This window comes from Aethalodelphis obliquidens, unplaced genomic scaffold (assembly GCF_003676395.1).
Source record: "Aethalodelphis obliquidens isolate GAN/ISIS:26980383/991018 unplaced genomic scaffold, ASM367639v1 scaffold6, whole genome shotgun sequence".
Taxonomy (NCBI): Eukaryota; Metazoa; Chordata; class Mammalia; order Artiodactyla; family Delphinidae; genus Aethalodelphis; species Aethalodelphis obliquidens.
The window spans coordinates 13620222-14109821 of NW_020837950.1; the positions used below are offsets into that span (position 1 = coordinate 13620222).

At 41.2% G+C, this 489600-nt stretch overlaps 4 protein-coding genes and 2 pseudogenes across 5 annotated transcripts in view; 2 read left to right on the forward strand and 4 right to left on the reverse strand.

Moving 5' to 3' along the window:
- The window catches only part of PGM2 (phosphoglucomutase 2), a 136601-nt gene extending 69638 nt beyond the window's left edge, over nt 1-66963 (reverse strand). The window contains exon 1 of the mRNA XM_027103185.1: nt 66941-66963. The gene's annotated coding sequence lies outside the window, so the exon portion shown is untranslated. The remainder of the gene's footprint in view (nt 1-66940) is intronic.
- Nucleotides 66964-87422: 20459 nt separating this feature from the next.
- On the forward strand, nt 87423-159609 carry RELL1 (RELT like 1). Of its 2 annotated transcripts, none has more exons than XM_027103187.1 (7): nt 87423-87600; nt 118284-118505; nt 122541-122612; nt 129866-129923; nt 132346-132582; nt 135832-135970; nt 159364-159609. In XM_027103187.1, exons 1-6 carry the CDS (start codon nt 87513-87515, stop codon nt 135965-135967), a joined length of 813 nt encoding a protein of 270 aa, XP_026958988.1. In that variant the 5' UTR covers nt 87423-87512; the 3' UTR covers nt 135968-135970; nt 159364-159609. The 2 variants fall into 2 exon arrangements, with proteins under 2 accessions (XP_026958988.1, XP_026958987.1); XM_027103186.1 differs by lacking the exon at nt 159364-159609 and adding an exon at nt 147902-149130 and having other exon boundaries at nt 87425-87600.
- On the forward strand, nt 150778-153505 carry LOC113618870 (lysophospholipase-like protein 1 pseudogene; annotated as a pseudogene).
- A 4785-nt stretch (nt 159610-164394) lies between the features above and the next one.
- Nucleotides 164395-247817, reverse strand: PGCKA1 (PDCD10 and GCKIII kinases associated 1). The gene is made up of 6 exons (XM_027103188.1): nt 247755-247817; nt 234743-234851; nt 195030-195099; nt 182803-182849; nt 167172-167225; nt 164395-166139 (listed from the first exon to the last, which is right to left on the reverse strand). The coding sequence occupies exons 5-6, from the start codon at nt 167201-167203 to the stop codon at nt 165206-165208; spliced, it is 966 nt and encodes a 321-aa protein (XP_026958989.1). The 5' UTR covers nt 167204-167225; nt 182803-182849; nt 195030-195099; nt 234743-234851; nt 247755-247817; the 3' UTR covers nt 164395-165205.
- Nucleotides 167234-247804, reverse strand: LOC113619234 (CDGSH iron-sulfur domain-containing protein 2 pseudogene; annotated as a pseudogene).
- A 3897-nt stretch (nt 247818-251714) lies between the features above and the next one.
- NWD2 (NACHT and WD repeat domain containing 2) lies at nt 251715-455421 on the reverse strand. The gene is made up of 7 exons (XM_027103189.1): nt 455271-455421; nt 378466-378554; nt 342586-342702; nt 270718-270921; nt 268100-268244; nt 261842-262431; nt 251715-257926 (listed from the first exon to the last, which is right to left on the reverse strand). Exons 1-7 carry the CDS (start codon nt 455419-455421, stop codon nt 253994-253996), a joined length of 5229 nt encoding a protein of 1742 aa, XP_026958990.1. The 3' UTR covers nt 251715-253993.
- Nucleotides 455422-489600: the final 34179 nt, after the last annotated feature.

The following is a 489600-nucleotide window of genomic DNA, read 5'->3' on the forward strand; positions in this document are numbered from 1 at the left end:
TTTCTTTCTTTCTTTCTTTCTTTCTTTCTTTCTTTCTTTCTTTCTTTTCTTTTCTTTATTTCTTCCTTCCTTTCTTTCTTTCTTTCTTTCTTTTTTGGCCGCAGGGTACGGCATTGGGAGCGCAGAGTCTTAACCGCTGGACTGTCAGGGAAGTCCCCAGCCCCTATGTTTTCAAGTTCACCTTTCTTACCTTTCTTTGTTATGAACAATGATATCATTGCTTAAATGCTTAGATGATGGAATTTAGATGTTTCCAGTAACCCACTGTGTGATTTTAATGACCCTACTGAATGACATTTTGCTTTGTACACTGAATTCAAAGAGTCAATACTATAATTCCAGTTTATTTACTAAGATGTCTTGATATTTAATACACAAAAATATTTTGGAAACGTAAAGTAACATTTTTATTATTCCATGGACTTTACTGACTGATTTCAATCAAGGTAGAAATATCTCTGGTCTGAGGTAGCCTATCCCCACAGGAATGAATTGTTAGGAAAAAGAAGGTAAGAAAAAGCAACAAAAATAATGATATAAACAGTGAATAGAACAGAAAAACTTTTGAATTATGATAATTTAAAGTACGAAAGGTGACCAAATGCAAGAATAATGAACATAAGGGTAATCAAATAAGCGATATTTGAGCTGGAAGAAAAACAAAAATCAATATAGGTAAACATTTTGTAGACTATAGGCTTAAAAAAAAGGAAGAATAAGAAAAACCACACCAAAGTGAAAGAGACAAGACATATTAACTGAAGACTATTAGCAAGGTGAGAAAGGAATATAAAGAGTACAAAATGTTTAAGAAAAAGGAAGAAATCCTGTAATTTGGGACAACATGGATGAACCTGGAGGGCATTATGCTAAGTGAAATAAGCCAGGCAGAAAAAGACAAATACCTCTGGTATCACCTATATGTGGAATCTTAAAAAAAAAAAAAAAAAGTTGCACTCATAGAAACAGTAGAATGGTGGTTGCCAGGGGTTGGGGGTGGAGGGAGTAGGGAGAAGTTGGTAAAAGGGTACAAATTTTTAGCTATAAGATGAATAAGGTCTGAGGATCTAATGTATAATACAGTGACTATAGCTGATAACACTGTATTGTATGAATGAAATTTGCTAAGAGAGTAGAACTTAAATGTCCTCACGCACCCTCCACCAAGAAAAAACAGGTAAACATGTGAAGTGATGGCTGTGTTAATTAACTCGATGGAGGGTTTTGCAATGTATATGTATATCAAATCATCACACTGCACACTTTAAATATCTTAAAATTTGGTCAGTTATACCTCAGTAAAGCTGGGGGAAAAAAGAAGGAAAACAAGCTTTAAAATCCCACAGTTCTGACTTCAAATTTCAGTTCCACGTTCAACTAGACTGTGATCTAATTAATTACTACTCTGAGTTCAAATGTCCCCAACTCTCATGTGAAAATAATAGTATCTCATAAAATGCCTGCAAGGCTATCTTAAGCTTTTCTGGTCTATGGTACGGTAGCAGACTCAGCCCCTCTCCTGCCACATCAGTTCTCTCTCCTTCCTTGGTAATTCAGTGGTACCTGGGCATGTGACTGCTCATTTGCTGTCTATTCCCCAGCCTGTCTGCAGTTAGATGTGGTCCTGTGACCACTCACTCTCACCAGCAGAATGTGAGTGAACACTGGCTAAGACACTGGGTGTGCCTCCTCCATGCCTCTTCCCTGATTAGAACCAGTGGAGGTTCAGCCTTGACCATGTGGATGAGACCAAGGCCCCAAGGCCCTGAATGACTATATGGAGCAGAGCTTCCAACAGCCTTGACTACTCACCTCACAAAGTTCCATGAGAGAGCAGTACACTTCTATCCTCTTTATGCTCCTGGTTATTTATTGTTCTCCTTTGTTTCAACATCCTAGTCCTAACCTAATGCATACAGCCCTCTTTAGACAAACATAAACATCTCTCTCCTCCCCCTTCATATATTTCCTCCACTCTTGTGGAAAATCACTACAGATTCTGGATATTTCCATGCATCAAGAAAATGGAGTCATATTTTACTTCATTTGAAGTTCTATAACAACTGGATATTTTTACCAAATATAAAATGAGATTATTAATTTTTTTCCATACAACTTCCCTCTTAAAAAAAAAGCTGATACCTTCCTTTCTGCTTTAAGATAGTGTATTAACGGAAAATTTGAGGTACAGCATGGCTAACAGATTCAATGGCTACTGAAAAGATAATTTATTAGAGATCTCAAGAGGAAGGGGCATGCCATGCCCTGGGAGCTGTGGCCATATGCGGAAGCACCAGGGTTGGTTGGGGAGAGAGGGAAGGGAGTGCGTGTGTGTGTTGGGGCGGGGACTGTGGCACAGTCTTCATTGTTGTTTCTGCAGGAATTAGTGGGTGAGGAGGAGTAAGCAGTCTTAGGAATTGGCCAGTTTGAATAATTTCAGCAGACTCTGGGGCATAGGGGCTTCTGTAGTTGTCCAGTACCTGGCTTTGGGATGATTAGGGCAGCTGGATAATAGTCCAGAGGGTGAGAGAAGGAGAGAGTTGGGGTGTGGATTCTGGATTGGTTGGTTTATATTTGAAAAGCACATTAGTGAGTGAGCTGTTTATCATCTCTAGGAATTGCCTGACCCTGGCAGGGGCAGTCCCTCCAGGTCAGCAAAGCCCCAGATGTCATAAGAATCCAGAAAATAAAAAACATGCTTAATACACTTACCCACTTGCACAGCACTGAAAATCTGACTGGAAAATTGTAAGGACTCATTAAATGATAAACATCATTTTTATTGCATGCCAATTGTGCTTCAGCATACAAAAATATGAAAGAGTGCTCTTGGGTTCAAGATGGTGGAATAGAAAGACGTGCACTCACTCCCTCTTGTGAGACCACCGGAACCACAACTAACTGCTGAACAATCATTGACAGGAAGACACTGGAACTCACCAAGAAAGATACCCCACATCCAAAGACAAAGGAGAAGCCACAATGAGATGGTACGAGGGGCGCAATCACAATAAAATCAAATCCCATAACTGCTGAGTGGGTGACTCACAAACTGGAGAACACTTATACCACAGAAGTCCACCCACTGGAGTGAAGGTTCAGAGCCCCACGTCAGGCTTCCCAACCTGGGGGTCCGGAAACGGGAGGAGGAATTCGTAGAGAATCAGACTTCGAAGGCTAGCAGGATTTGATTGCAGGACTTCGACAGGACTGAGGGAAACAGAGACTCCACTCTTGGAGGGCACAGACAAAGAACTGTGTGCATCAGGACCCAGGGGAAGGAGCATTGACCCCATAGGAGACTGAACCAGACCTACCTGCTAGTGTTGGAGGGTCTCCTGCAGAGGCAGGGGCTGGCTGTGGCTCACTGTGAGGACAAGGACACTGGCAGCAGAAGTTCTGGGAAGTACTCCTTGGCATGAGCCCTTCCAGAGCCTGCCATTAGCCCCACCAAAGAGCCGGGTAGCCTCCAGTGTTGGGTCACCTCAGGCCAAACAACCAACAGGGAGGGAACTCAGCCCCACCCATCAGCAGTCAAGTGGATTAAAGTTTTACTGAGCTCTGCCCACCAGAGCAACACCCAGCTCTACCCACCACCAGTCCCTCCCATCAGGAAACTTGCACAAGCCTATTAGATAGCCTCATCCACCAGAGGGCAGACAGCAGAAGAAGAACTACAATCCTGCAGCCTGTGGAACAAAAACCACATTCACAGAAAGATAGAAAAGATGAAAAGGTAGAGGCCTATGTACCAGATGAAGGGACAAGATAAAACCCCAGAAAAACAACTAAATGAAGTGGAGATAGGCAACCTTCTAGAAAAAGAATTCAGAATAATGATAGTGAAGATGATCCAGGACCTCGGAAAAAGAATGGAGGCAAAGATCAAGAAGATGCAAGAAATGTTTAACAAACACCTAGAAGAATTAAAAAACAAACACCTAGAAGGATTAAAGAACAAACAAACAGAGGTGAACCATACAATAACTGAAATTAAAAATACACTAGAAAGAATCAATAGCAGAATAACTGAGGCAGAAGAACAGATAAGTGACCTGGAAGACAGAATGGTGGAGTTCACTGCTGCGGAACAGAATAAAGAAAAAAGAATGAAAAGAAATGAAGACAGCCTAAGAGACCTCTGGGATAACATTAAATGCAACAACATCCACATAATAGGGGTCCCAGAAGAAGAAGAGAGAGAGAAAAGACCCGAGAAAGTATTTGAAGATATTATAGTCAAAAACTTCCCTAACATGGTTAAGGAAATAGCCACCCAAGTCCAGGAAGTGCAGAGAGTCCCAGGCAGGATAAACCCAAGGAGAAACACACCGAGATACATAGTAATCAAATTGGCAAAAATTAAAGACAAAGAAAAATTATTGAAAGCAACAAGGGAAAAACGACAGATAACATACAAGGGAACTCCCATAAGGTTAACAGCTGATTTCTCAGCAGAAACTCTACAAGCCAGAAGGGAGTGGCATGGTATACTTAAAGTGATAAAAGGGAAGAACCTACAACCAAGATTATTCTACCCAGCAAGGATCTCATTCAGATTCGATGGAGAAATCAAAAGTTTTACAGACAAGCAAAAAGCTAAGAGAATTCAGCACCACCAAACCAGCTCTACAACCAATGCTAAAGGAACTTCTCTAAGTGGAAAACACAAGAGAAGAAAAGGACCTACAAAAACAAACCCATAACAATTAAGAAGATGGTAATAGGAACATACGTATCGATAATTACTTTAAACATGAATGGATTAAATGCTCCAACCAAAAGACACAGGCTTGCTTAATGGATACAAAAACAAGACCCATCTCTCTCTCTCTCTCTCTCTCTCTCTCTCTCTCTCTCTCTCTCTCTATATATATATATATATACAACTACCTATCTATCTATATATATATATATATATCTGGCTTGTCCATCACTGTTGCCACCATACCCAGCACAGTGCCTGGCACAACATGGGCAGTCTGTAAATACTCTTTGAACAAAAATGAATTCTGGGTCTGGAAGGGGGATAGATGCATGATTGAGGGACTCTAATGAGACCAATTTGAAAAATGAAGCAATGTGTTTGGAAAGGGAGGTTAGAACCTTGTGTTAATTTGGAGCCTCCAAGAAGCAGACACCAAGATGCGATTAAATGTGCAGGGATTCTATTAAGGGAAGCACCTGAGGCAAAATGAGGAGGGTACAGGCAAGAAGGGTCATCAGACCATGAGTAAAGGGGAGAGAAGAGGAAGGCTGGGGTAGAAGCATCTTAGACTGCCGTGCAGTTTATGAAAGCCATCATGGAACCCTTGCATCAGAGTCAGCTCTCAGACATTTTGGTGCCCAAGTATCAGAGTCAGACTAGAACCCAAATGTTCTTTCCTTTTTTTTTTGATGGGCAAATAAATAAAACCCTTAGGAGGTCAAACGGCTTTCCCAGAACTGAAGGAGAATTTGGGTTCAACCTATTCTGAGTTCAGCGATAGAGCATAAAACTTCCTGGAAAATTATGTAAAAGATACCCTGTTTGCCATATAGCTTTCTGGGAACAGGTCCAGGTTGGCACCTAGAAAACCACCTGAAGAGTGCCAGTGCCAAATTCCTGCTTTGTATTTGAAACTGCCCTTCAGCAAGGAGAAACCCTGTAATATCATGAAAAAAGTACTGGACAAGGTCATTGTCCAGATGAGTAATCTCCCTGGGTTCAGTTTCCTCATAAAGTAAGAGGCCTGGACTAGATGTATGCAAAAATCCACCCAGCCCTGGGCCTGAGGATTCTAAGAACCCAGATAGGTATGGACATTGTGGCTTCAGTAATGGAGGGCATGGAAGAGTATTACTTTCGTGGGTGGGGGTGAGATAATGCCAGGGTTCACTTTTTAGAATTGTGCCAAAGGTGCCATGAGAGCACTGCATCTTGTTCAAATACTTTTGATGTGCCCAGCTCATTATTAGGCTCTGGGAATAAAACAATGAGTAAGATAGTAGCTGACCTTGAAGAACTCATAATTTAGTTAGAAGACTTGGTGGGAGGTAGTGTGGGATGGGGAAAGGGGGAGGGCATTGGGGGGAGTCCTGTAGAACCTTGGGTAACCACATAATCTCTGACTCGGTTTCTTGCAATGAAATACCTACTCCTCAGGGTTGTTGGGAAGATTGGAAATAGCATAAATAAACTGACCGGGACAGCGTCTGCAACAAAAATGGTACCCACAAAATGGTCTGCAGTCATGACTAGCGTGGCAGGGTTAAGGTTGAGTGAAAATCTCTCCAGGCTGTCCCTTGCCCACCTCCAACCCTGCTCTAGATGAAGAGACTGCCTCATTGGGCTGCTCACCGGTGGCCTTCTTCAGGTGTGAAACACTGAAACACTGAGGTGAGGCAAAAGGCTGGGATGCAGAGTTAAAAATAGCTCATGGGAGAGTTAGAGGAGAGGCTGAGTAGGTCTAATAGTAAGGAATTCGGTGGGGGGAGATGAGAAGTGAAAGGAAAATGCCTCTTGGCCCTGGGAGAGGAGAGAACCGGGAGGTTGGTAAGGCTGAGAGGCTCCGGGGTAAGAGAACTGGGGAGAAGGGGGAGGGGATGTAAAAGTGTAACAAGATTTTGAATGGGACCACCCTCCTCTATTGTTGTGAGAAAAGTTAAAGAACAAAGACTTCTTTTTTGAATGCTTATGGCTGCTGTGCCTCTTTAATCCTGATGTCATAGAAAGACATTCTAAAGACTCCCATTACATACATACATAATTGGAATGCATTGTGGTGGTAGAGGGATTTACAAAGTCCTGTTGGGTTCAAGGGAGGAGCAGGTCTTTCTCCTGAATGGGTCAGAGAAAATAAAGTATTAGATCTGTTTGAGGGCTGGCTTTGACTCTTACTGGTTGAAAGATCTTGGTAAAATCACTTCAACTTTCTGACCCTTGATTTCCTCATCTATAAATGAAGGATGGTTAAAAAAATACCCTCCTTGGGGCTTCCCCGGTGGCACAGTGGTTGGGAGTCCGCCTGCCGATGCAGGTGACACGGGTTTGTGCCCCGGTCCGGGAGGATCCCACATGCCGCGGAGCGGCTGGGCCCATGAGCCATGGCCGCTGGGCCTGCGCTTCCGGAGCCTGTGCTCTGCAACGGGAGAGGCCGCAACAGTGAGAGGCCCGCGTACAGCAAAAAACAAAACAAAACAAAACAAAACCCTCCTTAAAGGCTCTGCACAAAGATCAAATGAGGTATTGAACGTATAATATAAAATGAAGAGGCTGTTGGGAGTTCTAGTTGAGAGTATGTGTTGTGAGGTTGGATACATGTGGGTTTGAATCTTGGCTCAGGGTGCTATGGAAAGTAATAGAATATTTGCGGTACCTAAAGGTCAACGCACAGAGAGCTTTACACATGCCTGGCACAGGATAATTGCTCAAGTGTTAATAATTCTCTTTGCAAATCTTGAAGCACTGTGGCTATTACTAATTTCATAATTCTAAGGCCCAAGGGTACCAAGCTGTAGAGGTGAAAATGCACAAGGGGGAGGGGGCGGTCCTGTATTAGTTTCCTGTTGCTGCTGTAACAAATTATTATGAACAACACAAAGTTATGCTCTTACAGTTCTGGAGATCAGAATACTGAATTCATTTCCATAGGCTAAAGTCAAGGTGCGGCAGGGCTGGTTCCTTCTGGAAATTCTAGGGGAGGATCTGTTTCCTTGCCTCTTCCTGCTTTGAGAGTCTGACTCCATTCCTTGGGTAACAGCCTCCTCCATCCATCTTCAAGGACAGCATCAGAGCATCTTCTCTCCTCTCTGGCCCCTGCTTCTGTCCTTGCAACTTCTCTCTCGAACCCTCACGCTGCTGTCTCCCTCTTATAAGGACACTTGTGATTACATCGGGCCTACCTGGATAATTCAGAAACCTCTCCCCAGCTCAAGATCCTTAACATAGTTACCTTTGCAAGTTGTTTTTGCCAAATAAGGTAATGTGTCCACAGGTTCTGGGATTAGAATGTGGTCATCTTTGGGTAGCTGTTATTTAGGCTAGCTCAGGTACCCAGGGAACGAAAAAGGAATTTCCAAGGAAAATCTGCACATTGGGAAAGCTAATTTCAGACAGTAAATAACTACTGAAGAGTTAGTCAGAAACATAATGAAGGCAGGTGATGAGATGACGGGATATATGCATGAGCCCGGTCCCCGTGACCACTCATAGCGAAAGAAGCAGGTTGTTGACTGACTCTGTCTCCTGCCTTCTTCACCTTCCTGGTGTCTCTCAATCGCATTCTCTCTTCACGTGTGTCCCTCCTTTTCCCCTCTCTTTCCTCTTCCTCTCCTTCCTCTCTGTGTTGAGAAGCAACATGAGACTTGCTGTCATAATGACCTGAATTGAATTTTGGTTTAATCACTCCCAAGCTTTGTGACCTTGGTCCAACCACTTAACCTCTCTGAACCTGAAATACCTTATCTATTGAGATAGTTGTAAGGACAATGAACCTGAGGGGAGGGTTGCAAAACGTAATAGTAATACGAGGTAACTTTTTGAGAAAATACCTGACGTGAAAGCAAGTTTTCCTCTCTCAAGAAGAGAGAGGAAATAACTGGGAGAATAATTCCCAGTCCTCCCTCCCATCTTTTTGGGGAGCAGTGAACCTCTCTAGAGAACTCCCTCTGTGCTAGTCACTCTTCTAGGCACTTTCACACATATTGTCCCATTTGTTTCTCGCAACAACCTGGTGAGACATATTTATTTACTTCCCGTTTTTGATGGCAAAGGAGACTCTGTTTCTTACTCTACTCACAGTATTTCTGGCATCAAATCTGTGGTGATTCTACCCACACCAACCAAATCTCCAGCTCTCTGGACGCCAACTGGGTGTACTATAACTCCATTCTGACACTAACTACTGAGTTAGGGAAAACCCCATAGGTTAAGGGCTCAGTCCCACAAGACTGCCCTTCCGTCAGACACCAATCACAAGTAGTGATTCTCTAAGTTACCCACGCATCTGTCCTAGTTGGCTGCAAACTGGGGTTCCCGTGGTCAGGTTTGATAACTTGCTATAATGGCTCACAGAACTCAGGGAAACACTTGCTTACATTTATTGGTTTATTATAAAGGACGTAATAAAGTATACAGATGAACAGCCAGAGAAGAGGAACACAGGGCAAGGTCTGGAAGCATCCTGAATACAGGAGCTTTGTTCCTGTGGAATTGGGGTGCACACCCTCCTGGTACATGGACCTGTTCACCAGCACAGATCTCTCCACATCCCAGAGTTTAGGGATTCTTATGGAGGCTTCATCCCACAGGCATGATTGATCATTAATTCAATCTCCAGTCCCTCTCCCCAACCCAGAGGATAGAGATGGGGCCGAAAATTCCAAGCTTCTAATCATGGCTTGGTCCTTCCGGTGACCATCCTGAAACTCTCCAGGAGCCCACCGAGAGTCACCTCATTACAACAAAAGACACTCCTATGACCCAGGAAATGCCAAGGGATTAAGGAGCTCTGTGTCAGGAACTGGGGGTAGGGACCAAATATATATTTCTTATTTTGTCACAGGTGAGCACAAGGGGATCCAGAGTGTTGAGGCAATTGACCAAGTCCATGTAGTAGGAGGTGGCCGAGCTGTGACCCTGGTCTGAGTCTCCTGACTCCACAGCTGTCTATGGCACAGAACCACAGTGTACATTTCACCGCTGGTAAAGTTTTAATTTCTTGCTACTTATCTTCAAAGGTAGAACAGTCAGAACATTAGATTTTTTTTCCCTTATGAAACAACAACAGGGGCTTCCCTGGTGGTGCAGTGCTTAAGAATCCGCCTGCCAACACAGGGGACACGGGTTCAAGCCCTGGTCTGGGAAGATCCCACATGCCGCGGAGCAACTAAGCCCATGCACCACAACTGCTGAGCCTGTGCTCTAGAGCCTGTGAGCCACAACTACTGAAGCCCACGCACCACAATTACTGAAGGCTGTGGGCCTAGAGCCCATGCTCTGCAACAAGAGAAGCCATGGCAATGAGAAGCCCGCGCACCGCAAGGAAGAGTAGCCCCCACTCGCTGCAACTAGAGAAAGCCCGCGTGCAGCAACGAAGACCCAACGCAGCCAAAAATAAATAAATAAATAAATAAATCTTTAAAAACCCAAAAAAACCAAAAAGCAAAAACCCCCACAACAACAAAAGCCTTCTGCAGTGGAGTGTTAACTCTGGGTGTGGCTCTTGATGTTGTTCTGAGAGTCCACACCTGTCCCCAAAGAACTGCCCTGTTCCTGCTGCACCCAGCAGGGCAGGCGGCACAAAGTTTTACTTTTCCACCCAGAGGTGCTGGCGCCTGATCACTGTAGCTCATATCTGCTGAGCTGGTCACGTGCAGGGAAGTGGATGACTAGAGAACACAAAAGCCACAATTAGTGGGAGCGGGAGTAAAAGTCATCACGGCTGTAGCTGTACCAACACGCACATCAGCAGACTCCACAGGCACCAGCGGCCACCCTAAGTCTTAGCCTGTGTTAATGAGAGGCGGTGCTGCCAGGCTATACCTCACCTACATGAGAATAGAAAAAAGGGTCCTCTCTGGACAGATGCAAACTTGGAGAGCAAAAGTTTCCTTGAGCCTGTTAGAAAAAGTCCCCCTTCCTGTGTGTAGGCAGAGTCCCCTGCCGAGGCAGACACTGGTTACATTTTAATCTCCACCTGCCCCCTGGGGAGTATAGCACAATGGGTAAGAGCCTAGTTTCTGGGATTCGATCATAGCTCTACCACTCACTGCTGTGTGACTTTAGGCAACTGACTTAACCTCTCTGTGACTTGGGTTCATTATCTATAAATTGTGGAGAATAACTATACTTATTCAAAGGTTCTCATGAGGATGCAATGACTTAGTACACATACAGGTTAGAATTGTTCCTGGTCAAAGTAAGCAACAGTAGGGCTGTGAGACAGCATTATGATCACCAGAGCTGCAAGACCATTTACTGGCAGGAAACAGAGTCCCCCATTCTCTCTCTCCTTCCAATCCCAGGCCTCGGACCTCTTTTCACCCTTCTTTTCCTCTGCCATTCTAGAAGTATCCTCACTGTTACCTCATCCTCCTTGAGCCCCTGATGACACCAGTGAATTTGTCTGGGAGCTAAGCTTGCATGCAGGCATATTTAAACATATATTTGATTAAGAACTTAATCTGTCTTGTCGAGTGTATTTGTTAAGATAAAAGCTAAGTAGGGACTTCCGTGGTGGCACAGTGATTAAGAATCCACCTGCCAATGCAGGGGACATGGGTTTGAGCCCTAGTCCTGGATGATCCCACATGCCACGGAGCACCTAAGCCTGTGTGCCACAACTACTGAGCCTGTGTGCCATAACCATTGAAGCCTGCGTGCCTAGCGCCGGTGCTCTGCAACAAGAGAAGCCACCACAATGAGAAGCCAGCACACCACAACAAAGAGTAGTCTCTGCTCGCCGCAACTAGAGAAAGCCCACGTGCACCAAAGAAGACCCAACGCAGCCACAAATAAATAAATTAAATTAAATGCATAAATTAAAAAAAGATAAAAGCGAAGCTGTTGAAACAAGGAAACCTAAAATTGTAGTGGTTTAAAGAATACAGAATTCTATAATTTAGAATTACCACCAGTTACGGTTTGGAACAGATATATAGACTCTGCCCTCAGACTGTCTTTTCAGTAAGGTAGCCTGTGCCTTCTCTAGTTAAGTCACAAGCCAGCCACTTTGTCAGGCATAGGAAATGGGGCTCATTTATATAATCTCTGAACCTAATTTAATATTTAGACCTAGTCTGGGCTCTAATAAATCTAGAACTTGTAAACAGTTCTTATTGGTATATCATACACCCAACGTATCCTATTGGCTGTGGCTCACTTTCCCCCTTGATCTTAACAATCAGTGTATTCTTTCAAAGAAATCTACCACTCCAATATTTTTTCTTGCAGTGCAGTGGTTGCATCAAAGTGTCGACAGTCAAGAAAATACTACTTTTATCCTGAGACCTGATTTGGTAGCTCTCTTCAAAATTTTCTTTCCTGTGGATTAGAGTTCACAATTAACAATCGTGTGGTAGAAGGTGGCAGTGAAGAGAACTGCGTTTGTAATTGTGGTTTGTAATTGTGGTTATTGATTACTGCTGCAGATGGGTCTGGCAAAGGGAGCTCATTATCCATAAGAAGTGGCGTAAATGTTGGACACATGCAAGCAAGTGTAATGCGCATACAAAGCATATACTTCACATCTGTAAAGACTCTATTTTAGATCGGGAAGATGGCGGAAGAGTAAGACGCGGAGATCACCTTCCTCCCCACAGACACATCAGAAATACATCTATCTACACGTGGAACAACTCCTACAGAACACCTACTGAACGCTAGTAGAAGACCTCAGACCTCCCAAAAGGCAAGAAACTCCCCACATACCTGGGTAGGGCAAAAGAAAAAAAGAATAAACAGAGACAAAAGAATAGGGACGGTACCTGCACCAGTGGGAGAGAGCCATGAAAGAGGAACAGTTTCCACACACTAGGAAGCCCCTTTGCGGGCGGAGACTGCTGGTGACGGAGTGGGGAAGCTTCGGAGCCGCGGAGGAGAGCACAGCAACAGGGGTGCGGAGGGCAAAGCGGAGAGATTCCCGCACAGAGGAACGGTGCCGACCGGCACTCACAAGCCCGAGAGGCTTCTCTGCGCCCCGGCCGGGGCGGGCGGGGCTGGGAATTGAGGCTCGGGCTTCTGTCGGAGCGCCAGGAGAGGACTGGCGGCGTGAACACAGCCTGAAGGGGGTTAGTGCGCCACGGCTGGCCGGGAGGGAGTCCGGGGAAAAGTCTGGACCTGCCGAAGAGGCAAGAGACTTTTTCTTCCCTCTTTGTTTCCTGGTGCGCGAGGAGAGGGGATTAAGAGCGCTGCTTAAAGGAGCTCCAGAGACGGGCGCGAGCCTCGGCTAAAAGCGCGGACCCCAGAAACGGGTATGAGACGCTAAGGCTGCTGCTGCCGCCACCAAGAAGCCTGTGTGCGCGCACAGGTTACTATCCACACCTACCTTCCGGAGAGCCTGTGCAGCCCGCCACTGCCAGGGTCCCGGGATCCAGGGACAACTTACCCGGGAAAACGCACGGCGCACCTCAGGCTGGTTCAACGTCACAACGGCCTCTGCCGTCACAGGCTCGCCCCGCACTCCGTGCCTCTCCTTTCCCCCAGCCTGAGTGAGCCAAAGCCCCTGAATCAGCGACTCCTTTAACCTCGTCCTGTCTGAGCGAAGAACTGACGCCCTCCGGCGACCTACAAGCAGAGGCTGGGCCAAATCCAAAGCTGAGCCCTGGGAGCTGTGAGAACAAAGAAGAGAAAGGGAAATCTCTCCCAGCAGTCTCAGAAGCTGCGGATTAAAGCTCCACAATCAACTTGATGTACCCTGCATATGTGGAATACATGAATAGACAACCAGTCGTCCCAAATTGAGGAGGTGGACTTTGAGAGCAAGATTTACTATTTTTTCCCCTTTTCCTCTTTTTGTGAGTGTGTATGTGTATGCTTCTATGTGAGATATTGTCTGTATAGCTTTGCTGTCACCATTTCTCCTAGGGTTCTAACCATCCTGTTTTTTTTCTTTAAAAAAAATTTTTTTCTAATAATTATTTTTTATTTTAATAACTTTATTTTATTTTATCTTACTTTATTTTATTTTATCCTCTTTCCTCTTTCTTTCATTTCTTTCTTCATTCCTTCCCTACTTCCTTCATTCCTTTCTTTCTTTCTTTCTTTCTTTCTTTCTTTCTTTCTTTCTTTCTTTCTTTCTCTCTTTCTTCTTTTTCTCCCTTTTATTCTGAGACGTGTGGATGAAAGGCTCTTGGTGCTGCAGCCAGGAGTCAGTGCTGTGCCTCTGAGGTGGGAGAGCCAACTTCAGGACACTGGTCCACAAGAGACCTCCCAGCTCCACGTAACATCGAACAGCGAAAATCTCCCAGAGATCTCCATCTCAACACCAGCACCCAGCTTCACTCAACGACCAGCAAGCTACAGTGCTGGACACCCTATACCAAACTATCAAGACAGGAACACAGCCCCACCCATTAGCAGAGAGGCTGCCTAAAATCATAATAAGTCCACAGACACCCCAAAACACACCACCAGATATGGACCTGCCCACCAGAAAGACAAGATCCAGCCTCATCCACCAGAACACAGGTAATAGTCCCCTCCACCAAGAAGCCTACAAAACCCACTGAACCAACTTTAGCCACTGGGGACAGACACCAAAAACAACGGGAACTATGAACCTTCAGCCTGCAAAAAGGGCACCCCAAACACAGTAAGATAAGCAAAATGAGAAGACAGAAAAACACACAGTAGATGAAGGAGCAAGATAAAAAAACCCACCAGACCTAACAAATGAAGAGGAAATAGGCAGTCTACCTGAAAAAGAATTCGGAATAATGATAGTAAAGATATCCAAAATCTTGGAAATAGAATAGACAAAATGCAAGAAAAATTTAACAAGGACCTAGAAGAACTAAAGATGAAACAAGCAATGATGAACAACACAATAAACGAAATTAAAAATACTCTAGATGGGATCAATACCAGAATAACTGGGGCAGAAGAATGGATAAGTGACCTGGAAATTAGTGGAAATAACTACAGAGCAGAATAAAGAAAAAAGAATGAAAAGAACTGAGGACAGTCTCAGAGACCTCTGGGACAACATTAAACGCACCAACATTCGAGTCATAGGGGTTCCAGAAGGAGAAGAGAAAAAGAAAGGGACTGAGAAAATATTTGAAGAGATTATAGTTGAAAACTTCCCTAATATGGGAAAGGAAATAGTTAATCAAGTCCAGGAAGAACAGAGAGTCCCATACAGGATAAATCCAAGGAGAAATACGCCAAGACACATATTAATCAAACTGTCAAAAGTTAAATACAAAGAAAACATATTAAAAGCAGCAAGGGGAAAACAACAAATAACACACAAGGGGATCCCCATAAGGTTAACAGCTGATCTTTCAGCAGAAACTCTGCAAGCCAGAAGGGAGTGGCAGGACATATTGAAAGTGTTGAAGGAGAAAAACCTGCAACCAAGATTACTCTACCCAGCAAGGATCTCATTCAGATTTGATGGAGAAATTAAAGTCTTTACAGACAAGCAAAAGCTGAGAGAGTTCAGCACCACCAAACCAGCTTTACAACAAACGCCAAAGGACCTTCTCTAGGCAATAAACACAAGAGAAGGAAAAGACCTACAATAACAAGCCTAAAACAATTAAGAAAATGGGAATAGGAACATACATATCGATAATTACCTTAAATGTAAATGGATTAAATACTCCCACCAAAAGACACAGATTGGCTGAATGGATACAAAAACAAGACCCGTATATATGCTGTCTACAAGAGACCCACCTCAGACCTAGAGACACATACAGACTCAAAGTGAGGGGATGGAAAAATATATTCCATGCAAATGGAAACCAAAAGAAAGCTGGAGTAGCAATTCTCATAGCAGACAAAATAGACTTTAAAGTAAAGACTATTAGAAGAGACAAAGAAGGACACTACATAATGACCAAGGGATTGATCCAAGAAGAAGATATAACAATTGTAAATATTTATGCACCCAACATAGGAGCACTTCAATACATAAGGCAAATACTAACAGCCATAAAAGGGGAAATCAACAGTAACACATTCATAGTAGGAGACTTTAACATGCCACTTTCATCAATGGACAGATCATCCAAAATGAAAATAAATAAGGAAACACAAGCTTTAAATGATACATTAAACAAGATGGACTTAATTGATATTTATAGGACATTCCATCCAAAGACAACAGAATACACAATTTTCTCAAGTGCTCATGGAACGTTCTCCAGGATGGATCATATCTTGGGTCACAAATCAAGCCTTGGTAAATTTAAGAAAATTGAAATTGTATCAAGTATCTTTTCCAACCACAACGCTATGAGAATAGATATCAATTACAGGAAAAGATCTGTAAAAAATACAAACACATGGAGGCTAAACAATACACTACTTAATAACGAAGTGATCACTGAAGAAATCAAAGAGGAAATCAAAAAATACCTAGAAACAAATGACAATGGAGAAACGATGACCCAAAACGTATGGGATGCAGCAAAAGCAGTTCTAAGAGGAAAGTTTATAGCAATACAATCCTACCTTAAGAAACAGGAAACATCTCGAATAAACAACCTAACCTTGCACCTAAAGCAAGTAGAGAAAGAAGAACAAAAAAGCCCCAAAGTTAGCAGAAGGAAAGAAATCATAAAGATCAGAATAGAAATAAATGAAAAAGAAATGAAGGAAATGAGAGCAAAGATAAATAAAACTAAAAGCTGGTTCTTTGAGAAGATAAACAAAATTGATAAACCATTAGGCAGACTCATCAAGAAAAAAAGGGAGAAGACTCAAATCATTGAATTAGAAATGAAAAAGGAGAAGTAACAACTGACACTGAAGAAATAAAAAAGATCATGAGAGATTACTACAAGCAACTCTATGCCAATAAAATGGACAACCTGGAAGAAATGGACAAATTCTTAGAAATGCACAACCTGCCAAGACTGAACCAGGAAGAACTAGAAAATATGAATGGACCAATCACAAGCACTGAAATGGAAACTGTGATTACAAATCTTCCAACAAACAAAAGTGCAGGACCAGATGGCTTCACAGGCGAATTCTCTCAAACATTTAGAGAAGAGTTAACACCTATCCTTCTCAAATTCTTCCAAAATATAGCAGAGGGAGGAACACTCCCAAACTCATACTACGAGGCCACCATCACCCTGATACCAAAACCAGACAAGGATGTCACAAAGAAAGAAAACTACAGGCCCATAACACCGATGAACATAGATGCAAAAATCCTCAACAAAATACTAGCAAACAGAATCCAACAGCACATTAAAAGGATCATACACCATGATCAAGTGGGGTTTATTCCAGGAATGCAAGGATTCTTCAATATACGCAAATCAATCAACGTGATACACCATATTAACAAACTGAAGGAGAAAACCCATATGATCATCTCAATAGATGCAGAGAAAGCTTTCGACAAAATTCAACACCTATTTATGATAAAAACCCTGCAGAAAGTAGGCATAGAGGGAACTTTCCTCAACATAATAAAGGCCATATATGACAAACCCACAGCCAACATCGTCCTCAATGGTGAAAAACTGAAAGCATTTCCACTAAGATCAGGAACAAGACAAGGTTGCCCACTCTCACCACTTTTATTCAACATAGTTTTGGAAGTTTTAGCCACAGCAACCAGAGAAGAAAAGGAAATAAAAGGAATCCAAATCAGAAAAGAAGAAGTAAAGCTGTCACTGTTTGCAGATGACATGACACTATACATAGAGAATCTTAAAGATGCTACCAGAAAACTACTAGAGCTAATCAATTAATTTGGTAAAGTAGCAGGATACAAAATTCATGCAGAGAAATCTCTGGCATTCCTATACACTAATGACGAAAAATCTGAAAGTGAAATCAAGAAAACACTCCCATTTACCATTGCAACAAAAAGAATAAAATATCTAGGAATAAACCTACCTAAGGAGACAAAAGACCTGTATGCAGAAAATTATAAGACACTGATGAAAGAAATTAAAGATGATACAAATAGATGGAGACATATACCATGTTCTTGGATTGGAAGAATCAACATTGTGAAAATGACTCTACTACCCAAAGCAATCTACAGATTCAATGCAATCCCTATCAAACTACCACTGGCATTTTTCACAGAACTAGAACAAAAAATTTCACAATTTGTATGGAAACACAAAAGACTCCAAATAGCCAAAGCAATCTTGAGAACGAAAAACGGAGCTGGAAGAATCAGGCTCCCTGACTTCAGACTATACTCCAAGGCTACAGTAATCAAGACAGTATGGTACTGGCACAAAAACAGAAAGATAGATCAATGGAACAGGATAGAAAGCCCAGAGATAAACCCACACACATATGGTCCCCTTATCTTTGATAAAGGAGGCAGGAATGTACAGTGGAGAAAGGACAGCCTCTTCAATAAGTGGTGCTGGGAAAACTGGACAGGTACATGTAAAAGTATGAGATTAGATCACTCCCTAACACCATACACAAAAATAAGCTCAAAATGGATTAAAGACCTAAATGTAAGGCCAGAAACTATCAAACTCTTAGAGGAAAACATAGGCAGAACACTCTATGACATAAATCACAGCAAGATCCTTTCTGACCCACCTCCCAGAAAATGGAAATAAAAACAAAAATAAACAAATGGGACCTCATGAAACTTCAAAGCTTTTGCACAACAAAGGAAACCATAAACAACACCAAAAGACAACCCTCAGAATGGGAGAAAATATTTGCAAATGAAGCAACTGACAACGGATTAATCTCCAAAATGTACAAGCAGCTCATGCAGCTCAATAACAGAAAAACAAACAACCCAATCCAAAAATGGGCAGAAGACCTAAATAGACATTTCTCCAAAGAAGATATACAGACTGTCAACAAACACATGAAAGAATGCTCAACATCATTAATCATTAGAGAAATACAAATCAAAACTACAATGAGATATCATCTCACACCAGTCAGAATGGCCATCATCAAAAAATCTAGAAACAATAAATGCTGGAGAGGGTGTGGAGAAAAGGGAACACTCCTGCACTGCTGGTGGGAATGTGAATTGGTACAGCCACTATGGAGAACAGTATGGAGTTTCCTTAAAAAACTACAAATAGAACTACCATATGACCCAGCAATCCCACTACTGGGCATATACCCTGAGTAAACCATAATTCAAAAAGAGTCATGTACCAAAATGTTCATTGCAGCTGTATTTACAATAGCCAGGAGATGGAAACAACCTAAGTGTTCATCATCAGATGAATGGATAAAGAAGATGTGGCACATATATACAATGGAATATTACTCAGCCATAAAAAGAAACGAAATTGAGCTATTTTAATGAGGTGGATGGACCTAGAGTCTGTCATCCAGAGTGAAGTAAGTCAGAAAGAGAAAGACAAATAGCGTATGCTAACACATATATATGGAATTTAAGAAAAAAAAAATGTCATGAAGAACCTAGGGGTAAGACAGGAATAAAGACACAGACCTATTAGAGAATGGAGTTGAGGATATGGGGAGGGGGAAGGGTAAGCTGTGACAAAGCGAGAGAGTGGCATGGACATATATACACTAACAAATGTAAAACAGATAGCTAGTGGGAAGCAGCCGCATAGCACAGGGAGATCAGCTTGGTGCTTTGTGACCACCTAGATGGGTGGGATAGGGAGGGTGGGAGGGAGGGAGACGCAAGAGGGAAGAGAGATGGGAGCATATGTATATGTAAAACTGATTTACTTTGTTATCAAGCAGAGACTAGCACACCATTGTAAAGCAATTATACTCCAATAAAGATGTAAAAAAAAAAAAACCGAAAAAACCTCTTTATTTTACCATCTGTTCTTCAATTTTTTACTCAAAAATCTGTGACAGAGAAGATTTGTGCTGGGGGGAGGTGGTGATGCTGCTGTACTGATTCCCCCAGAGCACCTAGAGGCCAGAGTTCATGCCCTAGTTTCTCCGTGGCTGCCAGCAGCTGCGAGAGGCAGAGGTAGATCTGTCTCTCCCTCTGCAACTGGCGCTACCATCACGGCTCAGTGTGACTCTGTGACCTTCTTCAGGGTAGAGCTGTCTTTGGAGACATACTGTCCAAGAAACAGATAAAACAATACAAGATGCTCCATTGTTCTAGAAGGATGAGGAAATATGCATTCAATTGCACTTCACTTATGCCTTCATTCACTTATTCAGCAAATGTTGATTGCCTCCTTATTCTGTCTTACTCCATATATTTGCGAGGATGAAGGTTAAGCAGCTAGAACAAAGAAATCCAAAAGTGCAGTGGCTTCAGAAAGAAAGAAGCCTGTGATCTTTGCAGCCACAGTCTGGGCAGTCTGGGTGGGCAGGACAGCTCAGCTACACATGGTTACTGGGCCATCTGTTGCTCCTCCATTCTGTAGACTCTGTCCTGTGATGTGTGTGGTTTGTACAATATTTAGAGCATGCCTCACTCTCCCTTTCCACGCAAGGGAATCTATTTTGACTGTTTACACTCTAGTTTGACAAACTGTAAACATGTTGAACTTAAGAGATGGCATAAAAACATTTTCATGAAATTTGTTATTGCGTATGTTGTTTTTGAGATAAATTTAAAAAACAAAGGAAAACATGTTTGTACACGAAAAGCAAGCAGTATAAACAAGTTATTTGCACTGGAGTGCAAGTCTGTGGAGGCACTGGGTGAGTATCTAAGCTAATCCTCCTGTAACTCCAGCCCAGCCTGCCCTACTGTCACAGAGCATTGACTATGCATTTCGTGCACCTCTCTGGAGAATGCTGAACTGGGTGTTGTAGATGGTGGCATGCAGTTTGGAGGAGATTCCAATCTCCTCCTGTACACAAGGGAAAGACATCTTGCTAGCAGAGGACACCAACATACCACCTGGGGGTCAGCAGGAAGGAGGCAGAGAAAGACTGGCCAGACTGATAAGGTTGTGTGTGCCCAGCCCCCGACCCCCTCCCCACCAACTCTCTCCCTGCTTGCCTATTGAAGGAAAAAAATGCAAATACTGCAGTGTGTGTGTGTGTGTGTGTGTGTGTGTGTGTGTGGTCAGTAGCTTTTTTATATTGGTTGCCCTTTGACAGCCTGAACTTCTGGGTCTTATCTTAGGGAGGGGCAGGCTTTTCTAAATTAATGCTCAGAATAAAACAGGCCTCTTCAGTACGGCCAAAGCTGAGTTAAGAGAAGATCCAGCTTCTAGGAAGGGAAAAAGAAATAATCCGAGACAGCGATTTCCTCTAAACAAAAGAGGTAGATGTGGCCCACTCCCCCCTGCACTGATGACAACATAGTCATGGGGCCATAAAAGTTACAAGGGGTGCTGGGAAATGTAGTCTCCAGCTGGCAGTCCTGTTGTGGAACTGAAGCTTTGTTACATGAAAGGAAGTGAGAAAAGATTTTGGTGGAGCAATTCCTCACTATGGCATGGATTTTAGTGCTACACCAAAACTCCTTCTCCTTTTCTCCCACCTTTTACCAGAGATGTATTTATGTTTTAAAATTTCTATCATGCACAGTGAGACTGCTCACACAGAGCAGAATCTCCATGCCTCCCCTCCTCGCCCCAGAGGCGACTGCCCCATCACTTATAGAGCAAGTACAGTCCCGCCCTCACCTTCCTTCTTCCTCAGTGCACTATTCATTTTTGCCATGAGCCAAACATTGTTACTGTGGGTTTCCAACATCCTAGTTGGCCCCAAGTGCAGCATATTCTAGCACGTGTTGAAAGTGAGTGCACACCATTGAATGCTTAGTCACCAGGAAACCACCAATTCTAGCTCACAATCCACTCAGATCCTTACATGGCTTTGGATTCCTCTATGTTAAGCCAGGAGGGACTTATATCAAGGTAATAATGATAACTATCATATATCAGGACCTACTATAATCAGGGCTTTGGGCTTGGTGCTCTGCGTACATTTTCTTTAATCTCTTAAACTATATTTCTAGGCAGTTTCGGGAATCACCTCCCCAAATCCTTGTTCCTTACTCTGGAAGGAACCCAAACTACAATAGTCATCTTAGATTAATCATTATCTACTCCCAGGGCTGGGGAGAGACTCATGTAGCATATGAGTGTCCAACATTACAGAACATCAGGCTCTGATAGCTGGGTAAAATTATTCCAAGACCCAATTTCAACGTGTGCGGGAGGGCTCTTTTTCCTTCACACCATCAAGCAATTCTCAGACACCAGCTGGGTGTCCTAAAATTCAACTCACTTCTGACACTATCTACCCAGAGATAGTATCTACAGATTAAGGGTTCAGTCCTACAAGACTGCCCCCTGCAACCACTACTTCATATGTCAGTCACAAGTCCAGGTTGTCACCTGTGACCTACAAGCTATAGATTGGAGGTTCCTTCTTGAGTTTGATTAATTTGCTAGAGTAGCTCACAGAACTCAGAGAAATCTTTTATGTACTAGATCACCAGTTTGTTACAAAAGGATATAACTCAGGAACAGCCAGATGGAAGAGATACACAGGGCAAGGTATGGGGAAAGGGTGCAGAGCTTCCATGCCCTCTCCAAGCACCACTCGCCCCAAGTATCCACGTGTTCACCAACCCGGAAGCTCTCTAAACCCCATCTTTTTGGGTTCTATGGAGGCTTCGTACAGAGGCATGATTGATTAAATCATTGGCCTTTGGCAATTAACTCAATGTCTAGCCCCTCCCCAGAAATCAGGAGGTGGGACTGAAAGTTCCAACCCTCTATCCTTGGTCGGTTCCCCTGGCAACCAGCCCCCATCCTTAGGTGCTTTCCAAAAGTTACTTCATTAAGATAAAGCCAGTTTTGTTGGAAAGGGACTTGCTATGAATGATGAGATACAATTTTACCTTTACGGCTCTGAAGATTTTCAAGAACTGAGGACAAAGGACCAAATGTTACAACAACAGATGTTTCCAATGCTCTTGTGCTCAGAAAATTTCAAGGGTTTTGGGAGCTGTGAGCCAGGAACTGTGGACAAAAACCAAATATATGTGAGAAATCTATTTTGGTCATCGGAATGACCAAATATATACATTTCTTATAAATCGCAGTATCACACTAGGAATAAAGGGAATAATTATTGTGTAGGCAGCTAGCAGTTGCCCCAAGGAGCTTAGTGAACTCTATCTTTCTATATCCAGATTAATGCGTAGCTAGCTGTTCACATACTCTTGAACGCATCTTTTCTGTGTTTTACAACTGTCTTGGAACAGAGATGATGCTTCTGTCAGGCCAGGACTGCCGGAATGGTCACCGGGGCTGCTCACCTGAGAGTGAGTCAGAGAGGCTCTGGATGGGCCCAGTGATCCCATTCAAGTGGGACCCATTTGTTTGGCAGCCCTGTGCATCCTCAGACCAGACCAGGTGGGCTACTGGACCTAGTCAAGTCCAAACTTGGCAAAGTGAGTAGCCAAACTGCCCCTGCCCAGGGTCACTTGGCCCTTCATGGAAGCCTCTACCTCAGTACTACTATGTCCCACTGTGATGTCTGTTTTTCGGGCTGCCTTTGAGGTCTGGGTCCAGTCCCCTGCTAACCCGTGCACAGGCTTTGCTCGATTTGTGATAAGCTTCCCCCTATGGTTAGCTGCAGCCTTGTGGATATGGCTTGGCCAATAGAAGGCACCTCTGTGCAGGTGTAGCCAGGCACAGGATCGTGGTTTATGAGCAGAACTCTGGTTGAATTTCAACCCACATCCTCCCCTGCTCCCCAATGGGCCAGGCACCTTTGTGCAGTGCGTGAGCTGTGCAGCCACACACAGCATACCTGCCAGGGGCCATATATTCATCTCTGGTTCCAAACTGCCTAGCACAGTGCCTGGGCATGACCTTGAGAGATTTACTTAGCTTTTTTCAGACTTATTTCCTCACCTGTAATACGGTGGTTTTAATAAGGCATTGTCTAATAGGACTATTATGAGACTCAAATAGACAGAGCATGTAAAGCAAGGGCTCTGTGGTCAGGTTTCCTTGGGTCCAAAGCCTAACTGTTTTACCAAGGGGTGTGGCTTTGGGAAGGTTACTAACTTCTCTAGGCCTCCATTTTCTCAACTGGGGATAATAATAGTGCTTACCTCATGGGATTATTGAGAAGATTAAATAAGATAATACATCTGGAATACAAAACCTAGAATCCGGTACATATCAACCATTCAATCGAATTTAGATATTTTTACATTTCGTTTTTATGGATAGCCCCAGTGTAGCTCCTACCACGTAGTAAGTGGTCAAAAAATAACTATCAGGTGATAAACAAACGGATGTGGAACCATCTGAAGCTGGTTGTTCACTCCTGAGAGAGCAGACTTAGCTTTGTCTTCAAGGACTTCCTTTGGTAACTACCCCACCCTCCTCCAAGGGGGCCTGGAGTAACCTAGGGTGACTTTGGGACTCGCAACCAGCCAATCTTCATGCTTCATCTAAGCACAGAAATTTGCACAAAGGATCAAGTATGGCTACTTGGGGTTACCTCATCATTCATGATGACTATAGCTGCTGGAGAAGACAGGATCCCTTCTTCTGGGATCGTGAGCAACAGTGCCTAAGGCTTAGCTCCCAGTGAGCAACTTGGCAACCTCATGGAGTGAGGCTGTCATAGCCCATCACCAAAAAAGAAGCAGAGCTGAGAGGTGGAGAGGAGTAACAGCGCCTTAACATCATTGTTTTAATCCTGGATCTGGCCATACCTGAAGCTACCATGGCACTTGAACTTCCCAACTAGATAATTCTATTATTTCTTTTTTTAACTGAAGATATTTTGAGTTGGTTGTCTCTCATTTACAACTGAAAGGACCATCTTACTAAAGCGTCCTGTATGTGATATGACTGAATGTTTGATACACAGCAGTAACAATACTTGTAACAGATAACATTTATTGAGCTTTATTAGATGCCAGGCACTGTTCTAAGCGCTTTGCATGAATCAACTCAATTAGGCCTTAGGACTGTTTGAGGTAGCTATTGTTACTCCTGTTTTACAGATGGGAAAACTGAGGTACAGAAAGGTTTCTTGGCCAGTGATTTCAGAGTCAGGATTAAACTTTCACATTCGAGAGAGCACTGGACCATCCAAAAAGCTTAGCTTGTAATGTTTTTCAAATGATGCTAACATTACCTTAAACAATTTTGAACTGCCTTTAAAAAGGATTATTATTAGAGCCAGTTTATTTCAGAAAATACATATTTCAGTGTGTAATCACATTTTGTGTTTGGCTATAAGGGCATTCCTGTGCTTGCTTAATTACTTTGTTTACTCCTGTGACCCTCAATGATATTTAGCTGTTCACACAAATCAAATTCACCCTTGAAGGACACACGTATGTGACCATTGAGGGGAATGTAACATTGGCCCTGAGGTTGATCCTAAAAGGCAGACTTCCATACCTGTTTGTGCCAGTTATGCTTTTGAAGAGGACATTTGTATACATATATCACAGTGTGCTGTTTTAAAAATAATCACATCAGGGATTTCCCTGGTGGTCCAGTGAGTAAGACTCCACGCTCCCAATGCAGGGGGCCTGGGTTTGATCCCTGGTCGGGGAACTAGATCCCGCATGCTGCAACTAAGAGTCCACACACCGCAACTGAGTTCTCATGCCGTAACTAAGGAGTCCACGTGCGGCAACAAAGATCCTGTATGCCTCGACTAAGACCCGGTGCAGCCTAAATAAATAAATAAATATTTTTTTAAAGTTACAATGAAAAAAATACATAAAAATACTTGCATCATATTATGCTCACACTTTATTATTTTTTTCTTTTAAAGTATCCAACAGAGGCAAGGCAGCGAGCTATTTGCTTTAGGGACTCTGGTGACTCTAGCTGGTGTCCGGAAGGTGAACCAGCTCCTCAGCTGAGCCTGAGAAAGCTTATCTCGCTCCAGAAACAGAAGGTCACGGTTGAGAAGGAAACAGTCCATTGTTGTGGCTTGCACTTGGTGAACACTGCCAGGAGTCTAACGGAAGAGACTCTGAGAAAAAGTTGCAGGAATGACTTCCACCTCTAACACTCCTAGCGATCAAATCTGGATGAGGCATTTTCCCACGTGGAGAGATTAGGAATAGAGATATTTCCCCAGATATTATGAAAGTCATTTAAAACATCTAAAATGTTGAAAGAAGAGTACAGTATGTATCTACCACCTTTATTCAGCAACTGTTAACATTTTGTTTGTATGGGTATGTGTTTGTGTGCATGTATGTGCGTGTGCATGTGTATATATACATACGTATATATATTTAAAATTTTGCTGAAACATTTGAAAATAACTTTCAGACATTGAGACAATTTGCCCCTAAATAGTTGAGCTAAAAATTAGGACATTCTCCAGCATAACACCAACATACCATTATCACACTTGAGACAATATTCCCTAATATCATTTGTTACCTTGTCATTACTCAAATTTCCCCCAAATGTCCCTACAACTTATTTCACAGGCGTTTTTTTCTCCATCCCCTCCAAACCAGGATCTAGTCAACACATTGCATTTGTTTGTTACATCTCTTTATTCTCCTTTATGTTAAAAGAATTGTGCGCTTTTAAAAAAAAATATTGTCCCTTTGAAGAGACAGCAGCGGTCTTGAAGAAGTTTCCACAGTCTGGATTCATCTGCTTGCTTTCTCCTGGTGCCATTCACCTCGTCCCTTTTGACCAGGTATTTCCCGCAGCCGGAAGGTAGGTCCGGAGGTTTGACAAGATTCAGGTCACACATCTGGTGTGAGTACTTGCATAGGTGACCTGTGCACGTCAATTGCATCTCATCAGGAGTCACATAATGTCAGGGTGTCCTACTATGACTGACACTAAATGTGACCACTAGGCTAAGGTGGTAACTGCTAGAACTTTCCATTGAAATGCTATCCCCCCCACGCTTTACAATTAGAAACCAGTGGGAGATACCTTAACACCCTGCCCATACCCTGTGGGCAACAATCTTTCACTGAATGGCTTAGTCCATCCTACACACGAGAGCAACTCATGATAGCTTCATAGCTCTATTTCTAGAACACCTTCAACAAACTTTTTTTTGTATTTCTTATGAATTCTAGGTTATAAGTGTTCACTTGGCTGTTCTTCAGAAACAGCAAAATCTTGCTAAATGCTGATAGAGAAATTCTGCAAATACATGTAAACATTCCCTGTCGGGGACAGCGGGAAACATTCACACTTCAACATCGCCACTGGTAGTGGAGGAATCAGCTTGGCTATGAAAACCTCCTTTACTCTCCACCAGCAACCAAAGTTTTCAGATTCACAACACAGATGGGCTCCCAGCTGGCTAGTACTCCTAATACAGGGACTTTCAACCCTGATTATGCATTTGAATCATCTGGGAAGCTTTAGATTTGCGTTCTGATCCATTTGGATCAGAATCCATGAGGGTGAGGCCAAGCATAAGTATATTCTGAAAGCTTTCCAGGTGATTCTATTGGGCAGCCCAGCTGGGAACCACTGAAAAAGAAATTACAGTTGACGCTTGAACCATGCGGGGTGTGGTGGGGAAACGGTAGGGGCGGTGACTCTCTGTGCAGTCGAAAATCAGCATATAATTTATAGTCGGCCCTCCCTCTCCATAGTTCCTCTGTATCAGCCATTCTGCGTCCAAGGATTCCACAAACCCTGGAGCAGATTGTCTTGGAGTATCTGCTACCGAAAAAAATCTGCACATAAGTGGACCTGCACAGTTCAAACTGTGTCGTTCAAAGGTCAACTGTACTTCAAAAAAAAAAAAGTAATCGTAATGTCACCATGTAACATCAAGACACCATATACCTTCTTCCAGAATGGTGGTTGTCAAAATTTGGCTACACATCAGAATCATTTGGGGAGATTTTGTTGCTTCTGATAGCCAGGTTACACCCTGTACCAATTAAATAGGAATGTCTGGGCATGGGAACCAGGCATCAGAATGTTTTCAAGATATCAGGTGGTTCCAATGTACAGCTAAGTTTTGGAACCACTGCTCCAGAGACTGTTTTCCAAAGAGAGCTTTGGCTTGCTCAGGAAGGCAAGTATATTAGTTGGAAATGTTTTTGGCAAAAATTAGCAGCAAAACCAGTTGACGGCAACTAAACTTGTGCAAATTTTACTTAACAAGAAGTCTGGAAGTTGATGTCGACAGCTCAGCTTCTCTGTACACTGGTGCCCAACCGAAGACAAGAGTTTTGGGTGAAGTAGAAAAGGATAGCTTTATTACTTTGCCAGGCAAAGGGGGACACAGGGCTCCTGCCTTGATGAGGAGTTTTATAACCTACTTCAAGGGTGGGGTTGCTGACAAGGTTAGGGTGTGTGCAGGGAATTCTCTGGTGGCACAGTGTGGTTAAGACTCTGTGCTCCCAATGCAGGGGGCCCAGGTTCGATCCCTAGTCAGGGAACTAGATCCCACATGCGTGCTGCAACTAAGAGTTCGCACGCCACAACTAAGGGGCCTGAGAGCTGCAGCTGAGACCAGGCACAACCAAATATAAGTAAGTAAATAAATAAATACTAACAACAAAAAAAGATTAGGGTGTGTACAGGGTCTCAGATGGTTGGGTCTCCTAATCTTGATGAGTTTCTCTGGTCCCTTTAATCTTGCCTCAGGTGGTTTCTTGATTAGCAACAGTTTGAATCTGCCCTTTGGAACTCAGGGAAGATCATGGAGGCTGGAGTCTTGTCTACAAGAAATGGGGGACAAAAAGGCCTCTGTGCCCGGGAGCCCTGCAGGGCCCCACTCGGTTTCAAGGTGACTCCAGGGTTTGTTCTGAGGCTCCATGATGTCATAAAGGACTCCTGCTCTGCCCCAAGAAAGACATTCTCAGCTACTGGCTTCTTGTCCTGTTTTTCTTACCTTGTGGTCACAAGATGGCTGCCGCAGCGTTAGGTATTTTGGCTTCACATCAGCTTTCCAAGGTAGAACAAAGGTGGGGTGGTACATAAAGGCTTTATTCCTCTGAGGTTCTGTCATTTTATCTGAGATAGAGACTCTCCCAACCAACTTTCTCCTGCATCTCTTTGGCCGGAGCAGGCTCACATGTCTGCTTCTAACCTAACTCTCTCAAAGGAAAATGGGACAACATGATGGTTTAGACCAAACACCGTTAATCACCTATGCCTGGAGTGCCTATACCTCCTTCCCTGAGAGGAATGGATTTCCACTCCTTGATGCTGATGTTCTGTTACCAGGGAAGAAGTGGGGTGACTGCTTGTTAGGCAGTCAACAAACTGTCTGCAATAATCAAGCAATGAAATGACTAAATGGAGGAAGAAGAGGAGAAATAGGACTTAGGAAACCACCGACTTCAGTTTTGCAAGACAGGAGCTCTAGCTATGCCTATTGCAGCAGCTCTGGCTGAGGCTGCTGGCACCGCACTGGAAATGCAGTTGTTTTTTTTCTTTTTCTGTAATCTGAAGGAATCTTCCAGGTACTAGTTTAAAGGCCTTGCCTGGGATTCATCTTCAAATGCCATTTGAGGGATTTCAAGGGTGGCACAGTGGTTAGGACTCCGTGCTCCCAATGCTGGGGGCCCGGATTTGATCCCTGGTCAGGGAACAAGATCCTGCACGCGTGCCGCAACTAGGAGTTCACCTGCCGCAGCTAAGGAGCCTGCCTGCTGCAACTAAGACCTGGTGCAACAAAATAAATAAATAAATAAATATTTTTTTAAAAAGCCATTTGAGAAATTCCTGTTGGTGGCGATGGAAAGGGTCAGTTAAACAAGTTTGAAGCAGGGAACAGAGTTTGGCACCTGTCTTTCTCCTTTCTTCCCCACCCCAAGTTATTTAAAATAAATACAAAGTTTAACCCACAGCAGCCAAAGTTTTCTACATGACTAGTACCCACTTTAATGGTTCTGTTTATTTTTAAAAATAACAATAGCAACTTAAAAATATTTTTTTTGGTGACTGCAACTTTTCTGATGCCCTAAAGTATGTGCTTAGTCTCTGTTTTGGGTAAAGCAGCCTTGTTCATGAGAGTTCTCTAGTCTTGTAAATCATCACTGGAACCCAAGATAATATAAAAAAATAGTCTATGATCTCAATGCTCTGTGAGTTCATTCAGACCATCAAAGGGTAACTCTTCCAAGGCACAGCTCTAATCAACTTCAGTAACTAAGTCAACAAATGTAAAGCACATAAAATACTGCTTGACTTATATGAGCTCTGTATAGCGTTTGTTGTTATTGATCTGAAAACTCTTTTGAAATGAAAAGAGACCACACAATTTACACAAAGATAGCATGTTAATGATCATCAGTGGAGAGACGGAAAGGGTAAGAGAACTAACACCTTTTGATCATCCTCCCTATTCCAGGTTCAGGAAAGACAATATATATACATGTGTTGTTATATTTAATCCTTACAACTAACCCCACGGGGTAAGTATTATTACAGCCACTTGACCAGTGAGGAAATTAAAGCTCAGAAAGTTGGAGTAACTTGTGCAAGATGATAAGTTAATAAGCAGCAAAGCTAACTTAGGTCTGTCTCGACCAAGCCATGCTTTTCTTAAGAAAACATGCCTCTTCTTTTTTTTTTTGACAGATTCATAGGATGAAATATATGGTGTATGGGTAAAAGCTTTAGTTATTTGTGGAAAAGGGCACAGCCATGTGCCCTTACAGCCATGGAGTTACAAAGGTAAAAAAATGTGAGTCTTGTCTTCAGAGAACTTACAGACCAGTGAAGAAACATAAGTGCCAAAAAATGATGACTATTCATAATGATAACAGCTACGATGGTCACATATTTAGAATAAGGTAGATCTTGGAAAAAGAAATTCCAAGCCAGAAGGGGATTAGAGAAAGATTCACGGAGGATATAATTTTGACACGAGCCCTGGCTCCAGGACAGGGGGGAGTTATCCAGGCAGATGGTCTGTGGGAGGGCATTCCGGGGAGAGAGAACAGTCTGTGAAAAGGCAAGCAGATTTAAGAGAGCTCTGGGAATTACAAGCAGTTCCGCTGGTGAAATTTAAAGATAAGAGTGGCAGAAAACGAGTCCCTGGGGGAAAGAAGGTGCCAGGTCCTTTATGGTTTAGCTTTTCTTTCCTTTTCTTTTTTTTTTGATAAAAATAATAATTATGTAGCGATGTAATATCATCAAATAAGAGATGACTATGAAAACACAGAGGTCCAAAAGCAATTAATATTTTAAATATTCATGCCTGCAAAAGATTGGAGATGACCTAAATGTCCACCAATAGAGGATTGGTTAAATAAAGTTTGTATATACATGAATGAAAAACTATACAGCTATTTAAAAAGAGTGAGGCAAATCTAGAGTGTCCTAGATCAGATTCTCTAGAAAGAAAAGCTAACAATTTATTTGGGTGGTACAAGCCCAGGATGGTAAGGGTGAAGCTAATGGGAAGTAAGGCAAGAGAAGGTGCAGTGCTATGTGTTCAACGAATTGCAAGGGGCACGGCGTTTCACTCAGCAGGTGGCTTGTAGGTAGGAACCATCTCAGAGTAGTCCACGGAGGAGAGAAAGGAGGGAGGAGTTACTGCTTGCTCCTCCCATTTCTTGTTTCTAATTGGTGGAGGTTTACACTCCCCAGTGATGTCATCTGGCCCTTGGCAGCACCCAGGAAGCTGGGCCATGTGCCTTGCAGGTGTGTTTCATCCAGGACCCAAAGTGGGGGGCAACTAGTCTCAGGAGGAGACCAACCAAGAGAGAAAGGAGGAGCCTGTTGAGGAATTTTAAAAGGCATATAAAGATTTTTATCCCAACTACTATATTTCCTGGCTATGAAGTCTAGAAACATAGATGTATTATTTTATCATATATTATATATTTTATCTTTTAAAAAATGTATTCCTTATGTTTCTAGACTGAATGGTCACCCTGTATTTTAGTATAAAACAGGCTCCAAAATGTGCTCTAAATAAAAGACAAGGTACAGGACTTCCCTGGTGGCACAGTGGTTAAGAATCCGCCTGCCAATGCAGGGGACACAGGTTCGATCCCTGGTCCGGGAAGATCCCACATGCCATGGAGCAACTAAGCCCGTGCACCACGACTACTGAGCCTGAGCTCTAAAGCCCACGAGCCACAACTACTGAAACCCGCGCGCCTAGAGCCCATGCTCCGCAACAAGAGAAGCCACCGTGGTGAGAAGCCCGCACACCTCAACGAAGAGCAGCCCCCGCTCTCAGCAACTAGAGGAAAGCCCGTGCGCAGCAAAGAAGACCCAACGCAGCCAAAAATAAATAAATAAATAAATAAATTTATTTATTTATTAAAAAAACCCAAGGTACAGAACAGCATGTACAATACGCTAACATTGGTTCAAATAAAGAATATATGTATGTGTATTTCTTTCTGCATAGAATTTCTCTGGAGGGAGACATGAGAAACCGATAGCAGCATTTGTCTTCAGGGAGACAAATTGGGTGATTGTGGGATTAAGAGGAAAACTCCCTTTTTACCATATACCTTTTAGTGCATTTCTAAGTTTGTACCATGTCAGACTATTATTTATTAATGTAAAAACTTATATTATACTGAGAAAACCATTTTTAACGTTAGGAAGATCACACCGGAAGTAGTAAAGAGGATTCTGAAGGAGATCATTTCACTCAACAATTACAGCTGAGCATCAGGGTACCTGGATGGACGTGGCTGTGAAGGCGGCAGACCCTGCCCCTGCCTAGACAGAGTTTACGATCTAAGAGAGAGGACAGTTAGACAAGAGGTAAGGCAACCACATGGGCTCTGGAACCCTAACCAGGTGAAGATAACAAATCCTTGCTCTGAGTGCACAGTCCTTAGTGCCGAAGAAGCTTTTTATTCCTCCCACATAGCATGCCTCCGTTTCTCAATTTTATATTGTTGATGTAGAGCTAGAACAGAGGTGCACACATTTTTCTGTAAAGGACAAAGAGTAAATATTGTAGGCTTAGCGGGCCACACTGTTTCTGTCATAACTTCTCAACTCTGCTGTTACAGCACAAAGCAGCCGTGGCCAATACCTAAAACACGAGCATGGCTGTGGTCCAATAAAATGACTGGAAGTTTTGCAAGTCTGTTGGCGGTTCCAATAAAACTCTGAATGTCATATAATTTTTATGTGTCATAAAATATTACTCTTCTCCTGATTTTTATCCGACCCTTTAAAAATGAAAAATCCCTTCTCAGCTTGAGGGGATTGTTTAACTGATAGGGGTTCAAGGGAGACTTCCAGCGGGCGGGGGAAGGGTCTGGTAATGTTTCTAGTTTTGACCTGGATGATGGTTACCTAGATGTGTTTACTTTGCAAAAATTAATCAGTTATGGTTTGTTAATCTTTCTCTGTATACATAAGTTTTTCAATTAAAAGGTTTACTTTGAAAAAGGAAAAAAAAATCCCTTCTTAGCTTGCAGGTGGTACAGAAACAGGCAATGGGCTCTATTTCACTTGTGGGCTGCGGTTTGCTCACCCCTAAGGCAAAATATAGCTCCCATGTTCAAATTCCAATTGTGTTCCTGTAAAGTCTCAGCACCTCTCCAAACCGTTAGCTGGCTCTAGGAGCTAGCTCTGCTGGTCTACTAAACCTTTATGGTTCTGCTGCTGTTGCCTTGATTTGCATTTCATTTTGGTTTAACTAATTTGCATTTGTTCTCCCTAACGCTGCCACTCTTATTCTTGCCGCATCGTGTGCTGATTTGTAATGGTGTCCTGCGCAGCCATAAAGATCACTAAAGAAGATGTAATTCTTTTGTGACTGCTGGTTAATTCATTTCTGGACATTAGAACCACTTTTATGAGCCCCACACCATAAGCCATATGGAATATTATTACGTGTTCCCTAGAGCTTCTGTTATTGCCATCTGTCTGTGACTTCCTGTGTGGTTCCTCTGGCAGCAAGGAAATCATCCGTCAAAACGCTTCTATAAAGTAAGTTTTAAAAACCCAGTTCTAAATAACATCTGCCTCTGAAATGAGATGTACATTTTCAAGGCTTAAACGTTTGAAGCACATCAATAATGACCCCTATTGTGGAGCCGCAGTTGAAAATGATAAGAGTGTATTGTAGTCCGTCACCCGGGTAACATCCAGATACAAGCACTGCCAACGCGGCAAAACCCTCCACAAGTAAATCTCTAAAATTTCCCATTTTGAGGACTCTCACATGTTAGTCAGACCTTGGCATTCTGCCTAAGCTAGGCCTCTGTTCTTAAACACACCCAGAGTTTTCCATTCTTAACAGCCGTTGTTGTTTTTGTTCATTTCGTTGTTGTGTCCCTAGTATTTAATACAGCATGGGGCACTCAGTAGGAGTTCAATGAATTTGTGTGGATCTGAACCGAAATGTTGAATTACACCCCGTGAGTTTCTCGGTTACATCTCCACCAGTATCAATGACAGGGTTTTCATTCAGTGACACTGGTGATTGTTTGCAAAGAAAATGAATCGTCTGTTACGTTGTCTTGGTGGCTGATTACGAATGTATGTAAGATGCATATTTATATGAAGAATGTGAATGAGATATTCAGAGTAAAGAAGTTTGAGATCTTCAGATGAATGCATAGTACAGATTGCTCAGGATCACCAGATGTGGATGAGTGTCTTGACCTCGCAGTGAGATCTTGGTTTAAACACTTGCTTTTGACAAGCTCTAAAAATATTAAAAAACAAACAAACATAGGAAAATTCCCTCCTACCATCTTGGATCTATTTTGGTCTCTGTGAAACAAGAACAAACATCCCTGCACCGGGGAATACAGATGTGAAAAGAAAGACAAGTAATTTTTAAAGGCAAACAAATGAGTGGCACCCGTAAGGAGAGTGCAGGAGTTCTCCTCAGCTTGAGTGGGTTTAAGAATCAGGTGGAAGGCGTGTTATACATGCAGATTCCTGCATCCCACCAGAGAGATTCTGGTGTGATAGGTCTGGGTTTGGGCAAGGGACTCAATGGATTTACTAAAGTTCCTAGGAGATTCCAACGCAGGTGGTGCATGAAACAGGCTGTGAGAATACCGACTTATGGTTTAACAGGGAAGATAGAAAAGAAAATCGATGATTAATTTCAGATCCCCCAAATAAGTCTGCTTAGTTTGTTCAAGTGGTGTTCACAGGCTGTGGGAAACTAGTGAGATGATGAGATTGAGGAGGGTACAACAGTGGTACAAGGGGTGTGTTCTCCCCTTACTTCCCACATTTCCTGTCCTTTCCACTGGTGACTCTAATCCTAGGTTTCTTTCCAGAGTTGGCATATTTGTTAGGATTCAGTTGGGTTCCGTGCGTTACCAAAAAAAAAAAAAAAAAAAAAGGCAGTGCTTACACAAGGTAGAAGTTTATTTTTCTTACTTGAAAACAAGATCCAGAGTTAAGTGGTCTAGGGTTGGGATGGTGGCTTCACTAAGTTGCTAAGGATCTGCCAGGAGACTTTTAGTTCTCCATTCTATCATCCTGAGGGTGTGGGACCCTCAACCTCATGGTCCAAGATGGAAACTATAACACCATCAGTCACAGCATCATTCCAGGCAGTGAGATAGAGATAAGAAAGAGTAAAGGGAGAACCAGCTATCCTTTAAGAAGGCTTCCTAAAATTTGTCAGGCCTTTCTGTATATATCTCATTGGCTAAAACTTACTCATATTGGCTCACCTAGCTGCAAGGAATGCAGAAATGTATTGGTTATTCCCCAGGCATCTATACGCCAAGATAAAGATCAGTGTTTCTATTAGTAAGGAGTAAGGGGAGAATGAATGATGGGGTAGGCCACCAGAAATATCAGGTCTAGGTGGGATCCTGGGGCTTGAAGATTGTTTCACTGGGCCTGGACCTCTGGCCACAATGACTCCTGCTGCTGCATGATGTGGAAGCACCCTAAGAACTGACACAGCAGAGAAAATCCAGTGGTGCTGGTAAGTAACTGGTAGAGGACTATATATAGTTCAGGGGTTGCCAGACACAGGTTTTCTAAGTTCGTGGCATATGAGTGCCCTCTGCCCTCTGTCTTCTAAAGTTCATTTCCCTCACTGTACCCACATCTATAAGAGATACAGAGACAACACTTCTGAACAGAATTCACGTTCCAGATTTGAGACTAAATAGCCTATAACTCTCAGTAACTTGGCTGCTAAAGGCTTTTGTTTTTATTGCTCTAAAACTCAGGTAATTTCTGATTTAGCTACCTCCCTCATACAATTGTTTTGCTTAACAAATGATGTATGTGAAGTGCTTTTAAACTTTAGGGCCAGATTCACATGTATATTATTTTGAAAAAATACCCATCAAATGTAGGCTAAAGATAACGAAAGTAGTTTGGATTATTTAAATTGGGTTCATACACCTAAAACTTTAATTTAGAATTTCCCATTAGCAGGTTATGTGAATAATTAAAATTTCTAATTTAACCTGAAGGAATTTTCTCCTACTGAATTTTTAATGAAATATCTAAACTATGGCTATCTCAGCTACTGCCCCCAGTTCTTCCTGATTCACGTAGCTCATGAGCACGAGAAATCATCTCTCTCGAAACTGTTCATTCTTGAGAATCTTCTCATTTCTTCCTTACATCAAATTCAGATACTTTATATTGATTTATTTATCTTTTAAAAAGGTTTATTGAGGTATAACTGACATACACATAACTTCACATATTTAATGTATACATTGTGATGAGTTTGGACATAGGCAAACACCCATCATGCCATCACCAAAATCAAGGTACTGAACCTATCTATTACCTCCAAAAAATTCCTTGTTTTCTTTTCTGGGTTTGAGTGTGTGTGTGTGTGTGTGTGTGTGTGTTAAGAAGTCTTGACATGAAATCTATCCTCTTAACACATTTTAAAGTGCACAATACCATATTATTAACTATAGGCGCTATGCCATACAACAAGATCTCTAGAATGTATTCATCTTGCATAACTGGAACTTTGCAAGACTGCTCAGAAACTAGCTGAGCAACTGTCTGCTCGTTGTTTATCTCAGTGTACTTCCGGTGAAGGTACACTTAGTGCTAAAACATTCTCAGAGAAATTGAGCCTTAAGGTTCAGACGGCTGCTTTATTCCTACAGACCCCTAAGCCCTTAGGTTAACAAGTCCCTGGGCTTGGCTCCATATAAGGACCCAGGTTCGTAGACTAAGGTGAGGGAGGCACTGGCATTCTTGCCTTGCCTATAAGAATCTCCCCTCATCCAAACTGTGCCCGTTTGCCAAAGCTCAGCACGAATACCACACTCTCTATTAAACCAAAAGTGATTTCTTTCTCTTCTGAGTCATGAGACTAATTTATGGCTTTCTTGTGGCACCTACCTTACTCTGATGTGACTTATAGTGGTTTGTATATATATCATGTCTCCAGTCGACTGTAAACCGTGAGCAGAGACTGCGCCACACATCTCTGCATCTCTTGCAGCCCTGAGCACAGAGCCCAACTCAGGCTTAAGGAACAGAATCTGGACTTATGCTGCAGGCTTCATCCACCTTTCATTCATTCAGCAAGTAACCATTAAGCACCAACCATGGGTCAGGCCCTCTGATGTGTATGGGTGACATAGCAGTGGACAAGAAAAACCACGTCGCTCCCTAAATGGAGTCCCCTTCTAGAAGCTCTAGACAGGCACTGAAAACATAAGTAATGAGAAATGCTTTGCAGAGGCTTGAGAGAGAGAGATGTGAGAGGGAGAGAGCCATCCTTTGGACTGAGTGTTGAATGAAGTCCTCCCAGAGGAGGACATTGGAATGGAATCTGAGGATGCGAAGGAAGCTACGTCTTCAAGAACCGGTGGCAAGAGAGTTCCAGATAGAGGGAACCGAAAGTGCCTAGAGCCAGGAGAGCACAGGAAGTGCAAAGGGGACCAACATGGCTAAAATGGAGTAAACAAGGGAAAGCAGGGGAGGAGATTTTAACAACCACATTTTGGACTCTAGTTCAGATGCCATACTGCAAAACACCTTTGTTCAAACATATAACCACTGATACATGAGAAGCTAATGTATATTTCAAAAATAAGTTAACTGGAGAATATGGTACCCACCATCGGTTGATAAGAAAGTTTTGTCAGTTTTAAAGACAGGTTCCTTCCTGTTGCATTATATTTTAGAATATAATATTATTTTAATTATATAATAACTGGATTAACTGTCTAACAAGCCAAGACCCTATCAATAGTTACAGTATGAAGAAATATTTTCAGGACTCAGCTTGCCCTTGGTATATTTCCGCATGTCACACTACACCAGATGTTTTTCCATATTGTCACTTCAGTTTTAATTAACTGTAGGGAGTGGTGGCACTAGTTGGAATTAGTTTATTAATGCAAATTTTCCTTTATTGTGTCGAAAGCTTACTGGTGCACATCATCTGAGTGTGATTAACTACTTCAAGGAGTGTGCTGCTCACAACGCCATTGGCAACGATGCTGATCTGTGAACTAGTGTTTCATCCAAAGATAATATAAATTTAGCTAAAATTTTACAGAATAACTTATTAACACTGGCTGCTAATGAAGCACTGAGATGAATTATTTTTGGTAAGAGTTAATACATATCTTGAGCTTACTAAAATTGCTTTGACATCTCTATTCCATTTCTGTCAACATACTTCTGTGACACTGGTTTCTCTGCTATGTGTGTTAGTAAGACAAAATATAGAAGCAGTTTAACTCATCCTCAAGAAGTAATGCGGTTACCATCTAACCCATATTGGCTATATTAACAAAAAGGAAGCAGCTTATTTTTCCCATCAAAGATTTCAAATACTGATATGCATGTAGGTGTTTGTTCAAAATGTTTGTTCATTTACATAGAGCTGTTTAACAGAAGAAATCATTTTTTCCTTCATCACGTGAGCAGGGGCTGCAAACTTTCGGGAGTGGGCGGAAGGATGAGGTGATGTATAAACTGAATCCAGTCAAGTGGGCCATGTAACACCTTCTTTCCTTGAAGTTGAAGAGTTATGGCCCAGAAACTTCAAATGGGCTCAGAATGTAAGGACAAACAAACAAAACCAGAAAAAGACTGAGGGAGAGAAAGAGAGAGAGTATGTCCTGTCTGGGTCACCAACAAAATCCCAGGCAGCTGACCAGTCGGGTCATTTGACAATCTCGAGCAAAGCAAAGACAACAACTTCAAAAATTGTATGAAAAGGTAGTCACTCTTGGGCTTCCCTGGTGGCGCAGTGGTTGAGAGTCCGCCTGCCGATGCAGGGGGCACGGGTTCATGCCCCGGTCCGGGAAGATCCCACATGCCGCGGAGTGGCTGGGCCTGTGCGTCCGGAGCCTGTGCTCCGCAACGGGAGAGGCCACAGCAGTGAGAGGCCCGCGTACCGCGAAAAAAAAAAAAAAAAGTAGTCACTCTTTCCTTTCAAATTATGAAGAACATGGAGACATTTCTTAGTGGGTAAGCATCTCTCATCGTTGGGAAGATTTAGAATTAAGAAGAGAAATGTTCAAGAGAATGAAGCACTTAGTGCTAATATTTATTAAGGTGGAAGGATCAACACATGTTTGGGAAGAAGTCAGGGTCACCACCCTTCTCCACCTCTCTCTCCCTTCGGGTCAGAAGGATATCCTGTGGCCCTGCAGTGAGTAAGAGCTTCAGCTTCAGATCTGAATGAATATGGGACTTAACCCTACCACCATCACTTCCAGAGGTGTGATCTGTAATAAGTTCTTTGCTTCTCTAAGCCTCAGTTTTCTCACCTATATAATACTCCTCACCTGAGAGCATTGTAAAGCTTAGAGAACACATGCAGAACATTGGTACAGAATAAGTGCTTGGTACAGAGCAGTGGCTCACTATCTGTTGCTGAGTAACAAACGACACCAAACAATTGGTGTTAAAACAACAACTTTCTGGATTCTGTGGACCAAAAATTCAAAAAGGGCAAAGCAGAAACAACTGTTCTCTTCTCTATGATGTCTGGGGTCTCAGTTAGAGCGACTCAAATTGGGGGTGGGTGGGCGCTAAATCGCATGGGGGGAGGCTGGAATCGCTGGAGCCGGAGGATCCACTTTCATGATGGCCTCTTCGCTCAAGTATCCAGTGCCTGGACCCGAGATGGGTGAAGAATGGGCCCAGCTAGGACTGTTCAGTGCAGAGCTTACGTACAGCCTCTGCACATGGCTCGGCTTCCTCAGAGCATGGCAACCTCAGGGTAGTCACACTTCTTACGGGCAGCTCAGAGCTATGAGTTAATATCAAAAGTTACTGTGGCAGTTTTAAAACATGGCCCCAGATTCTTGATACTCCTCTCATCAAGAAATCGCTGATGAGTCTTTTAAGAAAGGAACGCATGAATACCATAAAACCTCCCCAAATCTGTTATTTACTACATGAGTAATGCAGTCGTAGGAAGAGTGATAACTTACTAGAATTTCTTGAGGTGGGTAATGTATGAATTTGGGATTTGAAGATTTTACATCTGGTCCCTAATTCTCCTCCGCTCATAGTGATGCTTGGGTAGGTCTGTTCCAAGCCTGTGCCGGCCTCCTCCCGTCTTAGAGCTTCTGCCCCCTGGGGCAGCTTCTGCCCTTGCTCTGGTTGTGATGGCCACTGGTGAGCTCCTCGCCTGCCCCTGCATCCTCAAGCCTCCTGGCTACTGCTCTGACTCCTTCTCTGCCTTCAGTTGAGGGCGCCTGTATTCTTCTGAGGTCACAATAATGGGAGGCCGGGAAACACAGGTGACCTGTAGAGATTTGTGTGCAAGTGCAAAGAATGACGAGGAGGGTCCAGACTGTTCAGCCTTTACTGTAAGGTCAGCACCAAGTAAAACTGTGTATTTGTTTCTTAAAACGAAGGTATCTTGAAGACACTGAAGACTTTAAAAGCACAGCGCTATCACTGTGCAAATGCACACTCACATACATTTATGTACAATGGTTCTCTTAAGAAGAAGGTCATTCACTCTATTGTTTTTTCTTTTCCCTGGCAGGCATCACTGGCTTATGCACTACCTAGTTAACCCTTAAAGGGCCTTCCTGCTGTGGTTTATTCAAAGAGTTGAGGTGTCTCCCTCTCTGCCTACCGAACTCACTGTGGGTAGGAGATAATGAGGATGCGGCCAAGGCCATGGGCATTTGACACTGCTGCCTCCTGGTCACCCTGGGCATTCCTGGCTCTTTTTCAAGTGACTATTTGTTGTTTAACCCAGAAGAATCAGGAGGCCGAGTGGGCGAATCTGTGCAAACATCACCACATCTGAGGTGCACTCAGGCCCTGTGTAAGCGGCATCTAACGTCAGGAGATAATTGGGCAGTGGGGAACCTAGAATTCAAGGGGTATCTTTTCCCCGAGCTTTGCTTTTTTGTGTCCTCTTGGTAGGCATCCATTTTGCCTCTCAGCTTGTTAAGCGCCTGTATGCTGAGCCTATTTCTTTACTTTATAATTTTTATGGCGATTATAATTGAGCTTAATAGAGTCTCCTGGAATCCTACAGGCTTTTGAATGTTGTGTCTCCGACTGAGGTTAGATTTAAGAGCTTCTTCCATATAAAGTTTTTACTTTAGGAGTTGTTCTGGAATTTGTTTGGAAGCCACACACTGAGTCAGAATGAAAGCATTTAAGAACATCTCCCTAAACTGAATATGGTAGGAGAGCGAATGCAACCAAGGAACACGCTTGAGGAACAAGGTTTGATTGCTGTTCAGTAAATTTTGGGATTTTGAATATTTTGTGTTCATCTTTTCAGGTTCCTTTGACATTATAATTTTTTGATAGACTGCTCTTGTCTTAAAAAATTAGGGAACTGGGATTTGCTAAGGAGAATTTAGTTTACAGTCAAATGTAGTTGTTGATCATCATGTTGAGGACATCAGAGCTTTAGTGAGGTGGTTCACTGGGAAGACCAAACATATAGGTTAAATGATAAACATTTCCTACAGAAACTGGCAGTTGGCAAGCATGTCAACTACCTGAATCCCATTCTCACTCGAGGAACTGGTAAATTTCCTCTGGTCCATGTGGCCATAAGTTCCTTTCTGTTGTTGATGGCTGCTCTGGTAATCATAGCTTCCTTCTGAACTATGACAAAGAAACTCTTAATCAAACTAGTCCATCTGTGTTTAAGACTTTCTCCAGTCTTAAAAACACAAATTTCATGTGCAGATTATCTATTTAGGCAGTTAATTTGCCACATTCCCTGTAACATACACCAATTCATGTAGTGTTGTTTGTTTTCTGAGGAAGGGTAACCCTGGAGAAGTCCCTGGATTAACAGATATTACATTTATTGTGGCCTTTTTATCACCTTAGTTCCAGCCCTGGGGTTGTTAAACAGAACTCTATTTTATTATTTATTATTAAAATTTTATTTTTAGTTCGGCTGTGTTGGGTCTTCATTGTTGCGCGCGGGCTTTCTCTAGTTGTGGCGAGCGGCGGCTACTCTTTGTTGGAGTGCACGGGCTTCTCATTGTGGTGGCTTCTCTTGTTGCAGAGCACGGGCTCTAGGTGTGCGGGCTTCAGTAGTTGCAGCATGTGGGCTCAGTAGTTGTGGCATGCGGGCTCAGTAGTTGTGGCTTACGGGCTCTAGAGCGCAGGCTCAGTAGTTGTGGTGCACGGGCTTACTTGCTCCATGGCACGTGGAATCTTCCTGGACCAGGGATCGAACCCATGTCCCCTCCATTGGCAGGCGGATTCTTAACCACTGCACCACCAGGGATGTCCCAGAACTCTATTTTATATTTACTCTTCCTGGGACCTCTATATGGATAGTTCACTTGGGAGTAAAGAAAGATTTGCCTGGGAGCTTTATCAAACCTGGATCTCAGAAGACAAAGTGGTCAGGCTACTTCTTCAGATGGTTCATCTGTACCATTTTTCTAGATTCCACATATATACGTTAATATACGATATTTGTTTTTCTCTTTCTGACTTACTTCACTCTGTATGACAGTCTCTAGGTCCATTCACGTCTCTACAAATGACCCAATTTCGTTCCTTTTTATGGCTGAGTAATATTCCATTGTATATATGTACCACATCTTCTTTATCCATTCGTCTGTTGATAGGCAGTTAGGTTGCTTCCATGACCTGGCTATTGTAAATAGTGCTGCAGTGAACACTGGGGTGCATGTGTCTTTTTTTTTTTTTTTTTTGCGGTACGCGGGCCTCTCACCGTTGTGGCCTCTCCCGTTGTGGAGCACAGGCTCCAGACGCGCAGGCTCAGCGGCCATGGCTCACGGGCCCAGCCGCTCCGCGGCATGTGGGATCTTCCCAGTCTGGGGCACGAACCCGTGTCCCCTGCACCGGCAGGCAGACTCTCAACCACTGCGCCACCAGGGAAGCCCGCATGTGTCTTTTTGAATTATGGTTTTCTCGGGGTATATGCCCAGTAGTGGGATTGCTGGGTCATATGGTACTTCTATTTGTAGTTTTTTAAGGAACCTCCACACTGTTCTCCATAGTGGCTGTATCAACTTACATTCCCACCAACAGTGCAAGAGGGTTCCCTTTTCTCCACACCCTCTCCAGCATTTGTTGTTTGTACATTTTCTGATGATGCCCATTCTGACCAGTGTGAGGTGATACCTCATGGTAGTTTTGATTTGCATTTCTCTCATAACTAGTGACGTTGAGCAGCTTTTCATGTGCCTCTTGTCCATCTGTATGTCTTCTTTGGAGAGATGTCTATTTAGGTCTTCTGCTCATTTTTTGATTGGGCTGTGTTTTTTTAATATTGAGCTGCATGAGCTGTTTATATATTTTGGAGATCAATCCTTTGTCTGTTGATTCGTTTGCAAATATTTTCTCCCATTCTAAGGGTTGTCTTTTCGTCTTGTTTATAGCTTCCTTTGCTGTGCAAAAGCTTTTGTGTTTCATTAGGTTCCATTTGTTTATTTTTGTTTTTATTTCCATTACTCTAGGAGGTGGGTCAAAAAAGATCTTGCTGTGATTTATGTCAAAGAGTGTTCTTCCTATGTTTTCCTCTAAGAGTTTTATAGTGTCCAGTCTTAAAGTCTTTAATCCATTTTTTTAAAATTAATTAATTAATTTATTTTTGGCTGTGTTGGGTCTTCGTTGCTGCACACGGCCTTCCCCTAGTTGCAGAGAGCAGGGGCTATTCTTCATTGCAGTGCATGGGCTTCCAATTGTGGTGGCCTCTCTTGATGCAGAGCACAGGCTCTAGGCGTGTGGGCTTCAGTAGTTGTGTCTTGTGGGCTCTAGAGTGCAGGTTCAGCAATTGCAGCACGCGGGCCTAGTTGCTCCACGGTATGTGGGATCTTCCCAGACCAGGGATTGAACCTGTGACCCCTGCATTGGCAGGCAGATTCCTACCCACTGCTCAGTTTTCCCAGCACCACTTATTGAAGAGACTGTCTTTTCTCCATTGTATATCCTTGCCTCTTTTGTCATAGACTAGTTGACCATAGGTGTGTGGGTTTATCTCTGGGCTTTCTAGCTTGTTCCATTGATCTATATTTCTGTTTTTGTGCCAGTACCATATTGTCTTGATTACTATAGCTTTGTAGTATAGTCTGAAGTCAGGGAGTCTGATTCCTCCAACTCTGTTTTTTTCCCTCAAGACTGCTTTGGCTATTTGGGGTCTTTTGTGTCTCCATACAAATTTTAAGATTTTTTGTTCTAGTTCTGTAAAAAATGCTATTGGTAATTTGATAGGGATTGCATTGAATCTGCAGATTGCTTTGGGTAGTATAGTCATTTTCACAATATTGATTCTTCCAATCCAAGAACATGGTATATCTCTCCACCTGTTTGTGTCATCCATATATTTTTTTTAACGTTGTCTTTTTCTTACTGAATTCTGGCTTGCTGTGTTGGTTATCTATTATTACATAACAAATCATATGAAAACTTAGTGCCTCAAAACAGCAATAATCATGTAAATATTCTCTCTCATGATTCTGCGAGTTTACTAGGCTCAGCTGGAAGTTCTCACTTTGGGTCTCTTGTAAGGTTGCTTTCAGATGGTGACCAGGACTGGAATTATCTGAGATCTCGATCATTTACATGTCTGATATCTGGGCTCAAACAGCTGGAGACTGGAATAGCTGGAGCTCCTCAGGTGTCTCTCTATAACTTGATGTAGTTTTGTCTCCTGGTGTCTTTAGTGTAGGGCTTCAGGACTTCCTACATGGCGGCTGGCTCAGAGTTCCAAAAGGCACATGTCCCAAGAGAATGATCCAGGTAGAAGTTGAATCACTTTTTATAGTCTAGCCTCAGAAGTGACATAGCATAACTTACACCATTCAATATTAATCAAGGCAGTCACAAAGGCCCACCCAGTTTTAAGAGAGAAAACAGACTCCACCTCTTGATTGGGGGAGAGGCAATTATTTGGAAGAACACATGGGGCTGAAAATATCGTTGTGGCTATTTTTGGAAAATGTAATCTATTGCAGTTTGCCATCTGGCACAATTCACATTCCTCTCATAAGCAAAATATACTACTTCCTTCCTTCCCAAAGATCCCCCAACATCTCATCTCATGACAATATCTGAAGCCTGAACGTCTATAAGACGAGCTCATCATCTTAATCTGGTCCAGATGTGGATAAGGCTCCTCAGGTACAGTTCCTGGAATACCAGCCCCCTCCACCCCCATCCCCATCTGAAGACTTGTGAACGAAAGTTACCTGCCCTGCATATTCCCAACATACAACAATGCAACAGTCACAGGCTAGTTGCATTAAACCCTCTTGGTCAAAAAGGGGAGAAATTGGAGGCACACAATTGTCGCTGGTCTGAATTCTAGCTGGGTAGATGTGGGGCTCAGTCCTACTTCCTGGGAATGAATCTCTGTGGCTCTTTGTTCCAACCTCTGGGCTCTCAGTTCCACCCTCTGGATTATCCTTCCTCCTGCAATAAATGTAGCCTGTGTTTACAGCTGAGTAGTTTTCTCAGCCTTCTTCCTGTCCATAGATGTTTGAAGGTCCCCAAACCTCTTTTTATTATGTACTGTCTTGGTTCATTTAGTCCAAGCTGCTACAATTCCCTTAAAAAACTTTATGGATTTCTTATAAATCGTTTTAGAGTCCAAACATTATGCAAAACCATACCTCCAAGTCATTTCAAAACAAGCCCTTGCCTATCATTGGCTCTCTGTAAATCTGCTGTAAGAGTCAGGCTCCCAGTAAAACCGAACTCCCTGTAAACAAACTGAATTTCTGAGAAGCCCTATTACTTAAGATCCTCATCATTAAGGGCTATTTGTCAGTTTGCAACGGTCTATGACATACTACCATAAGGTCTTAACAAAGACACTTCATGACACTCCCTCAGTTTCATCTTTAGACCATTTTTTCATGATCATGCCCTGGATGTGATCTCTGCCTGAAGCCATTTCTTAATTTTAGCATTTTTATTTTCCAACTGGAGAGTCTGGGAACGAGAAATAATTTCATTTTTGAACCCAGTAAGTCCCAAGTCCTTTATAATTACCAGTTTATTTCTCTCCTTACTTAGTTTATCTCTCTCCTCACCCATTTTACTGTAGGCAGTGAGAAGAAGCCAGGTGACATGCACAACACTCTGTCTGGAAATTTCCTCAGCTATGTCACCTACTTCGTTAAGTAGATTTTCTATTTTCCAGGTAACCATAGGTTACGGTGTTGTTAAATTTTCCATCACTATATCATAGGGTTCCTTTGCTCCCAGCTTTCCAAACATTTTCCTCACTTGCTTTAAGCTCTCACCAACTGCATACTCAAGGCCCTCATATTTCACAACAGCTTCAAGGCCCATCCAGCTTCTGCCCAATTCCTCCTCCCAAAGGTGCTGTCACATATTTTACGTTTTGTTATGGCAGCAGCTCACTTCTATGTACCAGACTTTTCTAGTTATCTATTGCTGTGTAACAAACTACCCTAAAATTTTGTAGTTGAAAATGACAACACTCATTTATTTCGTTTATGCAACTGCAATTTGGACAAGATTCAACAGGAAAGGCTTCTCTGCACCTCCCTCCCCCCGCACCCAGCATCAGTTGGGGCAGCTCAACAGTGGGCAGGAACATTTACTCTTGGGTGACTCACTCACGTGGCTGGCAAGTTGATGCTGCCTGTTAGCTGGGTTGAGGGGTGGAGGCTTTTGTTCCTACCCAAATGGGCTTCATCATATGGCTTATATTTCTCTACAGCATGGTGGCTGGGTTCCAAGGGTGAATGTCCCTAGACAGGTGGAAACTATGGTTTTTTATGGAAAAAAACATAAAAAGTGGAAGTCCCATAGCATTGCTTCTGCCATATTGCATTAGTCAAAATAGTCACAAAGGTCCATCCAGATTCAAGGGAGGGACAGAAACTGTCCCTTATGATGGAACGGTGGCAAAGTTCTGAATGAGCATACAAGACGGGGAATATTATTACAGACATTCTGGAAAATATAATCTGCCACGCTTTCCTTTTCACACTGCTAATAGTATCTTACAGTTAATAAAATCTCTTGATTTTAAGGAAGTCCAATGTACCCACCTTTTCTTTTTCTTTTTTTAATACATTTAAAAAAATTGAAGTATAGTTGATTTACAATGTTGTGTTAGTTTCAGGAGTACAGCAAAGTGATTCAATTATATATATATATTTTATATTCAGTGATATATATATTCAGTTATATGTATATATGTATATATTCAGAGTCTTTTTCCTTATAGGTTATTATAAAATATTGCGTATAGTTCCCTGTGCTATACAGTAGGTCCTTGTTGGTTATCTCCATCTTTCATTTTATGAGTAATTCTTTGTGTGTGGAGAAAAGGTAAACTTCTTACACCGTTGGTGGGAATGTAAACTGGTATAGCCACTATGGAGAACAGTATGGAGATACCTTAAAAAAACCAAAAATAAAGCTACCATATGATCTAGCAATCCCACTCGTGGGCATATATCCGGAGAAAAACATGGTTTAAAAGGCATGCACCCCAATATTCATTGCAGCGCTGTTTACAATAGCCAAGACATGGAAGCAACCTAAATGTCCATTGACAGATGAATGGATAAAGACGATGTGGTACATATACATGATGGAATATTACTCAGCCATAAAAAAGAATGAAATAATGCCATTTGCAGCAACATGGATGGCCCTGGAGATTATCATACTAAGTGAAGTAAGTCAGACAGAGAAAGACAAATATCATATGACATCGCTTGTATGTGGAATCTAAAAAAAATGCAAATGAATTTATTTACAAAACAGAAACAGACTCACAGACTTAGAAAACAAACTTATTGTTACCAAAGGGGAAAGGTGTGGGGGAGGGATAAATTGGGAGTTTGGGATTGATATATACACACTACTATATGTAAAATAGATAACCAACAAGGACCTACCGTACAGCACAGGGAACTCTGCTCAATATTCTGTAATAACCTAAATGGGAAAAGAATTTGAAAAAGAATAGTTGCATGTGTGTGTATAACTGAATCACTTTGCTGTACACCTGAAACTAACACAGCATTGTAAACCAACTACACTCCAATATAAAATAAAAATTAAAAAAAAGAAAGTTTTACCTGTTTTTTTTTGTCTGTGTAATGTGCAGGATCTTAGTTCACTGACCAGTGATTGAACCTGCGCTCTCTGCAGTGGAAGCGTGGAGCTTTAACCACTGGATCGCCAGGGAAGTCCACTTTGCCTGTTTTAAAGTTACATTATTGTACTTAATCCTACAAGGTAGGTATGCGTGGTGTTATGGGCCTTAGCTTTTATAGGAGAGAAAATTGAAGCACAGAGAAGTTAAACACTTACTCAAGGTCTGACTCCAAAGTTCATGCTTTTGTGTCTCATCCTGACTGTCTTGGCACCCGAACATTTAGAGTGAACCCGTATTCCCGCTGAAACTATTCTGATCAGGCTGGGACCACCTCAGAGCTGAGTCTTCCTCTGGAAGCCTGTTTACCTATCTGTATTTTCCTTCCACTCCTCCAGAACAAACAACCCATGGAAAGTAAACTTTCTTAAGTTCCTATATGATCTTGTAAGATGTCATAAAGGAGAAGGAAGCTTCTTAGATACATCTGACTGAAGTTAGGTACAGACTCAAAGCGTTTCTGTTTTGTTTTATATTTTTGCTGTTATTATTGTTGTTATTTGGTTAGGTTTGATTTGCTCTCCAGGCAGAAAAATAGGATAAGGAAAAGAGGAACCACCTGGTTCTAGTCCAACTGGCCCTAAATGCGGGTCCTACTTTTAGGGCTGAATATGAATAACTACACAATCTTAAGCCTAACAGTGAATGGGTCTGTAAGATATGAATATAAAACTACCGGTTCCACGTGCTTCACCAGATTATTGTGAGGATAAAGTGAGCTAATGGACGGAAGTCAACTCTAAGAACAGTGACTGTAATGTTTCTTTACTAAAATCAACAAATCCCTGCAAGAGGCAAGCCTGCAGACAGAGTGGAGAACAGAGCCATTTGCTAGCCAGAGCATATCCTAGGAAAACTTTGTGACCCCAATAATCTCATCATACATAAACACCTATATTTTTATGTCAACTGTGCCACCAGGCATTTGGGAGCCTGCCAGCTTTTTGCAGTTGTTCCTTTCCTCATGTGAACTACTAGATAATTCAAGTTAAGTGACTCACTGGAAGAGGGAAGAGGCAATTCAGGACTGTGCTAGTTCATTTTTCAGGTTTCCTGTCAATATAGGTAAGAGGTGAGAGGTAAGATGGTGCTTTCCAAGATAACCATCCTTCGCCAATTCAGAACGATTTCAGTCCTGAATTAGTTATGGCATGTGACAAAGAAAATAAGCTATTTCCTTTAACTTCTCGCTTTGCTTAAAGTGACAACATAATAGAGTTATTGTATTTACTCTCTAGTTACTAAATAGCAGGCTCAGAAAAACCTTGACATCCAAAGAAAGTGTAAGCTCTAATCAGGGACGAATTGAAAAATGGCTAATACTTATTGAGCCCTATGTGTGAGACAGTTTTCTAAGTGTTGTACAGTGTTAACCCATTCGACTCCCATGACAGCTCTGTGAGTGAGATATTATCATTTTCTCTATTCTAAGAAATATAGGAGGCGTAGGAGGGTGTGGAGATGCAGAATTTAACCAACGAAGTTGGATGCCAGAGTCTGCCCTTGGAATCTTACCATCACCTCATTTGATATAAATTGAGCTTCTTATTAAAAATGTATGAAAAAAAATGTATGTTTATCAAAGACAATGTCTATCATTAGACTAGATAATAGGTATGAAAGCGATTAGCAAGGTAGTTGGCAATTGCTATTGTTGAAACTAACAGTTAATGAGCATGTTCTAATTACCATATACTTTGGGCACTCTTTTGGTGTAAGATAGACTTGGGTTCATGTCATTTGCTACCTGAGTACTTTGGGTAAATTACCTGACATTTCTGAGGCCAGGGTTTCTCATCTGTAAACTGGTACACACTATTCCATTGAATCAAAGACGTCATTAGTTATAAAATGCACCATTATTTTACGCACAATTAAGAAATTTAAAAAGCAGACAATTAAATGTAATAATATGCTTTCTTATCACGTGGGTTTTAAGATGCATCCTGAATTCAGAGATGTTAAAATATGAACAAAGATACATTTTAGAGTCAATGAAATATAGAACAATAACTACCTTAAGAAGTTATTCTTGTGTGGTTTAAAATGGATATTTTATAATATATATTATAGCACAATAATATACAGTAAATATGTATTACAGTTAAAATATGTAAAGCACATATAGAAGGCAATTAATAAATATTAATTAGTTCCTCCTCCCTTTAATTACTTAGTAAACAATTTAAATGTTTGAAAAACACTAATTTCATACTATTATATTCAACCAGATAGAGGAAAGGAAGTGTACAAATACTGAGAAAGTTTGTTTGAAAAAACAAGAGCTATGCAAACAATTGAACCTTGATACGTTAGATAATTGATGAGGCAAAATAAGGGAGAAAAGAGCATTAAACTCTGAAGTGAAGTGAGAATCGTGTCTAATAAATTTAGAAACCAATTAATGAAGATTAGAAAATAACTGTGCTTTGCAGTTGTAAAAATACTTTAAAAAATCAGCAAACTGATTCTATTTTTAAATAGAAAGAAATATTTTACAGTTGAGGCTGCTGCATATTTCTCAGGGTTCTGAGCCAACCCATTGGAGCAGTGATGTCATGAAGAAAAGAAGAAAGACATACGAATAAAATGTTAGGAGCATTCCCTTTAAAATCAATATCAAAATAAAGATGCCACTAACACCACTTATAGTCTATTCAACATTGTACTTGAGGTTGTAGCCAGAATAATAGGACAAAAGTTTAAAAGTATAAGAATTAGAAAGAAAAAACCAAAACCATATCAAAACTATAATCATAATATGATTATCTGCACACAAACAAACAAACAAAAAGCACCAAAAACTCACAAGGAACTATAAAAATCAGTTATATTTTCATACACTAGCGACAGTTAAAAAAAATCATACTTAAAAAAAAAGAATTTGCAATAGCCACAGAAAGAAAATTAAGGTAACTATGAAAAAATCTAACAAATGTGGGCAAAAACTTTAGAAAGAAAATTATAAAAATTTATTGAAAAACACAAAATAAGGCCTAAATAAATGTAGTATTATACCATGTTAATGGCAAGGAAGACATAATATGGTATTTCCTCAAATCTGATCTATGGGAAACCCCAATTTCAATCCAAATTCCCATAGGCTTTTCATGAACCTTGACGACTGGATTCTAAAACTTAAATGAAAAAGCAAATTGCCAAGAATAAGAAGAGCAAAGTGTGGAAACTTGCTATAATAGATACTAAAACTTAATGTAAAGCTACAATTTATAAGAGAGTATAATGCTGGCATGGAGATTGACAAAGAGATGAGTGGAACAGAACAGAAAGCCCAGGTACAGATAATACACAGATGGAAACTTGATATATGATAGTTGAGGTAAGTCAGATCAATGGGCAAAGGAGAGTGTACTCCATAAATGGTGCCAGGATATGGAGTTTTTCCATATGGGGAAAAGTGAAAGTTGGATCCCTATTTCATATCAGATACAAACATCAATTCCTGATATATTAAGGACCAAAATGTGAAAAGCAAAACTTTAAAAATATTAGAAGTGAATATAAGAAAGTATCCAAATATTTGGAATATAGAAAGATGTCATAAATAAGGTATAAAAAATACATATACACCAAAAACACAAGAAAAAAATTATGAATTGATTGTAGTAAAGAAAAAAGTAAAAAGAAGGATAGAAACTGGAAGAAGAGTTGAAACACACATATACTTGATAGAGGGTTAACATTTATAATAATAATAATAATAATCTCTTCTGAATGAATAAACAGACAAAATCTTGGTATAAAAATGAACAGAAGACATGAAGACACATTTCAGAAGAGAAAACACAAATGGCCAATAAACATATGAAAAGATATTTAACCACCATACTATCAAGGAAATACAAATTAAAACCACTTAGAAGGACTGGGTGTACCAATGGTCCCAAGTTTTCATGCCTCCCGGTGTACACACTCTTTGGCACTGCCTTCCCTTACTGAATCTGGACTTGACCATGTCCAACCTGACAATAGCAAACCTACTGCAAGCAGAGCTTATATAAGCACTTGTGTGTTTCTGCTCTTTCTCTTGTTTGTTTGTCTTATCCATGAGGACAAGTCTAAACTTTGCTATTGGAGGGTGAGAGACCCATGGAACAGAGCTGAATCATGAGGCCATTTTAGTCCAGCCAATGCACTGATGACCTGACAGTTGTCCGCAGGCCATGAGCAAGCCCAGGTGAGATCAACTGAGCATGGCCCAGATCAGCAGAGCCAACCAGCTTAACCTTGACTAGTGAGAAGTAATAAATAGGTATTGTTTTAAGACACTAAATTTTGGGATAGTATGTGGCAATGACTAGCTGATATTGTTACTATTTTATAGCCATCAGACTGGCTTCGCGGGAACTCCTAACACACTAGTGGCACAAACCAGTATAACCACTTTGGAAAATAATGTACCGTTATCTTATAAAGATGAAAATACCTCAGGGCCCAGCAGTTACATTCCTGTTGTATGTGCGTTTCCATGTACATCTTAGAAAAATGCACATTCCAGAGATATGCGTAAGAATGTTCATAGCAACATTGTTTGTAATAGCAAAAAATGCCAAGAATCCAAGTGTCTGACATCATAAAGGACAAATAATTTGTAGTAATTACATAAAATGGAGTACTAAAGATGAGTAAACTAAAGCAAAATGTATCAATATGGATTAATCTTACAAACATAATATTGAGTCAAAAAGCAAGTGGCAGAAGAATACAAGCAATAGGATACTGTTTATATAAAATTCAAAGAGGTACAAAACGAAATATACTGTTTAGAGATATATACAAATGTAGTAAAATTATCACGAAATTATTGCAAAATTCAGCATGGTGGATTCATTGGGGAAGGTAGAAAGATTTCAACAGTTTTGATAATATTCTGTTTCTTAAGCTGGTTGGTAGGTACACATATATCCATTTTATTAATCTTTATGTCTTGTATACTATACATCCATTCAAAAGAATTTATCTACCTATCTACCTACCTGTTTAACTAAGGAACCACTCTTTCAAAACAAAAAACGTAAAGAGAGAGAGAGAGAGAGAGTTGGAAGCATTCCTCTATTACTATGTCCACATAGTTGTCAGGTGTACAGAGCAGAGTCCAGGGGATTTCGCTAACACTGTACTTCTTTGATGTCCTCACCAGGGAAAAATGATGGGTATATGCTTTGTTTCCTGCAATTTTTTTTTTTCAAATCAACAGCTTCCCAAATATTTTACTTTGTTATTTTAAGCACATGCTCTTTCACTGTGACCCCAGATGACATTTTCTGAGCACATGAGCAGCGGGCTGCTTCCTGCACTAACACTGATGTGGAAAAGCAGATGACTATTAACTATCTGGAAGGATGAATGTAAAGAGACAATGGGGATCAAACAAAGGAGAGCTACAATTCTCTCAAGTGTCCAAATTATTCCCTGACGTAAGAGAGCCTTTTCAGAGGCTAGGGTTGCTTTTAACTTGCAATCAATCAATTGATATCCACCATAAGCCTTGAACTGTGCTGGATGATTAGGGTACAAAAACATATAAGTACACACCCAAGAGAAGTGAAAACATATATCCACACAAAACATATACAGGAATGTTCATAGCAGCCTTATTCATAAGAGCTAAAAAAATGGAAACAACCCAAGTGTCTGTCAACTGAAGAATGGATAAACAAAATATGGTATATCCATACAATAGAATATTATTGTCCTAGAAAGAAATGAAGTACTGATACATGCTACAACATGGATGAATCTTGAAAATATTATACCTAATGAAAGAAGCCAGACATATACTGTTTGATTCCATTGATATGAACATCTAGAAGAGGTAAATAAATAGAGACAGAAAGTAGATTCATGGTTATCAGGGGTGGGGATAAATAGGGTAGGTGATAGGAATGACTGCTAATGGGTGTGGGGTTTCTTTTAGAGGTGATGAAAATGTTCTGGAATCAGATAGTGGTGATGGTTTCACAACTTTGTGAATATATTACAGGCTACTGAGTTGTATACTTTAAAAGATAAATGTTATGGTGTGTGAATTAGGATGAAAAAAAGCTAATCCATTTTGTTAGGCAGGAGAGTGGTTACTGGTGATGGGGGAGGCAAGCGATGGAAGGGAGAGTGAGAGGAGTTTGGGGTGCTGGTCATGTTGTTTCTTGATCTGGGTATTGGTTACATGGCTCAGCTCACTTTGAGTTAGGACAGCACACGAGTAAACTTTTTTTTTTTTTTTTTTTTTTTTGTGGTATGCGGGCCTCTCACCGTTGTGGCCTCTCCCGCCGCGGAGCACAGGCTCCGGACGCGCAGGCTCAGCGGCCATGGCTCACGGGCCCAGCCGCTCTGCGGCATGTGGGATCTTCCCGGACCGGGGCACGAACCCGCGTCCCCTGCATCGGCAGGTGGACTCTCAACCGCTGCGTCACCAGGGAAGCCCGAGTAAACATTTTTTTGATATATATCATTATGGGTTGAATTGTGTACCTCAAAAAGATATGTTCAGCTCCTGCTACCTCAGAATGTGACCTCATTTGGTAATAGAGTCGTTGCAGATGTAATTATTTAGTATGAGGTTATGCTAGAGTACAGTGTGACCTTCATCCAATATGACTGGTGTCCTAGAAGAAGAGGAGAGAAAGACACACAGGGAACACAGCCATGTGGAGGCGGAGGCAGAGAGTAGAGAAATACTACCACAAGCCAAGGAGCGCCTGAGACTACCAGAAGCTGGACGAGGCAAGGAAGGGTCCTCGATAGAGGCTTAGAGGAAGCATGGCCCTGCCAACACCTTGACTTCAGACTTCTAGCCTTCAGAACTGTGAGAGAATAAATTTCTGTTGTTGTAAGCCACCAAGTTTGTGGTATTTTGTTACAGCAGCCCTGGCAAACTAAAACATATATTATAAATAAAGTCTTTCGAATGAAAGGGAAAAAAAGAGCATGTAAGTCTCATTTATTCATCAGATAGAAGTTACCATAGATGGAGCATGGACGTAGTACTTGCTCTGGTTGGTGAGATCAGGGAAGGCTTCCCTCAGGGGGAGACACTTGAGCAGAACTTTTTTTTAAAATTTATTTGTTTATTTTTGGCTGCTTTGGGTCTTCGTTGCTGCTCGCGGGCTTTCTCTAGTTGTGGTGAGCGGGGGCTACTCTTTGTTGCGGTGTGCAGGCTTCTCATTGCAGTGGCTTCTCTTGCTGCGGAGCACGGGCTCTAGGCGCGCGGGCTTCAGTAGTTGTGGCTCGTGGGCTCAGTAGTTGTGGCTTGCGGGCTCTAGAGCGCAGGCTCAGTAGTTGTGGCGCACGGGCTTAGTTGCTCCGCGGCGTGTGGGATCTTCCCAGACCAGGGCTTGAACCCATGCCCCCTGCATTGGTAGGCGGATTCCTAACCACTGCACCACCAGGAAAGTCCCTTGAGCTGAATTTTGAAGCACTGGTGGGAGTTTGCCAGGTGTGAAAGGAAGAACTGTCACTAGATTGCCATGCTCCTTGACATGTGAAGCTAATATTTTAGTGAGGGTGACAGGTAGAAAACAAATGAACAAATAACGAATTAAAAATTGTGGTAATTATAACATAAAGCTCCGTGTACTGAGAGCATTCTCATGTTTCTGGATGGATAGGACCTGTGTCGTAGGTGGGCACCCCTCTGCAGCCTGGTGTGTGAAGATCACTGGAAGAGTGGATGGACCACCAGGCAGAGAAGCATGATCGTTTTGTTCTAGCCCTAGTGCTGTGTGTCTTGGGCACATCTTTTCACTTCTCTGAACCTCACTTCCTACATCTGAAAAAAGAGAGGGCAGGAAAAGTATGTATCTAAAATCCATTCTTATTCTAATTTGGTGAAATAAGTGTTTTTACAGTCATCCGTCTGAGTCCTCAGGTTCTGCACCCACGGATTCAACCAACCATGGATTGAAAGTATTTGAAAAAACGTTTCCAGAAAGTTTTAAAAAGCAAAACCTGAATTTGCCACATGCCCAGCAACTACATATATAATTTACATTGTATTTATAACTATTTACATAGATGTACATTGTATTAGGTATTATAAGTCATCTAGAGATGATTTAAAGTATACGGGAGGATGCGTGTAGGTTACATGCAAATACTATGCCACTCTATATAAGGGACTTGAGCATCCTCGAGTTTGGTATCCGTGAGGAATCTGGAAACCAGTCCCCCATGGATATCGAAGGATGACTGTATGAAGAGCCATGTAATTTGGTTAATTAAAGCTGAATCCATGGGACAGTAGCTTTATGCTAATTACAAAAGTTTCACAGTATTCCACGTGGATTTTTTTTTTAAGGTGGTTAAATTGAGCTGTAATATCTATTATAAAGAAACAGAGCTGAAGTCTGTGGCCTTATTTTTTCAGACTGGAGAGAGCATGGTAATTCACCATATAATGAGAAGAGCATTTAGCCCTAGAGGCAGCTTCATTCTTGCATTTATCTCTTCTGTGGCAGCAGCTATTTTCTTTGCAACCCTGTCCCTATTGGAATTGCTTCCATAGCGCACGTATCTCTTTGGCTAGGGAAATAGAGATGAATGTTCAAAGCCAGCCTAGAGAAGGAGAATGAGAGGGCAGCTCTCAGGTAATGAAAGAACTCCAGACTTGGGGTTAGAGACCTGGGTTCAAATCCCACTTCTCTCACCTCTCAGCCATGAGACCCAGAGCAAGTGTTGTACTCTCTGAGCCTCAGTTTCCTCGTCCACAATGGGACTGAAAATACATTCTTCACATGGCAGTTGTGAAGATTAAATTCACTCATGCATTCATGAAATATTTATGGAGCACTGACTATATCTATCCCTATCCAAATACACACACACACACACACACACACACACACACACATATAACTCTTATCTATCTATCTATATCTATCTCTCTATATCTATCTATCTACCTATCTATCTGGCACTGCAGTTACAGCAACGAGAAGACAACGCAATCCACGGTACCCAACCTCAAGCAGTTTTTAGTATAGAGGAGAAGACAGGTATTGAATAAGAAGTAAGGAGTGCAATGAATGATACTAACTTCTGACTTTATAGGGATTCGGAAAATGAGTAGAAATCATCTTGTTGAAGACAAAAATGGTAGGAGGCAGGAAGAGTATTCAAAATGGGAGCATGTACGACGATTCTGAGCTATTTGCTGGTGTTGGCTGAGTCAATAGTGAAGAAGTGGGTGATGGGACTGAAATAAGTCTGAATTAGGTAAGATCATAGCTCAGAGGAAATTCTTCCTGAAAATGTGTAACTTGGTAAGTTTCGTCCCAAAAAGGAGCCAAAATTTCATTTAATTTTTTTCAGATATGAACTAAGAACCATAAAGTGAGCTGATTTTTGTGCTTCCTTTTCCAGAACATGGAACACTTAGCAACACTCTGGGCTAATTTGTCTTCCAAACCTCTCTGGTGTTCTGAATCATGTCATATTTTTATTACACCTCAAGCTACTTCTGAAAAACATAATTGGTCTTCCTCAAACAGAATTTCTGAAGTGTCTGTAGTTCCTTTGTGGTAATTAAAATCACACAACTTCTGTAAAGATACAAGTTGTCTAGCTTGGTGGATATCATGTGTATACTGCCATTTATCAAAGCCTATTGTTAAACTAAATAAGGGGCAAAGGAGAGGTGCTGTGGCTAAAACATTAAGGTTTCAATGCCAGTGATGAGAGAAAATGTGGATTTCGCACTTAAAGCAAAATTTAAAAAATCCTATTTGGTAAATTCCAGGAACAATATCAGTATATTCTGCTTTTTCCTATTATGCTGTCCAACATGGCCACCACTAGCCACTTGTAGCTATTTTAAATTCTTTGAAGGCGGGGCGGGGGAGGAAAGGATTGGGAGTTTGGGATTAGCAGATGCAAACTATTATATATAGGATGGATAAGCAACAAGGTCCTACTGTATAGCACAGGGAACTATATGCAATATCCTGTGATAAACCATAATGGAAAAGAATATGAAAAAGAATGTATATGTATGTATAACTGAGTCACTTTGTTGTATAGCAGAAATTAAACACAACATTAATTAAATTAATTAAAATTTAACATTCAGTTCTCGTTCACACTAGCCACATTTCAAGTGTTCAGTAGCCACATGTGGCTAGTGGTGAGCATATTAGACAGTGCAGATATGGAATATTTTTGTCATCACCGAAAGTTCTTTTGGACAGCACTGCCTTAGAAGGTCTATTTAGCAAAAAGAACTATGAAACGTTCTCATACAAGCCTGGAAGAAATGGGTTTTCCTTTATTTCTAGAGGAACATTAAGAATCTTTACAGTCACTTTTGGAAATGCATCCTTTAAAAAGTAGATACACAGCTAATGGTTAATGAACAAAACTGTTTCTCATGCCATTATTATAGAAATTAATTAATGCAGATGTTCATGGCAAGAGAACAGTTAATGGTCTACAGTTACCAAAATCATATTTTTAGGGAGCCTTTAATGACATTAGTTGGAAAAAAAAAATACAATAAGATACCCAAATGTACTCAACATGGTAATTTCTTGGCAATTAGCTTATGTTGGCTTTTTCAATTTTTTCACATTTTTTTTCCCAATGAGCACGAACTATTTAGTTGCTAGAGAAAAAAAGTTTTTTTTTTTAAAACTACAAATATTTGTGGTTAAGGGCAGATAGATAAGTAAAATCCAGAGCAAAAAGCAAGTCATTGGTGAATTGCTTTTCTGTTTCAATGGTAAATTGAAAGGTTGGTGCTACTAAAAACATTGTGATGGCAATCTCAAAGTCTAGGACCTGTCTTCAGTCTGTGTTCATTCTTATTACCCATCAGGGATCTAATAAGTGTGATTTAGAAGATAAGTGTGTGGGCTGGTGTCATTAAGGCAGGTGATAATAAAGTGAATTACAACACGGCAGGCCATCTGCAGACGGCAAGGAGGAAACCGTTCCAAACACAGAGAAATTGAAATGTCACGGCATAAAAAGCAAGTTAATTTAAAACCTCATCTTTCTTCAGTTAAAATGATCAAGTCATTTTAAAAGTCATTTTCTTACCTTTCATGATTTTAAAATTAAACTCTCAACTTTTTACAAGTAATTTTGATACAATCAGTTTTTTCAAGTTCTTTCTCAACACTCAGGCAGTTCTTCCCTATCATTTTGCAGATGAATCAGCCTAGCTGAAATTTTAGCAATTTTATAAATGCTTCCTAATGTCACACACTGTACATTTTATATATATTTGTAATGTGCATACACATAAATAATGATTTCTATAAAGACAAATGGAATATGTACAAGTATTTTAATATTAGGTATTATATATCAAACTTTATATAATTTTGTCCAACTTTTTCTTTTCAGTGACTGTATTACATACATGGACATTTTGTAGTTATCTAGTGAATGGGAAAAAGTAGTCAATTGAGAACATTAGCAAGGGGCTGATTTACCAGTTAAATTCTTAGTGAAAAATAAAAATACTTAAATGTAAGACTGGACACTATAAAAGTCTTAGAGGAAAACATAAGAAAAACACCCTTTGACATAAATCACAGCAAGATCTTTTTTGACCCACCTCCTAGAGTAATAAAAATAAAAACAAAAATAAACAAATGGGACCTAATGAAACTGTAAAGGTTTTGCACAGCAAAGGAAACCATAAACAAGATGAAAAGACAACCCTCAGATGGGAGAAAATATTTGGAAAATATACAAACAGCTCATGCAGTTTAATATCAAAAAAACAAACAACCCAATCAAAAAATGAGTGGAAGACCTAAATAGACATTTCTCCAAAGAAGACATACAGATGGCCAAGAAGCACGTGAAAAGCTGCTCAACATCACTAATTATTAGAGAAATGCAAATCAAAACTACAGTGAGGTATCACCTCACACCAGTTAGAATGGGCATCATCAGAAAATCTAGAAACAACAAATGCTGGAGAGGGTATGGAGAAAAGGGAACCCTCTTGCACTGTTGGTGGGAATGTAAATTGATACAGCCACTATGGAGAACAGTATGGAGATTCCTTAAAAAACTAAAAATAGAATTACCATATGACCCAGCAATCCCCCTACTGGGCATATACCCTGAGAAAACCATAATTCAAAAAGACACATGTACCTTAATGTTCATTGCAGCACTATTTACAATACCTAGGACGTGGAAACAACCTAAATGTCCATTAACAGATGAACGGATAAAGAAGATGTGGTACATATATACAATGGAATATTACTCAGCAATAAAAAGGAACGAAATTGGGTCATTTGTAGTGAGGTGGATGGACTTAGAGACTGTCATACAGAGTGAAGTAAGTCAGAAACAGAAAAACAAATATCGTATATTAACGCATATATGTGGAATCTAGAAAAATGGTACAGATGAACCTATTTGCAAGGCAGGAATAGAGACACAGACGTAGAGAAGAGACATGTGGACATGGGTGGAGGGGAGGGTGGGATGAATTGGAAGATTAGGTTTGACATAAATACACTACCACGTATAAAATAGATAGCTAGTGGGAACCTGCAATGTAGCACAGGGAGCACAGCTTGGTGCTCTGTGATCACCTAGATGGGTGGGATGGGGGAATGGTGGGAGGGATGTCCAAGAGGGAGCGGGTATAGTTATACATATAGCTGATTCACTTCGTTGTACAACAGAAACTAACCAACATTGCAAAGCAATTATACTCCAATTAAAAAAAAATTTATTGGGAGGACTGAGAGTCAATCTGTGACTTACTTGTCATCTGGCAGAGGCCAGTACATTGGCTTTTGAGCTGGAGAATGGGAAAGACATAATTTTAGGCTGGGGGACACCTCTTGAGTAGGGGAAGAACTGGAAGAGAGTGAATTATACAATGTGTGAAGGCACTAAAAGCAAAGTTCATCCATTTTGCAATGTTGTCCATAACCATGGTGGATGCCGTGATCCTAAAAATCATCTTGCCATGGCCCATATGTGTTAGTCTGCTTGGAGTGTTCGCAGACCAGACAAAGGACCCTTCTATCAACTGAGAGCTTGCCAAGTCACCTTTGGTTCATTTGATGATCAAATAATTTGAAACTTTTACACTAATCCCCCTGTGGAGATATTTGTTGCATTTCAGAGTACAGTCAGCCCTCTGTACCTACATGTTCTGCATCCATGGATTCAACCAACCTGGGTGGAAAATATTAGAAAAAAATTCCTGAAGATTCCAAAAAGCAAAACTTAAATGTCACACTGGCAACAATTTCCATAGCACTTACACTGCATTAGGTATTATAAGTAATCAAGAGATGATTTAAAGTATAAGAGAGGATGTGTGTAGGTTATATGCAAATACTACACCATGTATATAAGGGACTTGAGCATCCTTGGATTTTGGTAACCACGGGTGGGGGTGAGGGGCTGAAACCAATCCCCTGCAGAGATGTTGGGGACTCTATTTGGATTCTGCATATAAAACAACATTCCAGCATTCCCTCCCCCTCTCCCCCCATTTGGCTGCCAACTGCTTAAGAAGGGTCTAGAAATAGATTTCTCCAGGTGACATTTCAATCTACTGTTTTGCTCCTTCATGTCCATGACCAGACTGCTTATCACTTCTGACAGTCCTCAACTCCAAGGGAGGGAATAAAAAAAAAACTGCACTAAGTTTCCAAATGTTAATTTTGAATGTAAAGCTTTAATCAGCAAAATGCGGGTGTTAGAAATATTGGAATTGATCTTTTCATTATGCTTCCAACTCAGAAATTATGATAAGATTCATTAGAGAAAAAAGCATCATTCATCTGTTCTTTATTTCCCTGGAACTTGGCATAATGGTCTTGGCTTAGATTGTCATTTAAATTTATGTGTCTTACATAGCACAGCTGAATTTATTCACATCACAAAGAAAGTCTAAGATACTATGTCAATACATTTACTGAGTGTGTAATGAGTATATGGCTAATGCCAGACTACAATGACAGATATAACCAGCTTCAGCATTTGCAGCCTTATGTCATTTTTCTAATAAATTGTATAACACAATATGGAGACTGTCCTACTTCGAATTCGCTGGGAGAGAGAGAATGGGGGAGGGAGGGTTTGGTCAGTGCACCTGTATCTTTATTTTGGTCCCTGCGCCAGTGCTGATGACGAGTGGAGTCTCTGAAAGTTGTAAATTCTTTTTCAGGACTCTGTGATCCCTTGCTGGTCTAGACCCTCAGCATCACATTGGACTTGTTCAAAGGTTATAGTTCTTAATTCATGTTTACACACCCAGACATTATTTCCAAAGTAAAACCCATGGGGCTGGATTCAAGAGGTTTACAGTCTTGCCTCTCTCCACTAACCCTCCAAGAGCCATTATATGGAGGCTGGGTTACCCAGTGGTATTAGTTTCCTATTGCTGCTGTAACAAGTTACAACAAATTTAGCAACTTATACAACACAGATTTATTACCTTACAGTTTTGTAGGGTGGATGTTGGAAATGGGTCTCACGGGGATTTGTTTCTTTCTGGAGGCTCCAGGAAAGAATCTGATTCCATGCCATTTCTAGCTTGTAGAGGCCTCCCACATTCTTTGGCTCATGGCCTCCTTCTCTCTTCAAAGCCAGCAACACTGCATCCCTCTGTGTCTTTCTTCCATAGTCACATATCCCTTTGGTTTTATTGTTCAGCCTCCCTTTTCTGTGTTTATATCCCTTCTGACTATGTTGAGCCCCCCCAGCTAATACAGGTAATCTCCCTATTTTAAAGTCAGCTGATTAGCAACGTTAATTCCATCTGCAAATTTAATTCCTCTTTGCTATGAAACCTAATATATTCACAGGTTTCAGGGATTAGAACTTGGACGTTTTTGGGAGGTCATTATTCTGGTTATTACACTAGCTCAGACTCTCTTCCCTGAGGGTCATCTTCTCTTTGAAGCCTATTCCAGTCTTTCTTACTGTGGCAGGCAGGCTCTTAGAGACCCATCAATGATTTCTGTCTCTTGATATTCATGCCCTTGTGTAATTCCCTCCCACTGAGTGTGGGAGGGACCTGTGACTTACTTCTAACCAATAGGATGGCAATGGCAGTGGAATGACATGTCCATGATTATGTTCCATAAGATTATAGCTTTCATCTTGATACAGACTCTCTCTGTTGCCTTCTCAGTTTACACGCTTTGATAAAGCAAGTGGCCATGTTGGGGAGGCCCACATGGCAAGGTACTGAGGGCCAACATGCCACAAAGAACTGAATCCAACCAACAACCACATGAAATTGAAAGTGGATCTTTCCTCACTTGAGCCTTCAGATATGACCTCATCCTCCATCAACACTTTGATTGTTGATGAGAGACCCTGAAGCAGAGGATCCAATTAAGTCATACCTAGATTCCAAGCCCACAGAAACTATAAGATAATAAATGTGTGCTGTTTTAAGCCACTAGCTTTGTGATAGTTTTGTTACAGAGCAATTATTATCTAATGCACTTGCCAAAGGACCTCAGTGGGGAATATCCTAATCCATAAAACAGTTGCTCATAAAGTTGAACCTCAAAAGTGTAGCTTGGGGCTTCCCTGGTGGCACAGTGGTTAAGAATCCACCTGCCAATGCCAGGGACACAGGTTTGAGTCCTGGTCCGGGAAGATCTCACATGCCACAGAGCAACTAAGCCTGTGCGCCACAACTACTGAGCCTGTGTGCCACAACTACTGAATCCGCATGCCACAAATACTGAAGCCCGCACGCCTAGAGCCCGTGCTCCGCAACAAGAGAAGCTACCGCAATGAGAAGCCCACACACCACAACGAAGAGTAGCCCCACTTGCCACAACTAGAGAAAGCCTGCGTGCAGCAACAAAGACCCAACACAGCCAAAAATAAATAATTTTTTTTAAAAAGTCCTTGGAAAAAATAATTTGTTAAAAAAAACACAAAGTGTAGCTTGAAGTGTAGATGCTTGTTACTCAAAGTGTGACTCTGAGATTGTTAGAAATGCAAAAACCCAGGCTCCATCCCAGACCTACTAAATCAGAATCTGCATTTTGACAAGATCCTCTGGTGTTATATATTCACATTAAAGTTTTAGAAATATGGGGATCCCTTTCTCCCCAAGAAGCTCCCCTCTGTGAACTTGCCTACCACCTTTGTAGTTACTAGCCCTGCAACCCACAGGGGTTGGAGGGCACCCTGGTTCAGGCCACAGAAGTCTAGTCACACCCTTAGCCTGGATCAATGGGAAATACTCAAGTTACCCCTTCCATGTTAATAGGGAATATCTATTTCAAAAGGACTTATTCCCTTAATATCTAGGCAGAGAATGTGCTGGTATCCTTTTTAAAATTCTACTTCTCTGGGCCCCTGTTGCTCACATAAAACATTGTTGGTATCCTCAGCAATCTTTCAGTCTAGTTGGGAGGATGGGGCATCCCACAGATCTGTAAGTAACAAAACACAACAAGAGAACCAGCTTGCTCAATTTGGGGACAGAATGGCAACTGATGACAGGCGTGGTCAAGAATAGGGTTTACAAAAGAATCGGGACATGAATTGATCCCTCAAGGTGAAGAGAACACAGGACACTGAAGGGTGAGAGATGTTGAAGACGGAGCAGGTAGAAATATTTCTGGGGCCTTTGGTGAAGGTGAAAGTAGACCCACTTGGCTGGAGCACAGACTCTAAGTAAAGGAATAATGAGAGATCAAGGAAATAGAGGTCAACACTGTGCAGAGAGATAAAGAAAGGAAAAAAGAGAGAGAAAGAAATGAAGGAAGGAAAGAAGATGGATTACAATAGGGGCATATTGCTGTTTCAGCCAAGTCATCAAGCTATAACTGATACCACGTTCCAAAGTGAGGTGTGGGTCACTGATTTACCAATGAGGTCCTCGAAAACCAGTAACATGACTCTGAGTTCCTCACCCATAATTGAGGTGTAAAAAGGTTGGAAATAATTGAAAAGGAGGGAGGAGCTTTACAAAGAGTTGCTGGTGTTCTTGGGCATTAACCACAGCCCCCATCACCATCAAGGAGGAGAGAGAGGGGTGTGCTTTATCCTTTACTTCAAGGCAAGGGGATCCTTTGGCAACACTGCTCAGCTTAGTGTGCGTCCCCTTCCTGGTGCCTGTCTTCCAGCTGAAAAGTTTAAATGGTGAGGAATGGCCTGGTCAACTGCTTTGACAATGAAAAGGAGAAGTGGCTTCACTGGAGGAAGGGGTGACTGATGCCCACAGTTTTTTTTTTGTTTGTTTGTTAACATCTTTATTGGGGTATAATTGCTTTACAATGGTGTGTTAGTTTCTGCTTTATAACAAAGTGAATCAGTTATACATATACATATGTTCCCATATCTCCTCCCTCTTGCGTCTCCCTCCCTCCCACCCTCCCTATCCCACCCCTCCAGGCGGTCACAAAGCACTGAGCTGATCTCCCTGTGCTATGTGGCTGCTTCCCACTAGCTATCTATTTTACGTTTGGTAGTGTATATATGTCCATGCCACTCTCTCGCTTTGTCACAGCTCACCCTTCCCCCCTCCCCATATCCTCAAGTCCATTCTCCAGTAGGTCTGTGTCTTTATTCCTGTCTTACCTCTAGGTTCTTCATGACATTTTTTTTTTTCTTAAATGCCATATATATGTGTTAGCATATGGTATTTGTCTTTCTCTTTCTGACTTACTTCACTCTGTATGACAGACTCTAGGTCTATCCACCTCATTACAAATAGCTCAATTTCGTTTCTTTTTATGGCCAAGTAATATTCCATTGTATATATGTGCCACATCTTCTTTATCCATTCATCTGATGATGGGCACAAGTATGAGATTAGATCACTCCCTAACACCATACACAAAAATAAGCTCAAAATGGATTAAAGATCTAAATGTAATGCCAGAAAATATCAAACTCTTAGAGGAAAACATAGGCAGAACACTCTATAACATAAATCACAGCAAGATCCTTTTTGACCCACCTCCTAGAGAAATGGAAATAAAAACAAAAATAAACAAATGGGACCTAATGAAACTTCAAAGCTTTTGCACAGCAAAGGAAACCATAAACAAGACCAAAAGACAACCCTCAGAATGGGAGAAAATATTTGCAAATGAAGCAACTGACAAAGGATTAATCTCCAAAATTTACAAGCAGCTCATGCAGCTCAATAACAAAAAAACAAACAACCCAATCCAAAAATGGGCAGAAGACCTAAATAGACATTTCTCCAAAGAAGATATACAGACTGCCAACAAACACATGAAAGAATGCTCAACATCATTAATCATTAGGGAAATGTAAATCAAAACTACAATGAGATATCATCTCACACCAGTCAGAATGGCCATCATCAAAAAATCTAGAAACAATAAATGCTGGAGAGGGTGTGGAGAAAAGGGAACACTCCTGCACTGCTGGTGGGAATGTGAATTGGTACAGCCACTATGGAGAACAGTATGGAGGTTCCTTAAAAAACTACAAATAGAGCTACCATATGACCCAGCAATCCCACTACTGGACATATACCCTGAGAAAACCATAATTCAAAAAGAGTCATGTACTAAAATGTTCATTGCAGCTCTATTTACAATAGCCCAGAGATGCCCACAGTTTTTTGGAGCAGAGACTGTGAGGGGGGTCTAGGGTCCTGTCTACAAGGGCATCTGGAGAGGCAAGCAGCCCTCAGGGACAAGAAGCCAGAAGTACCACCGGATGCCTAGAGCCTGAGGAAGGAGTGAAGAGACAGCCAGAGAAGACATCCCCCCTCTTTGATGAGAATTGAGGAAGATAGATTCCTGGGCTGGAAGGCGATATGGTGGCTGCAGATGTCTCCAAAGAACCCTTCAAAATTCGTAAGAGAGCAAAGTCTGCATTTAACCCCTTCCTTACCAGTTAAGCTCTGATGAGAGCTCTAAAGTGGAACTTTCTTGTCCTCTCTTCTCTTCTCCCTCACAGCCCAGCCTGTGAAGGTAAAAAAAAAAAAAGTGGTCAGCAGGATGAGGCTGTTGAACAGAAGGACCTGACAGGGAAGGAGAGGAAAAGGCCGAGCTCCCCAGGATGCAGACACAAGATGAGAATTGCATGCACAAGGCTGATTAGGGAGGACCCCCAAGACTGACTCTGCAGGGGGTGGTGAGTGGGATGGGGCAGAGGAAGACGCTGAACTGGGGTGCAGTTGTTTGTTACAGAGGCCGCAGCCTTGCCCATGGGGTACTACTAGAGCCGGGTTGCCCTTCTGAAGTCATCCCTCATTGGCAGAGGGGCTCTATCCTCCTTTACCCCACTAACCCATCACTGGATAAGGGTTGCCCCTGGGGAGGAGGCAGCTCTCTTTTGCTGAGGCCAATTTCCAGAGAGCCTCTCAGCTGAGAACTCTCAGGACCAATCCTCCGGCAGCTGTGGGACAACTGGGGGGGACATGCCCGTGGATGGCAAACACAGCATCACTACACTGACAACACCGTCCTCCAAGTGCATGCATCCTGTCTGCAGGAGCGTGGGCAGTGGAGAGGGAGGAGTTTTGGGTTTTTTTCATAACTTTATTGGAGTATAATTGCTTTACAATGGTGTGTTATTTTCTGCTTTACAACAAAATGAATCAGTCATATATATACATGTGTTCCCGTATCTCTTCCCTCTTGCGTCTCCCTCCCTCCCACCCTCCCTATCCCACCCCTCCAGGCGATCACAAAGCACCGAGCTGATCTCCCTGTGCTATGTGGCTGCTTCCCACTAGCTATCTATTTTACGTTTGGTAGTGTATATATGTCCATGCCTCCCTCTCGCATTGTCACAGCTTACCCACCCCCCTCCCCATATCCTCAAGTCCATTCTCTAGGAGGTCTGTGTCTTTATTCCTGTCTTACCACTAGGTTCTTCATGACATTTTTTTTTCTTAAATTCCATATATATGTGTTAGCATACGGTATTTGTCTCTCTCTTTCTGACTTACTTCACTCTGTATGACAGACTGTAGGTCCATCCACCTCATTACAAATAGCTCAATTTCGTTTCTTTTTATGGCTGAGTAATATTCCATTGTATATATGTGCCACATCTTCTTTATCCATTCATCTGATGATGGACACTTAGGTTGTTTCCATCTCTGAGCTATTGTAAATAGAGCTGCAATGAACATTTTGGTACATGACTCTTTTTGAATTATGGTTTTCTCAGGGTATATGTCCAGTAGTGGGATTGCTGGGTCATATGGTAGCTCTATTTGTAGTTTTTCAAGGAACCTCCATACTGTTCTCCACAGTGGCTGTATCAATTTACATTCCCATCAACAGTGCAAGAGGGTTCCCTTTTCTCCACACCCTCTCCAGCATTTATTGTTTCTAGATTTTTTGATGATGGCCATTCTGACTGGTGTGAGATGATATCTCATTGTAGTTTTGATTTGCATTTCTCTAATGATTAGTGATGTTGAGCATTCTTTCATGTGTTTGTTGGCAGTCTGTGTATCTTCTTTGAAGAAATATCTATTTAGGTCTTCTGCCCATTTTTGGATTGGGTTGTTTGTTTTTTGTTATTAAGCTGCATGAGCTGCTTGTAAATTTTGGAGATTAATCCTTTGTCAGTTGCTTCATTTGCAAATATTTTCTCCCATTCTGAGGGTTGTCTTTTGGTCTTGTTTATGGTTTCCTTTGCTGTGCAAAAGCTTTGAAGTTTCATTAGGTCCCATTTGTTTATTTTTGTTTTTATTTCCATTTCACTAGGAGGTGGGTCAGAAAGGATCTTGCTGGGATTTATGTCATAGAGTGTCCTGCCTATGTTTTTCTCTAAGAGTTTGATAATTTCTGGCCTTGCACTTAGGTCTTTAATCCATTTTGAGCTTATTTTTGTGTATGGTGTTAGGGAGTGATCTAATCTCATACTTTTACATGTACCTGTCCAGTTTTCCCAGCACCACTTATTGAAGAGGCTGTCCTTTCTCCACTATACATTCCTGCCTCCTTTATCAAAGATAAGTTGACCATATCTGTGTGGCTTTATCTCTGGGCTTTTTATCCTGTTCCATTGATCTACCTTTCTGTTTTTGTGCCAGTACCATACTGTCTTGATTACTGTAGCTTTGTAGTATAGTCTGAAGTCAGGGAGCCTGATTCCTCCAGCTCCGTTTTTCATTCTCAAGATTGCTTTGGCTATTCAGGGTCTTTTGTGTTTCCATACAAATTGTGAAATTTTTTGTTCTAGTTCGGTGAAAAATGCCAGTGGTAGTTTGATAGGGATTGCATTGAATCTGTAGATTGCTTTGGGTAGTAGAGTCATTTTCATAATATTGATTCTTCCAATCCAAGAACATGGTATATCTCCCCATGTATTTGTATTATCTTTAATTTCTTTCATCAGTGTCTTATAATTTTCTGCATACAGGTCTTTTGTCTCCTTAGGTAGGTTTATTCCTAGATATTTTATTCTTTTTGTTGCAATGGTAAATGGGAGTGTTTTCTTGATTTCACTTTCAGATTTTTCATCATTAGTGTAAAGGAATGCCAGAGATTTCTGTGCATTAATTTTGTATCCTGCTACTTCACCAAATTCATTGATTAGCTCTACTAGGTTTCTGGTGGCATCTTTAGGATTCTCTATGTATAGTATCATGTCATCTGCAAACAGTGACAGCTTTACTTCTTCTTTTCTGATTTGGATTCCTTTTATTTCCTTTTCTTCTCTGATTGCTGTGGCTAAAACTTCCAAAACTATGTTGAATAAAAGTGGTGAGAGTGGGCAACCTTGTCTTGTTCCTGATCTTAGTGGAAATGCTTTCAGTTTTTCACCATTGAGGATGATGTTGGCTGTGGGTTTGTCATATATGGCCTTTATTATGTTGAAGAAAGTTCCCTCTATGCCTACTTTCTGCAGGGTTTTTATCATAAATGGGTGTTGAATTTTGTGGAAAGCTTCTCTGCATCTATTGAAATGATCATACGGTTTTTCTCCTTCAGTTTGTTAATATGGTGTATGACATTAGTTGATTTGCGTATATTGAAGAATCCTTGCATTCCTGGAATAAACCCCACTTGAACATGGTGTATGATCCATTTAATGTGCTATTGGATTCTGTTTGCTAATATTTTGTTGAGGATTTTTGCATCTATGTTCATCAGTGATATTGGCCTGTAATTTTCTTTCTTTGTGACATCCTTGTCTGATTTTGGAATCAGGGTGATGGTGGCCTCATAGAATGAGTTTGGGAGTGTTCCTCCCTCTGCTATATTTTGGAAGAGTTTGATAAGGATAGGTGTTAGCTCTTCTCTAAATGTTTGACAGAATTCGCCTGTGAAACCATCTGGTCCTGGGCTTTTGTTTGTTGGAAGATTTTTAATCACCGTTTCAATTTCAGTGCTTGTGATTGGTCTGTTCATCTTTTCTATTTCTTCTTGATTCAGTCTTGGCAGGTTGTGCATTTCTAAGAATTTGTCCATTTCTTCCAGGTTGTCCATTTTTTTGGCATAGAGTTGCTTGTACTAATCTCTTATGATCTTTTGTATTTCTGCAGTGTCAGTTGTTACTTCTCCTTTTTCATTTCTAATTCTATTGATTGGAGTCTTCTCCCTTTTTTTCTTGATGAGTCTGGTTAATGGTTTATCAATTTTGTTTATCTTCTCAAAGAACCAGCTTTTAGTTTTATTGATCTTTGTTATTGTTTCCTTCATTTCTTTATCATTTTTTTCTGATCTGATTTTTATGATTTCTTTCCTTCTGCTAACTTTGGTGTTTTTTTGTTCTTCTTTCTCTAATTGCTTTAGGTGCAAGGTTAGGTTGTTTATTCGAGATGCTTCTTGTTTATTAAGGTAGGATTGTATTGCTATAAACTTCCCTCTTAAAACTGCTTTTGCTGCATCCCATAGATTTTGGGTCGTTGTGTCTCCATTGTCATTTGTTTCTAGGTATTTTTTGATTTCCTCTTTGATTTCTTCAGTGATCACTTCATTATTAAGTAGTTTATTGTTTAGCCTCCATGTGTTTGTATTTTTTACAGATCTTTTCCTGTAATTGATATCTAGTCTCATAGCGTTGTGGTCAGAAAAGATACTTGATGCAATTTCAATTTTCTTAAATTTACTAAGGCTTGATTTGTGACCCAAGATATGATCTATCCTGGAGAATGTTCCATGAGCACTAGAGAAAAATGTGTATTCTGTTGTTTTTGGATGGAATGTCCTATAAATATCAATTAAGTCCATCTTGTTTAATGTATCATTTAAAGCTTGTGTTTCCTTATTTATTTTCATTTTGGATGATCTGTCCATTGGTGAAAGTGGGGTGTTAAAGTCCCCTACTATGAATGTGTTCCTGTCGATTTCCCCTTTTATGGCTGTTAGTATTTGCCTTATGTATTGAGGTGCTCCTATGTTGGGTGCATAAATATTTACAATTGTTATATCTTCTTCTTGGATCAATCCCTTGATCATTATGTAGTGTCCTTCTTTGTCTCTTCTAATAGTCTTTATTTTAAAGTCTAGTTTGTCTGATATGAGAATTGCTACTCCAGCTTTCTTTTGGTTTCCATTTGCATGAAATATCTGTTTCCATCCCCTTACTTTCAGTCTGTATGTGTCTCTAGGTCTGAAGTGGGTCTCTTGTAGACTGAAAATAAATGGGTCTTGTTTTTGTATCCATTCAGCCAATCTGTGTCTTTTGGTGGGAGCATTTAGTCCATTTACATTTAAGGTAATTATTGATATGTATGTTCCTAATCCTATTTTCTTAATTGTTTTGGGTTCGTTATTGTAGGTCTTTTCCTTCTCTTGTGTTTCTTGCCTAGAGAAGTTCCTTTAGCAGTTGTTGTAGAGCTGGTTTGGTGGTGCTGAACTCTCTCAGCTTTTGCTTGTCTGTAAAGACTTTAATTTCTCCATCAAATCTGAATGAGATCCTTGCTGGGTAGAGTAATCTTGGTTGCAGGTTTTTCTCCTTCATCACTTTAAATATGTCCTGCCACTCCCTTCTGGCTTGCAGAGTTTCTGCTGAGAGATCAGCTGTTAACCTTATGGGGATTCCCTTGTGTGTTATTTGTTGTTTTTCCCTTGCTGCTTTTAATATGTTTTCTTTGTACTTAATTTTTGACAGTTTGATTAATATGTGTCTTTGCGTATTTCTCCTTGGATTTATCCTGTATGGGACTCTCTGTGCTTCCTGGAGTTGAATAACTATTTCCTTTCCATATTAGGAAGTTTTCAACTATAATCTCTTCAAATATTTTCTCAGTCCCTTTCTCTTTCTCTTCTTCTTCTGGAACCCCTATAATTTGAATGTTGGTGCGTTTAATGTTGTCCCAGAGGTCTCTGAGACTGTCCTCAGTTCTTTTCATTCTTTTTTCTTTATTCTGTTCTGCAGTAGTTATTTCCACTATTTTATTTTCCAGGTCACTTATCCGTTCTTCTGCCTCAGTTATTCTGCTAGTGATCCCATCTAGAGTATTTTTCATTTCATTTATTGTGTTGTTCATCATTGTTTGTTTCATCTTTAGTTCTTCTAGGTCCTTGTTAAATGTTTCTTGCATTTTGTCTATTCTATTTCCAACGTTTTGGATCATCTTTACTATCATTATTCTGAATTCTTTTTCAGGTAGACTGCCTATTTCTTCTTCATTTGTTAGGTGGGTTTTTTTCTTGCTCCTTCATCTGCTGTGTGTTTTTCTGTCGTCTCATTTTGCTTATCTTACTGTGTTTGGGGTCTCCTTTTTGCAGGCTGCAGCCTCGTAGTTCCTGTTGTTTTTGGTGTCTGTCCCCAGTGGCTAAGGTTGCTTCAGTGGGTTGTGTAGGCTTCCTGGTGGAGGGGACTAGTGCCTGTGTTCTGGTGGATGAGGCTGGATCTTGTCTTTCTGGTGGGCAGGTCCACGTCTGGTGGTGTGTTTTGGGGTGTCTGTGGACTTATTATGATTTTAGGCAGCCTCTCTGCTAGTGGGTGGGGTTGTGTTCCTGTCTTGCTAGTTGTTTGGCATAGGATGTTCAGCACTGTAGCTTTCTGGTCGTTGAGTGAAGCTGGGTGCTGGTGCTGAGATGGAGATCTCTGGGAGATTTTCGCCATTTGATATTATGTGGAGCTGTGAGGTCTCGTGGACCAGTGTCCTGAAGTTGGCTCTCCCACCTCTGAGGCACAGCACTGACTCCTGGCTGCAGGACCAAGAGCCTTTCATCCACACGGCTCAGAATAAAAGGGAGAAAAAGTAGAAAGAAAGAATTAGTAGAAGTAGAAAGAAAGAAAGGAGGCAGGGAAGGAGGGAGGGAGGAAGGAAGGAAGGAAGGAAGGAGGGAAGGAAGGAAAAAAAGAAAGAAGATAAAGTAAAGTAAAATAAAGTAAGATAAAATACAATAAAGTTATTAACATAAAAAATTATTAAGATAAAAACAAAATGGACGGATAGAGCCCTAGGACAAATGGTGAGAGCAAAGCTATACAGACAAAATCTCACATAGAAGCATACACATACAACTCACAAAAAGAGGAAAAGGGGAAAATATCATATATCTTGCTCTCAAAGTCCACCTCCTCAATTTGTGATGATTTGTTGTCTAAAGGAGGGAAGGAAGGAAAGAACGAAGATAATGTAAAATAAAGTTATTAAAATAAAAAGTAATTATTAAGAAAAAAAATTAAAAGAAAAACAAAAAACCCCGGATAGAACCCTCGGACAAATGGTGGAAGCAAAGCTATACAGACAAAATCTCACACAGAAGCATACACATACACACTCACAAAAAAAGTAAAAGGGGAAAAAATAATATATCTTGCTCCCAAAGTCCACCTCCTTAATTTGGGATGATTCGTTGTCTATTCATGTATTCCACAGATGCAGGATACATCAAATTGATTGTGGAGCTTTAATCCGCTGCTCCTGAGGCTGCTGGGAGAGATTTCCCTTTCTCTTCTTTGTTCTCACAGCTCCCAGGGCTCAGCTTTGGATTTGGCCCCGCCTCTGCGTGTAGGTTGCTGGAGGGCGTCTGTTCTTTGCTCAGACAGGGTGGGGTTAAAGAAGCCGCTGATTCGGGGACTCTGGCTCACTCAGGCCGTGGGGGAGGGAGGGGCACGGAATGCCGGGCGGGCTTGTGGCGGCAGAGGCCGGTGTGACTCCCGGGGAAGTTGTCCCTGGATCCCGGGACCCTGGCAGTGGCGGGCTGCACAGGCTCTCCGGAAGGGGGGTGTGGATAGTGACCTGTGCTCGCACACAGGCTTCTTGGTGGCGGCAGCAACAGCCTTAGCGTCTCCTGCCCATCTCTGGGGTTCGCGCTTTTAGCCGCGGCTCGCGCCCGTCTCTGGAGCTCCTATAAGCAGCGTTCTTAATCCCCTCTCCTCACGCACCAGGAAACAAAGAGGGAAGAAAAAGTCTCTTGCCTCTTCGTCAGGTCCAGACTCTTCCCCGGACTCCCTCCCGGCTAGCCGTGGCGCACTAACCCCCTTCAGGCTATGTTCAGCCGCCAACCCCAGTCCTCTCCCTGAGCTCCCAACGAAGCCCGAGCCTCAGCTCCCAGCCCCGCCCGCCCCGGCTGGTGAGCAGACAAGCCTCTCGGGCTGGTGAGGGCTGGTCGGCACTGATCCTCTGTGCGGGAATCTCTCCGCTTTTCCCTCCGCACCCCTGTTGCTGTGCTCTCCTTCGCGGCTCCGATGTTTTCCCCCTCCGCCACCCGCAGTCTCCGCCCGCAAAGGGGCTTCCTAGTGTGTGGAACCCTTTCCTCCTTCACAGCTCCCTCCCACTGGTGCAAGTCCCGTCCCTATCCTTTTGTCTCTGTTTATTCTTTTTTCTTTTGCCCTACTCAGGTATGTGGGGGGGTTCTTGCCTTTTGGGAGGTCTGAAGTCTTCTGCCAGAGTTCAGTAGGTGTTCTGTAGGAGCTGTTCCACGCGTAGATGCACTTCTGGTGTATCCGTGGGAAGGAGGGTGATCTCTGCGTCCTACCCCTCCGCCATCTTCCCGGAAGCTGTCGAGGGAGGAGTTTTTAACCATTGTAGGTTACCGGACTTTTTTTTTTTTTTTTTTGCGGTACGCGGGTTTCTCACTGCTGTGGCCCCTCCCGTTGCGGAGCACAGGCTCCGGACGCGCAGGCTCAGCAGCCATGGCTCACGGGCCCCGCCACTCCCCGGCACGTGGGATCTTCCCGGACCGGGGCACAAACCTGTGTCCCCTGCATCGGCAGGCGGACTCAAAACCGCTGCGCCACCAGGGAAGCCCCTGGACTTTTAATTAGTGTCCAGAGTAGCTTTTATTACCTTAAAGTACTGGGAAAATCATGAAGCTTGCTCTAAATTTCATCCATGAGGAAGGAAAGAAATATCCCCATAGAATAAATTTACAGAAATGTGCATCTAGCTAACTAGCTGGGTAAGCTTACTTACATCCCCCAAACCTTGGTTATAACTGCATCAGTTTCTAGAGAAGCAGCATCAGGGGAGATAAGCTTTGTAGAGGAAAATTCCTCAGTAGGTGTGATTATGCAAAGGCAGGCCCTGGAGCAGGTGTTCTACACTTTCATCTGTGTGTGTGCGTCTTGCTCCCCTTTGGCAGTCTGGTATGGCTTATGGAGCCTTATCTCAGAATCATATTTTCAAATGCATAATTAAAATTAGTAATACAAAGAAAACCAGCTATGTTGAAATCTTTTGTTATTGAAATATTTAAAAAATTGTGATAGCGATATGTGTGCTACTTCACACATTAAACAAGATTCTATTTTAAGTCTTGTTATTTAATGTATTATTGAAAATTTCAAAGTAATTTCCAAATAATAATGGGTATAAGCAGTATTTGAGATACCTGCACGACTATAATATGAAAATATCTGTGGTTTCTGTTGGTTTCAGTGTCACAGGCACTGTGGTTTGTTGCTACACTTATCAAAGGAGGAAATGCAAAATTTCACTTCAAGATCATTGAAAACAGTTTTGAATAATTTCAGAATTAATAAGGATGTAATGTTTTCCCCACTAGAAACAACAACCTCTCCTGAGTTCTATTTATAGTCCCCTTGGATTCTGGCTTAGAACCCCTGCAATCTGGAATAGGGTCATCTGATCCTCTACATGATAATAAGGTAATGAGAAGTTTTAGAGTGTTTTCTGGGGGAAGTGAGCTGGCAGTAGAGTGTATTGAAGGCCTTGGAATTCTAGGAGAGGAGAGATAGGGCCCTTTGCTCTGACCCTAAGTGGTGGTCCAGTGGTTAAGAATCCGCCTTCCAATGCAGGGGATTTGGGTTTGATACCTTATCGGGGTACTAAGATCCCAAATGCCACGGGACAACTAAGCCCGTGCGCCACAACTAGTGAGCACGCACACCGCAACTGAGACCCAACACAGCGAAAAATAAATAAATATTTTAAAAAGGAAAAAAAAAAGATTAAGGAAGTTTCCTTTAAAAAAATAAAAAAGAGCAAAGGGGTGAGTGGGGACCCAGGGAATGTGGTGGACTTACAGTGAGGAAACTTCCACAGCTGTGATGGCTGAGGGGATTCTGAGAAACACCTCATTTCCTGTTCCATCTGTGCTGGGTCCACAGATGATACTGGCCAAACCTTCAGGAACAGTCTGTTACACAAAGCACCTCTGTGTTAGTATGTTTGGGGGAAAAAGAATGGGCAGTGTACATGTTTGGGGAGCGGGCAATGAAGAAAGTGGCAGCCATTCCTAGAGGCCAGGGTGGCCACCCCAGAATTGCACAGAGAGCCGCTAGGAGCCAGGTGACCATGAATAAGCAGCTGGCAGTGTGGACTGAGTCAGGATGGCCAAGAGGCCACCCTTTTTCAACCCAAATGTGCTAGAGGTAAGTGACCCTTGACTGAAAGAGAGAAGCTGGATTCTGCCTGCATGGATATGACGGTAGACACTGAGGTTACAGCAGATTAAAGAGTTGAACGTGACCCTGTAGGCAACAAAGGGTTGGGTCCTAGAAGGGAAATGAGCAGAGAAATGTCTGCTATCAGTGGGGTTTTAGAAGTAGCACCGTGGCGGTGAATGTGGGATCGGGTAGAACAGCACATGCTGGAGACAGACTGCTGAGAGGCAATTGCAGGACTTGGAACCACCAGGAACACAAAGGAGGATGAGTCCCTTAGAACTGTGCCTTTTAGGGAGAAGCAGTTGTGGACATAGCTATGCCTTTCCAAAGTCAAACAGAACTGTACTGTTTCTTCAGCAAGAAAAAAATAAAACAAAACAACTTGTGTGATTGCTTTGCAGCAGATGGAACTGGCCACCAAGTTCCTCCATCTCAGTGTGTGCTCACAGAGGAAAAGATTGTTCAGAATGTCAGCACTGAAAGTTCCTCATTAAGTCTGACGGTGGGGAGTGGTTTGGGGGTGGGGTGCTGGCAGGGGAAGGGATGTCAACTGCCCTGAGGCTCCCTTTCGGGCCAAGCGGGTTTCTGGTAAAAGAATCATTCGTGAGTGCTGGGCGCCAGCCACAACGGTGAAGCTCTATTTAGTTCGTGCCATCCCTGCAATATCGTTAGTTTGTACTGTTGCTTCTTCACCGTATTAGCAGAGAATGGAGGGTCAGAAGGATGGAGGAATCGTTTTTTTTAATTTATTAAAAAAAATTTTTTTACTGAAGTATATAGTTAATGTACAATATTATATAAGTTAAAACAAGAATGGAGGAATTTCTTTTTGGCAGCCTTCAAGTTTTTATTTTATTTTTCCATATTTCTTTTGAGTCATTTAACAGGTTGAAACAAAGTCAAAATATTCCAGAAATATTTTCCACTTTCTTTCTTTTTTTTTTTTCCCTGCGGTACGCGGGCCTCTCACCGCTGTGGCCCCTCCCGTTGCGGAGCACAGGCTCTGGACGCGCAGGCTCAGCGGCCATGGCTCATGGGCCCAGCCGCCCCGCGGCATGTGGGATCTTCCCTGCGGGGCACGACCCCGTGTCCCCTACATCGGCAGGCAGATGCTCAACCACTGTGCCACCAGGGAAGCCCTCAACTTTCTTTTGATTGCAAAACAGGACCCCTTTCTACCAAAGGTTAGTGCTTATCCCACCACCGTATATTAAAGTGGTTAAAGAAATGATAAGTGAAAAAGCCATTAAGCTTATTCTATTTTAAAAAATTTCCCCCTTTTCCTAGTTTTATTTCCTAAAGTCATGCAAAAATGTTGCTTAGATCATGTGAACAGGGGATATAAAATGGACCTCTCCAGATTACGGTGATTCTGAAAAACATGCTATCAAAGAAGGTATTTATGGCTGACAGAGTAATGGGAAAATTGATATTTTAAAACAATAGATTATTCATGCAGGGACCACAATAGCTCTATCTGCCTTTCGCACAAAGAGATATAAGACCACGCATGGGGTTGTGATCAAAATCAACAGCTGAATCAACGTGCATGACCAAGCAGGCCCTTCTCCCTGGCACTCTGCACCCTTTTGGCAGAAGGCATGTTGTGACTCTTCACCGGTGAAAAATGGAGCTGCTACAACCTTTAACCTGCCTGCAAAATGAGCTGCCACAGGTTCATGCACAGAAGTGCATCTACCCTCAAGGAATAGAGGAGTCTTGATAAGCATGACCCTCGAGAAAAGCAGACAGGAGCAAAAGCAGACGGAAGAAGACCAGCGGCCTTTTAGTCACCGCCTCAGGAAGGACTTAAGGTCTCTAGCCCAGACCTACATGGTACTAAAGGTCTCATGCAGAGGGACAGAGTTGGTGGCAGCTGGTATTAAGAGCTGACCAAGCAGACTAACTTTTTGGCCCGGCCGAAAGGAAGACGGGGAGAATCCTTGTTACTGACCTGGGTCTTGGCAACAGAATGGCCCATATGGGATTCTCAGAGTCTTGGACTATGTTGAGAAAGGGCCTTCCCCTCCTGCAGCTCTCTCATCCTCTCCACCCCACTGCTCTGGTGGTACACCTGAGGCAAACCAGACCCCTAAATTCTCTCCGTACATCAGCCCTTTGGTGTCCTAACCAGCCTACACTGAAGCTTATCACCTCAAACCCTTATCCTTCAAAACTGCCAAATGCCCTGAAAAACCTCTAAGATGTCATGCTTTTCCCTAAACTGGGATCCATCTCCTAAACTGCCTCCTTCATTCCTACCCCTGGGCCACTAGGCACAGTTACAGAGAATCACTCAGTCAAGTAGATTGGTCCATGAAAAATTCATGGGCTGCAGCCCCAGCTGCACCCTCCGAGATGTGCAGCAGCGTATATACTGGGCAGCTCTCCTCTTCCCTTCAGTGACTTCTACTACTTTCAGAATCTCTGAGAATCAGCAAAAAGTGCCCCTCCTTCCAGTTAGTTTACTCTGATATTACTGTACAATCTGGACAGCTCTGCCCTGGGGGTAGGGGGAAACGGGATTCCCAGAGTCCCAGGGGGAAGCATCCCTGGCTGCACACATACATGTGCCCAAATTCTGACAACTCGGCCGCCACCCCCCCCCTCCAGACTTTGGGTCCTCACAGTGTCAGCAGCCTGCACACTCCACACATCCCCAGGGAAAGAGAAGTAGGGTTGGAGTCTGATTGTCACAAATCAGGCTTCTGCAGGTGAGAGAAGAAACCTCAAGGGACGCTCAGCGAAGACTGACATAGGACACAATCATGCATGCGTGTGTACGTATGTGAGTGTGAGCACCAATGACAGTGTGCATGTGTACTCTTCCAAGTGTGTGCATGGCCTTGTCTGCCGTGTGGGCTTATATGCATGAGGCTCTCCCCTACTTCTCCAAGAGTTGATCAGCAGGCCAGAATCTCTTGCCTTCACATTCTGGAATAAGTTCATATATGGTGCCTAGTGTGGTACATGACTTGGACACCTGTCCTGATGGCTCTGACCATGGTCTCCTCAAAGCTCTTGCATCATTCCCACTCCTTCCATTGTCAAATGATGGTTTTGCCTCCATCAATGTGAATCTCCTTGACTTTCTTTCTCAACTGCAAATATATTCATCTTGGTGTGTTTCTTTGGCCTTTTCCCTTCAATTTTAAAGCATGAGGTGTCTGCCTTTTATTCAAGGCTAACAACCCCTATGCTTCTATCAGGGGTCTCCTCTGGACCTTGTGACATTAGTTATGCCCTTCTTCACTTCATTTCTGTCTATTTTCCAGCTGTCCCATACAATCAATTCCATTCCATAAAAACCTTCTCTTGGCTCCCAAGGTCCCACTACCACTCCCTCCCTCTTCTCTCCCAGCCAGGCTTCTGAGAAGAGAGCTCTCCACAATAATTTCCACCTCTTCATCCTCTACACTCTGGTATCCCCCCATCATTTCCTTAATGTTCTTTCACAAGAGTTCTCAGTAACCTCCATGCTGACTTGGAGGATATCTTCACCTTGCTCTTTCACCTGCTGTGTGCTTTTCTGTCTTCTCATTTTGCTTATCTTACTGTGTTTGGGGTCTCCTTTTCGCAGTCCGCAGGTTCGTAGTTCCCGTTGCTTTTGGTGTCTGTCTCCAGTGGCTAAGGTTTGTTCAGTGGGTTGTGTAGGCTTCCTGGTGGAGGGGACTAGTGCCTGTGTTCTGGTGGATGAGGCTGGATCTTGTCTTTCTGGTGGGCCTCTCACGTCTGGTGGTGTGTTTTGGGGTGTCTGTGGACTTATGATTTTAGGCAGCCTCTCTGCTAATGGGTGGGGCTGTGTTCCTGTCTTGCTAGTTGTTTGGCATAGGGTGTCCAGCACTGTAGCTTTCTGGTCGTTGAGTGGAACTCGGTGCTGGTGTTGAGATGGAGATCTCTGGGAGATTTTCACCGTTTGATATTACGTGGAGCTGGGAGGTCTCTTGGGGACCAGTGTCCTGAAGTTGGCTCTCCCACCTCAGAGGCACAGCCCTGACGCCTGGCTGGAGCACCAAGAGCCTTTCATCCACACGGCTCAGAATAAAAGGGAGAAAAAATAGAAAGAAAGAAAGAGGATAAAATAAAATAAAATAGAATAAAATAAAATAAAAATAATTATTATGAAAAAAATTCAAAAAAGTAAAAAAAAAAAAAAAAAAAGAAAAAAAGAACGGACGGACAGAATCCTAGGACAAATAGTGAAAGCAAAGTTATACCGACAAAATCACACACAGAAGCATACACATACACACTCACAAAAAGAGAAAAAGGTTAAAATATATATATATCGTTGCTCCCAAAGTCCACCACCTCAATTTGGGATGATTCATTGTCTATTCATGTATTCCACAGATGCAAGGTACATCATGTTGATTGAGGAGATTTAATCCGCTGCTCCTGAGGCTGCTGGGAGAGATTTCCCTTTCCCTTCTTTGTTTCCCCTGCTCCCGGGGTTCAGCTCTGGATTTGGCCCCGCCTCTGAGTGTAGGTCGCCTGAGGGCGTCTGTTCTTCGCTCAGACTGGACGGGGTTAAAGGAGCAGCTGATTCGGGGGCTCTGGCTCACTCAGGCCGTGGGGGAGGGAGGGGTACGGAGTGCGGGGCGAGCCTGCGGCGGCAGAGGCCGGTGTGACGTGCACCAGCCTGAGGCGCGCCGTGCGTTCTCCCGGGGAAGTTGTCCCTGGATCCCGGGACCCTGGCAGTGGCGGGCTGCACAGGCTCTCCGGAAGGGGGGTGTGGATAGTGACCTGTGCTCGCACACAGGCTTCTTGGTGGCGGCAGCAACAGCCTTAGCGTCTCCTGCCCGTGTCTGGGGTCCGCGCTTTTAGCCGCGGCTCGCGCCCGTCTCTGGAGCTCCTTTAAGCAGAGCTCTTAATCCCCTCTCCTCGAGCACCAGGAAACAAAGAGGGAAGAAAAAATCTCTTGCCTCTTCGGCAGGTCCAGACTTTTCCCCAGACTCCCTCCCGGCTAGCCGTGGCGCACTAACCCCTTCAGGCTGTGTTCAGGCCAACCCCGGTCCTCTCCCTGCGATCTGACCGAAGCCCGAGCCTCAATTCCCAGCCCCGCCCGCCCCGGCGGGTGAGCAGACAAGCCTCTCGGGTGAATGCCGGTCGGCACCGATCCTCCGTGCGGGAATCTCTCCTCTTGCCCTCCGCACCCCTGTGGCTGCGCTATGCTCCGCGGCTTCGAAGCTCCCCCACTCCGCCACCCACAGTCTCCGCCCGCGAAGGGGCTTCCTAGTGTGTGGAAACCTTTCCTCCTTCACAGCTCCCTCCCACTGGGGCAGGTCCCGTCCCTATTCTTTTGTCTCTGTTTTTCCTTTTTTCTTTTGCCCTACCCAGGTACGTGGGGAGTTTCTTGCCTTTTGGGAGGTCTGAGGACATCTGCCAGCCTTCAGTGGGTGTTCTGTAGGAGCTGTTCCACGTGTAGATGTATTTCTGTTGTATCCGTGGGGAGGAAGGTGATCTCCGCGTCTTACTCTTCTGCCATCTTCTCCTGGTCCTCTTTTTCAGTTCTTATTTTACTGGACTACTCTGCACATACGATGCTGACCATTACTTCTTTCTTTAGGACAATCTTGCCTCTATCTTGCTTCCATAATACTTCCCTATGTAGAATCTATCAGTCCGCGTGAGGACCACGCCCAACATACCCGACTAGAGGCTACACTCAGAGTTCCTACAGGTGGCAGCCCCATGTTCTCCTGAGACATGGGAAACCAATGCACAGCCAGTGTGTGGAGATCAAGCTAAGCAGGGCCTGGGTGCAAAGCAGCCATGGGAAGGCCCGGCCAAGATGAATAAGGGGTGGGGGAGGGAGACGGAGAGGGGGAGAGAGTATAAACTTGCTAAGAAGTAGAAATGAGAACAGTGTGGTAGCGCAGAGATAGAGAAGGAAGCACACCCCCTACATTTACTATCTACTGTTCTCAGTTCTGATTTGTTTGAGGGCTTGAGACCTGGCCATTTTTATATCTATGAGTGTTTTACCTTTATAATAAATTTACTGTTTATTCAGCTAGTGTTGATGTTTCTGTGTATTGCAATCAAAAGGAACCTTGACTAAGACAGATACCTGGTACTTTGTAGAGTTTCTTCTCCAAAATGTGCATTTGTGGGTTTTATTGGGCTGAAACCATGGGGCTCATTACTATAATTCTCCCTTGCTCTTTACAGGGAATAACCATATCATTGTATGTCCACCCGATTTTGAGGCTCTAGCAGTAAATGGTCTGGGTCACTTATGTGCAATTTTCAGGGAACTGTGTGCCCATGAAACGAAACTTGACCTGGTGGTCAGGAATGAGGCAGAGATTATGGACACCACTGCTAACCCAGCAATCAGATTCCTGTGATGTCCTCCAATGAACATGTTGGCAAAACTGGGACTTCTCTATTTGCAGCTTCCTGACAGATGATAAAAAATACTTAATTGAAGAACTGAAATTCATCTCAACCTCCCTAAAACAATCTATTTTGGTATAATTTATGACAATTTCCTGGGCATTTGAAGTTCTCAGTTCTCCTTTTATTGACCACTGCTCAGCTCTAACCATCTTTATAGCTGACCTGTTCTCCTCTCCCTCTTGCCCTCATGTGTACTCATCACCGTGCAGCCTACATCATGCTAAATTCTGTACAGGTACTTATACCCTTCCCCCACCTCTCCACTAATCCCTGTACTTCCCTCAATTTAGCCCAAATTGCGTCTTCTCCATGAAGGCTTGCTCAGAGCCTCCAGTTGCAATCCTTTTGGTTTTGGAATTCCTATAGCCCAGAGGTTTTCAACCAAGGGCGATTTTGCCCCCAGGTAACGTTTGGTAACATCTGGAGATATTTTTGTTTGTCTCAATCAGGAAAGGGGAGAGCGCTATTGGCATTTAATTGGTAGAGGCCAAAGAAGCTTCCAAACATCCTAAGGTGCACAAAACAGGCCCCCCAACAAAGAATTATCTAGTCCACAAATGTCGATAATGTTGAGAAACCCTACAGTCGGGCCCAACTTTGGCACCATGCACCCTATCATTTGATTTTACTCATTATGGTGTAGAATCTTAGGGCTGGATGGGAACCTTTAGAAATCATCCTATCGTCTGCCTGAATTTTCTGGGTAAGAAGCAGCTGGTGAAAGTCATAGAGTGGGTCAGTGGCACAGCTTTATCCTGATCCCTGGGCCTTTGACCATTTCCGTTTCATGATGCAGTTGTTTCCTTTCTTCCTTTCTTAACCTGGCTTCTATAAGCCAGGTTAAGATCTATTATGACACATGTAGTAACTCTCTTCTCCAATCTCGTCCCCTCAGCCCAGTACTAGGAACGCAGTACATACTTGTCAGATCAAAATAGCCTCAGGTTTTACAAAATATCACTTGATACCCCTGCAAACATATTTTTTAGAGAACTGAAGGCTTCCTTCCTAGATGTAACCTCTCAAAAGGAAAGACGACTACATCTAAATCACAGAAAGAAGGAATTCTACAGAGACCTTCTGCAGAAGTATTTTCAACATTAATTAGAGTAAATACCAGCCAACTGAGCCTTACACATTTAAATGATGGCGATGAAAATTACCCCCTTACAGCACAGAGGAAAACAGGAAAGGTTTCTACTAAGGGGAAGGATTAACTGAATTTTATAGAGAAACTGGAAAAAACAAAACAAAATTCGACAAAACCCAGAAAGGACAGAAGATTGTATAAGTTTGTAAATTTGATTCCTAGAAGCTCTTCCCATATATAAATAACTAATTTTCCCTGAAAAAAAGTGCATTTAATCAGTTGTTGACACAGAGTTCAAAAAGTCCAGGTTAAGTAACAAATGACAGTAAGACTTTATATTGGAAAAGGAGAGCTAATTGGCCAGTATTCTGCATTTCAGAGGCAGAGCAGTATAAGCAGAAGTTCACGTGTGGGCCTGGAGTGAGTTGATTCCGGATTTGAGTCCTGGCAGCACCCAGCGAAGCTGTGTGACTTTGGTGAATGCCTTATCCCACAAATCCTAGTCTTCTCGGCTTTGAAGTGAGGATCAGTACTAATACTTCCCAAAACATAACATTGTGAGGATTTGATGAAGTAATACAGGAAAAGTACTTGCCCCAGGATCAGGCTAAATCTAAGAGCTGAGTAAAGAACTAATGTTACAACTATTTCTACCTATGATCCTTTAATTTTATTTCTGAAAAAATGGGAAGATCGTTTAGTCCTGTGATGTTAAATTTTTATTTCCTCAGAAGAAATATGACATCCCCTTGCTAATATGAATGAGAACTTTGATCACACTGAAGTCTTCACATTTAAAATAAAACAATAAGCAATAGCTTTTAGATATGCATATGTGGGGCTTTTTTAAATCAGCTGAACAAATCTGTAGGGTTAAGTACCTAGAAAATAATTTAAGCTTCATTTATTTCCTTCCTTCCTTCCTTCCTTCCTTCCTTCCTTCCTTCCTTCCTTCCTTCCTTCCTCCCTTCATTCCTTCCTCCCTTCTTCCCTTTCTCCCTCCCTCCATTAACAAGATGTGCAAATGCATGTATATGAAGTTTTGTGAGAGAGTGTGTCAAGCAGCTAAGTGTTATGGAAAAGTCTGAGAAGGGAAATTTTAGAGCCTCGGTTCCAACCCTGGCTCACACTAGCAATGAGATAGCAGGCAAGTCACTTAACTATCTCTCATCTGTAAAATAAGTGGCTTGGTAGATGATTACTAAGGTTGCTTCTAGCTTTAATTACTGGATTGTAGTCTTATTTCTGGAGAGCCACAGACATCCAATTCAAATAGGTTGTTAAAAATGGTCCTGTCTTTTTTTTTTTTTTTTTTTTTTTTGCGGTACGCGGGCCTTTCACTGTTACGCGCAGTCTCAGCGGCCATGGCTCACGGGCCCAGCTGCTCCGCGGCATGTGGGATCTTCCCGGACCGGGGCACGAACCGGTGTCCCCTGCATTGGCAGACGGACTCTCAACCACTGCGCCACCAGCGAAGCCCGGCCCTGTCTTTTTAATAGTAAGTTCAATCTGTGAGAAAGAGTGAAACACTATTCATTTTTAAAATGATACTTTCCATTTTGAATAGATATCTTGGTCCAATCATTTGGCTACATTCTAAGTTCCAAAACCAGGACTGGCTTTATAGGTGTGTGTTTAATTTCTAGGCCCAGGACTCTTTCATTTTTTTTTAGTTAGAAACCCACATGGACCTCTTTCCCCTGCAGCCACTCTGTATTTGTGTTGGTTTAAAACTGCTTCACCTGCCAGACTGAGGATGTGCAGACAACTGTGCAAAGGAAACACAGTGCCCTCCTTTGGCTTCAAAGGGCAGAGGCTCCATCCTTCGGCTCCAGCCATCTGTAGTGGCCTGAGCTTCTGGGAATTCCCACATCAGTGCAAATGTGTATAAGAGTCTAGTGGACTGTGTAGAGAACTCAGCGAGGAGATGAAAGAGTACTCCTTTGAAAATCTGAGGCTGACAGGCCAAGGAAGAGCCTGGTTCTGTGAAAACCTCCAATGCCCGCTCCCTCCTATTGCTGGTGTTCTTGAACATTTGTTCAAGGCCTGACCGCCTTATTTCAGAAGGAGTCTCTAAAGAGCAGTAAATAGGGAACTATGCATAGAAAGACCCTGACTCCAACTGCTGCTCGTCATGATGATTCAACTTCAAAAACCACTTCTGATCTCCTACTTAGTGTATGCTGTCTTTGAGCTAGGCGGGGAGGACACAGTGGTGAGCAAACACAATGAAGAGCTAATCCCAATTTATCACGGTGGCCTGGCCATCGGGGGTTTACTCCCTAGCCTGTGAAATAAGGATACTACTTACCTCACAGAGCTGGCAGGACGATACAAGGAGATAATAAGTGACCAGGCACTTGAAGAGTTACTTCGTAGAAGTATTTGCAAGGTGCAATGTGGGCACAGCATTTTTAAAAATAGGCAATTTGTTCCTGGAGGTATGTAGAGGTTTTTTCCCCCAATAGGAACAGCTTAAATGGAAGTGGAGATAGGAAGAAATTTAAATGATTTGGCTTTTCTCATTTTCAAACATTGGAACTTGACATCCCGGGCAGCGCCCCTCCCCGGACCAGTCACCTAGGGGAATGCCAGCTGAACAGATAACGCCAACAGAGGAAGAAGATCGTGCCCATTCCAATGCTGGCCATGTCCACCCGTCCAGAGCTTCCTGACCTGCTCTTTTTCCTCTTCCCACACCCGCCTAGTCCCAGCGCCCTGGAGGACAAGGCCCGGCGACCCTGCCCCGACCCCGGGCTCCCGCACTATGTGGGCGGCTGCTGTACAGAGGGTCTGGGAAAAAGAACGAGCGAGCGGACAGGAGGGGCCTCGTCCAGTGGGCGGGGTACGGGGCGGGGCCATGGCCTAATCCGGGAGGCGGGAGCTGCGGACGGACTTGGAAAGGAAGCCGGGGCGAAGCGGGGAGGCTGGACCAGGCTGAGGTGGGCGGGTCCGGGGGCGGGGTCACTGGATGTGCCTCCTGCCAGTGCGGGCGGAGCCGGGGCTAAACTGGGAGAGGCAGGGCCGAGAGGAGGTGGGTGGGGCCTGAGGGGAGGGTCCCTGGTGGGGCGGGGTGCACAGCGCGCGGGGGCTGAGCCCAGACAGTCTGTCAGCGCGCGGGCTCCAGAGCTGCTCTTCGTGCCGGAGCCCGGGACGGGGCGCCCCGGGGAAGGAGGGCGAAGGGCCGCGGCGATGGCTCCGCCGGGACTCCTGGAGTCCGCTGTCCTCGCCGCAGCTGTCTTCGTGGGAGGCGCCGTGAGTTCGCCGCTCGTGGCCCCGGGTGAGTGCCCTGTAGCAGCCGGGGCGCGCAGGAGGAGGCGAGGGATCGGGACTGTAGTCCCGCTGCTCTTCGAGCTGCCCTGGTCCTGGCACAGCCGTAGGATCCCGGCGCTGAACATCTGGCTGTCTGGGGGTGGCCCGGGCCGGGCGCGACGCGTGGAGATGGCTCCCGTCCCTCCCAGCCTGCTCGGCTCCCGCCTTCCCTCCTCCGAGGACCTGTTACCCCCCGGCCCCACCTCTGAGCTGTCTGGCGTGTAGGGACCCGGCCGGCTCTTGCCTTCCTCGGGAGCCCTTCCGCCCGGGCCCAGCAACCTGGAGCCCCTGCGGACCCCTTTCCTGCCCTTGTCCTCAAAGGCCCCGCGAGCGGAAGATCGTGACACCGGGCACCGGGTGCGCTGTCGCCGCCTTCCCCCTCCTCCTTTTTTTTTTTTTAAATCTTAAAACCTTGAGGAGTTACAATTTCTTTCCTTTCCAAGTTTTAATTTATTTTCGTGGTTGATGGATTCTTGTAACAGGTTGGGGATTTCTGGTTTCCTCCCACATATCCTGGATAAGTCAGGCTTGGAAAAACGGAAGGCGTGTTTGTAAACTTACCTTTTTGTTTTTCTTCTTTGAGTTGATTCCTGTCACCACAAAAGGAACCTTCTGTGGTCAGAGCAGGAAGCCACCAGCAGAGATGATAAAATGCTGTCCCCAGTGATGAACTTGGAGCAGTTTTTAATTGAAATCTAAGAGGAGGTGTAACTTTTACGGAAGTCCTTTCTCACACTCTTGTTTTTATAATTATAGACACCAGGGATTCCTTACCACCGAGCCCCTTCTTAACTGCCACCTTACAGCAGTAGTTTAAAAAAAAAAAAAAGTATACCTTCTTGTCCAGCTGGGGTTCCTAGAGCCTGGAATCTTACGTCAGCAAGCTCTTCCAAGCTTGAGCAGCTCCTCTTCAGTCCAAATAATAAGCAATAACTGGAAGCCTTCCAACCATAACTATCTCCTCCATAGAAACACATATACTGCTCTTCACTCCTAAGAAGAATCCACTTGCTTACAGCTTTTAAACTGGCTTATCACTCTGGCCTTCACTTTTTCGTAGAAATCAGAATACGTTAGGAAGGGAACATATGTCTCCTGAGTCTTTATTAGCAGATCTGTATTTCCTTCAGCCATCCACCCTGAGGAAATGGCCGCTAGTGACATGTATTATTGGATGGGAGATTTTGGTTTTCACCCTGCATTTCATTGCTGAGACAGGTAGATGCATCATCAGGTTCCAATTGGACCCCAGGCTGTAGACAGTACTTAGAGGGCTAGAGTCAGTTGCTCCAGAATTTGAAGAGCTTGACCTGGGAGGGAAACTGTTAATAATTGAGCACATGATGCATGTAATCAGTCAGAGCAGGAGAAATCATCTGTAGAGTGAGTTTGTGTTTTGATGGACCTTTGAGCAACACACAGCTTTCAGGACTGGAATGTGATGACAAAACTCTTAATTACACAGTATAACACTTTAGAAGAATGAGGTATCTAAAAAGGAAAGGGTACGGAGTACAAATGTGCCAGTGTGACTTGAGACCTGTTTTGTGATGAAAAGATGCCCTGACCAGCCAACATCTGGTCCCCGTGGAACCTAAGATGGTGTTAATGTTTGTAGGGAATGTTTTAGGGAAGCAGGGAGAAAGATGGGGAGCAATGTTGAGTGCCTGCTATGTGTCAAGCTTTGAGTTGGGCACTTTATATTCATTTTTATACTTATTTCTCAATTCTGTGAAGTTATTTCCAGTGAGGCACCTGAGGCCCAGAAAGATTAAACAATTGGCCCAACATCACATAGCTAGTGTATCCATCAGCATTCAGTCCAAGAAGCAGAATCACTAGGAGGGGAGTGTGTGTGTATGTGTGTCTATGTGTATCTTTATCTTTGATAACCCAGTCTGCTTGATTCCAAAGTTCATTCTCTTTGCACTATACTGCACTGCTCCCCAGAGAGAAAATAGAAAAGAAATCACCTTCAGCCGTCTTGCTGAGATTCTAAGATAGGGAGTTTAGGACATCATAATATTGTAAACATGGGGTTATCAGAAGATGGGAAGTAGAGAAAAGAAGGACAGTTAAGTGCACAGTGGGTAGTGGCAAAGTCTCTGACTTCCTGCCTAGTAGAAGAATCTCATTAAGCTTAAGAATCTCATTAAGCTTCTCATTAAGCAGCATTCGAAACTATATACCACCAGCACCAGAAGGGATGGTTTTCCACATCTTGGCTTATTTATGTCTTTTAACTTCTCTGGTTACTTAGGGCTTAGTTTCTCTGCAGACAGTGGGCATGGCCTTTGAGTAAGGAGTGGGCTGAAAAGGACCATGGGCTGGTGAATGAGAGGTGCCCTCTCCTGGGGCTCTGTGGGCTTCCATCCAGACTCCTGATTCCTCATTTAGATGCTAACGATAAGCTTTATTAAATTCTGGGTTCTCCTTTGGCCAGGTAGCTGCCTAGCTGTATATTTACATTAATCTTAGTCAGTGGACAGAATGTTTTGAGAAGGCACTCCTTGGAGCTTGGGCTTCCCTGCCCAAATTTCATTTAAAGAGAAAATGCAAAATTCGAGGCGTGCCTGTCCTTCCCTATCTCCCCATCCCCACCCCATCCCCGCCCCCAAATAAATCAAAATATTTGAGAGTTTCAGTAGTCGCATTTGAATGAGAGAGACCAAAGCCCCAGGTGATAGAGAAAAAAGTTTTCATTATTACTTTTTAAAAAATTGTCTCTGATGTTGAAGTTTAATTACACGTTGGGGCAAAAGAGTTGTTATTTGACACCAAAAAAAACATGATTTAAATTGTCATTGGTTAAAACTATTATGTTGAGTTGTTTCTGAGAATTTTAGGGCAGTTACTTCGGAAATTCTAAGGATTTGGTGGACTGCTGAAAGCAGGGAGAACAGTGAGTCTGGCTAAAATTGGAATCTGCAGTTAGTACACTGTGGGCCCTTTTCAGAGGAAGGAATGCAGTGTTTATGATACCTGTTTTGTGGCAGGCTCTGGTCTAAGTACTCAGATCATTTAATTCTTACAACATCCTGTCAGCTATATAGTTTTATTCCTCCATGTATAGATGAGGAAGTTGAATTCTGAGAAGTTAACTTGAAAAGGTCACTTACCTGTGTAAGTTGGATTTTGACGTGGACTCACATGTATTCAATTCTGAGGCCTGTTATTGTTACCAAATCATTTTGTTTTTCTTTAGAGTGAGGAATTTATTTTTACTGTAAGATATTTATAAAGAATCATTAATAGGATAATGGCATGATAGAGTAGAAAGAGCACCAAGCTCTAAGTCAGAACCCTGGACTTGAAATGTGCCTGCCGCTTTCTGGAGTGTGGCTCTCTCTGCCTCCATTTTCTTGCCTGGAAAATGGGTGTGTGCCAACCCCTATCTTTTTCTGCCTTACTGGCTGCTAGTGAGGAGCAAATGAGCTGGTGTCTCTGAAAGGTCTTGGCAAATGGCAGAGTGGTATATATCTTCTATCCTGTGTATCTTTTTTCCTGTATTTCTTACCCAAAGTGCCCATTAGACTAGACTTATAATGTCAACCAAACAACTGTCTAATAAATGTAGACCACACATGTTTTCATTCTGGAAGTGGTGAGGGTTTTGCAGTCATAGGTTCATTGTAAATATATAAAGTCTGGAGTGACACCTCAGATTCATGAGTTTGCTGCCATTGACTGGGAGTTAAGTAGCCAAACCTTTTTTTCCCATTTCTCCTCAGCTAAAATACAGTGCTCTTGGTATTTCTGGATAATTCCCCAAAAGATCTAAAGTTTTGGGGGAAAGGGAGAGAATAACACTTGATCTCATTACTCCAAGACACTTGTCACTGTCAGCCTATTTCATTCTGGTCTTCTTTGTATGTATTTTCTACTTGGAGGGGATCATAATGCAAAGATACTTTTCTACCTGGCATTTTTTACCTAATGTTATACTTAAAGGCTTCTCCATTTCCCTACACACCCACAAAGTGGCTGCATAATATTGCATTACATGGTTCTCTGTCTTCTATCTCACTGTGCTTCCATTTTAGATTTTAGATTTTGCTAATTTTTTTCCACTCTGCGGCATGTGGGATCTTCCCGGACCGGGGCAAGAACCCGTGTCCCCTGCATCGGCAGGCGGACTCTCAACCACTGCGCCACCGCTAATTATTTTTAAACGAATTTTAAAAGTCATTGTTTAGTGAACATCTATGCAAAACTTTGTCTGGATATTGATGACTTCCATAGAAAATGGGTTCCTGAAAAGGCAATGTTGGGGTCAAAGGTATTCATGTTTGAGGCCATTGATGCCACCAACCTTAGTGACCTGAAGGTTGTTCCAGTTTACATTCTCACAGCAGTGGTCAAAAGACTCACTTTTCATACCATTGGCATTTTCTCTGAAAAACATATTTGCTAAATTGTAAGGCAAAAATTTATACCTTGATTGTTTAAATGTGTATGTCTTTGATTACTAATAGTTGACTATTTTCTTCTAGTATAATATTTGAGCCATTTGCACATGCCTGTAATCCTTTACGGACAATTCTGAAATCTGAAAAACTCCGAAAACCAGAAGATTTTTGAGGCTTTTTGCATACTTCGTTGGCGGGTGAAACCTAACCTGAACCAGTGTGAATATTGCTAAGTTTTGGCTGCAGTAATAATAATGAGTTTGATTTCTGAGTGTTACATAATGTGTGCTAAATGCATTGTTACCTTTCTAGAATTACAAAGTCTGAATTTCGAGGCACATCTGACCTCCAGGCTTTCAGATAAGGGATTATGGTCCTGCATTTCCTCTTTCGTGACTCATCTGCTCTTGTTTGCGGGCAGCCAAGTGTAAAACTGCTCAAAATAGTAAAATACCCTATGGAGAAAAAGAACTCCTCAAATGCGTGGCACGTCGTGAAAAGAAGCACTGCTTTGGTCTTTTAGTGGGGAATCTAATAAAGCAAAGATACTTTGGCAAAGCTGAGGTTTCGTCTGTTCTAGGTGGGTTTAGGGATGGGTGCCCATTATAATGGAAACTCTGCTTTCCTCTGCCAGTTATTGACACAGCTTTCTTTGTAAGGGAGAAAAGAAATGGAATCCGCCCAAGGGACTTTTGGGGGAGGGAAGGTTGGTAGAGGGTGGTGGATACCCCCGGCAAACTGAGTTCCCGTGCCCAGTCATCTCACCTTGAGGATCCTCGTGCCAAACTTGTTGAACTCAGGGATCTTCTATCCCCCCTTTGCCGTGCCCCAAGTTTCCTGCCTTCTTGTCTTTGTTCATCTCAGGATCCCAAACAGCTTCCAGTTCTTCCCGACTCTCCCCTCCCCCCATTTTGTTTGCACACCCCTGGGTATAACTGCATTCCAACTACTAAGAAAGTGCCTGTTGTACAGAGGGCGAAGAAATTTTGAGCCACTTTCCTCATCTGTGTTGTGGAGAAAATACGGCAGAGTTGCCTCATTGGCATCGTTGTGACAATTACATGAGATAAAAATGTGAGGGTGCCTTGCGCAGTGTTTGGCATGTAGTAAATGCTAAAAATATATGTTATTATTACTTTGTCCTTAACCAAATACTATCTGTCATAGCTCTCAGATGGGACAAAGTTGCTGGCCGCTCCAGAATTTTCCTTTCGGGCTCTCTGCCGTTGCCTGAGGTGTCCCCTGACTCATATGGCTCCTGAGCACAGGCTGCTGAGGCTGCGGTGTCATGGGCACGAGGTTGAGGAAGCAAGTTGGGCAGCGCCAAGGTGCCAGGGGAGGAGTAGGGACCAGTGAGCCTGGCAGGGAGCTCTCTCGGGGTGCAGGGGATATGTGGGGCTGAGCCATTATCTACCAAAATTAGGCAACGAACGAGAAAAGGAAAAAAAGAAAGAAACCGTGAATCTTTATAAGGGTAGATAGAATGTGGCAGTTTCTTTGGGAAGAATTTTGAAAAATTCACCAACTGGTTTTTCTTTATCCGGTGGATTTGTAGCTACAGTCACAAAGTTTTGAGTTTTCCCCTAGGATTGGTGTAATCATCCCATTGACATCCTGTTTGATTATCCAGGGTTGAACTGGTCATTGTTCATCTTCTCATTGTTCACCGGTGAATGTTATGTTGAAGTAGGATATAATTAGAAATATATATAATATAAATAATAATATATAATATATGATATGTATAATATATGTGTAATAAGAAATATATTTAGTCTCTGTCCTCAGTTCGTGATGCAAACTTCCTCAGACCCTTGGGATTTCCTAAATGATAGGAGTGTCTTTTCTTTGTGAGGAGCCCCCTTTGAGCAAATGCTAATGAGGGGACTTAGGGTGGTACCCCTGATACCCTCAGGATGGGGCTGGTCACCTGAAGGAGGGTAGGAGTAGAGGGTTGAAACTTTCAGCCTCACCCAGCCACCTCTTCCCCGAAAGCACAGATTAAGTGCTTTAAAAATTTGAATAACAAGACTTGATGAGTTTCTGGGTTGGTGACCGTAAAGAGATGTGTGGAGAGTAGCGCACCCAGAGGGCACGGAAACCCCACCCCTTTCCCCGTCCCTTGCCCTGTGCACCTCTCCCCTGTCTGTTCCCGAGTTGTGTCCTTTTATAATCAACTGGTGATCTAGTAAGCAGAATGTTTCCCTGAGTTCTGTGAGCTACTCTAGCAAATGAATTGAACTCAAGGAGGGGGTCATTGGAACCTTCAATCTATAGCCAGTTGATCAGAAGTACAGGTGACAACCTGGACTTAACATTGGCATCTGATGGATGGGGGGCTGGGGAGTGCGGTGGGGAGTCTTTGGGTCTGAGCCCTTAACTTGCGGGATCGGATGCTCTCTCCAGGTAGTGTAGGAAATTGAGTTAGTTTCTTGGTGGTGCGGGGGAAACACATGCTGGAATGAGGAGGTAGAACCCTGTAGCATTAAGGCTGACGATCTCCTTAAAGCTTATTAAGCAGACGAGGATACTGAGTCAGCCTAGCCAGGTCTTAAGGGGGTTCTTTACTCTGTCTAGGACGCTTCCCACTGTATGAAAGCTGTCTCTCCACCTCAGTGGACCCCGCTTTGATGCTTCTGGCAAGGTCTACACTTGCACTTGGTCCTTACGCTCCGGGGCCTGGTTTCTCAGCTCTCTGGATCTGGGGTGAGCAGGCCCTGAGGAGAATGACTTTGGCTAACTGACTCCTGTGAGTAATTGTGTTGTTCTTAGTCACGTAATGTTAGCGTCAGAGGGGACTCAGTGTTCCTCTTATAGTTCGTCCCTCCCTTTGCATATGGGGAAGCTTCAGGTTCAGGAGCCGGCGGGAATCAGGAAGGGCCGTAGCCCATAGTCGAGGAGCAGAACGTTAGATTTGGTGAGGGAGGGCCTGTGTGTGTGTCTTGGTCACTGTCCAAGGCCCAGATCCAAGCACAGGACCCGGAACAGAGCAGATGCTTAAAAACATTGGAATGAAGGAAGGAAGGAAGGAAAGAAGCCAGGGGTGGAATCCAGGTGTTTTGACTCAGCCCAAGGTGTTTTCTTTATACTAAAGTGAAGACTTATGCTTTCCAAAATCATCCCTAAGTCTTAGCTGTAAGTCTCCTCCTCCATCTCCCTTCCCGAAATGGAAAGAGACTGCTTTGTTTGTCAGCCTCCACGGGCTATATTGCTCTGAAAGCCTGAGGCAGAGACTCTGGTTAAGGAGAAAAAAAGAATGACAATAAAAAAGTAAGCAGATACTGCCTTATCAGGTGAGTATGCTGGAACATCAACACATTTGAATGTGTTAGTGAAAATTTTCAGTGCAAAGGTTTTCAAAACTCAAATCCATTCGTGAAGTTCTTTTCAATGACAAACTGAATTCAGTTGTGTTGCTACACCAGTACTTTAAATGCATCTATTAGTTTTATGTATATATATATCATATTCCCAATTTTATAATACTTTATACCTTTCCTTTATACCTTCGTTTCACAGGTTAATTCTTTAAGTTATTTACTCATTCAGCAAATATTAGCCAAGTGCCTTACTGGGGTGCAAGACACTAGGATGAAGTGATGCGAATAGAATAGACACAGTCTGTGCCTTTACGGAGCCAGCGCAGGTTATCAGGGAGGATGATTAAACAAGCAATAATGATAAAATGTCATTACTACCTCGATAAGGAAAGTATGGCACTGGGTCAGAGTACCTGACCTGGGGCTGGAGGTGGGATGAGAGTTGAGTACAGGTTGAGCAAGACTTTCTGGAGGAAATGAAGTGTGAATTTATAGTCGTAAAAGTGTCAGCATTAGTCAGGTGAAGGGGACACGTGGTTGTGGAACAGAGGAGGTGAGAACGAGCAAAGCCATAGCATTGGTCCCTAAACTTGAGCATGCATCAGAATTAACTAGAATGCTGGTCAAAACACAGGTAGATCGCTCTCCCCCTCCTCCAGTGTCTGTAGGTCTGGGAAGGAACTGGAGAATTTGCATTTCTAACTGCTTCCCAAATGATGCTGTCTAAGTATCTTTTTTTTTTTTTTAACATCTTTATTGGGGTATAATTGCTTTACAATGGTGTGTTAGTTTCTGCTTTATAACAAAGTGAATCAGTCATACATAAACATATGTTCCCATATGTCTTCCCTCTTGCGTCTCCCTCCCTCCCACCCTCCCTATCCCACCCCTCCAGGCTGTCACAAAGCACCGAGCCAATATCCCTGTGCCATGCGGCTGCTTCCCACTAGCTATCTACCTTACTACGTTTGTTAGTGTGTATATGCCCATGACTCTCTCTCGCCCTGTCACAGCTCACCCTTCCCCCTCCCCATAACCTCAAGTCCGTTCTCTAGGAGGTCTGCGTCTTTATTCCTGCTTTACCCCTAAGTTCTTCATGACATTTTTTTTTCTTAAATTCCATATATATGTGTTAGCATACGGTATTTGTCTTTTTCTTTCTGACTTACTTCACTCTGTATGACAGACTCTAGGTCTATCCACCTCATTACAAATAGCTCAATTTCGTTTCTTTTTATGGCTGAGTAATATTCCATTGTATATATGTGCCACATCTTCTTTATCCATTCATCCGATGATGGGCACTTAGGTTGTTTCCATCTCCGGGCTATTGTAAATAGAGCTGCAATGAACATTTTGGTACATGACTCTTTTTGAATTTTGCTTTTCTCAGGGTATATGCCCAGTAGTGGGATTGCTGGGTCATATGGTAGTTCTATTTGTAGTTTTTTAAGGAACCTCCATACTGTTCTCCATAGTGGCTGAACCAATTCACATTCCCACCAACAGTGCAGGAGTGTTCCCTTTTCTCCGCACCCTCTCCAGCATTTATTGTTTCTAGATTTTTTGATGATGGCCATTCTGACTGGTGTGAGATTATATCTCATTGTAGTTTTGATTTGCATCTCTCTAATGATTAACGATGTTGAGCATTTGTCTAAGTATCTTAACCTGGAAATCCGTCCCCTCTTCATGGGCTAGTCGTCCTGTTTTCCTGCCCATCCTTGAAGCTGAAATATAGGATAACACTTCCAGGAAACCCTTCCTAGGCATTCTCAGTGATTTTATCTCCTGTGAATATACATCTTGAGTCCATGAATACATGTTGGATCTATTGTATGTTATTTAACATAGAATCATAGGCAGTTGTTTCCACTGTGTTTTGTGTTAACTAGACAGCAGAGCACATAAGACACACTCAAATATTTGATTACTTGATCAGGTTTATTTCTTGCAACCTCTATGAGGAGCAGGTTGCTCTATTCTGTTTTGTAGAGATGAGGAAACAGATGTACAGAGGGATAACCAAGATGAAGAGAAGTGAAATGTCTCATTCAAGTCCTAGATGAGGGGAAGCCAAAGCTATATATATGTTAATTGTTCTCAAATGTTCTTTGTTGTTATGTGAAATTACATGTACTCCATGCTCAGCGCTACTGGTGGAAGGATGGCCTTATATTTATTTACTATTATTATTTTTTTACTTTTTCATTGTAGGTCCATCTACTGAAAGAGAAAACTAAGGCAGTTTATTATTTGAATGTAGATTTTGTCCTTAGTGGAAAATGAGTGATTATCCAAGGAATTCTTCAGGAATTGTCTATTTACTTTTAGAGTACATATTTGAAGGGACTAATTCAATTTACATGTCATTAGATTTTGAAATGATTTTTATAAAGTTTTGGTATGAGGGAGATATTTTAAAAAATCTATTTCAGTTTCCTGAAAAGACACAGATTAAACAATTATGCCATTACCCTTCTTAGGTGGCCAGCTAAGTTTAGCTGAGTAGTCGGAGATTTATAAAGAACCTGTACATAACATGTCACGTGATAGGTAAGGGTCACAAACAAACAACAAATTCTTTTCAATATCAGTAACATGCCAATCCTTCCTCCCGCATGCATATTATGAACATAATGTGGTTCTCTGAGATTCCTGTAACGGGTAGAAGTTGGAAGAATTCACTGGGTTTTCTGTCTCACAATATAACTCGGGAACACTAATTTTCAAATATTCCAATGGCTCTCCATAGCTGGAAGTCTCCAACACAATCATGTGAATTATTCACATTATAAGAAACGGCAGCCCGGAATTTCCTGGCATTGGTGAAGTGGCAGATGGCTAATGAACAGGCATTCCTTCATTTTTCTTTGCATGTTTGTGCTATAGAGTTGTATGGCCTGAATGCTTCTGAGGCTTCCTCAATTCTTTCCAACCTCCTCCTCCACTATTAAAGCAAAACACAAAACAACCACCCACAGGAAAAAAAAAAGAGGCATGGGCTATCGCTTAAAGCCAGATGATAGAGCCAAGGAAGCTGGGTTTTGAAGGTAAAACTCATTTCCCATGCATGATTGCCAAGTCAGTGTCTTGATAGTCTTTGCGGGTAAAACAGGTAGATATTCCATACAAACAGCATGCAATTCATTTAAAAATGAGGGCCTTCTTTGAGGTACTGTTAGGTGTTGTGTAGGTATATAAAATGAACAACAAACTTGGTTTCCGTTCTCTACTAACTTGTGATTGAGAAGGGAGAGGAGATAAGCTATGAATACAAATTGTTATAGAATAATGGAGGATGTATTTGGTATCATCAGAGACCTACAGACGAAGTGCCACGTGGGATCACAGAGGAGAGAGACTTTCCTTCTGATAGAAGGGATGGAAAAGCCTTGAGAGCCTAAAACTTGGCATTTTAAGCAGACCTTAAAGGGGAGTGTGGGGATGGCAGCCCAGCAAAAGGAACAGTTTGTGCAGAGGTGTGGAGATAGGTCAGGAGAGGTCAGTGCAGACCTGGTGAGACTGCAGAGGGTGGGTTGAGGCTAGGCTCTGGGGCTCCTGAAACTAGGTGCTTGACTGTGCAAGCAGTTGGGGGCTAAGGATGGGGTGCAGTGCAGGACAGGGGACCAGAAGGGCCCTCAGGCATTGCAGTGTGATGGAAGAGCTCCAGATGCTGAGCTGAGTAAGACCTGAGTACCAGACATGGCCCCAGTACTTTCAACAAGGCCATTGAGATTGCTGTGCTGTTTCCTCATCTGGAGAAAAGGGGGAGGGTTGGGGGTGGGCAGGGAGAGGGGGAGGGAAGGAGAGGGAGAGAGAATGAATATACCTGTTCTTTATACATCTCAAAGTTGTTTGGAGGATCAAACGAATAATGTAGTCCTTTGTAAGTAATACAAATATGACCTATATAGTGTATAGGTTTAATATCATGCATATGATATATAGATAGAAACAAGTTTTCCAAGTTTGCTGGGAAATTAGAATTATGAAGTAAGTGCAGTGAATCGTCTTGGTGGTGTGAAGGCCAGAAAGTGCTCATGAATGGTAAAGGCTAGAGTAAATCCTCTGAAATTGTGTAAATCATCTTGCCTCTTGAATTCTTCATTGCTTAACATTTATTTTTAGAGGACTGTTGTGCATGTCCAGCTTTTGCGCTAGCTATTGTTGGTCAAGTTCTCATTGTTTTCTTCTCTCTCCAGGCGAGCCCAGGTCAGGAGGGCAGTGCTGGCCATCAGTGTTTAGGGTCGTGTCTTTAAATAAAACATGCAGATCAACACTGCGTTGATTTATAAAACCCTGCTTGGCTAAGGGCTCTATCTCTCTGTCACTTCTGGCAAGTCCGTTTTCTTAGTCCCTTGATTTCTTATAACGTGACCGAATAGATTTGGGGGAGGAAAAATAACTCACTTGAAAGTAATTTAGTGTACATTAGGTGCCTTCATATTATGGACATAGTGCTTACAGAGACAGAGGACTTGGTGTGTCTTAGTGCCTGGGAGCCGGTGGGATAGGAAGCGGGGAGTCTTCAAGGAAGGAAGAATTCTTTTGCTTGAACCATATGATAAAGTAGTTGATCTTTTCCATGTCATTCAGTGATGCACCTTGATATATAAATAAGACTCTTGACTTTGAGTCAATGTGGTATAATAAAGGCTATATATATGTGTGTGTGTGTATATATATGTGTGTGTGTGAATATATATGTGTGTGTGTGTATATATATATTTGGTTTTTGTCCCATGTTCCTAGCACAAAACTCATAAACCCTTGGAATTTTCTGAGTGATAGGAGTGTCTTTTGTTATTCTTAATGAGGCCTTTAGACTATATCTGAGTTCACCCTAATGAATGACTCTTGGTGGGCACTTAGATAGCTTCAGGATGAGGGCAGGTTGTCAGAGGAAGCAACTTCATGATTATAGCGGGTTGGAACTTTTAGCTGTATCCGCTGAACTCAGGGAGGGGTGAGGTTTTGACGATTGAGTTAATCACCAACGGCCAGTGACTTAATTAATCATGCCTATGTAGTGAAATTTCTTAAAACTTTGATACAAACTCTGAAACAAGGAGGCTAAAGGAGCTGCTGGGTTGGTGAACCCATGGATGTGCTGGGGGAGTGGTGGGTCTGGAGAGATCATGGAAGCTCTGCGCTACTTCCCCTCCCCACCCCCAATTCTTTGCCCTACACATCTCTTCCATTTGGCTGTTCCTGAGTTGTATCCTTTATAATAAAATGATAATAATAAGTATAGCGCTTTCCTGAGCCATCATAGCAAAGTGTCGAACCTGAGGGAGATGATGGGAAGCCCTGACTTTGTAGTGGGTTAGCCTGGTTAAGTGGTTAGATGCCATTTGCAGCCCGTGTCTAACGTGGGGTTTGCACTAACTCCAGGCAATTGGTGTCAGAAATGAATTGCATTGCAGGACACCCAGTTGGTGATGGAGAATTAGTTGTTGGAAAATGAAGCAGTCAAGTCTTTCTTATTGTGAAATATCAATGCATAATATTAAAACATTGTGGCTGTAATATTCTCTAAAATTATGATAGTTTACTATTTAAAGACTGAAAAGTCCTTTAAGAAAAAATTATAGTGGGAAAGAAAAAAGTTATCAGGCCAGTGCCTTATTATTTATGTATTTACATTGTGTTTTATAGTGTAATAAAGTAGAAGTTACACCACTCTGTGGTTTCCATTGACCCGTCTCTCCTAAGGTGTAGACCAAAGATTTCATAGCCTTTTCTCTGCCTTCAGTCAGTGGAAATATCTAGTACGTAAGTATTATGGATTGCAGTTATAGGTAGTCTCCTCACTAAGGGATTTTCAGTGCTTTGGTTTACCTCCACAGCATTAATATTACTATTAGGATAAACCACAGGAAATTACCAATATTCTACTGTTTTTGACCTACAGTGACAACAGTTTCATATGGTTCAAACTTAATAGGAATTAAGTTCTTATTGACTTTCTATCTGCAGTTTAGAAAAAAAACAACTGTCGTGACTGCCATCAAGACATTTAAGGGACTTCCCTGGTGGTCCAGTGGCTAAGACTCTGTGCTCCCAACGCAGGCGGCCCGAGGTTCGATCCCTGGTCAGGGAACTAGATCTCACATGCCACAACTAAGAGTTAGCATGCCGGCAACTAAGATAGCCTGCATTTCTTAAGGAAGATCCTGCACACGGCGACGAAGATCCCATGTGCCACAACTAGGACCCGGCGCAGCCAAATAAATAAATATTAAAAAAAAAAAGGCATTTGAGAAAATACTCAAAGGCAAAAAAGAAAAAAATATGTACTCCCAAGTTCCACCAACAAAAGATACAAAATACTAAAAAGAAAATAAAAATAACTTGTAATCTCACTACTCAGAGAAAACAGGCAATAGAGCATAGAGTATGGGGCTCTGGAGCCAGGCTGCCTGTATTAAAATCTCACCTCTGCTATTTGCTAGCTGTGTGACCTGGTATAAGTTACTTGACCTCTCTGTGCCGTAGTTTTGTGTAAACATTTTCGTACTTTTTCTTTCAAAAAACTGAGATGGGACTTCCCTGGTGGCACAGTGGTTAAGAATCTGCCTGCCAATGCAGGGGACACGGGTTTGAGCCCTGGTCTGGGAAGATCCCACATGCTGCAGAGCAACTAAGCCCATGCGCCTCAACTTCTGAGCCTGCGCTCTAGAGCCCGTGAGCCACAACTACTGAGCCCACGAGCCACAACTACTGAAGCCCTCGCGCCTAGAGCCGCAAGCAAGAGAAGCCACTGCAATGAGAAGCCCGAGCACCGCAACAAAGAGTAGCCCCCGCTCGCTGCAACTAGAGAAAGCCCATGCGCAGGCAACGAAGACCCAACGCAGCCAAATGAATAAAGTAAAAAAAAATTTGTCTCAATAAAACTGAGATCATGTTAGCTCAGAATACTGCTTTGTGTTTATTTCTTCACTTAACATTTTTTATTAACAATTTTGATCATTTTGGCAAAGGGATATGGCAAATCCGATCCCTTCATACAAATAGTTTCCTAAACAAAGGGAAGTTTAGGATTTTCAATAAGTAATCAGCAATTTCAACAGTGTGGAGTGTAGATCAGATGGCTTTTTGATTTTGTTTCTTATAATGGTAGCAGGATTTTTTCTTTTGAAATAGGTATTTAATGCCAAAAAAATAGATAAATTGACCTGGAGAGACTATAACTTAAATGCACCTTCTCTTCCCAATAGTTGACTCGCTAGGGAAAACCATTCTCTCATTCTAGGTTTCTTATTGAAATAGATGAGTAATGATTACTCATAGATTATTCTACTCAAAACACTAACTCAACATAGAGATGAGCTATGGATAATCCCGTTTTGTGGAACTTCACTGAATATCAAAACTGGTAACTCTCACAGGCAATTGAGCACAGAGTATGGGGCTCTGGAGCCAGGCTGCCTGGATTAAAATCTCACCTCTGCTACTTGGCTAGCTGTGTGACCTGGTATAAGTTACTTGACCTCTCTGTGCTGTAGTTTTCCTATCTGTAAGATGGGGTTGAAAACAATAGTGCCTACCTCATAGGGTTATTGTAAAGGTTGAACAAGTTCATACCTGTAAAGTGCTTGGAATAGTAATTATTACAAAGTATGCATCGGTACGTGACTAATATTAATAGTATTTTTCTAGGTGTCTTACCCTTGCTACTGGTTTTCAGAGTTCTTATTTGAGTTTCAGGCTACTGACGTTCATTTATTCCCCTTAAATCAGGTTCTCTATATCTAGGGTTTTCCTAATTACTTCTGTTTAATCTTGCCTTTGTTTGCCTTTTCCGAAATGGTCTTTATTTTCTATCTTAGTTCCTGTTCCTTTGCTCTCTCTAACAGCCCCAGGGGAGAATTCCCGGCAGGCAGAGGACTTCATGACTTCCCCAGGAGGGGACCATGGCCCTCCACATATACCATCTCTGCTCGCCAGTTTCCATATTCGCACGAGGCTGGCCACGTGCCTGTCTAGCAGGAACACTGCCTGACTTAACCTGTGACTAATTGGAAAACCCTGCATTTAGGACTTTTGTAGTTTTCTGTTTAATTGTTACCCCTTCCTGTTCCTGGAAGGAAGAGAAACTGGACTGAAGTCAGCGTTATGGGAGCTACAGACTGGCCCCCGCAGTGCTGCCTTGGGCAGCTGCTCCCTCACCTCCAGGGTTTAAGGTATTTCTCTGCCCCCCACATTTAACTCTGTCCCTCCAGTTGGGCTCACACGCTTCAGTGTCTATTCCTGTCTGTTGGCTTTGTATTCCCAGCTGAGCTGGAAGCTTTGTGAGGATAGCAGTGTTTACACTTATTACCACTGATAACGAGCATCACAGCAATGCTAGCTAATGTTTATTGAGCACTTACTCTGTGCTAGGACCCTGGCTAAACCCGAGTTCATATCATTACTGCTCAGAAACCATTCTATTATTATCTGTATTTTATTTATTTATTTATTTTTTGTTTATCTGTATTTTAGAGATGAGGAAACTGGGTCACTGGGAAGTTAATGGACTTGCCTGGGGTCTCACAGGCAGGAAGCAAGAAAAACCTAGCTTCTGCTCTTTGCCTTCTTTCTTTCTAGGGAGCAGCTTTGGTTGAGAGCTTGAGCCCTGCCTGCAACAGACCTTGGTTCAAATCCTGGCCGCTCCCCAGATGAGTGACCTTGACCTCAATACTTTGTTCTTTAATGTCTCCATTTCTAAGATGGGACCTATCTAAGAGTCCTGAAGATTAAAAAAAAAAAAAGATAACGGGAGTAAAGACGCCCAGCTCAGAAATAAGCACTGGTAGAGGTTTGCCGCTCTTAGTGAATGGTGGTAGAGTGGTTGAACTCCCAGAGGCCCTGGATGTGGGATGGTGAACCCCCAACACACCCCTGGAGAATCAGTCACTAAATCCCTCTCTCCCTCTGTAGGGCCGGTCACCCGGCAGTTTTCCTTTTTGAAGCCCACCCGGCTCGGCACCACACCTAGTTTTCCCACGTGGGTAGTTTGTGTTGTCTTCTGCGTGGTAGAAATTACTTGGCTGTACTCCCACCCTGGCAGGGGTGGGTTTTAGCCAGAAACCGGGGACCTAGCTCCTGGTGGCCTGGTCCTCTGAGTCAGCGCCCTCTCTGTGGAGCTCCAGGGCAGTCACTGGTTCGTAAGGGAACCCCCTCCTCCCTGGGCCCCCCTCTTGCAGTTTCTGCTAGAAACAGACTATCCGGGCCTGTCCTCTCCCCATTTGGTGGTTTTGTCCTGGCCCTTGCTGGTTAGCGTCCTCCCGTAGTTTAAATAATTTCTAACCTAGTCCCTGCTTGGCCTCTTGTGAGGAATGTTCAGGAACAGATCAGTTAGGGATTGCATCCCTGTGGAAAGAGGGCAGCGCCTTTGGTGAGGGTATGTCAGCTTCGCTCCTTGACGGACGCGGCAGTGTGGAATATGATGGAGTCCTGGGAAAATCCAGTGGAGGGCCAGTTCCCAAAGCTGGGCTTGGGAACATGCTGCCATTCGTGGCCTTCCTTTGAATCTTTGCTAACTGGAACCTTCTGTTGATTTTGATGAATACAGGGGTTTGCTGGTATATTTACATCTTTTGGAAAGGGCTTACCCAACAAGTGGGTAAAGCTATGGGATGTATCAGTCGTCCAGCTCTGAAAAGAACTTATTTATAGAAGTTTTTAAAAACTGTCAGCATTTGGCAAATGAAGGTACAAGTGCATTGGACATTCTGTCCCACCAAATAGCATCTTAACAAAACTGCTGATCCAGTTGCAGTGAAAGTGGACACTTGATCAGTAATCGAGGAACCCTTCTGGAAGGATGGAATCTGCTTTCGCAATTCACAGGTTGCATGTGGCAAAAGTTTAAGGTGCTCCTACCATGTTCCAGGAACTGTGACAGGGGTTCAGGGTACAATGATAGGACATTCTCCTTGCTACTTGGGGAAACAGGAGTGTTTGGCTTAAATCAGGCTTTTCCTGCAAGTTCTGTCACCCACGTTGGGTTTCCTAACGTTGACCACAGTATGCCCGAGAGATGTGCTTGTAGTGAAGTGTGTGTGTGGGGGGCTGTCAGTGGCTCTTGTGTGTTGGTTCTTCTGCCTGGCTCATTTCTGTATCTCCCCAGTGAAGTCATGTTAGACCACTGATTTATTTGCAAAATGAGGATCTCATCCACCCTCTTGTCTACTTCCTTGGGATTAGACGTTTCAGATAAGACAATGACAGCGTCAAGTGTCATCTGAGTGGAAACTTTTATATCTTATATGATGTCTCTAGCTAATAATGTATGTGATTGAAGATTTTCTTTTCCATTCTTTCTTTCCCTCCCTCCCTTCCTTCCTTCCTTCTTCCTTTCTGAAAGATTTTTAGATGCCATGCAACTAACATTGTTAGCACAAATTATGTTTGTGACAACTATTGAATTGCTTCGAAGTATAATAGTTTGTGAGTAATAATGTGAAAACATACCTGTGAACAAGATGCTTTTCAATAGATAGAAAAAAGTCTTCCTTTTACTTTCATAATAGTTATGGAGCAGTAAGATAGAGTTCTACTTTAGAGTGATCTTTTGCTTTTTGTAGTAGAAATTAATATTGGGAAATTTTATGCTGCTGAGAATATTTTAAAAAATGACGTCAATACAAATTTATCTTGCTGTAGCTGACTTTAACACTTTTTCATGAAGATGATTCTTACATTTAACAAGATGCATGCAGATTCCAATGTTTATCACACATGACAGGGTCATTTGGCGAGAGGCACCTTTTTAGTGTTTAAGGGCATTCGAGGGGGTGCAGACCTGGGCTCCAGCCCAACTCTGTGGTCAACTGGTGATGGTTTAACCCACCTGTTTACTGTGAGGCATGTGTCACTTACTAGGTAAAACTGAAAACAAATCTGCACTCTTACAGACGCTGCTAAACAATGTGGATAAGTGTGCAGGGCTCTGGGGTCTCAAGGCTTGGCTTGAATCCTGTCCCACTACATGTTAGGACTTGTTATTGAACCTCCACGGGCCTTATTTTCCTCATCTGCACATGGGGGTAATGAGACAACCTACCTTAAGATGTGGAAATGAAATGGAATTGTGCATGAAGCACTGCAAACACTCGGTGAATGCTGCCCTACGGTTACCTTAACGGAGCAACTCATTCTTTATAACACACCACCTTTAGAAAAGAATCTGAAGTGATTATTGAATTTCTGAAGTCCATTGCTTTGCAGACATATCAAGCAAATGTCTTTTAAAAAATTCTACTTTTTCTTGAGTTGATGTAATTTACAATTTGAAAGGTGAGGAAGGGTCTACAGTCAAAGTCTCACTCCACTCCTGTCCTCCAGCTACCCACCCACCCCATCTCCAGGAAACTGACAGTGCTACAGTAACTAAAGACAAAAAAATTCTCAAATGGACAACACCGAAAATAGCAAGAGAAAGAGGAGAGGCAGAGGAAGGGGTAGGAGTATAGGAAAAGAGGAGGGGGGAGGTTCAGCTGGGGTCTAAACTGCTGAGCTCTCCTGGTCCCTGAAGCCCCTTAGGCAACGCCCTCGCTTATACCCCTCTCTGAGGACCCCATGATGTGGGGTTCTTCTCCCCTTGGGACTCCTCAGCCTTTTCTGTCTTAGAGGCATGGTGGGTGACTTCCTGGCCTGTGTCCCAGTGCAGACACTGGCAAGCTGACCTTGCCCCATGTGGGGTGAGCTCAGGTCAGATAAGCCTTCTGTGTCATCTGAATGCAAACCACTGTTTGAGGTATTCTGGAAGATTCAGGAAGAGTCCAGAAGTTGAGATCCTTGACTTCTCAAAGCACTGGTGTCCTAAACTGAATCCCTTCCCAAGGAGTAGCTGTGGGGCTGTGGCTCTTTTCTGTTTTTTTCAATCTTTTGGTGCTCTTGAAGAATTGGTAAATCCAAGACAGTTGTGGAGAATGCTAGGGATTTTCTCTTACTCTGCAAAGTTAGTTTTCCCCTTCTAGTCTGAATGGAAACCTGAGATGGTAAATATTTATAGTTTCCATCATAATTTTTGTGTCTTTGTTTCTTTATATTGACATCACCCCAGTTTCAGTCCTCTGTTCTGGTAGCTACCTGGGGTTCAGGAGTAATTCAGTTTTGTCCCACAACCTCCTGCCCGTCAAGAATGTTTGTTCTCTTTTTTTGTCCAGCCAAATTAAGTTTTTCTTTTGAAACCTAATATAAAGTCCTTTTTCTTCCTGGATCCACACCAATTACTTCCCTTCTCAACTCCTAAGGTACTTATACAAAGGAACTGCAGCTTAGGGAAGGGTTGTGCTCCAGACATTCCTTTTTGAGTAATTGGGTTGGGAATTGAAATGCATTTTCCCATTAAAAATAATAATTAGGCTCCCATAAAGGGTATTTAAAAAATGATAAAATGGGACTTAGTGAACTTTTATTATGGAAGAGTTGAAAGAATAGTAAAGTGGACTGCTGTACACTAACCACTTGGTTTCAATATTTTTCCATATTCACTTGTTCACCCTATCTATCTATCTGCCCATCCACCCATCCACATACCTCTATCTACCTACTTTTTTTGCTGAATTATTTGAAATCAAGTTGCAGACAGTGTTACATTTCACCCTAAATCCCTCTAACATCACGTTGTAGGATTAAGGACTTCCTTCAACATAACTGCAATACCATGATCATAGCTTAAAAAAATAAACAATAAATTTGTACTACTATCTACGCCATTTTCCTGTTGACCTCAAAATATCCTTTATTGCTGTTTTAAAATTTTTATTATTGTTTAGAATTTGGAATCAGGCTCCAATCAAGGTTTACTAACCGGATTTTGTCCTATTAGTTTCTAACAAAAGCTATTTGAAGCCACATTTAGCCAAGTACTGGGGGAGGGAAGGAACTTTTCTGGGCATAGGTAGTATGTTGAAATCTTTGTGTACTCGCCCCTCCCTGTTTTCCTCTCCCATGCTTAATGCCTGTCTCTGGATCCTGGGGTGCTCCTGCTGCCCTGAGCTCTCCATTTTGGCCAGATCCCCAGCCCCAGGGTACAGGGACCTCTTAGCCAAATGCATCTGTAAGTCAGGGGTTCATAGCCGGACATTGCTGATTTATGCATGTTTTGCTGGGGAAGCATTCTGGGCCTCCATCTGTTCCCCTAGTGGTTTTTGCTGTCCAGTATCAAGAGTTTTCCAGCATCAGGGAAGCATTTCAAGGAATTTGACAAGATAGAGGTAACTGAGTAGCTGTATACTTTGGGAGGGACTTTGTATCATGGGTGAGTAGACTCTGGGCAGGTGGGTCCTGTCTGGATGTCCCTCCCTGCCTAGTCACAGCTGCGGAGTTGGGGAGGGTGGGACAGTAGCAGCTGCTTATCTGGGAGTCATTTGGAAGTTGGCAGCTGCCTGAAGTTCCACTACAAAGTTTAGCACTTATTTATATACTGACTTCCATTGTTTTCCAGTTTCCATATAAGCTCGTTTGTTCTCTTCATACATTTTAAGTTTTTAAAATTTGGGCAAATGCTGTGTCTCAGTCACTGGCGCTGGGGGAATATCTTAAAAGCTCTATGGTTTCGATTATCCCCACAGCTAAAACCAGAAACAGTTTGGGGATGATTTCGTTTTGTGGAGTTTGCTTTGCATTCTCTCCTTTCATTAGTGTTCATAATTGATTTAAAATGTGTTTAAACAATTAGCTTAATAAAGGGGATTGTTTTTCAGGAGCTAGTAGATCTTAGCTCTGCCAGGGTAGGATTGAGAGGCTCTGTCCTGAAACAGTATCTGCCTGGGTTTTCCTCCAGGCTCTTACCAGTTTTCAACCATGTGACCCTGGGCAAGTGACATACCCTCCCTAACCTCCAGCTTCTCTCTCTAAAATAATAGTACACACCTCATAGGGTTGTGACTGTCAGAAACCCTCGGGGCCCATGGCCTAAACTCTAAATATGTAGGTCCCCCTCGAGAGATCTAATCAAATATAGTAATGATTTTGCAGCAGACTCAGCGGAATAGGGGTTGCAAATAGCCTCACGTCAGATCAGAGCAGGTTTTGCTACCAATGAATTTGTCAGATTTGGTTTTGCTATGAAATGAGGTATAAAACTTTTTGTTTCAGAGTTTTTTGGGTTTTACCTTGTGGACACGGGAGGGTGGGCTTGCGTTTTCCTCTCCAGTAGCATCAACCCAGAGTGAATGTGGATAGGGCTGGAAAAGGTTGGGGAGTATGGAAATTTGAGAACCAGGAAGGACATTGGTTTTAGCACATAATATTTTTTTAAATGGTTAATAATTTTCTTTTCTTTTTTCAATATTTATTTATTTATTTGGTTGCGCTGGGTGTTAGTTGTGGCTCGAGGACTCTGTAGTTGCGGCATGCGAACTCTTAGTTGCAGCATGCATGAGGGATCTAGTTTCCTGACCAGGGATCAAACCCAAGCCCCCTGCTTTGGGAGCATGGAATCTTTTCCACTGCGCCACCATGGAAGTCCAGCACATAATTTTTCAGCTGAGCAAACCAAGGTGCAGAGGGGTGAAGGGACTTGTTTAGTATCACAGAGGTAGCTGGGGACAAAGCTGGAGGAAGAAAAACCCCTTTAGAGAAATGCATATCTAGCTATCTTAGTCAGTAATCTAAATCAAAAATAGACTACTTTTGGGTACTGTGATTTGAATGTTTGCTGAAAAAAAATAGGGTGTGTATCTGTGTGTTTAAAAGCAAGGTTCCAGCCAAGCTTAGTGGGTTATCTACTTACCAGCCAAGTCCTTTTCCCATCACAGAGTTGTTGGGTCACTGCTGGGAAACCCTAGCTTCTGAGAATGTACACCCTTTCCTGATAGGAGAGGAAGAATTGCTATCAGAACCATCAAAATGCTCTTGGCCCTGGTTGGAACAAAGCTGCTTGGGAGAAGTCACAAGGGCCTCCTTATCTGGAGTCTCAGGTTATTACCGTCATCCCCATTATGTGTATTTTAGCAACCCTCGAGCTAAGCCCACTGGGTTTAAGGAATGCCATTTCTGCGCCATTTCTTCTCAGCTCCTCTGACCATTGGGGTCAGTTGGAAATGTAAGTATTACTTGGAATCCAAGCTAGAAAACTGCTTTTGATTTTTTGGGTTGACTTTGAGCCATTCCTCATACCTCTTCCTCAGTTTCTTGCTGTCTTAATGTTTTTTATATAACATCTTCTTTTGTGACTTTGTCAATAGGATCTTGGCAAAACACAGTACATAGTGGGTCTTCAAAATATGGTGAATTAACCAAACCTGGCTGGGTCTAAGAAAAACGCTAAGGATTTTGATAACCGCTGGCTTTTGCTGGACCTGTTTTTCTTGTAATGTGGAGGGGAATCACTTTTATCAGTAAGAGCTGAGAACTCTCTGTTTCTATGGCTCTTGCTGTGTGCAGAGGATCCTGGAGACGAGGTGATGGGCTTGTTTTGAAGAGGCCGAGGGACCCGAGGTTGTGGTCTGCATAAGGTGGGCTGTGATTTGGGAGTTGGAAGGGAGGTCAGAGAGGGGGGACAAATAGAGTTTTGCAGTTGTTCATCGGGTAAGCTGCTCTGAGGTCTGGTGGTGGGCATTTTCAAAACATCCTCCTTCCTGCTGTGCTAATTGGAATCCATAGTTTTGCGATGTGGGGAGCCTTTAATCTAAGTTGTGAAATATAAGAGCAAACCAGCATTTAGCATTTTAACAGAAGAGTTGGCAAATGATGACCTCAGCTCAGCTAAGAGGAAGCAGCGTCCAAGCAGGCAGGATCCAGACTGCCTGGTTTCAATCCAGCCACTGACAGGTAGTAGCTCTGTGACCTTGGGAAGGCTCCTTGACCTTTCTGTGCTTCCTTTCCACATCTGTGACGTGGGGAGAATACCAGTGACTATGTCATAAGTTTATTGTGAAGATTCCCTGCTTGGCTTACTGCTGGATTGCAAATGCTTCATAAATGTGGTGCTGCTTATTGTTAGTAGTTACAGAGGTATAACAAATTAGTCTGAGCCAGACTTCCATCACTTCTGGAACACTCCCGCCTGAAACCATCCCCTTCCTGCCTCTGGTTCAGCCTACTTTCCATTCTGACCCTGATCCCTCGTGTCTGATTCCCTTGGGTCTCTTATTCTCTTTCCTGCTCGGTGGCCCACCCTGCATGAGTTAACCCAGTTACAGGTTTGGGGTGCACATCTCAGCTGTGCCCCGAATGGCCTTGCAGTCCTTTCACTGGCCTCTCACATTCCTTCTGTTTCTCCACTAAGCCTCACTGTCTCCGTCAGCCCCTCTTCTGCTCTGGCCCCTCTAGTTCTCAAGAAATGCCATCTCTCATCTTCAGGCATCTGTTTGCTCACCTTCCCTCCATCCACGTAAAGAACAAACTCATGGACACCCTGCCTCAGGACGAAGTATCTTTTTTCCTATTCAAGTTTTTAATCCGTCTCCTTTTTGCTCCTTGGCTTCTTCTGCATGTAAATAAACACTTTGGTTTCAGCCACTTTAAAAAAATTCAAAACTCCAAATAAAAATTTCTTCCCTTCACGCTGAAAGTGAACTCCCTTACTCGTAATGCCCATAGTGGGCTTCTAGAAAGAGCAAACTGAGCTGTTTCTGCTCTTCAATGCAGGGAATCTAGCCTCACCTTCTGGTCTATGAAAAACTGGTCCCTCCAAGGCCACAAAGATCTCCTGCCAACCGTTTTTTCCTTCCTATTTTATTTTATTTATTTTTTCATTTTATGTATGATGTATGTATGTATTTTAGGATTTTAAAGATTATTTTAGGATTTTAAGTTACTTCAAGAAACTATGGGGAAACAGAAAGGGAGCAAAGTGCAACAAGGGGAAAGTTAAAAAAATTTCCAGTTACTTTCTGATTCAGCAACTAAAGGCTTTCTGTGTATTCTTTGGAACTTCTATGTGGCCCAATTTGTTTGAGTTTTTCTCAATAATCTTTCTAAATATTCTTCTTAGGGTGTTTCTCTCTTTATTTTTTTTTAATTGTGATAAGAACACTTAACATGAGAATTACCCTCTTAACAAATTTTTAAGTGCACAATACGGTATTGTTAACAGAGGGCACAATGCTGTACAGCAAATATCTGGAACTTATTCATCTTGCATAACTGAAACTTTATCTCCGTTGAATAGCAACTACCCCCCCCACCCCGGCCCCCGCCAAAGCTGGCTCCTGGCAACCACCATTCTACTCTCTTTCTATGAACTTGACTACTTTAGGTGCCTCATGTAAGTGGAATCATGTAGTATTTGTCTTTCTGTGACTGGCTCATTTCACCTGGCATAATGTCTTCCAGGTCCATCTTTGTTGTCCTTTACGGCAGGATTTCCTCCTTTTTTAAAGCTGAATGGGATTCGATTTTATGTATATGTCACATTTCTTTATCCTCTCAACCATCAGCGAACATTTACGTTGTTCCCAAGTCTTGGCTATTGTAAATAATGCTGCGGAGAACATGGGAGTGCAGCTATCTCTTCAAGATCCTGATTTCATTCCTTTTGGATAGATACCCAGAAATGGAATTGCTGCATCATTTGGTAGTTCTATTTTTAGGTTTTCTGAGGAAGCTCTATACTGTTTTCCATGGTGGATGTACCATTTTATGTTTCCTTCTTATTTTAGCTCCTCTCTCTTGAAGCATCTGACCTAGCTGACTGCTGATTCCTCCTGGAAACTTCTTCTCTGTTCTAAGGTAGAACCCTGGCTTCTCTTCCTCAGGTCCTCATGGAGTAGATCCAGTTGCTCAATGGATATTTCCATCTGGGTGTCTCCGTGCTTACCTTTATCACTACATGTTCAAAACCGAACATGTGCTATTGTCTTCTCCACGCAAGTATATGAGCTAGGGCCCCTGAAACAAAGTACCACAAACTGGGTGACTTAAAAAGGAGAGATTTATTGACTCACTGTTCTGTAGGCTACAAGTCCAAGATCAGGGTCAGCAGGGTTTCTTCTCCTGAGGGCTGTGAGAAAGAATCTGTTCAGTGCTTCTCTTCTAGATTCTGATGGTTCGCTGGCAATCTTTGATGTTCCTTGGCTTCTATAAAGCATCATCCTGACCTCTGCCTTTACCTTCACATAGTGTTTTTACTTTGTGCTTGTCTATCTCCAAATTTCCCTTTTTTTAAAGGACAGCAGCCATATGGGATTAGGGCCCACCCTAATGACTTCATTTTATACCTTTGTAAAGACCCTATGTCCTAATATAGTCACTTGGGGTTAGGACTTCAACATATGAATTGGGGGTGAGGCAAAATTCAACCCATAGCACCATGCAGACTTGATTTTTTTTCAGGTATTTCTCATCTCAATGAATGGCACCAATGTCCACCATGTTACTCAAGCAGAAACTTGGGAATCATCCTTATCAAATCACGTGCCTTTATATGAACCTAGCATCTAGAGCTTGTAGAACTTGGAGGCACAATTTTGGACAGGTTTACAAAGGGATCTGTGACTCCCAAATGGCTGACAACCTCTGCTCTGTATCTTTTTCTTTTTTTTAGCGTCTACCGCCTTGGTACAAAAGTAATACATATGTAAGAATTTTAGAAAACTACAGAAAAGCATAAAAATAAAATTAATAATTATCCTATTATTCAATTACCCAGAATCACTTATTATTTTGGTCATTTCTCGTACGTTTTATGCCTTCATTCATTTTTTTTTTTTACTAGTTGGAGCATACTGTATGTAAGATTTTGAATCCAACTTTTTAAAATTCAACACTGAATCATGTGTGTTTCCATATCTTCACAAAATCTTCATAAATAGTTTTAAATGGTGTGTGTTATTCCATCAAATGGATAGATAATGATTGACTTAGATATTTTATTATTATCCCATTATCAAATATGCAGGTCGTTGCTGTTTTTTGACTTTTATAAATAATGCTATGACAACCTTTACTATTAATTTGGACTCAAATAAATATTTTTTTCAGAATTCAGGTATGAGTCAGCAGGGGATAAAGAAAAAAGGTGGACACAGTATCTCTAAGCAAATTATTAGTGTAAATTGAAGGAAAGCTAAGCCTACCTCAGTTAACAAATATCTTAGGTGTTAATTGTGAGTAGTTACTTTGTGATTTAAAAGTTATTCTTAATTAAATTGTTGAGGTAGATCACAGTAGAGTCTCCAGTCAACATTTTGCTCTTCAGTGATTCTTTACAGTCTATAACAGGGTTGTACAATGATGGAAATGTTCTTCATCTGACCTGTCCAATATGGAAGCAATTAGCCACGTGTGACTATTGAGCACTTGAAAAGTGGTTAGTCCAACTGAGGAACTGAATTTTAAATTTTATTTATTTTTAATTGATTTAAATTTAAGTAACTATTTGTGGTTAGTGGTTACCTATTGGATAGTGTAGTTCTATCAAGGTGATGCCTAAACACTTTTATAGTGCTTATCTTTTCCTACATACCCTTTTAAGTGTTTTACATGTTAATGTATTTAATCCTCACAATGACTTTAGGAAGTAGTCTTCCAGTTACTATTGCTATATAAAAAATTACCACAAAACTCAGTGGCTTAAAACAATAACAATCATTTATTTTGCCTGAATCTACAGTTTGGGCAGGGTTCATCAGAAATGGCTCATCTTTGCTCCATGCAGCATCAACTGAGGTTATAGAGTCTACTTCTAAGATATCTCAATTACATAGTTGTCATGTTGATGACTATTATTGATTTTTCTTCTTGGGGGAGCTTGGGTTTCCTCACAGCATGGTGGCTGGCTTCCAAAAGCAAGTGTCCCAAGAGATAGGAAGCGGAAGCTGTCAGTTTCTTAAGGCCTGGGACTTAGAAACTGACAAAATATCACTTCCAACATATTCCATTGGTCAGGCAAAGCACAGAATATATCTTCAAGGGGAGGAGATATAGACCTCACCTCTCCACGGGAGCAGTGCCAAAGAATTTGGGGACATGTCTTAAAGTCATCATAGAAAGGTACAATCATTTTGATTCTGTTTTACAGATGAGGAAACTGAGCACCTAGCAGTTAAAAAACTTGCCCAAGGTGACATGCCTAGTAATTGGCCAAGCTGTTATTTATGCCAGGCAGTCTGACATTTTTTTTTTTTTTTTTGCTGTACGCGGGCCTCTCACTGTTGTGGCCTCTCCCGTTGCGGAGCACAGACTCCGGACGCGCAGGCCCAGCAGCCATGGCTCACGGGCCTAGCCACTCCGCGGCATGTGGGATCTTCCCGGACCGGGGCACGAACTCGTGTCCCCTGCATCGGCAGGCAGACTCTCAACCACTGCGCCACCAGGGAAGCCCTGACCTTTTTTTAACTACAGTGCATCTCTGTAATTCATGTTTCACTAATTTAGATTCATATCTTCTTCAGTTTTTTCCATGGTGCAATAATTATGAAATTAAATGACTGCTAATATGTTTGTAAATCACAAACTGTAAATACATAGTATTTGCAAGGGTTTGCTAGATGTCAAATTAATGATGAACACACATTCTCAACCACCTGATTCAGGAGGAGCTGTTTGGCTCCAATTTGGAGCCCCTCTGCTTTCATCTCTGTTTCTACTGCTTCCCAAAGAGAATTTATTATCACCTCCAGATTGAAACAGACCACAATTCTGAGTAAAACTCTTTCAGTCTTAGCATGTTGCCTGCTTTACCTATTCCTGTTGCATGGCATATGTGTTTTTAAAAAGGAATTAATAAATAACACACTTAGAATTATAAAAGGAGTTGAATATTCTGGGTTTTACTGAAAGTAAATCTTGAGGTTAAACCCTAATTTAGATGATATATTTGCATATGTTTAGGGAAGTGTGTGTGTGTATTCTCTTATTTATTTATTCATTTATTTATTAATTATATTCTTGGAAGAGAAATCAGAAAAAATATATAGATTATGCCAAATTCTAGAGGTTGCATGATAAAATAATGAATGCAACCTTTTACAAACCTAAGAAACCAGCAGTTTCCTTTCATGTTCAAAGATAATGGATAGTTCCATGAGAGAGAGAGAGAGAGAGAGAGAGAGAGAGAGAGAGAGAAAGAGAGAGAGAGAGAGAGAGAGAGAGAGAGAGAGCGCCTTTTGTCCTGTGGCTTCTGTTTGATACTATTTGCTGCAGTAAAGAAATGTGGTCACTTCACACCTAGTCTCTGTCCCCATGTAATCATTACAACACGGGTATTTTTTGGTTTTTTTTTTCATCAAAATACTCTTGAGAGAGTTTATAGTTAAATGCATCTAGCTTTCCAGTTTCTGGGTTTCTCAAGCAATATGTGTGAATCTCCATGATGTAGAAAAGCTTATTTTATTACTTCAGAATCTGAGTATCCCAAATAGTGAGACTTCACTTCAGTGAAATCCCACATTTTTCTTTAGTCCACATCCTACCTGACCCACTCCTTTGTTTTTGTTTTTTTTAAATATTTATTTATTTGTTTATTGGGTTGTGCTGGGTCTTAGTTGTGGCAGGCAGGCTCCTTAGTTGTGGCATGCATGTGGGATCTAGTTCCCTGACCAGGGATCGAACGTGGGCCCCCTGCATTGGGAGCGTGGAGTCTTATCCACTGTGCCACCAGGGAAGTCCCTTCTCCTTTGTTTGATAACTCCCTTCTCATTTTATGTGTGTGAACTGGTATTTTGTTGATTTTCCACACAGTCGGCTCTTTCTCCGTTATCTTAACTGGCCGTATCTTATGATTGTACGAGCCGGGCTCACTGTTTTTCCGTCTCACTCCTTCATAGATGTGACTCAGTTCCCCATATATGGGAACTTCTTGAGAGCCTACGTAGCATGCTCTTGGGCCCAGATATCCGGCTGCCTCTGGCGTAAGTCCATGTGGCATTTTGACTTGTCCAAAAGCAAATGTCTCCTTCTCTCCCAAAGATGCCCCCTTCCCAGCTGCCCCATGTCATAAAATAGGTCCCCACTATTACTGTTTCTTTTAATGCCCCATGCATACCTTCCTCGGCCTTTCTCCCAATCTCTCATGCCTGCCCAGCTGTTCACTTGTTTAGTGCCTGTTTCCGATACTACCCTACAAGCTCCAAGATGGCGTTGGTCATGCTGTGTTATTTTCCACTCTCTCTCCAGCTCCCAGCTGGTGCTTTTCATATAATGGGCATGCCATAAATGCTAATTTGGGTTAGTAAACAAACAAATGCATGTGCTTCCATTTTTATGTTTGTATCCCTGAGCCAAAACTTGATGCCGTCGTGGATTTTTCTCTCTTTTTTCATACACTAGATCTGTCAGTTTACTAAATCTTTCTGGGACATACACTCCATGAGGACAGGGATCTTTGTTTTGCTCAGTGGTATGTCCCAGATGCCTGGAATGGTGCCTGGCATGTAGTTGAGCCAAGCTGAGCATTTACTCTGTTGTAGAAATGGTTCTGGATGTTTTACATGTATTCATTTATTTAATCTTCATAACAAGCCTAGAAGGGTGGGTAGCTACTATTAGTGTGCCTATTTTACAAGACACCAAGGCATGGAGATTAAGTCATCATCCAGCGTCACACAGCTGCTAAGCGGTAGAGCCAGGATGTGACCACACTGTCTCCTGAGTCTGTGCTCTTAACCACTAAGTAGTCTGCTGTGATACCACCTAGTGATGGTGTGTTTGCTCTGTGTGGACCCTTCACTGAAACTCTGTACATTCACTCCACGCTGTGTAGGTACTCTTTTAGAGGAAGAAGCAGAGGCTGGTTTGGAGAGGATTAAAAAAAAATTACCCAGGGTGGGACCCAGGTGCTGAGTAGCAGGGACAGGATGGGAACTCAAGACTGTTTCAGCACAAGCCTGTGTGCCTGTCCTGCCAGACCTGCCAGTCTCTGCGTGGCCCGTGGTTTTGGAAGCAGACTGACATTTAACAGGAACATTTCCCAAGGTTGTCAGAGTTTCCTTGTCCCCAGTAGATGTCTGATGCAGCTGTGCATGTTTCTTCCTCAGACAATGATGGCAGCCGCCTGTTACACTCCAGAACTGAGACGACGCCCTCGCCCACGAACAATGGAAATGGACACCCAGAATACATTGCGTACGCGCTTGTCCCTGTGTTCTTCATCATGGGTCTCTTCGGCGTCCTCATCTGCCACCTGCTTAAGAAGAAAGGCTATCGTTGTACAACAGAAGCTGAGCAAGACGTGGAAGAAGAAAAGGTTGAAAAGATAGGTAAATCACCTGACTTCTTTTTATGGGAATGTGAGTGCAGACGACTTTTAAATCAGAAACCAGTAACGTATATTTTCCATCTCTATAAGGCAAATGATCCATCTTTTTTTATATATTGACATTATGTAAATTTAAAGTGTACAACACGTCAATCGGATACATTTGTATATTGTAATATGATTGCCATTGTAGCGATATTTAGCACCTCTATCACAGTACGTAATTGTCATTTCTTTTTAGTGGCAGAAATCATTAAGTTCTAGTCTCTGAGCAGGTTTGATGATTATAATACAATATTGTTGCCTATATTCACTATACTGTGCATTCGATCTCTAAGGCTTATTTACTATTTGTTCTAAGTTTGTACCCTTAAGCAACATCTGCCCTATTGTAACCGAAGGTGGTGTCTGGCTGCTCGCTGCTCAAAAGCCAATAAAAAGGCCACGTTGGTGGTTTATTTTGGGTGCTGGCAACCGGGGGGTGAGGGGGGAGGGTGAATGGACTCCTGTCCAAAGGCTGACTACCCCCCGCCCCCGACCATCAGGGGGCAAAAGAGCTTTTATAGACGAAGGGAGGGAGCTACATGAAGAAACAGCATAGTCAGCTCTGACAGTCATCTTGAAATTGGTCATGTGGTGGTCTGACCAGTGTCATCTTGATTGTTTTTTGTTTTGTTTTTTATAAATTTATTTATTTTATTCATGTATTTCTGGCTTCCTTGGGTCTTCGTTGCTGTGCACGGGCTTTCTCTAGTTGCAGCGAGCGGGGGCTACTCTTCGTTGTGGTGCGCAGGCTTCTCATTGCGGTGGCTTCTCTTGTTGCGGAGTACGGGCTCTAGAGCGCAGGCTCAGTAGCTGCTCGGTAGTTGTGGTGCACGGGCTTAGTTGCTCCGCGGCATGTGGGATTTTCCCGGGCCAGGGCTCGAACCCGTGTCTCCTGCATTGGCAGGCGTATTCTTAACCACTGCGCCACCAGGGAAGCCCATCTTGATTGTTTTGTTTTTTTTCGGTACACGGGCCTCTCACTGTTGTGGCCTCTCCCGCTGCAGGGCACAGGCTCCGGACGCGCAGGCTCAGCGGCCATGGCTCACGGGCCCAGCCGCTCCGCGGCATGTGGGATCTTCCCAGACCGGGACACGAACCCGTGTCCCCTGCATTGGCAGGCGGACTCTCAACCACTGCGCCACCAGGGAAGCCCTTGATAGTTTTAAGTGCAGTTAATCTTTCCAGGGTCAGTTTTTTCCCATTTCCTTGAGGCCAGTTCTCAGAATTGTGGCAGCTTATGTCGTGGTTACAGCCTGGTCATCATGTAGTTAACTTCTTCCACCTGGTGGGGCTTTCAGTATCTACAAGACAGCTCGCAGGATACGGCTCAGAATGTTATCTACAGCCCTTGAGAAGGAACTAGAGGTCCTTGCTTTGGCTTGAGTTTGCTTAGTGACTATTATTGTCTTGTCCTGCTTGACTGCTTTTCTCTGCTTCTGCATTTTCTCACTTCTCTGATTAAACTTATTCTTTGGCTAAAGTTTTTCCACAGGCAAAAGGCAGGCAGAGGATGTGGGCGTATAGACCACAGGGCCCTGCTCCATTTCACTCTCTCCTCATCCCTTATGCCCTGGTAACCACTCTCTATTTTTACAACTTTGGCTTTTTTAGTTTCCACTTACAAGTGATAACATACAGTACTTGTCTTTTTCTGTGTGTGATTTATTTCACTAAGCATAATGTGCTTAAAGTCCATCTGTGTTGTCAAAAATGGCAGGATGTCCTCCTTTCTCATGGCTGAATACTATTCCATTATATATATATATATATATCACATCTTCTTTACCCATTCATTCCTTGATGGGCAGTTAGGTTGTTTCCATATCTTGGCTATTGTGAATAATTCTGCAATAAACATGGGAGTGCATATAAATCTTCGAGATCCTGTTTTCATTTCCTTTGGGAATGGAATGACTGGATCATAGGGTACTTCTATTTTTAATTTTTTGAGGAACCTCCATATTGTTTTCCACACTGGCTGCACCAGTTTACACTCTGACCAGCTGTGCAGAAGTGTTCCCTTTTCTCCGCATCCTCACCAACTTTTACAAAATGATCCATCTTAAAGGCAGATGGTGTGGTGTAGTGTTACTGTAGATTTCACAGGAAGCACACCTAGAGTTATAAACCTTGCTTTCATTTATTAAATACCTACTAAATCATTTACTCTTATTTGCCTTGTGGCCTCGGGCAAGTTACATATGTTATATATGCTGCTATGTATAATTTAACTTAAATTTAATTTCATTAATTTAATACTAATTTAATTAAAATTTTAATTTAAGTGAGAACAGTAATCTCCACCTTGTAAGATTATTGTGAAGTTTATAGAGAATATATATTTGGTGTTTGTCACACATGGCCACTCAGTAAATATTAACCCTTACTATTATTGAATTAGATTCCAATAAGAACAATGGGAAAACTGAATACGTCTCACCAGTCTTGTGCTGTTAGTTTTGCTGGGGAGTTCTGTCTTAAATCTATGAGGTTAGAGTCTATGTTTATTAAGTAAGAGGTTGTGTGAACATTGCAGTGAAAATATGGCAAGAGCTGGTGCTTTCGTATTGACTTCAGACAGTCTCAGCTTTTCCTCTTAAAGTGGAGTTGCTGGATTGTGTTTGGAAAACGCTGAGAGATGAAATCCTGTTTTCTCCACAGATGTACTTTCCAACCACCCTTTAGGGCCTTGGGGAGTAGTAGCTAACTCTCCTTATCCCTTTCAGCCTCTCAAAGGATAGTTTTTGCAGAAAGGTGACAGTTGGAATAGGTCAGCCTTCAAGCCGGCCCCAAGGGCAGAGTGCGGGAGCTTCTTCATTCCTTGCCAGCTTGCCGCCCTGTTGGTTTTTCCCACCCCCACTGACCTTTGAGCCAGAGAGAGAGGACGGTCGCAGGATGAGTCATGTTTGAGCTTATGAGCAAACCAAGGCTGGGTGTTTGTCAACAGAAGGCGGGGCCTCCCCCTCCTCCTTCCTAGATGCTCTGTAGGTCGGCTTAGCCATTAGCAAGTGCACTGTGCAACCAAACATGCGTATTCATGAGAGCAAGCAGCTTGGATGGAGAAGACCATTTTCCAGGTACACGGGTAGGACACCGCACACCTTGATTCATTCTTTGTGAGCTAGATCAACCCTCCCTCTTCCTTCCTGTGTTATGGAAGCAAATTATAAGGATCAGTTTCAGAGTGGAGATTTGATTCTTTTTTTTCAAGGACTATCCCATGTTCAGAGTCTCTCAAAGTAAACTGAGTCTGTAGGCAATTAACTGCGACCAACATTTAGATCATTTGGAAGTACATTTAAAAGAAGAGTCTTGTAAAAACACAGACGAATAATTACCCAATTTTTTTTTTTTTTTTTTTTTGCTGTACGCGGGCTTCTCACTGTTGCGGAGCACAGGCTCCGGACGCGCAGGCTCAGCGGCCATGGCTCACGGGTCCAGCCGCTCCACGGCACGTGGGATCTTCCCGGACCGGGGCACGAACCCGTGTCCCCTGCATCGGCTGGCGGACTCTCAACCACTACGCCACCAGGGAAGCCCAATAATTACCCAATTTAATAAATGAATTAATTTTCTAAATTTATATAGTACATCTGCAGTTAAAATAAAATCCAAGAAGTTTTCCTTTTAACTGTCTTTTTTCTTTCCATTTCCCTTAAGGGTTTAACAAAACGATGAGAGAGAAATAATAGTTGTAAGGACTGATATAGATACATGGAATTGTTGTCTTGGAAACTGAGTGTGTGTTTGGACTTGAGATCGATGGACAACTCTGATACTTTTTATGCCTCTTATGCCAGGGAAGTCACTGTGTGCTTTCAGTCAGGCAGCTTGGGGTTGAAGGAAGAAAGCAGAGCTCTTAGCACCATGGGGATCAGCTGAACTTTCTGGACACTGTTCAGAGAGGTCTTGGGCTCTAAGACTGCACGTCTCGTTGACCTGATGCAAGTGACCAATTGTAACCTGTCCTCCCCTCCCGTTTCTCTTTCAGAGTTGAACGACAGTGTAAATGAAAATAGTGACACCGTTGGGCAAATTGTCCACTACATCATGAAAAACGAAGGTATGGTTGTTTTAGTGTCCAGAACAATTCAGTATTCGTATGTTTTATTAAAAACCTGCTTCAAAGAGTCATGATTTGTATAGATTGTCCTGTCAATGTTTCTGAAGTTATTGACACCTTTTACCTAAGCTCACAAATAGCTCAGCTTCCAGCATTATCTGACCAGGGGAGTTTCACAGAAGTGTTTTCTAAGAGTCAGTCATCGTAGAGTCAGCCCCGGAGGCTTACCTTTTATTCCTGGCCTCACCTCGATTTGGGGAAAGTCATATTACATCATGGCGCCTCATTTTCCTCCTCTAAAATAATACTTATCGCATAGCATTGTTGTGACATATTGCACATAAAGTGCTTGTATAATAAGCACTCAAATATTATCTATTCCTTTTTTTGTGCTTTTAAACATATTGTGGTAAAATACGCATAATGTAAAATGTACCGTTATACCCATTTTAAAATGGACAATTCATTGGCCTTGAGTACGTTCACAATGATGTACAGCCGTCACCACTATCTAGCTCCAGAACTTTTTCATCATCCCAAACTCTGTACCCACTAAGCAGTCACTCCCCATTCTCCATCCCCTTTCCCTTCATCCTCTGGCAACCCCTCCTCTGCTTTCTGTCTCCATGGATTTGCCCATTCTGTGATCTATTCTTAAGTGTTAAAACTTCTAAAAAGTCTAACCTTTATGGCTTTAAGCACTTTTTTCCCCTCTGAAATGTATTCTAAACCCCCATCTTCCTAATCTTCCCCATCTTCCTAAACTATTCAGGATTAGTTTAATCTTGATTAGGTAAATCAGGGTCATTGTTTTGAAGGTGATTGTCTCCATAAGATTCCGCACCCCGAGTGACTTTTGAGGTGTGTGGCACTCCTACCCATATACCTGTGAACTAAAAATGTCACCTGTCATGTCAGTAAACAAAGGATGTTGCAGCCATCAAGCCATCACATCTGCCCCAGCGGTGCTCCCTGAGGAGACTCAGGGTGCACAGGATACTGGCCCCGGAGAGCTGAGGTGCATATCAAAGGAATGACTTCAGTGAACCCAGACTCTTGCATCTTCCCATACATAGAAAAGAACTACATTCCTTAACTCGAGATGTCTGGTTTTCTTTAATTAATAGTCATCTTTTGATGTTCCGACTACCTGGTCTTTGTTGCAAAAACCCCTGTATATCCTGGGGTTGCCTCTCCAAAGCACTCCCTCAGAGCTGTCTGAGATGCTGTGTCCCGGCCGTAGGTCCTCAGGTTTGTCCACTGAATAAAACATAACCTCTCAACTTTTAGGTCGTGCATTATTTTCAGTCAACATCTCCAGTATCCGCAGATCTCCATACTTTGAATTCTCATGAGAATTTAAAAGAAAATGTTTTCCTTGGGCTCTGTCTGTGCCCTGGTCAGTGCTGACACATGCAGCCTGCACTGCTGCACCTGAGCCATTTGTCCAAAAGTAGAAATACCTCCGTGCTGCTCAGTAAATACATGCTCTTCCATCCCCAGCCGCTCCCCGGGGCTCCTCTGCCCCCATATCCTCACTATCAACTGGAGCATCTGCCTGGCCCGGGCTGCTGGTCAGTTTTTCTGACTAAGAGAAGCAGCAATTTCACATGATTCAGCATAATTTTCATTGTTCTTTACAGAGTGGGTTTTACGTATTTGGCATAGATCTAGGTGCATTATGTGCATAATCTAATCCTCAAAATATTCCTCTGGAGTTGATATTATTATACCCATTTTACAGATGAAGAAAGGAATACTCCAAGTGGTTGGTCACATGGTTAAGGAGCAGCCTGGCCCTACCTGGGTCTCTTTCATCTATACAACATGGCCTTGACTCTCTTCTACTTTGTAGCTTTCAGTTTCTATGGGATGGAAAACCAGATAGCCAAACTTAATAATATGGTGTTTTAAATAACAAGACAGCAATCACTTGGATTTGATGTCTGTTTTCTAAAGACCTTCGTTCAGGGAACAGTATTTGGTGATGCTATCCTTGAGGACTCAGTGGTGCATATTTCTTTCACATAAAAAAAGTGGATTTTAATTTGCATAAGAAGTACACAAATACATTCTTGGCATAGAAGCTCCAGCCATGACAAAATCGCACAGGGTAAGGTTGCTCCTGTACCTTGTGCTTTCGAAACTGCCTTCAGGGCTTTGGGGAGCTTGGAGGCATTTGGGACCTGGGCTTCTGAGAGCTGGAACGGTTGCTGAGTTAGTGAGTGCTGCATGAGGGGGTTACTGACAGGTGAACTGGTTGAAATAAGTCAGCTGTGAAAACTTTGCCGGGGGCTGCAGTTCTCGTGTATAACTTCATAGTAGACACTGAGTGCTTGCTATGCGCCAGGCTCGTTCTAGGGGCTTTCTGGGAACCCTGTGATTCAGATACTTCGTTCCCAATTTACAGTTGAGAAACTGAGGCCCACAGCACTTAACTAACTTGCCAATGTCACCCTGCTGCAAGTAGCAGACCTGAGATTTGAACTCTAGCATCTGACGTCAGAGTCTATACTTACCCACGTGCTGTCACTGCCTCTTTTGTGGTAGCAGGAAAGACGGATGATAAACTTCCTCCTTTCAAAGAGACAACGCATACAGCTGGGGTGTTTTATAGAACTCTTAAACATTAACTCATTAAATTCTCCAAACTACCTTATGAGGTAGATCCTGTTATCACCCCATTTTGCAGATGAAGAAACAGAGGCCCAGAGGGTAAGAAAATTACCCAAGGTCACACAGCCAGCATGTGGCAGGATGGTGCCAGCAGTGGGCCCCTTCTCCTAATTACAGCAGACGAGAAGCCTTTGGGTCCTTGGAGCAAGCAGACTATATAATTTCCTCACCTTCCACACTCACAGACTATAGGGCTGTTCTTTTCTTTTTTAATTATGTCCTTTTCCTTTCAGAAAGTAGCCTTTTGGTTTCTGCTGCCTTGATTACCAGTAGGTATGTTGGAATAATACCAAGGCACTGATTTCATTCTTTCTCCTCTGCTCCCCTGTTCTTTCCCTTCTGTCTTTCTTATTCTTTACCCTCTTCCCTGTCAGGGCCTTCATCTGTCTGCCTGTGATTTCTCAAGTGACCTGTGAGGAAGGCTGGGGGCTCTGATCCTTTGTGTGGCCTTGGTTCTCCTTGGCCACCAGGAGATATCTGATCTCACTGGACACCCCTCTTCCAGCCGTGGCCCTCTCTAGCTTCCAGCCTGTGCCAAAACAGCAGCTGGGGGATTAGATACATACTTGGGTCTCTTACCAGTTGATAACCTAGCTTTTTTAGTTTGCCTTTGAGACTTAAATTCTCTATAGAACAAAATGTATTTTTCTTTTCTTTGTCATTAACAGACTCTGAACTTAATATCAATTAAGACCTCCCTGTTGAGGTTAATTTAACTATTTAAAAAAAATTATCAGCACACTATAACATAATTTTTCTTTAAACATTGAAGAAAAAAGGAATAAAATTGAGTACAAGCCATTACCATTTTTCCATGTTTATTTATGTTTTCTTTGCCTATATTTACATATTTTAAAACATTTGCAGTCACGATATATGACCCATCTTCTGCTTTGCATTTTTAATTTGGCTAATGGGATAATATTTCACCTGTACTCATGGTGACCTTCTTGTTTATGGTTTAAACCTATCATGTCTTGAATGTTGCAAATCAAGTCTTGTTTAGATAAATAGCTCTTGAAGGATGAATTTATTGGCTGGCCTGCAGACTGATTATTTTCCCCCTAATCCTTTCTAAGTAGAGCTGAATTGAAGAGCGTTTGGGTCTTCAATTCAGTGGCCTCTGTTTGGAAGTTTGGAAAGTACCTGCAGCTCCACTGTATGGAAGTTTGGAAAGTACCTGCAACTCCGTAGCTGAGCTTCTCTGCCAGGCCCTGACACTGTCTGAAAACAGCAAAAATTCAGAGCATTGCGATTACTCTCCAAGCGCCCTGGTTATGGTTATTCACACTAGGCAGAGAGAGGGATCCCTTGGTGACATTCTTACCTTGGGGCTCAATTTGTGTGGTGGCAAAAAGGATTCCTTCATAAACTACCATCATTACTGAGTAGATCTCTGGAACTTGCTATAATGGTTACGCAGACATCCTGTGAACTGTTAAACTACTCATCATTTAGATAGAGACTTGGACATTGAAGGAGTAGGTCGGGGTGAAAAGCACCCACCCCAGAGTCAGATAGACCAGGGTTTGAATCTAGGTCTGTTTCTAGCTCTGTTTCTAGCTGTGGGACTCTGGCCAGTCAGTTTCAGTCTTTAGGCCTCAGTGTCTATCTTTAAAATGGGGATGATAACTCTGCCCACTCTTGGGGAGAATCAAACATGATGGGGTCTGTAAAGCTTTTAGCCAGTGACTGGTACATACCAGGATCTTGCCTTGAATGTAAGGGAAAACTTTGAAAAGAGTAATAGTGGGAGAGAAGACAAGGCATTTTTCTTGTCTGATTTTGACTGGTTTATGCATATTATCAGGCAGAAATTCAGGAAAGAAGAGAGGAAGCAGTTTCTGGAAATTACTGCCCACTGGAAAATTTCCCCTGTTCTTGACCGGCTTTGCTTGCCCTATAACTGACTCCTCCCATCCTTTGGATGCCCATGAAGGGAAGAATAGTTGGACAGAATGTTGACAACTGTAGGGGAAACCATCTTTTGCAGCGTTTTGGAGTTATGAGTAATCACAAGGAGGAGAAATATATTCATTAGAACTTAATTGGATTATTGCTCTTTTACAGCCAAATTAAAGCATGGGTTTATGTGCTAATGGTGGTGTTCTGTTAGAGTTTTCTCATCACAGGAAACCAAAAATGTTCCCAAGGGTTAGTTTACTGAGATTTACTCCCTGGTATGGATTGCAGGGTAGACTAGAGACAAGGACGTATGTGCATGTGTATGTGTGTGTTGGTCTCACACACCCACCCTCAATGGGTATGAATGATCAAAACTTGAGTCTTAAAGCATCACCCATAGCAAACAAAGGGGTTGTTTACTATTGTTTCTAAGAAATAAGGGCAAGATACAGGAATACATGAATACATGAGAAACAACACAAGCCCATAAAAACAAGTTTTAGTAATGATTTTAATATATTGTCATAATCTCTCTGGCAGCATTTTATCATCTGATGTTTCTAACAGAGGTCATCATTTTGATTAATTAATTTTCTCAGGTGACTATTTAAACTTCTGTTTATGAAAAGCTCATTCTTATAAGTGAATGCTATTAGTGTTATCTTTGTTTTCATACCTTTTTTGTTGTTATTTTTCCCTCTTTTCTGTTTATAGTTTTGAAGTTTAGTAAATAATGGCAGAATATAAATCTCAACTGGCAAATTATTGTGTTTTCCCTAAACTCTTTATCTGAAAGAAAATTATTGTTCTGAATTCTCAGTATTAGTTAAAGGGAAAATGATGAGACTGTACTTAAATTTGTCTTACAGAGGGTAATGTGCCCTTTTTGTCACGTGGGAAAAGATACTGCTGATCCATTTCAGCACTGTTTTTGTAATGATAAGAGTCTTATTTAGATCAAACCTTGTGTTTGGACATGCATTTGTGCATCTTCACAGATAGTCATGAAAGGCAAAGAAAATATTTCTTTTTGAAAAGGATGGTATGCTCCATCAATATGTCTTCAGAAACCCCATACATTTGCAAGGGTTGTGAAGGGGAGAAAATTAGATTTTAGGGGGCAAAACCCCCTTACGATTTTATATGTAAAACACAGATATGCGTATAGTACATAAACGTGTATATCTGCAGTATTATAGTTTCATGGGAGGGTGATTAGGAAAAAAATGTAAAAAAAGGCTTCTGGGTGGAGCAATAATGAAAACAAGTTGAAACACTGGATACATCTTTAGCTATTAGCACTTAAAAGCAGCAGTGTTGAAAATAGAGTTAATTTTCCTCCTCTCGGATTTCATCTGAGATGATAAATGTTGGTGTTGGCTCACATGGTAAATAGTGATTTTTAAATTGTTTCATTGTCTCTGGGGAATTTGGTGTGTTTAATCCTGAGGACAGTGCTTTAAAAATCAATGGGAATGGGTCAGGAGTCGGTCATCACATCTGGCCTTGCCCGGAAATACCCAAGAGAAACTTGACCATTCACTTCAGTCTTTTATCCTTAAGACTTTTCACCCTACAAAAGACGAAAAGAACATGTGTGTCTGTGCATGGCGGTGGGGTAGGCACCCAAGAAGCTTAGATTCAATTTGCTTTAGTGGACAGCCTAGGCACCCCCTACAAATTTGGATTTTTTTTAAAAAAAGTTAACATTAGAAGTCTAATTTAACTGATGGATGTGACCAACATTTGAAATTTAAAGCTATCTGGCTAGAGTTAAGGTCTTGTATGGTCTGAATGGCCCACCTAGAAAATTAATCCTTTCTCATCCCTGATTCTATGTGGGATAGACTTGATACTACATGGGTATCCAGAATTTAGGGCTAATTTGTTGAGCATGTATAAGTTATTAAAATACAGGTCTCTTGAGACATACATTTTATGACATATTTAGCAAAGTGAGTTAAATTCAGTTTCCTTTTGGTTTGAGAAGGGGAGAAAGATATGGCTTCTATGTTATATTGCTAATGACGTGTAGGAAACAAAGCTCTGTGGTAGATCTGCTTTCCTTTGCATAGATTCTCTGTCACTCTCCCTAAATTCCTGCGTGGTGAAAAGTATTGGCAGATGGTGCCACATCTGGGTTTTTCTTGGGAAAGACCCTCCCTTCTCCAGGGCCCCAGGGCCTCATTTGTGAGCTGAAGGAAATCAATTAGGTGTTTTCCAAACAGTTTTTCTGATATGATAATTCTATGATCACTCATATGATTGATTCCATTTTAATTCTTTTTTTAAATTAATTAATTAATTAGTTTTTGGCTGTGTTGGGTCTTCGTTGCTGCAAGCGGGCTTTCTCTAGTTGCAGTGAGCAGAGGCTACTCTTTGTTGTGGTGCGTGGGCTTCTCATTGCGGTGGCTTCTCTTGTTGTGGGGCACGGGCTCTAGGCATGCGAGGTTCAGTAGTTGTGGCACACGGGCTTCAGTAGTTGTGGCTTGCGGGCTCTAGAGCGCAGGCTCAGTAGTTGTGGCTCACAGGCTTAGCTGCTCCGTGGCATGTGGGATCTTCCCGGACCAGGGCTCGAACCCATGTCCCCTGCATTGGCAGGCGGATTCTTAACCACTGCGCAACCAGGGAAGTCCCCCATTTTAATTCTTGACCTTCTTTTTTTTCCTTAGCAAATGCTGATGTTTTAAAGGCAATGGTAGCAGATAACAACCTGTATGATCCTGAAAGGTGAGTGCTTTTCCCCTGATTTTATGGGGCTTTCATTTTCAGTTATCCGCTAGAGCAGGTTTCTGTACTTTGGCACTATTGACATTTGGGCCAGGGAATTCTTTGCTGTGAGGAACTGTCCTGTGCATTGTAGGACATTTAACAGCATTCCTGGCCTCCACTTACTGGATGCCATTGTCCCTTTCTCCTGCTGTGTGACATCCCAGAACCAACGCCTCCACACACTGTCAATGTACCCTGGGGGCGAAGTCGCCCCTGGCTGAGAAGGGCTGCATTAGAGAACGGTGTTGAGAGGGAAGAGTAGCCCTGGAGCTGGGGACCTGGGTGAGTGTTACCTCCACCACTTCTGGATCCCCTCTTCTCTGACAACTTAACTGAGCACCCTGAGCTCAAGTTCCATCATCTATAAACTGGAGATAACCACTGTACCAACTTAATTGGAATATTATGAGGAATACCGAATACCTCGGGCATCGAAAGACCTCTATGAACAATGATGATTAAACGAAAAACCAGGCTGGTTTGGGGGCACCTGCTAAGTTCTGTTCTTGTATTACCAGTTTTAGGTTATGGTGGTTGAGTATCATAGTCCTTCCTAATTAATTACAGGTAACTGTATTTCTATGTAAGTTTTCATGCTTCATGGAGCATTTATTGAGTGCCTGCTGTGTGCTGGGCATGATGCTGGAGCCGGGCCTTCACAGATCCTTGCCATGGAGGACGAAGTCTAGTGGGGAGTGGAGACAAGAAGCAGGGGCTGCTTGTAGGCAGAGAAAGTCCAGGACAAAAGGCCCGGGAGAGTGAAAGTGTGGGATGCCTCTGGGTAACGTTCAGTCTGGGGTGGCCCGAGTTCATGCTATGGACAGAAGCAAGAAAGGCCAGGAAGGCAAGTTGGGTTTGAGTGACATGGCAAGGAGTTTGGATCTTTTCCTGCTTACTCTGTGGGTGGTACACCCAGCGCATCTTAGCTATTTCATACATGTTTGTCAAACTGGCCACGTTAGATCTGCATTTTAGCGAGGTGACTTAGTGCCAGAAGGCCAGTGAAAGGAGCTCTGGTGGTGTAGTTTATAGAAACATACGAGCTGTGGTTTCCGCCACACTCCAGCCCTGACCACAGACTCCTTGTGTTAGGACCATGTCACCTCATCGAATCTTTGCCTCAGTCATCTTAGGGCATCCTATAGTCCCTGTCATTGGGTTTTGTGCGCAGCGTGTACTAGATAAACGTTTGTTGAATGAATGTTGTTAAATTTTTTTGTCTACTTTTGAAGTGGGCAAGTGGGCTGGTTACCAGCAGCATAAAGGCTGGCTTATGCTGTCATGAGACTTCTGTATGCCTTTTGGGCTCTCAGCCCAGTCTCAGGAGTCAGGTTCTGCTGTTATGTGCTGCCCTGCCCACCCCACCTACACCAGGTCAGAGGACTGATTCCTGGTTGGGCTGGCCCTGTCCTGTCTTATTTCCTCCTTTCCTAGTGGACCAGAGCCTTGACACGTGCCTTTTGAAAGCAGCCAGCATCTGACCTATATATACTTCTGCTTTTTATATTTTGGATGGTACGGCTGGGTTTCTTCCAGGTTATCAGAGTGATCTCCCCTGTTTCTGAAGCACTGTAGCATGATGGTTAAGATCATGGTTTCTAGATTTAGTCTTTCTAGATTTGGATCTCAGCTGTCGCTTACTAGCTGTGTGACCTTGGGTAAGTTACTTAACTGCTCTGAGGCTCAGTGTCCTAGTTTCTAAAGTGAGGAAACTAATAATACCTACCTCAAGGTTTTGTAAAGATCAGTGGAATTAATATATATCAAGCGCGTAGACTGCTAAGTGTTAGCTATTTTTGTTATTACTATGATCAACATCTGTCTTGAGCATCACTTTTGATGTCTTGACCTAAAAGCTTTCTTCCTTTGACACAATAGTCAGATTGGATCAAATATTCTATCTTAAGTCATCCGATAATTTGATTGGAATTTAAGTTTTTCTCTCCTCCAGGGCACATATATTCGGGGCATCTCTTAGCTTAGAGATCTAGGAGGAACTTGGGTATGTGTGAGGAATTAGTTTACTTGAAATTAGACTGCATGCAAAGGGAGATCAGCCATTTGGAAAGAGACCTAATACTTGAAAGACAAACAGTGCATCATCATTAGAAGCAGTGGTTTATTTCCGGCCAGTTAATTCCATACTGGAAGTGATAAATCACACTGTTACTGTTTAAAACGAACTGTCATTGTCTAGTCATAAGAGCTGAGTACCTGCTGCCTGAGATCAGTTCACGAAGCCCATTTGTATAATTGGAAGAGGCATTTATTTTCTTTTGATTTAAACCTACTTCTTATATTGCAGGGGGAGAGAATGCCTTAGCTGGTATTTCTTTTAATAACCAGTTCGACCTTTTCCTTTTTTTTTTTCCCACCTTAGCCCGGCGACCCCTAGCACTCCTGGGAGCCCACCTGTGAGCCCCGGGCCCTTGTCGCCAGGTGGCACCCCAGGGAAGCACATCTGCGGCCACCATCTGCACACAGTGGGTGGCGCTGTCGAGCGGGACGTGTGTCATCGATGTAGGCACAAGCGATGGCACTTCATAAAACCCACCAACAAGGCCAAAGAGGGCCGCTCAAGGCGCCAAGGAGAAGTTACTGTCCTCTCTGTGGGCAGGTGAGTCCTGGGGGTGCTTTGGGTTTGTGTAACACAGTTGCTGCGCTGTGTGGATTTGTACACCCGTTAAATGTAGAGTGTGTTCTCCTGAGCCTGGCTCAGGTCCTATCTCTGGGCTTCTTTGATGTTTTCTGGTCTGAGTCCTGTATTTTTCCAACAGCAGAAGAATTCTAAGAGGTGGCTATTGCAAGATCAGGTGTGACTTGTATTAATTAAGGTAACTAATTACTTGCTGTATTAGGGTTCTACAGAGAAGCAGACTCAATAAGATATATATATATACACACAGACACACATGTAAGAGATTTATTATGGGAATTAACTCACACGATTATGGAGGCCAAGAAGACAGGAAAGCTGGTGGTAATTCAGTCCAAGTCCAAAGGCCTGAGAACCAGGGGAGCCGGTGGTATTAGTCCTGGTCCCAGTCTGAAGGCCTAGAAACCAGGAATGCTCATGTCTTATGGCAAAAGAAGAGGGATGTGTCAGCTCAAGTAAAAAGAGCAAATTCAGTCTCCCGTTGCCTTTTAGTTCTGTTCAGGCCCTCAAGGGATTGGATGATGCCCATTCTCATCGGTGAGGGTGATCTTTACTCAATCTACCAATTCAAAGGCTAATCTCTTCTGCAAACGTCCTCACAGACACACCCAGAAACAATGTTTTACCAACTCTCTGGGCAGTCCTTAGCCTGGTCAAGTTGACTCATAAAATTAACCATCACACTTGCTCTAATAGATAAAGCCCAAATCTCAACTGTTAGAGAATGTAAATTTGTATTTCACTTGTGGAAATCGAAAGATCAGTGGTGGCTCTTGAAGCAGTCACCCAGAGCCCTGGGTCCTTTCCATCTTGGGCCTCTGCTGGATTTGCTAGCAGGAGAAAGTACGCAGAGCATTGTTCACAAGAGGGTTTTCAGGAGATGGGCCTGAAGTGGCACATTTCAGTCTTGCTCACATTCCTCTGTCTGGAACTCAATCACTTGGCCACACCTAATGGCCAGGGAGGTAGGTAACGACGGCCAGGAAGAAGGGAAGAGATGGAGCCTGGTCCACTGCTCTCCAGCCTCTGCCGGGTAAGATCCACGTGGACCCCTGGGACTGCTCGCTTTTACTTCACCTCCTCCTTTCCCAGTCCTAAAGTTCCATTTACCTGTGACCCATATGTGATGCGGAGATCTTGCAGTTCAAGTGATAAACAATTTGACGATACGGTATGCAGAGCATTTTTGGTTGATTTTGAGCCTCCTGCAGGAACTGCAAGGCTCGTGCTGCACGTGCAAAGGCAGTAGAGAGTAATGGTCGAGAGCATGCCTGCTGGCACCAGACTGGGGAAGCCCTGAGCAAAAGCTGACAGTGTTGCCTACATGATCCTTCTCTCCTTACTGACAAACTCTGGGAAGAGTAGCCTGGACTCACTGAGTCACCCTCATTTGACTCCTGACACCACTACTTACAAACTGTTACTTCTCTCTGTGCCCCAGTTTTCCCCTCTATAAAATGGGGATGACAGTAGCACTCACCTTATCGGGTTGCTGTGAAGACTAAATAAGGTGACTCAGGTATAGGTCTTAGACCAGTTTGTGGTGCTTATTATATACTCAAGAATTGTTGGCTATTATTATTACTGTTATTTGAATTCCATTGAGTTTCATCATGTGTTGCACAAGCAACAAGGAGAAGACTCCTTGGCTCTTTGCCACTTATAACAAAACAGTGCAACTCATGACCACACTGTTTTATTCAGAGCAGAGTCATGGGAACTTATGAATGTGGAATGCGGTGAGAACCTGTAACTTGTTTGGACAAAGTGTATTTTGTTTGCTTTAAAAAAAAATCTGCTGAAACTTTCAACTCAGATTCAACATGGCTTTTTTAAACGCCCCCAATCCAACTCTCCGTCTTGGAGATAGAATAAATACTATGACTGCTGAGTGATTACAGGCTGCTTTTCAGCAAGTGTTGCTGAAAGAGGGTCTTAAAGTTTGACCGAATAGGTTTGTGGTGACAACTTTTTTCCTGATCCTCCGTTCACTGCTTCAGAGTCTCCTTCCTCCTTCTGGTGGGTGAGCTCATTTTGGACAAACAAGGAGAATTTATTTTAGATGGTTTTGAGGGAAATGAAGACCAAGACTAGAGAGAAACTGCTGCGAAAGATTTTAGGGTTTTGATGGTGATGGACGAGAAAAGCCGTCCAACTGAGTACATTTCTTTAACTTCTCTCTTAATTCTTAAGGAAAATCTCTTTCTTAAATTCCTTAACCCTTAATGAAAACCGAAATTTGCTTCAAAAACAGAAACAAAAAAACCCAGACAAAACTCATGCAGACACAAAAACTCTGCCACCCGACTGAAGCTGATAAATGTGTGTCTGGGGCCCCGTTTATAGAGGTAGACCCTCTGCTGGGTGAAATTTGAGAAGACAGTTCCCTAGTGAACATCAGATTTGCAAACTGGTCAGGCTTTTATCCAGCCTTCTGTTGTTAAAACAGCTGATGTTTAAGCCCAGGTCCTTGTTAGAAACCACAGCTCTGAGGCTGTTTCATATTTGAGTACCCGTGTTTCTTAGTGCATTTCCCATGCTCTGTAAACTGTGCAGCAGAGTCTGATGTGTTGAGTGAACATCGGCTGGGAGCTTTGGCAGGACGGTTCCTCCTGTTGAATATGGTGGTTTTCTTTTCTTTTTTTTTTTTTTTGTGGTACGCGGGCCTCTCACTGTTGTGGCCTCGGATGCACAGGCCCAGCGGCCATGGCTCACGGGCCCAGCCGCTCCGCGGCATGTGGGATCTTCCCGGACCCGGGCGTGAACCCATGTCCCCTGCATCGGCAGGCGGACTCTCAAGCACTGCGCCACCAGGGAAGCCCTTCTTTTCCTTTTAAAAAAGTTTTTATTGAAGTATAGTTGATTTACAATGTCATGTTAATTTCAGGTGTACAGCACAGTGATTCAGCTATATATATATTAATATAATACGTATATATTAATACATATATATATATATTCTTTTTCAGATTCTTTTCCCTTATAGGTTGTTACAAAATATTGAGTATAGTTCCCTGCGCTATATAGTAGGTTCTTGTTGGTTATCTATTTTATATATAGTCATGTGTGTATGTGAATATGGTGATTTTCATTGCTGTCCTAACTTCTGGCTGAGTTTGGGATCCTCCAGGTGGATGATTTTTACTTCATTCATGATTCTTGTTCAGTGGAAAAGCAAAACCCGTCACATCTCCTCTTTCCCCCACTCAGGTTTAGAGTTACGAAAGTGGAACACAAGTCAAATCAGAAGGAGCGGAGAAGTTTAATGTCAGTTAGTGGGACCGACAGCGTCAATGGGGAGGTGTCTATGACACCCCTGAAGAGAGAGCGAAGTGGCACAGAGTAGCAGGTAAGTTGAAGTTGTGGTGACATTGGGGGTGGGTGGTACATGGCAGGGAGAAGGTGCCCAGAGCCTCCCTGGAGTCTGTGGTAATACGGGAGTGACTTGGCAGGGAAATGAGAAGTACTTTCCTGGAGCTGGTAAGGCTGTAGGGGTCGGAACACCATTACTTGTCTGCCCAGAGCTTTTTGTGAAGAGCCCATCAACACAGGTGCCTCCAGGGACCTGGCCTATATAATAATGAGTGGGGAGGATTACTTAGGGGGTAATGTGGAGTGGTGGGGACTGGAGCAAACTAGAAATCACATAACCCATCTGTTAGGGTTTGCATTACCACAAGGCAGGAAGCACTTAGTGTGGCTAGATCTTAGGCAAAAAAGGTGGAAATCTAGACTTTTTTTTTTTTAGCGGTACGCGGGCCTCTCACTGTTGTGGCCTCTCCCGTTGCGGAGCACAGGCTCCGGACGCGCAGGCTCAGCGGCCATGGCTCACGGGCCCAGCCGCTCCACGGCATGTGGGATCTTCCCGGACCGGGGCACGAACCCGTGTCCCCTGCATCGTCAGGCGGACTCTCAACCACTGCGCCACCAGGGAAGCCCCTACAGGTGAAATCAACAGGTTTTTAAATGTTGGCGGCCTGTTAAAAATCCTTTAAATGACCACGCAGGCCGAATGAAATATAATCTTGTCGCCATTTCTAGGTAAACTGTGATTCGAAAAAGGCTTGAGCAAGCAAAGCAATGCTTTTTTCCTTTGAGTTGGAAACCAGTTTTGTTTGATGTGTCACAGTTCTAAAATACCCCCAGTAGAAGTATTACTCCTTCTACCAAATATTTTGAAGCAATTCAAAAGCAAACGTGAATGCTTCTTGGCTTGGCAGTTTTAACTTTGGGAGATATTACTTAAAAAAAAAAGCCTGTGATAATTTGATATTGGCTTAGCCTTTATCTTCTTTGCTTTCTGTTCTGGCTTGAGTCCCATTCATCCCTTTCATGTTACTTATTATATGTAAAAGGATGAGTGTGAGGACTCAGGAGTGACCAGCTCCAAAGTCTCCAATGGAACGGTCAGAGCCTGAATGCTAAGGCAGAAGAGGTTCCACTTCCAAAGGGAGGGGGAGGGGGGGTAAGGGGGGGAGGAATAGCCAGGTCCTAGAAGGTACAGGGAAACAGCAAGGTTGAACCTGAGCCTTGGAGTCAGGCTGCCTGGTTCAGGTTCCCGTTCCCCACTCACTAGCCCTGAGACCTGGACAAGGTGCTTGGGCTTTTTTATGCCTCACTTTCCTCACCGAGAAATAAAAATGATGCTGCTTGCCTTGAGGGATGGCAATGCGATATCAGGGAAATAACATGGGAAGCCCAGGACCTGGCAGATAGGAAATGCCCAGTTAGTGCTACTGATTATTTTAAGTGGCCAGTTTGGCGGAGAAGGGGCTTTTGAGTGAAGCTTCTGATAACCTGCCTGGGCTCAGAGGGGTTGAGGATGATCCAGAAGTCATCTGGGGGCTTCCCTGGTGGCGCAGTGGTTGAGAGTCCGCCTGCCGATGCAGGGGACACAGGTTCGTTCCCCGGTCTGGGAAGATCCCACATGCCGCGGAGCGGCTGCGCCCGTGAGCCATGGCCGCTGAGCCTGCGCTTCCGGAGCCTGTGCTCCGCAACGAGAGAGGCCACAACAGTGAGAGGCCCGTGTACTGCAAAAACAAAAAAACAAAACAAAAAAACCAAAACAGAAGTCATCTGGAAGAGTTGTGCTCCTGAATTCTGTAAGACGTAGGGGCTCTGATAGCTTTCCAGCACTGGTTCTTGCCATTTCGCCCTTGGGAAGATCTGGCCGCTTCCCCTGAGTTGAGGAACCCAACAGAGGCTTTCTTTAAAGACGAGACATGGAGCAGAAAAGTCTGTCTTTGGCTTCTCAGCCAGTTACTGGTGCCTTGGGAAGGGAACCCAGAGGAATTTAGGAAAACGAAGAGGATGATGATCATAAAAGCAGCTAATGTCAATTCAGTATTCTAGTCTTCTGGGTGTTGTACTGAGATGTGTCTCGCATGTCACCATTATAAACATCTCCTAATGGGATGGATACTATTACCCCAGCTTTATAGATGAGGAAACCAGTGCACGGAAAGGGTAAATTACATGTTATGGATCACATGACTGGAAAGAGGAGCTGATATGAACTGAGGCCTGTGACTGTAAGACCAGCTGCACTCTTCTGCCATCCTGGGGTGCTCATGAAGGGGCAGCCCTAGATCCATGAATGAGGAACATCTCCACCAATGATCTGGAACCTGGTGGTCTAATATGGTAGCCACTAGTCACCTGTGGCTACTTAAATTTAAATTAATTAAAATTAAAAGTTTCATTCTGCAATTGCACTAGTCACATTTCAAGTGTTCAGTAGCCATAGATGACTAGGGTCTGCCAGATACAGACATTTTCCATCATTGCAGAAAGTATTACCCACAGAGTAGATGGTACCTTAGATGTCAGAATTGGAATCCTGAGTGACTTTGGTAAATTAGAGAAACATTCTGATTGAAGTCACGAGGACTTGGCTTCTGGGACGAGAAGTATGTGGCTATTCAAGTCTAAGGTGAGGAAGGCCCGGCCAGTTTAGCTGCAAAGAAAGAGAAAGCATGAGCTGTAATGACAGTTCTGCATATGAGTCATCAACCTGGCAGTGTGCTGAGAGACAGAGCAGAGGTGGGTAAGAAGACACTGCTTGCCCTCGGGCAGGAAGCGCAAGGTGATCCTGGGTTAGGCTCAGCCAGATTCCAGCCTTGCTAAAGTGCCGTGCCCGGAGGGAGGCACTCAAGGTCTGGGAAGGTTAAAAGAATTAGGATTGCTCAGGTAGTTTTCTTGGTCCAAATTCTGTCCGTATCTGGATTTGATCCAGTCATCTGAAAATCCTGACCACATCTGACTGGTTTACAACTTGATACTCTCTGCAAAGCACGCAATCTTCTTACCGGGATTTTGTGAAAGAGCATTGGATTTGATTAGAAGACCTGGGCTCTCATCATAGCTTCGCCGCTTGGAAATTGTCCTTAACTGCCCTTACTCCAGGTTTCCTTGAATGTGAAATAGGATATTAAATCCATCGATTGAAGGCGAGTGCCAGGAGAGCATCTGGCCTGTCATTGGCTCTCAGTGGTGCTGTGCCGTCCAAAGGTGCAACGAGCACGAGTGACCTCAGAAAGGGGGTGTGTTTTCCGAGCCTTCAACATAATTGTAATTAATTTTGGAATTAAAAAAATAATTTTTATTGTGGAAAATTTCAAACAGACTCAAAAGTAGAGAGAATAATGTCACAAATGCCGATGGACTAATTTAATTATAAGACGTACTGCGTATTGAGTATCTACTATGTACCGGGCATGCTTTAGAAGGCATATTCCATGTATTAACTGATTTAATCCTCACAACAGCAATAAGTAGGTGCCAGTTTAAGCAGAGAGAGTTGAGGCAACTTGTTTAGAGTTACCATCAAGAATGTGGTAGAGTTTAGAGCCCAACCCAGGCAGTCTGGCTCCCGGAGTCCCAGACTTCACCACTCAGCCGGGTCCAAGGAAAAACAGGTCCTGTGGTTAGAGCCTGCTGAGGTTAGGACCTGCTGAGTGATGATGTCTGATGAGCCCAACAGAGAATGGACTCTGCGAAAGGAGGGAAAGGACTATTCACTGACACTCAAAACTATGTATGTACTTATGAAAATTTTTCTTGCTTGGTTTCTTAATATTTCTCATCCTCCGAAAGAGTATGTTTGGGCGATTTAATGTGACTTGATTTTCCAACAAGAGAGATCCTGAAGTTTTTCCTTCTAGGCCCAGAAGATCTCTGGTTCTGAGCTGAATAGGAAGATCTGCAATAGGAAGATACAATAAGACAGGAGTGTTATATACCTTTTGTACTGTCTAATACAGGTTTTAGAGTTGTGTTTTTTTCCTGAAAAATATTTTTGTTTAAATTTGAATTTTTGGCCAAGCTATTTTACTGGAATGCCTTGTTTTAATATAGAACTGATTCAAATATTCAAATGCAAATGCATATCTACTCATTGGTTAGGTTTCCTTCTTTAAAAAAAAGAAAATTCAGTGTCTGATACCACCAACTAGACTTAGGATTTCTCTCTCTTTCTCCTTCTCTTTTTAAAAAACAAAATCTGCTGTTTGGCATTTCTTCCCCCCTTTATTATTTCCCCCCTGTTTCCTTTGCCTGAGTTCTTTTTTGTAGCTAGATCTGACTTGCACTCTGCCTGATTTATTTTGACAATGCAGTTAAAATGGTTTCTTTTTTCCACAGAAAATGTGTTTTGATTTCTTCTTAGAAGAATAAGCTTTTGTTCTTCAAAGTTAAATAAATCAAATTGCTTTCAGCCTCCAAATGCCACTGCCTTGTCTTCATTATCATTGGGCTTTTGCTTTTTAAAAATGATGCCATCGTAAGCATTCTCTCGCACATGTTTCTGAAGTATCTACCCCCCTTTCCAGTTTATGGTAGTATCTTATTGAAAACGTTGATTTGGTAAGTTTACAGAAAATATTTTTTTATCAAAACAGAAATTCATCGTATTAGATATCTCTGTTTTAAATCGTTTTATTATTGAAGCTATTCTATTAATTCTTATATCGGTCATTTAGTTTAGTGATTAAGAGCTGAGTTTTAAACTGCTTAGGTTTAATTTTAACTGTGCCACTAACTACCAGTTGTTTTCAGCAAGTTACTTAACCTCTCCAAGCCTCAGGTTCTTCATCTTTAAAGTGGTGTAGGGTGTAGTGGTGGATGTAAATGACATAATACATGTGTACAGTTCTTAAATCAGGCTTTGGCACAGAGTTAGTATTCACTAACTCACTATTCACTACTATCAATAATTTCCATCCCATTCTCAGGGGTCCTAGTTAGTTATTAGCCCATTCCTCAAGCATCACTTTTAGATACTGTAACTCACTTTTTCCTTCTTAAGAACATTAGAGCTTTGGAGTCTGATGACATCTCAGAAATAGATATTTGGCAAGTCCCTTAGGAATTTGGGCCATTTTCTTGTGTGTGTTAAGAGGGCCTTAGAAATAACATGGCCCTCTTACTGGAAGTGGAATCAGAATTAGTAACAAGGCAATTGAAAAGTGTTGCAACTTAAGTTCTTTTTATTATACAGATCAGAGGAGGGGTTATATTAAGAGCTAGTGTGGACTGAATTTTCTTCACCTCACCGTGCTACTGCTGGGCTGGGGCTTTGCTCTGGGATAAAAGTCTCCTTTTTGCCAAGACTCATGGATCACCCTCCCTCCCTCCTCAGGACCACTGCCGGGCACGAGGTCAGCTCTCCAGATCTTCGGGGCCTTTTCATTTCCTCCTCTAACAGTGAGGAAAGGCAAGCTTTTCTCCTCTTTGCTTTTGAACTCTGGTGACAGGCAGTGCAGTGATGGTCCGGTGGGGGCCTCCCCTGATGATGTGTTGCTTTATTCGCAGTCCTCTGCATGGCTCGTTCTTTTAACTCTCCATGGAAGGAGAGGATGGTGAGAAACTGTAGGTATCACGAGTTAATTTTTCTCCATAGCTTATATTTTTTTCAGGGCAAAACACACACATATATATTTTTTAAGAAAAAGGATCACAAATTTGATGGAAGCCCCTTAATGGGATTCATTGGCCTTTATAAACAGAAGCTGCACCTCAAATAGGCATGGATGGGACCACTGGCTTGATTTAGAAATGGCTGAATACATTTCTAAAGAGTAAAAGCAGTACTTTGATACTTGTGTTGTTCTTACATGGAAGACCAGTCCCATTGAGTCCATCTTAAATATGGAAGTGGAGGGAAGTTAATGCCTGTCCTTGACCATTCACTGTCTGTGCAAAGCGTAGGCAGTAGAACCAGGCAGATGAGAAGAGCTGAGTGGGGGACAGAAATTTAAATGCAACCTGATGGATCACGGGTGATCATCTCATCTCATCTCTCCAGTTTACAGTGGAAGAGCCAGGCTCAGAAGGATGAAGTTTTCCCAGATCCCTGGGCTGGGGAGGGAGAGGGCTTAGGTGGGAAGAAATCCATACTTTGGGGCCGATATGCTCAGTGGCTTTGAAGTTCAAGGGAGCTTTGCTTCAACAAAGAAAAAAATCTGCATTCAGTTTAGCCCGGTAACTCACAGCAGTGATCATTTCAACATTATCAACCTTCCCCAGGCTTGGTCTCCTATGGGGACCATCTGATGTCTTTTGGCTGTTAGAGCTGCGCCTGGATCAGTCCAGGTTTGTGAGCTATTCTGTTTTCTAACAAGTCGACTAAGATTATAGACTTCGAGATCTCAGAGGAGCTGTGATGGCTAGTTCAGGTCAACTCAAGTACAATTAACGTCTTTTAAAAGTATTTGTTGGGCCCCTACTTTGTGCCAGACCTTAGGGATGCAGCAGTGTGGAAAAGGGACAGACAAGGGCCATGCTTTCATGGAGCTTCTGTTCTAGTTTTCGTAGTGATTTTTCTCCCCATGCCCCCTTGGTCCCCTAGTTTTAGAGTAAGGAGGCCCTAGGACATTATGTACGTTGTTCAAGGTCATGCGGATGGTTTATTCCAGAGCCTGGACTTGGGCTTCCTGATAGTTCAGTCCCTTCACTGTCTCTGAGGTCCTGGATATTGCAAGTGTTTGAAATTGAATCATTTTTAAAATGGAAAAATAAGGCATGAACACGATACAATATTTAAGCACCATAAAAGGCTGCAGGATGAAAAAAAAAATGTCTTCACCCTGTCTACGCCCCTTCTACCCACCACACACATGTCATCTCTCAGTCCCCTTCCCAACAGGGGACCACGGTTGTCCGTGTCCTCTATATCCTTTCAGGATTATTCTATGCACATACTTACTTAAACAACATATATACGTGTCTACAGCCCCCTCCTTTGGCCTTCCATGAATGAGAGCTTAGATACTTGTCTGCACCTTGCTTTTTATTGAAATTGATGACTGATAAGGTCTGTGGACTATTTTTTATGCTCCCACATTGATTGAGCCATGAGGAGTGAAAATGCTGGATACGTTTAAAATGCTGTGTGTCCTGTTTGTTCTTTGTTGTTGGGAATAGCCCCGAAACATTTACAGACATAATCTGAGAGTTTTGGGTGGACCTAAAAACATATTTTGCTGTCATCAACACTGATGTTCTGAGTTATTCTTCCACAGCCTTGTTCTGTGTACAGAAGAGACTGAAACATATTTGTGAGTATTCCCAGAATTTAGCTAACATGAGGGCCCAGAGGGTTTTGTTTTGTTTTGTTTTGAGTTGCCACCAAAGCTGTCTCCTCTCCTCAGTTATCTCCCTCGGCAGGGTCTGCTCCAGGGCACCTCCCTAGTGCTGACCAGAAGGTGACCCCTCAGGGAGCTTATCTGTCCTCCCCGGTGGCCCTGCCAGCCCTCTGACAAGGCTTAGGAAAGAGGGCTGCAACATCTGCCTTTTTGCCACAGAGACTGCAGCCCTGGAGGCTCACGGAGACTTCGGAGGACGAAAAGGCAGACCTAAGGGGCTCGAGGGAGGCAGAAAGCGAAATGCCTTTGGCGACATTTTGGCCCAGAACGAGATAGAAGAGCGAATTAACAGTTATAATCAGGATTTTTCTTTTTCTTCATTTGTAACTCGAGACTTTGAATCTATTAACATTAAATAGCTAAGGAAATCGTAGTCCCTGTTTTCTGTAAGCTGTCTATTTTCTGCAAGGATGTACGATGCTATAGCAAGTAGCTCCACAGTATAGGTTCTAGAACCAGACTCCTTGTGCCCAAGTCCTGGCCGGGCACTTTTTAGCTGTGTAATCTTGGGCAAGTTCCTTAGTCTCTGATGCCTCAACTTCTCCATCTGTAAAGTGGGTTTAAAATACCACCTACCTCGTAGGGATGTTGTTCTTTGGTGCTTAGCAAGTGCTAAATAGCCGAATACTTGATGTTATTATTATAATATTATGTCAGGTGAGACCTATTTAAACACTTAGCAAATCAAAGTGTGAAAAATTAATGGTTTTTGATGTTTCTTAATTTTCCTGAGGCTCAGAGAAGCAGGTTAGACATAACCTATAAGATGCTGCAGTTTTGTTTGACACTAGGGTAGAGGCTTACTAAATGCAGGTAGCTGGACTTGCTCACAAGGCAGTCAGGAGGCAACGTTTAACTTGTTTTGTTTTCCTTATTAGAAAGAGGTGGGACCATTCAGAGTCTTAAATTATTCTACCTGTAGCTAGCGTAGACGTTGAATCAGAGGTTTATTGAGACTACGAGGGAACTGCCGAATTGCATTTAAATCCTTCCCAGGAGAACCCTTGTGTTTCCAGATACAGAATAACTTTTGATGTCAATTACATTTCACTTGGAATAAAGTGCTCTGATTCTCACCATCCCAAGGGTTGGTAAATCACAAACGTTCAGCTATTGTCACTTGGGAAGCCCATTATTGCTAAATATATGAACACATTTAAATTGTTGTGAAGCTATAACTCAGGAAAGAGCAACCTTCAGACTTCCCAGTAAGATCTAAATCTCATGTGAGAAAATTCAAAACTACAAGGAGTGCACAGTTTCCCATTGGCGTTATTCAGGAAAGAGCAGAGGACAGCCGCAGACCTCATGGCTCGGTGGATATCTCCGCGTGACTGGTGTGGCGGCGACTGTGGCTTCCAGGTGGGACTGCCTGGGCTGGAATCACTGCTTTCTTATTATTAATGGCGTGGCCTTGGGCAAGCTATTGAACCTGCAAGCCTCAGTGTCTCCTTAGGAAAATGAGAATTGTCGTTGACTCACGGAGTCCTTGAAAAGATTGAGTTACTGAATCTGCAGCGCTTAGCACTGCAGTGCCTGGTGCATAGAAAGCACTCCGTAAATGTCAGCCACTATTGTTATTAATCAGATAGCCTTCCTTCCTTAATCCCCTGTCCTTTGAGGTCTTAGTGTTCACTGTCCGTTAATCTGTTTAGGCTTCTAGTTTCTTAAGACGTGGTTCTCATTTTTAAAGGGACCAGATCCTTTTTTCTAGAGAATCCTTTTTTAACAAGGCACATATGCGTCCTAATCAAAGCTCTGTTGTGGCTCCTGTGGAACCATAACACCATAATGGAATTCTAGCTTCATCTAATTAGAATTGTGTAAAAAGCAATAAAGTCTAGAGAAAAAGATGACCTTTTCTTTCCAGATAAATTTTTTCTGAGGTTCTTAATTTCTCTCCATCAGTCTTGTTATATGATGGACGTGGTCACACTTGGGATTTCTGAATCGTCTTTTCAATGTGAGGAAGTTTTGCTTCATTTCTCCCAGCTTGAGCACTCACTTGTGTAAGACAGTAATCACCAAATTTCCCCACCCTATCCCACTCAGAAAAGATAGATCAGTCTTGTTAAATATGGTGGGGTCCCCTGGTGATGTGACCTGAGAACAACAGGTGGGTGGAGTGTTTTCTCTCCCTCTGGTCCGCGCTACTAGCCTTCCCTAGCATTCATGCCAGCCTGCTCCTAGTTTCTGACTGCTGTGTAACTGTAGAGGAGGCACCTTTTAATATTAATGTGTTGTGGTAAAGAAATACTATTTTAAAGTATGTGTTTGTTTATCAATACGGTCATATTCACAGCTGTAGAATGAAATGAGAAGAAATTTAACATTGTCAAATGCACCATGACACAGTCCCAGAAATAAGGCTGCAGTTGGAAATTTACAAGCTGTGCAAAATGTGGTATCTTCTTTCCTCTAGATTATCACTCAGATAAGACAGGTATTTATCTGGAAATTGAGAGCTGCTGTGCTGGTCAAAGCTTCCCTTTTGTTAAGTGTGTGTGAAGACAGAGAGCCCAGAACTGTGAATCAGTGCTGGGTAGTTTTCAATAGAGCCTGAAAAGGTTAACTTTCCTTTTTTCTGCCTTGTTTCTGGTATTAGTAGTGAAGACTTTTAGGCAGCATTTTGTATGTCTCACATTCTCTTTCAAAGATATTGTGTGCAGTGCAGTTTTAACCAGCTGCAGAAGGCTATTGTGGAAGAGAGCTGCTGTGCTGGGATGCTGTTAATGGTCACGATAACTAACTTTTAGGAGGGTACTGACTGCTTGGCCCTGTATTAAGCATTGTACATATATCATCTTATGTAAAACCCCCAACAGCCCTACGTGGGATGCTGCAGAGAGGCCAAGGTTCAACAGCTAGTCACAGGGGTCTGCGTCTGGGGACAGGCCACTGGCTCCAGACCCCTCCTTCGTAGCCCAGCCTTGGTCTTACATGCCCATTCCTTAAAGTTGGTCAAACCTGTGCAAAGAACGCTAATTGGGAAGTTCTACTATGTTGGAATGAACACTCTTACTGTGATGAAACATTTCATTCTGACATCCCTTGCTCTTGACCTTCTTGTTTTCCTTGATGCAAAACAGTCCAGGTCTAAGGCAGACGCTGATAAAAAGAGGAGACATAAAAGTAGTTGAACACCTTTTTTCTAGATAATGGCCTAGTTTGAAGTTTTACTGGGAAAATTCTCTCCTATCTTTTAGCTTTTTTTTTTTTTTCTTCTTAGGACAATTTTTCTATTTTTCCATCTCTGGCTTTTCTACTTTTTTCCGTGCTAGTGTCTTCCACATGAATCGACTCTCAAATGACAGTATTCCCAGACTTGACTTTGTTCAGTTTTATTGTACAAATCTGTAGTTTAGCCATGCTCGGTTGTAGCAATGCAGAGCAGGGAATTACTTATTCATTTATAATTAAGAACTTGGTTCTTGCTGTTTTAGAGGACAATGCTTTATTTCCTTTTCAGCTAAGGGGGTAAGGGTCCTTTCCCCAACCCATTTAGTTTGGGAGATCCCTCTCTGTCTCTCTCTCCTTCACGTATACACACACACACACACACACACACACTATGATTATTATAAATGACATAGTGACAGAAAAGGATAATATGGATAATATTAGGCTACATGTGAAGGATGAGCTATAAACTAAGTACAAAGTAATACTTCAGTGAAGACAACCTATTGACTTTTTGCTGTTTCTTCATATTTCTGTAAGCTGGTTTCATCTCTGTTTTTGTTTAGCATTTATAGGAAACACAATTTGGGGAGACAAGAGAATGTTTTGTTCCTTAACCTGGTGTAGGTTTGCCTGCATCGTATGTTTCAATATACACAGTCAAGTGTAGAATTTTAATCCTACCCTGGACCTTCAAAACAGGAAAGTAAAGGGGTACATAACGGTCACGTAGATGAGACCACTGTAAAAAAACAAAAAACAAAAAACTTGGAAAAATAAAAAATTATTTTGCAGGTTTATAGGGGGCTTCATTTGTAATGTAAACACAGATGTTGACATGGGCCACTTGTTAGAAGAACTTAGAAATATAATACAGAGCCTTCGAAGGTACAATGAAGACTGAAGACTGAGCATTTTGTCATTGTGTTCTTACTTGCCCAGTGAAGTCCCAGCCAAGCTGCACCCTGTGCTCAATGGAGATGCAGAGTTAACTCAACTTGGTGTGGCCTGGGAAAGTCACATTACCTGACACATACAGGCTTCCTTGTGACTGACCACGTTCACCCTGTTGCTCATTACTGGACAGAATGTAGCTGAAGAGTTAAGGAACAGGTTCCTGAGAACAAGTGCTAAAGGACTCACAGGGAGAATGCCCACCAGTCACCCCAGAAACTTGTATTAAACCAGACTGATGCCGTCAGTCTACTGTGGTTCTCAAGTTCTGTTCTTTCTTGGTTTATAAAACCTCAATAAAGAGGTCCTTTGGAAATTTTCGTGCTTAAATTTCCTTAGACTGATTTCAAAGAAGAAATGTGTAGTGGGGGAAGGAATGCAGTGGGATGGGGTGGGACGGGGTGAGGATGGATTACAATTCCTCTGTGTTCTTAAATATTTAGGCCAGATTAACATGTGATATGACGCTTGCCAAGCTTTACCTTTTTTATTTTCTCTTGCAGGAGTGACTTTATTTGAAGAGTTCTAAGAGACTGAAAACTTATGACATATAAAGTTGCCTAGGGAATTATTTTTTTATCTTTTATACAATTTCTATGGTGGAGTCTGCAGACATGTGGATGAAAGCTAAAAGGGAATACTGTTGCTATGCTGGATACAGAATTCAGTTTGCTTTGAAACAAGTTTTGGTTTAAAAATGTCTGATGAAAAATTTATTATATTTCCAGGGAGGAAAAGAGCTCATGTTTTTGTCTTCCCAACCACCACCCCTCCCAATCCCCCATCTGTGGCCTTGGTGTACACACTGCAATTTTTCCAGTATGATAACTATGTACAGTGGAACTATATGTGTATAGTCTGAGCTAATGCTCAGGGTGTGTGTGTCTGTGAACTATATGTGTGTAGTCTGAGCTAATGCTCAGGGTGTGTGTGTCTGTGTGTGCGTGTGTGTGTATGTACACACATGTCTGTGTGCCTGTGCTTCTGTTCCCCCAACCCTTAGATCTCATTTTGCTACTGGTTGTAAGACGATCCCCTTACAGTTTAACTGTTACAAAAGATAAAAGATGAATCTTTGGTGGTGAAGCCTCCTTGAAGATATAGTCTAACCCTGGGCAGTTGACCCCCCCAAGAGATCATGAAGTCAGAGGGAACCAGATGCTAGACTTTGGATTCAGAGACGAGAAATCAGCACTGACCTGCTACCAGCATGCCACTCCTAGGTCACTTATAAAATATTGAGAGTTTTGGTTGTTTTTTTGTTTGTTTGTTTTAACTCAAGCTAAGCAAATCTTATTTAGCCATTGAATAAAGGGGGAAATGGTTTAAAGTCACTAAAAAAAAAGTCTTGTTTTGACAACTCAAGGCTAAAACAAAACAAGACAATCTCCACTTCTGGTGCAAGATGGACCCACACCTTCCTCTGGTATGTTTTCCTTGGTGTTCTTCCTGTTCTCCATCTTGTAGCTAGTGTCTGTTATTTAAAGGATTCTTGAGGGTTACTTTCCCCTGTAGGTGTGGAATACCCCACTTAAAAAAAAAAAAAAAAAGCTTTACAGTTTACAAAACACCTCAAAGAACCCAGAGGTGAAGGTAGTAGTACATTTATGGGAGGTCTGGGCCAAGAGGTTGGGGAGTCCAGGTACAGGGAAATCTTCAAGACCTGCCTCCATGTTGGTAGGGTGCCTTGGCACTTCCTTTATTTCAAAAAGAAAGCACAATTCTCATTTGACTCCCAAAAGATGATTCCCATGAAAATGTACTTTTTTTTTTTTTTTTTTTTTGCGGTACACAGGCCTCTTACTATTGTGGCCTCTTCCGTTGCAGAGCACAGGCTCCGGATGCGCAGGCTCAGCGGCCATGGCTCACGGGCCCAGCCGCTCCGCGGCACGTGGGATCTTCCCGGACCGGGGCACGAACCCGTGTCCCCTGCATCGGGCAGGCAGACTCTCAACCACTGCGCCACCAGGGAAGCCCGAAAATGTACTTTAAAGTATCCATTCTTTTTCTGGCACCAGACTAAAAATGTCTAACCTTTTAAATGAATGGTAGGTTCAATTTCATGTGAATTTTTGCTGACAACTAATTAAAAGCTGTACATGTGTACGTGCATACACGCAGTAGACCCGAGGAAGGCAATATGGAAATAAATTTCCCGGTGGTCCAGAAAGTAGCAATATAGGAATTTTGGGGGTGTGTATTAGTGTAAATAATATGCGTGCAGTCTAGACCAATAGTTTTAGTTTTATAAAGAGGAATCATTTTTTGTCTTAAAAATATTATGCCCCCGGAATGGTGAGGGATAAAGTGTAAGATATTCTTCAGCTTTAATTATTTTATAATTTTATTCAGGTCAGATCGCTTTTTTTTTTTAATAGCAATACAACAGGCAAGAGGATACTCAAAATATTTAAATTGTATTTATACCAAGAGTACGTTTTAACTATTTTCTAATACTTGAGCAGTTGTTGTCTGACTGGCTTCCAAATATGCCAAAAGTTAAGCATTCAGTATTTTCAACATGTATGCTTTTTACTGGTTTATATTACCTAATGAGAATCTTTAAGTGTTCCCAAAGCAACAGATGTTTACAGGCCTTTTGTGTTTTTCCTCCTTTAGAAGGCTTGGAGACCCACAACAAAGATACTGTATAAAACACTAATGAGGGACTAACTTCTGATGTAATACATGAGTTGGCTACCACCTCAATGTAAAAATTTGTAAAGGAAATTTTTCACCGAGTGTCAAATGTATTTTTAACTGTCTGGTTTGTACTTCTATGACTTTTGTACTACCAAAGCAGAGTTAAAAATAAAAACGTTAAACACAGTGAGTTGTTTTTGAATGATCCAATTGTTGGTGCCTTGGGTACTGAAAGTACAATTGTGGTTGGTATAATTTATCGAGCTTAGTATCACAGTGCCTGATTTCTTAACGTCTGAATTGTCAAGTGATCATTTGGCTGACTTTCCCCATTGGATTCCTCCTTCCCCCCATAGTAATGCCATCCTCACCCCCGATTAGTATTTTTAAAATTTGGAGATAATTTTGGATGTAAGGAACAGTTGCAAAAGCAGTACAAAGAGTTCTTGTATACTCTTCACCCCACATTCCCTTATGGTATCATCTTACATAACCGCAGAACAATGATCAAAACTAAGAAATTAGGGCTTCCCTGGTGGCGAAGTGGTTAAGAATCTGCCTGCCAATGCAGGGGATTCGAACCAGGGTTCAAGTCCTGGTCCAGGAAAATCCCACATGCCGCGGAGCAACTAAGCCTGTGCACCACAACGACTGAGCCTGCGCGCCACAACTACTGAAGCCTGTGCGCCTAGAGCCCATGCTCCACAACGAAAGAAGCCACTGCTCACCGCAACTAGAGATAGCCTGCATGCAGCAACAAAGACACAACACAACCAAAAATGAAAATAAATAAATAAATTTATTAAAAAACAACTAAGAAATTAACATCAGCATAATACTACGAATTAAGTCACAGCATTATTCCAGTCTCACCAATTATCCCACTACCATCCTTGTTCTGTTCCAGATTTCCCACTGCATTTAGTTTCGGCCTCCTAAATCTCCTGTGACCTGTGATTTTCCCTCCGTCTTTTCTTATTTTTCATGATCTTGACGTGTTATAGCATGTACTGGTCAGTCATGTTGTAGAGTGCCCTTCAATCTCAGTGTGCCAGCTGTTTCTCCTGACTAGACTGAGGGTTTGCATTATGCAAAGGACGCCCTTCCCATTGCTCCGTATCGGGGGCTGGTGGGGGAGGCCATGATGTCGGTGTGTATCGCTAGCGATGTCAACCTCCACCATTTAGTCAAGGTGGTGGCCACCAGGTTTCATTTTGGTAAAGTCACTATTTTTCCCTTTGTAATTAATAAGTATTTGAGGGGAGATATTTTGAGATTAGGCACATACCCTATTTCTGCTTCACCCTTTAATTTTACCACCTATATTATTTTCTTTGGGCTCCTGTAAAAAACAAACTGGGTGGCCTAAGACGATAGAAATTTATTCTTTCACAGTTCAGGAGGCCACAAGTCTGAAATCAAGGTGTCTGCAGGGTTGGTTACTTCTGAGTCTCAAGGGAGAACCTGTCCCATGCTCCCTCCTGCCTCCTGGTGGTTGCTGGCAGTCCTGGCGTTCCATGCTGTGTAGCTGCTTCCCTCCAATTGTCTGCCTCCGTCTTCACAGGACTGTCTTCCCTGGGTGTGGGCCTCTGTCCTCTCGTCTTCTCATGGGGACACTAGTCATTGGATATAGGACCCACTATAATCTAGGATGACTTCATCTTAACTTGATCACATTTGCAAAGACCCTAATTCCAAATACGATCACCTTCACAGGAACCTGGGGTTAGGACTTCAACATACTTTGTTAGGGGACACAGTTCAACCCACTACACCATCCATTGGTGGGTTTTGCCTGCAGCTGTTTTTACTGTGGGAGGGGCTCTTTCAGGTTGGTGCCTGTGTCCTTCCGACATGGCTCCTTCTCTTTATTTCTTTCTCCCTTCCTCTTTATCCCTTTTGCCCTTTCTTACTTTCTAGAACCACGAGAGGCTCCAGGCTCATCTTCTCATGTTGTTTTCCTTGTCTTAGCCTTGGAATCCACCACTAACTAATCAAGGAGCCCCGGTTCCTTTTATTGGAGAATGGTGTTTAGAAATAGAGATCAGGGCACTAGGTGTGCTCATTGATACTGGGGTGTTACTGCTTCTGGGCACACATACACACACACACACACACACACACACACACACACACACACACTACTAACCCATTCATATACACACATCTTTATTTATGTAACTATCTTTAGAACAAAAGCATGAGTCATGACTGCTGCCTCCGACCTCAGTTTAGCTCCACAGGGTTCCCTCTAACCTTCCCACTTTCCTTCTTTGTGACTTTTCTCCAACAGTAAAGAAACCTGGCTCTTACAATCTATAATATTTTTATACAATGTCTCAGCCCTAGCATACATGTAAAGTAGTTTGAACACAGACCCCTGTGAGAAATAGGTTTCCAACTAGAGCAGTATGCTGTGTACTTATTCTTCTAGTTGTGAGCCTTAGAGAATCCAGCCAGAAGCCTGTTTGCCAAATTTACTTAGGTCAGTGCCTTTGTTCCCCACACCTTGGGCGTGCTTGTGTGATTCAGTTTTAACACAGAGTCATTTGTCATCATCTGCATTCCATCTTTCCTTCATGTCCTGGTTAAATTTCTTAAAATTTATATGCAGCAGGGTCGTGGCGGCAGTCATGCGGCTCTGTCGGGTTCAGGGTGCCTGCCTCGCTGCGTGGGTTGCCGGCTGCGAGGCACAACGCCCCTCTGATCTTCCTGCACAGCTCAGGTGATTCTGGACAAGGATTGAGAACGTGGATCAAGCAAGTTTTAAATCAAGATTTAACATTCCAACACATAAAAGTTATCTAACAGCTCCTCCCAGGCCATATACTTCTTTGAAAGGAGGACTCTCCAATGTATGGTTTGACAGATTTAAAATATCTAATGACTACCCAGAGCACCTTGAATCAATTGACGTAATGTGTCAGGTGCTTACAGATTTGATTGACGGTGAAGTAAAAAGTGGTATCAAGAAGAACAGAGTATCAGTAGGAGGATTTTCTATGGGAGGGTGTGTGGCAATGCGTTTAGCATACAGAAATCATCAAGATGTGGCAGGAGTACTTGCTCTTTCTAGTTTTCTGAATAAGACATCTGCTGTTTACCAACCTCTTCAGAAAAGTGATGGTGTCTTTCCTCAATTATTTCAGTGTCATGGTACCGCAGATGAGTTAGTTCTTCATTCTTGGGGTGAAGAGACAAACTCAGTGTTAAAATCTCTAGGAGTGAGCACAAAGTTTCATAGTTTCCCAAGTGTTTACCAAGAGTTAAGCGAAGCTGAGCTAGAAAAACTGAAGTCATGGATTCTTACAAAGCTACCAGACTGAATGAATTGATTGATTTGTTAATATATAAGTAATGTCTTTATGAAAAGTGATGTTTACTGCCAAATTCTAATTTGATAAACAATAATTAAAATAGTAAAAAAAAATTTATATACAGCAAACTTCACTCTTTGGGGTGCCTCATTGGATTCTGAGTTTGAATTTTCCTCTATGTGTGTGTGTGTGTGTGTGTGTGTTTGCCTTGAAAACAAGATGATCAATAACAGCTTATGCTAAGGAAGTGGAAAAGCTGATTTTACAATTTTCAGCTCTTGAAAACCAGGAAACCCAGAATATATGCACCAGGGAGGATGTTAGGAATTCCCCCAAATCTCATTTTATAGTAGAAAGGGGTCATTTGGGGTTACAGGTTTTGTTCTTAATCAATCAGCCTTTTTTTTTTTTTTTTTTTTTTTTTTTTTTTTCTGTTCGCGGGCCTTTTTCTGTTACGCGCAGTCTCAGCGGCCACGGCTCACGGGCCCAGCCACTCTGTGGCATGTGGGATCTTCCTGGACCGGGGCACGAACCCGTGTCCCCTGCATCGGCAGGCGGACTCTCAACCACTGCGCTACCAGGGAAGCCCTAGGGAAGCCCTAGGGAAGCCCTAGGGAAGCCCTCAATCAGCCTTTTGATATCCTCTCTAAGATCCTCCCTAGGATTCAGCTTTCCACCGGCAGGTCCAGGATGAACTTGTCAAGGGGATTGACAGTCCATGGCCTTGTATGCTCCTGCACTTCCTTTTCAAATCCAGATATCAAGCTTTCCTCCACCCTGATGATCTGATATAATGGAAGTGTGGAGGAACACTTCCTTCCCTCCCACTGAGGACAGCAGGATGTTGGTGCTTTGGAAGTGGGGTCCCACCATTCAGGGCTTGGCTGTGGTCAAAGGAGACTCCGTTTTTCACCCGAGGTCCTTACCAGTTCTTAAATCCTCTGAACCCTTTTGTCTGCAGGGCAGGTTCTATCCAGGGCTTCCTTTGTTCATTCCTCATCCTCCCAGGACCATTCTTCAGGACTGTTCTCAGATCTTCCTGGAGATCCCTCATGGTAGCTCCAAACACCCGAAGGGGCACCTGGGACTCTGTCCCCGGCATTCTGTGGCCGCCCAGCTGGTGTCGCTGCCCACCCGCTTCAGCTGCTGCCCAGGCGGGCGGTTGTCCGCCTCGCACAGAGCTGGCACTTGCCCCCTCTGCCGGCCGAATGCGAGAAGTGCAGGAAGCTTAGCTCCTGGGCCATTTATTGGTGGTGGTGTGTCTTTCAGGGCCGGGCGCTCAGAAAGTACGTAGGCATGATTTCACGATGAATGAATAAACAAACAAAAGTCTACCTTTAAAAATGAAAGATTATCATCAGCTATTTTATGGGAGTAAAAATTGAAGTTTGGATTTTTCCTAACTCATTTTCTGACCCTACTAGCTGGTCTCTATTGTCTTTCTCATAGGAAATCCCAGTTTCTCACCTGGGAACTTATTTCCCTGCACGTGTGGATGCTGGTAGAAATAATTGAGTTCTAATTTGGAGGAGACCCCCATGCCCTGAATCCTGCCATGGAAGTGGTGTGGCTGTGAGAAGCAGTGCGGTCTCAGAGCAGTGGCCCCCGCCTTTGCTGTTGGCTCTGAGTCATGGCTCTGACACTCACTGCCTGTGCAATGTTGGGGAAATTATGTTACCCTCTTTTTAAAAAAAATTTATTTGGCTGCACTGGGTCTTAGTTGAGGCTTTCAGGATCTTTGTTGCAGCATGCGGGATCTTTAGTTACAGAATGCACACTCTTAGTTGCGGCATGTGGGGATCTAGTTCCCTGACCTGGGATCGAACCCCGGGCCGCCTGCATTGGGAGCGCGGAGTCTTAGGCCACTGGACCACCAGGGAAGTCCCTTACCTTACCTTCTGAGATGCAATTTCCTCAGCTGTAAAATGACCTATCTCTCAGGACTTTTAAGGACTAGGAAAATGCAGGCAAAGTCATGGTGCCTGCCGTGGTCTCCATGGCAACCCTGATGGAGTGCACGGTCATCGTCAGCAGCCAAGCTTGGTAGCTTGGTAAAGGGTCTGTGTGTATCTGTCCCACCACAGCTGATCAAGGTGGCTTGTAAAGAGGCCGAGCACACACAGCTCTGTCCAAGTGTGGAGCTGAGCCAGGACACCTTTTGCTGAACCACAGTAAGAGTTCAGAAGCCTCGTGGAAGAACCACAGAGTAGAGGAGAGTCCAAATTTTGGGGAGGCAGAAGCACAGAGATAGAAAAAAGAGTTGAGGATGAAGAAGTAGTGTGTGCAGGGGGCAGCTGAAACTCCGTCAGCCCAGTGCCTCTCCCTTCTGGGATGATGCCCCCTCCTTTGGAGAACTCTTCTCCCTCTTAGAACCCAGCCAAGCGCCCCACTGCCCTGACTGCAGCTGGATGTGACCGAGGCCGTGCCGAGGAAGCTGGTCTGAAGAAAGGAAGGGAACATGCAGAGGGAAGAGAGGCAGTCCTGGTTTGTTGTCAAGGCCTAGATTCATTTGACCCTGAGGCCCAGCTGCCCTTCCGAGCTTTATGAACATTCCAAGGACACCCCTCTTTTGTCTTACCGCCTTTGGGTTGAGTTTCTATCACTTCTGACAACAATCACAAAACCCCGCAGTCGGTGCAATTATTCTCAGAAAAGTAGATACACAGGGAGTATCAGACATCCAGCCCTACAGCGGAGGCTGCCCAGCGCTGCCTCAGATCCACAGCCAGGGGCCCCGGCCCTGGTGTGGCATCTGCTCTGAAATGCTCTTGCAATCCCTCTCCGGACTTCGTTGCCTTAGGATAACCTCCATTCCATCATCTTTCCTCGATTTGCCATAGGGCTTGAGACTGTAGCTCCTGTCAGAGCACAACTTTGGCATTCAGATGACTCTGGCCCTCTGTGACCTTAATGGTTCAGATCCCAATCTTCTAACTGAAGATAATAGACTAGACTGAAGATAATACGTGCCTTTTAGGGAGGCCGTCAGGATTATAAGAGCGTGGGCAGGTAGCGCATGTAGCATGGGGCCGGACACAGCCAGCGCTGACTCAATGAGCTGCCTTGGAGTTGCCAAACTCAGCCCCTCTTTGGTGAAATAAATGATAGAGTGATGAGTATTTGGCCATTTGAGTGTGGGTTCTTGGTGTTTTTGCCACATTAAAATTGCTTCACATTCAAGATGGATCCAGTGTGGGGATAGGGGCAATTGGAGAGTAGGACGGATCAGGTAGAAGAGGCAACTTCTAAGATTCTGTCTGGGCCTGAGATTCTTCTGGAACCAGGTCAAATACCTTAAGTGAGAGGATGATCTCATTGCTCCAATGTTAAATGGAGCCGGATCTACAAGACAAAGGGTGTGTTCTTTCTCTGCACGTACAGGCTCTTATTTTATCTTATCACTCTTAGGATAAGACATGAATGTGGTATAGTCTTAAAAAGAACTTGACTTCTTTTTATTTGCAAGTCATTCTAACTGAGAAATGATAGAGAAAATGCTCTTGGAATCATAACATGAAACCTAAATTACAAAATTTCTGGGTTTGATTATGGATGAATATCTTCATGTTGGCCAAATAAAAAAAACACCTCACAAAACCATTCCTCTGAAATAACTAACCAACCCTACCAAACCCAAGCTTTCTATCTTGCATTAAAAATGCATTTTATTTAATAAAAATGTATTTGTGGCAAGGGAGGATTAAAGAAATAGGTTAGTTTTAATGCCTCAAATATTCATTTTAGACATAGCATGACAAAATTGTGACTAGGCATAAATTACTGTGTATCCTCCAATGGTTAAATGAGGAAAATAAATAATAATGATGAGAATACAAAAATAATAATAATGAGAATACAAAAATAATAATGATGAAAATACAAAATATTAAATTTGAAGTGCCCTAAGATGCATGTTTACCTTGAGATGATTGTTAATAATGTAGGTAGAAAAGGACTTACCTAGTTTAGAAATAATTCAACATGATTAGAAGTGGTGCAGAAAGCTTTGGTGGTCATAGAAATCAAAATTTAGTTATTAAAAGAAAGTGTAAATGCTACTCATAAAAAAGTGGTCCAGTGTGAGATGACCTTCACTGGGTGATAGAATCACATCTAACGCTTATTATTTACCCGGGGCTGGGTATGCGCTAAGCACTTTATATTCTGTATCTCCTGTAAGTTGCATTACAGCTCGGGGGAGGCATAGCCACCACTTCCATTTTACAGGTGACAATACTGAGGAAAGGAATTTCAAGATACTTTGCACTGGCCGTTCATGTGATCATTGTAAAAACACAAATATCATTGGTTGGAGACAATCTCAGAGATTTTACAGATAAGTCCTTGACTAACGTTTCAATTCTTTATGAAAATCTTCCTCAGAACCAGAAAAAGAAAATAACAAAACAAAAACCAAAAACCTTTCTTTCCCAATTGACAATACATGTAAGTTTACTTTTCCAATATTGGATTTCCTTTTTTTTTGGCGGTACGCGGGCCTCTCACTGTTGTGGCCTCTCCCGTTGCGGAGCACAGGCTCTGGACGTGCAGGCTCAGCGGCCATGGCTCACGGGCCCAGCCGCTCCACGGCATGTGGGATCCTCCCGGACCGGGGCACGAACCCGTGTCCCCTGCATCGGCAGGCGGACTCTCAACCACTGCGCCATCAGGGAAGCCCTGGATTGTTCTTAGCTCCACCACCTTGGTTTAAAGTTCCCCCAACTTTCAGATCTCAGCATTCACTTGATTGTTGTGATTGCTGAATTCCCTGCAATAATGGAGACCAAAGGCTTTTTTTCTTAGAAATTCCACATTTTGATTCAGCCCTTCTTTTTTTCTGATGGCAACATGGCTGTCTCCACAGAGAGGCTGTATTACCTATTCCTTAAAAGGAAGCTTGTTGTTCAAACTGAGTTCAGTTGAGATTCTGCCACTGACTGTCTGTGTGACCATGGATGAATTAGATAGCTTTTTGAGCCTCCATTTCCTCATCTGTGAAATAGGGATAATCATACCTACAACTTATAGGGTCATGGTGGACTTAAGGAAGATGATGCTTATGCAGAACTGAAACTGTACTAAATGCTTAACAAATGGTAGTTTTAAAAAAAGTTAAGCTATATTTGCACCTATAAAAACAAAAACAAAAACAGGGCTTCCCTGGTGGCGCAGTGATTGAGAGTTTGCCTGCCGATGCAGGGGACGCAGGTTTGTGCCCCGGTCCGGGAGGATCCCACATGCCACGGAGCGGCTGGGCCCGTGAGCCATGGCCGCTGAGCCTGTGTGTCCGGAGCCTGTGCTCCGCAATAGGAGAGGCCACAACAGTGAGAGGCCCGCGTACCGCAAAAAAAAAACCCCAAAAAACAACAAAAAAAAGTAACTTGCTGTCTCTCACAAGTTATTACTGAATAAAATTTCTATATCAATAACTGTATTATTTGGCAAATTATTTTGAAAGTGTCTGCAGATATGTTTTTCTTGTTATAAAATTTTTCTCTATAAATTTTAAAAAATAATTTTAGTCTATTTCTTTTTTTTAAATTAATTTATTTAATTTATTTATTTCTGGCTGCATTGGGTCTTCGTTGCTGCATGAGGGCTTTCTCTAGCTGTGGCAAGCGGGGGCTACTCTTTGTTGTGGTGTGCGGGCTTCTCATTGTGGTGGCTTCTCTTGTCGCAGAGAATGGGCTCTAGGGGTGTGGGCTTCAGTAGTTGTGGCTCACGGGCTCTAGAACGCAGGCTCCGTAGTTGTGGTACACGGGCTTAATTGCTCCATAGCATGTGGGCTTTTCCCAGACCAGGGCTCGAACCCATGTCCCCTGCATTGGCAGGTGGATTCTTAACCACTGAGCCACCAGGGAAGTCCATCTCTATAAACTTTTAATTTAAATACTGTACAGTTCTTGGTTTGTCTCCTGGACAATGGCTGACATCATGAAAATCTTAGAGCCTATGATCATACAGCTTCATAAATGGGTAATTCAAAACTTTTGATTCTGTTCTAGGAATGAACATTTAAGACAGGGAGAGCACATTAGTTCATGAGAAGAGACCAGTAACTCTCCTTGGCCTATAAAAATCTTCCCTTGTTTACACGAGGACCGAAGTTTATATGTACCAATCTTGATAGCTTTGGAGAATGAAAAAGGATGAGTAGAACCTGGAAATGAAATTATTTTTGTGGGATTTTCTTCTAAGGTTGGTAACGGATGTCAAGAGAAAACTTTATGGCTTTGTTTTCAAAACAGCAAGAGCCCCACTAAACAAATATTCTAATCAGCCTGTCCTCCAACTGTCTCACTTATGTGAATTGGGAATGTGTAGATTTGATAAGGGAAATGAGTAAAATTCTTTGTCTACCTTCTGGTCTCTGGGTCATAGTTTACCCTTGTTTTGTATTAACTATTCCAAAATGCTTAAAAGCCGAAAATACAGAAGTCTCGTAAAAAATCAAGCTCAAAGTGTGAGATGAGGGTGAACAGTAGCGATGAGTGGTATTGGGGAGGTATTTTCATGTTTGCTTGTATTCTAAGTGTATGGCTCACATGCATATATAGGCCATGTATCTTGTCGAAAATCTTAGTCTGGTTTTGTCCATTTAGAGTGCTTTTATAGATAGTTCATCTGAGCTTCTAAATCGGTGGTTTTCAAAGTAGGTTTCACATAACCCAGGGGTATGGGAAGAAAATATTAAAACCCGGATTGATATCTGTTATGTTAATACTGCTCTACAAAGTATATGACATAGTACAAGAGGACCGGTACATTTATTTGTAAACATACTTCTATTAGGGGTAGGAGTGTGACATCTGTTACTGATAACTGGTGCAAGATCAGAAAGGTGTGGCAAGTCCTTCTCTAGTCTCAGAGTTTCTCCAACTGTGGCTGGAGAAACACCCACAACAACTATGCAAATGCTGGGGCCCCACCCAAGACCTGCTGAATCCAAGCGTCTAAGAGCTGAGACCCAGAAACCTGCTTTTATAAAACAAGCACCCTGAAATTTGAGAATGTCTGCCTTCCACTTGGGATGTAGGAAGGATCCCCATTTTACAGTTGAGGAAACTCAGGCTCAGGAAAGTTAAGAAACTTAAACCCAAGGTCATACAATGAGCAAGAGGCACAGGCTGATTCCACCCCAGGTTGATGAGGGCTGAAGAGGGGCACGAGTGTGAGTGCCCGGCCCATGGTGTGTGGTCAGAATCTCTGAAGTCCTGGAGGTCGCCACGCATGGCTGCAGGGGTTAATCGTGGAGCCAACCCCCATGTATTTTTCTACCGTGAGGCGCCAAGAGAAAAGTGACATCTGAGTCTCATGTCACAAATACACACCCTTTCCTTCTTTCCCCTCCAGGATTTGAAAGATTGAGTTCAAGATGACTGAAAAATGTGATGAGCCAAGTTTCCCACTGCTTGGCCCCAAACATTGGTTTCCTTAAGGTTGTTGTCTCAGTTTGGGAGTAAGCTCCTCGGGGTAACATGACCTCGTGATGGAGACCAAACCTCCACGGGCTACTCATCCCACTCTGTGCCCATCTTACCACAGACCACCAGGCAGCCTCCTTATTCAAACGGAGCAGGGCCACCGGAGTGAAACGCGTGACCAATACATGTAATTTCTTTTCTCTCATATTCATCTAGACTGTGCTTCCACAGCCCTGCATTTATACCTTTACCACAACATATTCCAATCTCACAGTTAGCACTCGGAATCTTAATCAGCTGCATGACTTCTCCTCCACTACATGTGAAAAGCTTTTAGTCTTTCATTCAACAAATAATGTCTCACCTGTGCTGCACACCATCCTGGATCTAGGCAAAAGGTGCTTGTTTATCACAGTCACTTTAGTTGAAAAAAAAATTGCTAATGGTCAACTCCAAGCATATTTAATAGATGTGCCTAGCATGTTGTTTCTTAGAGTGGCTGAGAGTGCTTCAAAAGTCAGCCTGTTATATGTCTACTATAACCTAATACATTGGAGGAACTTATACATTTAGTACATAAATAAATGAGCAACTTATTTCTGTAAGTTAACAGAGAAAGCATTTACCGTGAAAAATAAATGTCAGTTTGTCTCTGTTTAATTATCACCAGCTCTAAAATAGCACGTTTTAAAAGGAATGAGGTTTACTCTAGAAGAAAAAATAAATAAACAGAAAGCAAGAATTTCCACATTTTCATCGAAAGACTCATTGTACAAATAGGAGTCCCCTTGATGAAGAATAAAGTCCAAGTTCAAGAGCAGAGGCCACATTCCTGTGACTGCACACAGAGGACAAAACTAAGGAAGTCAGATCTGTACTCATGTATTTGCATCTGGTGCTTCCTTCCGTCTTCCTAAGGCCTCCTGCTGGGAGATACTGATGAAGAGTTAAGATGAGAATGGGTGGGGGACAGGCGGGCAAGGTAGGCCTTGGGGATCAAGGGATACAGACTACTATGTATGAAATAAATAAGCTACAAGGAGGTAATGCACAACACAGGGAATACAGCCAATATCTTATAATAACTATAAATGGAGTATAACCTTTAAAAATCACTATGCTGTACAAATGAAACTTATATAATACTGTACATCAACTATACCTCAATGTAAAGAAAAAAAAAAGAAGAGAAGAGATAATCTTGCCCTTAGGGTCAGGGCAGAGGAAGACAGAAAGAGGAAAACGGTGACTGGCTAAAAGTTACTGAACATGGACAAATGGGTGTGTGCTAAGAACCTGAAATCCTCTTCAATCCCTTGCGGATCTGCTTTGACAGTTATAACAATATGCTACCATCTGCCTTGGAAACCAGGGAAAAACGTCTAATGTCATATTTATATGATAGTTCAACTATCAGTAAAAAGTGAAATGTAACTTCCTAGCTCAAGAAAACTACATGTAATATAGAAATAATCTTATATCAAAATCAAGATTTAACATGGTAAATAGCCATGCAATGCAGTTTGCTAAGATCAAGGAGACTGTGATGTCCACTTCTTAATATCTATCTATCTCTCTCTCTCTATATAGATCTATTTAATTGGAGTATAGTTGGTGTACAATATTGTGTTAGTTTATACGGTACAGCAAAATGAATCAGCTATACATATACATATATCTCCTCCTTTCTGGATTGTGATGTCCACTTCTAATCACAGCCAGTGCCTTACATTCAGAGTGCATCTATGCTGTCAGACTGTCCAGAATGTTTGAAAAGCATCACTATCAACAGCACCACTTTTGATAAGGGGTGGGACCAGGTTGCAGAAAGAAGACATTGCACAGAGCAGGATTCTCAGCTGCTAGACAAGCTGCGGGGAAAAAGCTAAAATCTGGAGTTTCTTCTCAACCTAAAGATTCTGACATTTGCCCTGATGTCCTTTAGTGGAGCCTGGATATTGGGGCCAGGGCTGCTTTTAACAAAACACATGAAATTCCGTTAACCTTTTTGAAGCAGTTATTCACATATAAAGAATATAAAAAATCTTTATATTCTTTATATAAAGAATTTTCTAAATATATATAAAGAATCTTTAAAAGTTGAGAGTTTTTAATCATGGTGAACTCTCTGTAGCCGTCCTAAAATGTAAAATTAGGTAAACATGTAAATGCAGAAGTGTGTTTCTGTGCCAGGGAAAGAGACTTGTCTGCAGGAATAACTCACTTTCCCCTTTCCTTGTCCGATTTTTCTTCTTTCATCCTTCTGTTTTGGAGATACCCATGGGAAGCTGGGAAGGCTTTAGCTGTCCAGTCCTCCTTGGACCAAAGGTTCAGACTCCTCCTTTGTCACACTAACTGTAAATATCTTTCAATCTCTTTCAAATCAGCTCTATCCCGGGCTTTTGTGTTTTGAGGACCTGGTGTGGCAGACTGTAAGCAGACCATCTCATAACTCAGCGTCCATTCTCCCCCTTCCCCGTAACTGAATCCTGAATTTAGTTGGGAAAGCCATGCTCATAGCTAGAAAGGTAAGTCTTCCTAGCCTTTCTGGCAGCTGGATGTGACCAAGTAACCAGATGTTGACCAATGAGAAACAAGTGGAAAGGTTGAATTACACTTCTAGAAGGTCCTTAACAGAGAGGGAGTGAGATCTTCTGACCTGTTATTCTTTTTCCTGCATGGAAAGCAAATGAGTGACTGGAACCCCAGCAGCCGTTGTGGACCACGCAGTAACCTTGAGACGGAAGCCAAATGATAGAAGGAACATAAGTCGCTGATACCATGGCATCCTCTACCAGCCTGGACTGCTACCTCCAGACTTCTTTTACATAAAAGGTAAATAAATCTCTATTTTTATAAGACATTTATCACATGCAGCTGGACCTGATCCCAACAGGTACACTTAGGAAATTGTTGAAGGAACCACTTTGAAATATTAAGCATCTGGTGTACTAAACAGAACAGTAAACCAACAACGCAATTAGCGATGCCAACAGTTTAGCCTTTAAAAGCTCTGAGTGACCTTGTATGTAGAGGTGGCTTGCCATCAAGCAAACCCAGGGAAATGTCAGTCTGTTAGGCTCAGAAATCATGTTTATGTTAAATAATTACCAAAATGGAGCGATGACATTATGACAATCTCTAGAAACATATTATTATTCTCACTTAATTAATGGGCAAATAGAAGGGATACATTCCTTGCCCAAGGTCACATGCAAAGCTGGAAATCCAACCAAGGTCAGATTTTAGAGCCTGTGTTATGAAACACCATAATAAATCATCCTCCATGTTGGTATTTTTCTAAATACTCTTGACCATCCTCTAAATTCTCCATCAAGCCATGTCTAAATGGCTGTCCTTGTTTATAAATTAGAAGGCTGAAACCCAGAGAGGGCTATTCATCCTAAAGGTCAGATCTGCACAGGTAATCATGGTGTCAAGAGTTTGAACTACAGGGACAGAGAGTCAAAGCCATTCTTGGCAAACCAACCTAGTCTCCTCTTCATCTGTAATTTAATAGTCTAGCTGTTTAAATTGAAAGAAACATCAAGGGTCACTAATGCTCAGTCTGGGAAAATTAGAAGCACTTTTGAGTTAAGACACACAGACACATATGTTGCTATATTTTAATCACAATCAGACATTAACATGGCACAAAACACTCCATCTATCTCTTTGCTGTTCCAAATCTCATGAAAACCTGAATTTGACACAAGCAGTTTAAATAATTATTTGGACCAGACTCCCCAATCCCACAGGAGATTAAAAAGTAATAATGTAAAAAAATTAAGGTCAAGGTGTCCTGATATCACAGCTAATGACTAACCATGTGTTTACGGGCGGCTCGTGCTCCACCCTGGAAGCTGCTGAGCTTCACCCCCGGTCCAACAAGTGGTTAGTTATTAGTTCCCTGGGTGATTGTCCCTGAAGGTAAACCATACATTAGGCACTTTAAGTGGGGGTAGTTACCTTTCTCGGGTTGGGTATAACGTTTGGCTCTCAAAAGCAAGATAGAGAATTTAGAGTCAAACAGAATGTTCTGTGAACCTTAAGCCCTTGGGATTAAGCGCTGGGACGTCAGCGCATCCTCAGGGACATCTGCACCAGATGTTCTGGGGGAGTCGTGCGGGGTGCCGAGCAGGCTGTTTAATGTCTGCATGCGCTGTGGACACGAGCACTGTGGCCCACTCTGACTTTTATTCTCGTGTCTCGAGTTTTAGCCCATCTAGACGGTGGTACTCTCCATGTTTAACAAGCGGTGTGGCCCAGGCGCTCACAGCCATCAGAACAGCTGCTGGGTGTCAACCACCGGTAAGGCTGCCACCCATCTGCGCTGCGGTCATCAGCTCTGTGTCTAAGGAGCAAACCCAGCCCCATACGCCCAGCGCAACGCTGGCTTCCTTGCCGGCGCAAAGCCGCTCCCCTACTCTGCCTCGTCCACATCTTCTCCCGCAGTAGCTGCCTCTAAAGCGGCCAGGGCTTCGGCCACCTCTGCGTCCTCATCTGCCGTCTCCCCACTCGCATCTCCAAGGGAGCCCTGGGTCTCCTCCCACCCGTTTCTCGAATCGACCACAGGTACGTCCTGTGCAGGATCCTCTTCTTTAAAGTATACACTTAGAACTTCAGTTGCCACGGCCTCGTTTAACGAATCCCAGCTTCTCTTCACCGAGAAGGGCATATTCAAACCACGCTCCCCGGCCCCGGAGGGAGCGCCCTGCCCGGGCTCCTCCTCTGTGTGGCTCTTGAAAAGGCAGTCCTTTTCTTCGCGGTCAACGTGATCTGCGTCGTCGTCGGCTGAGCCCCACAGCGGAGGGTAATCGGGGGCGGGTATCTGGAGGACGTGGTCTGGGATTTCCCAGGCGGGATGCCCTGCCGCGCAAGACGCGCTGGAGTCGCCGTTTCCGATGACACGGGTCTCTCCTGAAGCCAGCAGCACGCAGTCCGGTTGCCTGGCACTTCCTCCTCCAAGGAAGGGCCGAGTCGTGTGACCCTTGTTTGTGGCACTGGCCCAGGAGCCCCTGTCCCCCTGGGGGCACCCGGGATCGCCAGCGAGCTGCAGGGCAGCAGCGGGGCCGAGGCCATTGACGGCCCCGCCAGTCTTCTCAGCGCAGGGTCCCCCGGCCGTGTCCCCTGGGAGAAGCGGTCCTTGGGGCGGCCCGCAGGGCTCCTGCAGAGCAGCCGTTTGGTACCTGCTCGTGGTCCTCTTGGAGCTCTCGCTCGGAGGGTCATCCTTGTGTACCAGCACTTCGCGGCTCTGTTTGCCTTTCAACTTAACGGCATCGTCTTCATCTAACTTGCAGCTGTTTACTTCGTTGACATAACCAGGGGAGGGCACTTGAACTGGATCCAAGAGATAGCTGGGGTGAGAAGAAGGGAGACCAGTCGGGTTAAGTATTAACTTTATTAATAACTTTCATTATTAATATATCTACTACAGGCTCTGCTGTTTTCTACAATTCCTATAAATTTCCATGATTACTCTTTTAAGTCTATATGTGTGCCTCATTAAATATATATAGTTGGTATAAAAATGTTCTACCAACTGGACATAGATCTTAAGAAGGGATTCAAAAAAGGGCAGGAAGAAGTTACAGAACAAAGTGGGTCATGAAATTGAAAAACAAGCAAAAAATGTAAATAAGTAAAACAAATATCCAACAACAGGAAAATAACTGGTTAAGAACTGATGGTTCAACCCCTCAATGGAATATTATGTAGTAATTAAAATATGAAGTCTGGACTAGCAGGAAAGATACTTACAATAAATATTTTTTTGAATAGAGCCTAACATCAGATTATAATTATAGTGGAATAAAACTTATATATGTAGGTACGTGTGTGTGTGTGTATATGCCTATATCTATCTATATATAGATCTATATATAGATAGATATAGATACGGAACAGAACTAACATAATAAAGATAGTTTTGTCAAGGAAGCAAAATCATCAGTTAATTTTTCCCCTTTATTTTATACAGAATTATATTCATGTTGCCCAAATTTTTATGAAATAGAATCTGGACAAAATTGAAAGCACATATGTGACTGGGGTGTTTTCAGTGATGCCATTTCAGGCATCTTCAAAAACTCAAACTTTTCTTTGCATTGAAGCTCTCTGGAGGAATGTAAATTCAACCCAAACCAAATTCAGCCTCAGAGAAAGACAGCGTTCCCAACACACTCTGAGCATTGCGCAAAAAATGTTTAAAAATCCAGGCCTCATGTTCTTTTAAATGACATTAAAGTGGTTCCAAATTCTTAATTTCCTGGCAATGGTGGTCATGCCCCAAGCTGGGTGAATGCATTGAACCCATGCAGGGTGTTTAAAGTGCTTGCATAGTAATCACAAATTCCTCCATTCGGATGGGACCTTTCGTTCAATGTTACCTTTGTAGCATTTTACAGCACCTGCACCCCATCTGGATTACTTTTTGTTATCATCTGGAAAAAAAGGCATAAAAAGGAGAGAACAGAGTGAAGGACATTTTATTTTATTTTATTTTAAAAATAAAAAGTGTTCGTTTTATTGTAGGAAGATACATTCATTCTTTGAAATCAGAGTGAAAGTGTTGCACGATTTAATTCTATATAAATGACTGAATATACAAAGTGTCAAATATAAACAGTAGTGTAAAATAAATTGGCAGAAATAATTATTCAACCAGTAGCAATACTTAAGACTACCATTTGAAAGATCTTCTATAAACAAAGAATGGAAAAATACTGTTATAAGATTTTACAGCACAGAATTGAATTCCATCCTAATTCATTACTATTATACTTCTTCAGTATTAGTGGACCCACATTATCTCCAGTCAATTTGTTGTGTTTATCGTGTGAACCATCACAGGCAGGAAACGTCTTAGAACGCCAACACCTACAATTAGCTGTTTTAGTAAGACACAAATCTTCAATGGTTATTTCATTCAGCACTTTGGGATCTTCCTTTTGTATTTTAAGATTAATCAAGTTATCCTTCTGCTGCTTTTTCTTCGGGAGGAATGGACGAACCGCAAGGTAGTGCAAGCACACCGAGGAAAGGCAATAATCAAAGCCATTCTGAAACTGTGAGCCGGGCGATCCTGGTAATGCTCTCGGGGACTGGGAGCTGCTTAAGATAACGCGGGGAGCTGCACCTTCAACATGCGGACCGTGGCCTCCAGCACCTTCCCGGCCAACGGCGCCCGCTCCTCTCCCGGCCCCGCCGGCGGCTCCGCTGCTCTCCGGCCGAGCTTCGGGCGCTTGCGCGGAGAGCGGAAGCAGCAGGCGGGCGCTCTCGGCCTGGACTGGGCCGGGGAGGCTGAATGACATTTTAATAGGAATTAAGTTTGCTTTTTCTTTCCTAGATACACTCAAAGTTAGTAGAGTTACAATTTTTGGCAAAAGGATAACGCGATTCAGGGAGGGCACTGGTTACCCGGAATACCTTCACGTATCTAAAATCACAGATTCAGAGTTCTCAAACATTTATTTACACTTGTCTCTTGTGCCAGACCTTTCCCCAGCCCTGGGAGTTATGCCATCTCCACTTTGCAAATGAGGAAAAAACAGGTTGACGAATGTTAGGGAGAGAAAGGTGGGACTGAAAAGGACCTGTGCGTTTTCTCTTCCATTGCCTTCCACAGGGGACGTGGGCTTAACCGGGGTGCAGCCCACGTGCAGCAGCAGATGGTGTAAGAGAGTGGAGAGGTTTCCGCGGCAGGGGATTAGCTTCTCAGCATTAAAAGATGTCAGGGTACGGCAGCTGATCTCTATGTTCCATGTTACAGACCTGAGGAGATTAGAGCTGGAGGGATCATCACAAGCTTTACTTGGACTAAACTGCTTCTGTTTTGCTTTTCCCACCACGAGTCCCATCCTGGCTACGATCCATGGACTCCACTCTCTGGCAGTTCAAGGACACGCCCCTTCGGGCTTGCTGGTGGCAGATGGACTCATGTCTTTGCTTCTTTCATTTCCCACCTGCCCTCTGTCCCCTGGCCTCTCCCAAGTTGCATTTTCCCCTCATGATTGCCCTCTGAATAAAACCTTCTCTTCATGTAAAACTGACCACACTGTTCTGGTCTTTTCTGAAAATCCTAAAAATTAGTATGGAAGAAACTTTAAGTCATCTTCCATCTCTAACAGCTACAACCTTTAAGAAGACAAGCCAGTGACAGAATCTAAAGCCCTAGTCCCTTTGTCTCCATGAGATGCATGTACTAGGGAGAGAGAGGGATCGCTCATCGTCAGCTGTGTCACTGCTTCCTCTGTTCTCTCTGCTTCTTTTCAATCATGCATGAATTTCCCAGGATGCTACTTCATAAGCCTTTAACCACAGAGAAAATTACTGGTGCCTTTTAAGAAGTATAGACTAGTTGGTTGGTTAGAGGAAACTAGATTTACACCCCCCCAGCCACACACACATACATAAAGATATCCAACATCCACATTCTAATCTCTGGAACTTGTGACTGTTACCTCGTGTGATCAAGAAAGAAAGTCTTTGCAGATGTGATTACAGATTTGAGATGGGGAGATTGCCTGGATTATTTGGGTCAGGTCCCAGCTCTGCCGTGTAACTTTGGGCCTCAGCTATTTCATCTGTAAATGGGGATAATGACGCATCTACCACATAGCATTGTTGGAGATTACATGAGTTAATATTCATAATAAGCATATACTTATTACTCAGCTTTGTCTAGATACAGCATGCTTAAAAAAAAAGACGGAAGCTTTGCATCTAAGAAAGAAAGAATCTAGTGTCATGACGTACACACACATACAAACAAGAGCATTAACAATACCAAGTAATACTTGTTTCCAGAATAAGGGCCAAATGGTATATTTCTATCAACTGTGGCGCCAACTGAAAGACGTGCACCCCAAGTGCAACAAGAATTCCACAGAGAGAGAAATCACTGGTGGCTTAGCCAGCGATATGTGTACAACCTTTTCCTTTTTCAAGGCACTCTCAATGAAATGACCCCATTTTCCAAGCCCAGGATTTTGTTTCCAGCCTCTGCTCCCCACTTATGTCCATTTGCTGCAAATAATTTATATATCAGCTGGATAACAGGTTCAAGAGCCCCCGTGTGCTTCCTCCCCACCATCAGCCCCTCCCCTCCCCACTTGCGCCCTCAAAATCTGGCGTTTCCATGCTTGCAGTATCTTTGTTTATCTTGGAATCTGTTTTTAAAAAGTCAGGAGGATAGGAGGCAAGAAAAAAAGTCAAAGAAAAGAAAAAAAGGGCTTTGGAGTGTTTGAGAGAGGAGCAGACTACAGGTCTTAATGATGTAATTGAAGCAATCGTGAGATGTGAATTACTGAAAAATGTCAGGCAGGTGGGTTCCAGAGTCGTAGGTAGGGAAGGTTTTCTTCTGGAAAGAAGAAAGAACGAAAGAGGCTTGTCTTGAGCGACACCTGGCTTTCCCAGCGTCTCTGAGGCTGACCGAGGTCATCCTGACCCTGAGGCACCCTCGCCAGGCTGGCTGGCTGTCCCCACCCTCTGCTGCTGGCGCTGTGACCACACAAGCAACGTGCCCGGACGTGAGATTACTGCTGAGATTTAAGAGCCCAACTCCAGAGCCTCTGCTTCCCTGTTCCTAGGAGAACCGACATGTCATCTGTGGCTTTCACCACCCACCCCTTTCCCTGGAAAACCACAGGATCTGTATTTTTCTTCAAAGCCATGTAGTTATAAAAGGTGTTTTGATGACTCTCCCCTTTCAAGTCAAGTTTACAGTCCCCCCCACCCCCCGCTGCTTCCCTTTAGGGTGCACCCCCTGGGGTTCCTACAGACCTGGTCCCGTACCCAGGGCCACGCTCTGTGCCTCTCTCTCCCCAGCCCAGTGGAGGCAGCCTCTTCCTGGTTGGAGGTCCTGCCCTCTCTCACCACGCTGTGTTTTCCTTCCCCAGTGACATTCCTTCTCTCAGTGAGATAGGCTCCAACGTCCAAGGTTGAGCGACCGCTGACGAAAAGGGTGGGGACTAATGCATTGACACCCAACCCCTGCCCGCCTGTGTCTACAGTGATTCTTGTTTCTATGATGATTCCTAACATCAAACCTGATCTGTTTCTCTTTTCATGTGTCCCTGCCACACCACATCTTGCTTTTAGCGAGGAGGTCTCCCATCTCCAGGTGCAAAAAGGAAATACTCCAGGTCCAGCGTGGCACACGGACATGGGGGGAAAAAATATATGCTCTTCTGAAGTAAAACCGAATTCAAAACCGGCAGTCTGTCTCTTTCTCTCCCCCCTCACTTTGACAACATCTGGCTTAAAGGTGAGAACTCAGTTGTCTGGGGCCCTTTATTATGGAGCAGAATCAGAATTTGCTTTCTCTTTGGAGTGGAAAAGAGCAACAGAGAAGCAAAAGGCAAAGCCTTCGCAACCGTCATCTGGTTTGCACAGGAGAAAAGCAAACACCGTTAGGATGGTGTGTCCACCCACTGCTGGCGCCTGCCTGCTCCTGGACTCCTGTGTTGGACGTTGACTCTTGTCCTGTGTTCCGTGTCGAAATTACACAGTCCTGTGTTTGAAGACGGGCACGCTAAAGCCCCATCAGTTACTAGTCAAGTCCCCTTGCGGGAAAATCTGGTTTCACAAGGGAGTTAGTGATGAAGGTGGGGAGAAACGGGGAGACTGGGGGGAGGCAGGAGTTTTGCAACCAGACAGAGAAATTGACTGAGTATCCATCAGGAAGTCAAGGAATATAGAAAAAGGCTCAACCCAGCCGGAAAGGGCTGCCTCTGATTGTGATGATCTTAAAGAATGACAGGGACAGGTCAAATGGACACAGGACCAGCTGGCAGGGGTTCTACTGGCCAAATACAGAACAACATGAACATGAGAATAAATACTAACATAAAGGATTATAATCCATTGAATAAAACAAGGGTCTATGAATCCTTAGGATATAAATCTAAAAAGGGGAAAGCTCTGACTTACAAGTAGACAGTCAGCTAACAACCATACAAGGAATAATGGAACTAGAGAAATCACCATTTGACAACCATCACAGGAACAGTTGAGGTAAGCAAGAATCATCAACAGATGCTGAGACCAGCGGGTGAAAACGTGAGGAGAATGGGATATTTAGTCTCAAAGTAGCTCCCCACCACACGCTTAGGGGTAAAACAGTATCCTTACAGTGGAGAAACCTGGTTCACAGCACCTAAATCAAATAATCAAGGGTTAACATCGTGAGTAACGAGACTAGTTGGCAGCCTTGGATGTGCACTGAGAACTTGGAGTCACTTCTGTGGTTTTTCTACCAAAAGAGTATAATCTGGATTGAAGCAGGAGGCACCGTCAAACCCAAATTATGGGCTATTCTGCAAAACAACTGGTCTGTACTCCTTAAAGAAATGTAACTTTATGAAAAACAAAGACAGACTAAAGAACTATTCCAGATTAAAGGAGATGGACGAGACACGACAACCAAATGCAATCATGATCTTTTTTAAGAGGTCATTATTGACACAACTGGTGAAATCTGAATAGGTCTGTAGATTAGGTAGTAGTATTAAACCAATGTAAATGTCCTGATCTTGATTATTGGTCTGAAGTTATGTAAAAGCATGCCCTTGTTCTTAGGAAATTCAGAGTAAAGTATTTAGGAATAGAAGGGCATGGTACCTGTAACTTATTAAAATGATTCAGGAAAAAGATTGTGTGTGTATGTGTAGAGAAAGAGAGAAAAATAAAGCAAATGCTAACATTTGGGGACTGTGACTTTATGAGGGTCCTTTGTACTTTTCTTGCAACTTTTTAGTAAGTCCGATATGATGTCAAAACCAAAAGTTAAAAGGAAAAAAAATAGTGGGAAGTTTAAAAAAAAAACCCACTAATCTGATGTCTGTTCTTGTTCTGCTTGTCTCCGGGCTAGGACCCATTACCTACAGGAAACCATTGCTACTAAGCTATTCCCTATAAGGAAGCACATGGAGAAAAGGAAAGGAGCTCATCAAAAGCCCACGGGCCTTTCTGGATTTAGCTGTCATTCTGAGTATGTACTAAAGACCTTTCCTCAATATCCAGCCCCAGGCACTAGAACACTGAAGGCAAAGATGCTTCCTGTCCTTGGGCTGCCCCATCTCAGAAGGGGACTCACAGTCTAGGGCATTGCTGTTCATCAGCTGTCGGCCTCCCTTACTGAACACAAGCCCCTCGCAGGCAATGCCTAATCCAGGGCAGCATCCAGCTTGCCTGGAGCACGTCACACCTGTTATTCAAATAAAGGAATGATTGGTGAGTGACAGGTGTGAATGAATGAATGGTGAGTATGAGCTTTTTTTTTTTTTTTTTTTTTGCGGTACACGGGCCTCTCACTGTTGTGGCCTCTCCCGTTGTGGAGCACAGGCTCCGGATGCGCAGGCTCAGCGGCCATGGCTCACGGGCCCAGCATCTCCGCGGCATGTAGGATCTTCCCGGACCGGGGCACGAACCCGCATCCCCTGCATCGGCAGGCGGACTCTCAACCACTGCGCCACCAGGGAAGCCTGAGTATGAGCTTTTATAAATTATTTCAGTAGAAGGTCTACCTTTTCCATGATCAAATCTCACTCCACCCAGTGGTCCAAAACCAAAAGCCAAGTGCATGACACGAACTGAGAGAGACGGGAGGAACCGTGGGTCCTCTTCCCAGCTTGGGAATTACAGTTATGTAATTCCAAGGGTCAAGGACAACCTGCTTCGAGGGCTCTAGTCAATGAATGAATTTTCAGAGCAGCTTCTGGCAAGTGGTTTGAGTTGAGAGAAGTTGGAGTGTTTGGAAGAGACATAATAAAAGTAAACACTTAAATTTCAACTCTGTTTTGAAAAACCAACTTGCCAGTGTTTAGAAAACAGTCCAGGATTTCACCTTAATCTGGCCAGCAGGTAAAGTTGAAAAATATGTAGTGAGTCACTTCTGGGTACTGACCTCTTAGACTCAAGAGGGTTGGATAAAAATAACTACCACACACTGAAGAGACCACCAGGTGCTTTATAAAAGAAATTAAAGACTGCCTGCCCAACTCCATAGACAGTATTGAATCTGCAGTGGAAAAAGGACAAGAAGATAATTCTTGACTACTACCCAATCTCTTTCCTCAGCAGAATCATATCCTCCTTTCTGGGAAGGCTTTGAAAACTCTCTGGGACAAAATTTTCTGGTGTGTTCCCTTTTCTCCTAAAGAGGTTGAACTTTAGTGATTTTGGAGAACTGGAAAGACTATAAGAAGACGGTTATTATCAGCACCATCAAATAGTTCATTTGATGCACTCCCAACAGTCAATGTGCTACCATATGTGTATCAGCATCACTTAGGACTGGGTTTGATGGAATATTTGTGCAGAGGTGTGTTCAAACCCCTGCCAAAGGGTTCCCTGGTCAAACAGGTTTGGAAACAGCAGAGATGAAAGATGAACACATTCATAGTTATGAAAAAGAACGATTTCACCTTGTTTAACTCAGTAGTTTCCAAAATTATTTGACCACAGAGCCTTTTTTTTTTCCCCATAAAAGATATTAACAACCAACAGAACTTGTGTTTTGTGGAACTTTGGGAAAAACAACTGTCATGACAGTCTAATTATCAGGAGGGGTTTTACGCCCCAAACTAATTATTGCCAGGTGGTGGTTGGTGTTTTGGTGAACTCAGCCAGGCAAAGTCTGTGCCAGGTGTGAGAAATCCACTTTCCAGCAGTGGCTTCATCATCAACCATGCGGATGTGGGAAAGCTGTGTAACCTCCTGATTCCTCAGTTTCTTTATCTGCCCAATGAGTCCATGACATCAAAGCTCTCTTCCAAATCTAACAATTGAAATGGTGAATCAGCGAAGGAAGGTTCCTCCCCTCATGACCCTCTCTCTGACCTGGCTCACACACCGTTATCATTGAACACCGAGACAAGGCAGGCACCAATATCACCGTTTTGCAGGTGGGGAGCTCTGCTCAGTGGTGTGTGAACTACCCCATCCCAATACTGATGGGCTGCGTTTGGGTCCCAAGTCCACAGTCACCCCAACCCATGATCCTGACTGAATGCACAGAGCTTCTCCTCCTGTTTCCTTCCTTCAGGCCCCAAGTTCTCATCTCATTCCCCTAGGTCTGCAGCTCTTTGAAAATGTCTCCTTGGCTTCTTTGCCATAGGGTCCTGCTGACCAACGCCCTGGAGCCTTGAGATGGGGAGAGTGTGTGTAACAGCAACTTCCCTGGGAGGGGCGAGGACTCAGGTCAGGGGGTCTCTGAGAGAGGAGGAGGTACACCTGCTGGACCTCCTTCACTGGGATGTGCTGGGGGAGTGTGTGTGTGTGTGTGTGTGTGTGTGTGTGTGTGTGTGTGTGTGTGGCAGGGCTGGGGTATGTGCATGAGGTGGGATGTATAAGCATCTGAGAAGATTTATCACACCAGCAAGTCAGCACAGCGGTTAAATGAATAATTTAGGGCCAGAGTTGTGGGTTCCAATTCTACCTCCACCATTTATTAGCTTTGTGACCTCTAGGCAAATTTCTTAGCCTCTGTGACCTTTAGCTGTCTAATCTGCAAAATGGGAATGATAACAGTTCCTGCTTATCAGGATTGTTTTGAAATTTAAATGAGATAAAAGTATGTATGGCATTTACTGTAATGTTTGGCATCCTGCCAGTACTTATTAATGATTACAAGTAGTTAACATTTGAGTGTTTAATATGCATCAAGTACTGTTTTAAGAAATTTCATTTCTCAAATGAAATTTAAGATTGAATGAATTGAATTGAATGAATCTTAGATTATTACTTTACAATAATCTTTTAAGGTGGAAACCAGTAATTATTATTATTATTATTTTGGCCGAACTGCGTGGCCTGTGGGATCTTAGTTCCCTGACCAGGGATTGAACCTGGGACATGGCAGTGAAAGCGCTGAGTCCCAACCACTGGACCACTAGGGAATTCCCTATTATTTTTTTAATTGAAGAGTAGTTGATTTGCAATATTGCATTAGCTTCAGGTGTACAGTATAGTGATTCAATATTTTATAGATTGTACTCCATTTAAAGTTATCACAAAATAATGGTTATATTTCCCTGTGCTGTACAATAGATCCTCATTGCTTATCTATTTTATACATAATAGTTTTAATCCCATACCATTGTCTTGCCCCTCCCCCCTTCTTCTCCCCACTGGTAACCACTAGTTTGTTTTCTGTATCTGTGAGTCTGTTTCTGTTTTGCTATATTCGTTTGTTTTATTTTTTAGATTCCACATATATATGATATCATATATATCACATTTGTCATATGATATGTCATATGATATCATATTTATATATCAGTATTTGTCTTTCTCTGACTTCTTTCACTAAGCATCATACTCTCTACATCCATCCATGTTGTTGTAAATGAGTAAATGTAAATTTCATTCTTTTTTATGGCTGAATAATATTCCATTATATATATCACACCTTCTTTATCCATTCTTCTGTTGATGGACACTTAGGTTGTTTCCATATCTTGGCTATTGTAAACAGTGCCGCTGTGAACATTAGGATGCATAGATCTTTTCGAATTAGTGTTTTATTTTCTTTTTTGGATATACACCCTGGAGTAGAATTGCTGGGTCATATCATAGCTCTATTTTTAATTTTTTGAGGATCTTCCATACTGTTTTCCATAGTGGCTGCACCAATTTACATTCCCACCAACACTGCACAAAGGTTGGGAGCCAGTATTTTATAGATAAGTAAATGGACATAAAAGTTGAAAGTGGTACAGTGTGGCTATTATTAATGCTGTTGTTATTGTTTTCATTATTATTAATACTTCCTGATTATATATTAATTATATAATATTTATATATTTCATATTATATTAATATAATACCTCTTGTAGGTTTTGTTGTTTTCTGAGTCCACTGCTTTACACAATAAGCAGCAGCTTGTGATCCATTAGCTTTTACAAAAGGGAACTGGATCCTCTTGATTTGGGCTCTGATAGAATTTCATAGGTGTGGTTTCATCTACTGGCCACCAGATGGCAGTATATAGTGGTTATTTAATTTAATTTCAAGGGAAGGACTTGGTATGGGAAAGGCCTCAGACACAGAATTAAAGGCACAAATAGTGTAGGTGCTTTGCCAGGTGGTGAAGTTAGGGAGTAGGTGATGTGGTAAACATTCAGACAATTATTGTGTTAAGTCCTGGTGGCCATAGCACCACCTTACGGCAGGGCTTCCTCCAGCTCTGGCTGGGCATGGGATTTATTCTGTAGTCTGGCCAGACTATGGCGGGGTCAAAAAACTCTGGCAATTCTATAGACGCCTCTTTCACACAAATGGGATCTGTCTTTCTGGACAATAATTCTGTGGAAAAGGCTTCAGGAGGAAGGAGCTGTGGAGGGGTTCAGTTTCTCCCGTGTTAGCTCTGATGCTGCTGGGCCTGCCCGTTTCACTGCTCCTTCCCTGTGGCCATCCTTGTGCTGCCCCAGGCCCCGTGGGCTGCCCATGGTGTGAGCTGGTCTTGGGGCCCCATCTTCTGGATGAGGGTAAGTGGCCATGAATTAGGAGGTAAAGATAAGCTATAAAATAAATATGGCCCAATTTGAAAGTTTTTGTGGAAGAAGCTCATTATTTTTGATTTAAAATAAATTCAGAATATTGTGTTTGAAAAGGCAAAATTTGCATGAATTATTAGAATTAAACAGAAGGCTTTTTTTTTTTTTTTTTTTAGAGAGGAAAATGAATGTAAAGAAGGGAAAAAACCTGATATAAGCATGTGACAGTAGCTATAACAGAAGAAGATAGGGAATAAGACAGAAATTCTGTGAGGGTTGTTGCATAGAGTTATCATTCATCTTTTTGTTGTTGTTTACTTTAAAAAACTATTGATAGCAATTATGCCTGCATAGTTTATTTAAATTTTGTGAGTTTTTTACACTTATCTGCAGTAATATTTGTGTCAAAAGTCAAGTATCCATTTATACTTAGTGCTGATACTAAGCTCTCTATTCTGTGTCATTGATCTACTTTTGCCAAAACCACTGTTCTTATTACCCTAGGTTTGCAATAACAGAGAAAGTTCTTCTATCTTGTTTTCTTAAAAGATGTTTTTGGATATTTTTAGCTCTTTGCAATTTCATATAAATGTATTTTTTTAATTTAATTTAATTTATTTTTTTATACAGCAGGTTCTTATTAGTCCTCCATTTTATACACATCAGTGTATACATGTCAATCCCAGTCTCCCAGTTCATCCCACCCCCACCCCCACCCCCCGCCGCTTTCCCCCCTTGGTGTCCATACGTTTTTTCTCTACTTCTGTGTCTCAATTTCTGCTCTGCAGAAAATTTCAAATTCTGTTGGTAGCCCTCTAGACCAGTTCCTTCTCCCTGTACTCTTGGTGGGAACAGTTCTAGGGAAAGTTTGAGAAGCTATGCCCCTATTCTCTGGACTGTAAACTCCTGGGAGTAGGCTCCTGTCTGGATCAGATGAGCTGCAGCTCATTATTGAATAAAGACTAGGGTGTATGGGTGACAGGGGCGGGGATCCTCGTGAGCACTTTGAGAGGCAGAGGGAACGGGGTCCATAAGACATCCTCCTGGGTCTGTGCGGGCAATAACTCTCATTTCTAACGAGCTCCCAGGGTGCTAATGCTGCCCTCTGGGGGCCACACTTTGAGAGTTCCTGCTTTACGGCTTTATGGAAATGAAGGCAGGCAGGCCTCTTTGTTTTGCTATGTTGCTGGTTGGTCTAGGTGAGCTCTACTTAAAGGGGAAGGACTAACACCCTAAGAACGCTTGTGGCTTGGGAAGTTCCTGGCAACAGTGAGGTGGCTACAATTACCACTGGCCCCTTTTGGTGACTGATGATATGGCCCAAACCAAGTTGGCCAAAACTAATACCTGTAGTCATTACTGCCAATTGCACTCCCAATTGGTGCAGTTTACAATCCTGTTAGGTTTCTAAAAATTCTGTCTGTTTTTCAGAATTTGCTTTTTAACAGTTTTTAATTTATGTTATTTTATCCTTCTCTATGGGCGTTATAACAGGAAAAAGTTAAAATAAACCACGTGTCCAATAATAGGGGGTCAATCTGGACAACCTAAATGTTTACTAACTGAGGAACAGATGAAACAAACCCAAGACATTGGGCTGGTCTACTGCCTGTCTGCTCTTAGACTGGTCCCTGCCCCTTGCCCACTCAGTTTCTCAAGGCACCGTAATGCTGACGAACCCTTGCCCTCTGGATCGGGGTAGTCCCACCAGTGGAAGGTGCTGGTGGAAGACTAGAGGGGGAGGATGGGGGATGTCAAGGTATGTTTCCCTTTCTCTCTACTTCGGACAGTATGCTGTTCATCCTGGTAGTGGCCAGATCTCCTCCACAGCAATAGATACCCAAGAGCCCCACCCTCCATGGTGCCAGATAGAACCATGGTGCCTCACCATGGCTCCAGCCATTGCCCCAGCATCTGGTTCTGTGTCTCATCCTGGGGTGGTAATGTCTCCCTGCCTCGATCATCTCTGTGTTGCCTCACCATCTCATTTGGTTTCCCAGCTCTTCCAATACCCACATAAAAACCCACTGATTATAATGTCCCTCTGTCTGAAAGGAAGAGTTCCCATTCCTGGCTGGACCTTGCCTAATACAAATAATATCCTGGTCAAAGGCTTTCTAGCTAAGTTATTAAGTAATATACAATAACAGTATTGGACTCTGCAAAAATTGGTATTATCTATTGTATAGGTTGCTGCTTGTTGCATACCTGACATGGGAGGGGGTGTCCACAGTGGCTGGGGAAGGGACTTTAGCCCCTCCATCAACTCCATCAAGTTCTCTTCCCTTTCCCACCCAAAATCAGTTTGTTTGCTGTGTAATGTAACTTCCAGACAAGTCTCCTATCTTCCCTTCCAAGCTCTTAAACTCTTCCTATATATATTCTAAAACTGCCACTGGAGAATGTATGGGGGACACATGGACCTTCGCATTTAGTAATCTCGTGAAAGTACTCAACATCATTCACGCGTGTGGGTGACGGCGGTTAATATACGTTTCGATGTTCCTCATGTCTACTAAAATACGAAGGGTATCTCCTATTATTCACATGGGCACCTGGCCGTATTAACCCATTCCCCATTATCAATGTAGTGGCAGGAAGTTTATTTTTAATATGCCCCTAAAGCCTTCAGTGAGTCTCTAATTCAATAGTTTAAGACAGAGTTGGTAATCCAGATATCACCATGTGCTTATCAATTGCTTTTGAAGTATGCCTTGAGGAGGTCAAGCAGATGATCATAGACAGCTCTGAAGTGAACGAGACGTTATAGAGAGCTCAACTAATCACGTAAGCAATCTCACTTAAAATGACAATTTATCATCAATGATACGGGCTTAGGTATTTACCCTGAATTCGACTACTTGGGTAGAATCTTGTTCACTGATGAACCAATATACCCTATCACTGAACACCAAACCAAACCAGATCATTATCGGGGATACATGACCACAGCACCAAGATTCAGACCCAACTGAAGAGGGGGGCAGGCCATGACCTTCTGGGTGTTTTTTAGTTTCAGGGAGTATGAACAAGTACACTTTGGAGAATCTTCAGATGGTACAAACAGAGTGTATTTGAGAAGAGGATTTCAAAAATTTGAAGTGAAGATGACGTGTTTTCACTTAACACGTGCAGTTCTATGTCTTTTTCATGTGGGATTCAGTGGCCGCCTTCCTTCATACTCTTGACCACCATAGTAACCGTATCATCTGACAAAACTCATCTCAACTCAGCTTGGGGCTGATCTTGACTCTGGCTGATTGGAAGCTCAGCATCACCAATCTTTAGTAGAGAATCTGCTTAAAAACATCCGAGACACTCTTGCATTAGTGCGTGGTTGATTTCATTTTTACGGCCACGTTAACAGAAGGACTGTCAAAGTACATGTATAAAATCATATGTGGGTTCAGAAGAAGAGGAGGAAGAATTTTAAGATCCAGGACACAGAAGACAGTCTATTGTAATGAAGGGAGTGGGCTCTGGAGTCAAAATCTGGACTGGCCTGTTCTAAGTTGCATGACCTTGAGTAAGCTGCTTAACTTCTCTGAATCTCAGCTTTGCCAACCATTAGACAGGGGAAACAGTAACATCTAATTGTGCAGGGTTCCTATGAGAATCACATGGCTTACACACGTGATGGGCTTGGCAAAGTATGACTGGCAAGTAGTAGGTTCTTAGTAAATGTGGGCTGCTCTCATCTTCACGGCCATTGTCCATGAGAATATTATGTAACCACTGGCTTAATGACTTTTAGACACTGTGAATAGAAATGGGTGATGTTCTGACCAAATTCTCCCTGAAACCGCGTGGGAATTAGGCGTGTCTCCAACACACAGTATGTCTCCAACACTGATAAGCAGCCTTATCTGGGAGGTGGGAGAAGTCTGGGAGAAACCTGAAGCATTTAGAAAAAGTTAAGTTCTGGAAATGATGAGGAAGTTGCAGAAGAGGCGACGTGGGGAGACGTTTATATAATACAGTCTTGTAAAGCTATAAATAATGATAGCTTTAAAAGCAAGCACAGCTCAGGGCTGGATGCTTACAGTGAAGTAGTTCTGGGTAATTCCCAGTATCCTAGATGCCCAAACCTCAGCGAATCTTAGAAAACATCCTACCACCCAACCACCTTATTTTATAAATGTGCTTCTGGACTCAAGGCTGGAAGCATGGACTGGTCAGAGGACAAGAAAAAACAGATTGTCCCATGTTTGCAGAAAACCCTATATGTGCAGAATTGGGTCACCAATGTTTCTCTGAAGTACAGTAAAAATAGTTTTTGCACTTGAAAAGACTGAGCATGGTTCTGAGGTCTCAAATATCCCTGAGCACTTAACTGAGGACAAGACACTCTGCTAGTAACTAGGACACAAAGAGGTAGAGATCTCCGCAGTTTGTTAAAGGGCTCACCACCCATCATTCATGCGCCAGATGTTTCCTGAGCACCTATTACGTACAGGTACTGAACTCGATTCCAGGGAGCTGAAAAGAGTTCACAGTCTAGCAAGGAAGACAGACATATAAATACATGACTAATAGCATATTAAAAGTATGAGATTAAACTATGTCATGTAACATGTTACATAAGGCAAGGAGCACCCGAGTAATCTTGGGAAAAGACTGGAGAAGACTTGTGGCCACAGGTGAGCAGATAATGGGGCTGGTGGGGTTCTGGACCACATTCCAGGGGATGCTACCACTTACACTCTCTTTTTTAGTAAGCCCACTCTTTTCTCTACGTGTGCACCACCCTTGCCTCGTCCTAAAACATTATCACTTTTTTCTTACCTGAATTTACTGCAAAATCCTCTTGTCTCCTGCATCCACCTGTGTCTTCTAAAATAATACATTTGCCACATGGAAGTCACATGATCTAAGTCACATAAATCTGAATCTTATCATTTCCCCGGGCCTAAAACTTTTCAAAGGTGTCTAAGACCCTCAGGATATTTAATAACATAGAATAATGAAGATGATGATAAAAACAGCAAACTTACACAGAGCTTCCTATGTACCCGGTGTTAATCCACGTGCTTTATGTGTACAATTGGTCCTCATTATTTGTGGATTCCATAGTTGTGAATTTATCTACTGGCTAAAATTTAACTGTAAGTTCTAGATGAATAATTGCTGTGTTTTGGGGGTCATTTTTGGGCATGTGCAGAATGGTGAAAACTTGGAGTGGCCTGAGGTGCACGTTTCTAGCTGAGCTCAAACAAGGTAACACTCAGCCTTCTTGATTCAGCCCCATATTGTAAACCTTTCAGTGTGAAGACTTGTATGGTCATACCATTTGTCCCGTTTTAGAACTGTATCCCCTAAACAACAAAAGTAAAACGGGAATAACAGAATTCTACTCAAACCTGAATGAGTCAGAAAGAATAGACTTTGGGGATTGCTCTGTCTACTGGCTTTAATGTTTCAGGTAATAAGAACTGTAGTGGAAGACCGAATAATATAAAATGTAATGGAAAGTGGAAAGAACAGACTTTCTTCCCAAAGCACACAAAAAAGAACAGCTTACCTGTTGTGGAGATCGTCCATTAGGTTTCTCTAGAAGTTTAACTTCTCTTCCTGCCACCAAAAAAAAAAAAAAAGAAAGTTGAAAACTGAGGTCTACAAGTTGCCTCCTTTTCACAGCCAAGTTGCATCTTGAAAGCCACAGCAGAAAGCATTTCCTGAGAGGCCCAGGCAGTGATGTGCGGGAAAAGAATTCCTGGCCTAGAACATTTAGCCCAGGCAGCCAAGGGCTTCGAAATTTGCCAGCCTGAGTTTGCAGCCCAGCTTCTGATACTCAATTAATGATCAATGAACAATTTACCCAAATGTCAGTGTTGCATCTATAACATATTACAGTGAGATTTAAATGGTACAACAGGAAAGCTGCTTATCACATGCTAGGCATGTTGGAATTGTTCAATAACCAGAAGCTATTGTTAGTTGTTGCTGTTGATAAACATTACATGACAATACACCTCTTCTCTGATGGGTAAAGTTTCAACTAAGCAGAAAAATAATTCAAGGAATTTACTTCTTGGAGACATATCAAACAAAGTTTCAATGAATATATGCATAATATTTCAATAAAATTATTAGAATAATTCACTATACATAGACAAAACTTTTCAGAGAAATGCTCTTAGCCCACTTCCAAGTAAACTACCTTTTGGGATAATGAATTCTGCCTTAAATGTATCATATAACATTAGAATGGTTATATCCTTTTGGAAATTCAATTTCATTTTCTGTCAGCAATGTCTTTTCACTCAGTATTACTTCTTACTGTTTCCTAATTCCTTAAAATCTAATACACTGCTCAAATGTCACATGAATGTTATTCTTAATTTTTACCAAGTACTTATAATTCAACTCAAATATTATTTGAAAAGGAAGACACAAGAAAGACAAAATCCAGGCCTTCAGAGAGCTGTTGGGAAGGGCAAGGAGACAAGAAAAGGTTAGGTTACAAATCACTAAAATATTAGGCAGGGCGCACATAATGCCACCAGAGGAACACAAGAGCTGAGGGGGTTCAGGATTGGGAGGTTGTGTAACTGGGCTGACAGCACCTGAACTATGCATTCATAGAAAGATGGGAAGAACCGTGGCAGATAGAAAAATGATGACGGTGAAGTGCGGAGGGAGGGCCTTCTAGGCAGAGGGAATGTGACAAAGAGAAGCCAGGAAAGGATGGGGTATTATTTAGTCACCAGATAATTCAGCCCCTACTGTGTGTCAGGCACCACTAAACTGCAGTGAATGGGACACCATGCTGTGTGCCCTACAGAACGACAGCCCTATGTGCGGGAGAGTGAATACTCTGGATTGGCTGGTGTTTAAAGAACTTGGAACTTGCCACGTGGTTGCTAGACAGATATGACAACTTTCCTACAAGTGTTTTGTAGGAAACCAACGGGATGTGGCAATTCAGAGTTGCAGGTGAGAACCTCCTTAGAGTGAGGGACGGACCTTTGAAGAGGGAGCATTTAAACTGGGACCCAAAGAATGAGATGGAACCAGGCATGCAAAGAACAGCTCTCAACAAGTCACTCCCCTTTAAGAAGCCTTAACTGGCTCTGCATTGCCTACCAATCTTTAAGGGCCCCAGCTAGGCATCCAAGACCTGCCACAATATGGTACCAACTGGCCTTCCTAGATTATCCCTGAAACTCCTCTAGCCACTACTATTTCCGGCCAACCTGGATTTTTCACTGTTTTCTAAACATGTCTACATACACTTTTTCTTATTTCTATACCTTTGCACGTATTGTTTCCCCCAGTTGGCATGCCTCCATGCCCATTGGTATTTTGCAGAATTCTACTGATCCTTCAAAACTCCTTCAAAGCTCCATGAAGATTTAAAAAAAATCCCACCTAAAGGTAATTACTCCATTCTTTTAATTTCCACAGAAACTGGACGGCTCTGATCACTTTCTGCCTTGGATTACAGTGTAGGTACACCTCGTTTTATTATTATTATTATTATTTGTGGTACGCGGGCCTCTCACTGCTGTGGCCTCTCCCGTTGTGGAGCACAGGCTCTGGACGCGAAGGCTCAGTGGCCATGGCTTACGGGCCCAGCCGCTCCGTGGCATGTGGGATCTTCCCGGACCAGGGCACGAACCTGTGTCCCCTGCATTGGCAGGCGGACTCTCAACCACTGCGCCACCAGGGAAGCCCTCGTTTTATTTTTATTATTATTTATTTATTTATTTTTGGCGGCATCGGGTCTTAGCTGTGGCACACGGGATCTTCTGTTGCAGTGCGCGTGCTCTTCATTGCAGTGCATGGGCTTCTCTCTAGTCGTGGCATGCGGATTTTCTCTCTCTAGTTGGTGGCACACGGGCTCCAGGATGCGCGGGCTCTGTAGTTGTGGTGTGCGGGTTCCAGAGTGCGTGGGCTCTGTAGCGTGTGGCCTGCAGGCTCTCTAGTTGAGGCGCGCAAGCTTAGCAGTTGTGGTGTGCAGGCTTAGCTGCCCTGCGGCATGTGGGATCTTAGTTTACTGACCAGGGATCGAACCTGTATCCCCCGCATTGTAAGGTGGATTCTTCACCACTGGACCACCAGGGAAGTCCCGGTACACCTCGTTTTATTGTGCTTCGTAACTATTGCATGTTTTTCTGTTTTGTTTTGTTTTTACAAGTTGAAGGTTTGTGGCAACCCTGCGTTGAGCAAGTCTATCGGCACCATTTTTCCAACAGCATTTGCTCACTTTGTGTCACATTTTGGTAATTCTCACATTATTTCAAATGTCATTATTATTATATTTGTTACAGTGATCTGTGATCTTTTTTTTTTTTTTTGTGGTACACGGGCCTCTCACTGCTGTGGCCTCTCCCGTCGCAGAGCACAGGCTCCGGACGCGCAGGCCCAGCGGCCATGGCTCACGGGCCCAGCCGCTCCGCGGCACGTGGGATCCTCCCAGACCGGGGCACGAACCCGCGTCCCCTGCATCGACAGGCGGACTCTCAACCACTGCGCCACCAGGGAAGCCCCTGTGATCAGTGATCTTTGATGTTACTACTGTAACTGTTTTGCAGAGCCACAAACCGCAGCCATGTGAGACAGCGAACTTAATTGATAAATGTTTGTGTGCTCTGTTTCACCAACCAGCTGTTCCCCATTCTCCCCTTTTCAGGCCTCCCCATTCCCTGAGACACAGCAATATTGAAATTAGGCCAGTTAATAACCTTGCAGTGGTCCCTAAGTGTTCAAGTGAAGGGAAGAGTCACACGTCTCTCACTTTAAATCAAAAGCTAGAAATGATCAAGCTTAGTGAGGCAGGCATGCCAGAAGCTCAGAGAGGCTGAAAGCTAGGCTTCCTGCACCAGTTAGCCAAGTTGTAAATGCAAAGGAAAAGTTCTTGAAGGAAATTAAAAATGCTACTCCAGTGAACACATGAATGATAAGAAAGTGAAACAGGCTTATTGCTGATATGGAGAAAGTTGTAGTGGTCTGAGTAGAAGATCAAATCAGCCACCACAGTCCCTTAAGCCAAAGCCTAACCCAAGGCAAGGCTCTAATTCTCTTCAATTCTGTGAAGGCTGAGAGAGGTGAGGAAGCTGCAGAAGAAAAGTTTGAAGCTGGCAGAGGCTGGTTCGTGAGGTTTAGGAAAGAAGCCGTCTCCATAACATAAAAGTGTGAGGAGAAGCAGCAAGTACTGATGTAGAAGCTGCAGCAAGTTATCCAGAAGATCTAGCCAAGACACTTAATGAAGGTGGCTACACTAAACACCAGATTTTTAACATAGACGAACAGCCTTACAGTGGAAGAAGATGCCGTTTGAGACTTTCATAGCTAGAGAGCAGCCAATGCTTGGCTCCAAAGCTTCAAAGGACAGGCTGCCCCCCTTATTATGGGCTAATGCAGCTGGTGACTTTAAGGTGAAGCCAATGTTCATTTACCATTCCGAAAATCCTAGGGCCCTCAAAAGTTATGCTCAATCTACTCTGCCTGTGCTCTATACATGGAACAACAAAGCCTGGATGACAGCACATCTGTTTACAATATGGTTTGCTGACTATCTTAAGCCCACTGTTGAGACCTACTGCTCTGAAAAAAGATTCCTTTCAAAACATTATTGCTCATTGACAATGCACCTGGTCACCCAAGAGCTCTGATGGAGATGTACAACGAGATTAATGTTGTTTTCATGTCTTCTAACACAACATCCACTCTGCAGCCCATGGATCAGAAAGTAATTTTGACTTTCTAGTCTTATTATTTAAGAAATATGACTTGAAAGGCTGCTATAACTCCCATAGACAGTGATTGCTCTGATGGATCTGGGCACAGTCAGTTGAAAAGTCTGGGAAGGGTTCACCATTCTAGATGCCGTTAAGAACACTTGTGATCCACGGGAAGATGTCAAGATATCAACATACACAAGAGTGTGGAAATAGTTGATCCCAACCCTTGTGAATGACTTTGAGGGGTTCAAGACTTCAGCGGAGGAGAGGGTGCAGAGAAAAGGGAACCCTCTTACACTGTTGGTGGGAACATAAATTGGTGCAGCCATCATGGAGAACAGTATGGAGGTTCCTTAAAAAACCAGAAATAGAGTAACCATGTGATCAGCATGGAGCATATATCTGGAGAATACTCTAACTCGAAAAGATACATGCACATACATGCTCATTGCAGCACTGTTCACAATATCTAAGACATGGAAGCAACCTAAATGTCCATCAAAAGAGGAATGGATAAAGAAGATGTGGTACATACAGTGGAATACTATTCAACCATAAAAAATGAAATAATGCCATTTGCAGCAACATGGATGGACCTAGAGATTATCATACTAAGTGAAGTAAGCCAGACAGAGAAAGACAAATATCATATGATATTGCTTATATGTGAAATGTCAGACAAAGATCATATGATATCACTTATATGTGGAATCTAAAAAAATGATACAAATGAACTTATTTACAAAACAGAAAATGACTCACAGACATAGAAAACAAACCAAAGGAGAAAGGGAGGGGAGGGATAGATTTGGAATTTGGGATTCCAAATTCCAGACTACTATATATAAAATAGATAAACAACAGGGACCTACTGTATAGCACAGGGAACTATATTCAGTATGTTGTAATAACCTATGATGGAAAAGAATCTAAAAAAGTATATATATATATATATATATATACACATACACACACACGTGTAACTGAATGTACACCTGAAACACTGTAAATCAACTATACTTCAATAAAAAAATAATGAGAGAGAAACAATAAAACGTTCTTGGAAATTAAAACAAGACAGCAAACATGAATATTTCAATGGAGAGTCTAGAAGAGAAACATGAGGAAATCTCATATAAATTCGCAAAGGAGATAAAGACATGAATAATTAAATAGAACTGTCATAAAAGTAAAGCTCCTACAGGCTTCAAGAAAGAAAAAAACTGATCATATACAAAGAGCTGGGGATCAGAATGGTTTTAGACTTCTTAAACACAAACACACACACACACACACACACACACACACACACACACACACACACACACATTATTCTGAACTTGGCCAAACCACCAATGAAGTGAGGGGGTACTATAAAGACATTTTCAGATAAGAAAGGTCTCAAAAATTTTACCATTCATATACCTTCCCCTCCTGGGAAGGAGGCTATTAGAAGATGTAACAAACAAATGAGGTAGTAAACCAAGAGCGGAAGACAAGGAATACAGGAGATAGGGCATCAAACACAGGAGAGAGACAAAAGTAACCCCCAGGACGATGGTGATGGGAGACCCCAGAATGCCAGCAATGTGTACAGCCTGGAGGACAGCTCATTCTGACTGGGAAGATGAGAAGGCTCTGGGCAGTTTTCTTTTAAGAGATGAAACTGATAGAATCACTGAAGTGTCCCAGAGAGAAAGATATATATACAATAGGGAAAGACTTTGGGGTCAAATCAGTGGTGAGGATGTAGAATACTGAACAGATGAAAAAAATGAGCCATTTGCTACCTTCAGAGAAGAAGGTGTTCAGGAAAGGAAATTTAATTATACTTCCCTACCTGGCTTAGCTGCGAACTGCATTTACATAGTTATAATAAATACTAGTTATTCATCTAACTAAAACTGGAGGGGGGTGTTCAGTAGGGAGTGGGAACATTTCTTACGTGTGGTGGGGCAAGGGGTGGAAGCTGAACCGTCTTTTACCACACTGGAAGATATAATGTCTGAAACACTAAAAAAAAAAAAAAAATCAAGAAATGGTAATAGAAACATTCATTTAGAGAAACTGAGGCAAATAACCAAAATAATCAGTGAAAGAAGTGAGTTCCTTTGAGGAAAGAAAGATGTGTTCACGAGTAAGCAGTCTGGGCTTTATCTGAAGATTTGGGAACCAATTTAGTCCTAAGAGCAAAGTCATGAGAAAGGGTAAACCAGATGATAGCAAGCAATAACAATGATGCTTTTGAAAAAAGCTGACTCCCATCCATTTATTTAACCTACATTAATTATTTAATGCCTAGTACCGTGGGCCAGGTCATGTGCTAAAAAGAGATGACTTAGCAGGATGAACTGCTTACAGCCTGGTGGGGTGGGCAAAACAAAAACAAATAATTACGATCCAGTGACATAATAGAGCTTAGAGGCAAAGCATCATGACAATGTGGGGACCAGCAATCAACCTGTCAGAATATTCTAGAGCCACACAGCCCAATATGGTAACTACTAGCCATAGGTGGCTATTTAAATTACTAAAAATTAAGTACATTAAACGTTCAGTTCCTGGTTACACCAGCCAGCCACATTTCAAGTGCTTGAAAGCCACATGTGGCTAGTGGCTATCGTATCAGACAGGGTAGACAGAACATTTTTCTCATCACAGAAAATTCTGTTAGATGGTACTGGTCTACAGGTTCTTAAATGGTGATTTTTATAGTGTTTTCAAGTACATCAAACCCCTGAAGGGATCACATTCCATGGGTCTATTAGTAAGTAGAGACTTGCTGAGTTTGATATTTAACTAGTTATCTGTACACGGAGTGGAATTTTTACTCCAAGTTTAGTTTTCAATTGGAGCCACCGGTGGAACTAGAAACGGGTCTTTCTTACATGTCCTGATACTGTTTGATCACAGATGTTGGGGGCAAGTGCTGCTGGTGACTAATAGTCTTTGAGCCTTTGGGAAAGCACTTCTGTGTTGTGAAAAGAAGGGAGAGTTCTGGAGAACTCAGAAACTCCTGAGTTTGAATTTTAGCTCCACTACTTATAGCTGTGTGGGCCTCAAGCAAATCTCTCAACCTCTCTGGGCCTCTGTTTTTTCAGATGCCAGGTTTATAGATAACGCAGGAATCAGGATAAGCCGGTGGCAGAAGCACAAAAACGGCAGCTGCTATTCTGCTCGTCATTCTTAATCTACAGGTGAAGAGGGGCCCTCAATGAAGACGAGGGCTGGCTCTCCGCACCTCTCATTTCTTCTCATCGCTGCCCTGATTTCTGGCTTTTGCGGAAGGATCTATCATTGACCAGGAACTTTAGTACTTATGAGAGGAAGAGGAATTTAAGTTCAAAGAAGGGCAAGAGGAAGAAGGGGGAAGGGTACTGGCATTTACCCAAAGCCCAGGACATGCCAGCGTCCACCCGCAGGTACCACGTGTCATTCTATAAACCCTCCCAAGGTCGAGGGGAAGCTGAAGGGCATGAGAAGGTGGCTGGAGGGGAAGAGGCTTGTGGGTGGTGAAAAAGGAAGCATGGTCACACGTAAACCCACAGGAGTTAGGTAGAGGAGGGCTGCGAATGCCATGCTCCGGGCCCGGCTTGATGAGATTCGCAGTTCACAATAATAAACGGCAGCAACACGTGGGACTCACGGTGGGCCGAGAGTACAGGTGGCCAAGGGGAACTGAGCCAGCCTGTGACTTACCCACAGACAGGTTTGCATTCAGAACTTACACCATACAGTCCACCTCTGTTGCCTTCTTTAACTTCCATGAGAAGGAAAACAAAGTTTCTCCCCAAGTGGAGTTAGATTCTAAACATGATAAGCCTGAGTTGGCACCAACGCTGGTTGCCAGAATTAACTTTTCCTTGTAATTTGTAAATGCAATTCAGGCTTGTTTTCGGGTTTCCTTTTATGGGCTTCCCCCCACCCCCACCTCTCAAGCAGGGCCAATATGTGAATAGAAAGAAAAGATCTCCAGCTGGGCTCCTTTCTCCGAACTAGCTTTGCAAGCTTTGCAGCATCTTCCTTGGATACGATTCAGCTGGGGGCCTTCCCTGTATTCCAAGACGAATTCCTGCATCCTCACACAGGGGCCCTTTGTTGTCTGAGGTTATAAGAAGCTAACCACTACTTTGCACAAGGAAATATCTTTTCCCAGTGCGAAGTAATGATCAAAGAGGAATGCCATTTAAACCAAGGGAAAACAAAACCGTGATTGATATCTAGAATCTCCACGGAAAAAAAGAACGACCCTAGTTACTTCACTAAAGCACGGTCATCTGCAGTATAAAGTGTAAAATTCACTCATCTACTGATGGATTTTAAAGTTTAGTCCTTGGTACAAAGTCTAAGTACTTTTTTTAAGTATAAAAACTTTTTTTTTCTTTTGTAGCTGCTCTGCTCATAAATATCTCCAATCTTTTCCAAATGCTTAAAGAACTTTTCTCATTAAAAAAAGATGTTTGTATATGTACATATTTATATGTAAAATACATATATATAAAATAGATGTGATTATACACAAACATGCACAAATCATACAAAGTTTGGGAAAAGGGAAGAAAAAAGCCAGCTGTAATCATAGCAATCTAACCTGTGTTAGATGCTCAGTATTTTCCCCAGGATTTGTTTTAGTTTATGTCCATCTGCATACCTGTTTTTTTTAACATCTTTATTGGAGTACAATTGCTTTACAATGGTGTGTTAGTTTCTGCTTTATAACAAAGTGAATTGGTTATACATATACATATGTCCCCATATCTCTTCCCTCTTGTGTCTCCCTCCCTCCCACCCTCCCTATCCCACCCCTCTAGGTGGTCACAAAGCACCAACCTGATCTCCCTGTACTATGCAGCTGCTTCCCACTAGCTATCTATTTTACATTTGGTAGTAGACATAAGTCCATGACACTCTCTCACTTTGTCCCAGCTTACCCTTCCCCCTCCCCGTGTCCTCAAGTCCATTCTCTAGTAGGTCTGTGTCTTTATTCCCGTCTTGCCCCTAGGTTCTTCATGACCTTTTTTTTTAAGATTCCATATATATATGTTAGCATACGGTATTTGTTTTTCTCTTTCTGACTCACTTCACTCTGTATGACAGACTCTAGGTCCATCCACCTCACTACAAATAACTCAATTTCGTTTCTTTTTATGGCTGAGTAATATTCCATTGTATATATGTGCCACATCTTCTTTATCCATTCACCTGTTGATGGACACTTAGGTTGCTTCCATGTCCTGGCTACTGTAAATAGAGCTACAATGAACATTTTGGTACATGACTCTTTTTGAATTATTGTTTTCTCTGGGTATATGCCCAGTAGTGGGATTGCTGGGTCGTATGGTAGTTCTATTTTTAGTTTTTTAAGGAACCTCCATACTGTTCTCCATAGTGGCTGTATCAATTTACATTCCCACCAACAGTGGAAGAGGGTTCCCTTTTCTCCACACCCTCTCCAGCATTTATTGTTTCTAGATTTTTTGATGATGGCCATTCTGACTGGTGTGAGATGATATCTCACTGTAGTTTTGATTTGCATTTCTCTAATGATTAATGATGTTGAGCATTCTTTCATGTGTTTGTTGGCAATCTGTATGTCTTCTTTGGAGAAATGTCTATTTAGGTCTTCTGCCCATTTTTGGATTGGGTTGTTTGTTTTTTTGATATTGATCTGCATAAGCTGCTTGTAAATTTTGGATATTAATCCTTTGTCAGTTGCTTCATTTGCAAATATTTTCTCCCATTCTGAGGGTTGTCTTTTGGTCTTGTTTATGGTTTCCTTTGCTGTGCAAAAGCTTTTAAGTTTCATGAGGTCCCATTTTTTTATTTTTGTTTTTATTTCCATTTCTCTGGGAGGTGGGTCAAAAAGGATCTTGCTGTGATTTATGTCATAGAGTGTTCTGCCTGTGTTTTCCTCTAAGAGTTTTACAGTGTCTGGACTTTCCTTTAGGTCTTTAATCCATTTTGAGTTTATTTTTGTGTATGGTGTTAGGGAGTGTTCTAATTTCATTCTTTTACATGTAGCTGTCCAGTTTTCTCAGCACCACTTATTGAAGAGGCTGTCTTTTCTCCACTGTATATTCTTGCCTCCTTTATCGAAGATAAGGTGACCATATGTGCATGGGTTTATCTCTGGGCTTTCTATCCTGTTCCATTGATCTATATTTCTGTTTTTGTGCCAGTACCATACTGTCTTGATTACTGTAGCTTTGTAGTATAGTCTGAAGTTAGGGAGCCTGATTCCTCCAGTTCTGTTTTTCTTTCTCAAGATTGCTTTGGCTATTTGGGGTCTTTTGTGTTTCCATATAAATTGTGAAATTTTTGTTCTAGTTCTGTGAAAAATGTCAGTGGTAGTTTGATAGGGGTTGCATTGAATCTGTAGATTGCTTTGGGTAGTATAGTCATTTTCACAGTGTTGACTCTTCCAATCCAAGAACTGCATACCTGTTTTACACAATATATAAACAACTTCACATCCTGCTATTTTCCCCTTTAACATTATGTTTCAAGCCTTTCCCATGACAATCCATAATGTTCATAATGATTGTTTTATTTTTAAAATTTTTTTTAAAGATTTTTTTGATGTGGACCATTTTAAAAGTCTTTATTGAATTTGTTACAGTATCACTTCTGTTTTATGTGTTTTTGGTTTTTTGGCCACAAGGCATGTGGGATCTTAACTCCCTGACCAGGGATTGAACCTGCACCCCCTACATTGGAAGGCAAAGTCTCAACCACTGGGTCGCCAGGGAAGTCCCCACAATGATATTTTTATATGGCTGCAAATTATTCCAATTATTATATAATTAATAATGGAAGATATATTATGCCAGCTAATTAACCATTTTTCTCTATCGCTTAACATTTTTGGAACTTTCCTTTTTCAGTAAAGTTACCCTCCTTGCAGTTTCCAAGTTCAATGTCTATGGTGCTGACTATAAACTTTACATAACTGTAAGGTGTGACATGATTTTGATTTTCTTGCCTTTCCATTTCCTAATTTTCTTCTGATACAAAGTAAAGATGATCTATAGGACCTAGTCATTAGAGACAGCCAGGAGGCTGTTTCTCCATCATAAACCAGGAAATGCTGGATCTGCAAGGCATCACCGCTCTTCAAATTCAGAGCTCTATATGGGTAAAAGACCAAGGAAAACCTGCCCAGCAATTACCTATACAGGCAGAAATCCTCTCTTCCGAAACACTTAAAGACCCTGAACAATAGATGCCAGGGAATCAGACGCAAATTTTTAACTTCTATTAAGTTAATCTTTTTTTCTCTTTGTGGCACAAGCTCTTCCCAGGCAGAGGCTTAAGGTGCGTCCCTCTTAACAGCAGGGACCCCAGGAGAAACGGCTGACAGTCATCCTGTAAACATGTAGGTGCTCCAATGCCCTCTGGATATTACCTTTTCTACTTATAAAGTCCTATTCTCAGTTTTCTCACATAAGTGGCCTAAGAAGTGTGTCTCAGAGCTGCATACTGTCTCTCACACCTTCATTTACCAAGGGCAGGTGAGGGGATGAAATGGAGGCAGAGCCTGTGGGCCAAGTCACTGCAGCTGTGGGGCTGTCAGTTCACTTGTGAACGGGAGCTCAGGGAAGCTGTGGGCATAGGACTCTTCACTGGGCCCAGGAAGGCAGTGTAGTTACACTCAACAGATGTTCAAAACCCAAACTTGGGCTCTGGATCTGATGTGTGAGTGAGTGAGAGAGTGTGTGTGTGGGGGGGGGTGGTGCTGGTTGTGGTGGTGGTAGTGATAGTATCTGACACTTGAATATCCAGTATGTGTTTGGTACTTGACACTCATTATTTCATTTTCTTCCCAGCAACTCTGTGACATAAGCATTACTAGCTCCATCTTATGAATATGGAGACTGGTTTATTAAGCTTAACTAATTCATATAAGGTTACACAACTAGTAAATGGTGGAGCCAGGATTCAAAGTTCAAGCTTTTTTATTCACACCATAAAGTCTTCAATATGACAGGATTCATGTCATCAAGCCTATCGTCATGGGGGCAGGTAGGAACTGTGGGAATATGGGACACAGGAGGTCAACTAACCTGGGCTTCCCATTCATGAAGGGCCTCAATGTAGACTCTTGACGAGTATCTCCAAATATACGCCCAGAGCTACACGGAGAGGATTGAAAGAAAACAATGTTCATCACACAGCTTTGAACTTCAGCCCCACGTTTCCATAGTAAATCACGAGCGGTTCCCTATGAACTAATACTTTACCTTGAGAATAGGAAAATTTTATCACCTTTATGCATGTGTGCAATATTGCAAATCTGTACAGATAAGCATTTAAAATATCCTTCAATGTTCATAATCCTGCTTTGTCATTATTTTACTTCTTTAATATATCAGTAGCCTTGGAAACAACAACAACAAAGTAATCCAGGCCTCTTTCAACCTCTGAGTGACCTTGATCTGACATTATGGTTGTTCTAAAAAAAACAGGTTGTATATTAACTGTAAGCGTAATGCAAAAAAGAAAAGTTAGGGATAGGTTTCTGTGCAATTACTTCAAGAGAAATTTTCAGGGGCAGGGAGTCAACTCTCATGTACCTGTTGTAGAGACTCCACTATTTGTGATTCCTTAAATATATGCATCTTCAGAACCTAAGAGCCGTTATCCCGTGGATTACATACATGGTATTGGCACAGGTAAGCAATCAATCACTAGCAGATTTTATTAGGATGCTACTGGTCCTCCAGCTCCTGGGCCTCTCTTTTCTTGTGTAGGCAGGCAAGGGCCCTGCTGCCAAGAGGCCATCACTCTCTGCCCCAAGCTGGCCAGCCACGCCACGACTGACTGAGACTACATGTATTAAAGGAGGGACTTGAACATATCAATTAAGCTGTCCCTCGCTAAATTTCTCCCATTCTACAGTGAGATTTGTGAAGTGTTTTGACACCCTGGCTAAGCTATTAGTCTTAGTAGAGAGAGACAATGAGAACACATAAATGGCTATTAAACTGCTGTGAATAAAGATTAAAGTTAGAGGGCTTCCCTGGTGGCGCAGTGGTTGAGAGTCCGCCTGCTAATGCAGGAGACACGGGTTCGTGCCCCGGTCCAGGAGGATCCCACATGCCGCGGAGCGGCTGGGCCCGTGAGCCATGGCCGCTGGGCCTGTGCATCCGGAGCCTGTGCTCCGCGACGGGAGAGGCCACAGCAGTAAACCCGCGTACCGCAAAAAAAAAAAAAAAATTAAAGTTAGAGTCACAGCATTTTGGGGTGGGAAGGCCCTAGGAAATATTACTCTAGCCCACATGTGTTACAGATTGGGAACTGCAGCCCTGAGAGGCTGTGACTGCCAGTATTACTTTTTAAAATTTATTTTAAAAATATATTTATTTATTTATTTATTTGGCTGTGTCAGGTCTTAGTTGTGGCACGTGGGATCTTCGTTGCGGCATGAGGGGTCTTTCGTTGTGGTGCACGGGCTCTCTAGTTGTGGCTTGCAGGCTCCAGAGCACATGGGCTCAGTAGTTGTGGCACATGGGCTCTTTTGTTGTGGCACGCGGGCTTCAGAGCACATGGGCTCAGTAGTTGAGGTGTGCAGGCTTAGTTGTCCTGCGGCACGTGGGATCTTAGTTTGTTCCCCCTGTAGATCCCTAATCAGGGATCGAACCAGCATCCCTTGAATTGGAAAGCGGATTCTTAACCACTGGACCACCAGGGAAGTCCGCTGCCAGTATTATTTTTGCTACACCATGCTGCTGTCCTTGTAGAGATCTGGAGCAGGGGTCAGGCCACCTGTTTTTGCTAAGTAAAGTTTTACTGGAGTACAGCTATGCCCATTCATTTATGAGTTGTCTATGGCTGCTTTCGAGCTACACAGCAGTGTTGAGTAGTCGCTACAGATGTCGTATGACCCACAAAGCCTAAAATATTGACTCTCTGGCCCTCTACAGAAAAAGTGCTGACTCTGGCTCTACAGGATGAACAAAGCAGATGAGGAGGAACCAAGCCATGCCAGAACCATGTGAGTGAACTTGGCAGTGGGTCTTTGGAGGCCTGCCAATGGGCACCTGAGTGAGCTTGGCAGCAGGTTCTCTAGCTCATATGCAGCCAGGAGATGAACACGGCCCTGGCCAACAGCTTGACTATAACCCCACGAGAGACCTTGAACCAGCGGTGCCCTGTTAAACTGTGCCTGGGTTCCTGTGAGATAACAAATGTTTGCTGTTTTAAGCTGCTAATGCAGGGGGTGGGGAGGGGGTACTTTGTTACACAGCAATAGATAACTAATACAATTGTGTCTCATTAGCTGGGCTCACCTTTTCAAGGCGAGTGAAATTCTACCTCCTGGGTCAAAGTGCCATTACGATCTGCTCTGTGGAGCCTTTTGGACCCCTGGTCCCCATCTCCAAATGGAACCATCTATGCCAACCAACTGCTTACTCAGAGTCTATCCCTTGGCCTTGTGGTCAGTTATGTAGATGTCTGTCTCTCTGGCTGGTGCTGTGTCTCATTCAATTCTGTTACCACAGAATCTGATTTAGTACCTATTATTCATAGTGGAATTATAATATTTACTGAGTGCTTACTATATGCATTAAGCACTTTATGTGCATTACCTCATTTAACCCTCACAACCACCTTAGGAGGTAGATACTATTTTTCAGCCCATTAATTAGGGGAGAAAGCAAAGGTTAAAGAGGTTAAGCAATCTGCCTTTTATCCTCTGGTGAGCTAGTGGGAGCACCAATATTTGAGCTCTGACTGACCCTAAAGCTGCCACATTCTGTTGACTGGGACCCAAAGTCCCAGGATATGTGGCTCCAGGCTTGGCACCGCCACATTTTTTTTTTTGCGGTACGCGGGCCTCTCACTCTTGTGGCCTCTCCCGTTGCGGAGCACAGGCTCCGGACGCGCAGGCTCAGCGGCCATGGCTCATGGGCCCAGCCGCTCCACGGCATGTGGGATCTTCCCGGACCGGGGCATGAACCCGCATCCCCTGCATCCACAGGCGGACTCTCAACCACTGCGCCACCAGGGAAGCCCAGCACTGCCACATTTAACTGTGGACCCAGAAAAGTCACTCAAGCAGAGGCCACCAGTGTCCTCCTTCATAAAGTAGCTATGATGATGATGATGTCCCTTTCCTATCAGAGTTACTGTGAGAAAAAGCACATGTGCTGAAATACTGATCTTTAGTTCACAGCAAATGTGGAATCAAAATGAAGTGATTTTCTGATCTTTGACCAGGCACCCATGGCAGACCTAAAAGAAGATCAGGAAAACAGGCTGAGCTGGACAGAAGTGGGAGGGCCCTTCAGGGAAGACCCAGAGGGAGGGGAAAAGGGACACTGGAATCTGCTTCCGACACCCCTTCCCACCTCCTGTTCCTCCCTCTCCTGCTCTTGGCATCACTGTGGCCCCCGTGCCCCATCTGCAAAAATCCCCCAAACAGTGGTGGGTTGGATAATGAGGAGAAATCCTCAGTTCTTTCACGCTTTGGGAGTTTTTACTGGGACTGCCCTGAGCTCTCTCCTCCCTGGACGTAAATCACCAGCAGTAGTTCCCTATGAACTAGTGGTCCTGGTTCTGAGCTCCCACAGTACCTGCCATACCTCGCATACAAGGGACTCTGAATGTTTCACAGTTGCCTCCTTAGTGTGTAGCAGAGTGCCTGACACACATTCGACTGATTTTAGATGAATAACGGGAAGAATTTTCACCCACTTCTAAGCCTGTTCTGTGCTAGAATGTAAATCCCGTAAGGAAACTGCCTGGTGCTCAGTCCGGCACCAGGCATGTAGTGGGAGCTCAATAAGTATTTGTTAACCAGCTGGCCCTAAACGTTTGGTCTCATATTACTAGATCCAGGGCAGTATGGTTTGATTAAAGGGAGCTGAATTCAAGGAATGGCTTCGAGGTTCAGAAGACACCCCAACTGTGGCCACACTAGAATGGATTCCCAGGAGCTTCCTGGACATGGGTTCTTGTGACTTAAGTTCCTAGACTTCATGAAGCTGTAACATCAATGTGTGCACTCAGTCTCCAGGAAAAGCATTATCTATCTATTCTGCTCAGACGGCAGCCAAATGACCTTGTATTTAAATTGTATGTTTCCTGGAGCAGTGATCTTCAAAAGCTAAAAAAAAAAAAAAAAAAAGAGAGAGGTACTTCTGTATGGACTACCTATTTCATCTTGCTTCCTTAAATGCCACTGATACACACACACACAAATACCAAAAACCAACATTGCTTCTCTTCCAACTAACAACAAAATCCCAAGAGATCAAAAACTTCCTCAAGGTTTCCTCTCAGTATCAGTTCTGATAAGTTAGGTAAAATGGACGTCCCATGAAAATAAAGAACCTGACATATTCTTAACATCAAAACCAGAAAAAAATGCTGCCTAATAATCACCCAGAAAACGTGCACTGTAAGTATTTCCCACCGTTACTTGGCAATCCACCTACTTTTCCAAGGGAACCAAGAACTCTGCAGACATCATCTGTCTCCATCAAGATGCCTGTACAAACCTGAGTCAGATATATCTTGCCCAGTTATTATTTTTATCTCTGCCACTTAAGTATTCCTAATCGTATGTAAGCAATTTTCCAGAAAATATTGGAAGTGTCCCTGGCTATTGTTTTTTTCCTTCCTTGTTTTCCATTAATAAATATTAGATGTCCGTGAGATTAAGGTAGGAAGGATGGCAGTTTTCAAAATTTTGCATATTAAAGTTTGCTCAAAGAAAATGAAAACATTTGGCCAAAGGAAATTTGCTTATGTGTAAGCTAAAATCAACAGCGAGCCCCACTTCCCACAGTGTGGAGTGCAACATGGAAAATCCAGTTTGTGGAAACAGTCCAAAACCAATTAAAGTAGATTTAAGTAACTGAGCATATAAAAATATGCATAACAATCCACAGATTTCTAGAGTATTTCTAGGGAGTGGTACAGGGTAGAAGGAAAACAAAACCAGAAATTGATACGCTCTTAACCTACTTGTAATTCACTCAACTAAGTAAATATGAGACTGGCTTAAATTCCCAAATTTTCAATCCTTAATGTTTTCTTAGCCTGATATAGTAACACATAAAGTGTATTAACTTACTGTCTTTGGGGGAAAAAATACTGCTGCTTAAACCAGAGATAGCTGGAAAAGGATCCTACAATCTTCATTAGCAATAAAAGGTACATAGATGCATGGAAACAAAATCCATGAGGAGACATTTATCTGTAAGCTGCTTTGGGGTAGTCTGAAGATTTCTTGACAGTATTCCCTCTCGCCAGTGGACTAATGCAGAAAATTTAACACCAGAAGAAGTTGGCATGCTTTTTAGCTTCTCTTTTTTAACAATGGGATAAAAAAACTGTATTCCTATTTCAACTATGTTCAAAATTGTGCCAGTGCTTTGGGGGAATGCAAGAACTTTGCTCTGTGGTTCTAGCAGGTGCAAAACTTGTAGACCAATTATACCCCACAGACAGTGGTGCACTGGCAATGTTTAACAACTGGTTCTACAAAAAAAGAAAAAAGTTTATTATAAATAAAGCATGTGTAGCACACAGTTTATAAGTAATAATAAAAACCCCAGGGCTTCCCTGGTGGCGCAGTGGATGAGAGTCCGCCTGCCGATGCAGGGGACGCGGGTTCGTGCCCCGGTCCGGGAAGATCCCACATGCCACGGAGCGGCTGGGCCCGTGAGCCATGGCCGCTGAGCCTGCGCGTCCGGAGCCTGTGCTCTGCAACGGGAGAGGCCACAACAGTGAGAGGCCCGCATACCGCAAAAAAACAAAAAAACCCCAATAGTTTCTTTTCATAACGAATTCCATAGGGACAACTTATTTTCACAGAATGCTTTAACTGAGTTTTGCCAGACTCTTTTGCCAGTAAACATAGATCTGATTTGAATGTTAGTGGATATTTTCATTTGAGTTAATGAGTTAGACAAAAGTGAAAAAAGGAATACATTTCTTGGAATTTCACTTGGTTGTTAATGACTAGTTCTTTGCTGCATCAGACAACAGCTTTTAAATACTGGAAGAAAACTTCCTCCAGGAATTTTTTGGGTTATCCTCATGCAAAAGCTACAGACTCAGCAGACTTTTACATTTAACTTGCACTAACATTTTCTTCATCACAGTCGTAAGTGTCGTCAAGCAACCACCTATTAAATCAAGCCCGGCTTTATAGCACTCGCCACTTTCCATGGTGTAAATGCTTCCGTCACGGCTGATTTCAAGCTAGCAATGTTAGGTCCCTGAACACAAAGCTGGAGAGATGTACGGTTTTACACCATTACAGAGTGTTTCTACCACACAGATATGATAGATGTAGATACCCTCAAGAACACAGAAAACAGTAAAATAATTAGGAAGTGATGAGTTTTGAGTATTTATTAACTTTGTTTTTACTTTAATTATACTTTAATAGAATTCAACTTTTCGTATCACCTCACAACATTTCTGAAATTCCAAAGTTCCTCAGCCAGTCCTGGTGGCTCCAGCACAAGGTTTCAGGGTTCTGGCCTGAAGGGCAAACGCATTTCTCAGACAATTTTCCCTCAGGCACACACCGCTAACCTCCGATTAGCAGTGACCCCAGGCCCAACTTCCCCTGCTGAGAGTTAATCAATCTCCAGGGGTGGGATGCTGGGCATTAGGTTCTCAGTAGAGTATTAACTCTTAGGGAGGGAGGAAATGACTTCAGCACAGTCACATGACTCAGAGACATTACTCAGTTTCCTCACCTGTAGAATGGGGATGATGCTGTTTCTAGTGCGATTATAAGGATTAGAGATAAGACATACAAAGGTCCTAAATTAATGCCTTGAATATAACTGTCTATTGTTAAGATAGTGGCGGGATCACTGTAAAAGACTGCTTTCCTGGACATACATGGATCCGTCAGGAAGCTGCTTCCTCTCTAATAGCGAAGCACTTTTCAAATGTGAGTGAAAGACGAGCGGGCCAGGTCACAGTCAGATTTCTTGAGTATATGAAAGATTATTACCTGGCTCCCCAAATCACTATTTCATCTCTGCTCAGGAAATACAAAGAAACACACACACACACTCACAAAAGTGAAGGGAAACTTGTAATTGGAGAGTTTTAGCACAGACCCAAAGGGTAACTTGTAACAGTAAGTATTTTCTGTTGACCAGAGGAAACACACAAATGCTTGTAGAATTGAAATGAATCATCTCTTTCTCTCTATTCTCCCGTTTTAGTTTCTTTGGGCTGAACAAATTTCGGAATTGTAAATGTGGTGCCTGTAATTACTCCAACTTAAATCCGGATGCCTTGAATCATCAGAGAGGCTCAAGTCCTCTGGCCTTTCCCTTCCTTTCCTTCCTTTTCTAGTACCCAGGGTCCTTCCTCACCCTCTTCTGGAACCCACTGTGCTCATTCACTCTTCTTGGGCTCTCCACGGGGGATTACTGCTTTGGCCTCTCTCAGTATCACCTCCATCATTTGCCTTAGATACACTCCAGAAGAGGGTATCTATTTAACCTTCGTTTCATTAAAAATACTCCTCTCTTCACTAAGCAGTAAAAGATAAGAAGTCATCACAGAATGGTTTTAGGTGTGGTAGCCAGCTTCCCAGCTGGGACCCCGTGATCCTCGCCTCCTGGCATCACATCCTATTGCGGTCCTCTTCCCACACTGAAACAAGGCTGCGTGTTCAATAAAACATGGCAGAAATGATGATGTGTGACTGCCAGTGTTAGGTTAGAGAAGGCATAATTGCTTCTGTAACGGTCTCTCAAGCGGTTCAGTCTGAAGGAAGCCAGCTGCCCTGCTGTAAGGACACTGACGCAGTGGAGAGGCCCCGTGGGGAGGAACCCACCTGACCCACCTTGGAGGTACATCCTCCAGTGCCAGTTAAGCCTGTGACTGAAGCCACAGCCAGACACCTTAGGAAAGACCCCAAGCCAGAAAGGCACACCTCTCAAATTCACGGCCCTCTCTTTTGCCCTCACCGCAGGATGCTTTTCCAGGCTTCTGCTGAGGTGGAGGGGATGCTGCCGCCCAGATGCTTGCAGTAGCAAAAGGAGGTAGGGTACCAGCTGCTTGTTAAACCAAGTTCAGCCGCTGCTGCCATTCTGGCCTCAGCCTCCTCTCAGCCTGAGGCGCTGCTGCTGCTACTCCTGGAGCCCTGGCAGGACCCTGCCCTGAACACTGGTGGGGCTCATCTGTCCCGCTTCCAGCTTCTGGGTCAGCTTTCTCAGGTCCACTGAGTTCGTGGCCACTCATCCACCTGTCTTCTAGCAGCAGTAGGTGCCTCGGGTCTCTGAAACTGGGGATGTCCAGGCAATATTCAGGGTGGGGACCATATAAAGATAGGAGGATGGAGTAAATAGGCACGAAGCATCCCAGGATTCCTCCAGTCTACTTCTCACCCTCAATCTCCTAAACAAACACTGGCAGCCAGGCCCTTACCCTCTGGGCAAGAGTTTGCAGGTATTTTCTTAGGGGATCTGGCCAACACATGACGAAAGCCCTAAAGATGCTGACCGTAGAAGTTCCCTAACAGCTGGCTCAGCCAGCTCATTACAAGGAAAGTCATCATCAGGAAGTGCAACCTTCTCCCCACCCTCACATTCTTATTCGGAACTTCAGTTTTTAGTTCCTTACTCTTATATCTGAGAACACTAATGATTATCAAATAGCTGAAGAAAACCAAAAAAACAATGCGGAGAGATCAGGAACTGCGGAGTAAAAAGAAAATTTCAAAAATTATTATTAAAAAACTCATGGAGATAAGAGAAATACGTTGTCTCATGAAGCAAGAAAATGATACTGTTAAAAAAAAGAGCATTCAGAGAACAAAAAAAGGCCTCTTAGGAATTAAAAACATGACAGCATAAATAAAAAACTTCAATTGAAGGAATCTAAGTTAAAATTAAGAAATTGGAGTGAAAAGACAAAGAAATAGGTAACAGGAGAGGAAGAATAAGAAAAGCAGATAAATAATCCAGGAATGCCAGGAGATCTAGAAAGTAAAACAAAACACCCACAGAAGAAGAAACATCAACAAAATAATTCGAGAAAATTCCCCAAAACGGGAGGGTAGATTTTCTAGACTTAAAAGGCTCACTGAGTGTTCAGTGCAGTGGATTAAAAACACAAACAAACAACTGGCACTGAGGAATATCATTGTGAGATTTCTCAATATATTCAACCAACTTTCAGAGAAGAAAATACAGTTTTATATATGTATAAAGGACTGGGAATTGGAATGGTGGTTGGTATTAGAATACTTTTCAACAGCCATACTGTGGATAAGGAAACAGTGGAGCAATATCTTCAAAATTCTGAAGAAAAAATATTTGCTTGAAAATAATTTCCAACATAGAACTCTCTATGCAATCATGCTATCAGTCAAGTGAGGTATTGATATTTTAGACAGGCAAGTTCTTATATAACTTTAAACCTCCATATGCTTTTTCTTAAGGAGGTACTGTAGGATGTGGTCCATGAAAATGAAGGAATAAAACAAGGAAGAAAAAAAAAAAGATGTGAGGTCTAGGAAATAGCTCTGACACAGAAGAAAAGTAAAGGGACTCTGGATGGTAATGCAGAAGACCTCAGATAACCAGGCAGAGGGGGCAACCAGTCCAGATGAGCAGGTCAGCGGTTTCTGAGAGAGACTTCTTCAGACGCATGAAACTGACATAATTGACATAACACCTGATATGAAACTGATAGAATCAGGAAGCACCTTCAGAGACTATCTAGACAACTGGCAAATATTTCAGTACTGGATGAATGTTAAGTACATAAAACACACACACACACAAACAGACAAAAATAAACAAACAAGTAAAAAGAAAATTATTAACTCCAGGGATAAGTTGTGCTGATAGGAAAAACATAGTTTAGTATAGGCCCCATTTCTGAATAGCACATATAGTCATAATAATGTAAATTTTGAATACTTTTCTAATCAAAACTGAGATGTAACTATACTGTGAGGATGCCAATTGCACATGGTATAGACCAGGAGAATAAAGAGCTAAGTCCTCATGTTCAAAGGTGAAAGCTAATGTGCGGTGCCTCAAACTGAAAAAGCAGGAGGTGGCAACACTTACTTGCCATTAGGCATATGGAGGCAGAAAAGTGGTCTTTCTGGGGAGGGAAATAAGGAGCAGGGGTCTGGGACCTTTTCTTTCTCGTATAGCAGGTTTTAAAAATTGTACCCTGCTATACATAACTTCGATGAAAATTTTAAAAAATAATTTAAAATGTAATAGTATAGGGGCTTCCCTGGTGGCGCAGTGGTTGAGAGTCCGCCTGCCGATGCAGGAGACACGGGTTCGTGCCCTGGTCCGGGAAGATCCCACATGCCGTGGAGCGGCTGGGCCCGTGAGCCATGGCCGCTGAGCCTGTGCGTCCGGAGCCTGTGCTCCGCAACGGGAGAGGCCACAGCAGTGAGAGGCCCGCGTACCGCAAAAAAAAAAAAAAAGTAACAGTATGTAGAGAGCTAACATGTGACTGCTTTTTCAAAATAACATCTATGCAATTTTGGTAAATATTTTGGTAAATATTTTGGGTGTTTAGTTTCCTTTTTAATAAATTGAGAGGCTTGGACTACATAACTGCTATGGTCCCTTGACCTCTACACGTGTATGTTTTTTGTATCTCTTTGTACGTGTCTGGACTTGTGAACATAAACATACAGAGATCTGATAATCAATAGTGGAACCCCCTTGATTATTTGATCATTAAAAATTCATATATATTATCCACATATCTGCAAAGATACAATCCGATACTACCAAATGAAGGAAAACAAGGCGGCTCAACCATCTACCGATTTGTAGAAAAACACCTGAGACTGCATTTCTGTCTTCCTCTGTCCATGTGAGAGGAGACACAGGAAGAGACTAAAGTTCCCTGCTGGTTAGACCCTGGCCTGTGACGCACGCACTGTGACGAGGACCTCAAAGTTAATATTTATCCATCTCAGGGAGTTAAACTTGGCTTGAGAACTTGGGGGGTGGGGAGAAAAAGGAAAGTGCTACATACTCTGGTGGAGATTTGTGCTCAAGTCAATGTTAATCTTGGTAGCATAGCCAAGTCACTCGCATCCTCTCTAGCATCTGCCAAGGAAGAACGTGGCGAGTCCTTCAACAAAACCAACACTGAAGTGGGGAGGGCCGGGTATGGAACTTTGAATTAAAGAGAAATACGAGGATTGTGAAGGTGATTTCTTCCTAGCTTGGTGACTGGTAAATCACTTAATCTCTCTATGCCCTGAATTCTTCGTCCATAAATATATATTCCATGTAGCTGTTAGAAGTATACGTGTTAACACCCGTAGAACACTGAAAACAGTGCCTTGATATATCTTCTCTAAAAATAGATGCAAAGAACGTAACTGATTTATAGGGGTCTTGGGTTCATGGCTGGCGTGCACTTGCATGGGCGCTCTCTCGCTCTCTCTTTAACCTGGTCTTTATTTATGTAACCTGGTCTTCAGGATGATGGAAGCTCTAAGAGGATAGACTTTCCCATGACAGATGTGGTCAAGTCAATCTCAAAAAGTCAAGGAACGTACTGCTCACTGACCATAGGAAGCTTGTTTGGCAAAATCTCAGGTTACATTCATTTGCACTAACATTTAGTATCTGACGCTGAAGCTTTCCTTTGGTTGCCAGATGTATTTGGCACTCTGGAGGGGGTGGACAAACTCTGTACTAGTGCCAAGTCAAGGAGTCCAAGGACTGGTTTAAGGACACGCCCTCATCCTTTTTTGTTATCCCAGGTCCTCAACAATATCTGGCATACAGAGAAGGAACTCGTTTGTTGAATTTAAAATGAAAAAAAAAAAATACGTTGATATGCTTCTCAAAGTCAAAAGTTATGTAACATACCTTATAGTCACCCACAATTCTCTCATCTAAGAATGCAATCTTATTTTTCGCATTCATTTTTCTGTTTATACTAAAACTTTTATAGGTTAAACCACTATATTAAACAGAATGTTAGTGTATCATATTATAGTATGTGTAATTTACATTTAAAGAAATTAATAAAGAAGACTGTCATCCTATGGAAGTAGTACTGTTTAGTTGTGAGCTATTTTTACCTAAAAAAAACCCAAAGAGGGGCTTCCCTGGTGGCGCAGTGGTTGAGAGTCCGCCTGCTGATGCAGGGGATACGGGTTCGTGTCCCAGTCCGGGAAGATCCCACATGCCGCGGAGCGGCTGGGCCCGTGAACCATGGCCTCTGAGCCTGCTCATCCGGAGCCTGTGCTCCAAAATGGGAGAGGCCACAACAGTGAGAGGCCCGTGTACTGCCAAAACAAACAAACAAACAAACAAACAAAAAACCCCAAAGAATATGAATTCCTTATCAGATTTATGGTTTGCAAATATTTTCTCCCATTTCATAGGTTGCCTTTCTCTCTGTCATTTCTTTTGCTATGCAGCTTTTATTTATTATTTAAAAAAATTTAAAATATTAATTAATTTTATTTTTGGCTGTGTTGGGTCTTAGTTGCGGCACGCAGGATCTTCATTGCAGCACGTGGGATCTCTCGTTGTGGCACGTGGGTTTCTCTCTAGTTGTGGCGTGCAGGCTCAGTAGCTGTGGCTTAGTTGACCTGCGGCATGTGGGATCTTAGTTCCCCGACCAGGGATCAAATCCATGTCCCCTGCATTGGAAGGTGGATTCTTAACTACTGGACCACCAGGGAAGTCCCCCATGCAGGTTTTTAGCTTGAGGTAGTCCCATTTGTCTATTTTTGCTTTTGTTTCTTGTGCTTTTGGTGTAAGATCCCAGAAATCATCGTCAAGATCAATGTCATGAAGGTTTTCTGTTATGTTTTCTTTTCGGAGTTTTATAGTTTCAGGTCTTAGGTTTACATCTTTAGTCATTTATGAGTTGATTTTTGTGTATGGTTTAAGATAAGGGTCCAATTTCGTTCTTTTGCATGTGGATATCCAGTTTTCCCAACTGTCTTTTCCTCATTGCGTACTCTTGGCACCCTTGTCAAAGATCAGTTGAACTCATGCTGTAGACTATAGGTCTGTATGCCCTAATGAATGGGATTAGTGCCTTTATAAAAGAGACCACAGAAAGCTCTCTTGCCCCTTATGCCACATGAGGTTATGGCAAGAAAACAGTTCTCTATGAACCAGGAAGTGAGATCTCACCAAATACTCAATCCCAACAACTTGATCTTGTATTTTCCAGCCTCCAGAACTGTGAGAAATAAATTACTGTTGTTTATAAGCCACCCATTCTATGGTATTCTGTTATAGCAGCCTGGATGGACTAAGACACCATATATTTATAAACTTATTTCTGGACTTTTTATTCTGTTCCATTAGTCTATATGTCTGTTTTTATGCCAGTACCATACTGTTTTGGTTACTGTAGCTTTGTAACACATTTTGAAATCAGAAAGTGTGATACCTCAAGCTTTTTCTGTCTCAAGTTTGCTTTGGCTATTCTGGGTCTTCTGTGGTTCTGAATGAATTTTAGGATTGTTCTTTCTTTTTCTCTAAAAAAATGCCATTGAGATTTTGACAGACATTGCACTGAATCTGTAGATCATATTGGGTAGTATGGACACTTTAACAATATTAAGTCTTCCAATCCATGAACATGAGCTGTCTTTCTGTTTATTTCTGTCTTCTTTATTTCTTTCAACAATGTTTTGTAGTTTTCAGTGCACAGGTCTTTCACCTTCTTGGTTAAACTTATTCCTATAAAAATAAAGTATTTTATTTTTTTGCTGCCACTTTAACTCGGATTTCTTAATTTCCTTTTTGGATAGTTTGTTGTTAGCACATAGAAATGCAACTGATTTTTTAAAGTTGATTCTATATCCTGTGACTTCACTGAATTCCATAATAGTTATAATTTGTGTGTGTGTGTGTAATCTTTAGACTTTTCTACATGTAAGATCCTGTGGATTTTTATAATCATTTCATAAATGGTGGTAGGACAACAGGTTATTAGGGAAAAGTTAGATCCTGAATTAAATGAGAATAAAAATATTTGGAGGGAAATACAAGTGAATATTTATCTAATTTAAGAATAAGGAAGGGCTCTTCAGTTACTACAGGTCTGGAAGAAACACAAGTAAAAGATTAACAGATTACATAAAAAGTAAATATTTTTCACCTTAAGAGGTGAAAAACTGCAAAGATCAAATGGAACAACATTTATGACACAGATGATAAAGGGTTACTATCTTTAACTTTAAAAGGGTTCATAATTCAACAGGATATTTATTAAAGGCATCATAAAAAAATAACAAAGGACATGGCCAACCAATTAAGAAATGAATAAATACTAAAGCCAATGAACATGAAAAATTATTCAACTACAGAAATAAATAAATGCAAATAACTGTATAACACTTTTGTCAAGTAAGTTGAACTTTTTGTTTAATGATAACAACCAGTGTTAAAAAGTCTTTAAAATATCAGTAATTTTTGCTCCAAAAATTCAGGTCCTTGGAGCCTGAACAAAGAATGTAATCAGAGAATCAGAGAGGTATGAGTAAAGATCTTTTTATTTATTTATTTATTTTTGGCTGTGTTGGGTCTTCATTGCTGTGCATGGGCTCTCTCTAGTTGCGGTGAGTGGGGGCCACTTCTCGTTGCAGTGTGTGGGCTTCTCACTGTGGTGGCTTCTCCTGTTGCGGAGCACGGGCTCTAGGCACGTGGGCTTCAGTAGTTGTGGCGCACAGGCCTAGCTGCTCCACGGGATGTGGGATCCTCCCGGACCGGGGCTCGAACCCGTATCCCCTGCATCGGCAGGCGGACTCTCAACCACTGCGCCACCAGGGAAGCCCTTGTTGTCGTTTTTGGTTTTAGTGTTATTGAGCCTGCTACTCAAGCCTTTCCAGGGATACTGTAAGCATTCGATTCCCTGTATTAAATTTCCTTGTGCTTGACATAGCTAACGTAACTTCTGTTTCCTGCAAGTGAACTCTGATTGAGAGGGACATCTACTCTTGTATTAAGAGGGAAGGAAGGATGGATATACATGTAGATAAATTTTTGTGTGTGTACGTGTGTGATGGCAATCTCCTCAAATGCAGGAGTTTTTTAAGCTGAGGTATGCAGAGTCTCAAGGAGCTCCTAAATAGGGTTCACGGCATCTGTGAACTTAAATGAGTAAAAGTCATATCTCCTTCTTACCTAACCTCTAACTTAAATTTAGTATTTTCTTCAATTCTGAATGTAGGCATCAAACCACAGCATCATTGGCAGTTCCTGTGACTTCGCCTCTAATAGAAAGTAGATATTTTCATATTACATTAGAGCTATTGTAGATCTCAAAACATTGTTTATGCTCATAACTATGGTATTTATTAGACTCCTGTTAGATCTTGTTCTGTAATACATTTATAAAGAAACACACACTGACGTTCTTCCAAAGATGACATAACAGGCACATGAAAAGATGCTCAAGATCACTAATTATTAGAGAAATACAAGTCAAAACAGCTATGAGATATCACCTTACACCTGTCAGAATGGCTATCATCAAAAAATCTACAAATAACAAGTGCTGGAGAAGATGTGGAGAAAAGGGAACCCTCATACACTGTTGGTGGGAACGTAACTTGGTACAGCCACTATGGAGAACAGTATAGAGGTTCCTCAAAGAACTAAAAACAGAACTACCATATGCTCCAGCAATTCCACTCCTGGGTATATATCCAAAAAAACCCAAAAAACAAAAAGAAAATACTAATTCGAAAAGATACATGGCACCCCAATGTTCATAGCAGCATTATTTACAATAGTCAAGACATGGAAGCAACCCAAGTGTCCATCAACAGATGAACAGAAAAAGAAGATGTACACACACACACACACACAATGGAATATTAGTCAGACATAAAAAGAATGAAATTCTGTCATTTGTCCCAATCTGGATGGACCTAGCAAATATTACACCTAGTAGAATAAGTCAGAGTTAGCAAATCTTATATGATACCACTTATATGTGGAATCTAAAAAATAACATAAATGACTATATATGTGAAACAGAAACAGACTCACAGATGTAGAAAATAAACTAGTGGTTACCAAAGGGGAGCGGGAAGTGGGGAGGGGCAAAATAGGGGTATGGGATTAAGAGATGCAAATTACTGTGTATAAAATAGATAAGCAACAAGGATATATTGTATAGCACAGGGAATTATAGCCATTATTTTGTAATAACTTTTAATGGAGTATAATCTGTAAAAATACTAAATTATTATGCTGTACACCTGAAACAAATATTGTAAATCAACTCCACTTCAATTTAAAAAATGGAATATAAAAAAGAAGCACATTACATCACAATTTTTAAAAATTGATAACTCTATTTCCTTTGTAGTCCTATGTATTTTATTTTATGCATTTAAAAATATCATGCTGAAAAGGGGTCCATAGGCTTCAACAGACTGGTAAAGCAGTCCATAGCATAAAACATGTTAAGAAGCCTGTTCTAATGTCTTCTATTTTGCCTGTAAAGTGGGGTTTCTAAACTTTGGCACTAGCGATATTTTAGGATGGATAATTCTTTCTTTCAGGGGACTGTTTTTGCACTGTAGGATGTTCCGGAGCCTTGACTATGCTAGTAGCACCCTTCCTGACCACACGACAATCAAAGAAATTGTTACCTGCGGGGCAAAAGTGACCCTGGTTGAGAATCACTAAAGTAGTGCTAAGCGTGAAGAAGGTGACTAGGTCTGAGATCTGACTGGAGAGGGCTCAAAATGGATGCAACAGAGGACGGCAGAGAGAAATGACTAAAGAAAACATGCAATTGAGTGATGTTGAGGGACCAGCTGAAATCATCTACAGTCATCCCTCAGTATCCCTGGGGGATACAGGATCCCCATGGATACTACTGATAAAATCCGAGGACATTCAAGTCCCTTATATAAAATGGCAGAGTATGTGTATATAACCTACAAATACCCTCCCATATACTTTAAATTATCTCTAGATTATTTATAATAGCTAATACAACATAAATGTTATGTAAATAATTGTAAATACAAGGTAAATGCTATGTAAATAGTTGCTGGTGTGTGGCAAATTCAAGTTTTGCTTTTTGGAACTTTCTGGAACTTTTTTCAAATATTTTTGATCTGCAGCTGGTTGAATCCACAGATGCAGAACCTGCAAATATAGAGGGCTGAATGTGTAGAGTAGTCCACGGATAAGAGGTTTTTCAAGTTGTTGTCGTTGCTTTTTTTTTAGTTAGTTTATTTATTTTTGGCTGTGCTGGGTCTTCGTTGCTGCGCGTGGGCTTTCTCTAGTTGCAGCAAGTGGGGGCTACTCTTTGTTGCGGTGCGCAGGCTTCTCATTGCAGTGGCTTCTCTCGTTGCGGGGCATGGGCTTTAGGCTCGCGGGCTTCAGTAGTTGTGGCGCATGGGCTCAGTAGTTGTGGCGCACGGGCTTTGTTGCTCTGTAGCACGTGGGATCTTCCTGGACCAGGGCTCGAACCCGGGTCCCCTGCATTGGAAGGCAGATTCTTAACCACTGCGCCACCAGGGAAGCCCCTCAGGGAAGCCCCTCAAGTTGTTTTCTTCCACTCACCATACATGATGAATATTCAAATGATGGACAGTCTACCATCAACAGCATTTGTGATATAGGTGCTGACTTACAAAGGAGATGGGCTGGAGTTACCTACAACGTCCGAAGTACTGTTTCTTCCCCTGATCCAAATGCTAACATGTCTTAACATGCTGGTTGAAGAAAACACTTTATTCAAGCAGGAGGAAAACGAGAACATTTAGAACTTAAAATAACTGTTATTGCCCCTCGTTCTGCTATTGTCCAGAATAGCGGCGACAGGAAGCAGGGTGGGTATGTTCTGGACTTGAATGGATTTGGAGGTTGCTGCTCCCAGAAAATCTGAGCACAGGTGGCATGGCTGTGAAGGATATAAAGCAACCCTATGATCCAGCAATTTGCCTCCTGGGGTATTTACCCAGGAGCAATGAAAATATATATCCACATAAAAACTTGTCCAAGAGTGTTGACAGCAGCTTTATTCAGAGTCGTCCCAAACTGGAAATAACACAAATGTCCATCAACAGTATAATGCCCTGCGGTGTGGTCATACAATGAAATACTACTGAGCAAGAAAAAAGAATGAACTGCTGACATGTGCAACAACACATACGGAACTCAAGAACATGCTGAGGAAAAGCAGCCTTACACAAAAGAGAACATACATTCTTACAGGCTGTATGAGTCATTTATATAAGTTTTAAATAGGCTAAATTAAGCCATGGTGATTAAAAAAATCAGAATAGTGACTGACTCCATTGGAGTGGAAACAAGAATTGATTGGGAAGGGGCATGGAAATTTTCCTGGGTGATGACGCTCTCTGTATTTCTTGATGAGGAGTTGCATGATACAGTTGTATGCAGTTGCCAAAACTCACCAAATTGTACACTTGGATTTATGCATTTCACTGAATGTAAATTATACCAGAGGAAGTGGAGAAGGAAGGGCGGGGGAAAGGTGAAGGAGAAGAGGAAGAGAACGGCAAATAAAAACTGAACTCACAGTCAACCAAACACATGCTGAAATGTTTGAACTGAAATGACGTCTGTAACATACTCTGAGATGTAGTCAAAAAAAAAAAAAAAAAAAGAGGGATTGGTGGATAGCCAGGTGGTTAGATACATGATAGAGAAAAGACACCTACATTAATTATAGATTCTAGATGGTGAGATGTGCAATTCTTTAAGCTTTTCCGTAGCTTGAAAATTTTCATACTAAAGAACATGAGTGTACGGCAATGTATCTCTTTTTGCCTTTTTGAAGTATTTCATTAACCGTTGGGCCAAAAACCTACTTGAGAACCATCAAAGCATTTCATATGGTTCTTGCTCTATTTTAATAAATGGAACCTAAAATGTCACACTTATTTTCCGTTCCGTGAATAACAATCACTCACACTATGGGCCACCACCACCTCTGGATCGCTGGAGCTGGCCAGGCACCACCGGGCTAATTACCTTACACACGTCAGCCTCCCATAGAGAACTCAATGGTTTTCTTTACTGTCTAACAGAAAGTTCTAGAACACATCTTCAGAACTTCCAGGCATCCGGGAACTAGAACAGATGTCCAAGAGGAAGACTATGTCTGTGATGGTGGGTATTTCGAGCAGAATGTATTATTCAAATGTTATGAAGGTGTGGGACTGTATGTATGTGTGTGTGTGTGTGTGTGTGTGTGTGTGTGTATGTGTACTGAGCCGGAAGTGAGAGAAGGAAAATATATTTTAGAAAGAAGGTACACATTATAAGTCATAAAAAGGAATAGTAACTTTATTCCAAATTCTGTAGAGAGAGAAAACTTCTTCCTTTTCTCTTTTTTCTTAAGCTCGTATCCACTGCCATATGATACTGTCACCTGACAAAGGGGTGTGACAAAGGCTGCCCGGATCTGTCACCTCCAGCTCTTTTCTAGCTTCCCTTTCTCAATAAACCTTTGACAAAGGTCAGTTGTTTGAAAGGCTGGGTTGTTCCTTGTTTGGTCAAAGCGTTTCTTCCTCAGCAGAATGATTAACTGTCTCTGAGTGTCAATAAATAAGTGGTTTCAGTGAAGCTTTTTGGAATCTATTTCCCTGAAGGCTGCTTGGTGGCGTGCCTGGGATTGCTTTGGTTTTGTGTGAAGCTAGCAGGTAAACAATGTAATTACCAGGCTGCCTAGTCCCTGCGGCTCCTGACACCTGCAGAGCCACGCATTGAAGAATAGGGCAGGGATAAAGTATCTTCACCTAAAACCAGGAGTCAGGCTTTGAACTTCAACTCAAACTGACAAAATGCCAAGGTGCTAAAGTGGCAGAAGGTGGATTTGAACTAAAGGGATCTCAGGAGCCCTGGTGCAGCTGTGCAGGCACTAGGAAGGTAGTGAATAAGGTAAATATCTATTAGGAGAAAAGAAGACAATAAGCCAGACTTGAACAAAGACATCAGTTTCTGATTAACTTTACCCTGGATGGAGGCCATAATTCAAACCTGATTCATGAAACAGTGTCTAACAGTTCTGGCTCTGTACAGGGGGAATGTATCAGAACTGGATTAGCTACAGTAACCCCACACCGAACAAGTTCAGGGAAATCTGTTTGGTTCATGTTATTTGCGTGGACACCTCTCTGCTGTCATTAGGGAGAGATGGGTGGTTTTCTGTAAAGCCAGATCAAACCACCTCTTCCTGAGAAGCAGCTGACTGATGTGCAAACCAAGCGTCTTCTGCCTGTCCCATTGGAATAATATAGTAGACGTGTTTCATACAATGACACACTTAGTGGTACCCAGGTTCCAAAAAATAGCAGACAGACTTTGAAACTTAATAGGATTCAGGAGGAAAAAAAAAATCTTGGCTCCTTCCTTAACATAAATTATATATAATAAGCAAATCAGTAGGCAGTTTTCATTGGTTTGTGACTCATTTGGGACTTAATTCCGATAAAGATGATGTGGTGACATTTAAAGGCTTGGCCGAAATTAGAAACAGGAAAACTGAAGGTGACTTTGGTGGAAAATATAGAATATAAAATAGTGTGCAAAAATAATAAGACATTCACTCTTTAGGTGGGTTTTATGCATTGCTGACTCAATCCATCCATACTGTTTTGGCCATCTGACTACTCTGCCAGTCTGATGGTGTGGGATGAGTGACAGCCTTACTTTCACAGGCACAGAGTGGATTTTGTTTTTTAAGACAGAATGATCTATCAACATAGTCTTCTCGGCCATTCTCCCAGGACAAGAAACAGAAGAAAGTTGAATGACTTGCTTTCTGAGCACAGAATGAAGTAAGAATCTGAACTTTAGTCCCAACGCATCTCACACACTGCTCCCCACACGCTACACAATTAAGAGACCTGGCTACATGGATGCCGGGCTACAGACTGGCTGGTACAGTGGGATGGAGCAGACCAATGTTCACCTGGCTTAAGTGCTCTGCTGTTTCAAGGCGAAATGCTGGTCTCATGGGGTTAGAAGAAAAATCCAGAAGCATTCCTCTCCTCCACTAACATCTCCATCTTTGATAACTTGGGCATGGGGTTGATCAGAGGGAAACTGTTTGTTGCATTTTTCTTATCCTTTATTGGTACTTTATAGGATTACTAATAAGAAATCTGAGTAAGTAACAAAAATCTTGCCCCAGCACGTATTGGGACTTCTCTATGGAGAGTGCCGATGACAGATGACCCTTCATGACACAGGACCACCAGACCTTGAATGTGGTGTAGGCCATGGGTGCTCAGTGGTGGCACCAGCGCTAGCAGAAAAGTTTATGCTTCTGGGGTTGTTAAGGGCTGAAGTGTATCCCTAACCCATAGCGCCTCAGAATGGGACTGTATTTAGAGAGAGGACCTTTAAAGAGGTAATTAAGGTAAAATGAGGTCATTAGGGTGAGGCCTAAGCCAATCCGACTAGTGTCTTTACTAGAAGGGGAGATTAGGACACACAGGCAACACAGACTGTGGGAGGACCATGTTGAAGAGGCAGCACGGAGAGAGGCCTCAGGAGAAACCAAACCTGCTGACACCTTGACCTTGGACTTCCAGCCTCCAGAACTGTGAGAAGTTAAATGTCTGTTGCTTAAGCCACCCAGTCTGTGCTATTTTGTTATGGCAGCCCTAGTGGTCGAATACAGGGGTTTACAAAGAAAACATGAAGAATATTTGGAATTGTTCAAAGTACAAGAGCCTATCTAGGCTAACTCAGAGTTGTGCAGAGTGTGTTCCTAGGAAGTTAGTAACTGTTACTGGGAAAAAGAAAGGGGGATTCTGGGCTCAAGTGAATTTGGGAAATGCTGGATTAGACAGTCAGCCAGGTTTCTTTGCTGCAGAACTTCTCAGAGCCTTTAATGTGCTGAGGTGCATATTATGAGTTTGATTCACATGATCTGTGTGCCATCCTTGATACCTCTCTTTGCTTCACTTTTCATTTCCAATCCGTAGCCAATTCCTGACGACTTTATCTTTTAAATATTTCTTGAACGAGTTCACTTCTATCTGAACCTTCATGAAACCTGGGTTGTACCAACATTGCCTGACAATTTCATTTTTTAAATATTTCTTGAATTAGTTCACTTTTCTCTACTGAACTGCGATTGAACCCTGGACCCAATGACCTACGTCTCTGGCTTAGTCCACTGCAAGACCTTTCTGACACGTCTGTCCACACCCACTGGGTGCTCTCCAGGCAGTTGTCCACAACGCAGCCCCAGGAGCCTTTCCCAAGAACAGGCTGGATTATGCCAGCTCCCTGACTGTAAAGACATTTCAGTAGCTTCCCACTGTTCTTAAAATGAGAAGACAAAATTCCTACCCACTTCTACAAGCTTATATTGAACCATCATCCTCCCTGGCCTCCATCCACCCTCACAGGTTTTCTTTTAGTCCCACACTGTTCTGCCTCTACCCACGACAGGACCTTTGCTCATGCCGTCTCTTCTTCCTGGTTAATACCCCCGATCTTCCTCAGGGAAGCTTTCTTTTACTTCCATTCTTGGGTCAAAACCCTGTACCACTGATTCACATTGCACTTGTCACTACTGAAAATTTACCTGTATGTGATTATTTGGTTAATACCTGAACCTTCCTCTTCTACATTGAAAACTCTGAGTTTGTAGAACACCTTTTTGTGAAATACCCAGTTAATTTATTGATGAAGGTCCGGGGAGGACACCTCTGAAACACACCGTGAAGAATTTTTATGAAGAAAGATAATGAGCAGGGTTCAAGGAGAAAGGTTTTGGGTCCTTAGAAACAGGCAGCTGTTCGTTGCAGCTTAGCTAAACAACCCACATGAAAAGTTGAATGTGGAAAAAAATATGATATTGGGTCTAAGTTCTGGAGGTATATGTGGGTGTTTAACTTAAAAAAAAAACACCAACTTTTGATTTTGAAAATTTTCAAACCTACAGAAGACTTGGAAGACTAGTACAACAAACCACCACATACTTTTTTTTTTTTTGCGGTACACGGGCCGCTCACTGTTGTGGCCTCTCCCATTGTGGAGCACAGGCTCCGGACGCGCAGGCTCAGCGGCCATGGCTCACGGGCCCAGCCGCTCCGCGGCATGTAGGATCTTCCCGGACCGGGGCACGAACCCGTGTCCCCCGCATCGGCAGGCGGACTCTCAACCACTGCACCACCAGGGAAGCCCCGCCATATACTTTTAAGCCACCTGTTCAATGATGTGATTTTGCTCCAGAAGAGCTGCTCTTTTCTGCTTTACTGCAGTCAGTGTAATTCTGACAGTGCCTTCAGAAAGACATGACTACGTAATTTGATCACAAATGCTCATATTTCAGGAAGGCTGGACATGCCTGCTGGCAAATGATTAATCACGAAATGATCTTAAATAAGGTACTGCAGGAGATAAAATGACATTTATGGGACACACTTTTTAAAAATTTACAGCCACTTGAGAAAACAAAACACTTTCAAATGAAAGAACAACCAGCAATAAAAATAACAGATAAGTGTCGACTGAGGGGGAGGCAGATAGCACTGAGAGCGTGAAGAGGATGAGATTGTTTCTAGTTACGTTTCTTCACAGAAATGGATTCCCTATGGGAAGCAGCACATCTTGTCATCAATTAATTTCCTTGTACTAAAATACCAACTTGGAAAACTCACTTTATAAGGCAAATTGTAAATAAGTATGTCTTTCGTGAGCACACACACAGTGTGAAAGGTCTGATTCCTTATTTAAGCAATATTTACAATTGTTTTAGTTCTTTACTAGAAGGACAATCCACAGCTCAGGGAAGTGTCTGTTCCTTTAAGGGGCAACCAAGTTGGTGGACTTTAGCCAAATAATTAACCCTTTTTTTTTTTTCCCCTGACAAAGAATAGGCTACTATATTCACCTGACATATTTAGTTAGTCCCTCACTAAGACCTGCTGCCTTGGGGAGGGGGTGACTCCCAGTGAACTGGCCCCTAGGCCCAGAGATCCAGGGATTTCCCTCTTAACCCATTATTTCCAGAGATCGCATGTAGGTCTAGAGAAATCAGAACCAGGCAAATGATGAATAAGATCACAACCTGGTACAAACGTGTTGGGGAGGGGAAGACCACCAATAGCGGGGCAAAGTGAGCGGGGGTGTGTTTTTAAATTAATACAAGCTGTTAACTGCATTTGGGCACCATCTAACCTATACTAGACTAGAAACTTGCCTTTAGAAAGATGAGCTCTTCAGGTCCAAGTGATAATTTTTGAGAAGGTTCCGTCAAAATGGAGTTCATGTATGGCCTCGGTGTGAGAACTTGGTTCCCTAACACCTGAATTCTAGACCAGATTTTCCAACCTGGAAAGGAATCAGGAAGGGGTACTGCTCTCAGAGTCACAGCATTACCTGTGTTCTTTAATTTATGCTTTGAACTCCTACTTATCTGAGTTTTCCCCCAATGTGTTTATGTTAATTTTACAATCAGGAAGAAACCAATAAAACTATTAAAGATCAGAGCTGGAGCTTCTCATTTGTACACATGGGAAAACGGCTGCTGTGGTTAAGGAAGAGGCTCAAAAAGCTTCCGGCAAGTCAAAGGCCATGGATATGGGGACACACCTCCGAGGGCGTAATTAACAAACGTCTACTGATCTCTTGTCTAAAAACTTTCAGCTTCAAAGGTTAAGTAATTAGAAGTCCGTTACTTTACTATTTTTTAACAGTTTTGAGATATAATTCACATACCTTACTATTCACCCACGTAAAGTATACAATTCAATGTTTTTTTAGTATATTCATGGAATTATACACAATTTTAACACATCTTTATCACCCCCAAAAAAGAAATCCTGCACCTTTTAGGAAAGAACCCCTGATCCCCCAACCTACTCAGCACTAGGCAATCACCAATATACTTTCTGTGTATTTGTCTATTCCGGGCCTTTCATATAAATGGAATCATGAAATATGTGGACTTTTGTGTCTGGCTTCGTTCACTTAGCACGGTATTTTCAAGGTTTATCCGTGTTGTAGTATATATCAGTACTTCATTCCTTTCTATGGCCATGCAATAGCCAATACCATATGGATGTATCACATTTTATTTGTCTACTCATCAGTCAGTGGACACTTTCTGGCTATCATGAATCATGCTGCTATGAACATTCATACACACATTTTTGTGTGGACATGTGTTTTCAGTTTTCTTGGGTATATACCTGGAAGTGTATTGCTGGGTAATATAGTAGTTCTGTGTTTAAGAAAACCTTTTAAGAAACTGCCAGACTGTTTTCCAAAGTGGATTCACCATTTTACATTCCCACTGGTAGTGTATGAGGGTTCCAGTTTCTCTACATGCTTGCCAATACTTGATATTGCCCATCTTTTTTTTTTTTTTTTGCGATACGCGGGCCTCTCACTGTTGTGGCCTCTCCCATTGCGGAGCACAGGCTCCGGACGCGCAGGTTCAGTGGCCATGGCTCACGGGCCCAGCCGCTCCGCAGCATGTGGGATCTTCCCGGACCGGGACACGAACCCGTGTCCCCTGCATTGGCAGGCGGACCCTCAACCACTGCGCCACCAGGGAAGCCCTTGCCCATCTTTTTGATTACAGCCATTCTCGTGGGTACCTATCATGAAGTGGTACACTTCATTGTTTTTAATGTGTTTTCAAGAATTGTTTTCTGTCTGATTACAGAAGTCATGCAAGTTAACATAGAAAATTTCTTGACATGTATTCACTGATTTGTTTCCTAGCTTGTAGGCCAACAACAATCCCATCTATGTATCAGTGCAATTATTATCCCTAGTTTACAAAGAAAGGGAGGCTCACAGAGCTTAAGAAGCTCTAGAGTGGGATTTGAAACCAGGTGTGTCTAAAAGTTTATGCTTTTCACCATGGCTTTATCCTGTTTCAGTGGCTACTATGTGCATATATAAACCCGCGGGGATCAAATGGGATATGGAAGTAACTCAACTTTATGAATTTAAAGCATCTAGTGATGATGAGTAAGATGCTGAAGGGACATGGCTTTTGCATTATAGCAACAGGTGACACATTATCTGTTGAGATATTAAGGAACAGAGAAGTGACTTCTGTGACCAGAGAGCAATTTAAAGGAAGACCTGAAACCAAGCAGTCCCAAGTCACTTTGGGTAAATTACTGTCTTTATCACTCCCCCACCCCCGCCCCAGATAAAGGACAACATTCATCGTCCTAGGGTTATGGTGATAAATATCACTGAAACATGTGCTAAGTGTATTCGCCTTTCGGTCTGTGCACTTAAGAGACTGAGGCCAGGTGCTCTTGAGTCACTGCATTCTCTGAATGAGGCCAGAGAGGTGATTCAGTTTTGCGATTCTTTTTCACCTTACATAAGGTAGTTCCTTTTTTCTTTTCTAACTCCTTGTAATTGAGGAAAAATGATTTTGCAGATTGGCCACAATCACAAGCAGTTCCAGAAATTAAAATTCCTCAGGCTCTAGTTAAACATTATCGGTAAAAAGTTCCTGCTCACTACAACCCCTTTCTAGAACTGTATTCCATGGCACGTCATATATAATGATTATATCTTTAGCTAGGCTCCTTCCAATTTTCAAGTTTATATATGTGACTCAATTAAATAGAAGAGCTCAGGGAATCGACTTTCTAAATAACTACTTCATAAACATTGCTAAAGGTGGTATATTTTTACACATAATTTCCTATAATGAAGCTAGACAGAAGTTCCTCTAACTCCAAGAATCTTAACCAAAAAAAGCACACTAGTTTTGGACGGGACAGAGTTAATTAGGGAATGAGAAATAGAGACTAGAATGCTCATTAGTTTCAAAATGTTTATTTTGAGCAAAGGATCCTTATTATCTCAATCTTTAAGGTGCACTAGGCAGCCTGTATTAAAATGGCTATTCTCCAGGGGGTGAGGGGTGAGGTCATGGGTGAGGTGGATGTGGATGAGATAGCAGCGCCAGTTTTAACACTCTTATTAATCTTGAACTAGGGTTGAAGTGTGCAGTGGCAAAAAAGAGCACTGTTTCTATGAACTGTATAAAGGAGAGGGAAGGAGGAAACGTTGAGAAGGATGATATCTCAATTTTATTTCTTAAAAGGCACTCTTGTGGCTGCATTTCCTCCTAAACCCAGTGTTTTGTGTCCAACTGGACTGCAACACAGACTTCTTGGTCTGGCAGTACACGGAAGGACCAAGAAGGAGTTTACCTAAAGCAGCAAAAGGTCAGGCAGTAAAGCTGGGAGAACTGCTTCTGCTGATGTATCTTTCATAAGTGACGGGATTGATCTTTGAAATCATTATGCTTGGGTATTTTGATCTGTCTAAAAAGGTAAAGTGAGTTCTTTCATAAGGAAGTGAAAAAAAAAGGACTAAATGATTATAAAACTAATTTCTGAGTTGCTAAGTATCACTTGATCGTCATCAGTAATGCCACTGCATAAAAATCAGTTTGAGGAAATCTAGCCTAATGTGAAAGCAGAGACTCTTGAGCTTGAGATGGCTGCCACCGAGGAGGCAGTCTGCTGGCTAAGAGAATGTGTCCCAGAGTCACAGGAAGCTTGACTGAGTCCCAGCTCTGTCACTTACTAGCTCTGTCATCTTGAACAGCTTGCCTAACCTCTCTGAGCCCACCCCTTTAAGTTGGATGAGGTATATAAACCACTTGGAGTGCCCGGCACATAGTAGGTGCTCAATAAATGTTAGCTATTCCTGCTCTCCTGAGGCTTTCCCCATCCACTTGTCCTAAAACATGCATTCATGCCACCCCATATTTTATTTAGCCTTCGTATTCACAGATGGACTTTTTGAGCACCGACTGTTGTCGGGTAGTGGGCACCGAGGAGTCAAAGGTGCCTGAGCCACGGTGCAGTTCTTGATCTTGAGGGGAAGGGAAACCAGATGATGTGTCATCAGCCAAAACAGTAACACAGGAGGGAGGGCAAGTCAGTGTGGGTGGGGGTGGGCGTGGGGCGGTGATGAACTCAGGCTAGGAAGATGGGTTAAGTTTAAAGGGGCCTGGGGATGTGCCAGTAGATCTGCCCTGCAGGCAGCTGTCTTCAGTGGATCTGTAGCTGTATGGGGAGAGCAGGGCTGGAGAGATGCATGTGGTGTCATGTGCGTATGGGTACTTTTCGGGGTGCACACACTCTGACACTGCCAGAGGCTGGTCTGGCTCCATGGGGTGGGGAGGGAGCCCAGGGAACACTAATGCTTGGGAATGGGAGATGGCAACAGGGCTTTCTGGGTGTCCCCTTAAGGCCCCAAAAGACATTATGTGAGGCTACTTAGATTTTTTTTAAATTAATGTGTAAGTCATTAAAATAACAAATCCGAAAATTTAATTTTCTCTTGAGTTGGGATCAACTATAAATCTTATATTCTATTTAAAATTCTATATACTTTGTCAACCCTTTTAAGAGTGATGTAATATACTGGATTTTCTTCTTTAAGTTATTTCAGTTTTCTGACCAGTAAACAAACCCTCCCCTAGTACTTAAGTCATTTTATAAAACTAATAAACTCACAAATAACGTCAATCTTTGGTTCTCTTAAAAGTTTCAGTTGAGTATAAAACAGCAAAATTATCTTAAAAGTTTCAACTTACAGATCCAAGGTATAAATCAATCACTCAATGACATATTTTAAATTGGAATCACAAGGCTATTCATGTTAATTAACATTATCTTAAACATTGTGAATACTATATGTATTTAAAATGTTAAAGGAGACCTTCAAGATGGCAGAGGAGTAAGACGTGGAGATCACCTTCCCCCTTACAAACACATCAGAAATACACCTACATGTGGAACAGCTCCTTACAGAACACCTACTGAACGCTGGCAGAAGACCTCAGACTTCCCAAAAGACAAGAAACTGCCCACGTACCTGGGTAGGGCAAAAGAAAAAAGGAAAAACAGAGACAAAAGAATAGGGACGGGACCTGCACCAGTGGGAGGGAGCCGTGAAGGAGGAAATGTTTCCACACATTAGGAAGCCCCTTCACTGGAGGAGACGTGGGGGTGGTGGGGGGAAGCTTCGGAGTCACGGAGGACAGCGCAGCAATAGGGGTGCAGAGGGCAAAGTGGAGAGATTCCCGCACAGAGGATCAGTGCCAACCAGCAGTCACCAGCCTGAGACGTTTGTCTGCTCACCTGCTGGGACGGGTGGGGGCTGGGAGCTGAGGCTCGGGCTTCGGAGATCAGATCCCAGGGAGAGGTTAGTGTGCCACAGCTAGCTGGGAGGGAGTCTGGGAAAAACTCTGGAACTGCCTAACAGGCAAGAGACCATTGTTTCAGGTGCGCGAGGAGAGGGGATTCAGAGCACCGCCTAAACGAGCTCCAGAGACCTGCGCGAGCCGCGGCTCTCAGCGCGGACACCTGAGACGGGCCTGACACGCTAAGGCTACTGCTGCAGCCACCCAGAAGCCTATGTGCAAGCACAGGTCACTATCCACACCCCTCTTCCGGGGAGCCTGTGCAGCCCGCACTGCCAGGGTCCCGTTATCCAGGGACAAGTTCCCCTGGAGAACACACGGCTCGCCTCAGGCTGGTGCAACGTCACTCTGGCCTCTGCCGCCGCAGGCTAACCTCGCATTCCGTACCCCTCCCTCCCCCCGGCATGAGTGAGCCAGAGCCCCCTAATCAGCTGCTACTTTAACCCCGTCCTGTCTGGGTGGCAACAGGCACCCTCAGGACCAGGAGCTGTGCGAACCAAGAAGAGAAAGGGAAATCTCTCGCAGCAGCCTCAGGAGCAGCAGATTAAATCTCCACAATCAACTTGATGTACCCTGCATCTGTGGAACATCTGAATAGACAATGAATCATCCCAAAATTGAGGCGGTGGACTTTGGGAGCAACTGTAGACTTGGGGTTTGCTTTTGGCATCTAATTTGTTTCTGGTTTTATGTTTATCTTAGTTTAGTATTTAGAGCTTATTATCACTGGCAGATTTGTTTATTGATTTGGTTGCTCTCTTCCTTTTTTTAATATATAGATATATATTTTTTCCTTTTTCTCTTTTTGTGTGTATGTGTATGCTTCTTTGTGTGATTTTGTCTGTACAGCTTTGCATTTGCCATTTGTCCAGGGTTCTGTCTGTCCATTTTGCTGTTGTTGTTTTGTTTTGTTTTTAGTACAGTTTTTTTAGCACTTGTTATCACTGGTGGTTTGTTTTTTGGTTTGGTTGCTCTCTTCCTTCTTTTTCTTACTTACAAAATTTTTTAAATTTTTAATAATTAAGAAAAATTTTTTTATTTTAATAACTTTATTTCCTTCCTTCCCTCCCATCTTTTTTTCTCCCTTTTTTTCTGAGACATTTGGCTGACAGGGTCTTGGGGCTCTGGCTGGGTGTCAGGTCTGTGCCTCTGAGGTGGGAGAGCTGAGTTCAGCACATTGGTCCACCAGAGACCTCCTGGCTCCACGTAATATCAAATCGCAAAAGCTCTCCCAGAGATCTCCATCTCAACGCTAAGACCCAACTCCACTCAACGACCGGCAAGCTACAGTGCTGGACACCCTATGCCAAACCACTAGTAAGACAGGAACACAACCTCACCCATTAGCAGAGAGGCTGCCTAAAATCAAAATAAGTTCACAGACACCCCAAAACACACCACTGGACGTGGTCCTGCCCACCAAAAAGACAAGATCCAGCCTCATCCACCAGAACACAGGCACCAGTCCCCTCCACCAGGAAGCCTACACTACCCACTGAACCAACCTTAGCCACTGGGGGCAGACACCAAAAACAATGGGAACTATGAACCTGCAGACTGCAAAAAGGAGATCACAAACACAGTTAAGTTAAGCAAAATGAGAAGACAGAGAAACACACAGCAGATGAAGGACCAAGGTAAAAACCCACCAGACCAAACAAATGAAGAGGAAATAGGCAGTCTGCTTGAAAAAGAATTCAGAGTAATGATACTAAAGATGATCCTAAATCTTGTAAATAGAATGGAGAAAATCAAGAAACATTTCACAAGGACTTAGAAGAACTAAAGAGCAAACAAACAATGATGAACATCACAATAATGAAATAAAAAATTCTCTAGAAGGAATCAATAGCAGAATAATTGAGGGAGAAGAACGGATAAGTGACCTGGAAGATACAACAGTGGAAATAACTACCACAGAGCAAAGAAAAAAGAATGAAAAGAATTGAGGAGAGTCTCAGAGACCTCTGGGACAACATTAAACGTGCCAACATTCGAATTATAGGGGTCCGAGAAGAAGAAGAGAAAAAGAAAGGGACTGAGAAAATATTTGAAGAGATTATAGTCATAAACTTCCCTAATATGGGAAAGGAAATAGTCAATCAAGTCCAGGAAGCACAGAGAGTCCCACAGAGGAAAAATACAAGGAGAAACACACCAAGACACATATTAATCAAACTATCAAAAATTAAATACAAAGAAAAAATATTAAAAGCAGCAAGGGAAAAGTAACAAATAACATACAAGGGAATCCCCATAAGGATAACAGCTGATCTTTCAGCAGAAACTCTGCAAGCCAGAAGGGAGTGGCAGGACATATTTAAAGTGATGAAAGGGAAAAACCTACAACCAAGATTACTCTACCCAGCAAGGATCTCATTCAGATTCGACGGAGAAATTAAAACCTTTACAGACAAGCAAAAGCTAAGAGAATTCAGCACCACCAAATCAGCTTTACAACAAATGCTAAAGGACCTTCTCTAGGCAAGAAACCCACGAGAAGGAAAAGACCTACAATAACAAACCTAAAACAATTAAGAAAATGGGAATAGGAACATACATATCGATAATTACCTTAAATGTAAATGGCTTAAATGCTCTAACCAAAAGACATAGGCTGGCTGAATGGATACAAAAACAAGACCCATCTATATCTGTCTACAAGAGACCCACTTCACACTTAGGGATACATACAGACTGAAAGTGAAGGGATGGAAAAAGATATTCCATGCAAATGGAAATCAAAAGAAAGCTGGAGTAGCAATTCTCATATCAGACAAAATAGACTTTAAAATAACGACTATTACAAGAGACAAAGAAGGGCACTACATAATGATCAAGGGATCGATCCAAGAAGAAGATATAACAATTGTAAATATTTATGCACCCAACATAGGAGCACCTCAATACATAAGGTGAACGCTAACAGCCATAAAAGGGAAATCGACAGTAACATTATCATAGTAGGGGACTTTAACACCCCAGTTTCACCAATGGACAGATCACACAAAATGAAAATAAATAAGGAAACACAAGCTTTAAATGATACATTAAGCAAGATGGATATTTATAGGACTTTCCATCCCAAAACAACAGAATACATTTTCTTCTCAAGTGCTCATGGAACATTCTCCAGGATAGATCATACCTTGGGTCACAAATCAAGCCCTGGTAAATTTAAGAAAACTAAAATCATATCAAGTATCTTTTCTGACCACAATGCTATGAGACTAGGTATCAATTACAGGAAAAAATCTGTAAAAAATACAAATACAATGGAGGCTAAAGAACACATTACTAAATAACCAAGAGATCTCTGAAGAAATCAAAGAGGAAATAAAAAAATATCTAGAAACAAATGACAATGAAAACACAATGACCCAAAACCTATAGGGTGCAGCAAAAGCAGTTCTAAGAGGGAAGTTTACAGCAATACAATCCTACCTCAGGAAACAAGAAAAATCTCAAATAAACAACCTAACCTTACACCTAAAGCAATTAGAAAAAGAAGAACAAAAAAACCCAAAGTTAGCAGAAGGAAAGAAATCATAAAAATGGAATCAGAAATAAATGAAAAAGAAATCAAGGACACAAGAGCAAAGATCAATAAAACGAAAAGCTGGTTCTTTGAGAAGATAAACAAAATTGATAAACCAGTAGCCAGACTCATCAAGAAAAAAAGGGAAAAGACTCAAATCAATAGAATTAGAAATGAAAACGGAGAAGTAACAACTGACACTGCAGAAACACAGAGGATCATGAGAGATTAGTCAAGTAACTACACGCCAGTAAAATGGACAACCTGCAAGAAATGGACAAATACTTAGAAAAGCACAACCTTTCGAGACAGAACCAGGAAGAAAAAGAAAATATAAATAGACCAATCATAAGCACTGAAATTGAAACTGTGATTAAAAATCTTCCAACAAACAAAAGCCCAGGACCGGATGGCTTCACAGACAAATTCTATCAAACATTTAGAGAAGAGCTAACACCTATCCTTCTCAAACTCTTCCAAAATATAGCAGAGGGAAGAACACTCCCAAACTCATTCTAGGAGGCCACTGTCACCCTGATACCACAACCAGACAAAGCTGTCACCAAGAAAGAAAACTACAGGCCAGTGTCACTGATGAACATAGATGCAAAAATCCTCAACAAAATACTAGCAAACAGAATCCAACAGCACATTAAAAGGATCATACACCATGATCAAGTGGGGTTTATCCCAGGAATGCAAGGATTCTTCAATATATGCAAATCAATCAACGTGATACACCATACTAACAAATTGAAGGAGAAAAACCATATGATCATCTCAATAGATGCAGAAAATGCTTTTGACAAAATTCAACACCAATTTATGATAAAAACCCTCCAGAAAGGAGGCATAGAGGGAACTTACCTCCCCATAATAAAGGCCATATATGAGAAACCCACAGCCAACATCGTTTCAATGGTGAAAAACTGAAACCATTTCCACTAAGATCAGGAAAAAGACAAGGTTGCCCACTCTCACCACTCTTATTCAACATAGTTTTGGAAGTTTTAGCCCCAACAATCAGAGAAGAAAAAGAAATAAAAGGAACCCAAATCAGAAAAGAAGAAGTAATACTGTCACTGTTTGCAGATGACATGATACTATATATAGAGAATCCTAAAGATGCTACCAGTAAACTGCTAGAGCTAATCAATGACTTTGGTAAAGTAGCAGGATACAAAATCAATGAACAGAAATCTCTTGCATTCCTATACACTAACAACAAAAAATCTGAAAGAGAAATTAAGGAAACACTCCCATTTACCACTGCAACAAAATGAATAAAACACCTAGGAATAAAGCTACCTAAGGAGACAAAAACCTGTATGTAGAAAACTATAAGACACTAATGAAAGAAATTAAAGATGATACAAACAGATGGAGAGATATACCATGTTCTTGGATTGGAAGAATCAACATTATGAAAATCACTATACTACCCAAAGCAATCTACAGATTCAATGCAATCCCTATCAAACTACCACTGACATTTTTCACAGAACTAGAACAAAAAATTTCACAATTTGTATGGAAACACAAAATACCCTGAATAGTCAAAGCAATCCTGAAAAAGCAAAACGGAGCTGGTGGAATCAGGTTCCCTGACTTCAGACTAGACTGCAAAGCTACAGTAATCAAGACAGTATGGTACTGGCACAAAAACAGAAATATAGATCAATGGAACAGGATAGAAAGCCCAGAGATAAACCCAAACACATATGGTCACCCTATTTTTGATAAAGGAGGCAAGAGTATACAATGGAGAAAAGACAGCCTCTTCAATAAGTGGTGCTGGGAAAACTGGACAGCTACATGTAAAAGAATGAAATTAGAACACTCCCTAACACCAGCCACAAAAATAAACTCAAAATGCATTAAAGACCTAAATGTAAGGCCAGACACTATAAAACTCTTAGAGGAAAACATAGGCAGAACACTCTATGACATAAGTCACAGCAAGATCCTTTTGACCCACCTCCTAGAGAAATGGAAATAAAAATAAACGAATGGGACCTCATGAAACTTGAAAGCTTTAGCACAGCAAAGGGAACCATAAACAAGACGAAAAGACAGCCCACAGAATGGGAGAAAATATTTGCAAATGAAGCAACTGACAAAGGATTAATCTCCAAAATTTACAAGCAGCTCATACAGCTCAATATCAAAAAAACAAACAACCCAATCCAAAAATGGGCAGAAGACCTAAATAGACATTTCTTCAAAGAAGATATACAGATTGCCAACAAACACATGAAAGGATGCTCAACATCACTAATCATTAGAGAAATGCAAATCAAAACTACAATGAGGTATCACCTCACACCAGTCAGAATGGCCATCATCAAAAAATCTAGAAACAATAAATGCTGGAGAGGGTGTGGAGAAAAGGGAACCCTCTTCCACTGTTGGTGGAAATGTAAATTGATACAGCCACTGTGGAGAACAGTATGGACATTCCTTAAAACACTAAAAATAGAACTACCATACGACCCAGCAATCCCACTACTGGGCATATACCCAGAGAAAACAATAATTCAAAAAGAGTCATGTACCACAATGTTCATTGCAGCTCTATTTACAATCGCCAGGACATGGGAGCAACCTAAGTGTCCATCGACAGATGAATGGATAAAGAAGATGTGGCACATATATACAATGGAATATTACTCAGCCATAAAAAGAAATGAAACTGAGTTATCTGTAGTGAGGTGGATGGATCTAGAGTCTGTCATATAGAGTGAAGTAAGTCTGAAAGAGAAAAACAAATACCATATGCTAACACATATATATGGAATCTAAAAAAAAAAAAAAGGGTTCTGAAGAACCTAGGGGCAGGACAGGAATGAAGACGCAGACGTAGAGAATGGACTTCAGGACACGGGGAGAGGGAAGGGTAAGCTGGGACGAAGTGAGAGTGGCATGGACTTATATACACTACCAAATGTAAAACAGATAGCTAGTGGAAACAGTCGCATAGCACAGGGAGGTCAGCTCCGTGTTTTGTGACCACCTAGAGGGGTGGGATAGGGAGTGAGGGAGGGAGGGAGGGAGACGCAAGAGGGAGGAGATATGGGGATATGTGTATATTTACAGCTGATTCACTTTGTTATAAAGCAGAAACTAACAAACCATTGTAAAGCAATTGTACTCCAATAAAGATGTTAAAAAAGTAATAAAATAAAATATTAAAGACAGACTTTCCCACAATCTTATCTAAAAATATAAATACTTTGGGTTTTATTTAGTCCATCACATTTGTACTTGATTCTAAACCATTCCAGGGTTAAAACCTTGTTTTGTAAGGAAATAATTTGTTTTAATATGGAACCCAAACCAGACAATGGGTACCATCTTCTCACTTCTCTCCCCAAGATTCCAATTACTAGTCACCTAATTCTCAAAACCTCTTTGATTCTTCCATCTCCCACACAGGCTGCCTTGCCAACCCACCCAAATCAGCAAATCTAGTCACTGTTTAATCCTATTCTGAATTCTCTGTACACCCTTCCCTGATGACAGTCATCGCTCACAGGTGTACAGAGGACCTGCAAATGGATTCTGCATCAACACCCCCCTTCAGACTTGGTAACAGGTGGCAGATGAATAGGGAAAGGTCACAGAAATAGATGAAGAACCAGAGGGGGAGAAATGTAATAGTATAACAGAAGTCAAAGAAAAGAGAGAATTCCCATAAGGAAGGCATCATCAATAACAGTAGTTAAGGGGATGAAATAGGACCATTAGATTTGATGGTCATACATTTAAATTTAAGATGCAAATTCCATCAGCGAAATTGTCATGTCATGATGTGCATAGACGACAAAGAGAGATATATGAAGAGTGAGCTAGAAGTGAGAAATGGGAATTGCAGTTAAAGGCAGCAACAACCCAGAATTCTTTAAGACCTTTTAACTTAACTTAGTATTTTAATAAGGGAAACACAGAGAGAGAGTGAGAGAGAGTGAGAGGGAGGGAGGGAGGGAGGGATGGACAGAGGGATGGAGGGATAGCTAAAAAGTGGAAGAATAACGCTCAAAGGAACAGACATTTGTTCTGTATTTTAATTATAAAAGAAAAGATCTGAGTGTGTTTACTGAGGAGAGAGTTGACTCCTTTTTGTGGGGGAGGGTTGGAGCGCTAAGAGTTTGAAGATTTGGGATGGAGACAGGATTAACTGGTGAGGCAGTGTGCCAGGGTACTGGTCTAAAAGGAAAGGAGTCCCCATTAAAATGCTGACCTTGAACAGGAAAAGGAACACCTTATCCTCTGAGAATGGAGGGAATGAGGAAAGGATTGATACAGAGGGAGATAGGTGTGGGTGTAGGCAGGGCAGGAAGTAGAGGCAGTCCAGCTGAACTGCCTGAATCTGGTCCACCCGGCCAGCCTGAACCAGCCTGGCAAGGACTCAGCACACAGTTCCCGGGAACAGAAGGAATCTGGGCTGGGATGATGACAGCTCCAGAAATGGCCCAAACAGAGCCATCAGAGGCCTTCCCAATAAGGTAGCGATTCACATGGATCACAGGTGACAGAAGGAATCTAGAGGTTTCTATTGAACTCGGACTTCTCAGGTAAAGCAGATGAGACCAGAGATTAAGACATGCTCAAGAGCAGTTACTTGGTGGCTCTCAGACTACAAACTGGGTTTCTTGGCTTATGCCTCCCTCCGCCTTTAGAAAAATATACACAGCCAGTTTTCTCCACCTCTTTCCCTGGCTAACTTTCCCTCATTCTTCTGCTTTGCACACATCACTTTCTCTGAAAGCCTTCCCTGGACTCTCCCCCTTCCCCTAAAGCAGATGCCATAAAAGCTGTTCTACGTCCCTTTTACTTTTTCTTTGTTGCACCTAGTTGCACAAGTTGAAATTCTAGTTTTATTTACATGCTTATTTAATGTTCCTCTTTCCCAGCAGATATTATAAGCCACATGGGGACAGGGACTCTTATTTGTTCGCGTCTGTTTCCTGGTCAGCACACAGCTCAAAGCCTAGTATGGAGTTAGTGTCCAATAAATATGATGAATGAATTTATATTCCGAGTATATGGTGTAGGAGTATAGTATTCAAGAATTTTATTTGCAAATTAAAGTTCTGCATTTGTGAAAAAATGTCCACTGTGGGGTGGCAAGAAGGCTGATTTATATTTTCCCTGTAGGTCGGGCATATGGGAAATGCTCAATACATATTTGTTGACTGAATAAGAATTTCTGCACTACTGGAATTTTCATTACTTTAAGAAAAACAACAACGACAGTATAGCTTGCCTCCGAGCCACTGAAACCAAAGATACTACCTAAACATTAAAAAACAAAAAACTATTTTAACAAGTAAATTAAGATTTTCCAAACAATGTTATTTATTAGAGTTCATCAGAACTTTGTTAATAACCAGTTTATGATGAAAATACTGATCACATAATTAAGGTAGCTTCTGGGATAATATATAACTAGAAAACTCAGTGTTTAATTCCTAAAGTTTCACACTTTTGGAGTGTCTCAGAGACATCTTCTCTTATGATACTAAATGAACCTGAACTTACAGATTTTTAGGACAGAAATTCATGCATTTGCAAACATTTAAAAATAAAAGTCATCACCAATGAATTGCCTACCACCTTTCTCAGGAAATTCATGAACACATGCATGAAGATTAGCACCACACAGTAGGCAAATATTTTTCCATGTCCCACCCAAAGCAAACAAATGAAAATAGAAACTGCAAGGACAATTATAAGATATCTCTAAATTTAAAGACACAGCATCTTTTTCTCCTTTGGCTTTCCTCTATACTTTTATCAGGAATAAATAGTCCTTAATCAGTTGCAACTGAGAAGTTCTAGCAGGAAAACATTTCTGCTCTTTTGATTGTGAGGTAGTTAACTTTTGTCTTACATTTCTTTACTTTCAAACCTTTATAAAGCAAAAGCAAAAAAAAACATGGAAAGCACTCAAATGTTTGTTGATTATAGATATTAAGAGATATTAGCGAATCTACGTGGTCTAGCCCTTAATTATACCTACAGACCCTTAGATTCTAATTCTTTCATGGAACTTTTAATTTCCCAAAGAGGCTATTATCCCTGTTAATAATTAAAATGTTTCAATGTTTAGGCATACACAGTGTCACAGTGTTGGCATAAAAATACTTTGTCATAGTCATTTGGGCAAGTTATGGGGAACGTGGCATAAAAATGCTTTATCATGGTTATTTGGGCAAGTTAAGGGGAATACGAATTCTTGAGTTTTCAGGGAAGACTGATTTCAAATAGTCTATCCTGTGTTCATCCAAAGTGTTTTGCATTTTACTAGAAGATTCGGTTAACTGTATCTCATACCAAAATTACTGGCAGATAGATGATGGCTTGGACTGACCATAGTGGAACAATGAGAAATGTAACTTTTTCCAGATATTTCTGAAGGCACTCACACAGTCCACGGTTGGGTTATGTATTGCTAATAACCCCTCTAGGGCTCAGCTATCCTGTCATCTTGGAATTTTCTGACTCTTAAGATCTGTTGAGTTCACTCACATTCCTTCCTGTTCTATTTGCAGTGGAGGTCTGTGGAAGGTTATACATTCTCCCCTTGCCTATACTCTCAGCCTTTACATGTATTCCTAGTATTCAGGAAGCTAAATTTCTGCACTTGTGAAAAGGAAAAAGTGAGCTTACTGAAAGGCAGACATATAGTTGACCAAGGGGAAATAATTATTAGTACTTTAAATTTATCCTTACTTTCATTACATCAAAATACTAACTTGCTTAAACACAATTTAAAGGTACATCACAGTTGTGACTCTTAACAATTTTTCCTTTTCCCCAATTTTAAGATGAAATGTACAAATGCATTATATGGATACCTTAAATCCTTAAAGCATTGTGAACCCACACAAGACTAGCAATAGGAGAAAGAAAAAGTGGTTTGAAAGAGTTTAAAACTAAGCTTTATATAAACGTGTGTGTGTGTAGAGTCTAAAAAACTAAAACAGATGCTAACTTGAAAAATGGCAACGTTTAAGATATGGAAAATACTGAGTTGAAATAAAGCAATAAAACAATGGAAACAAGCTCACCAAATTTGCAAAACGGGAGCAGAAGAGTTTCCGAAAGATAGCGATCCATTTAGGTGATGAACATCAGATGCCAAGTGTAGTTCAGTATAAACAAAAGTATTCTGATTAGCTTCAGGGGAGAAAGAGAAAAGAACTGGGTACCAAAGGTGGAAAAGCCAAATAGCCCTGAACAGACTGGGGCACGTGGCTCCCTAATTGCCCCTGGGTAACTCCAGGTCTAAGGACAAGGTAGACCTCTATTCTCCTTTCTGTCCGTGAACTGCCGTCTGCAAGTGTTCAGTTCTTTGGGCCACCACCATGTGAGAGTGAACAACCTGAAACATTGCTCTTGGGCCCCAAATCGGGATGAGTTCCTCTAAGATAAGAGACAGTCCCCAAAACACACTCTGTGAAAAGGGGCTATGAGAGTTGTAGGAAGCGAGCATTCTGAAGACAGCTGTGAGAAATCATCACAACTTCATCAACAAATGAAAAGTATCCTTCAGGAACCATACCATTTCCTTCAGGAAGTTCAGGATATCGGTGTATTGTTGACCCTTACTTAAATCCAAAGTCCATTTCCCCAGCATAACCAATTAGGCATTGCAGCGGGGAGCCTATTCTTACTCTGGGTGGGGCGGGGGGAGATGGGGTCGGGCGGGCAGCTTGCTCTGTGTTGAGCGCCAGTGTGGGAGTCTTTCTCCTGCCCTGATTTTAGTCCCGCCTCTAGGATCTGAAGTCTAAACAGTCCATTGAGTGCTTTAATGAGTGTTTTACAGTCTGTGGAACACTCTCCGAGTCTGAGCGCATCGTTTATGGCAGGAGACAGATTTATTTACTGGACAGTCCAATAAAAGCCAAGGTATTCATAGACACAGCGCTTGCTAGAGGACACTTCCCTTGCTGTAGTCTAAAGAATTCCAGACTCTGAGTTGGTACAATCCCAGGGTTCTAGTCTTGGCCCTATGACTAATTTAGGGTTATATGACTTCAGCTAAGCCCTTAACCTCTCTGGGCCTCCATGTCCACATCTGTGAAATGGAGGCGCTAAACTAAATGACCTCTAAGGCCCTTTTTGAATCTAACATTCTGGAATGACTGTGGACTGTGTGTTTAAAAGAGGGAGTAATCATGTTGGGATAGAATGATCAGGAGTTTTCATGAGAGAAGTAGGGTGGTTTGCTCATCTTCTGCAAAATCTGATTTCTCAGTTGCAAAAATCCACAGTATAGATTGCACATGGCCCTGGTAATCTCTGCCGCACAGATAACCACTGCTAGGAATTTTTTCTTCTGGATAGTATAAGTGCTAATTATAATTGTTACTACTGCCATGTTAAGTGCCAATTATAATCACTACTAACTGTATTAAAATGGAACACTAAATGCATGTTTCTTTAACAAATTAAAAAAATTAAGATTGTATCCTGGATATCTTTCCACCATGTCGTCACATATATATCTCATTTCTTTCTTCATCAGTGCAGAGTACTGCATTGTATCTATAAAGTGTACTTCATTTAACCAGTGTATACTGACAACAGATACACTGTTTTTCTTTTTGATCACAAACAACACTTCAACAAAATTCCTTTGTATACTCAGCCCCAAAATTCAATCTTGGCACCTCCTCCCTCACTTCCCACTTCCCACTTCCAATCCACCACCAGGTCCTGGTGATTTCACCTAATATCTCAGGAACCCAGCCACTTCTCTCTGTTGAATTACCTCCACCTTATTCAAGTGGAGATTCAACAACATCTAACGCAACAGCCCCTTACTTGGTCTCCTCTCTCCCCATGTCTTCCTTCCAGTTTCCCAACTTGCAGCCAGAGATGCAAATCTTATTTCCCAGTTTATGACCTTCAATAGCCGCTCTCTGTTCCCCAGATAAAGACCACTGCCTCATAATGGTTCTATTGTCTATAATGCATAGACAGTCTGGAATTTATGAGTGTGTTTTTCATCTGCACTCTAGGATGTAGATTAAATCAGTTATCCCAGTCAGGAATACACACTTCAGAGATGGTTAGTAAGAATGTTATCAGAAGGCTATAATCCAGAGGTGGTCTCTATAGGTATGTTAGCTTTCTTACCTCCAATCAACAAAAAGGACTTGATTAATTAGCAAATAAATGTTAGAAGTTATTTTTCCTTGGTAAAATCAGTTTTGTGTAGGATGTGTGGATTAGCTAGAAACAGCGTCAAGGCACCCCACTCTTGCACCAAATGGTACACGGTGGTGATGCAGTACCTGTGCCCTTCCCAGCGGTTCCTGGGACATGTTTGTGAAAAATGCCTTGTCTAGTCCTTGTTGCTCAATTACACCCTTAGGTTAGCTGAACCCTGCCTCAAGAGGAGTGTCCCCGTCCATTTACAATGCGTGGTGTCAGTTTATTTATCTCTTGTAAAAATAAAATACAGTGTGTGTGAAAAAAAAATGAATACAGTAAAAAAAAAAAAAAAAAAAAAGGAGTGACCCATTTGCCTCTAATGAACTTTCCATGAAAGATCTACTTGGAGAAATGAAAAGAACACAACGGGGGACTTCACCAAGCTTACAAAACAGGCTGCACAATGATTTCGATTCCTGCTTACTAATCGATGTTACAATGTGAGGCTAGATTGGGCCTGAGATCAGCTTTGGGACCAAGTGTGAGGCTGTGGGGAAGGAGACCAGTACCCTCAGCCACCTCTAAATACTGGAGGTTTCAACATCCACCAAAAAAATCCTACATCAGTAAGAAGGATCAGATTGGCTGAGGTCAGATTATAGCAGGTAGCTTACGAGACCCCACACGATATACCTTCTGCCACCTCTCCTGGTACTCGTCATGCTCAGGACACCTCCCAGAACACGCCCACCCCGAGACCTGTGAGTGCGTGCTGTGCCTTCCCACCCGACGACCCCCTTTGCTCAGTCAGATCGCTCTCAGCCTTTGCAGCTGGGTGGGACGGCCCTTCCTGCCTCTCAGTCCAGGTCACACTCCCATCCCCCCCACCACAGTGCCGAGGTGTCCCTCCCTGCGGTCCCTATGGGAATGGAGGGTGATACGTCCGCATACTGACTGCACTGAGCCCTACGGGGACTGTGTCCAGGCCTGTATGAATTACCTTTGTGTCCCCACCGCCTGGCGCAGCCTCTGTGGACATTTGTTCAATAGACAGCATTTAGATTTTAGTCTCCACAGCATCAGTATTAAAAAAAGAAAAAAAAAGCTCTTTATGGCACTAGGTTCACTAAGTGCCGTGGGCCTTCCATGATGAAAACGCTTTACAATATTTTTTTAAAAATCCAACCACAATCCAATCCAACTCACAAAGTGAAGGATGAAGAATATTATAATATACAAAGGTGAAGCAATGACCCTTTCTTTTATTTTTTTGCGGTACGCGGGCCCCTCACTGTTGTGGCCTCTCCCGTTGCGGACGGAGCACAGGCTCCGGACGCGCAGGCTCAGCGGCCATGGCTCACGGGCCCAGCTGCTCCGCGGCACGTGGGATCTTCCCGGACCTGGGCACGAACCCGTGTCTCCCGCATCGGCAGGCGGACTCTCAACCACTGCGCCACCAGGGAAGCCCGACCCTTTCTTTTAAATACTATACACGCCAACTTAGTTCTGTTGAAAACCCTTCATGGACAGGAGGACCAGACGAGAGCCCCCTTCCTCATCACTCACTTGTGCATATTTCATAGTTTCCTTTCATCTCAACACTTAAGAGCAGCATTATTTTGCTATGCAAATAAGTTCTGCTTTCTCAAAGAACTCCATTTTTACTTTGTTTCCACACGTCAAGTCCTTGGCATCCTCCCTACTTCCCACTAACACAAACATGGAATACATTTCAGCCCAACCTTCTTTACATGTCTGAGGTCCGGGGAGGATTTATAACTACCCTTGGACAGATATTTAAGGAGACCATTTCATAGTAAGGAAAGTTATATATCTAGTTAGAAATTCCAGGGACATCCCATGTGTTTAATTTTGAAGTTTCCTGTTGTATTTCGTGTGGCTTTTATCCAAGGTAAAGATGAGGTGAGCTGGGAGGAGAAATGCGCTGACTGCACACCTCCCCTACCCCGACCCTTCCTTGCATCCTGTACCCCCCAGTGCTGCTCTGGTCCAAACCTCTCATTTTACGTTCGAGAAAACTGAAGGCTACGGAGGCTGAGAATCAGATTTATTAAGCATTTACTAAGTGCAGACGCATGCAGCTTTACAGGTAAGAAGCTGAAACCCAGGGAGGTTTCGGGAAATATCTGACGTCCCGTAACAAATGGCAGAGTCAGGACTCAAAGCTGTTGGGAGTCTAGCCCTCATTCCCATCTCTTCTGGGAGAGCCAGGCCTGACTCCAAAGAGGTCACGTTTTTCTTCCTGAAGACTCACTCGAGAAGCACCGTTGACTGGCTGGTTTAGTGATGGAAGAAAGTACACCACCACCCTTGGTTTCTTTTAAGAGCTCCCACAGACTAAACAGATGGTAAGCACCTGCAAACAGAGTGAGTAAAGACATGCAATGGGACCAAACATGCATAGGACACAGTCATCTGTGACTGACAGGATGATTCTGACGAGTTCTGTGTCTCACCCAGTCACACCTGCCAGTGGAGCCCTGCAAGGTGCTGGGGTGGCAAATTCTGGAGATTTCGTTTGTTTGCTTGTTTTGCTTTTTCTTTGTCTAATTAACTCGTACAGAACTATCGCCAGTCCAGGGCTGTAATTTCAGTAATTTTGTTTTCTCTAAAGCTACTTTAGCTTTTTGTTTTTATTTTTGGTTACATACAGGTCACACTCCTTTTGCCCCATTAAACCTTTGACTGTAGGCAGGGTGTTACAAAAACAATCCTCTAGCTCTCTCCACGCTAGTGGGCTGTGACTCTTCCACACACTCCTCTGTTTTTGGGATCCCTCCCCAGAGTCACAATTTCGCCTGTGCTTCAGCACCAGGAAACACTTGTCTTTTAGCTTTGAAAAGAGAAAGCATTGCGTCAGTAATAGAGACTGAACTCATTTTGTGGAGGAGGGATCAGGCCTCCATCTGCGGTCTTCTGGAGCTGGACCTCCGCCTGGGTTGCAGTGTCTCTCTGAAGCTCGTATCATATCCACTCCTAGAACACTTGGCTTCCTTCATCAAAACCAAATCCCAGTGAGGATCATAAAACTGTCCCATCAAGTTTAAAAGAGAATGCAGAGAAACTGTACTTTGTAAACTAAATCTCAACTGTATAGTCAATTAACTCCGTTTTACAATTCTCTTTAGAAATGACGGTAGCAGTAAATGCATTTTGTTCCATTCTACGTAGCTAGCAAACCAGGACTCAAACCCAGGTCATCTTGACTTTGAGCTCTCCCAACTTCCCCACACTGCCCATTAGAGGCTGGCAAACACAACAATAGGGAAAGGAATTGCTTTGAAGTAGTTTAGTCAAAGAGTAGAGGACTGGGGGTTAGAAACAAGGCTTCCAGCCCTAGTTTTGCCTCTGACTTGTCGGGTATCTTTGAACAAGCCCCCTTCTCTCTCCAAACCTCTGGTTTTTAATTTATAAAATGAGGTGTTTGGCTCAGTGAAGCCCCCTTCCAAGTCGGGATTCTATAATCTACAGATTATTTTAAAAGCTCCAGGTTAGTTGCTTAAGAAACAGACTTAAAAATTTATTTAGAAAAATATTAAAATCTTTTTATCACTCAAGAAAATAAAAGGAAAAGGCAGCAAAATAATTCGTATCTTTTGAACTCTAAAGTGTGCTTTGTTGCTATTAGAATCAACACAGGGATTCAATGAAATAAGAAAATCAGGCGGGGGAGGAAATCAGTTTTTATGAGGCATTTTCAAGTTTCCATGAAACAGCCACTTCAAAGTCACAATATAAACTTTCAAGCATCTTCCTGAGGTTGACACAGTGTATATGGGGGAAAAAATAAACCCAAACTTAATAAGAACCTGCTGTATAAAAAATAAATAAAATTTAAAAAAAACAAAACAAAACTTAAAACTGATCAGACTGACTAATTGCCTTCAAAGACCAAATATAAAACCTGCAGAAATGCTTCAGCGGATAGAAGACTGGGCTTGGAGTTAGTAGACTTCGGTTCAAACCTTGGCTGGGTGACATTGCTAACTCTCACTATCTTTAACTGTGAAAGGGCCATAATAATTCTACCTACATAAATGTCACAGGACAGTTTGGGAAGGTTGAATAAACTGAAGAATTATATGAAGAACTGTTTCATTATAATTAATTGCCTGCCAAAAAAATTCTCTCACTCTGTGTATGTGTGTGTGTATATATATATATATATATATGTGTGTGTGTATTTATATGAAATTTACATGGGCACGCTGATTTGGAACTTTAACATGTGAACTGCCTCTTAGTAAAAGGCGAAAAACTGCCACAATTCAAAGGAATGGGGAAAACTGCCTGAAAACAAAAAAACCCCCAAACCACCATTACCACCAAGAAGTATCTTCTTTTTCCGTAGAAAAGAATGCAAAGATAATGTCCCAACCTGAAGTTTGGGAAGCACAATTCAGAACTTGGCAGTCTAGAACCATCTTCACTTCCTCTCTTTCTTTCCTTAGAATCCAATTTGGCAACAAGCCCTGTGGGATGTGCTTTGAAACGTCTCCCAGACTGGACCTTTCTTCTCTATTTCCGCCATCCCTGCCTCAGTCTGAGCCCTCCCCTCGGCATGCCTCACAACTGGGTTCACTGCCTCCAGGCTCTCCAGGCCATCCTCAGTGCTGCCTGATCAGCCTTCCTAAAAGCAGACTTCCTCAGGATCCACAGTGATTCCATCAGTCTCACCCTATTTCCTTCTACTCCAAAAACACGCCCCCTCCTCTAGTCCAGGAATTCCTTTACCTGCCCACAGACTCCAGCCTCAGGTCCTTTGCTCGTGCTGTTCTCTCTGCCTAGAATGCCCTTCCACCAGCCCATCTTATTACAAATCATTTCCCGCATGGTCCCTTTAATGCAGTGCTCCTCAGACTTCACTGTGCTTATGAATCATCTGAGGATCTTGTTACAATGCAGATTCTGATTCAGTAGATCCGAAGTGGGGGCAAGACTGCAATTCTAACCAGCTCCCAGGTGACCACCATGCTGCTGGCCCATGGACCCCGCTTGGAGTAGCAAAACCTATTGGCTCAGTGGGAAAAAAATGGGGAGGGGGTAATTTTTTGGAGACATACAGACATGGGTTGGAATGCAATCTTTATCAGGCAAATATCTTCATCTGTGTAGTGGGGCTATTACCCATCTTATGTAAGTGATAGGAGGATCTTTGGACTATAAATAGATGCTATCCTTTTCAAATCTGTCTTTCCCTTGGCTCCCCTAAGCTCATCACCTTGTCCCCTACTATGCTTCTCTGATAATCCAGTTTCTCTTTACTCTGAATCTTAACTGGCTTGATTTCTTTTAGCACATAAATCAAGAAAAAGGATTCTTAAAGTTAATTTTGTTCATATGAAACTCTGAGCTTATGATACTTTAATAATACCATCCTCCCCTGCAGCATCACACAGAGAGGCATAGAGGCAGAGCTGCATCATGGTTACAGACACGGGCTTTGGATCTGATCATTTTTTTTTAATATAGTTTTATAAATTATTTATTTATTTTTGTCTGTGATGGGTCTTTGCTGCTGGGGGCAGGCTTTCTCTAGTTGTGGCGAGTGGGAGCTACTCTTCGATGCGGTGTGCGGGCTTCTCATTGCCATGGCTTCTCTTGTTGCGGAGCACTGGCTCTAGCCGCGCGGGCTTCAGTAGTTGTGGCGCGCGGGCTCAGTAGTTGTGGCTCGCGGGCTCTAGAGCGCAGGCTAGAGCTTAGTTGTGGTGCGTGGGCTTAGCTGTTCTGCGGCATGTGGGATCCTCCCGGACCAGGGCTCTAACCCGTGTCCCCTGCATTGGCAGGGGGGTTCTTAACCACTGCACCACCAGGGAAGTCCTGGATCAGATCTGAGTTCCAATAATAGTTCCACTGCTCACCACCTATTCCCCTGCCTCATGTGAACTAACACGCCTGGGTTTCAATTACTTCACCTGTAAAATTCTGCCTTCATCTCTTGCATTGTTATGAGAATTAGCTAAGTTCTATAAAGTGCTCGGCCAACGCAGCAGATTGCAAAAACGGCCACAATTCTCCACCCCTCCCTGAATCCATACCATTCTCTAAAGGCTCTGTACTTCCGCCCATCAAAAGGTAGAGTCTGTTTCTTCATAAGTAGATTGGAGGAGAAGCAACTTGTGTCCATTGCAGTCTAGGCCTCAAGGAGCCTTGCTCCCATGCTCCTGGTCACAACCATGCTGAGCCAACATGTGACCAGGCCCAGGGCAGCCTGCCCAGTGATGGGAAGCATGAGGCCCAGCTGCTCCCCAGACGACTCAGCCAACAGCCAGCCAACACCCAGAGGCAGAGCCACCTTGGTGACCAGTGACACATAAGGGAGCCTGGACAAGACCAGTGGATTCACCAGGTCCAGACTGCTGATGCACAAAGTCATAAACTAAATAAATGGTGGTTGTTTTAAGCCATTATGTTATGGAGTGGTTTGTTATACAGCAATAGATAACTGACACTGTGTATATGTAAGTAATTTCTCCATAAATAGTGGCTATTACAATATCCTGAGAAAAAGGTACAACGGCAACGGATAATGAATTTTCCATACCATTAAAATTTCTACTTTTTGGTCAGTAGTAGGAAGATGGCTGAACTGGAAATTGGGATTCATAGATTCTGGTCCCAGTAGCTTTTCCAGTTGGCAGCCATATGACCTTGGAAACATCATTTAACCTCTTTGAGTCTCCATTTCCTTATCTGTAAATTAAGGTGGTCAGACTAAATGACTTTTAAGGTTTTTTTCTAGCTCTAAAAAGGACTGAGGATCCCTTTTTCCAAAAGGCAATACTTATTTCCTTGTTAACAGATAGTTCTGAACCCAACTTTTCTTTTCTCATAGATTTAGGATGTAATCACAGACACCCCTCCCTGTATTGCCTTCACTGCTCAGCAGTTGGTTGTGACTACGTATCACACGTATTCTAACAGCCATGCTCTGAATCTAGAAGGTGGACCTCCTTGCTGCGGACCAGGAACCCAGATAGCCAAGCTCATTAGGAATCAAAAGATGAATAATGCCATGTAAGTTCTAGCCAGAATCGAAGTTATGTGGCTCTTAATTCTTTGCATGTGCAGGTAGACTTCTTTTATTCATTTCTAAGTTGCAATAAATATTCTGCAGGACTGAGGTTGTGCAGTGTGACCACTAAACAAGGAGGACACTGTTTTACAGCCATAAAGTACAAATCAAATCTGCATTTACTGCACATTAATGACCCAAGATATATAGTTATCAAATGGGGGGAGAAAGATTTAACACCAAAATTTAAAAAGTTTCAAAATTCTCATGCAGTGATTGACCCTGGAACTAATAAACAAGTAAGTTGCAAATACATTCAAATACATTTGTATTAAAAAGCTATACACGTGGCAGTGACTAGAGTGGCTTTTCTTCTCTCACGGGCATTTGGTGCCTCTCACACACCACTAGTACATGCTCTAACAGTGCCCTCTGCAAATACGATACAGTCTTCCCTGTGACATACAGCAGGCCATACTGTGGCCAACTTAGAAAAAAAAAAAAGGACTGTTCCACTGCCCACTTCCATTACTGTTACACAATCAAAAGTCAGGGTGTTTTTATTCCTGGGAGGAATTAAGCTAAATCAGAGAATGTGTGTACAATCTGAGGGCAACAGTTTATCTTAACTTTGCCTTCAGATATACATAGTTAAGTCTGCATAAAGAAGCACCAAGTTGTTGAAAGTGTGAATAAAAAAACAGCCTCATTCTTTTTTTTTGTTTTTTGCGGTACGCGGGCCTCTCACTGTTGTGGCCTCTCCCGTTGCGGTGCACAGGCTCCGGACGCGCAGGCTCAGCGGCCATGGCTCACGGGCCCAGCCGCTCCGCGGCACGTGGGATCTTCCCGGACCAGGGCACGAACCTGCGTCCCCTGCATCGGCAGGCGTACTCTCAACCACTGTGCCACCAGGGAATCCCCAGCCTCATTCTTTTTCAAAAACTTTTTTCTGTGATAGAAACAAATTACGTGGGGCCTGAGAGTAGCTACAGTCAGTAGGGACAGCCTTGTAATGAAACGTCGCTTCTGGTTATCTACCTGGAACACACATATTTTGAAATGACAGGTCAACTTTTCAGAGAGTTGAGTCACCTAATATTTTCTTTGAGTTAGTATCTTAAATACCTTTGCCTAAGTATCTTTTGAATCAATTCACTTCTCTCTCCCCTCTAGTGGGGATTTTCTTAGCAGCAGCCTTTCTTCCCCATTTCATTCTTCTCACTGCAGCCTGAGTGAACTTTCTAAAATGCAGATCTGCTCTGCTTAAAATCCTCCAATGTCTTCTCTGAGGACTGTAAGACCCCCAAAGGCAAGGACTGTGTCCCTAGCATCTGACCAAATGTCTACAAACCCTGGCCAGGTCAGGGTTCCACTTAATTTTAGAAAGCCAATTGTACCCGGAATAGAACAGAGTTCACTGCTTGCGGTAAAATCGGAGACATGATATTCCTCTTGCCTTATGTTAATACTATTGATATTTACTGCAGCTCAGGAGAGTCTTTTCTAAGATGCTTGATGACACTGAGTCAGTATTTTGAGTTTTTTTAAGTCTCTGCTTGAGGATACATATTCACCTGATGGGTGTGTTATAAGCATGCTTTAGGATAGGGGCATTTTGGTGATCTATGGTCCTTTTGAAGATTCCAATCTCTGTGGGACCATGATATTCTCAGGTGAAAAGGGTGAGAGTAGATAAAACACTTCATTTTCATTTCATTTTCTTACATAGCATTCAGGTGATAACTAGACTAAGGAAGGCTATAATGGGGTGACCTGGCTGACCTGCAGATGGGTGAGGGCTCAGGTCTATCCTCTCCCCTAGGATAAGCCTATCAACTCCTCTTTTCTAGATATCTAGTAAGTCTATCTGCAACCAATAATCAATCTAATGCCCCAAAAAAAGAAAGAAAGAAAAAAAAAAGGGCAGGAGCTAGGTACTATTTTACCAAGAGCCTAAAAGACCCCAAGGTTCTGGGTTATTGAAAAAATTGTGGAACTAGAGGAATTTGCAACAGTCCAGGTAGAGGAAACCCAGCTACCAAGAGGCTGGTATTCAATTATTCGGAAACTGGAGTCCATTCCTGGAAGCACAGTCAATGGGCTCTCACGGCACCAAGGGTAGGGCTGTTCCCAGAGCAAGGAGGGCATTACCTGCTCTGCCCTTGGGCTGACACTGGATTCTGGCCAGGGCTTAGCCTGGTTATGTTGCCAGGCTCAGACAGGGACTAGGTGGAAAGTCATGGGGGATTGCTCCATTCTAGGCTAAGGAACATGTTTAGTTGACATTCAAGTCACTGTTTTGTTTTAAATTCCAGATATGCAAAAGCTCTTAGAACATAGCTAAGACTGGCCACCTTGATCTTCAGATGTCATTACATATCTAAATCTTGAGAACCTCTGATAACCAGGCCCGGGGAACAGATGCCATGAGATAGGAGCTTATCACATGCTTACTGAATCAAAGAACAGGATCAGAAGGGACACAGAGAGCAAAGAAGAGAAAGAAGCCGAACCTTGCCTTCTTGTATCAGTGTCTGCTCCATTTGGCCTCTGTGATCAAGGCAGCTTCCTATAACTGACTCTTCACACATTAGAGAAATACAAATAACCCCAGAACTCTACTTCACCTTCAGAGCTTGGTTATTGTTTCAGTGATCTGCCTCATGACTGTTCGGATGTTCTACAGACCTGGGTGCTCAGCCTTAGAAGACTTTAACGTGTCTCCTTCTTAAAATAGTGTTAACTGGAGGATTCAGTGTGAGAATAAGTGGCAAATAATAGAACCTATTGTCTTTAAAAGCAGCAACCACTTTCCCCATCTTTCTCATTCAACTCTCAAGTGTTTCCAAAATAGCGTGTTTACAACCACCTACAAGCCATGGTGAGAACTGCCATCAGTAATTCTCTCTAGCAGTGACAGGAAGAAAATAAACACCCTATTCTTTAATGCTTTGAACCACCTCATGGAACACTGACTTCCTCTAAATTCACTGGGCAAACATCTATACTGCAATGGAAAACAACATGTACTAAATTACTAAAGGAAGTTTTTGTTTTGTTTCTAAGGTGAATTAGTGCTTGAGGAAAAACAAAACAAAACATTGATTTTTGTCTTTATCACTGGAAAATTTGTTCAGTGGTGGTTTGTGAAAATCTCACCTCTTCTGGACTGCCAAGGTCACTGAGACCCAAGTAATCGACCTGGGAGATACTTGCCTAATTATCAAATATTCAGCCAACAGTGTCTCACCATTTAACCGGCTGCACCTGGGACCCTCCTTCAACACGTGCTGCTTCCTAGTACTGGCGCCTCCCCTCAATCCCTACTCATCGCCAGCGCCCCAAAGGGGGCAAATCCTGGGACCCAAGGACATTTCAAAGAGCGCCGGTCACCTTCCATTTCCGTTTTACTTAAAAACATTCACATGCTTAAAAATGGGGGAAGGAGGGGGTACTTAGAAATAAGGGGGAAATCTTTTGCAGTTTTCCCAGTTCAAGTTCTCAGGCACTATTGAAAGTTCATTAATAAGATATTGAAAAACAAGAGTGTTTCACACATCAAGTAGATGCCAAGCTTTGCAAACTGTCTTGGTCTTTAGTTTGGGGGAGTTTGTAAAAGTCCCCCCCACCTCACCCCATTCTGGATTTCGCCTCTTTCAGAGCCTTTGTTGAATGGCCTGACTTTCCCGAAGCAATCAAACTAAGAACTGCCTCACCTCCCCATACCCCACTTTTTTTTCTTTTCCCACGGCAAAGGAAATAAATAAAAATGCCCCGTAAGAGAAGTGGGGGGAACCTTGCCACAAAACCCGAGTTCCGCGGGAGTCAAGCGCCTGTGCTGCCCGCGGCGGGGCCCGGCGCGCGGGGCTGGAGACTGTCCCTACCTGGGGCCGGGCGGCGGCGGCGGCGGCGGCGGCGGGGTCGCGGCGCCCATGGCTTCGCCGGCCTCGGGCGGCCGCGCCGGGAAACTCCAGCGGCTCAGCGCCGCGGGGATCCGCCGCGCCCGCAACGGCCTCCCCGGCGCACTCATTGGGCCGGCGCGTCACGTGGCCGGGCCGGCGGGCGAGCCTCCCGGGTCCGCGTAACCCTTTACCTGAGCTGGCCGCGCCGCGCCTGGGCCTCCGGAGCGCCACCGCCGACGCCCCCGAGCCCGGGCTGGCCTGCGGGGCGCACCCAAACAGAAAACCCCGGAGCTCGGCCTCTGATCACCGACACCCAGGCTGCATGCCAGCCTCTGCCCGCGCAGGGAAACTTTTTGGTGCCTATTTGGGCGTCGTGCTGCAGGGAGAAGGGAGCTTCCTAAGATTTGGGACGTAAGTGGGGGGAGATACATAAATGCACTCCCTGGCAAATCTGTCTCCCGTTCCCCCCCCCCCCCCAAACCTGTGGGTTTTTTTCCGCCCCCCCCCCCCCCCCCCCACCCCGTGCTGGTATTAGCCGCCTACACCTGGTGTGTGCACTGTCGCCTGCCTTTATGGGATAGATGGTCTGGGAAAGAGCGCAGACGCTACTAGAATGAGAATTCCCGGGGAAGTTGCACAGCCTCGCCTGCACCCTCAAGACCGCGGTGGGAGTTCAACGAAGTCATGCTCCCCCGCCCCTCACCTTCCCTCTCTGTTCCTGGGGTGTTGGAACCTCGGCTGCCACACCCCGTCTACCCTCCTGAGCTCCACGCCCGTGCTTGTGGCAATCCATGCACTTAAGGTGGGTTGCTTTACTCTAAAATAGTACTTAAGGGTTGGAGATTGTTTTCACCTGTGCTCCAAAGTGCGTTAGTGTTGGGCTTGGCAGGAAAATGTGTTAAGCTACGGCGCCACCTGGCTTGCCCTCTTCTCCCTTTCCCCTTCATTCATTCAGGGATGCTGGAGAAGCAACAGGGCAGAATACTGTTTAGAGATGGACACACTGCCCTTAGTTCTTAATGTGTCCACTCTAGTGATTCCAGCGCCATTTACACGACAACATTTGTCACGCTTTATGGGGGAAAACTCGTTTTTTGAATCCTTCCGCTTGTGTAGTAGCTGCATGCTTTAAAACGATAGATTTACAGGGGACGTTGTGTGCTGTTTTACATCACTGTCTGATAAAACTCTTTGTCACAGTAAAGGACCCTCTTGTCCAACTTCTAGCCCATGCTTTAGAAATGTCCACTGGTAAGTTTATCGGTTGGTTATTTTGACCAGTTGGTATTTATCTTGGGTTTTAAAGTGTGTTTCCCAGACTGGTAGAATCAGCATCATCTGGGAGAATTTAGTAAAAATGCAGATTCTTGGATTCCACCCCAGACATATGGATTTAAAGATAGTGGAATCAGGGAGGGTGAAGTTTTTTTGTTTGTTTGTTTGTTTGTTTTTCGGTACGCGGGCCTCTCACTGCTGTGGCCTCTCCCGTTGCGGAGCACGGTCTCCGGATGCGCAGGCCCAGCGGCCATGGCTCAAGGGCCCAGCTGCTCCGCGGCATGTGGGATCCTCCCGGACCGGGGCACGAACCCGTGCCCCCTGCATTGGCCGGCGGACTCCCAACCATTGTGCCACCAGGGAAGCCCCAGTAATCTGTGTTTGAACAAAATGATGCACCACCACCCTGAATCTGCTTATGCAGCTGGCTAAGTTACCCTCATCTACTAAAGGCTGGGATTCTATAAAGCCACAGGTGGTGGTGTTATTGGTAACCTCAAATTGCCAGTTTTACATAATTTGTCATGTTGATACACTGAAACTGAACCCTTTGATGTGTCTGTACAAAGTGTAATCTGTATTTCATGCAGCTCACATGGAATGCCAAATGGAGCTCAGAGGGGACCCTCATAAAAAATAAGGAAGGGCTTCCCTGGTGGCGCAGTGGTTGAGAGTCCGCCTGCCGATGCAGGGGAAGCGGCTTCGTGCCCCGGGCCGGGAAGATCCCACATGCCATGGAGTGGCTGGGCCCGTGAGCCATGGCCGCTGAGCCTGCGTGTCCGGAGCCTGTGCTCGGCAACGGGAGAGGCCACAACAGTGAGAGGCCGTGCGTCATGTGTGTGGGAATGAAACACCACGATTCACTTAGGTTTTAGGTGTGTTTATGTTTTCATTGGCATATAAATTGTTCTCCGCTGATGAGTTATGGAAGCTTAGAAAGCTAATTTGTTTGAGTGGATTTGTCAGTATAGTTCTAAATTTGTCAATATAGTTCTAAAGAAGAGACAAACTTTTAAAAAGGTTATGGTATTGGCTTACATTACAACCAAACGAGTTCCATATTAGGCATTTTAGACTTTTGAGAAAGAGATTACTGGTTGGATTCTTTATCTTTAGCTCAGGTTTCTTCATTGAATGGATCGTGTATTACCAGTTGCCTGTGTGGATGTCTTAACCTTTAAACTCTCTGGGTCCAACTTTATTATTTCCCTCATTTTCATCTCCTAACCTATTCCTTTTACATTTGTAACTCTACTCTCCACTCAATTTCAGTTGGAACTGGAATTAGAGTTTTCCTTCTCTTTCATCACCCACCTCTATCAGTGACATCCTGAAATCACTCTTCTTAGCAATTTTACTGCCACTGCCCTAAGATCGAGTTCTTATACTTTCTATCTCAGGTCTTTGCAATAGTCTCTTTACTGGTCTCCCAGATTATGGTCTCTTTCATCTCTAATTCATCTGACATATTACTGCCCCAGTCATTTTAAAAATTACCATTTCAACTAGGCTATTCCCCTTCTCAAAAACTTTTTCATGATTCCCTATTGGCTACCGAATAAAGTTTAAAATCCCCACATAGCATTTGAAGTCATCTAAGTAGACTTTGACGCTCCCTGTTTTTGCTCACGCAGCTTCCTCCACCTGAAATGTCTTTCTGACATTCTGACAGCTAAGTCCTACTTATCCTTCAAGCCACTGCTCTCTGTCACCTCCTCTTGCCATCCTTTTTGACTCCCAGTTAGAGTTAATTGCTCCTCTGCAGTGTATCCTCAGTACCTGGCTTTCACTTTTCACTTTTTTTTGTTTTGGCTAACAACTTTTTTTTAAATCACAGTCTGTCTTACATCCAATTTAGTTGCGCCTCCCTTAGATGATAGGATCCTGGAGGGCAGGGGTTGTGCGTGACTAATTTTTAAATCATCCTAGGCATAGCATAATGACTTAGACATAGCAAGCACAGTGTTTGTTGTGTTCTTGACCCTAGGAAGGAAGATATTTAATTAAACAACAAACTCCATGTATATGAAATGCTTTTATGCAAATAATAACGATCCACTCCTCTACATTTTCTCTGAGAACCAAACTTCATGTACTACACATAGAACTTGTTTCCTGTTTTCCTATTAAGACTGAAGTCCTAGAAGGTGTAAACTATTTATTAATCTTTGTATTCCTGGCAAATTGTATGCCGAAGTAAATATTTGTTGGATGAATACTGCAACTATTGCAGTTACGGTTATACCTGAAAATCCTGGGAGTTTGCAAAGACCTCCAGTGATCTTCAGAGCCTAGCCTGGCCTCTAATCTTTAAATTAGAAAATATCTTCTAGGTCATTAGCAGTAAGTTCCTGCTGGATACTCAATGCTTTATTTTTATGTGCTTTGAGAAGTTAACAACAAAAAAAAAATTGATGGTGTATTGAAATTCTCTTCAGCGATTCCCTCTGGACCTCTGTTTTTAGGTTTCTTCATCTATACGTTTGGAGTATTAACAGTACATACCTCACCTGGCTGTTGTGAAGATTACATGGCTTAGCACATGCAAAGCTCGTGTACAGTAAGCACTCAGTAAGCATGAACAATTATTATTATTATTGCTATTATTACTGAAGACCTCTAACTACATCTGCCAAAGTTGGGGGAGAAAAACAAACACCACACAAATCTAAGTAGTTTATCTTTTATTCATACAAACAATACCTACACAAGACTGTACATTTTTTGAAGACGGCAATAATTTTCTAGTGTAACAACTCTGTAATAAAATTTAACTAAATGTAACATTTATGAAAATATAGATCTCTGATTGGGTAGTTCTTCCCAACAATACAAAGTTTACATAAAAACATTCAATATGAGCTATCAGTTGCAAACAAGTTAGGAAAAATCATTCAAGTCACTTGTTAAACTCTGTTGGCTGTTACATAGAACATTCACACACTACATTTAATCCATCTAGACATTTATTTCTTAGAAATGTGTAGCATGGAGGTCCAACTGATAATGACAGGAATAAGAATGTGTTGCCTCCGAAGAGCTAAAAAAAAAAGCATTGACTCAGTCAACTCCACGTGGTCTGTATGTGGGCTGAGCCTTCTCTGGGCTACCACCTCCCTGGCTGGTAGCTAGACCAGGAGGAGTATACTGAAAAAAAAGTCTTTCACTAGGGAGTGGGTGTCTATATTGGAATCACATCCCTGTATGCTTACCTGTCAAGCCGCCTTCCAAATTGACGTACAGTTGGCTTGGATTCCCGGTGGGTTAAATCACTTTGTTTCTTGCGTTAGCGTTAACCATTAAGATGTCACTCTCTTTTTTCTCCCATTTCTCCCTCACATCCCTATGAGAGCAATAGCAGGAGGTATCACTACCCTTATTCTGCAGTTTACAAAAACAATACATTTGGGCGGTTAAAAGATCTGTCTACGAATATTGGATGAGTTCATGGCAGAGCTGGACTGAAAGCGAGTCAGTTCCCTGTTCATTATTCTGCCTTCTCAAGTCACCACTGTCCCTTTCAAACCAAACCAAACCCCCACTACTGACGCCCTTTGGAAAGGCATCCAAGGACGTGCCATGAGGAGGATAGGGAAGGAAGAAAATCACTTTCCCCTTTTGAGATGTAATATTTTCTTTTAAATAGGAGGAGTAGTTTTTAAAAACATCGAATACCAATTTCACAGCTTCTGCTTTGAAACGGAGAAGACTATAAAAGGCTCTAGAGAGTCCTCAGGCAGAAAGGGTGACAGATAAAGAAGGATTCATACAGTGTGTAGAAGTAAGAAAGTGAGTACAAACAGGGACAGTAAAGAGCCTTTGGACACCCTTAAGATTTACAGAATATTTTAGCACAAAGACACGCATATTCAGTTTGTCCCAGAGTATTTGGTCAGCTATCTGCGTTTTACACAGGAAAGAGGAGGAATGAGAGTAAGGCAGATGTCATCAGTATTCCATAGATGGCATGTCGAGAAAGCTTTCCTTCTATTAAGATTTACTGCAGGGATTTAGGAAATAATTTATGCTTCGGTACAACTGACTTCCATAGCACAGCCTTTTGTTAGTACAATGATAGCAATGAACAGGTGTTTTGACCAAATTTGTAATGCCCTTTCTGTAACTCTTTTTTACACCCAGCACAAATAGACATTTCAAAATGACATGAAAAGATTGTGGTTTCTTAGTAAATGTGTTCTTTTGCAGCCCAGAAAATAGTTTAAAAATCATGTGTTCCATTATACAGAAACCCTTGCATGCAGTTGTCACAACTGTATTTTAATGAAGACCGACTCTGTGTGTTCAGTAGCCCTATGATAGCGGTAGGTAGCTCTTGCCCCAGTCAGTCTGTGGCCTCACACTTCACATCCTTTCTCCTGGGAAACTGGGAGTACATCTGGGCATTTTTGTTACATTATTTTGCACCTTTAGACCTTCCATCTGCAGACTGGATTGACACAGTTGTCAGGATCATAAAATGTAAGGAGAGATTAAGGCTGTGTTTAGTTATCCACACAATCACTTGAAGTCCAACAGCAATTTGTGTTTACAAATTTCAACCAGTTGCTGTAGAACTAACTTCAGTCCAAATGGTCTCTATGTAGCTCTAGCCTCTCTCATCTGGACAATGGGATGAGTTAAGCTGCTTTTTCCCGTCCAGTTAATTTAAAAACTACCCTCTAACTTCCAGTTGATATAGCCATGTAAATACGATTTGTAGAAATTCTCTGTTAAGACTTCGTTCCTGGATACACTTTGTCAAGAAGACCAACCTCACAACCAATTTCACATTTCTGTACATTTCATGAGCATGGCAATAATTAGCATTGGGACTCCAGCATCTTTCCTGTCCTTTAAGAATGAGTGTTTATCATCTGGGATACAGAAGATACTTTTTTTTTTCTTTTACATATTATGTATTTCTGCTGAGCAGGAAAAACATTTTTTCAGTTGTCAGGGGCATAGCTGTGGCCCCTGGATTCCAGGGCGGAGCACACCCGGTCATAGCAAGAGTTGTGTTTCTTGGAGGGCGTCGCCTCGTTGGGCTCCATGGAGTCACTCACTGTGATGGGACTGTCTCTTGCAAAGACCTCAGTGGACTCTCTCCATAAGCAATCCACAGACATTTTAAAACAGTAACTATGACACTTTGGCCTGGATGTCTGTGTCGCATTATTGAAAATTTGTCTGCTATTTGAAGTGGCTATTTTAATTTTCAGTGCAGCGTCTACGCGGTCTACCACCGTGTATATCCCTATACTGCCGTCGTCAAAACCCACAATGATGTTCAGGTGCCGCTGGGAGAGGGCAAGAAAAGTTGGAGTTTTGTAAAGGGAGCAAGCACCGATATTTTTGCCATCGGCCAGTCTCATGACAATCAAACTGGATATCGCACCATTTTCGTCCTCTTCCTCCCCGTTTCGGAAACAAATGTATACCAGGTAGCGACCGTCTCGAGACAACCTGTGCCTCCAGATGACCCCAGAGGCGTGAACCACCCGTAATTTACCGCTGTGTAAATCCAGCACGTTGATATTTTCATCTCCCCTGGAAATAATGCCTAGCTTTCCATTGGGGGAAATTTCAAAATCCTCTAGATTTTTCAGGAAGTTGTTTGGAAGTTGCACACGGCGACAGATCACTTCATCTGTCAGACTCCAGATATTCACCGTCTCGGCTGACGTGATAAACACAATGATGTCCGGACAATCGGGGATCAATTTAAAATTCACAATGGTGGTGCCGTCTTCGCAGCAGACCTTCTTGGTGATGCTTCCCGTCCAAAGACTGACTGCCAGCACCTTGCTTTTGGTCATGCCCACCACGAAGGTATTTGCAGAGGTTATGAAGGCATTCTGCAGAGTGGTCAGGATGTTGCATACCCTGTGGCCCGTGGCTAGTCTCCAAACCCTGGAGGCATTTTCCTCACAGAGAGAGACCACGAACTGGTCATTGTGGGTAATCAGCAGCTGAGATATTCTCTGCCCATTAATTCGGAAGAGGTTTTCACCGCTGCTGGTATGCCAGACGTATTGGCTGCTCTTGTCATCCGATGTCACCATGACGTCTCCAGAGGATGTCAACACACAGTGTTCAACTATTCCTTCATGCTTAAATACTGCTTCAAGGAACCCACTGCTGAAGTTCCACTTGTGAACACAATCAGAGCCATCGAGGGAGTAAATGATTTCCCCCCTAGCGGGTAACACCAGACTTTGGATGGGTTTTCCAGTCTTATCTATGTTGGACATAGCTGTGATTATATCTATGTCCCAGATAGAAAGAACACCACTGGTGGATAAAGATAGCAGCATGTTGTGATGACTGGATTTCACCAACTTGACTATGGTACCTGAGATTTCCTGTAAGCTCGCCATACACTGTCCCGTGTCCCGCCTCCAGAAAAACACGGCCGAGGTGTTTTCCATGGTTGCAATGATGCAGTCTCCATTCTTGGACAGCACAGCCGATATAAAGCGTTCGTTGTGCTTCGCTCTGAACTTTTCAGCCACCTTCCACATACCGGTATCTAAGAGCTCGATGCTGAGGGCTTTACAGATCAGAACTGCACTTTGGTCCTCTGAAAGCTCAATGCTGACCACTTCACTATCTTCTCTTCGGCAGTCAAAGTCATCGGTCAGCTGGGGGTTGGAGATGTCCTCAGTGTTCCAAACAGAAAGGCTTCCCTCACTGTCTACCATTACCATTTCCTGAGCCGTGTCCAAGATAAGAAGGAACTTCACAAACCCACCTGAAAATTCAGACGTCACCGTACATAACTTTTCTCCACTCCCTAAATGGAAGATGGTAGTGGTGTTCAGGTACTGTCCACAGAAGGCATACACGCCATCCAGAGAGCACTGGACACAGGTCACTTCGTACCAGCAGTGGAACTGGTATAGGGGCCATCCGTAGAGCAGATCGATGACAGTGACGTCCTTGCTGGCTTCGAGCCAGGCCAGAGCGTGTTTGACGGACAGTGTAAATCCATTGATGTAGGTGGAGCCGCTTCCATGCTTGGTCCCTTTGATTTCCACTTCAGACAGGAGGCAAGAATTTACATTGTCGTAAACCAACAAGGTGTTGTTTGTCGTTGCCACCACGAGATACTTTTCGTCACTGGTGAGTTTCATGCCCAGGATGACAGACTGGGCCGTCGTGATCTGCCTGAGTAGTTGACGCGTTTCCACATCCCACGTGCTGATGGAACCGTTTTCTAAAGCTGTGAGCACCGTACTGGGGTTACAGGTGGGCAGAATCTCGGTGACGTGCAGGTGACTAGATGACAAGGGAAGACGCTCCGGGCTATAGGTCACATCCATGGATGAGTGTAATGGCACGATGGAGCAGTATTTGGGCCCATCTTTGTCACATTCTAAAAGAAGGTGTCTAAGTTTGGGCAGGGAACTCACGACGGGCAGCAGTCTTTGCTGAAGCTCTGCGGAAAGGGAGCCGGGGAACGCGACGACCTTGGTTTTGATGCTGCGGAGGGTGCTCGCCAGGAACTTCAGCTCCTTCTCCTGCGAGCAGTTGTAAGCCAGCTCGATGTCCAAGAGCACCTTGTCAAACTGGCCAATTTTGATCATGGTGTAAAGCCAGCTGAAGTTCATGATGATGCCGTAGAGCAGGTCATCGGTTTTCCCACACCTCGTCAGGTGGTGCAGGAGCTCACACATTTTCCGATGGTTGACGAAAAAGATGTCAGGCTCCAGCGGGTTGCACTGAAAGACCCAGGGCTGGTCCGGGGCCTGCCTGTCGAAGGAAGCGTGCTCCGTGAAATGCTTTTCCTCCTCAAGCAGGCTTCTGCTCTCCAAGTCAAGACAGCCATTCAGGTAGGGGTCTTCAAGGCAGAAAGCTTTCCTTCTGCCCCCTGACCAGACCCCCAGGAAATAGTCTGCCAGGATGGTATGCATTTCATGCAGGTCACTGTTATCCTGCAGATATAGCTTCTGGGCTATGAGCTGCAGGTGTCTGTTGGCCCAGACCAGGAGGGTGATGTTCTTCACGTGTCTCTCGATTAAGTATCCACTGAGCCCCTCCTTGAGCCTCGCGATGTACAGATAAGGTACCCTCAGGGGATTGCTGGGCCTGACGCTCTCGTTGAGCTCATTCATCACACTGTTGTCAAGGGCCAGCACGTCTTCCAGCTCCATTTCACTCAAACCCATTTTGGCCATGGTGATGTAACCTAGAGCCCGGGAGACGAGTTTCTGCCCACACTTCCTCTCCAGGGAGCAGAAGAGCTGCTCTATGCTTTCGTGCACGGTGACACAGAGGGAGGATTCATCGACGTCTCTGTGAGATCGCCAGTTCCTCACCTCCCTAAAGGTCAGGTTCACAAACATGGGCAACGTGCACTTGGAGAAGGCGTTGTTCACGTAAATCTGCTGGCCCGACGTGACCTTCCTTTTGACCCGCAGCAGCTGGTGTTTGAGCACCTGGCTGCACATCTTCCTGTCCCGGGGAATCAGCTCGATGTAGTTGTCTTCTTCGTGGATAAGGCACCTTAGTTTCTGTAGGATCCCATGTTTGTTGGGCAGCGTGGAGAGGACAATCCGGACGAATCGGGGAAGGTGAACCGGGAGCCACCAGAGCTTCCTGGCCTCGTGGCTCTCTGAGAGCTGCTCCAGGGCATCGAATATGACCACGAGGGGTCTCTGCAATGAAGACTCATTCAAGAGGTTTATAAATAAGTCGCGGAGGTCATGGATCTTCTTAGGGTAGCTCTGAACCAGGCACCGGTAGTTCACGGCCAACTGTTCACAGACACTTAGAAGGAGAGTCCTAAGATCAGTACTCATGTCTGTGGTTCCTAGAAACCTCACGACTATGACTGGGTCAGATTCTGGTCCTGTGTCTTCATGTAGCCAGCCATAAGCCTAGAACATAAAGGTGGTGTTTAGAATGGAGAGATATATTCACATGGTCACATGCAACAACACTTGCCCTCTGCAGAGATCAGCCTTCTGGTAACCCTGACCAGGCAGAAAGTACCTTAGAACCAGGAAGTGGAAAAGCCTGAGATGGTCAGAGAGCTGTCAGAAAGCTCATGCACTAAAGTCTGTAGGTGAGACCCTCAGGCTCCCTCTACTAAAGGTATTAAAATGGTGATCACAGTATTTGTCAATCACAAGGCAGAATTTAGCTTGTATTCTAAAAGTTACAAAGCATTTCACAAACTGTAAACCTGAATATCTAGTATGCTTAGTTTCTCATCGCTGAATTTCCATTTCTTGGCATGGTTGTTGGCACATGGTCGGTGCTTGGTGAATATTTGTTTAATGTATAGATTAAGTAATGACCTACACATTATACTGAGTCAAATAATTTCCTTAATTGAGATCACATAAGGCTATATATGTGGCTGACCACATTTCCAGTTAATTAGAATGCAATAAAAATACTCAGCACTAAAATGATACTGAATATAATCTTGTATGATTCAGAGACACTTTACTCTACTGTGATGCTATAGGGTCATCATTATGATTATTTTTTATCATTACCACAAAAATCTATATAATGCTGGTTAAACGAGTTTTGCTGAATTTGTGCTTTATAACAGACAGTTTACTATATAACACAGGCAGTCATCAGGCCTCGTATTGTCTCTCTGTAGGGCACATGGGATTACAGTATCATGTAACAGAAGAGGAAACCAAGGCCAAAAATAGCTTGCTTGGGGTTAAATGATTACCAAGAGATGAAAATGGAGTAGAAGTCATATCTGACCTTCATTCTAGTGTTCTCTCTCTGCCACTCTCCCTTTTTAAATTGTATAGTTAAAGAGATAAAGTATATGAGGGGGGTGCTAGGTTTAATATTTTTCTGTCTGGAAAGGTAAAGACAAAAAGGGATATGATCAAAGTATAAAATACTCCAAAGTATATTTTTAGGGAGAAAATACTATTCAGTAATCCTTGGAATTCACCGAGGATACTTCTTAGAAAAGGACATATTATTTAACACATTAAGAAGTAAGTTTATGAAACTTGTTTCCCCAATTGGTAGTTCAGGTTAACGTATGAGTAAGTTGAGAAAAGATTCATGGATGTCAGTTTCAGAATGAACTGTTAAGGAAAATAAGCAACTCGTTGTCAGTGTTTGGCCCAAACCTTTGAAGCTAATTTGGAGGAAGGTAATGTTGCCATTTTACAGCTGTCCTTCGGTGGCAAATCAGAAACAGAAGACAGTTTGTTTGTCCCTATGTGGGTGGCTTATGGTGATTATATGCATCGTCCTCCCTCCTCCCAATCACGTGTTGTGGGATGTGTGATGTCTGTAAAGAATGGCCCTCTGATCATGAGCTCATGTCCAAGGAGAAGTCGATTGCACAGGAGGTAACCTGGAGATAAACATGGGAGGCCTGTCTGCATCCTTACAAGGAACGTGAGCTCACGAGAGCACAGGTTGTTGTTGGTGGGGGTGGCAGGGGGTGGGGGGAGCAGATGTTCCCCAGGAGGGAGGAGAAGCAGGCAGAGTCCAGGCAGGGGACCTGGAAATAGGCAAGCCTCCTCAGGAGAGCTGGTGGTTGGACAACATATCCGCAACAGCGAGAGCTCAGAAACCTGACTGTCACCACACTGGCCACAGGAACTGCGTATGTATACAGGCATATCAGCACACATCATGTAACTCCCATGCTAGACACACAGGGTCACATCACATGCACATTGGCCCTCCAACCACCTTTACCTTCCCCTGCTCCACAAGGAAAAAGCCCCAGAATGAGGGTGAAATGCATACACCAATGTTTTCTCATTTGATTTCAGTTCCCCTTGTAGTGTTACTATCTTGCTTCCTTGGAATAATTCTAAAGTTTGAAGATGGATGTACAAAGTAGTGTTCAAAGACAGACAGTCACACACGTGCACATGCACACGTTTATTTTGATGCAACCTGTCCCTTAAGTGTAAGCCTGCCATTTCATTGGGTGTTCAGTTAAAGAAAGAAAGCACATCCTAACACAAGAAGAAAAACCAGCAGCTGGGCTTGGCAGATTAAGAGATTGTAAATGGGCCTTCCTCAGAACTTTTCAAGTATTGGGACTGGCCAAAAAGTTCGTTCAGGTTTTTCCATAAGTGTTACAGAAAAGTCCGAATGAACTTTTTGGCCAACCCAATAAGCTGATACACCCGATTGTCTCCTGTGACCTTACTTTGGAACGTAATCCCCCCATAAGGGGCAACACAATTGTTCCAGTTCTTGTCCTCAAGATGATCTACCTGAAATTGTGTAGCACGTGATAAATCATGAGAATGTTCACAAAGTTAAAGAAAGATCTGTTCGTAAGAGACTGACCATGGGAAGAACAATACAAAGATTCTGAAGTAACACCAGGATAATATAAACCATCAGACTTTGATAGCAAGTGTAACAGAAGGTTAAAACTGGTACTAGTGTCAGCCAGTTTAGACAATAGATACCGCATTCAGATAGAAGCTCCGGCCCATCTTGCAAGACTTGAAAGGGAGTTTTGAAAATTAGTTTTGCTACCTTTGATGGACTACCCACCTCCAGCCTGAAAAAGAGATTCAAGAGGCCAAGAAAAAAGTGGGAGATGAGGATGCTGTAAGTTGTATCTCTCACCACCCCACTCCCAAAGGGGAGGGCTGAGAGATGCCCACCCCTCACTTCTAGCCTAGGGAAAGGGGCTGCAATGGACCACTTTCAGGACGCCCCCTAGGGCTTGGGAGACATGGCCATCTGTATCTGATGACATCTGAGGAATATGGAGGTTGAGTGAGTGAGGCTGGCTAGCTGCTCTGATGGAGGAGTGATAAGAGAGCTGCCGTATTGGAGCTGGAGTTTCTCAGGGCAAAACAATACCTGAGTGTTTCCCATGTATCAGATGTGGGCCACTGGCAAGCATGAGCTGACGAGGGTTTCTGTCGGTTCTGTTTTCCCAGGTCTAAGGGGGTTTGCTGGGTTGTGGAGAGGTTCTTGGAAGAAAGATACTAGAAATGTGTGTTGCTGGATGTCTAGGAGCTATGGAGGTGACCAGCTAGATAGAAAAGCAATGCAGTTCCCTGTGTCACCCTAGGGAACTGTAGGTGAGAGATGCTCAGTGAGGACAAGGTGGGGGATGGGGGAGGGAAAGGACCTTTGGGAAACATGAAAAGACCTCAGAAGAAACGGAAGTGTTAAACACCTGCCAGGACCAGAGTGCCGAACCCAGGTCAGAACAGTACTGGTCATATAAGAATGTTCTGGCCACCTTACCTTTAGGGGATGTAGCCCCTAAACCACAACCCTGCAGGGGTCAGAATGCAGCTGGGGTTAGGGACAGAGGGGAAGAAGTGCTGTGTGCTGAAAGAAAAGAGAAGGTGGCCGTGTCCCTATTTCCCACTGGAGGTGCCTTGTGTATGGTCGACCTCGGCTCAGGCAGGGAGATGTAGACTGAAGTTTTAATTATCATCTTTGACTGGACAGAGTAATTGCTGAACTAAGATGGAGTTAATATCCAGAAGCGATTGGAGTGCTCGTCTTTGCTGAGAGTGATGAGAAGAGTTGTGAGATCTGCCCTAGTTTCTATCTAGGTGAGAACTAGCCCCATAACATGAGTTTGAACAGTAAGAGACAAAACAAAGCTGTTCTAGAATTGGACCCCGTGAGTCTTATTCTTTCAGTATAACTGTTATACCAGCAAAAGAGAAACACTGAAGTATCCATTCCTAAAGGACCGATTATAATTCGGATAGTAAACACAGAAAATGGAAGTGAATTTGATCAGTTGATATTTTCCCCAAAGTAAAATTTTTTACAAATATACATGTAAAAGAATAGGCTTTTACCTTCTTTGCTACTTCAGCTAGCAGAAGGGTCTTCCCAGTGCATGGTCCACCGTATATAACAAGAGGGTTGATGTGCCCAGTTTTGCTTGGAAGAATGTATTTATGCACGATGTTTAGAGATTCACATTTGTACTCGTAGAAGGAGGCATACGTTTTACATAGTGATGAATGCTGAAGGATTTCGTCATAGAGCGTATCCGTTTCTGTGTCAAAATTCTGTTGTACCGTGGCCTGAATTATGTCAATCATGTCCTCATAAAATTGTTTACCGAGTCCTTCTATGTAATGGTTTTCTATTTCTTGGGAATAGCCTAGTTTCATGTCACAATGAGTAACAGATGTGTACACTCTCAGATTAGATGATGCAACAATGGTAGGAATAAACTCATCCCGGAGTTTTATCAGCTTCTCTTGGGCTTCTGGGTCCCGAATAATCCTCGGTTCTGCTCCAGTTATATCCATGTATTTTCCCATCTCCGGGATTTTCACGAAACGCTCAATGTTAGCAATTTTCCTAATATAGCAAACACATTTCTTCAGGAATGCTGGAGTTTGCTTCCCTAGAGCAAAGTCAAACTCATCCTCTATAGCTGAAAGAAAATACAGCAAGGAGTTTATTGTCTAGAACAAAGAAGCAACACACCCACGCTCCGAGCGCATAACTCTCAAGTCACTAGTGGTAGTTTATTTTGCTTATAGTGTGTAGCAGAGTCGTCTCTAGAATAATTTCTCAATTCCTTAATTTCCTATTTGTCTTTTCCTAAACAGCCTGGAGCCCAGAGCAGTGGGTTCTAAATAAAATGATTTAATTTCCTCTGCAACCTGAGGGAACATAAGCATAAGAAAGAAAGCATACCAAGCTTCTGGTTGACACTTAAGTTCCTGTTTGGCTTCCCTCCCAGACTTCAGGAGTTCTAAGAGTGGAGAGCAGGCACGGACTGGGGCCAGGAGAGAATGAGGAAGAGGCCAAGTGATGTATCTAGTCTATTGCTTCCTTCTCAGTCTCTCCTTACAACGTGGTTTCACCATTTTGTTTGAGATGCATTGTACCCCAGACAGATACGTGGCAATAAAAATATAAAAACGGGTTCAAATATACTTATGTGCTGATTTTATTTATCCATTATCCATGTCACTGTTAAATACCATTATATCCATCAGAGCAGGTACAGAAAAATGACTTAGTTTGTAGCTTTATTTCTTGTGAGAGAAACCATGTTAGGGCTTACAATACATATGTTTACATAAAAGTAAATAAGCATTCTAAATCATTTGAGGCCCCATAAGAACATTGAAAATTGGATCAGTAGTAATAAAAATATCATTTACGCATGGTTTTAGGGAAGTCAAATAAAAAATAAATTAAATAATTAAACCAATGGAAATGAATTTTAAGGCAAGCAGGGTTTTAAAATGGGCTGCCCTCCCTTCCTCCTCTGCCTTTCTGCTTTTCTTCATCTGGTTGGTCTTAATTGAGCATCTACTATGTTCCAGGTACGCTGCTTGTTTCTTAGGATACAATGGTAAGAGAAAATTGAGAATGTTAAAAAAAAAAAAACCCTTATGAAGCTTACAGTCCAGTGGAGGATGGCAGACATGAATCACAGAGTCCCACAAATGTATTATGATTATTTTTAGGCCCGTGAAGGTGAATAACATGGTGCCATGAGAGCAAACCCACCCGGAGGTCTAACCTACTTGGAGAAGTCAGGGGAGGCTCTCTTAAGGGGGTGACTACTGGGCTGGGATCTGGTGGAAACATGGGGGGAGGGATGGGTCTGGTCGTAACTGAGAACATCTCAATGTGCTGGCCACAACGCCGACATCGAGCAAAACCTAGAACATAGATGTATTCTCTAGAGTAACTATTAAGGAAGGTTGGAATTTTATTTTAAAATGGTGCCTTTTAGCAGAACTTCTGTGATACTGTTTTTTTCCAGTAATGATAGCAATTGATAAAAATTTGTGACTTAAGTAAAAAAGACATGTGTATAGCCACCAGTGTTGAATGAGCTGTGCCATTCACATCAGTATGTTTTCTGGGTTTTTTTTTGCGGTACGCGGGCCTCTCACTGTTGTGGCCCTCTCCCATTGCGGAGCACAGGCTCCGGACGCGCAGGCTCAGCGGCCATGGCTCACGGGCCCAGCTGCTCCGCAGCATGTGGGATCTTCCCGGACTGGGACACGAACGCGTGTCCCTTGCATTGGCAGGCGGACTCTCAATCACTGCGCCACCAGGGAAGCCCTCACGTCAGTATGTTTTACAAAGGGTTTTATTCAGGCAAGTTGGTTCAGGAGGCCAGTTAAAGGAGCTTTTGTAACATATGTCTACTCTTCTTTTTATAGAAGATTAAGAACTTGGTATAATGTAGACAGGCGAAGATGTAAGAAATCTGGACATTATGAGCTCCCGCAGGAAGCAGCCTTTGGCCCATCTCTTTTCCAACCATCTGGGTACAATGCTAGGGGCACACTAGGTTAGCCAGTGCTGTATACCGAGTAACATGAAGAGAAAGGAGGTGATCCACCTGCAGTATCTGTATGTAATGGATGATAATTAGAGATATGTACTGTCACCCCGACTTCCAGAAAACAGACCAACTGTAACCTGACTTTGTTATCACCTCTACGGAAACAGAGTGCCAATCAGACGTGTTGATCATAAATGCAACATGGAAAGAGATACAGACAAATCAAGCTGGTAGAGCCCATCCAAGCTTGGCTCAGGGGGATAAAAAGAGGCTGTATGCAAGAATGTCTGGTTGATAAATATCCCTGAATAAATGAGTCATGCGAGACAAAATCAACTCTGTAGAGTTATTTTTAGAAGCCAAGTGCATCCTCAACATTTTGGGGGACTTCTATTAATAATAATTCCTGATATTTATTTGTCAATGAATATTATAAGCTTCCCCCTTACTAGAATAATGTATTTGTTTTCTGTCTTTGCGTTTTCCTTAATATCCTAAAGTTTAACCATCACAGAACCTGATGAAGGTAAAACTAGGGGGAGATTCCCAGCCCTGGCAGCTATCATTCATGAGACGTTCAGCTCTCTACTATTCCCAAGACCACTCAGTTGTGGCATTCACAGTAGGGCACTGTTTTGGAGTCTAATTTACTTCTCTTCCTTTCCTGTTATTTAAAAAGATAAAAATGGAAGTGTTGTGAAAAAATACATTCAAATATAAATAGTACACATTTCCAGGTTCTATCTGGTATGCTTAAAAATATTAAAGTACTATTGTAGCACAAACCCTGACGTTTTTGGGGGGTTTTGTTTTGTTTGTTTGTTTGTAATATGTGTCTGATTTGAGCTTTGATTGCTGATGCATCCACTTCAATGATGGCTATCTTGAACAAACTCATCCCCAACCACACATACAGAGCCAGGCCACCTCCACTCACTGAGGTTCCTTTGTTTTAGAGATCTTGGTTGATTTCAGTAATCACTGAAATTTTGGGCCACTTGTTTTTTTCTCTTCCTGTGCTTTAAATTCCCGCTCTTATGTTTTAAATTCACCAATAAAGAGTGAGCCCAGTAAAAGCAAAACCCAATGTCCGCTCACTCACTCTCTCTCTCTCTCTCCCTCCCTCCGTCCCTCCCTCCCTCCCTCTCTCTCTCTCTCTCCCTCCCCCCCTCCCTCCCTCCCTCCCTCTCTCTCTCTCTTTCTCTCTCTCTCTCTGTGACCTTGCTGTGTGGCCCCAGGTGTGCTGTGTAATTGCCAGCTCCTGTGAGTAATAAGGCTTTATTTTTTCAAACTTTCCTGATGGTGATTGCCGAAGGGTATCTTGCAATCATAGAAGGAAGCATAAGGGTTGGTCCAACCACAACCTTGGTTATTGATAGGCTGGAGAGACAGGCACAAAACAAATATACTCTATTCATTTCAAAGAGTTGGCCCTTCTTCAGCAATTTTCATTGTGCAGACATTGTCTTAAAATGAGTTTGGAATGTAAAGTAAATAAAAATTTCATGATCATGCATATCTTTAAGATGTAACCCCACGTAGAAAATAGTCCTCGTGTAGTCCTCGTGTACTACATAGTATGAGATTATTAATCTTCATATGGCTATCCATGTGGACCATGTTCTTTAGTGTGGAGAAAATTAAGAGAAAGTGTTTGCCGATGAATATTTGAACACTTGAGCTGTCTGACTCTAAGTGAGAGGATACCCTCCCCTAACTGGTGTCTCTTGCATCAGGAATAGGAAAGTTTTTGCTCTTGGTGTTTTTTTCCTAATACAGCATATTTTTAAAAACTGGGTAGTTCTGCCCTTGAAGAACCAGGGCTTCTAAATGGGTCAAACAGATCCCAAAGGAATAAGGATATATGTTAACCTGTATATTCTAAAGATAGTACTTATTCCTGACAATTTTAGTACTTTTAGGGAGAACTAAAATAAGACCTAATTTTTTGACAGCGTCAGGAGAATGAATTTGTCAAAATTATATATAATTCCTCTGAGCTTGAAATACATGTATATCCAAGGAGAATGATATCAAGTGCTTCTTCGGTTTTCACAAACGTTTTGCTACACCATTCACAAAACCAGTCTGAAAATGCAACTACTGTTGCTTTTTCTTCAATAATTCTTTACTATCAACTCTCAAAATAAATGCTACTTAACTGATTACTTTTACCCAGGCGTGTTTGTCCCCTGGAAACTGTGACTGACATATTTCTTCAGATATGTGGTTTCCTGGGCAATTCCTCAAAATAAAGCCTCTTTTCCACGGCTGAGAAAGGCCCACAGGTGAGTCTCTGCTCGGTAGCTGGGGAGACTTTTATTTTAAGGTTAAATTAGATCCCGCCACTCCCTTACTTCCCAACCTCCGATGGCTTCCCATCTTACCCAGTGATGGAAGAAATTGTCACAGGTATGGGAAGTCATTCTGGCTTACACATGGTTTGGCTTGACGTTTATGCTAACTACAACAGCCTGTCTTCTGGCCTGTCAAACATGCATTGTACATCTGATTTAACCACTAAAATCTGATTTAACCATTTAAAAATCAAAACGGAATAACGGTGGTTCAGGCATTCAAAATGGAGCCGGGTGGCCGTTGGAGATGTGCTTTCAGACATGTTCCTGTATCGCTGAGAACTTGAATTCTCTGAGCTGTATCAGACTCAAGGATACAAGGATATTGTCGTTCTTAAAACAATATCTGCTAGCATCTGCCTAGGTCTCAAGGTCTCCCCTTGTACCTGTGCGACCACTTCAGACCCCAACCAATCCTTATTTGACAAGCATCCTGACTTCTTGCCAGCTCCAATGATGATTCTTGATAAATGACTCATGGGACGACTAACTGTAACTTTGTGATTTTTGCCTATATGAACCTCCCCCATTTTGCAGTCAGGTGGAACACAGTTTAAGTACTTCTTAAATCTGTGTCTCTTGGGCTATAGTCCTCAGGCTCAAATAAAATTCTTTTCTATTCCTATTAGAGATTGTTTATTGATTATTTCTGTTGACAGCAGAATAAAACACGAGGTCCTTATTATGGCCTGTGCCCACCTTCTGATCTCGTCTCTCCTCCTCCAAGCCTGGCTACCTTTACCTTCTTCCTGCTCCTAGAATTTGCTAAGCACATTCCTGTCTCAGGGACCTTGAACCTGGTAATTCTTCTGCCTGGAATTCTCTATTTTAGATATGGCATTGCCGGCTCTGATTCGTTCTGTCATTTGGCTCGAAAGTCATTTCCTTACCGCCTGCCCCATCTAAATCTGGACCCCCCGCAGCCTTCATCAATCCCTATTATCCTGTTACTGTGTTTTGTTTTATTCGTAGCACTTATCCTTTCTGAAATGATATTGTTCATTTATCTGATTGCCTATCACTTATCCCCGCTGCCCCCACTAAAAAAGTAAGTTCCAGGAGAGCAGAGACCTTGCCTTCTTTGTCATTGTTGTAGTCCCAGTGCCTGGCATATGGTATGCACTCAATAAGTGTTTGCTGAGTGAATGAATGAGCAGCTCAACTGAGAAACAGTGGCAGAGTCTGGTCTATTATATCCAGCCTCCTCTGTGTTCTTTTAATGTCACATTTTTGGAGAATTCCTCAAGTTAAGTAAAGGCTTATCTTTGAATAAAAAGAATACCTGCCTCCCCAGGAGATGGAAACATGTAGAAAAATTAAATTTCATCAGGCAGTAAATGCAACTACATTTGCGGAACCATAAAAGGGAAGCGGCGAATATATCTATTATTTATCTATTCCTCAGTTTACTGAAGATGCATAAAAATTACCTGAGAACAGGTACCTCTTGGCTTGGCTGTGTTTCATTTTCCTCTTTTCATATAACAGTTTTACAGCAACCTTAAATACCTTCTTGATCTCATCTGATATCTCTTGCCAGGTCTTCTCATTCTCAGCATTGGCAGGGGGCTGCACCTATGGAATTGTAAAAGTGAGATATTGGTCTTAAAATCATCATAGAAGACCCAGTATTTAAGAGCAAGAGAACTATTGTTATTTGAAAGTCTACTCTATGCCTTATCATAATAGGTGCCTAACAGACAGTATCTCATTTCCTCTCCCCAGTACCCTGAAAGTGATGTGAACTTGCCCAGGTGACACAACGGTGTGAATCCAAACAGGATTTGTTTGTCGGGATTTCTTAATATACCATGTATTTCCTGCTTGAGTTTTGATACAAATGTCATAACAAAATCATATCTTCACTACCCTCTAAAGAGAAGAGACAGTTAAAGGGAAGGTACTCATGTTATTATTTAATTGTCTTTAGTTGTTTCTTCCTCATTTATTTATTTATTTATTATTTTTTTTTGCTGTACGCGGGCCTCTCACTGTTGTGGACTCTCCCGTTGCAGAGCACAGGCTCCGGACGCACAGGCTCAGCGGCCATGGCTCACGGGCCCAGCCGCTCCGCGGCATGTGGGATCTTCCCGGACCGGGGCACGAACCCGTGTCCCCTGCATCGGCAGGCGGACTCTCAGCCACTCCGCCACCGGGGAAGCCCTCTTCCTCATTTATTTTTATGATCCTTTAGGAAATAAAATAGGAATACCTACCAAGAAAGTAACATTTATAGAGTCTTGCTGATAATCTTATTCAAGCATTCATTTACTTAACAACAGTTTATGCAGAAATATCATGTGGGGTTTAGAGAATAATTGAAGTTTCCCTAGACGATCATGGAATCAAATGAAGAAGGAACAACTAAAGCCAATTAAATAGTAATATATGTGTAAGTTTTACAACTTTGTAAAACTGATTTCTTGAGGTATCATGTTTCTTGACATCTGCTTTACCAGCTACTACCTTTACTTCTGGCATATTTACCTAAGAGAATGGTTTGGGGTTTACCCCAATATTCATCTCCATAGTCTTGCAGATAATTACTTTGAAAAATGCATGTGAAGAAGAAGAAGAAAAATCGAGGAATCTGACATGATTTCATTTTGCATGGAGAGCATGCTTTATGCTAAATGTCAGAATGACAAAGACGCAGGGTTCTTTTTTTTTTTTTCAACTTTTTATTTTATATTGGAGTATGGACACAGGGTCCTTAAATGAAGAGCTGTTGCTAACCCACGGCTCTTCTCCTCTCAGAGCTGCCTGGGTGCTGAATGTATCAAGGATGTTCTCTTTGGAAGAGGGATAGATAGCTATGCCTTCTTTTAATCTCTAAAATGTCTGTGCAATGAATAGTCCCACCCATTTTCTCTACCTCCTTCATTCAGTTTCGGGGGACACATGATTGATACATTTGGGAACCAAGTTGGAGAAGAGACAATGCTAATGTTTCCATCATATTCATGCATGACTCAACCTCACTGCAAGATTCTACATAAGGCACAAGAATACAAATTAACAATGTATGAAATGTTAAAGGAACATACTGAATTAAAAAACTAGAGACTATAAAAAACAGCTAGGCAGATTTTTAAAAGACCCCCCCCCCAAAAAAAATCTTTCACAAATTAAAAATATAACTCTTGAACTTGAAAACTCAAGCATGAACAGAGTGGACACAGCTGAAGAAGAAAATTGATGAACTGGATGAAAGATCTAAAATAATTTTCTGGACAGCAGCACAGAAAGATAAGGAAATTGACAATGTAAAAGACAATTAAGAGACATGGAGGATACAGGTACAAATTATTATATATAGGATGGATAAACAACAAGGTCCTACTGTAAAGCACAGGGAACTATATTCAATATCTTGTGATGAACCATAATGGAAAAGAAAATGAAAAAGAATGTATGTATATGTATAACTGAATCACATTACTGTCCAGCAGAAATGAACACATTGTAAATCAACTATACTTCAATAAAATTTAAAAAAATAAAAAGCAAAAGTTAAACAAATTTAAAAAAGAGATGTGGAGAATAGACTGAGGCAATCTATTGTACATCTAATTAAAGAGCACAAAGGAAAGAACAAAAGGAATAGAGGAGGGACATTACTTGATGAGAAGATGGCTGAGAAATTTCCAAAACTGACGGAATGCATGGATTCGCAAATGTGGGAAGCACAACATACACCAGTCAGAATATATAGAGACACGTTATAGCGAAATGAGAAAAATACAAATATTTTCAGATAAACAGAATTTATCACTAATAGACCTCTGTTAATGGAACTTCTAAGAGATATACTTCATGAAGAAGGAAAAGACCCCAGCAGGAAAGTCTGAGATGCCAAAAAAGAAAGGTGGATTAAAAATTAGAAGATTTCTTAGCTTTGGATTTAGTTGTTAAAAGGAAATTTAGGGTCCAGGGCAGAATAATTTTCTGTCTACTGTGCCTTTTCTGTGGCGAAAACTACCCCTGGGTGACATAAACTGTTTAAAGTCATGGAGAGAGACATACTTCAGAGAGAAAGATAGCTTACTGCATTTTTATTGCTTTTCAGCATTTCCGATTTGGGTCTGAGGTAATAAGCTGCTGGCACCGCGTTCTCGTCCCGACAGTACCACTCTTCCAGTAACTTGGTCTCCAGCTTCGCCTCTATGGCAGCATCCAAAATCATTTCAAACTCTGACGCTTCAACTTCTCCAGGGATTCGGATGTTCCCATATTTTTCACCTAACAGTCCCTGTGTATCACCGAGAAAGTTCAGTTTAGTGTATCATCAAGAAAGTCCATTTCAGTATTCATATCATATGGCCACTCAATAAATATTAATAAATAGATAAGAAGATACTTTGTTCTATCCATTGTCTCTTGTAATCACACTGGATACGTTTTCACATGGATTATTTCATAAGTAAAATTAGTCCATTTATATCGTAGTATAATAAATTCACATACTGAGATTGCATATCATATTAGACAAATCAAAAATACAGAATTTTGTAGCAACGAAAATTTCCCAAAGTTTACGTAACCTAACAAAGGCTGTCTATTTTGAAATTTTGTTTGTTTGTTTGTAACAAAGAAAAATGACATGCTGGACTCTATGAAATATCAAACATGTAAACTCACAAACAAAAAAAATTGCCTTGTATAGAGTTTATAGTCTGATTCTAAGCCCCAGATTTACACAGCTACAAGTGAAAGAAGTATGAGATCGCTGAATGTGATGTCACTATAAATCACATAAAGTTTCCACTGGTAACTGGAAAAAATTCAAAATATAAACAAGGTATCATTTTCTCCCTATTGAACTGGCAAAGGAAAACACATGCTCAGCGTCATGTGGACGTGTGAGAAAATACCTCTATACAGCTGATGGTTGTGTAAATCGATCCAATATTTCTCTGAAGGGCAGTCTGGCGATATGTACTAAAAGACTTAACATACATGAGTTTTGGCAATTTTTCTTCTGGAAATATGTCCTTAGAAAATAATTAAGGATGTACAAAATGACTTAGCATATTTATGTTGAACCTGTTTGAACAGAAAAGGGTTAAACCTAAGTGTCCAGCAAGTGGGAACATTTAAATACATTTATATATATTTTGGTAACTCTATTCAAAGGATGTGCCAAATTATGTTTTAGAACTGTATTGATGCAGAAGGATGTTTATAATATACTGTTAAGTGAAAAGGTAAGTTACAAAACAGTACATACAAGATGAATTCAATGTTGTATATATATCTTATATATATATGAGAGAGATCGTATATATTTGTAGACATAAACATACACATAGAGATTTTATAAGAATACACAGCAAGTTTACTCATGGCTATCTTTCGGTGGATGGTTTTGAATTTACTTTGGTTGTTTTATGAATTTATTGCTTTTTTATTAAAACTGTTTTTTGCAATACATATGTATTATTTTGTAGTGAGATAAACAACAGGTATTTAAAAGTTTTAAACCCGATGATGCTGTCTATCCTCGTTTGTGGAGCAACATTTTCAAGGCTCCTCTAAGTGTTTGCTTAAGCCCATGTTCTAAATATGTGGTCCTCAGACCAGCAGCATCTGTGTTACCTGGGAATTTGTTAGGCTTGCAAGTTCTCAGGCTCATCCCCAGACCTTCTGAATCAGAAACTCTGGTCATAGGGCTGAGGAATCTCTGTTTTAGTAAGCTCTCCTGGTGCCTGAACCACTGACTTAAGCTAACAAAAATATTAGCTTATATAGCACCTGGTATTTCAATTAATCTTCCATGTCTTATCTAGTAGAAACAAGGAAGGAACATACAGAACTCTAACAAAGATCTATACTATCCAAGGCAAGTTGGTCTGCTTTATAGTATCCATGGGAAGATTTCTATTTAACTTGTGGGCATCTTCATCCTTTCCTCCTGTTGACTAGCACCTTTACCATAAACTTCCAGCCTTGTGTATCCGTTGGAAGGAGAATTGTGGTTTGGCTTCCTTAGGGGCATTTCTTACTACCTCTGCAACCCACAGTGTTCTTTTCATCTCACATAGTCAGGTGAGGGAATAAAAGTCCTGGGTAGACCTGTTTCCAAAATAAATTTGTGACCTAAACAAGATGGTAAGCCCCATGAAGGCAGAGGCCAGAACTGTTTATTCCTAGCATACAGAAAATATTAAAAAACATATTTGTTGAATAAATGAATGAACCAAGACAGAGAAAGAAATCCTTAGTGTTTGTACTATTCTTATTTGAAACTTCTTCTTTTATTCAAAGATAATATTTCAGATCTCAGCAGGTAGAGTAACAATTTGGGAAAGTACCAGTTTTGTCAGCAACCTTCACTTCAGCCCTAAATGCCAATTAAGAGCACTTTTATTGTATTTTTATTTTTTAAACATTTATTTATTTAGTTATTGGCCGCATTGGGTCTTCTTTGCTGTGTGCAGGCTTTCTCTCTAGTTGCGGCGAGCGGGGCCTACTCTTCGTTGCAGTGCACAGGCTTCTCATTGCAGTGGCTTCTCTTGTTGAGGAGCACGGGCTTCAGTAGTTGTGGTGCGTGGGCTCAGTAGTTGTGGCTCGCAGGTTCTAGAGCGCAGGCTCAGTAGTTGTGGATCATGAGCTTAGTTGTTCCGTGGCATGTGGGATCTTCCCAGACCAGGGCTCAAAGCCGTGCCCCCTGCATTGGCAGGCGGATTCTCAACCACTGCATCACCACGGCAGTCCTAGAGCACGTTTATTTTAATCTGCATTTGTTTTGGGCTATTCTTGACAACAGGCTGTATGCAACAAAAATAATATTATTTAGAGTTGTTTTTCACTTAACAATTCCTTTTCTAAAATCTCTCATGTTAAACTTGGGTAAATGAGCAGACATGCCCTCTTACTCTACCACAGATACAGAGGGAGATGATCTTTTTAAAGGTAGTCAGCTTGGTGACTATCCTATTCATCTTGGCTAACTCTGGATAAGGATAGTCAGCACCCTCAGTCAGAAATATCTCTCATGGGGACTTCCCTGGTGGCACAGTAGTTAAGAATCTGCCTGCCATTGCAGGGGACTTGGGTTTGATCCCTGGTCCAGGAAGACCCCACATGCCATGGAGCAACTAAGCCCATGTGCCACAACTACTGAGCCTGCACTCTGGAGCCCAAGAGCCACAACCACTGAGCTCGTGTGCCAAACTATTGAAGCCTGCGCGCTCTAGGGCCCGTGCTCCACAACAAGAGAAGCCACTGCAATGAGAAGCCCGCGCACCGCAGCGAAGAGTAGCCCCCGCTCGCCACAACTAGAGAAAGCCCACATGCAGCAACGAAGACCCAACACAGTCAAAATATAAAATTAAAAAATAAAATAAAAATTAAAAAGAAAAATCTGTCATGAAGAGTGAGGTTTTAGTACTGGGAAGAATTATCCAGCAAACCTACCTGGGCAGGGAAGGGACTAAGTAGACTTCTAAGCAGTAGAAGTTGGACTTTTTGGAGGAATCCCCAAAGGCAAACAGTGGAGTTTGGCCACTGGGTGAAGGACTTGGTGAACAGGCAAAACATTAAATATGGGATTTAGTAATTGACAATTCTTCGTCGACAGCCAGTGAAGCCCAGGAATATGATGGACCCAGCAACCAAGATCCAGGGCAACACCAGCTGGATTTCAGGCATGAAGTGGGAAAGAGGACAAAATAGTGACTAGTGAAACAAGGTCATGTCCCAGGAAAGGACCATCATCTCTGTATTAGCAATTTACTGTTGGTTCTCCGTCTTTGCTTTGCTCTAAATAAGGCTGGTCTCAGAGTCTAGGGCAGGATCAAATTTATGGATCAATTTCTGAAATGTGCTTCATGATGACATGCACCTGGATCACCCAGGGTGTTTGTTAAAATATAAGCTACAAGACCCCTTCTCTGACTGAAGGACCACAGTGCTTGGGGAGCCCAGGAATCTGGGTTTTAAAATGCGGTTACAAATGAATCTAGAATTTGAGGTCCACTTGCTATGGGCAATGCATATGTGGTCTCATGAGTAATGGTTAGCAAGCACCAAAGGGACAGGACAGAGAACACAGCAGATCATTACAAAAAATCGAAGACTATTTAAAAATAATTATTTGAGTTGACAGCTGACACCAAATACTAGAATTATTTCATCAGTATAGTAAGGCAAAATGTTCCTTAGAGTAGAGATTATTAAAGAAGAAAAAATATCCTCATCCAATTCAAATAACAAATTATATTGAGTGCCTATTGTATAAAAAGCAATACAGAACTTCAGAAAAGTAATAATGTGAGATAGACTTAAAGTTACTTATTGGATTGTTCTCCCCAAGCCTTCTCCTTCTCTCTGTTGATTCTTCCTTTGGGTGAAATGCTCATAACTCACGAAGCAGTTACTTTCCAGGAGTCCAAAATAGGATTCTGTCTCAATCTTGCCTTGCTATTTGAGAAATAGCAGAGAGAGTAACAGCAAAAGGGAAATTTGCTACCACATTTTTCAGGAAGACTTTTTTTGGGGTTCTATGTGTCTACAGTTATAAGGTAACACACAAGGCATGGCTGTATCTGCCAGGGCTGGCAACAGTCAATTTAGAGGAAGATACAGTCCAACTCAGTTGCAAAGTCCAGCTCCTATGGTCAGTGGCTCAGAGCAGGGGTAGAGATGCAGGACCAAGTCTAAAATGCTAGCAGTAAAAGTGGAGGTGGCAAGATGGAGGTCCAGTCTTGGTTTTCTAATCAGACTATTCCTTAGCCCTGTAGCCATGGGGAGTATGCGAGCCTAGGACTGCTACAGAAGCTATGCATAAGAAAGCATTCTTTTCTGTTCACTGTCGTAGAATATTCACTCCCATAACTGAAGAAGAATCAGATTTTCTACATCTTTCTGACCCCAGTATTCAAGAAGATCTTTTTTTTTTTTTTTTTTGCTTGGTTAAAACAGCTTTGCCAGTTTCTGGAGAAATTTGATGGAGAGTTGAGGGACTATATTTGGTTTTGCATTGAGGTCCATGTTTATTAGTTATACCATTGATCAGTCTGCTTGTGTGACCCTGTATGGAAGAAATGAATGTGGCTGAAATAATTTTCAACTTTTCATTGAATTGTTTACTCATGCTGTCAATACAAGTATGAACATAAACATATGGGATTTCTCTTGTCTATAGAAATCTATCATTGCCTCTCCCACCCACCTAAGTAAAAACATATTTAATTTGGCCCATCCTGAAACACTGAAGATATACAATAGTAGTCAGGCAAGAAGCAACAATCCAACTGAGTACTCAAATACAATCTTGGAGTTAAGCCCAAATGGTTGAAAAGTCTAAGAAAAATTTCTACTGTTTTTAACAGTAGTGTCCATGTGTAAAATTCTGGCATATGAAATACTCCCAGATGCTTTGGAACTAGATAGAGGTGGTGGTTGCATAGTGTTGTTAATGTACTAATGCCACTGAATTGTTCACTTTATAGAGCTTAATTTTATGCCATATGAATTTCACCTCAATTTTTTAAAAAAGAAATACTTTCTGAACTATTGATTTCCTTATAACTGAGAACTTAAATGTAAAAGGACTCTCTACTCTTTGTATCATCCTTTCCTTCTTTATAGATACATCTGATACATCTAAGCCACTGATACAGATACATCTAAGCCACTGCTTTCAAAGGCTTAGAGATAACATTCTGTTTCCCCTCAATTGATTTTTCTTCCCCATTGCAAACACTGATTCTTTCCCCTGCCCTCCACTGCCCCCAGCCCCCAGCTCTTTATGTGCAATTAGTTCTGCCTGGGCTTGCAATTGAGAATCTTTGGGGTCTGAGTCTGATGCTAATGCAGTTTTTCTTGCAGCAAACAGAGCAGAGGGGTTGATGTATTCTCGATGGTGTTGGTGATCTCAGTAAGTCTTTGCTTTTACTCTGTTGTGGGATATCAGGAAAGACAGGTGGGGGCAGTCTTTTTGGGGTTATGGAGGCTAGGCTTCATTGGCAGGTGGGCAAGTGCACCCTGGACTTTTGTTGATGAGCCATCACTCATGGGGAAGCTGGAAGGGAGAGATTCTATCACCCTCCCCTCCCCACCACTGGTGCTATAACAAGCTGAAGCACATACTCTGTAAAGGCCCTGTTCCCTCCCACCCAGTCACTAATACAAGGCAGGTGGAACTATTCCTTCCTTTCTATAAGCTTCTCTTTTATTTATTAAAATAAAATCCACACTCATATATACAATTTTCTCTTGTACATGATCTCATTTAACATTCACAAGTCTGTGAAATAGGGAGAGTTGCAGAAGAGAACACCAAAGCTCACAGACCTCACCTGGCTTGCCCAGACCACTTCTCTAAGAAGACATGGAAATACTAGCACTTGAATATGGGGCTTTCAAAAACCTCATTCTTTCTACTTCATCAAGTTATTGTGCTATGCTCCCTCCTGAGGTGCCTGCAGACGGCTTACTTGTGATGGCTCTGCTAGCCAGTGCCCCTGGCCGGGCCACCATGCATGTCTGTGCAAGCTGTGTGCTGCATACTTCTGGAAGGCACTGTTCACGAGGACTGTTCAGTGTTATGGCCCTGGGTGTTGTCATTCTTTTTATCTGACATTGGGTGGAGAGACGAAATGGTTGTGATGTATTCCCTGGAGCTCACAGCCAACCTTTATAGTCAGTGCTCTGTTGCAGAGTAGGACCAATTAAACCATTCCGAGAGTCAGCTGAACCTGCTTCACATACTTAGTGTTATCTTCTCTATGTTTTTCCACCATTCCGAGAGTCAGCTGAACCTGCTTCACATACTTAGTGTTATTTTCTCAATGTTTTTCCAAAGTCAAGAAACATCTTCATAACTGATTTAAAAATTTTTTAAGTATAAAATGTCAGCTTTCACACCTGTAAACGGAGATAATATTTTACCCTTGTGTATTTATCTGGTCACACATCTACTCTGGTTTCTTGTGAGGATCAAATAGTTACTCTAGGTGAAAACACTCTGTGAAATGTAAAGCACTTGGCAATATAAGCGGGGTAAGGTACCACTACTTTACTTAAACATAGTTTATAGAGAAACATACATACTCGGCACACTCAAGCATACATACATGTAATAGAAATAAATACTGAGAAGTACAGCTGGATAGATAGAGAAGGGAAACATCTCTTGACTGAAGAAAGAGAAACAAGATAGAAAGCAGGAAAGAATGGGTAAATGGTTGTTTACAGGTGGTAGGAAGGTGAGACTATGTGGTGAGATAAGAACAAACTCCACCACTTTCCAGCGTGGAGAAAAAAAGGCTTAAACGAATTAACCTGGGTTCACTGAGTTAGCAGAGGCATGGAGTTAACCTTTACAGGGAACACAGGCAACGCTTCAGGGGGAGCTGACAACCCACACATAAAATAGAAATGTTAAAAAATGAAGCAATTTGTATTATTATTGGTGTGTTAATAACCAGGTTTGAGTTGTTTAAATTCAACTCTTCTGAAAAAGATTAGCATTACTATGGACTACAAGTGTCCTCCCAAATTCATATGTTGAAGACCTAACCCCCCATGTGAATGAGATAGGGCCTTTAAGGAGGTGATTAAGGTTAAGTGAAGTCATGAGGGTGGAGCCTTAATCCAGTAGAACTGGTGCCCTTATAAGAGGAGGAAGGGAGACCAGAGCCCATTTCGCCAAACAAGAGCACAGAGAGAAGGCAGCTGTCCTCAAGCTAAGAAGAGCGTCCTCACCGCAACCAGACCATGCTGGCGCCTTGATCTCGGCCTTCCAAACTCCAGAACTGTGAGAAAATAAGTTTATGTTGTTTAAGCCACCCATTCTATGGTATTTTGTTATGGCAGCCTGAGCTGATTAGTACAAGCATAAAGATGAACAAAATGAAGTGGTTTTTGTTAACATAAGATCTGGCATCTTTGGTAATTCATCCTAAAGTGTACTGAGGGGGTAAAGTCATAGATTAAGTGACTTACTAGTTTCATTTACTGTACAACAGAGTAAGTTAATGCTTCTATCTAGCTTCTTTGAGAGTCTCAGCTCATATAAATTAAAATTTTACCATTTTTCTTAAAACTGATATTCATGGTTAACTGTGGCTGTTAAATTTACATGCTAAAACCCACTGCTGAATTTAACTGGTATCAATAATATTATATCAATGACATTTACTTATATCAATAGTAATTCTGCTACCTTTCACTTACTGCAATGTGCTTTTCTCTGTAACAAAGTTTCATTACCTGGAAAATACTGAGCACAGCTATTATTCTGTGAAAGAATTTCAATCTAAAATGGAACCAGAGGATATAAAATGTAAAATCTCACACATGTGTCCTTGGGAAAACAAATCTTAAGGACGGAGAAACTGTTTTCTTGTAAAAGCCTGATTGACAGAAAACTGATAATATTGGAATTTTCTTAAATGATAGGGAGTCGGTCAGGGATTGCCTCATATCAACCCTGGGAAATTAGGCTTATAGTTTCCAGAGGCATGAACAAGAAATGACCCACGTGGGGCTGGTTTCACAAAATAAGCTGAATTGAGCTTTGTATGACTGGACTGGTTTTTGTCTGCTTAGGGAATTTTCAAAGCTGGTCTCCGTTTGTTTTTGACTTTAATAGACTCTCACTGAACTCTGCCTTTTTTACATTCCCTGCCCATAAAGACAGCCTCGCTCCAACCCTCAGTGGACTCACCTGTAGTTTGTTACAGTTTGTGTGTCTCGAATTGCAGTTCTCCTGCTATTCTCGAACAAACTCACCTTTTTACAATTTTGAGCTTGCCTCATTTTACCCTTTTATTTAGGTCGACAATTCTCTAGAAACACTGGAGCAAAGGAAGCGACCAAAAGGGTGAAAAGGGTTGGGTAACAGAACTGCAGGGAATGGAACCGTTCTGGGATTTGCAGTTCATTTAACCAGTTCCAAAGTATCAATACAAGTTGCAACCCTAACCTGAAACAGGTGCCTTATGAAACTGAGAACTGAGAAATGTGCAAGGATTCCTTTTAAAGAGCATCTGACTCGCAGGGTGACTGACCATTTCGGTTTGCTCAGGACTGTCCCAATCTGAGCACTGAAAGTCCCAGGAGCCCCCTCATTCCTAGGCAAGGTAGGACAGTTGGTGATGCTAACAAGACAGTCATGGTCCCTACTCCTTTTGAGATTTCATTGTGGAAGAGTGGTCAGAGTTCTGTATGGATTAGATAGTTCAAGAAGGAATAAGAGTGGAAAAAGCACAGGACCACCAACCTTTGTGTGGGCACAGAAGCAGGAGGAAGTATGGAATGGTGTCATAGAAGACCAGAAAGGAGAGAACAGTAATATTCCAAACATTTGTACAGAGCTCTGTAAAGCAATGGAAAATGAACAAAGCACATGGACAGATAATTCATAGAAGCAGAAGAACGAATGCCAGTAAGCATGAAAGATAATAATACTCAACTCTATTAATACTCATAGAACTGCAAATGTAAACACATGTGATCAGATCTTTTTTGCTTATCAAACTGATAGAGAAAAATAATAATACTTAGTGGTGTCTAGGCAGTAATGAAATGGGCACTCAGACACAGGGTGCCAGTAAAAATGGATAGAACCTTGCTGAGTATGTAATTTGGCAGTAGGTATAAAATTCCACTTTTAGAAATCCATCCTACTACTTATATAAAGAGTTGTGTACAAAGAAGTTCAGCAATTTCTAGCTTATATCTTGGCCTTACTCCATAAGTGACTTTTATCAGTGTTAATATAAACAAAACTGAGAGTAAAATTGCCCACCATAATCACTAATTCACATAATGGGACAGAATTCTCAATTTCTAGTTTTCTAATTCTGAGAAATTAAAAAATAGAGAAACATATGAAGTAGAAAATAACTGTCCCCACAGCTCAGCTTGAAAACTCAACATTTGGTCATATTTTCAAGTGATTTTTAAAAAATTAATAGATTATTTTTTAGAACAGTTTTAGACCTACAGACAAATCGAGCAGAGTACTGGAAGTTCCCATATACCACCACTCTCCCTCAGTTTTCCCTGATTTTAACATCTTCCTTTAGTATGGTACATTTGTTACAATTATTGGACTAATATTGGTACATTTTACGAGCTAAAACACATAGTGTATTCAGATTTCCTTAGTTTTGACTTAATGCAATGTCTTTCCTGTTCCAGGATGCCGTATTACATTTAGTTGTCATTTCTCCTTAGGCTCCTCTTGGGTGTGTAACATTTTCTAAGGTTTTCTTCGTTTTTGATGACCCTGATCATTTTGAGGAGTATTAGTCACGTATTTTGTAGGATGTGCCCTATTGGAATTTGTTTGATATTTTTCTCATTATTAGACTGGAGTTAGGGGTTTGGGGGAGAAAGAATACAGAAGTGCTATTTTCCTTATATTAATGTGGCTGAAGTAGTATTTGTTGGGTTTCTCTACCGTAAGGTTACCTCCCAAGCCCCATTTTCATACTGTACTCTTTAGAAGGAAGTCACCATGTGTAGCCCACTCTTAAGGGGTGAGAGTTATGCTCCCCTCCTTTAGGGTGGAGTGTCTACAAAATTTACATAATCTACCTCATTTGGTATTGTGCACAGAATTTAGTAATTTATCCAATTACTTTTTTATATCAGTAGGGAGTCGTGGCTATTTTATACTTTGGGTTATATTCCAATGCTACTTTATTTTGTTGCTCAAATTTTTCCAGCTTTGGCCTTTTGGAAGCTCTTTCACTTCGCTCCTGGGTCCCTTTAACATGCTCCCATCATTGTGGCAATTTTTATTTTTTAAGAACTACTAACTTTCTGGCATAAGATGCTCCAGGCTTAGCTTGTGTATATTCTGCTCCCCTCTCAGGATCACCCATTTCTCCAAGGAGCCCCTGTTCCTTTTATTGGAGAATGGAATTAGAAACCAATATCTGGGTGCTCCATGCGTTTGCTGCCACAGCAGTCCATTTCTTTTATGCCCTCTCAGAATTATATGTGTGTGTGCTAACCTGTGTATATACACATATCAATAAATATTCCCATAGGTAACCATCTGTGCTCCATATCCAGTTGTTAATCGTACACTTAAATCTATTTTAAAATTAAATGTGAGTTCTCCATAAACTTCATAACTAACATCTCCAACTCTAACCCCTTAACACATGGATTATTCTAACCACCTCCCCTTGCTGATGTGTACTTTTCGAATCCAGCTGTGAGAAACCTGGATCCCACCATCTGCCATTCATTTACTTAGTTGTTCAATTCCAGTATACCTGATAGCAGTACCAGAATTTTGAGCCTCCATCCCTGTAGGAAACGGTGTTACTGACAAGAGTACAGTACTTAAGCGTAGTTCCTTTTACCTCTAGTCTTACCGACTCCATTTATTTCCAATAGACATTTTCTAAATAAAAGAAATAAAACAGCAGATAAAGTTGAATTCCCCTTTGACCTGCAAATCCAGGCTGATTCTCCTGTTCCTTCCCAAGATGCACAAATTATAAGTTTGCACACATTATATTTTTATATTTTATACATACAAATATATATTTATGGGCATTCTATTTTAACATTTACATAAATTATATAGGGGGCATATTCTACCCTTCTTTCATTCTTATATTTTTCTGTGATTGGTCTGTTGATAAATTTAGATCTAGTCCATTCTTTGTATAACCAAAATATTCCATCGTAAGAATATTCCACATTTTCTTCACTTTTTTTTACTGACGAGTATTTAGATTCTTCCAATTTCTTTTTTGCTTTTATAAATAATATCCCATCAAGTTAGCAAATACTGAGGGCATGATGTCAGTAGAAATGGCATTAATTTATGTTAACATATAAAAAGTCCCATGCTCAGACTTGATATGTAGCTCCATACTGAAAAATACGAATTCCAGTCATGTTTTAGTGCCTATGAAGCCTGGTTCTTGGCCTCTCCGTTGCGGAGCACAGGCTCCGGACGCGCAGGCTCAGTGGCCATGGCTCACGGGCCCAGCCGCTCCGCGGCATGTGGGATCTTCCCGTACCAGGGCACGAACCCACGTCCCCTGCATCGGCAGGTGGACTCTCAACCACTGCGCCACCAGGGAAGCCCATGAAGCCTGGTTCTTAGAGTCACTGTCCAGCTGGCTGGGTCCTTATCCTGGCCTGGGCACATCACCCAATGCCTGGCCCAGAGCAGGCTCCCACTGCTCCTCCTGCTGCCTTGCAGGGGTCAGCCCTGGTCAGCGTGTCTAAAGGTTCTTTCAGAACTGCCTGTGTGCGTGTGAAGATCCTCCTGAGGCCTTTCAGTGCTGCTCTGAAAGCCTTACAAAAGAAGCTGAATTGCCCATGCATATACTGCTGGTCCACAGTTCCAAGAAAAGTTTCTTGTTTTGAACTGCGGACGGAGCAGACAGGCCTAGGAGGAAGCCTGACATGTGCACCATGGGCCTGAGAACTGGACAAAAGAAAGCTGGCTCATTAAGTGTTAGTTGTCTTAATGCCAAGAGCAGTGTTATTAATGGGTACCCATTACTAAGGCCTGGGCTTATGAAGACCTGCTGCAACTTGCAAGTGTCCCCTTCAATATATGCCTAATCTGTAATTGGAATTCCACAACTGAGTCCTTCTAAAAACTGTAAATTGAAAAGATACATGCAACCCGAAGTTCATAGCAACACTATTTACAATAGCCAAGACAAGGAAACAACCTAAGTGCCCATCAACAGATGATTGGCTTAAGAAGCTGTAGTGTGTATATATATGTATGTATATATATATATATATATATACACACACTACAATGGAATATTACTTAGCCAGAAAAGAGAATAAAATACTTGGTGAAATAAGTCAGAAAGACAAATACTATATGATATCACTTGTATGTGTAATTTAAAAAATTATTCAAATCTATACACAAAGCAGAAACAGACTCACAGATAAAGAAACTTATAGTTACCAAAGGGGAGAGGGACAAATTAGGAGTACAGAATTAATAAATACAAAATATTATACATAAAATAAGCAACAAAGATTTACTGTATAGCACAGGGGGATTATATCCAATATCTTGTATTAACCTAAAATGGGATATAATCTGTAAAAAAAACCCTGAATTACTATGCTATACACCTGAAACTAATGCAATATTGTAAATCACCTATACTTCAATTTAAAAATCCTAATATCTTGTATAATATTCTCTTTCCTTGTTCTGAGTCCCTCCCCCTCCCACTTCCCAAACTCAGCACAGAGGCTCTGCTCAGACCCACCCCTCCCTTCCATGTTAGCTCATTTCCTTGGGACCAAACTCATATGTCTTGGTTTTCCTTTCCTGGAGATAAGACATTATTGTAGGCTTTCACGTAACCATCCTTTGAAGGGGCCCTCCACCAGTCCTCTCATCTCTGCTAACTTGTCTGAATTCTGGGATAAGGACAGTTTATTTAAGATCATTCTAGGATGCATCTTCTAGTAATTTCAGTGATTGTGCCTATTATAAAGTACCAACTCATTTATCCAGCACCACTGGTTTTTTCATAAGGGAAGAATATGAACTTATAAATTGAAATTATAAGCCATTAACTCATTTGATCCCTATGACAATGCTGTGCATTACTGCTTCCACCTTAAAGCTGAGAAATCTAAGGAGCAGAGAGGTCAAGTAACTTGCTTAAGATCTCACAGCTGGTTAAAGATGGAGCCCAACTCTGAGCCCAGGTGTCTCTAACTCCAGAGTCCATGATCTTTCTACCGTATCATACTTTCTTCAGAAAGACTTCCAAATAGACAGTTTATCTGTTTAGATATCTTAAAACCCCTTTAAACAAATTTCAATAGAAAAAATGTCTAAGCTGTCTTTCGTACTCTCAATTCACCTAGGTATGTGTTAAGCTTCACCCATTGTCTTCTGTTTAACTTTTATTGATGAGCTGGCCCTGAAAGTGGTTAAGAGCACAGGCCCTCTGCTGTGTGATCTTAGGCAAGTTACCTAACCTCTCTGTGCTCCAGCTTCCTTATCTGTCAACTGCAGATTACAACAGTGCCAATTTCTGTGGGTTGTCATGTGGATTAACAGCATTAAAATAAGTAAGGGAATTAGAATGGTAACTGATAAATAAATGCTCACACTTTTATTATTGATGAATTAGTCAATGATCTATCACTGTTGAAGTGTTGATCCAACTCACTTATACATTTCTCTTTTGTCCTATAAATGTCAGGCTGTGAGCTGTGACTTTTCCTGCTGTCTCTATAACTATTTTTGTCAGTCTTCCTTTACTAGACCTAATGTGGAATCAGAAACTAGACCAACCAATTCTTATAGAACTGTATGTTAAATCTGAATGTCATCTGAAGAAGACTTTTCATGGCTTTAGTATAGTTTCATTACAGCTACTTCTGGAGCATAAAAGGTAATTTATCTTTATTTCTTAGTGTTAGATTTTTATTTTTGAGAGCACTGGAAGGCTGATCTCCAGATGAGGAAAATGTAATTCTCTATAATTTGGAGAAGTCCAGTGTAGGCAATGGTCATTAAAAAAAAAAAAAAAACTCATGAAAACTTCCAAACAATACCCAAAGTAGAGAGTCTAATATAACAAGTCCCCAGATACCTATTAAGTTCCAACAATTATCAATATTTTGATAATCTTCTTCATCCATCCTTAGGAATCCTATTATTTTATCAAAGAACAACACACAAACATTTCAGCATGTATCTTTAAAAACTTCAAAAAAGTTTTTAATGTAATCATCATGCTATTATTATGCTCAAGAGAATTAAGTGTAATTTATTAACTTAATCCCACCTTCAGTCCATATTTAGATTTCGCCAGTTTAAAAATTTTTTTTGTAGTTACAGCTTTTTTAAAATCAAGGTTCAGATAAAGTCCATGTATTGCATTGGATTTGTGAGCCTTTTAAATTTATTTTATTCTGTAACATCCCCACTGTCTCACGTCACTGGTTAATAGTGGGTTCTTTGTCCTGTAGGCCAGTAGTCTGCAAAGTGTGGACCAGCAGCAGCGTTAGCATCTCCTGGGAACGTGTGAGAAATGTAAATGTCTTCTCAGGCCCCATCCAGTCCTACTGAAACAGACTTTGGGAATGCAGCCCAGCAATTTGTGTTTTAATAAGCCCTCCAGGATCTCACCTGGGTACCACTGTTGTTGACTAGCCCATATCATAGATTCGGCTGATTGCTGCCTCCTGTTGCCATTTAGCTTCTCTAATTACCTCTATATTTCCTATAAATTGGCAATCAGCTTTAGAGCCTTGATTACATTCAGGTTCACCACTTTTTTTTTTTTTTTTTTTGCGGTACGCGGGCCTCTCACTGTTGTGGCCTCTCCCGTTGCGGAGCACAGGCTCCGGACGCGCAGGCTCAGCGGCCATGGCTCACGGGCCCAGCCGCTCCGCGGCATGTGGGATCCTCCCAGACTGGGGCGGGAACCCGTGTCCCCTGCATCGGCAGGTGGACTCTCAACCACTGCGCCACCAGGGAAGCACCTACTACGTTTTTTTTTTTTAAGGCAAGAATACTTCACAGATGATGCTACGCTCTACTACTGCATCAGTCATGAGGTACATAAGCTCTGTTTGACCCAATGTTAGTGATGCTGAGACTGCCAGTGCTTGGGTGGCATCCACCTGACGCCTGCTCTACTGAATGGTTTCACCAACCAGGGATTGCTGTTCAGACTTATTTTCTTTGGGATCATGAGATGAAGATTTCTAATATCATCCATTCTGTACTTATTAATCATTTGCAGCCTTTTATTGTTCTTGTTGCTTATTTGGGAACATGACAACTTCTGTGGCATATTTACAGGTTAAAAGCGGCATGAACGTGATTCTTTGTTGACAAATTAAAAACAACTTTATAGAATTTTTTCATAACCCTTATGATAAGCACAGACCCTTGGTTTGCATGATTTGCATTTGCTTAGAAAGCACTCATTTAATTAGTGAAGAAATTACAATTTAACCGTTTTGAATCTGGGTTCTGAATCAATTACTGTCTACCTTGATGCCTGTGTTAAGCCAGATAGGCTGCTCAACCAAGATCTGTTCCTTAGATCTCTGTTTAAATGCCTTGGCCCCTTTTACTCTATGATGACAATCGTATCATATATTCTTATCTGCCTGATAAGGACTTTAAAATATTCTGAGATAATATATGTAGAGTATTTTGGGTGAAATTATGAAGAGGTGTCTCTTAGACCTGACTCTTCTATCTATGAGATAGAGCAATGTTTCTCAAACTTTGACAGTGACCTACAGTAAAAACATTTTATACTGTGAACCTGTGCGCTCTCTCACACACACATACACACACACTTCTTAGAAATGGAAAATCTCGGTCTCTACCCCAGACCTATAGAATCAGACATTCTGGGAGTGGGTCTGTAAGGTGTTTCACCAATAATTGTTAATTGTATTATCTGCAGTCCACCTTGATGCTTTCCATTTTGTTCTCTACAGTTCTACTCCAATAAAAATTGCTGGTGGTAATCCGCTGGGTTAGAATGATTTCCTGATGCACTATTAGACTGCAACCCACATTTTCAAAAAAACCATCTCCTCCTATGTGGTTCTAAACTCACTCTCCACAAGATTGCTTCATTCTTTTTCATATTCTTTTCCATTATGGCTTATTACAGGATATTGAATGTAGTTCCTTGTACTATGCAATAGGACCTTGTTTATCCATTCTATATATAATAGTTTGCATCTGCTAATCCCAAACTCCCCATCCAACTCTCCCCCACTCCCTTCCCCCTTGACAATCACAAGTCTATTACCTATGTCTGTGAATCTGTTTCATAGATAAGTTCGTTTGTGTCCTCTTTTAGATTCCACATATAAGTGATACTATACGGTATTTGTCTTTCTCTGGTCTGACATAACTCCATTTAGTATGATAATCTCTAGATCCATCCATGTTGCTGGAAATGGCATTATTTCTTTCTTTTTATGGCTGAATAGTATTCCATCATATATATATACGACATCTTCTTTATTCATTCATCTGTTGATGGACATTTAGGTTGTTTCCATGTCTTGGCTGTTGTAAATAGTGCTGCTATGAACATAGGGGGGGCATGTATTTTTTCAAATTATAGTTTTGTCTGGATACATAGCCAGGAGTGGGATTGCTGGATCATATGGCAACTCTAGTTTTAGTTTTTTGAAGAACTTCCATACTGTTCTCCATAGTGGCTACACCAATTTACATTCCCACCAGCACTGCAAGAGGGTTCCCTTTTCTCCACACTCTCTCCAGCATTTGTTATTTGTAGACTTTTTAATGATGGCCATTCTGATTGGTGTGAGTTGATACCTCATTGTACTTTTGATTTGCATTTCTCTAATAATTAGCGATGTTGAGCAGCTTTTCATGTGCGTATTGGCCATCTGTATGTCTTCTTTGGAGAAATGTCTATTTAGGTCTTCTGCCCATTTTTGGATTGGGTTGTTTGTTTTTTGTTATTGAGTTGTATGAGTGATTGTTTCATTCTTATCATTTGGTTGCCTGAATACAAGTGCCCCTGTTCTCACGCACACACAACCAATTGTAATGCAAGGTGGTGCTGTTAAAAAAGTATGAAACGCTTTCATAGAGGTGGGTACCATTGGTTTGAACTAGAGGCACAAGGGAAGGCTTCACACTGTGGATAAGAATTCATTTATTCATTCATCACTTAAGTGAAGAGGAAGGCACAATAAATGAAGGGCGAGATTCTTGCCCTTCCTGAGGTTACAGGCTGGATGGGAAAGAAAATGGGACATGCGACAGGCAAGTAGACATGAAGGGACAAAGAGCCTGGTAGTGTCAGTCGGGGCTCATGGATCTCAGAAGACGGAACCAATCAGAAGGTTGACTGTGGACGGGGATGGAAGCAAATCTTGAACTGGCTCTCAATGGTTAAAAAGGATTTAAATGGACAGACTGGGGCGAGGGTGGGAAAGGACCTTCCAGATGGAGTTAGCAGCCTCCTTCTATTGATATAATGCTTGCAGTTATAAATAAGGAGGGTGCTTTTAAGAGGTAACTAGAAGCCTGGCAATAATAACAAAACTTTTATTTTTGTCAATGATAATAGCACTTGCTGTGAAGTTATGAGTTAGGTACTATTGTTCCCAAGGTTGAAAATGCAAATTTATGGCAGAACGAGGATCTGAGCTCAGGTCAACAGAACTTCAAGGTCATAGTCCTATCCATTAAGCTCTGGAGCATGACTGGGATGGAGCTCCCATTAAGAGCCTGCAGGCAATGATATACAATGGCATTGAAGGATGGGTGGCTCAAAAGTGGACTGACTGGGGAACACGGACCTAATTCTTTGGTCTCTGATTACTATGACTCCATCTGCCACTAGATGTCAAATGTTACTGAAAAGGAATCACTAAAGTTTGTGAATGAAAAATTATTAGGGCTATTAACAGTGACATTCTCTGTTTAATTGAAATCAGTTGACTTAAATATTAGTTTCAGGTGTACAACATAGTGATTCAATATTTTTATACCTTATGCAAATCCAAAGTTATTACAATAATATTTGACTATATTCCTCTTAATCCCCTTCGCCTATTTTGCCCATCCCCCCATCTGCTTCACCTCTGGCAACCGCTAGGTCTAACAGTGACATTCTTATTAACTTTCCTTCTGTTATACATATCTGAATGGGACTAAAAGGGGCAGAGTTCCACAAGTTGCTCATGACCCAAAGCCTATCCCTGTTGTGTCACGGGCCATAAAAAACCTGGGTCTGCCCAGGAGTGTTTTACAAATGTGAACCCCATCTTGTGTGTGTATTGGAAGAACAAGTGAAAGTAGCTGCTGTAGGATATCAAAGATGATCTATGGATTGTAGCTTTGCCTTAGAGAGATTTTGAACTTTGAATTTGGTCTAAAGTTCCCACAGCTTTGGAGAAGTCATCGCCACTGGGGAGAATGGCGAAATAACTCCTAGGAGTTATTTCCCCTTGAAATAGTCCCACTAAAATCCTGACTTACAGTTGGGTTGCTTTCTTGATGTTTCTAGATTTTACATGCATGACTGATTCTGTCATTCTAATTTCAGCCATCAGCTCAGATGTCACCTCCTCAGCTAGACCTTCCAGCTAAATTAGCCATTGAAGTACCTACTACAACACATTGTCATATTGTTTCTAATGGTACCTTATCATCAGCTAAAACGACCTTTTAAAAATTCCTTTATTTTCTTGTTAATTATCTGTTTTCTCCTCTAAGCTCCAAGAAAGCAGGGTCTTTATCTGTCTCGTTTATCACCGTATTCTCATGCCTAGAATAGTGCCTGGCACATAGTAAATGTTCAGTAGATGTTGTTGGATGAATAGATGGCAGCTGGTAGGAGTGGTGTGCTGTGGGTTTAGCAATCTTCCCAGTGCTTTTTCGTCCAGTAAACTTTGTTCTTTGTGATTGCATGCAAAGACTAGGGAGAAGTGAACAGCTTAATCTCTCTCAGGGGGTTAATTACTTGGGTTAAGACCTTTCAGCCGTCAAGAAATCCTCATAACATTCAACATATAGTTACCTATGCTAGGGAAAACTGTTCATCAAACTGAACTAGTAGATGTTATGTAACAAAAGGTGGTAAAAGATAATGGTGATGGCTAAAAATGATAAGATCTTAGACGTGATAGACACCTTAGGGAGAATATAGTACCAACTTTTCATTTTACAGATGAGGAAATTGTCTTCTCCAAAGATTAACTGACATGCCTGAACCCATGCAACTAGGTTAGTGGAGAAGGCCAGGGATAGGAGTTTGAATTTTTTTTTTTAAGGAATTAAAAAAAAATTCTTTTATTTTTGGCTGTGTTGGGTCTTTGTTGCTGCGAGCAGGCTTTCTCTAGTTGCGGTGAGTGGGGGCTACTCTGCGGTGCGCGGGCTTCTCATTGCGGTGGCTTCTCCTGTTGTAGAGCACAGGCTCTAGGTTCATGGGCTTCAGTAGTTGAGGTGCATGGGCTCAGTAGTTGTGCCTCACAGGTCCTAGAATGCAGGCTCAGTAGTTGTGGTGCACCAGCTCAGTTGCTCTGCAGCATGTGGGATCTTCCCGGACCAGGGCTCGAACCCATGTCCCTTGCATTGGCAGGCAGATTCTTAACCACTGCACCACCAGGGAAGCCCAGGACTTTGAATTTCTAATCCCAGCCTTAGCTTTCTACTTTACACAAGGGCTTCCATTATGCTTTCTTCGAATGAGAATTTAATTGGTCAATAGACACGTATTCTAGACATGGGTGAAGGACATTGCATTTAAGTAATATTGCAGAAGAAGGAAATGTCTGACAAAAATGAGTTAACATTCTTTGCTCCCCTGTAATACCTCTGTGATTATCCACTTGGTTAACAGCACACAATCTACAACAACTCAGTGCCTAAACATCTAATTTTGGTAAATTACCGAATTTGTCACTGAGAAAGATAAGCAAATGAAAAGGACATTGTCTCTGATCTCAGGCACAAACAACTGGCCACAATGGAAGGCAGTGTTATAATAAAAGTGTAAAATGGGTACACAGAGGTGGGTACCATTGATTGGAACTGGGAGCACACTGAGGACAAGCATTTCAACAAGCAGAGAAGAGACATTGCAGATGGGGAAATGGCAAGAGGTCTGAAGCTGGGCAGTGATGCTCAAAGAAGAGTAGGCAGCCTTCTGAGCTGCAAAGAGAAGTGTAAAGAAGACGGTCATTCTGAAAAGGCAGGCAGAGGGTCTTGAGGTGGATTGTGGAGGACCTTGAGATTCCTATTAATATTTTTTCAAATTCTTTTTGGATATCACTGAGTTTTTGATTAGGGGACCAACATAATCACATATGTCTTTTAACAAGGTAATTCCATTACTTTGTAAACAGGTGTAAAATGCCAAGAAGAAAAAGGCTGCAATTGGAGGGACTAGTTAAGAGTCCAGGCAAGAGAAAATGAGGGTCTGAAGCTGCTTGGCATCCAAAGAGATGGGAGAGACTCTGTGAGTTAGAACCATGTAGAAATACCACTAGACTGGGAGGGATTGAAGATATGAGGAAGAACTGGCAGAGAAGCTCCTGAGGCAGCTGAGGCCGAGGTGGTATCTTTGGACAGCAGCCTTTCTTGTTGAGATACTCTACAGACTGGGCCCAATGGAGGTGAGATTGGAGGAGGAGATGAACAGGGGAGGTTTATGGTGGGTGTCTTCTGTCCCTCAGTAAAGAGAGAAAGGAGATCTCTTGCCAAGGAAGAGAGAGAGCAGATAGGTTTTGTGATTGGCTAAGTGAAAAAGAGCTGTTACACAAAATATACATCATGGGCTTTTCCAGAAGATGTCCCTAATTTAATGAGTGATTTATTCATACTTATCTATATATATTTAAGAAATGAGTGTTATTCTCACTTGCTCTGCTTGGCAAATATCAGTGCCTTGAACAAAGTGACTACACAACATCAATGAGTGGTAGCACAGGCCACTGAATCCTTAATGTTCCGTCTTGCCAACTTAATCCTAAGTCCACTTCTAAGCATAGCTGTAGGAACCATAACAAAAATAGACGTAACCATTGCTCTTCAGGAAAAGGTTATCTGGCTTTTCCAAGTCTCATTTCATGAAATGCAAGTTCACTGAGATTAAAACATATGCACTTTGCATTTTGTTCGTAATGCACTGATGGTCACAATAAAACAAAACTCTCTATCATGGCTTCCATGAAATGCCCATTTGTTAGTCGCTTGTCAAGAACAGTACACAAGGCAATTAGTCACAAAGTTGAAAAAGTCTCTGAGAACTTTTAGTCGGCTTTCTAAAACTTGGCAAGACTCAGGACTGTTTTTATTTCGAAAATGGCCCTTCTAAGCGCAATAATGATAACTAGGAACTCTGTCCCATGAGAAGGGAAATTCATGCCATCACTCCAATTTTCTGAGTAAGGCTGAGCAACTCCTCTTTACTGCAGTTTGGTTAACAGCCAGAAGCAAATGGAAAAATACGTGCTGAATAGCAAGCCTGACTCCCCAAAACACAGTTCAGGAAGGTAATTTCTCTTTATTTTCCCACTGGAAGGATTGCCAGGGGAAACTGAGCTGTTAGCTCTGTGCTTCTTCATTTCTTAAGATCTATAAGACAGATCAGAACATTTGGAGGCTAACACCAGGAATATCAGAGTAGATGGAAAACCAAACTAATGAGAAGGGATTTTAAAAGAAGCAATTTACCCACGTGTATCTGTTTGGAGTTGGTTGATATCCACAGTTGTTGAAGCTCCCAAGTTTTAAGATGGGGTTACAGTCTACAATCTGGCTTAGCTCCAGTTACCTGCTACTTACTGATTTAGAAAACATGGGAGACAGCAAAAAAAGCTTGAGGAAGGAAAGCCTGGTGCAGTAGTGCTGAATTTAAGCATGCATCAGAATCACCTGGGGGCTTGTTCAAACACAGGAACGCTGAGCCCCACCCAGAGCTTCTGATTCTGTAGGTCTGGGGTGGGACCAGGGAATCTGTTTCCAAGCCACTCCCAGGTAACACAGTTGCTGCTGGTATGGGACTGCACTTGAAGGGGAAGTAAAGTTCTGAGTAAAAGCATGGAGACTGCACTTTAGTGAAAGGATAAAGGAATTGACTTTATTCTGGAGAAAGAGGATGAAGACGCAAATTACCTTACTCACATGAAGGACTGGATCAGAAATTCACCTCAAATGAACAATCGGCAGAATCTGGAGAAAGTGGTCTTAAGTGGCAAGGAGTTCTATTGTAAGGTTAGGTATAAGGGAAATATTTAGCCACCAAAGTTAAATGATGGAGTCTTCAAACGAGTGATCTAAAAGGGAAATCTTTTATCATTTTAGTTCAGAAGAATTAACTTTAAGACTTTTAGCTCATAAAATAAGTAAAATTGAAATAAGCAAGAAACAGAAATTGATTTAAAAGCACTTATGTTAACCACGACTTCTGGAATTAAAAAAAAAGAAAAAGAATCTGGCATAAGGAGTTCATGTTGTCTGAATTCAGGTCTCTTCCTGCTGTATTCCTGGAGCCAGATGACAGCCAGAGAGGCTTAAATAAGTGAGTCCTGGGGCCTGAGCCACTCATTTAATGAAAATATGATTGGCCCTGCCCGTGAGAAAAACTTTATCTGAATTTTTCTTGAGGGGGTCAGGTGGGAAAATTACTAAGGCATAAACTTCTCATTGACCTTCATACGTGGACATCGGCTTTGTCTTAAAAATGCAGTTGAAGACACAAGCTGTCATTAACAACAACAAAATAAAAACATAGGATAGGTTCCTCTCACAATTCAGTATTATAAAGTTTGTACCTTTCTCCATGAACTGCCTTGATTCCTTTTTATCACATGATGAAAGATGGGAAATTTACTATGTTCCTCTTCTGGTCACGGCTGCCAGGAACCCCAGAGCTAAGCTTTCTGTTCAAGTCTGGTAGCTTCCTTTGAAATGATTTTCTGACATAGTTGTCTCTCCCTAGCCCCTTACTTCTTAGCCAGTAATTTTTTTTGGTGTCATTTAAAATATTCTTTCATGTAATATAAATTCCTGTCAAAAGCTTTTTTGGTGTAGACATTGTTACATATAATGAATTTTAAAAACTATATACAAAATCCTATTTAGCCACAAATAAATATATAAAAGTGTCTCTCTTTATAAAGATAAGGCTGACCCTCAGGCAGGATATTCTTTCTGGGGGCCGGCCATAGCATTGTAGTAAAGAACATGGGCTTTGAACCTGTTCCTGCCCCACTGGCTGTGTGACCCTAGATACATTATTTAACCTCTGTGCACCTCAGGTCTCTCATCTGTAAAATGGCCTAATTACAGTGCCAAACTCCAAAGATTCTTGGGAGGACTAATTTATGCTTTGAACAGTGCCTGAACCACAGGAAGTATTTTGTAAATGTTAGCTCCGTCAATTAGAAACAGTAGTGATGGAATTTTGTGACCCACTCAATCGTGGAGTTAAGTGGTATCATTTCAACCACAGGTTCACATTCTGGGCAGTGGGAGCTCTGGTTTTAATTTGGACTTAACTTGAAAGATACGCTTCCAACAAATGAGTGTTCATGATGAGAACCTTCTATGGTCGTAGTGTGGCCAATGCAGAACCCAGGGGCAGCAGACAGAGAGCAACAGAAAGATGTAGCACTGCAGAGAGAGGGAGAGACCGTTCCCAAGGAAACAGGTTGCTAGGGGCAGGCATTTGGTAAAGTGTGCTGGAGAAATACAATTTCCTTGAACTACATCTAATGAAAATACTGTGTACTGACAGTGAACTTTAAAGCAAGTGTGATGTGAAGCTGAGAATGTTGATGAATTTGAAATAAGGCTTCTGAAACCACCCTTACTCCATCATGGGCTGCTTTACGGCAAGAACAATATGGTCACACGAGACTAGACAGTAAGAGTGTGGGTGACACAAGAGGAAATCTGGAGTTGAGCATGATAGATTTGATTCATATTTTTGGGAAAACAATTTGGAAGCCCAAATTGGATGGGCTTGTATCCATGTATTTCTATATGGTTCTAACTCATGGATAGTGTATGTGGCTGTATAAAATTATATGCCAGACAATTATAAACTGTTCTCATTTCATCATATGTATTGGATTTTTTGGTGATGATTTCTTCTTAAAGTTCTGAGTTGAAGAACTGTTCCAGGTACTGATAAACAGATGTTTACAGTGGATAGAATCTACTGACTACTGGCGATGAGATCATGGTGTCCAGAGGGAGCAAACCAAGTTATGATTCTTTGTAGAACTGATGTAAACTGTTAAATAGGGTTGTATTACTCAGGGTTCTCCAGGGAAACTTCTAGAACCAACAGAGAGAGAGAGAGAGAGAGTGTGAGTGTGTGTGTGTGTGTGTGTGTGTGTATATATCTCTATATTTTTAAGAGTTGGCTTACATGATTGTGGTGGGGAGCAAGTCTGAAATTGGCAGGGTAGGCTAGTAGGCTGGAGACCCAGGGAAGAGTTGATATTACAGCTTGAGCCTGAAGGCGTCTGCAGTCAGAATTCCTCCTTCCTTGAAGGACCAGTCTTTTTTTTTTTTTTTTTTTTTTTGCGGTACGCGGGCCTCTCACTATTGTGGCCTCTCCTGTTGTGGAGCACAGGCTCCAGACGCGCAGGCTCAGCGGCCATGGCTCGTGGGCCCAGCCGCTCCGTGGCATGTGGAATCCTCCCGGACCGGGGCACGAACCCGCGTCCCCTGCATCGGCAGGCGGACTCTCAAGAACTGCGCCACCAGGGAAGCCCTCAAGCCATCTTGATGAGGCTTCACCCACGAGGGCTACATGCCAATGTGGGGACACCACTAGTAAGAGAAAATGAGGGGGGCTGCAGGGGCAGGAATCAGATAATATTGCTCGTGTCAGGGTGGATGGAGGTACCACTGAAGTTCTCCTCACAGTGAACTCCATGAGAGAGCCAGCATTTGGACACAGATGTGGAAATGCAAGGTGGCAGACAGGGTTGGATAAGTTTCTGTTAGTTTCTGCTCTTCTATCCTCCCTCCCCTTCATTGACTTGAAGGCAGAAGCAGCATGTTGAGGGCCGCAAGGCTGGGTGTGGGATGAAGGGAGAACAAGGAAACATGGTGCAGAACTGCCCAGGCCTCTCTACCTCTATTCCAGACCCGAGAACATGAACCAAGGAGAAGCAGACACTTTAGACTGGGTGTGAAGTGGACACTTTGATTTAGACTCACCTGGACTTTTGAATACTTGAAAGTGAGTCTTGAAAGTGTCTGGATGAGAGAGCTTCCAGGGTGGGGAAGAGAGCCAGCAAAGCATGTTTGAAGGCAGTGACGCAAGAAAAATAAGTTCTCTTTCCTTGTGTCCTCAGTTGACTTCAGCTCTCTCAGTACACTGGTTACACAAATGTAGAAAGACTCAGACCTGAGTGAGGTAGTATGTGTCACCACTGCCCTGATTATCACGCTGCCCTGATTTGGAACGCTTTGTGGCCCTTCACATGTCTGGGCACTGTATCTCTGTCAGCCGAGGCCCAGGAGGAGGATGAGATCAGGAATTGAGGCAAAGGCTCCCGGGAGAGTAACAGGGGCCAAGGTGTCCAGTGAGCCAACTAAAGCAGCCAGTCAGGGGCAAAGTTCTCACGTGCATGGTTGTGTCTCCACTGCAAACACTAATTTATAATCCTCCTGTTCCTCTAGAGTGAGACTAGCTTGCAGATAATTAAACTAGAAAAAGGAGTTAGTGATGACTGAAGGACCTTAGCGCCTATTTGAATTAAATGGAGAGAGTCTGCCCCTGTTTGGTGAGTATTTAAATGCCTATTTCTGGAGACCACTCTCACTTGCTGTGCTAGACATTATACAAGGCAACGGGTTGATTTTTCAGCCTTAGGAATCAATAATTCTGTTGTTCATGTCCAGCAGCTTCTGTTCTGGGTCATGCTGGTGTTAACTGATTTTATTGTCTCCCTTGAAAAGCCTTGGTCTGCTCTTCCCACCCCTATTGAGACTTCTTTAATCACGTGAAAATAATACAGACGAATACATAAGGAAAAGACTAACAAACAATGAAAGATCTCAGAATGAAAACTGATGCTATACGTTAACAGTGAGGTGAAATTATATATCTCAGTGCTTAGTGCAGTTATGTTAAGGGACGGAAAATATTAGGCAGATGAGAGCTGCAAAGCCTTCCATATTCACCTCAAATGTCTCTCTTCCCCCACTTCACTTTTCTTCGTTCTTAGAAGATACCTGAAAATAATAATACTCATGTTTGGAGGGACATTCTTTGCAATCGGAGGACCATTCTTTTTGCAATTCTTCACCAAAGTGAAGGGTTCTCTTTCAAAGGTTAACCTGGTACTCCCAGCCTGGGGACAAAGGGAATCAGACTAACTTATGTGGCCAACGCATGGCTTTGAGCCTTAAGGAGAAGAAAGGTCTGACAGGAGAGAGGGATGTTGGCTAAGAGGAGAACCACAGAAGGATCAGGAACTGATAAAGTCCATGTTACATCAGGAGCTGTGAAGAGAGTAGGCAGAAGGGAAGTTAGGAAGCCCAAATTCAAGCCAGCAGAGTGCTAGCTGCTGTACAGAATTCAGTTTTCTAAGCATTTTGAAAAAAAGACTAAAATAGTGTGCCCTACTAAGAGTCACTAGGATCCATTAAGGTGTCTGTGGTGGTATTTGTGTCCGTTTTGCATCTTTAAAAATATGCCTGGACTATTTTCTCTGGAAATTTTCAAGTTGTATTGGATACTTATGAATTTTTTCCACTCTTTATGATGTTCAGGCATTTCTTATGACAACATAGAGACCAGGAAATAATGAAGGGTCTTAATTTAAAAAATCAAAACTTCTGAAATTCTTGTAGAACCTCTTCTAAAATCTTGCTTTGAGGATCAATTGCTTCTTTTATGAATTAGGTAATGTACATGGTTCTGACAGAAACGATCTGATAAAAAGTCCAACTACATGACGATAATTCAGAGCATGAAAGACAGTTTTCTCTGAATCCCATCTTTTATTTGATTAGAATCAAGGTCAGAGTTTTTTCCGGATGTTTCTTGCTAGCCTAAAGTGGATCCTTTGTTTTCTAAGAAAAAGGCCCAACATTCACAGCCGGGCCGCACTACCCTCTGCTTCCCACTTCCTGAGGCTCAGTGGGCCAGAGCCAATGCATTCCGACAGGAGAACCGAAAGACAGCCTGATCCGGGTCAGCTGCCTACTGGGGTGTTTTGGGGTCAGAATTCTGAAGCGGCCACGACATTCATAGACATCCCAGTGTGAATGAGAATTCCTCCATACTTAGAAATTCTCCTAGAGGGAGACAGTTCCTGTCTTAAGTTTTAAGGAGACTCTAAAAGGGTCAGACAACTCTGGTTGGCGGAGGTGATGTTGAGGGGCGTAAACTGCCGACTGCTGAGTCCGAATTCCCTCCCAGAGGCGCTTCTTGAGCACCCCTCTGCGTGCAGAGCCCTGCGGGAGCAATCAGCCAGAGCTGAGCTCGAGCTCTACAGACGGAGATAGCACAGTTCAGGGCAGTACACTGCTGGCGACTCCCTGCCCACTTCTCATCTCGAATCCTAGATGGGCGAACTGAAATCCTAAGACATCCTTACATCATCTACATCCGTGGTTCTCAATGCGGAGGGGGCGGTGGTTCAGGGAGGGAAAGGAATTCAGCCTCCAGGAGACATTTTCAGTCGTCATAACCTGGGGGTGGTGGAAGGGTCGCTACTGGTATTTGATGGGTAGAGACCAGGAATGCTGCCAAACATCCTACAATGCACACGATAGACCCTCAACCTAAAATGTCCACAGAGCTGAGGTTCACAAACCCTGATCTAAATGTATGGTTTCAGCTGTTTAATGATAGTGGTTATCTATGCTCTCGTCTTTAGTTTTTTTTTTAAAATTATTTATTTAATTGGTTGTGCTGGGTCTTAGTTGCGGCAGCTGGACTCCTTAGTTGCGGCTCTAGGGCTCCTTAGTTGCTGCTCACCAGCTCTTAGTTGCAGCATGCGAACTCTTAGTTGTAGTATGCATGTGGGATCTAGTTCCCCAACAAGGGATCAAACCCTGGCCCCCTGCTCTGGGAGCGTAGAGTCTTACCCACTGTGCCACCAGGGAAGTCCCTAGTCTTTAGTTTTAATGGAGGCTTATTAGGCTCAAGCCTGTGTAATACACTCGTAAGTATGTTAAAAACAAAATAGGGCCCAAATGGAGTCGTTTATGCTAAGCCCCATGTCATCAAACCCAGACTTAACTGTATAATAGTTTTGGCTCTCCTAGAAATGGAATCTTAAACCAGTCAATCAGGAATTGCCTGGTAGGCACTAGTTAGGTAATCTGCCTGATACACCCCTGCCTTCCTCTAAAGGAAAGTGACCTTGAAATAACCAAGCTGCTTTTTTGCCTAGTATAACTTCCTTGTTCCTGTTCCCTTCTGCCTATGAATGTCTTTCATTTTGTACAGCTCCTTTATATCTGCTAGATTAGATGCTCCCTGATTCAAATTGATTTTTGCTCAAATTCTTAAAAATTTTAACATGCCTTAGTTTCTTTTAACAGGCATACGGGTTTAAGAGGTTGTTTTTACCTCTGTATATTCATACTTTAATTCATCAAATGAATATTTTTAAGCTGATGAAGAATTAAGATATTCTTAATTCTCCTCAAGTAAAGTGAGGTGAGCCCATGTGCTACAGCCGAGGAAAACACTGGAGCCGGAGGGAGAACTTGGGGGGACGGTGCCACTGTGTTGGGGTCTCCATGTCTCAGCTCCCTCCTCTGGATGGTGAGGAAGATGGGCTTTATCTGAGTTCTTTTGGGGGTTCTAATTTTCTACCATTCAAAACGCCTCATAATGGAAACCCTACATCCATTTCACCTTTTCGTATGTCTTCACCAGATATTTCTCTTTCCTCCTCTCCTAGCTACCAAAACACCTTCCCTAATTTCTCCTTTTCTATACAAAAAGATTTTTAACCTAAACAAAACGGTTAACTTTACTTCAAGCCTTTATTTAAGTCTAAACCCCTCTTTCTCCCCACTCAAAAATCACCTTCTCAAAGCTTTCCTTGCCTCCCATACTCCCACCGCTCTGGTACATCCGTATTATCCTGTCAGCTGGCTGTGGGTACTTTGACATATAACGACTATGCTTGTGTTATATTCTAATGTTCTGTTTTATATGTCTCTTTAATCCTAAAATCCATGTGTGTGCCTTCTCTCTCTGTAGACCACAGATTGCTAGAATACGAGCACCTCTGCATTTAATCATACTTTTTAGGGTGTGCACTTTTTGATGGACGGTCACATGTGCCTTCCTAGTTCTTAGTAGGAGATGAGGCATCACCAACACAGAAACACAGTTTCTGAGAAAATAACAGGAAGGTGAAACTGTATTATATTCAGGGATGTAGGTGGAAAATGCTCTCAAACTGGATGTTGTGAAAACAAAAACAAATCAGTGATGTAGATTACTTGACACATAGAATCTAATTTGAATTAACTCTGTAAATGAAAATGTAACAGATAAACTCCACAAATTTATTGAAATATAAAAATCAATTTAAAACTTGGAAAACAGATTAGAGATAGACATTGTATATTCTCCATTTTATCTCCCCCGCCCTTTTAAAAGCATTCCAAAAAATGAAATGAATCATTTCATGAATTTGTGACAGGTTCAAAATAGCCATCAAGGTCCTTCATGAAACTTTTCTACTAATTACCAGTGTGACTTCTGGCAAGTTATTTAAACACTCTGGATCACAGTTCGCTCACATACAAAACGAATTTTTGATGGACCTAAGATGGTAAGTCCCAATCTTGGGAATCACCTGGGTAGCTTTTAAAAAATCCTGATGCCCAGGTAACACCCCTGACCAAATAAATCAGAATCTCTGGAGTTGGGACAGAGCAACAGTATTTTTTAAGCTCCCCGAATAATTCCAATATTCAGCCCAAGTTAAGCCCAATGTTCACCCCTAACTTAAAATAAACCAAGTTCCCTAAACCAGTGACTTGTTGAATGTTTTAAAAATGGCCGCTGTCAGAAAAAGCTGTTCATATTGTGGCTAAGTACACACACGGATATGTTTTTACTATTTCAATAAAATAATTTCATGGAATGTATCTGTTAAATTTTATAAAGCATTTCTCATCACTCTGATACTTTATATTCCATTTTACTCCATTAAAAAACTTTTTTTTCAAGACGTACTGATTGAAAAATGCAATATCTACAGGCTATGTCCTACAGTTTGGCCACTAGATGGAACCCTCGTATTTAAAGAATGGAAAGCACAGCTCGGTTCTGAACTCTGCAAAGGAAAAATAAACATGCATATGATTTAATATTAATTTTACATCTGGCCAAAAATTATTTATTTTATAAGAAAAGGAGTGTGGCTATTGAAAAAATAATAGTTCTATTAATGGTAACTAACACCAAAGGAAAGGTAAGACACTGCATTACTCTGGTTCCTTCACCACCACAAGCACCTGGTGAGGTCTGTATTCTAACCCTTTCCCAGCTGAGGAAACTGAGTACCAGAAAGGTGTAGTAACATGACCTGCCCTTGATGAACCACAGCCCCCATCACTGTGGAGCCAGCAGAAGGCAGAGAAAGGTTTGAAATCTAGTCACAATGGTACAAAGAGACAGAAGCAGAATTTAAGTCCAAATGTGTTCACCTTTTGCTTCTAACTATGACAAAGTGTAAGAAATTTAAGGTTTGTAACATTAATATCAATACACAGGTTAAATTCGTACAAGATAGAAGCACACTGGAATTTTTTCTTTTCTGTAAATCTAGGCTTCAAAGTACATACTTTTAAAGAAAAGGGGAATAAACAGCACCATAGGGAGAAGCAGAGGGGCCTGAGGCAGAGGCTGTGATGAGAGGCCTCCCGGGACGAGGAACAAATTTTGGTTTTATTCGAACTGTGGCAGCGTAGGCGTAGGGGTCCCACTGAAGGGTTTTTGACAAGGGAAGGATTGGGATTTTTGCAGAGTCTACTCCTTCACTTCATTCCCCTCTTTGGGCAACATCTTTTTCGCAGAGAGGCCTGTCTTGATCATTGGTGAGAACATTCCTGTCCTCCATCCCCTTATGAGGTTTTCTTTTTTCATCAGCATTTAGCATTAGCAGACATGATGATAAATATCTTTTTATTTAATCCGTCTTCCCTCAGCTAGTTGTAGACTCCATAATGGAAGCTGAAAAGTCAGTAACTCATACTGAAGGTTGGGGGAGGTGGGGATGGGGAGTTTTTGCTTAATGCGTACAGAGGTTCATTTGGGACGATGAAAGAGTTTTGGAAATAGCTAGTGGTGATGGTTGCACAACGTTGTGAATGTAATTAATGCCACAGAATTGTACAATCGTTAAAATGGCAAATTTTATGATATATATTTTATCAGAATCAAAAATCATTAAAAAAAAAATGTCAGTAACCCAAAATTCAGGCCTGCAGAATGACTTGGAAAGTATCACTGTCACTTATGAAGTGCTTTGTATGCACCAAGTATGTACTTTATATCTATTAACTAAGTGGATCCTCACGGCAACCCCATAAGGTAGACACTATTATTGTTCCCATTTTACAGATGAGAAACTGAGGCACGCAATTTGCTCAAGGTCACTCAGCTCCTATGAAGAGGCAGGATTTGTACCTGGATAAGCTGCTCTTAGCCCACTGTTGCTGTCTATAACTACTGCTGTCTATAATTGCTGTCTGTGTTATAGACAGAGCCTGGCATGTAATCATTTAACATTTGTTACAAGAATAACTACTTCAAAATGGTCACTTTGGCTGCTGGGTGGCGAACAGACTGGAAGGGTGAGAGGAGCTCTGCGGAGCAGCAGGAAGGCTGCTGTAGGAGGTGAAAGATGTGAAGGTCATGGAGGTACAGACAAGTGGATGGTTTACATGTATTTCAAGATAGAGACAACTATCCATTAGCAGGATATGCTAATGGATCTAATTGTGAAAGACAAAGCTTCAGTCTAAGACTGCACTGTACAATATGGTAGCCACTAGTCACAGGCAGCTACTCAGCACTTGAAATGAGGCTAGTAAGACACGAGATGTACTGTGGAGTGTAAAATGCATTCTGGATTCCAAAGACTTAGCACAAAATAGTAAACTACCTTATAGATAAATTTTATATTGATGGAGAAATGGCAATATTTGATATATTGCATTGAATACAATATATTATTAATAAATACAACATACAGGCATACCTCAAAGGTATTGCAGGTTCAGTTCCAGACCACCGTAATAAAGGAATATCACGATAAAGCAAGTCACATGAATGTTTTGGTTTCCTAGAGCATATAAAATTTATGTTTATACTATACTGTAGCCTGTTGTGTGCAATAGCATTATGTCTAAGCAATGTACATACCTGAACTAAAAAATACTCTGTTGCTAAAAAATGCTAACCATTATCTGATGTTGTAGGGTTGCCACAAACCTTCAAATTGTAAAAAATGCAATATCTGCAAAGTGCAATAAAGCACAGCACTGTAAGACAACGTGTGCCTGTTATATTAAATTAGTTGTATTTTTAAATGTGACTACTAGAAAATGTAAAATGATGTTTGTGGTTCACACTGTATTTCCATTGGAGTTGCTGATCTAGGATAACGTCCTGGTTGCTTGTTTGAACAATGCAAGTAATGGTGGTGCATTTACTGAACTGGAAAAGAAGAGAGGGAGATATAAGGATGAAAATTAAAAAATTATGCTCTGGACATAGAGGTTTGCAATGTATGTGAGATATCCAGGTGGAGATGGGAAGCCCGAAGCTCGAAGGGGAGGTCAGGGCTGGCACTGCACATGTAGATCCCATCAGCCTGCAGATGACACTGAAGACCCTTTCTGGACAATCTATAAGTGGGAAAAACCAGCCAGCACCCAGGGTCAAGACCTGAGACACCAACAGTTAGGGGTTGGGTAGAAATAGGCAACCAGATATTGCAGAAAAGGTGCTACATTTCTACATTCAATTTTCTGGCTAAGAAATGACCTCTAAATTCATTATGGTTTCATGTCAGTGTACTTTTGTCTGGGATTCATGTTTTTTGTGAATTGCAGTTTATTTCAATACACACTTAGGATTGCTTTTATTTTTTAGACTGTATTAGTGCAGGTTAGTGGCAGAAATCTCTGGAAATATCCCTTTATGTAGAAATAACAAAACTCAATATGATGAACAAGTGCTGTAGATCTCACAAAATCCCTAAATATCCAACATCAAGGGAAGAAAAAACGTCCACTGAGTTCTCAAGTGACAGTTTCTTCATGGCAACCATCTTGGTAGGGTGATATGTTTTCTGAGAGAGGGACACATTTTTAACGATTTTAAGAAACTTCATTTAATCCTCCAATTAAGTATTTCTTTAGAAAACTCAGTTTTACATAACAATGAATGGTCACACAGTTAAGAGCTCAAACGTTGTGGTCGGGTGCATGAGTTAATATTATAAATGCACTTAGTGGAGTTCCTGGCCTGCAGTGAGCACTTGGTAAATATTATTGTTCTTATTAATAATACCAGAACCACCCCTCCCCCATTCCCATTCAGCAGAAACTGTACTCCGAATTTTGATCTTTTCCTGGGCTACTGATATGTTGTCCAACACTCTCTCATGATGCTGGGCATGGGCAGCAAGCCGTGGGATCATCTGTACACTTAGAACCATCCTTACCCAGATGACCATTCTGTTTTCACTTTCAGTACAGTATTCAATAACATGAGATACTCAACACTTCATTATAAAATAGGCTTTGTGTTAGATGATTTTGCCCAACTGTAGATTAAGTGTTCGGAGCACATTAAGGTAAGCTGGGCTAAGTCATGACGTTTGGTAGGTTAGGTGTATTACAGGCATTTTTGACTTAGGATATTTTCAACTTACAATGGGTTTATTGGGATGCAACCCCATCTAAAGTTGAGGAAGATCTGTGTGTAACATATCTGTATATAACATATATGTTAGGTATGGTATGTTATCATATTATATAACATTATGTCAAACCAGTTGATGTGTTTCCCACCCTTGTTCTGATGATACAGCACATGCTTTCCTTCTGCACGTGCTCTTCGACTCTGTGTTGAGGTGGAGGTTTGTGCTCCTGGTGTTTTCATGTGGAGGGAACCCCATTAGAATAACACTTTCCGTTTCTGCCCTCCTTCAGTCACTGCTCTCCAGTTTGGGGGAATGATTCTCTGGAGGCTTTGGGAGATGGAGCTGGGTACCTCTTTCTGGAATCCACCCGTGGGCAGAGAGAACGTGTTCTGCTCTCCGCTTTGAGCAGTTGGTTGTACACGGACAGGTCCCCGTCAGGGAGGCCTGAGACTGTCCAGCTGTGGCTGGTAAGTAGTGATTGTGAAATTTGACAGACACACTTACCTGGGAATTCCCAACAGCTAAATTCACAGAAAGGTGAGTTTTTAAGTTGCTGCCCGACTCCCGTGTTTATCTCAGTGGGTTCAGAATTTAAACACGGGTGAGAGGAGTGCTGTTTACTGATATCCTTAAATTCCCAACATCCGCTGCGTTCAGCCGGGAACTTTGAGAAATAGACCTAGAGAGGGTTTTAGTAGAGCCAAGGCACATGGCTTTGGGGCCTCTGGGGTCGGTGTGTGTGTGGGGTGTCACGTGTTTTAATCCTGGTAGTTGAGTGGTGTCTATGTTGTGCCCTGCAGCTGGTTTTTACTGTTGGCTTTTAACTAGTACAGCTGAGCAGAAGGCTTCAGGCTTTGGCAAGTGTGGGTCTTGTGGGATTCCTACTCTGGCTTAGGATGACTTGCTTTATAGGTGAATGGCTATTTCTGTACGGGTGAGAAGATATTTATATGCAGACAGGACTGCAGTTGCCAACCTTGGAAAGCAGTCATAATGGAGGCCAAGATCGGGAAAGTGTCTGTTTGGTACAGGCCTTTTAGATAGTCAGGAGCTGAGTGAACTTTTGCTGCGGTTTCTCAGCTGGGCCTGTTGGCCAGGGCTCGAAAGAGCAGATATAGCTGAGCTCCATGTGCACTGCGAACACTGGAAGGTTCTAGCTTTAAATTATTATTATTTATTTATTTTTGGCTGTGTTGGGTCTTTGTTGCTGGACGCGGGCTTTCTCTAGTTGCGGCGAGCAGGGGCTACTCTTCGTTGCAGTGTGAGGGCGTCTCATTGCGGTGGCTTCTCTTGTCGTGGAACACGGGCTCTAGGTGCGTGGGCTTCAGTAGTTGTGGCACGTGGGCTCAGTAGTTGTGGCTCGCGGGCTCTAGAGCTCAGGCTCAGTACTTGTGGCACACGGGCTTAGTTGCTCCACGGCATGTGGGATCTTCCCGGACCAGGGCTGGAACCCGTGTACCCTGCATTGGCAGGTGGATTCTTAACCACTATGCCACCAGGGAAGCCCTTTAAGTTATTATTATTTTAAATTTTATTGAAGTATAGTTGATTTACAATGTTAATTCCTCTGTACAGCAAAGTGACTCAGTTATACACACATATATATATATATATTCTTTTCCATTGTGGTTTGTCACAGAATATTGAGTGCAGTTTCCTGTGCTATACAGTATGACCTTGTTGTTTATCCAACCTATATGTAATAGTTTGCCTCTGCTAATCCCAAACTCCCATTCCTTCCCTCCCCTACCCCCCCCCCACCCCCCACAAACACAAGTCTGTTCTCTGTCTGTGCGTCTGTTTCTGTTTCGTAGATACGTTGATTTGTATGGTATTTTAGATTCCACATATTAAGTGATATCGTATGGTATTTGTCTTTCTCTTTCTTACTTCCTAGCTTTAAATTATTAGTTCCTGGCCTAGGAAGGCAGCATTGTTCTGGCTGCCTCAGAATCCAAGAACTACATTCAGGGCCAAAAGAGGGAATTAAGATGGCTAACCTCTTGTAATTACGTGCTTGCCAAAGGCGCTCCAGAGTCACCCATGAAAGGTAGTATATTCAGAGTAAATAAATTGACTATGCCATCTTCTTGGGTTGAAGTAGAGAACAGCTCAGTAAAATGATCACCCAAAGGCCTGCCACTCAGAATGAGGGAATAAGAACTCAAGTGCTTTGAAAACTGTGCTTCAGTGTGACAGTCACATCAAATGCAGAAGACTGAAAACAAGATAAACTGATTAAGAGCTGAAGGAAAGAAAGATTTCCTTGAGGGAGAGGCTGACATCTTAGAAGACAGGCTAATCTTTGAAGGTCTGAAAAGACAGCTATGAAACATAAGGAGACATGCCTAAGCCTGTCTGCTCCTATTAAGGAGAGACCTTAAGGTTGATATTAGATCAGAAGGAGTGCCTTGAGCCTAAGGAAACCCAGTAAGAGGACAGAAAACTAACTGAAATTACTCGCTAGCGGGGGGCTGAAGTCCAGAGAACATTTGCAAACCCTTAACCAGCAGAGTCCCCAGTAAGAGACGTTGAGGACACATATCCTGATGATTGGGTCAGTACAGAAAGTAGTTATCTATAAGATTTGTTATGGTAGGCTGGGGAAGGCAGCAAAGAATTCCTGGATGAGTTTTCCGGTGATAGAGCCATTGTAGAAGGCATGAAGGTGTTTCCTATGCTCTGAGGGACTTGCTTGAGAAATTGATGAGATGAGAACTTGAAGACAGACAAGGTAAGACATACCACATGCAAACAGGCAGGACAATAATGGAGCAAGTCCAGGTCCTGGTTCCATGCTGATCCCATGGGAGGATATCACCCAGGTGAATTCTCCAATAGTAGCAGGGGCAGAGAGGTGTGATTTGAAAAGTAGACATCTAGGGCATATCAAGAGCTCATAATTTCGTATTTCTCATCATAGGAGACCCACGGAATGAGATCTAAAGAGATATCTTAGAAAATCAATTGTTTTATCTGTAAATCAAAGGGGAAACAAGGCCCTCAAATTTAGTAAACAGGGCTAGTCCCATGTGTGTTAGAAAAGGGAAGAGACCAAGTTAAGGATTAAACTCTTAGAAATTCCCCTGAGATTTCCTAAAAGGCTAGATGATGCTACTGCAGAGAAAGATTACACAGAGAAATGCTCCTTAGGCTTCAGTCAAAAACAGAGGGAAGCCAGTGGTTTAATGGGAACTCGGCAGAGGAAATAGTTCTCAACAGGTTCCCAAGACACCAACAGCACTTCCAGTCCAGGAAATTTCCTTGGGCAATTCTCCAGTTGAAACATCTGTGGATTCAGTGAAAATCCTCCCTAGGAACCACATTTAATAGAAGTAAGTGATGCCATAGCAAGGGATAGTGACAGACATTTGTCACAAGAGTTTCACAGAAGGCTGTGGTTACATCACTAGAGTCCATACTGTCAGTGCAGACTGGGGTGCCAGAAACATGGGCTGAAAGGGGAAATGGAGAGATGTGGGACAGCCCCATTTTTCCCGTTCATATTTCCATTGGGAGAGGCAGGCAACTCTCAAATAAAGCTTGATGCCTGGGGTTGCCACCATTCCAAAAATTTCAGTTTGCAAGGCAGGAATGTCTCAGTGTTATGTCCTGTGAGGGGAGACAGTACACGTAAGGAGAAATGTCCTCCTGAATTCATAAACAAAGTGCCAAAATTAATCTCTTGATGGGAATTTTCTCCCAAGTGAATCTAGGTCATAGTTGCTAGAGTGCACGCACAGACCAACTGGCATCCTGGCAACGTGGAAACCAGGACTTTTCTGCTGACTGTTTCACTTGCCACCACTGAATCTCTGCTATGGTTTTTGGCAGCACGAAGTATGGATTTATGGAACGTAACGGTGCCTGGGCTACCTTCTTTAGGGCGTGGGGTTGGCTTGTTTTCTGAATTTCATGGGAGTGGGATCAGCACCAAGATGGTTAGCAACGTTTTATTCTCTTTTTGGGGACACGGAATGATCATTTCTGAGATGCTGAAGGAGTAACACCCATCCAGAGGAGGAGAGCCCAAGCTTGTCCTAGGTATCAAGACTGTCTGTGAATGAGACTGAACAGAATAAGATATTCAAGAAGATCAATTTTGAACTTTAATTTTACAAATTTTATCCCACAAAAGCAAAAGAATTTTCAATTGATTTTGAAATTTGACTTAACTACTTTCTACTTTAAATTTTTGGATGTTAATCTTTTAATTTCTCCCTGTACAATTAGTAATAGGATGAGATTTATATTCAATAGGGCTGTTTATATTATTAGCATTTCACAATTGGAATAGCTATATGCTGTCTCTTAACCTCATTACAGAACCTCTGAAGGGCTACGTTGGACAATATGGTTGCGCATAATTTAGGATGGGAAATAGAATACAGACTGAATTTCAGATTTGCGTACAGAGTAGTTTTCATATTAATTTAATAATTGTATATTTCTGACCTATTTTGGAGCTTTCTGGGGACAGAATGAACACTGCCTAGCTATGGTCCAGGGAGGAAACCCAAAGAAGCAGTAGTTGGTCTGGGGAGCTGTCCTGCCCTGACAGATGTTAACCTCACCTGAGGGGGTAGTCACACACCCAGATGCCCCATAGTCTTAAAGGTTGAGCCCAGTGAAGTTGAGAGAACACAAATGGGCAATGTTAAATGGGATCCTACACCCCACGCACGGTGTTTCTAGTCATTAGAGTAACACCCCTGGTCTTTCTCTACCATCACTCACTCCATCCAGGAAAGGAGGAATCACTTATCCGATTGGTGATGTGGGAGAGAGGATGGAAGCCAAATGAGTTGGCCCTTCTCTCTTCCTGGGATCTGTCTGCTGAGAACTCGCTCAGTGCCAATCCGCCAGGGCAGGCTTTGTCGGGTAGGGGTGGGAGCTGAGGCGTTAGGCTGGCCAGTGGGTGGGTCATTCTGCCTCACGAAAGATTTAATAATTTTGCTTGGTATCAAATCTAAGCCATGTTCTTCAATAGCTTTATCATGAGAAAGTAACATTTTAATCTCTATCTACTTGATTCCTGCAACTACCTCTCAACTGGTTCTGAATCTAATCAGGTAAAAGAAGTGCACTCTCCTAATCTGCTAAATCCCTGACACTTGGACTCCTCAGCCCTGGGGAATGTCTATCTTAATTAGCTTGTCAGGATTGATGCGGAATGATGATGAGGGCTCAGAATCCCACCTGCCTGGGCTCACATTCCAGCTCTATCACTTACTGGCTATGAACATTTGAGGAAAAAAAAAAAAATTAAACTCTCAAAGTAGTATTTGTAAAATGGGAATCACGTAGCACCACTTCATAAAAGTTTTGGTGAAAACAAAATGAGATAATGTAGGCTACTTGTAAAATCCACTTTTTTGAGTCTCCTGTCCCTGGTTCCTTGGCACAGAGTTCCAAATAATAAAGTGTTTATTTAACATACACAATGGGTAAGGGTCAGTGCTAAGTAACTCAGTATCTCATTTGATTGTCACAAAACCTGTGGCATAGGTGTAAAATTATTCCAATTTTATGAACGAGGTAATTGAAGCATGATCACACATTCTGTGACTAGTAAAGCAGCTACTTGAACCCTGAATTCAGAGTCTAGACTCTTAAATAATATGCTGTCTCCCCAAAATAACATCTGCCATTTATTGGCTGCCTAGTATGTGCCTGACACTTACCAGGAGCTTTATCTCATAATTTCCCCAATCCTTTGTAGGTTAAGGGCATAGACTTTATAGTCAGACAGATGTGGTGTTGAATTCCAACTCTGCCGTTTTCTAGCCTAGTAGCCTTGGGGAGGTTAGCTCATCTCTCTGAGCCTCAATTTTTCATCTATAAATTAGGGATGACAATGCCTACACCTCACAGGTTTGCCGTAAGGATTAAATGAAAGAATGCTTAGTAACTTGGCCCACTAGAACCGCTCAATGAGAGGCGTCAATTCTTATTCCCATTTTACAGATGAACAATAGACTGAAGCTCATAGGTGCCAAGTTCAAACCCTGACTTACCCAAATAAAAACCTGCTTTTCCTCTATGCTCTTTTTCCTATTTCCAGGAATTTCTGGCCTCTCCATGCTCATTTCCCCTATTACCACTCAGTCCTTCCAGGGGAGAACAAATCCATTCTGTACCTTTTGAAAGGTAACACGGGATGAGGCAGTGAATTCCCAGTTGTGTTCCACGGAGCTGTCTTGGGGCCTTGGGGGTGGAATGGGAATGGGAGGGATGTGTAAGCGCCCTGCTTCAACTGGGACACTTCAGCCTTCATTTTTCTGGTCAAGAGATAGCTTAAGTTTTCATTTACTGAGAATGTTCCTTGGCAAAACAAAAACAAAACCCCCTGAGACACAGAGGTGTGAGATGGGAGTAGGAGGCTTGCCGTGGGAGCCTGGGGTTGAGATGATGTCACCGGTATACGGCCCTGGTCCACTCTGCCTCAGGCTTCTCCACCTCAGTTTACTCAAGTGAACAATAATACAACTTTCATATCTCCAGGGGATATTATAAGGATTAAGTGATAAACGTATTATGAAAAGTGCTTTGTGACACACACAAGCATGGCACCAGAGTGCATGTATCCTGAGCTAGACCGGTGATGTCTTCATTGTGGCTCCCTCTCTTACTGTGTGACTCTGGGTGATCCGTTCATACTCTCTGTGCCTCAGTTGTTCTGTAAAATGGAGATAACAACAGCACCTTCGTCATGCTGTTGGAAACCCTAACTGGTTGAAAATGTGGAAATAGTGTCCCGTAAGTGTTTTGTTATATTTATTCTTACTCTCAGGTTTGAATGACTACATTGGCTTTGTCCCTCACAGTTCTTCCTGTGAAAACGTTGCAAAACAGACCAGAAAAGTGCTGCCTTTTTCTGAAACTTAAATACAACAAAAGATTGGACTGTTACGTGGTTTTCCACTGAATCACTGTGACATCCGGAGTAAAAGAAGTTTTTGGGGGACTCGTAGGGGACATCGTGTAGCCCAAGTTAATCAAGAATTTGCTAAGCTCCAGCTTTCCTTTATATAATTAGTTTGAAAGTTGAGAGATAAAATGTGAATTGAAATTGTAGCCAGTTTTATAACTTCAACAAAGTGAAATCAAGCTATTCCATTAGTTTTATAGTTTATGATTGTAAAACTATAAAAACAAACATTGGTTCCCTCAGCAGCTTTAAAGCAACAAATAAGTCCTTGTGAATTTCAGCAAAATGCCCAATTCTTTACACTTCTCAGTTTTTAAAGAAATCAGTTGTTGAGCCCAGCATTACAGAAAAAGCAGGGTTTTAAAAAATGATTTATAAAATTACACTTAGAGAGGACACATGGAGGAGATATTGAAAGAAACACTTTTACAACAGTCACCAAATTATAAGTCCCTGTGACTTAAAGGTCACTCAAAAAAATGTTTAGGGAAATAAGGCAAAACACAAGAGCCAGAAGAAAGGTAATTACATAACAGGTCAAGGAATTGTCCTAAGATCCATGCAAAACCAGGTTAGAATCTGGCTGGCATCAGCCATGGCTGCAAGGGGAAGTGGAGTTCCCTCCTACCTTTCTTGAAATTGTGGACTGTCACCCAACGTGAATGATAACTAACTGAACTAAATGACACCCTATCACACTGCTCACCTCCTTAACCAAGAGCCTTATGATTATGCTTATGATTATTAATTGGCCTATGTTTCACTTTTCTCTTTGAGAAAGCTTAAATAATAAAAGTGAACTTAAACCTGTCCATAAAGATGACTGTTGTATATGCCTTTTATTTCAATTCAGGCATCAGTATAGAAGAAGGTAATAGAACGTGTAAAATTCTCCAAATCAGTCACCGCAGTTAGCATTTTGTGAAATGATTATTAACAGGGATGTGGAACAGATACAGGCTCATAAGTTGGGGAGGGTGGGCTGGGGATGGATAAAAGGCACAGACAGCCATACAAAGTTTATTTTCTTAATCATCATAACCAAAAGCAGGCCTACAAATTTATATTTTTATTATAAAAATGTTCTAACCTAAAATATGGTTTAACCTAAAACACCTACAAATGTTTTTTTCCCCTGAACTTTTGTAATAACTTTGGTCTGATAGTGAAAATAATTTAAAAAGACATGTTGATTTTTGTAGGTCTTTATAAAACTGTATCAGTCAGTATTGTTTCACTACACCAAACATTGGGAGACCGTTTTGAAAACATTTATCTTTCAATGAAAGAAAAGGCAGGGGTGAGCACTCCTCCTTTTGTTGAGGTCTACACTGTGGTTGCTCTATCTTTATTCATCAAATCGACTGTAATTGGGGTGGTCACCACTCTTGCATTTGTCCTTGAGTTTGGCCTAAGTGTAGTTGAATCTGTCCTAAACAAAGTGGTTAGTAAATAGTTAACACTCTAAATGCTGCCTTTGAGAACTTAAATTTGAGGATTTCTATTTTTTAAATTCTGCAACAGGAAAATGATAAATGTTTTAGAGGCTAGCTAAATGGAATCTTGACATCTAATCACAAAATATCCTCATTCAGCCCAACATGGTAGGTATATATTCCTAATACATATCAGGCTTTTTGCTAGGTACTGGAATGCTAGGGACAGAGGAAAAAGATAAAAATTCTTCCTGAGAATTCATCTATTGATACGTAAATACAAAACTCTAATATAAGTCTAAATAGAGTCTAAGTCTAAATAAGTGACATGAAAGCATGGAGCGTTGTTTTTTAAAAGTAACCATTGGAAGGCTGCTATTTGTTCATCAAACACTTTTCATCTAGTATCTTATTTAATACTGACAATAAACTAATGAAATATTATTATCATTATCCCTACTTGAAAGATGAAGAAACAGGTTCAGTGAGATTAAAGTTTGTGGGATTAGGATTAACCTAGATTTCTAGGATAACCTATATTTCTAGATTTCACATCAGCCTTTGTGTGATAACAATATAGTATAGGGATGTTCAATTTCTTAAAAGTTGAGAACTCCAGAGCCTCTGACAAAAATGACTGTTCTTAACTGTTAGCTATGCTGTTTTCTCTGAGGTAGGAATTAACAGGCAAACCACAAAACCATATTCCAATGGCTAATAAAATATGAAAAGGTTATTAAACTTTACTAGTAGTCACAGATGTGAAATAGGATACTCTTTTTCACCTATCAAATTTACAAAAGTTTTAAATAGCGGTACCATTCTGAGCTGATGAGGTTGCTATGAAATGGGCATTCTCATCTTCTGTGGGTAAAAATACAAATTGCAAATTCCTTCCAGGAAACAAGTAGAAAATCAGGATGGTTCGCAAATATTCATGATTTTTGACCTAGTAATTCTGCATCTTGGAGTTTATCCTCAAAGAAAAAATTAGTTTGAATTCATATGAAAATGTTAAATGCATTAATATTTATAATAATAATCAAAAATGGCCTAATATGTAAAAATAGGCAACATTTAAATACATAATAGTTCATTTGTATGCTAGAATATGATAAATTATTGAAATAATTAAGAACATATATTATCGGGAAATGCTTATGATAAAATATTGGAAAAACGTTCTCTAAAGAGATGATTTAATTTAACACATTGTTTAAAGGTGTGAATTCTAGAGAAACGCTGCTTGAATTTATACCTTGTTTATGTGACTGCTTACTCAGCAACCTTGGGCAAGCTACTTAACCTTTCTGTGTATCAGTCTCCTTATCAGGAAAATGAGGATTACAACAATAATACCTGTGGCAGAATATTCTTAAAGTTCAGTTCAGTTGACCCTTAAAACAGGTTTGAACTGCATGCGTTCACTTATACACAATTTTTTTTCAATAATAAATACTACAGTACTACATGATCCGAGTTGGTTGAGTCTGGATGCAGAACTGCAGATGTGGAGGAACGGTATATTCGAGGGCAGGTCATATATGTGGAGTTTCAACTGTGCAGAGGGTTGGTACCCCTAACTTAGTTAAATGAGTATCTCTGGATGGTGAGATTATGGGTTAGTTTTATATTTTATTTTATAGTCATCTGCAAATTCCTATCAATAAGCATTAATTTTACAATTATGAGAGGCCATGGGCATGCTTATAGTAATCACAAAGTTGGTTACTAACATATGGTAGATATTCTTAAAATAAAAAGAAGAATCTGTTGGTTGGTTTACAGAATTCACTGCTTGGTAGGAAAGGGTCTTGAATTTTATTAAGTTCCTTTTCTGACATCAGTTGAAATTAACATATTTTTAGCATTGATTTACTCATTAATGGACTTTCTAATAATAATTTTGTTACCTTTCTGGGGTAAACCCTAAGTATGGTGAATACTTTTAAAAACCTACTTCTAAATTTGGTTTAGCAATTATTCTATAAAGGATTTTTCAATCTATATTAAAATTGATAAGGGATATTAATTTTTGTGCTCTGTCAGGTTTGGGGTCAGGATTATGCCAGCTTCAAAAGTGAATAGGATGGCTTTATACCTTTTTCTGTCTTCATAATGGAACAATTTATTTAGCATGGGAATGTTTCTTGAAAGCATAGAATACACAGGTAGAACCACTTTTTTTCTTTCTTTCTTTTTTTGGAAGCAAAAGGAAGCTTATATCTGGAAGTTATGCCTTAATGAATTTTCAATATCTTTTACAACTACCAGTTTATCCAAATCATCTTGAATCTATTTTGGTAATTAACACTTCTCAGAAAAGTATTCATATATTCAGCTTTGAAACTTTCTCAGCATTGAGTTTTACACAGTATCTTCAACTTAAAAGTCTTCTTACTTGTGATGAAAATGTTTAAAATTCTATATATGTAACTCAGACTCATGGCACCTAGTTAGTTCTATATATTAGTGTTGTTTCTGGTTATTATTTCTATATCCATGGCTAAATCACTCTTTATTCCTAATTTTACTTCTATGTATTTTCCCTATTTTGTTACATATGTCAAAGATCTATGTTTTTATTGCTAGTAAAAATCATTTGTCCAGATTTTCTTTCTCCAGTATTGTTGCTGATTGCTTCTGACCCTAGTGTTTTCCTTCCTGGAAATGCCTGTAATTTTAGGGTTGGATTCCTTTCTAAGCCCTTGATCTCTCTCGTTTCTTTTTCCTTTTGTTTTTCATCTCTTTCTTCTGAATACTGAGAAACCATCTCATGTTTATTCTCTGTATCAGTGGACTGACTTGAATTTTACTGTGTTAATTCTAGTCTTCGTTTTCCTTGCATGTCATCCATCCCTACCATCTAGCTGTTTTTTTCATGTTAGTCTATTCTCACCACATGATTTTTCAGTCTCAGATGCTACTAAGATGCCAATGTGTTTGCTAAAGTCTTTTGTTTCTTTGTAGAAAATCATTTTCAGATATATTACCTTCTTCTTAATCCATTTTTATTAATATGTAAAATATTTTTCAAACGCTTTTTTTCCCAAACCTGATGTTGGTGAATATCCAGGATGTCTGGCTTGCTCTTTTGTCCTGATCTCTATCCATTTGTGTGTTTGTCAACTCTCCTTCTCCATCTGTTTGTTGCTGGAGAACAAATTGATGCCTTTTCTCCTAATTTAGAAATCAGTGTCTAATAGGCGTTTAGTAGCTTGAGCTGGATCTTCCATCCACAACTGTTGCTAATTGTCTGTGTCTTCAGTGATGGGGTATACGGATATTTAGAATTCTTAGAATGCAGTGTTAATAAGGTGTTTCCAAACAGCAACTAGTTTACAGGGACTATCCATGTTAAATTACAGTAAGCTACCAAACCTCTATCATGTTCCTAGTTTGTGGTCATTTGCAGCCCCCAAATTTTTACTGATTGAACTTGGACAATTCTTTTGGAAAGCTGTACATGCACAGCCATGATGAGTGCCCAGTGTACTGCATGTAACTGACCTGGATTTTGAGGCAAAGAGTAGGTAGTATGGTCAAATGAAGCATCTCATATCAAGTGCAGGAGAAATGGTTAGAGTGGTTGAGACTATGAGCCTCAGAGTCAGTCTGCCTGGCTTCCAATCCCAACTCTGTGTGCTTGTTTCCTTATCTGTAACATGGGGGTAAAAACAGTACCCACACCTCATTACTACTGTTATGAGGTTACACAAATTATTGTAGAACAGTGCCTGGCACATAAATAATGCCAAGTAAATGTTTGCTCTTAACACTATTTATGTCTTGAGTTCATGAATCTTAATTTCACTCTACACATCTTACAGCTAGTTAAATTTCTTCCTTGATTTGGTCTTGGTTTTAGTATTGTAAATTTTTATCTTTGCCTTGTATCTTCACAGTTCAGTGTGAAGCTGGGAGAGTCAGAGGGTATTTACAATATAAGTCTGTATTCTTTCATTCACTTTCTCCTCAAGGATTGGAGGGGCGATGGATTCTATGCGAGACAAAGAAACATGAACTAACTAATCATTCCTAGAAATGAACAGTTTTCTGTGCTGTGGCATGAGTGTGCCTTAAAGAGGAATGAAAAATATGGATTGATATTGGGGGAAGGGTGAAAGTCAGGAATGTTATTCTTAGACCTTGCTGTATCTGAGCTGCAAACACACTAAAAAAGGAGAGATACTAATAGATGTCTGTGTTCCAGGGGGAATTCAAGACCCTTTGATTAAGAGTACTTTGTACATTGAAATGAACACATCTTAATTCAGAGGAAACAAAAACTGAGTGAAGACAAATTGTGAAGCAACACTGACTGTGGAATGGTTAACGTGTAAATCCTAGCACCAGACCACCCGGGTTCATGTCCTGCATTGTTCCTTACTAGCAGTATGTCCTGGCAACAGTCAGGAATCCCCTTTTTCTCCTCAATTACCTCATCTGTACAATGGTTATAACAAGAGTAACTTCTTCATAAACTATTTGGAAGAGTGAATGAATTATCCACATAAAGTACTCCTAGTACAGTCTGTATACGGGTCCCACTAATGTTTTATATGTTTATGTAGAACCTTAAATCTCCAAATATAAGAAACTGGACACTTTTTAAAATGAAGAATATGAGTCAAAGAAACGTGCTTAGTTTTAATAATAGTCTTGAGGTAGAGATAATAAAGATAGTAAGTAAAATGAGATACAAATAAAGTTATTCAAATGTACAATTATTATTCAGATAAAATTTGTATTTTAATTTCACCTAACAATGATTTGAAAGAAATCCTATAGCATATTTTCAGTATACTATATATGAGTATGATACTATTAATTATCTTATTTAAATACACGTTACTTCAAAAGAGAGAAATGACTTTTTGATCCCCTAAAATGTATTGCGTTCATTTTTCACACTTTATGAACGTCATTACCATGAATACAGGTCTGCTTCAATTTAGAAGGACAGTGTTAAAGTTTGCCCTTGTAAGAATTCATTTATTTGTGTTAGAAAAACTTTTAAGAAAGGAAAAATTACTCTGCACTAAAGGGAAAAATTAGATAGAACAGGGATACATACTTTAACATTTTCTCCAGGGAATAAAAAGGTAGAACACAAATTCAGTTGTCTGGTTTGTAAGGTCAAAAAAGAGAATTGGGTGAGATACTTGGTACCCTCAAGTAAGTATGAGCCAGTTCGTGTTAACCATAATTATCAGTTACATAAGAAAGTGAGAAAAGGGAGGCCTCTTGTCTCCTTAATTTCCTGAGAAAATTCAACAGATTGAATTAGAATAAAAGCAGAAATCATGACATCATTGATAAACACAGAACAGCTTTCCATCCTAAACTTTATTAAAGAAGCTGTTTAATAGTCTATTTTGGCCACCTATTAAGAGGAAATTAGAAAAGAAAACATAGTAATTATGATTTTAATAAGAAAGTAAAGGCAAATGTGGTGGTCCATGTGAGAGTACCAAGACCCTTGCTTACACTGTAAAGGGTCCCACAGGAAGACTAAAATACACCACTTTCATTTAGTCTGTAGATTTGCTTGTGCCAGATTACATAGTTATAAAACTAGTAAAAACTAAGCTAGGCTGAACATTTTATAATCAAGCTTTAGCCTCCTCATTCTTCCTGTCTTGAAGAAATGAGGTATAGAGATGCACGCAGTGACTACTCTAGATTCTTTTTATATGTATCTGCTACATTTTGGAAAAAAGTTGAGCCCAGTACTTCACTGAGACTGCTACAGGCAATTAAAGATACGATTGCTTCTCTGTTGTTGGTTAATCTTGGTTACCTCTGTATTTATAATGTATTCAAGTTGGAGACCAATTAATTCCATTTTCACAGGGACAAAATTTAAAGCATCTTCCAAATGCTCACTCAGGGGCCTCTTCCAATGCTGGGTAAAAATCCACAAGCCTGCTCCCACTGGGGCAAGAATAAATTTTATAGTTAAGGGAAGGCACCATGGTGAATCCATTTGCATGACAAGATACACATTAAATTATGTATAATATTGCTGGTGGTATATGAATATTTGATTCTAGTCCAGAAACACTAATCTTAATGGTGGGTTTGGAAAACCTGGAGCATTTATTAATAACAATACATGTTCTTGTATAGTAGACAAAGTATAAATGCTGAACTAAGTAAAAATAAACAGAGATTCCCTTTCTCCAAGTTAAAATTTAATAGTTAGAACTATTACCTCTTCCATATATCATGTATACATAAATAAAAATACTAAAATGTTTAATTTGCCTCAGATCATTCAGTTTAGATTTGCAGAATGGCTGGGAAGATAGTTTTGCAACTTGTCATAATAAAGCAGGAAAGGGGTCAGGAGCAATGATAACCTCACAATCAGATCTGTACATCCTCTAGCACCTCACATGCTAAGGAAGGAAGAGAAAGAACAGGAAGAAGTGCAGCACCTCCTGGTACTTGTGTGGCTGCTATGGACAGCTGAGAATACAGAAGGGGCCATAAAACAGAAGGACCTACAAGGCTGTCCTATATCTGTGCATATTTCTAGTTGGGACACCTGCTTTGACCTCCACAGAGTTTTCTTTGCATTGCAACAATGATAGTTGTTTACAAAATTGCTCTGTCCCTGATACTTTAAAGAAGAAAAGTAAAAACCAATATGAGAAGTATTCATAGAATATTGATGGTACACACTGATACTGTGATTCAACTTCCTCCTTACTCACTCTTGGTTACCATTTTGACTCTCTTCCCATACTAAGACAAAAGAATCAGAAAACACAGAGACTATGAAGAAAAGAATGAAGAATATGATACATTCTTGCTAGTCAGTATAGATTTTATTTTCAGCAAATAATCACTTTTTATAAACATGGATTGTGAGTTACTCTAGAATGTGATTTGTTGTGTGTATACATAAGCATATATGATGATAGAGGGGCCAACATCCTGGGTATTGGCGTAATCACCTCTGACTCATCCTTCTCCTTTAACCTCCGCATTTAAAGAGTCAACATCAATTTTATTTCTTAAATGTCTCTAATCTATGCCCTCTATTTTACCTCTCACCACACCGATTATCTTTCATCTGGATCATGACATTAGTTGGGCTCCTAGTTAGGTGTCTCACCTCCAGTCTCTTCACAACACTACCTCCAGAGTAACACATCTGAACATGAGAAAGTCCTCTTCACTGCTAAAAATGTAAGCTGAAACTTACTTATAAGGTCTGGCCTCAAACTATACTTCTTGCCTCATGTTCCCCAATGCCCTGTAATTAAGCCTATATTCTAACTACACGCAGGAATTGCTGGTCTCTGAACATTCAAGGCACCTCATATCCCACGTCTTAGATCTAAAGATGGAAAGCACTTAGTCCTTCTAGCTTCACTGCAAACGTTACTTCCTCTGGATGTCTTTTGTGACCCACAGAGTCAGAACAATTTTCTCAACCTGGCTCCCATAGCACTTGTTTAATACAATATTTTCAAATTTGTCAAATTGTATAATATTTAACTGCATGCACATCCCCTTTCCCCTCTCTCTCTGTTTAGGTGGGTAGTTAAGAGTACAGAGATAGTATGTTATTTTTATACCTCTTAGCATCAAGTCTTATACATGATAGGCACTACATAGATTTGCTGATTGTTTTATTGAACAACATTGCGAAACATGCACATTCAGAATCACATGGAGACTTTAGGTTGGTTTAGTATAGCAGACATGGACCTTGTATTGTGAGTAGATACTGGATAGTGTGAGGGAAAAAAAAAAACCCTAAGAAATCTTTGTTGTTTTCACAATTTGCATGTATGACATTTCCAAGTACAGATTTTGGCAACTTCAAGTTTCTCTGTCCAGGGAAATTAGATTAAAAAAGTCAAAGTTTATTACAGAATTTAATGGTTGGCTTAAACAACCTTAATAAAGCCTTGGGCAACAAAGCTTCATTCCCCAATGGAGAAAAGTACACTGCATACTAGATGAGTGATGATTTTATCTGACTCATTCAACTGTACGTAGAAGAATTCCACAAAACAAACAGGGCATTATTTTTCCATTTTCTTCACTTTTGTAGTGGAAATAAAAATAGACTGGGAAAAAGGGACTTGGGTTCTAGACCTTACTATGGCTTCTAATTAAACCATTTAGGGTCTTGTTGTAGGAAGAGTATGGGCTTTGGAATTAAAGAGACCTAGGTTGGAATCCTAGCTCCATCTCTTACTAGTTGCAGGACTTGAGGCCAATTGCAGAAACTACTTAAGTCTCAGCATCTTCTTTGATAGTGCTGGAAGAATAATGGCCACCATGGGTTGTGTATTGAAAAGTGCTCAGAACAGCAGCTGGTGTATTTTAGGAGCTCAGAATATATTGGATTCCTTCACTTCTTTGGGTCTCAATTTTTTACCTGTGTAAAATGTAGGATTTTTAGCTACTTAGTTACTTAATGATCTCAAGGGCTGTTTCCAGCTCTAAAGTCCTGTCTTCCTTTTATCCTTAGAGGTATACAAATGGTACTGGGAATCTTTTGAAAATGTTTTAAAAGCTTTTGCATTCTGATGAATGTTCCTTTTTCTTTGAATCTCTTTAGGTTGAATTTTCTCTTTTTCCAGCCGCTTGACAGTTTCACCTCTTGCCTCCCAATTTGGATACCTTTTATTTCTTTTTCTTATCTGATTGCTGTGGCTAGGACTTCCAATACTATGTTGAGTAAAAGTGGCAAGAGTGGGCATCCTTGTCTTGTTCCTGATCTTAGTGGAAATGCTCAGCTTTTCCCTGCTGAGTATGATGTTAGCTGTGGGCTTATCATACATGACCTTTATTATGTTGAGATATGTTCCATTGATATCCACATCATGGAGAGTTTTTATCATAAATGGATGTTGAATTTTGTCAAGACCCTTTTTCTACAGCTGAGTCGATCATATGATTTTTATTCTTCAGTTTGTTAAGGTTTATTGCATTAACTGATTTGTGTATATTGAACCTTCCTTGCATCCTTGGTATAAATCGAACTTGATCATAGTGTATGATACTTTTAATGTATCATTGAATTCATTCTGCTAATATTTTATTGAGTATTTTTGCATCTATGTTCATCAGTGATACTGGCCTATACTTTTCTTTTTTGTGATATCTTCATTTGGATACTGGCTTCATAGAATGAGTTAAGAAGGATTCCTTCCTCTGCAATGTTTTGGAATAGTTTGAGAAGGATAGGTGTTAACTCTTCTCTAAATGTTTGGTAGAATTCACCTGTGAAGCCATCGGATCCTGGACTTTTGTTTGTTAGAAGTATTTTCATTCCTGATTCCATTTCGTTACTGGTAATTTGCCTGTTCATATTTTCTATTTCTTCCTGTTTCAGTTTTGGGGGTTTGTACATTTCTAGGAATTTGTCCATTTCTTCTAGGTTGTCTATGTTATTGGAGTATGGTTGTTCATAGTATTCTCTTATGATCTTTTGTATTTATGTGGTGTCAGTTGTAATTTCTCCTTTTTCATTTCTGATTTTATTGATGGGCACTCTTTTTTTCTTAATGAGTCTGGCTAAAGGTTTATCAATTTTGTTTATCTTTTTAAAGAACCAGTTTCCTTGATCTTTCCTATTTCTTTTTAGTCTCCATTTCATTTATTTCTGCTCTGTTCTTTATGATTTCTTTCCTTCCACTAACTTTGGTTTTGTTTGTTCTTTTTCTAGTTCTTTTAGGTATAAAGTTAGGTTGAGATTTTTCTTGTTTTCTGAGGTAGGTTTTTATTGCTATAAACTTCCCTCTTAGAACTACTTTTGCTGCGTGTCCTAGATTTTGGATCATTGAGTTTTCATTTTCATTTGTCTCCAGGTATTTTTTGATTTCTTCTTTGATTTCTTCAGTGATCCATTGGTTATTTAGTAGCATAATGTTTAGCCTCCACATGGTTGTGTTTTATTCAGTTCTTCCCTTGTGGTTTATTTCTACTCTTATAGTCTTGTGGTCAGGAAAGATGCTAAATATGATTTCAATTTTCTTAAATTTACTGAGACTTATTTTATGACCTAGCATATGACCTATCCTGGAGAATGCTCCACATGCACTTGAAAAGAATGTATATTCTGCTGCTTTTGGATGGAATTTTCTATACATATCTATTAAATCCATTTAAGGCCAGTGTTTCCTTATTGATTTTCTTTCTAAATGATCTCTCCATTGATGTAAATGGGGTGTTCAAGTCCCCTACTATTACTGTGGTACTGTCAACTTCTCCATTTATATTTGTTAATATTTGCTTTATGTATTTAGGTGCTGCTATGTTGGGTGCTTGTATATTTACAATTCTTATATTTTCTTGGATTGATCCCTTGATCATTATGTAATGTCCTTCTTTGTCTATTTCTGTGGAATACCTTTTTCCTCACTTTCAGTCTGTGTTTTTAAATCTGAAGCGAGTCTCTTGTAGATAGTATATATGTAGGTCTTCTTTTTATATCCATTAAGCCACTCTCTTTGATTGGAGCATTAGTCCATTTATGTTTAAAGTAATTATTGATAGGTATGTACTTATTACCATTTTGTTAATTGCTTTGGGGTTATCTTGTAGTTCTTTTTTTGTTCATTTCCTCTTGTTTTGCTCTCTTCCCTTGTGATTTGATGACTATCTTTAGTATTATGTTTAGATTCCTTTCTCTCTTTTTGTGCGTGTATCTATTAGAAATTTTTGGTTTGTGGTTACCATGATAATATATAGCAATATATATCATATATATATACACATACATAATTTTAAGTTGCTGATTTCTTACTTTCCAAGCACTTTTTTTTCTTCTATTCTTTTTTTTAAAATTTTTATTGTAGTTGATTTAAAATGTGTTAGTTTCTGCTGTACAGCAAAGTGAATCAGTTATACATATATATTTTTTAGATTCTTTTCTCATATAGGTCATGACAGAGTATTGAGAAGAGTTCCCTGTGCTATACAGTAGGTCCTTATTAGTTATCTCCAATGCATTTTAACAACCCTGCATTTTTACTCTTCTTCCCCCATGATTACTGTTTTTGACATCATTATTTTGAATCTTTTTTTTTTGGTGTATGTAGCCTTAACTGTTTATTGTGGGAAAAATGATTTTACTACTTTTTTCTTTTAACTTTCCTATTAGCTTTGTTCATGGTTGATTTACTGCTACTTTTACTGTTTATTTGCCTTTACCAATGAGATTTTTCCTTTTGTAATTTTCAAGTCTCTAGTTATGGCCTTTTCTTTTTCACTTAGAGAAATCACTTGAACATTTCTTGTCAAGCTGGTTTGGTGGTGCTGAACTCTTAGCTTTTGCTTGTCTGTAAAACTTTTGATCTCTCCAGCAAACCTGAATGAGAGGCTTGCTGGGTAGAGTATTCTTGGTTGTAGAGTTTCTGGCCTGCAGTTTCTGCTGAAAGGTCAGCTGATAGCCTTATGGGAGTTCTCTTGTATGTAAGTTGTTGCTTTTCCCTTGCAGCTTTTAATATTCCCTCTTTATCTTTAATTTTTGCCATTTTAATTACAATGTGTCTTGGTTTGGGCCCTTTGGGTTGGTCCTGTCTGGGACTCTGTGTTATTCCTGGACCTGGATATTTGTTTCCTTTCCCAAGTCAGGGAAATTTTCAGCTATTATGTCTTCAAATACATTCTCTGCCCCTTTCTCTCTCACTTCTCCTTTGGGGACCCCATAATGCAAATGTTATTACAATTGGTGGTGTCCTAGAGGTCTCTTAACCTGTCCACATTTCTTTTCATTCTTTTTTCTGTTCAGTGATTTCCATTACTCTATCTTTAGGCTCACTGACCCATTCCTCTGTATCATTTAATCTACTGTTGATCCCTTCTAATGTATTTTTTATTTCAGTTATTGTATTCTTCATCTGTTTGGTTCTTCTTTGTTTTCTAACTCTGTTAAAAACATCTAACTTCTCACTCTGTTCATCCATTCTTCTCTTGAGTTCTTTGATCATCTTTACAATCATTACCTTGAACTCGTTATTCAGTATACTGCCTATCTCCATTTCACTTAGTTTTTCTTCTGAGGTTTTATCCTGTTCCTTTGTTTGGAACATGTTACTCTGTCCTCTTGTTTTACCTAATTTGCCATCTGAATTTATATGTATCTGGTAGGTTGGTTATATTTCCTGCCCTGGGAAAAGTGACCGTTTGTAGGAGACATCCTATGCTTCCTAGCAGCACATGCCTCTCTGGTCACCAGAGCTATAAGGTCTAGGGGTACCCCTATGTGGGCTGTATGGGTCCTTCTGTTGTGGCAGACTGACTACTATGGGAGGTCTGGTAGTTGTGACTGGCCCCTGGTCTGGTTGATTGCCAGGCCCTGCCTTGTTCAGAGGCTGCCAGTCACTGGTTGGCAGGACTGGGTCATGAGACAGCTGTCTGTGGAACCCTGGGGGTGGGGTCCCTGGGCTAGTGGTGACTCACTGGTGGGCAGAGTCAGGTTTGGGGGTGAGTGGTTACAGGTCAGGGGTTCCCAGATCTACTGTTGGCCTGTTTGTAGGTGGGGCTGGTTCCTGACACATCTGGCTGAAGGTTTCAGGGTGTCTCAAAGATCGTGCTGGTCTGCTGGTGAGTGTTATTGGATCCCAGGGTGGTTAGCTGTGTAGAGTCCATGGTAACTCAGAGCTGGTGCTGGGCTGCCCGAGGGCAGGGACTGGGCTGGGTGTTCCCAGTGCTGGCTCACTGGTTGGTGGAGCTGTGTACCAGTGTCTCTGGTTGCAGGGCCCTGGGGTTCCTGAAGCTGGTGTCATCTCCCTGGTAGGTGGGGCTGGATCCTGAGGACACTTACTGAAGGGCCCAAGGTGTCTCAGAGCTGGAGTTGTGGTCAGAGCCAGGGCTGTGGGGGTCCCTGGTATAGTGCCAGCTTGCTGGTATGTTGGTTGGGTTTTGACAAGGCAGGCTGTGGTGGTCCTAGTGATGGCGACCAGCCACTGGTGGGCAGGGTTGAGATCCAGGGAATCCCAGGGCTATTATTACCTGCCCACTGGTGGGTGAAGTTGGGACTTGGGGCTAGTGACAGCCCACTAGCAGGCAGAGTTGGATCCTGGGGTCTCTGGCTGCAGGGCCCAGGGGTCCCAGAGGTCCCAGAGCTGGTTTGGACTGCTTGTGTGGGGGTCTGAGGACCAGGGTATTTCAGGGCTAGTGCTGACTCACTGGGCAGAGTCTGTTCTTGGGATCTCTGGCTGAAAGGCCCTGAGGGTTCTTGAGCTGGTCTGCTAGTGAGTGGGCTGGGTCCTGCCATGGCTCGCTGTAGTGGTCCTGGGGCTGGTGGGCACTGTCAGATCCCAGGTGTTCCTAGGGTTGGTACCTGCCCAGTGGTGTGTGAGGCTGGTCCCAGGGCTAGTGCATGCACACTGGTGCATTTGGTTGGGTCCTGGGTCCTCTGGTGGAGGACCTGTGTCACAGTGCAGCTGTGGGTTCAGGCATTTTTAAGGCAGCCTGCCTGCTGGTCTGTGTCCCCACTTAGCTAGTTGTTTGGCCTGAGACATCCCAGTTCTGATGCCTAGAGGCTGCGTGGTGGGGTTGAGTCCTGAAGCTAATAGGCTAGAGGGAGGATTACAAAATGGCACTTGCCAGCACCAGTGAACATGAAGTAGAATGAGGTCCTAATAATGGCTGTTGCCAGTGTTTGTGTCCCCAGGGTGAGCTTCAGTTGCCTCCTCCTCTCCGGGAGACTCTGCAAGATCAGCAGGTGGGTCTGACCCAGGCTTTTTCCAAATTACTGCTTCTGCCCAGGTCCTGGAGCATGTGAGCTTTTGTATACAACCTTTAAGAGTGGAGTCTCTATTTCCAGGTCCTGGAGCATGTGAGCTTTTGTATACAACATTTAAGAGTGGAGTCTCTATTTCCCGCAGCCCCCTAGGTCTCCCAAAAGTAAGCCCCACTGTCCTTCAAAGCCAATTGTTTTAGGGGCTTATCTTCTGGTGCAGGACCCCCAGCATGGGGAGCCAATATGGGGCTCAGACCCACTGCTCCTTTGGGAGAACCTCTGCAATTGTAATTAACCTCCTGTTTGTGGGTTGCCCAACCTGAGGTATGGGTCTTCACTATACTGCACATACCCATCTCATTGTGGTTCCTTCTTTATATCTTTATTTGTAGAAGTTCTTTTCTGCTAGATTCTGTCTTTCTCATCAATAGTTGTACCATTTTTTGGGCTTCCCTGGTGGCGCAGTGGTTGAGAATCTGCCTGCTAATGCAGGGGACACGGGTTCGAGCCCTGGTCTGGGAGGATCCCACATGCTGCGGAGCAACTAGGCCCGTGAGCCACAACTACTGAGCCTGTGCAGCTGGAGCCTGTGCTCCACAACAACAGAGGCTGCGATAGTGAGAGGCCCGCACACCATGATGAAGAGTGGGCCCACTTGCCACAACTAGAGATAGCCCTCGCACAGAAACGAAGACCCAACACAGGAAAAATAAATAAATTAATAAAAACTCCTACCCCCAACATAAAAAAAAAGTACCATTTTTTAGATTCCACATATAAGTGATATCATATATTTGTCTTTCTCTGTCTGAGTTACTTCACTAAGTATGACAATCTCTAGGTCTATCCATGTTGCTGTAAATGGCATTGTTTTGTTCTTTATGGCTGAGTAATATTCCATTGTATATATGTACCACGTCTTCTTTATTCATTCATCTATCTGCTGATGGACACTTAGGTTGCTTCCATGTCTTGGCTATTATAAATAGCACTGCAATGAACATTGGGGTGCATGTATCTTTTCTAACTATGGTTTTCTCTGGGTATATGCCCAGGAGTGGGATTGCAGGATCATATGGTAGCTCTAATTTTAGTTTTTTAAGGAACCTCCATATTGTTCTCCCTAGTGGCTGTACCAATTTACATTCCCACCAACAGTGTAGGAGGGTTCCTGTTTCTTCCACACCCTCTCTAGTATTTATGATTTGCAGACTTTTTGATAATGGCCATTCAGACTGGTATGAGGTGGTACCTCATTACAGTTTTGATTTGCTTTTCCCTAATAATTAGTGACAATGAGCATATTTTCATGTGCCTTTTGGCCATCTGTATGTCTTTGGAGAAATGTTTATTTAGATGTTCTGCCCATTTTTTTGATTGGGTTGTTTGGGGTTTTTTTTTGATATTGATCTGTATGAGCTGTTTGTATATTTTGGAAATTAATCTCTTGTCAGTCGTATCATTTGCAAATATTTTCTCCCATTCCATAGGTTGTCTTTTCATTTATGGTTTCTTTTGCTGTGTAAAAACTTTTAAGTTTGATTAGGTCCCATTTGTTTATTTTTGCTTTTATTTCCATTACCCTAGGAGATGGATCCAAAAAGATTTTGGTGTAATTTATATCAAAGAGTGTTCTGCCTATGTTTTCCTCTAGGAGTTTTATAATATTTGGTCTTACATTTAGGTCTTTAATCCATCTTGAGTTTATTTTTGTGTATGGTGTTAGGGAGTGTTCTAATTTCATTCTTTTACATGTAGCTGTCCAGTTTTCCCAGTGCCACTTATGGAGGAGGCTGTCTTTTCTCCATCGTATATTCTTGCTTCCTTTGTCACAGATTAATTGACCACAGGTGTGTGGCTTTATTTCTGGGCATTCTATCCTGTCCGTTGATCTATATTTCTTTTTTTGTGCCAGTACCATACTGTTTTAATGACTACAGCTTTGTAGTATAAAGTCAGGGACCCTGATTCCTCCAGCTCCATTTTTCTTAAGATTGCTTTGGCTATTCATAGTCTTTTGTGTTTCCATACAAATTAAAAAATTTTCTGTTCTAGTTCTGTGAAAAATGCCACTGGTAATCTGACAGGAATTGCATTGAATCTGTAGATTGCCTTGGGTAGTACAGTCTTTTTGACAATATGGATTCTTCCAATTCAAGAACATGGTATATCTTTCCATCTGTTTGTGTCATCTTCAATTTCTTTCATCAGTGTCTTATAGTTTTTGGAGTACAGGTCTTTTGACTCCTAGGTAGGTTTATTCCTAGGTATTTTATTCTTTTTCATGTGATTGTAAATGGGATTGTTTCCTTAATTTCTCTTTCTGATCTTTCATTGTTTAGTGAATAGAAGTGCAACAGATACCTGTGTATTAACTTTGTATCCTGAAACTTTACTGAATTCATTGATGAGCTCGAATAGTTTTTAGATGCTAGTTTCTGGTAGCATCTTTAGGATTTTCTAAGTATAGTATCATGTCATCTGCAATCAGTGACAGTCTTACTTCCTCTTTTCCAATATGGTTTATTTTTATTTTTTTTCTTCTCTGATTGCTGTGGCTAGGACTTCCAAAACTATGTTGAATGATAGTGGCATCCTTGTCTTGCTCCTGATCTTAGAGGAAATACTTTCAGCTTTTCACTGTTGAGTATGATGTTAGCTGTGGGTTTGTCATATATGGCCTTTATTATGTTGAGATAGTTTCCCACTACGCCCACTTTACTGAGTGTTTTTATCAGAAATGTATGTTGAATTTTATCAAAAGCTGTTTTTCTGCATCTATTGAGATGATCATATGCTTTTTATTTTTCAATTTGTTAATGTGGTGTATCAGACCAATTGATTTGCAGACAAATCCTTGCATCCCTGGGATAAATCCCACTTGTTCATGGTGTATGATCCTTTTAATGTATTGTTGGATTTGTTTTGGTAGTATTTTGTTGAGGATTTTTGTGTCTATGTTCATCAGTAATATTGGCCTGTAATTTTCTTTTTTTGTGATATCTTTGTCTGGTTTTGGTATTAGGGTGATGGTGGCCTCGTAGAATGAGCTTGGCAGTGTTCCTTCCTCTGCAATTTCTTGGAAGAGTTTGAGAAGGATAGGTGTTAGCTCTTCTCTAAATGTTTGATAGAATTTGCCTGTGAAGCCGTCAGGTCCTGGACTTTTGTTTGTTGGGAATTTTTGTATCACTGATTTAATTTCACATTTTGTAATTGGTCTGTTCATATTTTCTGTTTCTTCCTGGTTCAGTCTTGGAAGGTTGTACTTTTCCAGGAATTTGTCCATTTCCTCTATGTTGTCAATTTTATTGGCATATAGTTGTCTGAAGTAGTCTTTTATGGTCCTTTGTATTTCTGAGGTGTCAGCTGTAACTTCTTTTCCATTTCTAATTTTATTGATTTGAGTGCTCTTTTTTTTCTTAATGAGTCTGGCTAAAGGTCTATCAATTTTGCTTATCTTTTTAAAGAACTAGCTTTTAGTTCCATTGATCTTTTTTATTGTTTTCTTAGGCTCTATTTCATTTATTTCTGCTCTGATCTTTATGATATCATTCCTTCTACTAACTTTGAGTTTTGTTTGTTCTTCTTTCTCTAGTTGCCTTAGGTTTAGGGTTAGGTTGTTTATTTGAGATTTTTCTCGTTTCCTGAGGTAAGCCTGTATTGCTATAAACTTCCCTTTTAGAACTTCTTTTGCTGCATACCATAGGTTTTGGATCATTGTGTTTTCATTTTCATTTGTCTGTAGGTATTTTTTGATTTCCTCTTTGATTTCTTATGTGATACATTGGTTGATTAGTAGCATATTGTTCAGCCTCCATGTGTTTGTGTTTGTTACAGTTTTTTTCCTTGTAGTTGATTTCTAATCTCATAGTGTTGAGAAAGATGCTTGATATGATTTCAGTTTTCTTAAATTTACCGAGACTTGCTTTGTGGTCCAGCATGTGATCTATTCTGGAAAAATGTTCCATGTGCACTTGAAAAGAATGTGTATTCTACTGCTTTCAGATGGAACATACTATAAATATCAATTAAGTCCATATGGTCTAATGTGTCATTTAAGCCCTATGTTTCCTTATTGACTTTCTGTCTGGATGTTCTGTCCATTGATATAAGTGGGATGTTAAAATCCCCCACTATTGTTTTACTGTCAGTTTCTCTGTTTATGTCCATTCGCATATGTCTTATGTATTGAATTGCTCCTGTGTTGGGTGCATATAAATTTATAATTGTTATATACTCTTCTTGAATTGATCCCTTGATCATTATGTAGTATCCTTCTATGTCTTTTGAAACAGTACTTTAAAGTTTATTTTGTCTCATATCAGTCTTGCTACTCCAGGTTGCTTTTGATTTCCATTTGCATGGAATACCTTTTTTCCATTTCCTCACTTTCAGTCTGTATGCATCTCTAGATCTGAAGTGGGTCTCTTGTAGACAGCATATACATGGGTCTTGTTTTTGTACCCATTCAGCCAGTCTATGTCTTTTGGTTGGAGCATTTAATTCATTTACATTTAAGGTAATTATTAATATGTATGTTCTTTTTCCTTTTTTTTTTTTTTTTTGCCGTATGTGTGCCTCCCACTGTTGTGGCCTCTCCCGTTGCAGAGCACAGGCTCCGGACGCGCAGGCTCAGCGGCCATGGCTCACGGGCCCAGCTGCTCCGTGGCATGTGGGATCTTCCCAGACCAGGGCATGAACCTGTGTCCCTTGCATTGGCAGGCAGACTCTCAACCACTGCGCCACCAGGGAAGCCCCCTTTTTGCCATTTTGTTACTTGTTTTCGCTTTGTTTTCTGTAGGTCTTTTTTCTTTCTTTCCTCTTATGTTCTCTTGCAATTTGATGATTATCTTTAGTGTTGTTTGGATTCCTTTTTCTTTTTTGTGTGTTTATATCTATTATAGAGTTTTCATTTGTGGTTACCATGAGGTTTTGATATAGCAGTCTACATGTATACATGATTGTTTTAAGTTGCTGATCTCTTAATTTCAAATGCATTTCAAATATCCTGCATTTGTACTCTCCTCCTCTCATGATTACTAATTTTGATATCAAATTTGTATGTGGATGGTTTCCTACCTTTACTGTATGTTTGCCTTTACTGGTGAGCTTTCCCATCCTCATAATTTTCCTGTTTCCAGTTGTGGCCTTTTCTTTTCCACTTAGAGAAGTTCCTTTAGCATTTATTGTAAAGTCGGTTTGTGAATTCTTTCACCTTTGGCGTGTCTGTAAAGCTTTGGATTTCTCTGTCAAATCTGAACCAGAGCCTTGCTTGGTAGAGTATTCTTGGTTGTAGGTTTTTCCCTTTCATCACTTTAAATATATCATGCCACTCCCTTCTGGCCTGCAGAGTTTCTGCTGAAAAATCAGCTGATAGTCTTATGGAGATTCCCTTGTATGTTATTTGTTGCTTTTCCCTTGTTGCTTTTAATATTTTCTGTCTTTAATTTTTGTCAGTTTCATTACTATGTGTCTCAGTGTGTTCCTCCTGAGTTAATCCTGTATGAGACTCTGTGCTTCCTGGACTTGGGTGACTGTTTCCTTTCCCATGTTAAGGAAGTTTTCAGCTATAATCTCTTCAAATATTTTCTCAGGCCCTTTCTCTTCTTCTCTCCTGGGACCCCTATAATGCGAATGTTGGTGCATTTGATGTTGTCTCAGAGGCCTCTTAAATTGTCTTCATTTCTTTTCATTCTTTTTTCTTTATCCTGTTCTATGGCAGTGATTTCCACCACTTTGTCTTCCAGCTCACTGATTCATTCTTCTGCCTCATTTATTCTGCTATTGATTCTCCCTAGTGTATTTTTCATTTCAGTTACTGTATTCTTTAAGTTTGTTTGTTTATCTTTATATTTTCTAACTCTTTGCTAAAAACTTTTGTAACTTCTTACTCCATGCATCCATTCTTTTCCTGAGTTCTTGGGTCATCTTTACAATCCCTACTCTGAACTCTTTTTCAGGTAGATTGTCTATCTCCACTTCACTTAGTTGTTCTTCTGGGGTTTTACCTTATTCTTTCGTCTGGAACATATTCTTTGCCATGCCATTTTGTTTAAATTTCTATTTGTATCTTTATGTATGTAGTGGCTTAGTTATGGTTCTCAACCTTGGAGAAGTGACCCTCTATAGGGGATGTTGTATGTGTCTCAGCAGCACACTCCTCTCTTGTCACCCTAGGGCCAGAGGCCAGGTAGGTTCTGATCTGCGTTTGTGGACTCAGTTCTGCAGGACTGTAGTTTTCTTGCTTCTGGTGTCTGCCCCTGGTGGATGAGGCTGGTCTAGAGGCTTGTGAAGGCTTCCTGGCCAGGGGCAGGAGTGGTGGTGCCTACCCACTGGTGGGTGGAGCTGGGTCTTGGCACTCTGGTGAGTAAGGCTGTGTCAAGGGGCATGTCGAGAGGTGGCTGTGGGCTCAGGAAGTCTTTAGGCAGTCTGTCTGCTGATGGGTGGGGCTGTGTTCCTGCCCTGTTGGTTGTTTTGGCCTGAGGTGTCCCAGCACTGGAGCTTACAGGCTGTTGAGTGGGGCCAGGTCTCAGTGCCAAGGACCCAAAATGTCTTCCTCTAGCCAGAGTTCAGGTAGGTCCCCGCTGTGTCTGTCACCAGCTTTTATGACCCCAGAGAGAGCCATAGCCACACCCCACCTCCCCAAGAGACTCTCCAAGACCAGCAGGTAGGTCTGGCCCAGGCTCCTACGGAGTTACTGCTTTTGTCCTGGGTCTCGATGTGTGTGAGACCTTGTGTGCATCCTCCAAGAGTGGAGTCTCTGTTTCCCCAAGTCCTGTGGAGCTCCTGCAGTTAAGCCCTGCTAGCCTTCAAAGCCAAATGCTCTGGGGGCTCCTCTTCCCAATGCCAGACCCCTAGGCTTGGGAGCCTGGCCTGGGCCTCGGATTTCTCACTCCTGTGTGAAAACTTGTGTGATATAATTATTCTCCAGTTTGTGGGCTGCCCCCGCGGAGTGGTACAGGACTTGATTATAACATGAGTGCGCCCCTCCTACCAGGTTATGGTTTCTTCTTTGTCTTTGGATGTAGAATATCTTTTTTGGTAGATTCCAGTCTTTCTTTTATTGATAGTTGTTCAGCAGTTAGTTGTGATTTTGGTGTGCTCATGAGAGGAGGTCCTTTTACTCCACCATATTGTGTCCAATCTTTGGGACTTTCCATTGTCTTTTGATTTCCAGAGCTTCTCTATTAAAAATCAGCTGAAAGTTTGGGTTTTCTGTAGGTAATGATTTTTTTTTCCTTTTGATGGATTTTAATCTTTTTCTTTATTTTTTTTCAGCAGTTTACTTAGCAATTTTCTTGCTCGCAGTTTACTGAGCTTTTTGAATCTGTGTGGGTTGATGCCTTAAAAAGTTTTGGAAAATTCTCACTTGTTACTTCTTTTCCCATCCTCTTTCTCTATCTCTTTCTAGGACTCCAGTTACACTTATGAGAGACTGACTGTGGTTCACATGTCTCTTCTGCTCCATTCTGTTCTTCCTATTTTTTAAAATCTGTGCTTCAGTTTGGATATTTTCTATTGACTTCTCTTTGAGTTCTCTAATCCAGTCTTATGTTCAGTCTCCTATTTAAGCCCATCAAATGAGTTAAAAAATTTTTTTTATTGGAGTATGGTTGCTTTACAATGTTGTGTTAGTTTCTACTGTACAGCAAAGTGAATCAGCTATACATATACATATATCCCCTCTTTTTTTTGGATTTCCTTCCCATTTAGGTCACCACAGAGCATTGAGTAGAGTTCCCTGTGCAATACAGTAGGTTCTCATTAGTTATCTATTTTATACATAGTATCAATAGTGTATATATGTCAACCCCAGTCTCCCAATTCATCCCACCCACCCCCCTTTCCCCCTTGGTATCCATACGTTTGATTTTCAAGTCTACAAACTAGACGTTTTTGTGGAAGGAGCAGAGAGTTTCACCTCCACTATCTAGAGATCTGGGCTTTAACGAGTCATCCTGAAGAACTCAAGTTTGCTAGACTTTAACTATTTTGATGCAAATCTTTCTCAGTAGAGAATTCTAAAAATCATTTATTCTTATGATTTAGGGTCATAACTGATCATTTTTCATGATGTGATGAAGCTCTAGTTTCATCTGAAGCAAAGGGAGGTATAATCCCCTTTCCCCTTGGCATCCATACTTTTGTTCTCTGTGTCTCTATTTTTGCTTTGTAAATAAGATCATCTATACCAATTTTTTCAGATTCCACATGTATATCAAATGAGTTTTTAATTTTATATCTTCTGTATTTTAGTTCTAAAATCAAGTTTTTAAATAGATTTCATTTCTTTGTTGAAATTATCTCATTCCTTTACCTTTTCTTCTTTTTTTATTTTTTAACATCTTTATTGGAGTATAATTGCTTTACAATGGTGTGTTAGTTTCTGCTTTAACCTTTTATTTTCATTGACATATTTTTTAACAGCTTTTGATTGCCCATTCCATCATCTTGTTCATCTGGGGGGTTGACTCCTATTGTCTACTTTTTCTCTTTTATTAATCATATTTTCTTGATTCTTTGCATGTCTTATAATTTTCATTGTATTCTGGGCATTGTATTTAAAAGAGCTTTTATTTAGTGGTTCATTTTCCTATGTTAGACTCAGAAGCTAATCATGTGAGTCCATTCAGTATTTGAACTGGGTGAAACTAGGTTATTATAGTTTGATTCAGCTTTCTTTGCACTAAAATGTTTCAATGGCAAGCACTTTGAATACTCCTCTTAGGTTCTAGTGGACTTTGTCTCCTAAATGCCAAAAGACTGTGGAAGAACTTACTCTGCTTTTTCATCCGAGCTCTCTACCATCCATGTTGCCCAATGCCCAGCAAATGTCTCATGATGACAACTGCTGATGCTTTTGGGACGCCTCTGTCTGTAAAACCAGCTCACCAAGGAAAGACTCCTCTCTGGAAATTTTAATCATTTTTGTCTCCATAGCTCTACTAGCTCTTTAGGTTGTTACAGTCCTAGTTTTAAGTGAACATTTTTCTTACCAATTAAGTTATACGGAGGTTAACTGCTCTCCAGTTCACTTTCTTTTCTCCATAATTCTTTTTCCACAAAAAATGTGCTATTTTACATAGGCTGTGAAGTAGTTAAACTATTAAAATAGCTTATGTATTAATAAAAATTTATTGTGGAAACATTTTCTATATTAGCAACAATTAACTAAACAGCTCTCTTGGCTGCTACCAGTGAGATAACTAGCATTATTTTTTAAACTATATATATATATTTTCTTTTGGTACGCGGACCTCTCACTGTTGTGGCCTCTCCCGTTGCGGAGCACAGGCTCCGGACGCGCAGGCTCAGCGGCCATGGCTCATGGGCCCAGCCGCTCTGCGGCATGTGGGATCTTCCCGGACTGGGGCATGAACCCGTGTTCCCTGCATCGGCAGGCGGACTCTCAACCACTGTGCCACCAGGGAAGCCCTAAACAATATTTTTTAATGTCTGCCCATTCTAACTTTTTTTGGTGGTGATCAAGTGATTATTGGAACGTCTATTGGAACCAATTTATTAATGGAACCCATCTTAGAACTATGATGTCTAGCTGATTTAAACTGGACAAGCTTAATTTTAATGTAAAGAATTCTTGATTGTGCAAGCAAACTATATCTAGAAAATCTGAGGTTGTAGATTTTTATTTAAATGTTTTTTTAAAAAGGACTTTAAGGGCTTCCCCGGTGGCACAGTGGTTGAGAGTCCTCCTGCCAATGCAGGGGACACGGGTTCGTGCCCCGGTCCAGGAAGATCCCACATACTGCGGAGCGGCTGGGCCCGTGAGCCATGGCTGCTGAGCCTGCGCATCTGGAGCCTGTGCTCCACAACGGAAGAGGCCACAACAGTGAGAGGACCGTGTACCAAAAAAAAAAAAAAAAAAAGGACTTTAAAAAATGTCTAGATTCTTTAATTTAGATGATTTTCTAGTTTAAATCTGTTCCCATTTTAGTACTATATTTTAGTAAATCTGTACTTATAAATTTGAGAACTAAGTCAAGAAAAACCTGTACATGTTGCTAAAGTACAAACTAAGCACTTGTTTTAATTTTTCATGTGTATTTTATTTAGTGTACCTAAAATGGTAAGTCAATCATAAGTTGAAACGTGGATAAAATGAACTATTTTTCAAAGCTAAACTTTTATAAAAACCCTAATTTTCTTCAAATTCAATGATTTAAGGACTCTCACAGTATGATTTTCTTAAAATTATCTAAAGTAAGAAACTAAACTTGAACCATCAAGTGGGCATAATTTAACTGTGAAGGTGATGATGAGCTGATCTATATCCTGTAGGTTTAGTTCACTACTGTCACTCAGTGATGTACAAATACGGAATGGTTTAATTTTTACCAATAACAGCCGTGGCTTTGTCTTTACTCTTCTGGCTAGTGGAAAAACTTAAACTTGCTGAATAATAGATTTTGCAGTCTAACTCCTTAAGTTTTCATGTTTCTGGTTTAAAAATCTAGCCCTCTAGCTTCCATCTTCTCCCTTTGTACATACTGGTTTTAAGAGCGCCTGCCTGAAGCTGCCTGTGGTAGGCAAGAGCATAGCCCGTTTTTTCTTGGTCCCGTGCCACTGATGGCAGCGTGTGTGTTGTTGGGGGCTGGGTGGGGAGGCTGCTTCAGCATCTTTGATGGCAATAGTTCCATTCTTTTGGCCTTGGATGTTTTTCTCTCCAATGCCAACATATTATATCTGTGCAATCTGGTAGCCCCAATGAGAATGCTCCATGGGCTTTGGCTTCTTGAGACTCCTAGCAACCGACAAAGCAATGAACAGTACCACAGACAGCATTTTCTTTGTCCTGACTCTGAATGTGAAGTCATGGAATCTCCTCTTACCTGTCTCTAACTGGCACTCTTTTTACTGGATGCATGGGCCTAGCCTGGCTCGCTTAGAGTAAGCTGCCGCTACCTTTTCCTCAGTAAATCTTCACATCATCCAGACTATGGATTGAGGGAATGTAATGAGATGCTGTCTGCACCCCCCAGAGCACCCACACATTTGGGGCAGCTTCACTAAAGTTATCTAAGCTTTTCAAACTCCAGTTCTTCAAGCTAGCAGAGCACTTGCTTTTATCAACTTCTGCCAAGAGATGGGCCTTTGCTCAAAGTCCAGAGTCAATGCCCAAACTCCCCAAGCAATTCTCCGGGGGTACTCCAAATATGGAGGGATGACAAGAAGAAAATTCCCCTCTCCCCATAAATGCACACTGTGAAGAGAAATGGGGATGGTATAGGTAGCATGTACCTGGAATCTGCTCTAACAGGCAAATTCTTCTCCCCTTCATAAGCATTGTTTATGAACTAAGTGGGTGGGACAAACTGGTGGGGGAAAGACTCTGCTAAAGGTTCCACACTTTGCGAAGGCTGAGGCAATTCTCTGCACTTAAAAGGAGAAACAGATAGTGAGTTTGGACTCAACTGTGAGCTGTCTCCCTGTTTACTGCAAAAAAAAACCCTTCTTGGGAGCAGATTAAGGTCTTACTAAGTAAATTTCAGCAAATTAATGTATATGCTCTACATTTGACAATGTTAAGAATGAACCCAGGGCTTCCCTGGTGGCGCAGTGGTTAAGAATCCGCCTGCCAATGCAGGGGATATGGGTTCAAGCCCTGGACCGGGAAGATCCCGCATGCGATGGAGCAACTAAGCCCGTGTGCCACAACTACTGAAGCCCGCGTGCCTAGAGCCCATGCTCTGCAACAAGAGAAGCCACTGCAATGAGAAGCCTGCGCACCACAATAAAAGAGTAGCCCCTGCTCTCCGCAACTAAAGAAAGCCCGTACACAGCCACGAAGACCCAACACAGCCATGAATGAATGAATGAACTAAAAAACCCTTTAATATTTGTCTGAATCAAGACTTAACACTTTCTACATTGAGGCTATCATCAACATTCTCAAAGGGAAAATTTTCCAGTGCCACATAAATGCCCAGTACGAATAAAAACATTTTTTTCTCATTTGAAAATAACTGAAATCACAATTTAATAATAACTAATGGTTGTGTAGCCCTTTATAGTTTATAAAAAACTCTCACATACATCATCACGTTTGGTTTCCACAACAAACCTTTGATATTTCTTCAACATTTAGTTTACTGTTATTTCTTCCCATTTTATGGATGTTAGAATTAAAGTGTGGTGAGGTTGGTGAGCTGCCTTGTCAGAACTAGGGCTCTAACTCCAGTTGTAAACTAAAAATTCTGTGTTTTTCCCACTGTCTGAGGCTTCCTCTAAACACATGTCTACAAATGCTATTCTTCCTCAGTAGAGATGATGTATTTCTGTGTGATACATCTCCCAAGTTAATCCTGAGAGTGAAACTGGACACGTGTCCAGATACCTTACTCTATCACTCTATCCTTTTGACCAAAAGCATGCATACAAAGAATTGTCTGGGATTAGCAGGCACAGCCTGCATGTCTCTAGGACCTCAGGCCATATCTCAAAGGACAACTTTTAGGAAATGAAGTTGAAAAGAGCCATGTGCATACAACACTTATGTTTCCCTTTGGACTTCAATCCCCTGGGTACTTAAAATGAAAGCTTTGTTTGGTACTGAATTTGTAACTAACATAAGGGCTAATATCTGTGAAGGCTTTGAAGATATAAAAACATTTTTTTCATTCAGCAATGGTGAATTTTCTTGCCAAACACTTCAGCATTAGGGGAAGTAATATGCCATGCTTTGCAGCCCAGGGGGTCATCATGACTTGTAGAAATGTCCCAAGGGAGCAGTGTGCAAGGAAACCGGAGCTTAAAAGCGACACACATATGCCCGCTGTTACCATAGTTACAACAGGAAAGGCCATGAGAGGCGTGCTTTCTCCTATAAGCAGTGAAATAAACCTTCCGTGATTTAGGATCACTGGGGTGAATAATCCTGACTCTGTCCACAGGGTTTTATCGTGGTTGCCTTGAGTTTCAACGTGTAACAGGGAAGAGAAGGAGGGATAAATGATTTGTTTAAGCTCAGTGGTTACTGATGTTCTATCACTTAACCTTTACTCTCAGAGCCTGCATGAACTTGGCAAGTCTTTATTCATTCCCCTACCAGTAAATTATAGGGATTAATGGCCATGACTAATTTTAGTTTGGGTATGACACACTACAGGGTGATAAAAGGAGAATGTCTCTCTCATTCCTGAATTTCTGAGGCTGGATCAGTATAAAGCTATGGAGATCATAGCAATAGAGATGCCCCAGGACATACACATAGCTCTTTATGCTTCCTAAATCTGGCTTTCTAAGCACGATGGAATCCATTCTAACTTGTCTTCCAAAGTTTGAATCTCTCCTACAGCACCTCTGCCAGAGTGATTTGTATTCTCTAGTTTGATGAAAACTTTGTAATGAGTGCATCACCCATAATATAGACAGTTTTGAGAAATAATGATTACAACAACAAATAAGTAAAAGTGTCCTGTAAATTCATTTCATCCCCAGAAAGACCCCAGGAGGCAAGTAACTTATCTCCATTTTATAGAAGGAAGCCAAGACTTAGAATGGTAAAGAAGTTCCTCCAGTGTCCAACAGCTGTGAAATGTCAGTCATACCCAGCTATCTGTGACCCCAAAACCTGAGAGGAAGCTATAAGAGTCTATCATCTTCACCTGGAGCAAAAATCTGTCTCCTTGTAATTTCCACCCACTGGTCTAGTTCTATCCTCAGACTCAGGGAAAAAGTCTTAATTCCTCTTCCACTACTAGCTCTTTGTATATCTGTATGGATTTCAGGACTTTCTGCAGTCTGTTTAGACCACAAGACACTGTTTTTAGATGTCCATTCTTCAACCCGCCTCCAACCATGTATTCTTCTTGTTTTGCATATTGCATTAGCTTTCTAATGGGTTTCTTCATGCTCTGCCCTCTGTCTGACCACCAGCAGTTGTAGGCTTTAAAATGAGTCAGATCTCTTCAGTCCTCTGCTCAACGCACTCTGCTTCTCATGTCAAAGTGCAAGTAAAATCTTTACAGCCAACTTCAAGATGGCAAACCCCATGCTGTGGCCTCCAGTCCCACACTCTCCCTTTCTGCTCACACTGCTTGAGGCACACCCACCTACTTCCTGTTCCCTAAACCTGCCAAGCATGTTCCCCACTCCTCTCTCTGGAAAGCTCTGAGCTGGAATATCCAGTCGGTTCTTCCCTGTCCCTCCTCCTGTCTCACCTCCTTAGTCACCTTATCAGTGAGACCTTCTCCATCTACTCTATGGAAAATTACAAGTCTCTCCCCTCACTGCTCTTCCCTTTCCTCCTTCCTTTTTGTATTTTTCTCCACAGCTCTTGTCACCATCTGATTATTGTTTATTTTACTTATTTCTTTGATTTTTGCCTGCCCTCTCCTCTTAGCCCCACATAATGACACAAGCTCCATGAGGGTAGAAAGTCTTACCTTTTAGTTCAATTCTAACATTAAATCATAAGAAACTGGCCTAAAAAAATGACCATTTCATATGGGTCAACTTGCCCCAGCACTAAGAGCAGCCCCTGGCACAGAACAGCATTCAGTAAGTAGTTGGTTGATAAATGAATAATTTATCCACATACTAAAAATATTATAGAGACTTTATGTGCTTTACATCTTATGTGGAGTTGAATATAGATGGACATGCAAATAAATATTAAAAACTTTTATTGATACACTGAACCTAGCACTTAAATATAAGATATGACATTTTCATATCATAGTAATTTTAACAGTCATCCGTCAGCCTCAGAACATCCTGTGTCGAAAGGGCCAACTTCCCTATCAATTGGTAGGAGCTGTTTGGATTCAGGATAAGGTCTTTCTCTTCAGCTAAACTGAGGGAGTGATTTTGCACATCACCTCCATAGAGTGACCTGCTTCTTACCACCACTGTGTTTACACAGAGGAGTGGCTATTCTTTAGAAAATAATGACAAACTAATAATAATATTCCTGTTCAACATCTCTAGCTGAAAATCACTGCAAAAACAAATTTTTTCCAGAGGGTATCAATTCCTATTGGCGGATCTGAGACCATATATTTGGTTTACTTTAACAATGTTTCTGCCACAGTATTTAAAAAAAATATGTCAGAAATTCTAATGTTGAGAAACAGATACTAGGATAGAATACTACATGATAAAATATAAGGAAAAGTAGGATAATTATTGGAGGACTAACACAGTAAGCCTTACTGCTGATCACAAGGTGTTGTGGAAATTGTTGTCAACCCCAAGTCAATCCTTTGATTACCACTTCAAATTATTCACTGTTAATTTGCAGTGCTTCTTATGGAAAGGGGAGGATTTTGTCCTCACACATTGAGGGCAAGGAGACAGTTTAAGAATTTTAAATAAATACAGAAAAGCAAGGTTTCTTTCTCCATTCTAAAAGCCCCTTAAGAATCACAGATCAAGAATTCTCACATTCATCTACAATAGAAAGCATTAAGTTTTTTTTATACCCACAACAAAACATGGACCTGCAGAAGTTTTCAAACAATCCTCCAGGAGCTTCATGCGGGTCTTCTGGAGCTCAGGGCTGTCCCATTCATCTTCATCAATTCCCCAGTACAGATCTATGACCTGGGGACCAATGGAGGAGGCAGCGTTAATTCACCTGTGCAAAAAATCAATTGATGTGTAGGCTTTTATATTCACAATATTAAGCTAATGTGACTTCTAACTTTTCTCTTTGCAGCATGTTTTCCCTTGCAGAGGGAAAATGATTTTTAAGATCAATCTAAAGAGGTATTTTTTTTTTAAATCCCATGATGGTTTGGGGATGAACACTATAATTTTTTTTTTGTTCCTGATTATACTGTTGACATGGCCCCAGAGAAAATGAAATGTTAAATATCAGAGGCTTTGCAATTCAGGCTTTCATTATATTGAAATGGTAACAGGATTTCAGAAGTCTGAAAGCAGCTGGGATATAGTTACTACATTATCAGAGACAAATAACAGTGTATAATTTTACTGTTATGTCTCAATATGAGAAGGGAAAACCATAATGGGCATTGACATATACTGACCCAAAGTTAAATAGCTACATTTCTGTAAAAAATAAAAATAGGAAAAGAAACCTGTTATCCCACAGAGACATTTTGTTTATATCTTATCTCTAAGCAGCTTAGCTTTCATTAATACATATCTGAAAAAACATGTATGGAAAACAATGAAAGGTATGCCTCACTGAGAAGTGAAGATAATAGGATCCTCTATCTCCTTACTTCAAAGATGATGAGGAAAGAGTCTGTAAAAAGCTTTTACAAGTACACTCTTTGAAAAATTTGCTACGGAGAGCAGAATGGGTTTCATTCCTTTCACTCAATTGCTGTCTGCATAAGCTAAATGTTTCTAATTGTAGCTTTGAAGATTTCTTCTTTTCCTTTATTTCCCACAAGCAGAAAAAACAACCTCTCCTCCTTACTGGCTGTTTGCATGGCATTCAGTGAGATGTAGGCACAGAGCGTGGGGTCCCCCACTGTGCCCCAAGTGCTCTGTATACTTTCCATCTCCTGGCCAATGCCCCACACAAGTGTGTTTGTATCAAATCTTTGTCTATCTGCATTTGAGTTTTTAGATGGCTGACAGAGATATAACAACTTCTTTAAAAAAATATTCCCGTGGCTCAGTCCATGAGTTTTATAACATATGAAACTATCAGCACTGATTTTGGGGTTCTTTCTTTTAATCTACTTTACAAGGTTTAATCACAATATTAAGAAAGAGGGACATCTGAGACTATAACTTGACTGTCCACTATGAGAGCCCTTAGCTGTGGTTATCTAAAACTAAATATAAATTAAAATTAAAAATTCAGTTCAAGTGCTCAATAGTCATTACTGACTCCCATGTTGGAAAATGCAGATATAGAATACTTCACCATCACAGGAAGTTTAATTGGACAGAACTGTAATTTACTGAACTTCATATACTGAAATTACTAGAACAAGTCCATTTTTGGCCATCTGCCAATAAACTCTCAAATCTGCGATGTGAATGGTAACTTAGTTGTGTCATGCACAAACTAACAACCACACACAGAACCTGGTCCCCGTCCTTGTGGCTGATACTGTTTGATATCTGAGGAAAGGTAGGATTTAGAATAAATGAGAAACAGAAATGGTAAAAATGAAAGTTAATGTAACAAAAGCTATAAATATAAAACTGCTATTCCTCTCACATCTTCTGTGACATAAAATTATATAAAGTAATAATTATGTCACTAACTTATTAGATGTTGCATATATAATAATAATAGCACAAAAGGAAGAAAAGGGAATAGAGCTGTACGGGAGTAGTCTTTCTATAGCTCACTGGAATTATCAGAATCTACCTATGATTTATACTAAGATGTATATGCCTTAAAATAACTACAACTCAGAAATGAATGATTTTTTTCACTATAAGGAATTAAAATGTTAAACTAGAAAATATTCACATATCACAAAGCAAAGAAGTAAAAGAGGAATAGAGGAACAGAAATGACAGACATATAGAATAAAAGTAAAAGGGCAGAAGTAAATCTAACTATGTCAATAATACCATTAAGTGTGAATGGTTTAAAAAGTCCAAACAGAGAGACTGTCAGACTAGATAAAAACAAGATCCAACTATATACTTCTACAGGAGTACACTTTAGATTCAAAAAGGTTAAAAGGATGGAAAAAATGACAAAGGAGGCAAGAATATACAATGGAGAAAAGACAGTCTCTTCAATAAGTGGCACTAGGAAAACTGGACAGCTACATGTAAACGAATGAAATTAGAACACTCTCTAACACCATACACAAAAATAAACTCAAAATGGCTTAGAGACCTAAATGTAAGGCCAGATCCTATAAAACTATTAGAGGAAAACACAGGAAGAACACTCTTTGGCGGACTTCCCTGGCAGTCCAGTGGTTAAGACTTCGTCTTCCGGCTGGAGCAGAAGATGGCGGAAGAGTAAGACGGGGAGATCACCTTCCTCCCCACAGATACACCAGAAATACATCTACACGGGGAACAGCTCCTACAGAACACCTACTGAAGGCTGGCAGAAGACCTCAGACCTCCCAAAAGGCAAGAAACTCCCCACGTACCTAGGTAGGGCAAAAGAAAAAAGAATAAACAGAGACAAAAGAATAGGGACGGTACCTGCACCAGTGGGAGGGAGCTGTGAAGGAGGAAAGGTTTCCACACACTAGGAAGCCCCTTCGCGGGTGGAGACTGCGGGTGGCGGAGGGGGGAGCTTTGGAGCCGCGGAGAAGTGCACAGCACGGGTGCGGAGGGCAAAGCGGGAAGATTCCCGCCAGAGGATCGGTGCCGACCGGCATTCACCAGGCCGAGAGGCTTGTCTGCTCACCCGCCGGGGCGGGCGGGACTGCGAGCTGAGGCTCGGGTTTCGGTCAGAGCGCAGGGAGAGGACTGGGGTTGGGGGCGTGAACACAGCCTGAAGGGGTTAGTGCACCACGGCTAGCCGGGAGGGAGTCCGGGGAAAAATCTGCACCTGCCGAAGAGGCAAGAAACTTTTTCTTCCCTCTTTGTTTCCTGGTGCGCGAGGAGAGGGGTTTAAGAGCACTGCTTAAAGGAACTCCAGAGACGGGCGCGAGCCACGGCTAAAAGCGCAGACCCCAGAGACGGGCGCGAGCAGCAGCTAAAAGCACGGACCCCAGGGACGGGCGGGAGACACTAAGGCTGCTGCTGCCGCCACCAAGGAGCCTGTGTGCGAGCACAGGTCACTATCCACACCCCTCTTCCGGGGAGCCTGTGCAGCCCACCACTACCAGGTTCCCGGGATCCAGGGACAACTTCCCTGGCAGAACGCACGGCGGGCCTCAGGCTGGTGCAAAGTCACGCCAGCCTCTGCTGCCACAGGCCCACCCCGCATGCAGTGCCCCTCCTTCCCTCTGGCCTGAGTGTGCCAGAGCCCCTGAATCAGCGGCTCCCTTAACCCCATCCTGTCTGAGCAAAAAACAGACACCCTCCAGCGACCTACACGCAGAGGCAGGGCCAAATCCAAAGCTGAGCCCCTGTGAGCTGTGAGAACAAAGAAGAGAAAGGAAAATCTCTCCAGCAGCCTCAGAAGCAGCGGATTAAAGCTCCACAATCAACTTGATATACCCTGCATCTGTGGAATACCTGAATACACAACGAATCATTGAGAAGGAGAGCAAGATCTATGATTTTTTTTCCCCTTTTCCTCTTTTTCTGAATGTGTATGTGTATGCTTCTGTGTGAGATCTTGTCAGTATAGCTTTGCTTCCACCATTTGTCCTAGGGTTCTATCCGTCCATGGTTTTTTAAAAAATTTTTTTCTTAATTTTAATAACTTTATTATACTTTTCTTTCTTTCTTTCCTTCCTTCCTTCCTTCCCTCCTTTAGACAACGAATCATCCCAAATTGAGGAGGTGGTCTCTGAGAGCAAGATTTGATTTTTTCCCCTTTACCTCTTTTTGTGAGGGTGTATGTGTATGCTTCTGTGTAAGATTTTGACTGTATAGCTTTGCTTCCAAAATTTGTCCTAAGGTTCTATCCATCTTTTTTTTCTAAATAATTTTTTAATTCAATAACTTTATTATACTTTATTTTACTGTATCTTCTTTCTTTCTGTCTCTTTTCCTTCCTTCCCTCCTTCCTTCCTTCCTCCCTCCTTTCTTTCCTTCTTGCCTTCTTTCCTTCTTTTCTTCTTTCTTTCTTCCTTCCTTCCCTCCTTTCTTTCTTTCTTTCTTCATACTTCTACTAATTATCTATACTTTTTCTCCCTTTTATTCTAAGCCATGTGGATGAAAGGCTCTTGGTGCTCCAGCCAGGAGTCAGGGCTCTGCCTCTGAGGTGGGAGAGCCAACTTCAGGACACTGGTCAACAAGAGACCTCCCAGCTCCACATAATATCAAACAGCGAAAATCTCCCAGAGACCTCCATCTTAACACCAGCACCCAGCTTCACTCAATGACCAGCAACCCACAGTGCTGGACAACCTATGCCAAACAACTAGCAAAACAGGAACACAACCCCACCCATTAGCAGAGAGGCTGCCTAAAATCATAATAAGTCCACAGACACCCCAAAACACACCACCAGACGTGAACCTGCCCACTAGAGAGACAAGATCCAGCCGCATCCACCACAACACAGCACCACAACACAGGCACTAGTCCCCTCCACCAGGAAGCCTACACAACCCACTGAACCAACCTTAGCCACTGAAGACAGACGTCAAAAACAGCGGCAACCATGAACCTACAGCCTGCAAAAAGGAGACCCCAAACACAGTAAGATAAGCAAAATGAGAAGACAGAAAAACACACAGCAGATAAAGGAGCAAGATAAAAATGCACCAGACCTAACAAATGAAGAGGAAATAGGCAGTCTACCTGAAAAAGAACTCAGAATAATGATAGTAAGGATGATCCAAAATCTTGGAAATAGAATGGACAAAATGCAAGAAACAGTTAACAAGGACCTAGAAGAAATAAAGATGAAACAAGCAATGATGAACAACACAATAAATGAAATTAAAAGTACTCTAGATGGGATCAATAGCAGAATAACAGAGGCAGAAGAACAGATAAGTGACCTGGAAGATAAAATAGTGGAAATAACTACTGCAGAGCAGAATAAAGAAAAAGAAAAGAACTGAGGACAGTCTCAGAGACCTCGGGGACAACATTAAACACACCAACATTCAAATTATAGGGGTTCCAAAAGAAGAAGAGAAAAAGAAAGGGACTGAGAAAATATTTGAAGAGATTATAGTTGAAAACTTCCCTAATATGGGAAAGGAATTAAGTCCAGGAAGCACAGAGAGTCCCATACAGGATAAATCCAAGGAGAAATACGCCAAGACACATATTAATCAAACTGTCAAAAATTAAATACAGAGAAAGCATATTAAAAGCAGCAAGGGAAAAACAACAAATAACACACTAGGGAATCCCCATAAGGTTAACAGCTGATCTCTCAGCAGAAACACTGCAAGCCAGAAGGGACTGTCAGGACATATTGAAAGTGATGAAGGAGAAAAACCTACAACCAAGATTACTCCACCCCGCAAGGACCTCATTCAGATTTGATGGAGAAATTAAAATCTTTACAGACAAGCAAAAGCTGAAAGAGTTCAGCACCACCAAACCAGCTTTACAACAAATGCCAAAGGACCTTCTCTAGGCAATAAACACAAGAGAAGGAAAAGACCTACAATAACAAACCTAAAACAATTAAGAAAATGGGAATAGGAACATACATATTGATAATTACCTTAACTGTAAATGGATTAAATACTCCCACCAAAAGACACAGACTGGCTGAATGGATACAAAAACAAGACCCGTATATATGCTGTCTACAAGAGACCCACCTCAGACCTAGAGACACATACAGACTCAAAGTGAGGGGATGGAAAAATATATTCCATGCAAATGGAAACCAAAAGAAAGCTGGAGTAGCAATTCTCATATCACACAAAATAGACTTTAAAATAAAGACTATTAGAAGAGACAAAGAAGGACACTACATAATGATCAAGGGATCGATCCAAGAAGAAGATATAACAATTGTAAATATTTATGCACCCAAATAGGAGCACCTCAATACATAAGGCAAATACTAACAGCCATAAAAGGGGAAATCGACAGTAACACATTCATAGTAGGGGACTTTAACACCCCACTTTCACCAAAGAACAGATCATCCAAAATGAAAATAAATAAGGAAACACAAGCTTTAAATGATACATTAAACAAGATGGGCTTAATTGATATTTATAGGACACTCCATCCAAAGACAACAGAATACACATTTTTCTCAAGTGCTCATGGAACATTCTCCAGGATAGATCATATCTTGGGTCACAAATCAAGCCTTGGTAAATATAAGAAAATTGAAATTGTATCAAGTATCTTTTCCAACCACAACGCTATGAGACTAGATATCAATTACAGGAAAAGATCTGTAAAAAATACAAACCCATGGAGGCTAAACAATACACTACTTAATAATGAAGTGATCACTGAAGAAATCAAAGAGGAAATCAAAAAATACCTAGAAACAAATGACAATGGAGACACGATGACCCAAAACCTATGGTACGCAGCAAAAGCAGTTCTAAGAGGGAAGTTTATAGCAATACAAGCCCACCTTAAGAAGCAGGAAACATCTCGAATAAACAGCCTATCCTTGCCCTCAAGCAATTAGAGAAAGAAGAACAAAAAAACCCCCAAAGCTAGCAGAAGGAAAGAATTCATAAAGATCAGATCAGAAATAAATGAAAAAGAAATGAAGGAAACAATAGCAAAGATCAATAAAATTAAAAACTGGTTCTTTGAGAAGATAAACAAAATTGATAAACCACTAGTGAGACTCATCAAGAAAAAAAGGGAGAAGACTCAAATCAATAGAATTAGAAATGAAAAAGGAGGAGTAACAACTGACACTGAAGAAATACAAAAAGGTCATGAGAGATTACTACAAGCAACTCTATGCCAATAAAATGGACAATCTGGAAGAAATGGACAAATTCTTAGAAATGCACAACCTGCCAAGAGTGAATCAGGAAGAAATAGAAACTATGAACAGACCAATCACAAGCACTGATATTGAAACTGTGATTAAAAACCTTCCAACAAACAAAAGCCCAGGACCAGATGGCTTCACAGGCGAATTCTATCAAACATTTAGAGAAGAGCTAACTCCTATCCTTCTCAAACTCTTCCAAAATATAGCAGAGGGAGGAACACTCCCAAACTCATTCTACGAAGCCACCATCACCCTGATACCAAAACCAGACAAAGATGTCACAAAGAAAGAAAACAACAGGCCAATATCACTGATGAACATAGATGCAAAAATCCTCAACAAAATACTAGCAAACAGAATCCAACAGCACATTAAAAGGATCATACACCATGATCAAGTGGGGTTTATCCCTGGAATGCAAGGATTCTTCAATATACGCAAATCAATCAACGTGATACACCATATTAACAAATTGAAGGAGAAAAACCATATGATCATCTCAATAGAGGTAGAGAAAGCTTTCGACAAAATTCAACATCCATTTATGATAAAAACCCTGCAGAAAGTAGGCATAGAGGGAACTTTCCTCAACATAATAAAGGCCATATATGACAAGCCCACAGCCAACATCATCCTCAATGGTGAAAAACTGAAAGCATTTCCACTAAGATCAGGAGTAAGACAAGGTTGCCCACTCTCACCACTCTTATTCAACATAGTTTTGGAAGTTTTAGCCACAGCAATCAGAGAAGAAAAGGAAATAAAAGGAATCCAAATCGGAAAAGAAGAAGTAAAGTGGTCAGTATTTGTAGATGACATGATAGTATACATAGAGAATCCTATAGATGCTACCAGAAAACTACTAGAGCTAATCAGTGAATTTGGTAAAGTAGCAGGATACAAAATTAATGCACAGAAATCTCTGGCATTCCTATATACTAATGATGAAAAATCTGAAAGTGAAATCAAGAAAACACTCCCATTTACCATTGCAACAAAAAGAATAAAATATCTAGGAATAAACCTACCTAAGGAGACAAAAGACCTGTATGCAGAAAATTATAAGACACTGATGAAAGAAATTAAAGATGATACAAATAGATGGAGAGATATACCATGTTCTTGGATTGGAAGAATCAACATTGTGAAAATGACTCTACTACCCAAAGCAATCTATAGATTCAATGCAATCCCTATCAAACTACCACTGGCATTTTTCACAGAACTAGAACAAAAAATTTCACAATTTGTATGGAAACACAAAAGACCCCGAATAGCCAAACCAATCTTGAGAACGAAAAACGGAGCTGGAGGAATCAGGCTTCCTGATTTCAGACTATACTACAAAGCTACAGTAATCAAGACAGTATGTTACTGGAACAAAAACAGAAACATAGATCAATGGTACAGGATAGAAAGCACAGAGATAAAACCATGCACATATGGACACCTTATCTTTGATAAAGGTGGCAGGAATGTACAGTGGAGAAAGGACAGCCTCTTCAATAAGTGGTGCTGGGAAAACTGGACAGATACATGTAAAAGTATGAGATTAGATCACTCCCTAACACCATACACAAAAATAAGCTCAAAATGGATTAAAAACTTAAATGTAAGGCCAGAAACTATCAAACTCTTAGAGGAAAACATAGGCAGAACACTCTGTGACATAAATCACAGCAAGATCCTTTCTGACCCACCTCCTAGAGAAATGGAAATAAAAACAAAAATAAACAAATGGGACCTAATGAAACTTCAAAGCTTTTGCACAGCAAAGGAAACCATAAACAAGACCAAAAGACAACCCTCAGAATGGGAGAAAATATTTGCAAATGAAGCAACTGACAAAGGATTAATCTCCAAAATTTACAAGCAGCTCATGCAGCTCAATAACAAAAAAATGAACAACCCAATCCAAAAATGGGCAGAAGACTTAAATAGACATTTCTCCAAAGAAGATATACAGATTGCCAACAAACACATGAAAGAATGCTCAACATCATTGATCATTAGAGAAATGCAAATTAAAACTACAATGAGATATCATCTCACACCAGTCAGAATGGCCATCATCAAAAAATCTAGAAACAATAAATGCTGGAGAGGGTGTGGAGAAAAGGGAACCCTCTTGCACTGTTGGTGGGAATGTAAATTGATACAGCCACTATGGAGAACAGTATGGAGGTTCCTTAAAAAACTACAAATAGAAGTACCATATGACCCAGCAATCACACTACTGAGCATATACCCTGAGAAAACCAAAATTCAAAAAGAGTCATGTACCAAAATGTTCATTGCAGCTCTATTTACGATAGCCCGGAGATGGAAACATCATCCATCATCGGATGAATGGATAAAGAAGATGTGGCACATATATACAATGGAATATTACTCAGCCATAAAAAGAAACGAAATTGAGCTATTTGTAATGAGGTGGATAGACCTAGAATCTGTCATACAGAGTGAATTAAGTCAGAAAGAGAAAGACAAATACCGTATGCTAACACATATATATGGAATTTAAGAAAAAAAAATGTCATGAAGAACCTAGGGGTAAGACAGGAATAAAGACACAGACCTACTGGAAAACGTAGTTGAGGATATGGGGAGGGGGAAGGGTGAGCTGTGACAGGGCGAGAGAGAGTCATGGACATATATACACTACCAAACGTAAGGTAGATAGCTAGTGGGAAGCAGCCACGTGGCACAGGGATATCGGCTCGGTGCTTTGTGACCACCTGGAGGGGTGGGATAGGGAGGGTGGGAGGGAGGGAGACACAAGAGGGAAGACATATGGGAACATATGTATATGTATAACTGATTCACTTTGTTATAAAGCAGAAACTAACACACCATTGTAAAGCAATTATACCCCAATAAAGATGTTTAAAAAAAAAACCAAACATTTCATCTTCCAACATAGAGGGTGCCAGTTCAATCCCTGGTTGGGGAACTACGATCCCACATGCCTCACAGGCAAAAAAAACCAAAACATAAAACAGAAGCAATATTGTAACAAATTCAATAAAGACTTAAAAAATGGCCCACATCAAGAAAAAATCTTAAAATAACCCCACTCTGACATAAATCACAGCAAGATCTTTTTTGATCCACCTCCTAGAGTAATGAAAATAAAAACAAAAATAAATGGGACTGAATTAAAAGCTTTTGTACAGTAAAGGGAACTGTAAAAAGAAAAGACAACCCTCAGAATGGGAGAAAATATTTGCAAATGAAGCAACTGACAAGGGATTAATCTCTAAAATATACAAGCAGCTCATGCAGCTCAATATCAAAAAAGCAAACAACCCAATCAAAACATGGGCTAAAGATCTAAATAGACATTTCTCCAAAAAGACATACAGACGGCCAATAAACACATGAAAAGATTCTCAATATCACTAATTATTAGAGAAATGCAAATCAAAAGTACAATGATGTATCATCTCACACCAGTCAGAATGGCCATCATCAAAAAATCTACAAACAAATGCTGGAGAGGGTGTGGAGAAAAGGGAAACCTGTTGCACTGTTGGTAGGAATGTAAATTGGTACAGCCACTATGGAGAACAGTATGGAGGTTCCTTAAAAAACTAAAAATAGAGCTACCATATGATCCAGCAATCCCACTCCTGGGCATATATCTAGAGAAAACCATAATTTGAAAAGATACATGCGCCCCCAATGTTCACTGCAGCACTATTTACAATGGCCAGGACATGGAAGCAACCTAAATATCCATCAACAGAGGAATGGATAAAGAAGATGTGGTACATATATACAATGCAGTATTAGCCATAAAAAAGAACAAAATAATGTCATTTGCAGCAACATGGATGGACCTAGAGCCTGTCATACTGAGTGAAGTGAGACAGAAAGACAAATATTATATGGTATCACTCACATGTGGAATCTAAAAACAGGTAAAAATGAATTTATCTACAAAACAAATATAGTTACAGATGTAGAAAACAAACTTATGGTTACCAGGTGGTAAGGGGAGGGAAGAGATAAATGGGGAGATTGGGATTTACATATACACACTATTATATATGAAATATCTAATAAGGACCTAGTGTATAGCACAGCGAACTCTACTCAATACTCTGTAATGGCCTACATGGGAAACAAATCTACAAAAGAGTGTATATACGTGTATGTATAACTGATTCACTTTGCAGTACAGCAGAAACTAACACAACATTGTAAGTCAACTATACTGCAATAAAAATTTTTAAAAATTCACTTAAAAATTGAAAGTGTTATAATAGTGTAGAACCAGCATGACAATAGACAAAATCAATAAAACAATCTATATATGTAAGAGAATTTGTATTAAGATAAATGTAATATTTCAAAAAAAGGATGGAAAAAGATTTATCATGCAATCAGCAACCATAAGAAAGCTCACGGGGCTATACTAATATCAGACAAATATATACTAATATCAGACAAAAGAAATTTTAAAACAATATAACTAAAGATGAAGAGGGACATTTTATAATGATAAAAGGGTCAATCCATCAGGAGGATGTAACAATTATAAATGTATATGCAATGAACAGAGCCTTAAAATACATGAAAAACAAACTGACAGAAATGAAGGAGAAATAGACAATTTAACTATAATAGTTGGAGACTTGAATATATAATAATGGGAAGAACAAAATCCTGGAAGACTGTAGCAATACTGTAAATGAACTAGTTCTAACATGTCTTAGGACAATCTACCCAACAACATAATATACATTCTTCTCAAGTTCACATAGAACACTCTCCTGGAGAGAACATATGTTAGATCATAAAACAAGCATCAATAACCTTCAGTGGATCTAAATCATATAAAGTATGTCCTCTGAACACAATGCAATGATACTAGAAATCAATAATAGAAAGAAACTTGGAAAATTCATAAGTAGATGGAAATTAACACACTCCTCAATAAACAATGAATCAAAGAAGAAATCACAAGGGAAATTAAAAATTACTTTGAGATGAGTGAGAATGAAGATACAACATAGCAAATTTATGGGATGTAGGTAAAGCCATACTTAGAGGAAAGTTAGAGCTGTAAACACCTATATTAAAAATGAAGATTTCAATAATTTAACTTAAGACAATAGAAAAAGCATCAAGGGCAAGCCAAAGCAAGCAGAAGGAAGGAAATAATAGATTACAATGGAAATTAATGAAACAGAATAGAAAAATGATAGAGGGGAAAAAATGAATGAAATCAAAAATTGGTTCTTTGAAGAGATCAACAAAATGGATAAAACTGGATTCACCAAAAGAAACAAAAACAACCTCAAACTTCTAAAATCTGGGGTGAAAGAGGCCATTACTACAAACCTTACAGAAATAAAAGGATTATTAGAGAATACTACAGACAACTGTATGCCAATGAATTAGATCACTTAGATGAAATGGACAAATTCCTAGAGAGACACAAATTACATAAATTGACTCAAGACAGAATAGAAAAATGTGAAGACATTTTAAACAAGAGATTAAATAGTAATTTTTTTAAAGCTGCATAAAAAGCCTAGGTCTAGACAGATGTACTGGTGAATTCTACCAAACATTTACAAAAGAATTAATACCAATTATTCAGTCTTCCAAAACTTACAAGAGAATATTTCCTAACTTATTCTATGAGACAAGTATGATCCTGGTACCAAAGCCAGACAAAAATATCAGAAGAAAAATACAAAGCAACATCTCAAGAAAATAAACATCCTCAGCAAAAATATTAAAAACCCTAACCTGGCAGCATATAAAAAGGTTTATACAACACAATGAGGTGGGACTTATTCCAGGAATGCAGGGTTGACTCAGCATCAGGAAATCAACTAATGGAGGACACTATATATTAACAGAATAAAGGACAAAAACCATATGTCTCAACATACACAGGAAAAAGAATTGACAAAATCCAACACTCCTTCATGATAAAAAAAAAAAAAACACTCAACAAACTAGGAACAGAAATTAACTTCTTCAACCTGAATAAAGGGCATGTATGATAAAACTACATCTAACATCATACTTAATGAAGACTGAAAGCTTTCCCCCTAAGATTAGGAGCAAGAGAAAGATAATCCACTCTTGCCACTTTTATTCAACAGTATATTGGAGGTTCCAGCTAGGCAACTTGGCAAGAAAAAGAAAATGCATCCATATAGGAAAGGAAAAAGTAGACCCACCTTTATTAATAGATGACAAGATCTTGTATATTGAAAATTCTAAGGAAAGCACTAAAAAACTGTTGGAACTAATGAGTTGTGCAAGGTTGTAGGATACAAGATCAATATGTAAAACCCACTTGTATTTCTATATAGTAGCAATGAGCAATCTAAGATAAATAAGTCCATTTAAAAGAGCATCAGAAAGAATAAAAAGCTTAGGAATAAATTGAACAAAAGAAATGCAAAATTTACACTTTGAAAATTACAAAACACCATTGAAAGACATCCCCTATAAATGGATTGGTAGACTAAATCTTACGATGACAATACTCCCCAAATAAATCTATAGATTCAATGCAATCACTGTAAAATTCCCAGCTGACTTACAGAAATTGACAAGCTGATCTTAAAATTCATATGGAAATTCAAGAGACCCAGAACAGCCAAAATAATCTTGCAAAAGGAGAACAAATTTGGAGGACTCACACTTCCAGATTTCAAACTTAGTACAAAGCTACAATAATTAAGACAGTGTGATACTGGCATAAGTATAGGCAATGGAATAAAACTGAAAATCCAAAAATAAATTCTCATACTTACAGTTAACTCATTTCAACAAGGGTGTCAAAACAATCAATGAGGAAATAAATAAACAAATGGTATTGAGACAACTGGACATCTATATGCAAAAGAACAAAGTTTAATCCCTACCTCATGCCATATATAAAAATTAAAACAGATCACAGACATAAATTAAGAGTTAAAACTACAAAACTATTTTTATAGAAAACATCTTTATGACCTTGGATTTGACAATGGTTTCTTAGATATGATAGCAAAGTACAAGTAACTGAAAAAAACAGATAAATTGGACTTCCTCAAAATTAAAAAAAATTATGCTTCAAAAGATCAATAAAGTGAAGATGGCACCCTCAAAATGGAAGAAAATATTTACAAATCATATTTGATAATAGATTTGTATCTAGAATATATAAGGAACTCCTACAACTCAATAAGACAAATAACCCAATTAAAAATGGACAAAAGATCTGAGTAGACATTTCTTCACAGAATATATACAGATTGCCAATAAAGATAATCTGCGTTATCACATGAAAAGATAATGTCATTAGTCATCAGGGGATTGCAAATCAAAACTTCAAGATAACACTTCATACCCACTAGGATGGCTATAATCAAAAAGACTGATAACAAGTGTTGATAGGGATGTGGAGCAACTGGAAAACTCATGCACTGCTGGTGGGAATATAAAATGGTGCAGCCACTTTGGAAAACAGTCTGGCAGTTCCCCAAATGGTTAAACACAGAGTTACTATGTGATACAGCAATTCTTCTAGGTACATACCCAAGACAGATGAAAACCTACGTCTAGACAAAAACTTGTACATGAATGTTCATAACAGCATTATTCATAATAGCTAAGAAGTGGAAACAACCCAGTTGTCCATCAAGTGATCAATGGATAAATAAAATGTAGTATACATCCACACAATGGAATATTTTCTGGCAATAAAAAGTAATGAAATAGGGACTTCCCTGGTGGCACAGTGGTTAAGAATCTGCCTGCCAATGCAGGGGACACGGGTTCGATCCCTGGTCAGGGATGATCTCACATGCTGCGGAGCAGCTAAGCCTGTGCACCACAACTACTGAGCCTGCGCTCTAGAGCCCACGAGCCACAACTACTGAAGCCCGCGTGCCTAGAGCCTGTGCTCCACAACGAGAGAAGCCACCACGAGAAGCCCACGCACCGCAACAAAGAGCAGCCCCCGCTCGCTGCAACCAGAGAAAGCCCGCGTGCAGCAACGAAGACCCAACACAGCAATCAATCAATCAATATCTAAAAAAGATTATTGAAATACTGATGCATGTTACAACATGGATGAGCCTTGAAAATGCTATCCTAAGTGAAAGAAGCCAGTTACAAAAGATCACCTTTTGTATGATTCCATTTACATGAAATGTCTAGAACAGGCAAATCTACAGTCAAAAAGTAGATTAGTGGTTGCCTACGGCTGGGAGGGAGGGGAATAGGGCAATTAGGGAATGATAGCCAGAGGGGAGAGGATTTCTTCTTTGGGTGATGAAAATGTTCTAAAATTAATTTTGGTAGTGCTTACACAACTGGGAATATACTAAAAACACTGAATTGCACACTTTAAGTGGGCAAATTTTATGATGTGTGAACCGAATTGTATCTCAGTGATAGTCTGCACAGCTAGCTTGGACTGTGATTTTCCACAGATCTCCAACTCAAAGAACTGAGATCAAGAACAGAATGTTTAAATCAAGCACCTAGTGTATTAAGAGCTAAACAATAAGATCTAACTAAATATATGTGAGCCAAATGACCAGGGTAAAAGTCAAAACAAGGCTTTCACTTATGTTTTTAAATAGAAGCTTAAATATCACGATTTATTTGACACCTATGGGAACCTTTTATAATAGTTTTTGCATCTGTTATTTCCTTAAAGCTTGGCCACCACTGCTTTCATCCAGGTCTTTATAACTCCATGTGTCCTTACTTTAGTAGCTTTGTTTAAAGAAGAAAAGCTGGAAGTAAGAGAATATTTAAATTGTTCTTTCTCAAGTGTCTTTATGAGCAGAAAATGATGAAAAATAAAATCAAGCAACCGTGAAGACAAGCAGGAAATAAATAGATGAAACATTTAGCTTATGCAACACAAAACACCATTACGGGCAAACAGAAATGCATTATCAATAACTGGCAAGAAGTGGCTGGAACCCAAAGTGCTCAATAAGACAAGATTTATTACACACTTTAAAAAATTAAGTTTAGCTTTTGGCCTAATGTCCAGGCACTGCAGACACTGGAATCTAATTTACTATTTATTGGAATACTACCTTGTTGATAGCACATTTTACATACCTTTACTTATTTCATCATTAAGTATAAAAGTTCAGGAAAGTAATTGACTTTATTTTTTTCACTTGTTTAAAAATATTCTTAGGGAAGCTAATTTATCATGCTCATTATAATGTGCTGAATTGGTCTGCAAACAAAAAGCCAGCGAATAAAAGCCCTAACAAATTTTACCACTTGAAATCAGACATAATGATTTAAATACCAAGATTATTGAACAAATAATAAAGCAACCTGTAAGAATCAAATAATAGCCTTATGCTTTACAAAAATATAACAAAAAAAGGTCAAATTTCAATTCATAATGGCTTCACATGATCACTTCTTCAGAAAGAACCTCTGAAATTTAAATATTTTCCAAAATATTTTCCTTCTCAATCTTCCCATGCTATATGACACTATCTGAATGCAAAACAATGTAACTACTGAGATAATATGACTGATTTTGTTTCTGAACAGATATGGTACTAAGATGAAGGCTGTTCCTCAAAGTTATTACTATGGGAGGCTACACACTCACTCTAATGATTCTGCCATTGCCCAGGGCATTTCCTCTGTAGGAAGAAATGGTCAGGGATGATCCCACATGCTTCTGTTATCTCATTTTGTATTGAAAAACTCTCACCCCTTTATAGCTGGGAGGTTGTTTTTATTAAAATGGTATTTCTCCAGGCTTAACAGGCCTTTACATTTATAAGACATGGCTTTGAAAAGAATTTTAGCTCTCTAAAAAAAATCAAATCTATTCTTAAAAGGGATAAATATCTGTTACTGCTAAAAACATTCAAGAGAACACAGAGCAGGTTCAGAAAATTTTGAACAGGGACAACATTCTTGTGCTATGGATATAACTTTCAAGGTCAGTGCAGAATGCAGACAGTACTCATTTGAATGTAGCTTAGTAGCTGTGTCCTGCTACTAGAATGTTCATCTCACAGGATAAGGTGAGCAGAGAGTCTTAAACCTCAGACTAGGTTTGTCAGATACTGTTTACCAGGGAAAAGTTATTGTTTATACTTATCAAATTCTTACTCTGGTTAGAATGACTTTCCCCAGTTGCATGGGATACAAGAGAAAAAAAACCCCAAAACAAAAAAACCCTTGGCCACACTTTTACTAGAACTATTGCAAACACTGACGACTTTAGGTCACCTGCGATTATTCTCTTGGTCATGAGATATCTGACTAGGATATATGGAAGCACAACTAAGACAGACATTTCTGGGAAAATCAGGTCCTAAATCAAGCCCAGAAAGAACTGGCTGGCCCCAGTGGTTGTACACGATCACCAGAAAGAAAGAGGGTCCAACAGGGTGAGTTAGGATAATGTTTCATCCAAAGCCTCATAAAGGCGACTAACTGCTCAGACCTGATGCCTCTGTCTCTTGGGAGATTCAGCCTCTGGACAGTCCTAACAATTGTAACGTGATGGTAAGAAAGAACTGAACTCTTAACCGAGGCAGAACCTCTGCCTATTAAGGCTTAATGAACTTGGGGACACAGAGAAGGTGTCAGGAGTCGCTGGAGACAGAAGCTGCTGCAAGGCAGGAGCCGTGCGCATCTAGGTTGAGTCTGAGCTGGGGACTCGCCGTATAAAGGAATCTCAGCCCGGCTGCAGCTAGGCACCAACTGCCTTCAGAGGCAGGACACTTGACCACAAACAAATGATGTGCCTGAGTGAAAAACCCAAAGTTGGCTCTGTTCCTGGCAGCGGGCTTTCAGCAACCACTGTATGGGAGTGATCTGCTTCATGGACCTGGGCCTGCATCACTGCTGCAACTTCCCAAATCATCTCCTTGCTTCTGTTCTCGCTCTTTCTAATCCATTCACTACACCACAGGCAGAGGGCTCTTGTTAAAATGCAAATCTGATCGCCAATGTTAGGATTTCCTTTCATTCCACCAGACACTATATAGAGTAACTTATTTACTCCTTAAACTTATGAGTAGACAGAAATATTATCCCTATTTTATGGATGAAAAAGCTGAGGAACAGAGAAGTAACCTGCTCAAAATCACACAGGTAGCGAGTAGCAGAGGTGGGATTTGAACCTGGGCTGTTAACATTATTTTACAGCACTTTCCATGTTTAAGCTTCCCATCACCCAAAGATAGTATCTAGAATCTATGACCTGATTTCTGACATCTTCCATGACGTAGTCCCTGCCTAACTCTCCAACCTTACCTTATACCACTTTCTCTCTCATGGGTCACACTCCAGCTGTGTATATACTCCTCACACGTGTTTGTACAACATGTGTACACGTGTTTACACATGTACACATTTGTACACATTTACATATGCACATGTATTTACATATATACATGTACATTTACATACCTATACACACTTATATAAATTTTTGTGAATGTATGAATATAAGAGGCTTTTTGATGCAGTAATTAAGAGCACAGACACTGGGACCAAACTACATTGGTTCAAATTCTGACTCTGCCACTTATTAGCTGTGGGATCTCTAGCAATTATTTACTTCTGTATTTCTAAGTGTCCTTATCTAGTAAAATGTAGAAGATAGAATTTACCTCCTAGGCTCGTAGCAAAGATTAAACAGGTTAATGTATATACTGCACTTAGAAAAAGTGCCTGGCAGGCAGTGAGTACTACCTAATGCTAAAATTCCTTCCCAAATTTGCTTATGAAAATATGTTCCTTCTGCCTGAAATACTCTTCTGTTTAACCTGGCCATCTACCCATCGTTCAGCATTCAGCGTAGACATCAGTTCCTCAGCAGGCCTTCCTGATGCCTCTAGGTTCGACGAGGCCCGCCCCCTGCCCCCATCACGCATGCCCAGAGCTCCCTATATTTCCTCTGCAGTAAGTACCACCATGGTCACTGTTGTGATGACTGTATTCTCTGAGACTGTAAACTCTGAGGACAGGGATTATGTTTGTTTTCAACACTAAGGTATCCACTGCACCCACAACCTGGCCTATGCAGAGCAGAGGCTCAATAAATGTCTGTGAATAAATGAGTGAAGCCCATGGGACCAAGCACCTTAACCTGCCCTGGGGATTTGGGATAGACATCAGTGAGGAAGTAAGACAGGAGTCTGGACCTGAAGGATACATGCATAGGAGACTGTTCTTCAGAGAGGGTAAGAGGACAGAACTGCAAAGACAGAAATGTGACACGGCCTGCCATATAGAGATGAGGTCAAAGCATCATCATTTTGGGAGCTGAGAGGAAACAAGATCGGGCTGAAGAAACACTCTGCTTAATAGATAAGAAAACTGGGCTTAAGTTACTTTTCCAATGGTTTATAACTAATTACTGACAAAGCGGACCTCTTAAGTGAATGTTCTTTGTGCAAAGACTTGTTATAAGGTCTCCTCTCCATCCTACAAGAAATAGAAAATGAGGATGGGCAGAAATAGCTACCTTGTGTTCAGAATCTGAGAAAGACTTCATGGTGACTGGACCTGACTGGGATACTTAAATGTCACCTGCAAATGGGGATCACTCATTCTGTTTATTGAGGGACTAATCCTCTTGGGTGATTTCCAGAGTTGGCATAATTGATAGCCACAACTTAGCGGAATTAAATGTTCAGCAAAGTATAGCTCCTCCAATAAATTTTGGAGTTTGCCACAATGCCACTGCTCTATATAAAATTGCCTATGTGCACAAAGTAAAGGAGGAACAAAAATACTGGCTTGGGAAGTCAGGCCTGAGAATTCTAGAAGAGCCATTCCACACTGCAGAAATGTTGAGCCAATATTTACAATTCAACTGGAGCAAGGAAGGTCAATGATGACATAATGATTTCCTTCCCTTTTATCTTCTCTATTAATCTTCCTTTCCCCTTTTTATAAATGGGCTCATGGATGGGAGCAGGATGATGTAACATGCTTTTAAGACTTTTTACAGAATAGGAACTTGGTAAGGTCTGTCCAGGCTTTGATGGACAGAATCAAAATGCAAAGCGAGCTAGACAAATTGAAGTGCTGGCCTGAGTGAAATGATGTGATTCAATGAGGGGAGATGCATTTCATTTTAGAAAGAGGCACACATTTGATTAATAGGCAATGGAAAAGGAGTGATTAGTTGAGAATGTGGAGAAAAGACCAAGGGCATCACAACATATCCTATCAATTATAAAGCCAATGATGTATTTTGGCAACTCAGGAGGCAAAATGCATTCTGAGATTCCTGAGCAGGCAGACAGTCAGGAGGAAAAAATGAATATAGAGAAGGAGACTGGGTTCAGTAGAACAGGAGGGCGGTGGTGAAGATGCAGTGGAAGAAAAGCAGGAGGACACAACTGACGATGGACCTTCAGTGTGAGACTAAGGAATTATTAGTCAGTAATTATTAGTAAGGTCAGGCTAATATAAGACTCACATAATTTCACCTGACCTACAACTTGGATATACATAGAGAATGTAGTTTTTTTATTTTGTCTAAAATGGTTTGGGTCTCCTGCCTAAGTCTCTATCCTCTGGCTATCAGGGTAAAATGAGCTTCTGTTCTATCCATTTTCAACCTTAGTTTGAACTCATGTTTCCAAGGACTCTTTATTAAGTACTTTTTCTCTCTTGAATCAAGCTGCTGACTCTTTCAAAAGCTTCCTTCTTTTCCTGACATGATGCCTGGGTGACCTCATATCCTGAAGGGGAAAAATGGATTTCTAGGGCACAGTCCCCAGGTGATGCCCACTGCCCGCCTGGTTGCTGGCAGCATGGCTGTGCTTGGGGCAGTTGTAACCCATGGATTGGCCTCTCCTTCTCAGCCTGGTCAGAGCCTGGTGTTGCTCTGCAGCAATCAGGGCCACCCTCCCCTCCTGGGGCTGAGAAGTCCCAGGCCTTGGGCCCACGCTCCATCCAGTTTTTCCACCCTAGCCCTTTTGTGTGGTCACCTCTCCCTGTCATGGGGACTAACAGTGGCCCTTAATTCAGCATATGTGACACACAGTAATTGAGGGCAGCTTTGGAAGTGAAACTTCATGGTCTCTTGCTGCCATGGCCATGATGTGGCCACACCCAGGTCTGTTGGCAGAGGTAGGGGCAGGGGGATGATTGTTGTAAGGCCATCTCTTTCCAGAGTCCTAAATAGAGAGCAGAGGTAAGCTGCCCTTAATGTTACACATGCACCCACCTGTTCTCACTCATCTAACCCACCTCCCCTTTTCTGAAGCAGAACTCGGAGAAGGAGGATGGGAAAGCAGATCTCCCGAACTCTGCCCCTCTCTGTCTCCTTCCACCATTTTCCTAGAGACCACATTGGGTAGGTCCTGCCTCTGCCTTACTGACGAGCTGGGCCGTCTTCTCTACATATTAGATCTCCAGGGTCAGAGCGCTAGTGCTAGATGATATGTTAAAGATGTGATTTAAGGAATTTAGAGAAATCTTCTCACAAGCTGATAGTGTGACCTCCAAGGTTTTTGTCTTGCTACATAATCCTTTCTTGTGTGCATGACAATATTTCTTGAATATTCTTCCCATTTAAATTCCTTCTGCACCAGACACGAAACACCCCTCAGACAGACAGATGCCTTGATCAAAGGTCTCTTACTGTACTCAAAAAAGCAAAAGAAAAATGCATATGAATAATTTCATTACACTAGGTTCTTGTTCAGGAGAAAGACTTAAATGTGAAAAAAAGAAATGAACATTGGTTAAGCGCCTTCCAAGTGCCAGGCATGTTGCATCATCTCATTGAATTCTTGTAACAATCCTGGAAGATAAGTACTACCCCATTCACTTTACAGAGGGGTCAACTGCCTGTCAGGGAAATCAAGCAATTTGCCCACAGTCACAGGACTGGTAAATGTGCAGACCCAGAATTTGAATCCTAGTCTTTCTAAAAGAAAAACTTATGCTGTTTCCGCTGTACCCCATAAATTACATAATGTGCTGCATTTTACTGAATTGAATATATCATCAGTAGTAGGCTGCTCTAATATTGTACATTCCACTAAAAAAGAAATGCACTGCCAATTACACCATGACACACCATTTGTTTGTATGATGAATCCTGATTTCTGAGACGTAAAAGGGTGAAAAAAATGCACCTTAGAAAGAATGATCTGGTAAAGATGGTTTAAAGATTATTTGAGCAGCTGCTGTGCTATGTACAGTCTGGACCAGAACACAAAAACACCCAGGGTAAGGAAAGATCAAGAAGATGTTGCCATAATCATTCAGCTATCAAGAAACAGAAGCCTGGCAGAATAAAGCAAAAAGAATGAAAAGAACTGAAGACAGTCTCAGAGACCTCTGGGACAACATTAAATGCACCAACATTCGAATTATAGGGGTCCCAGAAGAAGAAGAGAAAGAGAAAGGGACTGAGAAAATATTTGAAGAGATTATAGTTGAAAGCTTCCCTAATATGGGAAAGGAAATAGTTAATCAAATCCAGGAAGCACAGAGAGTCCCATACAAGATAAATCCAAGGAGAAACATGCCAAGACACATATTAATCAAACTGTCAAAAATTAAATACAAAGAAAACATATTAAAAGCAGCAAGGGAAAAACAACAAATAACACACAAGGGCATCCCCATAAGGTTAACAGCTGATCTTTCAGCAGAAACTCTGCAAGCCAGAAGGGACTGGCAGGACATATTGAAAGTGATGAAGGAGAAAAACCTACAACCAAGATTACTCTAACCAGCAAGGATCTCATTCAGATTTGATGGAGAAATTAAAACCTTTACAGACAAGGAGAAGCTGAGAGAGTTCAGCACCACCAAATCAGCTTTATAACAAATGCTAAAGGAACTTCTCTAGGCAAGAAACACAAGAGAAGGAAAAGACCTACAATAACAAACCCAAAACAATTAAGAAAATGGGAATAGGAACATACATATCGATAACTACCTTAAATGTAAATGGATTAAATGCTCCCACCAAAAGACACAGACTGGCTGAATGGATACAAAAACAAGACCCATATATATGCTGTCTACAACAGACCCACTTCAGACCTAGGGACACATACAGACTGAAAGTGAGGGGATGGAAAAAGATATTCCATGCAAATGGAAATCAAAAGCAAGCTGGAGTAGCAATTCTCATATCAGACAAAATAGACTTTAAAATAAAGACTATTAGAAGAGACAAAGAAGGACACTACATAATGATCAACGGATCAATCCAAGAAGAAGATATAACAATTGTAAATATTTATGCACCCAACATAGGAGCACCTCAATACATAAAGCAAATGCTAACAGCCATAAAAGGGGAAATTGACAGGAACACATTCATAGTAGGGGACTTTAACAACCCACTTTCACGAATGGACAGATCATCCAAAATGAAAATAAATAAGGAAACCCAAGCTTTAAATGATACATTAAACAAGATGGACTTAATTGATATTTATAGGACACTCCACCCAAAGACAACAGCATACACATTTTTCTCAAGTGCTCATGGAACATTCTCCAGGATAGATCATATCTTGGGTCACAAATCAAGTCTTGGTAAATTTAAGAAAATTGAAAATGTATCAACTATCTTTTCCAACCACAACGCTATGAGACTAGATATCAATTACAGGAAAAGATCTGTAAAAAATACAAACACATGGAGGCTAAACAATACACTACTTAATAACAAAGTGATCACTGAAGAAATCAAAGAGGAAATCAAAAAATACCTAGAAACAAATGACAATGGAGACACAACGACCCCAAACCTATGGTATGCAGCAAAAGCAGTTCTAAGAGGGAAGTTTATAGCAATACAATCCTACCTTAAGAAACAGGAAACATCTCAAATAAACAACCTAACCTTGCACCTAAAGCAATTAGAGAAAGAACAACAAAAAAACCCCAAAGTTAGCAGAAGGAAAGAATTCATAAAGATCAGATCAGAGATAAATGAAAAAGAAATGAAGGAAATGATAGCAAAGATCAATAAAACTAAAAGCTGGTTTTTTGAGAAGGTAAACAAAATTGATAAACCATTAGCCAGACTCATCAAGATAAAAGGGAGAAGACTCAAATCAATAGAATTAGAAATGAAAAAGGAGAAGTAACAACTGACACTGAAGAAATACAAAAAGATCATGAGAGATTACTACAAGCAACTCTATGCCAATAAAATGGGCAACCTGGAAGAAATGGACAAATTCTTAGAAATGCACAACCTGCCAAGACTGAACCAGGAAGAAATAGAAAATATGAACAGACCAATCACAAGCACTGATATTGAAACTGTGATTAAAAATCTTCCAACAAACAAAAGCCCAGGACCAGATGGCTTCACAGGCGAATTCTATCAAACATTTAGAGAAGAGCTAACTCCTATCCTTCTCAAACTCTTCCAAAATATAGCAGAGGGAGGAACACTCCCAAACTCATTCTACGAAGCCACCATCACCCTGATACCAAAACCAGACAAAGATGTCACAAAGAAAGAAAACAACAGGCCAATATCACTGATGAACATAGATGCAAAAATCCTCAACAAAATACTAGCAAACAGAATCCAACAGTACATGAAAAGGATCATACACCATGATCAAGTGGGGTTTATTCCAAGAATACAAGGATTCTTCAATATATGCAAATCAATCAACGTGATACACCTTATTAACAAATTGAAGGAGAAAAACCATATGATCATCTCAATAGAGGCAGAGAAAGCTTTTGACAAAATTCAACATCCATTTATGATAAAAACCCTGCAGAAAGTAGGCATGGAGGGAACTTTCCTCAACGTAAGAAAGGCCATATATGACAAACCCACAGCCAACATTGTCCTCAATGGTGAAAAACCGAAAGCATTTCCACTAAGATCAGGAACAAGACAAGGCCACCCACTCTCACCACTCTTATTCAACATAGTTTTGGAAGTTTTAGCCACAGCAATCAGAGAAGAAAAGGAAATAAAAGGAATCCAAATCAGAAAAGAAGAAGTAAAGCTGTCACTGTTTGCAGATGACATGATACTATACATAGAGAATCCTAAAAATGCTACCAGAAAACCACTAGAGCTAATCAATGAATTTGGTAAAGTAGCAGGATACAAAATTAATGCTCAGAAATCTCTGGCATTCCTATACACTAATGATGAAAAATCTGAAAGTGAAATCAAGAAAACACTCCCATTTACCATTGCAACAAAAAGAATAAAATATCTAGGAATAAACCTACCTAAGGAGACAAAAGACCTGTATGCAGAAAATTATAAGACACTGATGAAAGAAATTAAAGATGATACAAATAGATGGAGAGATATACCATGTTCTTGGATTGGAAGAATCAACATTGTGAAGATGACTCTACTACCCAAAGCAATCTATAGATTCAATGCAATCCCTATCAAACTACCACTGGCATTTTTCACAGAACTAGAACAAAAAATTTCACAATTTTTTGGAAACACAAAAGACCCCGAATGGCCAAAGAAATCTTGAGAATGAAAAATGGAGCTGGAGGAATCAGGCTCCCTGACTTCAGACTATACTCCAAAGCTACAGTAATCAAGACAGTATGGTACTGGCACAAAAACAGAAATATAGATCAATGGTACAGGATAGAAAGCCCAGAGATGAACCCATGCACATATGGTCACGTTATCTTTGATAAAGGTGGTAGGAATGTACAGTGGAGAAAGGACAGCCTCTTCAATAAGTGGTGCTGGGAAAACTGGACAGGTACATGTAAAAGTATGAGAGTAGATCACTCCCTAATACCATACACAAAAATAAGCTCAAAATGGATTAAAGACCTAAATATAAGGCCAGAAACTATCAAACTCTTAGAGGAAAACATAGGCAGAACACTCTATGACATAAGTCATAGCAAGATCCTTTTTGACCCACCTCCTAGAGAAATGGAAATAAAAACAAATACAAATGGGACCCAATGAAACTTAAAAGTTTTTGCACAGCAAAGGAAACCATAAAGAAGACCAAAAGACAACCCTCAGAATGGGAGAAAATATTTGCAAATGAAGCAACTGACAAAGGATTAATCTCCAAAATTTACAAGCAGCTCATGTAGCTCAATAACAAAAAAACGAACAACCCAATCCAAAAATGGGCAGAAGACTTAAATAGACATTTCTCCAAAGAAGATATACAGATTGCCAACAATCACATGAAAGAATGCTCAACATCATTAATCATTAGAGAAATGCTAATCAAAACTACAATGAGATATCATCTCACACCAGTCAGAATGGCCATCATCAAAAAATCTAGAAACAATAAATGCTGGAGAGGGTGTGGAGAAAAGGGAACACTCTTGCACTGCTGGTGGGAATGTGAATTGGTACAGCCACTATGGAGAACAGTATGGAGATTCCTTAAAAAACTACAAATAGAACTACCATATGACCCCACAATCACACTACTGGGCATATACCCTGAGAAAACCATAATTCAAAAAGAGTCATGTACCAAAATGTTCATTGCAGCTCTATTTACAATAGCCAGGACATGGAAGCAACCTAAGTGTCCATCAACATGAATGGATAAAGAAGATGTGGCACATATATACAATGGAATATTACTCAGCCATAAAAAGAAATGAAATTGAGTTATCTGTAGTGAGGTGGATGGACCTAGAGTCTGTCATACAGAGCGAAGTAAGTCAGAAAGAGAAAGACAAATACCGTATGCTAACACATATATATGGAGTTTAAGAAAAAAAAATGTCATGAAGAACCTAGGGGTAAGACGGGAATAAAGACATATACCTACTAGAGAGTGGACTTGAGGATCTGGAGAGGGGGAGGTGTAGGCTGTGACGAGGTGAGGGAGTGTCATGGACATAAGTGCACTACCAAACGTGGAGTGGATAGCTAGTGGGAAGCAGCCGCATGGCACAGGGAGATAGGCTCGGTGCTTTGTGACCACCTAGTGGGGTGGGATAGGGAGGGTCGGAGGGAGGGAGATGCAAGAGGGAGGAGATATGGGAACGTATGTATATGTATGGCTGGTTCAGTTTGTTATAAAGCAGAAGCTAACACATCATTGTAAAGCAATTATACTCCAATAAAGATATTAAAAAAAAAAAAAAAAAGAAAGAAACAGAAGCCTGAGTAAAGACAGAGCCTTGTGAAACTGGAATACCAGGCCAATTTCCAGGAAGCACTGTGGCAGGTGAATCAACGGGGAACAGTGCAATTTGGATCTAGGTTGTAAAGGATGAAGAATGAACTATGAGCCACAGTTTTAAAGTCTGGAAGACTGGGGAATAGTAGCAACTGAGAAATTGGGAAAAGGAAGAAGGATGGGTTCCATTTTAGATATTTTAACATTCCAAAAACAACTATCTTCATGTAACTCTGGTGAGGGCTGGAGATGCTGATATGGGGCTCACTCACGCACAGGCACCAGCTTCAGAAGATGACACCTACTTGGGGGTCTAGGGATGAAAAAAACAGGTGGACAGGTCTGGACCTGTGCTGCCAAAGGAAACATGAAGAGATGGAATGTCAAGCAAAGAAGAGAAGGACAAATTCTAGACCAAAGGGGCCTCCAGAGATACCTTCACCAAGGATGAGCATCTTCCTCTCTGGTGCCTTCAGGTGGCACCACAATGGCATTGTGAGGCAGAGAGCAGGTTTGGCAAGATCTTCCTGCTGGCTGCAGCTGCAGGTTTCACTCACACTTCCCTACACAACTAGGGACTCAACACTTGCCTGCCAGAGAGAAGGAAAAGGGCTGGGTCGGCATAGGAGTTCCTGCTTTGAGACCAAGTTGTTATATTTAATTGCAAGGGCTTATGGGGGAATTTTTTAAAAAGCTATCTTTAGCAAAGCTGCAAAAGGTAACAAATGGCACCCATCAAGGCAAGGACTGTTCATCTAATATTGGGAAATAAGGTTTCCATCACCTTCCTCTTTTGATTTCAAATAAAGTTTAAGTCTTCAGACAGCAGGTAAATGAACTGCTTGACCATAAGCTTTAGTCTACTGCCTCATATCGTTACTCAGCCCCAATTCCACAGTGATTTTTTTTTTTTTTTTTTTTTTTTGCGGTACGCAGGCCTCTCACTGTTGTGGCCTCTCCCGTTGCGGAGCACAGGCTGCAGACGCACAGGCTCAGCGGCCATGGCTCACGGGCCCAGCCGCTCCGCGGCATGCGGGATCCTCCCGGACCGGGGCACGAACCCGTGTCCCCTGCATCGGCAGGCGGACTCTCAACCACTGCACCACCAGGGAAGCCCCCACAGTGCTTTTGAACACTGCATTAACTACTTCATATTATGCACCTGCCAAGTAAAGAACGTTGCTCACCATCTGGCTCTACAAGAATTAAGTCACTAGCCACTGCAGCCATATTGCAGTATGACCTTCAACATTACCCTGAAAGGAGTTCAGGGCCGAGATCAGGAAGGATGCACTCCGTGCTCTGGGAAACTGGGCAGAACAGGCCTTCAGATAGTTAGATATTTTCAGGAGAAAATATTTATGAACCTGGATTCTTGCATCTTCCCATACTTAGAAAAGCACTAAAACCATTAACTAACATACCAGTTCCTTGTGACTAGTAGCAACCTTCTACCGAGATGTGTGCTCTGTTGCACATTCCCCTTTTGCCAAAATCACATGTGTACTGACCTCTCCCTTAACTCTCAGAACAGTTTCTCAGAGCTCTCTGCAAGGCTGTCTCCCAGGCTATAGTACTCAGTAAGACACCAAAAAACTTGACTCATAGATTCTACACTGTGTGTGTGTGTGGTTTTTTTTTCTTTTTAGTTGACACACCCTACTAATGCAATGTCCAAAAGTGATCAAATAAAAGGAAAAGTTACTAATTTGACTAGTGAAAAATTATTTTCTTAATCATTATCTGGATTTTTTTTTAACATGTACAAATGAATTTCCATTCACTCTGGAAGCTCCTCTAATTAAGTCTCTCCATCACTTGCATCAGGACACCTGTTACTGGGCAGTCAGGTTCTCATCCCTGTTAGAATGGCCTCACCCTGACCACTCCCATCTAGAACTTCACAGTCCAGCATGGGAGCATTTGACTATTGAGCACCCAAAATGTGGCCAGTCTGAACTGGGATGTGTTGTGAGTATAAAATATACACTGGACTTTGAAGACTTCATATAAAAAAAAAATATAAAATAACTAATAATTTTTATATTGACTATGTGTTGAAATGATATTTTGGATATAAAATGGCTTAAATATGTTCTTAAATTTTTTTTTTCTGCTTCCTTTTACTTTTCAAAACGTAGTTAGAAAATCTAATTGCATTTGTGGCTTGCATCTGTGATTCCCATTATACTTCTTTTGCACAGCAGTGGTCTAGGCTCTCAGATTCTGGGTCTTATTCATTTAATAAATTCACTTTAATCAACATTTATTATGTATATAATATGAACCAGGTACTCTAAAAAGGACTGGTGATAAAAAGATATAAATAATATGACTTCTGACTTTGATGAGCTTCCAGTTAGGGGGAAAGGCATTTTAAAAGTAATTAAAACAATATGACAGATGCTATTAAAGACTAGAAATAAAGCACTATGGAATCCTGAAGAAGGAAATTCACTGTTTCTTAAAGGATGAGTAGAAAATTTTCTAGTCATTGGCATGGGGGACAATTTAAGGGCAACCCGAACAGAGGGCACAGTGGGTCTGAAGACTCAGGGGAAAAAAAGAACTTGTTTGGGGAACTGAACGCAGATTAGAAAAGCTAAAACAGGCTACCTGTGTGGGAGGGGACAGACAAGACCTCAGTGGATAGGGGTGGAAAAGAGAAACTCGTATGCCAGGCTAAGACATGCAGAATGTATCTTGTGGATGAAAGAGTCAGATATGTATTTCAGAGATACCACTGCAGAAATATGGTGGAGGGTGGACAAGGTGGTCCAGGTGGCTGGAAGCGTTGAGGCTGGGGAGGAGAAGGACGAGATGAAGGTAAACAGGCCCACAGCATATCTACTGCAATAGTCAAGATGACAGTAATAGAGACTTGAACAGCGGGGATACACTGGAGAAATATTTAGGAGGTAGAATCCACAGGTCTTTGGGATTTATTGGATGTTAAAGGTGAAGAAAAAGGAACAGGGTTATTTACTTTGGTGACTAAGTGATGTGAGAGGAATACTAGATGCCCACTAAAAATGTTTGCTATCAGAAGGTATTCTTAAGGAACGAAACTAAGTTGAGTGGCTGGACTGAAATGAAACTGTTTTCAAAATGGAGCAGTGGCTAAGTGCCCAGATCAATCAAGTACCCCCGTTAGAAGTCCCTGCCCCAATCAGGTCTTCTACTGCTCAGGGTACCTGTGGGGGCAGGGTGGGGCAGATTATAAGGGTTCAGGGAGTAGAGGGGGAATAGTTGGGAGTCAGAAAAGACTTCTTAGAAAGCAAGAACTTGGGCTGGAGTTTGAAGGGTAGGTGGTAGAGGAGAAAGGGTATTTCTGATAAGAGGGGAGAAGCGCAATAGGTACAGTGAATGAGATTTTCAAGTCAAGAATGAGTGATCAGCAAGACGTGCTCCAAGGATAGGCTGAGGATGGCCAAACTGGCATGGAGTGTTTATGTTGGGAAAAATGGCAGATGAAGCTGGGGAAACAGCTGGGATCACATTAAAGAGGGACCCCATAGGCAGCAGGGAGCCATTATAAGGTTTTAAGCAAAGGAAATGACAACCTGACATTTAAGTAAGGTTACTCTGGTGATGTATAGAAGAACTCAAGTAGGATGATGGTGTAGGCAGCTCTGCTTGCTACTTTTACTAAACCCAGTAAATGTCAAGCCCTCTTCCAGGCCCCAGAGACTTAAAAATAAGCGAGGGGCGGCTTCCCTGGTGGCACAGTGGCTAAGAATCCACCTGCCAATGCAGGGGACATGGGTTCGAGCCCTGGTCTGGGAGGATCCCGCGTGCCGTGGAGCAACTGGGCCCGTGTGCCACAACTGCTGAGCCTGCACTCTACAGCCTGTGCTCCACAACAAGGCAAGCCACCGTGATGAGAAGCCCACGCACCGCAACGAATAGTGGCCCCTGTTCGCCGCAACTAGAGAAAGCCCGCGCACAGCACCGAAGACCCAATGCAGCCAAAAATAAAATAAATTAAAAAAAAAATTAAGTGAGGACTAGTCTCTTCCTCCAGGACTTGCAACCTACTGTGGGTAAGCACAGAACAAGATCAGTTAAGATCCTCTTTGTTCATCTTTTTTTTTTAAAGCTTTAAAAAATTTTATTTATTTTTGGCTGCCTTGGGTTTTCGTTGCTCTGCATGGGCTTTCTCTAGTTGCGGTGAGTGGGGGCTACTCTTTGTTGCAGTGTGCAGGCTTCTCATTGCGGTAGCTTCTCTTGCTAGGGAGCATGGGCTTTAGGTGTGCGGGCTTCAGTAGTTGTGGCACACGGGCTCAGTAGTTGTGGCATACGGGCTCAGTAGTTGTGGCACACAGGCTCAGTAGTTGTGGCACGTGGGCTCTAGAGCTCAGGCTCAGTAGTTGTGGCACATGGGCTTAGTTGCTCTGTGGCATGTGGGATCTTCCCGGACCAGGGCTTGAACCTGTGTTCCCTGCATTGGCAGGTAGATTCTTAACTACTGCACCACCAGGGAAGTCCCTTCATCTAATTTTTTGAACCAATTAAGGTTAGATCAGGGTCTCAGCAATAAGAATGGAGAGGAAACATCTGAAAGCAGGGCTTGCAGATAATTACAAGCCCTTTATTTATTGGGTCCTGCACCACCTGCTTTTACCCCAATCTGTCTTTATTTTTCCCAATTTATTCCCCTGTTCTTCCTTTTGATCCTCTTCTCCATAGTCAAGGGCACTCACTGAACACTGGCAAATCAAATAACATCTTATTTAAACCCGTTGTCTTTCTCTGAGCCATGTGTGTTTTCTGCTCTGAGTAGGCTTGACATTCTTTCCATTTAATGTTCCCATCTCCAAGCAGTCAACTATGTATATTATACATGGAATTAGTTGAAGTTCATATAAATCAGAAAGGCTGGTGCATTTTCATTAAAACTCTTAGTTTAAATGAAAAAATAAAGGAAATACTAGAAAACAGTCTGCCAAACAAGCATAGAGAAAAAAATACATGGCCTTGCTTGAAGTGTAACTCTTCAGTCTATCAACTTAGTTCAATAGAGATTTAACTAAATAGTCAAGTACCTGGCACATAGTAGGCCAATCACTGGGATAAGCTGAATAAGACAGTTCCAGTCCTGAGAATTTTTAGACTTATAGACAGGTGATGAAAAACGTACCTAGTCAGATATCTCCTTATCTTTGCTGCTCATTCTAGTCTGCACCACGATCATTTCTTACTTGCGCTGCCTTACTGCTTCTGCCATCTCTCCCCACCCCCACTCCAGTCCCCTCACAAAGCTTGCGCGAACCTCTTAAACATAAATCCCGTCACTCTTTCGCTTCTTACTCAAGAACATTCTGAGTCCTTACTCTCAGTCCATAAGGTATGATCTTCCTTTGATGTCATCTCCTACCATCATTTATCTTACTCATTACTCCATTCTGCTCCATTCCCACTTGGCTTCTTTACTGTGCCTAGAATATTCTAAACACTTTCCCACCCCAGACCCTTTTCCTGGTTGCCTCTGTCTGGAATTCTCCTCCCAAAACATCTGCATGATTTGCTCCATCACCTCTGCAGATCTCTGCTCAAAGCCTGTCTTATTACTCAGTCCTTCTCCGACTACCTGGCATTCCCTACCTCCCTTCATCGTGTTTTACTTTTCTTAAAAGCATTTACTCAGTAAAATGCATCTATTACCACTGGAATTTACCGTTTATTGTCTGCCTTTCAACAATTTTGGAGGCTTCACGAGAAGAGGGTGTGATGGTTTTTTCCGCTGTATTTCCAGCACGTGGAATGTCAACTGGCATGTTGTCAATGGTCAATAAACACTTCTTAAATGAACTGGATCAATGATTGGGGGTTATGCACAGGACTTTAGGGGAGCAGGGTATGTGGTACAACCTGGGAGGAATGAGGGGATCAGAGAACAATTCTTTAAGTAATCTTTGGGCTGAGACTTCATTCATTCAACATTCTTATGGAGTTTTACTACGTGCCAGGCACTATTCTAGGATGTAGCTGTCATAAAGGCAGACAAGTCCCTGTTCCCGTGGAACTTACAATCTTGGAAGAAAGACAAGAAACAATCCAATGCATGAGTAAACAAGAAAAATATCCAACACTGACACATGCTATGCAAATAACTAAAATAGGATGATGTAAAAGACAGCACACCTAGGGGGTTACTTTAGATTGGGTCATGAGGGAAGCAACTCTAGGAAGTGACATTTCAGAGGAGACTTGAAGGACAGTGAGTAAGCACCCATGAAAAGATGAGGGGGTGAGCATTCCTATAGAGAGACAGCCAGGGAAAATTCCTGAAATGGAATGGGCTTGAAGTGTTCAAGGGACCAATTGGAGGACACACAGCTGCAGAGAAGTGGGCAAGGAGAAGAGGGGCATGACTTAAGATCAGACAGGAAGAGTCCTAGGAATGAGCAGGACTTAGGAGGTGAAGCAGGGGAAGAAGCAGATGGAAAAGCATTGTAGGTGGTAAGAATAGCAAAGGCAAGAAAGCAGGAAATAGACTGGTATGTTTGAGTAGCTCTAGGAAATGTGTTTCTCTTGAGTCCAATGTACAAAGATGCAATCCAGAACACTGTACAGCTAAATTCGTTTTTTTGTGAAGCTTCTGGCACATTTTGCTGCAGCTGAGAAAAGAGGACCATCTCTCCAGTAAGCACAGCCTCAGGGAGCTCTATAACCAACCTACTTTGGAAGGTGGGAAGCAAGTGCAACCTTGCATATTGTATTCTAAACACAATCTCAGATGTGTAAGCTGTCACCTCCCCCATTTTAGACACTAAAGGACCAGCAGGTGGGTTAAGTCACTCACAGTCAAGAGCTGGGGCTCAATTCCATGTCATGCTTTACCCAGTGCTGTTAACTCTGCTGTCCAGTATCTCACTGACTGATTCAATACACCTGCCTGGAATGATCCTTGCCATCAATTTCTTCTATGCAGCTTGCCTTCTACAGTTTTCCTTTGGCTTTATCTGTTTTCTCCTGTACCTACTTAAAATTTAGAAAATATATTTTTCCTTTTTCCCCCTCAGCTAATCCTAATCAATTCCATGTTTTATGGAGGCTGTTCTGTAGCTCAGCCTTCTTCTACTGACAAAAGTGATGCAAACCCCAATAAACTCAAAGATGGGATTAATAGGCTTGGATACATTTCTTTACGGTAACTGAGTCCCCAAGGAATGTCTAAGTCTTTGGGAATCTTGACATATCAGAATTTTTAACAGTTGAGACTTTGTTATCAGTAGAACGAGATTCCTCAGAGAAGGTGGTGCTGACTTCACAACAAGGAATTTAGGTTGATGATTTTTCAAGTAAACAGTGACTTATGAGTAACTATTCAATATGTGTGTCACAATGGCTTGCTGCTAACAGACACTATGCATTGAGATCAAAGCCATTTTGAAACTCTTATTTTATACATCCTATTAGAAGGCACTAGGAAGTATATCAAGACAAAATATTTACAGTCAACCCTTGAATAACACAGGTTTGAACCGTGTGGATCCACTCGTGTGGATTTTTTCAGTAGTAAATACTACAGTATGAAATGATCCATGGTTGGTTGAATCCTCGGATATGGAGGGACCGTGGATACAGAGGGCTGACTGTAAAGTTATACGTGTATTTTCAACTACGCAGAGGGTCAGCACCCCTAACCCCTGCATTGTTTGAGGGTCAACTGTATTCAGACGGAAACAAATGAGGGGTGAAATTTTCTTCCATTAACAATGACACATTTTCGGCGGGGGCGGGGCGGGGTGGTGGTGTGATGAATTGGGAGATTGGGATTGACATATATACACTAATATGTATAAAATGGATAACTAATAAGAACCTGCTGTACAAAAAAATAAAATAAAATTCAAAAATTAAAAAAAAAAACCCAAACTCTCTCCCAACCCAAAGAGTAAAAAAAAAAAACAATGACACATTTTGTACTCTTACACCACAAACCTCTAGTCCACAGTCCTTACTTAACAATGTAAACATGTAGTTAGGATAGCACTGTTCAGTTAAGATGTCCATTGCAAATGAAGGTGATGAATTCTGACTAAATAACGCTATCTATAGTTGCGGGAGCCATTCACTTAAAAATTTTTTTTGGATGTCTAAGATATGCCCAATGTCTTCTAGTACTTTTCTGTTAGGTGGCCTCATCAATAGTGTCTACAAATGCCAGGATGTTTATGAATTTTAGCAATGACATGCACAGTTACTGTTTCTTGAAAGGCTGATTGTTTGTTTTGTTGTTTTGGTAAATGGTAAATTCCCAAAATGCTTGGGAAAAAGGACATTCTTCAATGCAAATAAAAACTAAAAGGTAGGACAGAAGGCAAGGACTGACCAAGCTGCTAAAAAGAAATAGTCGGGAGAGAGTTGGTCCCAATTTTTTGATGCAAAACATTTCTAGAGATGCCAGCTTAAAGGCAGGTGCTCAGCAACCCTGCCCTTTTTGACATTAGTGGAGGTTAGCAAAAAAGCAAATAAACATAATTCCAAGAAAAAGATGAGCCAATACCGGGTAGGGTCCAAGAAGCAGAGCATAAAAGTGCAAAACATCAAAAATGACTAAATATTTTACTTCCATTTTCCAGTGTTTCTTTTCACCCACGCTTAAAGAAATGAAATATTTTGGGGCTTAAAACATATTTTATAACACCCAAACTGTGACAAGAAACAAACGTTATTTAGCTGACATAAAAATGAAATTAATATCAGCATTACCTGAAATTCTAATCCATAGTTTTCTCTGCAGAATTCTCTTAATTTAGGATACACGTTTTCTCTTAGTGCCTGTCTTTCTGCTCCCGTGTCTGTGGTAGAAAAGCAAACAAACAGAAAGTGAGTTATGTCCACATAGTACACATTTCTGGAAAAAAAAAGCTTACAAATAAACATTAACATTAATATAATCAAGCTAGGGTGCTTCATCGTGAAATGATGGGATATTAGTCTGCTGGAGAAGACTTGCTCTTAACAAAGCAGGGGAGCTGTTTACCATGCACACAGGGTGAATGGGAGCCCTGGGTAAGCTCTGTGGGTGCTGGCAGAGCTGGGAATTCACAGCTCATTCTTTATACCCATGTAGACCCTCACATGGCGCTCTTAAATAGCTACAACCACATTGTCTTTCAAAGAGGCAGAAGGAAAAATTGTAAGGCTATCAGGTGTAGCTCCACTGGGTGTAAATATTTCAAAACACACACACACACACACCCCGATTACTGATTTCCAAAAACATGCAGACTCTATCATTCCCTACAGTATTTAGAAACAATGTTACTTTTACAAGATTCAGTACAGCATCTGTGCAATCAGCACAATAGTCAGGAGCGACTAATTGTAGGAGTCATCGTCTAAAACTAGCGGATTCCACTGGCCAATGGTTCAACATTAGCGTCTCCCACCCTGGGCTTAGGGACCTGTTATATCAGAGAGGGGATCGTTTTACATGGGCCACAGTGTGTAAAAGCTTCGAAATAAAATATTTAAAAACTATCCGTGTCACTAAAAAATACGAGAAGAAACAGAGCACCCGAAACCAGGAGAACCATAACATATGTACGTATTTAATGTTGAATGTTCTGCACAGAAAGGGATTCTACAGCCACTTGTGCTGGACGGTGCTCTACATCAGTGATGACGCTGTAAGATACTTACAGCAAAGAGAATGGTCCTCGCCCAGCTAACTTCACGGAAAGATAAGAATCAGAGCTTAAAAAATTAGGTTAATGTGTTATCTCATGAAAAGGACCATTTGCTAAATGTACCTCAATCCCAGCCATAACCATGAAACATCTGCATACCACATTTATAACTCAGGAACCAATTTAAAAGACTGTCCTTGTTATTCTCAAGCACATCTGTCCGTGCAAACTCAACCATGTGCCGTGTTGACCTACTCTACTTTCCTACTGTTCTCAAGCCTGTTTTGAGAGGCAAACAACCAATCCCAAGAGTCTGAGATGCAGCGGCAGCTTGACAGAGTGACAGGAACCAGTGTTTACATGGGAACCAAAGATTCAATACAAGGTCTTCGAGATTACCCTGTGATCCAAACAAGTAGGGTCTTTTCCCCCCATAGATCCAACATGGACCTAAGTCCAAAGGGAAAGCAGGAGGACCGTGTTGAGGAGGGTATACCGGAGCAGTGCCCATGTGCCATTACGGCACTGGTGGAAGCAGCAGATTAAGCTTCCACATGATTTATATAATCTTGGGATCAGGTGCCCATCCTCCCTCACCCCACTGTAAGGGCTGAAAACACTATCTTCCAAGTAAAGCTGATGATATTCAATCTCTCTAAAAGGCTACCGACTTTTAAGACCCAAATAATAAAAAGTCACTTTAAAAATGAAGAGATACTACCAGATGTGGAATTTGGGAATATATTAAACAACAATTATTGGTAAGATATTCTAAAAAAATAGTATTCAAATAATACATGAAAAAAATTATGAAATGAGCAGAAATTTGCTTCTAAAAAATATTATAACTCTTATTACTGAATGTGTCACAGTAAGGAGGCTAAGACAGAAATGCAATATCTAATTACTAACGTTTACTGAGTGCTTACTGTAGACTAGTAGTGTGCTAAGTTTTTCTATGTGTATTTTCTTAGTCACTTCTGTCAAAAACCCTATGAAAATCATCAGTCCATTTTTAAAATAAGAGGAAACAAATATAAAGGGGTTAAGAGACATGCCTGAGGTCATGTGACCACTAAGTTGGAGAACCTGGATTTGAATTTAGAGAGCCGAATGCCATAGTCTGCTCTAACCATGGAAAATATGCAACTGTGCAAAGAATCAATTTTTGAAAATGACAAATGCAAGAGCTTCCCAGAATGGTTAAGGAATGCTGAAGTCCTAATATTTATGAAACAAACAAAAATCTCAGTTATCCGTGACAAATTTTTCCCTTTCTATAATACACCCTTCAATAGCCAACCCATCAATAAGTTCTCTTGCTCCATCCATCTCTAAATAAATCCTGAATGAATCTACTTCTCTGCACCTCTGGTACAAGCCAAACTCATCTCTCACCTGGACCCTATCTCGCTGTTTCCATACTTGGCTCCGTCAATCCATTCTCCACAGAGCAGCCAGATTTATGTAAAAACATAAATCCGATCACATCACTCTCTTGTTTAAAATCCTCCAGCAGCTCTTCATGGAACTTGGAATGAAATCCCCACTCCTAACCTTGAATGTTCTCTCCTTCTCTAAGCTCATTTCTTACCACTTGCCCTGTTGATGTCACTCAAGCAGCGCTGGCGTTCATTTGGTTCCTGGGTTATATTCTCACTGGTGACCTCTGCTCTAGCCATGACTTCCTCCTGGAATGCTTAGTCCCATGGTCATTTCATGTCATCTCCTGTCATTCAAGTGTCAGCTTTAACGCCACCTCCTCAGAGAGGCCTTCTCTGAGCCCTCCAGCTACAGACCCCTCTCTATCACACCATCTTCTTCAAATTCTTTGCACATTACTCATCACTATTGGTGATAATTTTCTGTTTACTATGTGTCTCCCCCACTGCCAGGTTAGCTCAATGGGACTCAGAACCTTCTTCTGTCTCCTTCGCTGCTGCATCCCCAGTGACTAGAGTCATGCTCAATTAAGGAAGGAGTATATGAAAAAACCCACACAGGCACCAGGGATAAAAATGAGCTGACAGGCAATGCATCTCTGCAATTACCTCCAGAAACAGAAAGGCTTCCTACATTACAATATGCCATTGGTTGGACAGGGAATCAAGACTGTGAAATTCTGGGAAATACGTGATTGGGTTTAGAAAGTGGACTTCATGAAGTAAGTGAATGAACTGAAATACTGATGTCTTTCATGGTTTCTGTGTTTCTGGCAAAATACTAATATTTTATCAAATTATGTTAAATGTTTCTAAAAATGTGAGGGAAGTGTATGACAGGCATTCTTTATTATTACTTATATTACAAAAGCGACTCCGATTTTCCTATATTTGTATTAATATAGGATGATTGGCTCTGGAAATGGAAAAGTAATTAAAATAAAATGGATTAATTATGCTGGGTGACAGATAAGCTGGCTTAATTATACAAAAAACCTGATTCATACTGACAGCACATCCTGATGGTTGGCAATTAAAAAACACTAGAATGTCATGGAAAGGAAAAATTAAGTCACAGAATGTCACACATAAAAAGGGACCTCTTACAAAAGCGTAGAAGACGAGGTATGTCATCATTTATTCTTCATAGTCACTGCATCCATTTGTATCTGTCCAGCTCCTGAATGCTTTGAAAAGATGCATTAACACTTCGGTAGCACTAGAGAGGTTTTTAAAGAGTTGCTTTCTAAATAATTCCTCTATGATTTCAGAATTAATGATGGTCTCTGTGTAGTATCTGAGTTACCTGCAGGAAGAACATTAGCTGGCACAGAATTATCAGTCAATATCTTTATCCTACTTCAAGCAGGATTTAGATTAATTCCAAGCTTTTATTGAAAATAAGAGTGCCAAAAGGACCATGTTGGACTGGAACTTCTTACTGCCCCACCTCACCCAACCTTCAGAGCACGGATGTTAGATTAAGTCATTTCCCTCCTGGCAGCTCACAAAACTTATTTAGGATCCACCTACAGCTGTCATTCCAGCCTAGGTTCCCGAGTCTCTGTAGGTTTGCTCTTGCCTGGATTTTCCCTCTTTACCTGGCCCCTTAGCCAATGATCCATCTGGACATCTTATCTGACTTTTGTTGTTGTTGGGGTTGATTTCCTGTCTGGCAGCTTCCCAGAGGCTACCTCCTCTCCATGCCCTCCAAGTCCTCTGTGCCCAACCATCACCCTCACCATTCATTATTTCCGTATCACCACATCCTGTCAATTTTATCATAATCTTCTTTTGAATTTGGCTAGGCTTTTCTGTCTACTCTCTATTTTTGTACTCACCATCTCTCAGCCCTTAGAGTCTTATTTGACTGACCTGTTACCTGTCCCTTCTCATTGCAGTCTTAAGCTCCACAGAGCTGCCGGAGATAAATTCTAAGACAAAACAAAAGTGAAAACTAATTGGTCATTAAAGACCTTGGCTGGCATCTGGTGGCCCAGAGGATGAAGGCCAGAATATTCAGCAGGTGTAAATGTATCTTCGACCTAAGTTCTATCTTCTACTGCTCTTTATCATGCACCCTCCAGGGTATTTTTCAGATATTACTTGAACCCGAGCCTTGTCTTTACACATACTGCTTTCCACACCCAGAATCCCCTATCTACTGCATCCCCTTTGCTTGGCAGACTCAGACCCTCCTGAGTCCCAATCAAAGGCAGCACAGTTTGTGAATGCTTACGAGACAGAGACAGGCATGCCCTGGTCACCCCATAGCACTTTGTTCACCCCTATATAACATCATGTATTTTACTTTATTATAAATATAATATTTTTAATTTATTTATTTTTAGTCTGTCTCCCCCATTAGACTTGTGAATTCATGGGAGGCAAGGACATCCTCATACATAATTATTATAATTAGGAATGAAATGCCATGTAGCATACTGATGCTACAGAAGTTAAAAAATATATATAAGGATATACTGTGAACAATAACTTTATTTCTAATAAATTAGAAAATGTGGGTGAAATGAACAAATTCTAGAAACAGAAATTATTGAAAGTGACTCAAGGAAAAGAAAATCTGAAGAGATCTACAACAAGTTAAAAAATTTCAATTAGTTATTAAAAATCTTCCCAAAGAAAATCACCACCCAGAGTATTTAACTGATATATCAATAGTTAAAGAAATAATCCCTTCCACTTTCAGAAAAGAGTAGAAGGAACACTTCAACTCATTCTTTAAGTCTATATTATCCTAAACCCCAAATGAGACAATAACATCAAAAGAAAAAAACACAAAACAAAAACTGCGGACCAATATATATCCCTCATGAACACTGAGGCAAAAACGCTTAGCAAGATACTAGCAAACTGCCCCCAGCAATATATACACTGTCACCAAAGGGGATATAGTACAAGAATGATAGGTTAGTTTAACGTGGAATATACCACATTAATACAGGGCATGACCATATGATCACTCCACAGATGCAGAAAAACTTTTGCCAAAATCTAATACCCATTCAGCCACAGGGAATAGAAAGTAATTTCTTTGCCCTGATAAAGGGCACTTACACAAAACCCTACAATTAGCACCATGTTTCATGGCTTAAGACTGAATATTTTCCACCTATGATCAGGAACACATTATCACTTACAGTCAACATTTTACTGGAGGTTGTAGTCAATGCAGTGAAGAAAAAATTAAAACTAAAGGCATCTAGACTGAAAAGGAAAAAAATATTCTCAGTTGACAAGGTCTTGTATGTAGGAAACCCTGAGGAATCCAGAGGAAAAATACAATGGCTATAAACGATTTCAACAAGGTGGCTGGATAGACTATACAAATCAACAGTATTTCTCTATACTCACAACAAACAATCCAAAAATGAAATAGAAAAACTGCAGATCCAACACAGTCCCTATCAAAACCCCAGCATATTTTGCAATTATTTTTTCCGTACCATTATTGAAATGAAGTTTTAAAGCACACTTTGGTCAATCTTGCTCATTATCTGATCTGTTAAGTACACCAACTGGTATCAAACAGAAAAGACAGTAGAGGGACTAACTGTGGTTCTAGAACCAAACTCCCCGTGTCTGAATCCCAGCTCTTCACCTGCTAGCTGTGTCATTTCAGGCAAATTAAAAGATGTCTTTTTTTTTTCATTTGTCATGTGGAATCAAAATCACTAGTATCAAGCTTATGAGGTTGTTGTGAAGATTAGATGGAGTCTTTCAACACCACCTGGCATGTGGTAAATACTCAATAAATGTTGCAATTATTCTATCAAACAATTTGGGGAATCAAAGACTAAAGCATCTTTTATTATGAGAATTTTTAGCACTGAAAGATTTATAGTAAAGTAGCTACAACCATCATGATCTTGATCATGATCATTGTAGTTCTTAAAATGATTAAATTTTCAAGATAGTTTTCAAAGGTTTAGGGAAAACCATAGTTAAAATGTAATTTTAAAAATATCACCAGTTTAGGGTTTCCCTGGTGGTGCAGAGGTTAAGAATCCACCTGCCAATGCAGGGGACACGGGTTCGAGCCCTGGTCTGGGAAGATCCCACATGCCGCGGAGCAACTAAGCCTGTGCGCCACAACTATGGAGCCTACGCTCTAGAGTCTGCGTGCCACAACTACTGAGTCCGTGCACCTAGAGCCTGTGCTCTGCAACAAGAGAAGCCACTGGAATGAGAAGCCCGTGCATCGCAATGAAGAGGAGTCCCCACTCACAGCAACCAGAGAAAGCCCATGTGGAGCAATGAAGACCCAACTCAGCCAAAAATAAAGAAATAAAGGCTTAAGTTAAAAACAATATATCACCAGTTTATCCAAATACTCTTAAAAGTTCCCAGTAGGAATTCACTAACTGTATTATTGCTACACCTCAATACACTTTAGGAAAAAGGAGTAAACTATAAAAGATAACAATGCTGGGCTTAGTTCTGGTAATATTGAGGAAAAGAACCCTCACAAATATGACACTAAAACAACCCAAATATGGCATAACAATATTTTAACATATATATTTAAAAATGTGTCACATAGTTTGAGTGAAACTAAGCAATGCACAGAGGCCCAAGGCACAGTGAAAGCAGTAATCTCAGAAAATAAGGGATCTCTGAGGCCAGCTTTTGGTTATTTTCCACTAAGCCCTGGTGACCTCTAGTGTTGATTTTTGTCTTCTGTGGGTGCAGGGTAGATTGGACACAAAGCACAGAGCCCCAAAGTGATGAGTCTAACAGGAAATCCTTGCAAAAGGCCATGACCCCAAAGAGCTAAGACCTTCAGTGTGAGGGTGAATCAGAAATCAATCTTCACCCCCAAGAAAACCTGCTGTTATACCATTCGCACTAGGTGGAAAAAAACCAACCTCCTTGATATTCGTAATCACAAGCTTGGTTTCTCGTAGGTTAGCAGTGCAAATTCATTTTATTTAAAGTCTGACAAGGAATTCCCTGGTGGTCCAGGGGTTAGGACTCCATGCTTCCACTACAGGGAGCACGGGTTCGATCCCTGCTCGGGGAACTGTGAATAAGATACTGCATGCCATGCTGTGACCCCTAGTGCTTGAGAAGCATAATTTCTAACAAGGCCTAATGAATTTCAGCAAATTAAAAGTTTCAAAGACTATTAAGCCACATGCACTCACACACACGAATTCCTGGGGTTTATCCCAGGAATGCAAGGATTCTTCAATATACGCAAATCAATCAATGTGATAAACCATATTAACAAGCTGAAGAATAAAAACCATATGACCATCTCAATAGATGCAGAAAAAGCTTTTGACAAAATTCAATACCCATTTATGATAAAACCTCTCCAGAGGGTGGGCATAGAGAGAACCTACCACAACACAATAAAGGCCATATATGACAAACCCACAGCAAACATCATATTCAATGGTGAAAAACTGAAAGCATTTCCTCTAAGATCAGGAACAAGAGAAGGATGTCTACTCTCGCCACTATTGTTCAACATAGTTTTGGAAGTTCCAGCTATGGCAATCAAAGAAAAAGAAATAAAAGGAATACAAATTGGAAAAGAAGTAGTAAAACTGTCACTGTTTGCAGATGACATGATACTATACATAGAGAATCCTAAAGATGCCACCAGAAAACTACCAGAACTAATCACTGAATTTGGTAAGGTTGCAGGATTCAAAATTAATGCACAGAAATCTCTGGCATTCCTATATACCAGCAATGAAAACTCAGAAAGAAATTAAGGAAACAATCCCATTTACCATCACAACAAAAAGAATAAAATACCTAGGAATAAGCCTGCCCAAGGAGGCAAAAAACTTGTACTCAGAAAACTATAAAACACTGATGAAGAAATCAAAGGTGACATAAACAGAGGGAGAAATATACCATATTCTTAGATTGAAAGAATCAATATTGTGAAAATGACTATACTACCCCAAAGCAATCTACAGATTCAATGCTGTCCCTATCAAACTACCAATGGCATTCTTCACAGAACTAGAACAAAAAATTTTACAATTCGTATGGAAACACAAAAGACCCCAAATAGCCCAAGCAATCTTGAGAGAGAAAAACAGAGCTGGAGGAATCAGGCTCCCAGACTTCAGACTATACTACAAAGCTACAGTAATCAAGACAGTATGGTACTGGCACAGAAACAGATATATAGATCAGTGGTACAGGATAGAATGCCCAGAGATAAACCCACACACATATAGTCACCTAATTTACGACAAAGGAGGCAAGAACATACAATGGAAAAAAGACAGCCTCTTCAATAAGTGGTGCTGGGAAAACTGGACAGCTACTTGTAAAAGAGTGAAATCAGAACACTCCCTAACACCATACACAAAAATAAACTCCAAATGGATTAAAGACCAAAATGTAAGATCAGACACCATAAAACTCTTAGAGGAAAACATAGGAAAAACACTCTTTGACATAAACCACAGCAAGATCTTTTTTGACCCACCTCCTAGAGTAACGAAAATAAAAACAAACAAATGGGACTTAATTAAATGTAAAAGCTTTTGCACAGCAAAGGAAACCATAAGTAAGACAAAAAGACAACCCTCAGACTGGGAGAAAATATTTGCAAATGAAACAACAGACAAAGGATTAATCTCCAAAATATACAAACAGCTCATGGAGCTCAGTATCAAAAAAACAATCCAATTAAAAAAAATGGGCAGAAGACCTAAATAGACATTTTACCAAGGAAGACATACAGATGGCTAAGAGGTACATGAAAAGATGCTCAACATCACTAATTGTTAGAGAAATGCAAATCAAAACTACAATGAGGTATCACCTCATACCAGTCAGAATGGCCATTATCAAAAAATCTAGAAACAAATGCTGGAGAGGATGTGGAGAAAAGGGAACTCTCCTGTACTGTTGGTGGGAATGTAAATTGATACAACCACTATGGAAAACAGTATGGAGGTTCCTTAAAAAACTACAAATAGAACTACCATATGACCCAGCAATCCCACTACTGGGCATATACCCTGAGAAAACCATAATTCAAACAGAGACATGTACCACATGTTCATTGCAGCACTATTTACAACAGCCAGGACATGGAAGCAACCTAAGTGTCCATCAACAGATGAATGGATAAAGAAGTTGTGGCACATAGATATAATGGAATATTGCTCAGCCATACAAAGAAACAAAATTGAGTTATTTGTAGTGAGGTGGATGGACCTAGAGTCTGTCATACAGAGTGAAGTAAGTCAGAAAGAGAAAAACAAATACCGTATACTAACACACATATATGGAATCTAAAAAAAAAAAAAAAAAAAGGTACTGATGAACCTATTGGCAGGGCAGGAATAAAGATGTAGACATAGAGAATGGACTTGAGGACACAGGGTAGGAGGGGGAAGCTGGGGCGAGGTGAGAGTAGCATCGACATATATACACTACCTAATGTAAAATAGTTAGCTAGTGGGAAGCAGCAGCATAGCACAGGGAGATCAGCTCGGTGCTTTGTAATGACTTAAAGGGGTGGGACAGGGAGGATGAGAGGGAGGCTTAAGAGGGGGGGGATATGGGGACATATGTATACATATGGCTGATTCACTTTGGTGTACAACAGAAACTAACACAGTATTGTGAAGCAATTATACTCCAATAAAGATTAAAAAAATATCTAGACTGTCAGCCTAGAATTAAATAAGCAACAAAGTAATCTTTCGGCAAAAGAGGGTATTTTTAGAAAAACAAAAAGTGAGTTTCCTGCCTTCTTTGTTTCGTATCAATTATTTTATTTTTTCCAGTTTCACTGAGACATAATTGACATATAGCAATATATAGGTTTAAGGTGTACAGAATAATAATTTGACTTATATACATCATGCTTATCACAAGTTTAATGAACACCCATCATCTCATATAGATACAAAATTGAAGAAATAGAAAAAAAATTTGTGTGTGATGAGAACTCTTTGGATTTACTCTTTCATATATAAAAGTGTTAATTATATTTACCATGTTGTACATTACATCCCTAGTACTTATTTATCTTAGAAGTTTGTACATTTTGACTGTCTTTATCCATTGCTTGCCCCTCCCTCTGGTCTCTTTTTCTATGAGTGAGCTTGTTTGTTTCTGGACCTACAACTAACCCATGTTAGTTCCTGTTACACAATATAGTAAATTTTTTCTATACATTTCAGAATGATCACCACGATAAGTCTAGTTAAGATACATCACCATACAAAGATATTACATACTTTCTGACTATATTCCTCGCGCTGTACATTTCATACCTGTGACTCACTTATTTTGCAACTGGAAGTTAGAACCTCAATCTTCCTCACCTATTTCTTTCCTCTCTCTACACCCCTCCTCTCTAGCAAACATCTGTTTGGTCTCTGTATCTATACTCTGTTTTTTTATGTTTGTTCATTTGTTTTGTTTCCCAGATGCCACATTGTAAGTGAAATCACACAGTATTTGTCTTTCTCTATCTGACTTATTTTGATTAGTGTGTGTGTGTGTACACACACACACACACACACACACACACACCATATCTTCTTTATCCATTCATCTACTGATGGGTGTTTGGGTTGCTTCCATATCCTGGTTATTGTAAATAATGCTGCAGTGGGCATAGGGGTGCATATATCTTTTCTAATTAGTGCTTTCATTTTCTTTGGATAAAATAGCCAGGAGTGAAATTGGTAGATAAGGTGGTTGTATTTTTAATTTTTTGTGGAACCTCCATACGTTTTCCATAGTGGCTGCACCAGTTTACATTCCCACCAACACTGCACAAGGGGTCCTTTTTCTTCACATCCTCACCAACACTTGTCTTTTTAATATAGCCATTCTGACAGGTGTGAGGTGATATCTCATTGTGGTTTTGATTTGCATTTTCCTGATGATTAGCGATGGTGAACATCTTTTCATGTGCCTGCTGGCCATCTGTATTTCTTCTTTGGAAAAATGTCTATTCAGATCCTCTTCCCATTTTTAATCAGGTTTGTTTTTTGATGTTGAGTTGTACAAGTTCTTTATATAGTTTGGATATTAACCCCCTATTGGATACATTGTCAGTAAATATCTTCTCCCATTCAGTAGGTGGCCTTTTCATTTTGTTGATAGTTCCCTTCACTGTGCAAAAGATTTTGTTTGATGTAGTCTCATTTGCTTATTTTGGCTTTTGTTTCACTTGCCCAAGGCAACATATTAAAAAAAATATTACTAAGACTGATGTCAAAGAGTTATTGCCTATGTTTTCTTCTACATGCTTTATGGTTTCAGGTTTTACATTTAAGTCTTTAAAACATTTTGAATTTATTTTTGTGCATGGTGTGAGACAGTAGTCCAGTTTGATTCTTCTGCATGTAGCTGTCCAGTTTTCCCAACACCATTTACTGAAAAGGATGTCTTTTCCCCCACTGTATATTCTTCCCTCCTTTGTTGTAGACTAATTGCCCATATAAATGTTGGTTCATTTCTGAGCTCTCTATTCTGTGGCTTATTTCTTTAGAAGGAAATTCTAAAGGATTTATTTCAGGTAGAAGAAAATTTGAGATGCAAGAAGTATTGGTGTGCAAATAAACTGGTAGATATACAGCTAAGCCTAAAAATAAATTAGTTGCTACGTCAAACTAAAAGGCTTCTGTACACCAATGAAACCAACAAGAAAGCAAAAAGAGAGAGGATATTTGCAAATCATATATCGAATAAGGGGTTAATATCCAAACTATACAAAGAACTCATATAGCTCAACAACAAAAGAACAAACAATCCAATTAAAAAATGGGCAGAGAATCTGAATAGACATTTTTCCAAAGAAGACATACAGATGGCCAATAGGTAGATGAAACGATGGTTAGCATCACTAATCATCAGGGAAATGCAAACCAAAACCATAGTGAGTTATCATCTCACACCTGTCAGAATGGCTTTTGTCAAAATGACAAGAAATTACAAGTGTTGGTGAGGATCTGTAGAAAAAAAGAACCCTCATGCACTGCTGGTGGGAATGTAAATTGGTGCAGTTGTGGAAAATAATATGAAGGTTCCTCAAAAAATTAAAAATAGAAATACCATATGACCCAGCAATTCCACTTCTGGGTATATAAACAAAGAAAATAATAGAATGTTGTATCTATGAAACTAATAATGTTGTATGTCAATTATACTTTAAAAACCAGTAACATAAAATAATAACATTTAATACTGGGGCTTAAAAAGATAGAATTAAAAAGTCTTAGATAGGGACTTCCCTGGTGATGCAGTGGTTAAGACTCAGTGCTCCCAATGCAGGGGGCCCGGGTTTGATCCCTGGTCAGGGAACTAGATCCCATAGGCACGCCGCAACTAAGAGTTCGCATGCCACATCAAAGGAGCTGGTGAGTCTCAACTAGGGAGCCCACGTGCTGCAACTAAGACCCAGGGCAACCAAATAAATAAATATAAAAAATAAATAAAATATAAAAAATATCTTAGATAAAAATAGCATGATGAGAATAAAACCCTAGATCCTGGGCTTCCCTGGTGACACAGTGGTTAAGACTCCGCTTGCCAATGCAGGGGACATGGGTTCGAGCCCGGGTTCGGGAAGATCCCACATGCCGCAGAGCAACTAAGCCCGTGTGCCACAACTACTGAGCCTGTGCTCTAGAGCCCGTGAGCCACAACTACTGAGCCCATGTGCCACAACTGCTGCCCTCAGCATTCGCAATATATTAGGGCCAGACAGCAGTCAGCTAAGAATGGGGTTCCCAGTAATGCATAGCAAGTTCTAGAATAGGGGGATAAGCAAAACGCTACTAAAGCAGGAAGACAGGAATGATTAATTTTGTCTAATGATCAGGGAGAGTTTATCAGAGAAGATGACAATTAAGTTAGGACTTGAAATATAGACAAGATTTTCTCAGGTAGAAAGGAAGAAATATCTTCTAGAAGAGTAGCAGCATGAGGAAAATGAGGAGGGCTTAAGAAGTTCAGGATGTGTTAGAGGAACACCAAGTAGTGTAGTCTGTTGTACAATGTATGGGGTTATATTATAATTAGTCTATAAATTATCAGTATTTTGCTGTTCCTCTGTGTTCTGGGAATTTGGGGGTCAACAGCATTTATTTCTCATAATCAAATGGGAGAGGAAAGAATACATACAGAGGAACATACAGAACAAAAGCAATTCATCATCCACTTCAGTCAACTCCAAGAAAAACATTTTCATACCATGTCCAAAATGCAGCTGCCGCTTGCTTACAGGGGTCTCCCTGCACTTGGCTGACCTGTCTGTTTAGAGTAATTCATCAGTCAGCCAGTTCTCTGTTTGTTCAGACTCTACCATGTACCCAACACTCAGCTGGGTGTTGGGGAAACAAAACACTGCATGGTCCCCAACGCAAACGAACTTGCTTTAGACAGAGTCAAAACTAAGGCATCTGTAGAAAACAGAAAACGATTCCATATTAAACTGAATGGAACACGTTCTAGACACCAGACTGATTTTGAGACCCTAGTTGGGGAAAGATTTTGGAGAAGCTATGACTTGAAAATGAGTAGAATTCAGAAAAATAGGGTAGAAAAGAGAGCTTTCCTGATGGACAAGAAGACCTGGAGCTTAGGGGTTAGGGGTCTGTGAACAAAACTTCCTAATGGGATAGGGAATCAAATTATGGTATTGGGACCAAATTACTGAAGGTCTTGAAAACGAGGGATGTGGATTTGATGAAGTAGGCATGGTGATGACATGATAAATGTGATCATATGGAAAGATACAAAGGGCAACACTCCATATGGCAGATTTGACAAAGAAGAAACAGAAACAGGGAGGATCATGTGGAAACTGCGGCCGTAATCCATACACAAGGTAAAGAGAGCTTATACCCTGATTACAGCGGGAAAAGAAGGGGCGCAAAGGAGAGGTTTTTAAAGGGAAATTGAGTGACAGCTTTTATATATACGAGAAAGAGCTGGCATAGTACGGCTGTTAAGAGGAAGCCTGGGTTTGAATACTGGCTTGGTTAAACATCAAGGGCATATCCAGGGCTAGATCATAAGCCTTTAAAAACCTCAGAATGTCCATACTATCTACCTCATTGGGATTAAATCAATATAAAGTACTTCTCACACAGTAACTTTTCAGTAAAAGTTGGCTTGTACCACCACCACCATCACACCAGAGTGATTACAATTTTTCTGCTTTATAAAATAGCTATTTTTCTTTTGTAATTGATAGGTATCTTGTATGGAAATCCTTTGAGATTATAAAGTGTCCTGTTGTTCTTCAACCTTTCATCCACTAGTTAGAGAATCTATTGAAGATCCTTGCCTCAAATTATTACGGTTGGCAAATAATGATTTTCTACTTCTATCATTTTTTACATTTATCAATTAACTTTCTATTGTGAGGAAGTGCTCTCTCCCTTCCCATCCATCTGTACTTTCATCCACCCAGCCACCCACCGATCTGTCTACCTACCTACCTACTTCAGTAGGGATGCTTACATTAATTAACAAAGGGTGAAAATAGTAATAAACAAGAAAAAAAATCAGTCCCTGACTATTATCAAACAGGAGGAGATCTGGCTCTCACACCTAGGTGATGGTGTTCCCTTGGTGAATGTAAATAATTTCACAGAACGCCAATATTAGATGCTCTATGACCATGCTGGAATGAAACAAAAACAGAACCACTCCATAATCACATGTGGATACAGAAAAAAAAAAAAAAAATGAATACTGTCCAAACCACAAAAAATGACCAACATCCTCCTCTCCCCACCGACGTGAGTGAGTGTTGCTTCTTTCAAACACAGGTTTAGCTTTGCTCCATTCCTCTTGCCTCCGATATACAAATTATTAATATAACCAACAGTGAAACTGCCCATTTTGATAGCACCCACTCTAGAGTAAAACCACATTTCCTTGAAACCTCCCCCCAATAATTGATCGTATAAGTCCAAATCTGATAATAAGCACCTTTTAATACATTCTTACTGAGATGCCCCACGGTTCCTCATGGTGTGCACTCTCCCTTGTTGTCCTGAGCCAACAAACCCAACTTTGTATAACCAGAGGTATATTCCCGGGGAGTCTCTGGCTGGAGGACATCAACAATAATTTTGCAATAGAGAAACCTGGCAGACACCACCTTAAATAAGTGATCAACTAACATTACGAGAAATGGAACAAATCAATAACCTATTCCTCCTGATACCATGTCCTGAGGAGAACACATCATTTTTGTAATATTCCTGCCAAAAAAAGCGTAATATAAATTTAACCATGAAGAGGGCTTCTCTGGTGGTGCAGTGGTTAAGAATCCACCTGCCAATGCAGGGGACACAAGTTCAAGCCCTGGTCTGGGAAGATCCCACATGCCTCAGAGCAACTAAGCCTGTACGCCACAACTACTGAGCCTGCACTCTAGAGCCTGTGAGCCACAACTACTGAGCCCACGTGCCCTAGAACCCGTGCTCCGCTACAAGACAAGCCATCACACTGAGAAGCCTGCGCGCTACAACAAAGAGTAGCTCCCTGTTACAGTGGAGGATTCCTGGACTGAATGTCAATATTATGACATAGTGTGAGTGTGGTTCGTGTTTCGTAATTGCAATCATTGTTGCTTTTGTTGTGGTTGTCCATTTACAATGCTTGGTGTCACTTTATTTATCTCTTGTAAAAATAAAATACAGTGTGTGTGTGAAAAATAAAATAAAAAGAGTAGCTCCCGCTCACCGCAGCTAAAGAAAGCCCGTGCACAGCAACAAAGACATAACACAGCCAAAAATAAATAATAATAAATATTTTTTAAAATCTTTAAAAAAATTTAATCATGAAGAAACAGTATTTTACAAAATAACTGATGTATGCTCCTCAAGAATATTAATGTCAAGGACTAAGGAACTGTACTAAATTACAGATGGCTATAGAGACATGACATCTGAATGCAACCCATGATCCAGTATTATTGCGGCAAGGGGTAAATTAGGATCTACAGGTTAGGAAATACTGAATTCATGTTAGTTTCCTAATTGATAACTGTATTTTTATATAAGGAAATGTCCTTAGTTTTAGGAAATACACATTGAAGCATTTAAGTGCAAATGATACAGATATATGTTAGAATTATAGGTGTGTGTATACACACATACACACACATAGACATAGAGAGGGTGGGAGGGGGGATAAAGCACATGTGGTAAAATACTAACATTTGGGGACTCCTAATGAAGGGTATACGTAAATTCACTTTACTCTTCTTGCAACTTTTCTGTAAGTTTGAAATGACAGTCCTTTCTCATTATCTGCAGTAATGTTCTATGAAGTTTCTGTCCACACAGAATTAGGGAACACTGAAGCCTTGCTCCTAAGAGAGATAAAAGGTTAGGTTCCTGCGAGCCTCTGGTCACAGTATTTATTTTTTTCAACCGATCAATACAAAACCTGTTTTATGTGTGTTCTGTTTAAAGACCTTATTTTATATTGCTGATTCACTCACTTTGGCCCACAGCACTACGACTCATGACTCATGACTGAGTGGAGCTCGTTAGTGCATAGGTTTTCTCCCTAACGCACTTTGCAGCTCTCTTACACTCAGGAACACCATGCTCATGTGCTTTGGCACTGTACTTTGGAGCCATTTTGCATAGCAAAATTCCCAAGAAAAAAACCCACAAAAATGTGGCACTGAATAGACCATGAAAAGAGCACTTGTTTGCAGTATTAAGCTGAGACAAGAAGGCACAGTGTTCCCCTGTTCGACCTCAGCAGGGAACTGGGCACACTGGGCGACTCAAATGTCTCACCCATCTGCACGTGTCCATGATGACCGCAAAAGCACCGTGAGTATTCATTTGGGGGGGGGGTCGGTTAAAAATTTTATCCAGTGGATGAATTCACTAACATGCAATCTGTGAATAATGAGGATTGACTGTATGTCAAAATAAAAAGTTAACGAAATATACTTTCAACCTGGAAGACTAGAAAACATAGTAGTACAGTAAAATAAGTTAGTCTTTGGGCAGGAGAGTTGTTCTGGAAGGGAAGATACTGTTTGGAAGGTTGTCCCAGAAATGTATCAGATATATCTGGAAATCCAGGAGCTGATGAAAGCCAAATTACAGTAGCAGATGAAGTTTATGGGAATTATTGGTTACACAGTAGAGATAATTGAAGCCAAAATCAGAGCAAAGGAAGACTCAGATTTTGTGCCTAATCCGTAAGACAAGTGAGGATTAAATAATTACAATGAAGAAATGCAGAATCAAGGCTATTGAATCAGGAAAGGGGCACACAGTGAAACCTGTCTTTGCTTTGGCAAAGCTATTAAAATACATGCACTGAGTAAGGAGCAGCAGACAGTTTCAGTGAGACAGATTATACATATATATATGAGATTTGACTAGATGAAGCTTTCCAGATGCAATGGGCTGCTTAAAGAGACAGATTTGCTGCTATTCAAACACAGGGTGTAGGTCATTTACCGGGATGGGAGCATTATGGAATACTCTGGATCTTTTAAGACCTGTATGATTCTAATATTCTAATTTTTTGCTAACTCTTTTCTTTGGAGTCTTAAATGATTACCATATATTTCATCAATCATGAAGCAGGTCTCAGATCCTTAAAAATAATCAAACCTATCAAAGCAAAATTTTTCTGTCATAGGCAAAAAATTGTTGTCATGGATAAAAACCATAGTCCATTTCATTGGAATATCTAGAACATGGAGATAAAGGCAGAAGCCATGTCTTCACCAGCGTTGTCCACACTCTCCCTTAGTTTGCTGCTGTCTTACAAATAAGCAACAGGTGAGATGGACATTTGGGGCCTGGGACACATCCTTCTTGGCTGCTACTTATGGAAAGTCAGCACGAGATAAGTTCTACAGTGCGGGAAATGGGTACTTGGGGCTTGAGGTAAGCTTAAAAAGACAGTCCTGGGAATTCCATACTAGGTTGTGGTCTTTAGTACCAAGGATTTCTCTGAAATAGCGTGGCATCAACTGCTAGTTAGTAGTATACTAAAGTTAAAACTGTCAAGAGCATTAATACTCATTCCCAAACTGCTGTATACCTACTCTTTCACTGCTGTGTGGGAGCCCTGGGGACATCAGCGATTGTTACAGCCACAAAATTGGAAGCTCTCACACCTGTCTTACTGCGTCAGCTCTGTGGTTCCCCTCTCATTACTTTCTCACCTGACAACACAGAAAACCTCCCCTCCATGAGGGTGCTGGAGGTGGGGGTGGGGAGAGACTTCCTGTGACTTGTGGAACACTCTTGACTCGACTTGTCTTCTGACGTTTACCTATAAACTTTTTACTGTGCTTTTGATTAGTTCAGAATGTTTACTGACAGGACTCCTTTGGTTTTCTGAAGTCCGAATATATATATATATATTTTTAAATGCACAGTGTCCCAGGCTTAACATTCGTTAAGTACTAATCAATAATACATGGTTTGCAAGAACTAGTAGGAATAACAATAGATGAAGGTTCCTTCTACATTAATAAGAAAGCACGTTAAACTCTTACTATCATTAGTAAAAGCAAATATTCATCCTTCATATAAATTGCTCTTGTTACACACTATCAACACCATCCTCCACCATCTGGTTACAAAATAAACTAAGTGTACAAACGTATAAGAGAAATAATACTTTAAAGGGAGTTAATATAATGTACTATACACAGCTATTAGAAAAGGAAGGTAATTAGTCCATTTTGGCAACATATGAAATGCATTCACGTCACAGCTGATGTTCATCAAAAATTGGCAAATTGGAAGATCATATTTAAATTGACATTTTTGTTCTAAAAAAAACCTTCCTCCTGAAGACATCAAATAGGGATCAAAAGAGCTCCCATAATGACTGCTTTTAGGGACAAACATGGATTCGTTAGATACTGCTAATGAATTACTAGCAAATATGTATTGCTCCCTTGCCATGAGCACATATACATATATTTAAAATCTAATGCTATGTGATCCTGTTAATATAATTAACCCAAAATGATCTTCAGTTAGAGGGTCTAAGGAGTCAGCACACATTCAGACAATTTTTCCATTTTTTCAAGAATTGAGAATTCCAGCAAAGTGTTTAACGTGCTACCTATACCAAAGGTATAGGTAAGATGGTGCCTTAATTTTGTTTTGAAATACGTTTAAATATCTTGATCCTTATAAATTTATGGATGTGTTCATCTGGTCTTGTCACTAAACGGGTGAGCTGTCTTAGTCATGTCACACCATATGAAGAGCATTAATATAATTTCACACAGAAAAAAAATCAGCCAAAGTGTTAGCAGAGTTATCCCTCACTCTAATGCATTTATCAATAATATATTATTATTAGTGTGAAATTCTAAATACTCCTCATAGATGAAGGCTGTAAAAGTTTACTTTTAATCCTTTAAAGGATATTTTTACTTTACTTTTTCCCAAAGTCTCAATATTGAATGTTATAAAAATATTTTTAGGGCTTCCCTGGTGGCACAGTGGTTGGGAATCTGCCTGCCAACGCAGGGGACACATTATGAGCCCTGGTCCAGGAAGATCCCACATGCTGCGGAGCAACTAAGCCTGTGCGCCACAACTACTGAGCCTGTTCTCTACAGCCTGCGAGCCACAACTACTGAGCCCGCGTGCTGCAACTACCGAAGCCCGTGCGCCTAGAGCCCGTGCTCTGCAACAAGAGAAGCCACTGCAATGAGAAGCCCGAGCTCTGCAACGAAGAGTAGCCCCCGCTTGCTGCAACTAGAGAAAGTCCGTGTGCAGCAAGGACCCAATGCAGTCAAAAATAAATTAAAAAAAAAAACTTTTAGCATTTGCTTTCAAATGAAATATTCAATGCTCAATGCTTTCATGGAACATTTTCCCTTAAAAATCCATTATACTAAAAGTAAATATCTGCATGGAGCCCACTAGACTGATGTAATTAAATTTACAAAAAGGTAATGGAGATTTTATCAGCAATAGCATGAAGTTCAACGCAACAGCTGTCATTGCGTTTTTTTCCCTATATAATCTGGGATGAACAAAATGTTGCGTTTAAGGGTTTTTTTTTTTAATATCTCACAGCAATCTTTAGATTGGATTATTATTATTTTTTTTGCGGTATGCGGGCCTCTCACTGCTGTGGCCTCTCCCATTGCGGGGCACAGGCTCCGGACGCGCAGGCTCAGCGGCCATGGCTCACAGGCCCAGCCGCTCTGAGGCATGTGGGATCCTCCCAGACCGGGGCACGAACCCGTGTCCCCTGCATTGGCAGGCGGACTCTCAACCACTGAGCCACCAGGGAAGCCCTTGGACTATTATTTTTGTTATGGTATCTCAATTTTATTACAAGGTATTAAAAAATGCAAGAAAATCAAAGTGATATGAAAGTGAGAACTTGGCCACATTTAGTTATTTTTAAATTGCTGAACTAACTACTCAGGGAAGGCCTGCTTGTGAGAATGGTTACCCCTGCAGCACGCCCTGGGCTGATCTCGGGCCTCTGAAGTAGACAGCTAAATTCAGGCCTTTGGTCAAAGAACCCCTGTGATCCCTTTCAGGTTTGGTCTCAGGGTTCCAGACTAGACAGAGCTGCATATTTTAAGAAGTCGATTAAACCAAAACTTTGTCATATCATTTTTTTTTCTTACCTCCTTAGTGAAATACATTCCCAAGTATTTAATTCCTTGAGTCATATCATTTCTTAACTCTAGGACTCTTTAACTCATCCTCTTAGAATTGCTTCTTTCTGAAATAACAATGAAGCCAATTCTAGATGACGCAAAAGCTAATCCAATAAACCAATAATTTTATCTAGGGAGTGAAGATGATGATGACTCAGAATGTCAAAAACCTTCACCTCCTGATAAATGTTGCAAGAATCCAAAATGGATTTACTCCATCTCCTTTTCCAGCTTTCACTTTCTGGCACCTTCCTCCTTGCTCTCTATCCCTTATTTCCATTTTCCAACCTGCCATTTGTCTTCTCACGCTGTTTCCACATGCCTGTAATCTAACACCTGCGGGTAATCCGCTTTACCTAGTTTATTCCTGCTTGTCCTCTAGATTATCAGCTTAAGGCAATTTCTTCCAGGAAGCCTTTTCTGACTACCTACAACCTCTCAGAAGGCCTAAGTTCCTTCTGCCTGCTATACACTCCTGTAACACACTGTACTTCTGATTTGGGATACTCAGCACACTTAAAATCACTAAGGATTGCCTTCAACTCTAGGTTGGAGCTCTTGAGGGCAGGAACCATGTTTGTCTTGTTCAGGGCTATATCCCCACTGCCTGGCACACAGGAGAGGCTCAATAACTATTTTTTGAACATAGTAAACAAATGGCTAATAGTTACTGGCTTTTGTGTCAATCTCCTGTGCTGTTACATCTACATGTTTTATTCATCTTGGCATCCTCAATGTCTAGCCCAGTACCTGCTACAAAGTATGCTGTTAATAAATGCTGGCTGATATTATTTCTGAAATGGTGTGGTTATCTAACTTTCTAAGGACAGCTTCTTCTTCCCTTAGCTTACCTGTAACTGTGAGAAACGAATTAGAAGATGGTTAAACTATTATAGCCTCAGAAAATTGCATGGATGTGAATATGGAAAATGGATTGCTCATTCAACCTTCACGCAGGGCACCTATGCATGTGACCAAATCCAACCAATTTTTTTTTTTTAATGAGGAAAAAATCGTTTGCCAATAATCTGTTGCTTGAAACTAATCTGTGGTACAAAAAAATCAGAACAGTGATTGCCTCTGGGGGTGGGGATGGGTGAATGATTGGGAAGGGACATAAGGGAAATTTCAGGGGATGAAAACATTTTATATTTAGTTTAAGGTTTATTCAAAACATATCAAATGGTGCCCTTGGGACTTACACATTTCACTGCATGTAAATTTTACCTCAAAAAGCAAATGAAAGATCTGTCAAGTACTGAACTCTATTTAATGATACTCATGATGTGATATGTTAAGGGTGAAGTGTACTGATGATTGCAATTTACTTTGAAATGCATATAATAAAAAAGGGGTGGAGAAACATATGATAAATATGTAAAATATTAATTGTAGAATCTAGGTGGTAGGTATATGATCGTTTACTATACAATTCTCTCAACATGCCTGTATGTTCGAAAATTTTCACTAAAAAATGTTGGAGAAAATGGTTGCTTGGCCCCTATTTAAATGCAGGTACATTAGCACCAAAAACTTAAGTACGGAGCTGCCTCCAAGGAGTCCTTTGGTTATGCAAAGTCAGAAATTAAGGTCGTGGATGAAAGGTTAGGATGGAGTAATGATGAAATTCTAAAAATCTCAGGAAAATGGGAAAAGTTCTCATTATCTGTGACTCATTCATTTAATCAATAAATATTTATGGAATTCCTAGTACATACCAGAAACTGTTTTAGACACAGTGAAGAAAAATAGATAAAAGTCTAGGTCTTCTTGGAATTTCAGATTTTCATCATGGTTTCAAGAGGAATCCTCCAGAGATGGGAAGAAAGGTGGGGGAGGGGGAGTTAGCAGTAGACCAAGTGGCAGTTCTGTTCCTGTTTCAGGCCTAAGACCATCCTTTGACGGGAATAACACATGTGGACACACAATGGATCAAGGCATTGAGAACTGGAATGGAACGGTGATCCATTTAGGACAAGAGCATCTTCAGCTGAGACCACTTTTAGTTCATGTTGGAGCATCAGCCTGCCTTCCAAAGTAGGAAAAAAAAAAAAAATCAGTGCCTTTGATTTTCTTAACTCATGTTACAGTCTGCTCTGGCAGAATGTATCATGTACAGTATACAGAACACCTATATCTTGCAACCTTTTAAGACATACTACACCATATACACACTCATGCTCTGCTCCTTCTAGGGAAGCCGTCAGAGAGCAGTGGTCAGGATTTTCACCCCATGAATAAAATTTCTTTTAAAAAGTATCTGAAGCCTCTAGGGCAAAACATCAGTTAAACCTCGATGGTGCATTTTCGGCATGTCTAAAATTCTTCAGAATTAAAAATTTTATAATTAAAGGAAAAAAAGTTGACACAGCATGATGTAAGTACCAATGACATCAATCACAGACTATATGGTATTTTCTGGAATGCACTTAAGGAAGGGAGAGGAAACAAATGGAAAAAAAATGCAACTATCAAAATAATAACCTCTCTCCTGAGTAAAACTGTTTATCTTAATAGATTCATTTACAGAAGTACTCTTTCATACAAAACAATGTACTGGACAAAAATGGATGAAACAATACTCAGTAGTATTGGAATTTCTGACATAAATGAATTAAATCAAAGCATTAATTTCTTAGTAAATTGCTTATTTTTGAAAAATGGTGCTTCTGTGCCAATATGTGGTATAAGCATATTTCAAATGAGAGCTGCTAATGATGACTCATAAAAAAAATATAAAAGTTATGTGGAAATTTCTGATTTACAGCATCCAAAGCTAGATTATATTAGTTGAGGTATTAAAATGAATAATGAAACCATGTTGGAGGTGTCTATCCAAATAACCATCAATATTTAGGCACCAGCCTGAATTCTAGGTTAAGAGATTCATCATGAAAAGTCATTGGAAACCTCAGGGATTAAAAAGAAAATAAGCCAAAGCTAAAATACTGATGTAAACCATATGTGGAATTCACATAAAATATAAAAACCAACTACTAATAATTCATCACAAATTTATAAACATGTTTTTTTTTAGAGCTCAGTTTTATTTAAATAGCTAACAAGTGATTCATCTAATATAATCATGCCCATTCTTTTATGCTCCCACAATAACTGGGCTCAGTTAATCCCATGAAAACCAACAACAAATTTAGTTCTATTGCTTAGCACTGCGTAACAAATGCAAATGGGCAGCTTAGAGCAGTTTCTACAAACCCTCCTGCTGTGCACATGGATCCCCAGAGGAGGCAGAAGAGACTGATGCTTGAATTCTTGTCCAGGATACAACCTTAAACCTCTGTGGAAAGAATGGGCTGCCGATTAAATTCTTCGCATGCTAGCCTGAAAAATATGCCAGTTAGGCTGACAATTAGGAACACTATAAATAACATGTTTAATTTGATGGCTTGGCTATTGTAATAAATTGAACAACTGTTTCTCCCTCTTGCTATATTCATTTTCACCTCAGGGTTAAGTGATACTGGCCAAAGAAATCCTGGAACAGGAGGCATTTGCAGAAGGCTAATGTGTGAAATTAATTTTCCTTGCACTGGCTTTATTCCTGTTGACATAAAGGATCCACATAAAACACTGCACACTAGAAAATCTCCTATCTTCTTTATACTGATTTTTTTTTTCTTTTAGTGTCATTAAACCAAGTTAAGCTTTGTGAGAATACAAGGAGTAAAGATTCATACTCACCTAACACTTAAGACCTTCTCAGTAACTGCTCAGCTACTGTGACATACATTGTTTCACTAAACCTCACAATAATCACCTGACGTTGGTATCATGATCTCTATTTCACACACAAGGAAACTCAAAGTTGCTAAGGAACTTGCCCAAGTGCACAGAAGTCGTACTGGCCAATGCATAGTTTAATCTGGGCTACACACTCCGGAGTCCACATTCTTTCTATTGCCATACAACGCTGATTCCAATTCTTACCCTTTCTACCCCATGTAATTACCCCCCATTAATCCTTACCCTTTCTACCCCTTTCTTTGCACATGCACAGCTCAATGCCAACTGGAATTCACTAATATCTAAGTAAGCATCTTACGAAGCTACTTTCATGCTCCAGAATGCAAGGGCCTGTTCACAGTAATGTAACAAGACAGGAAAAAGTTAATGTACTTCTCCAACTCTGACAGTGGGGGAAACCTGACCCAATAAGCACATGCGTGATTTGGATGATATTTCAACACTAGGGTATCTTGGGGATTTCATCATCACTGCTGTTCTCATTAACAAAAGTGCTAAGTAAAGGAGTCTCTAAAGCTGATGCTAGAGAAAACACACTACATAAAAATGATGAACTTACCAAGCACACTTGAAAGTTAAGAATTTTTCTTATAGATGGCAATAAAAGTTTTATTTGAAAGTAACCTTTATGTATTAAATAATACTCTGATGCTATTTCCTGTTGTTCAGTCAACTAAAACAGAAAATTTTCCTCTGCAGATTTCTATGGGCAATACCTTTAATTGACTCTCCTCCATACATAAGGCCAATTGATGTCATGATTCTAAGAGGCTGCTTCAAAATCCTTATGTATACCTGATGAGTCTTCAAAAAATTGGAGTGAAATTCTGTTTGGTATAGGTTTGATAAAGTAATTTTTAAATTGCTATCACTTGATTGGTATAAGCAGTAACACTACTAAACAGAATGCCCTATATTCTGAGCATTAAAGAGAATTTTCTGCATGTAAAATTTTTGATGGAAAAAAATCAGCTTACTATAAACTTCTGCATAAAACTTTCAACAGAATAATATGATGATAAAATACATAGATGTATATTAGAATCCCAAATAAAGTAAAAATATGGTTAACTAAAGATAATTTAGAAAATATTATCCAGTCCAAATGAAACCAAAACATACATGCTTTCTCACAAAAATAAACAAATGGGACCTAATCAAACTTACAAGGTTTTGCACAGCAAAGGAAACCATAAAATGAAAAGACAACCTACAGAATGGGAGAAAATATTTGCAAATGATGTGAGCGACAAGGGCTTAATTTCCAAAATATACAAACAGCTCATACAACTCAACAACAAAAAAACAAACAACTTGGTTAAAAAATGGGCAGAGGATCTGAATAGACATTTCTCCAAAGAAGACACACAGATGGCCCACAGGCACATCTAATTATTAGAGAAATGCAAATCAAAACCATAATGAGATACCAGTCACACCTCACACCAGTCAGAATGGCCATCATTAAAAAGTCTACAAATAACAAATGCTGGAGAGGGTGTTGGAGAAAAGGAAACCCTGCTACACTGTTGGCAGGAATATAAGTTGGTATAGCTGCTATGGAAAACAGTATGGAGGGTCCTCAAAAATACTAAAACTAGAGCTGTTATATGATCCAGCAATCCCACTCCCAGGCATATATCCTGACAAAACTATAATTCAAAAAGATACATGCACCCCTATGTTCAAAGCAGCAATATTTACAATAGCCAAGACATGTAAATAACCTAAATGTCCATCAACAGATGAATGGATAAAGAAGATGTGGTACATATGTACAATGGAATATTACTCAGCCATAAAAAGAAATGAAATAATGCCATTTGCAGCAACATATATGGACCTAGAGATTATCATACTAAGTGAAGTAAGTCAGAAAGAGAAAGACAAATACCATATGATATCACTTACATGTGGAATCTAAAATATGACACAAATGAACTTATCTACAAAACAGAAACAGACTCACAGACAGAGAACAGACTTGTGGTTGCCAAGGGGGAGGGGAGATGGGGGAGGAATGGAGCTGGAGTTGGGGATTAGCAGATGGAAACTATTATATATAGAATGGATAAACAACAAGGTCCTATGCTTAAGCACAGGGAACTATACTTAATATCCTGTGATAAACCATAATAGAAAAGAACATAAAAAAGAATGTGTGTGTGTGTGTATATATATATGTGTATATGTCTAACTGAATCGCTTTGCTGTACAGCAGAAATTAACAACAGCATTGCAAATCAACTATACTTCAATTTAAAAAGAAGTTAATAAGTGAATAAAAATAAAAGGTGAAAATTGGGGGAAAAACCCTAAATGTTAATCAATACAGTATTGATCCATACTACTGGAATACTCCGCAGTCATTAAAAAATATGTATATAACTTTGATAAAAGTACCATGACATATTGTTGGTTGAAAAAAGTTTCAGAATCATGTTACACTGTACTATGACCTCATTTTTGTAAAAAAGTTAAAAACTATATATTACTTACTTTTGTTTGTATGAAAAGTAAGAAAGTCTAGAAGAATACATACCTAACTATTAACAGTAGATATTCCTTGAAGGGAGTGGTGAAGACCGAGAGAAGAAACTTACATTTTTACCTTGTGTATTTCTGTAGTGTCTTAAAATGTTTTAAGCAAGCATGTATTACTTTTGTAATCAAAGAAAACAAATTTGAGGGTTAAAAAATTTTAAAAACTGTATATGTTTTCTCAAAGAAAATTAAATGTTAGGAAATAGCATCCATCATGAGGATAGCAAATCGGTTAATATAATAAAAATGAATTTGTGAAAATGCCAAAGTATCTTCTTGATTTGATTCTTGGGTACTTATAAAAATTACAAATCAGGATGCCCTTATTAATCTCTTCTATAATACTACAAATACATCATTATATTGTACATTACAGAAGGTCTTAGAGATTAGCCAATTAAATCATATTTGAAATAAAGGAGAAACTTTTAGGATAATTATTTATAAATTTGTTTTAGCACCCCTTTTTTTCCCCCAGTGATTTCAGAGCTTTGGAAAAATAACCAAATGTACTGAATTACAGGGAACACATATCAGAGATCACCAAAAGAAACCCCACAAAATAAAATGTCTACTTCCTTAAAAGTTACATAGTGTGCTGTAAAATTGGCTAGAAAAGGGAGACCCATGAACTAAATTCAAGTTTTGCCAATAATGACTAGTTTAAATAGGCTTCTGTTCCTTACTGATAACATGAGTGTATTGTGGGGTGGGGGGTGGTATGTGAAGGAGTATTAAATTAATGGGGTATCCAAGATGGTACCCAAGGTCATATACAGTTCCAAGATTTTTTTTTTTTAAATCAGTCCTGCCCATCATTAGACATGGAAGAATATCTCTAACAGTGGAGTTGACAGAGAGAGGCACCTTACAAGTCAAACAACTACTAAGAGTGTCATCCCTGAAGGCAAACAAGCTCCCAGGATTTCTGTCTACAACCCTCTCTGATACCCCCAACCACAGGTCTCTAGTCGTTGAAGGGACACAAAGAGAGTGCATGGCTGCAAAGACAAATGTACAAGCTTGGTTCTGGGCGACAACCAACCACAAGGGCTATCACAGCATCCCGAGCACCAGATACTCACTGGTGTTGGGCAGAGAGGTATGTGCACCTCCTCTGCATTCTACCCTTCCAACGGAACTGTCTTCCTTCACTCCCTACTTTTATATGATTCATCACAAGAGGAAGTTTCCTGCAAATGAGCTGTAGTGATAGGGCCATCAGATGCATGGCTAAAGGAGACACTGGAGGTCTGGGGCCCTAGAAAGAAGTCCAACAGGCACTGGTAGAGCCAAGGAATTGAGGGAAGTCCCCCAAGATGGACTGTGAGGTCCTGAGGCTGGTGGAACATTCTGGGCTATGGATTAGAGGGGCTATATTGATTTAGAATAACTCAATGCTAATGACCTCCCAGAGGATGTGGCCAAAATATATTTTAAAGGAACTTAAATAAAACATTTGCAGTGATCCTTCAATCTCATAGAATGTGTATAGTAAACTGATTAAGAGCCAACCTCTTAGTTTAAATGAGAAAACTTAAGCCCCAAGAGCTCTGAGGACATTCCCCAGAATCTTCATCTCCTAACCCCATTCAAGAGCACATAGAAGTTTTGATTTGCATTTCTCTAATGATTAATGATGTTGCACATTCTTTCATGTGTTTGTTGGCAATCTGTATATCGTTTTTGGAGAAATGTCTATTTAGGTCTTCTGCCCATTTTTGGATTGGGTTGCTTGTTTTTTCAATACTGAGCTGCATGAGCTGCTTGTAAATTTTGGAGATTAATCCTTTGTCAGTTGCTTCATTTGCAAATATTTTCTCCCATTCTGAGGGTTGTCTTTTGGTCTTGTTTATGGTTTCCTTTATCATCTCACACTGGTCAGAACGGCCGTCATCAAAAAGTCTACAAACAATAAATGCTGGAGAGGGTGTGGAGAAAAGGGAACCCTCTTGCACTGTTGGTGGGAATGTAAATTGATACAGCCACTATGCAGAACAGTATGGAGGTTCCTTAAAAAACTACAAATAGAACTACCATATGACCCAGCAATCCCACTACTGGGCATATACCCTGAGAAAACCATAATTCAAAAAGAGTCATGTACCACAATGTTCATTGCAGCACTATTTACAATAGCCAGGAGATGGAAACAACCTAAGTGTCCATTGACAGATGAATGGATAAAGAAGATGTGGCACATAGATACAATGGAGTATTACTCAGCCATAGAAAGAAACGAAACTGAGTTATTTGTAGTGAGGTGGATGGACCTAGAGACTGTCCTACAGAGTGAAGTAGGTCAGAAAGAGAAAAACAAGTACCATATGCTAACACATATATATGGAATCTAAAAAAACAAAAGGTCATGAAGAACCTAGGGGCAAGACAGGAATAAAGACACAGACCTACTAGAGAATGGACTTGAGGACATGGGGAGGGGGAAGGGTAAGCTGTGACAAAGCGAGAGAGAGGCATGGACATATATACACTATCAAATATAAGGTAGATAGCTAGTGGGAAGCAGCCGCATAACACAGGGAGGTCAGCTCGGTGCTTTGTGACCACCTAGAGGGGTGGGATAGGGAGGGTAGGAGGGAGGGAGACGCAAGAGGGAAGAGATATGGGGGTATATGTATATGTATAACTGATTCATTTTGTTATAAAGCAGAAACTAACACACCACTGTAAAGCAATTATACTCCAATAAAGATGTTAAAAAGAAAAGAGCACATAGAAGGATCCTAAATACCCTTCCCAGAGATGAATTTTCTCAATCATTTTATATGCCTCAGATAATATCGAGGTATCAATAAAACTCTTTGTCAAATTATCTGATTCCCCCACTACATATAAATTTCCATATGATACTCACTAATAAAATTTAAGTTCCAATTCTTTAGGAATACTGCAAAAATCTTAAGACTTATACACTGTTGAGTCTTATCCTGTTGAGTGTCAAATCACTCGAATACACCAGGCTTCTGAAAAGATGTAATGCCCCTAAACAGGAAGATTAGGATTTCAATAAACTGTGGCAACAATACAGTCCTACATTTGTAATTGATTATAGCATTGGCCACTATGATTATCATAATATAGAACTAAAATCTTCCAGTGTCATTAAGAACTCTTAAGTGACATATACAAGCATATAGAATTAAAAAATTAAACACACACATTAAAGAGAATGTAAGTGCTATCTTTTAGAAATTATTTCGTCTGTCAAAAAAGCTGGTTGGGGCTTCCCTGGTGGCACAGTGGTTGAGAGTCCGCCTGCTGATGCAGGTGACACGGGTTCGTGCCCCGGTCCGGGAAGATCCCACATGCCGCGGAGCGGCTAGGCCCGTGAGCCACGGCCGCTGAGCCTGCGCATCCGGAGCCTGTGCTCCACAGCGGGAGAGGCGACAACAGTGAGAGGCCCGCGTACCGAAAAAAAAAAGCTGATTGGTTCTCATAGAGAATTTTCCGTAAAGCCACGTGTATTGAGCCTAATATTCTTCCATAGTTGGATAAAACAGATTTTTCTACATTAAAATATTACCAGTATAAATTCTGATCATTTATACATTTTGGGTGGGAGAAGGCTTTTCACTGATTGCAGAAGGCTGGATTTGAGGCAATTAGGTGAGTCTATAATGACTGCAGTGCAGCAAAGCAGTGGCTTGGAGCTTCGGAATCAGGCAGATGCAGATGTGAGTTCTGCCTCTGGTACATGCCAGCTGTGTGATGCTGGGCAAGTTACTAACCCTCTCTGAGCTTAGGCTTCCTTATCAGTAAAAGAGAAGTAATAGTAATGCCTTCCTAATAATCTGAAAATAACTTAATAATCACTCAAGGTCCTGTGTAAGTGTTAATTAGAGGGTACCTATTATCATTACATTATTGACATTTGTCAATTTCTCACAATTCTAACAGAAGGAACTCTGAAACAACTTTTACAGTTATGGAAATGGGAGTCTTGAGAGGGAAAGTAATTTTCCAAGGATTCTCATGGTGCAAGTTTACCTACAATATCAGTAAGTGAAATACAAGCAGAACCCAGGAAAGGAGAAACCAGTGCCTCAAAACCTAAAACAGAGAGATATTTTGCGAACGTGCCTAGTATAATAGCTGGATCCAAATACAAATCCAATAAACGTTGAGTATCAATGATGGTACTGCACCCGCATATTTCCACAATTCAAACTGTGCAAGGAATCAGACTGACTGGAAAGGTCAATGGGTCTGACTTAAAGAATTACTGATGCTTCAGGGAGATCAGCTCAGTGCTTTGTGACCACCTAGAGGGGTGAGATAGGAAGGGTGGGAGGTAGACGCAAGAGGGAGGGGATATGGGGATATACGTATGCATATAGCTGATTCACTTCGTTATACAGCAGAAACTAATACACCATTGTAAAGCAATTATACTCCAATAAAGATGTTAAAAAAAACAAAAAAAAGAATTACTGATGCTTAAGAGAGAGAGGCTTCACTATTTTTACAGCCCAAACTGTGCAAGAAATACTATACGAGTAGAATAAAGTTCTCAACAGCCTTTCCTAAGCACCTAAATTACTTCAAAGTCAGGAAATAAAGCAAGGCTCAGGGGGGAAAACCCACTGTTATTCTGCAACTTTTTCCTACCACAGAAATGAAATATGGCTATAATGTAATCATTTTGTAAGTAATCTATTTTTTTCCAGTCTGAGCAATAGATTACATATCCTACGCTTAAGGTCATGGGATGCCTTTTTTGTTTTTCATTTTTAACAGCCTTCCATTAAAAGAACTGTGGCTTCTGCAAGAAACAGGCTGACGATTTTAAATTGAGAGACTATTAAGTTATTGAACACTAAAAGGCTATGCATAACTGCTCTAAAATATTGCCTGAGATAAGCAACGTTATACTCACTGTACTGAAGAGAAATTGTACCTTTCTATTTCTCCCTAGGGAATTAACAACGTTGCAGGCACTTTAGAAAGCTATGTTTAGTCAGACCACTTTGAGTTACCTACAAGAATGTTACCGTCTTTGTGTAAAGGAGAGAGTTTTAGTTAGGATTCTTATACCTGTTAAGTTAGCTTAAAATAAAAGTATTTTATATCATGATGATTAAAATGTAAGATAACAGGATACAGTAAAAACATAGTATAATGAAAGTTTTTATATTGATCTTAATATTCTATTCCTATAATTTCTTCTATTTTTAGACAGCGATGAATCTCATTGTATCATCGTGTATGATGGACAGAAGGTACCCAGTGCAAAGATGGGAGACTTCAGAGAATCATTACTCCATGCTTTTAACCTGCTTATAGTACAGGTGTGGTTTGAGAAGATTAAATAAACATTAACTAATTATTTAGCACTGGTTAAAAAAATAAAGTGGTTAACAATGCTGGGACACGGTACCGGCAGACCTCATTTTATTGTGCTTTGCTTTGCTGTGCTTCACAGATACTGCATGCTTTTATAAATTGAAGGTTTGTGGCAACCCTACATTGATCAAATCCATCCGTACCATTCTTCCAACAGCATTTGCAAACTTCATGTCTCTGTGTCACATTTTGGCAATTCTCACAATATTTCAAACTTTTTCATTATTATTATACTTGAGATCTGTGATCTCTGACGTTAACTATTGTCATGGTTTTGGGGGAGCCACGAATCCCACCCATACGACAATGAACTTATTAATAAACGTGTGTGTTCTGACTGCTCCGTCAGCCAGCCGCTCCCCTGTCTCTCTCCGTTTCCTTGGGCCTCCTTATTCCCTGAGACACAAAAATATTGAAGTCAGGCCAATTAATAACCCTAAAATGGCCTCTAAGCGTTCAAGTGAAAGGAAGAGTCACACTTTCAATCAAAAACCAGAAATGATTAAGCTTAGTGAGGAAGGCATGTTAAAATCTAGGCCTCTTGTGCCAAACAGTTAGCTAAGTTGTGGATGCAAAGGAAACGTTCTTGAAGGAAATTAAAAGTGCTACTGCGGTGAACACACAAATGATAAGAAAGAGAAACAGCTTTATTGCTGATACGGAGAAAGCTTTAGTGGTCTGGGTAGAAGATCAAATCAGACACAACATTCTCTCAAGCCAAAGCCAAAACCAGAGCAAGGCCCTAACCCTTCAATTCTATGAAGGCTGAGAGAGGTGAGGAAGCTGCAGAAGAAAAGTTTGAAGCTGGCAGAGGCTGGTTCGTGAGGTTTAGGAAAGAAGCCGTCTCCATAACATAAAAGTGCGAGGAGAAGCAGCAAGTGCTGATGTAGAAGCTGCAGCAAGTTATCCAGAAGATCTAGCCAAGACACTTAATGAAGGTGGCTACACTAAACACCAGATTTTCAACGTAGATGAAAAAGCCTTACATTGGAAGAAGCTGCCATCTAGGACTTTCATAGCTAGAGAGCAGAAGCCAATGCCTGGCTCTAAAGCTTCAAAGGACAAGCTGACTGTCTCACTAGGGGTTAATGCAGCTCACGACTTTAAGCTGAAGCCAATGCTCATTTACCATTGTCAGAAACCTAGGATCCTTAAGAATTAGGCTCAGTCTGCTCTGTGTGTGCTCTATAAATGGACCAAAGCCTGGATGAGAGCATATCTGTTTATAACATGGTTTACTGAATATTTTAAGCCCACTATTGAGACTTACTCACCAGAAAAAAAGATTCCTTTCAAAATATTCCTGCTCATTGATAAGGTACTTGGTCACCCAAGAGCTACGATGGAGATATACAATGAGATTAATGACGTTTTCACACCTACTAATACACATCTATTCTGCAGCCCATTGATCAAGGAGTAATTTTGATTTTCAAGTCTTGTTACTTAAGAAATACATCTTGTAAGGCTATAGCTGCCATAGATAGTGATTCCTCTAATGGAGAAGGCTTGGTAAGAGAAAAATAATCCCCAAATTTGTATGGAAACACAAAAGACCCCAAATAGCCAAAACAATCTAAAGAGAGAACAACACTGGAGGTATCATGCTCCCTGATTTCCAATTATACTACAAACCTACAGTAATCAAAACAGTAGGTTCTGGCACAAAAACAGACACACAGATCAATGGAACAGAAGAGACAGCCCAGAAATGAACCCACACTTATACGGGCAATTAATCTATGACAACAGAGGGAAGGATACACAATGGGAAAAGAAAACCTTTTCAATAAATGGTGTTGGGAAAACTGGACAGCTGTATGCAAAAGAATCAAACTGGACTACTCTCTCACACCATGCACAAAAATAAATTCAAAATATATTAAAAACTTGAATAAGACCTAAAACCATAAAATTTCTAAAAGAAAACAGAGGCAGTAAGCTCTTTGACATCAGTCTCAGTAATACTTTTGGGGGATATGTCTCCTCAGGCCAGGGAAACAAAAGCACAAATAAACAAATTGGACCTAATAAAACTAAAAAGGTTTTGCACAGCAAAGGAAACTATTAACAAAATGAAAAGGCCACCTATTGAATGGGAGAAGAAACCTGCAAACAATATATCTGATAAAGGGTTAATATCCAAAAATATACACAAAATACACATATAACTCACACAACTCAACATCAAAAAATACAAACCACCTGATTAAAAAATGGGCAGAGGATCTGAATAGACATCTTTCCAAAGAAGACATACAAAAGGCCAACAGGCATGTGAAAAGATGCTCAACATCTCTAATTATTAGGGAAATGCAAATCAAAACCACAATGAGATACCAATTCACACCTGTTAGAATGGCTATTATCAAAAAGACAAAAAAATAACAAGTATTGGCAAGGATGTGGCAAAAAGGGAACACTTGAGCACTGCTGGTGGGAATGTAAATTGAAGGAGCCACTATGGAGAGTCCTCAGAAAAACGAAAAACAGAACTACCATAGGACCCAGCAATTCCACTTCTGGGTTTATATCCAAAGAAAATGAAAATGCTAGTTAGAAAAGATATATGCACCCTTATGTTCACTGCAGCATTATTTACAACAGGTAAGACATGGGAGCAACCCAAGCATCCATCAACAGATGAATGGATAAAGAAGATGTGGTACACGTATACACAAGAGGATATTACTCAGCCATAAAAAAGAATGAAATAATGCCATTTCAACAACATGGATGGACCTAGAGGGTATTGTGCTAATTGAAATAAGTCAAACAGAGAAAGATAAATACTGTATGATCCCACTTATACGTGACATCTAAAAAACAAAAGAACAAACATAAGAAAACAAAAACAGTCATAGATACAGAGAACAAACAAGTGTTTTCCAGAATGGAGGGGGTTAGGGGAAGGAAAGAAATAGGTGAGGGAGATTAAGAAGTACAAACTTCCAGTGACAAAATAAATGAGTCAAGGATATGAATTGTACAGTGTGAGGAATACAGTTAGTCAATACCTACGTAATATCTTTGTATGGTGACGCATTGTGACTAGACTTGTCATGGTGACCAGTTTGAAATGTACAGAAGAAGTGAATCACTACGTTGTGTAACGGAAACTAACATAGTGTGGTAGGTCAATTACACTTCAAAAACAAACAAACTTAGAAAAAGAGAAGAGATTTTTGGTTACCAGAGGCAGGGGTTGCGGGGGTGGGGTGGGGGGGAAGAATTGGATGAAGGCGGTCAAAGGGTAGAAACTTCAAGTTATAAGATAAATAAGAACTAGGGATGTACCGTACAACATGATAACTGTAATTAACACTGCTGTATTTATATATGAAAGTTTTGCTGAAAGTAAATCCTAAGCATTCTCATCACAAGAAAAAATTTTTTCTACTTCTTTACTTTTTTATGTATCTGAGATAATGGATGTTCACTAAACTTATTGTGATAATCATTTCATGATGTATGTAAGTCAAATCATTATGCTGTACACCTTAAATTTACAGTGCTGTTTGTCAATTATATCTCAAAAATGGAAGGAAAAAAAGAACAAATACTCATCACCCCCCCCCAAGAAAAAAAAGAAATAAATTTTGTGAGGCTACAGATGCCATAGATAGCGATTCCTCTCATGGATCTGGGCAAAGTCAATTGAAAATATTTATCTTTCTAGATGCCATGAAGAACACTCGAGATTCATGGGAAAAGGTCAAAATAGCAACATTAACAGGAGTTTAGAAGAACTTGATTCCAATCCTCATGGATGACTTTGAGGGGTCCAAGACTTCAGCAGAGGAAGGAACTGCAGATATGGTGGAAATAATAAGAGAAGTAGAATTAGATGTGGAGCCTGAAGATGTGACTGAATTGCTGCAATGTCATGATAAAACTTTAACGAATGAGGAATTGCTTTTACAGATGAGCAAAGAAAGTGGTTCCTTGAGATGGAATCTACTCCTAGTGAAGATGCTGTGAAGATTGTTGAAATGACAAGAAATGATTTAGAATATGACAGAAACTTAGTTCATAAAGCAGTGGCAGGGTTTGAGAGGACTTAAAATTTGGAAAGAAGTTCTACTATGGATAAAATGCTATCAAACAGCATTGCATGCTATAGAGAAATCATTCATGAAAGGAACAGTCAATGGAGGCAGCAAACTTCACTGTTGTTTTACGTGAAGAAATTGCCACAGCTACCTTCGCCTTCGGCAAACACCATCCTAATCAGTCAGCAGCCATCAACATGGAGGCAAGACCCTCCACCAGCAAAAACATTATGACTCACTGAAGGCGCAGATGACAGCATTTTTCAGCCATAAAGTATTTTTAAATTAACGTATGTACATTGTTTTAGACATAATGCTACTGCAGATTTAACAGAATACAGTATAGTGTAAACGTAACTTTTCTACACACTGGGAAACCAAAAAATTCATATTGACTTTATTGCAATATTCCTGTTATTATGGAGGTCTGCAACCAAACCCACAGGATCTCCAAGGTATGCCTGTAGTTCCTCCTTAAATGACAGCTATCATTATCATTAAAAACACTTCCCTCCTCCCATTCTTCCTCTTTTTGTTACCTTTCAGAGTTGGGAAGTGGCTGGGAGGGCAGTGTAAGGCTTAGAATTGGACTAGAGCCACAGTACCTAGCTCAAATCCCACCTCCAAGGCTTACTTACTGTGTGACCTTGGGCTTTTAACTTTTTGTGCCTCAGTTTTCTCATAGGTAAGATGAGGATGAGGAAAAGCACGAATCCTCTCGGGTTAGTGACGGGAAGAATGAATTGATACATACAAAGCGTTTAAGAGGAGCAATGAGTCCCAGTCTTCCTTCCCCGCTTCGGGTCTCCCTTGATAGGTCCATCCAGACACTGTTTGAACGTGCCTTTCTTCTCTTCCTACCAGGCCCTTGAGGGTTGGAATTGAGTCTTTACCAACTTTATATTACCAATTTTAAACTATATGCCTGGCACATAGTAGCTTTTCAAAAAACATATAATTCTACTAAACTCAACTGGTCCCAGAAACACTTATTGTGTTTCAAAAGAGAGGGGACCACAGACTGCCCCATGGGGATACCCTTTGGGTAGTTCAGCTGAGATAGGAGGAAGGTCCTTCGTAAAAAAGTTTGGATTAGAATACTGCATTTATGCTTTTCTCTCTGGTGTTCATATTTAATTTTGTTGTGGTTGTTTTTTGTTTGTTTTGTGTTTTTTGTGGTACGCGGGCCTCTCCCTGTTGGGGCCTCTCCCGTTGCAGAGCACAGGCTCCGGACACGCAGGTCAGCGGCCATGGCTCACGGGCCCAGCCGCTCCGCGGCATGTGGGATCTTCCCGGACCGGGGCATGAACCCGTGTCCCCTGCATCGGCAGGCAGACTCTCAACCACTGCGCCACCAGGGAAGCCCTGTTGCGGTTGTTTTTAACCACTGGACTATAAGTTCCATAAGAGCAGCATTCTAAAATAACACAGGGGTCAACTTTCTTCCATTTGCCCCTCGAGCTCTGCTCCCTGCCCTTCTCTACCTTTTCTCTCCTCAGCCAGGAGGCTGATGTGTAGAAACTCTATCAATGAGTCCCCTTGTCCTCCAGCTTCCTGTGATGTGTGGACCCTGGGCACCACAGCACGAGGCCAGAGACAGAAAGGAAAGAGATGTTAGCGTCTCTATTCCCCAGGGTTCTGCCCTGTAGGGTCCCCTTAAGAGAGGCTTCTCTCTAGTACTCTGTAAATATGCTTTCTTCTCAGGTCCTTTGGACCTGAAGTGGTAACAACTCTATTCTTACTGGTCCTAGAGTGCTGCAATTTCTCTCCACTTTCCCTACAGCTTTGCTGAAAGTCCTCTTCTTAAACCTTCTAGAAATAATCTAGTTTGAGTGTGCCATCTGTTTCCTGCTGGAACCTGGGTCAATGCAGTACTATAGATACACAAGGGGAGAATGATAAAACAACTATGCAGCCAGATAGCAGCTACTTTTCCTCTTTTATGCCCAGTTGGGACCCAGATGCTTTGCCTCACTGCTCCTAAATATTCCTATATAAATCTCTCCCTGAATTCTGAAATGATAAACCTGTCTCCATTCTTTTCCTTAAGGAAATTCTTTCTAGAGAAAAGATCTCTGCCACAACTTAGGGATAATTTTCTCTTCCTTGTTTTTATTTTTGGTTTGGTTTTGTACTTTTTAGAAGCATCATTTCACTTGATTTTATTCTGCTGTCCATATTTAACATTAGCTACAGGTGATAATATAATCAGACTATAAAGCAGCAAATTTTTTGAAAGAGATTTTGCTCTTAACTGATTTTTCAGTGAATAATAAGAGTTTAAAATAGACTTACAAACATACCATTAACAATTACTTTAAGTATAATGTAAAATAATTTTTGACATAATACAGATATAATAGAAATGCTTCTGCTTTTCACTGTGTATTTCCTGCAATCTAACTCAGACGTTATAGTAACTTTAAAATACATTTGGGAGTAAGCAACTGATATTCATTTACAATGAATTTCTCTTTCTACATATTATTTCTAGAGATACCACTATGCAATTATGAAAGTATACAGCAAATTACTATGTTAATTTTTTTCTTCTGCAGGTGCAGTCTTATTGTTACACAACTTCTTGTTGTTGTTCATAAATCTATATTTCCATTTGGTGAGGAGGATTTTCCACCAAAGGCTTTGTCCTATTTCTGTGTGTTTTGGCTTCCAAAGGGACTGATATTCAAGAAGAAAGTAAGCAATAGAAATAGGGAGCTGGAAACCTATAAAACAAAGTGATAATAAAGCTCCTTGCCACAAATAGAACTAAACCCAGAAAAGCTTAGCAGTGAATTCTATATCTTCTCTCTTTAAAAATATGGTTTGATATTAACCATGTGTATTTCGCCATCTTATTTTCATCTTCCTTTGCATTCTGTCTTTTTTGTGCCCATTATTCTGGATGTTACACAAAACAGCCAAATGCAAGAGGGGTAAATACCTATGTCGGTCAGTTTTATTCTGCTCTGTCCTAATATTTCGACAGAATTGACAATAACAGTCAGAAGATCTTTTTCTGGGGGCTGAATAAACTGCGTTTAACAAAACGGACTGACTGTGTCCCCTGCTCTTTTCAGGGAGAGGGCTGTACAGCCAGTTGCACATAATGGGATGGGTGAAGATGGTAATAAGGTCAGAAAATGGACTAAATGTTTACCTTGCAGATGTGTGTATTTTGGGAAATAGCCTATTTCTCTCTTGTCATGGCTGGGTCCATTTAACTACATTGAAATGGTCAAGGAAGTGGGTGCTCATTTCCATGAAGGTTCAGGGTATGGCTGAATGATCAAAACCCTCAGAAGGGCAGCAATGCATTTCAGGATTCATGTAAGTGCTGCTTTGCTGCTTTTCCAACCTATGTAACCATGTTTCATCAATTTCTAGTTGCATATTTGAAGAAATGTCACTTAAAATTATTGGTGTCTCACAATTGGTGTTGGCCAGCAAGACTGACATGGAGGTTCTGCCAGGGCAGGCCAGGCCAGGCCAGGCCATGGGGTTGGCATTTTATCTGCTGCAGGTAAAGGGGCTCACTTAATTTGGAGTGATGGGAAATGCCCATTCCCAGTGGCGTGATTGATAGAAATGATGATCTCAGTAGTGGGCAAGTGAGAAGGGCCAAGTAGTTCTACTGGCCTGAGGATACTGTCACGTTGGGGAAAGCATAATTATGGCTGAGGCTACATGCACATGCAGAGAATACCAGAGAGGATCCAAGCTATTCATACTCCTAACCACACCTAAGGCTATGCACATACACATGAAAGACCTCAAAGTGCCCAGATAAAGACCAGAGCAAAATTTAAAATAACCTGAGGTTTAAATGCATTACCCACCCCATATAGAGATTCATAAATTGTGAACAGAGGACATACTGGCAAAGTGGTTGAGCACAACCTCTCATGACCAACCTACATGGACATATGTGATGACTCCCAGAATACCAGACCTAAAAACTAAACCAAACAAAAAAACCTATGTGTATGTCTACATACAAACTAAGCAGAGATATCAGTGGAAGCATACTATAGTGGAGACAGATTTCACAGAATTTGCTCAGGCAAATTACTAAAGAGTGAAACAAACAAAAAACAGCAACAACGATAATCTTCAGGGAAAATATCAGAATCCAGAGTTGCTACATTATCAAGTTTTCAACAAAAAAACTGTGAGACGTGAAGAAACAGGAAAGTGTGACACATATTCATGGAAAAAAGTAGTCATTAGAAACCAACTCTAATGTTCCCTGATTATATAGTAGACAAAGGCTTCAAAGAAGCTATTATAAATGTGTTCAAAGTAGTAAAGGAAACCATATTTGATGAATTACAGAAAAGTATGACAACAATGAATGAATAAATAGAGATCATCAAGAAGGACAGATAAATTATAAAAAGAATTCTGGAGTTGAAAAGTATAGTAACTGAAATAAAAATTCACTAGAAAGTAATAATAGCTCTGAAATGGCAGAAGAATCAGTGCAATTCAAGGTTGATCAACAGACATAATCCGATCTGAAGATCTGAGGATAAAGATAAAATGTACAGACCCTTAGTGACCTGTAGGATGTCAAGCATGCAAACATATGTGAGAGCCCCAGCAGGAAAGGAGAGAAAAAGGCAAAGGCAGGAAACTTCTTGAAGAAATAATAGCTGAAACTTCCCAAATATGATGAAGACTATTTTTTTTTCTCAAAGAACCAGCTTTTAGTTTTACTGATCTTTGCTATTCTTTTCTTTGTTTCTATTTCATTTATTTCTGCTCTGATCTTTATGATTTCTTTCCTTCTGCTAACTTAGGGTTTTGTTTGTTCTTCTTTCTCTAGTTTCTTTAGGTGTAAGGTTAGATTGTTTATTTGAGATTTTTCTTGTTTCTTGAGGTAGGCTTGTATAGCTATAAACCTCCCTCTTAGAACTGCTTTTGCTGCATCCCATAGGTTTTGGGTCATCGTGTTTTCATTGTCATTTGTCTCTAGGTATTTTTTGATTTCCTTTGGATTTCTTCAGTGATCTCTTGGTTATTTAGTAACATATTGTTTAGCCTCCATGTGTTTGTGTTTTTTACATTTTTTCCCTGTAATTCATTTCTAATCTCATAGCATTGTGGTCAGAAAAGATGCTTGATATGATTTCAATTTTCTTAAATTTACTGAGGTGTGATTTGTGACCCAGGGTGTGATCTATCCTGGAGAATGCTCCATGAGCACTTGAGAAGAGCGTGTAATCTGCTGTTTCTGGATGGAATGTCCTATAAATATCAATTAAATCTATCTGGTCTATTGTGTCATTTAAAGCTTCTGTTTCCTTATTTATTTTCATTTTGGATGATCTGTCCATTGGTGTAAGTGAGGTGTCAAAGTTCCCCACTATTATTGTGTTACTGTCGATTTCCTCTTTTATAGCTGTTAGCAGTTGCCTTATGTATTGAGGTGCTCCTATGTTGGGTGCATATATATTTATAATTGTTATATCTTCTTCTTGGATGACCCCTTGATCATGATGTAGTGTCCTTCCTTGTCTCTTGTAACATTCTTTAAAGTCTATTTTATCCGATATGAGTATTGCTACTCCAGCTTTCTTTTGATTTCCATCTGCCTGGAATATCTTTTTCCATCTCCTCACTTTCAGTCTGTATGTGTCCCTAGGTCTGAAGTGGGTCTCTTGTAGACAGCATATATATGGGTCTTGTTTTTGTATCCATTCAGCAAGCCTGTGTCTTTTGGTTGGAGCGTTTAATCCATTCACGTTTAAGGTAATTTTCGATATGTATGTTCCTATGACCATGTTCTTAATTGTTTTGGGTTTGTTTTTGTAGGTCCTTTTCTTCTCTTGTGTTTCCCACTTAGAGAAGTTCCTTTAGCATTTGTTGTAGAGCTGGTTTGGTGGTGCTGAATTCTCTTAGCTTTTGCTTGTCTGTAAAGCTTTTGATTCCTCCACTGAATCTGATGAAGACTATTAATTTACATATCCAAGAAGTTCAACAAGATGCAAATAAAATAAATACAAAGAGATTCACATCTGAATACATCATTGTAAAAGTGTGGAAAGCCAAAGACAGACAATTCTAAACATGGAAAGAGAAAAATAAGTAATTCCATACAGCAGAGGATCAATAAAAAATAATGGCAGACTTCTTCTCACCAGAATCAATGGAGGCCAGAAGGCAGTGGAATGACAAAATCAAAATGATGAAAGGAATTTTTAAAAAACCCTATAAACCAAAAATTCTATATGCAGAAAAGCTATCTCTCAAAAATGAAAGTCAAATTCATAAATAAAGACTGAGAGAATTTGTTGCTAGTGTCCAGACTAGTTAAAAATTAGACTAGACTAATTAAAAATTAGTCTTGGCTTTATAAAAATACTGAAGAGGGCTTCCCTGGTGGTGCAGTGGTTGAGAGTCCGCCTGCCGATGCAGGGGACACGGGTTCGTGCCCCGGTCCGGGAAGATCCCACATGCCGTGGAGCAGCTGGGCTCATGAGCCATGGCCACTGAGCCTGTGCATCTGGAGCCTGTGCTCTGCAACGAGAGAGGCCACAGCAGTGAGCGGCCCACGTACTGCAAAAACAAAAAAAAATACTGAAGAGCCTATCTGGCTAAAAGGGACTGAACTCTAGACAATGACTTGAATCCAGTGGGTAAAATGAAAAGCACTAGAAATGGTAAATATGTGTGTTAATATAAAATACTCTATAGAAATATGATTATTGCTTTATGTAAATTGTGTTTTTTAAAGAACTTAGATGGGAAATGGGACAGCATAGGACTATTTTATTGGGCTTATTACTTATATAGCTATAACTATATATGACAATATTAACATGGGGGGAGGGAGTGGAGTAATTTTGAAACAAATTTCTGTATTTTACTGAATTAAGTTAATGTTAATGTGAAGGAGAGTGTGAAAAATGTTATAATCCCTAAATCAACTACTAGGAAAATAATTTTAAAATATAGTTTAGGGTGGACATTATGGGTGAAGGTGATTAAAAGGTATAAATTTCCAATTATAAAACAAGTCATACATGTATACACTGATGTGTATAAAATTGATGACTAATAAGAACCTGCAGTATAAAAAAACAAACAAAACCAAGTAATACTAAACTTTGGGTTATTTGTATGGAAATAATATAAATGTTTCAAACATTACATGAAATTTCTAAAAATCTTATATGTTCTGGTATAATGTTATAAGTCATAATTCTAGTTATTACTTTAAAATGTATATCTCAGAAATAACTAAATTTCCTTGTCAATTGCATTATTATGAACTCTCATCAAATCTTTAACCGTGGTCATTTTTAAGTCTTTTGTCATTTACAGACAGCTCTGGGTGTACTCTGATGCTTTTGCAAAAATGCCCCTATAAAAGGGTTTCATCTTCAAGGAATTCATGGGAAAGACTCAGACAAGTACAGGTTTCTGGTAACTGACTATACTGCTGAACTGGATGAATAAGCATTTTCAGAACTCTAATGGAAAACTGATGAATTCATAAAAGTGCTAAGAAAAGATCAAGATGAAAAAAAATTAATTACATGGGACTGAGTGAACTGTTGAGGATGATTATAATTTTTGTGACTTTGTTTGAATAAAAAAAAAATCCCACAAGGAGTCAGAGGCAAAAAATATACAAATCAATTTTCACTGCAAAGTAAAGGAGCTGTTACAGTGGAGGGCTACTGGACTGAATGTCAATATTATGACATAGTATGAGTGTGTTTCGTGTTTGGTAATTGCAATCATTGTTGCTTTTGTTGTGGTCATCCATTTACAATGCTTGGTGTCAGTTTATTTATCTCTTGTAAAAATAAAATACAGTGTGTGTGTGTGTGTGAAGAAAAAATAATTCTACCACCAAGAAAACAAACAAACAAACAAAAACAAGTCACAGGGATGTAATGTACAGCATGGTGACTATACCTAATAATACTGCATTGTATATTAGAAAGTTGGTAAGAGAATAAATCTTACAAATTTTTTCTTGTAATGAGAACTTGTAACTATGTATGGTGACCGATGTTAACTAGATTTATTATGGTGATCTTTTCACAGTATATACAAATATTGAATTGTTGTTTTGCATGAATGAAACTAACACAGTGTTATATGTTAATTATATCTCAATAAAAATATAGTTTAAAAATCAACAGAGGAATTAAAATGGTATACTAAGAATATGACAAAAGGCAGTCAAGGAGGAACAGAGGAAAAAAAAGAAGGCACACAGAAAAATAGTGAAACGGGAAATCTGAACTATATTAAATCCAACTATATTACTATTACATTATATATGAATGCTTAAAAACTAATCAAAAGATAGCAGTTGTCAGACTTGATTTCAAAACGATCCAACTACATGCTCTCTATAAGAGACACACTCCAGATTCAAGGACGCAACTTAATTGAATGTGAAAGCATGAAAACAGATACGAACTCAAACAGTAAGCACGAGAGAGCTGGAGAGGCCACGTTAACATCAGGCAAAACAGACTCCAGGTCAAGAACTATTAGCGAAGACAAAGAGAGATGTTTTAAGTAATTACAGGGTCAAAACATCAGAGGAATTTAACAATGATAAATATGTGTACCTAACAACAGAGCAAAAACAGAATTAAAAGGAAAAATAGATATTATTTGGAGATTTCAATAATTGATAGAACAATTGGGCAGAACAGCAGCAATGATATAAAACATTATCAACCAACTCAATCTAACTGACATTTATAGAACACTTTCCCCAATGTATGCAGAATACACACTTCTTTAAGCTTACATGGAGCATTCTCCAGGACAGACCATATGCTATGCCATAAATGCTTGTATCCCAAGAGTGGTTTAAAATCAATAATTTAAGGGGGCTTCCCTGGTGGCGCAGTGGTTGGGAGTACACCTGCCGATGCAGGGAACGCGGGTTCGTGCCCCGGTCCGGGAGGATCCCGCGTGCCGCAGAGCTCCGCAGTGGGAGAGGCCACAACGGTGAGAGGCCCGCGTACAGAAAAAAAAAAAAAAAAAAAAAAAAATCAATAATTTAAGTTTCACTGTAAGAAAATAGGAAAGGTGTAAACTGATCCCAAATAAGTAGAGTGTAGGAAATAAGAGCAGAAAGCAATGAAAAAGAAAGCAAGCAAAGGAAATTAACATAGTTAAAAGATGGCTATCTGAGAGATGAATAAGATTAATAAATACTAAGATGATTAATGTTAGCAAAATTGATTAAGCAAAAAAGGGAGAAGACTCAAATTATCAGTTTCAGGAACAGAGGGGATACCACTAGGCATACAGATGTCAATAAAATAACAGAATATTATGCACAATTTTATGCTAATAAATTCAACAACTTCAATGAAATACACAAATTCCTTGAAAACCTCAATCTACTAGAGCTGATGTAAGTAAAATAGATAAAATAGAAACTCTTAATTGTCCTGTATCTATTAAAGAAAATTGAATTATAAAATGTTCCTTCAAAGGAAACACTGGCCCACATGGCTTCAGTGGTATACTCTGTCAACCATTTAGTGAAGAAAGACTATCAATCTTACACAAACGATTTTTAAAAATAGAGGTGATGGGAACAATTCTCAACTAATTTTATGAGGCCAGTAGTACCGTTATTCAAATCAGACAAATACATTAAAAGAAAACTACAGATCAATAACCTTCATGAGTACAGAATAAAGGTCCTTAAAACATTAGCAAATCAGGGTTTCCCTGGTGGCGCAGTGGTTGAGAGTCCGCCTGCCGATGCAGGGGACACGGGTTCGTGCCCCGATCCGGGAAGATCTCACATGCCACGGAGCGCCTAGGCCCGTGAGCCATGGCCGCTGAGCCGGCGGGTCCGGAGCCTGTGCTCCTCAATGGGAGAGGCCACAGCAGTGAGAGGCCCGCGTACCCCGCCAAAAAAAAAAAAAAAAATTAGCATATCAAATTCAGCAATATATAAAAAGGTAACACAATACAAGCAAGTTAGGTTTATCCCAGGAAGTAAAGATTGGTTTACTGTTTGAAAATAAACAATATAATTCACCACAATAACAGAATTAAGGAGAAAAATCCCCTTATGATTATTTTACAAATGATGCAGAAAAAAGCTTTGATGAAATTCAAACGTAGTCATAATAAAAGTCCTCAGAAAATCAGGAATAGATTTGAACATTCTCAATCTGATAAAAGGCAACCGCAAAAAAACCCTACAGCTAATATCTAATAGTGAAATATTGAATATTTTCCCCCTAAGATTGGGAACATTCAGTTTTTCCCTAAGATCAGGAACAAGGAAAACATCTCTTCTTATCACCTTTGTTCGACAACTTATTCTGGAGTATAATAAGCTTGTACAATAAGGTAAGAAATAGAAATAAAATGTAATGACCTAAAGGCAGAAATATAACTTTTATTTCAAAAAGACATGATTGTCTATCTAGAAAATGCTAAGGGATTTACAAAAGAATTATTTGAACTCACAAGTGAACTTAGTAAAATCACAGGGCATAAAGTCAACAGAAAATAACAACGGTATTTCTATATACTAGCAGCAAACAATTAGAAAATTATATAAAATAATTCCACTTAAAATGGCATACAAAGTTTAAAATACTTAGGAAATAATTTAACAAAAGATGTATAAGACCTCTTCATTGAAATCTACTATACACTGTTGAGATATCCATGTTCATGGACTGGAAGACTCAATATTGTTAGGATGTCAAATTATCTCCAAATTCATCTACAGATTCCATGGAATCCCAACCAAAATCCCAGAAGACTGTTTTACAGCAATGGACTGATTTTAATATTTACATGGAAATTAGAAAGATCTGAAATAGCCAAAGGAATCTTGCAAAAGAAAAACATAGTTGAAGGACTTAAACTACCTGATTTCCAGGCTTATTGTACAGCTACAGTAATCAGAGCAGTGTGGTACTGGAGTAGGGATTGACAAAGTAACCAATAAAACAGAACACAGTCCAAAGACAGATCCACGTATATGGTTAACTGATTTTCAACAAGGTTGTCAAAGCAATTCAACGCAAGAAAGTCTTGTAAACAAATGGCACAAGGTCAACCGGATAACGCGTAGAAAATGAATCCCAACCCGTCTCATACCATATATAAAAATCAACTCAAACTGCAGCAGAGACCTAAACTTAAATGCTAAAATTACATCGTTTCGCGAAGAAAACACGAGAGAATAATTGCTATCTTGGAAAAGGAAAAGATTTCTTTGGACACAAAAAGCACTAAATATAAAAAAATTGGTAAAGTAGACTTCATCAAAATTGAAAACTTCTGCTCATCCAAAGACAGTTTAGGAAAGAAAACGGGCATGTTACAGACTGTGAATAAATATTTGTAGTATGTATATTTGACAAAAGACGTGTATGCAGAATATATAATTCTACCAATCAATAATAAAAGACAAACAACCCAATGAAAAATCAGTTAAAAACCTGAAAAACACCTCACAGAAAAGATATATGAACATCCAATAAGCATATGAAAAGATGCTCAATATGAATTTTACTCAGAAGGATGAAAATTCAAGCCTCAGTGAGGTACTACTTCACATGCAACAGGAGACTGACAACACCAAATTATGTAAAGCATATTAATTGCTCATCTATTGCTGACGGGAGTGTAAAATGGCACAACTATTTTCAGAAACTGACGTTTATAAGGTTGAGCATCCAGCCAGCCTTTGAGTCAGCAATTCTACTCCTAGGTATTTAATCAACAATGAAAAAATATAGAGACTATCTTAAAAACTTTCTTAGCAGCTTAATTCTTAAGAGAAAAAACTGGACACGACCTAAATGTCCATCAAAAGGATAATGTACAAACAAGTTGTATGTTTACAAAACAGAATAGGACTCAACAATAAAAAAAAAAATTATGAACTACTGATACAGACCCAACAATGACGGATCTCCAAAACCTTCTGCTGAGTGACAGAATCCAGATCAAGTACCTACTGTACGATTCCACTGGAATAAAATTCAAAAATAAAACTAACCTATGGTGATGGAACTCAGAAGAATGATGCTTATGTAGGGTGGAGACTGACAGGTGGGAGCACATGGGTAGTTCTGGGGGTGATGGAACTGTTCTATAGCTCTGTTATGGTGTGGATACACAAGTGAATCCATTGTCAAAATTCAAATTATACACTTAAGATATGTGTGTTTCATTATATATAAATTGTACTTCATGAAAGATCATTGTTCAGAAGACTGTGGATAAACCTTCCACTTTTTACTTTAATATGCTAGACATCAATTTTGCACAGCTCATATTCTCCCTAATTAAAAAGTACAACCACTCATTGAGAGCAGCATGAAAAGAGACAAGCATCAGCTGTCTCGAATCAAATCGAATTATGACTGGCATCCCCACTATCAGTATGTTCAATTTTTATTCTAAAAATCTTATTTGTGATTGTAATACAAGTATGTGTTCTTTTTTCTAGCGGAAGATGCAGGCTATTTAATTCCTATAAAACCAGCAATGTACACATCGATGTGATACTAATAAAAATAAATCTCACAATGGCAAAGGAATTCTTTGAAGATTAGGCTTAAAAATCACTGCTGTGAGAAATCTGGAATTCACTCTGATCTTATTTGCCTAAAAATGGACCTTTTTGATCAATTAATGGAATAAAGCCTGATAACTTATTTCCATTTGTCAAATAAGCTTTAGCAACATTTAAATAATGGATGTTAATAGGCTATGCTAGGTGTTTGGGAAACTCCTTCCAGATACTCACCTCTTATGCTTGAGTTACTGCAACTGCCTTATGGCTTGTCTACCTGCCTCCAGTTTCCCTCACCTCTTCAACCCCTCATGCATATGGCTGCCAGAATAATTTTCTTAAAAACTAACTTTTTAAATAATTTTCTTAAAAACTAACTCCTCATGCCAATGGTCTGCTTTTTCCCCTAAGTATTATTAAATAGCCTTTTAGAAGCTCTTAATAATTACAGGACATCACTAATGCCGGTGAGTGATCTTACTGTATAAAAGGACCATATGGCAATCTACATTTGTAATTGTCTTATCAACAGTCAAGCTATGTATTGTAATACTGCACATTCATTCACTAGGCACCTGTCTGGCAAGGCACTGTCCAAGGTGCTCATAATTGATAGATGACTGTAACAGAGTCCTAGCCCTTAATTAGTTGACAATGAATTGGGAAACAAGGCATAGACATTAGATAAGGTGAAGCAATAATGGGATCTATATGATTTTTTAAAACATTGATATTAAATAATTCCCCTAGGAGGTCGACCTTAAAACTGAAACACAAAGGCTTCATTTGGGGGGATATGGTGAGGGTAGGGTACAGAAAGAAATTAGCTGGCTGGTAGGATAATGCCAAATTATTGAAGGCTTGGCAAATCAGGCACTTGGAGATAAGACTTTATCCCACAGGCGGTAAGGGTAGTGTAGATGCTTCCAAGTTGATGAGGAGGCACATGGATAATTTCTGACTACACAGCTATCTTCTTTGCACAGAGGGCTCCTATTGGAAATAAGACAGGTCACAGGAGCAGGTAAGGGAGAAGCAGATTAAGAAGAGTAGACAGGGCTTCCCTGGTGGCGCAGTGGTTGAGAGTCCGCCTGCCGATGCAGGCGACACGGGTTTGTGCCCTGGTCTGGGAAGATCCAACGTGTGCCGCGGAGCGGCTGGGCCCGTGAGCCATGGCCGCTGAGCCTGCGCGTTCGGAGCCTGTGCTCCGCAACGGGAGAGGCCACAACAGTGAGAGGCCCGCGTACAGCAAAAAAAAAAAAAAAAAAAAAGAAGAGTAGACAATGGTTGAGGAATCAGAACTGGAGTGAGGCATGTGGTGGTCCCATAACACTAGGGTCAAGCAGCTTTCACAATTCTCATTACATCCAACTATTATTTTCTATTTCTGTGTTTCTCTCCCTTTATCAGACATGAAGTCCTTGGGGGCAGAGCCCACTTATCATTAATTGTTGTAATTGTTATCAGTTATTATTTTACTTATATTGTAATAATAATAATAATTCCTGGTACAAGGTAAACACGCAAATCTGTTTTCAAAAAACACACTAAGACCAGAGTGGGAGGTCAGAGGGAGAGGAGCTATGAAAGCTGAATCAGAGGAGACATGACAATGGAAACAGAGGTCATAGAGAGAGATGTGGACGATGCTACACTACTGGCTTTGAAGATGCAGAGGGGGCCATGACCCAAGAAGTACAGGCAGACTCTAGAAGCTGGAAAAAGCAAGGAAACAGATTCTCCCCTAGAACCTCCAGAAAGAATGCAAGCCTGGCTATGCCTTGACTTCAGCCCAGCGAAACTAATTCAGACTTCTGACCTCTAGGACTATAAGGCAGTCAATTTGTGTTGTACTAAGCCACTAAATTTGTGATAACTTGTTATGGAAGCAATACGAAACTAATACAAATGTTTTACATTTGTTAGATGCTTCCTAACTTCTCAGATGTCAATGCCAGTAGCTATTTTGCAAGTTCATGGGTGTAGATCCCATGTCTCAAACTTCCGTGTGACTTTACAGAGACTGTGCAGAGTAGGCTCAATTACATCTTACTTGTTCGTGTAATTTACCACAGGTAAATTGGTACTCTTGGAAGTACGCTTGTCCCTTGAGCAACATGGGGGTTTAATCCATGTATAACAGTCTGCCCTTCATGCCTGCAGGTCAACAACATCCACAGACTTAACCAACCATGCACTGCCCAGTACTGTAGTTTTTACTACCGAAAAGTATCCGTGTGTAAGTGGACCCGCACAGTTCAAACCTGCGTTGTTTAAGGGGCAGCTGTGATCATTTTATATCTGGATCTTAAGGTCCTATCTACCCCTCCTTTTTAATTATTCAGTATTGTCACTACCATGAAACAGACCTTTTTCTTCTGTCTCCCCCTTGTTTTGGAGGGGTAGAAAAGTTTACAATCCAGTCATGGAATGGTCTGGACTTGGGCTTGATAGAATGTTTTGATCTGTTTTTAATATTGCTGAAATTTGCATTAATTTAAGTACTTCATGGCTGGCAGACCTATTCTGAGGTTCATTCTACCCTATAGATTTTGCAGTAAACACCTTCAGTGTGTTTTGATAGTATAGCTGTTATGGTAGAAAAAAGTTAATCCAAAAACAAATGTTCTAAATTTTATTTTTATCTTGCAGATGTCATTTTGATTAGAAAATGACATTAAGTGGCTAAAATGTTTAGAAACATATCATGTACATCTAAATATGATCAATCTTTTATAGAACTTAAATGGGAAATTACTTGCATATGTACACAGAGTATAATGGCATTAATGAAAAAGGGTGAGATCCTGTATTTATTTCTGATTTTACTTCTTACAGAATAAAGCCTCATTTTTACATGTTTTGAACTTCTGAAAATGTCTTGTTACAGGATAAGGGCATTTGTTTTCATTTTATTTTGTGGAGCAGGAAATTTCATAGTGCTTTATAACCTTAGCAGCTTTCAAATACATATTGAAATATATGGACACATGCAGATATAAATATATTCAACCTCCTTGGGCAAAATCTCCAGAACACAAAGTTTACTGGTTGTAAAACCAAATGACCTATTTAGGAAAAAGGTCAGCAAGTTGTAAAAAACCAAAAGGATAAAACAACTCTAGGATGAGGGCGGATAGAAAAACATCATTTTACCTAAGGGGGAGAAACTACCCAAATCACATCCAGAATAAAGCCAGATCTTCTGAAATGCTCTTGACAGATGGGGTTTATGCCAGCTATGTAACTTTCAGCAAACCACTCAAATTCTCCATATCTTCCTATTATATAGGAAGGGACTGGTAAAAAAAATAATCACCTATCACATCTGAATTCGGCCAGGCACTGAATTTTAAGCTGACAGTTACCTCTTAGAATTGGAAGTAGACAGATAGATTGAAGGAGTTTGAGTCCAAAATCTCCTTTGGTTTGGAACGGCTTGGTTAGTTCAATCTGAAATGAATGGAATGGCTATTTACTGTACTCTGGAATCTCCATCTTAATAACCATCAGATACAACTCTAGCATTCTCTTTAATTACTATCTTGTTTCAAGGATGCTCAGAAAGTATTACTCATCTCACTGTTTACAGGAACTCAGCAAACAGGAATAAAAGCAATCATTTGATTCCAATGACCATCTAAAACCTTACTGTTAAAATCATTTCTTCTTCATGTAAAAAAAAAATTCTTCTCCTTTAAAAAAAACATCATTTAGGGCCCCTTCCAGTCTATCAGTCTCTGGTTCTTAAGTAATTTCTGACTCTCTTAAAATTTATAGGGAGCTTGAATATTTTCTCTTCACATAGCTTGGCACATTTGTTTGACTTTTTTTCTCAGCTATTTTCTTCCCTGCATGTTCTCCTCCCTAACTGCTTTCCTCCCCCTCTGCTCGACCTTCTTCCTTTTCTTTTCTCTTCCTCTTCTTCCTCTTCATTCTCATCCTCTTCCCCCACACTCCCCAGTCTATACTTTTATTCCCATTTTGAATCATCAGAACTAGCTTTAATGTGTCTATTATGCCAGGCACAGAGCTAAGTGCTTTTCATATATTATCCCAGTAATTCTCATAGGAAGCTTACAAGTCCTATTACTAGCCCCATTTAAAAGGCTCACAGAAAGAAGACACACTGCTATGAAGTAGTGAAATCCAGATACACCTGGCACTTTCAGATTCCAGAGCCAAAAGCCACACAATCCTTTGTGATTGTTAACATCTTGAAAGCTTGTGTAACCCATGCTCCCTCAGCTTCCAAACCAGACTGGGGGAGGGGAAGCAGTGGACAGATCCAACCATACACTTATTGGTCCTGTGAGTGAACGGACACATGCATGAATGAAAAAGTAATAGCCAGTATGAAACTCTTGATTACCTTGGGGATCTGCTATGAAACACATGGCTTATGCGTTCTCCTTCTGTGCCATTACATTTTGCTACTGCAATTATAGGTTTTACTACATATACAGTGTCCTGGGAACTTAGCAGCTGTGAAACCCGTACCATGCATCCCCACTGTCCCTGACAGCAGTCATATCACAGCTGCTGTTGGGCTGTAAGGTGCCCCAGGTGAATTCACTTAAGCTTCCGCTACTGATTACCATCAATCTCATTGCTGCTGCTACTGCCCTCAATGATGCAGACACCATAGGGCTGGTGGTCCTTGCCCCATCAACTTTATAATGGGCTTCAGAATTGCTGCCTTAGTTTTCCCTCTTAAAGAATTTTTAACAGGAGCAGACGCGGGAGTGTGTCAGCGTCGGACCCGCTGGCTGGAGGCCAGACTCACCACAAACACTGCTCTCTTTAGAAAGCCGTGTGGCTGATAGGGTCTTGGTGCTCCGGCCAGGTGTCAGGCCTGAGCCTCTGAGGTGGGAGAGCCAAGTTCAGGACACTGGTCCACCAGAGACCTCCTGGACCCACATAAAATCAATCGGCAAGAACTCGCCCAGAGATCTCCATGGCAACGCTAAGACCCAGCTCCACTCAATGACAAGCAAGCTCCAGTGCTGGAAGCCTTATGCCAAACAACTGGCAAGACAGGAACACAACCCCACCCATTAGCAGAGAGGCTGCCTAAAAACGTAAGGTCACAGACACCCCAAAACACAACACTGTAAGCAGTCCTGCCCACCAGAAAGACAAGATCCAGCCTCATCCACCAGAACACAGGCACTAGTCCCCTCCACCAGGAAGCCTACACAACCCACTGAACAAACCTTAGCCACTGGGGGCAGACACCAAAAACCACAGGAACTACGAACAAGGAGCCTGCAAAAGGAAACCCCAAACACAGTAAGTCAAGCAAAATGAGAAGACAGAGAAACACGCAGCAGATGCAGGAGCAAGGTAAAAACCCACCAGACCAAACAAATGAAGAGGAAATAGGCAGTCTACCTGAAAAAGAATTCAGAGTAATGATAGTAAAGAGGATCCAAAATCTTGGAAATAGAATAGAGAAAATATAAAAAATGTTTAACAAGGACCTAGAAGAACTAAAGAGCAAGCAAACAATGATGAACAATGCAATAACTGAAATTAAAAATTCTCTAGAAGGAATCAATAGCAGAATAACTGAGGCAGAAGAATGGATAAGTGACCTGGAAGATAAAATAGTGGAAATAACTACTGCAGAGCAGAATAAAGAAAAAAGAATGAAAAGAACTGAGGACAGTCTCAGAGACCTCTGGGACAACATTAAACGCACCAACATTCGAATTATAGGGGTCCCAGAAGAAGACGAGAAAAAGAAAGGGACTTAGAAAATATTTGAAGAGATTATAGTTGAAAACTTCCCTAATATGGGAAAGGAAATAGTAAATCAAGCCCAGGAAGCACAGAGTGTCCCATACAGGATAAACCCAAGGAGAAACATGCCAAGACACATATTAATCAAACTGTCAAAAATTAAATACAAAGAAAGCATATTGAAAGCAGCAAGGGAAAAGCAACAAATAACATACAAGGGAATCCCCATAAGGTTAACAGCTGATCCTTCAGCAGAAACTTTGCAAGCCAGAAGGGAGTGGCAGGACATATTTAAAGTGATGAAAGGGAAAAACCTACAACCAAGATTACTCTACCCAGCAAGGATCTCATTCAGGTTTGATGGAGAAATTAAAACCTTTACAGACAAGCAAGAGCTAAGAGAATTCAGCACCACCACACCAGCTTTACAACAAATGCTAAAGGAACTTCTCTAGGCAGGAAACACAAGAGAAGGAAAAGACCTACAAATGCAAAACAATTAAGAAAATGGGAATAGGAACATACATATCAATAATTACCTTAAATGTAAATGGATTAAGTGCTCCAACCAAAAGACATAGACTAGCTGAATGGATACAAAAACAAGACCCATATATATGCTGTCTACAAGAGACCCACTTCAGACCTAGGGACACATACACACTGAAAGTGAGGGGAGAGAAAAAGATATTCCATGCAAATGGAAATCAAAAGCAAGCTGGAATAGCAATTCTCATATCAGACAAAATAGACTTTAAAATAAAGACTCTTACAAGAGACAAAGAAGGACACTACATAATGATCAAGGGATCAATCCAAGAAGAAGATATAACAATTGTAAATATTTATGCACCCAACATAGGAGCACCTCAATACATAAAGCAAATGTTAACAGTCATAAAAAGGGAAATCGACAGTAACACAATCATAGTAGGGGACTGTAACAACCCACTTTCACCAATGGACAGATCACCCAAAATGAAAATAAATAAACACAAGCTTTAAATGACACATTAAACAAGATGGACTTAATTGATTATTTATAGGACATTCCATCCAAAAACAAGAGAATACACTTCTCAAGTGCTCATGGAACATTCTGCAGGATAGATCATATCTTGGGTCATAAAGAAAGCCCTGGTAAATTTAAGAAAATTAAAATAATACCAAGTATCTTTTCCAACCACAATGCTATGAGACTAGATATCAATTACAGGAAAAAATCTGTAAAAAATACAAACACATGGAGAATAAACAATACGCTATTAAATAACCAAGAGATCTCTGAAGAAATCAAAGAGGAAATTAAAAAAATACCAAGAAACAAATGACAATGATAACAAAATGACCTAAAACCTATGGGATGCAGCAAAAGCAGTTCTAAGAGGGAAGTCTATAGCAATCCTACCACAAGAAACAAGAAAAATCTCAAACAACCTAACCTTACACCTAAAGCAATTTGAGAAAGAAGAACAAAAACAACCCAAAGTTAGAAGGAAAGAAATCATAAATATCAAATCAGAAATAAATGAAAAAGAAATCAAGGACACAACAGCAAAGATCAATAAAACCAAAAGCTAGCTCTTTGAGAAGATAAACAAAATTGATAAACCATTAGACTCATCAAGAAAAAAAGGAAAAAGGCTCAAATCAACATAATTAGAAATAAAAAAGGAGAAGTAACAACTGACACTGCAGAAATACAAAGGATTATGAGAGATTACTACAAGCAACTCTATGCCAATAAAATGGACAACCTGGAAGAAATGGACAAATTCTTAGAAAAGCACATACCTTCTGAGACTGAACCAGGAAGAAATACAAAATATAAACAGACCAATCACAAGCAATGAAATTGAAACTCTGATTAAAAATCTTCCAACAAACAAAAGCCCAGGACCAGATGGCTTCACAGGAGAATTCTATCAAACATTTAGAGAAGAGCTAACACCTATCCTTCTCAAACTCTTCCAAGATATAGCAGAGGGAGGAACACTCCCAAACTCATTCTACGAGGCCACCATCACCCTGATACCAAAACCAGACAAGGATGTCACAAAGAAAGAAAACAACAGGCCAATATCACTGATGAACATAGATGCAAAAATCCTCAACAAAATACTAGCAAACAGAATCCAACAGCACATGAAAAGGATCATACACCATGATCAAGTGGGGTTTATCCCAGGAATGCAAGGATTCTTCAATATATGCAAATCAATCAACGTTAACAACCATATTAACCATATTAACCATATTAACAAAATGAAGGAGAAAAACCATATGGTCATCTCAATAGAGGCAGAGAAAGCTTTTGACAAAATTCAACAACCATTTATGATAAAAACCCTCCAGAAAGTAGGCATAGAGGGAACTTACCTCAACATAATAAAGGCCATATATGACAAACCCACAGCCAACATCATTCTCAATGGTGAAAAACTGAAACCATTTCCACTAAGATCAGGAACACGACAAGGTTGCCCACTCTCACCACTATTATTCAACATAATATTGGAGGTTTTAGCCACAGCAATCAGAGAAGAAAGAGAAATAAAAGGAATCCAAATCAGAAAAGAAAAAGTAATACTGTTACTGATTGCAAATGACATGATACTATACATAGAGAATCCTAAAGATGCCACCAGAAAACTACTAGAACTAATCAATGAATTTAGTGAAGTAGCAAGATACGATATTAATGCATAGAAATCTCTTGCATTCCTATACACTAACAACAAAAAATCTGAAAGAGAAATTAAGGAAACACTCACATTTACCACTGCAACAAAAAGAATCAAATACCTAGGAATAAACCTATCTAAGGAGACAAAAGACCTGTATGCAGAAAACTACAAGACACTGATGACAGACATTAAAGATGATACAAATAGATGGAGAGATATACCATGTTCTTGGATTGGAAGAATTAACATTGTGAAAATGACTACACTACCCAAAGCAATCTACAGATTCAATGCAATCCCTATCAAACTACCAATGGAATTTTTCACAGAAATAGAACAAAAAATTTCACAATTTGTATGGAAGCAAAAAAGATCCCAAATAGCCAAAGCAATCTTGAGAAAGAAAAATGGAGCTGGAGGAATCAGGCTCCCTGACTTTAGACTATATTACTAAGGTACGGTAATCAAGACAGTATGGTACAGGCACAAAAACAGAAATATAGAACAATGGAACAGGATAGAAAGCCCAGAGATAAAGCAATGCACATATGGTCACCTTATCTTTGATAAAGGAGGCAAGAACATACAATGGAGAAAAAACAGCCTCTTCAATAAGTGGTGCTGGGAAAACTGGACAGCTACATGTAGAAGAATGAAATTAGGACACTCCATAACACCATACACAAAAATAAACTCCATGGAGTAAAGATCTAAATGTAAGGCCAGACAGTATAAAACCCTTAGAGGAAAACATAGGCAGAACACTCTATGGCATAAATCACAGCAAGATCCTTTTTGACCCACCTCCTAGAGAAATGGAAATAAAAACAAAAATAAACAAATGGGACCTAATGAAACTTCAAAGCTTTTGCACAGCAAAGGAAACCATAAACAAGATGAAAAGGCAGCCCTCAGAATGGGAGAAAATATTTGCAAATGAAGAAACTGACAAAGGATTAATCTCCAAAATATACAAGCAGCTCATGCAGCTCAATATCAAAAAAACAAACAACACAATCCGAAAATGGGCAGAAGACCTAAATAGACATTTCTCCAAAGAAGACATACAGATTGCCAACAAACACATGAAAGGATGCTCAACTTCACTAATCATTAGAGAAATGTAAATCAAAAGCATAATGAGGTATCACCTCACAGCAGTCAGAATGGCCATCATCAAAATGTCTACAAACAATAAATGCTGGAGAGGGTGTGGAGAAAAGGGAATCCTCTTGCACTGTTGGTGGGAATGTAAGTTGATACAGCCACTATGGAGAACAGTATGGAGGTTCCTTAAAAAACTAAAAATAGAACTACCATACGACCCAGCAATCCCACCTCTGGAAATATACCCAGAGAAAACCATAATTCAACAAGAGTCATGTACTACAATGTTCACTGCAGCACTATTTACAATAGCCAGGACACAGAAGCAACCTAAGTGTCCATTGACAGATGAATGGATAAAGAAGATGTGGCACATAGATACAATGGAATATTACTCAGCCATAAAAAGAAACGAAATTGAGGTATTTGTAATGAGGTGGATGGACCTAGAGTCTGTCATACAAAGTGAAGTAAGTCAGAAAGAGAAAAACAAATACCGCATGCTAACACATACATATGGAATTAAAAAAAAAAGTTTCTGATGAACCTAGGGGCAGGACAGGAATAAAGACACAGCTCTAGAGAATGGACTTGAGGATACGGGGAAGGGGAAGAGTAAGCTGGGACAAAGTGAGAGAGTGGCATGGACATATATACACTACCAAATGTCAAATAGATAGCTATTGGGAAGCAGCTGCATAGCACAGGGAGATCAGCTCGGTGCTTTGTGACCACATAGAGGGGTGGAATAGGGAGGGTGGGAGGGAGGGAGGGAGGGAGATGCAAGAGGGAAGAGATATGGTGATATATGTATATGTATTGCTGATTCACTTTGTTATAAAGCAGAAACTAACACACCATTGTAAAGTAATTAAACTCCAATAAAGATTATTAAAAAAATAAGATATGCTCTACATGAAGGTATTTTAAATACCAAGTAATAACATTATGTTACTCAGAAACGTGTAACAAAGGAACTTTCCAGTATCTGGATGGATAAAAAGTCAAGGATGATATAAAATCTATTTTTTAAGTTTAAATTTTTTGTTCTAATGTTTATTATCGCCTAATATCTTAAAGTTCAACAAATTTGATGCTTTTTCCTCATTTGATCCGAAAGACCTTCTCATCCATTCAGTGGAAATAAACTTTGAACTCATTTAAAAACAATAAAATAAAAAGAATTTGTAAAAGATTTCCTAGGAGGCTTGGTTAAGGGATCCACCTGGAGCTACAACAAGCAGAGCCAATGCATCTTTCCAGCACCCAGAGACCAAGGCTGGCCCCATCCTCTCTGCCACCTCACAGAGGCTTTCCCGTCTAGCCAGGTCACATATGTTTAAATGGCTTTTTCCTCTCTTGTATGGGTATTATTTCCAAGGTTTGGGGCCATTTGCCACCTGCTTCCTCTGAATATCTGACTATTATGTCTCTCATCCCTTTCCATTCTAGTTCCCAGGGACCCAGGCAGCCAGTAGAGGCAGGTTAGGCTGCACACCTTTCTACATCATTAGGACACCGAACAACTGCTGAATTTAAAAAACAAAACAAAACACTGATCAGGTTCGTTTTTAACAAACCTACATATACATCCAAGTGAATATTGACACACCCTCTTTTCCAACAATGTTGGAAATATTTTTGGAAACTTCTCTTAGAATCACTTTTAAAAATAAATGGAATCAATGAATGGGATACTACCCAAATAAATAGTGAAAAATCCTTATGTTTTGTGGGTAAAGTTGGTTTATGGAGCTAAGTCTAGATAACATGCTGGCTGCACATGATATTGGCCCCCATATGTTCCCTGATCTCATTGTCTACCAAGGCTGATGCTCAGCAGAGACACACAGGTGCAGCTTACTGGCTGCCGATAGACAGTATCTGTTCTGGTTGTTTGGTGCCTGCTATACTGGGGTGTTACATTTTGTGAAAATTGCCGTCTCCATCTGTTCTCCACCACACTGACCTTGTTGCTCCTTGGGCACCTAAGGCATGCTGTGCCTCAGGACCTTTGCACTTACTGCTTCTTCTTTGCATGCACTTCTTGGCAGAAATGTTTGTCCTCCATGTTATCTCGCTGGCTCCCTTCTTCCCTTCCGTGCATGGCTCTGTTCAAATATCTCATCAGGCAGACCTTCTCTGACCACTCATTGATGGGAAAGTAATTCTGCCCATCACTCTTTCTCCTTACCTTGCTTCATTTTTCTTCATGGTATGCATCATCCCAAGGAGTTTACAAAGTTTACAAAGATATCTTAAAGATATTTTAATTTATTTGCTTTTTTCACATGATTCCTCCATTAGAACATGAAACCCATGACAGTAGGGGTGATGTGTATATTAAATAAACACAGTTATTTAACATAGTTAAATTCTGTATCATCTGGGCTTAGAACAGTGTCTTGCATGTAGAAAGCCCCCAATAAATATTTGTAAAATGACTGTTGTGAATTTCTGATTAAAAACAGGGTCTGACTGTAAAGCAAGGCATGCCTATCCTCCTAGCTCATAAGCTCATTTCTGATGATAATTCTACAAAAGCACTTTTTAAAATGTTTGTAACAACCATGGCCTCTTAAGATGTCAACCTTGACAGCTGGAAAGAAACATTCTGGCTTAATATAAACAAATAGAAATGTTTCCCAACTGTATCATCATGTCACATATCTTTCCCTCTTCTAATTGAGTGGGCAACAAGATACCACTGGCAGATGAGGGTTTTGTTTGTTTGTTTTTAATGACTGCCAGCTAATTGAGCCAGGCTTGATGTCACCTCTTCAACTCGCTGAGTTGTCAGCATCTGCTAGGTAAGGAGATAATGGAGCTAATAAATAACAACAATGATAAAAATAAACCTAGTTAACACTTAATGAGGACTTATTATGTGCCAGGCAGGTGATAAGCATTTCACAAGCTTTATCTTATTTAAGCCTCATAAGAATCCTATGTTCAATTTTAGAGAAAATTTCTCTAGTTGTAGCTTTGCTTAAATAACTTGCTTAAGGTCACCGAGTCAGAAAATGGCACAGAGCAAGGTCTCAAACCCAAGTGTTTCCAGCTCCAGATTGTGAGACTTTAGGCTCGATTACTCACTCGTCCCCGTGTGTATCCTGTGTTGGATGTACACACATGATGAATCCCATCACGCCATTCAGGGTGGAGATGCAACCCCTTCTATCCAGGAGTTTATATTCAACCACCTTACCCAAAGGCCCACCAAGTTTGTCAACCTAAAAGTCTCATCTGTACGCCTCAAGAAGAGGACGTTTATGCTTATTTCATCCTACTCACACTCTCCAGTTTTAATACTGAACAGGTGGGAAGGGTTTCTAAATCCTGGTGAGGCTTCCCACTGACTTGGTTGTCCTCTGCTGTACTTTCGACATTCCAATAATCAACAGTGTTCACTTCTGCAGTACACCGCAGTTTCAGAAGTGCTTCTCCATCCATTATCACGACAAACATCTGAGTCAAGGAGGTCAGGGGATATTATCATCATTTTTCCGACGATAGAGTAATTGTTCACAAAGGTAGGAGGCAGAGCTAGAGCACACACTTCCTCTTCTTAAAAACAAATAAAACAAAATGGAACTGCTGTGGAGTTTAAAGAAATGGAGTAATGTAATGCTGAAGCTGGAAGATGTCCCAGAAGCCCTGTGTTTCATCTACCTCATTCTACAGATGAGGAAAAGAGTCCCAGGGAGAACTGCCCAAGGTAGCAGAGGTACTGTCCAAACCAAAAGTAGAAGGCAAAACGTTTCAGTCCATTTCATGCCTCCTAACCACAGGTCGCCTCTAGGACACAAACATTATACTACACGCACACACAAGGCTATTAGAAAACGAGAAAGTTCTCTAGCGAAAACGCTCAAATCTCTCCAACTTCTAAATGGCTGATACGCAAGCCTGACTGCGCATGATTTAAATGGAACACAAAATGAAACTTGCCATAAAGATAATGTTACAGAAAGTGGCAAGGTTCCTTACTGGTCCCCAAAGTCTCAGTGCAGCTAGACCATAACATAAGCAGTATTTGATTTCTCATTGTTTTTGTGAGAATTGCATGGGAACTTAAAACTACACTGCTGTTGTCTGGTTTCATGGCAGAAATCTCTTCTTATCTCATCATCCTTCAGTCCCTGCTTTCCTGAGAGGAAGACGCCCTTCTCCGCCAATTTTCCTCTCCCTTGGGTGGCTACAGCAAAAAATCAGGAGCTGTATTCATGGAATGTGGCTTCATGGAAGCTCTAGCTTGGAGGATGGGGTATGCACGGTTGGGTTTCTACAACCATCCCTGTAGGGACCTAGTCTCACCCAGAAGAGCAGGGGAGCCGTACAGGTATGAGGAGTTTGGGTATATTGCCAGAGAGAGGGTTGGCTCTGCTGGAGGTGAGGGTGGGAGGCGACAGGGACTGCAACTTAGGGGAATGGGTTCTGTGCACTAGAGCTTGTCCTGCAAGAACGCCTGGGAAAGCTGGATCTGTGGGTAGACTGCCCCCACCTCCTCTCCACTTTCATCTCTCTTAATATGACTTTGAATTCAACAAGTCTTTCTTGAGCACCTACTCTGTGTGAGTACTCAATATTAATTATTTTACTGGAACCTAATTACTTAATATCGGCTTAGAGTCAGTTTAAGATTCATGTATTTGGAAGAGTTTTAAGAAAAGAAGAACGCTTTGTTTCTACGTAGGGCTCACTGTGTGTATATGACATGAGAATTTAGTCCTCAGAACTCCGTAAGATATACTGATACAATATAGATGTTTTTAGTTCTGACAGAAAAGGAAGATTGACATTCTAGACCCTGCCCCAGGTCACACAACAGGTAAACATTTGGCAGTACTGAATCTAGGATGCTAGTGATGTGATTCTCGGATGCCGTGGTATCGCATGAAACTCCTGGCCTAGAAACCTGTACTGCCCTGCCCCCATGAGCAGTTGCTGGCAGAGAAGCAACTTACTTACGCATTTTGAGGTCAGCAGAGTGTAAAAAGGAACCCCTCCCTCCCGCTTATACACCCACTAGAGCCGCCTGCAGAGCATGGGTCTGTTCTGCTCCTATCCTATCAGCAAAAGTGAAACTTTTTTTTTCTTTTTGACACAGCTGAGATAGATTGTAAGTTTCCAAAAGGAAAAGGGTAAGGAACGACAAAAAGAAAAGATTAGAAAATAAGAACTGAATCCAAAGAGTGAGTTTCAAATATTTAAAAATCTTGGTAGAAGTACCAAAGCATTTGGCCAACCCCTCGATTTCCTTTCTTTTTTAAATAATCATACAAGGTACATCCAGGATGGCAGGCTCCTGGCTTCCCTCCGCCCTGCGGCTGCTCAGCGTTCTGGCTCTCCTGCCCCAAGAGGGGGGACTAGGCTGCCGAAGTACCCAGCTCTTTCCAAGGAGTACCAAACTCAAAGTTCAAAAGCAAACATTGTTTCTGTTTCAAAATTCTTAGATGCCAGGGCCTCCTCTCTCAGTTCCATGCTACTCTGAGATTCACAGGGCAGAATTAGTGCACAGATGAATTAACCCTTTCCAGATTCAAGTTATCATCCATCTACCCCTGGCTGTATTTATGCACTGGTTCACCTAAGAGCTCCATCTCCTCCCTTCTCTTCATGCCTCCTCTCTACTCTCCTCCACTCCAAACTTCAACAGGAATGCCTACGTTATTTCCTCGATATAATGCAGGCTTACAGTAACATTTACAGGCACACAAGAATGATCAGCTTACATAAGGGTTGGGGCATTCTACCATAGCAGCCACTTGGAATGAGACAGTTTTCAATCATACATGAGATTTGTATTGAAATCCTTCCTAGATAAAGATGGCTGCTCATTTTTTTTTTTTTTAACAACAGTGGTCCTTCCCACATAAATGTGGCCACGACATGCTCTTTGGAACATCTGTGGCAAAGCAAACTGTGCATCAAGGCCTAAAAGACGAACAGGAGTTAAAAAAATGACCTATGAACCTTCATGTAGATTTAAAGCAACATTAAAGGGACTCTATGTGTGAAAGAAACGATTTTTAGTATAAGATTTTAGTACATCTTACATTAAAAGGAGAAAGTGCTAACTTTTTATTCTTTTTGAATGTCATTTTATTGAAATCTGCTTGCTACGTATGGTTTCAAAAGAGGTTTTTTTCCCAGATAACTTTTTTGAAAGTAAGTTATAAGGTGTGGCTGCTCTTTTATTTAAAGATGTAACTTATTAACTTAATGCCTCATAATTTGGGCTGAACTTAGGTGTTAAACCAACATTTAAAAAATACACTGTTTTACGTCATCCGTTCTAGCTAAAAGCTTACATGATTATATAGGTGGCATAATTTAGGAACAATGACCCATTTCATGTCACAATTTACAAAAGAGCAGTGATTGAAGTAATTCTCATTCCCTTGTAACCTTATGCCTCTTTTCTGTATCGCCTAGGGCTTTTAGCAAATTCTGATCTAGAATGTTTAAGCCCTCCTTATCTTTCAGGCATTGTCTTAGGTGCTTATTTATTTATTTCTCATGCTAGCCCTCGAAGGTAGTTACCATTGTTATTATTCTGTGAGATGTTACGGCAAAAACCAAACGAACTTTTTGGTCAACCCAATATTATGCTCAAAATTCAGCAGTTTGAGGGACAATGAAGCTTGAGGAAATTAAATGCTTTACCAAGATTATAACAAATCTCTGGATGCAAATCCAGATGTGCCCCCCAAATTCTTTCACCTTGGCCAGCCCACACTATAGTGCATTTGTTTCATTTTATGCCTTTTAAAACAATCCTCACTCATTTTTCTCTTGGATTTGCAATTTGGGCGGGGCTTGGTGGGGAGGGAGTTTCTGTTCCATACACCACTGGTCTGCCGGGAGGACTCTGCTGGGGGTGGGCGGAGGGTGGGGGGTGGGGGTGCTACCGCTCACTTCTCTTAAGGGATCTTTTCAGGGGTGGCTGGGGTCTAAGGAACAAGTGTTTCAAAGACAGAAAATGAAGTGACCAATTTCTAAAAGCCTGGCCCAGCTATTTCTTCTGTATCCTATTGGCCAAAACCAGTTAGAGAGCCCAGATTCGAGGAAAGACGTCATAGATTCCACCTGTCAAAGGGAGGAGTACCAAAAAATTGGGGGGCCACATGACAAAAGCCTCTCCCTTTATAAGATTTACTAGTTCGGAGTGATTTCGTTAAATTGTGAAATTCCTATTTTATGAATGCAATCATCCCCCACAAGTTTGCATATACATACCTACCAACGGTAGCTTCTCAGAGGTGGGAAGGTCTTACACTTTTCCTGCATATTCCTTTTTCTGTTATTACAGTGGGTTCTCTACATAGGTTATTTGGGCTTCCGAAGAGAGTGACCCTGGGCTTAAGAGGAAGCTTTTATTTTCATGTCTTCTTTTCGGTGGTCTCCGCAGAGAGACTGCTTCTCATCACCTGCAGCTGGACCAGTTTCCCCGCTGGCCACTCCACTGCAGTAGAGAGGGCTCTCTCTTAGATTTGACGCATCTTAGTCTTTCCCTTTTAACAAAACTTGACCAGTTCATGCCTGACTGGGATATCAGATATGACAGTTTGATTCCAATTATTCCAATTGACCTTTGCGCACAAACATCCCTCTCACAGCCAGTGTTTGCCTTGATATTTTTGGCAGCTGTGTTGGTCCTGCCTCCTAGATGGATGAGTCTAAAAAATAAAGGCAGCAGCATGTGTCTCTTACTTCCTTTGTAACTCTCCACACCAATCAGTTAGGAGTTTGGTGTATACAATGCCCATCTAACCAATAGTGCAGCTGATGCTTAGAATAAAATCTAAAGAAAATATATTCAGGGGCAAGAATATCTCTGAATGATACTATACATAATGGATCAGATTCAGCATTATGAAGGATACCCTTTCAATTTTGTGATTTCATTTCTGAGTTAGATTCTGCACTTGGAATCACTCTTGGAATAAGACACGTGACATCTAGGCTTTGCTCTCTGTTTTGAGTGTACCCCCACGTCAAAGTCTTTGAAATATTCTGGATTGAAAATGAGATTTCAAGGAAGTATTTAATTGGAAGTGGGTATTATTCCCTTTGAATTGCATCCAAAGCTGCAGTTTTTTAACCTTTCAGTAACTTAGTATCACACAAATCTTTTTCTAATTATACAACAGCCAACATATGTTAATTTGTAGAATGAATTCTGTTTAATTACAGCAAAAAATATGATGGAAACCAAGCTCTGAAGAAGTTATACAAAGGAATCTTTAAGTTAATATCATTTTCTTTTAGATTGTACATAACTCAGCACCTACGAATCCTTGTGAGCCATCTACTACAAGTTTTACTTTTATTTAAATCACACGACCATGAAGAACGAGACTTAAAAGAATTTCCTGAGTTGAAAAGAACAGTCCGCTTACTTTATCAAACTCGACTGCTTTGTAGATGAGTGCCTGTTATCTGTAGGAATTCTATCATTTGCCATCTTAAAAGGTGTTTGTGAGTTTGTACTTTTTAGTTGTATATTGCAGCATATCAATGTACCCCAAAACCTAGTGGTTTAAGACAAATTATTTCTAGAGAGATAAAGCGACTTTTCCCAAAGCCCTGCTAAGCACTTATCTTACAAAAGTATTCTGATATGGATATTTGCATGGAATTTCTGCTTTTATATATAAGGTATGTAACGCCCTATAACTCACTGTCTCCTCTTCTTTGTATTAAGATATTTCACTGGGATATAATTTGGGGTATGTCAAACTATATGATCTGATTTAAATGATCCTGGGTAACTGAAGGCTTCCACCGTGTACAAATGCTAAAGTCGAAATAAGTGAATATTCGTGCTAGGGAAGAGAAGCCCTTCTGGAGCGGAAGACTCCTGGACCCTCTTTACTGCCCCGCTTACCCTCTCCAGAATCGGGTGGGAAGTTAAAGGGTGACTTGTTTGACTGGAAAATGTGGGAAGAATAAACCAGGCAAGCTCCACCCACCTGCTCACCCCTCTCCCTGGGGAAGTGACCTGTCTGTCCACAGAGAGCGTGGCTGTGCTCCCCGCTCCAGACTCCTGTTCTGTGGAGCAGACCCTCCGTCCCTCACCCTCCCCAGCCCCACTGCCAGTGTGGGGGCAGAAGACTGTCTCATTCCGATGTTTAGTGCTAGGAAGCCCAAAAGCATCCTCTGGTGTTACCTTTGTCAGCAAAAATGGTGATAATTTGATCTCCTATCTGCAAACTCTTTGGTCTTTTTTCCCTCAGTTCAGAATTCGGGGGGATCTAGGAGGGTACAGTTTACAGAGTCACTGTCAAGCCTCAACAACTCATCATCATCACAACAGCAACTATTATGATTAGTAACTCTTGTTGAGCACTTGCTATGTGTCAGGCTCTCAGTTTACTACATTTTCACGTGTTATCTCATTTAATCTAATTAGGACAAAGCCAAGCCACAGAAACCACACGAAATAACTGGGACTCTCAGTAGCTTTCATAGTTGGCCACCATGAAATCCTCCCCTCCCTGCATGCACGTGCCTCACCCCACATCACGAGATGGGGTCTCCTTCCCCTCCCTGTGACTCTAGGCTCACCTTAATGACTCACATAGATAGGACGCAGGGGCAGGGAAAGTGACATTTTGGGACTTCGGAGGCCAGGCCTGAAGAGGCCCAGCAGATTGCACTTCCTTTCTCTGGGGAAGCCAATCCCCTACAATGAATCCTGAATGATGAGAATAAGCTGGAGCGAGGGAGCCCTCATGGAGGAGCACAGAGGAGCCAGACACAGGAGTGAGAAATGTGTAAACCAGTAAATCACTGGTTTAAGTCACTGCGTTTTGGGGCAAGTTGACACACAGCAACTGAAACAAAATACGAACTTGCAGATGCCCTTTAAAATGGCAAATGCACCATTGCTATGGTGTAACAAGAATTTTTAAAGATCAGTAGATGATTTATGAAACCATCAAGTCACGATCTATTTGGACACAGAGTACCTCTATGGTCCAAGTCACGCTTTCTCAAATGTCATTCTAAATGAGCCACTTTCAAGGGACAAACGATACCATCACCTCAAGACATCAGCGCCACTCTTATTCAAAAGGATAAAAGCTCTTCGTTGAATAATCAAGGTGATCCCTCTCTATTCCCTGTAGAGATCTCGCCATCTCTTTGCCTCATATTCCATTACCGTAGAGAACAGTTTCTACACCCTGGCTCTCCACTCCTTCCTCTGGGGGGCCCTCCCAACCCCGCATCCTCAGCCCCAAGCTGGCATACTCACCCTCATTGTCTCTTTAACGCTCTGCTCATATTTTAGCTCAGTGCCCGTCACATATAATTTATGATTCACGTAAACTCTGTGAGAGCAGAGACCCGGCCTGTTTTGTTACTGTTGTATTCTAAGCACAGAACAGCACCCATATGGGGTGGGGGCTTCATTCATTGGCTTATTAGTGGTTGAATAAGTGAATGAGTGAATATGCCTTCCCTCCCACCCCGGGCCAGATACTGTTTCTTGGGGTTGAACATCCGATAGCACTTCTTTCATTCTCTCCCTCGTGATGGAGGGGCTGGAAGCCTGGAGGGTCCTAGTCATACTTGTGGCCAGGGTCCGAATGCAATCCCGTTCTGCCAGATGGACAATCTGTGTGAGATCTGGAGGGCAAGGGGAACCAGGGAGGTTCTTCTGCCACCAGCTGTGGTTGACACTCGGGTTCAGCGCGTGCTTGTAGAAGCCAGCCAGCTACCCAGTCCCCAGCGGCAGCTGTGATCCTGGCGGTGGCTTCTACATTTTCCTGCCCTCTGGGTGACAGCTTTGGCAATGGGACCTAAATGCCTAATGGTGCCCCTGACTTTCACTCCTTCAACCCTTACATTGTTTCCTACAATATCTGGAACGGCTTTTATTTTTACTACTGAGTTCTGATAGCTTCACGGCATTCCCTTGAGGGCACGAAATGCCTTGTTCCTCTCCGCATATCCATACCTGCAGTGTCTGGATCACAGTGGAAACTAATAAAGATGATAAGGATAATAATAGCAAACAATGTTTAATAAGTGTCCAGCACTGTTCTAAGTGCTTTACGTCTATTAGCTTATTTAATCTACTCAATAACCCTGTGAGGCGGGTACTACTGTCTTCTTTTAGAGATTATGAAACTGAGAACAAATAAGTTAAACAACTTGCTTAAGAAATCACTGCATTACACGGTGGACTGAGGAGTCGTCAAACCTGGCTAGTTTGGCTCTCAAGTCTGTACTTGTATCTAGTATTCTCTCCTGCCTGAATAATGTTTGCTGAAGGACTTGAAGACTCAACCACTAAAATTTTATAATTCATTTATTATAAATGTCCTGTGTGCATTTATCATAAAAGAGCCAGCCGTTCACGATATTTTCCTTTAAGACTCTCAACTTTGAAAGATATTCTTGCAGCATCAGAAGAGTATATAAATGTTTCTTGTGCTTAACTACTTTTCTAATGACTCATGAAAACAATGAAAAAACAAGGAGCCTGGATATTAGCATTGTAGGAAAGGTAAGAAGAACCATGGTAAAGAATATTCATAGGTTTCTTGCGAATTTCTTGACACACATCGTTCTGCCTCTTGTCTGGGAGCACAAGCTAAAGCCAATGGCCATTGGATGCAGCAACTGTAGGGATTATCTCTCTCTTATTACTGCGGCTTCTGCCAATTGGAGAATAAGCTTTCCGACCAAGACTCCAAAGGAATGGAGAAGAGAGTCAGGGAAGATGCAAAGACGAGTAAAGTAAAAAGTCTAAGTGGGAATGGACTCAGCATCCAATCATTAACATTGTAGACAAAAGTGCACAATCTTCAAAGATGACCAGTGCATAAATCTGTGTGTGGGGGGGTGGTGAGGGGATGGGAAACAAACAAAAGAGGCATTGGAGGTATCTTTCTCTCCACTCCAGATGTCTCCTGACACACAGAGGGATCTACTAGTAGCCGTGGACAGGGCCGGCACTTATTCCTCAGGGGACAAGTGTCTTTATCTGATGGATGCATTTGGAAGGAAAATCTGAGCACAAACAGCCCAGCCCCTTCTTTCTCTCTTGTAAGTAAACCTGTCATTCTTCTCAGCTCCTCTGTATCTTAAATTTTAGAGGGCTCAATTCTGCCCATGGGGAGGGGTCTGGACTTTGTCCACTGCTGATAGTGATGGGGAGGGTAAGTCTGTGCAATTCTGAGGTTCAGTACTGGGAAACCCACTTGCCTCAAGTTAAAAGCCACATTCCCCAGTAAAGAGCTACAGCCCTTACCTGCAATTACAAAATCCTCCCAGTGTTGAAAACAATTTTTTCCCCCAATTCATCTGGCAGCAAAACCTGAAGTGACCTCAGTCGATGGTGGCGAAACCTGACCTTGATGGACATGACGCCACTTACAGTCCTTATTACCCCACTTAGAGCTATGTGTCCAATACAACAGCCAATAGTCACATGAGTCTATTTAAATTTAAGTCAATTACTGTGAAGTATTAAAAATTCATATTCTTAGTCATACTAGCCACATTTCAAAAGCTCAACCGCCATATGTAAATAGTGCTCTCACACAGAATAATGCAGATAAAGACCCTCAGCATTGCAGAAAGTTCTACAGTACAGCACTTAGTCATGTTTTCTTATAAACATATTCATATCTGGTTATCAGATATTAATAATAATAAACAGCATATGCACCATTTTCCCCCTAAATCTAAAAAAATGTGGAATTGCAAAATCGCATCTGGCCCAGGGGATCACAGATAAGGAGTACTGGCCTGCCTCAGCTTGTATTAGTTATAAAGGCAGTATTTGGTCTTTTTTCAGGTTTAGACTTTACCTATTATGGACTGAAGGACTGTATCCCCCCAAATTCACATGTTGAAGTCCTAACCCCCCACAGTGTGATGGTATTTTGGGGTGAAGCCTTTGGGAGATAATGGTTTAGATGAGGTCATGAGGGTAGGGTCCCATGATGGGACTACTGTCCTTAGAAGAAGAGACACAAGAGTTCTCTCTCCCCCATATGAGGATGAGGCAGGGACTGGAGTGATAAGCCCACAGACGTCAAGGACTGGCATCAAAGTAGGAAGAGGCAGAGAAAGTTTCTTCCCTAGAGCCTTCAGTGGGAGCACAGCCCTGCTAACACCTTGATTTCAGGCTCTAGACTCCAGAATCATAAGACTATAGATTTCTGTTGTTTAAAGCCCAATCTATGGTAATTTGTTATGGCAACCCTAGGAAATTAAGACAGATTTTGGTACCAAGAAGTGGGGTGCTGCTCTAACAAATATCTAAGAATGTAGAAACAGTTCTGGAACTGGCTAGAGGCTAGAAGCATTTTGAGGTGCATGCTAGAAAAAGCCAAGAATGCCATGAAGGGACTGTTAAAGGAGACTCTGGTAAGAGCGCAGAAAGAAAAGAGGAGAGCTGGAGAGATGGCTTCTCAGAGAATCCATAAACGATCATGACCAGACTATCGACGACAAAGGCCTTCTGGTGACTCTCAGAAATGAGAAACATGTTATTGGACAATGGAGAAAAAGTGACTTATAAAGTAGCAAAGAACTGGCTGAACAGTGTTTTGTGGAAGGTAGAATTTAGAACCAATGAAACTGGATGTTGAGCTGAGGAGATTTCTAAAGAAAGTATTGCAGGATTGGCTTGGTTTCCCCCATCTCTTTATAGTAAAATGAGAAAGAGATGAATTGAAGTAATAACTGTTAAGCAAAAAGGAACCAGAACTTGATGATCTTGAAAGTTCTCTGCCTATCCATATTGCAAAAAACATTGTTCTGAAAAGAACAGTAAGGGTGTGGTCACACAACCATTTGGTAAAGAAATGAGTATATGTGTGAAGCATGGACCGTCCCCCCTCAACCCCCCCGCCCAGCAGAAACACGGCCAGTGTGAACTGGAGGAGACAGGTTGACAGAAAGGAAGGCTGTCAGACCTCTTAGGCCCTACAGGACTGGAAACACAGGGCTACTGCCTGTGAACATGTGTTCTTCTTGAAGACAAAGGAAGAATGACCCCAAAGATTCAGAGGTCATCAGGGCTGCCTCCTTGGTTTCAAAGTTGGGGGAGGCATCACCTGGGCTTCAACAGGGGAGGTGGACTCTGCCTAAAGACTTGGGGGCAGGGCCTGGTGGAGCCTGGGTGGGTGATTCCCTCCCGGCAGAGCCATAAAGGTGAGACTGCCACCCCAGCACGTCCAGAAGGCAAAGCATCACATCAAAAAGGATTATTCTAGAGCCTTAAAACCTAACGGCATTTGTCTTGTCAGGTTTCGGATTTGCTTGGAACCCTTCATCCTTTTCTTCCGTCTAATTTTCCCAGTTTTCTCATTCCTTTCGGAATGAAAAACTTTATCCTACGCCTGTCCCCTCATGGTATCTTGGAAGCCTATAACTTATCTAACAGCTTCACAGCTGGAGGGGAATTTCGCTTCACGATGAGTCCTATCTGGAGTCTCACCCACATATTATTTAGCTGAGACTTTGGGCTTCAGACTTGAGAGTTGATACTACAACAAGACAAGGCTTTTGCAGTTGTTGGGATGCAATAAATGTATTTGGCATGCCAGGAGGACATGAATTTTGTGGGAGGGCCAGGGGCAGAATGTTATGGATTGTTTGCCCCCCCCCCCAGTTCATATGTTGAAGCCCTAACTCCCAATGTGATCATATTTGGAGGTGGGGCCTTTGGGAGGTAATCAGGTTTAGATGAGATAATGAAAGTAGAGTCCCCAATATGAGATGTGTCCTTATAAGGAAAGGAGCCTTGGGTAAGAAATGAAGCACAGAAGAGGAATACTATTTAACAGGCCCCTCCAATTTCAGTCACAGGGAGAGAACTGTGCCGGCTCCTCTCCTCTGCATATTCACGGACAATTCAATTCAGGCTAATCACAGTGGAGAAATTTATATGTGCTTTAGAACCACTGTTCCAAGGAGGTATAAGTGCCATTCTGGCAGAGAGACAGTGGTTAAATGACTGGAAAAATTCCAAGGATTAATAAAGATGCCACAGATGGGACTGCTACGTTGGTGGGAGGTGGGACTAGATGAAGTCCAAGGTCCGTCCACGCAAGAGAACGGGGGACAGTTACTCCTCTCCCACACTGGTTCTTCTTGAGTGTCTATCACACAGTGGGAACAGGTCTGATGCAGATATGCTTTTGAATAGGAATGTGTCCTTCAGAGTTCAGAAAATCCTACCATTTCCCTGAATGCTCCTATGGCTACCTTTTCATGGGGGTAAAGTGGGTCAGGGCAGCTATGGTTCCTTCCTGCTACTCAGCTTCTTGTGGCTGTCAGGCTTCAAGAGGAAGGCCAGCATTGTTGACTACAGCCAGCTGACTTTCTTGACCATATGGGTGTTAAGACATTTACAGAAATCAGGCATGAACCTAAGTACCAAGAGAGATGTTTTGAGGTCCCTGCAGGCTCCAGCTTGTTTCATTCTGCTAGATGAGTTCTGCTAGATGAGCTCCAGCTTGTTTCATTCTGCTAGATGAGCTTAACCTGGTGCCTCAGTTTTCTCCTCTGTAAAATAGGGAGAACACCCTCTGGTCTACCATCCTCACAGGGTTTGAGAAAGAAAACCGAACTACTGACTGAGCTAAACCTATGTTCTAAAAACATGTATTATCCTAATTACTGATAGGGAAATTTCATACAAGCTCTGTAAAGCAATCTAAGGGAGATCCTTTCTGGATTCTTAAAAGTACTGCTATGAGTTCAACACAGAGAAGCTTTTATTTAGAGCATAAACTGGATTCCCGCTTGTAAAGAAAAGCATGAGATAAAATTCTTTGTCTTAATTTGACAGCGGAGAGGCTCTTGAGTATTGGCCAACAATCTAATACGGGATCGCACCAAAACACAACCATTTGCTTCCTGAGTCATATCCATAAAGATCTGGTGGTAAAGTGCATTTACGGAGATCGCAAAGCTTCATGTTCAGGCTCTTAAAGAAAATACCTATCTCTGTCTTTTCTATTTAACATACCCTCGGCTCTCCATTTGGGATAAAAGTTGAAGTCCTGCTCCTATTGCAATTTCTCAGGTAAGAGTCACATTTCTGGGCTTTTAAGATCAATGTTCAAGCTGCCCAGCTCAGTGACCAGAAGGCATGATTCACCCCCTCTCTTGTCTGCTGTCCTAATGTTAATACACGCTGAAGCTTCTACTGTATTTCAAGAAATGGGAAAACTTATAGAATCACATGTACTGGCTTAAGAAAAATGACATTAATCTTGAATATTAATTCAATATTAAGCTAACTTGATATAAATCCATTATCACTGATTTTTATCCTAGAAATTACAAATGTAAAGAAAAATAAACTACTAATGATATTAGCAGACTTTTCACTGTATTTAAAAACAACTTGTTTAAAGAAAAGTGTTACTTAACTGGTTTTACATCAGCACACTTAACACTTCTTATGAGGTTTTTTTTTTAAGCTCAGGAAAATTAAATTCTCTCAAATACTGTTTTATCAATATTTTTAAAAACAACACCGAAAACTTAAGTTGCAAACTTCCTTAGGTCCTTCAACATGCTGCACAGCCCCACAGTTTTCTTTATCCAGATTTAAGTAAAAAATCCTGTAAGACATAGTTCAGATGAAAGGAATTTTAAAGAATGTACTGCAGCTTTCAAAAAGCCTCCTTAATTACTAAATGCTGTGAAACAGAGTTGTAAATTGATAAGAGGACAGTCATACCCTCCCTCAAAAGTGTACAGCCCTTCTAATACTAATGACTGTGGGTTATCTATTTGATTCTTTTCCCAATCCCTTTGTCATAAGGTGAACTGTACCCGAAATTTCTGCTAGCGTTTTATGAAACAGTAATTTTTTTAGAAAGCTATTTTTTATAGGTCCTCTGAATGCTTTTTACAGGCAACCAGAACCTTGGGTTTTGCAATGATGATTCTATCCATATGACTGTTAACTTTCTTTTTTTCCTTTACTTCTCTGTCAGAACCAAGGCTTGTTAGAGTGTAGCAAGTTTCCCATCTCACAGGCCTATTTCAGTCTCCTATAAACTCATCTTAGGGCCAAACACTTATTTTTCTGGGAAAGAGCAACTCTTACAGTTTTATCCTAGCCAAGTCAAATGCATCCTACTTTTCTTCACTTACTGGGAATGAAAGTTAACGTTCAGGACTGTGAATGGATAGGCAGTGATGAGAGAAAACTGACCACCCGGAGCTCAGCCGCTGTGGTTTGTGAATGCAATAAATCAACAAGTTTTCATTTAGCAGCGACCAGGGCCCCAGCCTTTAGCTGGGACACGACTGAGAAGGCCAAGTTCTAGACCGGGGCCCAACTGTAGAGATGAACTCATCCTGAACGCTCCACCTGGAAACCAGCGTCAGCCTGTTTCGGGACCGCACAGCGCGTTTCCCCTCGATCTCTGCGGATCTTGGGTTCACAAGTCTCCTTAGCTCCCCAAGACAAAGGGTCCCACTAGCACACCGGCAAGAGGCAAGCCTCGGGGAACCCCATGCTCTCACTTCGCCTCGGCCTGAACAAGTGGCAGAGGAGGGAGCCCCATTCAGGAATCTGCCGCGGAGCCGAGAGAGCGAGAGGACGTATTATTTGCGTTTCACGATAACCTCGGAGAAGAAACCGCTAAAGGAAAGAAAAACGGGGTGGGGGTGGGGAGTGGCAGGATGAAGGTTCCAGAAGCGTCTGTTAATACCGCGGACATTTCTTAGACCAAGGGAAAAGAACCCAGGGGGCGAGAAATTGGTGTCCCAGGGGAAGTCAGCAGGCAGAAGGAATGAGCGAGGGAAGAAGAAAAGTGATTCAAATTAAAGTCCCAAGCGCTCAGGACAGCCTCGGTATTAGCTAGAGGAAGGGAGCGCCGGGGACGCACGGCGCGCCCGGCTGTGCCATGGCACTCTGGCTCCGCCGCGTAGACGGATAGAAGGACAGACGGAGAAGCGCAAGCAAAGGACTTACCTTCAGGGTTGGCGCTGATGAAGACCCGGACGCTGCGGCCGGCTGGCATCAGGTGAGAAGGCAGGGCGGTGAGGTTCCCAGAGAAAGCCGCCCGCCGGAGCGCAGAGTCCCGGGGACAGGGCAGCTTGGTGCCCGCGCCGGCCGGCCACATTGCCTTCAGGGAGGAAGAGCCGCCGACTCCTGCTTCTCGGGTTCCTGCCCGCGGCTCCGCGGAACGGCTAGGTCGATCCCCGCAGGCGGCGCGGCTCAGAGCCGCTCCGAGCCCGAGGCGACGCGGGCGAGCTCCGTGGCACACACCAACGGCCGGCGGAGAGCGGCCATACGGACCCTCGGGCCCCTCTCACCGCCGCCTCCTGCCCCTCTGGGCGTCAGCCTTCGCTTGTTGCCAGGGCTCAGCGCAGTAGCGGGCGGGAGCGGGAGGTCAGCGTGGCGGCGGCTACGGGCGCGGCGCCTCTTTGCGCCAGGAAGCCGAGCCCATGGCCATGTCCCCGCCCGCGCCCGCCGCTAGAGGAGGGGGCGGTCAACGGGGCCCGGACAGAGAGGGCAAGTGGAGCGGACCAAACTTTATCTACAAAAGGCGTCCGGAGTTTATCGCCAGCCGCCTCCCGTGGGGCACAGGAATATCCCGCGACTTAATTAAATTAAGGGCGGTTCTGTTGCGGGGGGCCTCGGGCTGCCAGGGGTCTCCCTGGCTTCTCTGAGGGCGAGCCCGGGCGCTCCTGGCTGCCTCTTCGGTGGACGACCAGAAAGAAATTAGCCCAAGATTTCTGCTACTCCTCCTCCAACTCTACTAAGGGTCAAACAAGCCCTGAACATTTTCCAAAACGCTCGCATCCCGGCGTCTGCGCGGTTTTTTTTTTTTTTTGGCCTAAGTGCTGGGAATTCCGCCTCAAAGTTAGACGCACCACGGAGCCCGGACTCCCAGGGATCGAAGCACCAAAACTCGGGACCGTCTCGTGCGTCCTGGAGGAAATATCACCGTCGCCGTATCTCTTGGCGCAGGTGGCGAGTCCTGCCGCTCCGTTCGCTCCCCACGCCCAGCAGAGCTGGGGGTTTTTATAGCGAAGCAGCGCCGCTCACGTGCTCCTCGCCGCGTGCTCACGGAACCTTTTCTAGAGCCGATCTCCGCAGCGAGCCCTCCCGAGGTCTCTAAGTCTCCAGGGGTTATTTCCTGCTCCCACCCGGGCGCATTCCCGGGCCATTCCGCCAGCCCGGAGGCTCCGGGGCCCCGCCGCACGGGAGGATGCCGGGAGCCCCGCGCGCCCTGGCGCGCGCCTGGGCTCCGCAGACCAGTGTGGACTCGGGGGAGCGCCGCCCCGCGCAACGTCCCGCAAAGTGCAGGTGGCCACGGATAGGAGCCAGGTGCGAGAGATCAGAGTTGGCGTGGAGCAGCTTTTCCAAGTTCGTGCAGAGCGTGAGTTGGCTCCACCTGACGCTGATCCAACGTGGCCAGAGCGCATGGGGGGACTGTTGCCTGGGGTCGGGGCGTGAGGTGGACAGTGCAAGGAGTCTGATCCACGTCCGGGGTGACGTGAGATATAAAGGGACCGAGCCATAAAATTGCCATCTCCGGGCCGCACTTCATTGCACCTCCAAAATTCTGCAAATCCCGGGGCACGAAGGAAGTGTGATTGTGCTGTGGGGTGGCGGAAGTGAGCAGGGCGTGCTTAGAGCCTTAACTGGACTTTGGTCTCCAAACCCCTTATGTTGAGCTTTAGGGCAGGAACTCCTGGCTTTTAGAGAGGAAGAATAGCTTTTCCAAATCTTTGAGATTGGGGAGGGACGGCTGGGCACAGGGTGAAGGTAGCTCAACTGCTGGTTTTAGCCTCTCACCTGGGGCTTCTGCTGTAGGCAGCTCCTGGCCTCCTCCTGGCCTGCACTTCTTCTGGGCCCAGCTGGTGGCAGTGAAGTCCTACGCACTGCTGTTTATTTTGTCACCCCGCCGCATCACCAGCACACACTTTCTGGGGTAACCTTTTCGGAGAATTGGGTCTCTGGGTTTTTAAGGCTGCCTCTTCAGTGCTGAGAACCAGGGGGGCACACAGCAGTCCTTACTTTGTAATAATTTGTTGCAACCAATAAAGAAAACCTTGAACGTGCCCATGTATTAGTTCAACTGATCCCACTTAGCAAATTATCTCCTTCCTCTCTCCAACCTCATTACTCCCAGGTGGGAACTTTCTTCAGCAGTAAGGACAACTCTCTGAAAGCTCTCCTGATGTCCCAGGAGGTTCGGACTGGGCTCTCTGGAAGAGGTTATGAATATACAGTGTCTATTACAGTATCATCCTTTATGAATATACAGTATCTGTTACTGGAGAAAGGAGAGCCAGGACCACTTTATGCCTGATCTCAGTGTTGTTTATGAGACTGCTGAGGAGTTGCCAGATTGTCAAGGGCTCGCCGGCCTTCCTCCTTCTCATCCACCGCCCCGCCCCCCCCACCCCGCCTCCTTATCTGGTGGTTTCTCTCTTAAAAATCAAACTAGTGGGGCTTCCCTGGTGGCGCAGTGGTTGTGAGTCCGCCCGCCGATGCGGGGGACGTGGGTTCGTTCCCCGGTCCGGGAAGATCCCACATGCCGCGGAGCGGCTGGGCCCGTGAGCCATAGCCCCTGAGCCTGCGCGTCCGGAGCCTGTGCTCTGCAAGGGGAGAGGCCACAGCAGTGAGAGGCCCGCGTACCGAAAAAAAAAAAAAAAAAATCAAACTAGTGTTTGTGTCTTCTGACCTTTGTTTCAGATCTCAAAGTGTTTCACTTTCTTAGGATGACTTTGGGATTTTGGGCAGCCTCTATAACCTAATTAAGTGTTCTCGACAGGCCGAAGTTTAGCATCTGCCAGTGTCACTGCAGACCAAGGATGCAGAGGAGAGAGAATTGCACGGTATCTGTGGGACCAAGCTTCCAAAGGCTCCCAGCACAGCCAGCTTTGCGTCAGGTTGAGCTGGCTGCTGCCTTTGGGTTATCAGGGCGGTTTCTACCTAAGGATACCCAACCTCCCCCTGCCCGCCCCCAAACGCACGCTTCTACCTTCTTCCATTCTGTCTCTTGTTAACATTGGATAGCCTAAAAACAGAGATTCATTCATTAGCATGCAGATGGCATAAGGGAAGAGTCACTCATGGTGCAAACATTTTGTTATGAATTAACTAGATCTGTTTCCCACCCTGAGGAACTGTAGGCTGTACAAGTGGAGGGTGGGGAGGGAGAGAAACTGGAAAGGGAAGGGAAAGAGTGGGCATGAATGTGGAAGGCAGGCCCCGACTTACAGTATGGAGACAGCTCTGTTTTTATCTGTTTAAAACACTTTACAAACATGTTATTATTACTCCCATTTTACACACACAAAAAAACAAGGCTCAAAAAAGAGAAATGACTTACCCAAAGTCATATAACTAGTTAATGCTTGAGCCGGGATCCAGGTACTGGGGCCCCTGTCTCAGTAGTCTTTCTAACACAACACCTTTGTTTTCTAATTTTGCCCAGGTCTGACCCTGGCTGGCATCTTTAGTAACCCGAAAAATAGGTGTTCAGGCCTGTGTTCACAGGTGTGGAAGGCTGGTTATCACAGACCAAATAGGAAAGAAGTTCTGCCACAAGATCACACAAGACTAGACTCTTCCAACTTGTAGGGTGTTGATCTGATGACAAAGACTTCCAAATTCCTTGTTTTCCTTGGGTCCTGTCTTTTCCTCATAAGACCACAGGTAAACCCATACCATCCCTGAAGTTGGCTGGAGCATCTAGAAAAGCACCTAGAAATAGAAATAGGAAAATAAATGTACATGAAAAATGGGCTTGGGACCAAGCTTGTGATCAGGAACAGGTATTCCCCTCTCCATCCTCTCACTCACCCCACTTTGCAGGCCAGAGGACCACAAAGAGGTTACTACCTTTATAAACAGTGATGCCAGCCCTTGATAAAACAGGGCTGCTCAAAGGTTAAATTACTGCCAGGTTCATTCTACTCGTAAAGCTAGAAGGATTCCTTGCAGTCAAGGAATCCAACTCCCCTTAGTATATAGATAGCGCCCCTCCCACAAAGTAATTTTATAAAACAGGAGGAAAGAAAACTAATGTCTAATAATATTGATATGTTAAGCGTCTGTAAGCTAGACACTGTATAAAGCTTTTAATAGGTTTCTCATTTAATCCCACTGTATCTGGGATCTGGGCCAAATACCTCTCATCTTCCCACTTGATGCCCCTTCTTGGACACCGTTGTCCCTTGTATACCTCTTGTGTTGTATGTGCAGCTTGCTTGTTCCAAAGTCCATGGTATGCAAAGGTACCTCACCTACTTCCCTTTCCTGTGAAAGCTGGTGATTTTTCACCCAGCTGCATGGCTGTATCACATGTTCAGTTCATTCTGCTTAGATAATGGGTGTGGTGATCATAAAGAACATTGACTCTGACCCAGCAGAAGGAAGATACATCATCCAAACTGTATTTACCTGCATGTACATTTGCATTTCTGTACATCAAATATTCTGGCCTGGATGCTTCTGGACCAGTGTTCTGCATTTTTCCTATTGTGGATAGAAGTGGAAATAGACCCCCTAGTGTTATAAAGATGACCAAATTAACACACCATACTACTGTATTACACAAAATCTAGCCAGTGAAGCCAACCATGTGTTTTTGTGTTTCCCAAACTTGTAGAAGTGTTTTAAACTTAATGTTACATTAAAGTTCACAGTTGCTCCCTGATATGGGTGATAAATATTTGAATCTCTTTGCTAAAATGAGAAATGGCTTATGCAGGCCCACTCAAGCAAGGACTCTGTTTTCCAGAGCTCCAGCTCAGGATATAATCCAGACCCTCAGGAACCCACTTACTTGTTTACAAAACGGAAATTTTCAGTTTATGTGGGATTTGTCAGCATAACAATTTGCCAACAGAGATTGTTGATTCAGAGGTGTCAGCAGCATGATAGAATCCACAGCAGCTTGGTTTTAAATAAAGTTACACCTTTCTGAAATTGCTATCTGATGTCTTCATGGCTCAGAAATTCTAACTTTATATCCACCCCCTTCCAATTCTGTGTAATGTATTTTCTGAGCAGTGCCTCTTACAACCTTCTATACAATTACATTGTTATGAGAGTACTATGTACGTCATATAAAGTAGAAGAAAGTAAGGTAAGTTTCTTAATAAAAAATCTGTATCATGACATTAGTCACAAATACAGTACCTTTAGACACCCTCTTCTCTCTTCTTCCATCATTTGATACTTATTTGGAAATCACTCTTTACAAATCACTTTCATACCTGTTAACTCATTTTGATTCTAACCCTGTGAAGTAGGTTTTGGATTAACTATACTCCACCCGACTCCCCATTTTTCTAATATGAAAAAGCAGATCAAGCAATATTAATGGCATGTCCAAGTTCACTCAGTTGGTGGATGGTAGAACCAGTCTAAAAACTGGATCTCTGAACACCAAACTATAGGTTAATTATAATATACCACGTGGCTACCAATATATAACACGATCCATCTGGCCAAATCGATAAACATCATTTGCATTTTCTATACATTTTATACTAGTTGTTAGGAAAACCAAATAATACAGATTATAAAACATTCTGCTTGAATGGCAATGTTAGGTATATTTACACTGGTTTTTATATTTTTACTGAGCAAAAGCTAAATCCATATCATTGAATTCTATTAACAGCTCAGTTTTATGTGTTTTTTTGTTTTTTTTTTTGGTTTGGTTTTTTTTGCGGTATGCGGGCCTCTCCCTGTTGTGGCCTCTCCCGTTGCGAAGCACAGGCTCTGGATGCGCAGGCTCAGCGGCCATGGCCCGTCATGTGGGATCTTCCCGGACCGGGGCACGAACCCGTGTCCCCTGCATCGGCAGGTGGACTCTCAACCACTGCGCCACCAGGGAAGCCCACAGCTCAGTTTTAAAGATGAGTACAAGAGGCTCAGAGAGCTTAAATGAGTTTGTTTGAATATATACCCAGGAGTGGGATTGCTGGGTCATGTGATAGTTCTATTTTTAATCTTTTGAGGACCCTTTATACTGGTTTCCATAAAAGCTGTACCAATATACCTTCCTACCAACAGTGTACAAGGATTCTCTTTTCTCCACATCCTTGCCAACCCTTGTCTTTCATTTTTTAAATAACAACCTTCCTAATAGGTGTGAGGTGATATCTCATTGTAGTTTTGATTCACATCTCCCTGACAATGATTTTTTCATTGTCATCATTTTTTCATTGGTATCTTTTCATATATCTGTTGGCCATTTGTATGTCTTCTTTGGAGAAATATTGATTTAGTTCCTTTGCCCATGTTTTAATTGGGTATTTAATTTTACTTTATTATTTTGCTATTAAGTTGTATGAGTTCCTCATATATTTGGGGTATTTATCCCTTATAAGATATATGGTCTACAAATATTTTCTCCCATTCTGTTGGTTTGTTGATGATTTCCTTTGCCGTGCAGAAGTTTTTAGTTTGATATAATGTCACCTGTTTATTTTTGCTTTTGTTGCCTGTGTTTTTGGTGTCATATCCAAAAAACTCATTGCTAAGATCAATAGATAGAACAATCCTAAAATTCACATAGAAGCACAAAATACTCTGAAGAGCCAAAGCAATCTTGAGCAAGAAAAACAAAGCACATTTGTTTTTCAAATCACATTTCCTTAATTCAAATTATAGTACAAAGCTATAGTAATCAAAACAGTACAGTTCTGGCATAAAAACAGACACATCAACCAATGGAACAAAATAGAGCGCCTAGAAATAAACCCATGCATACACAGTCAACTAATCTTCAGCAAGGGTGCCAAGAATACAAAATGAGGAAAGGATAGTCTCTTCAATAAGCATCGTTAGGAAAATTAGCTATCCATATGCAAAAGAATGAAAATGTCCCCTTTTCTTACAACATGAAGAAAAATCAACTCAAAATGGATCAAACCTAAGACCTGAAATTGTAAAAGTCCTAGAAGAAAACAGAGGGGGAAAGTGGTTTTTAAAAATGATTTGAACACTACTTGCTGGGTTATAAGATACTCAGGGGAGTAAAACTGTAATAAATAGGAAGTGGTAAGTCAAAATAGAATTTTGCCACCTTTTCTGAATAATTGTGCTAATAAGGATATGACAATAAAATTTACTAACCATAATCCAATATGTGGTCCAATTCAATTCAAAGAATAAACTATCATTTGAAATCAAGTGTTTGCTTTATATATGGTTTAGATAGAAAATAATAAATCAGCCATCTGTCCAACACAGGGTTTTGGTGGAAAACAACAGAACTGGTGCTGATTGGCTTAAGCATGTAAGCAATTTTCTGGAAAATTATTGGGTAGTAATAACATTGCTGGGAGGGATGAAAAACCAGGCTTGGAAAATGGGAGGGGACCAGAAGAGGTCAGCTCATTGGATCCACAACGTAGTGTCACAAGAACGGACACTTAGCACTGACACTGCTGCTGCTGCAGCCTGAACGCTGAAGTACACCCCTGCCACCACCAGCACCATTCGCTGGATACCACCACTGGCACCATTGCCACTGGGCACTAGATGTTGCCATCACTATTGCCCTGTAATCTTCACTCTGGATTCTGAGGCCAGGAAGCCAGGGAGAGTGACTATCTGTCCTGCAGGCAGTACAGAGTTTTCTAAGCACTAGAAGGAGGTTCAGAGGTCAGATGGTTAAAACCTTTACACACCTCCCCGAGCAAGTGTACAGTATCTGTTCTTATATGGCCCAGAACATCTGGATGCTGTGGACAAGGGATGAATTGAATGCTTTTTGCATTTCTAGAATAAAATTAGGATAATGATGCTCTACCTCTTTAAGACTCAGATACCTGAAAAAGCTCACCTCTCTTGGACCACAACCAGGAATAACAAAGTGAGCTAAGAAGAATCCTCTAAGCAACCACACTATATGTTACAATGTTCACACACTGTTGCTCGCTCTCTTGACTCATGGGAGGTCCCAGAGGCTCTCTGTCAGGATCTCGTCACATGTACTATATTCACAATTCAAACAAGCTGGGTTTTCCTGGTTGGCAGAACCACAGCAGATTCGAGACAATGAATTGGAAGAGGAAGGGCTGCTATCTGGAAATGAGAAATGACTGTTCACAGCAGAGTCAGAAACCATATGACAGCAGAGGTAATATGTACGCAAACACACACACACACACACACACACACACACACACACACACCAGTCAGTGATCTAGGGACCACTTAATTTTGGAACAGTAGAACTCTATATATCTCAAAATGGGACAGACAAAGAATGAATAGATCCTGAAATTGAGACAGACTAACTTCAGGATATTGCAAGTACTCGGGCATAATTTTCAGTAGCAAAAAACTTAGAGAGTTTAGACAGAAAGGCAATTGGCACTTGTGATATCCAGTAGTAAACATCAAGTAGTTGAAGATCAATAGCAAATGAAGAAGGCAGAGATTCAGTTCTCTTATCTCCAAGAAGAACATTGTAGGGCACTTTTACTTAAGTGCCTGAAGCAGTGGTGGTGGTAGTAGTAGTAGTAATAATGCCAGTGACAATAATAGTAATAAAGTAAACACTTAAATGCCTTTCACTGGGCTAGATATGGTTCTATGAGTTTATAGACATTAACTTATTTAATTCTAAGCTGTCATTCCTGGGAAGAAGGCACTATTATTATTCCCATTTTCCATAAGGAAACTGGGGCGAGGTAATGTCAAGATGCTTGCCTAGATCACGCAGGATGTGGTGGGGTATGTACTTTAATGCAGGCAGTCTGGTTCCAGAGTCTGAGTTTCAAACATTATGATATACTCCATCTCTAGATGCTAGGTAGCATATACCAATGTAATTATCCAGGCAAAGGAGAACTAGCTCAAGACAAGGAAAGTAGGAGGAAACTCAGGTTGCAAAATTTGTCTTAAAGGTAAGGGAATGGAGATAATAGTCAATGAATGTTTACTCTGTGTTGTATTCATTACCTTCATTATCTCATATGGCCTTCAATATGCCATATGATACTGTTACTCGTTTTACAAAGGAACAATCTGAGGCTTGGAGAGGTTAAGTAATGATCCATCCTCACAGAGCTTGTTAAGCAATGAAGCTGGGATTCAATCTCCATTCACTTACTGCTACAGGGTAGCACTGCCTTTAAACAGTGCAAAAGCCAGTTGCAAGAATGAGGTATTAAACTTGTCCATTCATATATTCATCCATTTTATTTATTTGCTTGTTTTATTTGTTCATTTATTCATTAAACACTTCCTGTTAAGCATTTCTTTGTTCCAAGGACAAACCCTGTTCTCAGGCAGTCCAATCTAGTATGGGACTCCAAAAAGATGTTATCTGTGTAGAGGAAGACTCTAATGAGATGACCACCAATCAGTTTAGAGGTTTCTTAAACATTACTAAACCCAGTAAGACAAGTACATACTTGAAAAGACATCAGTTGACACTCTAGGATAAAAGGGCTGCAGGGAAGCAAAGAGTCACAATGCCCAACAATGCAAGAGCAAGAATCTAAAAGGGCTTTCATGGGCTCTACTCAAAAAGGTAGTAGGCTATAATAGCAAGATGTGGGTTTTGGAAACAAATGGATAAATGCGGGTTCCAATACTGGCTTCGACATTTAGAAATTGTGGCTATAGCCTAATAAATTTTCTTCTCTAAGCCTCAGTGCCCTTCTCTGTGAAATGGACATGAGTTGACTACTTTTCAGTGGTGAACAGTAAACGTGTTAAAGGACTTAGCACAGTGCCTGGTATTCAGGGATGGTGATTATTATTAGAAGAGAAGCCCAGCTAGACATAGTTATTTATTTAAAAGGGGATCGTGACAGCAAAACTATGTCAGATATTTAAAACTTTGTAGTTTTAAAAAATTTTAATTTATATTGATAAGGTCTAGTAAAAACAAACAAAATCAAACAAACCAGTCAATGACTACAATTGCATTTGAGGAATTTTGGCTGTTTGTGTCTTGTTTCGTGTGTTTGGGGATGAGGGTTGCAGGTCTACCAAAAGGAGCTGAGGACGTTGGATTTTACTCTACAGGTAGTCTAGCTGAGATGAGAAAATTTAGGTAAGACATGAGCTAGAGCAACATGAAAAATGGCAAGAGAAGTACATTGACTCCTGGGCCTGTGGCAAAGCAGAAAAGGAGATCACAGAATGTCAGAAGCTATCTTGCAATTTAAAAGTGGAAAACTCATACTGTTCCTGATATTGAGGTCCAAGATCAAAACAGAGCCAGGAACGAGGCTCATAATAGATTCATGCTCAGTAGCTGGTAAATATCCTTTAGCTAGGAGTTGGGGGACTCTAGGAGCCTGGGTCGACGCAATGTAGGTACTGCTGAAGCTCTGAATGTGAACAGAGGGATCTGGGAACAGGCAGCGTTAATTACTTCTTAGCTCTGGCACTTGCTATTTCCTCTCTAGGCTTTAGCAGTAGCCAGTAGCCTCTGGATTGAGCTTTCCATCTTCATTCTCAACTCTCCAGTACAGCTTTTCACAAATATTCTGCTCTTAACTTTTATTTCCTGTCTTCTCTCTACTCTTCATTTACCGATTAACTTTGACTAAATCAAGGTGTAAAACTCAGTATTGTAGTTTTTGGTACTGAATGGCTTCACTTCCATCCTTCAAGGCTTATCCTTTCCAAGTCACTCTCACAAAAGCCTTCCCTGATTTTGCCAACTAAATGGAATCCATCTCTGTTTTGCTCCATCTAATGTTTGCATTACTGATATAAAGGCAAGGTTATGTTGCAATAACAACCAACCTCAAAATCTCTGGGATTCTTTTCTTCAGTATCGTACCAGAGGTTCTAGAGAGGGCAATTAAGAAAGTAAAATAAATAAAAGACATTAAATTAGAAACAAAGAATAAAACTTTATATTTGCAGACAACATGATCTTCTATGCAGAAAATCCCAAGAAAGCTACTAAAAAATACTAGAATAAATGAATTTAGCAAGGTTACAAAAATCAATTGCACTTCCATACACTAGCAATGAATAATACAAGAAAGAAATTAAGAAAGCAATTTCACTCACAATAGCATCCAAAAGAGTAAAAGCTCATTAAAAATAAACTTAGCAAAAGAGGTGCAAGACCAAAAGCAACAAGACATTGTTGAAAAAAATATAGGAAGATCTAAATGAATGAAGATACTTTATGTTCATGGATCAGAGGATTCAGTATTAAGATGGCAATACTCCCCAAATTTATCTACAGATTTAATGCAATTCCCTGAAATTCCAGCTGGTCTAATTCCTTCCCTCCTTCCCCCTTCCTTCCTTCCTCCCTCCTTCCCTCCCTCCCTCTTCCTTTCTTCCTTTCTTCCTTTCTTCCTTTCTTCCTTTCTTTCTTTCTTTCTTTCTTTCTTTCTTTCTTTCTTTCTTTCTTTCTTTCTTCTTTCTTTCTTTCTTTTTCTTTCTTTCTTTCCTTCTGCAGAAATTGACAAGCTTACTTTAAAATTCATGGAAATGCAAAACCTACACTAGTCAAATCAATCCTTAAAAAGGAATGACAAGATTGAAGGACTTTACACTACCAGATTTTAAAACCTATTACAAAGCTACAGTAACTATGTGTGGTACTGGCATAGAATAGATACATGTGTGGTACATATATACAATGGAATATTACATAGCCATAAAAAGGAATGAAATTGGGTCATTTGTAGAGATGAGGATAGACCTAGAGTCTGTCATACAGAGTGAAATAAGTCAGAAAGAGAAAAACAAATATCATATATTAACACATATATGTGGAATCTGGAAAAATGGTACAGATGAACCTATTTGCAGGGCAGGAATAGAGACACAGATGTAGAGAATGGACATGTGGACATGGCAGGGGAAGAGGAGGTTGGGACGAATTGGGAGATTAGGATTGACATATATACATTACCATGTGTAAAATAGCTAGTGGGAACCTGCTGTATAGCACAGGGAGCTCAGCTTGGTGCTCTGTGATGACCTAGATGGGTGGGATTTGGGTGGGAATGCAAGGGAGGTCCAAAGGAGGGGATATATGTATACATATAGCTGATTCACTTTGTTGTACAGCAGAAACCAACACAACATTGTAAAGCAATTATACTCCAATTAAAAAAAGAATAGAATTAGAAGAATAGAATTAAGAGACCAGAAAGAAATTCTTATGTTTATGATCAATTCTTTTTGATGAAGGTGCCAAGACAATTCAATAGGAGAAATAAGAATCTTCAACAAATGGGTCTGGGGCAACTGGATATCAACATGCAAAAGAATGAATTTAGAGCCCTACTTCACACCACACATAAAAATGTACTTGAAATGGATCATAGATCTAAAAGTAAGAGCTAATGCTATAAAACTCCTACAAGAATTCATAGGAGTAAATCTTTGTGACCTTGGCTTAGGCAAAGTTTTCTTAGATATAACATCTAAAGCACAAGTGATAAAAGAAAAAATCAAAACATTGGACATTGTCAAAATTAAAAACCTTTGTCTTGCAAACATATCATCAAGAAAGCGAAAAGGCAACCCACAGAATGGGAAACAATACTTGCAAATCAAATATTTGATAAGGGACTTGTGTATAGATTATATAATGGACTTTTCTAACTCAATAATAAGAAATATACCAGTTATAGGGGCTTCCCTGGTGGCGCAGTGGTTGAGTATCTGCCTGCTAATGCAGGGGACACGGGTTTGAGCCTTGGTCTGGGAGGATCCCACATGCCGCAGAGCAACTGGGCCTGTGAGCCACAACTACTGAGGCTGTGCATCTGGAGCCTGTGCTCCTCAACAAGAGATGCTGCGATAGTGAGAGGCCCGCGCACCGCGATGAAGAGCGGCCCCCACTTACCACAACTAGAGAAAGCCCTCGCACAGAAACGAAGACCCAACACAGCATAAATAAATAAAAATAAATTACTAAACTCCTACCCCCAACATCTAAAAAAAAAAAATATACCAGTTATAAAATGATCAAAGAATTTACTAGACATTTCTCCAAAAAAGATTTACAAATGATGAATAAGTACATGAAAAAATGAACAACATCATTACTCATTAGGGAAATGCATATCAAAAGTACAGTAAGATACCATTTCATACCCACTTAAATGACTATAATAAAAAAAGCCAGACAATAGCAATTGTTGGTAAGGATGTGAAGGAATTGGAATCTTTAAGCATTGCTGATGCAAATGTAAAATGATGCAGTCACTTTGTTTTTGTTGTTTTTTAAAAATAATTAATTAATTTTTAAAACTGCGTTGGGTCTTCGTTGCAGCACATGGGTTTCCTCTAGTTGCGGCGAGTGGGAGCTACTCTTCGTTGCGGTGCACGGCTTCTCATTGCAGTGGCTTCTCTTGTTGCAGAGCACGGGGTCTAGGCTTGCGGGCTTCAGTAGTTGTGGCTCGCAGGCTCTAGAGCACAGGCTCAGTAGTTGTGGCGCATGGGCTTAGTTGCTCCACGGCATGTGGGATCTTCCAGGACCAGGGCTCGAACCCATGTCCCCTGCATTGGCAGGCAGATTCTCAACCACTGCGTCACCAGGGAAGTCCCTGATGCGGTCACTTTGGAAAGTAGTTTGGCAGTTCTTCAAAATGTTATACATGATTATCATATGATCCAGCAATTTCACCTAGAGCAATTCTAAGATAAACAAAAATATATAACAACACAAACTTTTACCAAAATGTTTGTAACAGCATTATTCATACATGCCAAAAAGTGGAAACAACGCAAATGTCCAACACGTGGTGAATGGATAAACAAAATGGGTACATACATACAATGTATTCAGCAATAAAAAGGAATACATTACTGAGAGATGCTACAACATGGATGCATCTCCAAAATAATCTGCCTGGTGAAAGAAAACAGTCACAAAAGACCACATATTGTACACGTCAATTTATGTGAAATGCCCAGAATAGATAAATTTATAGAGACAGAAGTAGATTAGTGATTGCCTAGGGCTGGGAAGATGAAGGAGAAATGGAGAGTGAGTGCTCATGGGTATGAGAGTTCTTGTTGATTAATTCTTCTAAATGATGTTCTGATGAAAGTGTTCTAACGTTAGATTATGGTGATGGTTACATAACTTTGTAGATGTACTAAAAACTACTGAATTGTATACTTTAAACAGGAGAATTTTGTGGCATATAAATTATACCTCAATAAAACTGTTTAAAAATCACAGTGTTTTAATACAACGAAAGTTTCTCACTCATGCTGCATATCCAGTGAAGGCTGGGAGAGGAGCTTTGCTCATAGTGGACACTTTAAAACCCTGGCTGATGGAAGCACTACTTTCTCATATACTTCTATGATCACTAAGGTAGAATAAAAGGAATGTGGTGAATTGCCTTATTGGCCCTTAAGACCTCCACCTGGAAGTTATACACATCACTTCAACTCATGTTTCATTAGCCAAAAGAAGTCACATGATCACACCTAACTTTAGAGAGGGTAATTTCAACTCAACTATATACCTAGGAGAAAAGAACTGGAATATTTGTGGAGTATTTTAATGAACACCACATTGGTCTTATCTTCTTTCCTAGGTTTTAGTTCCTGAGCACAGTGATACCATATTTCCTCACTGCCATAGTTTCCTTAAGTTCTTTTTTTTCTTTTTGAATAAGATGGAGGTATTTACATGAGTAAGATTAAAAAGAACACACACACACACACACACACACACACACACACACACACACAACCAGTCTAGAATAGTACTTTCTTCACAGTAAATGTTTCATAATTATGTGTCAGTAGAATAAATGAACATGAAATGATTAAGCAACAGTGCAGAGCTATGCGTGATTAATAGCCCAATGTGTGGATTAAGGATGACTACAGTAGGAGTTTGGAAAAGAGGAGATCAAAGTGAGTGGAGGTGGCAGATGCACAGTAATGGGTGTTCCCAATCTCTATCTCTGGTATCAGTACAGATGGATCACTAAGAACTGCTGCAGTGACCCAGATGGACGGTGTTATCTGTGTCACAGTTTGTTTTCTTTCCAGATATGGGTTGGGCAGAGACCTGCGAGCTTAATTAGGGCAGTAAAGAATAGAATCCAAATCACTTAACCTTTCTGAATCTCATTTTACAAATCAAGATTGTCAAATGTAGCTGTGTAACGCCTTAAAGCCCTGTGATTAAATATGCTATTAGTATTGTATGCAAAATCTATCAGAGAGTAAAACAGTACTTCATGCGTATGGAGTTGTTGAATATGTCAAAGCTTTAATAGCCGTCTGGAGTTAAACCTGTGTTCCGCTGAATTTAGAGTTTTCACAGACATGCTTTAATGAAGAACCCCTTCTTTCCAGAAATTCATTAGGCTGTTACACATACACTTGAGTCATTTTTACATCATGAAGAGGTTACTAAATTAAAAGGATTGCTGAGAGTACTTTCAAGGCATTGCTAATTCTTTCAATGTATTTGGACTTTCAAGCAAAAATTTAATGCTGTGTTGGCTGGAAGAAATCAAAATCTCTACTTCCTTCACATTCTTATTAGATATATATCTTAATTAATTTTAATTCTTAAGGAAAGGACCTTTTCCCTCAAGAAAGCTTTTTACATGTCCATTGTCGGTACTGGTTGTTTTTTTTTTAATACATTTATTTATTTTATTTATTTATTTTTGGTTTTGTTGGGTCTTCATTGCTGCACATGGGCTCTCTCTAGTTGCGGTGAGCTGGGGCTACTCTTCATTGTGCTGCGCAGGCTTCTCACTGATGTGGCTTCTCTTGTTGTGGAGCACGGGCTCTAGGCATGTAGGCTTCAGTAGTTGTGGCACGCAGGCTCAGTAGTTGTGTCCCTGTGGCTTCCTGGACCAGGGCTCGAACCTGTGTCCCCTGCATTGGCAGGCGGATTCTTAACCACCGTGCCACCAGGGAAGCCCCCTGTATTGGTTGTTACAGTGACCAAAATCACCTAATAGTAGCCACGCTCCACTACCTGGTTTGCAGACAACTCTAAACACAGAGAGAACAGTTAACTTATTCCTAGAAAATAGTCTCTATTTTTTAAATATTCAGTTACAAGTTTTTTTTTCTGTTAAAAATATTTCTTCCCTTCTACCACCAGAAGGGAACAGTAAAAATTTGGGTTAAAAAGTCAGGAAAACAACAACAACAACAAAACCACTTACCACTAGCACATGTAAGTCTTAGTTTAATCTATTTTAAAATGAGAAAAAATAACTAAGAGATATGGGAGCAGATTTCAATTCTTGAAAACTTATGATTATGGAAAGAATAGGGAAATATGAATCATTTGGAAATAGGAATAGTGAAGAAGCTATAAATTAAAATTTACACAGCCTACCTTAATAGTTAGGTTTTTGGAAAGATGTAGAATGTCTACTAGGAGTGAAAAGCAAAAACATTTTCTTACCATAATCACTTATTTGAGCTTTTTATTTGGAATTACACAGCACTTAGCACAGAGGAAGTTCTTAATACATGCTTCTAGAATGAATTGCCCATACCATTTCAAATGATCTTGGAATATATTCAAAATAAAAGACAAGTAGTTTCATCTAGCAACGGCGCATATTAACACCAAGAAAGCCATATGTGGAACAGAATATTTTTAGTATTTCGCTAAGGGAACCACACTACAGTTAATTCTGCAAAAAGTAAATACCTTCACAGCCTAGAGTTGCAAGGACAATCATGAATAATACCACAGAAATATCCATAAAGAACTTCTCATGTAAACTGATAGATACATTAACATCTATCTTTTGCCTATTTGCTTGTTGCATCAGTGGAGAAGTGGCAAAATCAGTCATGTGACACTTTGCCCCTATTAGATAAACACAGTTTATTTCAGCAAGAATTTATTGAGCACCTACTACACTTTTGTACTGTGATGTCACCAAGGATATAGACTTGAAGAAGGAGACTGATTAAGAAGAACCTTGAGGAAAGACAGATAGAGGGAGGAAAAAAATGACATTAAAATTTTACTCAAAATAAAAGGAACAACAATTGATATTTACTTTATGCACCGTTATTTTCTAATCCCCTTACTCCATCTGACTCAAGACATGAGAATTATAGTAAGTCAAGAAAGCTCTCCATCTGTTAAAAATGTAGATTAAGCACTTAATCTTGTGGGCAGCCACACAGAGCACCAAGAAATTTCTCACAATTGAAATAATAAAAGCAGGATCCCATCTTTAGTTAAGTGTAGCTGATACAGTTTTCGGAATGATCTCTACTGTATTAATAGATAGGTTTGCAAATATCTCCAAGGGTCTAGTGCTCCCCTTTGTTCTCAAGTGAGATGAAATACACTATGCAACTGGCATGACACTCACAAATTAGGAAGACAATTTGCCATGCATTACAAGTAAATTATAAGGTAGATACTTGCTGTGTGTGCCACTCATCTTTGCCTCCTTGCTCTCCCACTCTGTGACCTACTTTCACATGGATGCAGTGCTAGCTCTGGCTGCTGTGTTCATATAACACTAAATCAGTACCTCTTTTGATCAGTTCTCCACTTTTGATCAGTTCAAGGGTGGGCTTGTCAAAAGTCCTTTCCCTGGGAATTTGGGTGTCTGGACCTGTAACAGGTAAGTCCAGGAGGCATCAGTGGTCATGTTTCTTACACGTGCACCAGAGAAGCAATGGAAGCTGGGTAAGACAGAGTCAGAGCAGGTCAAGGGCTACAGTAAGCACCAGAAGGAGAGAAAGAGCTGGAAAGCAAGAGAGAAGAGTGTGTGAGAGAGAGAGGGAAAGGCATGAAACGGACACATAGACAAGAGGCAAGATGTAGAAAATGGGTCCAGACAGAGCTTGAATCTCTAAGGCACAGTTGAAGTCTGCCTACATCCCAGCCTTTCCCTGCCATAGAAAGAGGAGAGAAACACTTCCTCTATAATGAAGTCCCCCTTGTTTGTCTAAATGCCTCAAGTGGTTTCTGTTGTTTGCAACCTTGTAAATGTTATATATCCAAGCAATAATGTGGTTGTTTCTGGGCATTTATCTCCCCTTCTCTCTCTTGACCCAGGAGGGACTTTCCCCCTCTACTGCCTCACATCAAAGTAGAAACAATGATTCAAACAAGTCTTCTACATAAGTGACAAGTAAGAAGCTTGCCTGAAGGTCCTTTTCTCTCCAAGTGGGGAATGATCAGATATTACTGTCCTTGGGGAGAGGGAGAGAGAAGCCAGAAACTTATCTAACACTCAATGGGAGAGGAAGGATGGTCTGGAGGGACAAGGGTGAAAACTTTCAGTCAGGAGGACCAAGAGTAGAGTGGAAGACCTAAGAGGTTGAACACTTCCCTGCCTGCTCACTCATCACCTGCCATTCAATAGTTCTGGGACCTGGTCAATTCTCTGATTAGAGAGTAAGAGATTTGGACTTCTTTATGGGGTTGGGTTAACACAACTGCAAATCATAAACCACAAACCACAATTTATAACATCATGGCTAGTTCTCCATTAGCAAGTGATTATCTAGAAATTTCAAATAATTAAAAAGAAAGTAGTTAAGACTGAAAACTATTGCCTAACTCATCACTCATCACAACATTCAGGTCAAGTTCTAAGATACAGGGATCTCAGTGGATGCCTGTCTGAGGACACACTTCTGTTTGAGGACATATTCATTTGCAGGTATACTTAAAGTGGGGTCCGTTTAGCTAAATGTTAAAAGGAGACAATTAAAATAGAGGTTTACTTGAAGGGAAAAATATGCCATCCTTCTTTTAAAGCTAAGAAAACTCAGAGAGCTCAGATGTCACTGGGATAATTCAAGCCCAAATGGACCCCTCTTCCATTTGGATTACACTGGCTCTTGGGACTCGGTATTAACAAGCATTACCAAGCGTATGGATGTTTTAGTTAATTCTGCTGTCTTTGTTTCTCTAAGAAACAGACCTTTGGTGAGATATATGGTTTGTATGCCTGGACCTTTTTGCTTCTCTCTGCTGTGCTAATCCAGGAAGAAATGACAGCTGAGGTCAGGCTCTTGCTAGACAGCAAGTCACCTGACTCTTGACTCTTGTTATCAACCCTGTGTCCATAGCCACCTTTGTCACATCTTTGCCCAGCTGACTTCCGGCCTGCCTGACATCTCTTTCTTCCCCATTCTCCCACTCAATTTCTCCCGAACTTCACAGCCCTGTACACTCTGATCACGTGCTCAACTCCCAGACTACTGATACCCTGCCTACACTAGCCATGAAGGACGCCATCTGCTTCAGGGGAAGTGGGAGTTCCCATCTGCTCAAACACACGACAGGGAACTCAATTAGGGTGCAAGGAAGTAGGGTGAAGAGAAGTCTGGAATGAGAAGAGTGTAGAAGGAATTAAGCCAGAAGCTTAGGGATTTGGCACAGTTCTAAGCACTGGGGATACCAAGATGAACATGAACCTCATTTTTCAGTAGTGCAAACAGAAAATAGACAGTTTGATGAATAGATAAATAAGATAATCTAGGTATTGATAATAAGTATGATTTTGAAAAGAGGGTATGGTATAAAGAGTGTGGGAAGGGTGTCCAATTTAAATAAGGTGGTCAGGAAAGTCCCTCTGAGGAAGTGGCATGTGAGCTGAGACCTGAATGATAAGAAGAATCCACCCAAGAAGTGATTTGGAGATAGAACATTACAGGTAGGGAAAACCACAGGGCAAGGGCTCTGAGTCCAAACACACTTGCCTGTGTTAGAGAATCAGTTGGGTTGAGTAACAGCTAATGAGGGGAAGGATGATCCCCTAGATGCCTTGAAGGGAATCTAGGCAAGACCAGATCCTATAGGGTCTTGCAGGCTGCCATAAGGTGTTGAGGCAGTTTTGGAGTGTCTTTAGCCTAGAAATAACATTGTCAGATTTATGTTGTTGAAGCTCAACTGGGCATGGAAATGAGCTGTTGGAGGGTATGCGTACAATCAGAGGGACTTCAGTCGGGCGGATGGCTTGGACTAGAAACGTTGAGTAATTTGCTCAAAGACACTCAGCTAATAAGTCAAGAATAAGTGGCAAAGGTTCCGTGGGAATAGAGGAGTTGAACAGAAACACATCATTCCCTCCCAAGCCTCTTGTTCCCCCTGACCTAGAATGTTGGCTGATATTCCAGCTCAGCTGAGAAACCAAGGAAGGGTGGACTTTTGTCATTCTTTTCTGCAGTCTGGTGCCTTTGAACATGCCTACTTTGAGGAGTTTATGTTAAGAGTCCCTATGGAAGATACCAGAAACTAATTTTTCCAGCTTTCTTTGCAGTTCTGGCATAAGCATGGGATCTATGTGCTGCTAACTGGACATTTATGTATAAGTTATAGGTTTGGAAGGTGGTGATGAGAAGTAGGCACTGAGAAGACCCATTGTGTGAAGCAGCCCCAGAGATGTGTGTCTACCAGAACCAGGAGAGGAGGTGGCTCTGATGGTGCATCCAGGGCTCATACCAGTGCCGTCAATGCTGGGTGTACTGGGAGTCTGTTGGGACCATGCTCCTGAGGAAAGTGGACATTATATTTGGCCACAAAGCCTCCAAGCCTGGTTCTCCACCTGCCAAGCAATGTCAAAAGCTACCTAGAGTCCTTAATGCATCCCTTTTCTGCTTATATCAGTTGGTTCTTTTGGTTGACTACTTAAGAATCATGACTGATACCTCTGTTTTCTGATGAAATGCAATTGTGGGGTTGAAGGAATCAGAGGAGAGAGACTCCTTATTAAGGTTAAAGGCTATGGTCTCAAAAGACTCTCTCCCATCCCAGCCTGCCTGCAGATTCTGCAAACTTTCCTACTTCCTATTATAAAATAGAACCTGAGATCCACTTAGCATGCCTAACGCATTAATTGTAAGAAAAAGCAAAGTGAAGTTTGTCAGTAGGCTACAAGCTGGGCAGACAACCTGCCTCTTATAAAAGAAATTTCTCATCAAACAGGGCAAAGTGAAAAGCAGTAACCATAGCTTTGGGCTCTTTCACAGAAATCATTTTGCAAATAGTAGTGTTCACTCAGTACTTGGCTTCTCACCAATGTTACCAGAGAATGCCCTTTTTCACCCATCAGCAATATTTGTAGGCACTCTTCCCACTACAGTTGTAGATTACACTAAAAAAAAAGAGTAAAGAAAACCCTACCAACTACCCCTTGTGAGGAATTCTAGTGAAAAATAAGAGCTTGAAGTATGCCATGGGCTCCCAATTCCCAGTGCCCAGAATATTGCTCATTATAAATTATAAGGAAATAAAAAAGAAAAAAATGGAGAAAGACTTTCAACAAGATTTTAAAATATGCTTTTTAATATTAATTTTAATTATTCATTATTTCTAAATAGATTTCTCTCAAGAGGAAATTGAAAAGGTGTAATAAATCTGAATCTCAAATGCCATTTATATCCTTTTAATGGGCTGCTTTCTCCTTGGGGTCCAAGTTCACTTTGATGATTAGCTAAGGCCTTAGGACATGATCTCCCTTAGGCACAAAAGGAAAAAGGAAACACACTTACCTCACTGATTATCATTGGCTGAGGTCTTCCTCTTGGTGCCATTTTTAAGTAGTATACACTGTAGTAAGATTGCCATGTGCAAAGTCTTTCAGGAATTACGTCCATTTATCAGTGAGAACTATTTCTTTTACATATCTGGCTTCACAACTAGATTTTGAACAGAACTGAAGTCTCATCATTTTGTCTTCACTTTCCTTATTCTTCTACCTCAATCGTTAGCAGTTCTGTGGGTGCTGGCCTTCCTGACTCAGCTGCCACTAGAAGCAAACCTGTGATATCATCTCCTTAGGAGGACCAGGGCGGCGAGAGAGATGGTCCTTTATGTGTGTATGAATAGCTTAATGTTGGATCCTCTGATGAACATGTCTCCAAGGCGTACTTTCCTTCCATTTATGACATGCTTCCCAATGAATGAATTTGTTTATTAATTGATTATTAATTAGTTAATCATAGGGGTTGCTACAGACTGAATGTGTTTCCCCCAAGTTCAGATGTTGAAACCTAACCCCCAATGTGATGGCATTAGGACTGGGGCCTTTGGAATGTGATTAGGTCATGAAGGTAGAACCCTCATGAATGAGATTAGTGCCCTTATAAAAAAGGCCCCAGAGAGCTCTCTTGCCCCTTCTGCCGCCTGAGGACACAGCCAGAAAGTGGCCGCCTGTGAACCAAGAAGTGGTCTTTCACTTCTTGAATCTGTTGGCACCTTGATCTTGAACTTCTCAGCCTCTGGAACCATAAGAAATAAATTTCTATTGATTATAAGCCACCCAGTCTATCATATTTTTGTTGTAGCAGCTACTACAGAGTAAGTGCTTTGGAAGTTGGCCCCAAAAGTTTTATTAGCCAAGGTTTACGAAGGCAGTGCCTTTGAGCTAAGCCTTGAAAGATGAGAAGGATTTCAAAGGAAAGAGAAGGTCATTCTTTGAAGAGCAAAGGCAAGGAAGCAGAAATATTAGGGGACTGGTGGGGAACTTTATAGAGGTACTGAGTTCTTATATAGAGCAAGATGTGGGCAAGGTGTGGAAAATCAGACCCAGAAGTTTGTGTTTGTTACGGTGTCCCCATTACCTGGCCCAGAGTAGTATTCCATAACTACTTGGCCAATGAACTGTGCTTTGTGTTAGAGCTTTATTGTGAAGGCAAGGGGGAGTCCTTGAAAGTTATGAAAAACAATTTGGGAACTTTATTTGATGTGACAATATTCTAAGTGTTGTCTTTCTTCTTCTTCACAAACTTTATCTTCCCCATCACCACATCCCTTAACCCACCTTTTAAAATATTGCTATTACTTCTGAATTTGTAATCTGCGTTTCAGTGATGTTTGACTTTGCGCCTGTTGTGACCTTAGAAGTGCGCACTGCCATTTACTTTGGCTGATATGCTGATCTTCCAATCTTCTTATCAGAAGATGGTAAACTCCTTGAAGATGTGCTCTGGAAAAACTCTTGAGGATACCTTTATGCAATAAAGGCACTCCAATGTTTCTGACAAATGTCTGGGCTCACTTATGGTGACAACCTGGGGCCAGATACTTTTAGCTCAGAAAGACAGGACAGCAGGAAATAGAACATAATTTCTCTTTCTGCTCCAGCCAATCAGATAAGACACACAAAGATAAGAATACCTGAGGTGGCTTGGAGTGCTGATGAGATGGTGTAACCAAGAATGCTATAAATGTTAGTTGAAGTTTAGATAGGTTTTGATGGCAGATAAACTTTATAAATGCAATTTACACTTGGGCCCCATCTTCACTTCAATTCTGCAAGCAGATCTTCTTTCCAGACTAATGGCAGCTCTGTGTCAAACCAATCAGCAGAGATGTGAATTGAGTTACATGCTACAGTGATTTATTTCATTAACATTTGGTTTAGGGATCAAATGGTAAAATCATTTCTCAAGTTACTGTGGCGAGAATTTCCTATCTCAAGTTATATTGTTGGCAAAAACTTGAATATAAAAATCTTATAATGCAATCTATAGCAATAGTCATTGATTTTTACCTTGCATATGAAACAAGATTAGAAACTAATGAAAATCTGATACTATTAAAAATAACATTTATATAGAACTTAATTTAGTAAACACTGTCACATATAGTCTCTCTTTTGTATCTTGCAATTACTCTGGTTAATGATATCAATTTTACAAGTGAAGAAATAGGCTCAGAGAGGTTAAGTGACTTACCCAAAGTAACCCAGCTTCTTCTTATTTGGGGCAGAATTAGGACTCAAACCCAGATCCATGTATCCTATATTCCCATGCTTGTCAGTCTGCGGTTCATTTCATCAATGGGAAATTATTCGTTAGGGCAATGTAACAGTTAATTTATAGAACAAATCGATTTCGGTTTCTCTGTTTTGTGAAAGACAATACTGTGTACAGGAAAAGAAAAATCATAAAAGATGAAACATGAAAGGAAGTGTGGATGAAAGACAGACAAAAGGAAGAAAACAACTTGCAAAACAGATGGTGCCTTTTAAATAATGGGTGGTTGTCTCTTCTTTTCCACTTGACGTTGCTGTATGACACAGTGGGCGGGGGCTGACCTCTCTCAAGCCATTCTCACTATGCATATCAACTAAATTGATTAGCTGATGCTTTTCATCCACAGGCCAGTATGTTGAAAACCATAAGTGTTGTTTGTGTTTACTATATCATTTTGTAGAGGTGAAAGATGGCATGGATGAAACTAAAAGTTAATTGGAGTGATTCTAGAACCATCTTTCTACTAAGCATACACCCCCAGAACGACTCCCAGAGACCTCCAGGGAGACCACTGGCAGGACATCTGGGAGAATAACCCAGGTGGGGTGTTCAGACTCATGTGTTGCCAGTGCCCTTTCAGCCCTTAAGTTATACCTGTATAAAGACAAACACAGCCATTTCTACAGGTACACTAAAACAGAAACATATATATATATATTTTTTTGAATAAAAGAAGAGAAATGGAGCTGAGTATCAGGCACCCGATAACAGTAATACTGCTCACTTTTGGCTGTTAGATGCCAGGCAGCCTGGGTACTGATCCCCTCTCTGCCTAACTCTGACTGACTAGTCTGCCTCTAACTAATTAGCTCAAGTTTTCTAACTCTGCCTTCTCAACTGAAAAATGGGATGACAGTCTTTCATTATACTCAAACTATAGTAGAGCAAGGTTTGAACGGATGATCAGGGAGCACTGAACATCTCCCATCCTTGCTCGAGACTTCACATTAAGCCAGAATGGGAGCATGGATGAACACAGGGTTAGGAAAAAATCCTAGCTGGGAACGTGGGTCAGCAAGGACTTCCAGCCTCTTGAATAATAATTTTCTGAACTTCACCCTCCTCATTTATAAAATGAAGACATGGGACTTATGGATCTTAACAGTGATTCCATCTTTTAAAAATGTTAGACTTGGGGCTTCCCTGGTGGCGCAGTGGTTGAGAGTCCGCCTGCCGATGCAGGGGACACGGGTTCGTGCCCTGCCGATGCAGGGGACACGGGTTCGTGCCCCGGTCTGGGAAGATCCCACGTGCCGTGGAGCGGCTGGGCCCGTGAGCCATGGCCGCTGGGCCTGCATGTCTGGAGCCTGTGCTCCGCAACGGGAGAGGCCACAACAGTGAGAGGCCCACGTACCGCAAAAAAAAAAAAGTTAGACCTTATGATATTATTATGTTGGATTTGTGTGCAATGACAATCTTCTAGAAATTTTTGAAAACTGTGATCCAGCATGATAGGTTTTGCAAACAAATGTAAACAAATGTAGGGAGATAAAAATGTTTTTGTATGCACTCGAACACATACACACAAGAATGAGTCTTTTTCATGTATATAAATAATAAAAACCTAAATGTCAGCCTTCGTGCATCAAATATTTATTGCTTAAAAAATTCAGTGTTCCATGACTCGGAAATTATTAGCATAGCTGAGTTTATGTTTGCATAGCTATTTTAAAAAGCACTTATTTTAATTTAGTATCTATTTACACTTTCAGCATTGTATGCCTATGATATGTAGATACACAGCACCAATATTATATGCTTCTTCTCAAGACAATTGAAGATGGAATTACCCATGACAAGATAACATGTTCATTACAGAGTGTTCTCCTATTTATCAGAGGGAGAAGGCATTCTATTTTTGGTAGTGAGCATCACTCCCTTCCCCCCACCAGAATACAATGACAAGAAAATGATTAATGATTAATGAGTAATGTGCCCCACATTACTGTCAGCAGGAATCCAGTCCAGGCATGGAGGAAGCCTGAATAATTGAAGGGAAGAGGTAATGGTGGTAACATTAGTTATAACAGGTCAGAGAAGTTTCGTTCCTGGGCTTTGTGCCCAGTTTAAAGAATCGTTTACACATTTCAGAGTGTGGTTTTGGGGGTTTTCTTTGGGGTTTTTTTTGTTAATTGGTAAGCAACCCTTATGGCTCAGAATCATAGCACAGGGCTCCCAGTAAGTTTAGAAAGAGAGGCTGGACAGAATTGCACGTTCTCCTCATTACTGAAACCTTTCGTGATAACAGTTGCAGTAGAGGTTTTACCTAATGGGTGATAAATGACCACCTTCCAGACGGGCGCCTTATCTCATTTATCACTGGCTTGGAAGTAAAGCACCACTGGAATAGGAATCATAACTGTTGAATGGATCTATACTTTGACTTTCCTTGGGATTTCTTCACATTATTTTATTTATTTATTACTTCATAACAGATAAGGAGATATTGCACGGCTAATAAATTGGGGGCAATGGTGAAGGGAATGTGAGGAAAATTCTTCACAGTAACTGACTAAAGCACTTTAACAGAACCTATCTATGCTATTGTAGGAAACCAAAACCAAATTGAATTGTAGTCTCAGAGGAGTGGGGGCAGATCAATCTGTGCAAAGGCAGCCTGAGAGGAAGGGACAAAGTTGTAACGACTGACAATGGGAAGTGGGCATTAGGCAGCCTGAAATGAAGGACCCACTTCACAACAGCCTGCTTGCATCCCTGCTTGCACATTTTGGGCCTTGTTAGCTACTTGGACCTGTGAGTAATGACCTTGTCTTCAACAGTAACTTGAATCTGAAAGAGATGGCTTATACCCATTCATCCACACACACTTTCACACACACGAACTCTAAGAGTATAAGGAGGTGTGATGGGGCTATAAAAGTTGTTGATGCTGGGTTAAAATGAGATGAAACCAAATGATGTCATTTAAAGCAAAACGAATGTAACCTTGGGCCAAACAATATGTTACTGGCTGAATATGAAGGGAATGTGATCCCGTAAAGGTCAGCAAAATTACAGACGCTTCTTTTGAAATAGATGTTTAAATAGTAGCCTTCAGTCTGATACCTTTTTTTTTTTTTTTTTTTTTTTTGCGGTTCGCAGGCCTCTCACTGTTGTGGCCTCTCCCCTTGTGGAGCACAGGCTCCAGACGCACAGGCTCAGCGGCCATGGCTCACAGGCCTAGCCGCATGTGGGATCCTCCCTGACCGGGGCAGAAACCCATGTCCCCTGCATCGGCAGGCAGACTCTCAACCACTGCGCCACCAGGGAAGCCCTGATATTACCTTTTAAGGAGGAATTATTAAGCGAATTTTGTTATTTTTGTAATCTAAAAATTTATATTCAGTGTTTAATAATTTTAGGGAAAAATAGTCATCCTATTTATAATAAATAAAACTAGAAGCTATGCAAGAGGTTAGAACTTTAGAATATTTCATAAAAATCAAATCTAATGTAAAGTTTAATTTCACCAAAGATAAAAAAAATGAAACGGAAGAAATTCAGTGAGATAAAAGATTTTAAGAAGTTGCAAGGTTTTTGCACAGCAAAGGAAACCATAAACAAGATGAAAAGACAACGCTCAGAACAGGAGAAAATGTCTGCAGATGAAGCAACTGACAAAGGATTAATCTCCAAAATATACAAGCAGCTCATGCAGTTTAATATCAAAAACAAACAACCCAATCCAAAAATGGGCAGAAGACCTAAATAAACATTTCTCCAAAGAAGATATACAGACTGCCAACAAACACAGGAAAGGATGCTCAAAATCACTAATCATTAGAGAAATGCAAATCAAAACTGCAATGAGGTATCACCTCAAACCAGTCAGAATGGCCACCATCAAAAAGTCTACAAACAATAAATGCTGGAGAGGGTGTGGAGAAAAGGGAACCCTCTTGCACTGTTGGTGGGAATGTAAATTGATACAGCCACTATGGAGAATAGTATGGAGGTTCCCTAAAAAACTAAAAATAGAACTACTATATGACCCGGCAATCCCATTACTGGGCATATACCCTGAGAAAACCATAATTCAAAAAGAGTCATGTACCACAATGCTCATTGCAGCACTATTTACAATAGCCAGGACATGGAAGCAACCTAAGTGTCCACTGACAGATGAACGGATAAAGAAGATGTGGCACATATATACAATGGAATATTACTCAGCCATAAAAAGAAATGAAATTGAGTTATTTGTAGTGAGGTGGATGGACCTAGAGTCTGTCGTACAGAGTGAAGTAAGTCAGAAAGAGAAAGACAAATAATGTATGCTATCACATATATATGGAATCTAAAAAAGAAAAAAAGCTTCTGAAGAACATAGGGACAGGACAGGAATAAAGACACAGACGTGGAGAGTGGACTTGAGGACACGGGGAGGGGGAGGGGTGGGCTGGGACGAGGTAAGAGAGTGGCATGGACATATATACACTAAGAAATGTAGAATGGATGGCTGGTGGGAAGCAGCTGCATAGCATAGGGAGATCAGCTCGGTGCTTTGTGACCACCTAGAGGGGTGGGATAGAGAGGGTGGGAGGGAAACGCAAGAGGGAGGGGATATGTTTATATGTTTGACTGATTCATTTTGTTATTCAGCAGAAGCTAACACACCATTGTAGAGCAATCATACTCCAATAAAGATGTTGAAAAAAAAAAAAGTTGCTTTAGGGCTTCCCTGGTGGTGCAGTGGTTAAGGATCCGCTTGCCAGTGCAGGGGACACAGGTTTGAGCCCTGGTCAGGGAAGATCCCACATGCCGCAGAGCAACTAAGCCCGTGCGCCACAACTACTGAGCCTGCGCTCTACAGCCCGCGAGCCACAACTACTGAGCTTGCGTTCCACAACTACTGAAGCCTGTGCACCTAGAGCCAATGCTGCGCAACAAGAGAAGCCACCGCAATGAGAAGCCAGCGCACCGCAACGAAGAGTAACCCTCGCTCACCGCAACTAGAGAAAGTCCACGCACAGCAAAAAAGACCCAACACAGCCAAAAATAAATATAAATAAAATAGATAAATTAAAAATATATATTTAAAAAAAAGTTGCCTTAGGGTTGAGATTAAGAAAGAGTTTGGCAATTTCATTTCAAAACCTAGGACTCATTTTAAATTTGAGGTTCAAGTGATATGTTTGAGAAGTGAACATACCTTAGGTCTGTTTCTAATTCTTTAAGCTTTATATCCTATGTTACAATATTAAAAAATCAAACAAACGCAAAAGGAGCAACTTATAAAAGGTTGAGTGTTCTCTGTGGCTTGGAAAAAGTTTGCTTTTATTTTTCTCCCAAAGCCAAGAGATTTTAAAGTCTTAATTCAGGTTAAATACATAGAGGTTGGTATTTATAAATATAAGGTATAAATGAGAGGCAATTAATTTAACCTACCACCTTCCCATTTTTTGTCTGTTATTAATATATTTCAAGTTAAAACATTTTTAGATGTTCTCACCTCACTTGCTTACTTCAGACATAGCTGAAAACCATTTCTAATACATCTTAAAAGATGTCGTGCACCACTACACCCAAACCAACCAGTATATCCCCAAATGGAGGACAACTCTCTACCCATGGATGAGAAATGTCCTCCTAGAATAGGACTTTGGAAAGATGCTTTACCTTTCCCTTCTGAGGACTATTTAACTTCAACCTACTCAGAAAGTACTGAAGCGTGTGAAGTTCCCTTTATAATCTTTAAGGTGGAAACTCGTAGTTAATGTGCAAAGTGTAGAATTCGTTCTCTGAAGCTGGACTCATTCAGCTCTAACTGGATGCCAAGCTCAATGTTATCTCTCAAATCCAGGATTCTTGTTCTTTATGTGATAAGCTCCAAACAGAAACCTCAATTTTGGTCAAAATCGTTCTGTCTGTTGCCACTAGAACTCTACTTGGAGTTCTGTCATTATGTTGAATTTTATCCCAAACCCCCTTCTTTTCCTTGGGTCTTGTGAGCGCACCATGTATCCCTCGGCAGTTAATGCCACTGTAAACAGAAAATTTTCTGGAGACAATACGCTTGTATCCAAATCTGCCTCCATCATTTATATGGGACTTTGGGAAAATTTCTCCACGTTGGAGAGTCCTCATTGTTAGAGGAAGTGTGAACTAGTATAGCCACTTTGAAGAGCAATTTTGTATTATCTTGTGAAGTTGAATATTTGTATTCTCTACAAACTAGTGGTAGCTCACTGATGTATATACTAAGAGACATGCACAAGAATGTTCACACACTTCATTCATGTTCCACAAATGTGCCCTGAGATTTAAGATGGACAAATATTTAGCATGCTTTCTACCACCCTTCCCCCAACCCTAAACATCCAAGATAGACACCACTAATAGGTCCTGGCAGTCTTTCCTGTTGAGTCCTGGTTTACCCTCACAATTCTTTTCCAACCCAGCTCCACAGGCCACCATCACCAATCAATCAAATTTTGAAAAGACACTTTCTACCTTCTTGGTCTTAGGACAGGTTGGGGCATTGGAGCTGAGTGTACTTTTAAAAATATTTTGAATATACATAATGATAAACAGATTTCCAAAGGCTGATTTCCTGCCTTTTGTATATTATCCTATCCTGTAAGACAGGCTAATTTCATTAACACTTGTTAGTTGTATTTTCCCTTACAGTTTAAGAAGTGAGTTATATAATGGTTTTAGGGTGAAAAATTATGCTCCCATCTCTTAGTTTTTAACTTCTTGTCCAAATGCTCAGATTTATTTTGCTTTTGTAATTCATACTGATCCATTACACAATGCAGCTAATTTTCAGCTGCCATTTAATTCTTCTATGACATTTTCTTTTTAGATTATTGATACCACCTTTCTGCAAATTGCTTTGGCCTCGTTTGTATATAGCAATCAATAGAAAACAAAAGTCTAATAGGATACAGGGATAGGTTATAGTAACATTCCATAGATCTACACATGGATTCCCAAAATGGGAGGAGAATTTGCCAAATCTGTAATTTCCTTCTCAAATGTTGATATATTATTCTGAGCCACAGCATATATTGAAGTTCTTTCCAACAAACACGTTTAGAAGGAGAAGCACTGAGTCACTGAGCAATTGCTTTAAATTACTAAGGCAAGGAAACAAGAATATGTCTTCACATATAATATGAGAATTTTCAATGTTTCCTAGGCTGATAGTCTAGGCTTCTTATTTTTTGGATTTAGGAGACCCTGGTTAATAATGGATTACTATAGAAACAGTGTGGGTGGCTGAGTGTACGTTTAGTTAAAAGATACCTTCCTAAAGAAGGAAAAGAAATCCTTACGCCCTTTGATTAACTTTGTCACTGACACAAAATTCCTCAACAAAATTTTCTTTCAATGAAACAAAGCAAGATTAATGCTTGGGAGACAAATTGAATTAAATTGACACCATTGGAGGCAGAGGTCAACTACATTTCGTCCCCAGAATAGTTCATTGGCAGCATTTTTGTTTTCAGTAAGGTCCAGACCCAAGCCTTAAACTGGATGAACTAAGGTGGCAGGTAAAGATGCCAGTTAGAATGATCATTTCTTGAAGATGCCTGCTCTTGTTTTTAGGAACCTGTACTATACTCCCCAAAGCTGCTTTTTAAGATGGATAGAGTATTTGACAATGAGGTTCACAAGCTTTGAGAAGTTCTTCAGTGGGTCTAAAAGCTGGGGGAAGAAGGAAAGCAGACTCCAGACCTGAATGACATTGCATAAGATTCTGAGAATTGCAGAGCTCAAGGGCTCTGGAAACTAAGCTTCCTCCACCCATTTTGAAATGGAGCAATATTTGAAATGTTTGTAGAGATGATGAGTTTCTCTTATCCCTTGATACACATGCTAGTGGTTCTGATAACACTTCATTTTAGTAATACTCTAAGGTGTAGCATTTTTGACTGGTGAGAGACTAGAAGAGAAAGTGCAAAGAACTCAATTTTTTCAAATGCTGAAACTGAGATACTTAAATATTAATCACCCTTCCAAAGTGAGCACAATAAGGTAGGGTCATTACCCAGGATTCCTTACTGGAACTAATGGCTTACCTAACCAGGATGCCCAATGTCATATCTTTGTCAATCTTCAATCTCTAAAGCTCTTTCTCCCCCTCCCCACCCCATAGCCCCTCTACCCACAAAGAGGCAATTTTGCATAAAGGCTGAGAGCATGGACCTGGGGATTAGTGTGTCTGGCTCTTCCATTCCCTAGCACTGTGACTGAAGGCATATTCTTTGCTATCCTGTTGCTGGAGTTCCTCATCTACAAGATGGGGTTAATAACAGTACCTACTCCAACGCATTGCTGTGAAGACTAAATGGGTAATTACAGGTAAAATCCCTGGCAGAGTCAGGCCCTCAATACACGTTCAATACTAGAATCTAACTCCATAGCTTCCTCTGGGAAGAATTCCTTGCTTTCCTTCCTTTTGACTTTTTGTTCACAGTTACCATCAACTCCTTCTCCTTTTTGACCCCCTCATCTCAGTCTTGGTTAGGTACCCCTCTCTCTGGACCATCTCTGCATGACTTCATTGTAACTCCTGGTCTGTAATTGTTTATTGGTCTGCTGATAAACAGATAACTTTGGACAGGGAAGCTGTAGCCTGTTGATAATGAGATCACCCGGAGCTGTTGGAAGGGATGAGAATGGAAGCAAGAAGACCGGTAAGAAGGCAATTGCAGTTGTCCAGATGAAGGCAGAGGGAGAGGAGCTAAATTAGAGGCAGAATCCATCGAATCTGGTTGTCAAGGATGTGAAGGAGGAAGGACTCCAGTATGACCTCTGCATTTTTTGCGTGTGTGTGTTATGCGGACCTCTCACTGTTGTGGCCTCTCCCATTGCGGAGCACAGGCTCCGGACGCGCAGGCTCAGCGGCCATGGCCTACGGGCCCAGCGGCTCTGCGGCATGTGGGATCTTCCCGGACCGGGGCACGAACCCATGTCCCCTGCATCGGCAGGCGGACTCTCAACCACTGCGCCACCAGGGAAGCCCGACCTCTGCATTTCTGACATAGACAGTTGGGTCTGGAGATAGGGATGTGGAGGTCAGAGCCGTGCTGAGAGTAACTGAAGTAACGGGCGTAGGTAAGACTGCCTGGGGAGCAGTAATGTGCACAGGAAAGAGAAGAGGGTCGGGGCAGATCTCTGAGAAGTACCAACATTTAGGGGTTGGGCAGAGTAAGAAGAGTATAAAGAAACTTCGGAGAAGAGCCTAAGGCAGAAAGTGATGAGACCTGAGGGAGACCGGCATCACTGAACTGTGAGCTGTACTAGATCAAGGAGATAGATTTTAAAATTATACTTTACAGGATTTTGAAGAAAACAGAAAGGAATATTTATTAAACCTCTACAGAGGGCCTAAATTTCTAAGTTTAGAAATGCCCACACCCCACCCCGCGCCAAAAAAAAAAAGAAAGAAAAAATCACATTGGAATAAAGAGATTTACGTAAACGTAGAACTAAAATATTAAACATTAAAGCAATTAAAACCAAAGGCAAGCATGAAAAGGAGGAAAACATTAGTAAGTGTTTATGGTGAGGAAAATACCATCTTTAGAAAAAGAGCTTGTATAAATTGTTAAGGAAATATCACTAAGAATGGGATGGATCAATGGGTAAAGGATTTGATGGGAATATTCACAAAACATTCTCACCACAAATAAGAAATGATCATTGTTAAACATGATTTGACGTGTTAGTTAAGGCTAATGTGGTAGTCATATTGCAATATGTAAGTGTATCAAATTAGCATGTTGTACACTTTAAACTTACACAATATTAATGTCAATTATATCTCAATTTTTAAAAAGGAGCAAATACAACTAATAAGCATACAGAAAAATGTTTACTTTCACTAATAGCAAAGAAATGTATTTTAGAATAAAGAGGCATTATTTTTCCTCTTATTAATTAGTAAAAATAAAGTTTAAATAATAATACAACAATTGTAACAAATGTTTGTTGAAACCAGCATTCCTAATGATTGTTGGTGGCACTATATACTAATATAGACTTTTGGCAAAAATATCTGTTGGGATGAATCTGGAACCACAAATTGTTCTGGTACAAAGTTTTGCTAGTGTCTCCTAAAAATATCAAAAAGATAGAATATATACATAAAGTAATTTTGTTAAATCACAGAATCATAAGTAATTATGAAAAGTAAGAATTTACCAATAAGATTTGTTAAATAATCTGTGTGGCCTATAATGAAGCTGTTATAAATAAAGATTATGTAACAACCCCTTAAAATGATTATGATATGTTTGTGAATTAAAAACAGGATCTATATTTATACATACACTGAATATAGTTATACAGAAGATGAATATTAGAAAACTAGAAAGCACTTACACTAAAATGTTTACAATGGTTGTCTTAGTGTGGTTGTGTTAAGCATGATATTTCTTCCTCTGTTTCTCACTGTTCTTGCTTTCGTGTTAGATTATATAATTTATATATAGATAATATAGATTATATAACTTATATAACTAAAGTGAATATATATATATGTTATATAAGTTATATATATAACTTATATATAATATATATATATTATATATTATATATATATACACCTTCACCTTATATATATATATATATA

Bases quoted from the DNA above. Each gene is read 5' to 3' on its own strand.
- RELL1 (XM_027103187.1), top strand. From the start codon at position 87,513: ATGGCTCCGCCGGGACTCCTGGAGTCCGCTGTCCTCGCCGCAGCTGTC. The intron at 87,601-118,283 runs GTGAGTGCCCTG...TTTCTTCCTCAG, and splicing joins TTCGCCGCTCGTGGCCCCGG to ACAATGATGGCAGCCGCCTG. The intron at 132,583-135,831 runs GTGAGTCCTGGG...TCCCCCACTCAG, and splicing joins ACTGTCCTCTCTGTGGGCAG to GTTTAGAGTTACGAAAGTGG.
- PGCKA1 (XM_027103188.1), bottom strand. From the start codon at position 167,203: ATGGGGTGCAGGTGCTGTAAAATGCTACAAAG. The intron at 166,140-167,171 runs GTAACATTGAAC...TTCTCACCCCAG, and splicing joins TGCTGTAAAATGCTACAAAG to CTATCTCTTGGATCCAGTTC.
- NWD2 (XM_027103189.1), bottom strand. From the start codon at position 455,421: ATGTGGCCGGCCGGCGCGGGCACCAAGCTGCCCTGTCCCCGGGACTCT. The intron at 342,703-378,465 runs GTAATGCTGATA...ATTGGTCCCCAG, and splicing joins ACTATGGATTAGAATTTCAG to GTCATAGATCTGTACTGGGG. The intron at 262,432-268,099 runs GTAATTTTTATG...ATTTTCTTTCAG, and splicing joins CAAGAGGTACCTGTTCTCAG to CTATAGAGGATGAGTTTGAC.